Below are 569,378 nucleotides of genomic sequence, written 5' to 3'. Positions count from 1 at the left end.
TACAGCCCACAGAAGTAGGTTTTGTATTATTTAAATTTGTTTTTTAATTCAAACATTCAAGACTGAGTCTCTCCTCTGCTGAAATTCAATGTAACATTAAACAGTTCAAGCTCATTAAATGCCAGATATATAAAATACAATATTTCCCCACTCGAACCTCATACATACTATAATACTCATACAATATTATATGCCTATTTAATGGAGAACTAATGGAATAATAGGTCTTCGCCCTAAGGATGACCAATCTTGTTCGATATTTGGTTTCAGAACCAAAAAGAAACCGCGAGCAGACCGAGTCATCACTCGTGTGAGCAGCTGCCCCGTTTCTTGAAGGAACGCACAGAAATATTCTCCCTGACTCCACCAGAGGGCGCTCCACAATCGGTTTCCGAACAGCTTAGCTGTCGGGACTGCAAGAACAGAAGCCCATTGAACCATTTTTTTTAAAACCTCAGCGTCACTAGTCATGGTGGTTGAACATCAGTCATCTTCTAGCAATTAACACTGAGCCTGAAGCTGAAATTTAAGTTGCAACTTTTTGTGAAAAGCAGATATCTCCAAATCTCCAGCTTGCAATTTCGTACATCTGTTTGCCTGTGACATCACCTATATTGGAACTGTACACTTTCTTGCCGTTTACAAATGCAGTGGAAAATGCAATGGAGCCTGCCTCTTATCGACAGACCAGGTATACTCCTTGCATTCAATTGCAAATGAGTGTCTGCAGATTGAATCTGATGTCATATTCCATGTACAGTCTTACTCATGTACCTCAGTGTGACCTGCAGGTGATCTGCAGTTGCAGTTGGTCAGCTAACAGGGGTTGGGGAATGATCCTAGGGGATTCAGAGTAGCCAATTAAAACTAATCTGTAACCTTGGAGCAAACTGGAGCATCTGAAGACATAGCACACAGATAACATGCAAACTCCACCCAGTCTGGACGCAAACTCGAGACCCAAGAGCTGCAAGACAGCAGCACATGCAGCTACACTTGGATGCCACCGTTCATGTGAAAATCTAATGCCATCGTTTTACTATGGCTTTAAACTGGGGGAAAAAATAATTACATATAAATTACCATAACAATCTGCAATCAATTGATTATTGCTTACCTCTTTAATAGCATATTTCACCCCAAAGGTCCCCAGATGCCCTTTATCCACCACTGTGCAGCCCCACCTGGCTAACGTGTGGCAGCTATTCTGCACCAGCAAGGCCACTGCACAGATCGGAGAGAGGAGTGAGAAACCACTTCACCAGTTGAATTCAGGGGGTTTTAGGAAGGCCGGTTTCTGGAAGACCAGGGTGGCATTTAGCCAGGAGTACTCCAGGGAGGTTATCACCACTGCTCTAACATTCCTAGGATAGGAACATGGTTTTCCTGGGTTGTCTCCCATCACAGCACTGACCAGGCCCAATCATGACAAACTTCTGAGAGGAGGCAGGGTCACCACCAGGTATAAACTCAGGTTCTGAGATTTAAGGAGGTATAATTGTGTATGTTAATACCAGCATTTTCACACTGTTCAGGAGAGATTTTAAATACCAAATATTTCTAATGTGATATCGTTAAAGCAATTCTTTGTACTGTGTATAAGGAACTTGTAGCTTGAAAAGTAAAAAAAGAAAATTCACTCCTACAGTAACTCACTTTACTTAGTTCAGTGACTGAACTAAAGCATGTGAAGATCTTTTAAATTGGGGGGAAAAAAAGGAGAAAACAGGTTCATTTTTTATTTTATTATTCATTTTTAAGTACCATACAAAACTTAAAAGAGTACCAGTCTGAAACAAACACATCATTTGAGTGAGCTGTACACTGTAGAAATGCTGCATCTGATACAGAACAAAAAAAATACAAATCAGGTAAGTACATAAGGATTGTGCACATATCCAACAAGTATCATACTGGATTCCAACAGTGCTCCCTCTAGAGTTTAATTGCACTTTATTGAAGATCTGGTCTTCACTACATTATTCTAAGGACTTGCACCAAACCTACTGTTCGAGAGGAAGAGACAGACGCTGACTGTAGCTGAATGCACCTTGCTTAGATTCTATCCCGGTCACTTGCGGACTCCCAGCATGCACAGCGTCACTTCCTAGTCAGCTTATGTCATGCCAGCAGACAGGAAGCCTGCATCCTCCACCACATCAGAGTTCTGCCCGGTCTAGAATTGAGAGGGGGTGATGTCACTTCAGTAAATCGCTCAGTGCGCTGAGCCCTTACACATGCGCACAGGACTGCCCCTCTCTAGGGTGGGTGAGCAAATCGGGACAGCTCTGTGTGATATCCTCCAGCTTGCGAATTACATTTAAAACGGAACTGCACTTCCTTTAATGAAGAGAGAGGCTGGGGTGTGAAGATCTTGACGTTCCACAGCGATCGCGTTCATGTGCAGATCTGTAAAGCTGCTAGCACTTGAGGAAGTACTGTAGATACCAGGCATGCACGCAGCTTCATGTAGAGTATTTCAGCTAAATCGCTAGTGTCCCTTGGCAACCTTTTCTAAGTGAAAACACTTTAGAGAACTGCTATGTCTCAAGTAGGGCTGTGTAGAATTCTCATTTGCTTCAACGAGAAGATCGCATCAACCCTGGTTTACAAATTTGTTATTTGTAACTGCTGAATTACAAATATTTGCGGAAAGGAATGTGGGCTTCAAAATATTTTTAGCTATAATTATAATATATAATAAGAGGCAGAAATACATGTTTATGATGAACATAAACAGGTTGCTGCTACCCTTGAAGTTTTTTTTCCATCTGTATAAAAAAGAGGACCTGCACTAATTTGGTTAGGCTACTTTGCCTCCCCCAAGGGACGGCCCTGCTACCTAATGTTTTACTAATGTTGAACTAATGTTCAACGGGATTTTGCAGCAAAAGGAGAAGCCTCTATTCATCTCTAAAAATAAAAGGTGATACACTAAAACTTAAAAAATGTGTAAACAAAATTACAAATGAATATTAGAAGCAATAGCATTTGTTGCATTTTATGTAGCAATTTGTTTTAAAGGTTTTAGATGCATTTCCTTTGGATGCAAAGTCACATTTTCTAGTTGACTTTGATAATGGCCTTATTTAAATCTAAGTAAGAAGAAGCTCATAGCATACTTGGGTAGACACCGGTTTGATTTCAGCACTGCAAGCTTGGGATGAGAGCAAATGTGCACAAGACACAGTCAAGACTTTGAGGAACCAAAAACACTCTCTCAGGACTTTCCATTTAACTAGGAAAACCCAATTCAACTGTTTTTAAGAGAATCAAATTAAAGAAATATCTTTTAAGCCAGTACAGTCATAAACCTTGGTGTTCCTCAACAACACACCTCTTACACACAAGAAAGGGTTCATACTAAACATTAGTGCAAAATCCTCAATACACTAGAGCCCGTGTATCTTGGAATTTTTATTTACTAGATTCACTACAGTACTTCGTTTAATACAGCATTTCTGGCAGTCTGTGTGACGCAAAAAGAACATTATTAGAACATAGTGCATTTCATTTCTACTGTCCAAAAAGATATTTCTGTAGTTTCTAAAGCAGGGCTACTTAACCTGGTCCCACTCCAATCTGCTAAATCACACAATTTTGTTGCAACCAGCTCCTTAATTATTTCATACCCAACAGGATTCGATGCAGCGTTTAAGGAGCTGGTTGTGTCAAAGTATTTCACTGGAGCCGATAAGAAGAGATGCAAGTTAACTAGCCATGGCATAAAGCATACTGAAAAACTGATACAAAAGGTTTGGCTTTCAGAAGGTAATTCGGCATTACTAGGAAAATACATCTTGTTAATCGATAATCCCAGATCTCACATTTTTATAAAGATTGCACTTCAATTTAAAAAAAAAATCAAATCCTCTCGGGCTCGCTCTCGAGAACTTAGTTACTCAAATCAGCACCATATTTATAATTAATACTATAACAGCATTTAAATTGCAACTAAAACAGACACCATTACCCCACACCCTTTTGCAGGAGACTGTCCACAGAACATCATGTAACCATTGGCAAGGTAGGTCTGGAAAGTGTTTTTTATTCCAAAAGCAGTAGACTATATAACCTACTAGACTTCTGTAATCTTAAGGGAGCACTGTTTCACAAACATTAAACTAAAACCCAATGGTTTCAAACTTCAAGTTTAAAAAACAGAAGAAAAAAACAAAACTAGAGCCGAAGATTCTTCTCTACGTTATCTAATGACCGACAGATTCTTTTTTTTTCTCAAACACTTAAAATTCTATTTGGTTAATCAGAGATCGTAAACAAATGTATCTAAAGAATGGAAATGAAAAAGACAGTTCAAGCTAGCTTATTTTATAGAATCTGTCAGGTTATAAAGAACAAACATACAAACGAAAAAATTAAACAGCTTTTTTATAAAAGCCAATTTTATAAACAGACCCAGTCAGGCACCATTGAAACTTTGACGTGTCTTTTTTTCCAGATTCCACCCATATTTCACAGGCAAAAGCCTGTTTTCACCAGGTTTGCTTTCAAATGTCAGGAGTGCTTTCCTAATCTTGTCTTCCTTTCAAAATCGGTACCTTAACCATCTTCACAAAAGGTAAGGTGGATCACATAAAACAAGATAAAAGGCTCAAATTCTGAAGGGTTACAATCTCTTCCTCATTTTTTTTTTGCCAACAGAGCTTTTATCTAACTGATCTTAACTGGCATGACCAGTTTTTCCAGCTCATAAAGGGTAACTGGAGTGCACAAGATTCTTTTCAATAGAAATGTGTGGCCAAAAATAGATCTTTGCACAATATAAAACCTGCCTTTAGTGTCGATTAAATACGCACATCGTTTTTTTTAAATCTAAGTATCGCTCCAATTAAACTCAAATATAACACAATGCCCTTGTCATTAAACTCTCCAGTCATGATAGCGACAACGGATGAATTTTCAGATGATGCAGCCAATATTTCTTCAGCTATGATCGCCCTGGGTAGATTATCAGGCTCAGACATGCCAAATAACATTTTTTTGCTACCCCTACGCTGAAGGTTCTGAAACATGTAGGCATCACAATACCTCAGCGCCGCTTCTGGAATTTCAGGAATGACCTCACCTCAAGTTTCATGTGACCCAACGCAGCTGACAAAAGACTGAAAATGAAACGGTCACACGAGGAACATGAAGGAGACCTTTAGTTATTGTTCAGTTGATTTTGGGGTAGAGGTGCCTTTTAAAGAGCTGACCATTAAAAAAGAACCAATAGACCTTTTTGGATTACAGCCCTCCTGAAGTAACCACAAGTAACAGGCCTTTCCCAATAAAAAAAAAAGTCCAGCCCCCGCCACTCCCCCCACTCACTGAACACGTGTCTTTGTAGTGCATTCAGCAGATTTACACACCCCACCCCAAAGACAGGCCCATCCCTGCTCAAAGTCAGGGGTGAAAACAATCCCCCTCAAATGACTGAAAGCTAGGCTGTGTGCATTTCCAACAGAAACCCAGAAGCACAGCTTCATAACTCAAAAGATTTTCTCTGATTTAGCTCAACAAAACTACATCCCCGACTCTCATGCTCCACGTTCCCTACAGTAATTAGTTAAAAACGAAAATAAAAACCCCCACATACTCTTGTCAAGCTGTTCCACACACTTGTAGAACGCCTGTGTGCCCGGGACCAGTCCCACTCTCACAAGATCATTCACGAGATCTGGACAGGAAATACTGTGGCGAAACAGCAGAAAGCTTTCATCTCGCAGTGTTTTTGTATCCCACGTCGGAATATCACCACAGAATGCACGATGGTTGTGTCGTACAAGCTGCAATAAAAGACCAAACTGGGTTTTCTCGGGAGGTGCGAGTTCCTAGCGTCCTGGAAACCAGTGAATGCACAAGAGACACAGTGGACTTTATTCTAGAAACGTGCAAAGTAGTGTGATCAAACCAGATTCTAGCTGCACCAGGAATCCACCTTGTTCACGTCAAGCTGCAAGATCAGGAGCCTGCATCCCTCATCTCGAAGAGACGCAAGCCTCTTCCATTCTAGTTTTCACATTTCTTAACAGCAAAAACATTTTTTTTTGCACAGCAGTCAACAGTGGAACCGACACCTACATGGGCTGAGAAGATTTTTCCTAGTCAGGACATAACGCACATTTTCTGAGTGGTAGTTCTAAAGCAGACGCAAACCATTCTACATTGAAAATACATTTGGCCATCTTCCCCCTCTCTCTCTCAGCATATATATACATGTTTGTGCGTTGGGAGGGGAAAAAATAAATGCTAGACCTGGGAAATAATAACTCAACAAAAAAAAATAACAAAACTTGGCTGTCCTTAGCTGTTCCTTTTATATTTGACCCAGCTTTGTTTCTTAATTAAAACATTAAGAATTTCACAGTTTGTACCAATACTGGGGAAACAATGCCATTCTTGCATGTCAGAGTAGTTTTCAGCTCGTTGACCCTTTTCTGCTAGTGCTCCATTCTCAATTGCAGCCTGAAAGCAGGCCTATCTACAATGCTGCGCTCAACAGTCCCCAGGTTTTGCACATCGCTAGAAACAGAAAATTCTACTCATTACAAAACAAAACCCACAAACTATTACTTGCAAAGCATAACTGCTAATCTGAATTGTAGAACATTTCCAAGAGAAAACACCCCAAGATGATTTAACACTTCAGAACTCATCGGAGTGAGGAACCTCGCCAAGCTCACTGAAGACTACATGGAGAACAGGTGTGCCCAAAAAGCTATTACTGAAAGTAAATATCATTGTAAGGGAAAACTTTCATATCCAATTTGAATTACAGGTAAAGGGAAACACAGGTCTTTCTCTCTTTACAGTACACTAATGCCACTATAAATGTTTTGAATATATTTCCAACCCAAGACATCGTATCAAAACATATACTAAAAAACAGTTACACTACTAGGCCCTAGACTTTGCAATCAAGTCTAATGTAATCTGTGCAAAATCTGTAAAATCCTTAAGTCCAGAAATGTGTTTTAACAATGGTTTCTTTGGCAAAAACAGTTTGTTACTACTTTAGTGAGCATTTTTTTTACATTTTAACAATTACTACAATAACCATTGCTGAAAGCAATCAAGCAATTTTTGTTATTTACCCGCCCCAAAAAAGCCACAAAGAAGTTCTGAGCTCTCCAGGTTCCAAATTCAAAATACATGTTTTGAAATCGCAACTCTAGATTTGACAAGACCTAGAAGAATGCGTTGCTTCTGCTGGGTCGTCTCTGCTTCCAAGACAGGATTGTAATTCTTTCCTACAGCCCAGGGGTAAGGATGTGGAGAAAATCCACCTGAGCTGCTCCTTGTCTGATATTTCTACCAATCGATAGAGATCATTCTTGCAGAAACTGAATAGAATTCACTCAACTGATGTTTTTGTATTCTTTGCAGTGTCCAGTGGTGGTTTTCTCTTTTTTAATGATTTAAAATTGCCAATTACATGTTGCCCAGTTGGGAGAAGACAACTCTTGTATGTCTCAGCCTTGCAGTGACACAAGGAGGCCCAGTGCGAACTGCAGAAGAGGCACCTCCCTCGTGATGTTGCTTCGAGCCTGCAGGGGGCACTGTTCTGCAGGAAGCCGCAAGAGCCCTGGCAGACTAATCCCAACTCTACCCCAAGAGGCGTCCAGCCAAATGCGGACTGCCACTTGGGGAATCTGATTCATGACCCAAGCTTCAACTTTCTCCCTATTTCCTGCCTGGGCACGAAGTGAAACGGTCTCTCACGGAATTGAAAATCCTATTCATAGTGAAAAGTCTGCATTTTTATGCTTCTGAGCATTGTGGGGGGAAAAAAAACTGTGGCAAGACTCCTTTTCTTCTTGATGGAAAGTGCACTGTAGATACGCCTCAGTTACGGGTGGAGTAACGAGCAGTTTAAGTAGATGGATAAAAGCGATTTCTTCTGCTTCAGCCTCAACAAGGGTAGTATATAATTTAAGGACTGGCTCAAACAAAAGGGGATTTCCTCACTGTCCAGCTAAGCGAAGTGTCTTATTTTAAAAAAAAAGTTTTCCCTGTTCCTGGTTTTCCTGTACCTTTGCTGCGTTTAATGTTAAATTTAATTTAACCCCCCCCCAGTGTGATTCCATATAAACTAGTGCCAACCCGTGTGGAGTACAGGAACAAACACCCGAAACAATGAAACAAGTGCTAACATCGCTGGTTGAGGAAGAGGAAGATCTGAGAGGCTCGGCTGCTGGACTCACACGGGAGCAGCCGTGTGGTGGGGAAAGACGCTGGGCCCTGCTGTGGACAGCGAGTTCAGGGTGGAACAGCTCATCGCCAGAAAGAGCTCAAACAACAGTTACCGAAGAGTTAACGAGCCATAGTAGAAGGCACTTCCAACCCCCAGTCGCTTGGTATTCATAAGCCTAAGCTTCTCACACTCAACAAACACACTGTTGTGGTTAATTCTCCAGTAACTTTTTTTTTTTTCCTGAAGGATCCCTTGAAAAAGCACCTGAAAGCCCACGTGATCACAAACCTTCGAAATTCAAGGTTTTTATTAGGAGCACCAGATCCTTGCTTCAGATGGAAGAGGCCCTTTCTTCTCCCTGCCCCCCCGCATTGTGGCAGCATTTCAGCAAAAAGAAAAAATAAACCTGTCCAGACACCAGCTTCCTAAAACATCAACTGTCTTTGCAAAACGGCATCCAAATCTGCAATGACTGACAGGTGCCTGAGGATATCTGATTACAAAAAACCCTACTATTCTGCAAGGCCCCAAAACTACCCCACATTTAAAAACAGACTAGTTTCTAACTGCTCCTCCTTCTCCTCTCCTGCTGCATTTACACCTGTATTGCAAGACGAACGCTCCTGAAGTTCTATATTTCCTGTTACAGTGCCTGTAGTTCAGGGCCATGAGTTCATCTGAAAGGAGCTTGTTCCAACAGCCTGTACAAGAAGAAATTTGACCATGCAAACAAAGATACCTCCTCAAGCACTTCTATGGAGATGGGGGATCTAATGTTGTTTGTCTTGTAAATATATATCAATCTATATATATATCTCATCTTTTAACAGTACAGGTATTACCAAGTGCTAAGATATTGTCTTGGTAAAAAAAAAAAGTTTCCATGCATATTTTTTATGTTGTATTTTTGTTTTTTTTGCTAACACCAATGTGTTCAAGCTTATAATAAAGGATCAGTTCTTTTGCTACATGAAAGATGTCCTTCATTTGGTTAACGTGTCGTTATGCACCCTCCAGAGGATTCCTCAATGAAAAAAACAAAAATATTCGTGGGCTGATTCTATATACTGATCAGCCCTTAGATGCCAAATCACTTACATGTTGCATATTTCAGTAATCGCCTACAATATCTTTCTGATTTTTAGAATTGCATTGCTACAGCTCTGTATATCAGCTTGTGTCCAAAAAAAAAATAGCGTCATACGTATGAGTTTGCAAAACAAGTTTAGCAAATGGAAAGTGTCTCTGGTCAGCACCGCATGGGAAGTCACGCAGTTGAAACTGCCCAGTGCCACTGCTGCTGCAGGATATAACACCAGCGTCTGTTCCTTGTTCACCGTCACAGGCTCTGTAGTGTTAAAAAAATAAGATATCTGGACCGCTAAATAAAAGTCAAGCCCTACTTTTCCGGAGACTGAGCAACAAAAGAGCCCAGGCTGCAGTCTTCCTTTGCCATCAGTGTCAGTCGACAGAACTGGGAGCCCAACACTTGCACATTGTTAAGATCCCCTTCCCAAAAATGGGGTCGAGTAGGAAAAAAAAACGTTTTCCCCCCAAAAAGTGCCGCAGCAAGGCTCGTCCTGCCCACTGAAAAGACAGCATTTCTGGTTCCTTTCCTTTTCGAAGGAAAAAAAAAAGTTGAAAAAAGATTTGTGGAACCACTTTGAATCACAGAAATGAGAGATTATGCACAGCAGCCGATGGAAAAAGAAAATAAAAAACACTATTAAGCTGTATATTTCAAGGCTTCTGTTACCCCTACAGGCATCACTAAGGGCAGGCTGGGTGCACTCTACTACTCTAAGCAGCAGATTTGAAAATGAAAGGGTTTCACATACCCTTTTGCAATCCACAGAACATAAAACACAGCGCCTTCTTTACTGGTGTGCTCCGGTAGCAAGGCCTAATTCACATCTTTCGATTGAAAGGGTTTTGTTATCTGAAAGACAAGGATCGGAGCTGTTCTGCTTCCTTGGGTGTTACTGTTGATGTTGAGGACCAGGAGTGCAAAGAATTTAAATCCAACCCCCCCCCTCCCTGTTCGGACCCAGAATTCACCATTTACTCGGGGAGGGGGGGTGTTTTCTGCAATGGACGTGCACGGTGTCGCTGCGGTTTTGCGGTGTCCATCTTTCCAGGCCTTCTCAGACGTGGACGTGTGGCGCTGTTCACCTGGGCTGTGGGGAGAGAACGGGCCAGGCCAGAGTTACATTCAGGGAGTCGTTGTGCTGGACCAGAGAGGTGTGCTTGTAGTGAAGAACCAGCTCTTTCAGGGAACCGTAGAGGTTGTAGGGTTCAGCGAATCCATACCCCGTGACAGTCTTATAGATCACACAGTGCTTGATGTCCCCATCCACCCTAGAGATCAAAACAGGACACAAAGGAAAGACAGTAAGACATCCGCACAGAGCGTCTGCTCGGATCCAGAAAACACAATACTAGAGGTAAGAAACCGTGGCAGCAAGACCGGCGCTGTCTCCTGACCCGCCTGGGGACTACGGCTCTATCCTTCCTGGAGACCGGAAGCTCTTGCGAGACACAGTGTGGCAAATGCCATCATTAAAATGCTGCAGATACCGAGCGGGATATAGATGCGAGAAAAGAAAACAAAGGAAGCAGCAAATCCCAAATCTATAGGCTCGGTGGGTGAAGCACCTCATGTACAATATGCATTGAAGCCTCTCTGTTTTGGCCCATGACGCTCTCTGCCTCTCCACTGCGTGTCGATACTTCGCATTTACCACGCGGCTCTGAAATCATTCAGTCACCTGCCCAAGTTAGGCTAAAGGGGCCAAATCAGGGCGACTGGTAACAGGACCGGGACTTTTCCCAGCGGTCGTTCTTTACCTGGGGCGCACACCGCCCTTGGGAGTGCGAGACGTGCCAGATTTGGCAGAAAGGAAAATCTTGACAAGCGGTGCGATAACGTTATTTTGAGGCTGCAGTAAAGGTTAAGAACCACACTTCTAGGGGAATAAAATGTGCACAGGAGCGTTTCAATAAAAAGGAGCTCCATGATACATATTCTGGAGTTGGACAGAGGGAATCGTACTGAAGATTCAAAGTCTGAATTCAGAACAGAGAGGAAAGAAGAGGTATCCGTGGTCACTTTTGCAGGAAGAAAGGTTCCTGCAATTGGTTGATTCACCCGCATACAGGAGTGCTTTCATGTTTACAAACATATTAGTGGTTGCACATTTGTACGGGCCCTAATCAGACTTTTTACTTTTTACTGAAAACATTCAAGTCGTTTCGACAGCGGGAGAACTGGACCCGCCCCCCGACAAGCCGGCGCGCTCCCTGCGACACTTACACCACGGAGCAGGCGTAGGAGCCCTTCTGCGACTGGCTGTCGCGGATCAGGAAGGTCCCGTCGCGCTTGCCCCGCAGCAGGTCCTCGGCCTGCGCGCGCTTGACGTCGCCCACGTACCACATGCGCTCGTCGTGGTGGGGCAGGTCGTCCTCCTCGTCCATCAGGGAGTACAGGCTGGGAGCGGCGGGGAGACGGGCGTCAGACAGGGGTCAGGGGGGACAGCAGGCGCACGGGGCCCAAGAGCAGTGTCCACGCGGACAGGTGCCACCCCCCTGCAGTGCATTTAAAGAACTGACGATTTTCAGCCGCCAGTCAGACTTCAGAATCTGAAACTGCTATTGGTATCATTTAAAGGGGAAGGGCAATGCTATTTTTAGATTTTGGGGTTAGAAATAATCGGCACGGGTGAGTGCATTTCAAGCCACAATGAAAGTAAAATGTACACAGTAACGTGTAAAACCTCCAATGTACGCTGCAACATAGATGACATTTTCAGGTATGCGCAGCAACATATTCTGTGATTCAGAACAAGGCAACAAAACTTCCAGTGAGGTGAAGCTCTCCAATTACAATGTAAACAGGCAGGCTTGTGAATACATCTCTTTTAATCCCATAGAAATACTGCTCTGGACTTTGAAATGGTTTTGTCAACAAATACTACTTATTTGTTAACTCTGCATGGAGATCATTGTTGGAACGTTTCTGCAGTGAAATGTCTGCTGCACAACCTGTACTTATTCGCTCGTACAGCACATTACATTAGTCATCACAGTGACTAGTGAGCAGGAAGGGCTGCATCACGTCACAATTCTCGCCTACTGCAAGACCAGAGGTTTACAACAAAATGTCAACCACACATTACTTTCTCAAAAAGGATACTACCTTCGGAATTTGGAATTTGTAAAATTTTGTGTAACCGTCAATTAATTGATTTTATTACCAAGATTTAATAACCTGACTGAGAAATCGGGACTGCAGTTTCCCCTTTAATAATGAATAGAACACGAGGGATGAAAAAGAATGGGGAAAAGGCTTTGCAGAAAACTGACTGCCTATGGCATAAGCATATACTCCAGATGAAGCCAATCAAGGAGCTAACACAGGCCAGTACAAGTAACGAGCTGGCCACTCGACTTCAAAACCTTTTCATTCAAACTAGTGTACATTTCAGCGTATACAAGCCTTCTTCAGGACATTTGGCTGGATAGAGATCTTATATAATACAGCAACACGAGAGGACAGAGACTGTGTCCATCTCATCCTGTTACTTTTTACCGCATTGAGGTCACTCCTGAAAACTAACTATTGGGAAAACTCTACCCTTAATTTGGATTTTAAATCGCTTTATTTTCACAGGCCTGGTAACGATGTGCCTCCCTCTGAAATCCCAAGGCTCGACGTCGGATGCACATCACTTTTAAGGAACGCGAGACTTACTCCTCGGCCTCATTGGTGATCCCCAGCCACTCATTGATCCTCCTCTGTCTGGTGCCTTTCTGCGTCAGCCACCTGCAAAACAGGGAATGTCATCAGCCATGCTGCACTGCACTAACAATGCTGAAAAAGACACCATGCATGATCAAGCTAAACTCGGCAAAACTACACACACAATGGGTCAAAGCAAATGCATTTGCGTAGTTTGGCAAATCATTTGCGTACACATCCACAGAAAAGTGAATCCATGCTGGAGGCGAGTCCCTGACGATATGAGGGATGAACGCTTACACCAGGTACTGGTCGCGAATCTTCCTCAGCTGCATCAGGTCCGGCTTCAGGCTGTTCATCCGCTTGTCAATCTCCCGGTTGTCCGTGGCCTGCTTCTTCAGGTCCTGCTCCAGCTTCCTCTTGCTGTCGTGGATTTCGGTCACCCGGGACTTCAGCTTCTCTGAGTTGCTCTGGATCCTAAGAGGTATAACACAAAGGCAAGGTGAATAGGCCCGGCGGGGGGGACCAGAGATGTTTGGTCACCCCCACCTCCACCCAATGAAAAGGAAGGGACTTCACAAGAAAGCACCAGGTGCCAACCAGATCGCAAGCTCTCATTCTTCCCAGATGGGGGGAGATGGGGTCACGTCACTAGCACACAGGTCACCAACTGGGATTCTTCCAAGACCCAGTATCCAGGGTAGGGCTGGGATCAGTCAGTTCTCTGAGCAGCAGTGCCTCCTGTGGCCATGCCTGGCACCCGTGGGGTAGCAGCGATGTCACAGATATGACCATTAGCCTATCCACACTACCCCTCCTGCTCGGTGCCAGGGGAGTCTGTCCAACGATGAATGGGGCTGGCATGTCAGAAGTGGGTGCTTGCTAAAAACTGCAGATTATTCGCCGTTTCTTCCGAACTCGGGTGGGGGAAACCCGCCCGGCGTACGTACCTCTGGATCTCTTTGTCATTGCCCTCCCGGCGGAACTTCTCGATGTACTCCTTGCTGTAGCGCTCCTGCGTCTCGCACTGCTCCTCGAAGATCTTGATGGTCTCGTTGAAGGCCTCGATGGCCGTCCTCTTCATCTGCAGCTCCTGGACCAAAGGATTCAAGTTAGGACAGCTCCACGACAGCCGATATGACCTCGCCTCCTGTCCACAGCAATGAAGTCTCAAGACGGCTGCCCGAAACCTGTCTTTCAGTGTTAACACCAAACAAGGACATCTGAAATAACTTGGCTTGCAGCTGCCTGAGACCTCGATATCCTGTGAAGCTTGCTGCCACATCAGTCACACCTGAAGTAATGCTCAGGTTTTCTACCGTTTCGGATTATTTACTCTACATTAAAAGCAGTACAAAAGCTCATTAAAGTGGTCTACTCAATTCTCGCAACCGGGCAAGTGCTTTTGGTTATAGAAGCTGCAGCATAGCGGTTAAAATCTAAGGAATGAAAGGAATGAGGGCCTCTCCCATGTCTGGAGAGGTGGAGAGAGACTCGTGAGCTCTACGAGAACGCAGTACCTGGGACGTGCGGGTGTACTCCTCGTACAGGACATCGTACTCGCGGCTCTTCTCCTGGTACTGCTCATGGTAGACCCGCAGCTGCTCTCCTACCGCCTCGATGCTGTCCTCCTTCACCACCTGCTCCTGTGGAGGGACAAGGCACCGTTTGACACCACGCACACTGACCCCGGTGCCCGGCTATCGACGCCCCCCCCTCCCCTTCCGGGATTCGAGGAGGAACAGGATTCAGTTCTTCGGATCAATGAGACACGAGCAACCAAACCAACAGGAGAGCACGACCTCCCTTGGATTGCGACTCATCCTGTACTCTTGAATCGAACGGAAAGGCAAATGAACGGGAGACATCTCGGCACTGAATAACACACCAGGCTGGTTTCTCATCCCTTCTGAACATAAAAAATCCTAGGTAAAAACAAAAAAGATTTTACAGGATCGGCCAATAAATGCCAGTACAATCCTCGTAAGTGCTCTCCAGCTGTTCAATCTTCAGGTTTCTCAGCTTAAACAACAAATTCAAATCAAATTGTACCAAATCAATTGGAATCGTTACCAACAGAAGGTCTTTCTCAGAAGACTTTCTGTTTTGCTCTGGGACTGACGGCACCACAGTGCAATGATGTTGGTCATTAAGAAGCAGTGACCTCTGGTCCTCCTACCTGCTGGTATTTGGAGACGGGGTACAGCAGCCGGGTATCCAGCTTGGCGTTGTACTGCGCCAGGGACTCGTGGCGGTAATGACTGATGAGCTCCACCACGGAGAGGAACGTCAGGGGCTCCGAAAAGCCATACATCCCACCACGATGGAAGATCTTGATCAGCTTGTTGTTCCCTCCTTTCCTGCACACATGGGACAGGGTCATGAAAGAGAGTTAGCCCACGCTGTCGGAACTGCCGATAATGCCGCATCGGACTCCATTCCCCGATTTCCCAAAAGCACGAGTCAAAGCCTGGCTGCGGAGATCGAGAACAGAACCAGATGCCTGCAGAGAACCGGAGAGATTTTCATTTTCCCCTTCCGCTCCTAAAGCTACGGAATTCGTCTCCGTGTGGTCCGATTCGGATATAGAGGAACAGGTACGCGCTTTGCATCGGGGAGGGGGAAAAAACAGGATGATGGCCATTTCTGATTACGGAGCGAAGCGTTTCCCGAATTAACGGTTGCAGCCGCGGAAATCGGACGAACCTGAGGGTGAGTGTGTACTCTCCTTGAACTTTGCTGGAGGCGTCTCGGACCAGGAACGTGCCGTCAGGGGTATCTCTCATCTTTTCATTCACCTCCTCTCTGGAACACAAGACGCCGGCTGTTACGTAAAACACGTAATATCGACAAAATATCCAGTTTTTCCTGGGGTCATGCAGTTATGCGGGCAGCGCGGTGGCTCTGTGGCTCAGGATCTGTGCCTGTGGCTGGAAGGTTGCCGGTTCGAAACCCGCAGCCGGCTGAGGAATCCTACTCCGTAGGGCCTCTGAGCAACCTGAGCCCTTAACCCCAACTGCTCCAGGGGCACTATATAAATGGCTGACCCTGCACTCTGACCCCAAGCATCTCTCCCCGTCTGTGTGTCTCATGGAGAGCAAGCTGGGGTCTGCGAAATGACAAATTCAGAATGCAAGAAATTGTACATGGCCAATAAAGTGATCTAATCTTAAAACTTTTTTTTTTTGCTTTAAGATCAAAGACACACATGAGAAGATGAAAGGTCCTGATTTTCATCCAACCCACTCCACACAGCGCAAATCTGACTCAGATTATTTTTACTACCCAATAATATTGAATTTAGGTTATTGAATTTTATGCTCTTTTGCCTCTTCCTTCAGTATTCTCTAGCAGTGCACCTCATTGACAAGCTGGGAAAGAATGTCAGTTTGCAGACTTTATACTCATTCACATTTATGGTACCTGATGTTTTGCGATGACTGGCAACTTGAGTTTTAAGAATTCTTGTGTTTTGTTAGTTTTCTTTTTTTGCCATACAAGAAAGAGAAAATCTGACTGTGCCGAGCATGAGGCCTTGTACTGAAAGGTTGTGAATATGGATCCTGACCGCATGGCAATCGAGAGATTTCATACAGGCTTCCTACCTGGAAATATCCCCCCAGTACCATTCTGCATCGGCCAGTAGGCTGCTGTTCCCATTGGCCACCAAGCTGGTCAAGGCCTTGGTCTTCGGAGGCTTCGGAGGCAGAGCTGTTACAAACACAATCAACGGGTCAACCAACCACCTGATCACTGAAGTGTGCATCCACACTACAACTGCAAGCACTCGTCTTCCCAAGAGACAGTCTCTGAGGCTCACAGAGCAGCACCTTCCTAAAAAAAATCCATCTAAAAAATTGGGACAATACAGCTTTAAGCTCTAGTAGATGAATGTAAAAGAATGAAAACGATGCAGCGACTTCAGTTTACAGTGGCTGTAAAAAAACAATGTTAATTCACAAGTTTTCCTTGGGATTAAAACAAGCTAAAAAAATGACAACCATTTTAACATGGTTTTAAAAATAACATTTGTTACATAAATAAGCAATGTATCTAAAAAAATATGAACATAGCAATGCAGGCCTGCTATCCAGCTGACTGTAATATCTAGAATGGATGCATACAGGACGATGTCTTCAATTCATCCCAATTCCATCAAAGTGTTCGCTGGAGCCACTGGGAAGAAGATCAAAGCACTAAGATGGAGCTGTGAAACCCCAAGTAATGCATATAAAAATACACTGAACAGACACGCACTGTGGCTCCGCCTGAGCATAATTGGATTAGTAAATCAAACTATTTTTAAAACTTCCCAAATAACGTCCGCTTGCTTAAGTCTGTTGGTTTTCTTGCACTACTCTCTTTATATTTCTCTCAACCTGGGATTTATATTTTTTTGTTCTTCAATACGCTGCAGAAAGATGCGGCGACGCAGGTGCCAGCAGCGAACCGGGCCAGAGGGAGCAGGGAGGGGACTTGTGCCGACTGCCCCTGCAGAGCCCCAGATCCCTCCCTCCCCTGCTGGCCCACGAGTATCAGTGTGTGTGTGTGTGGGGGGGGGGGGTCTCTACCTGGTGGAGGCCTCTCCTGCTCCCAGCTGCGCTCCAGAAGCAGCCTCTCCAGCACCAGCACAGGGAAGTCCGAACTGCCTTCGAAACTGGGGAGCGAGCGAAGACGGGAAAGGGACAGTGTTAGTGCAAGACGTGAGCCCCAGGCACTTGAGTGGAGTGCAACCTTAGATTGACTTCAACACCAGACTGGACAACTCGGTTATCAGTCTGAACACGGAAGATCAGACACTAGAGCAGAGCGTGCCAGGCTTCTCAACGCATAAGGTTCCTTTCAGAGGTCTGGCTCATGTTTCAAGGTTATATACTACAAATCCGAAGAATGCACTCTCAATTACACGAACAAGCAAATTGACTCGCGGCTTGAAAATTAGCTGGGCAATTCAGAGTGTTCTATTTTAAGATTTTGTAGGAGTCCTGATCTGCATCTTTGTTTTTCTCGTGAGGTTTTAATAAGTATGTGCTCTGCGTGCACAGATTAAACCCTTTGCGTTCCGGAAATCTTAAAAGAAAACTTAAATTTGAACTAGCGCACAAACAGCAGGGTTGAGAGGGTTGCAACAGAAGATGCAAAGGGGCAGACAACAGACCAATAAAATAAAAGCCTTTCTAAAGAAGAATCTGAAAAGGCTCAGGGAAGGTGACTCTCTGATATCCTTGTGGAGTCAAACAAACGAAGGCTGCAAGACGGGGAGTAGGAAGACAATAAGTCAGACAGGTACCGATGTTCCAAGCCATATAGAGCAGGATGCCAGTGCAAAGACGCCAGGACAGGAGTAATGTGATCACCTGCACGTGACCAGGAGTCTGCCTGCCGAATTCTGGACATACTGCAGTTTAAGAGTGGAATTTAGATACCCCACGTTGCAAGTAGGGTGCTGCAGTAATTAATTCTAGGGAAGGCAAATGTGTTGACCAGCTTTTGAGCTACAGTTGGAGACAACAACATAGGACTTCTAGTCTAGCGATATTTCAGAGATGGTAGAATGATATTTGCCATATGGTTCAAACGTCAAGCCTGGATCATATATCACCCCCAAGGTCTTTAATTTAGATTGAAATTTAAGTACAGAGCCATCTACAGATAGGGTTACAGCACTGACTCTTGCGCAGTTCAGCTGGTACGCACCCCATGCTGGGAACCCGAAGAACCAATGGCCCAAAGATCTGGCTGAGCAGGTGGATGTCCAGGCCGTTCCTCTCCGAATTCTGGCACACGTTGCACAGGTGTCTCAGCAGGTACTGCAAGGTGAGGAGGTTCTGCAGAGGAACAGCAGGCTGCTCCAGAACCAGCATCAGCTGCTTGCAGCTTCCGGCTGTGGCGGCTTCTGGGAAAGAGACACGAACGTGCGTCTCTGAACGTGCTTCTGATCCAGAGGCGTGACTCCACTAGAACTGAACCCACACTTGAAACTTTCATTCACAAAGATTTTGAAGAACTCGCCCCGAGGTCCTTCAAGAAAAGGCTCGGAGGATTGATCCAACAACCGGTTCGATAAATGGATCAATAACCTTCAGGAAAACAGATCAGAAGGAAATGCCTAGCCTTCTCCTCCTTGAAACATTTTTTTAAATTTCCCAGATTTTACAGATTAAGGCTATTATATCTCTGCCACGGTCTGATTTATCACAAGGACACTAATGCCTTTGTTCACATGCGTGATACTGACAGATCCTTTCAGAAAAAACATTTTCTGAGACACCCCTCTTACAATTTCTAGGCGAGTAGAAGTTACCATCCAAGATCACAGATCTACCACACAATGTGCAAGAATATTTTACCCTTGAATCAGGCAAGGGATAGCACCAAAAACTACACTGCCAAGGATCTCCAGAAAAATCACAATATTTCCAAGTCTGGTCCTGCAGAGGCCCAGTGCAGCTCGTGCTGCAGGTCATCCCAGATCCCCTTATTTTTTTAGATTAAGTAAATTACTGTAAGTAAGTTACTGATCAATTAAGCATCTAATTGCTCAACTTTGATTCTTCAGAGAGCCTTTATTTTTCCTGATTTAAATAACTAAGGTACTTTTGAAACACAAATCACTGTTTTAAACACAGATAATTTGCGTTGCGTCTTTAGAGATGATTTAAAGGTGATCTATAAATGCTGCTGGCTGGGAGCTCTGCAGGACCAAGGCTGCAGAGCCATGATGTTATAGAAAGGACCCGATTCATCTGTGTCAGTCTGTTCCACGATCACCGTTTTGCTGCCTACCGGTGCCCTGCTGCGTGGCCGCCTGGAGCTCAGAGCAAACTGCTGGGGGGATGACGGGAGTGGGCAGGTCCTGCAGGTATCTCTTCACAGCCTCGGTGAGCACCTGGAGGTCACACTGTCCCATCTCCCCTGCGGGCAGCTCTGCTTCGGGAAATGAATCACAGGTGAGCACTCCTGCCCCTGTCTGTCACCTGTCCTTCAGGTTCTCCTCAAGAGACACCGGGGGTTGTAAAACAGACTTTACGGGGAAATTAGGAACAATCCCCTTGCACAACAGTCTAATCCATTTTATAGTCAATGAGCATTTACATGTTATTACATGCATGACACAAAAAGTAAAATGACTATAACTCAGCATGTCGCTCGTTTTGCTCGAAATAATCTTAAAATACTCCATAGCTTATATAAAAAATATCTAAAAAAACATGAACAGTCTGCTTTACTGCCAGGTCAATTCACAAATAGATTAAAAGCTCACTGCAGCTTTAAACTTGTGATGTTTATGGCAACTTCATTAGTGTTCATTGTCGTTAATTTACATCTTTCAGAAACAGACGGCATGTGATCTGTGTGCTATAATTCAAGTACCATAATGTTCAACACAGCATCTCACAAAACAAAATAACCAAAAAAGACCTGAAGGAAAAGTACAGGTAGCTTCGACAAGTTCAATGTTCTAAGGAATGGGAGTGAAATACTATACAGTATAAAGAATGAGGTCAAATGACACAGGAGAAACACCCCTGGTATCTTTCAAAGCAAACAGAGGATTTATGCCTTCTTATGTAAATGCACTGGTGAATTGTTATGCTGAAAGCCAACAGGAGCCAGATGAGATTGCCAGCCTCTGTTTAATACTGTACTCCAGCTTTGAAACTGCTGAAATGAAATATACTTTACAAAAGTGTGTCTGGACATGTTCAAGGCCGCAGCAGAAGCAGTCACCTGATATCAGTGGTTCCTGCAAGCTGCAACCTGCTCCCACTTTCTGCATGCCCTCACCAGCCCTGGCTGGGCACTCCGGCTTCTGGATATCGGTGTGTGCTGATAAGGACCCAACTCAAATGCCCTCCTGCCTACACACTGAAGGCTTTCCGATTACTGCCTCGGTTTTCAGCTGCAGACGGGCACTTGCAAACACAAAACACTTTGCCCCTTTTTGAATATGCGGGAGTAGGCCCACTGGGGAAATTTCATTCTGCACGTATACAGTACATGCACGTCAGACCCTGAAGAGCATCATATGGCAGTGTGTACATGTGTTACCCTACTGCTTGTTCTGTCGGGTGCACTGAAGCAAACTTAAGAGTGGTTTTTGCAAAACACCTCAATATGACGTGATGAAGGCGGCATGGTGGCACATGGGACCCTGGGTTCCCTTCTGGACCTGGGGTACTATCTGTGTGGAGTTTGTATGTTCTCTCTACATTTATGTGGGCTTTATCCAGATGCTCCAGTTTTCTTTCCACAGTCCAAAGACATGCTGGTAGGCTCACTGGCTTCTGGCAGAATAGGCCCAGGTGCGAGTGTGTGTGCGCATCCGTGTGCCCTGCGATGCCCTGCCTTGTGCCCACTGCTTGCCAGGGGAGGCTGCGGCTCCTCCAAACCCTGAATTGGAAGAATCCATTGGGAAATGGATGGATGGTGTAGCTGGGCAGTGGTAACCGGAGTTGCCGCGGAAGGGTTAATTTGGGAAAACGCAGCCCTAGAGAAGCCTGGAACTTTCCAGCACTGCTGTGCAGCGATCGGGAGGACCGGGCTCTTACCGAAATTCAGTGTCTGTCTCTGATCAACGGCAGCGGAGAAGCCAGGTGTCCTGTACAGTGTCTCGCAGTCTAGACCTGAAGGGAGTCAAGATGTTAGCTCATCGTCTAAAACAGTCTCTCCCTGGTCTTCTATCAGAAGGTCGGTCACAGATATAAACACTGAGAGCACAGCGGAGGATATAAATACATGTGGAGGCGCGACTCCCGAGACCCGAGGAGCTCTGGAAAGGAACCCGGCTGGACAGTGTCACCGGATCCCCAGGGTCCCTTCGGAAACATTACGTCTAGAGGCCGCAGGCCAGACGGGTTTATATTTTGAATGTCTGGCATTTAATATAAGAACTGTGAGAAGCTGTTACGCCCCATTTTAAACCGGGTTTCTGAAGCGGGGAGTTGAGGGGAAAACATGGAAGGAAAAAAAAAATTAAGACGGCTGAATGCAAGCTTTCAGCTCTTCCAGTCCTGTTGAATTAATTTGACGGCCTACAGAACTGCAGAACAGGTAGAGCCTGATCAGTATTCAGGTAACCTTTGCCACATCCTGCTTTAACAGATGAGCTACTCAGATATGACATTTGTGTAACAGAATTGTTTAAAAATGGAACTTTTTCTTGGGCTGAACAGTACTGAGTCTGCTTCTGGAACAGAGGGTCACTGGTTCAAGTCCTGGCTGGGGAGGGGCCAATAACCATCGGAATTAATTCTTTACACTGCCTTGGAAATGGAGCTCTAACTTGCCCCCCGAGGAGCTACTTTTAAAATAATTGAGCTCCTGCCCTCATTAGCTTTTTTTGGATGTCTGACACAACCAAGGGGCATCATTATGCTAATAGGAGAGACTGCTATTGAAAGACAAAGCTGGTTCCCAAGGTTCCAGCAGAGACATTCTATCAAGCTTTTGGGGCAGAAGAAAAATTAAATTTTCCACCCAGAACGTATGCTCCCATAATCCACACTAACAGTTAACACTCAGCTGAAGCTGACCTACAGAAAGGCTTTATAACGGACTGCAATCGCCAACGTCAAACGGAAAGGACTTGACCTCTCCCTTAGTGACTTCTGGCGACAAATGCAATAAAACCCACCCGAAATAAAAACATATATAAAAGCCACAATTCAGCTAAAAAGCACAAGGTTCAATCGAGTGAAAATAAATGAAAGGGTTTGAACTGGTCACGCTGGCCCAGATACAGCCCGTGTTAGTGTTTTGCTGAGTCACAAGGTTCTTGAAAGCTGGATGTCGAGTTAAAAGCCACCGAGACGCACGCAGAGGCGTCCGGTCTAATCTCTCCGCGAGAGCTAATTTCATACCAGGGGTTTGCGGACACAGGGCTGCACTCCTGCCTGTGTTATTACTTTCCGAAATCCCAGAGATGGGACTCCATGGGAAACCATGCTGCAATGAGAAACTCCGCAAAAGATGTCATTAGCCTCCCATTGGGCATCATCCAGAGCCGTTCTGACACCGTTCATTTGCTTTGATCGCGAAGGATCTGGACTGACGTGCTCGGAGCGCTCTCTCGGTCGCGGAGGCGACGAGGTGCAAGTGTGCCAGCGGAGCAGCACAGCTGCAGGCGTTCCGAAAGTTCGGACACTGCCGATGATTAATAAGACTGCGGGGCAGCACATGCATTATAAGAAGCTAATGGCTCGGCAATATTCCAATTTAGAACGGAGGTTCCTAGGGACCAAAAGGAAATGGGAAGACGACAATTCCATATTCTCTGCAGGATATGTGCTTATACAGTATGTGTGAATAACGTGTATTTGGAGGAAATAAAGTTAGGTTTAAGTGCCTCTTTGTTCCCATTGTTTTGCTGTAAAATAAAAAATGAATGATATGAACTATAATAATTTTTAATGCTGCACTAATGAATAACATGGGAGAATAAGGTAATCCAGGGCAATTCTCACTTCCCAGATTTCTCCAGCTCTACAGTATGTGCTCCATCATGACTTTCCTCTTTAAGGCTGTTTCTTCCCATATCAATATAGCCAGCGGGCGTGAACCTCCGTATCTTTAGCCGAGAAAAGCAGGCTTCCTTGCCGAGTCACAAGACTGATGTTTCTTTACCAAAGACTAATCCATTTTCCAGCAGCTCATAGTGCCTCCTACTTACACAACACTGAACGTATTCTTTGGCAGGCACCTGCGTTCAATTGATTGTCGCAGTCCAAACACCACTTTTATTGGAATAACAACTGTTTGTGAAACAAAAATAAACACAGAGGAAGATAACCGATTCCATTGAAAGGAACATAAAAAGAAAGAAGTGATAACGATCAGAAAATGCTCTAAGGAAGCTGGCAGAATCAAAATGTGCATTTCACCATGTGATAAGAACAGCACTGTGAACCTCTCACCTTCCTAACCCCCAACACCTGTTCTCCCTGCTTTTAGATTGGCTTTGCTGGATTTTGGTTTGGTGCTCTCAAGACACTGACACAAGGATGGTGCCAACGGACAAAAAAAACACACATGCACATGCGCACACGCAATCTACAGTCCAGAGGCCCTAGACCTGTCTGTGATCCACCACGAGAGACAAACCCGAAATGCACCTGGCCCACTCTGATCTTCGTTCTCTGCCTCATTCCCGTTGGATAACTAGGAGAGCTTTTACCCTCACACCGGGGATAAAAAGACAAGACAACTGAATCTGACAGCTACAAATGGGCACGTGCCCCTTTCTTTCCCCTGCCTTGGTTGCTCTGTTGACCCAGGACGCGCCCATGCTGCCCCTGCCTCAAAAGCACACTAAGGCTTCCATCTTCCCAACCAAAGCTTCACAAAACCTTCCTGTACTGCTGTCAAGACGGAGTGGCATAGTATCAGGGCGATAGACTCCTCCAGGCTGGTGGGGAGACACCTGGTGTATCTTTGAACACAGTGTTTAAGCCAGGCTGCTCCTGCAAAACCTGGTTAGATAACCTGGTACCAAGGCCTGTGTGTTAAAAGCAACTGAGAGCCTCGATGCCTCGTTAAGATGCCCGATAGAGTACGAATAAAGTTGAGAAATGTCATCTTGATATCCTGCGATAGTGCTGTGGGACATTTTTACCTTTCTTCTCTATGGCTTCTACCAACTTGACCAGGACAGGGGGGGCACTTTCAGGGGGTGAGAACTGCTCAGTCAAGTCCAGGACAGAGAGAGCTGAAAAAGAAAAAGAAAACAAATGTGAACTCCTGACATCTCACCGAGAGTTCAGAAGGGTGTAGGCCGACATTTTTCCCAGCAAATGAGATGTTACAAAGCCTTTTCCTATTTTCATTCTTCCTTAAAGCATATTTGCTATTCAACATCTGCAAGTACACAAACAAATGCTCTACGTCATACAAACAACTTTCACCCGCATGTTTTAAGATAACACAAATGAGCTGACAAGCTACACATCTATTTCTATAATGTAATGGAACAAAAATCACAAATACAAAATCGTCACTGTAATGCTCATCTTCAAAACTGATTTAATTGGTTTCAATGGTCTAGAAAACTCAGCTGTGTAACAGGAGAACATTATGGTTCCGAACGAAAAGAAGCCATTCAGCATCTGGGCTGAATAAACTTGAATGAAAAACTGCTTCATTCTGGATTAGCCTGGGACTAATACAGTGCCTCAGTTAAACACAGCTATTTAAAGAACTAAGAAAGCAGGGAGGTGGGGTGATAATTTAACAGTACTATTGCACAGCACTTTGAGTCATCCCAGCTGTTATTCTTTAATTACCAACTTAATTAGATGTGCCTTTTTTGCACACAACCACTTATAATTAAGGCCAAAGGAATAAAAAAAAAGCGCTCAGTCTACTTTGCTACCCAAAAAAGCCAAAACAACCAAATGTATACAAGACGTAAAAGATGGACTTTGTTATTATCCGTTTCGGATTTCGAAAGACTTTCTTTTTTCTAATCGACTTCAGAAGACACTAGTGTCCTTGAAAGTAGGTCTTTCTAGTATTTTATTTCCCGGGTTGTTTTTTTTTTTAAAAAAAAACTGTAAAGTGGGAACACATGCATGGACACATCACAACGGTGAGCTCTGAAGAGGGGAAAGCCTTCTCCTTTAAGAAGCCAGCTGCAATTCAAGTGGCCTTTAAATAATTACACTCTGACTGAAACAGGCCTGCTTCCTACTATTTTTGGGCCTGTTCACTGAGGCCTTTGCGTGAGGAGGCTGAGAAAGCTTCGACAGGGCACAATAAAGGATTTCAATAAAACTCCAAACAGGCAAAACCCCAGTGGCTCTGAGCCAGAGCCTCTTTTTCAGTCAAAACCACAAAGCACAGAGCTTGGCAGCGCAAGGCTCCTGGCAGAGCAAAGCTAAACCACGTCTGATTATTAATTTTGGAGTTCAGACAAAGTGCCATGTCAGCACATTCCTGCGCTCCGCTGCACGTTAAACATGGAAACTTCTCTCCTCTCCGCTCACCGGGGGCTCGCTGCTAATGCCCCGAGTGCCGATTCCTCCGCAGAAAAAAAAAGGATTTCTTTCCTTTCTTCTTGCATTCTAACCTTCTACCACTTCCCCAAGTCAAGATTATTCCTCACAACAAAATTAACAGGGTCAACAGATAGGGCTGATATTAGCACAATAGAAGACAACGGAAAATAACACCCTCTTGCCCCAGCCCTGCATTCTACACCCCTCAAAGAGTGGAGGGGCAAAAGTGACAAGAAGCCAAAGACAGCCACCACCTTCAGAGACAACACAACTCTTCACTGGCAGCTGCTGAGGAACTGTCATGGCCGACCACTTCTGTAACCATGGCTACCCCTGCCCCTTTGTCAGCTGGGCCTGTAGAGCAGAGACTGGGACAGAAACCCTGTTTGCTGCCCTGAGAAGAGTTATGAAAACTTTTTTCTTTTTTAAAGATGACTGCATGCAGACAAGGTTGCTGATAACCTGCTACTGCAAGAAAAAGTAGCAGGTCTTTAACAAAAAAGGGTTGTGGGTGACTGGAACAAACTACACAGCCTCGTCAAAAAAAATTACATCCTGGCTTCTTTAAGGAAATGAGATTCTTAGCTGAATTAGCTATTAGCAGTCAAACACAATAGATGGGTGTGTTCTTAGCTGTACAAATTAAGAAAGTTTAAGGAAATAATTGCTGATTAACTGTTCTTTGGTGCTAAAAATCCCTTGTCAGTCTTCCAGCTTTGTATTAAATTGAACACCTGGATCCATTTACTATGGACAGTAAACGTCAGGTTTTAGTTAATATGTGCAGTACTTAACATCACGAAAGATGGAAGGTTAATTTTCAGGATGATCCAAAAGAGGACAAAGAGCCCAACTGAATCAAGGTCATATTGCAAAAGCACTTTCAAATGTAATAAATAAATGTGTCTGCAAAGGAGTTAGGGCTTTGAATTAAATGACCATCTTTGGATCTTACAAGGTGCTTCTGCAGTTTTGGAATGTGTAGCGTGTGCCAGGTAAGCATTTATAAAACAATGAATGAATACCGCACCACTTTTTGTGCTCTGCCTGGAGAGCAAAAGGAGAAAGTTCTAAGAAAGGTATTCCCCAGAAGGAGTCACTTTGAAGCTACAGCTCCAAAAACAAACAAAAAAACTTCTTTACGACATAAAATATCGGCAGCAGGAGAACAGCAATATTAGCGGTCGGAAGAATCAAAGGTATGCCAAACCCTTCTTCTCAGGGTATGGACAATACTTGTAACGGGTCACTACGTACGTACAGTGTAAGGAGAGCAATGCATTTCCAGCTCAACTGAAACAGATCCTCTATGCACGCAATCTCGCCAGTGATCAATCTAATGACTGCTCCACCATGCAGGCATGCAGGTCAGAAAGGGGCTCTGCTTCATTGAAAGAACACAAGCTATCAGAATCTAAGAAAACTCTGACATAGCAGATCAAAACGTGTAAAATGTGAGCAAAACGCACTCCTGGATTCCAGGTTACTTAAAACCAGAGACACCTCTCGGGGTTTTGAACGTAATGTTCATGACATCTTATCATTGCCAACCACTGTAAGCTCTGGAAAATTGTCAAGAGAGGGTGTAGTCGATTTTATTTACGGATTTAAGCCCCGCAACTGCATCCTTCTGGAATTCTGATTGTGGTCACTGTGATTAAAAGGGTGTAAAAATGAGTGGGCAAAGGGATTTTTAGTTCAACTGGGAAAAGGTGAGAAACTAGGCTTTAAAATTTAAAACTGAGGCGAGATCAGAGAGATGACCAAAATGACTTCTGGGAACTTTTTAATCTTGATTTAGACTTCACACAAGATGAGCTATGAAAGCAACAAATTCCACTCACGTTCTGCAGTGAAATTATTTTTTTCTGGTCAAAGCTCAATAAACAGCTCTGGAGGTGTTCTAATAAATTTGCACACTACAACACGTTAAAAGCTGGCCGAGGAAGAGCTAGAACTCCAGTCTCAATTAAATGTACTTCAAACTAGGTAAATTGACTTGACAACTCCCAACAGGTAACTAATTAATGACCTGCGGACTTAGGTGAGACTGTTTCCTGGCAGTGTGACAAGTTCTTGGCACAATGTCCTGTTGTCTGTGCTTGATTTATAGTCAGTCTTGCACAGCCAGCAGCTCGGCTGCTGAAATCTTCCAGATGTGTGAGTGACAAGACTCAAAATGTTACACGGAAAGTAGGGAAAGAAATGCAACCATGCTCCAGGCAGGAGTGAGTGTTACTCAAGACTCTGAAGCCTACTGGTGTAGCACTGATGTACTTCCCCTGATCCCTTACTTTTCCGGTTTGTCTAAGAAGGGCAGATAACCTGAGCACCAAGGGAAAGTTCACCACATTTGCAGCATCATTTTGTTTTCCAAATAATAAGAGGAGCTGCATTTCCAAAAGACTTCAATGTAGTCACTCCCACCCCCCATTTAAAAAAAGTAAACTTGATGGAATGCATTTCATGCCACATGTCTGAAAAGCTTTTTTTCCTGCAACACCATTTGAGCAAAGATCATTACTGCTAGTACCGCCTATTGTGTTGGTTTCCGGTAAAGGTCATGCTTGTATGTTGGTAAACAGATCTGCACACTCGGCTACCTGATAAAACTGTTAAAAAGCGTTATTCTTATAAATGCCAAATATGCACAAAAACCCAACATTCATCCAGTACTTTGCACTCGGATGCCTGACAATCAAAGGACAGGTTCTTACACTTATTTCATACCACACTCACATTCTGAAAGTACCCACAACTCGTATATCTTTAACCATGGGCAAAGGACCAAAAGGATCCTAGATGCCAGGTGTTGGAGAAACAAGGGCCAACAAATAAATCTACAACAACACCATCCAACTGTATTACCAAACTGGCATGATTAAAGGACAGGAGATGACCGTAATGGGATGGGGGAGAGAGTGCCGTCATTTACAGACTGGCTGCAGAAATCCCATCGCAACACAACGATCAGGCAGGAGAGATACCTGCTACCCCTTTAACTTCCCACCATGAACTTCGCTCACTCTTCGGGCAACGCAGCTCCTACAGCCAGATTCCGTGCAAAAGTATAAGGATCTTTGGAAATGCAGCTGTAGCCCTGAAGTCATCCTTGGTTTCTGGAGAGCAAACCAACTAATCATTACCCAATTATAGTTGCCTAAGCAGTCTGCGTCTTGGCGTGACTAAGAGTCGCGACTGAACATGCCTCGGGAAAGAGCAAACGAAAGCATAAAAAAAACAAGTTTTGTAGCCATGGAAACCCGTATTTACGCCTGCTACTTTTTCTGGTCTCTTTCACATGCCATCACCAACTCATGTATCATGTGCTTCTTATAGTAGCCTTGGTTGGTCTCTTAAAATCTTCTTTTTCTTCCAGTCCCTCAGAGCATCTGATCTTTTTCGCCAACATGCCTAGGCTGCAAAGGACCAGGTGAAATTCTTCTCTTTTTAGCAGGCAAAGATTCTGGTCAATTACCGGACTTCACCCGGTTCACTTCAGCCATCTTGGAAGCTACGTCTCGAGAGTGTGGTCCACCCACCTCCTTCACAGACCACGGATTGGCACAGCACCACATAGGAACAAATATGCTAGTGAATTAGATGAAAACTCTGAAATGTAAGAATATGATGAATATTTCAAGTGAGCAGAGATGGAGCTCGCTTGGCTACTAGTATCTAAGAGATATGAGGATCTCATCCAGGCATTCCCTGAAAATTCAGATAGAAACACCTTCAACATGGTGGACAAACCTCTGTCCCCCCCCCCCAAGAGCTGGGAACAAAAAGTCCATTAGCTACGGTATTTTGGACTGGCTTAAAAACGTGTGACTGTCCAACGTATCTCCAACATACTTTTATCTCCTCTTAACCAGCAATCAAACGCAATCACACGGCTCTGAGAGCTGCACATTTCCAACTCGTGGCATCCTGAGATTTTACCCCATTTAAGTTGATGATGCTTCCGCATGCACTTAGCACAAGGACAAGAGCACAATAGTCACTGTTGGATTGTTCACGTTGACTTTTCCTGGGAATGGCTTTGCCTGGGGTTGACACTAAAATACACCCTCGCATCCCGTACAGCAGTGCCTTGCTTAGCGCTGCTTCACTGCCTTCGTTTCAATGACTCCAAACACGCCTGCAGACCAGCAGACTACTCGTCCCAAGCTCCCCAGATAAGCCAATCAGGCCCTTCGGGGTAAATGTAGCTTCTCCCATCAGTTCCCCACTGCTATCGAGAGGAGGATTGAAGACAGATATTGGATCATTTACACAAGCCCTGACTGAATGAGCTGGGGCAGAGGTACTTCTCCTGTAACTATAGCTCAGCAATGAACTCTTGTCTGCATAATGATTTTTTAAATTATATTCTGTAGTGAAATATCAGCAGTGCTAATACTGATACCCCTCATACATCACTCATACATAAGAAGTAAAACACCTAGAAAAACACCCCATCAAACCAAACAACTACAACTGTCTCTCTGAGCACTGATTCTCACAGTGCTCCTTTTCCATTAAGCCAGGCCCTGCTGTATTGATTAATCAGCCGCCCAATTAAAAATGACTGATTCACCTCATGAGAGAGGAAAGGAATTCACATAATCCTTCACAGACTGGCTCGCTCCTCGCACTGTTTCTGAAAATCATCCTTGACTGAAAGTTTAGAATACCTTTACACTGAAAGCACATCAAATGTTTTGCTTCTCTGTCAAGGGCCAGCTAACCATTTTTGAATTTCTCCACATAAACAAACATGAAAGAGGGTTTCACATGGGTGTACCAATAACCAGCATCCACAACAATATGCCTCTTTGGGAGCAAAAATCTAAGCTCGCTGGTTTTGACCTTTTACTGCATGTGTAACACAAGACATCTGTTTTTGTCCTGTGTAAAAGAGGATCACAATTTATGCAGGCCGTACCGACGGCAATCTTCCTACCCTCCTGCTAGCTTTGCACATTAAATTTTTGAACATTCTTTTCACAACATAAATGCATGAACTGAAACAAGCCCAACTCCGGGGCCATGTGTTTCATGCATGCAGAAAGCTCTGAAGGATTGCTCAACACCAGCTCAGTGCGTGCCTTCACGGCTGAGTTGTTCGTTTACATTAGCGTGGACTATTTTCAAGCCAGCTATTTTTGTTGCTTATTCTGATTATTTTAATAATACACACATGTATAATTAGTCAACAAGAATGCATTGTGTATTAGGTTCTTGTGGCCTACTGTCTCCCAAGGGCAGATACAAGGAAGGGATCTGAGCGAGTGGACCGATCAACAAGCCAAAGGAGTTAAATTCTTTGATCCCTTTGCCTGTTTTTTTTTGCTGGGGTGGCGTCTGCTTGGCCCGCGCATTTAGAATGTTTACACCACCCCTACTCGCTGAGTGGAACAGCTGCTGGACTGGTCTACAGACCACTGTTGTCTAGTATCTGGTATTTTAATTGATAAGCCTTGCTGCAAGCAGACAGACCGCCTAATTTCACTGCCCGATCAGCCTGGGATGCGGCCATGCTTGCCTAGGTTATGCAACTGCTGGAAGAGTTTGCATGTTCAAAGTCGGGCATGGGGACTTGAGAGACACACACACAAAAAAAAATCAAAGTTGAGACACATTCAAAAGCCATGCTCTATCCTCACGTGAGCTCTGCGTCTCCGTCCGAGACGTGCTGCTCTGTGCTGCTGGACGACGAGGTTGTAACTTTGCGTCTCTTGATTGCTCTGGTTTGATCTTACCTCCCTTCTGTGGGGGGTGAAAGTACTAGGCCGTGAGGAAGTACTGGAGCAAGGATCGTCCGAGATGATCACTTCACCTGTGATGCCATTCCTTACTGATCAGGCTATTGCACGTAACACTACCCTTCCAGACAAACACGAGTATATAGGACTTAAGATGATAAGAAGCATCTGTGCTGGACTATCCAGTAAGGATCAGACAGTTCTCTGAACTGATGCCTTTGCAAAGTGCACATACTCCCTCATTAGCAATCCAAGTTATCAGCCTAGAATGATACGAATCCACAAGGCAGGACAGCTGGATCATTTACTTCTAAATGGGCAAAATCAGAATGTAAGAAAGGTTACAGACATTACAGGCTTGATAGGTTACCTAGTAGGTGACTGAGTCAAGGATTTTCTTGTACAGTCTTATTATACGTCTTGAAAGGATCAGCTTTAACAACATGGTAGGATAGCGTGTCCATTCACACCTGGCGCAGTTACAAAGGTTGGGGATATAAAGCAGAGCAAGCATGTAAAAGCTTAATTCCTCCCAAGCATTTTTTTTTTTTGGAAAGCCGACACAGACCAGTAGCTGCCAAAAGACTAGGAGCGATTTCTTTTTAAGGAATTCTGGGAGTGGGTAGTTAAGGGATATCAGCAACAGAATCAGATGGGTAAGTTAAAAAAGGTTGGGGGTATGGGAGGGTGGGGGAGAGATTCTTGCAGCAGTAGACAGTGAGAGGGAGTCTAGCAACAACAAAAAAAGACTAGTTCACCCTGAACAGGAAAGGGTACTGTGAGGCTTCAGCTACTGGAAAGACAGACAACAAAAAAGAACTTAAGTTAAAGAACTCACTTGAGGGGATTACCAGGCAGCGGATTCCTCCCTGCTTGGCAAGTTGGATTTCATGTCACATTTGCTCACACTGTCCTAACCGGACACTTTTTGCTTACAGCCTGATTATAACCAGGCCCTTGAACCCGGCTTGTAAGTAGTCAGACATAGTGTGTAGCAGCAGCTGAAAGGGAGCGTTCACACTCGGCAGAAAAACTCCCCGTGCCCCCGAGGCGTGAGGAACACCTTCCAGATGGCCCGGTTTGTGAGCACGGGCAACAGTCTCCGTCTGCAGATACGCCCAACAAAGTTTCAAAGAAACATCTTAACGGGGGACGGCGCAGTGCTGGAACCCTGGGTTGAGTTCTGGACTCATGGGGTGCTGTCTGTGTGGAGTTTGCATGTTCTCTCTGTATTTTGCATGCGTTTCCTCTGGGTGCTCCGGTTTCCTCCCGCAGTCTAGAGACACGCTGGGAACGGCGGCCCCGGTGTGAGTGTGTGCCTATCTGTCTCTGCATGTGCCCTGCAGTGGACTGGCGTCCAATCCAGGGCGTACCCTGCCTTGCGCCCGTTCCTTGCAAAGATAGGCTCCGACTCCCCCATGACCCTGTATTGGATAAAGCCAGTGGAAAAATGGATGGACTCCTCCCCAGCTTTTTCAGATTAGAACATCATCCTACGACACTGGGATCAGATCCCGCAGCTCTCCTCTCATTATCAGAACACAAACCAGAAAGGACAAAAACAAGGTCTTCCATCCCATCAGAAAGCTAAATATCTGCATGAATAACTGACTTAGGCGGGCATGCTGGCTGATGCTTTTATCCAAAGCAACTTACATTTGCATCCAATTATACAGGTGAATATTTTTACAAGACCAGTTTACTTGAAGTATCTTGCTCAAGGGTATAACAGCACTATCTCACACACATATCCAGCTGAACACGCCGGAGCTCCACACTTCTCTTTCTATTGAACCGCTTTTGTTCCTAGCCTCTGCAAAATGTAGTTAAATATTGATTTACATTTTCATTGTGGCACTTGTAAAACCATTTAGAGTGCTCAGTACAGTTCAGCATTCAGCAACAGAAAAAAGGAAACCAATTCTGTACTAAACTGTCTGGCAATGCGTCTCCCTCGGCTGTTACTGTTACAAATTTCATATTCCTCCGCATCTCAGACAGACACTAAAACATTGAATGCCATTGAACACCACAAGAACCTTGACTCCTGGGGACAAAAACAAGAGAAAAACACAACCCTTCTGAAGTGAACACTGTTCCTTGTTTTTAGCCTTCTTATTTTTAGTGGTACCATTTTAACAACAAGAGGATGAAAGCTAAATTGGTTGGTGCTCATAAACATGACTGCCCTCCCCAAATAAGGCACTTGAGGGTTAATTCTTTATGTAAAATTAAGATTACAGCCCCCCAAAAGCCTTGAAACACCTTTATTCCATCTGCAGAGACTGAGCCCGTGAGGTCAGTAAATGTGCAGCACTGATTCGTTAACATAAAGAGCTCAGTCCCCAGAGTTAAATTTCACCTTTAAGACAGAACATTAGCATTGTGTCTTTCTCAAGTTTGATTAACCCGCTGAAGCCTCAGCAAAAAAAAAAAGTCAGCATTGATTAGCAATCCGATAATGTAGGCTTCAAACTCGGTTGACATTTTCCGTGCGTGGAAGATCTGAACCCTACGGAGAAAGAGCTCCAAAGACACCCACCGTGTGGGACTGATTGCTAGAGAGAGAATACGATAACAGGGGAAAAAGAGGTAACAGGCCAAGCAAGGGAGCCACACAGAGCAGGAGAGCAAACCACAGAGAGGTGGAAGTATAAAAGGAGGCCCTTACAGCTATAAATTTCTTGGGCAGCTGTAGGTGCAATTTTCATTTCTCCCTGAGCTTGTGGTCTGGAAAGGCACTGAGCTGACCTGCCCCCTGAAGAGAATGAATAGAAGGCAAATATTGAAGTGGTGTCACGTGACTGCTGGGGAATGTGCCTGCTCAGCAAAAGCCCCCTACCTGATATACAAGTTCTTTCTCCAGATAGGGCTGGCGCACTGCCCGAGCTCCCAGCAAATTACAATTTACTGCTTCCTTCAGGGCACAGAGAGGGGAGGGGGGAGGAGAGCAACAGAGAGAGAGAGAGAGCAGGAGAAGGATAGAGAGAGGAGAGGGGAGAAATAGAGGGGGAAGGAGAGGAGGAAAGGGAAAGAGGGAGTGTGAATGAGAGAGAAAGGGAAAAAAATGAACAGAATGAACTTTGACGAGATGCACAGTTAGTAGGTACGTTGAACAGGGCACCCAGTTTCTTCCACTGCAGATACCTTTTCACCATTACACGACACCAACAGTTGTTATTCTTTGCTCGAAGTTCGTTTCCTGTAGGGATTCTCCATGAAAAGTCATCGCCAGGCGCACGCGTTCGTCACCTTCTCTCCTGCACGAAGGATCGTCGTTCGTAATGGGCGACTGGAAGGAGGGGGGTTACTGGAGGCAGCTGAAGTTCTCACTTCACCCGAGCAGTGAAGAAACAGGGCAGACACACGTGAACCCATCGAGGGTAACCTGAGGCACAAAGATTCAGCTCCGCTGTGGGAGTCGGCTTCCTAAACCACTAAAAATCATTTTCGGATGCCACTGGAGGCATAAATGATCAAGTGTTTTTGTGTTGATTGAAACGTGCAGCCTTTGCAGAAGCAGAAGCTGTCTCTGGCTTCAAGTTTTTACGAGAAAGCTTTCATCTCCAAATCCCCCTTTCTTCCAGTGCTACAGCGAGGTTTGTGTCAATAAGAACCCAACAGACATTTACTCTTCAACTAGTAAATGACAATAATGCAACACGGAGAAGAAACCAGAAGAAAATATAAAGACCAGAGATTTACAGCACAATCTGTTGTTTTTATGAATTATGATGGCCATTATAGTAATGGTCTGCCAAATACCAGCAAGAAAAGCAGGGGATTATGAAGAAGTAAACAGGAATCACCACTCATTAATGCCAAACCACTGGAAGGACTGTCAGCACAACACAACCGTATTTGTATGAAGGTGTGGTCATTAACCAGGCACTACATTACTCCATCACTGTGTAGCAGTCAGAGAAACGTACTACTGCTCTGAAGTAGCAATGGAGCATCTCTCCTATTCTCCTTCCAGCTCCGAACAGTGATCAGACCTTGTTTTATACAATATTACCCAGTTTCCTTCTTTCTTTAAACAGAGAGTGAAGCACGTCTTAAGCATGTCAAAGGTCTCCCCGCTTTTAAACACCCCGTCACTTTTTGAGAAAGCGCACACACGGCCTCGCAGGAGCGCCGGCTGGAAACACAAACGGACAGGCTGTTCCGACTACGCCCCGCCCCCGCTTTCCATTTTGGCTGAATTCGCCAGATTTGAAATGGAAAGTCTGCGCCGAAGCGAAGTCGGAAATAGCATTTGCGACTGCTGGACTTTGTTTAATCCGCGCAGACGGCCGTCTCCCGTAATCGCCCTTGACGGATCCCAGCAAGCTTGCGCTGCGAGCGACGCTCTGCAAGAGCCCCGACAGGTGCCCGCTGGACGGGACAAGCAGTTCGGGTTCGCCTTTGGCACGCCACGCAAGCCTCACAACGGGGAGAGAGCTGCTTCTCCGGGTGGTGTGTTCACGGTCTTGACACGTCTTGGTCCGTCCCCCCACCAAGTCAGCAGTTTCACCAGTACGACCGTATTTCTGAATTGAGAATGCAAGTAACGTTCAAATAAAAAAAACAACAACACACTATTTAATTCATTCATGCACTTAGCTGTTGTTGTATTAATTTATTTCTCGGTCACGCACAAATGCCCAATTATATCTCCTACAGAAGAGATTTCAAGAGAATAAAAACTTCCTCAAGGTGCTATGGCTTCAGCAAAGCTCTGCAAGAGGTGTTCTGGGAGAAGAATATTCAGATAGTCCAACATTAAATTATTATTGACTGAGTCTGATTAATCTGTTCATTTACATTTTTCAGCAATTAATGTAGGGAATAAAGGCAGACCCACTATGTACTAAATATTCTACAACACTCACTTTTTTGCCAGTTTTGTTGCCTTATCTGGTCTCATTCTATGGCTTTTACTTCCTTGTAATTTCAACAGAATTCATTTTATTTGCTACAAAATGATGAACAATTGATTGTCTCTTACAATGTGTTTTCTCTGAACAGTGCTGAAGTGTAGTTCTGTTTCTGTATACATAAAACTGTAAAAACACTTGAAAAATGTGTTTAGTTAATGCACAAGCATAAGTCACAATCACATAAACAATGTAACATAGATATAACTGCTAAATCACACATTAAAAGGTTGTTTGTCAGTATCAGTGAAGTGTTTATAGTAATACGTCTATACGTTTATGTACACAAAAATATGTAGCTTAAGTATTCACTTTTTCTTTTATTGTTTATTAAACAAAAAAACCATCCAACATCTTAAACATTTAAAAAAAAACTGCTCCTAAAAGGAAGTTCATTTCTTTTACAGTAGGCTAACAAATAAATGCTTTGAAACAGGTTTTTAAAGTAATAACGAAGGAAAAGGACACACCACATACCCTACTAACAAGTAAAGTAACAGCCTGTCCACCCCTTGTCTAACTGCTTCATCCAATACAGGGTCATGGGGGAGCTGGGGTCTATCCCAGCAAGCAAAGGGCAGAAGGCAAGATACCCCCTGGATGGGACCCCAGTCCATCGCAGGTCACAGACACAAGCACGCACACACTCTAACAAGCGGCGTGTTTTTCCAGAAGCCAATTAACCCCCTCCTCGTCTGTCTTTGGACCGTGGGAGGAAACCAGAGCACCTGGAGGAAACTCACGCAAACACGGGGAGAACATGCAAACTCCACGCAGACAGCACCCCATGTCTGGAATGCAATGCTAACCAACTGCGCCACCCTGTCCACCTTGAGTGCCTGATTTTTGTACAATTTCACACGGTTTAAAAAAACTTGTCACTTGTTTCCCAATGGAATTCAGCTGTGGTCCAGGCCTGTTCTGGAGACAAAAATGCACAAACTAATGCTGTCTGGACAGTTCTCTGGAAAGCATGTCTATAGCTACACAGCAGACAGTAAGAAAAGGCATACAAGCTATGATCTTTATAAATCCTCCTGCAAAAACTGTGGCTAAATCGGAAAAAGAAGAAAGGGGATACATAATCATGTTAATTTAATAAAAACCAAAGCGTTTTGAATAAAGTAAGCTCCTAAAATTCTTGGATAATTTTGCTATATTGTTTCAATTTCTCTTGATTGATTTTTTTCTCCAATGCATATCATCTAAAATGCACCCTAAGGGGGTGCACATTGGCCGTTTTTCAAAGAGCATGACATCATCACACAGCACGGAATCAGGACACAGGCTTTAATATTGCAGCAGACAGCAGAGACCCCTGTAAGTGCCGGGTTATTCTGATAAAGACCTTCACGACGTCTCCGGGGGTGTGAGTGAAAACCTTCTCTCGGAGATGGGGAAGTGGGCAAAGTCTAGATCCCAAAGTGACAACACGTGCAGGTAACTCTGGTGTCTCTAAAACCTCCACTTCAAGATTTGCAGTCCTAGTGTAGTGGCAGCTACCAAGGATCTATGTCAAAGATTGAAAGGGTGGATAGACACTGCGTAGCACATCCAACCTGATCACAGAGGCACGATGGTGACGGAACCCTTCTTTTTCGATTTGGCTTAATGTAACTGGCATTCACACACACACCGCCCAGACCTCCCACTGCTTCCCAAACTACCCGGCTGTTTGCTGGACAGCCTTGAGCCTCCTACTGAGGACTCCTCCGAACCAGCCTGCTACAGTGCATCACAGCTCACACAGGCCAGCCTCTGTTCAAGTACACTGGGCATTTGCCCTTTGCTAGGACTCATCCACTCTTGGAAGGCTACCTGGAGCACCTTGACAAGCCACTCTCCTTCACAGCACTCCAGGAAACCTCACGCAACGAGCTGCAAACATCTCCGACTGCTCCCTTTATCAAATTACTACTTGGAATAGGCATTTTACTTTTCCATTGTAACCCGTTATTTAAGGATTTACTATAGCCTCTCAAGTACAAACCTCTGATACAGCCCCCACGCAGGCCATAAACAAACATGACAATCACTCAAGCTTGGTTTTAAAACCAAAGATATCAGAAGGGGCCACCTATTTGTTTGAAGTCTGCAAAGAAATTTGGATTCTCCAAAGAATCTCTCGGGTAGAAGCCACCTCAATCAAAGCCCATCAAGACCATACTTATCAAACGCGTCGCGTCATGGTTTAAAGACATCAGCTGCAGCACTGTCCCACCAAATAAGCAGTTAAGAAGTCGTTTGTAAAACTCGGGCCAGGCCACTGGGCTCGAGCTGGTCCTTACAATGTCGCCTCTTTGCAGAGCTCAGCCAGGTCAGACTGTCGTCAAGACCAGCCTTGCCCAGACCAACATGAAGAAGCAGGCAGATCAGGAGTCGAACAAAAGGACTAATTCAGTGCAAAACATAGAACCTGACCTGACACAGACGACCAAAACTTCGGCCTACGTAACTTTTAACTTTCTGTTGCTACTGTTAGTGTTACTCATTGGCATTTCAAACTTCACAGCTTTGCTCCAGATCTTCCAGCAGTTCACCGGCTGTTCCTGCCCTACGTGATGTGATTTAGCTCAGGGTGGCCACGCCCTGCCTGGTGCCACACTAGAAGTCGCCCGAATGACCCCCCCTCCCCCCCGCGACGAGGCCGCGGCGTGTTTCTATCCCGGGGGGTGAGCGATGGCGGTGGGGCTGGGGCCTACCTTGCCTCACAGGAGGGGGCTCGGGCCTGGGGGCAGCGGGCAGGGGTCTCTGGAATCGCGGCTGGTTGAGAGGCAGCGACATCTTGACAGGCCCCACGTACTGCACGTAGGTCCCGGGAAAGTCGCCTCTCTGCTTCGTGCGTTCGTTGACCCCCACCATCCAGCCCAGCTCCCCGGGTCTCTCCTCATCTCCCTCCTTGAAGCCCAGGGCCAGCAGCGAGGCCTTGTTGACGGTCAGCAGGTCACCGGGCTGGAGGTCAACGTCCTCGTCCCAGTCCTTGTTGTAAACGTAGAGCGCACGATACTGGAAGCCCTCCGCAGACATTGGCGAGCGCTGGGCCGGGGGGATTCGTCCTACAGGCCGGAGGCGGGCGGGGGCACGGAGAGAGTCTCTCGACAGTCGACGGCGCTATGAGCCGAAACTAAGGAGCATGCTAGAGTGGGCCGAGGCAGGGAGGCGAGAGATCAGTGCTGTCCTGTGTTGGACAGGAGAGCTTTCCTCAGTTTGAACCCCCGGTTTAACCACACGATGGAGCAGAGGGACAGCGTAGGCAACATGCTCCTCACAGGGGCCGGTGGCGAGGGTCTGCGGGGCGGAGCTGGAGCGGGGCAGGCGCGGGCGACTCCCGCTTCGTAGGCATGCCAAGGGCAGGCGGGCGGGCCCGTGCGTCTCTCAGGCCCCCTCGAAGGCCGCGGCCTCAGCTAGCGCCTCAAAGTCCCACGCCAACACCTAAAAAGGAGAGGAGGGAAAGGAGGAGGAAAGGTGAGTTTCGGAGCGGGAACATTCTGCAGCAAACATTTTTTTAAAAATGGAGGCTTCAACTGCTGGGAGCAGAAAGTCAGCCCCAGAGCATCTGTTTCATCCTTGAAAACATTCACATTCCCAGGGCTTGCAGCTCAGAAGCCGTCTGAGGTCCCTCTGAACTTGCAGCCATTCTGCCTTTCACTCAGTCCTTGTGACAGCACACATCGCATTAGGACTGCTGCACGCTCACAAAAAGCCTGTTGAGGCTGCTGGAAGTAAATATAAATAAGGGACTTCAGCACAGCTGTCGTAACTCTCTTCTCATCCCCACTTCAAAGACTGTACATTCAGCTTCGCTAGTTAGCACACAAAAAAGTTTTGTTTTTTTTTTAGACTAAGGACATAGCACCGGAGGCTTGTGTACTTAAAGGACCTCTTTTTCCCCGAGTGAGTTTGATTTATTTATAGAGGCAAAGTGAGCTACAAATCTAGTCTAGTTTAGTCTAGTTTAGAGCAGTAGGATTTCTAAAGTAGAAAATTTTCTTCCAACAGTAAAACTTTACTTTTACTTTATTTTTGTACAGTAGATACAAATAAGAGCTCTGTATTCCGCCCTCCACCTCATGTTGCCCACGTTCCAACTTCTCCTTTGAATTTTAATTTCAAAGCCCTGTTCCAAATCTTTGATCTTTTATTTTTGTACCACCTTGCAGCTCCTAGTTCACTTCTCATCAAACTGGAGCATTTAAAGCAGACCGAAGGTCAAGAAGTCTAGAGCTTTGGGTGCAATTCCCAAAAAAAACATTAAATTCTGCAGACACTAACATCTTCTCCTGAATCTCTCGAAAGCCTCTCTTTGTGTCCAAGGCACTGCTGGTACTCTGCACTTTTCTGCAACACCCAGACGCATGTGAACGATTCGTTGACCCATCTTGGACACTTTGGAGTTTCTGCACCACAACCTCCAACTCATTCAAGCGCAAGCGTGTTTTGCACAAAATTGGAACTTCAAATAGCCTCTACCAGTCCAAGACCCCCCCCCCCCAACTCCCCCCTGTAGACAGACGTGTAATAAAGAGCACTCGGACTACTGTGCCTCTACCGATCCATTCCGTGAACTCCTATTCCAGTCCAGGATTTAATTCCCTGCATTCGGCATTACATACAGAGGCCAGAATGGACATAGAAGTGTCCCACTATGAAAACGAGTGCAAATCCACAGGAATTCTATAGATTCCCTTTCTAAAATTAATGCAGAGAGTTAAGAAAGCAATATGTCAAAGTCTAGTCTGTGCTGTGGATGCTGTTTATTATTACATCACTTAAGTGGGGGTTCATGGCATTTGTATGAAACAAAATGCTGACACCAAATGTATGGGAAACGGTTTGAATAGACACCCAGATATCTTACTTTAAAAATACATCATGGCTGGCAACCCAAAATAGAGCCCTTGTTGATATATCCTCTCATGATACTCCATGTTAGAGCCCCTGTTGATATATCCTCCCATGATATTCTCATGAAGGCTGTGTGCACTGTAACTGTGAAGACACTTCTCTTGTCTTTGTCTTGACGCCTCCAGACCCATGGAATCACAGACTTAACCTGAATCGTCCACTTATTCTGGATATTAAAACAGAAACTGATCCACTCTTCTTCTTTAACCTTCCAACTAGAGATGTTTTATCAGAAGGGCGGAGAAGGACAAAGGCAGGCTTTGGTCACATCATAAATGAAGGTGTGCAACAGGAGAATTAGCACCATTATTACAAGCAGAACCATTTCCTTTTGCTTTACGTCTGATGAAACATCTACTACAGCAACATTTTGAGCAGTAGTCATTAGTGAATGTAAAGCCAATCAACAGTGGCCATTTTTCTTCTTGATAATCGTATCTATATAACAAGATCCTGCTAGCAATCCCATATAAAAGTGAAAAGATTTTATACTCTAAATAAAATCTTGTAGATGTAATTCAGATTACAGGTTGCCATCCTGGTATAATTCTAGAAAAGCAGCACACAATGTGCAACTTTAACCGAATCATGCTTTAGAGAAGCCTGCACGCACCTGAGCCTCATACTCAACAGTTACAGAACATGTGCCTCTCCAGATTGATGACAAAAACAGAAAATCCCAGCCAGATGGAGCTTTTTGAGCACGCTCTGCTGCAAAAAAAGAGATCTCCACGTACACTCAGTGTGCGGCCTACCCGCTTTGCTTAGTTTCAGCCAGTGCCCTAGCTCAGACAATGCAAAGACTTGGGAAAGTTAATTCTGAATAGAGGCCCGGCTGCACCTAAAAGTAACCGTTAAGACAGTAATGGCAAGACCGCTGGGCACACAAAAACATAAAAATAACTACGGACACGTACAGTAAAGAGATCAAGGAACGCAAAGAAGTGAAGGACAAAAAAAAACCTATCAGACTTGAATACCTTCTCTTTTATAAGAAGAAACTCTGTTCAATCTGATTTTGGCTTGCACCCAAGAGCTATAATGGAATGCAGATCCTTTACTTACATTCGCTACACGCCAACTGCCAGACAGTCAAGGCAATAAAATCTCACTGGCACAAAGCCACACGCCCAGCCCCCCCATATACACACACCACTGCTTTGCACACAAGCCCTGTTTCCTGTCAAGCCCAGACTCACCCCTCTCAAACTAGCATGCCTAAACCCGTACACACAGTTCTGAACAACCTTCTTTTTTAGAAATTGTGATCTGGCAATTATCTCCCTCCCTTTGTGCTCCCAATGTGGAAACGCTAACAGCTATTCAACTTCCAGAGGAGGATTCCATTAGGGATCTAAAAACTGACCACCGGCATCCTTAAGACGCTCGCCTGTCCCAGTTTTCCAGCAGTGAATCCAGCTATCTAGCTCGCCTGAATGTTGTGGCCGGAAAACAGCAATGAAGAATCGCTCCAAAATTATCCCCCCCCCGCCCCAACAGCTGCCCATATAAGCAACACTTTTGGATGGTTTATATTTCCCCGGGTCTAACTAACTTCTGAAAAATGTAAGGATGCAGAGCGAGTACATATTTCTTCTCACTTGTCACTTTTACTCCAATACAGAAGAGTCCATTAAAAGTTACAAAGTCATTGGCTTGGTTTTCTGCCAAGTAGACATCATATGAAATGGTCTTTGTTTTTAAAGAAAAATCAACCCATGATGGTTATTTCCATTTTTTATTTTATGATGGCAGATTCGTATAATTTTTACGCTCTCTAAGACACTGACAGCAAATGATGAAAGTACCCAATTCAACTTTATAAGGTTTTGTACAAATACCACACATATTAGTTGGCATTTGACTCTTGGCTTATAGCTGCTCACGATCCTTGAAAAGGTAGGTACAGCAGACCTCGATTTACACATTTCTGAGCCCAGATAGACCTACAAGTGTCTTCTTAAGCACACAAATGTCAAACATAACAGCTTTGTACAAAGCCATTTAGATAGAGATAAAAAAGTTGGCTGACAAGAGCATGGGGTTCACAATATGGCCACTTACCAGATTCACACGTCACATGTCAAAAATGCATGTAATACCAAGCCCTAAAACCAAGGAACTAGTCCTCTTCCTTACCTTATGAGTTCCTACCATAAGGAGGGGGACACGCTAAGAGTAAATTTCTACTTGTGGAGTAATGAGTGCTATCTTCCCCAACAGAGAAGCATCAGGACAAAAAAAGGGGTTAAAACCATCCGTAATAACTTCACATCCATGCCCCAAATATCCCATTTGCATTGCAATCAAATATCTTCAGAGTATACAGCAATTAGCCGCAAGCGCAGCCAAAATTCTAGTGGGATTAGTAATTTTGCATGAAGTTTGGCACCGAGCGTTTAACTGCAAAGTATCAGCTTACATCATTCCAGCGTCCTTAATTACATAACATTTAAATGTTTACAGTCGCACTGCACTGCACGCTCTGCCAGCACAGATTCTGGATCCGGCACAGCGAGCCCGTCACGTACGGGCCTACAGTACAGCCCGTGAAGGAAAGAAGAACAGAAAGATCTGGCGTAAACAAAGACACTTTAGAAATCCTTAAAGTACAGAGAACAACCTGCAGGCAGGAACAGAGCTATTAAGTGAAGGAATAGTTCTGAAGGTAGAAGAGAACGACAGGGGACTTTCATGATTTGTTCTGACTGCCTGAATTCACACTGTTAAGGGATATGGAATGAGACAAGATGGCGTTTTGCAGTGAAACGTTCGATCCCCGTCTTGAACCAACGTTTCCGCCTTGTAACCTGATGAGGTCAGATTCCAGCAGCTGAGCAATGCCGGGCCTGGTCAGCACAGGGATGCAAAACCGCTAAGCAAAGCCACATTACGAACAGTGGTTCTGATGGACCAGTAGGTGGCCATGCTTCCTTCTGAACCAGAACCACCAACCCAGGCTCCCCTTGTGACTGGGGACACATTCAGAGTGGGCGCCATTCTTCACGAGGCACTAATTAAACCAAGATCCTGACTACCTGCTACTCGATCATTAAAGGCATCACAGCAATGATCATCACAGGTGGGCTGCTGCCCCAGTGCCCTGGCTAAATCCCACTCTAGTCCTGTACAGTCTGGCCTCCCTGAACCTCCCCTTCAATTCATCGCTAGAGGAACGGCTCACTTCTCTAGCTCATCTGCTAGATGATGAGCTATCATCTGCTGTGGGGCTGCTGGAGTCAAATTCATTATTTGCACTTTTGACTGTGCACAACATGTGCCGATACTATGCATAGAGCAAGCACTGGACTCCATCTGGTGAGCCAGAGGTGGGATACACTTCCTCTAATGAAGACATGAAGACAGACAGAGAAGGCTTGTGGGTGTTGAAGCATAAGCCTGGATTTGGTTAGGGTCCAGCTTATGCCTACTCAGATAAAAAATGATTTTTAGACTGTTAGATGGGTAGAGAACAATGACAGACCTAACAATATTCCTTCTCTGTGAGGACAGTAGGAAGTTTTAGGAAATCCTACAAGGAAGACTGGAAAAACGATGTCAATTCCTGGATCTGTTCCTGGTGTACAACAGAAAAATGCCATTAAACACGGGAAGCAAACGGATCCAGTTGGCCGACTGCTTTGAAAGTGTCGGCAAGAATGCCATCAGCAATCCGACTCCGCACAGCTATTAGGAAAGACGGATTTTTTTTTTGAAACCACTCCTTTCGAAACGGTCCCAAAAAACGTCATTCGGGAAGGTTTCTGAAGCTCCTCGTACCCAGACTGCCATGTTAAGGGTTTCCTCAACCCGCTTCTGGCTGGGTTGTGAGTAGCTGTGTGTTACGGTACAGACAGGGATCACTAAAGAAGCAGCACTGCCTGCACATGCAATGGGACAACAAGCCAGAAAGCCTCTGGTTAACCCTGACATTTACTGTACAGCGGTTGGCTAATTTGAGTTAAATGCCTAAGAGTACAGTATTTCTAAAAAACCCCAAACTCTTGGCTGGGCCTCAGCTAATTTCTTTCCTCACAAGCAAGGGAACTTTGGCAGGATTCAAAACTGGAATCAGTGGCTTCGCTTTTCAATGTTTGATCCAAAACTTTTTGCAGTAACAAAAGCTCCAAGGCTCCGTTATTGAACTGCCATTCCCACCGGAGAGCTACACAGCGATGGTAGGTTTAGGGGGGCAGTGGTAGGAGACAGAGAGCTCTCACGGCTCTCCAATTCGGCGCAAGGAGGTCAAAGTCAGTTTAAAACGGCAGGAAAAAAAACTGCCCTCCTCATTCAAAAATAAATTACAGGGGGGACATAAGAAGATGTTTGAGTTAAACCACAGCTGCTGACGCACGGCCAAGTGCCAGCGAGTTCATTCCGACTGCTGCTCGCCGATCACACGCACAACGTCACCGCGCGGCCCCAGCGCACGCCGCCCAGCATCGGCGGCCAATCAGAGGAGCCCGCTTCAAGTCTCGCACCGCAAGACGACCAATCAGAATGCATTCCCAGAAGGCACTTGGCGAGATCAACTAAATCGCTAATTTTTCTGCAGTCAATCACAATCAAGGTCTTTTTAAATATTTCTCAATACTAGGCAGGGAAATATAAAGTGCAAGACTTAATCAAAAATAATAAAGGGAAGGATATTTCTACTAATGCACTAACCTGTCATAAACGTTTTTCTCACCTCAGCTTGTCCATTTCTGATTTTTTCGGCCTTAAGTGGGACCTACTTGGAGTTTAATGTGCCACCATATTCTTGGGGTTCTTTTTCACTGGGAGTTCTCAAGTCTTCTTACCAAAATCTTGTGTCAACGTCAAGGAGTGAAGGAAAAACTAAATTTACACTAGAAAAATGCTAATAAGATCAACTGCCATTTGGTGAAACAAAATAACTTCAAAACACCTCATTTCCTCCCAAACACCTGGTTTGTAACAAACAAGATGACCATGTCGACCTGATTTTCAGTTATAATACTAGAGTAGACTTTACAGTTCTTAACTAACAGCATGTTGGCGAAGCTTCCTCTCTCCTGTGAAGCAGCTTGATGCTTTCAGAGCCCGTTTGCGCCTCTTCACATGCAGCAATACTTCAACAGATAAAACACCGCTAGGGGGCTCCTGAGTGTCCCAGTCTGGAACGATGCCCTGCGAAGCGCAGGTGAAACATTTCGATCACCAGTTCGAGCCCGGGCCGTGCCGCCAGCCACCTATCACCTATCACCGCAGTTCCACAAGCGGCCAGGCGCCACCGAGGACAGGTCCAGGGGCTCGTCTCGCCTTTCAGAAACACAGCGCCTCCTGCGGGCAGGGCGGCTGGTGATGGCGAAGTGCGCTGTCTGGACGGAGGAAGGCCTACTCTTCCTCTCCACCCCCACCCCCCGGCCCGGCCCCTCCAAATCAGGTGTGCACTCTGAAAGCACCCCCCGGTTTTGAATGTCTTTTAAAAAAAGAAGAGTATTTTTTTTATTTTTCTGAACCTTTTCTGATTTTCTCTCAAGTAAGCACACTCTGGTCACAGACAGTTAAGTCTAATTCTTTGTTTCCTTCACGAGAAACATGACTTAAAATGCCCTCCAGCTGTGCTACTGCAGTCCCCTTGGAGCTGAGGAGTTCAAGACCACAAGCTCATATGAGTACTAGGAAGATCATGCAGAAGAACAGAAGGACTCAGACCGCAATGCAGCCCAAACAGATTTCTGTGAAGCCCAACAAAAAACTGTCAAAATATACATTTTCAGGTCTCAGCAACAAATTCAACTTCCTATTTATATTCTTCTTCCAAAAACCCAAGTACACTGTCAAACGACAGTATTGCATGCAACGTGTCATTTTCTAATGAACACTGTCACATTAAAGTTGAAGTTTTAAATCTAAAAGCACCCAGTTTCAGTCGAGGTATAAGGCATCAGAACTGCCAAATACGCCAACACGCAAAAGCAACGACTTTGCTTCGACAAAAGCTTAACCATGTGGATTTTTCCTGGCAGAATATCCGTGACAGCTTAAATGTCACACAACTTACACACCATCTTTTAATCTGTCTACGTTAATTTAACACCCCGGTCAAAACTGCGGACTTGAAATCGCCCAAAATGAAAGTATAACAATACAGGCTGACCACAAAGCCTTTCAGCTTATTAATTCCCAGTCCTAAGCATGTCAGAAATGTGGACGTGCTCTTCCTCATCAGGAAAAGCCACCGCTCCATGTGTCCTAGTTAATCATCGACTCCCAGTCAGATGAAATAACTCCAGACCCATGTCAGGCCTTCCCTGCCCGACTCCCAGATCAATGAATTCACAGCGCAGCAACGTCACCCAGGAATATTTTATCAGCCTCCACTGAGCCACAGGCAGCCGAAACCATTTACACTGCCAGCCCTGCAAAGCGGATCAGCAGCCCGGCGTAAGAAAATGGAACCGCGTGACCAAATCTCTCCCCCTCCCCCCCCGTCTCAAATCCGAAGTCCAGTGCAAGGTGGAGCAAGGGGATTGCTTTGTGGGAGAGGTTCTGTGCGTCAAGGGGCAGGAGACTAACTCTGAAACACTGGACAGACGGGGGGGGGGTATTTTTATTTTTTGCGGGTGCAGCGGACTCTCCGCAAAGAAAAAAGGAAAGGGCGAGACGAGCCGCCCGGAGGAAGTGGTGTTAGTGGGCTCGCCGAGCGAAAGGGTCGGATCACGCCCGTGCGCCGGCAGGGTCGCTGTAAAACAAGACGGCGGGCTTGTTTACCGGCACGCATGGTGATGCTCGAGGACTTCTCGAGAGGGGGGGGCAGGGTGGTCTGGAGACGGGCTGTGTTCAGGTAAACCTTCAGACGTCACAATTCACCACCGTCTTCCAGGGGAAAGGGAAACCCACCTGCCCTGCTTCCCGCTTTCCGCCTCTCTCTTCAGCTGGGCGCTCCCAGGGCAGGGCAAAAGGGGATGAAATTAAGGCTCCACTTGAGAGCCGTTTCCTTCCCCGGTGCCCTCCCCTCCTCACCCCTCTCCTTACCTTCGGGAAGAGTCATCCGACCTGAACTGCAAACTCCGACGCGCACACCCCTGACCACCTGCAAAGCCCCGCTCCGTGCAATATGAGCGCTCGCGCTAATGACACAATTACTCTTGTACACCGGCACGCACTCCATCTCCGGACAGCACTCACCCCAGCTCTAGCAGAATGGCCACTCGGCTGGCACAGCAGGCACGCAATTTGACAACCCCTGTGTGCAAAGTTGCCAGCGCGGGCACGTGGCACCGGCAGACCCAACCACAGCGCAGATCCCTCACGCCATCCATCCCCAAAATCCTTTGCTCCCGGTTTTTTTTCTCCCAAATTTGCAACATTGCTGCAGACGCTGGCGTTTCTGTGCTCCTGTACCGATCTATTTCCATTTGAAAAGCACCCCCTTGTCCCCCACTCTTCCCCCTACACCCCCCCCCTCCACACACACACACTCTCACACTAAACTTAAGCAATTAAAATAATCATAATCATAATTACAGCCCGGGAAAGTAAGTGCAGCAGACTTTCTGAGCAGGAGCTGCAGACCTCCGGTTTTTGCAATTCTTTCATTTTTTTTTATGCAGTTCAGAGGCGCAAACAGGCAAAAAAAAATAAATAAAAGAGAGAAACTCGCTGTTGCCAGAGAGAGAGAATGCTAAATTGTATCCTAGCCTCCTATTGGGTGGCCTGCCAACATGTGCTACTAAATCACCAGAGAAGCTCTAACAAATCAAGGAAATGTTCTAATATTAGAAAATGTATCTAGGCAGCGATCGAGTGTCTGACCCCACAACTCCACCTTCTTCACACTTCAGTTACTTAGAACTCAGAGAGAGCACATATTCCTGAATTACTGCAGGAGTAATTACAATAACACTGTAGCTTGCAATAATGCACGTCCAGGATTGAGCATACAAATCCCAGCCTGCTTAATGACACAGCACATTAGCTCAGTGCACGTTTTGTTAACAAAAAGGACGAAACCAAATATTTTTCAACAAGCTGGCACTGGGGGCTGGGGATCGTGCTCGTCTCTGCCTTTGAAGTGCTGCGTGAAGCCCCCCAAAAAATGCACAACTTTTTCTTAACCCCTCAGATAACCTCATCCAGCGGCTTGAAGGTAAAGCTGGGCCCGCTTAGTGTTGCTGTCACAGGGCTCAGTGGTTACAGAACATGTGGAACATGAGGAACTGCATCTGCTATGAAGGACAGTTACTGTAACACAGAGGGCCCGCGTGTATATGTTCCTGTCAGAACTGTAAAAGGACCATACAAATACCTACTTTTCTTTACATATACACCTGCACACTACTAAGTAATGGATTCCAAACAATTGACCCATTACATTGCTCTGCAGAACATGTCAATGCATTTTTTTCCTGGGACTGTTCATGGGAAAAAAAAGTCATGCAGAAACAGGACTGCACTGCAACAACTGCACCTGAAGTCTGCAAAAAGGCTTTTTCAACGCACAGTAAAACACACTGACACTTGACACACTGAGAAAAAGACACATTTAAAGATGTCTGTACATCATAACGTCCAAGTCGTTTGCAAATGTGAGCAGCAAAAATCAGACCTGATGCTCTGAGAAGGAATGCTATGCATAGCTGGTCGGCTACTCGAAGCTCACTGACCTCCGTGACAGACAATCCTGAACATTTTCGGAATTTAGACAATGGGAAAACACGCCTCTTCGATGAGGAAGAGATCTATAACTCGTACTTTAACACCGAAAGACCTGGTGTCGGTATTCGCTCAAATTCTTCACATTTCTTCGAGGCTGGACCCTTTGCAGCTTCATTTTCACAAACGACTCTGAACTCGCACCTGTGCCCTGGCCACAAGGAGGCGCCACTGTGTCCCACTGAGCTGCGATTTCCATGAACTCTTCTTCACGCCCCACGAGCCTGCCTTGGTGCCCCTAGGATTCTTCTGCCCAGTGAAGGCAATGCTGTCCTGCCCTGTCTGCCCTGCCGGTGGTCTTTAACTCCGCCTTCTCTTTGAAAGCTGAACGCTGCCCGTGATCAAGGCCTCGTTGACTGTGAAATACCAAATGCCAAGCTGTGGCTCGGGGGACAAACAAGACTTCGGCCCCATGAGACTGGGTGCTTTCCCCAAAAGCAAAGGGCACCGTCCCGGTCTATAAAAAACGGTTGCAAGACGTTTCTTGAAAAAGCCAGACCTCGCGATTTGGGTCTGCCAGGTGTGTGCCCCCTAGAAACAGGAGATCCGGCCACCGACACCAGCGGTCCAGACAGCTCACCGGATCACGCGCCAGCGAGACCAGCAGGGAAGACCCGGTTGGCCCCGGCGGGCCTGGACACGCACAGCGGAGGATGACCCACCCCCCCCAGCATCAACCGGGTGGCGGCTCTGCTCGGAGAAGAGCTCGGGATCGTGACCCCGGGCTCCCCGTTGCCACGGCGACGCCCCCCACTGGAGATTCACCGCCGCCAACATGAGGCAAAGGTGATGAAGGGGTTAATGCCCTGCACGGAGAATCTGACACCCGTCTTACAAACACGTTTGTTTTTATACAGTCGATAGGCACAACATGCCTCCTTTCGGATCCAATATCCCGCACCAGACAAAACAAGCCCAGTTGACATCCGTGGTTTATTTTTTTTTAAAAACGTATATAAATGAGCTTCCTCTCGCCTGACTTGGCTGCTATCATGTGCAGTTCAATAGTCTGCCTCCTTTCACGAAGTGAAATATCTGAGCACCCTTGAAGTCAGAAGATGGTTTAACACGTTCAGCAGGTATTTAACAATTTGCAGGTTCCTCCTTCAGATAAATACTAAACCAAACTGACCAAAACTTTAACCACCGATAAGCCTTGCTGATGCAGTAAGTTATATTTAGGAATGATGATCACGATGATAATCACCATGATAAATAGGTTAAACATTCATGTCTATTAAAAAAGCTGTTTGCTTTTAGTGGATCAGTCAGTAGCTGATTATTAACGGTCTATTCACACCTGTATGATAAGGCTCCAAATGGGTTCTCATGGGCTAAACACAGAAATCTAATAAGGAATAGAAACTTGTATAAATAAATCCGAGGCTGTCCTATTGCAGTAACTGCACACACTTTTTTAATTTCTCATTTCAAGAGAATACCACAGACTTTACACGCAAAAGAACCCGACAAATACCTACCACCCTTTAATTTATATATATTTCGATTAATGTTGCATTATTCCGACAGCTTTCCCGACAAATATTTTTTGCGTTTAAAAAAACGGTACAATCGGTCGGTCGGCTTAAAAAGAGAGAACAATGAAAGTTCTCCAAGTTGGGACACGAATATGCACGAACTATAATAAAGATTAATATCGTTACACTGCATGGATACATTAAAAACTGTTCCAACAGTACAGGATCAGCAGCTCTATGCGAGATACGGGAGGCTGCAAGAGCGTTCGAGCTGGGTCTGAGCACCGGGCATGCAGCCAAATTGCTTTTGGGACGAGATACAAAACAAAAATGCAGCAAAGTTCGTCCAAAAGGGCCAACAAGTAACGGGTTTGATATGATTCGAGTGAAAAAAGTTTCAAAACTGAAAGTCGCATTTAAAACGTTCAGACAATAATCGCAAAAAGACATCCACCTACCCCCCCCAACCCATATCTTTTCAAAGATAGTTTAACAAAACTCAAGTAACTATGAAACAACGAGGTATCTTAACTAGGGAGGTTCCCTCAGACCCCCGAGATCATCCACCTCAAAGAGTTCAGCTAAAACTTCGGCGATCGCAAACGGCGAAATATTGCGTTTCTTTCTCGCGTGTGTGTGTGTGGTACATTTCAAGAGCTTGAAGTACCTGCATTTCTCCATTTGCAGAACAGCTCGGCGGCTGGGGGGGCTGACACGCTCAGTGTGCCGACCGGCGCAAACTAACAATATCAGCGGCGCAAACGCGGGTTTGACACAGTCGCGGATGTCGTTTTCCAGACTTCTCCGCAGGCACCTCAGCCCCAGCCACTTCTCTGCGCATAGGTCCTGCACACTTGTAGCTCGGCAGCACTTCCTTCCACCATTTTTCAGTTTCGCTACACTACAATTTTTTGGGGGGGTAGAGAAGAACTTTAGAGAAACTCACCCACGACCACTTTTCTCCCCCCCCCGTCGGGCCGCCGGGCGCAGCGGAGCTCTTCGCGGTCTCGCCGGGTTCTCAGCCACGCCGTGCAGCCTTGCGCCCTCGCCCAGACATGGAAGCGTCTTGCTTAAAGCTCCCTTTTCGCTGCCTCGCTCGCTCGCTCGCTCGCTCACCCCTCTCTCTCCAGCCGAGCAGCTCCCCGCACGGCCATGTTCCAGCACGGCGCCGACACGAGCCCGTCGGAAAGACACGAACGCGATCGGGAAGCGCCGGAAAAGTCCGGGACGGGGCGGAGTGACGAAAGCGAGCTCTGTGGTTTCAGTGGGACTGCTGGAGCCAAGCTGGGCTCAGCTGCGTGCTTTTGATTTTTTGGCGGATTTTGAGTGTTTAGGATGGTTTCTACAACCTTTTGGATCAGCAGAATGCCCGCGCACATAGACACCCTTCATCATTTCACCATTTGGACAGAGAAATTAGAAGCAGTGAGATTTTTCAGCTTTCAAACTTGGTTTTCTTTACTGTGTACAGAGCCCATCTTTACAGAGCTTCATTATTTATTGGGCCTTTACATTGTAGTTGGCTTACTATAAATTAATCTGAAATGTATGATTTCATTTGAATGGCTAAGAATTAGGTATGTTGTCTGCAAGCTTTAAGGATAATGATGGGATAAAATCGCATTGTATGCAATGCCACATCTATCAAATACATTTGCATAATAAACTATTTGTGCTTGGTTGTTTTTTATTTTAAAAAAGTATATGGAGTTTGGTTATGAATGGGTTTTTGGGTGTCATTTTAGTTAGATGGACACCATGGTGGTCAGCATTACTGCCTCACAGAGCTGGAGCTCTGGGTTTGATTCCTGGGGTGCTGTCTGTGTGGAGTCTGTATGGTCTCACCACGGTTGTATGGGTTTCCTCCAGGTGCTCTGGTTTCCTCTCACAGTCCAGAGACATGCTGGTAGGTTAATTGGCTTCTGGAGAATTAGCCCTGGTGTGAGTTTGTGTCCGTGTGTCTGCCCTGCAGTGGACTGGCATCTTGTCCGGGTTGTACCTGAGCCCATTACTTTCCAGGTTAGGCCCTGACTTCCCCTAGCTTCTGCATTGGATAAAGTGGTTTGTAGAAAGGATGGGATATTAATATGGACATCTGAGAGTGATGTTGACCATTGCACAAGTGCTTAATCACTTTAATCAGTGAGAGAGTTGATTGAGGTGGAAATCAATTAAGAAAAACTTAAGAAAGGAACCCACAGACAGCATTTGCAAAACTGTGCCAAGCCTGCATTTGTAGATATACAGCTTGTTCTTTTTTCAACAGTGTACACACACTGCTAGCCTGTAGATCTCCTGTTGGTTAACCCTGATGACAAATGTTAATCAGCTTAATGAACTTTGCTCAGTGCTGGAGGCCTGCAGTGTCTGTCTCCTTCCACTTCTGCTTTTAATGATATAATTCATTCATAGTTCATTAGCGTCACTGGACTAGTTTAACACTTTTCAGACTAGCTGGTGATGATTCACGTGATTCATTTGGCTGTTGGTGATTTAAAAAGACCCAGAAACATGGTGGATTATGTATTTTCAGGCTAGAGTTTCATGTTTAAGCTTTCATTGAACACATTTCTTTGACCTATGCAATTTACTGGACTGGGGCTCTCTAGGATTGGGCTGGGAGTTTCCAAAAGCATACACCCTCTAAATCCAATCCCATGGCACGGAGGTTTCTAAACGTAAAATTCTCAGAACGGACAAAATTGGCCATGAAGGAAATAAAAAGATGGCCTATTTGCTTCATGCAGTAGTTACTCCGTGTTTTCTCTTGAAATCGAACCCAAAAAGAAAAAACACAGTCAAAGCTGGGGGCAGATCCAGCATGAGACATCACCTGCCTGTACCACAAGGGGCAGCGTGAGCTCCGAGCAATACAAAACTGTCGGTGAAGACATAGACCTTGATTCACAGCTAGGACACGAAAGAGAAAGATTTTAGAGGGAACAAAATATTAGTCCCTGGTGCCACTTAACGGGTGTTCTAATAGGAAAGTTTTACATCATATCCTCTTTCAGACAGAGTGTTAACAGGTCTTTGCCTGTATCCTCTAAAGTGCCGCTTTGTTTAGTTTATTCTGAAAATATCACTGGAATTATTCATATTTTCTTAAAAGGGGCCGTACCTGGAATTTTTAGGGAGTCAGCCCTATTAACATCTCCGCTATGGTGGAAGATGTTTGTTTTCCTGTAAAAAAAAAAGTCCCCATTCCAAAGGGAGCCAAAACCAAAAGCAATAAAGGACTTGGATGGGAAGCAGCTGGGCAGGGCGAGAATGGTTCGACTGTAAATGTTTTTTAAGTGCTGGTTGAAAGTGCTGACCCGTAGGAACTGAAGCTAAAGCCTTCAGTCTTCTCGCAGAGCAGGTGCAGAACAGGAAATTTGGCAAAATTCAGAAACGCACGCAATTCTTTCTGTAGGACCTCCCCCCTTTATCCCTGGGGGACGAGGGGGATGAGGGGGGAGTACAGGAGGCTGGAAATGTCTCATGTTTAAGCCAGTTCCTGTAATGGGCCTGTAATTTGGGAAATCAAACCTAATGCTGTTGAATGAAGACACACCCCATTTCTCAGATTACTGGATAGACCCACAAAACCCTTTCCACTGAAACAAAGTTTCACTAGCATTCAAAGGTGGAGAATTAAAAAAACGAGAGAGAGATCTACTGTTCTACATTGGGCTACATTGAATCAGGGGTTCTCCCACTTTTCAGGTGGTAGAGACACTTTAAGAAAGCTGTTGCTTCCATCAAAATTTAAATGGGATATAAACCCATGTAAAAACAGGCCAATTACAATTGTTTGATAAGATGTGGTGCCAACTGGTCAACAATCTACAACAAGCAACCTTTGCTTTCTCATGAGAGCTCCCAAGCAAGTACTGGCCAGACTCACACCTGCTGAGCTTCAGTAGGCTGCAGGGTGATGTAGCTGCTGGCCACTATGATCATGGAGCCTTCCGCATGCAAAGATGACACCCTTGTCGTTTCCCTTTGGGGATTCTGAATACCTGGCTCAGAAAAATCTCCTCTGTTCTGAACTAAAGTCTGAGTTTTTACAAATAAAGCGGGGATCCTCCTGGGGTGAATTCAACACCAGCCCCCATTCTGGACACGAGCACAGGGCGAATAACTGCAGAACATCTATGAAAAGAAGGAGCTTCCACATGGATAGAAATGAAAAAAAAACTGGATCTCTGCAATAAAGGAAACTGGGAATTTGAGTAAGACCAGTCAACCTCAGCAAAGTTTATTCCTTTGGTCAGTAAAGACCCTAATTCAAGTGCTTGTAACCTAGTTTGAGTTTTGAAAAGTGTGTTGGAGCATCTGATCTAGCGCCAAGATGTCAAGGGTAGGAGAAAGTATAATTTGTGGGGTTTGCTGAAAATAATGCTCATTTATCAACTGCTAAAGTCGAGTTTCTTCTTGAATGGTACATAAACAATGTCTACTGACACTACCTTTTCTCTGGTCCTCTTGGGCCTAGGATGTCTATAATGACGGTCATTAACAAATTAATTCTTGTAAAGATTTGGGAAAAACAATTCAGAAACGGAAGGCTAAAAAACAACTTCCCAACACCAGGAATTCAGCCTGCAAAATCTCATGTGCCCTCCCATGGTGAAAATGTGTATTGCGCTCATTTTCTGTGAGGACAAGTCTCCTTGTCCTGAACGACTAAACCTTTTTAGTCATGAATAGTGAAGCTTAGAAGGAGGGGATGATACAAGCATTCCGAATCTCTCCAAGGCTCTACCCAGCACAACACAGCGAATTAGTGAATGTTGAAGCCGATACCCCAGCTGCTTTTATGAAACTAATGGATGAGATTCTGGGTGGATGAGTGGTTTTTAACCTCTCTGATCTTCTCCTAACATAAAAAGTAAACAAAAACATTGGTTTCCATGAGGCAGCAGCGTGGAGAAGTGATCATGGCTTTGGGCTCACAGCTCAAAGGTTGGCAAGTCAGTTCCTACAGTTCCTGGAGAACTGCTGCAGTTGTGCCCCTGAGCAAAGCACTTCCGCCTGATCACTCCAGGAAAATACCCAGCTGTGGTATGCAAGTCACTTAGAATAAAAGCATCAGCCGAAGAACTTAATGGCAAATTGTTGAATACAGATACTTCAGGTGACTGTATAAAAAATAAAACACAGGACGCCATGTGCATTTCATACCAAACTGCATCTGTACATAATTTATTAAAACATGACACCAATGTAAGAACGCAAAAAGAAAAATCAAGAAGTCTCACTACCAAGTGGTGTTGAAATTACAACAGGGATACTAGATGCCTGTTGCACGCGTAAGCAGATAAATTATGGAAACTGGCCAAATAAAAAAATCCTTTAATCTAGTCATGAGCACTCAAGCATAAACAGTGGTTCTATATTTGACTGTTAAATGCAGATCCACAGTCAGCCTTGCAGAATCCATCTGCAGTATTTCTCTACTCACGATAAAATCAAGCCCAATCTTACCGCATTCATATTTTTTAATTGCGTTTTTGGAAGGCATGGAAGGCATTTCTTACATTTGTGGCATGGCACAAATGTAAGAAATGGAAAGTTAAGCATTTGTTTAGTTTATACCCCCTGGATTGTATGTTGTTCACAACACGACTCGAAGCCAAGCACCCTGTGACTGCACACTGCCCCCTGCTGGAGGTTAGCTAACTGCAGAAGCAGCACCTCCCCTACCGACAACACCTCCCGCCTCCAAGCTCCCCCTGGCGGCTACTATTGCCAAGAGCCAAGAGACCCCCACACTACCCGGCAAGCAGTCGTAGTCAACTAGTGACATGACCCAGACTCAACCTGGCCAAGCAACTTCCTGAAGCACTAGGGAAGCCCCAACACACAGCTCTTAATGAAAAAGACCGCTCATCATCAAGAACTGAAGGAAGAGGAAGCTTATGCGCGATAACATTGACATCAGTGTGTCACGAGGCAAACGCAATCGGCAGAGCATAGTGGATAAAGGAAATTGATGCGACCAGGGCCCCGTTCACATGAGGGCATGAGCCGGCACTCTCTGCAGCTGGGCTCATGTGGAGCTCAGTGTGAACAGCAAGGTTTAACCTGGAATCAAACCACACTCGCTCCACTTCCGTGAGGAATGGCTGGCTGGCCCGGGGCGGTGTGCTTTAGCTCAATAAAGCAAGCAATGTGGCTTGTGTGTGCAGACAGGAAATAAACTGTCCAAGCACTAGAAGAGAATGAAATGGACAGGGGACTCTTCCAGTCCCCCCCCCCCCCCCCAGCAGGCTGACCATCTCCGATGATCTGTAGCGAGATTTACAGGGAGAGACACGCGGCTCCTCTCAGCAGCTGCTGTCCATCAGGCATCGTGGAGCTTGTGACAGGTCCACTGACTGTGGGGCTGTGCGGGTGGGCACGTCAGGTCAGTGGGTCTCATCCTCTCCCGCGTGGGAATGGGAGTCGTTGCCACAAAACCAAGTGGGCAATGATTTGTTTTTTTTAAAAAAAATTGCGATTCCTAATTAAACAAGTCTAATTCCACAAATGCTTAAATGATGCAAGGCTGATTCATTTTTGGTGCAAGATTTAAAGATGGGGAATGCAAAAGTTGTTTCAGGGTTTCTATACAGTTCAGGTTTGCGATAAGAACAGGAGTCACCCTTACACATTTGGCCAGTGCATAACCTTTCTGACCCATGCCACAAATTACAGGCTTCCTAGAGACCCACAATGCCCTGTAAGCAAGAATAATGTGCCTGTATGACTTGCCATGCAGCATGCATCAGACAAGGAAAAAGAACAGTATACAAATTACCCTCATCATATCTTAATAGTGTTCAGATGCAGATGTAATACAGGAGCCACATAGTACAGTACACCACAGGGAGTGGTTTTATCAAATAAAAATAGATTACAAAACGCAGTTTTCTTTTCTTAAAAAAGCACATGCTCCTTTTCTAAATATTTTTTTTTACCATTGTTCCAAATATTGTAAACACTTTCTGACACTCCAGTTTCAGGGTTTGGGGATACGGGCCTCCAGGATTTTGGACAAAGAAATGGATCTGCATCTTCACTGCAATGTGACACAGACTCTGCACATACAAAGAATTTACCTTGAAAGAAGTGAAATACTTAGTCCAAAATCCAAAATCTTTTCTTTCAAGGTCTAAACTGGCAGCTTCACCAGATAAGTTAAATTAATTGGCACTACTGTGCCACTATAACCCCTACCCAGGCTGTAGTGCCCAGTGAAATGGCAGGGTCAACCTCTGGGCACTAAGTTATCTCTGGAGGCCCATTTCTCTCTGCCTTGCACATCTAACACTCCCACCCCTCTCAATTGCAATCCTAAAACCGACTGCAACACGACTCTATGCCTCGGGAACATTGACCCAGGTAAATCAAGAAGCCTATGGAGAAAAAGTCCATCACATAGCAATATAACAGACTCCATATCAAAATATACATCCAGAAATACATGTACAGTACAAAAAGATCGCGGATCGGAACTCCCAGCTCCTTCGGCTTTGGAAGAAAAAAAGTATTTTAAAAATGTTTGAAAACACTTTTTTTCCCCCCCCGTGAGCATAGCCCGCGTGCTGCGTGAGCGTGTTCCGACTGTAAACATCAATCCGTATCGAACAGTACGGAAAGGGGAAGGCTTGGGCGACGTCCAGGGCGGCGCAGAGGACAGGTACAACAGACAGCCAGGTCTGGGGGGGAGAGCAGGTGTTACAGGCCGGTCAGCCTTCGCCATTTCAGACGGCTGCCCGCACGTAGGGTTGCAGACTGATTTTGCGCAAAAGGCTGTCATTGCCCTCTTGCTTCAGTTCAGCAGCTTCCAGCTGTGACCCTCCTCGGCACTCTGCTACGGCGATGCTCGACTGCACAGCAGGTGTGATATGTATGCCACCTGGATTCCTGGGGAAAAAAAGCTCTTGTGTAGGGGGGGGGGTTCATTTTCAACAAACCGCACAAAACACTCCACCATCCATTTAAAGACAAAACTCTTGCTTTTTTTTTTTGCACAAAACTGTTATACATGCCCTGACCTTGCAGCCTGATGCAGAGAACCTGCCTCAGATTCTTCAGCAATAGCAGCAGCCTTTAAAAGGCGGTTCACAGGAAGTTACACTTGTGTGATATTACAACTTTGTTCTAAACCACCTTTAGAACAGGACAAGTGTATTTTGTACATGTAGGGCCAATCATGGCATTGAGATTTCAGACACTGTTGCTAGGAGAGAAGGTGTTAACCCACTCATTTACCATGACTGTTGCAATTAAAAAAAAAAATCCAAACTAATGAAAGACTTGGACAGAATTAATATTGCACAGGACTGGAGGCATCTGCGGAACTCCCAACTATTCTACATTACATGGAAGTATAGGGGGAGAATTATACAGGGAACTAAGATCTAAAAAAAAAAGCTTTCGTGCTAAACATCTAGCTTTAAACTACTAAAAGTAAAGGTCACAAGCAAAACAGGAGCCCTTTGAGGTGCAAACTAATGCAGTTTGCTTCAAACCCTGTCACGGAACAGTTTAAAACGTGCAAAGATAGAAAAGATACAACATCCTACTGCTCTTCATTTCTTTAATTCAGGATGCCAGGCATCTAACATTGGTCCAATGGTACAGTGAGCTGCTATTAAGGAGACGCACATAGTGAGTGTTGTGACATACTCTGGTTAAGCACAAACATCTGAAGATATTAAAATTCTAATCTAGCTGGGCAACATCAAAGAGCAGGACTGGTACATCTCTCATTGCCATTTACTTCTGTGCAATTTGGACTAAATTTCACTGTTTGCTCTGGATCAGGAGGGAGGACTTATGCAGGAATTCGCATCAATAGCATGTCGCCTTCTATCACACTATTAAGTTAAGGTTGTTCTTCAAATCCATTACTGCAGTTGTTGACAAGTTCCTTTTTTTAAAAAAAAAAAACATTATCAGAAGGTAATATTCACCTATTTCCCCATTTCTATTTCTGGTCACTGGGTGACCATTCAGATAAATTCCAAAGCCTCAAGTCATTTCTGCTGGTACCCCCTGCTGAACAGATCGGAAAAGTCTCGCTTTCCACACACAGGCTGGGGAAAAAACCGCGCCAAGACAGGGAGACGAGTGCGAATACGTTTTCTGACAAATCTCAGAAGGCGCAAAATCCCATCTCCTCCTTCTGAAAATGAAGTGGACACCACCCCCCGCCTCACACGGCTCTGAAACGGTGCACTGTGTGAGCTCTGCCGGAAAGCGGGGGACTCCCCTCCTGACCGTCGAAACACTGCAAGGCTGTTGAGCTGCTCCTGGCTTGCTTAACCAACAGCACAAAACGAATGTTACCGCGGTAGCCAAATGGCACGCATCATAGCAATGACCGAAACCATTCTACTTCCTATGAAGTATGTCCTTTTAAAGTGCCACCTTTAAAAAAAGTAGATAGCATGGACTTCCAATGTTGATTTTGTACTCCTCCTCCAATGCAAAGATCTCCCCTGGCGAAAGGTTACTTTCAAGCATTCTGCTTAAAGAAAATCTGTCCTGTTTTGCTTTTTAGAGCAAAGTACAAACAGCAATGGCAGCTTTAGTATTTAGTACCATGACATGTTCTCTATGCATTTATTCCTGTTTATAAACACCCACATAGAAAAGCAAATCAGCAGAGGTAATGTTTCACTCCACATCCGATATAAAACACTTAAAAAAATTATGCGTAATAAAACACATTCCATTTAAAATACCATGTGAATCACCTTTTTTTGGCCCCATTAAAAATCCTTTTAGCTTACAAAAGTAATAAATATATTTGGAAAACTGTCCAGCTACACCACAATAGCTATTTTTTTGTAAATATTTATAAAGACTTAGAAGGAATCCAAAGGGGGGGGGGGGTGAAACTTTTTAAATAAAAACAAAAATGACATAAGGAACACTTTCTTTTCGGCAGAAAAGGCTCTCCGGTCAAAGGATCTCTCTCGCAGGCAGCTGGAGCTCCTCGCTTCAGAAATCGGGGATGGTATCCTTTGGGATGTGGCTGTTCTCTTTTTGCTTTACTCCTTCCGCTGGTCTTTTCGATGTCCTGTGCTTGGCAATCCCTCCCCTCTGCCTCCGGGGGTGATCCACTGAACGCCCCCGCTGCTCGATGCCGTTTCCACTGCGCGGCTGGAGCTCCCTGCCAGGAGTTTTCCCACCTCCTGCCGCCCGGCCGCCCCCTGCTCCTCCCCCTCTTCCTCCTCCTCCTCCCCCTCAGACGGGCCCCCCCACTCGTCCGAATGCTCGTCCAGCTCCTCACTCTCCGACCCCTGCACTGCGATCTGGGGCACGAGAGCCGCCCTCCTCCCCGCTGCCTCTTCGCCCTGCTCGGCTCCGGCCTCGACCCACGAGGCCCTGAACTGGGGCCGGCCGCCGGCGCCGGGGGCGGGGCCCCGGCCCGGCTTCTCCTGCGTCTCGGCCGGCCCGGGCTCGGGCTCGTCGAAGCTGACCTCCTGCACGGCCTCCTGCTTCTTGAAGGAGTCCCGGCGCTCCGAGAGGTTCAGCTTCCTCATCACCACCACGTCCTCGGGCCTGTCGCCCGCCCAGTCCCGCAGCCGCTGCCCGCCCAGGTACCCCAGCCGCCCGTGGTCGCTCAGGTACGGCCCGCTGGCCGCGCCCTCGCCCTCCGAGTCTCCGAGGGTCTCCCCGTCCCTGTTGGGCACCTCCAGCGTGTGCCTCCGAGGGGTGTAGCTCTTCTTGTCCCGCTGCAGAGCCCCGGACAGCTTCTCGGCCGACTGCACCCTCTTGAGCAGCGGGGAGCGGGGCGGCTCGGCGCTGCGGGGCCGGACGGCGTGCCGCGCCAGGGTGGGCGGGGACAGCGCCTTGCCGTGGAAGGGGTGCAGCGGCTTGGCCAGGCCGGGGAGCGGGGAGGGCGAGCGCTGGGGCGAGGGGGGCTGCGGCGAGGGGTTGCAGGCCAGCGGGGATGGCGGGATGCTGCTGGTGGACTTGCGGCGGCCCGCCTTGACGTAGCGCTGGCCGCCCAGCTTGGGACCCAGGCCGTGCAGCGAGCTGGGCCGGATGTGGGTGGCCGGCGAGCTGGGCGAGCTGGAACAGGGCGAGGTGCTCTGGGGAGAGTTCGCATCTGGGGACAGAGGCAACATCCAGAGAAAGTCAGACACCACCAGGCGCAGGCAACAGCACAGGCTGTGAGATACAGGCTGCAGCACAGCTCCGCGGTGACCATCTGTACCAGCACATGGAATACTGAGGAATCTGGAAACAAGACGTCCAAGTAGGGAGCTGCGTGAACATGCTTGGACTGCAAGGGTTTATTCCATGCCGAAAGGAAAAGAGACATTTTGGCTGTGGAGACTTCCTCAGGTCTTCACCTGAACCTTTTCCTTTCAGCACGGAATAAACCTTTACCTGTTCATTTAAAAAAAAAATTCTAGCTCCAGATCTTTTAATCTGTTTCCTTTCCTAAAGTATTTTTCTCCATGACGTCTGTTCCCGGTTTTAATCTCCTCCACAACATCACAAAGAGAATCAAAACTTGCTCAGCAGGTTTTCTGACAAACTAGGCCAGATTCTTCCTGGCAAAGGCTGGAAATACGGCTCGTCTGGAGACTCCCTACATGTGAGAACGAAAAGTGAGTGAACTGGAGGAACAGGCCCTCGAACATGAAGCACGTGGGGGGTGACAACTCCTTGCTATCCAACAATCCTACAGTTGCACAGCAACTTATATCATGCCCCGACGTGAACAGCTAAAAACACTGAACCATTTCAACTTGACCTCACCTACTTGACTACAGAGATGTCATATACAGAACTGCTTCAATGTGCTGTTGGGAAGCTTTATATTTTGTACCACACAGTAGTAAGATTTGCAACTTATGCTCCTTTCAAACATGCACAAACCCTGTTTGACGTTTCCCTCAAAACATGAAAACTTCACGATCCCAAAACTGGAATTCGCAGACCCCAGACAAGCTCAGCTCAGCCTCTCTTCATAGCTTTGAACGGAACCCTGTTTGTTTCCAGCGCCACCCTGCAGGCCCTGCGCTGCGGGGGGCGGGGACTCACCCGGGGCGGCCCCCTCGGGGGCAGGGCTGTGGGTGGGGGAGCCCGGCAGGCTCTCGCTGGAGGAGACCGAGTGGTGCAGGCCGGAGGAGAAGCTGCGGCTGGTGTGCATCACCGTGGCCTGCTTGGACAGCTTCTTCAGGATGGCCCGGCGGCGGCTGCAGGGCACAAGACACGGGCTTGGAGCCGGGGTCTTACAAGACTTTGTGCCTAACTTAACTCACATCATGGAAAAAGTCTGGACAGTTTCTTAGTCTCATAGAGGCACACAGGATGCCTACATTAAACCTCCAGTGGTTAACTGAAGGTTAGATTGCGGTAAAGTTAATACATTCTGACTCATACACGCACAACATCCATTAAATGAAACGACGAACTCTGCGACATTGCCCTTTCAACTTCAATTTCCACTCATCCGTTCTAAAAAAGGAACATTAAGACAGGCCTGAGTGTTTCACTTTCAAGTTCTGTAAAGAAAACAACAAAGTAGAAAAGCAGAGCATTAAAACGATTTTAACGCGCCTCCTAAGCAGTGGCACTGTTTCTTTTGGACATTGTGATCAGGGGAGCTTGTTTTTCCTTTCCGCGAAAAGGTGCAGTTAGCACAGCAGGAGAAGAACTTGAATTTGAATTTCTTCATCTGCACAGTTACAGGTAACGCAGATGGATGGATGTCTCAGGGCCTGGAATTATAGTTTTACTAGTTGATTGGTACCCTCATCACTGGAAAAGATTATAATGGAATGGAAAGGGAGACACATCTGAACAAAGGGAAATCGGCTTGCAAAACCCCAGCTCATCACTAGAGGGAGCCGGTGTGCCAGCCTGTCGGCGCTGTGGGCAGTGCCTGACCTGTCCTGGCCCTCTCTCTTCCTGCTCTTCTTGCTGCGGCGCGCCATCTTCCCCTTGCAGCTGGTCTTCCTGGCTGGCCCGATCTTGATCGAGGTGTCCTCCAGCGCTGTGGTCTGCAAGGCCACTTTGTTTCCACTCTGTGCCCACAGAAAGACATTCAATTCATATGCTTGACCTGCACTTACACCCTTTCATTTAATTAAGTGTGGTCCATGCTAATGGTCAAGGATTTTTACCCTCTACGCATCTTAAAAAGCACAGAATCGCTAAAATCAAAAAGTTGTTGGCACTTAAAACTGCTTAATGAAATCGGTGAAACAAAAGTGACTGCAGTACTTCACTGTCGGTTTTATCAAGTGTTAAGCTGAACAGTTGTCGGGGTCTGGTGGGTGGTATCACATGCGAATATGCTGGCCAAGAGGGGTTGTGGAATTGTGGAAAACAAGGCACAATTTTGAAGATCCCAGTATTTAAAGTTTGTTTTAAGAACGGGTGAACGAGGCAGGTTTAATGTCCTTAAATTTCACTTGTCAAACTAACCTGGGGCAGACATGCATGGGACTGGCTTTAGTCTCTTTTCATAGACATGATAGTTAAGATTCCACTGTAGATAAACTGTACGCCATGCCCTAGGCGCACGCAATCATTTTTACAGCCTGTTATGACTTCATTAATAACATGGTAATAGACTAATTTATAGATGGATAATAATAGATGCCTCATCTTAAGCGTTTAACACTTGTCCACTTCTTGCAAGCGAGCTGCAGAAAGGCTGACCTCCCCACCCTCAGCTCGTACCTTCAGCAGCAGCTCCACGACCTCCATGTGCACCAGCCCCTGCACAGACTCTCCGTTCACGTGGGTGATGAGGTCTCCAGCCCTCAGCCCTGCCTCGTGGGCCGGGCTGCTCTCCTCCACACTCTGCCGAGGCAAAGAGCACAGTGAGATTCCTTCAAGCCGGGCTCCAGCTTTAACGATCAGCCAATCGCTCTGCCTTATCTGTACACCGAACTCAGCAGTGACAAATGACATCGACTGCTTAATCCTGAACCTGTTCAACCTGCACTGTATTCCTCAGTTGCCTTATTTGACCTGGAGTTCTCCATTTCACACGCCTTCTGTCAAGAGGCACTCCGATACATTTCCTACAAAGCAGGAAATTGCATTGTATGAGGTTTAGACTCACACATGGAGAATTTACAAACTTAATGGCCTGATAAAAATACAGCAGTGCAAGGAATATGCCTCATTAGGATCTAGAGGTGACTTAACTGTTAATTACTGCGGAGGGGGAGTTATTTCGCTGGAAATTGCAAAGTGAAAAACACGGAGCACTGTGTGTGACCTTAGAGAGTACCGCAGGTCTGGGAAAGAGGAACTGTGCTGCCATCCTCTTTAAAAGGGCAAGACAGCCCAACTGGCTTGGAGAGGTGCTGAAAGTTTCCTTCAAAATATGCGAACAAAACCACTAGCTAACCACGTCTAATATTACTGTATGTCCCCTTTAAAACCTTATTTATCCTTTTGAAGAGAAAAATAATTTTTTAAACATCAGAAAAGATGGTTTAACTTTCTTTTATGAATTGATGTTTTGCAGGCAAGACCTTTCATCAAAAAATAAAAAGCAAAAATCTGGAATCAGCTCCTTTGTTATGCATATACCCCAATCTGAAACCGCCAACTGTTTCATGACTTGTAGCTGCTGTTCGTTTTATTTTTTATATTGCTAGCTCTGCACTGTGTGCTGCAAGAACTGATTGGAGGATCTGAGCTTTTCTCCCAGACATCACAGGTGTAACCCTGCAGGCCTAAATTGCCGGAGTCAAGGCCGAGCCAGGAGCCGAGAGACACAGGTTGACTGACCCGGCTCTTGAGACACCCAGTGCAATGGTGTCTCTGCTTGGGGAATCCTGGCCAGACCCGGACCAGGCGTGAACCAGTGGTATCTGGTCTGCAGAGCCCCACCTTCTCAGAAGATGGGAAAGGTTTCCACTTCAGTGGAAAATACATCCCAAAGGAATGGTCTTTAGATGTGAAACGTAATACAAATAAACTAGTGTTTACAATCAAAGCAGAATCTGCTGCATTCCGGGAAACACAGTAAGAAGGAAAGGAAGGACATCACATGCACACATTGCCCCAAGAGTCGACAGCTCTGATGGGCAGACCTTTCTCTCAGTCATATCCGCAAACGAGAGCGTGACACTACCGATCAGGAGCACGCGTCATGAAGCTGCAGCTTACAAAGACTGCACAGCCGAAACAGAAAAGACTCATTTATGATTTTTGCACACAAGCTGGCACCACAGGAAATGAAGCACTGCACGGCGGCAGGCGTGTCCGTTTCTCCTGCCGTGCTGTGAGAAACGACAGCGGAGGCTCGCGGGGGAGCAGGAAGTGGACACCGAGGCACACTCACCCAGACCATGTGGTGCACCGTGTAGACGTCGCTGTCCCCCATGTAGACGCGGATGGCCCGCAGCGCGAAGCCGTACTTCTTGCCCGAGCTGTGGATGATGATGGGGGGCCGCAGGCTGCTGATGCTGAGGGAGAGGTCGCGGCTGGGGGAGGAGTCGCGCGAGGAGGGGTTGGAGGAGAGGGAGTGGGGGGAGATGGGGCTCGCCAGGGGCCCACCACCGCCGCCTCCGTCGTCTGAGCAAAGAGGCAGAAACGAGGGACGGGGACATGGGTTAAAGGGCACGACAGGGCAATACTCCTCCGCTACCAAGTGGACGTTCAGATTCTGGAGGAAAGGAGGCAGACTCCTCTCCCTCTAGATCTCCGAGCAGAGGATTTCAGACGAGAGCCCATCCGCAACCCACTGAAAATCCCCAAGGAAAGTAAAATCTGCAAGACCCTTCACCCCAACTGCTCCAGAGGTGCCGTATAAATGGCTGACCCTGCGCTCTGACCCCCAGCTTCTCTCCCTGTCTGTGTGTCTCATGGAGGGAAAACTGGGGTATCCGATAAGACAAATTCCTCATACAAGAAATCGTATATGGCTTATAAAGTGATCTTATCTTAAAACTCTGAAGACAACAGAAAGGGCCTCCAAGCTCAGGGGCAGCAGTTCGTTAGAACGCGGGTGGCGGGTGCGAGCGTTACCAGCGGTGATGATGAGCGACAGGGCTGACACAGAGGCGGACTTGGGGACCTTGCCCCCCGAGGGCACCCGGGGCTTTTCGGGGGTTTCCAGCTGGTGCCCGAACCGACGGGGCACCCCGCCCTCCCTTGGAGACGAGTGCTTGGTGCCGGTGCTGTTACTGCGGAGCCGGATACGATGGAGGTTTGAAACCACCACCTCTGCTACAACAAGAGGGGGAACAGGACAGGTTTCAGGTCAGAAACACACAGGCGGCCTATATAATATGAGATGTTTCACCTGGAACTTCAGGCTTTTCTAAAACGGTGAAACATATGGGATAAATAGCAGAAACCTAAAAGTCCTTTAGGGGGATAACCAACTGTTTCTGAGCTAGACCCTCACAGGAGAAGAAACAGCTGCATCCAGGAGATCACAGCCTGTTCTGCCAACATCCAGTTCATCTTGCGGGGCAGTGCAGTCTGGATAATACTGAGCAGTTACGGACAGCCAGGACCTTACTAAGGAGAGCCTGAACTCCTAAGAACAGCGGCCGATCCTGCTCACCCTCGTCCTCGGTGGAGAAGGCGAAGCGAGGCATGGTCTCCAGGCTGTGGGTGCTGGTCATCACCAGGGGGCTGGCACTCCTCTCCGGCTGGGAGGAGCTCGAAGACGCCCTAGGCCTCAAGCTGGAACACAGCACACAACTCAGCGCACTGGGACCACAAGACCCGACTCCGAACGCCGATTCGAGCCATTTAAACCCAATACATTCCCTAGAATTGCAACTTGAACTCCACCACTAGACCTGCACAGTTACTTATTAGTGGCACAAAACAGGCCACATGATACAACTTTATTATGGCTTCAGAAAAAGTGATTTCTTTACTCCTATCCACATTGCTGGAACCCCACAGCTTGACACTGGCTTTGTGGTCTCCGCACATGGTCACACAAAAACATAAAAAAATTAACATTAGAGTTTCAGCTCGCACCTCAGAGTGCAGAGAGAAGGAAACTACCCCTCGCACACAAAGGAAAAGCCTGTCACAGTGATAACTACAGGAAATGAAACCCAAACACAGATGATGTAAAGGTTTTGGCAGATATAGTATCACTTTCCAAAAGCAGAAGACATGCCATGAACACCAGAGACTGACCTCCCCCTGTGTCCAGCTGGCTTCTGGTCAGCGCTGCCCGCCTGCGGCCGGCCCTCCCCACGCTCCTCCTTCTCCTCGCTGTGGCTGCGCTCCGAGGACGAGAAGCTCAGGTTGGAGGGCGTGGCCAGGTGCTCGGAGCTGCTGTACACCTGTAGCACAAGAGCGGGGGGGGGGGGGGTCAGTACATTTTGCAAGTATTCTATTCACACATCCATCATCTAACCACTACAACCAGTTCAGGGTTGTGGGGGAGCCAGGTACTATCCCAGAAAGCAACAGGCGCAAGGCGGGATAGCCCTTGGGCGGGACGCCAGTCCATTGCAGGGCACACACATTCACGCCAGGGCCAGCTTTCCCAGAAGCCGATTCATCTACCAGTACGTCTCCTGACTGGGAGGGAGGGAGCTGGAGCACCGGTAGGAAACCCACATGAACTCAGGGACAGTATACAAACTCAGATCGCACCCTAGGAACTGAACCCAGGGCCCCAACGCTGCCAGACAGCAGCGCAAAACCACTGAGCCACCGTCCCGTCCCAGAGGTGCACGAGCAGGGAGACAAACACCTGACGTGTTCATTTTTACTGAAAATGAATGTCGCATTTAAGCTGTGTAAGGCACACTGTTGGCTCATATTTAGAAATCTGAATGTAGCAATAAAGATTAATTCTAAACCTAACTTGGTATTGCAGCTTCTCCTAATCGACATTTTTGGTAACAGAGATGGTGTAAAGTATAAAGGCTGTGTTGATGTTTGGGTGCAGAGCATTTCAGGAAAAGGCACTTTTGTTTGTTCCCGTTTATTCTCCAGAAATGGTTTTAAACTTTAAAACTCATTTCAGGTCTTCACTGAAGAGTGCTGTGACTTCTGTTAACCCTACAGCTGCCTGGTATCGAAATGCTCCACACCAACCTTTTCTCATGCTCTCTGCACTCCAGAGACAACAGTTGGTGGTTTCAGATTGGGTATATGCATAACAAAGGAGCTGAGTCCAGATTTTTGCTTTTTATTTTTTGATGAAAGGTCTTGCCTATCATTTTTTCCCCACTGTTCGAGGGGGTTTCCTCTGGGTGCTCTGGTTTCCTCCCACAATCCAGAACCATACTGGTATGTTAACCGGCTTCTGGGAAAGTTTGCCCTCCGTGTGAGTGTGTGTCTGTATCAGTGTGTGCCCCGTGATGGACTGGTGTCCCATCCAGTGTGCGCCCTGCCTTGAGCCCGCTGCCTGCCGAGATAGACTCCAGCTCCCCCACAGTCCTGAACGGGAAAACGCAGATAGAAACTGGATGGATGTGTACACCCATCTCATTGGTTTATTATAATTTCTTGATTTGACGGAAAACGAAAAGAGTGATATGAAATTAATTCCAGCTGAAAATTGGAAGCATCAATGTGATAACAGGTGTGGTGTGCACTTATGTACACAACACGTTTTACAGGAACAGCACAGAAACACAGGCCTGCTCTTCCAGCTGAAAACAACGGATCTACAGCAGCTTTCCCCAAAGGATGCACCTTGCTGAAGCGATGGGACCAGGAGGAGAACTGTCGGATCTCCAGGGAAGAGTCGTCGTCGTTGGTCTCCTCGTCCTCGTCGGTGTCCAGGTGGCGGTACCGTTCGGAGCGAGCTGGATGAGACGGGAGGGGGGGGAGAGTGGGCGTCGGGCAAGTAAAGAGAGCAGACGCACTCGCAGGACTGTTTCCAGTTATCGTGATTTGTTCAAAATGTCTTTCGTGTGTGACTGGGGAAGAGCGGGGCCACCTACTGTCAAAATAGCTGGTGTCGTCTTCAGCCTCCAGCTGAGGGATGAACTCTGCCTTCTGGCGCAGGAGGCCATTCCAGTCCAGGCTGGCAAAGAAAGGGTGCTGCTTGACCTCGCCGGCCCCTCCTGAAAGAGAGCTCCCCCTGTCAGCACAGCCCCTGCATGCCCGGTGCACACGTGCGGCTACAAACCCAGGACTCAGGGCAAGCCGATGAGACTCATCCCTGGTTTCGTCCGAGACGTCACGTTTAAGACCATGCTTGTTAAGCGTTCATACTTCAGCCAACAGCTACCGTAGCACCCTGCAGCTCAGCCAACATCTATATATCCCTGCAGCTCACAGCTGGCAGCCCACTGAAGCTCAGCAGGTGTGAGCCTGGCCAGGACCAGGATGGGAGACCTCCTGGGAAATCTAAGGTTGCTGCTGGAAGAGGTGTTAGTGGGACCAGTAGGGAGTGCTCACACTTGGTCTGTTTGGGTCCTAAGCCCTGTACAGCAATAGTTACCCTCCCCAGTGTCCTGGTCCAATTTCCCCCCCGGCCTTTACCAGTCATGGCCTCTCAACAATCCCCCATCTCTGAACGTTTCATCACTCTGCTCTCCTCCCCACTGGGAGCTGGTGTGTGGGGAACGGACTGGAGCATCATCCAGGTGGGGTGTTCCCATTACCTCTAAAGCACTTCGATTGGAGTTTCCAGAAAAGCATTATATAAGTGTATAAGTGTATGGAATTACTATTAATTATTATTGATACAACTGGTTAAATACTTGACATTTTTCAAAGCCCAGGTAATGGAAAATGAGACATGCATAAAATTGAAAACACAAACACTGTTGGTACCTGTGCCCAGACGCTCCAGAGGGCTTTGCCTCAACAAACGCGTGATCAGATCCTGGGCGTCTGCAGGCAGGGCATCATCACCATCCGGCCACATGATCTCGTCTGACAAACGCAAGAGAAATCCACACTGTTCCGTTAAAATTTATACCCTAAATCTGAGGAGGTGATGAATTTCCTGCTCTTTTATGAGCCTGACTCCTTTTCACCCTCCTAATGAGTCACAACTTCTGTCAGAATAACATTCTGTAATTAAATCAAGAACATGTATGAGCAACATGTTATGTTCCCAGGCTGAAAACGAGGAAGTTCACATTCCAGAATTCAGTTTCGGAAGACAACAACAATTCCTAACGAACCGTCTCATTCCTGTCTATTGTGTGCGGGGGGCTCCAAAGCAGCCTCCAAGCCTAGAGATGATCTGAACCCCAGCTCACCACTGACGACCTGTCCGAAGAGCTCCTCGGGCGTGTCTCCGAAGAAGGGAACGCAGCCCACCAGGAACTCGTACAGGATGATTCCCATCGCCCACCAGTCCACCGGCTTGCCGTAGCCCTGCCGCAGAATCACTTCCGGGGCTATGTACTCGGGCGTGCCGCACACCTGTAACAGAGTGCGGGAACACGGCGGTGAAGCCTAAGGGCTAGGCCTCAGTGCAGTATCCATGGCAACAGGAAAAGTCACAGTTCACCCAGCACAAGAACACCCCCTTGCACACCACTTAGCAGTAAGGAGAACACATAACATAACATCACTTTATTAGCCCTATACAATTTCTTGCATTAGGAATTTGTCTTCTCGCATACCCCAGCTTGCTCTCCATGAGACAGACACACAGACAGGGAGAGAGAAGCTTGGGGTCAGAGCACAGGGTCAGCCATTGTACAGCACCCCTGGAGCAGTTGGGGTTAAGGGCCTTGCTCAGGGGCCCAATAGAGTAGGATTCCTTTGCTGGCTGCAGGATTTGAACCGGCAACCTTCCAGCCACAGGTGCAGATCCTGAGCCACAGAGCCACTGCTCCGCCCCAAGGGACACCTCCGTTAGGACCTTGTTGCAACACAACTGAGGCTTTTCTCGACGTAGCCCATCTTGCAGGTGGATGAAATTAAAGCGAAAGGATACGCCAACTAAACCGTGGAGAAGCCCGTGCTGGTGACCCACTAGGCGCTCACCTGCTTGTCGATGAACTCCCTGGTGTCCTTCTCGATGTGCCCTTCATAAAGGTTGGTGGTCATGTTCATCAGGCCGATCCTAGAGAGGCCGAAATCCGTCAGCTTGATGTGGCCCATGGATGTGATCAACAGACTGCCGAGATAAAAAAAAGAGTCTTGTTTAAAGGAAAACAACGATTTCACAATGAGATCTTATAGGATTGTAACTCAAGAGTATGAAGAACATGTATTTTGAGAAAATACATATTCTTCATACATTTTACATTGCTGGGCTCTTTCTTATGCTCTCTTTCTTGGATGATGTTTCCAGGTTCTCCTATTCCCGTTTCCCTGCATGATCCCCAATGTCCTGCCAGAACTCTGGAGCACTGGCTTGTGTGTGGAGGCTTACTTGTCTGGCTTGAGGTCCCTGTGCACAATGCCATAGTTGTGCAGGTACTCCAGTGCCAGGACAGTTTCAGCGAAGTACATCTGCGCCATATCTACTGATAGGGGTCCCATGTTCTTCAACAGGTTAGCGCAGTCCCCACCTGAGGGTCAGAACCGGTAAAAAGAGTGTGACAGCAGGAACACACCTCCCAGTGCTGGGCATCCCGCCCTGCAGAGGAACCCCATATTCCCTGCTAGACCAAAGTTTCCTTCAGAAACAAAGAAAACAAAAATCGCACATTCATTTTTCCACCCCCTCCCACCGATTTGGAAAATCCTTTCCCCAGGCTGGAGCCTGTAAGCTCTGGATAACAGCTGGCAATGTGATGACTGTACTGAAGGTGATGACTCGCCTTCCACGTACTCCATGACCATGCAGAGGTGGCGGCGCGTCTCGAAGGAGCAGAACATGCTGACCACGAAGGGGTTCTCGGCGAAGGTCAGGATGTCCCTCTCCACGAAGACCTGCTGGATCTGGTTCCGCAGGATCAGGTTCTGCCGGTTGATCTTCTTCATGGCGAAGCGCTGCCGGGTCTCCTTGTGTCTCACCAAATACACCGCCCTGGGGCAAAGGGGGACACCGCGAGCTCAGCGCCGTGCACAAGCTGCAGCAGCTGCTCAGTTTCAATTCTGTCTCCGAGCTACGCGACTTGAAGTTACTTCTCTAATGCTTTGCTTGGGCAGGGGCAGTCGTAGTGATTTTTCAGGCCCGGGCAAAAGTCCCAAAGGGTTGCCCAACCCCCCCCCCCCCGACTTTTAAACCCCACTTTAAACAAGAATAAAACACCCAATTTTCACAGGTATGACATTTTCCCCAGGATTCACCAACCATTAGCGACACAGCCCAGTGGACACACATGTAACCATGCAGTAAAGGTATTAGTGTAAAAAAGAAATACGTGAATAACATCTGGGTATGAACGCATTCTGTCAGCCTCTCGCTCTCTGCAGTGACCATTTTGCTCCCAGCTGTCACTTCATTCTGATCTGTACTCGGAAGAAAGCCGTGGATTTGGGAAATGCCGACTTTCCAGGAATTTCTTTTCCCACTCATTTGGTTTTGTGCCATTGCTACTGGCTAATTTAGTTCGGGTAGGCTACAACAAAGCCCCTGGCGAGAGCAAGGACATGTATGCTTGATTGGGAAAACAAGACGACCAACAAACAGTGCTAGAGCGATTAACCATGTGAGGGCCTAACCACCACTGTTACAAAGCCTGTCATAACACTTTCACAGCAGCACCGTCTCCAAAAGACCAACGATTGACTGACAGCAGTTTATATTTAAAACCCAGTTGGTCCTAGGAACAGTACTACTCATGCACTTGCACTTACAATGGCTTTCGCTTGTTCGCATTGTGCTTCGCGACAATTAGCTGCCATAAGTCTGTTTATACCAGGTGTACAAACACCGGGTCTGTTGCAAAGCCACATTAAATAGGATGGAAACACAAACACGAACAAATGAGCTGAATGAAGACCGTTAGTACTTGTCAATGAATCCTGCAGAGCACACATGTGAGATACAGTTCCTGTTTAGACACCTGCTGTGCAGATGGCTTTTGTATCAATGACCAGTAACATCTGATTCTAACCATCAGAAAAGCTCTGGGTTGCTGGGGGTTGTTGAGTCATCAAGCTACAACAATCCATCTCTTGAAACTTCATCCACATGACTATGTGGTTCCAGTCCCCCACCGCCCTCTGGATAAAGAAGTGTCTCCTGTTTTCTCTTTTATGCTCCCGAGTTTAATTTCTACTTGATAACTCCAGCCAGGCCTACCTCTCTCATTAGAGTGGCAGGACTTCGTTGGTGATCAAGGCAAACAACAGCCTCTTCCGTTACTGCACTGGTCTGGGGATTCAGCGAGGCACTCAGCTCAACAATGATGCCTAAAGTTTAATGGGTCTCACCCAGCCTGGACACTGCTCTTTCTGGAGCTTACTCGAGCCACAAATACTGGCAAGACGACTCTCAAGCTTGGCAATAGACAACTGTTTAAATAAAGGTTTTGTTTTACTAGTTATCAGCTAAAATACACACTTCAAGATCCGAAAAATTATTTTAAACCACGTTTCTTGCAAAATAAAGAACCAAATAACACTGTGCAAAATATTAAACACTAAAAGGAGAAAAGGGATTACATCTTTCACCCAGCAGAATTTGCTCGTTCCTTACAGTGCGAAAAGGGCAAAACAAAATAGTCCTAAGACTTACTTCCCTGGGTATGGATAAGAACAATACGGAATTAGCTGACAGCATCGCAAAGTGCTCTAGTGAGTTGACAAACAAGTACTCAATATTTAAGAATCGTACACTAGACACCTCAAATGATCTAAGAGGGCTAGCAGTTGATTTGACACTATGACCTCTGTCTACAGCAGGTCTTCCGTTACCAGCCTACGGTTTCTCTGTGTAGATTGCCAGGAGTCAATAGCACAGGAGGAACTGATCTGAAATTCAGTAATGTAGCTGGTCTCAGTCCTAGATCCTGGTACACGTCCTGCTGGGAGGTAGTTAAATCTTACTGTCTGTGCAATGCGTCTGACTTTTCCCAGCAGAATCCACTTGAATCCAAAATAGGAAAACCAGGGGGTATTCAACTGTATTGAACTCAACTGAATTCTTGGTTTGTAGTAGCAGGTGTCTTGATAAAGCACCTATAAATAAACACATATTAAACACAGAACACTGGCCTTTGCCAAACTGAACTACAGCAGTTTCCGTTGTGCTTTTGGGTGTGCGCCACAATCTTACACCTCCTTCGATAAGAACGTCAAGGCATGCCAGCACTATCTGCAGGGCTGCAATCTTACAACAGGCACCCCCCACAAAACTTGTGTAGCATTGACAGCTACAAAACTTCAAACGGACTTCAGACAGGTCCTTCAATCACAGAAAGGAAAATCACAAACTGTCTTCTGTGCTCTGCCAGCTGACCTGAATCATCCTGTGGTTATTCTTATGAAAACACTAAGCTCATCCTGCTCTTCGGACATTCAACTAAACAGCCCTTATAGTGATAAAGCTAATCCAACAGACTACATTAACATCAACAAATGAATATCATGAGACCCACATAAAAGTTGAATTTACAACCCAGAAGAGGACACACTTTATACACAGAATATTGTGAGCATCTGGGACAAGCTGACTCTGAAGCCTATTCCATAGGATCTTTCTAGAAGTGACTGGATAAGACACTTAGCTCCTGGTAACCAAGAAAAGCATGGGTTTGTAACCTCTCTCATCTATAAAGATCTCCAGCAGCAATCTGATATAATTCTTTAGCTCCATCTCACCTCCCAACGGCTTAACAAACGTCATCACTTAAAGTAATAATAATGCTTGTCTACTCGTTTTTTTACTGTAGTTATTAGCAATTGGGAACCACTCTTGATTTCAAATGATTTGCAAAACATTGGCATGTTCTTGCAATCTGCAACTTGTCTGAAGAAGCTGAATCTACAAGTATGGTCTAGGACCTTTCTCTGTGTAGTTAAGGGCTCAGACAAGGTAAGAAGTGCCCTTCTGCACTGCACACTGGGCACAGGGTAATTCAGGAGGTCTGCACACACTCACTTACCCGTAGGCCCCATTGCTGATGAGCTTAATGGTCTCGAAGTCACTCTCGTGGGGTTTCTTTCGAGAAGGGGTGGAAGTGGCCCGATTCTGGAGGTGGTGGGGAGACAGACGGAACACTTCCAGGTTATTCGCAGGATATATAGGTAGAGCCTTCAAACCATGGAGCAGTAACATCTGGCGCCCATGTGAACCAGCCAATGAGAGCCCCTGGGGACTTACCTCCACAAACTCGTCCACCTCCGGGGTGATCGTGTGTCCAGAATCGTAGTGTTCAAACTGCTCCATTTCTGCAGGAGGAGACAAATGCTTTACTGACCAGCTGCAACAGTACATCCGATCACAGCCTGACTCCGCTTCTTAAACATCACACTGTTGGTCACACTGCCACAGCTCCCAGTGTGGTTGAAAACAGAAGACCTACAGGTGATTCGGGCGCAGAAAGAAGCAGCAGCACCAGAAAGCAGAAAGACACTGAGCTTTGGAGAGTGAGAGGTGTAGATGACCACTCTCATCCATAACCCACACGACATGCTATTGATCTTCAGCATGATGTCTTTTACTGGGGTGCGGCTGAAAATATCCCAAGGATGGTTAAAGATTAATAATAATAATAATAATAATAATAATAATAGCGCTTTTCTGGACACTCCACTCAAAGCGCTTTACAGGTAATGGGGACTCCCCTCCACCACCACCAGTGTGTAGCCCCACCTGGATGATGCGACGGCAGCCATAGTGCGCCAGAACGCTCCCCACACACCAGCTCTCAGTGGGGAGGAGAGCAGAGTGATGAAGATTAAGACTCCACAAGATCAGACCTGGTCCGATTCATGTGCAGAAATCATTCCCATGGAAATATTATATGACTTTAATACATTACATTTATATTATTAATATATTTTGATGGCTGCAACAACAGTACTTCTGGCTCTCATCTTCATAACTCATTTAAATGTCCTTATTTTTAAGTTCGTGAACTCGTTTCTGTTTGTGGTGGTTTTTTTCCCCAGAGCTGTCGAGGCCTTTTTTTTTTGGACGTTCTCAAAAAAAGTTAGTTTTTAAAAAAAAAATTAAATATCGCTGCCCGAAGCACAAACCAAAAGAGCGCCCAAGCCGACACTCCTCAACCTCAAGGACATGTCCCAGTGCCCTTCCAGAGATCTTCCAAGGACAACACTCCGCTGTGAGGTCTCCGCTTGCAGTTACCACTCACCTCATTTTCCGATTTCTTCATCACCTATAATTCAATGAGCTGGTATTCAATGCCAAACCCTGGCAGCCTGTGCACAATCGCTGCTCAGATTCTATTTCTGTTAAGCTGTTTGGAGGGGGGGGGGTTCTTTTACAGGACACCTCCCCGCCCCTCTCCCCAATACTTTCCGTGCCTGAGAACAAGCTGGAAATGTTTGAGGTTTCCCAAGATGGGGGAGCAGCCCCTGCCTCCCCCTGATGTTCTCATTCGTGGAGAGCAGGCTGGAAACGTTCACTGTGTTCCAGGATGTACAGGAAACCGTGCCCTGCCACTGTCCGCTCAGCGTGGAAGATTACCACAGCGCAGCGGCAGGGTAATTCTGCCTCCTCACTGGAGGATTCCCCTAAACTTTCTCCCCTTCCAAACGTTAGCGGCCATGGGAAATTACAATAATTACCGGCAGCCAAAGTGCTCCAGTCCGTTCCCCACACACCAGCTCTCAGCAGGGAGAACAGAGTGATGAAGCCACTCCAGAGAGGGGGATTATTAGGTGCCCATGACTGGTAAAGGCCAGGGGGAAATTTGGACAGGACACTGGGGTGACACAACAACTATTTTTGAGAAATTCCCAGAGATTTTTAATGCCCATGGAGAGTCAGGACCTCGGTCTTGCCCCTCACCCAAAGAACGGTGCCTTTTTTACAGTACAGTGTCCCGTGGACTGGGGCATTAGGACCCACACAGACCCACTACGGGTCCCACTAACAGGTCTTCTAGCAGCACCGGTGGCAATGTCCACAGAGGTCGCCTGGTGGTCTTACCCTCCAGGGGGTCGCGCGTGAGGCCCAGCTGGTTGATGATGTAGCGGGGGATGTCTATCTTGACTCCCTGGCCCACCTTGGCGTGACCTTCCGCCGCCTCCAGGAGGTGGTAGAACTCCTCTGGGTCAAACTCCTGCACAGGGCACACGCACACACAGACGCAATCAGAGCCCTGCTCCCTGCCTCCCTCCTCAGCCAGGCTGAAGGCACCGAAGGCTGGAGACAGACACTGCTTCTTTGTCGGGCAAATACTCCCTCCCCCCCACCTCGACATGCACACCTGTCCACAGGGCTTCCAACACAGGAGCCTGGTGCAAACTGGGCTTCAAACCCAGCCTCTGACTTGCAGTTTGTTGGGCTGATTTGGGGGTCTAGGAGTGGAACTCTTTTTTTAAGAGGGGGCCAGGTGTCTTTAAAGCCTGCACATGTGCTTACACATCACAGTTTTGTGTTACAGTCAAAAGACCCTACACAACAAAGCATCCTACAGACCAAATGCAGTGATGGTCACCTGCAGTGCGCACAGAGGCCATTGACTTGGGGGCTGGGGCAGTGTTTGTCATAGGAAGCAGTGCTACTGCAGACACCATTTCCCAGTTAGCTTGCAAGCAGGCACCATACCAACATTTGTCACAAGACCACTTAAAAGAAACATCCCACCTAATGTCACCAGCAAATTACACACCCTCCGCCCCTTAATAATAACTAATAATTCCTTGCAATTATATAGTGCTTTTCTGGACACTCCAGGGTTCTTCAGGTAATAGGGACTTCCCTTCACCACCAATGTGTAGCCCCAGCTGGATATGTGACAGCAGCCAGAGTGCACCAGTACACTCCCCACACACCAGCTCTCAGTGGGGAGGAGAGCCAGTTCAGAGATGGGGATTATGACTGGTAAAGGCCAGGGGGGACATTTGGCCAGGACACAGGGGCTAACACCCCTACCCTCTTTGAGAAATGCCCTGGGATTTTTAACGGAGTCAGGAGCTCAGTTTTAAATCTCATTCAAAGGACAGCACCTTTTTTTAACACCTAGTGGGCCCACTAACATCTCTTCCAGCAGCAACCTTAGCTTTCCCAGGAGGTCTCCCATCCAGGTACTGACCAGGCTCACACTGCAGAGCTCCAGAGGGCTGCCAGTGATGAGCTGCGGGGAATATAGCTGCTGGCTAATAAACCCAATGAAAGACCAATGGCTTCCTCAACAGGAATAACTGGTGCTTCAGCCTCCTTTCTCCTTACCAGACACTCCAGCAGTCTGGCAGGCCGGGCGATGACTATGAGGATCTTCTTCACCAGCTGCGTGATAACGGGCACCTCCTCGCTCTCCGAGCGCTCGTACGCCTGGCACAGGGGAAACGGACAGGCTGAGCTCCAGTGATATTGCCTCGACCACCTCCTACCCACCTTTATTGTCCCAGAAGGGAAATGCGCTTTGCAGGCAGGTAAAAGACACAACACAATACACAATACATTTAACATAACATGAACCAATCACCAAACAAGAGACATATGCTAAAAACAATATAAGTAAACTAAATATACCACCGATTGATCAAATTAAGCAGGTTAATAGCTGTGAGAGTAAAAGAGAACTCAGTATCTATTGCATTTGATTCTTGGCAGTTAAAATCAGCACCCTGATGACGGAGCTCAGATTCACTGTGCAAGGGGCAGTCATGACAGGCGGTGATTATATCAACTATTTCTTTGACGTGGATGTCTGGAAGCTGTAGCTGCTGTTCACCAATAATTTTGCTAACTACCTGCACTATCCTGTTCAGTCCGATTTTATTGTGGGCATTAAGGTTAGCAAACCAGGCTACCACATTCAAGGAAAGTTCTATAGAACAAAGCCATTGCTGTAAGACGGGCATTAAAAGAGCTGAGGTTTCTTAGGAAGAACAATTTTCTTTTTCTTACACAGGGCACCCATGTTTTCCCCAAAGGTTAGTTTGTAATCAACAATGGTTCCAGCTGTTGACATTTTAAATTTCTTGCTCCTCCTCGACTGTTGGTTTTGCAGCCGATGGTTGCTCTCTATAATCAGTGAAAATCTGGAAAACCAGGAGTTTAAAAAAACACACCTAGAAGAACTTACACAACTATTTCTGCTACTATTTTATTAGGCGCTGCCCTGCTCCAATAATGACATCTCCTATTTTAATCCTAGCAGCAAAGCTCTAAGATATTTGCAAGCCTTTCTCATTCCCACCAGGAGAAGCTATTGGATATGTCAGAATCACCTCCAGCACGACTGTGACACCAACAGCTACAGCTAACCTCCAGCTTTCAGTGGTTATCACATCGGGCAGGGCTGTATTCCAGCACCCCACCATGAGTAATGGAATAATTGTTTCATGCAGATATGACCACTATCCACTTCTGGTACATCTCAAAGTGACCAAGCTGGCTCAGACAAAAGAACAAAGCTGTCATCTAGAGGGAAAAGGTTTTGAAAGGGAATTTCATGACTTATGAAAGGCTTCTGCAGACTATGAACATGAATTTATGTATTTTAACAAAACAGTGCAGTGCAAGAACTGTACAACGCGTGCAGGATCACAGGACGTGCTCTGAAACGCTGGTAGATTCAGCAGTCATGTGATTTTCTCAACGCTGATCACAAAAAGGCCACAAAGAGGACACAGACGGCTCTTGGTAACTGTGACTGGCTTTACCATGACAACATCTCTCTTACCCCAACAACCCCCCGGCTCACATCGGCAGCTCTGACAGCTCAGCCTTCTAAAACACATTAACAGGAAGCCAGCTTCGTCTGATGTTGAGAAAAGCAAAGCAGTGGGCACTTCTGGTGTTTGGTGCTTTGTAAGACTTGCAAGTGAAGGGTGGGGGTGTGATATGAGAGAGAGCAGGGTGAGCGGCAGAGCCCCAACACGCCATGATGGCGCCGCCCCCTCGCTCGGGCCTGGTGACCCAAATAAAAAGAGCCAGTGGCCAACCATCCTTCACATGAGGGCAAAACGCCCTTAAGGAAATCAGAAACCGATTCGTTCACAGCAACGGCCAGCAAGACGTGCGGGCTGCGGATCGGCCGGCGTCCACTTCAAGTCCTGCGCAGTGCTCGTGTCGTGTAGTCAGTACTCACTACCCTGAAGCACCGTCACAGGCCCCTCACCAGCTCCCCAAGGCACACAGCCCCAGGGCCCGCTGAACACGACACACCAAGAGAGTGGACGTGGGGGATCAAAAAAAAAACATTGTAACCCGATGGAGCAAAGGCGGCATCAACAGGATTCCTGCAGGCTATGGGCCCTGTTCTTACAGCCACTGTCCTGCATCCAAGAGCACAAGTCCGCCACTGTCAACAAGGAAAGACCCCTCAACACAGGAAGACCAGCACCACCCAGCCACAGACAGCAGCACGTGCTGAGAGAGGTGACGGCAGGTTCTATGCTAGAGGACTGGCCACTTCAGGCAACAGCAAGTGCAAGAGGACCAAGTCTTCCACATGGCTCCTGAACTCCCACTGACTCCCATGGCCGGACCGATCTTAAACAAAAGCAACCTAACTTTTGAAATGAACTGGCTTGTACTGATGCTGGGTTGTCCTAGTCGAACTTAAGCGCCGTGAACTGATTTTTTTTTAACGAAAACAATAAGTCTTGTGTTTCACAACTCCGTCCACACAGTATCAAAGCAGCCCACTGACCTGGCAAGCAAATTAAAAACACAGCAGCGAGAGCAGAACAGTAAAGTTACAAACACTCCTGATCCTGTTTTACTGGAAGCAGCAGAATGTGGAAAGAGATGCATCATAATGGGAGAAAGGTAACACAAAGCAAGGGCCAGAGCAGCACGGTGTCAGCGTCGGCGATTCCTGGCTGATCTCTGCTAGCTCTCTCCACCTCGCCTGGTGATAATTATCCCCCAGCGTTGTGGGGAACAAAAGGGCCTCTAAGTCACACAAGCAAACGCAGCGAAGCCTCTCGCTGTTGCTATGGAGACTAACATTCCCCTGCTGCAGACGAGACCGCAGTGCCAAGCAAGGGGACTGCTGCCATCGCGCAGCCCGGTGCCACACACTCGGGTCGGACCGAGTCAGCGGGCGCAGGTTTCATCGCGAGATATCATGGACCACAGGAAGCACTTTCATTTGTATTTTTAAACTGAGTTGAAATAAATAAAGCCCCTTTTGTCCTTCAGCCTCCCTAAGATTTTCTGCAGTAAACTCAGCCAGGACTAACGATTCAATTAAAACGTAAGCTTGCACGGAAGCAAACTGTCCGAACAGAGACTGTGGAATTCAGAAGAGATATAAAAGAGTGGTGCTTTATTCAACAGACTGGAAATGTAGTGGGCTGTGCTGCAAAACTGTCATATGGGCTGAAGAGCACTGCATACCACTAATTCGCTTTCCAGTACCACAAAGTCTCTCAAAAGCTATCGAGGCTGCCCAGAAGAGGAGTGATAGCAAGAGCACAGAAAAGCTAGAAAAATGACTTGAAAGCTGAATTGCTCCATCAATAAGTTGAGACACTTACTCACACTCAGTGAGACACACCCAGCTCGGAGCCTCACCTCATGCAGAAGCTTCTCCAGTTTCTCCTGCAGCTCCATGAAGTAGCGGGAGGTCACCAGGCCATTCTGGGACTTGTCCAGGCAGTCTCTGGCCAGCTCCACCAGCTGGTGATGGATGAAGCCCAGGACTCCGTCAGCCAGAGGCAAGGTGCTGTCCGGGGAGCAGTGGGTGATGATCTCTTGGAGATGTTCCTCCATCTGGGCCGTAGCCTGGAGAGGGCAAAGGGTGACCCTTATCCTTCCAGATAGCCGAACCTGAACCCAAAGTCCCCACCCCACTCCCCTCCACCCTCCAGAGCCACACTAAAGCCTGCCAGGCCACCACCACCCAATGGCTTCCTTCACCTTTAAACTGACAAGTCATTTTTTACACATCTCCTCAATTTAGAGCCGCCACACAAAATTACATTTTAACCCAGCCCAAAGACATATATGAAAATGAACAATGTTTACATTTCAGGTTCCCAGCAAACAAAGTCATGGAGTTCATTCACAATATCTCAGAGGTATTCTGTCTATATTTGCATTTTTTCTAGCATCTCTGACCTCAATCACTAGTTTTGTTTTGTCATTTTACACTGCAGTTAATTCTATAGTTCCTACCAGAGATCCAGACAAATTCCAGACCACTGTACAGTGTTGGGTTTACTCTAATTCAGACAAGACACTGGCCAAACTATAGAATTCCACACAACCTGCTGCCATTCTGGAAAAGGAATATGTCCCGTGCTCCTTGTGACAGAGCCCAGCACTGGATTTACCCTCGCAAGTGACCATGGCAAAATCACACACACAGGAATATTCTAGATCTTCAGGACGGGCAGGGCTCCTTCACGAAGGCCACTCTCTTGGCAAACACGGCTACAACATCTCTTGAAGGAAATGATGTGCAGATGTTTCTCACTTGAAAACACGCCACTATGACGGAAACGTTTTTAACGGCCTATTTGTTCCCCTGTCGTGGCTATGCCAGCTGATGAGCCCTAAAGAGACAACTGGGTACCTGCGCGCCGCCGCCGTATCTCAGGAGACCGGCCGACGCACAAACACACGACCCCCCCGGGGAAGGTTTACAAACGGCTGGAGGAGACCTACCTTGGGAAAGCGCTCCTTGTAAACATGATTCATCATAATGATCTCGTTATCAAAGGAGCCACTTGTCCGGCCAGGACTACAGCAGAGAGAGAGAGAAAAAAAAAATCAGCAGGTTTTTTTTGTGCTTTAAATCAAAAAGCGCGTCTTCACTGCTCCCCCGCCTTACCCCTCTACAATGTGCTCTGTGTGCCTGCAGAGAACGTCAGGCTTCGCACGTTGAGGATCTCTGCCTACATGAGTAAACCTACGGATGGCAGAGCCGTGGCTGTGCCAGGAAATGAGATCAGTGATCATCTATTTGGCAAAGCTGTGGGAAAATCAAGTTCTGAGAATATTTACACAGAAATTAATCCGGAATAAAGAAGCACTCTCAGGTCAGGGACGGATGGGCTTCAGGTTTTTCCTGGGATTCTGACTGTAAGAAAACTCTGGATTCATTATTCTTTCTACCCCATTAACATTTCATAAATTAACATCAGACAAAATAAGATTTACTTTGATACTAGGTGAACGACTTGTGATGGACTTTGAATAACGTCGGAATTAGAAATTTGATTTTCTTCTATTTACTTGAGGAGTATTTAATTTAACCTTGCCATATTCGTGCGACGAATACATAACTGAACCCGTGATAAACCTTTTACTGTAGAACTGGATTCAAGACATCCTGGCATATTACTTGTGACGACAACAGGTCACTAACTAGAAGCAAATCCGTCCGGACAGCCGGAAATCCTGATTTTGCAATCCATATGAAAATGGGGAAAAGGGGATTAGCTGAAAGGCTTCCTGCTACGGCTGAACTTTTAGGTATGCTTTCTTCCACTTAAATATTCTATTTAATCATGACAGCAGGCTCAAGGCACCACACACTATACTAAAAACATGTCAATCTTGCATCATACTTCATATTTAGCACAGAATAGTTAGAAATACTGATTTCTAATGCCTTCCGAACATGTTGCTAACGGGTTCTCCCTAGAACATTAATTAAATGTTGAAAATTTAACAGAACATGGATACTGTCCAAAAGGAAGAAATCAGGGAAGGCATGGATCGCTGCTGAATTGGCGATCTGAGGTCTGGTGAGGATGCAGCTCCGTGTTTCCGAACATAAAGGAGCTTCTGTTACAGCAGCCTTCAGAATTCACCAGCAAGCCTGCAGCCTGGCTGCCCTGCGAGTGCCTGCACCCACGCTCTGCTGGCAGAGAGAAAACACCACCGGCGTCCAGCCCGAGAGGAGAACGAGCAGGCAGACCTCCCAGCCTTCAGATTCTCCGGAGCACCGGTTCAATGGTGCAGCCCCTGCATTTCCAAAGCAACTGCAGGGTGGAACCAAGGCCTGGTGGGTTATCCTTGTGTGGGAAATGGTGTCTTTCACTGCGCCTGGCTAATCTGTTAACTGCGAAACGAACAGGGTCGCCTGCATTCTGCCTAAGAACTCCAGTCCCTGGCAATAATCCCTCAGCTACACACCTCCCTGAGCTCTCCACTAATTATTACTTTTTAAGTGATCCGTGTCTTCTACTGAAATACTCCCTGCCCCCTATATAATGTAGGTCTTTTCCTATTGCCTAACAAATCAATAATCAAACCCCTGCCGTCTTATTGCTTCTGCAGTTGGTGGGGAAAAACAGCAAAAGCACAAAGATGAAATAATACATCCACAGCAGGCTGAATGAGACCAGCAAGAGAATGAAATCATGTCAGGCAGGTTAGGGGGTCACCGGGCCAAGAAGAGGACCCAGTCACGTCACGTGATCAGAAAAGAAGCCAGTTCCAGTGCTTGCAAGCTGAGTTACATGCTCTAATTCCAGTTTCCCGTGGTCAGCAAGAGGACGTGGATACTAAGGCAAACTAGTCGGCAGCAGGCCGGAGGGGAGGGCTACCTCAGGCTTCGGGACCGGGGGCGCGCCAGGGGCGAGGGCCGCCCCTCCTCGTCCGCCACGCTCTCCGTGCTGCGGAAGTGCTTGGACAGGAAGTGCAGCTCGTCGGGCGTGGGCTGGAAGGGGAGCTGGTGCAAGCGTTCCTGAGAAGAGGATGAAGACTGTAAAAAACAAAAAGAACAGATTACAGATTGTCCCCCCCCAGCCACACAGAAACCACAGGCCACTGCAGAGCCGCCAGCCCGCCCACCCGCCTGCACGCCTCTGTGCGAGGGGACGAGCTGCAGCGCACATGCCGACACGATTACGCAACGTTAAAAAAAACACGGTGCTTCTTCGGGGGGAAAAAAAAAACACAAAGAGCAGTCGTTCTGCCAGAGCCGAGACGAGACGGAAGTTCAAAATAAAGAAGGTTCCCCCTCTGCTCATGTGGTCCACCAAAAAGACAATCTTGGGCCCAAATCGGACGAAGCACTTTGCATCTTTGAATGCGACAGGATACATAAAGCAAGCACGCATGGATCCATTCTTCAATCTGAAGTTTGCAACTGAAGTTTCCAAAAGAATACGCATTCTGTCATGTTATACTTGAGATCTATACCTGGAGATCTTGATTCAGATTTTACATTTATATGGTCCTAAACCTCTGTGCTCTGATTTAAGTTAGGGAATAAATGATCAAAGAGCCTGTACATCCACCCCATATTAGGCTTCGTAGGTTGCCTGGAACTTATAACTTGTGGAGAAATATATAAACAAAATATGCTCCCTTGAATTACTCTATCGTACCTTTTTTCAGCTTAACCTAAGGGACCCCTAAAAAAATTTAGGATTTCAATAGCTCTACTGGAGCGTGTTTTGTTTCAGAATATTTTTCAACCCAGCAAACATGAGACGGCCATGGTGTTTATTCAATTCAGTCCGCTACAGTCGTATTACCTAAATGACCTAATACAGTAACAAAAGGAAATATCAATCAGAGGGAGTGTGGATACTTCGTGGAGCCCAAGACATTCACATGACCACGTCTTCAAGAAAGGCTTCTTCCTGCTTTGTGTGAATGCTAGATACCATTTACAGTTTTTAGGTTGTGTTTGTCCTAAGTAATGTTAGACTGAAACCAACAACACTGGGAGGAGATCCTGCCGAAGATCTGATGCCAAAATGACTTGAGTGCCGTGACTCCTGGAGGGGTGAGGGAGGTGTTCTGAAAAATCAGCGTGATTGGTCACGGGCGGACATGGCTCCCCGGTCACACTAATCCGATTACAGCTCTGCTGACGCGAAAGAAATCAGGGGCAGATGTAGCCAGCGGGCACTTTCACTCGCTTTTGTTGATGTGTAAGATCGCAGCCTGCAGGCCTTGAGCAACGGGACTCAATTCTCTGGCTCGATTTCATCAGCGAAAAAAAGCAAAAGGATGGGAAAGTCTGCACGACTCAAGGAGGAAATCTGAGAAGCCTGCCATGTTTCCTGCTACAGAAGGAAGGTACAGATACTGTCTGAACATCTGAATGGAGTATTGTTGGGCGATGGCAAGGAATGACAGTTGCTGAATGCACTGTGTGTAACAAAAAAAAAAGAACTAGATCTTGGCATTGCACTCACTAGATGGAATGACAATGCTTCGTCACAACACACTGTATCAGACACAACAACACAATGACCGCATCAAGACAAACCACATGACTGACCACAAGGTACTCTGTTCACCAAGTGGACGACAGCCATTTCAGTTTTATACATCTGTTTCGGTCTTGACTGTGTTAAAACAAATGTGCGACACTCCTAATGCTATTTAAAAACACATGGTCTTGCATGACTTGTGTGATTTTTTTTTTCTATGATATCACTGCAAGCCATATGGTCTTTAACAGGAAGTGCGGCTTTATACCAAGAGATGTGGGAGTATGGAACAAAGTAGCCAGCCATAATGCAGCCAAAGCCAATACCTTGGCTTCTTTCCTTGAATAGGTTAACTACTAGAAGGGCAATGTGGGCTGAACGGCTTCCTCTCCGTTTGCAATCGTTCTCATGTTGTTCGAAATGATTTAGAGTGAAACGGTCATCTGATCTGAGGTTGTTTAACTCGTTCAACACGCGGTTTCTACTGCTTGCATTAGGCACCCCAATCCCACACCCTCACAATGTCCACAATTCCATTTGCTTGACTCCAGCCCAGTTCCATTTCACATGTCACTTACAGACACCGTGGAGCTCGGGGTGTTGGTTCCATAGCCAGAAGACGGGAGGGAAGCCAGAGACCATCTACGACCATCCGCTCTTAAAACGAAAGAAAAAAAGGCACCATTTAAGTTCGCCAAAAAGCCCTACGTAAAAGGAACAAAAATGTTAGTCTGAAGGGAAAAGATTGATTAATCCCAGGCCAAGAGAAAGAGAGAAGGTTATGGTTACCGAGGGTTCATATGTGGCTCAAACCATACTGGCATTTCAGTGCAAGTATGCTTGAGCTCTATGATACTGACACCACAAGTCTGAGCCTAGTGTAGTTAGACTCCAGGGGAAATAGCTGGCAGGGATTCTCTGGCCTCCCCTAACAAACGGTCACTCAGGAACCCTCCCATCACCCAGGAGCCCACAGACTCACGATGACATCACTAAGGGACATACTTCTCCTCCAATCAGCGCTGACCCTCCTGTAGGTCACACTGAAGCTGCTATCATGGCGGTTCAAAAGAGCACATTAGCAGTCCCTTATTTTCTCTGGCTGGATGTAAACCAAGATGTAAAAACAACAGAGGATTCCAAATTGGACAAGTATTGAAAAAAGAATTGACAAGCAGCATGAATTAGACTATCAGGGTTTTTTTTTTGTTCTTTTTTGTCCATTTGATGTTTTCTGAACGACTTACTGAGCCTTTAAACTGCAAAATTAAAGCTGCGAAAGTTCCTACAGGGACTGCAGCAAACACGAGGCAAACGTGCAGAGAAATAAAAGGTTTGTAAAAAAATGAATAAACCGACCGTTCTTTTTTCTTTTCAATAAAATGGAAGAAAAATATGAAAGAAAAATAATGGGCACGCTACCTGTCAGTTCGGGGCACATGGCTAAGACGTCGGAACAGCAGGAAGAGAAGTGTGGAAGAAAAAAACAAACGAAAACGAGAGAGATCTGATGAGTGATAAGATTTGTACAGTAGCATCTTCAGGAAACAGGCTGCTGTTTACAGTGCCGCAGCACTCTGTGCATCAGGAGCTCTGCCCACGCACAGCCCACGCCGGAGAGGAACGCTTGTCACCCAGAGCGCCTTCTCAAAGGCCACGCTCCGGCTCCCTCGGGCCCCTGCGGCTCCGGCCTGAGCTCCCCTGATTCACACGGTTTAAAAAAACGCATCAGCTTTAGAAACTACCGACGCATCGGTTAACCTCCCGTTCCAGACTGGCTTGACCTGTGCACACTGCCGCCTTTTGTATCTCAGCTGCTTGAAGACACAAGGACAAACAAACAGAGCCCCGGCTGTAGATGAAGCCAATGTACAGAACAAGGCTATTTGCAGGGACCTGAGACACGGGAATCAGAACCAATTAATAAGGGTACAAAACAGTCAGGATCCGGAATGTCTTCGGACTGTGGGAGAAAACCAGAGCACCTGGAGTAAACCCATGCGAACAGGGCAGGAACATACAGAGTCCACACGGACAGTACACCAGGTCCGGTAGCGAACCCAGGGCTCCAGCCAGCGTCGTGAGGCAGCGATGGTAACCACTGTGCCACCATGCCCAGCAGAACGCAATGGCTCAAAAACATCTTCAGGAGCTCCTAAAACAGAACCCAGCCCTTTGTAAAAGGCTGGACTACGACTCCCAGAATCCCCTGTGGAAGATGTGGTGGGTCAACAGGACTGGCTTTCCTCTGCATTTCCTTCTCCTGGCTCCCCAGGGTTTGCGGCGTGGAAAAACAGAGGGGTGTAGCTGCAAGCCATGACTCACTAGACTGGAAGACGTACTGTACTGCACCACGAATCGGGGTTAGCTGACTCAACCACCGCACTGACTGGAAGAAGCCCTAAAATAAAAATCAGGGGGGTGGGGGATGATTCAGAAGAGCCTCTCGCTACAAACCCTTCTGAACAGCCCTGATTTTCTTTTTTTTTTCTTTTTTCCTGCGGACGCTGGTAACGTCTTCAGCATTTACAAAAAGTCTCTAGAACTTGACACCACTAGCGGAAACTGATGCTTGTCTCCCCACAGACCAACCATAACGTGACATGAAACTCCCCCACCAGGGTATCTGACCTCACAGGTATCTTTGCATCACTCGTTTCTTCCCACAGGCCTCCAGCACTGGGAGCCTGCAAAGAGCTCGGCCTCAGCTTTGTTCACTGTATGTTATTTAGACTGCACACTGCAGGGCTCCAGTCAACAGGCAGTGCTACCAGCCTACAGTATGACAGCATCTCATAGTGTGTAAACGCCACCTACAGGGAGGGGACCAGTCCCAACACTGCTGTGTAGTTGCATGCAAGTTCATCTTTAAAACAAACGCTCCGAGACAAAAGGGGGTGCCATTTCACACGACTTGCACCATCGTTCTGAAACGGCGCTAGAAGACTTTTCACGTCCTGTGAGAGACAGCCCTCATGTGATGCTCCCGTGTTCCTTGCTCAGAAACATCAGCCCTGCTGACTGGCAATGCTGTCAAGGCCACCAGATGGGGAGAAGGTCTACATACTGTACCATTACATTCATTAGCAAACAATGACAAACGGAAACAACTCCTAGATGTATAAGCAGGAGGTGAGACTCAAACAAGGGTAAAGGTCAATACCTAAAGTGTTTTGGAGCGTCACCACACTGCTTTTCCTCAAACGATTTTCTTGTTTTTCTACACAAGCAGGGAAAAAAAACCACTTTGAACAATATTCACTTTATTTGGCTGTATGTGAATGTGTTTTACAGCCTATTAGTGCAGCAATGTATAAAGTCAACTTGAAGTCGATATGGTTATGCCCACAGCCAACAATCATATAGAGATTTCCAGGAAAGACACTAAATCTACTTCCAGGAAAGATACTTCTCATAACTGCCATTATGAGAAGATACTGAGCTGGAGGCGATTAACTTGCATAGAATGAACAATGCTCTCATGGATATGTATTCACAATGTACCGGAGAAAGAAATCCTCACACTCTGAAGACAGTCACCATTAAGAGCCTTCTTGTTGAGCGAGACTCCCGAGACACACACAGACACCTCTCACTCCACAAAGATCACAGCCAGCCAACAGGGTGGAGGAAACACGAGCTTACCTGCGAGCGAAGGGGAAGTTGAGAGACGTACTGGTGGACACATTTCTTGGACTGTCCAGGGGACTGCTGCCAGCTGGAAAACAGGAAGCACACGGCGTTCAGAGAGAAGGAAGGGAACAGCGTTGCGAAACACTGAGAGGAAAGAGTACAGCGGGGCACTGCAACCAGCAACATTACACACATCCTTAGCAATCTGTCCCCAACAGCCTGCCCCAATTACCGGTCCGAATTAATGGCCTAAATTAATGTCAACAGTTCCTTACAAAGAAAAGGCACAGGTACTCACTATGGGCTGCAAAGGAACAAGTAATAGGTTTATTCCATGCTGAAAAAAAGAAGAAAGAGAACACAACGTTTCGGCCGTGGAGCCTTCTTCAGGTGGTCACTACCCACCTGAACTACTACTCGCTATGGGCTGGTCAGGTGGGAAAGCACAAAATGTCTACCTTGATGCAGGCATGAAGCACTAGTGCATTCATTTGACTCATAATGTCTGGTACACAGTACCTGCACATAACTGAAAATTATAGTGACTTTTGTTTAACAGCACTGCTTTCCAGCTCTGGTTCACATTTGCCAGTTTCCGCTCGGTTTACAATTTGAATCAAGTCCGATTCAAAGGTGGAGTTCTGGAAGTCCAGCCTGCAGCCTGTCCAGGCGATATCACGTGAGCACCAGGCTATTTGGCTGATTTGTACAATCAGACAATCCCGATATTTTTACATGAAAGGCGAATGTTGAGAGAAAATTACTAGTAAATACGGTTATGACTTGTGCTGTTTAATCACGTATGTTAAGACACTGAACAGAAATTACTGTTAAGCTTGTTTGGCGTCAAATTAGTTTGACGTTCCCAAGACGTCTTGAGTTTCAGCCCCTGTGTTTTTCCACCAAATCAAAATGACAGATCTGCAAATTTCCCTTTTTATAATCCATCCCTAAAGACGGAGCGCTTCGCATCTGTATTATTTTTAATCTCACGCTAAACCCATAAACAGACCTGTTTCCAGCAAACATTTTACCCACATTAAGTTTTTTTAGACTGCGGGAGATTTGGGATTTTTTCCACTTGAAGCACAGATGCAACCAAAAGGCTCTGGCAGACGAGCCAAGAGGACTCTGGCGCACCAAGGTACCAGCGCACGAAGCCCGAGGCAGAGGGCAGGGGAAAGGCACAGGATTCCGGGTGTACCGACAGCGGGTACGTGCCAGCTCATCGGAGTTACAGGCGCTTCTGTAAATCTCACTGGCGACGCAATGGGACCTGGGCCTCCCACAACTGCACTTGTGAGAATTACTCAAGACAACGCAACGCTCTCGACACAACAGAAGGAAGAAGTTCAGACACGGGAAGACAGCTTGCTTGTGTCACAGAAAAATGAGCAAAACAAGAAAGTGGAGAAAAGGATTAAACTAATACAACCCCTACATTAGAGCTGGGCAGACAACAAAAGGCCTTAATGTGAATACAAACTGACTGATGAGGATATGCAGTGGTAATAAATTACAATTATTTTTTTCCCCTTAACAGGTCCTTGTTTGAAAAGAGCAGAACATAGCCAAAGTAATTTGAACGTTCAACAGCTGCCTTTGTGGCTCAAATTAATTAATTCAGCCTAATGACTCACTTGCAGGTGAGACTACAAGTGGGTGTACAGGTCAGCAGATTGAAAGCCAATTGCGTGCTCCACGGCCTCTTCAGGGCTCAGACAAGGGAGGACAGAAATGCCAGCAGTCACTCTTGAGGGCTCATGCCGCAATGCCAGCAAGCTGGCACTGTGAGGAAAGCAAAGCCACTGATTCCACACAGGCAGGCAACCCCTAACTATTCATGAAGAAAGTTCACCAGTGTGGTACTATGTAATCGGGCATTTTTTTGGCCCAAGAATGCTCTTCAAAAGTCCTAGGTCACCTGAAGGGCTTGTTCCAGACACCCACAGCTCTTTGTGTAAAGACATTCCTTGGAGACAAGCTGGGTTACACAGATACCTTGCTGCTCTTAGAGACCAGAAGCGGACATGATCGGTTATAAACTAATTTCAGGACCTAAACAAAAGAGGGAGATGAAACTGGTCCAACATGGAAAACACAGCCCTGCAGATACCCCTAGAGGAAAGGAACTGAAACTGTTTTGGCAAACGTTTAGCGTTTTCTTGCTTTTCAGAAGCCTGCAAAAGCCCACTTCCTGCGGTCTGAGCGACAGGCTCAAACAGCACCTGAATTGATCCTCACATTTCTGGGACTGCGAGTGGGCTGGCACAGCCAAGAGCTCTTAATCCAGCTAATGTCAAAAGAGCAGTTCATTAAACATTATGCAACGGCACAGCCAAGTGAGCCTTATTTGAAACTATAATTAGGTCGGTTGCCAGCAGTGCTTTGTCTTAGTAAGGGGTGACTACCAGCTCCTGATAAATGACCAAGTGCTTTCAACAGTGAAGGCTTGGCAAGGACACTCACAGGGCTCACCTGCAAGGCTGGCTGTAATGCATGCTAAAGCATGTGCTCCTTACTGTGGATGTGGTTAAGCATTACAAAAGCATGAATTATCTACCTGCCACTGAAGTCTGGCACAAGATCACTTAACACAAAACAACCATCGTTTTAGCAGATAAGATGATGCCCTGATCGCCAGTCTGAATCTGTTCTATTTAATACTCAGCAGCAAAAAAACAGCTAAACATTAACACCCCTCATTACTTCGCAGTGGTTGGAAGGAACCCCTAGGCAGCATAATCTGAAAAACTGACATGTATGAAGAAAACAACGCCACCCAGGATTACTCTAAATTGTCAATTAATTCCATCTACAATAATACAAGTAGCAAAGGTTTGGCTACTTTTTATTTTAGAACAGATGCAGTTTAGATTTTTTTTTTTAATCTCAAATACATTAAAGGTTTACTGTATTTCTATGCTACACTACTGTCACAAGAATCAGACTGTCTCGGAATTCATAATGGGAAACTCTCTGGCAGATCACACTCGTCTTTACAAAATGACACAATTCAGAAGGAGCGGTAAATGTGTAGTGTATCATAATTTTCCCATATTCAGGGAAAAGGCCACCCTCACGGCAAACTTCGATCTTTTCCATGGAGGAACAATGAAAACAAACCGAAATAAGAAGGGAAAAAAGAACATTGTTCTTCATCACTGACAAAGGACATCCAGTGTGCTCATAAAAGGTTCACTACAGGAATGTGAAATATTCCCATATTTTAGCCACACTGGAACATTTCCTTACAGGCATCTTTGTGTAGCGGCGTGACTGCAATGCCATGAGTCAGGCTCTACATATTAAACAGCCTCCAAAAATGAAAAGCCCACAGCTCAAGACAGCCAGGCCAGCCTCTTCACGTCTTCATCGAAATGCCAACAACGAAATTCTCATTCGGACCTCTCCTACAAAGAGGAGAATATAAGGTCCCTAGAAATATGTACTTCCTAAACAATCTAGAATAATCAAGACTAAACCAGGGGATGAATATTAGATTTCACCACTAACTACAAGTCACTACTTCACAGACGCTAATGCAACACGAGTGACCCCCCACTGCCAAGCCATGTGACATCTCAATTAAAAAAAAAGATGATCAGACGGGGGGTTTAAATGCAGCCGACAATAATTCACCCAGAGCTCCGTTCACTAGGAAAGTCAGGAAGCAGGACGTGAAGAGAGAATCTGAAGGGAAGGGAAGGCAACGACCCGCAGACGGCACTGCAGCGTCGAGAGGGCCTGGCGTCACCAGGGACAGAGGGTGGCAGACGCTGGGTCTCTCAGCCCTTACCTGTGGGGATGGAGAGGGGAGACAGAGGCCGGGAGAGCGTGGGCGAGGGCGTTCCTACAGCCAGGTTCTTCCGGGTGCTGCTACGGCAACTGCAACAGAAAAAAAAAGCCACTTGGTAACCACGGAGACGCACCAGCGTGGCAACAAGGCGACGGTCACGGTCCTCATCTGGTAGCTCTGCAGCTGAAATCCCCCCTGTCTCCAGATGCCGGCGGCACGATTAATCAAAACTACACATTCCTTTCCAGCTCACTGAAAACAACTTTAGGGATAATTACTACCAAAAAATTATAGTTCTTCAACTACAAGAACAATTCTAATTATGTGGTCTTAATCCATCCATTCACTCATTTTCTAGCCACTTCTTCCAATTCAGGGTCACAGGGAAGCCAGAGTCTATCCCAGCAAGCAACGGGTGCAAGGTGGGGTACACCCGTCCATCACAGGACACTCACAGACAAACAAACACACACACCAGGGCCAGTTCTCCACGAAGCATGTCTTTGGACTGTGGGAGGTAACTGGACCGCCCGGAGAAAACTCACATGAAGACGGGGAGAACATACAAACTCCAAAGAGACAGCACATCAGATCTGGAATTGAACCCAGGGCCTCAGCACTGAGAGGCAGCAATGCTGACAACTCTCAGACCACCATTCTACCCCTATGCAGCCTTAATTTACATTGAAATGGATGCCAGAATCATGCTTACAAGCATATTTGTAGTTTTCCAGTGCATTCGATCAGATATGTTTAACAGAAACCTTGTGTGTTAATAACCCCAAAACTAAGAAACTGTTCAGCTGTAGAGATCTGGTGTCAGTTTGATAGTCCTCTATGGTGTGATAGTAAACACAAGATAAGCTCAAAGCTCACGTTCAGTCTAAAACATAAAAGCACATATGATCATTAGATAGAATCAGGATCAAGAACTTATCTACTGTATCAGTTAATTACTTTAAATCAGGGTCTGTCACTATTATCTGTATTTGTAAGTGAAAGCGTCTGAAACCTTAATTTGTTAAACTTTTGCAGCTGTTTCAGGATATTTTCTGCCTAATCATACCCAGGTATGAAGGGCAGTGTAGTGTTATGGTCTGAGCTCTAGAACCGTCATAACTTGAAATTATAGGCTCAAGTCTAATATACGAGGCTTTGCTGCTGTTCCCTTGAGCAGGTGCTTCAGCCCAGTTGCTCAAGTCACCCAGCTGTATAAGTGGGGACTGGCTTCACTGGGGAAAACCCTGCAAGACACTAGCAAGCCACAAAGGAGGGGTGTTTTGTTCTCTCAGTCCCTTTAACACTACAGGAACTGAGATGAGCTCCATCCAGACTCAAGTAAGGTCTTTCTTCTTACCACTTCACCATGCATATATAATAGATGTCCAACTCCAAAAGCAGGAAAGTGGTAAGATTCTTAGATTGCCCTGTTTTTTTAATCCAAGTACAGTTTTGCACTTGACATACACCAGGGTTTGTAAAAAAAAAAAGGTGCGAAAGTTTCCAAAACTGCTTCTACTTCAATCAGCGCACTCTGCAGTGGCTTAAAGACTCGCGCTGGCAGGGTGAGTCAGACAGTGACGCGTTCTTCCTGCAGACTCCCGAGCGCGCGAGAGAGGGGCGAGCACAGCGCTGCCCGGCGACGTCAGGCCCTGCCCTCGCCGAGGCACGTCCGCCAGATTGTGCACCGGCAGCCCGCGCGGCGCGGAGGAAGATCTGGATCTCTCGACACCACCACGCCCCGCCGGGGCTTGCACACAGGTGCCACACCTCACTGCCCTCCTGACGTGCAGGGTTCTCGGCCCCGAGCTCCTGGCCAAGTCACTGCATCGTGGCAGAAACAAAAGGGAGTGCTCAGACAGCCAACCACCCGCTGGTTTAGAAGGACAGTTGAAACGCTGAGCTCTGAGCGGAGAGCTGTGGCAACATGTGGGCTACGACCTAATTAATGTAATTGAATTAATTTCTTTTTGTTGGTTAAAACGTGGGACGGGCAGAAGCAACGTAACCTCATCGACAATAAAGTAGTACAACACGTACCTTTCACTTATCTGGAGAAAATGAACAAATGTTCAAGGTACAGAAATTACTCTGGCGTACCTGCAAGAGACTTCATACCTCTTTTGTCAACTATGCTTCCATTCTGCGGCACCCAAAACTTTTATTTTATTCTCTTAAAAGTACAATAATTTCCCTCACCTCATAAAGAATAACATCTGGCATTACTGGGATATAAAACAAGTAGCCTGTCGTCGATGTGAAGTCCAACACATGCACATCTGGCTTGCTCCACTCTGAGGAAACCTTCACCGACAGAGCTCCAACGAAGACACCTCCAGGCCAGAGGGCCCCAGGCCTGGTCACAGGGCATCACACACCAGCTGCTTTCACTCCAGCCCACCTTTAATATCTCATTCAAGCCTCGACTGAACAAACGAATGGCCTGATTGGAATATTTGCAATTGGGATTGCACTTTACTTACAAAACGCAATCACTAAAAGCTAATGTCAATCAAATTTAAGAGCTGAGAAGAGTCAAAGAGTTCCTATTAATTCTATTGTTGTGTAACTGAGAGCTTGGCTGGATCAAAACCCAGCAGGTGTGTGGGGCACCAGGACCGGGAACCACTGCTCTAAATGAGCACAGGCCATCAGAAATTGACACACTATCTCTAAGGTCACAGACCTGGGCACGCACCCCACTCTAGATCACAACTAGAGCTCACAGTGCAGTTTGGGAGGATTCCAGTCAACTAGTGACTCAAGCTAGGACTCTTAATTAAACCTACAGCCCTCCTGGCCATTCACAACCCCTGCTTTTCATACAGAATGCTCCTTTATCTCATAAAGCTCGCTGTTTTAATCCTACAACCGTCTCGTTGTGAGAGTGGGAAGATCTGGGTCCAGTTAAATAGCTCCCATCTAGAACTCATCTCCTGACTCAGGCCATTGTCTGACTGACCTACACTCAACCTGTACAAGACAGAACCTGTAGGATCTTGTTTATTCTTTCTTTAACTTTTCATTGTACTTCTTTTTTAGGTGCTTTATAAATAAATATTATGATGATGCACGCAGGAGATCGGTGGTTTCAGAATCCAATAGGATTAGCCCACCACACTCGGTGTGTGCTATCAGCCTAGACCAGAAGCCTTGGGGCAGGAGAGCTGCACAAAGCCAGCGACGTCAGGCGAGCGTTCCTGAAACAAGCCAGCATACATTATGCTCTTATTTTTTCTGTACATCTAGACAGAATGAAGTCATCCCAGTCACTTTTCCTTACATGCTGACAGAAGAAATCACTTCAAATACAGAAACCGAGATACTGTGGTGCCCACAGGCATTTCGCAACAGAGGGTACTATCAGTAGGAGGAACACTTCACTTCCACATGACAGATTTACAGAAAGTCACAGCAAGTACGTCCCTAAATCCTGCCTGAAAACAAACATCAGTATTCTGCCACTCGAGGAGAACATTCTAATGTTCTCATTGGGTAGATGGAGGTCTTGGGCGCTTGATATCACAACAATTTTGCAATCCCACTCATGATGTTAGCCATTTAAATGAGCTGGCCTTAATTCCCTGCTGTCACAGCCGAGAATCAAGTGTGAACAGAAAATATAAGACCAGGTTCTCATTTAGGAGCCTGGTGTCGTAAACAAACTGCTAAGATGTGTTGCGACTGTGGATTTACAAAATCCATTCCAGGAATACTTAATGATGTTCATGGACCACTCAAACACTGACTCTTAGGTATGTATATGTAATATCATCCCTAACTTTGCTATATTTCCAAGCCATGGCCTATAGCTCAGAAAGGAATGAGGAATTGTGTTTATAGATTGGGGTACCCAGCTCTGGTGTGGCCACTATCTCTCCAGACTTACAATGCAGCTCAACTCTTAACTACCTAGTTTACTAGTTATAGTCTTAAATGGATTGAACAACTTTTTCAAGTCCTTAACATGTTGACATGTTTAGTTAAAAGCGTAAAATGTAAACCAAGTTACAATTGTGTGTTGAAATTGCACAATACAGTCATAACACCGCCTTCAGAAAAAAATTGGTCAGATTGGGTCACCTCACTGCAGAAAGTGACTGCTGCTTTTTAATCAGGCCAGAAAACAGGAATCGGATCATTTACACTGCGTAAAAGGAGAAGTTTCAACAGTGGAATATATCTGGAATAGAGAAGACTACCAGGGAGGGCTGATCTGGGTTGTCAAGGCACTGAAAGTCAACCCAAGGGACTCCTTCCGAGTCAACAGAGAAACACAGTGCAGAGGACATAAGTGAAAACCGTGCGTGAGCTCCAGCCATGTTGCTAAAGCAGACACCTGGCTTTCTTCAAGAAACAGCCCGATGACATCCACGGCTCGATTAACTTACTAAATACCAGAAGCTAGACGGGCCGAGTGGCCCTGTCTTTTGTCTCCTCCACTTACATGCAGGAGACCGAGGCCATTAAAATTGCTGCTGCTCATTAGGCAGGGCTGTCCAGTCCTGGTCTGGGAGGGCTGGACGGTGCACAGGGTTTCAAGCTCTCTTTAAAGCAGCAGCAGCAGCAGCAGCACCTGGAGGACTGGGAGAAGCTGCTCAGTTGGCCCAGTCGAACCAGTGGCCAACTGGTTCAGCGGACTAAAAAGGGAGTTAAAATGAAAACCCCCCAGACACACTGTCCCCTCCTGGACCAGGACTGGAGATCCCAAAACAGGCTTATTATTTAAACAGAACACTTTTCTAAAGTTAACCTGAAAATGAAGAGATGTTTCACATATCGTTTCCTCTTTCCTAAAATTGACATGCTCCACAGCTTCTAATGCCACTTGAACCCGGTTAATCTGCTTGAAAACTACAAAAGTCTCAAGACAGATCTCTGACTCTACAGTTGTAACCCAGAGCCTTGTGAGTAGAATACCGCCAGTGACATGCCTCAGAAAACAGCGGAAAACTGGTTCATGTTCAGCACATACGTTGATTTTAGTAAGAACCCGAGCCTAGTCGGCCACAATGAATTGTCTGGCTGTTGTCATCAAGTTACAAAGTGACAAAGCAGGTCTTGTGGCTATTGAGGTGAAACGACAAGAAAACAGTCTCCAGCATGACAACAATTGTATTCGGCGCAGCGCTTGGTTGTTATTGCTCTTGCAGACTCGTACCGAGAGCAACAAGCACTGAAACCTACCCTATCAACAGCTACGCAATGGCAAAGCCCACTAAACAAATCAACGCAAAAAGCGAAAACTCCCGGGAGTCCACGTGAAGCGTCTCCGAGGCCCAAGACGAGCTCTAAGAAACCCTGAACGACACCTGTATCGTTAGAGAGGCCCGGCGGGGAATTCGAGAGCAAGAAGGAATCAAATCTGCGACACGCAGACGATGTCGAAGTCAGAAGCAAGTCTCCCCGTGACATCCTCCCGAGGGCGAAAACAAAGAGGCGAGAGGCGCTCCTCGACCTTGATTCCCCTTAAGCCAGTTGGCACTGGGTGGGCATCGCCATTAGGTTTTACGAGGCTCTCGAGTGCCCGGTGCGGGACGGCAGTAATAAAGACAGCTGCTGGGCGCTGGCGGACTCTTCCGCTGCCAGAAACGAGCCTCGGCGATGTACACAGAGAGCACGTGCTCTGCCGGCCAGGTTGGTCCCCTCTCTCGCGGCCGGCGATGCGCGTCAAGGACAGCTGGACCCAGGGCCACGCAGAGACCCGCAGGGTCTCAACGCATAGCCTGCTTTCAAGATTTTCTTTCGGCCTCGGCGCTTAAGGTCTTCCAGGCATCGCAAAGGCGGTGTTAGGACTGAGCTTTTTTTTTTTTTTTTTAGCCGCTGCAGTACTGTTGAAACTGGAGAGTAAATCTAAACAAAGGAGAACCATACAAATGTTACACTGCCACGAGTTTTGTTTTGTTTTTTTTTTTGTTGTTCTTAGAACTGAAACCGACGTGGTCTGAGGCTTAATTGTGAGAAAGGCGTGACGTACAGCGCAGTTTTTCTCCACCGGCTGTGTTCCTCCGTCCGTCCGCGGGGCCAAGGAAGACGGGTGACGACAAATGATTTTTTTTTGGTCGCCTGAATGCATGTTTACACCGTAATAACGACAGTAAAAGAAAGAAATCCACTTCCCTTTACCGCACCGGGGTTATAAAAAAAATCAAGATCAACACTTTTACCTTTTCGAGCGCTTCAGCATCGCACCCGTCACAAAATGCGACTTGTAACTTGGCGGTGCCGTCCAGTAACTCGGGTCAGACATGGTCGTGACGGCTGGATGCACAGCACCAGAATCTCCCGTGGAAAACCCCCTTGTTTATCACCAGATAAAGGAACCGTGCAGGGAAAGCCGGACCCCACATCTGTGTACAGAGGAAGTCCCGGGCACTAGCTCCATCGCCTCTGTAGGCTCCTATTGTGTAGCTAATTGTCCCGGCGTTTTGGGGCTTAAAGCACAAAATGCATCCTTGATTTATAGCAACGAGCATCCGGCTGGGTCTCCCTTACTCCGAAGTCGCTCGGAAAGCCGTGGAACAGGAACATCTGAACAGCCAGAGATCCGTGCCCGAACTAACACGGCAACATTTTTGCAACAACTACCAAACGATGCGATTACCAACGCAGGGAAACTTGCTTACCGGTGACGTCATCACATCATCGGAAGATACCATTCCTCCCAAGGAGGGGGTTGAGGGGGAGTGAAGCAGTAGGAGCTCAACTAGACAGAAATCAACATTTTTTTCCCCCGATCCTGTATTTCAAATAGTAGTAGATTTACACGGTACGCTTTATCCTTAGGATTGCGTGTTTTCCAACAATATCAACAAATTAGCTTGTTTGATGCAACCCAAGCAATCCGTCGGCTTTATTTGGGTACAGTTGGGTTTTTTTTTGTACTCACATTAAAGGATAACACTTGCGTTACAAGATTTGGCGTAGATGAGGTTTTTTGTAGCTTTTTTTTTATTCGTCACTGAAAACAACAACTCGGAAAGACAGGACGGTGCTGTCAACGTGCAATGTAAGCTGAATGGACACAGTGCTCCGATAAACGTGACACAATTGCTCTCAACTGCAGAAGGTTCGCGAGAGACACTCAGGATTATTGACTGCGGGGGTCGACATGTGCGAAACTTGTTCCTCCTCGGCGCAGCAGGACGGGGGGAGCAGGCAGCAATCTAAATTTGACTGCGCAATAACACAGTGATGGGTAACTGGGGGGGGTGGATCTTTGTTTTTTTTCTTTGTCGTTATCCTCCTTAAGTGCTCCCATTATCTTGAAAATAAAAAGTGACCTGTCCTGCGGTGGCACGCCAACGGCACCACAACAAAAGCAAAGACAGGCTGTGGCCCTTCGGCGATGCAAACGGACCTGTGCGGACTTGCCTTTGAAAGCCCACCCCACGCCCCCGAAAGGGCAAGAGACCTCACAACACACACAGCTCTCGCTCTCAGTGAAGTCGATTGACGGCTGTGCTACCTGGCCTCATAACCCACACGCGAATGGCTTATTAAAGGTGATCTCAATTAAAAAAAGAGAACTACACCGTTACTACATTGCTATCGCCACCGAATTAAAGCCTAGGTCATGGGAATACTATAGTCTTTAATGCATGCGAAAAATAAAAAGGTACCTAGAGCCATGTGTATTTTCAGTTCTGTGTTGCAGTTATCTGTTTGCAAAGGGACTCGTCTTGGTTAAAGCATAATCCTAATTTGCATAGACCACCAATCTAAAGTGTCCATCTGACAAAAGACAGATGCACAACGGAGTAATCAGCAAAATGTGCACATCAGTAGTGTGAAAACAATTTATATTAGGATTGCTGCAAATGATAGGATGAGTCAAATGAAAATGAAAAAAAACACACATATTCAGAGTGCTTTAAATTTGTAAAACTTCAAATCAGTCAAAAATACTTCAAATATAGTCAGGTCCACAGGGTAAATTAGCAGTGTCATCAAACTGTGACACGACTTGATTGAAGTTCGGGGCAACTCTAAAATTCTGTTCTGTCTCACACTATTCAGGGATAAGGAGCTATCAGGTATTAGGCACTTTGCTTAGATTAAGATAGTATACTCTGACAGGTATCAGCTTGACACTATGCTGTGGTTTCATTAGTGTGAGACATGCACTAAATATAGAATTAATTGAATGAACCTTTATTACCTTAAAGGAATTTGACTTGCACATCAAGAGTTTATACAACATACAACATATACAACAATAATACAATTCAACTATAGTACAATACCATAATACAAGCTAACATTTAACAACATTGCTCAAACAGAACTCTTTTAGTATCAGAAAATAAAAAAACAGAGAATTAGCCTGTAAAGTGTCTAAAAAAACAACATTAATAATAAGATCCGTACCTGCAAACATTGTTTTAATTGTGCAACAGATGAAAGCTTTCAGGTATAAAGGACGCAGATGCTCTCTTAGTCTTTATACAGTGGATCTGGTAGAGGACAGAGGATATACCCTCTATCCCAGAGAGTAGGAGAGAATATCCTAAAAAGACTGGGATGCAGCAGTTATCTTTCCACCAGTCTTGATCACTTTGTTCAACTCGTTTGTGTTCTGCAAAGATGTGGCACCTCCTTGACTCTGAATATGAAATGTTAAAAAGCTCTGAATAAAACTCTTATAAAAAAACGCTGACATTGTGCTTTCTACATTAAAACTCGTAGGTAGCCTCCAGAGCTTTCCTCTCCTTCTCCGCCTGATGAATTTTAACTTTAGTGTAAGCTAAAAACATCCCTCCCAATTTTCGCAACAGAAAAGTAATACCAAGCTAATGAAATCTCGCCGCCAAACTAACGTGGCGTGTCAGGATAGGTACAAGGTGTTTCTCAATATAGCACACGTAACTGGCTGTTTCCACATTTACGCCTCTTACTGGCTCAAAAACCTAGAATAACAAACAACAACAATACCATTGGGCGGGTCTGCTGGCGAAGATGTTCTGTTAAACTTGGCAAACGTTTTTTTTTTAAAGTTAAGGTGACCAGCCCTAGCCTGCAGGGTGTCCATAATTCCGGTCTTCCTCGCTCCTTCCTGGCATCAGCACAAAGGGCAGATCCACACAATGTTTGACTCTCTCAAACCTTTTCTGTCCTTTTTTTCTGTCCCTCTTTCAATATCTTCTTCTCTTTATACACCACTATCTATCCATCTATGTCCTAAACTGCTTTCTCCAGTCCAAGGTTGCAGGGGAACCCGGAGCCTAACCCGACGAGCAACAGGTAAAAGGTGGGGTACACCCTGGACGCTACGGCAGACACACAGACACGCACACACTCACGCCAGGGCCAATTTTAGAGAAGCCAATTAACCTGCCCGTGTGTTTTTGGACAGTGGGTGGAAACCAGAGCGCCCGAAGGAAACCCACGCAAACGTGGGGAGAACATGCAAACTCCACACAGACAGCACCCCAGGTCAGTAATTGAACCCAGGGCTCCAGTGCTGCAAGGCAGCAATGCAGACCACGATGCCCCCATGCTGCCCTATAACCAATGTAGTCATTTTTTAATATAGTAACTGCAATGTGCTTTTTAACACTACAGCTCAAACTGGACACAGTTCATATACCTGTCACTATTGTACTGAGGTTTAACAGCTACACTGTATACACAAAACGTAGCTGAGTAAAAACGATGAATGTGATAGAACATGCTATGATCTAATTCGTTTTCGATTAATCTTATCATTGCACCAAAACCACTTTATACTTATCAGCACAAAGGCAGTACATAGTAGCACATTTTAAGTCAACCGTGTTTATTTTAAAAAAGTGTCCTTAAAATGCCTGTTTTTAAAAACCGGAGAAACTTTAATTCCTATAGTGGCAAAATTCAAATCTAAAAAAAAAAATTCTGAATGCACAAAACCATCAAAGCAAACAAACGCTGTGCGTGGAGTTGTGAAGAAGGAAGGAGTTTTCCGGACTGGGATTGTAAGCAGTTGTTTCAGGATACAGGGGGAGAGCAGCCTACTGTATGTCGGCTTGAGTTAATATTCTAACATTCCCAGAAAGAGATGGGTCAGGGAGGATGGCTCCAGACTCTCACTTCCAGTCCAGTGGCCTTTTCACTCACTTCCTTTTCCTTCTGAAACGTTCACTCCTCCAGCTCGAGATTCCAGCCCACACCCTGATATCATCTACCGTTTCCTGTTATTTCACTCTGTGGTTGCAGGGCTTACTGGATGTGTTCGGCATGACACTCTGTGACTACTTCTCTGTGCAAAGTTAATTCTACCCCAAAAACTGCGTTACCCATGCCCTGCAGGGGCTGGAGCTCATTTCAAACCCTAAATGGATCAGGACTGGGACGCAATGGCAATTAGGCCAATGAAGACACTCATCGAGTTCACGAATCTATCCAGAGCTGAGTTAGAATGAAAATCAGACCGGATTATTCTGCAGAACCGGAAGTGTGGAGTGCTGTAACAGCATACTGTAGGAAAGGAGGTCTCCCAGCTGGTTGACAGGAAGTGCACAGGAGAAACCAAATGGTGTCGCACAAAATAAGAATTTCCAGAAAGGCTGCACACACCCGCTACAAGGTTCTAGATCCAATCCTGCTCCTCTTGAGTCCCTATCTAGCTGATTTTAGAGACAGCAATTAAATCAGCACGTTCTACAGATCTGGAATGAACTGTGATCATTTGAAAGGACAATGCCTTAATTGAAGTACTTCAGAGATTCAAACAAAAATATTTCAGAGTTACCAAAGGATATCAAAAATAAAAAAGGTTTTCATCAAATATATTAAGGCCAGAGGTAACTTCCATAATACGTTTACAAATTTCATTTCAGTCAGTGATTTTTAGTCACAAATATTGATGAACTCTAACAGCTTTTCAGTATGTGTTTCATCACTCAACAGCCTAAGGGAGACTGAATCTAGAATCGCATACAAAGATGTGCTATAAGTACACTCATAGGCAATGTCCTTTCAGACATAGAGAATGGTGGAAAGAGCGTACTGTAGGATCCAGCGGTACCGGTTTAGCCTCAGCGAAGTTTAAGACATTGCAATGTCGCCCCCTAGTGGGTCTCCGGTCTCCACAGCAAATGACACTTTGAAGGCATATCCTGCCTGAGAAAGAACCATTCAGTACCATAAAGTAGGTACAGTACGGTATAAATAGGGATGACTTAGGACTGTTTAAGAAAAAATGTAAACAACACTTGGTGAGGCACAAAGTGCTATGAAAGTGCAATTTATTCAGACCATTACTGGAGACTACGTTTCACTGCATTTAAATGCACTGACCTCCTACCATTTGTGAGATCAATGCCTCCGGGGAACGTTCTCTGTGTTAATGCAAAGTGCCATCTACTTCAACCAGCACATTAATTAGCACCCTTCCCCTGTGAGGTGGATGAGGCTCCATGTTGTGAAAAATCAATTAAATTGAATGCCAATTTAAAAATAAAAGTAACCTGTTTATTACAGCATCCCAAGGGACTGTGTTCAATGATCGGGGCAGTGGTGTACTCACAGAGGATGTTATGTGAAAGCTACTGTGTCTGTACACTGGAATTAACCCTATGAACACCATGATAACATTCCTAATCCAGGCTTCACTCCTGTGATGTGTTACTAAGATACAGAAGAAGCGTTACTGCTGGAACTTGTCAGATCTCAGAAGATAAGTATGTCTGGGTCTTGTCAGTACTGTAGGGTCTCGACATTCGTTATGGTTCAGAGAACTGTAGCCAAATTCGCACACCGCCAAGCCCACCCCTATACCTGTGTGCCTGAATATAACTCTGTTGAGATTTTTTCTTGTGTTCTAAACACAACAGACCTGTCACTCAGAGAGATGGCTTGGCTCGATCAACACTGGAGCCTGTCCTGTGGTGGTTCATCAATAGATCAGGCTTCCCTCTGCGCTGCTGTATCTTCTAATTGAGCACAAATAGTGCCAAATGCTTCCTGGCTACTATTGACCTTGTTTTATTGAAGTTCTTTTTTTCCACAGTATCATTAGAGGTTGCTAGGCAACCCATGTAATCATTGGCGAGAGTCTGCAAAGTGAAGGAACGTGCTGGGCTTGACGTTTCTCGAATTACAAACACAGGAAAATGTTCTCGACATGCTGCTTCTTTCACACAAATCTTTTTTTTCTCTCATATGAGGTGTCATTTCTCAGGAGACTGATATTTATGATTAGAGAAGTGATTCAGGGCACACAAAATGTGTTTAGCAAAATGCTGTCTCCCTCCTCTATGGCGAGTTGTGGGTTCGAATCCCTGCTGTTGTACCCTGAGTAGCTCTAGTCCACCCAGCTGTATAACTAGGGGGTGATCAGTGTCCCATCCAGGGAGGGTGTCACATGCTCTCTGTTCTTATTAACACTATGGAAACCAGACTAAGCTCTGGCCCAGTCAGCTGCTGTGTCTAGTTTATGGAAACTTCCTCTACTGTCTCTCTATCTTTGACTGCGCATTCAGTAAGCATCTGTCCAGAAAAGTATTGGATCTGCTGATCTTACAATGTATCCACATTATTATGATGTCACAAATGAATAATTCCTATACTCCATTCAGGCTGAACCTTTGAAGGCCCAGGCTAGAGCATTTTAGGTGTTGCTCCACCTTAACCCCCTATGGAAACTCCAGATGGCTCACTCAGGTTCTCCTGGCTGTGACCAGCCTGGCATCCTGGGGTTCATACAGGACAAGGAAGTAACCTCACAGTAGATTGTTTTAGGGCTCAAAAAAGCTGTCTGTCTTTTCTTAAGACATGGACCTTCAAGGCTCGGCCCCCCTCCCCACTACCCCCAGAGTGCATGATGGAAACTCAGTGTTTCTCAATCGCTCGGGAAAGACCGGGGCTGCCCGCCCCAGTGCCAGCGTGTGCGATGGGGGGATGCGTCTTACCTCCAGGGGTGCAGGGTTAGTAACGGGCTGCAGGGGCTGCAGGGGCTGCAGGGGCTCAGCAGAGTAGGGCTCTGGCACGTAGGAGACAAACTGCAAAGCAAGATATGTCAGATCTGTCAGTCCACTGACTCACACCTCTCCCAGCACACATAGTGTACAGCCACCCACCACCACCACAAAGTAGGCTCTCTGGTCTCTAGTGCAGCAATACTTTTGGCCAATATCAACATTATAGTTACTTGCTCCAGCAACCTCACGACCACATCGGAATTAAACTACAACAGCACACCCACTTGCAAAACCCCTGAAAGATAGAATAGATTTCTCGATTGCCATTAAGACACAGGAGTCCAAAATTCTTACACATTCCTGCGCAACTTCTCTGGGATTCCCAGAGGAAACACACTGGAAAACGTGGCTTCCTGTGGGTCGGATACAGGAATCCTCAAAGATAATCAAAGTTCAACAGGGCAAAAGATGGAATGCTATTACTTTCCAGGAATTCACATTTATTTTGGTGCCGATATACTAAGCGTCGTAAACACCTGCCCTTTTATATAAAGTGTTTGGACAACAGATGCAGTAGTTCTTTTTAGAAATCTTTTGTTGCCAGTCGAGTGGCAGTTCTGAGTAAGATGCAGCGATGTTCTCTACAGGAAGTTGTAAACAGACTCAGTGGCAATTATAGCCTTCATTGCCTGCTCTAAAAGATTGTTTCCGGTTTTGGTTCATCTTTTATCTGTACAAAACCACAAGCCAGTGCATGTTTGTGTCCTTTGGGTATAGGATTTCCACCTCACGTCATTCAGCTCAGGAGTCATCTCTTTTTATTCTTCGCTTAGCTCTTGCAGGGAGAAACAGCAGTGTATTTCTTTTCAAGATGCCTTCCTTGCAATGATGCAAAATGATAGAAGAACGATAGAAGAAGAACACGTTCTTCACTAATATGGTTTTCAGTGGCAACGTGTCTTTGTTCTCATGTATTTAATGTCAGCAAACTTTTAAATAACAAACATTCTGCATTTTCAGTTTTGTACTTTTAATTTTGTTTACAAAAACAGGAGGCACTAAGGTCTGAACACTGGTATCGGCTATCGGTTAGAATGGTCTGGTTTATTGTCATTGATGAGAATCTCGTCCTAGTCTTATCCCTATTTATAGCAATACCAGGCTGGCACAACCTCCGATGTCCATAAACAGCACCCTACGCAATGAGTACTGTTACGTCTGAAGTTAAACTCCTCAGTAAAGGGTGCTGGTGGTGATCTGTCTCTGTACGCAAGCAGGAGCACTTTCTTTTCCAGTAAGTAAGCCCGGACCAGAAGGGTGCCAGAGAACGCACCGCATGATCTGGATCTGGCAAGCTTAGCAAAAGGGCGGATGTAAGGATGACTCCATCTGGGCTAACAACGTCTGGGGGAGCAGGTGTGAATGAGGGGCTGTTCTCCCCCCACAAGGGACAGCAACGTCTAAAGAATGGCAACCAAACGGGTGTGGACAACCACAGTCCCAGAGGGCCGAGCAGTTCCTGGTCTTCTGGCCACCTTGGTCCTTAATTACTTAATCGAGCCCTTAATTGTTTAACGGGACATGTGAAAGCCTTTCCTTGTTCATAAGAAGCTGGAGAGATCTTTAAAACCTGTTGGCCAGAAGTCCTTGAGGACTAGAGCAGGGGCTGTCCTGCACTGAAGAAGTCCAGTCCAGTACAGCAACTGAATTGAACCAATTAATTAAATTGAACCCAAAGCACTCGCACCCGGGCCATGATATCGGGCGATAGGTGTTGGCATGTAGAGTGAGCTACCCAGCTTTTGAGGCTGATGCTTTTGAAGCTGAAATCCTGGCTTCCTTTAAGAATTGGCTGGATGAGAGCCTCAGATCAGGAGAGCGGGCACCTATTTACACAAAGAGTTGTGGGAGTGTGGAACAAGCTGCCCACCTATGTGGTTGACACCAATATCCCGTTTTCTTTCAGGACTTGCCTGGATGAGATTTAATTAACTTGGCAAGTTGAACCGAATGGCCTGGTTCTGGGTAAAAAATAGAACTAAAGAACTCAAGGCTGCAAAAAGTCGGACAAAGCACAAGGTAAAATGAATTTTGCTTTGCTGCAAAACCAACCCTGTATCTCCTTAAAGAAGCAGCTGATGGATGAGAAAGGAAAGATCAATTAAAGCTGTAGTTCCCATGGGACAGTGTTTCATAATTCATTCTGCTACAGATGACACTGTAGCCCAGATTGGTATTATCTTTTTTTAAATTGAATATGGCTTCTGTGCCAGACTTCATTACAGGCCCAAGGCCACTGGCGCATTAAAGTGGACACTGTTTCCTGGCATGCAGAAGAGAGGGTGTTACTCTGCCTGTGCATTGAGCTGAAAAAACTTCCACTGGGGCTTCCAGGGAACACAAATATCAAGAAATCAGAAACATTTGGCCATGGCACTATCTCTGCAAGGCTAAGGCCGAAATTGCTCACAGGCTAGCAGTTGCATCTACCTTGAGTTCCACGTTCACAGCTAATCGGAGGAGTAGGTTATTTTGGTCTATATTGATTTACCCACTTAGAGAAAAACATGTTACACATGTATGCAAAAGCTGTACTTTCTTCCTCTTTCAAGCAAATCCTACTGATTCATTGGTGTGGAATTTCTATAACTTTCTGCCCCAGACTGACGTACAAAAAATCATACTGTTTTAGTTCCGTTTTATGTCGGTTCAGTTTGCAGAGCCTTTATACTGTGTAAGAACACGAGGAAGTTTGTAAGTGATACGACACATTATGTTTGTAGTATCATCCAACCGTTTTTTCAAAGGGGAAAGGGTGTTATATTCTAAAACATTGCTGGGCAGTCTGTTCCAGATTCCCACAACCTTATTCAACTTTTGCAATTAATGAATACTATTTGTGTGGAAAGTTTGGTCATGACAAATCTGGAGGAGTTCTCACAGATCTCTTTCTAATTCCTTGCAACGTTCATCCGAGTACCCCTGGACTCTGAGTCGGGGTTTAATAAAAATGAGCAAGAGGATTTAGAAGCCAGGTCTCTAGAAAAGGATTTTAAAAGATTGCTTACATGAGAAAATCTGTGCTTTTTAAATCTTTTCCGTGAACTCATCTTACGGTTACAGGCCGGCTGTGCTAGGTTAACAATTCGGAAAAAGCTGAAGCATTCCTTTGCAGATCGCCCCGCTACAGATATTCCCAGGGATCCGGGATCAGGGATCAGGGAAAGCGGTTTCGTCGTGTCAGACTGTCAAAGAGCTGCCGAAAAGGTAGTCTCTTCTGTGCCTCTTATCTGCTGCAGTCCTGCACAATGCTAGTTTCCCTGGATTCCAGGGGCTGTGGCACAAAGCAAGCCACTGTGCACTGATAGCACAGCCATGGCTGCAGCAGACAGATGGAGGGGTTGTCATAGTAATGGAAAAAGAAGGAAAACAATATTCCACACAAAGAGTACAGAACAGCAGCAGCTCCCATCATCGGGATCGTGTGGTCTGGGCTTCAGGCAAGAGATTTTGTTCAAATTAAAAGGGAAAAGAGATTTTTTTTTGTTTTAATAATTTTTTATTTAAATTTCTATCAATTTAATTTTTTTAAAATTTAATCAGTTTCTTTAAAAAAAGTATTGTTTTTCTGAAAGCTAGAGTTTTAACTGAAGCCGGTGAATGCACACTCACAGACCCTAAATCAGGGCAGACTCCTCATTACAATGACCCATTATAACTGGGATATGATTAAATATGATGAATTAACTCCCTAGGTACAGACAGAAACATAGTTTAGGACATTAGACCAGCCATGAGATCAAGATGGAATTACATGTGGAACAAATTGCTCTCCCTCCACACTGGCACACTAAAGCTAGGCTGAGTCCACCTGGGTTGAGCCCCTCCATCTTGGGGACTGTCAGCTAGACAGTATCTGATGGTGAACCACATGAATCCACAAAGGCCAGGCAAGATCAGAACGGCTGTCACAGAGAGGGAGGAATTCAAACGGGACAATTCGGAAATGGGAGAATGTAAAACGACACTGCCTGGCCCTTTTTAAAAACAACAGGATGAAAAATCCATCTGTGGGTATTGATCCGTAATTAAAATATCATGCACAAAGGACGGGCGGGTACAGACATTATCTAAGTGTCGTTCTTTTCCTATTGATCTGAAAATAGGAATTCAATAAGAAGCCTTGCTTGAGCCAGTAATCAAGTAAGAGGATTTGGTGATGTCTGTTTGCCTTATTAGCAGACACACGCCGTCCTGGTGGCCATGATAAGGGTGAGTCAGCCTGCAGCTGCTGGTGGAGAGCCCAGCTGTGCGGGTCCCCGATTATGCTGTGAAATCGACATACCGAAGACTGAGGGAAGCTTCTGCGACTGCGGCTCTAACCCTATACCTGCTCTTGTCGACCGCTTGGGGAACCTTTCAGCGTGCGCTCAGACCTCTGCTCTCTCGTTGCTTAGCAAGTTAATGCTAAGCGAAACACAACATCCTAAGATATCAATACTTTAGAATCATACATGACCATGTCCATGATTAATATGCACTATTTATAAATATTTTGAGTAAATATCTAGGGTTAGGTATACACTAACATTTTTAACTACAGGCAAGCAAGCTACCCAACTATTGTAGTATTTTGAGAGAACACTGTTTTATTGTAAAACGTATGGAACATTTTAATCTCTTACATTCTGTATATATCCGTATAGTGCCCGTAGAAAATGATTTTTAAAAGTTTCATTTCGCTTAAAATTCAGTTTAGCCTAAGAGGAGCAGAGTTTATCGACGTACCTTTGCGAAAACGAGCTCTTCCCCGTTTTCACGCCTCTGTTTTTGGTACTAAAACACTTTTCATACGATCTCCCAGTTTTTAGCTCCCGAAGAAGAAATGCGCTGTTTTTACCCAGTCAGAGAGCAGCCTGGAAACGCAAGACCAGTTTATCATACAGGGGCTCGTGATTGCTGTCTTTCGCAGCTCGCGGCTCCCAGCGCTCCTATTTTATCGCACGCAGTCACTCATTATTAATAGGAAATGTAATATTAATCAGCGGCATACTTACTCGAGTGTGAGGGATGGGATTTTAAGTTTGTCTCTCCTGGACTTCATCATTGCGGCGAAGAGGACGGCTCCCCTGCTCAGCCTGTGTCAGCCCTGCTCTGCAAGCGCTCTCGGCGCAGCTGAGGTAATTGCACTGAGCTTGTGTCAGTCATCACATGCAGCATCCAAAACTAGAGGCAGCGGCTCTCTGAGCGATCAGGTTGATAAATACCCCCCCAGGCGTCGCCCCTGACTGAAGCTCGCAAGCCCACGCCGAGCCACGCAGGGCGGATTTCAAAGCTTATCCAGCACGCGTTTTCTAAAAGCAGAATCGACTCCATGCATTGCAAACCGTACGTTGCGCTCCCACAGGGGAAACGGCACAACAAACGCGTCCATGAGCACTGAGAGACCGCTCACTCGTCTCCCTGTGTGACTGGCTGGTACGGGGGCGGTTTGGGCGGGGTGTGGACGGGGAATCGATTCTCCTGCTCCTGGCTGGGGTCAGGTGTCAGGGTGAAAACCAAGAGAGAACAGAACTAGCGAGTCAGGACATGAATCTTGGGGGATCCCTGCTCAAGTCGCTCAGTCCTCCCATTGTGCTTACGAGTTGCTTAAAATCTTAGAACATACACGTGCGGTTTGGATAGACAAGTTTCCAGCATTTGTTTTGGGTGACCCTCGTTACATAACTGTTCAAAGGACATCTTTCACTCGACGCCCCAGATAACAGTTAGCTGCAAAGTACTGAGCAGTTTAGACACAACCTGACCAGTGTTGGAATACAGAAGGTCGAGCTCTTACCAGCTGTGCCACTAAGATTTCTGTACTGTACAGTACAGATTTAGAACACGTGTCTACACAGGTACACAATAAATGTAAAAAATCCAGTCCAAATGATGCATAGATTTCAAAGCCCAGAGGACAACACTGGCAGCTTTCCTGTTCTGAAGACTAACATGATTTTGTGGGTATTGAAATCATTCAGAATCACCCCCTTCGGCAAGTTGATCATCAGCTGAAGCACACATCGGCACAGACAGATAGAGAAGCTGTAGCTGTTTGGTAATGTGCGTAAGAGCCAGTATTCTCAAGAGCAATTAGCTGGTTTTTAAACACCCCCCCCAGCAGAATGGGCCTTTAGAAACAACAGGAAACCAGGCAGCTCAGAATGTTTATTATGAGATTTCCTCATAATGCGCTTCATTTCCTGAGGCAGCATGGTGGCGCAGTGCTTAATATTGGTGCACTGTACCTCTGGGGCCCTGGGTTCAATTCCGGCTGGGTGGAGTCTGGAAGTTCTCCCCATGTTCATGTGGGGCTCCTCCAGGTACTCCAGTTTCCTCCCACAGTCCAAAAACATACTGGTGGGTAAACCGGCCGCTGGAAAACCTGGCCCTGGTGTGAGTGTGTGTCTGTGCGCCCTGCGATGGACTGGCGTCCTGGCCAGGGAGTATCCCGTTGCACCTGTCGCTTGCTGGGATAGGCTCCGGCTCCCATGTGATCCTGTACTGGATAAAGCACTTCGAAAATGGATGAAATGTCCCAGGTGAAAAAGACTAGAATGATGATAATCAGGCTCCAATGAGCCGCAATAAGACAACGTAAGCAATGCAATCTATAAGACAATATATTGCCAATTACATTTTCTTTCCATCAAATTCCATAAAATATTCACTAGTACAGTACTGCAGAACCATGACTTGTTGCAGGAAGGAGGAACACACTAAGTATCACCAGGGTGAGCAAGCTGCAGGAAGCTAGGGATGGAATGGATACACACAAACCTTTGTAAAGGTTACAAACAGGAGGGATCTGGTGCACTTCTGATCTGGATATGTGTTTAGATGCAGTAACAAGCAAGGCAACGAGAGGTCACAATAAAAAAAGCAAACACAAAATGAACTGAATATAAATTCAGGATGTTAATCTTAAACTTTACGACGATTTTCATTTATTTAGAATTTTGTCTTCTGGTTATCTGCCACCACATCAAAAAATAATATTAAAGCCTTAGAGAGAGCTCAGATAAAGAGCAACAGGAATGATTCATGGTATTCTGAGGTATTTGTCATATACAGACAGGATGAAAGAGATACATCTCTTCAGTATCTCTTGTAGTAATTTCAGCAAATTGAATTGAGAGGGGATCTGGTTGAAGGAGAGGATCCCAAGGCGTGTAGACCTGGTGAAACAAGCTCAAGGAGTCACAGGAGGAGCCTAAAGTAAATTCATTCAGGACTGAGAACAGGAAAATCTTCTTTCCACCAAGGGATGTGAGAGTCAGGAACAGACATCCCAGATAGGTGGCTGAGGCCACCTTTAAGGTTTCCTCCAGAGTTTCTTTAGAAGTGTCTGGCTGAAATTTAAGATTCACTTATCTGCCAAACTACCAAACGACTATACTGAATGGCCTATAGTTGTTTTCAGTCTTTCCTCTGTTCTTATCAAACAGACAGGACTGGAATATGAACAGTTTACTCAGGGATATTAATTTGGTGTTATTACGATATTGTTTTACCTTGAAGCATAAAGAACATCACACAGCATTCACTCTCTGCAGACCATACACTCGACGCACCAATAGACGACTTGTCATTTTGATATCGACAAAAATATGTTCAACACGGCTTACATCATGTAAGCTGCCTACTAATCTTAGAAATTTACCACCTTTCTAATGCAGAATTACATTCTCCACTACATGTTGTGCTACAAGTACAGTATAGTCTCCGTGGAGAACTCTACATCCAGCGGTTGCTAAGGGAGCAGGGAAACTCATGGTTGCTAGGAGCCACAGTGGAGTCTGACCTGACCCCCTGCGCGAGCAGTCAGGGGAGCCAGTCTGCCTGGGACATCACACGGCGGGGAGTGTTATTCAGGCAGACGCGTTCCCAGTTTTCCGAGAACGCGGCTCTGATCAGATAACGCCCACCTCCAGCTGTACTGCAATCTCCCAGAGACTACCTCGTGTGGCAGCCCGACTGGAGCAACGGTCTCTGGACCTGCCGCCCGGACTACTGTCTTCCCCCTGGATGCTTTGGGATGACTGAATCTTCCCAAGCTTCAGAGGATTCAGTGGTGGAACTAAACCCTGAATTTATTGTCCTTTATTATTGGCACTGACTGAAATAAACATGTAAATAAGCAAGCAGGTCTCCCGAGTTATCTGGTAGCCCTGCAGGGTTTTAAATGCTCAGCTGGAATGAGAACCAGCAGAAACAATGTTCCCCCAGCGCAAGGGCTGGGAACCACTGGTATAAATATTCATATACGAATATATGAATATATTAATATAATGAAGGGCTGCAAAATTAGCCTATACACATTTCTTTTAATTCAGCTACCGTGAAGAGCGTTACACTAGAGATGAATAGATCATCTAAAAAGAGCAGACTGTTTTTTCCTTTCTTTGATTGTCTTTTTCCTAAAGCTGTGTTTTTGTATTTATGATGGTCAGCCGATTTTGTTCAGGATATTGAGTTCTGGTTACATTGGCCTACTGAAGGGAAGCCAGACACTGGGCGAGTAAAAAAAAGTTGTGGGTTGTCTGTGTGGATGAGCTGCCTTTTTTTCTGCACTCCACAACAGAAAAACAAAAGAAAAGGCTTCCCTACAGAGTCTAACATTCGGTGTCTAGCTTTGTTTGGAAAAAGCCTTCTGCACCAGCACAGCAGCATCAACAACTGAGGTCCCCCAGTAACCATGGCGATGAAGGCTTACCTGCTCTACTGCTTGAGGTGCAGGCTTTTCTAATCAGTCATTTCAAATTGGCATTTTCTTGGGGGCACCAGCAGCCAAGAAAACGCATGACTCAATGGTGCGGCTTGCTGCTGTACAGTGCGTACTCTTTATTTCTGTTTTCAGCAGACTATACAGCAGCATGCAGCCTGACAGTGGGTACTGACGGGAAATCTCGGTACTCGCTCAAGATATCCAAGTGTTTCGCGCAGGTGGTATGGGACAGCGCTGAGCTGCCATGGCTCAAACTCACCTGCTCTCTCCGTGTCCATAAGCCCTGATTGCAAAACATATCCCCCCTGTTCTTCTACACAAATTGCCCAGAATCGTTAATATTGCTAATAAAATAATTGGCTGACCACATAAACAGCTAAAAGAGCTGTATTATATTCCAGTTTGGAGGAAAGCTGATCTTGTCGTTGATGACCCCGCCCACTGTCTTCATTCCCATTTTCAACTGCTACTGTACCTTTAGGGAGATGTTTCAGAATACCAAGAAAAATGCAGACAAGAAATCTGTGGTTCCCTGTGCAATCGGTATATTGAATCCAGCTAAGTGACTGTTCCCTGTGTGGAGCTATCGGGTCAGTGTAATGATAATGTATTATTGTCAGAGTGAGATGTCTGTTTATGTATTTAAAAACATGTATAAAACATGTATTTATTTTGAGTGGTTTTTTTTAGGCCAAAGACATATTTCCACCCCTTTTGGATGGACATAAAAATTGTATTTATATGAACGAATGCACTTTCTTACACAATGTAACCATGAAAAGTTGTACTTCTCTCACATGTAATATTGCAGACATGCCCGTGCTTGGAGGAGCTGGGGTTTGTGTGGCAGGGGTAGAAATGTGTTTCATATCCATGGAAACACAGCACAGACGGGCACAGTTCCCTTTAGACCCTGCAGGGACCCATCACATCTCTTTGCTGTCTTATTAGCGCATGGGAAGCTGCTCTGTTTTTCCTCTATTAAACCCTACTGGAAAATGTTCGGCTTCTTGGAAATTAATGTTCTTCCATTCCAGGACTGCCTGAAATTCAGCCTGTGTCTTACTTTCACTTCAGGTTCAATCTGAACTAATGTTTGTTTAGAGCCTGGAGGACAGCCCAAGTCCTGAGTGTATTCCCACTGTACGCCTTTTGAGTCATGACATATGGCAAAATTAGTGATCACACTGAAAAGTTGATTTATAAAAACAAATAAATCAAATCACCCATTGTCTAATAGCAGTTTCTGAATATGACTGTTCCTCTTTAGTCTCTTCTCCTTATACTGTTCAGTGGTGGGAGAAATCAGTTATATTGATGGCAATAGTGTTACTTGTTTACAGATATATTTGTCATTTCCTCTAGTCATAATTTTATTATATTTTTTTTACAAAACACAGTGGCAGAGCCAGGCAACTGTCCCACATTTACTGATGCATCCAGTTCATAGCATCAGTGCACAGTCTAAATTGGAAGTACTTTTGCCTCTGTATTTAATCACTCAATAATATATTTATCTGCTTCTACGCAAAAGCCTGAGTCACCATGTCGGAAGCAATCTGTTCAGCCATTCTGACTCGCAGCGCACTGCTGCATCAGATCAGAGGAGAAAGTTAAAAGATAATTCAGTCAACTCCTTCATGTGGGGAGCTGGTGTTACTGATGCTAGACGTGTGCTCAGAATCACATCTTTACAGACGCCACTATAAAATAAAAGGCTTGATTTCAGCCTCTTTCATAGAACATTCACAAAATGCACCAAAAGAAAAGCAAATCTGACATTTGGAAGTAGAAAATCAGCATGTAAAACGCACAGCACTGCACAATCCCATCGGAAATGTTGGCCTCCGAATGCAAACACATTATCTGATAATGCACATGTCAACAAAGGATTTAGGGTATCAAAAGTATGAATTTTGAAGGGAGAGATTCTTCCATTCAGCTGGTTATCGAATGATGAATGCAAATGCATCCACTAATTTGTAATACCTGATCAGGGATATCTGATGGAAACTTGGCCAATGTCTCTTTGTAACTTTTTGTGTTAAATCAATAAACACGTAAATGAACAGATAAAGAAATGTCACTTTCTATCTGCTGACAAAAATGAAATTTGGCGAGTTGATGTGTGGGAGGCCAGAGCCTTTTAGGGTCTGGGAAGATCCAAGATAATTAAAAACTCTGCAATTATCTGCTAAATAGGTCAGTTAGAAAAAAAATGAGCTGCTTTCAGGACATTACCTTCATGTGAACCTGCCCTGTTCCTGTTAATTGGCATTCTTTAAAAATGAGCACGAATAATGGATGTGTCACCAGTTGCTATGGGACTGATCTTCACAGGCAGAGCAGCAGATACTGCTAAGAGAGAGGTTTGCGCAGAAGAAAAAGATTCACTTTGACTGGAAAGTTTAGCTCAATAGAAGCACCAAGTCACGAGTATTTGAAGGATTACTGTGGTTGCTTTAAGTGTTTCACACATCCTATAATGCCACTCTTTAAAGGTCTAAAGTGCAAACCTATGAACAAAAAAACAAAACTCTTCTCATCTTCCCTTCCTGGGGGGGATGATAATACTTGAATTCAATAGGTACAAATATAGCAGACTATCCTTCTCAGTCTTCTCAGTCATTGCCCAAGCATATTGCCTCATCCCTTGTGCTTCTGCAGTGACCTGGCTCGTCTCACACCTGCCTTGCCATCGTGGCCAGGCTGCCATCCCACAGGCCGAGCAGACTGAGGCCACAGCATGTCCTCAATCGCTCATTTAGTGAACACTGGGAGGCCTGGCGCGCTGAGCATGATCTGTATCTTTAACAACCAAATTGGAGCATGTTGGGTGTCTGACTTGAAATTCAGAATGAATCTACTGCTGTATTAGAAGATACAGTAAACATTAGTATTTACTGCTCTTTTGTGGTCACTTGTATGCACTGTAACTGCATGGAGAGAATACATCACACACAGAACTGGATCTTCTATTGAAAAATGAAATCTTTAAGAACAATCCTCAAATCGGGACTAAGTGTTTCTTTTTTCCCTCATGGCACATGTTACAGGCTTAATGAGGAAAAGCCATTCCAGCTAGCAGCAGCTTCCTCAGCTCCTCTGTGCTCGCTGCTGCTGCGGGTTGGCTTTCACGCCTGGTTTTCCCACGCCAGCCACATGCATTCAATTCACGCTCAACTTCCCAGATGCCCCTGGAGGAAACTCCCCAACTCCAGCCCCTCCTGTTTGCCGTGACAGGAGAAGAAGCATGGGAATTTCCAGTCCTGGATCCAGAGACTCCAGGTCCTGCAGATTTCACAGGGAGGACCATGCTATCATGCTAATTAAGCAAATAATTAATCAGGTTCACCCAGGGCTCAAGTGCTCATAAATCACTAGCAGCTTGATGCTGCAAAGACTTTATTGAGACTGTAATGGGAGCCTTCATACAGCAGCAACCAACATCGGGACTCTGCACTAGATGGCAGTCTGGTCACAAGCAGAAATCTGCACAAAACAATCACAAATCCTGGCTCCGAGAGCTTAGATGTAGTCTCAGGATGAGCTCCACTGCTGCTCGATTGAGGCAGACAAACTACTTTCCCCTCACGAAACGGTCTGGCTCCATTTCAGGTTTTATGAGTTGCAGTCTCTTGTAGAAATTGTACAAGCTAATGATGCAGAAAGCCGTACCAGTGGCATTATTATAAAGCTACATGTGGCTGTGCAGACTGGCTCAAGATTGCAATACTGAAATATGCAGAACATAGCATCTTACTTAAATTCTAACAATGAAAAGATCTGACCTGGATCAAAGTGCTCTGTAGTGGAACTCTTACCTCCCTTTCCTGTACTGTGTGTGAATATATTAAAGAGCATGGATCACGGGGTCAGTCACACACAGAGGGAGGTATCCCATGGCAACCTGAGAACAGTCCCTCAGCAGACAGTGCCCAATGGTAATGTTTAACGATGACATCTCAGCTACAGCCTCATTTCCTTGAACTGGGCAGAACAGTATGCTGGTAAATGTTTGCCTACTGAACAGTTTGCCCTCTCAGATTGCTTCTAGTCCAGATGTCCAGAAAGTGCTTGACTGTCTTGACTGCCTTGTGGAGCTAATCAACAATTCACAGAACACCTTTGGCCGAGAAGATGGGCATTATCAACTGGCGTGTCAAACTGTCATGAAATACACATATATTGAAATAGCCAATGAAATAGCCAATCAGTGCCTATTGCACAGCTCAAAATGACACATCAGACATATTGCGCAATGCAAAACCATAAATAGCTTCCAGCTACAAATCATATAACTATTTTGAAAGTTATCTAAAAAACAGAAAGCCAACCAGGCTGTCCTGACATCATGCCTCCGAACTAAATTGACACATCAGACATATTGCGCAATGCAAAACCATAAACAGCTTGCATCTCCAGGAGCAGCATGACTCTTCAGCTGCCACAGTGCAAGACCAACTCAAACCATAAATCACAACAAGGCACCAGCACTGTACTGTAGTCAGATCGCCAGCAGCCGCACAGGGTTCCAAAGCCAGGAACCCCTCCCAGCATAGTCAAGTGATGAACCTGCTCTACTTACACACTGCCTCTTCTGGGAAGGCTCAGCTCCTTCTGCAATTGGAAAAGAGACAAGAAACATCATTGTAATGATAATACATTGCCACAAGAATAACTTGCATCCTGCAGAGGCTTGTAAGATTGCATTATTTAAAGCCTACGCACTGTGAAAGGCACAGCACATTGGCAGAGGAGATGCACAGAGAGCACCCCCTGCACAGCATAAAGAGCACAGAACAACAGGGAGGGATGAAGAATGAGTCCTTTTAGATGCCACAGAATATCCTTCTATCATCAGCAAGACGTTTACCCTGGTAAGTGTTCTCAGAAACCACAGCTTATTTAGGCAGGACTACAGTCCATCACAGGGCACACACCACACACAAGGACAATAGTCTCACCTGATCTTGTTCTGATCCGGATCTTTAGAATTTGGGAGGAAATGCCACAGACCATTGCACTTAATAAATATGTAATACTCATCCCCAATCACAAGGCTTGCACTATACATCCATCCAACAACAGCTTTAAGCAATTCAGGGTAGCCAAAGTCTCCACTCGTAAACAATGGGAGCCCGTCAGGACACCTGTCCACCGCAGGACACACACAGACACACACAATCACACCAGGGCCAGGTTTCCAGAAGCCAATTAACCTGCCAGGACTGGGGGAGGAAACCGGAGCACCTGGAGGAAACCCATGTGAACAAAGGGAAAACATACAGGCTCCACACAGAACATACTGCACACACACACAGATAGCACCCCTGGTCTTCAATTGACTCCAGGGTCCCAGCGCTGCCTGCAAGGCTTCATTGTTAACCTCTGTGGTGCCCTTAAATGATTATTCCAGCATCCTGCTATGCATCAAAGTGACCACACGGTGGCAGTGGGGTGGTATTTATCTCGCAAATTGAAAAAATACAAAAAATAAAGGAATCCTAATTAATACAGAACGGATCAATAGTCTAAGGTGCTATGATATAGTGGCTTTTTTGATGATAATCAAGTTCATGTTTCATAAGTGTTATTTATGGCATTTTGGACAGGAACAAATTCATTTTAGAATTTCTAAACAGGAAAAAAAAAGTAATATAATCATGAGATGACAATTTAATCCAGCAAAATGAAAACAGTATGGAGTTTTTTTTTCATTCATTTAATGTGTGTTTATCAGGTAAACAATTATTCCATCTGGAATTCGTTCCCTCCTTTCCTGTTTCTTCCAAGACCCTGCGCCTAACCACGAAAGCATTCCTCCCTCACTCACACACTCAGAATCCAACTTTCCATCTGGATCCTGAGAAGAAGCCAAATCACAGCAACAGTGGCAAGATCTATTTCTGCTAAACCCTTAAACTCGAACGCTTTTTGACAGCCGTGGAACTCCTCTTAGCTGTGCTCGCCCCTTCATCAGGACAAGCCTGTGATTCACAGTTTGCTGTGTGCGTCACCGGTAAAGGGTTTCACTGCCTGGAGATTTTAACAGGCGCATCTCCACGCTGTGTCCCTTGATGTTACGTGGAGCTGAGTTTCATTCACAGGCAGCGCGTGATACACTATCAATGGTCCCCTGACACAGTGTTCTAAATGCGGCAGATCATCTCAGGCTTAGGGACTGCCAGGTGTCCTTCAAAGCCTCTTGAAGGCTTTGTATCAATTGCTGCTGATTCTGAATTGAAGAATGGAGACAACGCTGACAGAGAATATCACATTAATTAGGAGCTGCAAATAAACATAACAACAATGTCTGGGCATGACAGGACAGGGCAACTAAGCCCGCCTCAGTTCTGGAAAGCTTCATTGTTATTTCAGCATTGCAGGCAGCAATTAGCTGTTTTTTCAAAACTGGGGATGCACACTGTGCAGACTGCAGATGCATGTCACTGCACAGAGACCTGCACTTTATAAATACAGTTACTGAGAAGAAGCACACTGCTTTTATCAGAGTAGATTAGATTCCTTGCACACCTGAAATACACATACTGTAGACCTTCCTGCAGGTGTTCCAGCCTATGTGAGACCAGCAGTTTGATTGTGCCCATTACTTGAGTGCTAAATCAATTTAAATTATCATTATTAAAGACCCTTATTAAAGAAGCTCATTGAATGAAATCAGCCTAAGCTTTTATTTACTAAGTTCACTAAGTTAATTAACTCTTCCATAATGAACACCAACTGAGGAGACTTGCCAGCGCACAACGGGCTGTAATATGGGGAATTATTTCAGTGTTGCACTCAAATCCACAGCCAGTGGGTATTAAGATATGTTGCAACATTAATTTATGTTCCCTTCACACTTCCCGACTGGAGTTTCTCCAGAACGTGTGTGAAGTATTTATCTTTTCAAGTCATAATCTAATCAGAAGGATTGAATAGATTAGAACTAAACTATAGATTATCTGTATCGGGTAAGCGATATATCACAAGTAGTTCTAGTCCTACAGACAAGAACAAAGACTTTTACTTTCCCAAATGAGCTCTCACATGCTTAATTAAACTACTTGTCTCATGTGCTCAGGATTAACCTTATCTTGAGCCTCTCTCCCTCTGGAGAATATTAAAACAAAAAAAACAAAATGATTCATGAAACTAACTCACCTGCAAAGTTTAGATAACAGCACAGTAATGGTGCCTGTTATTATATTAATAAAAGTTATTTTATGTAATCTGTAATGGTCAATCCTTGAGAAAATGCGGGATTACACTTCAGAATGTTGGGAAAGCTTTGGAGAAATTTCTGCTCACATTCTGAACTTGGAGACAAGGAATCATGTGAGAAGACAATATCAAAGAAGGATGTCTCACTGTTTTATTACAACTAAAATATAATGGCTCAAAAATTTTCATTTATAAAGTTAGTGACATTATTAGATTTATTTATAAAAGAGGAAGCTTTTGTTTGAACCCAATGCTTATGTGCATATTAGGACGTGTTACATTACAAAGAGTTCTCATTTCTACGGCGGGTGTCAAAACCACATGTCCATTTGTATAGCCAGGAGGGTGTGGAAGTCTGTAGACACCAGTTACAGGAACTGGGGGCATGAGGGAAACAGCAAAAAGCAGACCTAAAAGCAATGGTGTTACTTGCACTGCGCATTTCATCTTTACAAGAATGACATACAGCAGCACAACAATTTACTTCTTTTTAGCATGGTAAATGTTGTTACATTTTGCCTTTTCATGATATCACCAATTTAGAAGCTCTAGCATTTCTACACAGATAGCTTACATGTAATGCGTTATCTTTTATGCTCTTTAATTTCTTTGATATTACTTGATAGGCTCTGAGCTCACAAGTGGAAGGTTGCAGGCTCAAATCTTGCGTGGCACTGCCCTTGAGCAAGGATCTTCACTCAGATTGCTCTAGTCAAAAAGTCTTCCCATATAAAGGGGTGAAAATGTGAGTTGTTTGTGGACAACTGAATAAATTTCAGCCAAATAAATCAATACATTAAATATAAACTTGAGCATAAATCAGAGTTTGATCATAATTTGCATTTATATTTAGGAGATAAAATACGATCTTTGTGATGAATCTTTAAGCTTTACCATAGATGTAAAATAAATTGCTTGAGATTTGAAATACACTTGTTACTGTGTTTCTCTTGGTCTGGAATCACTTTGAGTGTCAAAACAGAAAGCAGGAGTGGAAGTTATGTCTGTTCACCCTTGGCATCTCTGAGTCATGTTATTGGCATGAAATTTCTATTAATACTTGTATTATCCATCTGCCCACAAAAGCCAGTGCTACTGATATATTTACACCCACACTCCACTACACGTACAGTTACCTTTTAGATACATTATTTAGGATCCATCTCCTCAGGAATCCATCATTGATGTAACTTGCTAGTCTCTTTTAATAATGTTTTTTTTTTCTGGTGGTTAATAATTCAATCACATCGGGCACAGCAATCACAGTCTGTTTGGGTTATTACTGAATTCACCGAGTTTGAGATTAATGGCCCAGCTTTCCCCTCTTTTGTATTTCAAAAGGTTTTGAATGAGGACTTACAAAAATAAGGTTAGCAGCACCCAATGGAGCAGATTAGCTAAAATAGTTTAGAAAACCTGGATCAGTACCAGCATAAAACACAAGGGTGTTTGTCCCTTAAAGCTTAACATCTCATTGATGACAAAAATGGATCAGGATTTTTTTAGACTATTATCATAATCTTGCTGAGCAAATAAGGAGCCTTTGACTTCAGTCCGGCACATTCTCCTCAAAGCTGATGACATCGGAGGTCTATCTGCACTGCGATCAGGATATGCTGAATAATAAGTGACTTTCGATGAATGATAAGCTCAGCGGATGTTGGTGAACCTGTGTGTGTGTGTGTGTGTGTGTGTGTGTGTGTGTGTGTGTGTGTGTGTGGAGGGGGGTTATTCCCTTATTATCCAGCTAATTCATGTAGAACAATATTCAAAAAAGGTAATACACCAGTAATCAAGCATGCTTCTCAGAAATTGTGGTAAGATTAGCTCTGATGATTTACAGTTTGGCTTGTAAAACAACTAAATCTGCACATTCCAGCCACATCTCTCTCCAGAGAGAGGACCAGGCTGCTTGAAATCATACACTGTACTGACACAGATGTGCAAATAGACAGAGAAACCCATGTACAGTATGCTGCAACTAAATACCCTAACCACGCCCACCCAACCAAGGTTGTACAATGTACTATCTGGTCTGTCACTCCTTTTCTAAAACTGTTCTGACTTTATTTTTGCAGACTGTTTTAAACCCTAAGACGTCATCTTTAGAATTAAAAATTCGAGGGGGGGGGGGGCTGGAATAGAAAAATACAAATAAAATGCCGTGGTAATTCTTTCTGAAGAGCACTGGTGAAAAGAAGCTGAGCTGCAAAGACAAAAGGACACAATCCTACAGCCTTCTGATTTAAAACAAGTCTTCTGCACTCCATGTCTTAATTTGATGTATGTTCCAGCAATCTATTTGAATGTTAAAGAAATTCATTTTCTTTCCTATAGTTTAGTTTATGTTTTACCCAATAACTGGCTCATAGGAGCCTCTGATCTTTTCAGTCCTCAGTCTAGCTCAGTGCCCAGGAATGATGCACTAGCCTTCAGAATCTACAATATAATGTGGTTTGTCTCTTAACAAGTCCTGTTTGTTGAATCTGCCCACTGCATGTGGTGAATTTCAAAGGCGTATTGCTTCTCTCCCTTAAAACAATAAAACCTTTACCTGCAATCTTCTTCTCTTTAGGTATTTCATGCTGACCACTACCAGTCTTTTGAGCCGTCTTTGAGTGTCCTGCTGAGTTAAGGGTATATCTCTTTATCCTGACTCCATGTTATTTTGTGTGTGTGGGCTGATCTCCGGGCTCTTTTAATCATTGACACACTGGCATTTCTTATTTTAACTCTCATGGCTTGTGTTCTGACTGCTCTTCTATGCGCAGGTCCTTTTTAAAAGCTTTCCCTTCCTCTCCCACACTTCACAGTCCTATTGAAGAAAGTGCTCCAACTAAAGGGGAAAGATTTGAGGTGCAGTGCATTTTCTAACCCTTCTTCCAACACAGGGTCGCAGAGGAGCTGGAGCCCATCCCAGCAGGCAACGGGCACAAGGCAGGGTACACCCTGGACAGGACACCAGTCCATCACCGGGCGCATAGAGACAAACACAGACGCACACACAATCACACCTAAGGCCACTTTTTGCTAAAGGAAAACATAACCTACTGCGCCATACTGGACTGTGGGAAGAAACCAGAGCACCTGGATGAAACCCACACAAACTTGGGGAGAACATGCAAACTCCACACAGACTGTTTCAATCAAATGAGCAGAAAGGTGGGCTTCCTTCCAGCTTGCTGCACCTGTATGTGTGGAGCTCGTATATTCTCCCTGTTTTCTAGTTCAAGTTTCAAGTTAGGTTTGATTGAACAGTCCAACCTATCCAAACGGTTTGATGTTTTAAGAGTATTTAATTTTTGAGCATTTTATTTCCAGTGCAGTCAGCTTGGCTTTGAGACTATAATAGAACCAAATGAGCTAAATTAATTGAATGTTTCCTCTCATTAATGACTGATTTCTGATATTGTGTCACATTTAATGTGTTCACCTTTCTGCCGCCCAACATGGGGTGTTTTGCTGCGGCACTTACTGTGCGTGTTTTACAAACTGAATTGTGTTTCTAGACATGACGTCTTCAAAATTCAACTGAGTAAATAAAGTTTTTGTTTTTAAAAAAAAAACTTTGAGGTGCTGGGTTTTGAGTTAGATCCTGCATGTTCGTGCTTTCTTTTTATCTGTTCACCGGTGTGGTGCAATATTCTGCCTGTGCCCTCCTGTTGCGGCATGATCGCAATTCTAATGATCGTTAACGCGGAAGCATGCTAATTAATCCGAGGGGGCTCCCTCGCGGAGACAAAGCAGTGGGAAACACGAGCTTCTCTCAGCGAAGCCTCGCATCCGCCGGCATCAGCCTCCTGGAGCTGTTGCCCCGGCAACTAGCTGCCCCGCTGCAGGGACAACGGCGCTGAAGCTGGCCGACAGAGCCGCTACTGTCCCGACTCCCGCCCCATCAAAACACTCGCCACGTCCTCACATCCTGACATAATCTCACCCGGCCAGCGTCCAGCGCTGAAAAATAAAATCTCTTTTTTTTCTTTCTCTCTCTCTCTCCCCAGAGCTGACGCAGTACTGCCGGTGTCCTTACTGTACATTGACATTCCCACAACACGACCGCGACAGGGAGCGCCCAGCGTACGCGTTTCATTTTAATGATAATTAGCACGTCTTTAGCACTCATGGAGAACCGACGCCAAAAAAAAAAAAACAGGCTTTTCTCCCACTTAAGAGTCCACGCTTTCTAAAGACCTTCTTCTCTGGCGTGCACAGCTTCAAGGGATGAAACTAAAAAGCAACACCGATCAATGCATGAATGTATGATGAATGTATATCATCTTTTAATATGGTTAACTCAAGTATTCGAGCACTAAGAAAATCGTTTACATGAATTCGTTTGGACTGTGTTTTTAATATTTATTTCATTCTGGAACGTCTGAAAACCAAAGACTATAACGGACTGTAAATCATACCACGCTGTCAACAACGAGGGATGAATTGTTGTTTTTTTTTTGATCAGGCACTGCTTTGCGTAAAACGGACACATTGATTTGCGCACACACATTGAAAGACACGACGCCTCCAGTTTAAGTCATACAGTACCTCCAGACCTTGAAAACCCAATAAAACATCACATGCCTGCAAAGACAGTTTATACTTTAACACTAATAATTAAGGTTCTTTTACGGACACAGTCGGATTTCTCTCTAGTCTGTAAGACTGTGTTTTAAGGTGGCTTGGACTAGGAGAAATTTCACAGCCAACACACAGCAGCAGGAAACCGTCAGCATATTTGCTTGACTGTATCCCTGCAGGATAACTATTTAACGCGCTCTTAATTCAACAGGTGCATTTACACACCATTCCCATCCGCTCCAATCACTTCAACAGACGTGCTCTGGGGAGGCAGTTTAGGGGAGGCAGCGTTGAACATGTTGATATCTGCGAGCTCACAAGTTTTTAGTCTTTTAATAGAACGAGACCCTTACATAACATTACTATAGAGTTAGCCGTCTTTAGTATCTTCGCGTCCTTAGTCTGCTACTATAGTTCACAGAGCCTGTTTGCCAGCATCACATTTCAAGAGGTCGAACAGCGCATCATAAGTCTTTCCAGTTATGTTCCTGCCTGCAGTCTTCGGGCGCCCCTGCCTGCCTTGCTTACCTGCAGCCCACGGCGTCTCAAAATGTTTGGCTCATCCATGGCGAGTGGGGAAGAGCTGCTGCTTTCCTGCCCAGTTCAGCCCATACTGGGACCCGCTCTCCACGGGCGCTGGGGGCAGTCAGCCTGCGCTCGCCGCTCGCTCCGTGACGAAAGGCTGCCTCTCTCCTCTCCCCATTCACAGGCTTCCCGAGTCAGCTGACCTGGGAGAGCTTCTGAATGAACTCACTCTGGCCGCTGGGCTTCCACTCGGACAGGGCACGAAGGGTAGGGTTAAGCCCCGACTCCTGCAGATGGACGGCAGAGAGAGCATGGCAGAACACGAAGGGTCAATGATATTTCATTTGATCACCCAACGCATCTTTGTATGACGAAAAGTCCCGTTAATTAACCCTCTTAGTTAACCGACAGATCCGTGAGGATTATTTTTAATCTCTCCTCACGGCAGTGTTTTGAGATATGGAGTTTAATTAATAAGCGTTCATTTTGAGGCTCATCAAGGTATGTGCACATTGATATATGAAAGAGTGCATCCTGGAGGGATTAGCTTTGAAGCTCCCGGTGCACGGGTGAAAAATGAAAGCTGGAAACCCAATCAAGCAATGCTCTTATATAACGTTGCTGCCACCACGGATAAAATCAGTAAGTTAAAAAGGGTCACCGGCTTAAGAGCAGACAGGCTTGCTGTGAATAATTTGATTTTATTTTTGAAGGGAAACGAAATTAGAAACTATAAGTCATTGCATTTACAGGAAGTGTGCCTGTGCTCTGCTTCCCAGTGCCTTACTCAAGGGATCAGGGAGCAGAACAAGGCCTCTTGGTCACTTCGATTCACGCTAACCCCCTTTAAAGCCCACAGCTCCTCTCCGTCAGGGAGCTGTGATGCTCGGTTCCTTCCAATCTCCGGGCGCAGAAGCCCTCTGGCCATCATGTGGACGAGATCTCAGTTACCGCCAGACTCGAAGTGGCACCAGAATTTTTCCCACAATGCCCGACTCTCATGGTGCACAACACGGTCATTGATCCGGCTGCCCCAGCCGCGCAGCTTTGTTCTATCGCTCCGTTGGTAAACAGCGCTGCTCCAAGTCCCTGCTCACAATGTCCCAGTGTTTTCGAAAGCCAGAAGAAAAAAACAACACATTTTTCTCCCCTTTTGGATCTGAAAGCCAAGCTGTACGCATCAAACAAATTTTGTTTAAAGATACCAGACTTGCGCAATTCCTTACATTCTGTTGTAATAGCAAATATACCGTCCGTACCAATAATACGTGCATCTCAGGCTGTCTCAGTGTAGCAGTGCTACACAATCTAAATCTGTTTTGTGTCGCTTCTCTCCTTTTTTAGCCTTTTTGAAATCGTTGTGTACTTGTACTGGCACACTTTGGCTGCACACTGGTGGAGGTGGAGGGGAGTCCCCATTACCTGTAAAGCGCTTTGAGTGGAGTGTCCAGAAAAGTGCTCTATGAGTGTAATTAATTATTATAATTATTACTCTCTGCTTATCCCCTGTGATCACCTGAACAGTCCTCGTAGAAGTCCCAGAGATCACACTTTCCCTCTCTTAGCCCGTGCCTTGCTGTAGGCCGCCAGGGCATGGGAGAGTAAGGGAGGTGTGATGGAGCAGGAGGCCCAGGGACAGCCAAGACAGAGACGAGGAAGACGCGAGTGAGGCAGCCGATGGACTGCGCTGATAGTTTTTGTGGAGTGCAGGGGGTAACAGCACGGGAGACAATCCAGACCTGGGCTTTGTGCGTGTTTGTGACTTGAGAGGGCTTGTAGGATATGTGTTGTTGTCTGTGGCACTGACAGAGCGAAATGGGACCGTGCAGTGCACAAAGAACGCTCCCTGGGATCATCAAATTATCTTTTCTCGTCTTGCAGGGGACTTTAATGTTCATTGGGTTTTTTTGTTCGGAGCGCATGGATACTTTTAATCCTATAGAATTACTGTGCGGGTCTTGGGGTGTGCTGGTCATTCCGGGGGATCTGACAGCCTGTCCAATGGACGAGAAGAGGGCCATCACAGAGGGCCATCACAGAGGACAGTCACCACCCCGGGCATGAGCTCTTCACCCCACTCTCCTCAGGCAAGAGATATAAGAGCATACGGACACTTACCACTAGATTCTTCAATAGCTTCTATCCACAAGCAGTGAGACTGGCGAACACATTTAGCCATCCCCCTCGGACCACACCTACACCATCACCATCTACCTCATTGTAATTTATTTATTGTACGTCTCCAGTCATTGTTTACACGTCTGTATTGTTTACATTCAAACTGTCTGCATGTTTACTTGCACATTGTCTATTGTTTGTTTGTACATTGTCTTGATGCACTGTTTGCACTTTGTTTTGTTTTTTACACTTGTTTTACAATCGAGAGACTTTCTGTAAGTAAGAATTCCATTGTACCAGTACCGGTTACATATGGCAATAAAGTTCAAGTTCAAGTTCAGAAGGCTTCAAGCACCTTTACAGTAGCTGTCTGGTGTAGTCGACTACCGGACCTGGAAGTGGTCACTACTATGACACATACGAATCCAACAATGACTCCTCTTCAGGGTTTCTTTGACATTTGCAGGTTAATCCTGTTAAAGGTCATCAACAATGCACATCGTCGGCAGTTCACGGTTGTTGTCTTTTGTTTGTCGTTCTGTCAGAAGCTCTTACTGCAAAGTACTGCTCTGACAGCAATGATTAAGATCAGTTCTGTTTCAGAAGCCACTGCAGCAGAAAAGCCTCTCTGGGAGAATATTTATCTGCGAGGCATGTAGGACAGGATCCAGTCATGCAAAATTAGGAAGAGCTGGAAAAGTATTCAGCGGTGAATTATCACGTCAAAGCATGCTGGCTTCCAAAGTAAAACAAAATATTTCCTTTTCAAAGACCCATTAAACAAAATCAGGCAGATGCTAATGGTCTACCTTATTACTACAGTCTCTACAGGGACTGCTGGGGTGCGTTATAGTCTGAGATACTTGGCATGAAGCAATGGTAGGGCAATGAACAAAGGATCCCTAATTACTAATTTATTTTTCCAAAACAACTTATATGGGCATCATCTTACACTGTTGGGTATTTTATTAGAGCAATTAAGGTGAAGCATCTTGCTTCGGGTTGCAACAGGAATGTCACACCTGTGATTTGAATCCACATCCTTTCAGCTTCAAGGAAGAACCTGAACCACTAATCCACATATCTGGCCAGAAAAAATCAACTCTGCTAGACCCAAAGAAAGAGTAGAGAATTCGACAGTTAGTCAGCATCCAGGAGAGCTCATTGCATATGCTCTGCAGTTGAGCAAACATTTCCCACAAGCTACTTTTAACAGCACAAACTGACACAAATGCAACACCAATAAATCAGGCCGGTTCCATTCTCCTGCCCCATTGTAAGGGGGGGAGTGAACGGCGTCGTGTCCCTGAAAAAATAAGGCGCTATATCTCGGAAACAAAAGCTAATTTCAACGGCACAAATCAGCACAGACGCAGCACTAATGAAGGCACTGGGTTCAATCCTTTGTGCTGTCTGAAGAGGGGCCAACATCACAGAGCTGTCTTCTGCCTGAGGAATAGGGGGGGGAGACATGATTGGTAAGGTCTTGTAAACCAGACTGAATTCTAGGCTGAGGGGTGGGGATATTGAGCAATTTCATTTCCCACATTTGTGTTTCTCCTGTATTCTCTTATGTAGAAAGAAGCTGTTTTCAGATAAAACGTTCTGCGCTGGAATTTTTAATTGCTTTATTATTCTATACACTGTATGAGAATAAAGGAATCCACATGGGACATTGAGTACGCCACAGGTCTCTAGCCCTGGTCCTGGTCCTAATCAATCATAAATTTGGCCTGCAACAGTTTAACCATCATCAACTCTAGAAGTGGTGTGTTCAGTTAGAAAATTAGAGATCATTAGAAAAAAAATTAGAATGGCCCACAAGGAGCAGTGTTTTCTTCATTGAAACATTACTTGCTTAACTGATTAATTGCTTAAACAAGTCTTGCTGATCTTTAAATAGGTGGTTTAAAATAACCTATAAGAGTTACAGAACTCGGGCTCTCTAGGACCACAGTTTGTGTATACAATATGTGCCATTAGATACTGAGTATACAGTACTCAACACTGACCTGTGAGTAAGCAGTACTCAACACTGACCTATGAGTATACAGTACTCAACACTGACCTGTGAGTAAGCAGTACTCAACACTGACCTGTGAGTATACAGTACTCAACACTGACCTGTGAGTAAGCAGTACTCAACACTGACCTGTGAGTATCATGTACCTACATTCAGTGTGTATTTATTTTTTTGAATGGGTGAGGAGATTGCAGTGGTTTTGGTGTACAAATCAGATAGAAATGAAAATTGACTGCAGAGAGCCTATGAAGAGGAAGCACGTTCAGCTGCATTTCATGGTCCTGGCTCAGGGCCCTTCACAAAGCTTCAGGTCTGACGGGCTGTCTAAATATGTTTGAGCACGGATGTTACTGCAAACCACGAAAAGGTAGCTGGTGTGAAAGCAAAAGGAAACAGACGAGACCTACAGAAGCTTTGAAAGCTGCGAGTTCATGCTTGAAATGTTTTCTACTGTGTCTGCTGTTGGCGAAGTCTGAAGTGTATTCAAGCTCGAATTACAGTCCCCTGACCTCCTTCTCAAAGGAAAGTTTTGAAAGAGCTGAGCATCACCCTCATCAGATGCAAACAAAGCAGGGCACAGTTCATCTTATGTATCGAAACTAATATTAGACGCCTTCGTTAAAAACAGCAGACTTTTTGCACTGCAACTATATACACTGGTATGGCGCTGTAGGGACCAGAAGTCACAGTGCAGTTTAGTGTAGTTTTGAAATAAATGTCCCCTGGAGAGCAAAGCAGACATACCTTTGCCTCCTCTGCTCTGAAAAAAAGGACATTTTATAAACCAGGCAGAGCCCAGCTCCTCCTCTTGTGTAACCCTAAATGTCATATTTAGGACAAGGACACAACATATAAATGCACACTGTAAAAGGGCACACGTGGTATGGGAATGTTATTAAACACTAACACAGAAAGTATATTCTGATGTCCAGTTGACTGAAAGTGTTGCACACTCTTTCTAGCGAGGTGAAGAGGTAACAATCGTCACTACCAGCTATGAACAGCAGGTGTGCTGCCTGCTTTCATAATAAAAGGGATCTGTAACTGGATTCTCATCAGTCCTGACTCCTCAGCTTGCAGTCAGGAATGGCTGTTCAATCTTGTGTGTTTTATAGTTTATTCATAACATTAATAGTAGCAGTGATAGTGAAAGAAACCAATACCGCGTGTTACAGTTACTTGTACATACTCTTATTAACTCTAACCACTTTGTTAACCACTGTCAAAAATGGGAGGTGGGGGGTTCTGTATTTTACGCTTAGGATGCACAGAGCATGTCTCTTCTTCAGGTCTTTCAGGTCTCCGCCAATATGGGCATTTTCCTGTTTCTGCAGGAGTAGGTGAGTAGAGGCTGATAAAGTTGAAAGAGGTTCCTGAACAAGAGCAGTGTGAAAGATCACATTCTGCACCGAGGACCAGCCTTGAAACAGATCCAAGTTCTGGTACATCTGGTGTATGTACAACACATGTGTCTGAATCCTTCCTGCCTCAAATCATTTTTTTGATAAAGGTCGCTGAACTGTGCGACTGAAGCTAACCGCCTGTCTTGGTCTCACTGCTGCAGTTCCAGAGAATTCAGGTGTGGAGCCTAGCTCATCAAGCTGCCACAGCAGTTGTGTTCTATTTCTCATTCATGAGTGTTTGCAGAGGCTTTCTGTGTTTCAGTGCTCTGATGTCCTATGAATCAGGTCACAAGAAAAATCAACATGTTTCATGCATACCTCACCTAATTTCACCACAGTCTACAGTACCTACCGGACAAACGGGTTGGCAGTAAATGTATCCATGCATTTGGGGTAAAACTTTCTACGTCCCCTTATACTGTTCAATGCTAATAAATTCACTTCAGCGCAACAGGACAAGAGGCATCAACCTGATCACAATGAATGTCTCTCTGTAGCTTTTCTCTGTTTCTCTGTAGTTGGTGGTTGTTGTTTCCCCTAGTTTTGGTGACTCAAACACCATTCATCCCTACCACAGCACCTCAAAAAATAAAAAGCCAGCTGTATAATTAAGAAACAATACACCGCAAACAAATTAAAAGCTACAAAAACCTACTAGAATCAGGTGCAGAGTTGGAATATGGTCAGAATTAAGATGCTGTTACTAAAATGCTATTCGTTTTCAGCAGAAAAAAAAATCGGAATTCTTTTTCAGAATTGCTGATTGTAAGATACAGTTACAATTGCCACAAACGAAAAAGCTGAAAGGTACAGATGAACAATAAAACTTGGTGTTTGTTTTCGGAAACGGGCAAGTCGGAATTTAGGGATGTAAGACTGAGGTAGGGAGATTTTGCAGTGCTTTGTAATGTCACACTGAAGCTGTAAATCTATTTACTAGAAGTGAAACTTAAGTAAGCCGCCAGATTTACTGATTTTATTTTGACTTTCCTACTTGCCTTCTGCTTTAAGACTGAAACTCTTTCACATGACGGAAGCACAGTAATTGACTTTAGTTTCTAGCATGCTTAAAACATTAAAGGTTTTTTACCGGCTCCAGAAAACAGGGGTGGTTCTAACACTCACATTCAGGATAAAGTGAAGACACCCCCCTACCCTCCACCCCTCTCTGCAGAGACTTCTCCCCCTGGAAACCACCCAAGCTCACCTCACTCCCCCTCCCCCCCAGCTGGCAGAAGGCTGAGGTGCATCTGATCAGGGCACCAGGGCAGACGTGACAGTGACAATCTGTCCTTGGGCCAGCATGTTGCCAACGTCCGGGTGTGTAAAAGCGATGCAATCACAGGCTGGCAGATCTTTTGGAAGCGGGCTTCAACAATGGACCATTAAAAAAATGCACTTTGCAATAAAGGATACCCCAAAACCAGGACACTTGGACAGCAGTTACATGTTAAAGGTGGCAAAAAGAATAGAAGGTGATTCTCTGCTTTGCTGAATCACCACCTGGGTGTCATCCTGTGCATTCATTGTGTTTCTAGTTACATTCATTGTGTCTCTAATTACATTCATTGTGTCTCTAATTACCCACAGATGAATTGGTGAAATGCTGGATATGACACACAAGCTTTCCTAAATTTCCCTCTCCCTCATATACCACCCACCTCTTTTTTCAGTGTTTTCTGTGGTTTTAAACAGTGTGTGGTGAGCCTGTGTGAAACGGCTACAGTGCATCTGCTTCAAAGAGGTAACTACGCTGCTCTCTGTACACAGGCAAATGCAGATCCATGGCTGGGGCTCCATTCTGAAGAGTTCTGACATCAGGCTGTGTGAGAGAAACTCCGCATCAGCGTGAGGTGTTCTCTCAGTGCCAAACGAACAATTCACCGCACAGACAGGATGCATACCTGATCCATGAAGAAGATAATAGTAATCACGTTAGGGAAAAGAACAAAGCTTCAAACCTTGTATACTCTTTCAGAGCCTTACATTCTAGTACTGGATACATCCTATATATATCCAGGATTGTTTCATCCTGCAGGACTTTGGTTGTCCAGTAGGAGTCCATGTGCACAATGTTTCACCCATGAGAAATTTCCATTCTGTAAATGAGGCACAGTTGCAGAAATCTCTCAAACTTGTTCCCCAGAGCAGTTCAGTCACATGCTAGCTGACCACAAGCATGTTTAATAATGACATTACCACATATTCACAAGGTACCTTCTTCCTTTGTGTGCTGTTTTTAGCTCTTTTGGTTTGCGCGACCATTGACAGAACGTCACAGCGCCCAGGCTGCAGCCCCTGTGTAAGAAACGGAGTTGACTTGCAGAGCAGGAAAGTGGGCCACGCTTGATAGCAACAGAGGGATTTAAAAGCTAGCTCCGGCACCTTTTGTCCCTCAACCAATGACTTTAACAGAAATTTTCAAGAACAGAAAGCAAGTCAGTTAGGAAATAGTATGTGTGCTGGGATCTCATAAATACATCCAGTCCTGCTGATTGGATAGCTTATCTGCTTGTCACAGCCCTGTCTCCTCCTCCAGCCCCCATCCACAGAAGTGTGGTCTGTGGTTTAACAAGACTCGCAACACTCTACCTGTGCAGTCTTCTTCTGGTAAGAATGAGAACGCAGTGACATTATTCATCATTGCAAAGGTCCCTTTTACCAGAAAGGCAAGTGAAACACGCCTGAAGGTAGTTTTGCTTTCACTCACAGGCAGCTGAGTTCTCTGGCATGGCAGGGACCAAGCGCCTTTCTCTCTTCCCCTTGGCCATCTTCAGGGCATCTGCCGGCCATCCCGAAGCTGAGAGGGCGATGAAGGCAGCGATCGTGTTCACGTTGCTGGCTGTGGTCGTGGTGGAAGGTAAGATAAGGCTGTTCGCTCCCAGCGTGTGGCCATACATCTCAGTCACCTCACTCTATCGGTTGTGACAGGTAGAGATGCTGTTATCTTGCGATCGGTGGCGGCGCCTGCTGTGATAACCAAAAAGTCAGATAAAGCCTGTGTGAAGAACAAGAAAAAGTGTTCTGGGGGGACTTTGGTAGTAAATGTTTGTACAAAAACACAACGGGGAAAAGCTGCCGCTACACATTTCCAGCCTGACCATCAATAATGACAGAAGACAGAGCCGTGAAGACAAGATCACAGTCAGCCCTGGCGATCAGGAGGATGTGGCAGAGGTGGTCCCTAGTGTCAAGCATAGTGTCCTGGTGTTGCCATTGTCAAAGAATCTCAACATCTTCCATCAAATGACTTTCCAAGAAGCTGACTCACGTTCCACCCACAGAAGAGATGCAAGAGTAGGAAGCTGGAGATTTAGCAGTTGGTTGATTTCTACTACATTATTTTTAGCAATAGACTTTCCCAACGATACGTTGAACTGACCTTTCACACTGTGTGGGTAAGGGAATAAGTATGGTACTGCGGAGAGGTAATTAACGAGCAGCAAGTCGGCCATCTTTACCTGCGGACTCAGTGTGTCAGTGATTCAAGACCCCCCGTGAAAACGCTTCTTGATGGATTCTGCAATAATAATGGGATTCTAATTAAAAATATGCGGGAGATTAAAGCCTATGTTTGCACAAAGAGAAAAACGGTCGTGCTGTGCTGTGCTTTCGTTAGCTGGTGTCTTATATGTAGTGGAAATGTACTGGAAGACATGGATATACGACGGCTGCGTATTTTGTCAATCAATACTTGAAATGATATGACCTAAACCAACTCTTTTTGAAAAAGCAGGAGGGCTGCTTCAAACTGCAACATTAATACATTTTTAAAATCCATCATTTCCAACACAGTGTCCCTGAGTGGGAAAGTCTCGCCTGTGCTGCAGGCAGGATCGAAAGCCTTTTTTAAAAACTAAATTACTGTATAAGACAAAAATCCATACATACAGAAAGAACTGTGCTTTCGTCAGTCTCAGTGAAATGCACTTTGGTTGTCAAACCCAGCAAATTTCCCAAAGGAAACTTTATCTACCCAGATTATAAATTATTTTATATCACTTAATGGCACAAACCCAGCTTTTCCCAATATTGAATGTTATTCCCAACCTCTTCCCACAGGAAAGAAGAGTTCTGAACCTCATAAGTGCAAGGCAGTCATAAGGAGCCCTACAGAAAATGCAACAGGTACTTTCCTTTTAAAACCTCAGCATCACGGCATCGCTCACTCAAAACAGTTCTACATTTTCAGGCACATGAAAAGCTGGTATCATACTTCATATATCATATACGTATACATCATATAATACTGCAAATCTTAGTAAGGTAATGATAAAAAAACACAGAAGTCACCAAGGAGTTCAATGAGTAGAATGAGTAATAAATGGATTAATAATGCAAATGGTTCGTAAATCTGCCCTTGGTTATACATAACAGATAAGAGCTGACTTCCTTTGAGGTGTTAAATCTAGAGTATTGTTAAAATGTGGGTACAAATTACTGATAGTATAGTCACTGGAACTTGCTCAGCTGGTCAGGTAGCCTCTTTTCTTGGGAGTAGGTGGTGGGGGCAGCTAGCTACCTCCCTCATGGGGATCAGACAGGGATCCTTAGCTGTTCAAACCACCTGAGGCACCTCAGCTCCTGAAGTATCATATGACTGCTTTCATTGTGCACACATATGAGCTCTATTTTAGTGTGCAGGACCCAAGTATGAAGCTTTAGACAGCGATGCCTGCTGTGTGCTTCCTGCTGCATCTGTCATTTAGTAACATATCTTGGATCCCAGTTGGGAGAATCTCAGTCACTGTCATTGACGTTCTTTAAACACCCCCACCCTGGTGTCTCTGTCTTCCAAGGAGACTCACTCGAGGCTCCATCTGACCTGCACTGCTACAAGAAGACCACTGATCCCAATGCGGACTTCACCTGCAAGTGGACACCTGGGATGTCCGCTGTGAATGCCACATACATCCTGCATTACTGGTGGGTTAACAGCACCTCTTCCTCCAGGAAGTGCTGTTGATGGACTTTGACATCGGAAAAGAATAACAGACATCCCAGCTGTCACTCCTCAGTGTTTGAGGATGTGGTGGATGTATTTAGGCAATTCATCCATTTTCTTACCACTTCATCCATTTCAGGGTCACGCAGACACGCACACTCACACCACGGCCAGTTTTCCCAGAAGCCAATTAGCCAACCAGAATGTCTTTGGACTGTGGGAGGAAACCAAAGAGAACATGGGGAGACCGTGCAAACTTCACGCAGACAGCATCCTGGGACTGGAACTGAACCCAGGGCCCCAGGGCTTTTTTAGCCCTGCCACTCATTAGTTTATGTTTGACAAAATATTTTAGCAAGGTTATCATGACATTACCGAAAGAGTGTGGTTTAGTTATGTCAAACACATTATTTTAGGTGCTAACAAGCGAGCATCGCAACAGCATTTTGCTAATGTTGTATTTGGAATGGGACACCACTGCGCAAAATGTCTGGACAATGTCCCACTAAATTACCGTGTTTCGGCTCTTTTGTAAATGTTACCGATGTGCACAGTGTTGGTTAGCAGGCATTCTCCTCTTCACTGTAGCTAATGCACTCTTGCAAGTGAGCTCCAGCCATTTTGACTAAAAATGACTCTTTTCTCTTTTATCCTCACTTGTCTACATGAAACATCATCTATCAGGTGTTAGGCCAGTCTTGAATTTGATCTCAATCATTTTGAATGTCATTTTCTGCTTCAAGTGTTTGCCAATCCTCCTAACTTTGTATCATCTGCAAATCTGGTCTAGTCTATTAACTATCCCACAATCTAGATAATTTACGTACAGTAAACTAGGAAGAGCACAGTACAGACCTAGTCCAGATCCACGTGGTACACCACTGATTATATCAGCCCAATTTGAGCACTCACTCATTCACTATGTAGTTTGTACTCTCTTTTGTCAATTCAGCCACAAGCTTTTCCCTGAACGCCTTCTCCCTGCAATCTGAGAATTAATATTTAATGAAGAACTTTATCAAAAGACTTCTGGAAAAAAAATCTGTCTAACATCACAATATTCTTCTAACATAACAATACTGTAAGTTGACATCCTTTCTAATTTGATGATCTTAACCTAGTAGAATGCCATTGCTTTCTTATGGATAGCTTGTGATATACATTTTGCTCACCAAATCTTACAAAACTGTTGGGTCTGTTCCAGTGTCCTGAACAAAATGGAGGACTGCCACAGCTTTGATGCTGGCCTCTCCCATTCCTGCTTCCTGAATAGGGATGGCCTACACACTAGAATGGGAATTGGGATGTGGGTGGAAGCCCACCAAGGATACAGAACCTACAAGTCTCCTGTGTTTTCCGTGGTTCTGATCCATTCAAGTGAGTTGCCCTGCCTCTGGTTTTGATTTCCTGCCCTCATATTTCAGTGATAAGGATCTGGGCTCTTTGCTCTAAAAAGTTGATCACGCTCTGGGTTACAGGTCGGTGTGGAGTTATTTAATTAGAGTTTAATTGTTATTTATTTAATTGAATTAAAGGAAGGATCAGTCATACGTAATTTGAATGTGGCCCTTATGTGACAACTTTATGTACCTTCACAGATCGTTAGGACACTATAGCAACATTAATACTGATTTATTACTATTATTCCAATACGTCAGTTATCACAATAATACTCAACAGCTGGCACACTAGAGGGGACAGCATGTTTTAGGGTTAGTACTGGGGTTAGGGTTAAGAGTAAGGGTGAGACTGGGTTTTGGGTTAAGCACATAGCCAGTTGAATACGTACATGCTCTGGAAGACAGGGTTCAAAGAATCAAATGAATGGCTTTCTCGCACCATGTGCAGCCCCTGTGAAGGTCTTACGCTGACTACATAAAACCCCAAACATGGAATATGCCATTTAAATTGGCTGGAAGGTAAACTTTAACGGAAGGACCATTAAAAAATTATCCTATATGAACACAATAAGGAATGAAATATAGAACTGAATTAGAGATTTTAATAGAAACTCTTCCATGTGTCTAGAAATGAATTCCCTTGTGACTTTCTGTCCCGCTCATGACAGCCAAGTACGATCCCCCGCAGATTGAGAAGATGTTGAGGTCTTCGGGGGGCCTCGTCTTGAAATGGAGGAAACAAGTGGGAGAAGACAAAGGCTCAATGAATGAGATCCAGTTCAGACAACTGGGAGAACTGGAATGGAGCAGTGTAAGTCCGCCCCGCCACTGGCCTGGATAAGCCATCAATGGCAACACAATGTCATGATATTAACATGGACAAAGTGCACAAATACTTTTTCTTGGTGTAAAGGGACACAGTAATGCTCTTACCCACAGCATTACAAACATGGTGAATTTACCACGTATGAAACATGAGCTGAAAGAATGAGAAATTTAATTTTTCTCCTTTATAGTAACACAGGATCCTCTTAATCAATTTAATTGAAAAGGCGAAAACATTTGTGCAGCAACACAAAGAGAAACATACAATAGCTTTGTTCTTTTACTCATGACCTTGAAGTATATTTATCAGGCCTGGGTCATTCATGCATATATATCTTTTTATTACTTTTTAGATTATGTGCAATACTTCAGATGGCAAACATACTGAAGGTAAGACTCTGGATTCCTCTCTTGTTATTTAAAATATTCACCTTAGCACAGATGAAAGTTAGTTATTATTTAGAAAATTACATAAAAAGGACATATGGCTGAATCCAATCCAAAATGCTAAAAGGAAGGAAAATTAGTCCATAATAGACACATACAACTGTGAGTGAAAGCTTACAACATTTTTAAATAATGTGCCAACATTTTTAAATCAGCGAAGGACCTGTAATAGAGTTAGCATTAGCCACCACAAACATGTATCTACTGTACATTAACTAGTCTGTTTTAAGCCAGCAAAGGTCATAAAAGCTCATACAGACAGTCTAACAAAGTGTTTATAACGCATCAATGCGTGCAAGTTGTGTAACCTACTGCATGTTGTGGTTTGAGCTTCGCAAACTCAGCAAGATCTCTGTTCACCTCAGAAGTCGAAATGTGCTCCTGCCTAGAATCCTCATCTTCGGAACTGCTTATCTCTGTGGCTTTGGGTTTCGAAGAAAAAAAAAGTCTGAACATTGTGAAGAAAATTAAATAAAAATTGACACACACAGCTGTTTACCATAATTGCTATTGAAAAGAATTTCGGAACTGTTGAACTGTTCCTGTTATGCAAAACAACTGCGTCTTGATCAATTATCGTGTTAAAGTTTACTTGTAATATTTCCCCATGGTGGAAATTCATAAAATAAAAGAGAACTTGATAAAAAGAGAACACACAGTCTTTCCTCCTGACTTAATTCTTTACAAGTCAACAGAATGTGAAAATATAATAAGATTTCATGATATAGCTTTGACTAAGAAAGACAAACCCACATGTCCTGTTGTTGCCCTGACCTACATTAATTAGAGTCACTGCCTTTCCTTCCTGCATTTCTAACACTATGTCCCTCAGATACATTCACTCACCACAGCAGCCCTTTGCTTGCTCCAGTGACCGGAGGGATCCGTCTCTTTATGTCAGTATGTTGAAGGAAAACGACACAGTGGCACAGTATTTAGTATTGCTGCCTCACAATCCTAGGGCCCTGTTCAATTCCTGGGGTGCTGTCTGGGTACAGATTGTATGTTTCCCTCAGACTGTTTCTCCAACTTTTATCTGGTTGCTCTGGTTTCTCCCCAGTGTCCGAAGACATGCTGGTAGGTTAATTAGGTTAACTGGCTCCTGGGAAAACTGACCATGGTGTGACTGGTGTGAATGGGTACACATTCCACTTGTTTCTGTTGTTTTTCCTTTTTTGTGCTCTTATAATAAAATATAGTTGTTGATCTCAAAAAAGGCAAAACCCTTTCTTTGCAGAGAAATGCACTCTGACACTGCACAATCTGACTGTGTATGAAGTCCGTGTGAGACGCACTAGCAAAGTGATCAACTGGAGCGAGTGGAGCCGAACCGAGATTGTCCCAGCAGGTAAGCCCCCGGGGTGTTTGTGTTTGTGGTGATACTGCAGGAAAACATATTATTGTGACTGCAGCACTACCGCCTCCTAGTCTAACTTGTCAGGTCTCAGAAGCTGAGCAAGGCTGGGCCTGCCCGGCACTGTGAACTGAGACTTCCAAGCGTAACTGCTGCTGTAAGCGGTGTTGTGGGACCAGCAGGTGGCGCTCTTATCCAAAAACAGAATGTCCAAATCATTGCTCCAGCAAAGGGGCCGGCAGGGTGGTGTATTAGCATTGCTGCCTCGCAGTGCTGGCACCCTGAATTCAAATCCAGACCTGGGGTGCTGTCTGTGTGGAGTTTGTATGTTCTCCCTGTGTTCCTGTAGGCTTCCTCTGGGTGCTCGGGTCTCCTCCAAAGACATACTTATAGGTTAACTGACTTCTGGGAAAACTGGCCCTGGTGTAAATGTGTGCGTGTCTGTGTGGCCCTGTGGTGGACTGGTGTCCAGTCCAGGGTGTACCCTGCCTTGTGCCTGTTGCTTGCCAGGATAGACTCCAGCTCCCCCGTGACCCTAAATTGGATGAAGCAGTTAGAAAATGGATGGATGGATGGATTAATTAGTGTCATTGGAACTCCTATAGTTAATTGTTATTATTTAATTCAACATGAATGTCCACTCTTCCCTACATGCTGCGTTACTCATGACACTGTGGATTTGAACTCCAGCCGCCTCACAATCTTTACTGTTCTCCTCCTTCCTGCTCGCAGAAATTCACAAGGAGCCTCAGGTGAACATGACTGTGGGCAAACTGCTCAAAGGCGTCCGCAAACTGAGGTTGTCCTTGGAGGTAAGCGAGTGCTCCGAGACAGCCAGAGACACTTCTTATGCGTTCAGGTTTTTGTCAGCCTCTTCAGTTTTACATCTGGACAAATGTAGACTTTACAATGGAAGCCTATTTCCACAAATCTGCTATGGAGGTCAATGTCAATTTTCTGTCTAAGGCTGATGAATTTTGAGATAAAACCAAAAGCAAACTGTAGGTCCTTCAGGATGCCAAACATATCCTTAAGGGCTGAGTGGGAAATCCATCTGTACCTTAGAGGTTTTAGATCGAATTTTCTATTCCAAATCCTATCCCGAATCCAAAGGAGTTTCTGATTTTCACCTCACCTTCCCTCTTAGTTTCTTAATTGAACTAGTGATGATTGATTAACACATCAATTGTTCATACTGAACTCATGTCAAATCAGAATATACCCAGGACATCTTCCTTGTTATTCACTTTGCTCAGCACCCAACTATGCTCTAATCTAATTTTATACTCATATTACATACCCAAATAGTGTGTTCAGCTTTGCATTTTCTCATGCAACAAACTTAGTGCCAAAGCAGCATTTAATTTAGTTTATTTTTTCCTTTAGGTTCCGATTGCTCGTGCTCTACTGGGAAATGTACAGTACAATCTAACGTTTCACAGCCCACCATGTCAGGAGGATATTCCCACAACGACTCTTAACGCAACAAAGATAAAAAAACCCATCTCTGGCTCAGAAGTGAAGGTGTCCATTGTAGCATTCAACAAAGTAGGGTCATCCCCGCCTAAACTGCTTAAAATTCCTGCTGTGGACCTTAAAGGTAAAAACAAAATCAAAATACCCAGGATGTCACTTGCACTGTTAGAATGAAAATGCACAAGTCTCAGTATAAGAAGTTCGAGCAGGGAGCTGTGTCAGCATGTGTAGGCCGCAAAGGAACAGGTAGAAGTGAATACCATGGTGAAAGGAAAAGAGAAGACAGTTAAAGTTTACACTGTGAAAAACACTGTTCTTTAACATATACAGTAGTAATTAAAGTAGTTTGTGTCAAAGTTTAAACATTTTCAAATGATTCAGGGTTAATAAGACTGAATTGAACATAACAGATTCACAGGGCCCACTCTTCCTGGGTCTTCTAAGGAATACTCTAAGAAATACTTTTGGCTTTGGTGATGTTATTAATATTAAGTATTAAAGTTGAGAATCAGAAATTCCCTGAAAAACTCGCAGGACTGTGTCTGATTTAACATGCCATTTAAACTTTTTAGACAGTTTTTGGATAAAACACAGCTTTACATTTTCTCTTTACGCTTTAATTGATGCTAGACATCATTTTTCAAATTACAGCCTAATTTAATCTGGAATACGTAATTAATTCATTCTCATTTATGAAACAGATACAGTATGAAACACCTTTAAATATGACAGACTAGACCATATTACAAGACATTCTTGAAAGTCTTTGCCGAAGAGAGCAGAGAGAAATAACTGTTAGCCACAGATATAGGTTACAGCTGTCATTCCTGTTCAGAATGCAAAACAATTTTATATTCCTTAGTATAGGTCTTATGCTCTGTGTTGCAGTAAAGCTGTTTTTCCTCTTGCAATTTACTGCCTGCTCCTTTTTTTCCCTATTTTAAAAAAGAAAGAATATGGAATCTGTGATTTTTCAAGCAATGCTGATACCTGTCCTCCTTCTTATCAGTCATAGATTTGTGTAGATAGACCTTGGTGTGGTATTATATTATAGTGTCCTGAAAGTTCAGGACGAACTAAAACCCTTCGTCTTTTCTTGTCCTGGACAGATCTCCGTCCCTTTAGCTTCAAGAACCTCACCAAAAACATGAAATGGTGTGTGGAGTGGTACAAGGCGACAACACCCCGAGAGAAGAGTCGGCATTTTATAACACGCACTCCAGTCGATTTTAAAGACATGATTAATAGCACAGGAGGTAACTACTTTAATGGACCTACTATTTTATCTTAACTTCATGTCTTCTGTGTAGTACACAGGAGTATGTGTTTCAATACCAGAGGAAAATTACGTGGGCAATAAACATTTTTACTATTCCCTGCAGCAGTTGGCTGTGAGTTAGTTAAAGGCAGCTTTAAAACCAGAAAAAATACATTCAGAGAACGAATTCTCTCTGCAACTGTCCTAATATCTTAACTCAAATATGGTGCAGCTGCCCCCTGGTATAACTTGTCCCTTGGCCAGGAGGCTGACCCTCAGCCTAACAGGTTGAGCCAAATATCGCTATACTGAAATAATCATTAATCATCCTTAAATCTAGCTGAGATGAGAAACACCTCATAACTAACTGACCCTCCTGTGTTTTATAAAGTATTCTCTTTTCTGCCGTCTACTGTAGGAGAAGCTGAAGACTTCAAGCTCTACTATTTCATTATTCACCAGCTGACCCACAGAGGCACGATGAAGACAAGAGGATGGTCTGAAGGATACCAGAAGGAAGGCAGTAAGTTATGGCTTGGCTTCCACCAGACACACATCTGTAGGACGTCCCATGCAAAATGCAGCAGGCAGAGTGTCCTCACGTGTGCACGCTGTTAAGAAACAGCTGACCTCCAAAAAAAGTGTTTTTTCCCAACTCTGGCTCATCAGTAAGTTTAAGATGTGCATGTATTCATATTTTTAAATATAATTAGACAGGGCCCTGGGTTCAAGTCCTAGTTTGCTACCTGCATGTAAATGTTATGTTTCCCCATGTTTCCCTGGGTTTCCTCCCACAGTTCAGAGACATGCTGCTAGGTTTACTGGCTTCTGGGAAAATTGGTTTGTGTCTGTGCCCCAGCGCTGTGAGTCAGCAAAACTAACCACTGCGCCACTGTGCCGCCCACTCAAGAACAAAAAAAATTCCTGGCACTTTTGTGAGGTGTCTGTTATTGTAAATACTGTAAGTTACTCTGTATTGGGTATGTATCTGTCTTACTTGTTGTGGATCCACAGTCCAGTCTTGTACTTTTCCGTTTATCCCACCATCCTGTGTCAAAGTTACAGAGCCTGTCTCACCCCTTGATTAAACTGAGGCTTCCTGGCCATCAACAAGAGCCCGGGGTGGAGTTTAGGGTATTGAACCTGGCACTCATGGTGCAGCAAGTCAGTCTTGTCTGAGTGTAGTAACCTTGAACGTGTGACTGTAACACAGCCTGCTGTGTGTCAATACAGTAGTAACTTTAGTAATAGAAATAGATGTTTATATAGTTTGCAGCACAAGAGCACTTCATTAAACAGACATTTTCTTCGCATCGCCTTTTCATGAGTTCCTGTGTTCACTCACAACACAGGCAAGCTTTCTGTGATTTCTCCACTGCATGCACCATCTTCAGTTTGACATTGTTTTAAAACATTTTGGTTGTGGTTTATCACAGCACCTAGGAGTAGCCCCAAGAAAGTCACATTGCTCAATGTAACAGTGAACTCCGCCGTGGTGAAATGGGCCCCCATACCTGTTCCAGACCAGCAGGGCTTTCTACAGCACTATGTCATCTACATCACAGCCGGCAACCGCACCAGGGAAGGTAATAAAGAAGCACATGTTGCCCAGTTCTGGCTGTGTAACATGATGATGCGTATGACCTCTTCTGACTGAGCCAGCCCTGTGCAAACTCTATTAAACTGGACAATCAAAACTGCAGATGAGCAGTATCATTGATCAAATCTGGCAATGCCATGCACAGAGAAGCTGAGAGAGCACTCATTTTAACTTCTCTTTTTCCTACTGTGTGAAATGTGTCTCTTCCTTTCTAACACAATACATATAAATATATACTGTATCAATGCTAATGTCGTCTAAATGTGTTTTCAGTCTATTATGGAACGTGGAGCTTTGGAACCTCCTCAGGGCACCTTTGCTCTCTTCACTTATTTCTCCTTTCTTGCAGTTCAGGTTGATGCCTCAGAGACTCATTACAAAATTCAGGAACTCACAGCTGCCACCACCTATAGTGTCCAGATTGCTGGGAAAACAGCAGCAGGTCTTGGACCGAAAAGCGATGCAGAGCCCATCCTAACAAGCAATATACCTCCCACCAAAGGTAGGCTCTTGCTGTGGCAGTAAAGTATGTGGTGTAGGCCTTTCTTTGATAAACTGAGTTTTTCCTCAATTGAACACTGTCTAATGCAAGGATTTTCTCTTAGGTTGGAATGTGATCTGGATCACCATAGCCATTGCTATATTTACACTGATTTTCACAGGCTTGGGCAGCTTCGCAGCCAAGAGGTAACTGAACATTTGCTTGGTATTACTTCTGTAAACTCACATTTCTGTGCTTCAAAGATGAGTTGGTACATTAGTTGGTCTAAGAGGCAGAACTGAAGCACTGGCTACGAATTCATGATGAATTCATGAACAGCACCTCACTATCGACTTCATTATATGTTTGAACCTTTAGCCAGTGTTTAAGAAGTTTGCATTTGTAGTACAGAGAAAGGGGGAATTCAAATAATACAACATCACAAACCACATAAAACATTCTGGTGTTATTCTCGTGCCAATTCATCAGAATTTGATGTGCAATCACGAGTGTTACCTTGATATCTCACTGTGGAAACTGTCCTCTTTGTTTCTCCCTATCTTTTTAAAATATCTTTGGAAACCCACTTCCGAACAGTGTGTATAGAGCTGAAAAGGTTATGGCAGGTGAAGCAGGTGTTTAGATTTTCAGAAAACGTCATGAATTATGTACAGGAGAGTAAAGACAGTCCTATTGATTTTTCAACATTTCAGGCTCAAAAGAAAGTTCTTTCCTGCTGTACCTAGTCCAATGAGCACTGAGGCGCTGACCTTAACCAATCTGAAAATAAAAGAGGTGAGAAAAAAATATTTCATACATGGAATTCATTTACAGAGTACTCCTGGGTATTTCACTTTCCAGAGGAAATTATTTTAGAACATATGAGCTTTGAACTGAGGTGAACTGACACCCATGCTGTCCTTTCAAAGTACAAGAAAAAGCTCATGATCACAATTGGTCCATTCAGCTAACAGCAGCTGGCTCAATCTGCATGAGAAGTGTGTAGCATCTTCAATGGTTTTTTACAGCCTGAATTGCACTTCCTGTTTGCTGTTTTGTTTTTGCGTTCAGCAGAGCTCAAATCAGCCTTCTATCTTGCGGCGCAGAGCCCTGAGGAGAGCCTGGTCTGCTGCTACTTCACAGTCCTCAAACCCCATGTGGCCTATCAAGTGCTGAACTATTCCCACTGTAGAGAATAGCCTCTTCGGCCTTCCAGGGTGTATTCTCATCTTGACAGTGGAGTGTGTGCTTGCCAGTGTAGTGTATTACGATGTACTGTAGCAGGGAATGTGCTCATCCATTTTAAGTTGCAAAACAAGAGAAACAAAAGCAAGCATTTTTTACTTAAGCGGTTATTTAAATGCTCCAAAATTATTTTCATGCCTCGCACAGTTATAATGGTAATGGAACACTTTTTGCTGACATCACGATTTAATATCCAATGTCACAATTATGTGAAGAATTTAAAGGTGTGTGTGACAGCTATTTCTTCAAGTACTTCACAAACCCAAAAGCACTGTGTATTACAGAACCAAGAGGGATTGTCTGTGTTGATCTAGTCTAGTCTTTTTAAACACTTGAGATTTTGTAAATTGGAATTACCCCTAACAGGGGCATCTGCTGACCCTGAAAAGATAACAATAGTAGTAAAAGTAGTAACAATAGTAAAAGGACAACTATTATTTTTTTACTAATGGACACTTCTTTTTAACATATATCAATGCTATAGATTCTTTTATAGCTAACGAACTTGTCACAACTGCAGATAATACAAAAATAGAATGATCCGTAAATGCTGTAGGAAAGTAAATTTAATAAAAATCTAGAATTCAAGTTTGGGTGAGCATGCAATTCCCAGAAATACGCATTCAAGATATGCATAGGAAATTAAGTAGCTTTCTATGAAAAAGACTGTTCTGACACATAAATGAAAAATAAGACAATATGACACATTTTCATCTTAATCCAGACAACATGGGCATGCAATAAGAAATGAACAACAGTGTTAGGATACATAGTTGAAAGTGTAGAACTTATATCAAATGATTTGGAAATTGTATGCATTCATACATTCATGAGATCTCTTTAAGAATGTTATTTCAGAATATTCCTGCTTTGAAATTAGTATAGAGGAGAGCAACCAGGTACTGTACATTCCGGGGGTCAAAAGAATGTCCTACACTGAAAGTCTACAATACAATAATGTCTTTAGTCTAGAACAGAGAAGATTGTGAAGGGCACTGATTTAAATGTACAAATGCCTTGCCTTGTCAAAGACATACTGTAGACCAAACTAAGCCACTGGCTGACTTGGTCACACACGAAGGACACTGAGAGGGGGGGCTGATGGACACCTCACTGCTCTCCACAGGAAATTCTTCCACAGGATGAAGAGGTTCTCATGGGAGACTTGCAGGTGGTGCTCCAGAAAAGCACTGGTCTGCCCTCGGAGGACGTGGTTTCGATGGAGCTTGGAGAGACCGAAACATGCGAAGGAGACACCGAGACTCTCTCGGAGTCGTGCCGCACTCCAGATGCGGAGTTCTTCTTAAGCTCTGATTACCGGAGGCAGATGCTCAACCTCCCTGCGTGTGAACCAGGCCAGGAGGCGCTGGAGCTCTCAGAGAACATTTGCAGCTACGGAGAAACTGCTTGCGAGGTGACGACACCCACCTACAAGAACGGCCTGGTCTTCGAAATGAAAGGGGAAGGTAACACCAGTGAGGAGAGTATTCCCATGAGGCTGTAGGAGTTTACAGTGAAAACACAGCTGTGAGAAATGCATATACTGGTAGGATACTCAGTGATCTTAAAGACAAAAGGGCACCAACTATAAGCATGCATGGTACAGCATTATCATGCCATGGTACCTTTAACTGTGTGGGTGAGAGGAAATAAACATCTACAGAAACCAGCCAGGCAGACGTGCGGAAGAAAAGATGGAAAGGCAAGGTACAGCTCTGCATCTGCAAAGGAAAAGAACCTGGGCTTCTCTAACCTCCGAGACTGGAGGGTTCTGCAGGGATGGATGAGAATTACTGAAGGCGCACTCACCTACTGAATGTTGCTGCCTCTAAACAGTGTGTGGCTCATGAGTCAGCAAGTCTAGGAAAGCTCCACTTGACGTCTAGTGGCACGGAATTAACTATCTCAACATGTAACAGGAGCCAACTCTGTTAGGTGCTTTACAACCACGCAAGACCATGTTATCGTACATGAGTTTTGATAGGTAAAACGTGTAGTGGTACAGAGAATGCAGTAATGTGCAGCCTATTATTACTACTGGCTAGTCAGACACCTTTATCCAGGGCAATGTGTATTGTATGCAATGTTACCTTTTAAAATTTTTACTGGATGAGCTTTTCTCTAGGAGAAGAGAAATTGAAGAGAATATTGCAATAGCCTGTTGTATAAGCAGAGAGAACCCAGGCTACAGCCCACACTGTCTGTGTTTAGCAGATAAACAGGATTTTAGAAATGATCTGTTTCATATATCTTTTAAGAGGAAAACTTTATCAGTTACAAACTGAGATTTTTTAAATAAAAACTGTGTAACTTTGGGTTTAAGGGACTTTCAACATGTCCTATAGTCGTGTTGCAAAATACAGATCGGGTGTTTTTTTTTTCATTATCTGAAAGGTACAGGCTGACCCAAAAAATAAGAAAGTCACAACCCAAGCAAAACCGCCTTCCACTTCAAAGAATTAAAAAGCAGTCATCTGGTTGAACATTACAGCGTATTTTGAAAAGGGTTTTACTCAAATTTGTAAATGGACAAAATTTCACTTATAGTCCCGCTCTTAATTAATATCATTCCTTCAAGATAAATTAGTATTATTTTTGTGCTTCCAGACCTCAATGGTCATGATATGTAAGTTCCACCCATTCTAAATCAATAAAAGTTTCTGAATCTGAGCTGCCTGCTCTCAAAGAGTGACAAATCTTACTCTGTGCTTGAAGGACCAAACGTGTACAAAAGTTTGACTACGGTTTCGCTCTTTACTAGTGTGTATGTACAATATTCATCTGTGAGGCTAATAATTCAATCACATTTGATCTTTCAGAATCATACTGACGCAAAGGAAAGGTGTTGAGTTTTTACACCAGTCTCATAGCGAGAGGAAACTTTGTGTGGGGTCAGGAAGTGACAGTGTGTTAAAAAAGTTAAGGAAAGTATCAGAAGCATGTTTTTGTGCCGGTGACAAGATTTTGTTCTCATTTCTGGTACCTTCTTTTGTGGTTTTGGTATCAGTAGTGTGTGGTTTGACCTATTTAAAAAAAACCTACCATAATGTAATTTCTTTCTTTTTTTAAAAAAATCTGGAAATTACATCTTGGTTTTACCTGAAAACCAGAGAACGACACTTAAGATTTCTTTTTGATGTCTAAAAAAACAAGTCTGGGGTTTGTGCAATTCATAATGGATGAAATTCTAAACGTACAAAAATCTCAATGAGCAAACCATCTTTCCTTATCTGGACAAGTGGCCAGATTAATATCGTTGCACTCTCGTTTTATCAGTGCCTCATGCTCTGTGGTATAGTTTGTAGATAAGCAGGTTTGTCTTGTTGTGACATGCGAAATGATTTCATTGAATTTTTTTAAGAACATAACAGAAAACTAAGTTCAAAGTGCTACTTGGTCATCTCCTTTGGTCATCAGGAACGATGTGCACTGAATGCAGTCGTAACTATTTAAATTATATTAGTACCTTACTGATGCACGGCAGAACGGTACATCAGGGTCGTTTTAATTTTATTAAAAAGGGGGAGAAGGGGGTTCATTGAAACAAACTGGATATTTTTTTATCAGTCAGACACTATTTCAATACGTCATCCAAAATAGTGAAGACAATACTACACAAATGAATGTCTCATTGAGCTCGCACAGATCACAAGCATCACATATATTGTGCTTCTCTGGAATAAGTCCAAAGATACGTGACCAGGCTACATGGTCAGCCAGTACCTGGCTCTAAACAAGATCTTGCACTGACAGACTGAAAGAAATGATCCAGTAAAAGTTAAGTCCGTGCTGAAAGGTAGAAATAGAACACTACGAGGAGACCTGATTCAAGACGTTAAAATCCTCAAAAGCACTGACAAATCCAATCCAGTGAGACACAAACTAGAGGGCACCAGTGAAGACTCAAGTGAATTTAGAAGTGAGATGAGGAGGCACTCTCCTTATGGGAGAGAGGAACGAGCTGACCAGCCGATACCCTTGGCCTCTTCTAAGAAACAGCTGGATAAGATTCACAGATAAAACAACAAAAACGCTCTACACCTTGTTTGTAATTTTTCTCATAACCTTATTTATGAGTGCAACACCGCAGTCTTTATTTGGTCATTTGTGACATCAATAAAGAGGAGTTGATGGCAAAAACAAAAGATTGAAAAGCTGAAGAGATGGGGACGTGCATTTAGGAAACATCTCTATGATTTGGCCACAATATTGATAACACAACCAATAAACATCAGTATGTGTGTCACCAGCTACTACTGTTACTGTTATACAACTGCATATTATATCAAGTTTTCCGTGAATTAATGTTTTTCTAACTCTGAAAGCTTGCACCTAATATAATATACTATTTAATCAAAATTAAAAACATTACAGCAAACAAAATCTATAGTTTTAGCAAAGCTGCAGAAATAAGTCATGAAACAATAGCTTATACTCAAACATTAGTTTATACGGAAAGCAAGGTTTTATTGTGAGGTGCAGAAATGTTTCTGTCAGTATTACTTGAGAAGGCCACAAGGTGGCACCAGTTCACGCAGATGGTGGTAGCAGGAGCATTTTGGATAAAAGCAAAGCTACAAGCTGAGAGATCACTCCCGTCACTTGATCATCGGCGTTTTTCTTCTTTTTTGTCACTAAGACACAATATCCATTTTCCTTAGGAAACAGACCTTAGTCATAAAACCGGGAAGTGATCAATGTTTTTGAGGGACTCACAGATTAGCTGTGCATTACCTCTGTGGTTCACACTTGAACTAGTGTTTGTAATGCTTGTGTTGGGGTTTGTTCCTGTCTGGTGTTTAAATACACCAACTATTCCTGTCCAGGGTGCACTCCACCTATTGCTTGCGAGGATAGACCATTGGCAAGGATGAAGTCATTAGAAATCTTAATGAATGGATGTATTCCTTTAGATCTCGCAGAATGACACTGACTGGATGTGCTTGTAATAACTGCTTCATTTCAGCTTCATGTGCTGAGTAATTGTTCAGAGGAAAAACTAAAGAATAGCTACAAGGCTCATTCCAAGGACTTAAGGTGTTTCAGTTCTAAAGCCTCAGAGCGTATCCCAGCAAGCAATGGGCGCAAAACAGGGCACACCCAGGATGGGACACTAATCCCTCCCAGATCACACACAGGCACACACTCACGCCAGAGCCGATTTTCCCAGAAGCCAAGTAAGCCACTTGTATGTCTGTGAACTGTGGGAGGAAATCAGAGCATCTGGAGGAAACCCACACAAACACACAAACTCCACACAGACAGCACTCCAGGTCTGGATTCGAACCCAGAGCCCCAATGCTGCGAGGCAGCAATGCCAACCACTGTATCACTGTGCCGCCCACATTAAACTATATATCCATGAAATTCAAAGTTTCATGGTCTGTGATCCTGTTTGCCTATGGCCTTGAGCTCCCATCTCCCTAAGATCTCCAAAAAATCCCATATCCTCAAGAAGAGCATACATAACAAACAGCATGTGAAGGGTTAAAAAAATTAAGCGATGGGAAGACTGTTTGCACCTGAACTGCAACTCTTCACTGGCACAGAGTCAGCTGGACTGCAAGAGACGAGGTCTGGAAGTAGTACTACTGGCTCTCAGAACTGTTAGGCTTCAAGGGGCCCTGTCAACATAACATCCTCAATTTTATGGGTTTTGCAGAGAAAACCCTACAGTTGAGCACAGGCTCTGCGTCAGTTTATTTCACAAACATGCCTAGGCTTGCTCCGATCCTCTAGGAGGGAGGAAGCTGACCTTATTCAATTGCCAAATGTATAAACAAACACACCTCCTCTGCCTAATGAAATATAGTCGAAATCAGTTTTATGGGTCTGTCTGTGGGTACAGGGAAAGTTAAGAATGTGACTCAACTTTGTTAAGGGAGGTGAAATAGTTTATGTTCCGTGCAAAGGCATTTTATACATTCTACATATTTATGCATTTTAGACTTTGAAAGGAACCTGTCAAGTCACGACGTGTTAAAGTATTGTGAAATTATCTCAAACAGATTTGCAATATTCTGATCTATGACCTCACCTCTGAAATCACAATGTCTTGACAGTTGTTATAAACCTTGTTATAAACCACATGCTCTGGGAGAGGATACAAAAAAAGAGTATACTGAATACTGTATGAACACTTTCATTGCCCTTGCTTGACTGCAGTAGCCAATTTAGAATTTGGCTTCTGATTTAATTATTCCTCTTTTTGTACAAAATGTGGATTTAGCAATTACTTAACTCCCCAGCAGTGACTCCAGCTCATGTGGAGGAGCTGCTCTGACATGCTGCTCACCCATCTGTTGGTATGCTGCAGACTCCACAGCCCCCAACAGGAGAGTGAGTGTTGATTGGAGGACAGGCCTGTCTCTCAGTTATGTCACTGTACGTCTGCAAGCACCCGGCAGATCCCAGAAGGCTCTCCTTAGTTGCTCATGGCAAGTATTCCCAACTCTATCCTCTTAGTCAGCTAGTAAAATGGTATGGGTATGGTAACATACTTCGTCTCAGGAAGTGTCAGTCCTCAGGACAACCGTGAACTCAGATAATCCCAGGCTTTTCTTTGACTTCTTGTTTAAAACAAAGGCATTTCAGACAGAGCGGACAAGAGTTCAAATCTCAAAGCTGGGCGCACAGTGTTCAATGAATGACATCTTGAAGAGACTTCAACCTTTCACTGTATGACACACTTTTACCAGATTCCTAGACACGCTGAAGGGGTCTCAAGGGTAACGCTCTGTATTGTCCAGTAATGTATAAGCCCGGGTAACATGCTTGAGTATCCCAGGGTTCATTGCTCTACACGCAGAGAGCAGCTTGGTAGCTCTTTCCAGTCAGCAGAGGGTTGGGGTTACATGAGTCTCAACCTTCGGAAAAGCTTTAGTTCTCATTAGAGTCAATGACAAACTCCAACCAGATCCTCACCGTATCGTGCAACATTTTAGAGTCTTTCAGAAACCATTCCATATCATAGTGATGTATTATCACCTGGAAAATGGAAAACAAACAAACCAGGATTGTGATGTGTGATTATTTCAGTATTCTTACCATTCTGTTTGTCTTTAATAATGTAATGAGTAAGATACCAAACAGAGTTGTGTTTAATGGTTAAGGTGTGACTCTTTTCAAAACCCTACTGACTCATTCATTAAATTCATTAAACCAACATTAATTCACATTTTCTCTGTTTCTACAGAGTTAAACAGAGATAAGTACACGTGTCTGTGTATTCTCGACAGGTGGTCTGAATCATGTCCTTAATGCAGGTGCTCGAGGTCTGGCTCCAGCAATAATTGGTTTGAAAAGTTTCCCAGTGTTTCAGTTTCATAAAAATTTAGCCATCCATTCTCTAACTGCTTCATCCAGCTAAGGGGAAAGCAGACTATCCCAGCCAACAATGGGATACAGAAAGGACGCAAGCCAACGTAAACTCACGTGAACATTTATTAGATGTTATTTTTATTAAAATATAATAACAAAACCTAGTGTGTGTCTTCAGGCCGCGGACCACGAACCCCTGTTCTACCAGCACTAACTCTTCTGCAGGCACCGAAAGGTTAACAGTCTGAAAAATGGTGGATGGCTCTCCAGTTTACATTTCAAAGAGAAACACACAGACATCATCTGACTGCCTTGCTGCTGCTGGAGCTGTAGTGGAGTACTGAGCTGATGCACAACAGGAGATTCCAACAAAACATTAGAGGAGGACATTCAAAGAGAGTAATGGGCAATTCCAGATTCTTTCCAAATCAAAACTATACTGAGAAACTGCAATAACTGGAGCTCTGAAACTCTGAAATATCTCTATGGGATTACCAGCAAACAATTAGTCATTTCTAGATAATACATAGGACCCCAGAATGATGAGTTAGAGACTGTGCTTGGAATGTAACCATGGAAATAATACAAGAGAAATTCAGGGAAACATTTGTAACAGTGCAGCAGAACACCCCAGCACAAAGCGTAGATACTGTATAAATCAGACTGAGCTCCGTCATTCTTTAATCTTCCAAGCAAATTTCAGGAAACCCTTACATCACCCGCTTTGCCTGTTACAGTGCAGTGTGATCACTGTGGCTGTGTTTCCTCATGGAAAGCAGTGACAGCCTTTTGGATTCACTATGTAAGCAGACCTAAAACTCATTCCACAGATCCTCATCAGATTTAACCTCTTAAAATAAATTAAAATTATGTGCATGAAATTCCAGTCAAACGATGTTGGTGTTGTATACAGTACTTCATCATGAATTTTACCAAGAATGTGTGTAGGTCTAGAGCCATAAGAAATGTACAGAATAAAGTATCCCTATAGACATCAATTCTCGTTAAAAACATATACTTTCTATATAATATTTCTATATAATATTCTATATTAACCTTGTCAATTTTAATCCATGGGGTTATTCAGCCACCACCATGCCATAGTAATAATCTAAATTATTATTAATCTAATCTCCACAGGCATCTAAATTATTTTGTAACTCTTTCGTTTCTATTCATTCACTAAAACAGGTTAACTTCCATTTGTTAAGAACGGCCGAGGGTGATCTCAATTTATAAGCAGATGTACATTTAAAGAAAAGATCTAAAAAGCACAGTGTATCTATCACACTTAATAAACTCACGAAGCTCCAGTTTCTACCGACTGATGTATTCAGAATGTACTAAGCTGTACGGGTATGAAACACAATGGAAATGGAAAGGCAATGGAACATAACCTCCACACAATGCGAAGAGGGCTGGAATGCAACATGCACAGAATAACAAGACAAGGCAGGAGAAGAACACACAAACAAGAGACATAGCTTAAACATGCACAGGGTGACACTGCCAATAATTCTATGAAGGTATGGCGGTGCTAGAGTTCTGTTGTCCATCCATCTGTACATACAACCATTTTCTAACTGCTCTACCCAATACAGCGTCACAGGAAAGCGGGAGTCTAGCCCAGCAAGCAGCTGCACAAGGCAGGAGACACCATGGACGGTACACCAGTCCATCGCAGGGCACACAGACTCGCACCAGGGCCAATTGTCCCAGAAGCCAATTAACCTAACAGCATGTCTTTGGCTTGTGGGATGAGACCAGAGCACCCAGAAAAAACCCATGGGAGGACATGCAAACTCCACACAGACAGCACCCAGGCAAGTGAACCCAGGGCCAGAGTGCTGCAAGACAGCAACACAAACCACTGTGCACCCATGCCGCCCTCTTCTATTATGTATTGGAAAAAAAAAACAGTCCCCTATTAACAGTTCTGCAAATAGCTGCTGCCATGTATAGCCCTAACAATATTAGCATTGCCCCGTTTATCCAACCTGTCCTTTGGAGCATGCCTGGAATGGCAGCCCCCGAGCTTTCTCAAGATGACTCATACCTGCACGTTGGAATGATTTACATCTGAGAAAGGAAGTGGACTTGGTTCAACACCAAGAATGGTTTGACTTGTAGGACATGCAGATAAGTGGCCCTTCAGCTCTTATCTCTTTTCAGATCTTACATCACTGAACAAATAAAAGGCAAAGTGCTCAATGGAGGACTTTAAAGTGAGAAACTGTACAAGGCTTTAAAAAGAGCCGAGTTTGCTAAACAAACTTTTGCCCTTTGTTTTAGTACAAATGTTTAACTGCAGCCTGCCGTCGCTTCGTTATCTCTGGTTTCTCTGGGAAAACAGAGCCAGTGGATCCAGTCGTGTCTAAAACATCCACGCATGGAGATTGCGAAGAGGAGTATCGCTTAACTGGGCCATTTTATGTAAGGAGATTAAACAGCTACATTTTCTGATGGAGAAACAAATGCTGGGAAAGACAAGACAGTAATCTGTAGGACGTACATCATCCTACTGTGACAACTTTTCCTGGACAATGTTAAAATTATGATAATAATATATCATTGTTTAGATATATTCCTCTGATTGTTTGTAACAGTCACCCAAAATAAGAGCAGTGAGTCCTAATTTAAAGCATTTTTTGCTCCCTCATTAAGTTAATAATATTATTTCAATACTTAAAATAAGATTTAACTCAGGTTAATAACGTACACCTGATGCTTGAAACAATCCTCATGTTTATTTGCCTTGTTGGTGTGTTTGTCTAAATATTCTTTGCCGTGGTAAAACTAATTGCTCCTTAGGGATTATGAAAACACTCTCTCTTCTCAGTTTTTAAATGTCTGATAATGGTTACAGCCTGCACAGGCACTGAAGAGCTTGTGATGTGTATAATTGCAACTTTCTTGTCAAAAGACTCATTTCTGTGCTTTGCTGGCATCTGGATTGTAGAAAGAATTGAGCTGATTCCTAATGGAGAGTAGTGTAGAACTAAAAACAAATGTTAGATTTTACCATGAAACCGGCAAACAAATAAATATTGCTGGCAGTGACACGTTTACCACGGTAAAAACCTTCATAATCAAGTCATTTCATAGGAGCAAAAGCTGATGACCTTAATCTCACATGCTTCATAACTTTCTTATTATAGGCATTGTGGCTTGGTGAAAGGTACATAGCTAACATTTGCACGTTAAGAGAAATTGGCAACCTAATTCATCACGAGGACCTGTTGAGCTACCATTATACTTACTCATTAACGAAGCCTGCACATATTTGAAGAGGAGGCAAGATATTTGTTAAGTTAAGGGATGCCAAGATATTAGTAAGCGGGTGGAGAAAAACTAACTCACTACTTTCGCATTGCGTCCGCAGCTTAACAAGTTCAGATTTCTTGTGCAAGCTCCCACACGAGCATACAGTATATCTACAGCACACAATAGTAACACATTTCGTTTATAAACTGTAGCACATTGCATCGCAGTGAAATGGGCTCCACCTTAAAAATGCTAAAGGATTACTAAGAAAGAAAACGAACACTTTATAGTACTGGAAGTTGATAGGCTGGCAGAGAAGGGTTTTACAATATCTATATCTATATAGAAACACATATATATTGCATATATATCTAATTTCTGTCACTATATGAATAAATCCTTTACCACATTGCTTATGATACAACTGAAGGAGTCTGGTAGTATAATTATATACATAAAATAGTCTATGAACGCACACAAATGTAACAACATGGTTTATAAACCTTGCAAGCCGTTAGGTGCTTTAAGTATATTACTGCACCTAAACATTCATGACAGCACCTATGCAGCTCATTTATGAAGTTCACAGAGATATATGCTACTGGTAGCAGTATTTGGGCAGCAGGTATTCACTTAGCAAACTCCAGATACAAGCCCTCCCCCCCCTCCCCCCCCCCTTTTCAATGGAAAAGATGCATTTCGGAGAACAAACGAGGAAGTAGGAGGCGTGGCCAGGCCGCGCTGGACTTTAGCTCCATATAAACGAAGGCAGGCCTGTGGAATTTCATTCATAGGGTCTCCACCGAATTCTCGGCTGCCGCTGGAGACACTTGACATGCGCCCACCGCAGAGAGCAGGACGCCTGGGGTGCTTGGTCTCCTGTCTGGGGCTCTTGTTTCTGGGGAGGGGACAGTGCCGGCCATCGCCCCCCGAGGCGCAGGAGCTCCCGCAGCTGGAGGCGCTGAAGAGGGGGATCCTGGAGGCTCTGGGAATGAGCAGCCCCCCAGTGCCCAGGCAGAGGGCGAGTGAGAGGGAGCTGAGGCGGATGCGCGCCCTCTACGAGGAGCAGCGCGAGCAGCTCCGGAGAGACCCGCCGCCCGCCGTCCTGCTCCCAGAGCGAGGTGAGTGGGGAGCGGGTTCGCAGAAACGGCCGGGGCGTAAGCAGCGTCGGATCGCAACGTCAGTGGAGTGACATTCAAACGGGGTCATTGAAAAATCCAATTCCGGACATGGGGTGCTGTCTGTGGGGAGTCTGCATGTTCTCCCCATGCTTCCTCCAGATGCTCCAGTCCAAAGACATGCTGGTGGGCTAACTGGCTTGTGATAAAACTGGCCCTGGTGTGAGTGTGTGCTTGTGCCTGTCTGCCCTGTGATGGACGGGCGTCCCGCCCAGAGTGTATCCTGCCATATACTGTACACTGTATATAAGCCCATTGCGGGATAATTAGCTCAGAAAATGGATGGATGGATGAAGCTGATCTTTGTGTGCTATCAGATGTTTTTGTCATTTATTACAACTTTAAAATTCAGGTTCTTTTTTTTCAGGCCTCTGAACCGATTATAACCAATAATTCAAATAAGTCTACAGAATAATTGAGAAAGCACTACCATCCTGTTTACAGGCATTATGCACTCTGTAGCATTTTCATTTTATTGTGCTTTGATTGAGATCCTTAATGGGAACAAGAGTTCAAAGTAACCAGGCCTGAATCTGCGTGGTCTGTAAATTTTGGAGAGCCTTATCAAACTGTCAAAAGAATATATATGTATGTACTAAAATGTATGTAACATGATTTACGTCATGTTAAATTTTCAGAATAGGCTCGTACCATAATAAGCCACTCTACAAAACAGACAATGTTCAGTTATAAGGATAGTTCCCACATAAATAGAGAAAATCCAACAAACAAGTGAAGTTAATTTCATAGTTTTTTTTTAAATCGGCTCAAATGCAGCTGATGTTCCTTCACAAGCGAACTTCCAGGAAGAGTGAGGTTTAAATCGAGAAGCTCCCTGGAAAACCCACTGGCCCTTATTGCCGCTTGGGGAGACTGTGCACTGACACCCGTTAACGGACTTCCTTTCTCCTCTGTGGCTCAACCCAGTACAGCTCCTGCGCACGGCGGTGGACACCAGCAGCAACTCCTCAGGACCCGGCACTCAGAGATTCCGTGTGCTGTTCAACAGGACCGGCCTGATGACGGAGGAGCTGGGCCTCGTCCGGGCCGAGCTCAAGCTCTACCAGCACCTGCTGCGCAGCCCCGCCCCCCGTGAGCCAGGTCTGGCCGGCCCGATACAGGCGCGCGTCTACCAGCCTCCCCAGAACCACTCAGGGGACTGGGCCCTCATCGCCGCCGCGATCCTGGACTCGCGAGACGGCGGGGTTGACCTCAGAGCCCCCGTGGACCGGTGGAGGACCAGCTCCCAGGAGATGCTGGAGCTGGAGGTGGAAACCATCGCACGGGGGCCGCCGCCACCGCCGCCCGCCCCTCACATCGTCCTCGGGGCGGAAACTGGGCCGGGCGAGGGGGGCGGGAGGGGGCAGAGACACAGGCGCTCCAGCCCCGAGCAGGGCTGCGGGCAGGAGGAGAGCCGGTGCTGCAGAAAGTCGCTGACCGTCTCCTTCAAGGAGATCGGCTGGGCGGACTGGGTGCTGGCCCCCGAGACCTACACCATGTACTTCTGCGACGGCTCCTGCCCTCACAACTACAAACCCGCCAGCATGCACACGCAGATCAAATCCCGGATGCACAATGCTTCCAAAGGGGCTGTGCCGTCTCCCTGCTGTGTTCCCTCTGCTTATGACTCTATGATCCTGATGCACTACGACAGCGAAGGGAAACTGACTTTAAAGATCTTCAACGATATGGTCGTCACTAAGTGCCACTGTGCCTGAGCTGGACATTATGTATCTGGACGGTATGCTATATGGAAGACAAGGGCAGAGTGTACGTTTATCATTTCAATGCATTCTGTGTTTTTTCTCTTTATTTTTGGAAGAGGTGAGTGTGTTTTGAGGGATATAGAAAGAAGCAGACATTACCATTCCCTGTAAAAAACAGTGTTTTTTGTATCCACTTTGTTAAATCTGATTCCAAATTCCAGGACAGGTCAGAACAGAGGTTTCAGGAAAGTCAGTAGAACGACATAAGCACTGCTTGTTTTGTTACTGTAAAAATTCAGAGGTATTGTATTATTTACTGGTCAAGTGTAGTTCGACACATTTTTAAACCGTGCATAAATGAAGACAACATAAAAAAACACTGGAAAGGGCTATACAGAAGAAAACCTTATAGAAAGTGATATAAGACAGTATGTCTTTTGAAGAGTAAACCTGTACAGTCGCAGACAGTCTAAAATTGTCAGGCTGTATTGAAAATACTCCCCAAAGCGTCACTCGTATGCTTCAGTCCGACGCAAATCTTGGTTAGTGGTGAAATACTTTCTGGAATGGGATTTTAGACACATGTATTGAACGCTCTAGCATGCTGGCAGTTTTATTCCCAGTGATAAGGGCTTCATGCTAATGACATCAGGGCACATTTGAAAATGGAAAGCATCTGACTCCAAGTGTTAAATATATAAGACAGCCACCAGGTGTTTCTATCTTAAGGCAAAATATCTGCAAACAGGTTATCCTCCTATTTGTGGATATATTTATTTTAATAAACGGAATATGGATCCCCTGTGTATTTCTGAAAGCATGGATTTCAATAACAGATGGGTAGTTTGCTTGTATTTATGTGCAATAACTGTCAAGTGGCTAATTGGCTAACATGTTTGTAAAGTGGATAATTTATTGTAATTTATTATATATTTATAGCCTAAACTCTATTTATCATTTTTTTGATAAATGTTGTTATCTATGCCTGTTTTGTTAATTAAACATAGTCTGGATTTTCTAAAGGCGTGCCTTGTTTGGAAATACATGTTTTTTTTTAAAAAGAAAACATCCTGCTATTGTTTTTGAAATGTGGGGCAAAAAAGTACATACAGAACATAATGATCACTGCCAAACACTGTAGTATCAGACGTATATTGGGAGTGAAGACAGGCATGTGTTTTCTACTTTACATCAACATTGACATCGAACAAATATCTTTCACTTTTTGGTCTGCCTTTCCAAGCTTGTGACTTAATGTGAGAAACAGGCTTTCATTATTACTCATTCGTTATGACTAATTTGACTGAAACAGCCACTTACCGTACATTCGCTCTCATTTATACAGCTCCGCATTTTACTGGAGCAGTTCAGGGTGAAGCACCTTCTCAAGGGTACAACAGCAGTGTATCACATGGGATTTGAACTGGCAAACTTCCCACTGGACACACCCAGGATGGGATGCCAGTCCATCGCAGGGCACACATAGACACAGACACACCAGGGCCAATTTTCCAAGATTTCCAATACCTCTCGGGCCCTAAAGAGTGGCATCAGATCTATGATGCATCATTTAGAAAGACAAAAATCATTAATTACACTCTTACGTTCACTGCCATGCGTGTGCATTCAATGCTTGGAAATGGACAGGCTGTTCAGATCATGTGCATCAATTCACATACAAGGTTCTATCTGTTGGTACCTTTTGAGCTGCAGGTGGGAAAAGTGTAACAGATTCATAAACTTTGAAGGACAAATGTCACTCACACTGGGCTCCCCGGGCTGGACAAATCTCATTTCCAGTGGCTGACCTTTGACTCAGAAGACTGGACGCCGGTCTGGGCGGAGCGGATCAAAGCTGGCCGGCCAAAAAACAGTTGTAGGGTCTGGCAGGTACGCAACAACAGCTTCTTGACGCTATGGAAATGTTTAAGAAGAGCATGAATTGAACGCACCATCTTAATCTAACCGGCTACCTTTTACGCTGCGGTGCACTATTTACGACACTCTTGTGTGGTTTTCTCTTTTTTCTACTTCTGTAATTCGTCACTCGCAGTATTTCGGGAAAAGGTCGTGTGAAATCTCATCGTGCTACAGAACAAATATATATATATAAATCAGTTTATTTGGATTCCGTTTGCCCGGCTGCGAACACTCATTTTCTGACAGTGGCGAGCCGGAGAGAAGGCAGCTGAGGCTGTGTTTGTTTTACCGGAATCGTTGGGAGTATGAGTCACGCCGGAGAGGCACGTTCCGTACGCGTTGCTGTTGTGGCGAAAGAGGCGACGAGGCGGCGCTGGAATGCATGAGTGTCAGTGTAGCACTAAGACTGGCACAGGGTAGTGCGCAACGCTACAATATTTATACTGCTGTCGAGCTGAAATTAACGAGTGCGTCCCGTTTGCAGAGAAGAACCAATTGGTTTCCCTTGGTGTAAAGAAAAACACCGGCAACGCCGTAAAGATTTGTGAACATGTACACATATTCCCTGCTAATTCTTCATCTGACTCAGATTCTTCAGCTGTTCTTAACTTGACTCTGTCTTCATATATACTGGTCTTCAACTGGACATATTAAATATTAAAAACGTTAGTGTTATTGATTCTTGATTTCTTTTTGGTTTTATAACGTTTTAGTGTTTTTGTTTTTTAATGACTGTTAAAGAGGGGGTAGAATTCTGTGCGGTCTAGGATTGAAGGGCGTGATGTCTCTTCTGTAACATGCTTAGTGCTCTGAGCCCTGAAGACAGGGACAGTGTTAATGTCCCATATCAGCAGAGCTTGTCTGTAGATCAGTACACTAGTTGGTATAAATGGTATAAATTGGAATAAAACAACAACCAGGTCTGAGGGAAACACGACAAACACCCTGATACTGTATCATTAACTTTAATTCTTCTGTCTCCCAGGCGGACACTAAACATTCCTTCCCAGAATCTGAAAAAAAGCTCCTTCCCAAGGCTGCAAACATGTTGATCCAGATCTTCTGAGACCTGAATAGCTCCTATATATCAAGAGCACCTTCCCATCATGTTTTATATCATTAATATTAATTTTATCACCTCACAGAAAATGACCGTCCTCAGATGCCCATAAGCATGGCCTTTTTCATAATCAGTTCTTAACGGCAGACCTCCCCAAGCCCAGCCCTGCTCTCAAAGTCTTACAGCAAGATCCCTGATTTTGCCCGATTCTCCCTTGGATAAAGTGCGCTGAATATCAAGAGACATTTATCACGGGTTCTTCGAGACGAGACTGTGATGGATGTGCTGTTGATGCCCCACTCACCTGGCTTCAGGCCCACTGAACATTTGTGGGATGAGCTGGGCAGCGTGTGGTATCTAGACCGCAGAGACCAGTAACCAGTAGTGCTGTCTGTGTGCTTGCTTAAGGAACAGCAGGTGTAAGGCTTGCCATTGAGTTTCTAATAGCACAGCTTCACTTCTAAACTTCCCTGGTATCTTTAGAGAAATGTCTGGATGAGATCCTAGGATAAATTAATTACAGGCACAGTGGTCAGCACTGCTGCCCTGCAGCTCGGAGGCCCTGAGGTGCTATCTGTGTGGAGTTTGCATGTTCTGTACAAACCCCTGATTGCTTGGGTTTCCTCCATTTGTTCTGGTCTGCTCTGGCTCCCCCTGGATGCTGAACTGGATATAGTAGCTGGAAAATGAGTCCACCCAGAAACCAGGGTATTTGAAAATCTGTCCTGGGCCAGAAACTCGTCCATTACTTATGAGTGAAGAGAGCTGTTCTGAAGAAGCAGAGATTTTTCCTTTTTTCAAGACCTCTTTCCTTGCTACACACAGTCCTGCATTAGAATCTTCACAGAAACAACACACAAAATAAAAATAAGATTTGTTTCTAAGGATATGTTTAATTTAAAAGTTGAGTCAACACACAGGGAGATGAAAATAACAGGAATTGCATTTCCAAACCTTCTACATGTTTTTCTGCTTCAGTGTTGCTGTTTAAAAAAAACAATTATATATTCCTTTAAAGAATGTATCTGCGTCATTCCTTACTAATTTCATCTGTGTTGCTGGCTTTGCTCTTTTTCCATGAAATCTGTGATGTCTAAAAGAATAATCCTTGTTTGATGGCAGTATCTTTGTAATTAACTCCTGTACTTTGAACGATAAAGACATGAATTGCACTGTAATTTAGCTGTAAATCAATAGCATTCCTACAGAGAAATTCTTCATGTGTGCTGTGTGTGGAATGGTGAGCAAGGCACCTGTGAGAGAAACATTGTTTTTTTTAGAAAAACAAATAAACATTTGCAAACTGAAATCAACTATTTTAATTCCATGCTGTTTTAATAACACTCTGGCCTTCGGATGTGAGCATCTCTTTCAACAGAAGTAACCTGTCCTCGGTTTTAAATGCAAATCCATGTTAAGAAGAGAAGTGGAAGCTATGCTGAAGTGCATTTATAACTGAGAACAGGAGACACCTCTGTACTGTTAGGGTTTTGTTGGTGAGGAACAAGCTACCCAGCCATGCTGTTGAAGCCGTTAAACTGGCTTCAGTCAAGAAACAGCTGAAGCGATCCCTGGATCAATTAGCTACTAACAGCTAAATCGCCGAGTGTTCTCTTTTCGTTTGGTCTTCTGTACTTATGTCGGCATCACGTTAACGGTAAACTGTAAATCCACTGCAGAGAGCTTCAAGCATTCAGACTGCGCGGTTTGTTCATTGTTGTCACAATCCTGCCATCTTGTGGACATGTAGGGTAAGGCACGGAGACAAACAGGCGCCATCTCCTTCCATCGACGTTCAAATTACCTTTGTCACTGCGTCGAAGTGAATTGGGGAACTCCCGGAGATTTCTTTTATCTGATCTTCTGCGCGATTGCAAGTGTCTGAAACCAGACTGTGGCTTCCTGAAGACGGAGCCACCTGCTAGCACTGCCACAACATAAGAACAGTCATAAACGAGAGGAGGCTCGTCTAGGCCATTCGGTAGTTAGTAGCTAATTGATCCCAGGCTCACATCCAGCTGTTTCCAGAAAGGAGCCAGGGTATTGATTTCAAGAACATGACAAGATTGCTTGATCCATACTCCCACATCCCTTTGGCTAAATCAGACCATCCAGCATCCAGTTCGCGATTGAAATGCACTCGGAAAAAGTCCCGACTTGTGCCCTCTGCCGAGGAGACGGGGACTATCTGAAAGCAGGCGTGCTTTCAGACCTCTGTGGATGCTGAGGCCACCATTGAGCACCCCACCTGCTGCGCCAGATCTGTTGATATTGAGGGTGCTGCAGGAATCTTCTTAGGGGACCTTGTGCAGCAGGGCCACTCTTTTGCAGGTTCCTGGTCCTTTTCCTAATAGACAGAATGTGGGTACGACGAGCTTCCAGTGCAGAAAACATTTGGCACTTCGTGTTGCTCAGAAGGTGCGGACAGCGGGCTGGGCGGCCACACTTCCTGGAAGGCTGGGTGGCATGTGCGGATCAGAAGAAGGTGCAGAGCACTTCACTTTCACTTCCTCCTGTCCCTGCAGCTGCAGCAGTCATGTGACACAAGACCCACCTGTCCCTTCCTGCCGGTACAGGTGCTCTCCCCACGTCAGCCTGCGCTGGGGCACCTGCTAAGACACCTGTTTTGCTCTCCGAGAGGGGCAGGGCCATTCTGGGCCAATTCTTTGGCTCAATTACAACAAAATAAGCTGTTTTGTTTTGGCTGAGACCAGTATATATAATAAGATGGACCAGTCAAAGGAATTATGGTTAATCGTCCTCCGCTGGCAATGTAGAGTATTAAAACGTGTGATACTGAGATCAGACAACAGGTTGAAAATGAGTTGATTGCTAAAATGTTGAATATAATTTTATTTGCATTCGCCATGCAGATGTTTGATGGAGACAGCGTTTCAGGTATAGACATACAGTGCACCTTACTTGAAGCACCTCTTCCATGATTGACTGTCAACATGGAACATTTAGAAATACACACGTGTTGATCGTTAGCATTTATTTGAACGTTTAAGTACAACACAAGTGTCATTACACAATTGCATTTAAAAATAGCCGTAAACAAAAAGTTGCTACAACCGAGAATAAGGTGACATGAAAAAGAAGCCAGCCTACAGATTGTCAGGATGGTTGGATCTTGGCGTGTCTGTTACATTTTCTCTAAGAAAGTTAACTCTGAAGAGGAAAGCTTGAAATACCTAGCATGCACTTTGAAAGAAGAACGTTTGTTCAAACTAACACAAGCCCAACCAGATATTGCCAATGTAATATTCTAAACCTTTGGTCTTTTCTCTCTAATAAATGTGTTTTTTAAATAATTCCAATCTAAAGCTTTGTTTCAGTGTATATAGGCTTTTTATGGCTGAAAACTAATAGACCACAATAGTTAATTAAAATTATAATGAACAATTAAGCTTTTATGTTTTATGTAGCTAATTTAATTTAGCTGATTCCTGCATTTCGGTATATACATACAGAACGAATGTAGCAAGCCACTCAACTCAGGCCGATGTCACTACAGAGGGAAAAAAGAAACTCTACATTTGATCTAATTATTTTAAAAGTTTAGAGCATGTTTTTAAAATGTTAACAAAGAGTTCAAGAACCTTTTCAGTTTTCAAAGAAATAAAAATGAGATAAGCTTAAGAAGGTTCAGGGACCATAAGTGAATTTCAAATTGCTTTTTAAAAAATGCTACTTTCACATCTTGGTACTTGACATTTTTAAACTAAAACATGTATATTCCTTCTAACTAATATACACAATAAATAACAATTCTTCAAATATCAATTAAAACACATATACATCGATCATGGGAACAGAAGCGGGTATCTTTTTTACCATCAGCTGTACCATGTATAATTTAAACTTTGTTACACTCAAAGGTAAGTAAATGTGTGAGATCGTACTTATGTTACACCAATTTTATCGTACAAAATTAAACTACTATTGCTAAAAATCAAGGCAAGCTGCCAGAAAAAATATCTAAATGGTCCGAGTGATGAACAGATTTGAAACATCATACATGCACTTAATTTAAATAGAATATCAAAGGGAACTCAAAAAATATCAAATTCACGGAACTAGAAAACTCGGTGCTGGTGATCTTCACAGAGCAGTTGGAAAAAGAGAATTACAAAAGTTTAAAAATATATATTTGTGCGTGTGTAAGAAAAAAATATTGACAAACCCTAAACCAATAGGAGCGCTGTAAAATAGAAAAAACGATCAGAAAAATTGTTTAAATCTCAGTCTAACTCTAACTTGGGCATTATGTCTCGTAGAGCTGACGGGAAGCTGGATGAACCTGGTGAACGCGAGTAGAACTAGCGCAGTCCGCAAGAGTCCAGTTTAGAGACCAAAATCTGTCTCTGAACCCAACAGCTGTGAGGGCGCAGCGCTTAATTACTCGCCATCTCCATCTGATCATGTTTTTGGCTGTTTTGCATGCGGTTAAAGTGTGCTTTGCATAAATATTTGTCACCACAGGTCATTGCTTACAAATGTAAAATGAAACTTATTTCTCTGTGTCTCTGTCTTCCGTTTCTCGGCAGTAAAAAGAGAACTTGAAATAATGTTATCAGCAAGTTCACAGTATAACGCTCCATCTTACACAACCGAAAGAGAAGTATTTCAACACGTTGTGCGGTCCCCCAGACTTCCAGATTTTACTTTTCGCTGGCAAGGAATATAATTTTTGCTAAATGTTTTATACGAATCAAGTTGAAAATAAATGCTGGAATTGTACGTCAGCACAACAGCGCTGTTTATAATGTCATACTTTTGATTACAAAAATCCCAAATCATAGTATTTCAAGCATACCAGAAGCTACAGGAGGATATAAAGTTAATGTAAAAATGTGTAGTGTTGTTTAGATTTTTTTGTTGCAATTTTCGTTTTTCTTCTTTAGTAAAAAAAAAGAACGGAAAAATGACAGAGTTCCAAAACTCATTTGTATTATGCAGTTCTGTAGGGGCTTTTGAATGAATATAACAAGCTTCAACATAAGACATTCTTGTTAGGTATTTTTTTAAACAACGCCCTAGTACTAATTAACGCCTCTGTTTGTAGGTGCTAATTCCGATCCGGCAACCAGCTGAAACCCATAAACTAAGCTGTTTTGACAACTGTCTCGCAGTGTGCTACTAGACCAACAGCTCGGTTTGGGGACGATTCGCAAAGAAGTCTCGAGTCTCTGAAGAAGTACACAACCAAAATCACCACCACAGATAAAGCAGCTGAATTTCATCACCATCTCTGACGTTGGAGAACTGAGTCCTCGCTCTTTCTTTTGCGAATCGGTCTCTGTTCTCGGAATAGAAACCCTCTGGGAAATCATGAATGGTGAGTCTAGCCTGGACCTTCATGCATGACTTCCGATCTACTGCGAGCAGGTGTCCGGCACGATGTAGAGCTCATCGTCAGTGGCAGCCGTCTGGGAGGAGTAGTTGAAGTAGAGCGAGGGGTCATTGCTGTAGATGGCGTCGTCCTGTTGGTCACACTGCATGTAGAGGTCTTCGCTGTTTTGGGTCTGTAATCTGCAGAAAACCCAATAGACAGATGTCATTCAATCTGCAGATACATTTTTCTCTGCTTAAAAAAATGTGTACTTTACAGTATCATGGTGAAAGCAGAGAAAGTAAGGCAACCATCATACACAATGACCATTCAGCCTATCCAGGCTGTTGGTTAAGGGATCAGAGGATCTTATCCACTCTTTCTTGTGGGAAGCAAGAATGAAATGGCTGGGCAGCAAACTGCCCTTTAAATATACTTTCACTCAGTGGGAAAAAACATTTTCATTTTTTTATTCCCCTTTGTTTCTGCCCTTATTTTGGCCTTAGCCAAGTTTTGCATGCAAGGATATTTGGCTGAGAATTCAGGACCCTCTGAACCCTAAAATCATTGTGCATCATGACTTAAATCATGGGGTCTAAACCCACCTGCGACAGTATAAATTGAACTGACAAGTGAGCACGTTCATCAGTAAGTACAGAGCCTACAGCTGATTTTGATTTTGTACTGCTATCATTTTTAATACTTCATTTGTGTTTTATTAATTTAGATTTAAATATTACAGTTTATATAGTCCAAATGGAAGGAATATAAAACAGATAGAAGGACAAGGACGCGGAATGCAAATTCAGGGTTTGTGTGGTGCCTGTTAGTGCATTGTTAACACAGTAATGCCTTCGTAGTTTAGTAAATACATCTTGAAGGACTCAGTAGTTACACCTTCAGTTCTGTGCTTTTTTAATAACAAATTTGTGCACACTGATGTGCTGGTTTTTGTGTTCACTGACTGTTTTCTGTGTTCTTTGCTACTATCATCATGCTAGTTCCACATGGTAAAAGATGTTTTTGTATTTGAGTGTAACACCCTTCTCATCTTCTCCTCTGTTAATGTGGCAGTAATATGACAGTTACTGATTGCCTCCACAGCCTAGCAATTGAGATGCTGGTTAGCATGACCCTGACTCAGCAGGAGTACATGTACACCACTGTGAAACCCTCCCCAAGCCAGCTCCACATGGTGCTCATGACAGCTGTACACATGATGACCAGGACAGCCCAACCACAGCCAGGAATCCCCCTTTGCAAACTCTCGGTCTTGCATGTCCCATTGTGCAATTTTCACAATCTTAGTTTCTGAGCAAAGTGCTCAGATCAAGATCACTCTGAAGTAACTGTGAATTTCCCCTATTGCAATGTATTGACTTTTCAGTATTCCCTTGCAATTGAAAAGTCAGTTGTGTACTGACAGTCCTACACGTAACGGCTAGATAGCATTAAAATGTCATGTGTGAAGACTCAGATGCCTTTCCAATCACTTTCAATGAAAAGGAAACGTTCTTTTCAAACAAGAATGGTTTAAAATTTCTGCTTTGCATCTTTCGAGGCACTAATCGCCTGGATTCACTTTTCTTTTTCCCAGACCTGTCTCGGATCTTAAAGGGGAGCTGAACATTTTTAGACTCTATGACTCTGGCTGAACCCAGACAGACAGATGCTTTTTGTCAGACGACAACCTTTATACCAGTGTCTCCTTTCGCTTTGAGAAAGATGTTGTTAAGAAATGCATTTGGTGGCAGCAGTGCGCTTCCATAGAAAGTGTACCATAAAATAAGATGGATTCTATTCTTATTTCCTGTTTTTCTTACCTATTTGCTCCACTGCTTGCAGCTGCATGAAGAGATGCTTGCTGGCCTTTTTGCCCCCAGTTTGAATGGCTGATCTTCACATTCTCATAGACTGCCTGGTGCTGGGCTGGCGGAGGTCTTGCTGTGGAGGCTATGTATCGGGGACTGCCAGGCTCTGGGCCACTGCTCTTCGCATCTTTTGTGGCTTCTGCCTGCGCAATGTTTGCCGATCTCCTCCTCCACAGAAACAGCACGGCCGCAGTCACAGCCAGCAGCACCAGTGGCAGCAGACCGAGTGTGAGACCCAGGACCAGGGGCAGATCTGAAGAGATCCCTGTGCTATTTCCTGTGGCATTTCCTGAAGTGATGTTTGCAGCCATGATCTAATAGGAGAAAAAAAAAACTAAATATGTGTTTTTCCGTCATAACTTTCACAGTGTCACTTTAAAAGCATCGGCAAATGTGGAATAAACAGGACAAAAAGATCATCAACAGTCAAACTCAAATTTACATGCTGCTGTTATTCTACCTTGCAGACATACTGTACACTCTATATTGAATATATAGTATTATTCCACTATAACCACCATGTCTTGACCCAGAACTCGGACTGGCCAATCAGGCAGTTCAGTCAACAATGGCCAACAATTAGGAGGCAAATAACTGCTTTGATCACCGAAAGTTGAACATGGTTACATTTAAAACTATTGGACACGGAAGTCCAAAATTGAATCCAGAAGGTGAAAATGTTTTATGGTTAAATCTCCATATCCGATACTGTATTCTGTATTTACATACAATATGAACTTGATTTTGACCCAACTGTCGGTGCTGTGCCATTTGTTCCTTTCCAGATCATGGCAGATAGTTCTTCCTAAAAGCAGTCATGCATGACTTCTCAGTTTGAGGATCTCAGTTTTCAATATCTGTAATGTTAGTCTCCCAAATGGATTTCGGTTCTACCTGGTCTTTCCTTCATACCAAGAAAGTGTTAAACTAAGCCTTCTGAATTGATTTCTTCTTTGAAATTGCTATATACAGTACATGTCAGTTAATTAAGTTGTCTCTAATGCAAACCAGAAGGCAGAATGCCCAAACCTGTGATTCTTTCCTGTCTTGTTGTTGGGTGCCATGATAACCTGCAACAGTCTTGTACTATCTTTGGAAACAATCGTGAGGTTTACAGTCAGTGGCACTGATTTAGAGATCATAACAAACCTTTCGGGTAGAAATCTCTCCAGTCACCAGTTCTATCGTATAGATACAGGACCCCCGGACCACAATGTACATTCATCATGCTAATAACTCCACCAACTCCAAAACTGCCACCAATACAGCAGCCTCTTAGTTTAATGTGGGACAGGTCTCTGACCCCCCATTCCACATGGACAGTAAGTTGTCCCTCAGTCCCTCAGCAAGCTGGTTAAAGTCAAAACATCAAGAAACACTAATAATCAATGACATTTTGGGGTTAATCTTCATATATCATCGTATCTCCATAAATCAGCTTAAAGTAATGCAACATGCTCACTTTGGTAAGACCTGGAAACCTAGCAATGTGTCACGAAGCTCATACTTCAGAACAAACAAAAACTGAACACTAACCTCCATCCTTTTAATTTTTCTCGTTACATATGCAGGACTGCAATCAAGAGCAAACAGAGACAGAAAAAATACCGATATGTTTTATGAGAAATAAGCTGATTTATGCAGGGCAATCTATGTGAATAAGTCCCTTTACTGTGTTCTTATGTTCTGAAATAGATCATAGCAACATGTTTGTTCTCAGACACCCTAACTCTAGAGAAATATAGAACTGTAATTTAGTAAATGACTTACCAGACACACAAGCCCGAAGCACTGCAGAATTCACATCAACTGTCTCTCTCGGGTATGAGCAAAACTGCCTTCTCAATATCCTGATATTCTTGCCAAAAAAAGGAAATAAAGTCACCCTTGTCCATACGCCAGTGCTGGTTCCTCTTTTGGCTTATGTTTGTATGGGTGCACGATTTCTCAGAATGACATGCTGAAATCAAAAGGGAACTTCACACAACATGCACTGGAGTGGTATCGGTGTCTAACTCAGACAGATCTACACCAGACAGGAACAGATGGACTGCATGTTATCCCCTACCTCATCACCTCTCCAGCGGACCATTTCCTGTCATTACAAATTCATTTGCTTGAAAATTGAACGTGCATTTGGCTAATCGTGTGCTTTGAGTTGAAATGCATTTAATGGTCCCAGCACTTCCCCAAGTCAGATTCCTGCAGTCCTGGTATTTATGAGGACTGCAGCTTTGTAATTTGTTGTGTACAACCTTCTTAGTGTTACAAAACAACACGTTAGGTGTTGCAAGTTCATGGCATCATCCATCCATTTTCTAACTGCTTCTTCAATTCAGGGCTGCCGAGGAGCAGGAATCTCTCTCAGCAAACAACCACTTTAAGGAAGGATACACCCTGTACAGGACACCCGTCCGTCTTAAAGGCACACACTGACTCAAACACTCTCAGGGCCAATTTTCTGCTTTGAATTGTGGGGGGAAACTGGAACACCAGGTGAAAACCCACACCAACACCAGGGAGAACATGCAAACTCCACGCAGACAGCACTCCAGGTTCAGAATTGAATCCAGGGCCCCAACGTTGCGAGGCAGCAATACTGACTACTATGCCTCCATATTTGCTTGGGGGGGCAAGGACACAAGGCAGGGTACACCCTGGATGGGACACTAGTCCAACACAGGGCAGAGGCTCATTATGTTTATTATTATTTCAAAGACAGCTAAGGCAATTTACATGGATTATAGCAAGAAAAATGCAACACATTCTAAGCCAAATCACGTAAGTGGAATAATTAAAGGGTTCAGCAGTTTTGAAAATGCAGTGTGGGGGTTTACGTAAAACAGGCAGCAGTCCGATACATGGACAGAAACACAAACGCAACAGGGCAGCAGCTGTGGTAGAATGGAGCAGCAGAAAACCGAAACAAGGGGGATGCAAATGGCAGGAACAACAGAAGACTGTTAACGTGCTTTATTCTTCATTCTGATCTCTGACCAGCTGATGTTGTGGTTTCACTAAACAAATAATCGCTGGTGAAATTGTGAGATTGCTGAGAAGAGTCACTGGAGATCAGCATGTGTTGTATTCATTACGACAGGCTCCAAGGAAACTGAGTAAAGAAATAAAACAAGAATCATTCCTGGTCTCAGCCGCCCTAGGAATCCCTTGCTTTCATACAGTGCCTTTCATCCCAGAGAATACCAAAGCACTTTATATCCCACTTTATCCCCCACTAAACTGCTGTATGCAACTGGGGCAGCAGACGCAGCACCACTACACAACAGATCAGGTGGAGAACGAGCACTCCATTGTTAAAGTGAGAGAGAACTTCAAGATGGCCAGAGACTGCAAGCATAGACTTGAACTGAGCCAGGACACCATGGTGTGAACACCATGCTAACAAAGTCAGGATCTCAGTTTAACATTGCATCTGAAGGACATCACCTCCTACAGCACTGTGTCCCCTGTCAACACACCGGTGCAGAGGAAAGAGTGCCACCTGCTGGTATTGGTACTGGTTTTCTTGGGAGATTTCCCATTTCAGTACTGGCATGATGATAATACTACTGCCGCATTTTGAAGGGCACGGGGCAGGGTACACATATGGTGTCACACAAGTTAGTGGATTAATGCAGGTGAAAATCAGCTGAGTCTCCTAAGTAATGCTCATCAGCCATGGATACGAAACTTGGGGGGAAAAAGATGTCGATTCTTGTAAAGTTGCTGACTCCCACAAACTGCAAAAGACATCTGCGGAAAAGGGGAAGGAAGACACAAATCTAAGGTGCAAGCCTAGACAGAAAATCTTAGGCTTATACAGTATTGAAGAGCTCATCGTGCGAATCAGCCAATAAGTGGATGAGCTTACAGTAATTGTTTAAAGTTAATCAGTTCCTTGGAAGACCAGTACTCTGGCTAAATGCTGGATGTGTCAATAATTAGTAGGGAAAAAAAGAAAAAGTTTAACAAAGTACAATAGAGTCTGAAGCCATATGAATCTAAGGTCAGGCATTATTACTAACAATGCACTGGCTTCAGAACATTATCTTAAATGTTTCCTATTTGTTCATTTCTTACTCATTCTGCATTTGCTGCATTTTGTGCTCTTTTATTTTCCCATCTTCTCTGCCCAGTTTCCAATAAAGTTGTACTGATGTGTCAGCCAAACTGACCTTTTTCCAGCTGTGACAATCTGGACAGTATGACATCATTATGACATCATAATGAATACAAGACCACAGAGATGGAGGCAGCAAGAAGGAGAAAATAGGGACCCATCTGCTGGGCTCCCCCACCGTGAGTTGGGAATTTTCCCATGACTGATAACCGCTTCAGTTTGCTCGGTGTACTGAGGTGTGTTGCTTTGCAGGGCAGTGTTTTACCTGGTCTGGGCCGGATGAGCAAAGATAACTGGGTGAAACTGGGAACCCCGAAGGATGTCTGGATCAAACAGCTGGTGAGACACAGGTTTCTATATTGTACACTATATTGAGATACAGTACACTGGCACAAAAGGGGCACAGTTCAGTGCACAAATGTTAATTCAGCTGGTACTTTATGGTGAAAAGCTGTGCAGCTCCTGTTTGATATGAAAAGTGCCATTACAATAATCCTTTCTGTAACTAGAATAAATAACCTCTTTACAATGACAACTTGGGGAGTACTCATTTACACAGAATGCGAGCGGCCGGTGACGCAGGGGTCAGCATGGCTGCCTCGCAGCGCCGGGGCCCTGGGTTCAATCCTGGACCTGGGTGCTGTCTGTGTGGAGTTTGCATGTTCTCCCTGGGTTTGCCCGGGTTCTCTCCGGGTGCCCCAGCTTCCTCCCACCCTCCAAAGACATACTGGTTAGTAAATGGACTTCTGGGAAAACTGGCCCTGTCGTGAGTGTGTGTGTGTGTGTCCTGTGAGGGATTGGGGTCCTGGCCAGGGCGTATCCTCTGAAGCTTGTACCTCCAGGTCAGGCTCCGGCGCCCCGTGATGCTGTATTAGATAAAGCAGTTAGAAAACAGACAGGATTTCACAACTGCCCTAAGACTGAACTGCATCAACCCTGGAATCAAACATTTTACCTGCACTGAAATGCAAAAGCATTTTCCTGGATTGATTATCTGGCCTGGGGAAGACAAACCTCTGTACAAGCATGAGCTGGGAAATGAGAAAAGAGAACCGATTGTGCGCACTAGTTACACCTGAGCTGAAGAGGGCTGCTGAATTCGAGAGAAAGCTTAGACTTGGACCCCTATGCGGTAGATGTAACAGATGCCTGTGACATATGATACCCTTGATTTCTCTGGTAGATTCGGTTTTCCACAGTCGAGAGTCTATGTATAACCGTCGTGTAGCTGTGTAGCTAAAATCTATTTTTCACATATACAGTATTCCAATCTGGCATTCTGGCAAGAACAGGCGACGTTGCTCTTTTCAACCCAAATGAAGGCCCCTGCCCAGGTCCCTGTATACTATTGGTGTTGCTGGCTTTGGCACAGTGTGAAGTAAAACACTGTGTTCTTTGATTTTTTCTCCCCTGTTTGCCCAGCAGGGCCTGCAGAGATACAGTTTCATCGCTACCCGTCACAGGTCAAGGTGGGAAGTCAAAGGAGATCTGTGGTAAGAGAATGAAGAAGAGTCATTATAGGCCAAGTGACCAATACACTGTAGAAATAAACATACCGTTATTGGGAAGGCAAGCAAGATTTGTTTTCCCCCTCGTAAGAGATGATAACCTTTCTTCCTCTCTTAAACCTGGTTTGTACAGTTTAGTCAGTCTGGTGGGACATCAGGCTGAGGATTGAGTGGCACCAGCAAGACCAGAGCCTGGTTTTGTGAGATGTCAGAAACTCAGCAAGGCTGGGCCTGGTCAGTACTGGGATGGGAGACCTGAGGAAAACCAGGTTGCTGCTACAAGTACTGTGGGTGGACCAGTAGGGGGCACTGTTCCCTCCAAACCAATATCCCACTATCGTGACCATATGGACTGAGTGCTGTTAGATGAGCTGCCTATTCAATGGCACTGTTAGTAAGTGGGTTTCCTTCCTCCTTTGTCCTTACCAGCTTTGGTAAGGCATCTTACGAAATACAAGTTTGGAAAAAAAAAGACGAATTGCTATACACTCGACTTTTTGCACAGCACAGCACGGGGGGTTTGTTAACTTCCTTAACGTGATTCTAAAAAAAAAAAAGTATTTCAACGCTGCCCGTTTCCCCAAACCTTTATGCTCTTTCTAAAGCAATACATCTCTTAACACGTTTTACAACGTTTACGTATTTTCAAACGTGGTAACATAATATTCCCTTACAAAACGCGCATTGTGGTGCATTATAATCACGCATTACGGGGATGCACAGGTGTCCACACAGTGCCGTAAATTATTACGAATTACATTATTTACATTATTAATACTTATTTTAATGCGCGGAAGAAAGTCATAAAAGCAACTCTAACGCATAGTTGGATGCTTTTGGATATAGCCCCCTGCTCAATTCCCTTTTTTTTTTCCTGAACCGCATCTAGCAAGCAACTCCCCCCGGCGCTACCGCGACGTGTTCGCCTCACCCCGTTTTAATACCGGGCTGTCCGCGACGTGACGGCAGGAGGGTTCACGGTGGAGACGTGTAACTTAGCGTGTGGGTTAGCCAGGTGACTGCACCGAAAGCAGAGCGCCGGCCGCACTCGCGATGAGCGTCGGCGCTGTGGTGGCCGTGTCCGCCCGTGTGTGTGCGAGGGAAGATGGCGGAGTCGGGCGGTGGGGAGTTCGTCCCGGACAGCCCGCAGAGCAGGTGAGGATGAGCCGGGCTGGGGGGGAACAGACGGCGAACGAGTCCGCACCCCGGCTGTTTATCTGCGGGGCAAGAGCCGCCGACTCACAGTTATCAAAATATCTGTCCGCCAAAGAGAGAGAGAAAGAGAGAGAGAGGGGAGGGGGGAGGTTTGCAAAAACGAGCCAAAAAACTGAAAGTTTGGCACCCGCTTGCTTCAGGAGGGCATCGCGGTGAGTGTGGCAGGAAACACCGGGGACTGCTCCTCTAGCTAGGCCTTTGCGGGGAAGCGGAGTGCATGTTCTTCATTGATGTAAATGTTGTGGGTTTTTTTCAAATTAATTTCTCTGTTGGTGGTGGCATCCCCCCCCTCCTCCACGATTGGGAGGTGTCACAGGCCAGGACGCCCTGCAATTCCGATGCTTGTTTATAGCATCCGTGTGCCAATAAAGTACTTGCTAACGGTTGCTATGCATTAAGTAACGCTGCAACGAATTATTTCAGAAAAGCATTTTAATAAACCCAAAGTAAGATAATTTCCAAATAACGTAGTGTCGGATTTCTCCAGAATCAGAGGAAACGCGACAGTGCGATGTTTATATGACAAATAGATAAGGGTGCTGTGTAAACTGTGACTGGATTTTGTTAGTTTACTTTCACCAGAAAATCTAGTTAACACCTACCTTTTTATAACGTTTTAAAAGGGTATTGCGCTCGGACGTATATATTTCACATATTTCACGCTACGGAGCGTAGTTAGTCACGTTTTGAGCCACTTTAATTACTACTGAAAACAAGCATCCTGTAATACAAAATACTGTAGTCGTAATTATTTTTTTTTCTTTAAATGTTACAGCATGTCAGTTACGGCATGTTATGCAGGGTATAACAGTAGGTGATTGGGATTAAAGATGTCATCTTGCTACAGATAGTTTCTGTACGCCGTGCATGTGTTACAAGTCGCTCACTCAGAAGTGAAACCTCAGATGTCAAGCTGCTTTCGGACGCTGATACTCCTCCCCCTGCCGGATCGCTGTCCTTGGTTTACGTGAGAACGCTTTGAACTTCACTGTTTCCAATATCGAAACAAAACAGCCCACTGTTCCCGGAAAAACGCGTGGACGAGGCGGAAGCGGGTTTGAATGAAACCGCAGAAACTTCATTTTATTTCCCCTCCCCGCACACGGCACGGTGTCCTTGCACTAGGCCGGGTACCTACAGCGTACAGGAAACCCCCCGGTGCAACGGACTTCGGATGCAACGGACAAGATCTGCTCCAGGAAAAGCAAATCTGTAAAAGGCGGAAATACGACCTTTCCCCGCGATAACGATCAGCTGCACAAATAAAACAAATACAATACAAGGTTGAAATAAATCAACAGCATGGCGCCCTGTATAGTGGTCAGTTAGGATGGATGTTTCGTATGCTTCCTTTACGAGTTATACGGTATATTTACGACGCATGAAATGAAGGGTGTGTATATTTATGATAAAAAGCACAGGAGCAATTATCGTTGTGTTGATTGCAATTGTTAAAAAAGTCAAAAGACCTAGTATGCATATATAGTGTACGTATAGTTTTCTATATAATAGTGTTTTGGGGTTAAAAAACGTCATTCGTTCTTTAACATTTACATTTCTGCAGTAACAGACCCCTTCCTCCCTGTTGGTCCTCCCACTGGGTTTACTGTATTTTTATGATGAGAAAGTGTTTTTTTTTTTCCTGAAACACTTTCAGTGGGACATTTCTCCAAGGAAGCACGTATTTCCAACGCCACAGTGATGCTCCTTTGTCTCTACCTTTTCACTTTTAACAGTCTTTTGTTTCTGCTCATTGACGTTTTCCCACTGGAATTAGATAAAGGTTGTTAAACCTGTCAAGGATGAGAAAGTTTACACTGGACCTTTTGCTCACATTGCGCCGCATCAGTCTAGATGTATTCGGAATTTAACTGAAAGCTGGCCGGTGCTCTTGAACTTAGGATGCGACTTTTTCAGACCTTCGCTCGTGCCAGCTCAGTTTCTCAGGTAGTCCAGTGAGACACCGCGGAGCTCCCGAGCATTTTAAGTCAATTTTTCAAACGGGGAGATGTCAAACTGGCCTTGCCCTTCCTGGTATGCAGTTAAGCCACACTGGCTGATATTGCACGGTTTTAGAACACGTGCAGACTCTTCCTCCCTTGGTGGTTTTACCTTTTGAATCGTGTGGATTGCACGCCTTAAAGAACGGAAAGCGTGTGTGCGGAATACTAACAGGGCATCACCGCTGCCAGCGGAGACGATGAATTATTAAAAGGTACGGGGAAGGGGAGGATGTGCTGTGCCAGAAAGATGACGATAATGACGACGATGATGATGATGCAGGGATGTGTGTGTGGGGGGGGGGTTTGTCTCTTGCAGCATGGCTAACAAGAACAGCACTCTGCGGTGCACCTTCTCAGCCCCCAGCCACAGCGCCACCCTCCTGCAGGGGCTCTCTGCCCTGCGCGCCCAGGGCCAGCTGCTGGATGTGGTGCTGGCCATCAACGAGGAGCGCTTCCAGGTCCACAGGGCTGTCCTCGCCTCCTGCAGCGACTACTTCAGGTGCCTGTACCTTCGGGGTCCTTTGTTAGAATCTCGGGGGGCAGCCGTGAGATTGGGGAAAATCTGAATCAAATAAAACCTGGTTTGTAAAACTGAGTTGGCAGGTGGATTGCCAGAGAGAGTGCGTTCTTAGTCTGTCTCATTTTAAACTGCTGCAATAAAAGACCTTTCCATTGTTAATGATTTAACAGCTCAGTCATTTCGGATCGCTGAGCGTGGTGTACGTGCATTGTGTTCAGGTCTATTGTCCTGCACATTAAAGGGAGACTAAAGAAAGTGTCCATGCGGCAGAACAAAAAAAGTGCTCAGGAATTTACCTTTTTGTGTCCATAGGAGACTCTCAAGTGAGCTGTACTTTGCTGGAAAATCAGCCTTGTTTTTTGGGTTCATCGCATTCCTGCATAGATTCCCTTAATCAAAGAAATGTATTAAAGTACAATTCGAAGTTTTGTGAAGGATGGAGAAATCATATTTTAAGAAGTGTGACAATGTAGGGCAGAAAACCTGAAAGATGAATGGGGTCCCTAGGGGTCTGACCACGACTTCTCAAGAGCTCCACGATTCTTGCCTTTTGCAGCGTGAGTGCTGATTGCTCGTGTTCTCGATCCTGCCCTGCAGGGCCATGTTCACGGGTGGGATGCGGGAGGCCACCCAGGATACGATTGAGCTGAAGGGCGTCTCGGCGAGAGGGCTGAAGCACATCATCGACTTCGCCTACAGCGCTGAGGTCACGCTGGACCTCGACTGCATCCAGGACGTGCTGGGGGCGGCGGTCTTCCTTCAGATGGTGCCCGTGGTGGAGCTGTGCGAGGAATTCCTGAAATCTGCCATGAGCGTGGAGACGTGTCTGAACATCGGGCAGATGGCCACCACCTTCAGCCTGTCCTCTCTGAAGGAGTCGGTGGACGCCTTCACTTTCCGCCACTTCCTGCAGATCGCAGAGGAGGAGGACTTCCTGCACATCCCCCTGGAGCGCCTCGTCTTCTTCCTGCAGAGCAACAAGCTGAGGAACTGCAGCGAGATCAACCTCTTCCACGCCGCCATCCGCTGGCTGCAGCACGACGAGTCCCGGCGCGCCGGGGCCAGCCAGGTGCTGTGCCACATCCGGTTCCCCCTCATGAAGTCCTCGGAGCTGGTGGACAGTGTCCAGACGGTGGACATCATGGTGGAGGACGTGCTGTGCAGACAGTACCTGCTGGAGGCCTTCAATTACCAGATCCTACCATTCCGGCAGCACGAGATGCAGTCGCCCCGGACGATAATCAGGTCAGATGTGGTGTCGCTCATAACATTCGGGGGCACGCCCTACACGGACAACGACAGGACAGTGAGCAGCAAGGTCTACTACCTCCCAGATATTAGTGCCCGCCAGTTCAAAGAGCTGACAGAAATGGAGACAGGCTGCAGCCACGCCTGCGTTTCGGTCCTGGACAACTTTGTCTACGTGGTGGGAGGCCAGCACCTGCAGTACCGCAGTGGGGAGGGCGCAGTGGATGTATGCTTCCGCTACGACCCACACCTCAGCCAGTGGCTGCGGATTCAGCCCCTGCAGGAGAGCAGGATCCAGTTCCAGCTGAACGTGCTGCAGGGGCAGCTGTACGCCACAGGGGGGAGGAACCGATCGGGGAGCCTGTCCTCCGTGGAATGCTACTGCCCCAAAAAGAACGAGTGGACCTACGTGGACTCGCTGAAACGGAGGATATGGGGGCACGCCGGGTCGTCCTGCGCAGGCAAGCTGTACATATCTGGGGGGTACGGTGTTTCGGTCGAGGACAAAAAGACCCTTCACTGCTATGACCCAGCATCGGACCAGTGGGAGTTCAAGTCCCCAATGAATGAACCAAGAGTGCTGCACGCGATGGTCAGCGCCAACGGGCGCATGTACGCTCTCGGAGGCCGGATGGACCACGTCGATCGCTGTTTTGATGTTTTGGCTGTGGAATACTACGTTCCGGAGGCTGACCAGTGGACTACGGTGAGCCCCATGCGTGCAGGGCAGTCGGAAGCTGGGTGCTGCTTACTGGACAAGAAGATCTACATTGTAGGGGGCTACAACTGGCACTTAAATAACGTCACAAGCATTGTCCAAGTGTATAACACGGAGACGGACGAATGGGAACGGGATTTGCACTTCCCTGAATCTTTCGCGGGAATAGCCTGTGTACCAGTCATACTTCCACAAACAACAGCTCAGCGGTAACCGTTCCCTGGAGCGCATCTATCCCATGATGGTAGCGTGAACGTTCTGGGAACATTGCAATAAAGACCAAATCTTCTCCACTTCAAATAATCCTGCTGGTTTCTAAAAACAGAACCAGAACCTAAGCAATTTCGGTATTTTTTTCTTAACGTCTTTAAATATGTTTTTCAAGAAAACTGAACAACATGTCAGAGTGTTGAGTTTCTCCCTCCAGATTTAAGAGCATTTCACACTGTACAGCAGGGTGTCCTTTCAGGTTTATTGACTAATTATGTACTAATGTACTAATTCGTTAATTATTTTGTGTGATAATTAATTGAACGTGTCCATTTTGGTAAGAAAGTAAGCTTAATTACAAGACGTAAGCGGCCAAGTGTTTATGCTGGTCATAAAAATTTAACACCATGCAAGCTGTTTTTGCAGCTTAGCTTTCTGGAATCTGCAGCTTTGCTCTTTGAACAAAATGAAATTATATGTGAGATATGATTTGACGATAAATGATAGCCTCAACCTTTTTAAAATGTGCATGACTATCTTACCAGTTTGGTTCTGGTTGAATGAATTGTATCTTATCTGGTGAGATTCAAACATACCCTTGCCCTTAACAGTTCTGATCCGAAGATGAAATCAGAAAGATTTTTATTTTCCACTCCTGTATCTGTCTTTGTTCTTGCCTTTTCTTTTTCTGTCACCAGTTTTACTTTTCATTGCTGCAGATCTACTGCGTGGGCATCAGCTCCAGCATATTCTAAATGTGGCAGAAGGAGATCTTCAGACCACCCTTTAAGAAAGGAACATGAAATAGAATAAAGTATTCTTCTGCAGTGTAGTGCCTGGAGGTAATGGAGCCACCTAATTATTCTGCAGGAGACACTACAATGGATGAAGGCATGGGTTGATAAAACTGGAAAACCCAAATGATTATACCCACAGAGATAAAGCAGTTTCTATGCTCTTGCTCTGTTACAAAGTAAGGCACTTATTTGGAACTAAAGCCTCTCGTCTTTCACACAGGAACGGATATCTTGCGCGAAGGAGCAGGAGGCAGCTGGGGCTGGAGTCTCTTGAGTACTTGAGATGGGTGGAAATTTCCGAGTTTGTTAGCCTGTCACTTGCAGAACTGAAGTCTGCCGTGGTACATGAAAGAATCTCGGCTTCTGTATTAGAAGGATCATGCATTTTGAGTTATTGCCATCCCTATGGGATATAAAAAACAACTTTTTTTTCCTGTGAGGCGTCACGGTTTATTTGCCAAGCACAAACTTGTCCTTGAGATTGGTCTGTCTGGGATGATGGTGTAATGGTTAGCAAAGCTAACACACATGTCACCAATTATTCTGATGTCCTCCCATCTTCCAAAGACATACAGACTAGGATGCACTAAACAGATGTGTGACTGAAACAGAACCAAATGCACATTATTTTTTCCCCTTTCTTGCACCATATTCGCTAAGCACATAAACTAATGAAAATGGAAAGATGTATGTACAGTAGGTGATTGATGGCATGTGAAATTCTAGGAGGTTTGTATGTGTTTTTTCCACAATACCACAAGTTAGAGTGAAATTTAAGCAGTTGAATCCTGCTGTACCAAGCATCGATTAAATTGTTTTTATTCAGGCAAGATCAGCTGTCACCTAAGCCTACAGTTTGCTGGGGTTATGGTTTTAAAGTACTGATCCAGGAAGACCTGATTGTAAAGAAATTTTCAGCCTGTCAGTATGTGCAGTGTCTTAGTGGTTTGGACTGGTATCTCTGTGATTTCCAAACTGGGAGAGAGTATTGTATTTGCTGTATATTTTGCATGTTAAGACCTGGAATGTATGTTTTATCAGTTTAATCCTGCTTCTACTTGATATTCTTCCAAAGGGAGAAGAGGGATTGATTATCCCATTTTATCTGGGATGTTTTCTTTGGGTTATTTGCTATTGGGCCAGATTTATTATGTTGGGTTTTTTTAATTTGTAACTAAATAAATCAGTTCTAAATGTTTTCACCAAGGTGAACAGAAAATCTTAATTTAATTTTATGGGCAAAGCATTTCAAATTACTTGAAATTACAATCAACCAATTGTGATTTTTTTTTTTATTTGCACTGGCATTTTTTATTTCTGTACAAATTCCTTTTTAAATCTGGCCCTTGTCTTTCATTTGCATGATTTGCAACTACCTGAGGAATGTATTATGATAGTCTAATCATGTTATTTACACCAGATTGTGTGCTATTCTTTGCAGATTGATAAAGCTACAAACTAAGTTGTTTTTTTTAAGTGTTATAAGCTAACTGTTCTGAAACCTAGTCGTTGCCCTTGTATATACTAAACGTTTTTGTAAACGTTTTTTGTCACCACATGGCTACAATCTCCTGACGTCAAGGGAGTAGGACATGAAAGGCAGTCTGCATGTGGTGGTTTGATAATCTTCAGCTCTTTGACTGTGATGGGTAGATGGTGTTGGAAATGGGATGTTTCATATCTAAAGTTGGAAGTGGTTAGGGCTCTAGAATCGGAACTAGAAGGCTGTGAGTGTCCCTACAGCAGACGCTGCTGTAGCACTCCTGAGTACAGTCCTTCAGTCCTGCTGCTCAAGTCCGGTGTGAAGCCTGTAATGGAGTAGCAGGTGGTCTTGACGCCTTCAGTCCTCTGGGATCAGATCGAGGCTTTTAAGTCTCTGTGCTCGAGTACGGGCTTAAATGTGTACAGTACAGCTTCTCTAACAATTGTATGTTTTTTCAAGCGGATGTTCGACAATCATAAAGGATTGTTTCTCTTTTGGTAGAAAGTACTGTTAACCTGCTCTATGATTTTTCACCCTTAATAAGCTCATGTAGGATGGTGCTATTTCAATCACCTTTCCAAAACTACACCTGAACACCTCTCTAAAACACACTTTTGCATGCACTGAAAGGAGCACAGTCTTTAGTTTAGAGATAATCTGGGGTCCTCCTCAGTACAAAGGTGTGCATGCTTTCTGTCTTGTAACTTGTGACAAAAGCAGCATTCCTTTCCCTGGAGCAATAACCAGCTGCTGCTGTCATTTGTAATTACAATTATGCAACACATGATGAGACCCTTATCTGAAATACAGGATGCAGATCCGTGTTACAAATCCCAGAGGTGGAGCAATTTGGAATACACCTCTGTAATACAGATAAAATAGAAGTAATGCTGAATTACACTGATTGCCAAATGACTGGATGTGGAAATTTTGGTCTCTCCTTTTGAGTGACTTTTGCCATGTTGCAGTCTTTCCTGTGCAATTGCAAAACAAACTTTGGCATCATTTAAGGACTGCATATTAATTGGGTGTTAATTTTACAGTTGTGACATGTTGTCTGCCTTCATACTACCCTTTAATCTTCAGTTGTGTTAACCATCTTGAGAGACAGCAGTGGCTTAGAAGGGTGGAAGGCTGAAGGGGGAAGAGATTTAACATTGCAACCTCCTTGTGATGGGGGAAGTGATTTAGTGCTGCACCAGCCTCATGATTCTAGCATTCTGGTGGCATGGGGGTAGGTCAGGAAAAAATACACATTCAGCTCTTCAATGCTTTTCTGTAAGGCTTCAGCAGCTAAATTGAAACGTTAGGCGGAATGCCTCTTCATGCCAAGTCATTTTACTTCCCTCAGAAACCCAGTTTGACAAACTGAACAGCAGATGTTAAAACCATCTTTTAAAGTAGCTTTTTGACCTTTAAAAATACAAAGCTATTACATTTTTTGATGATTTATAGATTGCATATTTGTCCATCCTTCAACTAGTTCTGCTGAAGATATAGGATTGCTTCTGCAAAAGTGGTCCAGTAAACCCACAAATTTAATTCCCGGTTCAATGGCAAGACTTACATTAATTAATGTCATGTATAAGCCAAGCTCTCGTGTTCATGGGAACGCTGTGAACTCTCGAAGGTTGTTAATGAATGGACTTTGGATGTAAAACCACCATCTGTCTGCATTTATCTGTGGCCAAAGACTGAAACAGCCTTGGAACATTGGTCTGCTCTGCCTACTGTCATTGATCAGCTCGCAGTAGAAGTGGAGTGATTGGCATCCCTCTTCCAGCACTCTAGTGCTTGAGCTCTCAGCACTTTTCTCATCGGGTTAAAACAGTCAGAACTTTGTAAACTTTTTTATGAATAGAAAATACTGATCTTTTGTCATACAAAAACAACCAATTACTATTTGTCACAGTATTTAACATAGAATGTACTTCTTTCACAGCCAGCTTTTAGATTGAGTGGGCTTCTGTCCATCTTGTTCCATTGTGTATTGAATTGTTTTAATCCATGTTCTCAGTACGAAGCTCTTGTGTGTGCAGTTGTTTAATTTTTTTTCTCCCAAGATAAAACTGTATGGCTTGCTGGCAAGTATTGTACAATGTTATTGTCAGTTGCTTTGGGTTTGAAATTGCAAATCTATTCTGTTTCAGTTTTACAATTCAATTTTGAATTGAGAGATTTAAAACTGGAGGTTATAAATGAGATCAATTGGTCTGATCCTTCTGTGCAGTCCTGTGTCAGATTTTTATGAAGTCCTGTATTTGCAATCTGCTCTGTTTGCGTCAAAAGAAGCCTGGAATGTGACTAATGATATCAGTCACTTGACAATAACTTTTAAAGCCTTGAACAAGGTCAGGGTAAAAATAGCAGTTGTATAAATTTAAATCATGTTTGCAGTACGGGACCTAGCAAATCAATTTGCATATTACAGGAATTTTAAACTTAAAACTGGGCCACTGTCTTTTTTTTCTCTAAATGGAGAAATTAGGAGCATTATAATCATACGTCATCCCTGGAACAAATCCATGTGCTTCAGTGTATTTATCTGGATCAGACAGAAAGGACGATATATATGAAGGGAATGTTGGCTGTTGGTTCTATTAGTAGTACTCTGAAGGACGGGTAGATTTCAGAAAGATTTCTGAGGATAGCAAAATTATCTTAACAATACTTAGTATGTCTAAAACTAAATGTGTTTTTGTTAGCAGTTTTATGGAATATAAATATGTTCTGAGTTAGATGTAGTGATTGTTTTCAGTTGCAGGTAATTTCTGAAGCTTTGGACTACTTGTGCAGATGACCCCTTTTTCGGGATATATGAACAAATTTGTATCCCATGTTTTCCTGTCTCTACAAAACAGTTCCGGTGTTTGAAGTGTGGTGCCTGAGTTAGTTTCTGCCTTCACTAACTGCACAAAGCCCCCTCAAAAAACACATTGTCTTTTGGTTTTCTGTTCTTTGTATTTGATACACGTGCTTTGTGGATGTCGCAATTTGGGAATGCTTTTCTGTGTTTCTATTATAGTAGCTTTTGTCTTATTTATTAAATAAAGATCAGGTGGTTTAGATTTTTTTTCCTTCTGTAATAATCATCTTAATAAAATGGTACACTTTTTTTGTTTTTGTGATCAGTGGTCCAAGGTAGTTTTTTATTCTGAACCTTTTGTGTAAGTGCTACTGCAAGGTTTACACAAGGTTGTGCTTTCAAGCTCTAGTCCTCGGTGGCTTGAAGACTTTTCTTCTAAAGAGCCCAATTACGTTATTGAACTAATTATTTCATTAATTTTATCCCTTCCCCCCCACCCATTTTAATGCAGTTGATTTAGAAACACGCTACATGGCCCTCTGGGTTGAGACCTTTTGGAAACTAAGTGTAATTAAGCTACTATGAGTTCTAATTAAATCAGAAAAGCACAGTATAAGTGTAAGGATATAATTTTATTTTATTCTTATTATTATTGAATGCCACAAAGTCAACACAACACAAACGTATTTATAACTATATTATCGTTGTTATTCGTGATCCAGGGATCAGCTTGCACAAGGCTTATCCCATTTTGACTTCCTGAAGTAATTGTAAGTCCTCTGGTCGCGGACGACAGGTTTGGGTCCAGGAAGGCTTTCCCTGAGTGCACCAGCTGCCCTCACAGCTCCCTAGGAGCAGGCGGAGAAGACTGAAACTGGGTTCAGGTGGGCGCCCTTGCCGCACCGTCGGGGGCTCGAACCCGGGACTCCCGCGTCACTCAGCAGGGACCCAGCCCGGTGAGCTAAAGAGAGATCTCTCTACAGCCCAGTAGCTGTGGTCCTGCTATCACAGGGAAGGGCAGCGACGTCACCTGCTCTGTTAACCCAGCTCTTACACAGTACCTGTTGGCCGTAAGCGTTATAATATCTTCTAAATTCTGTTTAAACCACTTAAATTAAACGAGTAATAGATAATAAAATGCAGTGAATTACTTATGTTCATGACGATGATTATATTATCATCTTTTAGGAACGTTTAGCTCATAATGCATACCAATGTGAAGTGATTCAAGCCATTCTTTTGCTCACAGATGTGAACCATGAAAGTATCCCAAATTGCTATTTGATACCCCTCGTTGAGTTAGTTCAGCATACAAATGGCCGTTGTTCCAGATTCTTAGCTGCGAGAATCACATTGTGATAAGACCGGTTTTCCGATTCTTCCGTTCCTCTACCTGAAGTTTTGTTGAACCAGTGGAGCTCAGAAGAGTACTGGGGCTCCCTCTAGTGGCAAGCCTCAGTCACACCTTTTTCCCACTGTAATGACAGGTGATCGCTGCCAGTAGGTACTGTATCGACTCACCAAAGAAGTTCCCACCGCCTCTTGCTTTCTCACATTCCTGCTGCTCAGCTTCTGCCTGACAGCACTAGATAATTACCTTTCAGCTGGTCCCAGCAGCGATTGCACAAGGTCAGCCACTCATTATGCAGTTTAAAGATGGTATGATTAATATTCTCAAGAGGATAATACAGTGCCTTGCAGAAGTATCCAGACCCTTGCACAGTTGTCACATTTAGTTACTTTACAGCTTGCAGTCATGATATGTAGAATCCATATTTGTTACATGCACCATCTACTCCACAAAAAGCAAAAAAACAGACAAAAAGAGATTAAGAGGAAACAAAAATTTGGAAAATACAATTGCATACTTTACGTATTTTTGCTGTGGCACATCTACATTAATCTACAAAATTAGATTAGTGCAATAAGTTGTGTGGCCACTCTGTGCAATGATAGTGGTTGGCTTGATTTCAGAACAAATACACCTGTCTCTGAAAGGTCTTTCACTCGGGTAGAAACTTTCCCGCAAAGATTCAAACACGAAAACCATGGCTCTTTCAGAACAGCTGAGCGATAAAGTTATATAAAGATACAGTTCAGGAGAAAGGTAACATTTCAAAGAGCCTTGATATCTCGTTGAGCACGGTGAAGGTGGCCGTTAAGGAGTGGAAAGCACACAGACGCAGCCTGAAGGAAGAGGTGAGGGATACAGAGCTCAGTGGCTGAGATGGGAGAAAACGTCCGTGGGTCATCAGTGTTCTGATCACTCCAAAAAAGCGTGTGTATAGGTCTGAAAACAAATGTAAGATTTCAAACGTGGCAAAATGTTTGCCAAAATAAAATGGAAACTTTTTGATCTAATTGCAAAAGAATGTTCTTGACCGGCACAGTCAAAGGCCTGACTTGAACCCTACTGCTTTTACAAAGCAATGTTTCACTAGAGCTTCACGATGTGTGCAATGGGCTGTGAGCCAAGAATTCAGCTATAGCAAACTCTTTTGAGTGCGGCTGCAACATCCATGCAGCACCCTTGGCACTAAATAGCATTTCTCATTTAAAAAGGAATAAAATAAAATGCTTCACATTACTGGTGTTCCTTGGTCACTTGCGTTGTGAGACAGATGGCAACATGGTCACATGTGATGTCAAAAAGGAAAACTTATTTACATTATTCTCCTTTTATCCCAGTACTGGCCATTGCCAGAAAACGTGCATGCTGCAGTACATGAAATTTACTTTGGTGCTTTTTTTTTGCAAAGAAAAATACAGAAATGTAGTTATATTACTTATAAATCTTATGCAATATTCATTTAAATAGTCTCTTTTGACCATTTGTTTGAGAGTTTTTTAAAGTGATTAATATTTTATGTTTAATAGAGGTGATCTTGCATCTGTTAGGTATGAATCTTCCTGTTGTCACTAATTATTGATTAGCTTAAAGATAAATATTCTAGGAAAAAAGACACCTAACTAAGGGAACTAAGGGAGGAAATATATAACTAAAGCACTGAATGGAATCCTTTGTGACTTTCTAGAAAATAGTACATTATAAATCATTCTCTGTAGAATTCAAAATAATCTTCTTTGAAAAATCCTTTCCAGGGGACATCTTAAATAAACAGAGTGATAGCATTTGCTCATCTAACTATAAGCTCATATCAACAGGCAAACGTTTTTGATATATGCAGCACATTATAAAAGTAGGCAAGGCAGCTGATGGTATCACCAAAAATAAAAGATTCTACAGCTGATATTATTAAATAATACATGAGTGCAAAAAGCGTAACATTGGATCACAAAAAAAAGACATGTGGGGTGAAAACTGAAATGCATAAAGAGAGATTTAGTGCATTGGTCTTTTACTTGCAGGGTAATCTGCACATGAGTTAGTTATGACCTTGTTTTCAACTCTTGGGCTCGAGAGATCAGACCTGCTTTTCAATTATGCAAGAGAACAATCTGCGCTTTCCAAATTTTCATGTCATTCCATCTTAAACAAAATGGCATTTATAGGACAAAACGTCAGATTAGGAAACATGCGGTACATAATGTAAATAAAAATGGACAGACAAAGAAATTAAATCTAGTAATAAATATAAATTACATTCATAGCTTAGGAAGTTGAGAGTTTGCTTAAAAGTGTTCTTGGTGCAAGACAAATAGATTGCAATGAAAACAGAAACCTTTCTCCCCTAGTAGAACCCCAACCCTGTCACATGTGTTTTCAAAATGATCTTCCACAAACTGTGCAGGTGCCTTGATGTCCCAGTCCTGGGTGTACTAGGGATTTCCATGTTCTGCCTTGTTCATGTGTTTCCTTTGTTCCTACAGTATGTGCTTAATGATTTCATGCAGGTGTTATCCCTACATGAAGAGTGGAAGTGAGTCATCTTTGTTCATGATCCTAACCCCACAGGAGGTTAATGTGCAAGATGTCTGTCCATCATTCTAGAGTAGACCACTATTCCATTAAAGTACTGTAGCATCTGAAAAATCTTACACACAGCCAGTAATTGTGTGTGCACAAGCCAAGGGGAGAAAGAGTTTTGGTTTATCATTCCCAGAACTGCTTTATCCAATTCAACTCTTCGAACTCTTTGAACATGTTATTCATGCTGAAGGAGTTACAGTACGTAGCTTGGCAAGGAAGATCCTAAGATGAGTAAAACAATGGAGCCTTATACAGGAAGATATGTCAGCCAATAACAAGATGGTGTCACTCCTTTCTTTAGATTAAAGTCTGCTGTTGCTTTCAGGGGCTGATTCTTTCCTAGAGAATCCATTTTGCTTTTTTCAGGGAAAGTTGGCTTTTGCACATGTCACCCTGGAAGAGTGGCTTCCACCTCAACCACTCCTGTTCTTCCCTGTGAGAATGAAATCTTCTGTGTGCTGGTAAGGTCATCTGCAGCAGTTGAGTGTATTTATTAGAGCTGAAGAGGACATTAATAGAAGCCAGCATTCATGAGGCTTGCCAGACAGGGAGACGTGATTATTCTGCACTTTTTCCTTTTCAAGCGCTGGACAAAGACAGGACTTCAAGGTTTTTTTGCAGCCAAGAGCCTTCTGCACAGCTTCCCACATCCCTCTCTCAGCCCCCTCTCCCCACCCAGCGGTTTCCTTGGTTACTTTACAGTTGAGTTTATACCAGGGCCAACAGCAGGTTCAACAGCAGAGGTATTGTTGTCTCTGCCTTTATTGCCTGTAGCTCAAACTCCAAGGTTAAATATCTCATTTGTCCTTGTACGCTTCACAGAAGCTCTGGCTCTGAGTTTTTAGGTAACTGCGGGCGACTCAACACAAGATGTTAATAACTTCAGAGCTTCCAGCTAAAATAAGAGTGTCCAGCTTACACCGTTTCCTCCTCCCTGTTCATTTGTCTCTGCAGACCATCCATCCCTTTTCAAAGCAGGTCATCAAGGAGACAATCCCAGAAAGCAACAGGCACAAGGCAGGACACACCCTGGACGCCAGTCCATCACAGGGCACACAGTCACACTCACACCAGGGCCAGCTTCCCCAGAGGCCAATTAACCTACCAGCATGCCTTTGGCTGGGAGGAAACCGCAGCACCACGCAAACGAGGAGAAATTAGAACCCAGGACCTCAGTGCTGCGAGGCAGCAATGCTAACTACTGCCCAGCGTGCTGTCCTCTCTCTACATGCCAATAATGTTGGAGGCCGATGGAGCCTCTATCTGTGTAGATCTGAGAGCCAGATTTCTCTCTCGCACTCCATAACTAGATTAATCCTCAAGTCACAACATCCTTAAGCCCTGTCAAATTCATCCGAGAGTGGCAACAGATGTTGACAGTGGCCTGAAAGAACGAGATGGCTTTGGTTTCATGTTGCATTTTGTCAGTGGGATGTTTTTTATTCCAGATTAGAACAAGAAATATTTCTGTGTAGACCATTTTTTTATTTTTCTGTAATGGCCAAACTAACATAGATTTGACTAATTGAATTTATTTTTGGATTTAACCTGCCATGTTTGTTGACACAATGTAAATAGTTCTAAAAAGGTGCAATTGTAAACTCAAAGAAAAGACGAAAGAATAAACTATGCCTATTTTACTTTGCCGTTTCATCAGTAAATAAAAAGTTAAAATCATAGTTTTATTTTGATTTGATTAATTTTAATCATCACAAGTGTAATTGAATTCTGACCATTTCTAGTTCAGGATTATTTATCTGTGATATTTGTATTCGTTTCACATGGTGATCATGTGTGTTAGTTCATTGCAAATACAAGAAAAAGAACACAGTATAAATATGACATAACCAAAATTTATGAATCCTACTTTACAGGATGGGCAAACTCTTTAGTAGATGGTAATGTGTACCAGATGACTCAACAATCCTCTTAATGTAGCCATTAACAACACAGAACCAATGTCAAAGTCAGGCATGTCTTTTGATTCTGAAGGACTGGGAATGAATGAATAAAACAACGTTTCAGGTATTTATATTGCTGGCTTCTCGTTAATGTTCTAAGCTAAGCTCGGAGTAGAAAGGTTGCGACATTTATAAAAAAAACAAGGTTACAAAGGAGGTAATTCGGTCCATCTAGCACATATATTCCATGCATATAAAAATATATAAAAACTAGTTCAGGTTAAATTTACCCATCCCACACCACTGAGCCGAGAGCAGACGGGGGTGGCGATGTGCGGCACAGCGTCGTGTGCGTGATGACGACGCCTACGCGCGGGGACGTGGGCACGCTACGTCCCGTTGAGGGAAAGAGGAGGAGAAGAGCGAAAGATGGCGACCTCAAACAATCCGCGGAAATTCAGCGAGAAAATCGCTTTACATAACCAGAAGCAGGCCGAGGAGACTGCGGCTTTCGAGGAGGTGATGAAGGACCTGAGCATCACCAGAGCGGCGCGGGTAAGCGGGCCCCGGCGTCGTTTTGTTGTGGTCCCTGGGCTGCAGCGTGCAAGGCGAGCCCCGTTACCTTGGCCGTGGAAGTAAACAATAACAAACCCCCCTATCAATGCAATCGCTAATCGATAGGCGAGATTGATGGCGATTCGGCTGATGGACGGCATCCGCGCCGTGTACCGTGCACGACTCTCTCCCCCAAAACCCCGGGGTTTCTGGTTCGGTCTCACCGAGGAAAGTTGCATCAATCGCCAAGACGGCACTGCAAGTGATGACAGTTCGCTGTTCATGTGTAACTTGTGTTGTCGGTGCGTTGTGTTTGGACTCTCCGCGGCGGTCGACTAAACGCGCCGTCCCCCCCCCCCGGTCCCCAGGCTGCAGCGTGAAACGGTATCGGCTGAGGCTGAGGCTGAGGCTGAGGCTGGGGGGTGTGCATGGCGAGGACAGCCCGGACCCACGGGTCGCTAAGCAGGCGTGGGGAGAGGGAAAGTCTGAAGGTGGCCGGGCAGGCGGTGCACCCCGCCAAGGCAGATTCCGACTTCCCGTTTCTGTGAGTAAATCGCGCCCACAGCTGTCAGCGGGAGCGAGTTGGCAGCGGGGAGGGTGGGTGTTCGCGCTGAACTCAGTAAATCAGATAAAAATGTTTTCACCGAGGTGAGCGGAAAATTGGAAATTAATTTCAGGGCCGAAGCATTTCAAGTTACCGTACTATACTGACGCCGGGGCACGTGGGCAGTTTATGTGTAATTTGCACGGGCGTTTTTCATTTCTGCACAGATTGACTGCGAAGTCCGGCCCTGGACTTCGCCCGAGGTGCGGTAGGGCGCTCACGCCGGTACAGACGTGTAGCTTTGGGGAAAGAGAGCATCAGCTGTCCGGCGGAGCCGCCGAACCCCTTCTCGTGTTTTTGCTGCATTAAAGAAATTGCACGGTGTTCAAAAGGGGCAGGCTTTTTTTTGGGGTGGGGTTGTTGTTGTTGGGGTAACGGGGGGACGTGTTCGTGGGCAGGTGCCGGGTCGTGTGGGCAGCCTCACAGATGACTGTTTCGGTGCTGTCCGGGGGGAGATGAGGCATCACCTCACATGCAGCCAACTTGTTCCGATGCGTTGCTGTCAGAGCGGTCTTCTAATCTGATTGTCACGGAAGGCATTTGCCCCCGCTAGCAACCTTTCCAGATGTGATTTATTTATTTTGCCTAATACCGCAATTCTCGTGCATACAGCACACACACACGCACGCACGCACGCACACACACACTCCCTGACCTACTTCAGTTATGGCCTTCGCGTTCATCGATCACCAGAGTTCGGGATTTTTTTTTTCACCCGTGTTGGGAAACATCTGGCGCTGTTATTCGTACAGATAGGCGAACTGCGTCGCACGTTCAGCGCTGGAAACGCATGCCAGTGCCCGTGTTGCCGCTGTAGCCATCGCCAGCGCCTGTCCGCTCCGGGACTGAGGAGGAAGCGCCTCTCACACAGGCTGTGCGTAAAAGCACCTCGCATCTTTATCAACAGACTTGTTAGGGTGTCTATTTAAAACCCAAAATTCAAATATACTCTACAATAAGTGTCTGCTTTAGGGTAGGGTAATAGTATTTGTCAATGCAGCGCATGATGTTTACGCACAGTCTCCATAATAAACGTTTCAGCGGAAGAACTTGACTAGCAAGATATGACACTGATCTTGATCTTGCTGCCTGGTATCTGATGTTCATCAAAAGTGCTCTACATCCTCTGACCATACACTTGGGGACTGAGTGTGCTTGATCAAAAGGGCACGTTATCATTATTGTTCAGTTCTTACATGTATTTTTAGTAAAATTTAACTTCGGTAACTGTAAAAGTTCCTGAAATCCGTTTTAAACAGGCTTGATAGAAGCAGACTTTCCCTTGTTTTGTGTACGTCTCAGTTTGTGTTCAGCAGTCACTTGAGACATACCTTACTCATCATACTGTTTGCATGTTTGTTTTCTAACATTATAATATCACAGAATTATGCCAACTGATGCAGACACCAGACGTTTTGTCCAGATACCCAACTGGCAAAAGCTGACATAAAAGAAAAAGATGATTAAAAATGAACTGCTGTTAATTTGCCTCAAGTGGTTCTTGTAAACTGTCGAGTGTTATTGGGGAAAATGAGAAGATCAGCTTAACTTTTTAAAAAAACGTTCTGTCATAATAAATTGTTATAGGAGTACACTGTATATAAGCTTTTAAAAATATCCTGTTTTCACTTGCAGCGATTACACCGTTATATCAATTACTTAGTAGGCTGTGCTCCTGAGCTCTGTCTGTTGTCCCAGTTCTGATGGCGGATTATAAATTAAAATGAAGTAAAGCCTCTTTGTTGATTTCCTAAACGCCATGTTTTATTTAATTCCTTTGTCAGCCCAACGGAAGCTGGTACTTTACTGGGCGATCATAAATAATTTCAGGCACCCCGGTGTCCTCCGTCTATGGGCCATGATTCCTGTCCTTAGCTTTAAGCAGTTTCCCTGGCAGCCGTCCCCATCTTCCTTACCTCAAGAGGCACGAGCCCTGAAAATGACTTGGCCCACTAGATCTGTTTCGGAGATGCTGGAGTCAGTGTATTTATGCACCCAGCTTTTTTAGAGTTGCATCCGTTTGGTAAACGTTTGGTTTTTCCATAAATCTAAAGAACCAAAGCCATCTGAAGACTGTTGATTAATTCTTATACGCTGTTGTCAGGATCCACTGTATGTCGGTGAGCTGCTGGGTTTTTGTTTGTGTCTAGTGTTCGATGCTGTGCAGGTGAGTGCCAAGAGAAATCTTACGAACTGTTCCCCAGTACTTGGCAGAAGTCTCTAATATTTGTTGGCACTGATCAGAGCGAAGGTGTGCACATCGCGTGGAGCCGAACCTGCCCGTCATTGTTAAAACGTTTGAAGCACGTGGTTCAGGTTTGCGATGGGAGCACTCAGGGCCCAGATCCCGTGCGTGTTAAGTAAAACCGGAAGAGGTCAAGGTGGGTACTGTACCTCTTGTACAATGCCATGCGCGTGTTGGCAGTGCCGTTATTGCACTGCGGCGGAGAACGGCGGGGAGTGCCAAGCTGTTTAAGGAGGAGGGATTCCACGAGGGCGGAGGAGAAACTGAGCTTGGCAGAGCTGTGCAAAGATAATTATGTGAAGATTCAAATAGCGCCTCTTGGAAGGGAAGTAGAGCTAACTGAGCAAAATGTAAACACGAAAAACTGATGCAAGGTTTTGATCCGTCTGCTCTTCGTGGTGGTGGTGGTGGTGGTGGGGGGGAGTGTAAGAAATTGCTTCACCTGGCAAAGACGAATTCCTAACGCTTTTAACTTTTATCGAACGCAACGTTCCAATCAGGCTCCTCCCTAGGAAGCTCATTCCACATCGTGCTCTCAAACAGCTGTGGAGCAGGGCTGGGCTGAGCTCTATGCAGTTCTCCAGGCTTCAAAATGTATGAAAGACCTTCAAGGCAAATTTGCATGCTGAAACGGGTAACAAGCAATTTGATTGTTCCAATTTGGATGGTTAAAAAATCTGCAGCCAGCCAGCTGACCGATTTCCATAAACAGCGGTGTACAGTTAATCAGTTGCTGCTGGAGTTGGACAAGGGGTTATTCAGCAGCAGTGACCTCAGGATACCCAGTAGTCACCCATGAGTTTACAGGGTTTTCAGTGAGAGAGTTAGCTGCTCGCTCGATCTCAGCTAGTGCTCCTGGGAAAATATCAGCATGCTCAGCTGATCAGGCTCAAGTGGCGGTTATTTCCAAATTGAGAGAGTATAAAATAGAAAGATTACACGCTTTTTTTTAATTAGGAGTGTAATAAGGCGCGGGATGCTCTGGAATCTTTTCTTTTAAAATGTGAAGTGTATCTGGAATTTTTTTTCAATTAGAGAAAATTTCACGTAACACTGGTAAGTGTGCTTTTTCACTGGCCTGATTTTCTCAAGCGTGATTATGTGATGGTGGTGCTAACACCATTGTACCATCTCGATCACAGCTCAGTTCAACACAAGTGATGTTCTTTATTGCCATGTATGTGCTTTCGGTGTAGAAAGGGAGTAAAATCTGTTTTACTGCACAGTGGGTAGGTACCTGCAATATTATTTGAATGAGTAGGTGTGGCATTTGAGGTTTTGATCTTGAGGTAAGACCAGGCTGTATTAACATTCAGCTCAGATTTCCATCAAGAGCAGCTTGTACAGCCACGCATGTCACCAGTCTTTATGTAGATGTTTGCTATTTTATACCATTAGCAACTGTATTTAAAAGTGGTTCACATTACTGTAAATGGAATGGAATATTTGTCTGCATGTAGTTTTTAAATGTGCCTGCAGTAATTAATGTAGCCAAAGGGTGAAAAATAAGTTGTATAGGCTTTTGTTTAAAAATGCCTTTAATTTGAAATATCAAGATTTGTTTTGTAGAAAACATATTGATTGATAAACGTCGTTGTGATGTGCACAGTACAGGAGCAAAGATATATGTAAGACTGTAAGCTTTTATGTAAAATGTAGTATATAACATGTCCATGTAGTCAGTTTAATACCAAAAGTTATGAACTTTGTGGATCCTTTGGAAGTTATGCTTTAATTTATTGATCTGTCTTGATACAGATTTAAACTTTTCTATCACTCCAGTTACTCATCTGAGTATTCCCCATGGCTGGTTATAGCCTGCCCAAGTGGAAGGCTCCTCTGGTTGAGTTTGGGCTATGCTATTACCTTGCTGTGATCACATGCCCACTGTCAGTGCCATATAATTAGCTGAGGTCTTCCAGCTTGCTAGGCAGCTGTGAGCTTGCAGTAATGTCAATGGGAGCTACATTGCTCCTTATGTTAATGCTGACTGCCCCGTACAGTAGTTCCTGATAAGTGTGTCAGAGAAAAACTGGTATGCGTCTCATCCCCAAACAACTTGTGCTTTTCTTATAGAATCTTGGGTGCTATCTCGCTGAATCCATCTGTATTTTATTTGCATTTCACTTTTAACGATAACAGCGCCTATTTGAATGGCACTAGTTGGGTATGCGGGCGTTTTGTCAGGAAGAGAATTTTCATTAAGGCCACATACAGAGATTCACAGAGTAAGTCCTCTGAAAGAAATCGCTCCTTTGTCGATGTGTGACGGTGCTGCTTGCCTCGTGTGGAAGGCGATGAGGATTCAGCGCAGGTGGCAGGTGTAGGAGGTGTAGGCCTGTGAAGAGCAGGGCCTCTTTACTGCCCGATGTAGCGACTCAGTGTTCAGGTCTAAGCTACTGTGCAAGGGGCTTGTTAGAGGAAGCTAGTGTAGCACAGCTATTCCTCAAGGATACAGTTCAAGGTTGTGACAAGCACAGTGATCTCTAATGTCACATTTGAACGTTATTAAGAAAACGTTTTACCCTGTCCAATTGTGGTTCATGAGAATCAAGAAAACAATCATGTTTTGTGTTATCTCTCCTACAAACTCATACAAGTTGGGCACCCGGCACAGGAGGAAGAGTTTGGGTTCAGCAGTGTGAAGCGAGTTCCTAGTCTTTCAAGTTTAGCTCGTCTAGACAGAGCACAATGTCGATGTAATTTCTGCAAGCTTTAATGCAATACAACACAATGAGAATGCAGGAAAGGATGACTTTTTGGCAATCTAATATAGTTTGTCAGGCTTCAGCAGCTGTAGGTATGTGCAGATGAGGTGCCAGCGATGTCAGCTTGGGGTAATGCAGAATGAATGAGTGGCCTCTCATTGAAATTACCGCTCAGCCAGACAGTGCCTCTCAGCATCAGATTTTATAAGCTGGCTGCACAGGTCATGAAACCCCAAGCATGCTTGCATTTTATGTATTATTTATACGTCAGGTGGGATTAGCTGTTATTTCAAAGGCCATTCTGGCAGTCGTCCTGTTTCTTCAAATGCCTTTGATTTTATTAGTGTAGAGGTTCCCTGTAGTGAAGATATACTTCAGCATATTTAGCGGTAAGTGTTTCTGTCAGCAGGTTTGAGAGACAAGGCCTCTCTGATTCGATTGCTTGAAGAAATCAAAGAGCCACCTCTCACTGTAGGCTTTGGCGGGGGACTTTTGCCCGTGGGCGTTTGTTTTAATTTCATTCGAGGGGTGATAGGATCAAGACTTGGAGCTGCCGATTCCGAGTTCTCAGACAGATCAATTCCTACGTCTTTGTTCCATGTGGGTAAGGTTGAGATGAGCAGGTGCTTCTCTGCTGGTGTGGGGCACGATCACTCTGCCACATGTGGCTTCGGCTTGGTGATTATCTATCTGCAGGTGCGTGTTGACACCAGAAATCATTAAGGTGGATGAACTTGATTTATGTTTTCTAAAAGTACAGTTACAGTACATGCTATTACTCTCATTTTGTGGGCCACAACTCCTCACTGCATTGCGATGCTTAAGCTTCTTTAATACATTATCAGGCATTACTTACTGTATGAGTGTGGCTCGGCAGTCGCTTTCTGAATTCCAGTTTGCACTTGACAGCTCTGTCTACAGGCAGCTGTTGCACACTTGGCAAAGAAAAAAACACCTTTCCTATCTGTTATAGGTTAAAAACAGATACTATTAGAGCTAAGAAAAAGAAAATAAAAGATAAAAAAAATGTTTTATCCTTAGATAAATAAGGGGGCATGTTGAATAAAGTAGTGATTAGGGCTCTGGACACTGGAAGGTTGTAGGTTCAAGTCCACACTGAAGACACAGTAGTTATGCACTTAAGCAAGGTCCAGTTCACCCAGCTGTATATGTGGGTGCTATCGTTTCTGGGGGAATCGGTGCAATAGACTAGTGTCTCAGTCAGGGAGAATTAATGTCCCCTTAATGTTACAGAAACTGGGATGTGGTCCAACCCAGTGAGTCTCAAGATCTGCGGATGAGCTTTAATTTGACTTCAGTTTAGTTGATCCCTTTCTTGCTGTGTGTTGAAGTGTTATGCAGTAACAGTTTTTTTTTTTCCCTTGGAATTGCTTTTGATGATTATTTCATATCCTGCGGATTCCTTATCTCTGCGTCCTGCTCTGCGTTTGGCACAGCTGCAGCTACAGAAGACCCAGTATCTGCAGCTCGGACAGAACCGCGGGCAGTACTATGGAGGGTCTCTGCCCAACGTCAACCAGATTGGCAGCAGCACCATTGACCTTCCCTTTCAGGTGAGATCCTTGTTTTTCACCCCCCTTTTCATGATTTATCATTAAAAAAAAAAAAAAAGCTGCATTGGTGGTGGTGGAGGGGAATTATTAGGAGCCATGATTGGTAAAGGCCGGAGGGAAATTTGGTCAGGACACTGGGGAACACCCTTACTTTATCCAAGAAATGCTCTGGGTTTTTTAATGACCATGGAGAGTTAGGACCTTGGTTTTTATGTCTTATGCGAAGGACTGCGCCTTATAACACTATAGTGTCCCCGTCACTATACTCTGGTTTTCGGACCCACACAGACCGCAGGGTGAGCGGCCTCTACTGGTCCCTCTAACAACTCTCCCAGCACCAACCTTAGCTTTCCCAGGAGGTCTCCCATCCAGGTACTGCTGAGCTTCAGTGCATTGCCAGTTATGAGCTGCAGGTTGATATAGCTGCTATGATGAAGAGTTACTAATATGAAGTGAACAGTACTGGTGATAACGGCTTAAAAGGGAAAGAAAAAGAAAAACAGAACTACACAGCATCGATGGGCAAAGACTCGCGAGCCTGTGTCAGATAACTGAGTAGGCGCTGGATCCCTTGGCATGAAAGTTTCAAGTGATATCTCCTTATCTTGCTTCTTCTTCTGTGAAAATCTCCAGGGTTTGTTCGGTTAGCGTGAGAGCTTGCGGCACACTTCACAGAGAGGCCAGGCGCTCTTCCTTTGCGCGCTCAGATCCGCGAGGCCTTTGCTTGTCGGCTTCTCAGCGTGGGGTTCCAGCGAGCCTTTTCGTGTCGTCTTCGTTAACGTCGGCAAATCCGGCTTCCCGCGCCAGCGTGCCAGTCTGCCTGCTAGCAGCCTGGTGCTCTCTTTCAATCTCTGCGACACCACGAGCGCTCTTTGGCTACAAGTGCTTACCCACGGCATCCGTGGCTGCCCTTGTTACTGCATCCCACGATTCCTCTCCATCATCTGGGGCTCTCGCTGCGCTATTACGCCTCCAGCGTTCCCAGACTGAGGCTGTATCTTCTCGGTCTTTTTTTCCCGAGATGAGGCTCCCCACAGCATGGTGTGCGTAATAGGATTCACATTTTGAGGTAACTCCCAGATGCTTCGGCTGAGTTGACAGCGTGGTGCTGTGGCGGTATTATCAACAATCTTCACAGGGGTGTTGTTGATAATCAGTCAGCACCTAAGGCTCAGGGTTGTTTCTTGGCACAGTTTCTGGTGATGAAAGGGAAAAAGTTAAGTTTCTGCAGTCTTTCGGGTAATGTTAATAAGCACTTAGACCACATGTTGGAGAGCAAGTATTTTGAAATAAAACTCATAATGAGGGCAACAAAGGGGAATACATTTTTCCCATGCATTTAAACAAAAATGTGTTAGTAGAATGTGTGTAGTAGTGGGAGTTTGTGTATTGTATCCACAAAAGAGTAGCTACTCAATGCACAGCCTCTGTAAAGATTTTTGTGCGCTAATGAAAGGTTTTTTTGTTAGTGTAAGATTAGACTGCCCAGCCTTTAATAAACATTAGTTCGAGAACCGTGCTTTAAAAGCTCTGGAGTAGGGAGCTGACGGCACTGGAGGATGGTGTTCCTGTATCAGTAATGCTCTTACTGAACACGCCCCCATACTGTATGTCACTCATTTGTAAGAAATACAGCTCTTGGGAACTCATCCGCCTGGAACCCAGGCTAGTTTGTTTCTCTATTAGCAGTGATTCCCGCAGCACTCCTTTATCTGGATGCTCAGGGCTGAGCAAGGCATGGCTGTACAGTCAGTCCTTATGCGTTTGGACTCCATTGGGCACAGCGAAGAGGACACTAGCTCTTGCCAGCGTTCGTGACCTGGGGAGTTTAAGAAAGAATTCCGGAGAACAGAGGAGCCATCTGTCTCAGGCAAACGCCAGTCTGCGAAAAAGGAAACAGATTCCAATGGTTTTGTTTGAGCGTATTTACTTTGTTCAGGGTTAGGAACGCTAAATACTTCCATTTTTTCCATATCTGCTAGAGCTGGAAACTTTCTATTTTATTTAACTTTACAGAAGAGAACTTTTTTTTTCTAAACTACACTTTGCCTTGATAGACACCGTTTCAGACGACCGGGCTGGACACCAGTCGGACGACCCGGCACCATGGCCTGGTGGACCGGGTCTATCGCGACCGGAACCGCATCAGCTCGCCTCACCGTCGCCCTCTGTCGGTGGACAAGCACGGGCGCCAGATATCCTTTCATTTCAGCGCTGTGTCCCTGGGTCAAGCTTGACACCAGGGCTGGATCCCATCAGCACTACAGGTCCCCTCCATCTCAGGACTCCAGTTTGTCTCTTACTGTGCTTTTCGTAATGGCTTCTGAATGATTGAATTGAGCTTGCTGCTGAAGTTCGCTTCAATAATTAAGGTTTGGTTTATTGAACTTGGTTGTCTGCCCAGTGAAGGCGTTATTCAGCCCTGGCGCAGAAGTGGATTTAAGAAGTCATGAGGCCATTCAGTTTTTCAGCTAGTGTCGTCCTGCCCCTGCTCACCTGTGGAGCTGAATGAACAGCGTAAGGAAGCTTCAGCAAAGGAGGGCGCCCATGCATTATTCAGGCTCAGAGGTGTAATGGGATATTTGGGGCATAGCTAACAAAGTAGTCTTTAGTGTTTTGCTGCAGCTCTCTTTGTTACATTAGCCACTCCGCTCTCCTAAGAGGGTGTCAGCTTCCATATGAATAAAGAGCTGCTGCATTTTTTTAAGCTGGTGATTGTCTCGTTCTTCTGAGGCAGGTTGGATGTTTTCAGTAGTATACACATTTTTATGACTCAACTGAGTACTCTTCTTATACTCACGCTCGTACACACATATTCCATCGCTGTGGAACAGGTTAGATTTGTTGGCTTTTAGTTCAGATTTTCCCAGCTCGTACAGGTGGTGGCATTTTTGCCAAGAGATTTGTGTTTCCTCTGCAAAGCTTCAGGGAGGAGGTCATTATAGCTTGTGAGTGATGCATTACATTTAATTCTATACTTAATTTTTTAAATTCCCATTTGAACCTCATGAGTTACAAAAAAAATATCTTAAGCAGACGTGTGTTCTCACTGAGCTTGCAGAGCACATGCGGGCTTGTTATCTGAATCAGGGAGCTGTGTGATCACGGGAGAGTCCTGCCGTCTTGCATCCTTAACAGGAAGTTGTACATTGACAGCTGTCCCTATGGCTCGGTGTACTTGTCACCACCACCTGACACCAGCTGGAGAAGGTAAGACAGGAAATCGTCGGTGATCTGCTTCGCTTTCGAATGGGCCGAAGTGGAGGGCGAAAGGTGTGTGACAAGTGGGCATTTCTCTTGATGTCTTTCATTAGGATGGCTAATAAGAGTTAAATCATCTGTAAAATCCTAATGTTCTTGATAACAAGAGGCAGCAAAAGGGTGCTGTTCTGTCACACTTTCTTTCTTGATAGCTTAGTAGCTAGTGTCTTGAGAGAACTCAACCACTCGGCTGGAAAGCCTGTTCCAGAAGCTTGCACCCCTTTGTGGAAGGGTATCTTGTCCTCCATCATGAATGAGTTCTCTTTTAGTTTGCTGTTGTGACCCTGTGTCCTTGTTTCAGTCTGTAGTCGTTCACTCGCTCCATATATTTGATGTATATTTATTCAGTAGAGGCTTTTTTTCAAAGCTACTTACATTTCCACCCATTTGTACCGCTGAGTTTTTTACTAGAACAATTCGAGTGCAGTACTTTGCTCAAGGGTGCAACAGCAGTGTTTCAGCAGGGATTTGGTGAATAATCATTAATGAAATATAATGTCAGTAAACAAATTAATTTAGGCAAGGGACACTGTATTTCAGTGATGCAGTTTTACAAGCAAGCTGTGTGGAGTGGAGATTTGTGTCATTGAGTTGAACTTAAGAGCAATCTTATGACAGGCTAAAAGCTGCTGTACAGCGACTGTGAAAAGAACAAAAGGTTTCTTGAAACACCAAAGGCGTCTGTTCAGAACTGCATGTACTAATTGAGAGGGTTTGCTTTTTTCTGCTCAAGCCTGTAAGCTCCATAGCACTGGTTTCTGATGTGGCAGAGACCTGCCCCTAGAAGCTTTGTCAGGATCTTTGCAATGATGTTTAATTTTATGTAATATTCGCTAATGGACATGTTAAAGCCTACACCACAATGGGCCTCACAGGAGGGCCCTAGCTTTGCAGTGTTTACAGAAACCTGAAATATCAGTGTAGGTGTTCTGACTGGACATTCATGTTTTCTTCTGCAAGTGTTGAAATATGAAAGGATTATGCTTTTTGTGCATTGACCTGTGGGCGAGAGAGGGTTTGTCAAAACAGTCTTGATTTTTTTTTTACTAATATGTAATTAGCATTTAAGTTTGAGGTGTTCTTATTGTTCTTGGATGTGATGTGCCCTAAGGGACCCTGCTGTTATGTTGCAGGACTAATTCTGATTCCGCTTTGCATCAGAGTACTATGAACCCCACTCCACAGGACGGTTTTTCGGGGGGCTCACAAGACTTGCAGCCGAAGAGAGGTAAAGAAAAGACGCTTGTCCCTGTCATTCTGGGGGGGGGGGGTAGATGGGCAAAGGGAAATGTCTCCATGTCACCCAGGAGAAGGTTCCCCAACGTTCGTTGTGGGAGAGATCGCTTTGGGGGACCCTTATCCATTGTGAGTTTCCTGCTGCACTAAATAATTTCCTGGTGAGGAATTGGGGTGCCCACCATGCACTAAAATTATTGGCCCCACCAAACAGATGTACGTGAGGATATATACGATAACAGATGTACAGTATGGGCAGATACACGGGAGAGGGAGCATCAGCCATTTTTTCTTAACGGGGGGCACCTTTGTTCCCATTTTTAATCTGGAGCTTCTCTTGGAGCTTGGGGTGCAGTTACAGTCGTGCTTGCGAGATAGGAAACCCCCCATCTGACACCCCTGACTGAAACCAAAAGTCTCCTGAGAATTAAATGTAATTAGTTGTGCTAAGAAAGGAATCCTGGGATGTGTGCTTTAAAAAATGTATCACTGGGCTGACAGAATCTTCTTTTAAATATTAAATGCAGTTGATTATAAATGTGTAATGATCTCAGCTTTCTCCATCTTGGATTTGTCTTTTTTTTGTAAAAAAAATAACACTTTTTGGTTCCTTATTTCCCTAAAATTAGTTTCAGGACACAAAATACAAATGTATTGTTAAAGCTCATTGTGGCTGCTCAGACATGCAGTGTACAAACAAAAAGGCATATAGAAGAAATGAGACATGTAGAAAGTGTAAATTTAAATATTAGCATAAATCTGAACCTTTTCTTCACAATAAAACTACACCATTATCTCTTGTAATCTTTTGTCCACACTTTATGGGCAGGTAATAAGTATGGTGCTGTATTTGTCAAGATGCAATTAATTAAATTGCTGGGTTTCTTGCATTCCTTCCCACAAGCAGCTGCAACCTATAACTACATGTTGAAAACAATGTTTTTTGTAGACCTTTGGATTCATAGGAATGCTTCTGAATGATCAGAGCACCTCTGTTCTCTCTAGCTTTGAGTGAGTGATTTCTGTATAGAATCTCTCTATCGCTTTCAGCTTTTGTACCATGCCATAACAATACCGTATTGCACCGTACATCAGTGGAAAGTGTCCCGAGATGGGTGTTGGGTGCTTTTTAAATTTTTTTACAAACCTGTTACTACAGGTCCTACAGCTGACACTCTCTCCTTCCAGTTCTTCTTCTAACAGTGCCAGGCACAGACGAGCAGGAATCTGAGGCGGACAAAAACCTCCAGAATCAAATCTGGGATAATAAAAAGGTATGTCGGGGGGGGGGGGGGGGAAGGGCAGGAAGTTTATGTTTAGAAATTCAGAAATGCCTTCATGGTAACCAGATGGATTCAGAGGCGTTCTGTTCTTCTTTCAGAATGCGTCAGCAAGGCCGAAGTCTTGTGAAGTCCCAGGAATCAAGTGAGTTCCTACTGTCTATCCCCATGGCTGGCCTGTGCACTCAGATTTTCTGTTTCATTTTGTTTAAATTTGTTTTTGAAAGAGGTGCTCAGGGGTCAAGCGTTTGTCTTATGCAGTCAGCATATGCAGACTGGCTTTGGAATCAAAATGCAAAACTCTTGGCATCCACCCGAGCACTTAATACAGTGATACACTGTAACACCACTGCAATACAGTATTGCTGGCAAATCCCCTTGTCGAGCTCTGCTCACTCGTTTAATTGCACAAGAGTGTAAACATATGCATAAACGACATTTTCATCAAACGTTGACCCTCATTTTCACAAAGAAAAATTAACTCGCAGCACTGATTGAAACTGTTTTGTGCCAAGTGGTTGCTTTTTTTGCTTATTTTTAAATATAGTATAGCCATTCCAATTAGAGTGTACATTATCAGCGTGCTTTCAGCTTGTTATGACAAGCTTGATGATTTCTGGCTAATTGGTGATGCTGATTCAGTTTTTAGTGTAAGTGTAAAATCCTTAGATGCACATTAAAAGTAATGCTGTAGGTCTGTTTTTGCTCTCTAGCTGCAAATGTGTTTGGTAATTAATAATTGCAGGGGGGGGGTTAAATAACAATGAAATAGTTTATAGAAAAACGTTTTGAAAAATGTATGAAGGTAACGGATGGGTTTGATAAAGAGACTTCAGATTGTACATCTGAAATTCAAGATACAAAATGATATAAAAGTAGTTGGGTGTCAAATCATTCTAAATAAATTACAGATAAATCTAATTTCTAGGATCAGGTGATTCAACATAAAAGAAGTGTTGTAGGAACTTTCTAACCTGAATTAGGTCGAGGCTGAAACTTTGTCTGAGATGGGTGGTTGGCTGCAAATGATTCTCAAAGCTCCTTCAATGCAATAAAACAACTTTTCACCAGAATTGGAATTGGCACCGCACTGCAGGATTGGAGGGTCCATTTAGCACGCAATTCTGTGGAAATTTCATACTTTTCTGACAATAAACAATTGTATTATTCAGAGCCCGATAGTGTAATCTCCCTTCCACCTATAAGAATTACATGTTTTATCAAAATTGCACTTAGATTCTTTACTCTTCATCAATGCAGAATGAGTTAAAAAACAGATGATTGAAAAGCATATTCTAGGTAGCTGTTTTTAATTATTTAAAAACAGCTAATAATAATAATAATTGCTTACACTTATATAGTGCTTTTCTGGCCACTCCACTCAAAGCACTTTACAGGTAATGGGGATCCTCTCCACCACCAGTGTGCAGCCCCACCTGGATGGATAGATATCTACTTGCATGTGTGTCTTTTGGTGGAGACATTATATGATCAGTTTAGAAACTGCATGTCAGTGCTGGTCCCTCTTGAGCTTAGAAAGATGGAGTCCTGGAGGTTTATCTTTTAAGTTGTCCAGCATCAGTCCCAAGCTGGCTCTAGTGCTGGATGTAGCACAAATTTTGACCCTCTAAGAAAATAATTTGTTCATTTAACATTTTTAACTTGCAGACCCCTTTAGTTCTTGGGCACCAGTGTAAAAGAAGGGTGGTCAAGCTTAACCATTGACACACTTTCTAAAGAGCCCTGTGAGAATGAAAGGAGATGTTATACCCCATTTTTGCAGAGGTAATAAAGTGTTAATCAAAACAGCAGAAAGGAAAGGTGGCAGAAGGGAACTGAGCCGGTAATGACTCAGCAGGATGGGGTTTGATGTGAGGCATCTTATTGTCCCCGTTGGCTTGGCCACTTTCGTAGCGGGCGGAGGAGCAGCAGGGATGTTGTCATTTATCCAGGGAACGCGTCAGCTTCCCTGTGTTTGTTACAGAAGCACAGTGGGTGTGGAGAATCCTGACAATGTGTGACTCAGGATAGTCCTGTGTGTGTTTGGACACTGTGTGCCGTTCAGGACCAATGCCTAGGTGCAGTGGCAAGTCGAAAGAAATGGTAGTAATAGTAAAAAGTCAGGAAATCACAGCGCTTACTGAATTTTAAAAAATGACAGTCTTCAGGGAATGACCACCTTTACAGAGGAGATTAGATTAGTAACCCCTACAGAGCAGGATTTGGAAAGGTGGTCTGTGTTCTCTGTGGCACTCTGGCTGCTCAGTGGAATCAGAAAAGGTTGGATTGATTGGTTCATCTGCTGCGTTAATTAACTGGTGTGGGCGATGCCGTTTCCATCAAGCTGCGAGCACAGGGCCAGAAAGAAGAAGCTGAAGCATTTTAATCCGCGCTTTATGCTTAAGAAAGGAGATACACCCAGAGGCCTGACTGGATCGAGTAATGTCAATGTTATTTTTCTTTTTGGATTTAGTATATTTCCGTCACCTGACCAGGAAACTACCACGTCTTTGATTCCAGCTGCGCACAACACGGGGGGCTCCCTGCCCGACCTGACAAATATCCAGTTCCCCCCGCCCCTGCCTACTCCCCTGGACCCCGAGGACGCCTCCTTCCCCGCGCTGAGCGCCTCCAACAGCACCGGCAACCTGGCGGCCAACCTCACTCACCTGGGCATCAGCACCGCCAGCCAAGGTGAACCCCTCAACTAGAGCAGGCAGCCCCCGCGTGAGCGATTTGTAGCGCCTGCTGGTATTTCATTTCCTCCTTGATCTTCTGCTGAGCTGTTGTTTTTGCTCATATTGGTGATTTTTTTTTATGCTGTGTGATACCCGTGAGCTCTCTGGAGACCTCAAGGGCACAAGTCCCTGCTCCAGCCTTGGGCCTTGTAGTGCAGATGTTGCAGGTTCGAATCTGGGTGCAGCAGGCTATGTTGCCTCCAGGGTGGGGTGTATATAGGTCAGCCATCCTCAGGGGGCCACGCAAAAGTGGCGTTTATGGTGTGCCTGACTGCCTGTGAGCTCGTGTTCTGACTCAGAGGTGGTCACTCACTTCAGGCAGGTCAAGTGGTCACCTGTGGCCCTGACCTAGTGGCTTGGTTTATATGATGTGCCCGCAGACCTTTGGAGAATTCTGAGGACTAATTCAGGACTTCAGAAAAAGTTTTCCTTTATCCATGAACAACAAATAGTGCACTTCTGGGAGCTGTGACAGTAATGACAAGTGACTGATTTTGATCTCATGGCTATGGTTTGTTCTCGGAAGCGCTCAGTGTCATGTCTGCTGAATTATTTTGCTGCCTGAAATGCACTTATGTTGTCACTGCTGGGATCTTTTGATTTTCTGTTGGGTGTCAAATGCTAAATGCGAAGTAAAATGGAAGTTCAGTAATTATTATTTCTGTTGAGCTATAACAGTAGGAGGGCTGCATTATCCTGCACAGGAGTGAGGAGGTGTGGTGCCAGAAACAATGAAATTACAGTTCATCAGTCTGCCTCCCCTGGAGTGCACACAGTGTTGGAGAGGAATCTGGTGTTCTCTTCTTTCTTTTTCTCAATTCAGGGATTCAGATTTAAAATGTCATGAAGGCCAATGCAGCTGGAGATTAAGTACAGTGGATTTTGTAATTATCTGTTTTGAATGAGTGGGTTAATACAGCAGAGTAATATAATATTGTGTGCTTTTCGGATCTGGGACTAGTGAGCAATTTTGATTGTCAGTGTAGCCAAGTTTTTTTTGTTCTCCTGGCTTTTCAGAGCTGTATATCTTTCCTCAGCCTTGCTACAGCAGTCCTTGGCTGGGTGTCTTAGGCCTTGACCTGATGCTGAATGCCATTGTCCCAAGACATTATTGTCAATATCTGCCGTGTAGACAGGCAAGAGCCGTCTCTTTTAATGTTTTAGTCAAATTCCAGGTAGGAAATCTAATAAAATACCCTCCAACACTTGGGGAAAAAAACGAAAACTGAACCAGTCTTTTATGACCCCTCATACTAACAGCTGTGTAATTCAGATTGTACCTGCGCCTGTAGAAGACAGCAGGCTGTCGGTGGCTTTAGCACGATCCCCTGGCTGCAGGAGAGTGAGCGCTCTGTGGGCTCTCAGGCTTCATGTTTATTACAGGTCTGGTGTCTCGTGCGCAGCCTGCCCTCGCACGCCTTCCTCAAACATGCGTTTCTCAGAAAGGGCCCAGATGGCTGTCAGGAGGAGGAATGGCACTTGGCTTGGTTTGCCCCTGCGATTCAAATGCAAACACGTTACAGGAAAATCTGTTTCCACCACAGGCGTTGCCTGGTGAAGGAAACCAGTTAGGACATTTCTACAAATCTCTTTTGCGTTTCTTTTACACACCACCCCTGCCAGGACTAATTTTACTTGTAACGTCACGAAACATAATGTAATTTTGTGATTTTTTTAATTATCCAAAATCCATCATGCATAATTCCTGTGTTCCATACTGATTCCGAATACCACAACCACAACTAGAAACCACCCTCAAACTAAACTATTTCACCTTGAAATGTTTAAAAGCCTCCTCTCTTACCTGAATTTGAAAAGAGCTTATTAATAACAGATAACGCTTAGTTTAGTTCAATTCCATATTCCATTCAGCAGTATTACTTGGCAGCAATATGAAGAAACATCAGGATGAGATCCTCCTATCACTTGTCCTCAGACAGATGCTGCTGTTTTCTAGGTGCCCTCGTTAATGGCAGAGCTGATGCTGGCAGACTGTAAGTCCTCAGGCTGTGAATTATTTTATGTCTGTAGGTGTCCCTACATCACAAGCCAGCATGACCGGGGCAGCTCAGCGCAGGCAGCAGACGGTGGTCCCACTGACCCTCAACACAGACTCCCGACGGCAGCAGACACAGCAGCTGTCTCCCACCCTCTCTCCTCCTCTGACCCTTGCACAGGTAATGGATGTGCAGCTGACGGCCTGGGCCAGCTGTGTCACTGCAGGACTCCTAGCAATTTCATTTTCTAATTCCACTGAGCTGAGCTGTTCTTTCCTGGAACGATCGAGTCAGCAGGTGCTGTAATAAATCTGCATGCTGTTAATAAGGTAAACCCTTCTCCAAGGTGGACTTGAGAATACACAGAGAATACAGTGGGAACAGATATCTTCTGGACGTTTCACTACCTACAGTCATGCAGGGTCGGCCAAATGTATTTCCTACTTTTCTGCTCCAGAATCTTCTAGTAATGTCTCCGAGACTCCCGCACCCCCACCCACCATCCACTCAGCCTCATGTTCAAGACGCAGTTCCCAGAGAAGCTCAGTGAAGTCGTGATCGTCTTTTTTCACCATTTTGGTTCATAATCTTACAAATCAGTATGGCTGCCCAACTGCTCCTAGGAGGTGCAGGAGAGGTAACCTGTAAGATAGGTGTGAGAGACACCACCATTTAAACGGAAGAGTTTAATGGCTTTTGTAAGAGTCATAAATGATTATGCTTTTATTGTCCTACAGTATATAGATTTCTTATTGTATATTAACTTGCACAGTTCAGTATAGCGAGTGCCACTCATTTGTTTAAAATAATATGCGTACCTTGGTATTAATGTAACTTAACACCTTATGTAATAAATTGGGATATAGGAGGTTAGTTTCCCACTGAAGTTCAGAAATAGTTTGCTTGTGTCTTTTAGTATTAGAGTGTAGTTTTGATTTGCTACACAGCATATTCCTTAGTGCATAGTTTATGTACAAGGGGCAGAATCTGTTTGTAAATCAACAGGAATTTAACATCAAGAAAGTCAATTTGCTTTTCTGATTTCCGCATGCTTTTATTGTGAGCTTAATAAGATCATCTGAAGCTCGTGATTGAGCCTCCCACTTGTTTTTGTTATCCTGATTAACTCCTGAATTTGGTTTGCAGTTTATGTAAGGTTGCGTATTTCTAGTGCTGCACAGGTTTTTTTGTGAAAAGGGGGGCAGCAGTATTCCTCCTCTCTGTCAGTGGAATCTCCCCTGATTTGAAGGAGGTTTAATCAGCTACCTTCTGCACTGCAGAACCTCCAGCCAATTTCTCCCACACACAGCAGGGAGAGTCGTGCCGCAGTGCCTGTCTGGCTTTTCTTTGCCTCCTCGGAGTTCCCTCTTTTCCTGCTGCGTCTCCTGGGTTTCCGTCATCTTGCACACCCAGGAGGATTTACTCCTCGAACGTCAGCCTTGTGGCAGAACTTGTTCGATTAAGCAAACCCTTTGAGGACAGGCCAGATGTGAAATGCTCAAGCCACGCAGTTTACTTTAAATTGTGTGGTTTATTTAAAACATGGCTTATAGCATGTTTAAATTGTAATAAATTAGAAAGAGAGGTGTGCTGTAGTGTATTCAGTAGACTTGTGGCTTCTGTTTTGTATGGTTCAGGGGTGATTAACTTTAACTGTCTTTTCTGCTATAGGTCCAACCTAATCCAAGATTTCTCAAATATCCTTTAGCGACTGGGGCAATTATGTACCACTTCAGTAATTATTGTAATTACCTTGAAAGCCCTATAATAAGACTGGAATAGTCAAAGTTGCATGCCCCTGAACTGTACAGAACAAAGGCCACAAGACCATATCTCTACAGCAGACTGCTGTTTATCATTCATTGCAATTTAAGCAAGTTTTTTTTCATGTCGGATTTGCTTGCCGCTGGAACAGGTCACTGTCAAGTGATCTTCTGAGGGCTGTAGTTACTGTAGTCTTATGTGCTGAAAGGTGGGCTTTCCAATAAGGTTTCTTTTTCATTTGCAAAGGCAGTTCTGATTCAGCAGAGCCATTTTCACAACTCCACACAACGTAATCTGTGTGATCATGCGTGTAACTTTATTAACCCCCCAGCACCACCTCTGGTTTTGCAGTTTACAATTGTGTGCAAAGAAGGGAGGAAACTTGAACTTTATTGCCATATGTAATGGGTACATGTACTGGTACAATGGAATTCTTACTTAGAGAAAGTCTCTCGATTGTTAAAGTGAAAAAACAGTGCATCAAGACAATATACAAACAAACAGTAGACAATGTACAAGTCAACAAGTAAACAGTTTGAATGTAAATGATGCAGACATGTAAACAATGACTGCAGATGTGCAATAAATAAGAAATTACAATGAGGTAGATGGTGTAGGTGTGGTCCGAGGGGCATGACCAAATGTCTTCACCAATCGCATTGCTTGTGGGTAGAAGCTAGTCTAGTGGTAAGTGTCCGTATGCTCTTGTATCTCTTTCCTGAGGGCAGTGGGGTGAAGAGCTCATGCCCGGGGTGGTGACTGTCCTCTGTGATGGACCTGCAGCTCGGGGGTTTTTCTGCCTGACGGAGCGTGGTGTTTGCTTGCAGGCGGTGACGATGGAAGCGCTGACCCTGGAGCAGCAGCTCCCACCCTACTCCTTCTTCTCTCAGCCCACGTCGCCGACGCAGACGCAGGTGGTGAGCAGCTTGCAACAGCAACAGCAACAACAGCTGCAGCAACAGCAGCAGCAACAGCTGCAGCAACAACAACAGCAGCAGCAACAACAGCAGCACCAACAACAGCTGCAGCAGCACCAACAACAGCTGCAGCAGCACCAACAACAGCTGCAGCAGCAGCAGCACCAACAACAGCTACAGCAGCACCAACAACAACAGCTGCAGCAGCACCAACAACAACAACAACAACAACAACAACAACAGCAGCAGCAGCAGCAGCAGCAGCAGCAGCAGGGCTCTGGCCTGCCCAGGCTCGTGCAGCTGCCGCCCCTGTCCGTGTCCACTGCCTCCACCCTGCCCCAGTCCCCCCCAGGCAACCAGACGCAGACCTCTGTGGGCATCGATATCAATTCGGTGAGTGCTGACCGCGTCGCGCCCTGTGACAACGCAGCATGCCCTGCAGCTCCCCTCTGCTTTAGAGCAGGGCTTCTCAGACTCTGGACCGCCCACTCCGCTCCGCTGAAATCCTCTGACCAAAGGCGTCGACGCCGGCCAGTTTCTTTTTAAAGTGGGTGTTCGGAGTGCAAGTGAATCTTTCGTGCAGGTGGCAGAAGACTTGCCCTTCAATCCACCGGGGCGAGTGGCTTTTTATTTCATTTTAGCTTTGGTTCGTTTCTGAATAAGCTCATCTTTCAGTGGGTGTGCCGTCGTCCTGCTGTCCAATGGACCTGCACGCTTTCTCATAAACCCGCCCCCTCATGACAACCGCGGTCATGGTTATGGGTTGTTCTGCTTGATGCAGAACATTTCTGTAGCGCAAACTTCCACCCTCTGTGGTCAATATCAACACTCTGTCCACAAGGCGTAGTCCAGATAACACCTGAAGTAAGATTATAGATCTTGCTCTTGCTTTGGCCCTTGCTGTGTTGTATGCAAACAGCATGAAAACATGCACTTGCAGCTCATAAAGGACTGTTATAGAATGTAATATTTTTAGATGCAGTTTAATATCTGATACATCCCCCATCGGGGGACCACATATTAAACGGATTTTTGGAACAGGGAGCTGGATCAGGAGCTTGCTCCGTCCTCTCCATGCATGACGTGCTGAAGAATCTATCAAAAATATGCATATTTCACAGGTCTAGTCAAAGGCTCACATTCATGTAGGTCTCTGAAGTTCAAACCACAGTAGAAATTAGAGGTATACATATTGCATTAATTGTATATTTCACACAGTCCCCTTAAATTAAGCTTCAATAAGTATGTTTGATTTCTTTTTTCTCTCAGTAGTGGGAGTGTGAGTAATTACTAGAAAACACACCTTTGTCTTGTATCCATGTCCGTCTTGGACTGAAAGAGACCAGTGTCAAAGTGTTTGCTAGTTCAGACAACCCTCCTGCCTTTCCGCATTTCTGGGTGGTTATTCCTTGCAGGTAAAGCCGTGATCTGGCAATAAGCCCCAGGCGTCCGTGACTGGTTCCCATCCCGACAGCTTTCCCCTTTTCAGCGCCCCAGCCACGGTTCGGGACTTGGGCTGGGTAGCTCTGGTGTGCCTAAAAGGGCCGTTGGTGACTTGCAAGGGCCGCGGTGGCCCGGTGAGGCACCAGACCGCTGTTGCGTCTTTGAGATCCAGCGCTGTAGTGAAACAGAGCAGCAGAGAGCTCTCGCCGGGTTTCCATGGCAACCCGGAGTGCCTGCATTGCTGACCTCTCCAACACAAGACCCACGATTTCTTCTCTTCTGTCGGCTTTTTGAGTTCTTTCAGGAAAATAAAAGAACATTGTTGGCAAGGTTTTGATCAATTTTGAGCATTGCTCGGTGTGGGAGCCCGCTTTGGTCTGGTTATTTGTTTTGCAGACCACATACAGTACGTGTGTGGATGCACATAGTAGCGTAGTTGTGACTGAAGCTGAAGTGAAGCAGCCATTTGTTATGGATGTTTCTGAATGTGTTAGTCATGAGCACTTAGCCGCAGCACAGCTTTTAGTGCTGAAGACTGGAGGCAGCAGACCTCACATGCTGAGGTTTTCTGTTCATTATGTAAGAGTGTAACCATAGACGTGAAAGGATGCAGATTGTTTTTTTACTTTACAGTGAGTTAGTAAAGTACAAGCAACTATTATGTCAAGGCTGGCTAAATAACGTCTTGGTCCATTATGTTTCTATACAGTATATGAGAGAGTTGGAGCTCCTGGAAAAGTTTAGTCACGGTCATGTTTGTGTTTTTATGACGTGAAGTGTGAGAGCTGAAGTTGTTCTTCAGTTTTAAATAGGAGCTGATGAATCACTTTGAATTATTGCCTCTGGTCTTTACTTCAAAGCTATAACTGATTGACCAGCAGAAATGTAAGCAGCCATTCTCTAATATCAAGTGTGAATCATCTCGGTCGATATTGTTAGCCCCTCAGCCAGAAAACACTATTAAAGTAATTGAATAATAGGGTCATGCAGCTCTGATCTCTTGTAAACAGATACTCTAGTTCAGCTCTCAGGTTGTCTCCTGTCTTCCCATGTGTATATGAATTACCTTGTGCTGCTGTGCAGTAGGCAGTGTGTATCTCATTTCTTGCTTGTTGCAAGAAATTGCTTTGCTTACCCATGTGAATATCCCACCTAGGTTTTTTCAGTACATTGTTTTCCTACATAATTGAGAATTGAAAGTTAAAGTCTGCATTGATAAGCATACAGGCTGTGTAAACTGCTGATGTAAATTTAAAAGCCAGATTAGATCAGTAGACATGATGATGTCCTACAACCCCTTTTCTAACAGGCCATGTCCACAGGTGCTGTGGTGTGGGCTCCTTTATAATTTCAATGAATTAATTTAATTTTAATTAAAAACAAATAATTCTCCTGATTAGTTTTAATTATACAGAAAAGGATGCTTAAAATCGCTGCCTCCTTTGTAAGGCACACTGACGTACTCACGATCTCTGATGGGGTTGTCTTACAGTTTGGTATTCAAAATGCCATCCGATCATCGGAAAGGTCCCAAATGAGAGGTGACCATTTGGCCCACTAGGCTTTATTGGACCCTTCTCACTCTAGTTCCTTCAGCTATAACTGGAATCATGTGGTCAGTCGTGTCTGTGCACCTGATGTTAGCCTATACAACAACAGAGAACATGCAGACTCCTCACAACAGGTTGCCTATCCCAGAATCTTACCCAGGACCCTGCAGCTATGAGGCAGTGGTGCTAAACCACCATGCTACTATGACACATTTACCTTGTGCAGTGAACAAGCAAACAGGCAAAATTGTTTTGTGTTTTTTTTTGATTTCTCATGCAGTAAAACTAGACTAAATCTACATTAAATCCCACAAAGCCTTAGAAAATCTGCAAGGGATTTTGTTTAGAAACAATTTTTTATTTGAAAGAAATGTTTTTCAGTGCAATCAATGTTTCAATGCAGTCTTAATAAAAGTTTTTTACAGCAGTTATCAATTTAAAGGTAGAAAAAGAGAATAATCTTGATTACACTTTGTTTTTTTGTACAGAACAAGAAGAATTTGACAATTAAAACTTCATAGTGGGCTGTTTGTGTTATAAGCACACTGTGCACAAGGTAGAGGAGCTGAAAGAAGGATTTCGCATTGAGATAAAGGATTAATGTTTCCCATCTTGTACTGATCTGGAAACTCCTAATGTCAGCTTTCTGCAGACCTACAGATTAATCAGAGGCTGCCAATCATCCCATTTTATTTGAAAACTTTTAAAATCATTTGCTTTGTGTTGTTTTCACCCCTTTTTCCTTGTATCATTTACAAGTGACAAAACTTACAAAAATGATATCTTAATGGCATTTTGTTTTATAATCAAACCAGTCAACCATAATTTCTTCAGCCTCCAAAGACCTTGAATGCTACATTTTCTTCAGATTTTCATTCTATCTGAACTCTTCTGTTTCAATGAACTAATTATGCACTCTATTAGGAAAATGAAGCCCTTCATTTTCCTGGGTCTCAAGCCAGTAAGCACTGCAGTCTACTTTTTTTCTGCCTTCTGGTTCAGATAGATTGAATTATCTGCTTGTGAAAAAATGAAATTACGCCTCATAAAGCAAATAATTTGTTATAAATCAAATAATTAGAGTTCTGATAAGACATGCTGGGCTTTGACAGCTTGATCTGTTCAGTCTGGCTGTTCTACAGAGATAGTTGATCTGGAGCGTGAGTGGTCATTGTGGTACCTTCTCTGATCCAATTCAATCATTTACTATGGTGCCCTTCACAACAGTCAATAGCTATCCATGTTGTTTAAGAACAGTAGACCATGTGGGCATGGAGGAAAGGAAAACAAAAACTCCCAGTGGGGTTGAAGAAACCTTTGTGGGATCCAGGCCCGGTAGTTCCCTCCCCCCCCCCCCCCCAGGCAATGAGTAAGTGGTTCATCAAGGCCTGGGACCCTGCTGTCCTGAGTCTGTCCTTAGGGTTGGTTATCTTCATCTGAGTGAAGTAGCTGAGGTTTCCTGGGTCAAAAACCTCCCCTCTTTTGGTTTCCCATCTCCACTTTCAAGTGCATTTAGCGTCACTTGTGAGAGAATTAAAGATTCGCTGTGCTTCCAGAGGTTTAAATAATGGAACAGAATCGCCCTTTGTAGCAGGGAGAATAAAAGTATCTTGACATGACAGAGCAGGGAAACGTCGTGTTGGAATTGCGCTTCTAGAAATCTATAAAGAGTGAAGTGGTCGCTTTGAGACGGATAAGGAGTGAAATTCACTGAAATGTAAGTTTTAACAAGCCCTCTCTGTTAGCCCTTTTATGTGTCCAACATGCAAAAAACAAGAATATGGGTCGCTCTGTTCTTGTTCTTGAAGGCCCAGTGTCTTCAGTCCTTTATTCTAGTTAAACTTGAGCCAAATTAATTTAAATCTTTTTTTTCTGAACTAAGTTGCGAATGGGGCCTTTTGAACTGTTTTCAGCCAAAGGGAGACTTGGACTTTTGCGGTGATGTGAAAACATTCAGAGGCTGTTTGAAAGCTGCAGCCTTTTAAGAAACAACCATTTACATAATCATTTCTGCCTGCAAACTATTAATTCAAAGAAGTAGCAGGTCTTCGTTCTTTGACTAGGAGAAAAAAAATGAGAGGAAGCCAGGGCCCCCAGGGGCCAGAGTTTGGATTTTTTTTAAAGGCCAGCCGTCTTTCACAAATGCACTGCAGTGCTTCCTTCAGGATCACTAGGGCATAGTTCTGCTTTCTAGTTTCTCAGTGAATACGGTTCATCTGCATCACAGGGCCTGTTTTTCAGATTGGTCAATCAGCAGGCAACTTCAGCTTGTACTGCTGAGCAGAATCCTTTTCCAGTCACTGAGCTCAGATTTGCTCTTTGCTGTCAGAGGGAAAGCTAGTGGATGTTATCAGAGCTACTTCTCTTCCTTTGATATCTATCTATCACTCTATCTGTCTATCACAGCCTGCACCGGGGCTGTCAGACTCCGTCCTCGAGGGCCTAGTGTCTACTGCTTGCTATTCCAGCCTGAGCTGTCAGACAGCAAGCTGGGAGCTATCCAGTGCATCTCGCCCTGTTGATTGTGTTTGTGGTTGACCACAGTGAGGGAAAGGAGAAAATGCATTTTTGCTTTTAAATGATTTTGTCTCACTTTTGTCTCAAAATTTAAAATGATGAATCGGAATTTAAATCCTCGTTTACCACAGGCAGCTGCACCAGACTGGGTTTATAATCTAAACTGCCTGAATGAAAGCAAGAAGTAACGAATTTGTTGTAGTGTTGTAGTCTCCCGACACCACCAAGAAAAGACAAAGAACCTCTTTGAGCTGGGTCTTTCCACTGTGCAGTGGCTTATCGGAGGGCACGCTTCTCTTCTTCCTATTTCAGTCCGGCCTAGTGTTCAGTACAGCCTTTTAGTGTGAGCAGAACCTTGTGTACACGTGTGTGTGTGTGTCTGAAAGTACTTTAAGTTTCCTTCTGCAGCCCCAGGAGCTAAAACAAAGTAACTGTCCCGTCTCCTAGGTGTCAAACAGGCGAGCAGGATCTGTTGGTCTTTAACTGTAATATTATCCTGTAGGCCGCCCTCCAGCAGTACCGCAGTAGTGCTGGGTCCCCTGCCAACCAGTCTCCCACTTCTCCTGTCTCCAATCAAGGCTTCTCTCCTGGTGGCTCTCCTCAAGTAAGGGCCGATGTGCTTTGCTGGGCCTGGCTTATCCACCGTTCAGCTCCTCCATCTTTGAGCCATGGTGTCTCACTGTGCTTTTGTCTGCATCACATATCGCCACAGCAACGTCCTCAGCTTTGACTTCCAGTGTGCTGCTGTTTTTAAAAAAAACAAAACACAATGTCTTGATTTTCATGAGTATCTGTGACTTGAGTGTTTTTCCTGGTTGTTGCTGTTTTTGGACTTCCCCCCCCCCCCCTCTCCTTCAAACTCATTCAACGGTACCTATGCCTAAAATAGTTTAAAAACTAATATTTTCCAATATATGGTTAAGAAGAGTATGCTTTAAGTTTATTTGTTTAGTGAATACTGTTTCTGCCTCCTGAAGTCTTTTTTTTTCCCCTTCACTTTTGTTTTAAGTTGTGTTTCTGAGTACATGTGGTTGAATGTTACACTCTTGGGGCTCACGAGTGGCCTTATCTGGTCAAAATACTGCATGAATTCCAGGCTGTGTTTCAGCCACCTAGTCCTGCTATTTCCAGTGATGATATCACAGAGGATCCATTGGTTAGCAGTCATTGTTCTAAAGGCTGTGTAACAGGACGTTGGCGCTAAACAGCTAGTGGGCAGCTTGTCTCACCTTGACTGAGCCAGGGTAAAAGGCTTTGTCTTTCTCATTGACTGAAAACAGCAAAGGTTACAAGCAAGAGGGCCTGTCCGGTTGCTATTATTTGTTTAGTGACGGTGGTGGCTGAGTATAAAATCCAGCCACTCCCTGAAGGAGTCAAAGCATCTGGCTTCAGTAATATAGCTTGTTAGACTACACAGACTGCCACCATCTCTTGTGTAAAAAAAGGCTTAAATGCAGGTCACCTTTCTGTAAAAGACAGCAAGTCTCACCTTAACAGTTAATGCGTAACATTTTTTTTCCCCCCATTTTCAAGTATTTATTCAGAAACTCTAAACACCTGCATTGGAACATTTTCTCTTTGGAAAGTGTGAAGTATATTTTACCATGGACATATATACCGGAAGAATTATTTCAGTGTACTATCACTGCAAAAGTGATAAATTAGTTTATTCTTGTAATTTCAGCATACTGTAAGTGCTAAAAACCTGAAGCTTGCTGGTCTCAGGGGTTTGAACTTACAGGATGACTGAGAATAAGGGTTAGACACGTCAAAATTTGCAAGGGTGCAGCTTAATGCATTGAGAAAGATCTTTTTCAGTGCTCCTACATCTGTATTTTAGATTGCTGGAATCTGTTAACCCAACAAATTTACAGACTCCAAGGGGCAGTAACAGAACATTTTATAAAAATATTGACCTTATATTTATGATCTGAATGTTTTGGGAAATCTTGTTCATGTTATGCAACAAAAAAGGTTTTTATGCCATTTAAGTCCTTGTTTCTGTATTCTGTTTCAGCACAGAGCATTCCTTTCTGTAAGCACACTTAGTGAGTTGAAAGACGCCCCATATAGGACTGCTCTCCCTCAGCAGACAGAGTTACATATACAGTGATAACCTTGAATATAATGTTGCATGCGGTTTGATTTTGATTTTACGTGGTGTGACACAGGCTGTGATTGGAAACAGACATTTTACATGCCAGAACTACTTATCTCGGTAGTATCTGAGTGATGATGTAAGTTTTTATTCATGTATAGTAAATGAGATTAGGAAAGTTTGCATTACTTATTAGTTCAACAACAAAATCAGCTTTGAATTTAATTAGCAGTGTTCCTGATTGCTGATTTTATGGCATGTCATTTTTCTGGCTTGTGAAATGGTCTGATTCTACTTTTTGTTCTGTGTTTTGTTTTTTTTATCCTTAGTAAAGACTGCTGTGGTTACAGGTGCATTGCACAGTCCTTGGAACATATTTAATTGCCACCTTTCCCAGTACTTCTGGATGAATATTCTAAAACATTTTCTTTGAACATTGAAGCCTGAGTTTGTAATATTAATCTGCAAGCACATATTAAAGCACATGAAATGGAAGACTTTTTTTATTGAAGCATATTGTTTGTTTAAATTACTCAGAGAGCTTTGGAAAAACAAGGCGTGTGGACTGTGGTATTACAAATGAAACTTTGTTACCAGTTTTTTTAGGAGAGAACTGCTTTGACGTCTAGTAAATATATCCATGCTTTTATTCCTTTATGCTCAAGTCTTCATAATTACTTTGTGTGCTTTTGTTTTAGCACACATCAATCCTTGGCAGCGTTTTTGGGGATTCTTTCTATGACCAGCAGCTTGCATCCAGACAAACGAACGCACTGTCCCACCAGGTGAGAGAAGTCAGTGCTTTCTAAACCACTAAGGTCTGCAGTTTTCAAGCTCTGCTTTGGTTTTAACCACAAGTGGAATGATTGAGGGTTTGGGTGGGAAGACATCAAAATCAAATGCATTTGCATAGGTTGGAGTGGGAAGCTCTGATAGCATGTGAGGTGCAAAGGAGCAAATTGAGGTTATTACCTCAGTGGAAAGTAGAAAATGCAGCATTCGGTTGTTGTTCAGGTGTCTGTTTTGCAAAGCGTGCCAATGCATTTATGTGCAAAACAAAGCAAAACTGTGATGTGATTTTCCACAAATCATGCTGATCTCAAAGTACCAATTACAGAGCAATCAAAAAGATTACCCATTTGTTCTCGTGATTATGTGGTATAATTCTAAGTTGCTTTGTTTCAGTGTTTTTAAAAAGATATGTAAAATATAAGTCAAAATGAAGCTCTGACTTGACTGTACAGTATAGTGCAAGATTGCTTCTTCCTTTTAATAATTAATCCAGTTGTTTCAAGTAGGCTGTCATTAAGTATAAAATGGGCTTGTGCAGAAATCAAAGGGAAATCTGAAGTTTTCAACTCCTCCTGATCGTCTGGAGTTCAGCACTGCACAAAATAGGAGCAGGGGCATTTCTTGCATCTTGCTTCAGTTCAGTCCTAGCTTTCCAAAGTAAGACAAGCGAAGATGCAGTGTGCCGTTATGAAACACAGTACTCTGCTGGGGAATCCGAAACAGCTTGTCTGTTCTCCCTGATCCCTGATTTTGGGCATGGCATTACTGTGATTTGAAAGCAAAAACTAGCATGTGTTCAGGGAATATTGTCAGTAGAAAGGAAATCTCTTCGGTCTCTTCAGGACAGCAATGTAGAGCACTGCTACTAATTAATTGTGACATTAGGTACAACTAATGTTGTACCTTTGAGCAAGGAACTTCTCTCCAATTGATTAAATTTTCTTGATATTTTCTGTTTCATGTCTTGATTTTTTTAGCTTCATTTATAATTATTTCCAATATATGACTCCAGCTCTTTTGCAGGAATGTTCTGCCATATATCACTGCACACATGTCTTGTTTGATGGATTCCCTGTGTTAAGTCCCTCTCACAGTGACATCTATATACTGTGGGTTTTAGCACAGCGGCTTCCACCTTCCACACACCTTTGAGTTATACTTGCTGCATGATTTGGATCATCTTGCTGTTAAGAATTAGGATTATTAATACCGAAGAACCTCCTCTTTTGCACCGTCCTTTATATTTTAAATAATAATCTTCCAGTCTTCCTGTTTTGTCTTTCCTTTTCTTTCTCTCTGTCCGCCTCCTAGCTGGAACAGTTCAATATGATTGAAAACCCCATCAGCTCCAGTAACCTGTACAGCCAGTGCTCGACTCTGAACTACTCGCAGGCCGCGATGATGGGGCTCACCGGCAGCCACGGCAGCCTGCAGGACCCCCAGCAGCTTGGCTACGGCAACCACAGTAACATCCCCAACATCATCCTGACAGGTACCGCTCCCCGTTGCCAGGGCGGTCTAGGCAGGCTCCGTTCGCGGCAGCGGGCAGAGATGCAGCTCGTGTTGTACTACAGTTAACAAAGTAGAGAATGTTAAGGTTCTGTTCAGTTTTTCTTAACAGTGCAACAAGGTAATTGTCCTCAGTACACATCTTGGTTCAAGTGAAAACTTTCAGTCAGGTTCGGTAATGTGCACAGAGAAAGCACCAGTTCGAAGCGCTGGGCAAAAACATCTTTTAACTACGAAGTCCCTTACATGGTTAACCTTCCCTTCTCCCGCCTGAGGCTGCCTGTCTGCCTCTCTGGCTTCATGCGCGGGCCTGGGAGAAGTGCTATAACTGTCCTGTTCGTGGAACGAGTCGGGTTCGAGTGCCTCATCTGTCCCTTTGTCCTCTTGTCCTGCCAGTCACGGGGGAGTCTCCGCCCAGCCTGTCCAAGGAGCTGACCAACTCCTTAGCCGGGGTCGGCGACGTCAGCTTCGACGCCGACTCCCAGTTCCCCCTGGACGAACTGAAAATCGACCCCTTGACTCTGGACGGGCTGCACATGCTGAACGACCCGGACATGGTGCTGGCTGACCCCGCCACGGAGGACACGTTTCGGATGGACAGGCTGTGAGGAGGGCCGGCCGTTCGTGGAGGAATGGGGAGCCACGCAGCAACACACACGTCCCCACCCCCACCCCCTGCCCCAACTTACGCCAACTCCTGCCCCTACCCCTGAGGCCCTGGGACAAGCAGCCAAACCAATTGGTCAGTGACGTGCTGCTCCGTGCTGTGGGGGAAGAGGGGGAGAGGAGAACTGCAGCACTGACAGGTCCAATGATATTAAGCTTGTTGTTCTGAGCTTGTAATGCCAACTGCGCCCACTGTACGCTTATGCCATGCGCCCCTTGTCGCGGCTGACAGCTGAGGTTTCTTCGGCAGCCTCCTCCAGACTTTCCTTCAACACCTGCTGCAGGTTGTCAATTTTTTTTTATTTTCCTTGGTATTTTATAAAGCTCGTATCTGGTCATCTTAAACAAGGTAGTGTATTTAAAAAGAAAACAAGGGGGCTGAAGCACTACACCCATCTTAATCGCTGTTTAATATTAATGCCGTGTTGTCTGAGTCATGGCTGCAACGCGGTTTTCTTCTGTCATGTCTTACTTTCGCTACACTAGATTCCCTTTCCTTTAACTTACCATCTCGGTCATCTTTTTCCTCAAAAGCCAGAATGCGTGATTATCAGCAACCAGTGTTTCTAGTGTCCCTTTTCTCTCTCTGTTTGTCCTTTTGTTTGTTCTGGAATTGACCAGCATTCACTGCCTGTTTTTGTACCCTGCCAAATTGTACTTATAGTTTTAGTCGGCGCGTTTTTCTTTTTATATATGTATATAGTTCTTTTTTTTAATTTCAGTTTTGTATTTATTTAAAATCTACCAGCACTGGTCAAGTTTTCTGTTTTCGTTCTTTGAATTTTTTTTAAACACAAGGAGTAATAACCCTCCCCATTCTAAATGGTTTTGGGTTCCTGAGGTATTGTTCAGTTGCTAGTGTGTGACTATTGCTTTTATCTCCATAGAGTTGTCTTTGCTCATCTAGCTTTCTGTGCCACCTACAGTACAGTATGTTCTCTGTAGGGCTGCTGGGCTCGGCTGTCCGGGAAGACCCTAGGGGTAGAGCTACTCTTTCTCGGGATCGTGAGGAGCTGGCTGAGGTGGCTTGGGCATCTGGTGAGGGGACCTCCTGCTGGAGGTGTACTGGGCACAGCCCACTGGGGAGACAGACCCAGGACACGCTGGAGGGACTCTGGCCTGGGAGCCCCTGGGTGCCCCCCAGGAGGGTGTGGAGGCTGTTGCTGGGGAACAGGTCCTGCCCCACTCAGCCTGTTGCCACCACGACCCCCGCCAGGCCTGAGCGCTTACAAAATGAGATGAGAGCAGATTTATTTCAGTGTTTGATCTGACTCGGCGTAGTCGCCCCTTACTGGCAGGAACTGATGACGGCGAAATGCCGAGGTTTCAAACATTCTCCATGTATATCACGTCTTTGCACAGAGAAGTCCCTGTATGTACACACCAGACACGCAGCACAACACTTTGGTTACTCTACAGAGCTAATATATAAACAATATTTTATATACTGTTTTTTATTTTCTTCGTAAATGGCAGATATCCCGTTTCAGTCTGAAGGCGCATCACCGTGCCACGGCACACCACCTGAGAAACCCTGGCCTCAAAGAGAACCAGACTACTTTCCACCCGCTCAGATTGTTTTAGTTTTTCCAAACGAGGTCAAATGGAAAATCTACGTCTCTGTAGCATTTGTAACAGATTCTCAGACTTCTTCTTTTTTTTTAAAAAAAAGGATGTGGACATTATGGGATCACTTCATTCTTCTTTGAGGTGGAAAAACAAAATGTGAAAATGGGGGGAAAAAAAACACTACTGCAACCAGCAAGCCAACTCCAGCGCATCACTGTGAGATCACCCCAGATTGCCTTACATGAGTCAGGTTCTCTTTTCAATTGTCCATTAGCTCGTGAATATGAAGAAGTATCTCCTGAATGTTTTTGTGCTCTGTTTTTAGAAACCCCCAGGAAGAGTATCGTTTGTGCCCACGCTTTGTTGTGCAGCACAGACCTGCGCCCCCTGTTCTGACTTCCACCACTCCTTTCGCAATGTAATTCCTTGGGTATTGTAGCCAGAGCCTCCAAGCTAACAGGTGTAGTGGGAGGTTTACTACTCCTTGAGGGTGCGGGATGCCTTTTTCCGGGTGGCTTGTTTTCATTTTTATTTCTTTGTCTTTTGGCACCTCCCAAATTCGGGCCAATCTGGCAGAAAGAAGTTCTGGCGCTTGTCCAGTTGGGACACAGCTGAGCAGTGAGTCCTGTTCCATCGTTGATTCTTGTGGCTTTGTTTCCTGTTATGTCGCATACCTAGGGGGGCCAGGGTAATTATTAACCTTTTGCTCCAGTGCAGTGTGAAGTTCATATCAAGTGTATTTGGAATTATGTATATACTAGGCAAGCCAAGTTTTTTTCTAAGACTAACATGACCACAAAAAACCTTTTCCCTTCAGATTCAGTGAAATAGGTTTGGATCATAAGGGATGTTTTTCAAAATTTCTAGCATGATGCTATCACTTACATTTCCCCTACTGTTAGACCTGTATGTACAAAGTTGTGCAAAAGTCTTAGAGTAAATCAGGAGTTAGAACTGATGTATGTTGTGAGGATCAATAATTACTAGAAGCCTCTGCTAACGTTATGCACACTATTATAACAGCAGCATCTGTTATTAATATCATTTAATTTGGGTGAGAACAAACCAGGCTTTTAGGTTTTGCAGTCTTGAATTCACATTGCTCACCTTCAAAATAATTACAACAGTTTAAGGCAAAAATATAACCGATGCATTGTCAGGTGTTCCTTATTGTTAACGTCATTTGATCTTCTCTTCTCATTGATAAAACTAGTAGCATATTTTGTGCTGCAGAATACAGATCTGTTCAGATCCAATGTTAGTTTAAAAGGTTGAAAACATTTAGTAGATGATCACCAAGAAGGAAAAACGTGAAAATAGTAAAAGATGCATACTAAGACTTTTGTACAGCCATGTATGTATATATGTATAAATCAAGATGTGATTTTCATATTTTCCTTATACTGAATACTGCTGTCTTGAATAGAGATCCCTGGCAGAAATAAATACTGGTTGTAGATCTGTTGCATGATGTTTAAATATGATTAGACTCCTAATATGTAATAGTTTAAGTTTTAATCAGTTGATTAGTCATTTAGCTTCGGTGGCTTATTGACTAATCAGTGGCTTGAAAAGGCCTCCTCAGCTTGCAGACAGAAGTATTAAATGATATGAACCCACCTCTGACTTGGGAATGTTGTCAATAATGGATCATTGGTGAAGTGATCAGTTTGGGAAAACAAGACAATTATCACATATCTGGTGTGATGAGTGAACAGTTGTTAACCTGGGCCAAATTTCAATATGCACATTGCCATTTGGTCGAAAGCACTACCCGTTTTTGTGGAAGAACAGAAATAATGCAAACTTTGCTGGAGCAGAAGCGCCTTATATCTGTCCCTTGCTGCATGCCATTTCTGAGTGATCACAATCTCCTGTGTTTCTGTTCCGTCTCACCAGAAAAGTCAAATCGTGTTTTCCTTTTTTCCAGAGCATGTGTGATTATCTCACGACCAGCAGAAAGCTGTAAAAACCTGTAACAATATTGATTATCCAGTAGATAAGTCTATAGAAAGTCTTGCTGGAATGCCTTGGACAATGCATGGCAGGGGTGCAGGGCTCCTGTAAGCAGGATGATTAACTTCTGTTATTCATCACGCAGGATTGAAGAAAAAACTTTCCGTCTGTAATAAAAGATTGTCACTACCTGGCTTTTATAGCATTAGAAATACTGCTGCAACCAGAATGTATGTAAACTACAGCCTGATAAAATCCACTGTATACCACAGTGTCAAATAATGTACAGGAGTCCTAATGTTGGACCCAAATCTCCGACTCTCCTAAAAACTTTGCCTTTTGATAAGCAGCTTTGAAATTTAACAAGTTCGTTAACAGGCTGCTCCTTTGTAGTTATAGGATGCATTTTTAAGAATGCACAGATGTGTTGGGAACATGCAGTAGTCAGAGCTGTAGAAAGGGCTGTGGGTTTTGATTCTTTTTGTTGATCAAACATCTGGAGAAACCCTTTGTGTACAGTCAGGCTCTCTGCAGGGTTTGTGTGATTTGTTTGGCATTGCTAACAAGCTTTATCATATTTCAGTGGTTTTATGTGTTGGTGTGATTCATGAACGAATGGGGACTTCATGAAGCACTATGACGTTCATCATGTGTGACTGCTAACCTCATACTTTCTGAAGCTGTCCTCTAGCTGTGCAAAGCCACTCAAGTCTGCACAGCTGTTTCCACTATTGCACCAAACCAAAACTACTGACGCCTTTTCAGTATTAACTATCAAGTAGCTCGAAAGATTGCTTTTACACTTGTTATTGCTGCTTGTTTCTAAAGATGGCCATTGTGATGTGAGCAATTCATGAAGGTGCATTCATTTACAAGGTGTGTTATTATTATCACGTGCCTTGGTTGTGAGCTTGAAGTGAAAGGAAAACTTTGACTTTTTCAAAGACAGATTTTTACTTCATTTTAACTTTGTGAACCCTCAGCAGTTCAGTGGTGGACGTAGGACTTGTGTGTAAGGCTGAATTAAACGTGAAGTAATGGAATGCAGAGGTCAGATCCGATAACTGTTAAGTTTCAGTTTATAGGCTACAACGTGTTGGTGGATACATTATGTTATGAGATACATCACAATTCGGGGTGCATGTGTTTTGTTTGGGTTCAGTAGAAGCTTATTTTCTTCAGATATATCTTACACCATTGTCCAGGAGGGAGTTATTTGCAATTGAAGATTTTGAATTTGCTTTTAACTTCTGTTTACATTTCAAATTGTAAACACAATGTAAAATACTAGGCTTAAACTTAACCTCATTATTCAGAATTTATCTCTTCTTTCACTTTCCCAGATCAACCTGTGTTTTGGAAGCTTTGTTGATGTGGCATTTAATCCTTTTACTTTTTACTATCTGAATGCAGACTTCTGCTAGACATACACAGAACCCACTGGAAATATGTAACAAATTTCTTTTCATTGTAGCTTGGGGTGCCCAGTGTAAAAGGCATAGTTAAGTCAGTTTTTATTTACTGTAGTCACCCATTTAATACTAGCTGCTCATAAAGGCTGTGGAGATTGATTTTTTAATTAATTTGACTTTAGAAGCACAATATAATTATTTTTTTACTCTAAATCATTAAACTGGATGGTAACTTGAACGTAGCTCCAGTGTTGCAGTTACCAGTAATTTAGAGTGGGTGTTGAACAATAACTACCTGGTTGCAACTTTGTGATGAATCCTGACCAGACTCCTCTTGATGATTCTTCAATGCATCCTAATCACCTTTTTTTTGAAAATGCGTAGAATATGAAAAACTCAATTGGCACGTGATCCTGAAAGCATGTAATGCATCAAGCTTTTACAGAGAAAGCCGATATGTTTCAGGTACTTTCTGCTACAGCACGTTTGTTTTGACAGCTAAATGTTACATTTCAGTCTTCTGTGGGTGTCACATCCCTTACAGACCTGTAATCTTTTTATCAGTATAAATCCCCAAAACAGGGATTTTGTGGTGTTTTTAGAGCTTCAAACTGGAAATAAAACTGCCTTAAATCACCTGACAAAGGCAACTCTTCTCTGTACATAGTCTTGATTACAGCATTATATTCAGTTTGGTTCCTCCCTGTCTGCACTAGAATGGCCCAGTAAGCAGCTTTTGGAATTTGCATGAAGAATGAGCAACATATCGATCAGACGGTCCTGGTTCTTTTTTCATTTCTTACTAGAAATGCTTGTGCATGTTAGTGAATCAAGTACCAGTATTATATCACTGTGCAAAACGTTTCTTGGACACACAAAAAAACGTGCAGTAACAAGTTAAAAGAATTCTCACCATTTCGTTGCCACCGTAGCGTTTGTCTGCTTCACGCTTGACTATCTTTGAGTCTGCTTTCTTTTTTCCATCTTTGAGACGAACAAGTTTGCACTTTTTTCAGCCTGCTGAATAGGAGAAAAACTGGTGCATTAAACACCATCTTAGCATGCAGAAAGCCAGTCACTATTTACAGTCATGAAATGTACTACACCCTCTGAAAAAAACAACTTCCTGCTCACAGCTGTTATTGTGGGGGGGTGTAGTGGGGGAGTAGTCTGAACAATTTTGCTTTTGTTGGGTCTGGTGTTTCGGTGTTCCTTCTGTGTTCTTTAATTTTGGATCCAGTTTGAATTCTGTACTGTAGGCATGTTGCGCATGGTATTTTTTTAATGTCAGTCTTTATTTTGGTTATTTAAAGGCCAGCACGATGTGAAGATGAACTACTATTGATTTTTATTTCCTTTCTTAAATGGGTGGACTTAATACATTGCAAGTGGCGCACTACACTGTTTTTGTGGTCTTTCCCTTCTTCTACTGACACGTTTTCGTTGATGGTTCCAGCTGTGGTGTAAATTGCCTTATGTCTAAGCTTGGCAAACTTGGGTTTGTTGAAATGCAAACAAAGTCTGTGTCCTGTGCACATGCAGTGTGTGTGTTCAGTGTCTATAGCAGCTAAGACTTTGCTGCACATCTTATTTCTATATTAGTTTATTTTCAGATTGCCAAGAAAAATACTAAAATAACTAACATCCAGCGTCTTAAAAAATCACAATTCTATACCACAATAAAGGTTTACTTTTTTAGAAGCCAAAATGTTTATGCCAAATGTACTTTAATATTCACTGAGCAGGAGCTCAGTAAAGAAAATGGCGATTAGGCTATAGGCAAAATGGCAAAAAAGTAGGATTTTTAAAGAGAAGTTCTACCTCAGTACAGTTACTGAGGAGAAAAGATTTTTGCAAAAGTCTTTTGTTATACTTTTTTGCAAAATTCATGGTTTTAGACACTGTACATGTGCATACATGTGTACATAACTATGTGTATGTATTATGTTTATTATATGCACATGCATTTATATGTATAGGTAGTGTTATTCTATAATTGTTTACATGTCAATACAAAATGTGAGTGAAGAGCTGGAAATAAATATTGAAAGAATACACCACCCCATAAATAAGATGCAAAATACATAACTGTATTCAACCTAAATCTGCCAAGCTTAATTCTATACTGTTAAAATGCTTTTAACTAAAAGAGGATGGTTAAAATATTTATGCTCTTTTATTTTGTCAAAGGTGAAAAAAAATATTGTATTTTCTGAATGTGTACAAACGGATTGTTGCACACTGATTTGTTGTGAGGTTTCCATCCAGGAGAGCCACAGGATGCAGTGAAGAGCAAGCTTTTATTTATATAATAATTATTTTCAAGTTTACAACATTTTTAAAGCTAGAGTTGAATACTCCTTGAATGCACGTACAAGTTTAATTCATGGTGCCATGCTGCATCAGTAATCAAACTGTAGGATCACTTGTTGGCAAACTGATTTCTGTTCTTTGGTTTCCTGTAAATTTGCTGCCGATCATGTGAGGGAAGAAGCAAAGTTTATCATTATACCAGCATAAAAGAGCAAGGGATCTATTCACTAACTCTGTATAAGGCTTCTCTTTTTTGCAAGACTCCTGTGTTTGGACATTAACAAAGAAAGAAAGAATCTCTTATGCAACAATGAGAGTAGTACAGATGAAAGAGAATGGGGATGGGGAGAGAAAAACTATGTATTTACTTATTTATTACGTTGTCTTGTCTTTTATGTAAAACTACAAAAATATATATAAATGTAAGCTTTTTTATTTTATGCAGTAAAAAAATGTTGTGTATTCAGTCTGTAATTGTGAAAGCTCTCAAAACTACAGAAATTGACAGAAGCAAGAATGCTAAGCTGAAATCAGCTCTGCTACCAATTTGTCACCAGGCTGCAACTGCAGTACACTTTCTGTTTGTTGTGTCCTGTATCGTGTGCGTTGTGACTCTGAAGTACCAAGAAAGGTTGGGCAGTTTAGCTTTCCATCAGTTTGCATGTACGTTTGGTGCATTTCTGATTTTGTTTCTGCCTCTACCGGCAATCCTGCAAAGGCAGGCAACAGCAGTCAATTCTAAAATTTAAAGAAAAGCTTTTTGATAGAACTTGTTGGGTCCTGCCAGTAGAGGGGCTGTCTGTGTGCAACAGCTGGTCGGGCCGGTGGACTCTTTCTGCAAGACAGATATTGCTTCAGGTGGAAGCAGGTGCTTGCTTGCTTTCGGGCGTGTAATGTTTACTCCGGACTGAATGTGAGAATAAAAAAATGTAAGTGACGTTCTGTTTATTTCAGTATTTAAGATGGAAAAGGTGCAGAGCTAGGATGAAACAGAAAAGGGTGGGAGCTCTGAGTGTTATTTTCTGAGACCACTGCAGCCCAAAGCTCTCATATCCACATGTGCTGCTGTTTCTGTTACCCTTACTGTAGATCCTGACATGGTAATCCTTGTAATAAACAGAACAATTCACGTTTCCCACTCTTCTCATACCAGAACTCACACTAAAGTGCTTATTCCTGAAATTTGAGTAAGAGGAAAGGTGCAAGGGAGGATTATTGGTGTTGCTCAAAGTGCGCAAAGCTAATACTCCTCCCCCTTTGCTCTTCCTGCCTCTCTAGATGCAGTCAGTTGCAGATGTGCATCTAATGGAAAAAATCAGTAAGTTGTGTCAATATACGCCAGTGCACAGAGCAAGGAAAATGCAAAAGGTTTAAGGCCCTTCCCTGGATATGCTTTACAGGGAAATGTTTCATGTCCTGGGGTCTGATCTGTGGGTTTTTTCATCATCTCTCTGGTTTGCTTGAGACCACGAGAGGCAGAGCTATATCCAGGTTGTCCAGTGGTGTCTGTTTGACTTCTCAAGGCCACGGAGAATGTAATTAGTTTAGTGATGAGTGCCTCCAGATTATCCATCACCTTTGTCTGAATGTAAAGTCCCAACCGCAGTCAAGCCGGAGGTGGCAGCAAATCTCACATTCCCCGAATTCCGCATTGGGTGGGTTTTTTTCTGGGAAGTGTCTGGTTAGTGTTTAAATTTTGGGATTCCTCTTCTAAGCTTTCAGAACATTCAGTGAGCAACTGGAAACTTGGAAAAGTGCAGTGCAGTGCACTTGCTTTTTGCACGGAGAATTGTCGGTGTGTGGATTGGGTTACTTTCTCGAGACAAGAGGTGCAGGGTTCTAGGCTTGACGTCTTGATGAAAAGGTATCCTCATGGCATCTTCTTTTTTGCAGCCATTCAGTCTCATTTCCTTGTAGGGTGATAACTAAGCAGATTGACCTTGATTTGTAGCGAGAGTATGGGACTTAACTCCGGTTTCCCAGATTAGGAGACTCAGAACAGCCTGTGAATGCATTTGTATGGACACTGGTCAGATTCATAATGCTGAGTGTTTGTTAGCTATACTCAAACATCTGCAATGTGACTGTTACTAACATTTGTAGTGTGCGATTTGTTTGGAGGGGGGGTTCTGTACCAGGATTCCTGATACAGTTGTGACTGGACCTAAATCCAGGCCTTCAGCTCCCACACCAGGTCATGCCCTCACTATACAACTCAGCAGTCTTTCCCAGGAAGCTTAAAGTGTCTTTACTACCAGGAAGGGAAGCTCTCACTGGTGATGTGCCTACTAAAGTAGAAGAGAAATGACTGAACTGGATAGGATTCAAATTTGGCTTAAATACTTGGCTTCACAGTCCAAAATACAAGAAACACGAGAGTTTAGGTAATATAGCAACATAAGACATTGGTACTTAGCTCCTAAAAGAAAGGTACACACAGTTTTGTCCTTTTTCTGATGGTGTTCCTTAGTTGCTTAAAGTGTTACAACAGTTCGCTTGATTCCTGGTTTAAATCTGTCAACAGAACTTATATTCTATAAGACTTGTCTTTGCCATATTGCTTGCTGGTGCCCTGAAGAAAGCTGTATATGGTATTTGCAACTTATTTTATATTCAGTTTTTCATATAAGCTTATTTTCCTTTAATGCATTGGGCCATAAATCATCTATATGTTCCAGTCGGATGTAAAAAAACGGGGTTTGGTTTGAATGTTGCACTTTTCTGTTTCAAAATGTAATTTAAGCAACATTTCTTCCCCCCCAGCAATCTGGATATACTTTGAAGCATTGCACATTGTTCTGTACCTCGGAGTGCTTTGCAATGTTGTCAATAATGGATCCGTTTCTGTGTTGAGTTCTTTGTTTCTAAATGGGAGTGGGGGGAGGACACTGTTGCTTAAACTTTACGGCATTGAATTAGCCATTGAAAGCCAAAGTTGAAATATGTACACATGAATTTCGTCTGCATGCTTTTGTGCGTTGATAAATCTGCACTCACGTATCGGACGCAAAATGCTGTGTGCATCGTATGAGCAGTTCTGGCCATATTGTGACACTGATCAGACAACGAGGGGAAATGAAGAATGTTTACTCCAGGGAAATTTGGACAGATTATTTAGTCCTTTTTTCACCATTAAGTGTAAGGTTTTATATGTTGGGGGTTATAATGTGAACGACACTGAAATCACTGCGACTGAATTGTTTACGTGCAGAATAGGGACTATGAGAGTCGTGTGTCATCTGCGTTTCTCTGTTAATTCCACCCACGTCGCGTATCCTCTTACACTAGATTGACCACAGTTCCAAGCCACCACTGTTATGTCTGAAAAGACTGCTTAAGCACTACCGATTGAGGGATTTGGTGGCAGGGGGTTGCACACAGTTCAGGAAGCCATGGTTTTCCGTTAGGTTGCATAGCATTGTCCCACAGGGAAATGTTTCCCCCAGAAGGAACAGGGAGGCGTGACCTAAGTTGCATCAATCTTTTCAGATGGTGCTGCTTTTTCAAATTAGTCCCAGCAATCCACATATAATAGGATATGCAAATCAGAAATGCAAAAAAAAACAACAACAGAAAAACGCAGGTGAGATAAATAAATCGGAATGATCCACAGATGTAGAAAAAAACTCCTCTAACTTAAGCATTAAATGAGATCTGACTGTTCCATCAGTTGTTTCTCATACATGGCAGCTAAAAATGTAAAATAACCTAGTTTTCTGCGTCTGACAATGCATGTGTGTCCAACAGCGGTTCACAACACTATGACAGGATCTGTACAATCATTTCTCGCTAAATATGCAAAAACTTACATTCAGTCACACAGCTCCATGATCCCAAGTTAGTTTTGGAGAGCTGGCCCTTTAAAATGTCTGGTTTTATTTATTGTGCTTTTTATATTAAAAAAATAAAATGAAAAAAATACGGGGGAAAATCGAAGTGGGCTATAGATGTGTGCTAACTCAGAAACGATGTGAACGCTTGATCTGAAACAGTACATTTTTAAATATTTTTGTTGTGTGAAGGCTTCTGTCTTTGTATCTTTGCATTACTATTTGTAAATGAAATATAATAAAATGATGGGAAAAAATCATGGTTTTCTTAGGGTTTTTCTCCTGTTGCGTTTTTTTAGCTATTCGGTGAAAATAACATTTCTAAATGAAAAGCAACAGAAAGTTAATTCTTTCTGTTAATTTATGTCATATTTTGTGCTGCTAGGTGTGCTGATTCCCTTATAATTTTCACAATGTAAAAAGAAACTGTGGTGCTGGTGGACCGGTAGGTGGTGCCCTTCCCCTAATATCAGAAATTCAGCACCAGTGCTCCCAGTATGAACATGTTCCTGAGTAGTATGACACTTTAAAACCTTGTTCTCTCATAAGAAGCAGTTACGAGTTACTGTGGCGGTGGTGACTTTTACAGCGTGACCTGTCATGATGGTGTAAATTTAGGCTCTGGCTGGAGTAGCAGGATAATCAGGAAGGACACATGGCAGTTAAGCCGGCCTTCCCCGTTATTAGGGGCTATATTTCTCTGTTTCTGCCATCTGCTTTCCCACATAATCATGTTACAGGTTCAGGATTTATCATCGTTAGTTTAACAGAACTCAGCAGCTTGATGAAGGGGCGCAGGAGAGGCCACACTGGGGGTATCAGGCTTCACAGTTTGTACAGCCCTGTTTTCAGAGAATGTGATCCTGACCCCTGACCTTGGTGGTCTAGTGTCCAGTGCAATGCAGTGCATCCTGCAGTAGGATGTCCCTCAGCTGTGCAACAACATGGCCAAGAGCTCTGCACACCAGCAGCAGGGCTCGGGATTCTGCACTGGCAGGTCCTGGGTTCAGATGGGATCCTACTGTTGTGCCCCTGACCAGGATCCTTCAATCACATTACTCTGATGAATGCCCTGCTGCAGATATGGGCCATCACTGCACGTGAGAATTTGTTAAGCGACTTGCAACCTAAAGTTGCACAACATCTATGTATAAGACACAGTGTAACTGCCGTGATCAATAACTTATTTTTAAAAAGTGTTTTCTTTGCATCTGTTTTAACCTTTAAATTTCACTGTGGTCCCCTTAACAGTACAGGTATGTCTTCCAGTGGTTTGGCTGGAAGTCAAAAGTCATTTTTACTTTTCTCTTTTTTTACAGATATCATATTATTACAGTTTGGCATTATTTATTTGCTACAAGAGGAATTCTGTGGCGACCGGATACTTCTGCACAGACTACCAGGCTTGTACCTCCCCAAAGACAGCGTCAGGTGGTCCACACAAAACCAGGATTCACTGATGAAGAGGATTTAGCTAGCTCTACAGATGAGAATAGCATGAAGGGGTTATTACATTGATAAATGGGAAATATTGATTCTTTCTGTTTATTCTTGATTTACAGTCTTATAAATATCACAGCTTAAGATCACCAGCATCCAATCAATTTTAATGAGATGATTAATGGAACAGTAAAAGTCAGCCGTGTACCGTGATTAGTCATGATCGATCAATTAATCACTGGTCTAAAAAACATTATTCAGTATGCAACATCTATATATTTTATTTTCTGAAAACATACATGCTTAGTTTAGAGGGGTTTGTTTTGATGCTTAGAATATATATAAAATGGAAAGAACTAATTAAGTGAAGGAGATGTACAGTTTACGTCCAGCTTTTTATATTAGAAGTCCCACTTAATAAACATTTCTGCTATTTTTCCAAAGAAAAGATTTTTTAAGATTTAGCCCATGACTCTGTTCTCTGCTAAATTGTTACACAGTATAAAAATACTAAAAAGAATACTATTCATGATACTGTGGTTCAAACATAGTGACAGTTCAAATACAGGCAAATGTAGCAACATACAGTACAAGCAGTTTGAAATAAACACCCAAGCTAGGTAACATAACAAGAGGATTACTACAGTATGATACGTTTTCAAACCTGTTGCTACTTGGTCCAAGAAATAAGTCATCCAAAATCTTTCTCAGAGAAATGTTTTTTTGACACACACACACACCACCTATGAACAATGCTCCACTTCTTTCCTGCATTTTATTGCATACCAGTAATTTACATAAAAAGCTATGATGTATCGACGTGATGAGAGAAACGGATGACTGTCCCTGTGTGTTCAAATCCCTTCAGGAAACGGGGAGTGGAGACAAGCAACATTGCTCACTAAAGGATGAATGAAAATGTGTTGCCTTTATCTTTGCTTTTGGGTAGCGAGGTGGACCTGCAGCTAGATCGGGAACTGGCTCTGTTGTGTCCTGTATGGGTCGAAGTCCTCGGGGAGGGTATCTGGAGAGAAAAATCCAGCGTTTCTGAGGTCAGCAACTGGAAATGAGCCCCTGATACTTGGGGGTCCCGAACGTTATTGGTATTACACAATATCTTCTATGACAATTCTGTAAAGTCCTGTGGAAAAATCATCTTTTGCTTTCACCAAGCAATAGGAGCAATTTCTGGAGTGGTACCATCACGCTGCGGTACAAAGAGTAGTACGTAGTGGTACCCAGGGCAAGAGCTGTCCTGTTCTTGGCAGACTGTCCCTGTACTTTCCTGCTGAGTGCTGTATATTTGACAGAGGGGTTCAGGTTTGCTTTGCTTTGCTAGTAGCAGTATTTCACCAGGAGCTATGTGGTGAGAAGGGCTGTGCCGGGGGAAAGCAGCTGGAAATCGTACGTACCGTTGCAGCGGTAGCGCAGATTGGCCCAGATGATGTTCTCCTGGGAAAAGCAGAAGACGCCGAGCCGCCCGCCCCTCATGGTGGTGTCTATGATGATCCCTGTGTCCGCGACCATCTCCGGGCCTTCATAAAACCGCACCCTGAGAGCAGTCAGGAGATGGGAGAGTCACGTCAGCTCCTGGCGTCTAGATGCGGGCTGTCTGCTGTGCTCAGCCTCCCGACATCCAGCAGGAGGAGCATGTTTCCCCTTTGAAATCACGCTCAAAGGATAAAGCCTCACATGTCCAAGATGACATGTTGTCAGTATGTTGTCAATATGTCTGGACTGATACAAGTGCACTTATCCTGTAATGACCTTGTTCCACAAGTGTGGCATTCGTGAGTACGATGATATGCTTCATTTTTTTGTCCATTTTTTTCTTATTTAACATGCATTTGCAGCATTTAGTTTGGATTTTTTTGTCCATTTTGAAAAACTGGATCATTTTAAGATTTTTTTTTTGCGGCGTATAAGGACAGATCATAAGAAGCCAGAGCAGTCCCAGCAAACGCCCCCCCCCCCCCCCACCCACCTGATGTAGCCGTCCTGAGGCCTGTGCTGCAGGAACCAGCGGTACGAGGTCTTGTCCTTCCAGCCCACATTGCGGGCGTCTTTCCACAGCAGTTTCGCCTGGCCCTCGGTGTGTCCCGTGTGCCACAGCGCGTTCCGCAGGTTCTCGCCGGGGCCCGTGTTTGACTTCACCGCCTGAGAAAATGCAAGGAAACACAACGGGTCTGAAAAATCAGTCACAGACCGTCCCCGGCGGGCAGGGAAGACGGCCACCCGTACACCCAGAAGTGCACGATGTGGGGTCCACACGCTTCCTGGAGGGATGAGCAGGTGTTCTCTCCCGAGATACTGGCCCACAGTGAACATCTGGCATCTTCGTCTTCTAGTCTTGAGCTCCGTGCCAGATTTTCTTGCTCCATCTGGTGCAGTCAAGGGATGTCATTTCTGAGGAGTGAAACGCTCTTCTTCTGCTGGCCTCCTCTGATGGAATTCCACAGCTCAGCAAGGAGAAGAGTGCATTCTCCGTTCTCTGGGAGACCTCCGGGTAACACATCCCGCGCAACGGAGCTGAAGGGGGCTGATCTGAGCTTCAGTGCTTGGGAGAAGAGCATCTCTTCAGCCTGGCAGGGGTGTGTGGATCCTATATTGACCCTATCAGGTACCTCTGGCTTCAAGGAAAACAAACATCCTCCGAATGTGGGACAGTCAGTGAGTGAAGGCCTGAGTAATGACACAAGTGGTAGACCATGATCCACAGCAGAGCTCCTACAGCAATTAAAAACTTTAAGAATTTCATATTCTATTCTATTCTATTCTATTCTTTTGTACAGTGAGCCTTTGTGTTAAAAAAAAATAAATTCACAACAGTAAGCTTGTAATGAAGCCAGCAGAGAAACCTGACTCAGCTGTTCACCATTGATCTCTCTTTCGATGAGCCTATTTGTCCTAAATGAGTCATTAGTGAAGCTAGTCCAAAATACAATGAGGAATACAATACAAAATACAATTCGTGCTTTCCCTGAGCTTTCCTAAACCAGCCTGTTGTAACGTGATTTGTCATGGTAAATGTTCCTGGATGTGGCCTCCAAACTCGTTACAGTACCTGGTGTTTTCACAGTTTAGTAAAGTTCAGCGTATACATGGAAACATACAGTGAAGGCAAGAGCGCTTTTTGAAACCTGGGAGCCACAACGAGATGCTCTTTTCGGGCGGCCAGCACAGTTGAGGGACTTGCCTTAAGCTGAATTCCCGGCTCGGCCACAGCGCGGAAAGGGTTGGCCTGCCAGTAGATCTGCTCCACCTGCTTCCACATCACCACGTAGAAGCTGGAGCTGTCCTGGTACCCGAAGATGAATCCCGCGTAGTCGTCATCCGTCACCGTGTTCACATGGAAGGTTCCTTCGAAATCCACGCCATTGAAAGCAGTGTAGCCTGCAGGGGGGAGAGTGCAGTCACTAGTGCTCGTGTGCCTCTTTATTCACCACAGTGTAACTCCAATACCAGGCTTTGGTACACTTGAGCGATGCAGTCTGTGTGAGCCAGTGTCCAGTATATATGTGTGAATGGCATCAAATTAGCTTTGCTGAAGGGGATACAGGCATCTGACTGCAATGTGCCAGAAACTGCGAGCTATACAATTTCATCAACGGTTTTTTTTCTAGATCATCAAGTTAGGCCTCCACTCATTTGCAATCACTCTGATGGCAGACGGAAATCTTTTCATCTTACCAACAGCTAGCCCAGGGTCACTGTTCATGGTCTGAACGATTTCTCTCCCCTGCCAAAGCAGAAAAAAGACTTAGACCCCCTGAGAGAATACCGCCTGGCAGGTGTTTCATCTCTGAGTTGGATGTTTTTTTTTTTAAGAGGCAATGTGCCGATACCTCTTTTTCCTTGCACCTCGGTCCCAAAAGACATCAGGAAAAAGAAAGTAAGCCCATTTCCTGGGATTCACTCAAACATTATAACCGGCTCCTTTCAAGTGATGACGTTCACCCTTACCCAATCCATAGGCTCTCCCTGCCTGATAATACATGTCAAAATTTAAGGTATTTTAAGGAACACACTGCAGGTCCTTTCAAGGAAGGGCTTTCTGGGTCAGGCTTTTCCTTGTGGTTTGGGAGCAGTCAAATCAGAAGCTGGAATGCAACACGGCATGTATGTTTGAAAATGAGCCCAGACCTGATTGAGGACCACCCAGTTGGGGTCGATCTGGGCGTCACCCTCGGGGTCCAGCACCACGGTCTGGTAGGCCCGGAAATCGGTCAGCGTGACCTCGGCGTTCTCCGGGCACACGTCGATGATGTCGATCACCGTGTCGTTGTCAAAGTCGTGCTCGCAGGCATTCCCGATTCCGTCTCCTGCGTGAACAGAGGGGAACACGACCCTGCTCAAAACGTGCAGTGGGACAGCATGCTGCTCTCATGGCGGACTGGGGTGAATCGTAGCGCCGATTTATTCACGGTGGTGGAGGAAGAATGGCATGGTTGCGCAGTGGTTGGCATTACTGCCTTGCAGGGCTGGGGACCCGGGTTCAACAACCAGCCTGCTATCTGCGTGGAGTTTGCATGGTCTTCCATGTTCCTGTGGCTTTCCAGTGGGTGCTCCAGTTTCCTCCCACCGTCCAATGACATTACTGGCAGGTTAAATGGCTTTTGGGAAAACTTGCCCTGGTGTGTGTGTGTGTCTGTTTGTGCCCTGCAGTGGACTGGCGTCCCACCCAGGATGTACCCTGCCTTGCGCCCTTTGCTTGCTGGATTAGGCTCCGGCCCAAGCCCCACACTGTGACCCTGTATTTCATGTAGAGATTAGAAAATGGACATTGGAGGAAATAGGGAGGCAAAGGTTTTGTTTTAAAGCAAGGTAAGTTTGTGGCTATAGTAGAGACCATTTGTAATAAATGTACTGTAGCTCAGATTGGTAGTCTATTGATGCATTGAAAGAGGAAAAGGGATTGAATGCAGGCGTGCCTGTCCTTTGCCCTTTCCCTGGCCTACTGGGAGTCGGGGAAGCAGACTGGCTCACCATCAGAATCCTCCTGGAGCGGGTTGGGGATGAGCCGGCAGTTGTCCGGCCCTGGAGGGAGGAGGTCAGGAATGCTGTCGTTATCGTCGTCGTCGTCACACTCGTCTCCCACTCCGTCCCGGTCAGTGTCCAGCTGGGAACTGTTGATGACAGCCGGGCAATTGTCCCGCGAGTCCTGGTGTCCGTCTCCGTCGCTGCCCGGGGAAAGGAGCGAAGAAGACAGATCGGGGTGCTGGACCACCTTGCAAACAGCTCGGGGGTCACACTGCACGGATAAGAACGCTGGGGCAATTGTGGAATTACCCTTCTAGATAAGGGCACAAGAAACGAGGCAAAAGCTTTTCATTCTCACACTCCTTTGTTGAGCACAACAAAGTCTCCTCGAACACTGACTGGCCTTGGACTAGACAGAAAGCCATAGCCACAAGCTGAGCAACACTGGACTAAGCAGGTTATGTTTAAATCACTAGGAAAAACAAGAGTACGGATCATGTTCAGGATGTCTGCACTAGTGGGTTTCCCAATGGGGTTGGCCAGGAAAAGCACTTGTTTGGACTGCAGACAGCCCGGCTCTATCCAAAGACTGGGATGAATCAGCATGGGTGCTACTGGACTAGAAATGCCAGGATTAAGTGGTATTGTGTGGGCAGTGGCATCCCAGTCTCACTGAACCAGAGTGAAACTCGCAGTGTGCCTGTGTGCTGGAACTGTCAGGGGCAAGGCTGACAACTTCATTTGTCCTCTGCTGTTCACTCTGTGGACCTAAGAGTGAGAAAAACAACAGGCAGCTGTACCTTTTTAGAAGACACACGCAAACCTTATCCTGCTATACTAGTAGGGATAAGCCAAGCAGATCAGTTAGGCAAAAATCTCAATATTCTTCAGCATAAAAAAGCAAAACATCTGGCCGTTGCAAATTTAGGTTAAAAAACAACGACGTGCCCTATTTGCAGTTACCTGTCCTTGTTTGTATCACAAGGGTCTCCTATTAGGTCGTTATCAATGTCCATCTGAGGAAACAAAACAGAGAGTCTTTGGGGCAGCTGGAGACAAACTCGCTTTCTCTCATTAATTGACCCCCTAAAGTGTTCACATTAACACCAGTATAAATTAAGCAGTAGAAGAAAACATTAGAAGCCACTTTGACCATCAATGCATCACAAAACCATCATTAAGGATGAAGTAAACTATTGCATACATAAAACAGCTATTCAATGCAGGCAAATGTACTTCACAGTGTGAAATCCAGACACACCTGATCGGGGTTTCTGACATAGGGGCAGCTGTCACATGCGTCCCCTACATTGTCTCCGTCCCTGTCCCTCTGGTCAGTGTTGGGCACCCTGGGGCAGTTGTCCTGGGCATTGCGGATTCCTGTAAAACCAGCCCCGCAGGGTCACGTGCAGGTGATGGTCTTTATTTAAACAGTCTCCGGCTGAAACATACTGTACAGTTGTACGTTGTCGTACACCCTGGTTTCAATAACCATGCGTTACTTTATTAGTTTGGAATCATCAGCATCTTTTCTATCCATTCTCTCAAATTTGGAACTGCAGATTGCTGATCATCTGACTAGTAAGACTCTCGTGAAAGCTCAGTTTTTGCCATGAATGCTAAAAAAATACTGAAAACGCAGATAATACACGTCTCGTCTATCTAATATTTAAAAACACATTTTCAGTGCTGCTTTTTGCAGGGACTGGGGGTTAATCAAATGAGTGTCGGCAGTTTTGATTCATCAGTAAGCTCGGGCCCTCCAGTGTGGAATGAGGAAGACCGAGTCTCACCATCGCCATCCATGTCATCATCACAAGCATCTCCTTTCCCGTCCCCATCCGTGTCTTTCTGGTCGTTGTTGATGATGAGGCGGCAGTTGTCACAGGCGTCTCCGAAGTCGTCGTGGTCCGCATTCCTCTGGTTGACGTTGGGCACCAGCACACAGTTATCCTGTCAGTGGTAGAAGAGAAGAGGCTGTGTTAATCAGTGAAGGACGAGCAAAGCGGTACTGGAGGAACATTTTTATGGCTGCTCTGTTCGGAATTACATAGCGCAGCATGGCTGTATAATAAGAGGCATTCCTATGCATTTGCAGACTGTTGCTTTCCGGGCCTCACACACTGACCTCTGTATTTAAGATGCCATCACCATCTGCATCTTCATCACAGGCATCTCCCATCCCATCGCTGTCTGCGTCCTCTTGGCCAGAATTGGGAACTGTCAGGCAGTTATCCTGAAGGGCACAGTAATAGGAAACTCTCACCTCCGAGGCTGTATCAGAGCAGGTTACCAACAGATAAATGTCAGTAAACGGACCAGAGTGTATTCCTCCCAGTTCATCAATGTCTTTTCACCGTGTTTTAACTCATCTCTTCATCAAATTCAGGGTCGGGGGGGAGTCGCAGAATCTATCCCAGGAAGCCACAGGCACAGGGCAGGATACACCCTGGAAGGGACGCCAGTCCATCACAGGACACACACAGACACGTGCACACTCCCTCCTAGGGCCAATTAACCTACTGTACCAGCATGTCTTTAGACTGTGGATGGAAACCCATGTGAAAACAGGGAGAACATACAAACTCCACACAGATAGGACCCCAGGTGAGTCCAGTTCTGGGAGGCAGCCGTGCAGACCACTACGCCACCCACAACAATTTAAACTTGGCAGGACGTTTGTAGATTTATCCTGCAAATTTCTAAAACTTTCTAAAAGCCCCAAATCAACCTTCTCATCCCATATGTCAAAAAATATAAAGAGACTGAGGTTAAGACTGTTTTCATCTAGATCCCTGTCTGTTTTAATTAAATTAAATGTCAATAGTAGATAACGACTTAAAAAAAAAGCTTTCAAAACAAGACTTCAATGACTGAGCTCAGTGTGTTGTTTCTTGATGGGTTCGTGTTCAGTGTATATTGCCATTCTGATGCAGGAACTCTGGTTGTCCTCTGCTCCAGGGGGTATATTATATTCATATTATAGGTACTTGTAACAAATGTATTCTCTTCAGAGAGCCTTAATAATTGCATCATTGGTTTTAAGGAAAGGCAGCCCATTCTGTCCTCAACTGAAAGAGTATTATCTACAAAAAACTTACCTTTTGACAGTTTCGTTCTGAGCACTCCAGGGTTTCATCAGGAAAGCCATCAATATCGATGTCAGGCCCACAGATGTACCCATTGCCCGCCCATCCAACTCCACACTGGCATTAAAAAAATACTTCAATTACTTTGTGCAAATTTGCAGACAATTCCTGTATCGAGGAAAAAAGAGAAGCCAGATGTCCCAGCAGCTGGGAAAGGAGGATGAAGGTGGAGAATCTAAATCACGGTGATGACATTTATAATTATTATTAAAATCTGTGATTAGGATGTGACCTCATATTGAGAGTTTTTGCACCATTAACTGCAGCCTCATGGTCAAATCAAGTCCTAAATACTGGCCTCTAGCCACCTCCTGGCCCAACCCATGCAAGTAACTTAATTAATAATAATAATGGCTTACACTTATATAGCGCTTTTCTGGACGCTCCTCTCAAAGCGCTATACAGGTAAGGGGGATCCCCTCCATCCCCAATGTGTAGCCCCACCTGGATGATGCAACGGCAGCCAGAGTGCACCAGAACACTCCCCACACACCAGCTCTCAGTGGGGGAGGAGAGCAGAGTGATGAAGCCAGTTCAGAGATGGGGATTATATTAGGAGGCCATGATTGGTAAAGACCAGGGGGAAATTTGACCAGGACCCCGGGGTGACACCCCTACTCTTTTCGAGAAATGTCTTGGAATTATTCATGACCATGGAGAGTCAAGACCTCGGTTTTACGTCTCATCCGAAGGTCGGCGCCTTTTTACAGTATAGTGTCCCCATCACTATACTGGGGCATTAGGACCCACAGAAGCAGGGTGAGCGCCCCCTGCTGGTTCCACTACCACCTCTTCCAGCAGCAGCCTCAGCTTTCCCAGGAGTCTCTGCTGCTGACTTGGTTATGGTTTTGAAAGGTCACGTGCCCTCGGGATGTCTGGACTGGAGTTCTGCTCCACGCCCTTTATCAATCCATGACAGTTTGACGATCGGCGACACATCTTACAGCACATGTGGCAGTCCCATCCCGGTGGACGGCACACTCAGCATTTCTGTGACAAGGGCTTGGCTGACCGCTGCCACATGACCCGTCCGGCCGGCAGCCACGCCGCTGGTCACCCACGAATCCAGGCTTGCAGGACCCACACCGGAATGACCCCTGCCGGACAAAAGGCAGCTCATCTACAGCTGTAGTGTCAGATTCATGCATAGAATTTCCTTATGGGGCTTAAAGGCTCTCTTAAAGGCAGAGAGATGGAAATAATTGATCAGAGCGAGAGTAAATTAAGGGATTTAGTTTACGTATTTTGGCAATCTAACTGCTCACTTCTTACTGTATTTATGGATGAAACGAAGTGTCTGAACCCCAGGGTTTAAACTGCCGCCACAACACTAAACAAATGATAATATTCCAGTTTGAATGATCTGCAGAATCAGAACTGTTCTGATGCATGAACAAAAGTTAAGCAGCCAGGGCCATCTCAGGACCACAAAACAGAATACGTTTGGTGCTGGCTAAAGGATGTCATTTGTTTTGAGCCACCTGCAGGACTCCTGATTATGGCAGTTTTGACCACATGGTGAGGGTGTTCATGTAGTATTTGCAGCTGACTGTTCCCTGAGAGCACCGTGTGTGACAGGCCCGGGCAGTGGGAAAGCTATCCTCTGTGAGGCGTGAGAAGACACGGCACTGTACTTCACCGGCGTGTTGATGCAGATGGAGTTTGCCACACAGCCGCCGTTGGCAGGGCCTCCGCATTCATTGACATCTCTGCAGACCTGCGGAGGGACAGGGCAGAGGCCGCTGAGCGCGCGGGGCGGGACTCTCCCCGGCGTCAGCGCGAGGGGGAGGCCAAACGCTCGCTGCTGATCCGGAAGTACTGAGGTTCAGTCTGAAGCCAAGTCTAAATACTTTCGATCGTTCCCCATTTCATGTTTGCGCTTTTCTTCTAAGAAGGCCACAGCCGAAGCAGAAAATTCCAAAAAATCAAGCGCCCTGTTCTTCAATTTCGGATTCTTGAAACGTCTTTCGACATTGGTAAATTTCCATAGATGTATTATTCTCTTGAGACACACATTAAATACAGGGTGAGATTTAATTTGTTTCCCTTTTCTAACCTCTATTTGGACATTGTCCTTGTCTGCTCTCTGATCTCTTATCAACCTCGACCCCTTTCCTGAAAATCCTTGGTCAATCAACATTCACATCATTGCTTCATACCCTCAATATCTTCCCAGTACAGGTGTTGGAGACACCAGTTTCTGACGGCTTTTATTCCGACAGATTATTTAATTGAATGCCAGGTTTAACTATAACTGTACTAACTAGACATCTTTAACTGCTTCAGCTCTGCAAGGATTAGAAATATTTCTAAATCACTGCTGAATTTTCGTAAGTAATGCAACATTTTAGGAGCAGAAAACAATGGACAAGGTCTAATCGATGAAATGATTTGTTCATTGGGGGTTACATGAAGCAGTTGAGCGCCCAGCTCGAATAATAACCAGCAGCTGCTGGTGACAAGAGGGCCTGGTCTGGGAAGCTGTTGCCAGACTGAGCTTCCTGTTCTGGTGTGTGAAATTGCTCTGCTGACCTCACTGTTGGCACTGTTGTAATATTTGTTTGGGAATTTGTCAACCTAATTATTTAATGAAGAAAGTTGCTGTGTGGCTGGAGCACTGGTTTACTGAGACTGACTGACTGCCATGAGAGTGTGGGTACAGGCTTAGTTCTCATGTGCAGGGCCAGTCAGCAACTAAAATGTTAGTTTTCAATGGCACTTTTTTAGAATTTCTACATTGTGCCAAGACAGATGGGAAGGCTAAATACAGAAATACTATTACTGAGATGAAATCTAGCTCAGTCCTAAAAAACACCACATGGTCTGCGCACAGAATAGAAATATTACTTCCTTTTCCTTTAAAAGGCGCAAAGTGAGGGACATCAATTTAACTCAGGTTTGCCCGTATTTAAGAAAACCCTTTCGGATTTTTGTCAATCACATGAGTCATTCTCATCATCAATCCACTGTTCAGATGTGCAAGGCTCTTTAAAATGTTTGTTTTTTCTTGCGGTCGTTTTCTTACTAGCGCCAGTGAAAAATTCCTCCCCTAACTTTTGTTTATAGTTTTACGGAGACCCAGACACCCCTCCTATAGCGTCTCATCTACAGCTTGTGTTCGGGTCCCTCTCGATTTACAACTCAAATGCGATCCTGCAAGTTACCACACGACTGAAAAACGCGTGAATTAAAAATAATAATAATTTCCCCTAGAAATGGCGTTAATGGGGGGGGGGGGGGGTGCCTTCTGGTGTAAGACACTGAGGCACTGCTCCCAGACAAATACATGTCATCCATCCATTTTCTAAGCGCTTCTCAGGGGAGCCGGAACCCGTCCCGGCAAGCAACGGGCAGGATACACCTGTGACGCGACGCCAGTCCAGCACAGGGCACATAAACACCAGCCTCCATTCCTCATAGAAGCCAATTAACCTACCAGTATATGTTGCCAAATAATAAAATGTGTAATAGTTGCATGCACAATGTGAAAACGTTGTTCGCCTGTCAGTGAAAGAGTGGAAAATGTACGAGCCACGCACCCACAGCGACGTCCTGACTGCGCAGCTATCTTCGGTCCTTTCTACTCCAGGTAAGTGCGTTTTAAAAGCCATTTGTTTTAAAGTGTCGTAAGTACCACTGCACCTCTTTTAGTCATAATGTGAGGTTTTCTCTCATTATTAATTGTAGACTGGTTTGTTTAATTGTTTTATTTGTTGAACCTTGAGGTTGACGATTTTGTTTTTTCGACGTTTAAATAAGTCTCGCAATGGTTTGTTCACAAACGATTTACTTTGAACGTGCGTTGCATTGAAGCTTTTTTAAATGTTTTTCGCGCATTTTGCATACATTTCTATTGCCTTTTATCAGGGGCGGAGAGCGGCTCTGTGGTTATATCCTGTGTTCAGTGCCAGGGGCAGGAATTACGAGGAGTTCGTGTGTTCTCCCCATTTTCACATGGGTTTCTTCCCAAACATACCAGCACTGTAGCTTAATTTTCTGGAAAAATTGGCCCTGGTGTGAGTGTGTGTGTTCCCTGTGATGGACTGGCGTCCCATCCAGGGTGTATCCTGCCTCGTGCCCGTTGCTTGCTGGGAGAGGCTCCAGCTCCCCCACGACCCTGAATTGGATAGAGCCGTAAGAAAATGGATGGATGGATTTGATTAGCTACAGCCTAAAAGACGATGATGAGAAAAGAACAGGGGCTGGAAGAGTGCTGAGACCAGAGACGTCTCAAACACGCTATAAAGCCGCGTGCTGCTGGCTGCAAGAAAAGCACCTTTAAGCAAGAACTGATTCGTCATAAATCAATAAATAGCATAGATTCTTTAGGCACGCTAAACCAAATGTGCACAAATTAAAAGTGCCTAAATCCCAGATGTGTTCTTATTTGATTTAAAAAAAGGGGGCCAATGTCCTGCAGCTGCTGGTTCTCGCGTGCGATACAGCCCGTCACACTGTGAATCCTGATCTGACCGTGTCTGACCTGACATCTGAATCCTGAGAGCGGCCTGGAGCCCTTGACGAGTGGGACTGGAGCCCCAGGGAAGGTCCCTGCAGGCCCGTGGGAGCTGAAAGAGCAGAGCAGGCGTCCGGCTGGAATCTCCTACCTGTTTGTTGGCCCTGGCGTAGGACAGGCCGATGCCCTGCGGAGTCGGTCCGGAGTACCCGGCGGGGCAGGGGTCGCAGCGGAAGCCGGGGAAGGTGTTGATGCAGCGCACCTCGGGGTGGCAGGGCTCCTGAGCACACTGCGGGCACCAGAGCAGCACGGGAGGGCAGTCAGGGCATGCAGCATCTCTAACCCAGCGTGCTCCGGTTGCAACGCTTACAGACGGGATTCCATCGTCTTATTTAATCCGCCTGTGTCCTGCAGAAGCCTCCTGCAGCGCGAGCCGTTTGCTCTCGTGTTCAGTCCTGAGTGCCACGTGGCCCAGGTGTAAGCTGACTAGAGCCTGTAACCATCTGCTCGTTAGTGCTGTGACCCCCGGGCCGTGGAGTGATCTCCAGGGTGCAGTAGGGTGGGTGTGAACGCTGCGCTGCTGTGAAGGCCGTGCGATCCGGGGGGGGGGTCTTCGTGGAAGAGGACGTGCGACGCGATGAGGGTGACTCACCTCGTCGACGTCCGTGCAGTGCGTCCCGTTCCCCGTCATCCCTCCAGGACACGGCCCACACTTGACGCCCCGCGCGGTCTCCGTACACGTCACCCCAGGGTGGCAGGGACTGGGCAGGCAGGAGGGCTGGGGCTCTGGGGGATCCACTCTGTCGCTGCGCATGCCTGCAGGGAAACGAGCGTTGCAGTACGTGTCCAACCTCTGTCCTAGCTCGGCAGGAGCCGCTGCCTGTGAAGTCGCTCCCGACGAAATGGGATGAGGCACCATCTCGAGTCTTCCTGTTCTGAGTTGTGGGGTTCTGGGAAAGTATCCTACTGGTGTAATATAGGGGGAACTGGAGAACCAGAGCAAACACACATGAACACACGACAGCACCCCAGGACAGTGCCACAAATCAGCCAGGGTAACCGCTGCGGCACCCTGCTGCCTGCAGTGAACCACACTTCTGCCCATACAGATGTTATAGAGGCGCCTCAGTCTGATATAGATCACAACTGCAGCTCAATGCGATGAAGGGAGCTTTGCTGTGAATTGAGTGGACCGTGTTTTATCACGTGAAAAAGCACAAACTCTCACGGATATTGATGTAATGTAAAAGTCGTATACATTACACAGTTTCTAATAACTCTTTTCTGCTTAGGAAACATTACAATTAAAATCAGATCTTTTACCTTCGCAGTCATGGCAGAATGAATAGCAAGAGTCCAGAAAAGAACTGGAAAATGTTAGTAATCACTACTGTTTTACCGACAGAATACTTCAAAGGATATATAAAACCCATTTAACCAGTGAAAATTGGTGCTTAAGACGATCCAGATAAAACCTGTTATTGAAGTACTGTCAGGTTTAGATTGCCTCTGGATCTGCAGTGCTGACAGTGTAGGTGGGATCTTGTTATATTGTGGCTCAGCGACTTGGCTTGGAATTTCTGCAGCAGTAAGAATGTCAGCTTCTGATGTCCTCAGCACCTAGCCCAACAGGGGAGAAGAGCACCACCTACTGGTCTCCCTAATACCATGTCTAACTGGAGTGCTTCCCTGGGGATTTGCCTTTGACCTCTGTCACCCAGGACTGTGCCAGACCCAGCCCACTCTGACTGGGCTCCCAGGTGATGGGAGTGCTGTCGGCTTGCAGTCACTCGTGCGGCCAGGGGACCTCTATTGGGCTTGCACTCACCACACGCCTCGCACTCCATCACGGCATTCTTCAGGAACACGATTTCTTTCAGCTGAAAAATAAGATGCCAAGATGAGTCAGATTTGGGAAGGTCAAGAAAGGAGGTTTCTTTCTGTGAGCGATCCCCAGTTCCCAAATCGATCAGAGATCTGGTTCCTACAAGCTATTAAGTTGTCAGTCTTGGAAATATTCCCTAACCAGATCACTGGAGCCTCAGGGCAGGTCTACACCCTGGATGTATCTGGACGTTCAACTGCTTATGAGCGCTTTGTGTACTTTCCATGTACATAAGAGTGATGTTTCTCCTTGGGGAGAAAAACCTGATTCTTATTGAACTGATTTGTCCTATACTGCACGTGGCACTTGTGAAGTTAGGTGTCTTGCTGAGGAATGGTTGCATGAAAACTGCACTGTGGCGCTGGTACAGATGGGGCCAACAGGAACTCATTCTGTGATGATAAACTAGAGGCAGCTAAAGACATCGCTGTTACCCACCAGCTCGCCTGCAGTACGTTTCTAAGCAGCAGAACAGCTCACACGCTGTAGTATACTCTTGCTGTCCATGCCAATGTAATCCCAGGTGTCCCATTTGTATGTGTAGCTATTTGCGCCGGGCTATGCCAGTTCTGTTTCATTAACAGTGTCGGCTGCTGTTAACTTTGCTTTTGCCCGATACTGGCTCAAGTGCTCAGCATCTTTCTCCAGTGCGCTGCTCACCTGTTGCTTCAGCAGCTCTTTAATCTCTGCCAGAGCCTGATTGGTGCCTTTGATCTGATTGATGATATCACTTTCTAGAAAAAATTAAAAAACAGACTAGTGAACGATCACCAGCACCGTTAGTGCAGTGCAGCTTTGAGATGGCTTATCAGATTTCTAAAAAGATAACTACTGTTCTAGCTATCATCAATTTAAAAGTAATAATGGTACAAAGGTATTTGGGAATGCCGACTTATTATGTACCATTATTTCTATTATAAATGCAACAGATGATTTGCAGCAATTACTCTGTCGTGTTAAATAGCTTTACAATCCCACGCTCTTTACTGGATTCTGCCCCATGTTTAGGAGATATTTGAAGAGTTTTCTTTTGTAAATCCTTTACTGAAAGAAATTGTTCAAAAGACAATGAATGGGCTTAAAACATCCTAATAAATTAGATTTTATGGAACAGTGGTTTATTAAAATACAGTGTTAACTGTAATCTGTTGCTCCGCTTGAGTTCAGTTCCTGAAGCTGCACCTCTTGGTAAAAGATAGTAAATCAAAAAGTAACGTTCTCCTTCTTTCCCAAATCTTCAGGGCATCTAAAGTGTCCTTTTTAACTGCTGCTATAAACGAGCGTGTTTTCAGAACTCGATTCCTCGGGGAGTGAAGGAATAGTGTAGACTAAAAATCAAGAGTCTTAACAGACCTGCACTCAGCTATGTCAGGATCAACTTGGCACAACCTAACACTCTTAACAGCTCCCTCACGAAATCCATTGATGAGATCACAAATGTCATTATGTATATCACAATCCAGGCGGAAAAGTGTATTGCAGGTAACAAAGATTTCTTTTGTAGTTCAGAGGCAGGTGAAATACTGTATCTTCATGCAAGAGACCCCGAATCCGTTCATACGTATGAGGCCGTTTTCATTTCTGAATAAAACAATTCTGACAACGCAATTACTCCACAAGGCAGCCGAGCTCCGAGTGCAGTCTCTTGGGCACGTGGGAAACTGAAATATGGTTTTGACGTCCTTGGCAGCTCCGAGGTGGATCTGAGTCCAAGACTAACACGAATGGATGTACTCTGCAGATGTTCGGAGCAGGGATCTGCAGCGGCCTGCTCATTCGTCATTTTTACTGCTCCCCTTGCTCTCCTGCTGCTTCTCCCTTTTGATGATGGAAGGCGATGGCGCATATTTCTGAGAAAATAAGATCGTGTGGCGGTATTCTGACGCCACGTCTCGAGTGTGTGTGAACGCAGGACGATGATTCAGTATGCAGGCTACAACGGAGCATCCCCGGCTGGACTTGCGACTTGCACAAACGTTACAGATCTGTTCAGCGGGTACCGATGATGCGATAGATCGTATGGATCCTCAAACGGACTGTTTTAGACGTTACCGCTGATTGACTCACGTTTCTTATTTCCATGACATCAACCACAGTTCCTGTAATGTAATCGCTCTCTACAGTGAGCGCTGTCCTGGGAATGCTGTAGGTCAGTAAAAGAATGAGATTGTGCTGCGTGTCTCTAATTCGTTTTGATCATGTGGAGGGCGTCGTTTACTTAAATGACTTTTTATTTTACTTTTCAGTCAACCTGGAATGTGTTACAGTATCTTCAAAGTTGTGGTATTTATAGACTTGTCTATATTGCATGATGCGTGCAACATTCGGGTTATTGATTTTGACAAGCATGTAGACTCTTGCAAAGATACCTGTATGAGTGCACTCTCTCCATGGCTCTTGAAAAGAGACTGGAGTTGCCCTTAGAGTTCTATACTGCCTGTAAGCACATATTTCAAAAGCAATTCAATATCATACTGCAATTGTGTGATAAACATGTTGTTTCTTTAGACACTAAATACTGTCTCCCACACTTCTAGTCTTGAATAGAAAAGACCACAAAGGGACTTGATTGAAGTTTTTAAAAGTCCTCAGAGGCTACTGACCACCCAGTGGACATCTTCATTATTAACGAACCAGAGGACCCTAGAGGACTACACCAGATGGGAAGTGCATTAAAACCTGAGAACAAGAGGCGTTTCCTTACCCAAAGAGTTGTGGGAGAATGGAACAAGATACCTGGCCATGTTGTTGAAGCATGTGTCGTGACTGGATTTGTAACCAAATTAAGTAAAATGGCTGAATAGCTTCTAGTTTGCGACCTTTCTGCTGTGTATGTGTCTAATGATCGATACCCTGCTTACTTAAAAGCACCATGATTGATGCAGTTTGTGCAATGCAGCCACTGCAGGGACCAGAGATCGCAGACCTGGGAGTCTCGTGTGCCCCCAGCTGTGAAGGCGCAAGTGGTGTCTGTTCACGGACACTGGTCTCCTGACATGTTATTAATACCACTCCTGTGGGCTGTGAGAGAAGGAAGTGTGCTGTTTCCAACAAAAACATCACGTTATTTTCTTTTTAAATTCCACAGAAACGGCTCTTCCCACTCATCTCTCTGCATCCTGAATTTTCAAAGGTCATATTCCCGAAGACTTCACCTGTCCTTCAGGAGCAGAAAGAATTCATTTTTTCAGATGCCAAGCTTGCCCTTATGAATTTGACTGTCCCTGGGGTTTCATTGTGGACTAATAACATTTTTTTATTCTAAAACCTTCATTTGAGTTTTTTTTTTAAACTGTGGAGCAGGAGAGCTGCTTGGAAAACTTTGCGGAAAGGACTTTTTTAAATTTATCACATTTATCTGGATCTTTACAATAGTTTGACTTGAAGGTCCTTTTCAATAGTTCTGTTATTCAGACTTTTTCAGAATTATGCTCCTTGTGCATGTCATATGACAGTAACTTGTAGGTGTATTCAAGTTCAAAAGTAGTAGAAAAATAAAAAAAATAATTAAGTTTACTTAAAGCAAATGTACATTTTTCTCCAACATAACTACAACCTGGTGCTTTGCACTAAGTCTTGATAATCTGTCTTGACTTATACTGGCATGTTTCCTTAATATTTACAGAACTCAGCAACCACAGAAAGCTTTATTTCATAGTTCAGATGCAGATGAGCATGCTGCAGGTTTCTCTCCATATACAATGAGCTCTTTTTAAACATAAGAAGTTATATCATAAATGTTCATGCTTACATAAAAAAAGCATTTACATGAACTGTGCTACTAATGCTGTTGGTAATTAAAAAGAAGTATATTCAAACAATAATGCATTGAGCTAAAAATGGAGAAGGTTAATCTGAGTCATTTTAATACAGTAAATGGTTTGTTGTTCAGTCATCACATTCACAAGGTTTAAAGGGCTGTTCAGAAAGAACTCACATCACTTGTGGTGTTTATGATAAGATATATATTACATCTTTCTCACAACTGATCTACTGATTAAAAAGCACTGGCCTTATTAAATTTACCTAGAGTGAGTTTATTATAATAAATGTACCTACCATAAATATGTTCAGATTAGTAAATGTAATATGGTCATTTTTCTTTAACAAACCATAACTATTACTGCTTGTACGTTACTTTTAAAAGATCTTTGTTGATCATACGAAGTACTCTAATTTTTAATATCGCTAACCCTACTGATATATTCTTACTAGAAGAATAAAGGAATTTAATAAAGGAATGAATGAAGAAGCATACCTCTTCCTGACGCTAGCTGACCGCAACCATAGTGCCATCGAGAAATGAGAGCAGAAAGGAATAGCAGGATTTTCCACATACTGTAGCTGGTCCTCTGGGTGCTCCTTTTGTATTTGAGACAAGGAAAAATCACGAGAACAAGATCAAGTCCCAGCAGTGAGTGGACAGATTGTCCGCACAGCTCGGAGGGGCGAGAGTCCAAGCTGGACAGGAGTCCCAGGTGTTGCTGGTGGATTCCAAGTGAGAGGGCTCCCAGCTCCTCGCTGGTCTTTATACCTCAGTGCCTGACATCACCACTGCCTGCCTGTGACACTTGTTGAAACCGTTGTGAGACGCGTACCTCTGGAAAATACTCCGCAATTCAAGAATCTTCTCATCGTCCTTGAACATTTCAAGGGGAACGGTCACATAGTTTTTGGTGCAGAAATCTGAGCTAAAGTTCATTAGACCCCCATCTAGTAACTACTAACACACCTTCTGCTGGAGAGTAAGTCACAGAAGTTCTAAACAGACCTTTATTTGTTGAAATTTCAGGGCAGGAAGTTGCTATACTTTTACTTGTTCTCCCCAAACCTGATTTTTCCAAGGCTAATTCTTAGTTTTATGTTTCTGACAAATGTACTTTGACTATATCTGCAAAATTTGGACCTGATTGTGCATCATTTTGAGTTTTTAAAAGAGGATTTATACTTTAATAATACAGATTCTGGATCTGGGAGAAAAGCTTCAAACGTTTTGGGGGGAACAAAACAACTTTAAATGAAAACATTTACTGGAACTACAACTGCAGGAATTATCAAAGACCTACAGTACACAGAATATACAGGAATTCAATGTTCATGCACATTTTCAAGTAAAAAAAAATGATTTCACTTAGACAGCTCCTTCTCTGGAGAGAAAGTGGGCTGTAAATTATCCCTTTTCCAAAACAGTTTAATCCTTCAGGGATGGGTAAGACTGCTTCAAGACCACAACAGACTATCTTTCTGTTCACCGAGAATAGAAAGCTGAAACAATTTGCTTGATGTGGTTTGTGTGTGTATGTCTTGTTCACCGATAATGGGATGAGCAGATGTTGATTGATTTCCACATGAATGCAGTTCTAGGGATAACGGAGTCTATGCACCAACAACAGCTTGTAGCTACATTCCAGAATCTTCCCCCCTCGGCTCTTTCCTGGACATGGATGGGAAAACCTTGAATTCTTCTCCCTCTGCTCATTCAAATACTTTAGTAAAGATGCAGCAAGCAAAAACACAGCTCGCTCTCACAGTGCACATCCAGTTTCATCTGTCCCTTGTGGCATACTGCCTGACTGGCTGTTCTCAGAAGTGCAACTTATGTTGAGTTTGTATCTCACTATAAAAGGCTGAAGTCAGAAGTTGCTCTACTAATACACCCTCATTGTCTTTCCTTTCTTCTGACTTTAATAATTGCCTGCATCTTTTATGGTCACTTCAAATAATGAAGACCCATTTCAGCCACTTGGACAACAAAGTCCTTGCTTTCAGTATACCTGGGTTCACTTATTTACCCAGGTGTTTCCATTTTTATAACTACAAGCTTGTGTTGTAGATGTGAATCTAAACTTTCTTATGCATGACTGTCCTCTGCTGGTTGTCTGTAGTAATAGCTGTTGCTAGCACTGGTAGTGAGGTGCAGCGCGGGCTCAGTTCCACCGAGTCCATTAAATTCATTTAGTTTTACACTTTTTCCCCACAGCAATGAGGCACAGCTGTAGCTGGTGGAAGAATGCAGTTGTAGCTTTGGTATCTACCTAAAGACAGTCATTCAAAAGAGCTACATTCAGATACGCGTGTATATATGGAGTTGTTTGTTCAGAGCAAACACTACATTTGCAATCAAATAATTTTATATTTTGTATTTATGAGGCTGACTTTTAGCCGACTATAGAAAAATCCCTCATACGAAATAGTAAAAGAAAGCACTCATCATATGCCTACTGCTTTTTAAAATTGGATTTTTACAGTTTCATATACACAAACACCTGTAAAGAGCTTGGGGAGATGGGTAGGTGAATTTAAGAGTTTAATGCCTGGAACAGAGTTACATTAAACACTGCACTTATTTACAACTTATGCACAGAGTATATAACATACCAGGTCACATTTTGTGATAACTTTTAGACATTCTTTAAGCTGTACAAGTTGGCAGTTGTGATGTTAAAGCAAGAAACATAATGAAGGGTACACAGGCAATTGGACATTATTCTGGCTGTATTACAGTCAGATTCTCTATTTCAGCACATTTCAACTACTCCAATAAACACCATTGGTTCTTCTGGAGACAAAGAACAACCCATTTACTAGGAATAAAATCCAAAACAGACAAACCCCCCCCTGTTCTTTCTCAGAAATAAAATGGAACATAATATTTTGAATCCAAGGTTTTACCCATTTTTAAAACCAGGACTTGCCTAAAGTACAGCCACTCTGAACAGCCCAGGGACGTGGAATGGGTAGAACTCCAGGAATGCATCTGCAGAGATCCCCCTTATCACAAGTGACCAGATGTACTTTAAACCTTGAGAATAAGTCGTTTGTTGCATAGCCTTGCTGTGAGGGAGAGGGGCCCAGTTTACGGACAACTATAGTTAAAACTAGGCGTGTATAAACCCCTCAAAAGAACTGTGCCCTTTAATGGTCACATTCAAAACTGCCTGCTAATGCTCAGATTAAGGCCCTTTACAACAGGAGAAGGTACGTAAGGAGTCATGCACAACCTGTCCTCTGCTTTTCAGGAGGCCCTTCACAGCTCGCTTCCTGGAGCCCTGCCTACTGCACTTCCACCTTCGCTTGTGATCAAAATCCCCACTGAGGAAGGGCACAAACTGGCAAGAAATGAAACGGTTCGAATAGAATCCCGATCCTTTCACACCAACCTCCGCTGTCAAACACCGCAGGCTCGGGCTGTGCATCTCATGTCCTCATTTTCCACCTGGTACAAAGTGTCAAATTCTTACAAGCACAGTCAGAACTGCTCCCATCAGAAAGAGGGGAAAAGCACATAATAGACGAGCAAGAGTTACTTCTTTTTCACAGCACATTCTGAGTAACCGCCTTGCCTGCTCATTTCTGACATTTTAAAAACAAGTGCTTTTCACAGCGTCGGCATCCCCCAAAGAAAAGCAGCGGCACATAAAAGACATTAATGAAGGAAAAAAAAAGATGAAATTTAAAAAACCGATTAAAAATTAAATTCTAAATGTATCCCTTCTCAATCACGCACCTCTGACTTTAGGAACAGCCAGAAATATTTAAAGACCTGATTTTAATTGCTAGATTTCAAAGAATACAATTTTAGATTTTCTTTAAAAAAAAACAGTATAATTCTATGCAACTTCAATTTCTATGCCTGATTTTACCCCCTTAAATATGTCTTCCTTACGACTTAAAATTCTCATCTTGAAAATAAATTAGCCTTTTGGATTTTTAAACTAAAAAGATGCCCCCTTTTAAACTCATTTTTCTACAGCATTGGTTGATGCTTCATTAAGGCTGCTTAACACCAAATGTGACCACAGAACAAAAAAAAAACACAGAAAATTAGTTACTTAACTGTACACTGATAACAAAACTTAAAAACAAACATTCAGAAAGAAATTCCTTAAATCCTTATTTGGCAGTCTTGAAACAAAAGTCTTTTTGTAAACAAATGTAATGGTTAGGAAAAAGTTCTTTTTCAGTTTCTTCTTTGCTCCAGCAAAAGAAATTGATGGAATTACACAATGAGTCTCATGCAAGTTATGGTGTATGTGATGAAGAAAGTGTATTCCCATTGAAGTCTTTTGCTGTTTTCCTGTTTTATCGTATCCTGGTGAAGAGGTTTAAAACAGAAACTGATTCCTAAAAAGAGAGAAACACAAAAGTGAGATTAAAGTAATGATATACATTTAGACCTTCCTTATCAAATTGCTTATCCAGGGTAACCTAAATCATTTAAAGATTTACATGAAGTAATGACTATAGTGTACATCTTAATATAATAGTAGGCGAGGTTACATGCTAGTACAATAAAAATTACAATGCAAAAGTACAAATGCCCCACAAAACAAAATGAAACAGCAAGCAGTAAGACAATAAGCAAGCATATAAGGTAATGTGGATACAAATCAGTAAGGAGAAGCGTATTTCAGCTGGAGTCTCTTTATAGAAAGAGCAACAGAACATGTTTGTCACAGTTTGAAGAATGCTTTGTGAGGCAGCAATTTAGATCTGTGAACAAATGATTTGGAAGTACCTTTGTTGATCGTGTTTTGCTGAATACATTCCAGAATCTTAGCGTTTCATCCCCTGCTCCGGTCACTATTGCTTCCCCATCAGGAGACATTGCCTGCGGAGAGAGAATCCGTCAGGAGATGGAAGAGCTGAAGGCTTTCCTTTTGCACGATGCCACCTGGGTAACTTTAAGCAAGCTATGCATTGTACAGGCTGTGCACCAACAGAAATGATGCCTCAATTCATTTCATGCAGTAAATATTTTAGTTCAGGTGGGGAGCTGCGTCAGCATGTGTAGGCTGCAAAGGAACAAGTAATAGGTTTATTCCATGCTGAAAAGAGAAGATAGAAAACGCAATGTTTGGGCTGTGAAGCCTTCTTCAGGTGCGAGAAATATTTATTTTGTAGAAATTTCAACTTGTTAGTTTTTCAGATATGAATCCCCAGTTGCCTCCTTTGGAGACGCTCAAGGTACGACCGGATCTCATTTGGAAATGTCTTGCCACCAAAACAGGTCTAAGAACACCAAAACAGTTTGGTGTCCAAATGCTTGTCCAAGAAACCACACGAATTGAGTGAGCTGGGGCAAGTCCTCTTCCAAATATCATTCATTTCAATTTAATTACATGCTAAGGTAATTAAGTGATGTTTGAAAGGTATCCGTGGTTAGATGCCATTCATTTAACATTAGCACTGATGCTACTAATATTTCTTTTATAGGAAAAGCTCATTGTGGGATGCGCTGATGGGAAGTGAGCACCCCAGATAACCGTTTAAATGTGTGCAAACAGTGACTTCTGGTGCAATACAGTGAAATGTAACCATTATATGGAAAAAAATAAATTTAATATACTTTCATCAAGCAAACAAGAAATGAGAATGTTTATTAGCAAAAAAAAATAAAGCTGCTATTTTATTATAACAAAATAAGTTCTGCATCATTAATAATGTAAAACTGAAAAACAATGCAGAAGCCAACCCCCTCACCTGCACAAGACAATCCTGGGTAACAGTCTGTAGCTGGTGAATTCACCCCCAAAAAATTAAACCCAAAAAACACAGGACTCACCAGGTACAAAACTCGGTACGAGTGCCCCGTTAACTTGGCTACTTGTGTCAAGGACGGGTATTTCCACACTAAGATCTGGTTCTGAGAGTAGCCATGTGTGCTGACCTGCAGGAAAACACGTATGTAAGCAAAAGTACAGGAAAATCTTACACACTGAACTCAACACCATAAGCTTAAGCACACGTTTGTATTTCTTTTCTATAGGACAGTTCAAGAGAAAGCTTTAGTATCTCAAAATCAAGTATTACAGAGCTGATCTCTATAATGTACAGCCTAATGTAAACAAATCCGTGTGCGAATTCTCCCATTCAAGAAATCAAATATCAAACCGTGCCAAAAAGAAAAAGCCCAAAACGGGCTGTTTCTATACCCTTAGACATTTTAAGGCCCACACTAACAAAATGCATGGCACCACAATGTCTTAATAGGATTAGTTTTGCGTAAGATGTATAAATATAGAGCTAGGACAAAAGGAGAGCCACGCGTGTGAACTGCTCGACCTGCGCTTTGTGCCTTTACAGTACTGCCACAGGCTTGCAGTAAGCTAGGCAGATGCCGTGTCGGCCGTCTCCGGGCCCGTACGTACCAGCTCGTTTGCGTGCTTGGACCAGGCCAGGTTGCAGACCTGCGAGCCGGTGTCGATGCACTGCAGGGGCTGGCCGGTCAGCGTGTTCCAGAAGCGGATGCACCGGTCGGCAGTGCCTCCTCCCGAGGCCAGCAGCCCGTGCTGGTGGGGGGACCAGGCAATGGCCTTCACTGCTGCCAGGTGCTCGGTGTACTGCTGCACTGGGATCACGCTCGAGTGGTTCCAGACCAGCAGCTTCTCGGCACAGGCACACAAAAACAACACTGTTAATGCTCACCTTAAGACACTGCTGAACTGCATCACCACACAGAGGACATACTACTTAGAGTTCACCAACATAGTACTGTACTTGAAATTCTTTATAATCAACAATGCACAAGTACTCAAACACCACCTGAATTATTGGCTTTTTTTGCCATACTCTTCATGAATCATTACTCAGTGATCATAGTCAGCACATGCCAATTGTATCAGGATATAAAATAAAGGCTGTACTAAGTAACACAATTTGAAGTTTACTTCTGTTTTAATGACAGAATTCATCAAATAAAAATACTTATGGCATTTTTATATTCACCAAAAGACAGTAAGAGCTTGTAGGAAAACAACAGACTTTTTGTATGGACAATTGTATAACTCCCCCCATACAGGATAAAGCTGTACTTTACATATGCTTAAACACGAACAAACCTTTCCTGAATAAAGCCAAAAGTTCCACCCCATTATTCTCAATTACATCTACAAATTCACCTGATTTTGTCTGAATTGAAGTGTTCTGATTTTCAGGTGAACTCTGCCTGTAACCACACATCCAAAACCATTCCGCACAGCTGGGCTCTCCCTCTACCTTGTTATCGTTGCCTCCAGATGCCAGCAGCTGGTGGTCGGTGCTCCACTTCAGGCCACACACCTCCTGCCGATGGCCCTGTAGCCGGCGCTCCGACTGCAAGGGGGGTGTTCGGATGTCCCGCTGGAGAATCATCCTGTCCCGACTGCCGGAAGAGAGCTGGTCAGCATTCCAGGCCAAGGCCCCTGTGCACGGGGAGAGAGAGAGGGAGAGACCGGTGAAGGTGAGAGGGCATTGCTGCTGTACCCTGCAATTACTTTTTTTTTTACATTTAATCTGGACCATATTATCCCACAGAAAATCCCAAAGAGAAGAGAGCTAATTTTTTTAAATGAATGCATGAGGGCAGCTTGGTATTGCAGTGGTTAGCATTGCCAACTCGCAAGGCTAGAGCCCTAGGTTCAATTCTTGGGGTGCCGTCTGTGTGGAGTTTGCATGTTCTGCCTCCCTGTGGTCACATGGGTTCCCTCCGGGTGCTCTTGTTTCCTCCCACAGTCAAATTCATGCTGGAAGAGTAATTTGCCCGTGTAAAAATGAGTGGGTGCATGTTCAGGTCTGGTGTCCAATGATTCCTCAGACAGGCTCTGGACCACTGTGACCCTGAATTGCAGAAGTGGTTACTGAAAGAGATGCCATGACGTGATGAATGCATGTTCGCGACTGTGACACCCACCCACACGAGCTGTGTGTCCTTCCAGTGTCGACAGCTTCTTTCCAGCAGCAGCATCCCAGATCTGTACAAATCCCTTGTGAGTTCCCACTGCTACCAGGTTTCCCTGCAACAAACCAGCATAACCTCCTAAACCGAGCACAAATACTGTATCAAAGACTTAGATAAAACACTTACACTGACTGCATTTAGCAGATAGCCCCTATAAAAATGACAATTACTATAATGTTCATTTTTTGTAAGATCTGCATAGGAGAAAAAAAAATGCATATAATATTTCCAGTCATCTTCTCATAACTTTTTTTAAAGTACACATTATGCAGTTTTTTTTATTATACAATCAGCATTTATACAACTGCTTTATCCAGTACAGGATCATGAGGAAGCCAAAGCTTATCAAGACAAGCAACAGGCACAAGGCAAGATACACGCCGGATGGGACACCAGTCCATCGGAGGATACACACAGACACAAACACACTCACACCAGGGCCAACTTTCATAGTAGCCAACTAACCTACCAACATGTCTTTGGACCATGGGGAACTGAAGCACCCCAAGGAATACCATTCAAGCGTGGGAAGAACATACAAACTCCACACAGACAGCACCCCAAGTCCAGAATTGAACTGAGGGCCCCAGTGCTGCATGGCAGCAAAGCTGACCACTGCGTCACTATCCCACTCAGTCTGCATTCATGTGAAATTTCATTTGACCAGTTCAAACTTACTCTTTCTGACCAGCCAACTGATGTAACAGAATCACCTTCCACAGAGAGATCACACAGGCGGGTCACCTGTACATACAGAGCATAGAGGACATGGTTTTGACAATTTGTTTCCTGCTTTACATCGAAGGAGAGAGAATGAACTACCCTAACTACTTTCCTTCTCTAGGTCTTGGGTACTATACCAAGTGGTAACGCACACTTCATCAGCCACGATCGACTTCTTAATTTTACTTTGGAGTATGAAGATATACTATAATCCATATCCAGTTTACAAACCCAGCACTTTTTTATGCAATAAAAAAACATCAATTGTAACAAAAGGGTTATTTTTCTGCATAAAAGTACATAAGGTCAATTAAATGCACAAACCAGAGTAAAATACCAGATACAGTTGAAATTAAATCTGCACATGTTAAGAGAGTCTTTACTCGCTACACAAACCCATAGATCTAGCAGAGGGAGACGACTCTCACCTGACTGGTGCAGGCGCTCCAGAGATAGACGCAAGTGCCCAAGCCCACGCTGAGCACATTGAGAGAAGACCAGTCCACCAGGTTCAGGTAGAAATCGTCCTGCAGCTCCGGGGCGTCCAGCACTTTGAAAGGGATCTTCGAGATCTTCCGTGTGGGTTTTCGAGGGGAGCGTAACAGCTTCTGGCTGCGATATTGGAATTAATCAAAAGTCACAGATCAGGATTATCCCTCTGGGTTACTTCCTAACATCCATTTTCTAACCGCTTCTTCCAACTCAGGGCTGTGGCAAGCACCAGGCACGAGGCAGGATGCACCCTGGATGGGACGGCAGGGCGACACCCACACTCACTCCAGGGTCAGCTTTACCAGCAGCCAAGTAACCTACCGGTATGTTTTTGGACTGTGGGAATCAAAATTAATCTAAGTAAAAAGTAAAACTCGTTTGGTTTTACAGTGAACAGCCTTTTTGTCGACGCAGCATGTGTTTTCTGATGTCTTGAGCAACGTTTTTCCAATAAATGACACAACATAAAAAGAGAAACCTACATGCTGTAAAACAGGATTACATTGATGGCTTCAATGTACTCTTGTGATGTAACAAATGTGTATATTTTCACACCCCCCCCAAGTAATATTTTATGGTACACTGATTGTGAAAGTTTTAAATGAACACAAAACTACTGAAATTGTCTGTAGTAAGATGTTCTTGTACTACAACAGAGAACTTAACTGGCCAAGAGCAAATTAACTTGCTTGACAGTCTGCCTATGTGCTTTATGTAACCGCCTTTGACAAAACATCCAGGAGAGCTCTTAGATTTATTTCTCCATCATCACGGGGATTTATCTCAACACCATCCTCTGACAGGCAATTTTTTTTTTTTTTTTTTAAAAGGGGGGTGCAAGTTCAATTCTTTTTGAACACACATTACCAAAGGGAAAAAAATAAGTAGGTCTTTATAAAAATACATTTGGAACATAAATCTTTTATCCCTTCAGGTTTTTAGTTATTCTTTCCAGGGGACTTGAAAGGACTTTTTCCGAGATCCTTTTGTGCCACTGACAGGATATTTATAAAGACTTCACAAACAGGACTGAACAACAAATCACATTTGCAAACAACTGGGGATTAAAACTGACTTACCTTTTACTGCTGACTGGAGATAGGGAGTAGGGGGAAACACCATTTCCATCATCTGGTGTAGAGCGCTTGGCACTGAGAGAATACTAAACACAACAAAGATGAAATTACTTTAAAGCAGGACATACTGGGCCAGCAGCACTGCAGACCTGTCTCCACAACAGCCAGCGATGCTGTGTGCATTAGTGAGCATGTCCTTACATTGAAGAGGCTCCTTCTCTCTGGAGTGGAGGGCTGCAGTCTTCGATCCTCTGTCTGGGGGTCCTGCACTTTCTCAATGCCTGCCCCCAGCAGCTCGTTCTTCAGCAAGGCAGAATACGCCAGGCCATCCGCTGAGGAAGAGAATCGTCATGTTTGACTACCAGCTTGTAGGTGGCTAGTCCAAGACAAGTCCCCATTTTGTGAAAGCCTTTCATTATTGATGCGTGAACATCATACCAGGCTTTTTATTGACAGGGTACAGAGAAGAGATGTTACTGGATTAGACTGACTAGGGTCTTGGTGAATGTTACCTTTGCTAGTGTCTGATGTTGCATCCTTTGTTTTTCTGTTCTGACTGGGAGACTTCTCATTTTCCTGAACAGGAAGAAAATAAATTTTATTCACATTACATTAGCAACTTAATCAGTGCATTTTTACCCTAAACAAATACTATAAATGTGATAATTCATAACATATATTTGTTAAAAATAAATTATAGAAGAATTACACTACATGTGAAATTCTTGGCACATGAAAAAGTATAATATATTTACTGTATAAATGAAATATTTTTCTAAACTAAATTATCTGCACTTAACAATTACAATCAAAATTCTATACAAGCCAGCTTTGTAGTTTTCTCATTTCAAAGAATCCAGTAACATGGGTTACAAGAACCCATTTGTCAGCAACTCCTAAATATTTCAGTTTTGAGCCAATAGTCCCCACAGGCTATGACATATGGCACTGCATTATACCAGTGTCTCTGAATTTTGTTCAAACTGCAGTAAAAGCCAGCATTTTTATATAACTCTAGTCCTTTAAAACATGAAAATATCTCCATGCATATGCATATTGAATATTACAATTTCAGTTCAAAAGAGTTTAAGGGACAAAAAGGATTGTTGATCATTTGGGTTTTTCATTTTGTAGTGAATAAGAAATTGTGCAAGAAAGAATTTTACAGATTTTTCCTGATCTTTCATGACATGCTTTAGTAAGCTTCAATGTTGTCCAAATCGTCTTGTTTTAGACAACAGCAATGAAAACAAAAACTTTAGTATTAACACCACAACAATAAAAGCCATCACCACACACAATAACCAGCGATCACATCACTGCTCTGCCAGTCCTCAGAAAACCCACAAACTGGAGAAACACAGAAGATCTTTCGCTCAGCTTCCTGCGAACCTACATTGATTCTGTGGAAGTTGATGCTCCAGTTGGCCCCGGCTCTGGAGGGGATGAACCTGTCCCCGTGTTTGCTTGGGGAAGACATGGGCGAGTTGGTGGGCGTCAGAGTTCGCATGACTTCAGGGGCTTTCTGTAAAAGTGCCAAAAACACCCCAATAAAAGTTTTAGCTGGAGATGGAGAAATACAGACAAATGACAGAGGAAATGTTCGTCAAATGTTTAATTTTTGTCCAAATGATTTGACTAACAGAATGGAGTTTCACCATTCTCTCCTTCTTCTACAGTACTGCCATACAAGAGACAAAGCCCTCCTGTTACAAAGTTTACAGTTCTCTTGGATGCTCAGTGTTGGCGTCTGAAAACTGTTATTGCTGCAGTTCTGGGAAGTAGTTTCAAAGCTTTGCAAAGTCTGGCATCAGGAAAGGTTACTTTTTGCTACTGTGAACAAAATATCTTAATCCACATAGTTCACAGTTGCTGCTAAGGTGCAAGTTCTCTGAAGGATTCAGCTGATTTCCCATTTTTCAAGAGCTGGCTATCTACTGCACAGTAGACCTTGGAGTGTTAAAAACAACCAAATCATGAAGTAAACAGCTCACTTCCAATTTATATTCATTAGGATCTATTTTTTTAGAATTCTGCTGTATGATGAGGTACAATTACAGAAGATAAGAACAAAATTAATCTAGAAGACAATTAATCACCTATTCAAAAATGACACTTGGTACAATACAATTACAAAAAAATATTTTCCAGTCTGGAATCAGTCAAGAGAAGAGCTACTGGATACTTGGGCTCAATGGAATATCCTACTCTGATGGGCTAGAAGTACAGAACCACATTCAGTCTTCAACTGGAAAGACCTGAATATTTAAAATTCTCACAGCTACCGACAAGTAAACCCAACGGACCTCTTGAGAATCAACGACGGACTGCACAGGAGGACGCAGGTGGGATCTATGGGCAAGCGCTTTTAACGCCGAGAAGACGGTGGCACTTCTGTACACAAAGGAACGTAGAGGTGTGGAACAGCCACGTCGTTGAAGCCGATGCCACCACTCGTTTCAGGCAACGACGCGTCAAGATCGTTTTAATTGGCTCCAATAAGCTAGCCTCTTCTAATTGGTAATATTACATGATCTATGTGTAACGCGACAGATTTAAGAGATAAGGAAATCCTAGTCAAGAATGGGGCACCGACTACTTCCGACGGCACGCATTGCGCAGCCTGTCAGTCGGTCGGATTCCTTGTCCGACACATGCTCCAGGCGAGCAGCAGCCCGGGGGATCGGTCACTCACGATGGGGCTGGCGTTCTCGTTCTGGATGTTGATCTGCCGCAGCAGACGCCGCTCGTAGTCCTGGTCCATCCTCGGGAGAGACGATGAAGACAAGAGCCCGACCTCGAAACGTTTCCTGGGATGGGGCGGACGAAAGAAGAGTCAAAACCCTGGCCTTTTTCCCCCACACAACTGGAAACTGCCCCAGTTTTTTTCTCCCCCCTTTTTGCTTCTCAGCGTCTGGCCTGCATTCGTGTCCTGGCAGCTCCCCATTCTAACCCTCTGAGAAATGCCTTTCTCCATTTTTAATTTCAGAAGCAAAGCCCCAGATTTTAATAGGCTACCTTGAGAAAGGTGCATTTCTAAAAGACAACAAATGCACGGCGATACAATCACTGGATCACAATGTCAAAACTGCAAATGTGGCCATGTGCTAAGATTCGACCGCTGTACACATCCGTCATTGATTCCAGATTTAGCATTTAGGAACCTCCAGCGTGTCGGCATCATTCTGTCCCTTAACTCCTGGATCAGCCACTACTGCAGCTTCACCAGCTTTGTTTTGTTTTTTTAAAAGAAGCTTTGTTTTGTGGCCCAGCGGGCAAAGGGCTGAGTGCAGGCTGAGCTCAAAGATCCCAGGTTCAAGCCTAGGTCCTGTCGCTACCCGGCTGTGAGAGGGATTCCCTTGGCCAAGTGGCGCCGAGTTTAGGGTGGGATTATTTAGCTGGCTCTCAATAACACAGCGCCCACTCTGTGGCATCCCGGGACCTACAGACGTACAGAGCTCTCAGTGGGGAAAGGCCTCTCCTCTAAGTAGCACTGACCTTTCTGGTATGGGGCTGCGATACCCCTGAACGGATGAGTGGCTTGAAGGAGGGCAGATCAGAGGTATCTGCCTACAATCCCCCCCTTTTCCCTTGTGCACAGTCATGCGGATTGTACCCAAGAGCGATATTTAAGATGGAATGGGAAGAGCAAAAGAACAACTGACAATTCTATTTATGTTTTCAGTGTGCTTACAATTTGTATGATGGCCACGATGCAATAATGATTTCAATAGTATAACATAGAAAGTAAAACAGACATGTTAATAATTGCATTGCCTTGTTCTGCACAAAAATAAGATGTGTACACTACTGTGTACTACTACTTAATGCACCTTCACACTGTAAAGAAATATATTCAAGACAAGCTTCCATAACAAAGAAGAGAGCACCTGCCTTTATCAAGCAGCATGTAGTTTGCATACTTGTTTGAGAAAAAGAGTAACAAAAGACCATCTGAACCATTTTTGTCTCTGCCGGTAACGAAACTCTAGGTCAGTACCTAGAGGCACAGTGATCTCACTTTCCCTTACAACTTAAAAATTCACACAATGCAAGAACTGCCATTTAAACATGTCCTCACTAAACCCAGAAGGCAAAGTAGTACGTTTGATCGTTTGATCATATATTCAGGGTGAACCTAAAATCTGACTTGATTTTAAGGCGACTGCAGGCTGGATACAATTTTTTTTGCTGCCATTTAATAGACTCATGCGATTGATTTCAATATCGTTTTCGTATATGGAAAACCTTTACGAAAGAAGGGCACAAGCAGACCAATACATGTACAAATATCACATGAAGCTTAAAATCCTTGAACAGTCGACAGCAGGGCTCCATCGGTCAGCTGTGTCAGGGGCATGTTGTGGGCCAGGTGTTACAACAGCTGTGACTTCCAAATACCACCCACTCTGCTCTTTTCGTCAAAGCAAATATTCACCCCAGATCGGGGGGGAAAAAAAATCGACATATCTGCCTTATCCTAATCGACTCCCTTATTTCTTCGCCTCAGAAACCAGCCGCAAACAGCGAACAGGGACACAAGCGCATACGACGCCCCCGTCTCCGAATGGACGGACAAGATGGGCTGTCCAACACGTAAAATGGGACATCAAAACAAATACCAAAAATTGCTGTCCTCCAGACATCCCTGTATCGCCTACTGAACTTCTTACTCGACACGAAAAAGCAAACCGACCCCACCGTCAACTACCGCACACTGACAGTTGAGCGCAGTTAGCTCTCTCTTCTCTTAATAATTGAATTTCGTTTCTCACAAGCAACATCATCACCCCGATTTCAGTTGTTAAGCAAATATCTGAAGAACACGCATTTTCATTAACGCTGCAATCTGTCTAGAGGTTTGTCTCCACACAAAGTCCACAGACGGACTCCCATTCTGCTAGTAGGCTAGTAGCTGAGTCTGCAGCTGTACTGCGTTTCTTCGCTGAAGAGGGCATATCCCCTCTGAATTAATTAATGGAGATTCACTTTTCTTTGAAAAACAGCAAATCCTAATGAGATAAATACCCACCAAACAAAGCCTCGCCTTCTCCCAGAGTAGACCGTTTTGTGCTCTTTTCTTCGGAAACTTACCTCTGCCGAAGGGTGCCGGTTTAGAAACTGCCTACAGATCTCAGCGCTGGGGGGGGTTTAAAACGTATCGGCCGCTATACAGACTCAGCGAAAATCAGCACATCAAAAACCCCCGCTCGGCACCGCACAGACAGATATTTACGGTTTTGTTTTTGATTTTTGATTTCTTCCTCCTCGTTCTCTCCCAATATGGCGGACGAGCAAGACTACACTTATCTTTCGCCTCCCGGGGCACTCTGGGAGCCAGCGTGATGACGACACAATGTTTGAATCAATACAAGAAAAGGCCGGGGCGCGTTGCTGTGGCAACGAAGGCCACGTTTTCCAGACGCTAGGTGGCGGTAGTGCGCTCAAGTCATACACACATTATTGCTAAGTTAGTATTACAAAGTTAGTATTACTAGTTGCCATCCTTAACATTTGATTTATATAGCCGACACGCTTGTCCAAGACTCTGTATGTGCAGAAACTGTAAAATATTAATCTAATATACTACATCAGTTAAATTAATCAAGTCCAAAAAACAAACTAAATAGTGCAGGAACAAGGTAAAAGCATTGCGCTGCTGGAAAAAAATGACGGACTCTTAAGGGTGAAATGCTCAAGTATTCGAGATATTGTTTTTCTGAAGGTCTTCTCACCTGGCGTTCTGAGACATAATTTCGGCTTTTTTGCAACGTGCAAGGCACGACATAGCGATTTGTAGCTTTTAACTATTAACTATAAACGGCTGGAGGGGTCGCAAGGCCTCCTCTCGTTTGTAACCTTATGTTCTTATATACTAGCGTTACCGTACATCTGTGACCCACACCAGGGAAAGATTCAGTAGAAGAAGGCGCAAACGTTTAGATACATTCAGCCCTTTTATACCTAGAAAGGGTTAGTGGAAACAGGCATAAAAACCCGGCTCCAGTGGTCCAACACAACAGGCCGGTTACATATATTCTGTCGGTGTTTCGGGATTTGCATGTAAATGTGTTAAAACAAGAGATGCGCCTGTTGTCGTACTTACGGTAAAGGGGCGCAGTGTATTATTCACCCGTGACCAACAGGGGGCGCGCTACCGCCATGTCTATTTCCCTCTCCCTTCCCGACACAGGAAAAACGAGCGCGTCGCTCATTTTCGACTTCCTTTCAAAGCATTTTTTTCCTGCAGCTCTCTGTGGTTTGACCTGGCTCTTGGAGGAAATGGCTGGAGAAGAAGCCTTACAGCCCTTGATGTTCCTCCTGCTGTACATGCTTATGAAACGGAGAGCAGATATTAACAATGCCAGTGTCCAGAGACGAAATGAAATACAGAGGCGAGTCAGACACAGGCAATACTTTTTTCAGAGGCAGAGGAGGATGCTAATGGTAAATATTGTTGAACCAGTGAGCACTAGTTAACCAGAATTCGCCTTCTGCGAAAATAGTTTTCGAAGTAAACCTGGGTTCAGTGTTAAATCCGACGTGTCCTGGGTACTGGACATCTCTCCTAGCAGTGTACTGTGTGCAGTGTCACTAGGTCCTGTTTCTAAATGCACCTTCATTTTGTTGTATCCTTGCATGAATGCGCATCATCTCAGCCCACAGACAAGTACTGCAGCACAAGCATGATTCCCTCTGTCTTTGATGAACACGGTTCATCCTTGCTTGCATTGCCGGGATTGTGTGGTTGCACCTATCTTTAGTATTTCATTAATCCTAAAAATAGAAGTGTTTTACAACATTCACCGTGGGCACCAGCTCGAAGAGATACGAGACAGCGAGGAATTGCCAATGTTTCATACAATTCGTCTGGCAGTGAATAAACTTTGGTCAAAAAGAGAACCTTTCTTACCGGTTGATCGTTAAATACGCTGGCTGCAGCCTCTCAAAAACGGGGGGGAAAAAGTCCTTATCTGTAGCTTCAGTGTGCAGTCTTTCGTTCATGGCCGTTGTTTTTATTTCGTCCAGCCTGAGTGTTGTCCTAAAAGCCAGCATTCACCTTTTTAAACTGGATTCAGCCTCTCGAAATTCCTGACTCGGTTTAGGTTTGGAAAATGTTCTACTAGAAAAACGAAATCGCCGCCCCCAAGATAAAAAAAAATCCAGATTACAACTAATCCAAACTCTGAAAATCTGATTTAAACGTAAACGTCAAGGTTTAAAGAATAGAGTGGGAGCCGACGGGGAGATCAACGGGTCTCTTGCAGGAATGGATCAAGAATCATTTGTCGTTGATCCATTGCTGTTGATAACATTGTTCTGTTGTGTTAGTATTTCTTCACTTGACAGAGCTCCGCTGCTGGGTGGGCAGAGTGAAACACACAAACAACACTTCCTTCTTCTCCCGTTCCTATAGGTTAATGTGATGTTTAATAACTGGAGACACTAAGTCAATGACAAGTGGCTCTCGGACTGGCATAAACCCACAGTAATGTGGAACCCTTTTTTAAAAATACCTTTAAATTTACTGTCGTCTGCATTCGCGTGCCTTTGCTGAAATGTGTCCATTTTTGTGAGTCCACTTAGTTTTTTTTTTTCAATTTGAAAACTTTCCGCTCTGCTTTTTACATCTTCTGTTTAGGTCAAGTTTAAGTTAAAAAGCGTGTTAGCAGCTATTCTGATGACGTTTTTGGAATGTATTGTGTTGCTCTCCAAAGCTTTTTGGAGATTTTGGATTTTGGAAGCGCTTGTGAAAAGGTGTACAAAGGACTCGAAGCCTAGATGTCCAAGCGTCGTATGATCAGCTTCTTTCTTGTACAGTTTCTTGACTTTTTGTATTTTCTTTATTCACTTATCGAACCTATGTGCTGTCACATTTTGATTTCCAGTGCTGTCCAGAGTTGCGTCAATGAATCCGCCAGTCAGGGTGTTTCTGGGATGGCAGGCGACGACGTAAATTTTGTCCAGCCCGCGTACAGTCTATAGGTATCCCACGATACCTGCTCCTGCAGGGGTTGATGGGATTGAGCATGGCAGTCGCTCCCTTGTGCCCGAAAGCCACAAACCGCTAAGCGGATATTTCTTTGTATTGGGATTGAAAAACGATTTTGGATGAAAGTTGGTTTGCGAACCCCCCCCCCTGTTCCCCTCCCCCCTCTGAGTCCCTGTTCTTTTTCTTTTTGGCTCTGAAGATGCTGGTGGCGCGCAGCAGTCGCTGCACCTGCAGTTCTCGCACGCGGGCCTGGACCAACATCCAGAGCACGGACTGGTGGGAGCGGGTGGTGATGAACGAGTTCCAGCCGCGGGACTGGCTGGAGAAGTTCCGCATGTCCAAGGACACCTTCTTCTACATCTGCACCAAGCTGAAGCCCAAGCTGGCGCGCCAGGACACCCACTTCCGCCTGGCCTTGCCCCTGGAGAAGCGGGTGGCCGTGGCGCTGTGGCGGCTGGCCACCAACGTGGAGTACCGCACCATCAGCGCGCTGTTCGGCGTGGGCCGCTCCACCGTGTGCAAGTGTGTGCGGGACGTGTGCCACGCCATCGTGGCCCTGCTCAAGCCGCTGTACCTGCAGGCGCCCAGCGCCCACGAGCTCGACGACATGGCCCGCCTCTTCAACACCCGCTGGGGCTTCCCGCACTGCGTGGGCGCCGTCGACAGCCTGCACGTCGCCATCATCGCCCCCCCCAGCTACACCGCCGACTACTGGAACAGCAAGGGCTGGCACTCGGTGGTGCTGCAGGGGGTGGTGAACGGGCTGGGCCAGTTCTGGGACGCCTGCGCCGGCTTCCCTGGCAGCACGGAGGACGTCACCATCCTGCAGAGCTCCACCCTCTGGGGCGCCGCCAGCGAGGGGGGGCTCTTTCCCGAGCCGCCCAAGGAGTTCATGGGGCGGCCCCTCAAGTACTTCCTGCTGGGCGACGCCGCCTACCCGCTGCAGAGCTGGCTGCTGAAGTGCTACCCGGAGGGCCCGGAGCTCACGGCCCGCCAGCTGAAGTTCAACTACCGGCTGAGCCGCGCCCGCAGCGTGATCGAGAACGCCTTCCTGCGCCTGAAGGCCCGCTGGCAGTGCCTGCACAAGCGCAACGACTGCAGCCTGGACCTGGTGCCCACCATGATCCTGGCCTGCTGCATCCTGCACAACGTCTGCGAGGTGCACAGCGACTCCTTCAACCAGGAGTGGCTGGAGGCCGTCGGGGGGGCCGACTGCCCGCAGCCCTGCGACAGTGTGCCCCCCAGCATGGACGACCCGGCGGCCGAGGAGGTGCGGGCCCTGCTGTGCGATTACCTGCAGCGGGAGCAGGACTAGATCCCCTTGGCCAGCACACCCCGTCGGCGGGAATCGTTTCGCTCCGGAGCTGCGTGGGGCCTGGCAGTGGTCCTGACAAGGTGGCAGCCAGTCAGTATTACTGGCTTGTGGTTGGGGAGAGATGTCACTTCTCAAGTCGTGCATTGTGGGCCTCCTAGGGAGTGGCGCTCCAGGGGTCCGATAAGGTTAATTCCAACTGGAGTTCAGCTTACTAAAACTTAAACTAGGTATTGTTGACGCGTAGGTAAGGGGGGCTCATTTCTCAAAGCTGAAAACAGGACGTGGGCTGGCCTCAGTATTGCTGCCCCGGAGCGCTGGGGCGGCTGTCTGCGTGGAGTTTGCATGTTCTCCCCGAGATTGTGTGGGTTTCCTCCCACAGTCTAAATACACACTGGTAGGTTAATTGACTTCTAGGAAAAGTGGTCTTGGTGTGAGTGTGCGTGCGTGTCTCTGTGTGTCCCCTGCAATGGACTGGCGGCCCATCCAGGGTGTACCCCGCCTTACGCCCGTTGCTTGCTAGAAGAGGCACCGGCTCCCCCATAACTCTGAATTGGATGAAGTGGTTAGAAAATGGATGGGTGGAAAACAGACCTGTGTTTATGTTTCACTTCCTGGTTCCCTCTCAGAGCTTTGTTGCTTTCTGTGGTGTGTAAGTGTGTGCTGGTGTGGGCGGGTGGCAGGGGGGCTTCCTGTTGATTTCTGCAGAGGAGTAGAACAGCTGTATGCTCACCCTGTGTTTAGAGGTACTTCTCTCCCTGTCCCTGAGAGTGTTAAAAATACAAAACTGATCCACCACCTACTCAACAATGACTTTTGTGTTTTCTACATAATGCCAGCAGAGGGCGCAAGAGCACTTTTTTCATTAAACCAGTCAAACAGAAAACACAATTGACAGTTGTGCTACCTTTATAATAAATGCCAAAGTGATGTATAGCTGCAGATCTAACTCTATGATTAATGATAAGACTTACCAACAATCTTTGAATCCTTTCTGTCTTGCTGTCCCAGTACGATATTCCAGAGGGTTCCTGTACATCACTTTACAAATTAGCGCGTGGCAGAGGTATGGCTGTTAGCATTGCTGCCCCACAGCGTTTGTATCCTGCAGTCGATTCTGGAATCTATGTGGAGTTTGCATGTTCTTCCCAGGTTTATGGGGATTTTCGCTATGTGCTTCAGGTTCCTCCCATCTTCCAAAGACATGCAGGCCGCCACAGGATTACCCCCATGTGCATCCCCTGTGATGGACAGTGACCTGTCCAGGGTGTAGTCCTGTGATTCCAGGGTAGGAAAGCCATTCCTCTGGATGGCTGAAGCCCACGCCAGGAATAAGGTGACCTTCAGATTAGGTAACACAATTGTCAATTGGTTTTTTCACTACTAGACTTCTCTAGTAGCTATTCCTGGGTCATTGCATTGATGTAGTTAGCGTCAGCAAACAAATACCATCTTCTTCAGAGATAAGGTAACATTTAATCAGGGACTTTTCAACTGCCTCAGACAGGCCAGCTTGCAAGCTCCGTCTGTAGAATGTAGTTCACTGGATTATCTGTGTTGTCAGGTGCCGTGATAAAAGATACCTGTAGTTTTGCTGTCAGCATGGTGATTGGTTCTTTTATTAACAAATAGTAGTACCCTGTACTTACTGTATGTAGAGCTGTTCACATATAAAAGGGGACCCCATCCACACCTCATTGAAATACAGTCACCAGCTGGATGCCATGTGGTAACACATCAGGTTCTGCTGCACCGCTGCACTGCAATTTAGCTGAGAATGAGAAACTCCCCACCGCTAGAACTAATGGGAACTTTAGGAAGGTCATTTCATAGAGGTCAAGAGTGGACTTTAGCCAGGAGACCAGGGTTAACACCCCTACGTTTTCAGAGATCATATCATTTTCATATGATCTTTCATTGCAAAAGTGGTCTAAACAGTAGTTTTAATGTCTCATCTAAGGGACAGTACTCCCTATAGCACCACACTGGGACATGTGCAACCTCCTGGTCCACCAAGACCATGTACAGCAGCAACCTGGTTCTCCTTAGATCTGTGGTCCTGGTACTGACCGGACCCATTCCTGATTCTGAGTTTCTGAGCCCTGGCATGGACAGGAGGAGACTAAAATGTGCTTTTGATCACACTTTCAGAATGAATAACAATGTGGTACAGTGGTGTCAGTGGTTGAGTATCTCTCTGTAAATGTCCTGGCATTAGATGATTTTGAGAGGTCTGGAGTCTACTACACATTAATGTTCTTTCATGTTTTTTTTATTAACGGATTGTGCAGACATGTTGTTTATGCTCATTTCTAGGGATCCAAAACGTGGCTAGACAAGATCCCTGACTCTGTGAGCTACCAGCGTTCAACTGAGCAAGGAGAACTGAATGGCTTCCTGTCATTTGTACCTGCTCTTTTGTTATAAAGACTTTGAAAATGACTTTCATGTTAATTTGACACCATAAAATGAGTGTATGTATATTTACCCAGCAGGAGCATTGTTTTAATAAATGCAGCTTAATATTATTCATTTTCACTTATCCAGAGCATCTTACATTATTACCTGCTTCTGTAACTCAGCATTTAACCAAAGCAGTCTGAGCGACATGTCTTGCTCAGGGCTTCAACCGCTGTGTCTCACCTAAGATTTGACCTCGAAAGTCTCCAGCTCTAAGTTCAGAGCCCTCCCCTGTGTGAGAGGTGACAGGTTTGTTTGTTAGCTTGAGCTTGAGGTGACCCTGTGAGAATTATGCTGTGTGTCACCAGCTTTGAAGGAATTTCATTTAAGAGGATTTATGATTACTTGTTTGCTGAATGCGCAGACAAGCCCAGAACACCAAATAAGACCTAGCAATAAGTCTGGCACTGCAGAGTCAAATGTGTTTTTTTACCTATTTTCTCCTTTTCATGGCTTCTAAATTAGCATTTTGTTTAATGATTTTAAAATGTTTTACCTGTGAAATGAGAAAGTGAAAAATCTAAAACACATTTTATTTATCCTTCCATTTTCTCTTCACTCCATTCTGTCTGTGGTCGCAGGAGAGCCAGGGCCTATCCTGGCAAGCACTGGGCACAAGGTGGGATACACCCTGGACAGGACACCAGTCATTCACAGGGCCGACGCACACACCAGAGCCAATTAACCTATTAACCAATTAAGCCAATTAACCAGCACCTCTTCGGACTGGGGACAGAAACCAGAGCACCCCAAGGAAGCCCACACAAACACAGAGCGAACATACAAACCCCACAGTGATAGCACCCCAGGTCCGTAACTGAACCACTGCACCAGTGAGACACCCTCGTTTATTCAGGTAGGACTTCTATCAGTGAAGTAATGGCAAGTGTGGATGAGACAAAAAATAGAAGAGCTCGCTCCCTAGAAGTAAGGTTAGGATAGCTGTGCTCTTAAAAGGGAAAAGGCACAGAATGACCAAGGTGCGTTTTGTGATGTATCATTATGGAAATGGAAATAGCTAATATGTTAGTTGTTTTTATAGTGTAATTAACTTACACATTTTATTAATAGCTGAATGACAACCTTTTAAGAATTGGACCCCAAGCAGTGTTAAAATGCACCACTACCTTAAATGCATTTACCTGTCAACAAAACCCTGAATTACTGACAGAAATAGTACTATGCATAAAGTACTTCGACCTGCTAGAAGATTGTGAGGGGTGTTGAATGGACAGTGAAAGATAATCAGACAAGTGAAAACTCCGTGGAAGAGCGTTTAAAACTTGACACAGGGGGCTGTGGAGGTTATGGTAGAACCTTCCCGTCGATGTTGTTGAAGGCAGTACGCTGATTGCATTTAAGAAACGACTGGATGATATTCTCCGATCTATTTTCTGCTACCTACAGTATAGTTTGCAGCTGCAGCCATAACTACAGCAGCGCTTTAAATCGCTTCTGATTGAAGACAGCAGACGGAACCAACGGACTGCGTTGCGGGGGGAGATATGTATAGATTTATTAAAATAAAAGTTGAAGTAAAATTAAATATTGTCAGAAAATCTATACAAAATGTGTAAGCTTACGTGTAATTACATGTAATTAAATGTACATTAGCAAACTTCCGTTAATGTTGAATTTTAATAGCGAAATTCATTTGAAACACCCTCTTGAAATCCCCCCCGTTGCCACGGGAGTGTTTGTCTACGCCGGGCAAAGTGAGGCAAGATGGCTGCGCCCTGTGTGTCGTGTCTAAGTTGATGTTTTGCACGTATATTCTAGTATTTTATTATTTATCGTTTTATAATAATTGTTGAATTGTCGTTTAACACAAATAGACAACAGCGTCATTTGCAGAAATATTTCCGGTAGTCCTGATCCGCATAATTCACCGTTGCATACCATTTTATCCCTAGCGAGAATTGTTAAATGGTGGAAAAACATACTTCTGAACAGATCGTTTATTTATAAAGCGTTCGATGAGCAAATGTCCATTATCCTCTTTGAATTATAAGTAGGGTTTCGTTAAAAAAAACCAACAAGATATATCCCATATTTATCGGGAGTTTAAAATCATTTTAATATTATAGTTAACTGTTCTCGACAACAGAAGGCAACCTCGATTCTGACGGAAGATGGTGAACGACAAGGAAATCGAGGCGCTGGGAAGTATACTGGTGAACGTCGAGGAGCCCCTCAGGGCGCGTTTCCGGGCTCTGTTCACCCTGAGGAATCTGGGCGGGTCGGCCGCCATAGACTGGATCAGCAAGGCCTTCGCGGACGACTCGGCGCTCCTGAAGCATGAGCTGGCCTACTGCCTGGGCCAGATGCAGGACGAGCGCGCCATCCCCACGCTGGTGTCCGTGCTGGAGGACACGCGGCAGGAGCCCATGGTCCGACACGAGGCCGGTGAGGGTCCACAGTTCTCCTTCCGAGCCCCGAGAACCGCTGACTGACGGGAGAGGTGCAGATCATTTTCAGATCTCTCTAACAGGGGGCTCCCAACCCTTGTCCTGAATCTCTTCCCCCCCCCAGCTGAAGCCTTTACTTAAATGAGTACCTCTCTGAACAAGTCGCTAGGTCAGATGACGTGAAGTTAAGAAATACAGCCGTCAAAAGAGTTGAAATGACCCTATTATTGGCATAGTAGTTCCAGTAGGGAGCTGCGTCAGCATGGGTAGGCTGCAAATGAACAACTAAAGGTTTATTCCTGCTGAAAAGAAACACCAGAAGAAGGCTTGTTTCCTTTCTTCTCTTTTCGGCCCGGAATAAACCTCGACTTGTTCCTATGATTAGCATGATTGAGGGTTCGATTATTTGAGGGCTCTGCGTGGGTCAGTCTTGAGACACGGGGTGTCCTGTTATTGTCTAGACAGTTGAGCATCGCCTGTGCGCGTAGTGGGAAGCAGAGGGGGTACCCCTGTAGCTTCCCCCACCCTAGCACTTTCCTGTCATGGGCTGTTCATGCCGCTGTGTGATCAGAGTCAAGTTGAGTTCTCTGCATAAAAATGTTGGACGCGGCTTTAACCCTTGATGATTTTGCTTGTCTTTCCAGGAGAAGCTTTAGGAGCAATAGGAAATCCCAAGGTTCTGGATATCCTGAAGCGTTACTCTGAAGACCCTGTGATTGAGGTAAGGTCCAAATAAAGCTTAAGTGTATCTAAGCAGTTAACTAGTACAACTCTTATCTACTGCACTATAAGATCCTGAAGTGCTGGAATATGGGCATGGCGGCAGTGCAGTGCTGAGCCCCAGCCAGGCAGGTCGAAGTGGGTCCGTGCAGCTGAGTGTCGCCCCCGGCCCCCCTCAGGTTGCAGAGACCTGCCAGCTGGCGCTGAGGCGGATCGAGTGGCTGCTCAGCGGGCAGGAGCAGTGGAAGGACGACAGCCCCTACGTGTCCGTGGACCCGGCGCCCCCGGCCCCGGAGAGGAGCGTCCCAGAGCTCCGAACCCGCCTGCTGGACGAGTCCCTGCCCCTCTTCGACCGGTACAGAGCCATGTTCGCCCTCAGGAACCTGGGCACGGAGGAGGCGGTGCTGGCGCTGGCCGACGGTATGCGTGACGCAGCCGGGAGGAGTGGGCAAGCCGCGGGGGGTTTCAGTTTCATGAGACCCTCCTGACCTTCCTTTAAATCTGAGCAAGTTGATTTCTTCATGGCTGTGCTTTAAAGTATAGGGAAATTCTTCAGGAATAAAAACATTTAGGAGTGAAGCGCAGTTCTCCCAGTTCTCACAGTCTGCATGCAGGTTGCGCGTGTGTGTTATTGAGAATTAATGCGACGGCACGGTGGTGCTGGGGTCTGCATTGCTGCCTCGCAGCGCCGGGGCCCTGGGTTCCTGGACCTGCTGGTGCTGTCTGTGTGGAGTTTGCATGTTCTCCCCAGGTTCTCGTGAGTTTCTTCCCACAGTCCAAAGACATGCTGTTAGGCTAATTGGCTTCAGGGATAATTGGTCCTGTTGTGAGTGTGTGTGTGTGTGTGTGTGTCTCTCTCTCTGTGTGTGCGTGCGCGGGTCCTCCGCCGAGGCCCTGTACTGGCCGAAGTGGTCAGAAGCGGGGTGACGTGGTTTCTGGCGAGGCGAGTGTGCCCTGAGCCGGCCGTGTCTGCTTGTGTCTGCAGGGCTGCAGTGCGGCAGTGCCCTGTTCCGGCACGAGGTGGGCTACGTCCTGGGGCAGGTGCAGCACGAGGCCTGCGTGCCCCAGCTGGCCGCGGCGCTGGCCAGGGCGGACGAGAGCGCCATGGTGCGGCACGAGTGCGCGGAGGCCCTGGGCGCCATCGGCAAGGAGCCATGCCTGCGGGCGCTGCGGGAGCACCTGGGCGACCGCGAGCGCGTGGTGCACGAGAGCTGCGAGGTGGCGCTGGACATGTACGAGTACGAGAACAGCGGGCAGTTCCAGTACGCAGACGGGCTGCTCCGCCTGCAGGGGGCGCAGTGACCCCTCTCAGACACTCAGCCTGCTGGAGAAAGCAGAGCACAGCACACCACCTCCCTGCCTGGCTCTTCTGAATTTCCCTGGGGGGTCCGTGATCCATACCGAACACATTTATTATCTTTAATGCTAGGACGTTAGGGAAATTGACTTATTTTCATATCTACTTGTTTTCTGGACATTTGCACATTGTATGGTTTTATCACTGCTTATATTTAAAATATTAAAATATTTCAGTTTGATAACACATGAGCCTCTGGCATTGCTACATTTCAATAAACTGCAGTTCCTGGTTTAATCCTGCTGTTTGTTGTAATTTTAAATACAGTAAAATATGTTCCCCATACTTGCTAACTTTTGAAGTTCTGTATAGGAGCATGTACATGCCTTTCTCCCATACCTGCACTGTTTCAATGCCGATCCTGGACAGTTGTTGTTTTTAGTTGAGTGAGTGGCAATAATAACCAATCAAGAACAATATCTTTCATCATCTTAAGAGATGCTGCTGTTCAAAAATGCCAATTTCCACTTCCAGTTACTGAACACCTGTGTTTGTTCTCATGTTTGTTTTAGCTGTGGTTTTAAATTAAGCCATGCCACTTGAATGCAAATTTAAGCTGGGTCTGTCTGTTTTTATTTGCTTCTTCTACAGACATTACTTAAAAAGATTAAGTGTGTAATGACAGCAAATACTTTCTGTCATTTGGACAGCAGCTGCATATTATCAGTTAAGTTTCAGCCCTGATTTGGGGTGACTTCAGACAAACGTGTGATCTAGACTGGAGCCTGATTGAAAACACAATTCCTGCCGGAGTAAAGCCTAGAGGGGGCTGCGCAGCACATCTTTGCTGTTTGTTTGCTGAGACGTTTATTGATCCAGTGGGCCAGATTAAGCCTGTATTGTGTAGGAACCACATGATATCATTGTTTTCTTGCTGGTTCCGGCTCATTGTGTTAAATCTTGGCTTTGTTTCCAAGCAGTTGAACTCCATTGTTGTGATCTCTGCCCTTTGTCCCACCCATCTTTATACCCAGAGATCCCTGACTGAACTAATGAGGATGATGGACTTATTACGCCCATCCCCTCCAAATCACTTAGCCACAATCTGGCCTCCCAAGCCAATCGAAACCGGGTCCTGTCCCGAGGCACATGCGTAGAGGAAGAGGGTAATGAGGCTTCTTCTGTCTCCTCCTGTTTCTCTTGTTTTTTTATCCTGTGTTCTGTCTGTTAAAGGCTCTTTAACCCTTAATTTACCACAAAGTTCAATTAAAGAGAGTAAACAACCAGAAGCCCCCTTTTGATCTCCTGAATTTACCTGTCCTGCATCTGGGATAGCTACATCTCATTGGAGCCTCATTATTTTTAAATATAAGACCAACCAGAAAAAGATTTGTACTTATCCAGGAATGGATATCCCGAGATCTCTATCTTTCTGCCAGTGTTCTCGCCTCGCCTCCACTGCACTGCACAGGGCATTTAGTCTGATCTTTTATTTTTTGTATTTTAAGCTTTTGTGTATGTGCTCGTTATGAATACACTACTCCAGTTTGATTCTCAATTTGTGTGTCTCTAGATATATCAATTGAATACATACAAATTCCTTTTTGGGAATGTGATCAATTCTCCTGTGATTTTTATAGGATTCTCAGCCACAGTTTTGCTTTACTGTGGAAGCGTGGTTTTATTAGTTTTTAAATTAGTGGGTGGGGAAAAAAGGACCTATGAAAACAAAAATCTTGTCTGGAAAATTAAAAAATTGATTGTTGTTCACTGAAGCTTTTATTGTCTTTTAAAAACTGCAGTTTGTCTCATCACAGTCCAATCTGGATGCCATTCAAGGCAAATTGGCCTTCTTTTCGGAAGCCATCTGTTCTCCGTACATGTGACTGGGAGGCTCTGAGTTGAAATTCTCTTAATCCAGGGGATAGATAGAAATCACGCTGTTTAGCTTTTTTTCTCTGAGATTGGTGTGATTTGGAGCTGTGATTGAAAACCTCCCAGCTGGAGGAGCCAAAGGAAGAAGACAGGAGACAGGAGATGGATGGATATTTGGGTGTGCTTCTTGAGCACGCTACCCAAAAAATGATTTCGCACAGCCGCCTGAACCTCGTCATCTGAAACTCCAACGTCCCTCCCAGAGTAAGTATGGCGACTCTACTAAAAAATAGTTGTTGTGAACACCTGCTGCGTTGTGCTCTTCTGCAAAAGCCTTCAGACACAGCACATTGAGACAATCAACCTTATAAAAAAGAACACAAAGACTATTCATCTCATTAATGGAGCAGTGTTACGTGTTCAGAGAAGCAGCAATCCTCAGATGTATAAAAGGTGACTTGCTTTGTAATGGCAGGTGTTGCAATTCATAGTGGAATCCTTTATATTTAGAGAACCCTGTTAATTGAAATCTGAACTTTCATTTACTGTATATGGCACACAATTGGACAAATGAGTTGGGCAAATGCAGTGTCCTGTTGCTGTTTTTCCCTTTTATGTTCTTAATTTCCTTTTGGATCTTCTCTCCATCATCAAAAATAACTTTGGCTCTGATGACTAAACTCGCATGTTTATTAACAACTATTATAGATAGTATAACATCTGTTGATAGGGATGCATACTCTTATGTTTAAAGTGGGGGTTGCTGTTGAGTCACCAGTCCACAAAGACTGGAGAATCCAACATCTAAACTCCTTTAGATCACTAGCACAAGCATTTTCTGTGAAATTATGATCTTTGGAGTTAATGGCTGAGACATCAAAGGCAGTTTTTGTTCTTCTGAATCCTGAATCCTCTCTTGCAGATTGCTTTTTGCCTCATAGCGCCCATAAGAGAATTGAGACTACATTTAAATAAGTGTCTATGTGTGATATCTGTAATTTCTTGCCATTTCAAAGTCTGGATGCACAGCTGAAATTAGTCTAAAAGGAGGAGGATATTAAATGTTGAACATAATAGTGCAGATTCACATTTTTGAATGTGTACTGTATGTTGTGCAAGCGTAAAGATAAAATAAATGTTAACATCCATGACTTTTATACAATAAATGCAGGCATGGAATGTATTACCATTTCAGGGTTACTGTAAGTGCTAAGAATGGCTTTCAGATTCCGATGAATGTCAATGCATGTTTCTTTCCAGAAGACTTGTACATCTAAAGCAACCAATCTGAATGTTAGGAGAAAACCTCTCTGAAATGGAGCTCAAACAGTAACCCCAGAAGAACAGGTAAGGCAAATTCATTGAGACTGCATGTTGCAATACTGTTTGTCCGTTAAGTCTGTACACACATTTGATACACCACCGAAGGCACCCTTGGTGTTTGCTTCTGCTGCCTTTGAGGTTGCCAGCTCACAATGTCTGACAAAAAATAATATGAGTACCAGCATTTTATTTACCATTTGAACATGGCATTGAAAGCTTTAAGCATTTTTCCATAAGCCAGCATCCATATATATGATTTTTAAATGTAATCGTAAAAGTTCTTTTAATCCCCAGAAGACAATATATATATATAGACACTGAAACTGAGATGTATGAACTGGCTGGTGCTGTCAGCAGACTAGTGTTATAGTGTAGCTCCTCAGTGATGCAGATAAGATTACCATATTTATAAATGTTTCCAACTGCCTATTTGCCACAAATAACACCAGTTTTTTAATAATAATAATAATAATAATAATAATAATAGTGGGATATCTGATGTTTAAGTTGGGCCAATATTTTTGCTACCATCCAGGAAACAAACTTAAAAATCTCCTATGATTTATCTTGCACCTGTATTCACAAAGCCTCAATCCCCTGTGGCCCATTAGCGTTGTGAACGTGAAGCAGGAGGCCACAGACAGATTAGGAGCAGGGGGGGGGTAAGGCGTTATAATTGAGGGGAGAAAATTAATACCGTCAGAGAAAGAGACAGAGAGACACGGTTGAGAAGTGCAGAGAAGTGTGTCGACCGTCGCCCCGGAGAGCCAGACCCCAGCCAGCGTTTGAGACCCCTCCGGCAGAATGCTGCACCCAATCATGATTGGAATAATCATAGTCAACACTAGCATGACTGCGCTTTACTGGATTTTCATTCTCCATGAAGCCTTTAACAGAAAGGTGGAGGAAGAGCCCAAGCCCAAGGAGAATCCAGCTTAATCCGGACACCTTTTTTGAAAGTAGAAAAGGGCATGGGCATGACTGCCTGGCCTGTAGCATTTAGCACTTTCTCTTTGTCCTTCATACAGCTTCACATAGGGTCCCAAGGCTTTGCTGACAACAGCTGCTGCCGAGCGTACAGGTACCCGTACAATGATTTTTCTGCTGTCTTTGTAATCCCAGGGGTTTGTTAGAATTTGCTCTGTAATTGATGGGACGAAATTGTACAAACTTTCCAAACTTTTTAAAATCTGGTACTGAGTCAGCTGGAGTAGAAAGAGCAGTAAAATTAAGTTTTCGAACCAGCTGAAACTTTTTAACATGATTCGCCTCCTTGTTTTTAAATGATTTGGGAATTGTGGATTTTTTCGATTGACTGCAAAGAAAATTAATGAATTGAAATATTATCCTCAGTGCATAACAGATGGGCGTGTTTCTGGATTTAAGAGCTGGTGACTAGGACCGGTACAGTCTTGTAACGGTGCAACAGAAAAGGAAGTAGAAATGTTTCCAGAATAATATTTTGTTTCATCTTACTCATATTTACATAAAACAGAAATAAGTTAGAAACCAGATTTTCTGCTTTGGACTGCAAAGTCATTACAACCTTTGTGAATTTTGAACTGTCATTAATTAACTCTTTAATTTTTCCTGTTGTTTTTCCATCGTCTTGGGATAGTTAGTCATCCTGACACCTCCTGTGGGTCTTCAAATAAGCAGAAAGATGTTGAAGGTTTGTGTATCCTCTGTGTCTTGAATTATTGGCTGACAAAAAAGAAAAAAGAAAACCTGAGAAAGAGGATTGCATGGACTGAAGGGCCAGCTCTTAGTTTTCCCTGCACTGGACCTTCCACAGACAGAACCAGCTTGTCTGTGAAAAGGTAAGGCACCTTCTGATCCTTTTGTGTCTCAAAATGTTTCCGAAACCTTCTGATCAAAGGGCACGCATGTATAACCATCTTCGCTCTTTGGCAGTCTGCCCATTCTGACTGAACCTGTCGCTGGTGTCTCATCAACATCCTGTCATCCACTGGAGCTTTTTCACCTTGTCCAAGCACTCGTTTTGCCAAAGAAAGTTAGCAGTCACCAGTCATCATCTAGAACCTCCATGGCTCCTCCACATCGCTGTCTTCTCTCTGAAAGAAACATGACAGGACCAGTGGAAATGCATCAATTACATATCAATAACTGCTCTGCTCAGATTTTATTTTGTGTACAGAAGTGGCAGGTGTCAGAGATGGAAATCAGAGCCTCTCATTAATAGTGTTTCAAGCCATTTTTCACCTAATATGATTAAAATACAATTCCGTCAAAATCTCTGTAATTCAGGGCTTGTTAAATACAGAGCCTTAGGATCTATTACTGGGTTTTAGCATGACTGACAGCTTGGTAATAAACTGGTTAATTGATTAATTTAAATTATTACATCTGTCCGAGCTTTGCTTTCTTGGAGTGCTGCACTGAGACACTCCATGACAGTTTCTTAGAAGCTACTTAGCACTCTGGGACACTTTGAAATATCCTTTTTAATCACAAATTTAAAACAAGATAACACAAAAACATGTTAATAAAGGATTATGGCAAGTTTTCTTAAGCTATGGCACACATGACGTTTATGTTGTGTTTTTTTATATTATAAATTAAATTAATATTTTTAGCGTGTCCTGGTGCATTATCTCTCCATATCCCTTTCAGAATTAAGCATGCTGGATTGAAGGCACATTTATAAAAGGATTACCTACAACTTAATGGTTTGAGGAGTACTTAACTAAAGCTTCAGGGCCTGATTGTCTTCCATAAACAAGCACAGACCCCAGGAAGGTCAGCTGCCCCACACTCGGCCTGCGCACCTGTTGAGGGCTGTGTGGGGGGCACATCGTGGTGGACGACCTGTAGAAAAGGACACAAGATCGCCCCCCCCTTCCCTCCTCATGCCAGTGGCAGAGCTAGCCCGGGCAGCCCTTGCCAACTCCACAGAGTTCCCACTCTCTGCCAACCAGTCCACACTTGCCCATGCCACCCGACACCTTTTCCAGTACCCCTCCGAGGAAGACAATGGGGCGGACTCCGTAGATTACACCCCGCCAGCCCAAGCACGTCCTCTACCTTATCATGGGAGCCTTGGCCGTTCTCACAGTGGTGTACGTCATCGTCAGCCACCTCATCGATGACCTGATTCATGACCTGGCAGGTAGGAGCACCTCGTCCAGAGGGGGCGCTGACCTCTTCTGCCCCGGTGGGGCAGGGGCTCTGCGAAGCGTTTCCTTTAGCTTGAGGTCAGCTCGTGAGACTCATCACTCCGTCCTGCCCCCCTGACTGGGGTAGGGAAGGCGATGCTGGGAATGATGTACCTTAATTGATCTAGTTTCACTGTCCCTAGGTTGGCACTCGTGAGCATTTACACTCAGTGGCCAAAATACTAGGGTCTCCCAGTCGCGTGAATAGATTGTCTTGGGGACAGGAAATGCATGGTTGTTCGAGGAGTGCAAGACAGATTTCCAATCCCTTAATTCGACTGAAAACAAGCAGCATACGCATTTTACAATTACCCTCCTCACAACCTTATATTGATTTGATCCTGCTAAAATGGAATGACATTGGACTGCAAATGTTTCAAAACCCTGTTGACTGCAGAGCAGGGTGGGTTTAAGCTGTTCTTGGCACTAACTGAGGCCCAGCACGTCACTCTGTTGGGGATCCTAACATTTTGGCCACTGTATGTAAATGTGGGCTTGTTGGGGGCTGCAAGACCTACCTGGAATATCAGAAGGATGCCCTTCATTAAAACAGAAAGAAAAGAGCTATCTGTTTTATCATTAGCTTTATTCAGAGACAGAAAAGGTGAAGTAAGATTCACACTGGAGTTCTGCGAAACTCGTCAAAATAGTGGGTGACAGCAGATTGAAACCGGACCAAACAGATTAGAGCAGAAAATCCAGACATCATTGGAGTAAGTGACTAGCTGATGACAAAAAGGTCAAACCTGCCTGTGACCTTAGTTTGTCCCCTTTTAGGGCAGTAGATAGGTGTTCATTTTGTTAAGACTGACAAAGTCCCCCCTCCCCCCTCTGTGTATGAACACACACAAGCTCCTTTAATAGGATTTCAGAGACTCTTAGTGAATTACCTTGCAGTCTGCTTTTAATAAGACCACTGATATGGAGGTCAGATCAATGGAAAAAAAGAGGCAGACCTTCAGGAAGGATTTCAACATGAAGGTGGCATCATATCAGGCTGGAACTCTGGTATCTCACCAGCGCGAGATAAGATGGTTTTCCTTTCTTAAAGATCAACCTAGACACTTTCCTCATATGAATGTCATTATACCACAGCCTGCTAGCAATTTAAGTGTTACCCATTTAAGCTAATGACTGGCAAATCGTAAGTCGTCTCTGTAGTCCTGATTTTCATTTCTGTCTTCTCTAATTTGCTTTTCCGTTTTACTAAAAACACCACAAAGAACTGAATGTTACAGGCTTTTGTAAACATGCCCCTGTTGAACTGGTGTACAACGTCTCGGGAAATTCTTTTTCATGTTTAGTGGCTGAATATTTCTACACCGCCTTCCCAACAGACAAAAATAAAGTTTATACGACATCATTTTTTATAGCAGCCATTGTGAGGGGAGGTTTGGGGGTACAGTATATAACCAGTATATAAGTCTAATTTTCAGTGTCACACTGAACCCCTGATTCAGATTTATTGCTAAGAGACCTGCTGAAACCAGTGGGGTTGCAATCACTGACCTTACAAAAATATCTGAGAATAGGTATAAAGCCACACATGTCTTCTCTACCCCGCTTCAAAGATCATGATGTGAAAATACTCTTGAAAGGAACAAATATTAAAGTTATTCTTGGCTTGCAGTGTGTGTGTATGTCTTGTTCACAAGTCTCATGTGAGCCTGGACTGTGATTGCTAAGGATGACACAAAAAAAAGGTTACTTTTTGCGTGAGAAGTCGGATTGTGTGCTGGTCTCACCCTGGCTGACGTCTCCTCTTTGCTTTTTCGGTGACTCTGATATCTTACCTTCTCCGCCTGTGGTTGCAGACTGGTTGCTGGGGCCAAACACAGAGGACGAAAGGAAGCAGCGTGACGGCAAGGGACAGGGAGATGTGAGAAACGAAAACACCAAAGACGAAGAGCTTCTGAGGCTGATGGTGGAGAGGAGGGGGGTCCTGCCCATGTCTGGGGTCCTGTCGGAGAGAGCCCTCCAGTCCTAACACGGTCAGCCAGACACCCAGGGGAGGAGCACAAGGAACACAAGGTCTAGTCATTGCAACGTATCTACAACAACAAGCAGCAGGATTGTTCTGGCCTCTCTGGGTCCCATTATTGTCTCGTACGGTCCTTCTCTCCCAATCCCAAACAGCTCTGGTCCAAGAAATCCCCGAAGAGTTCCAGTCCGTCTTTTTGAAAGAACTGAGTGGAGTTTTAAGGGGTGGCTCCCAAAAACGTTCCCTGTGGCTATTTCTTGGGACATATCACCTTGTAGAATATTGCTTTGTGTTTTCCGCTGTGAATTTATTTTTCCCCATTCTAGCCAGGTACTATAGGATATCAAATTCCTTGAAAGTGTAAATGACTGCCCTTTGAAAACAGAACATCATAGCAAAATGAAATCAGTTGTGAGTTCTTAGATTTCTGCAATTTAATGTATATTTATGTTGGGTTCAGAAAATAAAATGTGTTCTACTTTAATCCTGCTTAATCTTGACTGATCCAACAGGGATGTCTGATTTTTTTTTTCAAATGAGGGTGCAAATTAAGTTAAATTAAGTTAATAGAGTGTTTTCTGGGTTATTAAACTCTTGGGAATGAGGGCTGGCAGTGGATAACAACAAGGGAGGGAGATTTGAGAGAGGTGGTGGATTTGCAGTTAACAACAAGTAGTTCACACAGCATTTAAATACAACTGCCTGCTTTCCTGGTATCAGGTTCAATTAGTGTTTCTGATTGTATCTGTCATTTCTGAAGCCATCCAAAAGCAGCCCCTGCTGAGTTGAAAGGCCTTGCCCTCTGTCTTTATGATGGCACAAGCATAAAATGGTAAGACACCTTAAACCATCTTAAAAGCTTAGCCAGGGACTTTGCAATTTGGCAACTAGACAGTCACCTTGGGACCGTGGCGTTGGATAATAGATGGCACATGAGCCCCAACCACAGATAAACGATGCACCTACAGCACTGCCAGCATGCATGTATAATAATGTATAATGTTTCTTTATTCGCCCTATACAATTTCTTGCATTAGGAATTCGTCTTTTCGCATACCCCAGCTTTTCTCCAAGGAGACACAGACACACAGACAGGGAGAGAAGCTTGGGGTCAGAGCGCAGGGTCTGCCATTGTACGGCGCCCTTGGAGCAGTTAGGGTTAAGGGCCTTGCTCAGGGGCCCAACGGAGTAGGATTCCTCTGCCGGCCACGGGATTTGAACCGGCAACCTTCCAGTCACAGACGCAGATCCTTAGCCACAGAGCCACCGCTCCGCCCATGCAGTGTATATACAATATTTGCACACATGCACAAAAACACACACGGATTATGCACAGGCAGCATGAACTGGCTGTGAACCTGCATAGAATTCTCCTCATACAGAGGTGTGACGTGCCTGTTAAAGGTAAGGACACGATTCAAGCTCAGGAATTGAAATTAAACCAATTGTAGTCAAAGAAACATGAATGTGCAAACATATTTTTACATCACATTGGTAAAACATAGCTGTATGTACAGTATATTAGTGCATATACAATACGCAGGGGGATATCTACAAAGGATTCTACAATGTACATTTGAAGTTTTGAATACAAAGGTTTCTTGCTATCGAATTGTCCACAGATATAAACCTGCATTCCTGTAAATACAAATTTCATTCAGCTGAAACATATGTCACTCTATCTTTTCATATCATTGCCTAATCTGCTATGGGAAATGTCATGGTTCCAGTTCTCATAAAACCATCTTTCGTGGACATTAATGATCTTCATGAGATGGACTGCATGGTCACTAGCTGGTAAACTGGACCAATTTAACAGCTTCTCCCAGCTTATAGGTGCTGCTGCTTTAAAGAGACCCAGACATCCTGCAGACACACCCACCTCTTGCAAGAGACCACAGTGCAGCAAAGTGCAGGTTAGTCATGAGCCACATCTGGTGTTAAAGAGGAAAGAGGTCGGTTTCCTCTAAAGCAGCAGTTCCTACTGGTTCTTGTTCCAGCTGAGCCCTAAGTTACACAATCAAACCCTTCGTCGACTTAATAAGAATAAAATTAATTTGAAATGTTAGTTCCCAGCTCTTAAACTTGATGGAGCTTTAACCGTTGTAATTTATAAGAGAAATAAAGTCCCAAACTAGTGACTAGAAACAAAATGCTGATTCAATTGAAGCAACTTCCTAGATCAGGTAAGGCTTCAATGATCCAATGTAGGTGGGGAGGAATGAAATCCAGCAGGTGTGTGGGTCACCAGGACTGGGGACTGCTGCTCAAAACCTTTATTCTGCGTAACTCTGAAAACCACACCAACGGTTTTCCTTTTATCCACTGCTGCAAGCAAGGAATAACCTACTGTATAAAGGACAGCATATGTTAGACAAAGGACATATTTGGAATATATATTGAAATGCTAGCAAGGAATGCAAACTTCACAAAACATGAAAAAAGATGTCCAACCTTTCTCTGGGACCTAGTGAGTTTAAATAAAGATCTTCTCCATTGAGTAACTAAAGGTGACCTGTCTGCTTTTAATTAAGTCTAAATAATCTCCAGACCCTTCATGTCCAGGACACTAATTGACATCACTGTCTTAGATACAAATGTGTTTGGTATCAATACAAATCGTGCTTAATGTATTTTGGTTTGTTGTGTTTGTGCTATGCCAGTCTCAAAGCAGATCCTATAACAAACCACAGCTGTCTATACCTGGTCTTGGTGTGTACAGCATGTAGCCATTCATACAGCAGGGTGTTTTAATAGTGCACTGAGTGAAGAGCTTGCTGAACGGTGCAACAGTAGTGATCTATGTAGAATCTGAACCCTCAAACCTTCATGTCCAGGTTTAAAGATTACTCCACACTGCTGCCTAGTTCTAGTCTCCTATTTAAGTTACAGTTTAACATAGTTAAAAATATTAAAATTCAATCACATGTTCTCCTTCTGTTACTGAAAGTACAATTGCTAAAAGATTAGTCTCTAAAAGTAAAATCCATTATCCGATAATGCTTCTGATTGAATTTCAATCAAGGCAGGCTAGCTTTCTGAGACTGATTACTTATTGATTTATGCTGACACATTATTTCCATCTTGTAGACAATGTGGGGAAGCAACAGGAAAATGTTATACACTTACAGTAAAAGTGCAGAACTTTAATCAAGAGATATTAGGTTAAAATGAATACACTAATAAGGTCTCATTTAACATATTGTGTACAGTTGTCATCACCACATTGCTGGAATCAGTCCAGAGAACAGCAACCAGATGCATTCTGGGGCTGGAGAGATTGTCCTACACTGACCGGCTGAAAGAACTGAACACCGAGAAGACTCCAGGTGAAGGTGCATGTAGTGAAACATGAGCAAAAGGACAAAGTGGAAACTACTACATTGAGTGCATTAAAAGCTGAGGATAGGAGGAACGTATTTATAGAAAGTCTGGAACAAACTACCTAGGCACGCTGCTGAACCCAATACCCTGGCTTCTTCCAAGACATCCTCAGATCAATTAGCTACTAACTACCAACCAGGCAAGATTAACCAGTATAACAAGATCATTCCACTAATTGAATTCTTTCTGCTGTGGGAGTCAAGATGCAGTTACAGAATGTCAGTTTTACACATAAAGCAAAACATTTGTGCTTTATGATATCATTTTTGTTCCATTTCCATCGCGTGGGACTCTTTTATGGTACCTATGTGCTACAGTAAGGAAAAAGCACATACAATAAAGCAGCTCATGGAAAATAATTAGGGAAGAGACAGGAGTTTCTGGGAAAATCAAGTCTTTCCCCTGAAACGATCCTCACCCACTCCAGCTCTGTGATATTCTGTCTGGAGCAGCAGCTGCAACTGCCCCAAAGGAGAGACAGCTCTCACCAATCCCAGCTCAGCATGGCAGCCTGGCCAGCTCTCCCCCCCATATCTGCCCACAGCTCTTCTTGAAACGTGTCGGATTAAGTTAATTATCTGGAGACGAGATCACCAGGGAATTAGAGACTGCACACTGACTATGGTGGCTCTGATAATGGGGTAGTAATAATGACAGTGGTATCTGTAGTAATAATTTACACTAATCACTCATATTGCAGATGTTTAACTTGCTTTACCAGAAACTGAAGACGGACAGGGACATTCTCTGCTTGTTCCCCATGTCTCTGGACAGTTACTGCGGTGAGTGTTTACCTTATCATGGTCAACAGCAAAGGGGTGTTATTGAGTCTGACAGCACGCCTCCAGTTTCACTAGTATGTTGACATTCATTCAGCACACGCATTGGTCTGTTTTGTGGTGGATGCACTAATGTCTGTCACTTTTAAGATTGTTAAAGCTAAAATTAAAGTGATCTGCATGACTGTCACATCTTTCCTTGTTGTAATAACTAGCAGTAGAAACCATGGCTTGTGAGCCTGTAAGACAGCTCTGTTTTAAAGTCTTCTTATATGGGTTCTGTGTGTGCTGTGTAAATCCTGTTTTGTGTCTGTTTGTAAGCTTGTAAGTCCAGTCACTTTGTTTCTGAGGTCATGTGTATTTAGAGCAGAGGTGTCAATTACAGCACATGCTAATGTCTTCTGATCTATATTCCACCCGAGCTCTCAGATACAGGCCTAATTATTTAACTTACATGATTGTAATATTTTTAACATGGCTCCAAAGTGTTTCAGTGTTTTACAGATATGTACAGTAACTGTACTTTTTATGAAGTGGGTGCTTTTAGTTGTCAACTGTAAAAGCCTTTAAGAAAAATCCCACACGTGTCTAAGAAAGTATAATAATTAAGCTTGTTGTTTAATTGATTACTGAGGTTGGAACCAAGACCCTGCAGTACCTGAGTTTGACTGGCTCAGTCTGGCTCAGAGGCTGTGACCTCATGTCTGGGATCCGGATTTCTGTTCTACAAGTGTGTTGTACAGTTAGTCGACTTTGAAAGAAGCACCTCCTCCCACAGCTCAGTTTAGTGTCTAATTAATGAAATTCAATAAAGAGATGGACAATTGATTTAAATTTGCTTCTGATAAATTTAGAAATGTCCAAAAGATTTATGCATCAACCCAATCCGTAATTGACAGCTGTGTTTGACGGTTTTCGGGTTGCTGCTTCTGTGCTATGGAACACTACGAGCGAGAATGAAAGGCATGCTGCTCTGAGCATCCACCTGCAGAACCATTTCTTATTTGACAGCCCTATTGTTTAGAATTAGAATTGTGTAAAATATCAAACTAAACACCGCAAATGAGTTCGCAGATTAATGAAACAAATTCATTTCTCTTGCAGACTAGCAGGACTAGCCCAAGTCTCACACACAGCCTAGGCTCAGAGGTGTGGTGGGAAGGGGACAGAGCGGAACTCTTGGAGCGCCAAGATGGATCCAGATCTGAGCTTTCACCCCGAGGAGCAGGAGGTGTTCTTTGAGGAATACAAGCCCCCGTCCCGGGATGCCATCTACCTGCCCAAATACATCCTGTACCTGCTGATGGCCTCTCTGATCGTGGTGGCTATGCTGTACGCCATCATCGGCCACCTCATCAAGGACCTCATCCACGACTTTGCAGGTACGAGCACCAGGGGGGAAATCCTGGCGTTTATGGGCTCAGGGGCCACTGCTGTGGGGTCCGGCATGTGTGAGAATGCTGGTTTCAATGATGTGGCTAGGAAGTCCAACAGATAAGGGAATCGTTCAGCTATCAAGTAGGGTTCATACCCCTGGGTAGCTGTCTGTTACTCTTAGCAAGTTCATGAGCTTCATTCTCGGGATGAAGCCTGTGAGGGACTTGGTAGCAGCAGATACAGACACACAAGTTCACCTCTAGTTTTTTTAAATTAATAATTCCTTAAACCCTAGGCCTAATTCTTCTCCATTTCCCCATCCGCACCAACCAAACCTCATACTCAGATTTGTGGTGGTGGTTCCCATGCCAACAGCAGGACCATATGCCTTAGCTGACCACAAGCTTCCTGGTCCGTCCAGGCCAGGGGAATCAGACTCAGGTCCCCGAAGGCCTGGACAGCCATAAGCGAACGATTTGTTAAATTAAAGGTTCATCTCTTCATTAAACCTAATTAGCTAAATGATTGAACCAATTATTGAGTTGAAGGAACATTCCTGCTCTTCATCGCCGGCCCGCCTCTGTTTTCCCCACAGACTGGCTGTTTGGGATGGAGCCGGAGGAAGTGAGGGTCAATCCCTGGCAGAGTAAGGACAAGTTTGAGGTGGACTGGTCCCCCGAGACCAGCCCCGAGCTGCAGGAGCTGGCCAAGGCCGAGCAGATCGAGGTGGTGGTAGAGGGAAGAAGGGGGGTGCCCGCCATCTGGGTGATCTCTGACACCCGAGAGAGCCGCCCCCCGCGATCCGGGCCAAAGGTGGCCTTTGGAAAGCTCAGCTGACCAGTCCAGGCTCAGGGAGCGGATCCTTCTCTTTCTTTGCATTTGATTGTCAACTGTACTGAACTTCATCTTGGTTTCGGCAGGCTATGCTTTCAAATCTGAGTAGCATGCTTGGATACTGCTGCACAAAGGATGCTACATCAATGTATATCTGCATTATACAGTAAATATGTCTTTTTTTTAAATACCAGCATAATAAGCCTCCTCATCTCCCCATTTGGGAAGTAGAAAAAAACAGCCTGCACCATAGTCTCCTTACTCAGTATTGTGAAATAATTTAATAAATATCCTCATCTCTCTTTACTCAAACTTTCTCTTTCAATTACTCAGAGCAGATGCTGTCTGTTAAATCTGTGCTTTATAATCAACAGAGAATTTTCCCATATCTGCAAAAAGACTTTCAAGTGATGTGAGGTCACGTTTGCTTGGGGTGATGGTAGGCGTTTGGACACTGTAGATCACGTCTGGGGGTTGATGAGCTTTTTGACGTGATTGGGTTTTCAATGCCAAATGAGCTAAATGGGAAAGCGAGGAGAGCACCTGGGTGGTAAACCAGGCGTTTTTCATTTGTATGTTTATCAGCTGGGGAACAAGAATACCTGTCAGAAGTATGTCCTAATTTCTTCACATTTTGTGCTGTCCCAACTGCTTTTCCAGAGGATCATTAATGCACCAGCCTGAAGTCACCAAACCACACCCTGACTCTGTATCTGAGTGTGGAGCTGTGAATGAAGAATGTTAGACCGAAAAAATTTAGAATCGACACTGGCTACATCACCACAATTATTGGTGATTCGGAGCCAACACTTGACCAAATTTGATAGGTAAAAGAGAAAAAGTTGTCCAATACTTTCAGAAGACTGAAATGCCAAGTCTGATTACCAGCAATGAAACTAAGTGTACTGTAGTTCCCACAGCTAACAGCTCATCGCCAAATGTAGCACTGACACAAGATCCTTTTGTGTTTCATCAAATTAATTTTTATTAAAATACAGCAAAATAAAATAATTTGTTCTTTTTCATTCCCTTGCAAATACCATCACAATAATGAAGACTGAACTGAATTATCATCTGATTACAGTTCTGTTTCCCAGAGAACTTACACCCTGCATCCTGTGATTGAAATCACTGGTGCAAAGAGTAAGAACAGTAATAAAACTACCTATCTCTTGGTAACTACTGATAAAAACTATCGCCCTGCACTTCGCCCTGTGCGAAAATCACATTTGAAGGGGATGTTCATGAAGCAGGCACAGGTGAGAACACGCTACTAAACACAGGAACAAAATGTCCCTTCAAAGAAGATCTCTAGCCTGTCTGCTGCTGGCTGTTTCAGCTTGTGAAGCAGAGCACGGTAAGTCAATTAGGAAAAGATTCTGTTTGTTTTATGTTCACAAGTTACACCAACAGTTTAGCTTTTGCCTAAAATGATCGTTCTATACTGTATGTACTGTTTGAGTCAGAAACATGTAGACACTGCACAAAGCAGAAATCTAGCCATTCGGCCTTCATGTATTGTTTTATATGATCCTACATTATCACAATGGAAGAAAACAGGAGTTAAGACATTGGCTACTAATTCGCATTTAAAAATGAGTGTGTGTGTCTGTGATGGATTGGCGTCCTGACCCGGGTGTACCCTGCCTTGTGTCTGTTGCTTGTCGGGATAGGCTCCAGCTCAGCACACTGAGTTGAAAAGCAGTTAGGAAAATGGATGGATGGATAATACATTTATAATACATTTTACAATAAAACATATTGCAAACCCCAGTCTTCTTTTTATCAAAATAATGTACTAAAAACAGAGATCCTCTTAAAAGAGCTTCCCAAATGGTCTCAGTCATGCTGTAATGGAAGAAGCAGTAACCTACTGTAGCAAAATACACAAGAAATGATGAGCCTTCCTTTGACAGATGCTTTTAAAATTTAAGTAACTCGTGTTTGATGTTTTCTTTGCACTGAGATGGCAGGGTTTTCAAACCACTGACAACATGCAGTTATATAATTGGTCTAAGCATTTAAATTAAATGCATAATACTTCTAACCAGGCTCTCAGGTGTTTTATGATTAACTGTATCTTTAAATAATAGGTCTTGTGTCTTTATGCGATTCAATCCGGCCGTGATGTTGAAGTCAACACCTCTGATCAATTACTTATTAACTATTAAACAGGCTGGATGGGCTGAATGGTCTCCTCTTGTTTGGAGCTCTTACTGTAGGTTTTTAATGAAGTGAATGTCTTACCTAATCAATTGGAAAAGACCTTTGAACCTTGCTGCTGTGTGAGTCAAGCTAAGAAAATGATCAGGTTAATTATTTAATGGACCCCTCAGGTGGGAACAAAAATGAGAACTGAGTTTCAGACTGAGAGGCCCCCCAGGAACTGAGTTTCACACCCCCAGTCTAAATCTATGCAGTTTTACTACAGCTCCTGTTCTCTGCTTTAGAGGACCTAATTGCTCAACCTGTGACCTTCCTCTGCACTGGGATTTATCATGCCTTGTATTTCATTTCCTTTTAATTCCACGCGTGCATGCTGTGCCGCAGCCATGATCTTCTTTATATAGAAAATCCTATTGACCGTAAAAGTGAGCACAATGAATTGTCAGGAGATTGGCTGGACTGAGCCAGCGGAGAGCACTGAGCTACTGTAGTTAGTGTTCCAGCTGCGAGGAGAAAATGTCCGGGGTATCTCCTGTCCGTCTACCTGTTGTCAGCTGTTTGTGATGGCTGGCACGCAGCCTGCCTCTGGAGTTCTCCAGGCGGGATTGCAAGATCAGCAGTAGCTGTGCTAATGAAGCTGCAGTAATAAAATTGTAATGCTGCCTTGTTACCACATTTGGAGGGCACCTGTGCAGATTAAAGTAATTTACTGGGCAGAATTCTAGCTAAGTGTTGTATATGACAAGAGTCCCCCTCCCCTCAAAAACAACTTATGGTTAAGGATGCAGACCAGGAATTTATTGATTTTGCCCTTTTCCGCTCCTAACCTCGGAAAATGCAGAAAGACGTGATCCTGCTATTTCGGTTGGGTTCGTTAATGGGTGCCTACGTGAGGATGATGGTGATATAAGGATTCAGAACAACTGTAAGGCAAAAGAGCGCCAGACAGGGCCCTCAGCACCAGGTGTCATGACTGAACTACCTGTCACCTTGCTGGCTCTCTCTTCCCATGACTAGGTGGGCTGCGGGCAAGCTCAAGCACTGCCACCCTGCAGCCGTGGCTGATCGGACTGGCAGCTGTGGTGGGCTTCCTGTTCCTTGTCTTCGTCCTGCTCATCATCAAGCGAGTGTTCTTCAAAACAGACGAGTAAGTGCTCTCCCGGGGGAACGGCACAAACAGGTGCTCTGCAGCCTGCACGCTGCGCTTTGCAAACCGCACTGCGTTTCAGTACCCTGCAGTGGCTCCCGGGAGACGCTGCGCAGCACACCTGCTTCTCCCATGCTGGCAGTTAGCCAAGCCAAGGAGCAAACAGGAAATGGCTGTCGTGGAACATGGCTCGGTTCGGAGCTTTTTTGCACATCCTGCCTTGATTCTGAGTTACCTCCTGACAGAACTGGCCCTGGTGAGAGTGTGTGTAACGGTCTGCCCTGCACCTGCTGCTTGCTGGGATAGACTCTGGCTCCCCCGTGACCCTGAACTGGAGGAAGAGGTTAGATAAAGGATGGATGGCTTTCCAACCAGTCTGCTAGAGACCCCAGCAGCTTGTATCACTCGTTCTACCTGGGCCCTTGATGGAACTAATAATATTCTAATAGTCTCTTCAAATACATAACTACTCTGAAACTGACAGCTTTATAAGCCCTAGAAAACCTTTCCTAAGAAGCAATAATCTTATTTATTGTTGTTTATTTAAGAGAATAATACATTATTAGTTTACTAAATGTTTCCATTAAGTAACTGAGTGTTACCCAATTGATAAACAATGTGTCAGGAAGATCAAGGCTGGTCTGTTCCACAGCTCAGTTACGATCCACACTCCTGGGCCTGGACAATCAGAGCTCTGAAGGTCCCACAGGGACTCAACGATTTGAAAGCAGCTAGAATTGAAATCAAAGTCTTCCAAAGTCATTAAATGCTCCGGGGGCAGCACCCTGCTTGCTCCCTGTTGCTTGCTGGGATAAACTCCAGCTCCCCTGCAGTCTTGGACTGGATAAAGCTGGTAAATGGAAGGATGGATAAAAGCTCAGCTCAAATGAAAACCAAAGATCTTGTGGCTCTGGGAGCACAAACTTCCTCTCTAACACATCCTGCCTGTGTCTGTCATGAGGAGAAGAGGTTGCCGTATAGCACTGTACTTATTTTCCTGAGTTATATATAGTATGTCACATTTCACGACCAAGCTGGGTTTCCAAAGTAGGGATAAACTGCACTGGATATTAAAATAGCAAATACCATTAATGATGGTCCCTCCAGCCTATTTATCCAGTACAGGGGGGAGCTGGAGCCTCACCTGGAAAGTAATGCATTCAGGGCAGTGTACACCCTGGACAGGACGCCAGTCCATCACAGACTGACAGTGATTAATTAGGTGTAAATTTCAGTAGGAAACTACTGTAGACCATGGGCGGAAATTTAAAAAGCACAAAAACAGTTCTTTTTCATAACAAAAACCTCTAAATACAGCAAGAAAATGTGATGTGGGGCTTTTATAGATGTAAATGTATTCACAGAGCATTAGAGGACAGAAAACCCGAAACGCGGGGATGATCAGACACAGGCACTGAAAAAAAGGGCTGGCCGCGTCCCCAAACATAAAAACACACCCTTCAAACTTTCTGCTCCAGCTCATAAATCACGCCGAATGACAGAAATAGCAGCTTATCTGCCCTTTCTGAATTCTTTCCTGGTTGAAATGCCAGACCGCTGAATTCCAGTTTCTTGATAAACAACTCTGGTGACTATAGAAAGTTTACACATCCTTTCCAAAGTCACACGTGACCAAATTAGAAATACAGCAACTCTGGTGCCTGGAAAGGTAGGCAGGTCCCTTTCCAGGCTGTAAAGGCCCAGGGGGAATGGGGGGCAAGGGCCACCACTTTTCTCAAACCTCCGACCCTGGAGGTGGGGGGATGTGGTCAGCATCATGCTCCAGCCGGCCTGTTACCCCCCGGTACTCACTTGGACAGCAGGCTGAGTGAACCTGGGAATTAGAGAAGCTCCATCGCCTGCCCCTGCCTGGGATTGAATCCAGGACCTTCCGGTCAGGAGCGAGACGCCCTTGCCGTCTGAGCTACCACGGCTTTTGAGTCTTGTAAGGAACACTTAAATCGATCACCTCCATTTAAAGACACTCCCGGGGCCGTATAATAAAGGACCCCTCCATAAATTCTTCTTTTTTTTTAAAGGTAAAGATGATCGTTTTTCACTCAGTGGAAGCGTGGACGCGCAGGTGGAGAGCTCTGTTCTGAGAAGGCTTTCTTGAAAGTGTATCGCACTAGACAGGGAAGATGACAGATCTCAGATGCTGAACGCCGGCAGTCAATTACCCAGAGGCGCAGCCGGTCAGGGCATGCTGCAAACCCTCCGAACTGTACGTGCATAGACTTCCTCAGGGCTAGGAGCAATTAAATCAACTTCTTGCGCCAAGGGGATGCCAAGTCTATAAAGCTTGTTGTCCCTCTAGAACTGTGCAATTATTACTATCGCTCTATAGAAGAAAGGGCAAATCACACTTGGGCATCGAACTGGTCTGTCACATTTATTTTTCAAACAAAAACTCGCATCGCAATAAAGGGGATAATTACTGGACAGAACAGTAGTATCGTGCCCTCTGCACCGTGCGCTAACACGTCCGTCACAGTTTACGGTATTTGCAAGGCAGGGTTGTTGTGTTGAAAAGCCGCCTCTCGTTGTGACGTGCTAATGTGCTGAAGAAGTTAATCGATCAAGGGTTCTTCGTCTTCCTACAGGCCGGAGGGAGCGGGGGAGCGCAGGAAAAGCGGCCAAGACAACCCAGCCCTGGAGGTTGAAGTCTCCGAAGCTAAAGACAGCTCCCAGACCAGTTTTTAATGCCAGCGACTGCGTCGAAAATGTTTTTTTTTTGTATTAATCGGCTGGGGAGCCCTTACCTCTCTTGTGATTGTGGTGGTGTTTTCAGGGACAAAGAGATCAGTTGCATTCGCTAGCATCCCCCGAAGTGCAGCACCGGCCGCAGACAAATTCCCGAGCGGTCGCCCGCCTATCAGACTTAGGCTACAAAGGCCAGCTGTTAAAATATCGATTAGGAATGTGGATTATTGAAATTAACACTGGGATCTCAAACACATTTCATTGGTGTTTTACGTTTTTTGTTTGAAGTTATGCAGCCAATTAAACAATTAAATTATTTTCTTAGACACACAGTATGTAGTTTTTTCTTAATGTCCTTTACAGTTGTGAACTCGAAACACTGATTTAATTTCAGGTACAGTTATCTATTAAACACTACGGAGCGTGGTTAGAAATACTGAAATATTTCTGCACAATTACGCAGTTAATTAAACCAACAAATAAATCAACTAAAGTACGTGCAAACCAACTACGGAACCTACTGTTGCAAAAAACAACAACAGTTCTAAACTTTGAAATAATGAAAAAAACAACATACAAATGGTCCTATTTCTTTGTTCCCCAAAGCATGGATATACATATAGCGGATGTAACAAAAACGCATAACAATGCAATGCACACTTGCACAATTCAATTAATCGCTTTCCTTTCTGTTGAGGTACAAAATGTTTCCAAACTATCAGCACTTGTTTCATTTAAAAGGCGGATATTTATATAGTGTTGTTAAAAGAGTTCAGCGTGTCGGAAATGATTTTTATGTTTTTTTTAAGCGATATTCTAGAATTAAAACAAAAACATCCTCCGGCCGATCTTGGAGTGAGAAATGAACAATCGTTTTACTGTAACAAAGCTGTCATATCGAAAGTCTGCGATGTTGGAGGGAAACTCTCTAAATCATCCACAGCACAAGACTTCAGGAAGAGAGCGTAGAGGAGTTTATTGTCATATATACTGCACACGGACACTGGAAGTACATTACAAAACGGTACCTAGTATGGACAGTCATTAAGCAGCCAGAACAATAAATACAGTACACGGTAGAGAGCAATAAGGCTTAAATAAGTTCACCCGCACACGCCTTACCTACAAGAATTTAATACTATTGCCTCGGTCTGGTGCTGTGGATGATTTAGCAATGCCTGCATAAACAGCCCGGCCCGGAGATGAACGCAATTAGCGTAACGCTATCTAAAAATTATAAATAAAGTAGTCAAGTCAGACAGTCCACCGTCATCTGGCCCATTTTAAGGTAAGTGTGTGTTTTTTTTACGGACCACTAGGTGGCAACAGAGTCGTTCTGACTGAAAGCAAAGCCTGTTAATGTATTTAAAGTCAGCCGCTACCCCTGCGTGAGGCTAGCGGTCTGAAGATGGAAAGATTGATGCCGAAGATCACTCAAAAATAAATTAAGAAAAGTCCTTCGTTTAAGGTCATACAAGGTAGTATTTGAAGCCTCTTATCCCTCTAGGAAATCTCTTACAATCACTAACCAAAACTTACACTACTCTTTTCAATAAAAGAAAAACGTTATTTTTACCAGATACGTATCTTATCCAATTAGAAAAGCAGTAGTTAGTAAAAAAAAAATACAACTAGCAAACTATTTAAACTAGCTTTGCCACCCAAAGAAAACAGTGTTTTCAGATGTCTTGGGAAGGACAAAAGCCAGCTCCTCATATTTCAATAAGATTGCTCTTTCATGTAGGTTTCATGTGAGAGTGTAGTATTCCGAGTTGTGCCCAGAACCTATTTAATATTTAACATAAACATTTATAAACCGAACGAATGATTTGCTGTTCAGAAAATAGTCGTACCTACACCACTTTCCAAGAAAAACATCTCTGTGAAGATGCTGACTGCAGTTTCTGGATGGGCAGAAAGAGAATCGTGTTAAATTCAGTTAAAATCCAAGCCCTACGTATTTCTATACCATTAGAATCATCACAAAACAACTGTTTTCTCTTATTTTCATTTGAAATATATATATATTTTTAAGTAAAGTATCTTAGCCTAAAAACGAACATTTTGGAAACAAATGACGTATTTCTAAAGTTTAACACGAGTCATGCAGAAATTCTTCGTGTCTCCATTAGCAGATATAAAGGAACACAGGAAATAATTCCTAAATTGATGTGCATTTGTCCAAGTCACATTGAATTTGATTTTAAAATTACTCCACAAAGAATGTTAAGCCAAAGCAGTTGTACGGCAGAATAAAATTACCTCGGGGTACTGTATCTACTTTGATTCAAAACTAACTTTGACACAGGAGTGCTGCTGTCGAGTCCAAGCAAAATTCAAACCTGGACAGAGACGTCCCACAAAGAAATAAACCCATTACAATGTTACGTGAGTGTTCCTTTGTTTTTACTAATGTATTATCAGTCTTCCCTCTATTTTTTAAGCTATTTCCCTAGTGGAAATGTCAAATGCTTTCAGTAGAGCTTGTTTCCAGTTCCCTAATCTGGTATTTATTGCTATGAACTGCCGTAGAATGTGCAGCAGTTATCTGCGACTGGTAATTTAATGATTGATGGCAGAAAGTACAGCAAACTCGGATTTTCCTATCCTGGTCCCAGAGGGCCGGTGATTCTGCAGGTTCCAGCAGAGCCCGGTTTGCCTCCTGGACCAGATCTAACAGCGTCTCCCAGCTCTTCAATTCCTGCTGCTTTGAACAGACACAAACCTGCAGATACACCTGTCCTCCGGGACCAGGACCGGACACCACTGACGCAGTCTGTCTCTTTAAAAGTGATGCTGTCATAAACTGGTTGGGCACTAGTAGGTGTTGAAACGTCCAGAACTAGTCTAACCTGTAGATAGCAGATAAACAATTTCTACCGCGATTTTGCTCACGGGAGACTTTGATTTGAAAGGTCACGGTGACAGTTTAAATGAACCCTTCTGGGGTTGAAATTGCTTGATTCCCTTACAGCTGGCGGATTGCGCGTTAAACGCAATTTTGCGGCGCAGGTCTGACCGACCCGCAGTGTCCTGACAATGAACGTTGTTAATTTGTTTCCTTCTGAAAATGACTTCACCGACCCAATTTAGCTGAACGGGTCGTGTGGGTGCCGGAACAAGGTTAGAGGTGTCGTGTGCGCAAGACTTTAAAGGACCGGCAGCCCAGGTGATATTCCCCCCTTGACCCGACGAAAACAAAATCACACGTTGAAAATCAAATCAATGAACTGACATTCAGAATAATGCAATGTAAATGTGCGTCATGTAAAGGGGTTAAACAGCTAACTCTTTTATTTATTACTGCTGGACAAGCAGGTCAAAGCCTCTCTCAAGGTACGGCGGCACGAGCTACATTATATGTACCAGAGTATTAAAAATTGATCAAATTGATCATGCACGTTTGCGATTTTCCTCATCGATACCCCACGTTCCCGACGTCAACTTCACGCACCAGTAACACCGACACTTGATGTTGTTACACGTGGTTGTTCATTCTAGTTCCCTCCTTTGGAAATCGAAAGGAACAGCATAACAACAGCACTAGGCCGCCTCATAATTATTATTTCTTTTTCTCTGATAGTGGTAAATTAAAGTACTAAAGAGGGCTTTTTTTCTTTATGTACAGGCCTGCACAAATATTCATCTCCTGTCAGTAAGATCACATCTTGACGAATTATAAACGATGTACACAATTTTATTTTTTTGAATGAACTATTTGTATTCAACACAGTAACGATAAATTGAGCGCTGCGAAGGAGGATGAAACAGCCAAGCCTGCAAAGAAGGTATAATAAGTGAAATTTGCTGGTTGCATAAGAATTCAGCCCCTCCTGAGGCAGTTCTTAGTGGACACGAATGTCTCTGGCAGCTATTGCTGTGGTCAAGATTTCTGGAAAGATCCCTACAAGCTTTGCACAGTGAGATGGTGCGAGTTTGTCGATTCTTCCAGGCAAACTTGAGGAAGACTGACAACATCCTCCTCCTTATCGTTGCCTCTCTACCACTTCATCCTTAAGGTGGTTTTCTGTGGCCTGGCTGAGAGTCGCCATCCACCTGAAGGAGCTTACAGAGAGGTGCATATACTCTGAAGTCACTTTGAATATATTGTGTACACAGAAAGACGTTACGTTACTTTTGTGACCTTTCAGCCTTTACGTTATATTAATTTTGCCCCCTTGGGTTGCCGTAGCAAACGGGTTGTTTTATGCGATTGCAGATCTTCTAATTAATTCCCTTTACAAATCTAATTGACATACTTTCAGCATTTTTTTTTGCCTTTATCAATTTGGGGGTAGGTTGTGAGGATTCTAACTATTAAGTATTATTTTTAAGGGTTTTGACTGCAAGCTTATCTGGAAACAAAAAGTGGAAACGTCACGTGTGAGGGGGTGAATAAGTTTGCAAATTATTATTTTTAAAATAATTCTGTGTATGAGCTCAGTATGCAATTCCGCTAAACCCCAAATCTGATATTTTTTTCTGATTTTTTAAATCTCTGTTGATATACGCTTAATACAGTTATATACGGTTGAACGTCCATTTATTACGTAGTCAATTAACGTGATGCTAAGCAACTGTTTTTACGCGTAAAACTGCGACGCGACAATTACGGAGAAAACAGAACAGAAAACGTATTTAAACTTAAGGTAAAGTGATGCTTTTACTTCAGTACTAGGAAATAATTGTTTTAGTTCGCTATAGCTGAATGTTTTTTGTGGAGAAAATTTGAAAACAAACACTGGGAGCTATCGGTTTCTGACTCAGCATGTGGAAAAACGGGTTGAACGCTCCCCAATTTTCTAATTAAAATTACATCCATGAAAAAAGATATTACTTTAAGTTTCTCTCAAAAATAACCATACCTTTACTTTGTAATTGCACTGCTAATTATTTCTAGCTCTACGTGCTTAAACAAGTTTGCAGCTGTGGCTTGATACGCACCATGACTTTCAAAAACAAAACCAACTAGGCCGCTAATCTGAACATTTTAATTAAAGCCTTTAACGGCCTTGTCTTCAGAAATTAAAAAAAAAAATCTACCTGATTTTACTTGCTAAGCTTGTGAACTTTTTTTCCACAGTGGAGACTCTCGCTGGCCTTTTTGTGAAGCCTCCCTGCTTTTTTCTAATTATACAGTACATATATGTCTGTAATTTATTAATAGGTTCAGGTTGTGTTGTGTGTCTTTTACCTGCCTGCAAAGCAAATTTCCCATCTGGGACAATAAAAGTTAGTAGGCACTCTGCTTGCTAGAACAGCCCTCACTAGGGAGTAGTGGGTTAAAGCTGGTCTGGTGCTTTAAAATCTGGCTGTGAAGTTTTGCACCTTTCTCTGTTAGTAAAACGCTGTAAAGAGAGGAGCACAGAGCCTATCAAGCTGCAGATCCAGACATAATGGGATATCCCTGTTGGGTTTTTCGTGCATGATATGGCTTTGCTCTGCTGAGTTAATTGTTGTAGCTTGGCACTCACTGGATTCTCTCAAATTAGGATCCTGTTTCCCTTTGATTCAGGAAGGGAAACAGCCCTGCAATCAAAAATCTATAGTAGTAGTAGTAGCAGCAGCAGTAATAATAATTAATGATAATAATTTAAAAAGCATCTTTGCCAAACCATTGCTGCTTCATTCCTTGCCATCGGAAATCCAGCAAGAGGGTATTTTAAAAATGTCTTTCGTTTCTAGGAGCATTTAATAAGCTGAAGAGTTTGTTTCAGTGTAATATCGGGCTGTTTCAGTGTACTCCCTGCCCATTCCTGCAGTGTTTCTCCAGAGGTTAAATTTAATCTTCCCGAGCTTGGAAGTTTGGAACCATGTAGTGGTTTATGAGATTGAAAGAAGACTGGGTCATGCATTTAATGACAATCATCTATAATTTACGCTCCCTTGTTCAAAAGTGGGTTGCAAGTAGTGAGTGGAGCAGGGGAGGGGAAAACAGAGACTTCGTGATTGCACAGGCAGGGTTTTGCTAATACTTCACAGATCCGTCCCATTAAATGCACAAGCCAAACGACATTTTAAAGGCATTCTCTCAGGATATCTTATGACAAGGAGACCCAGAATGAAGGATTTGGCAATGTTTGTTTTTCACTCTGGCAAGACTGTCTACAGGATATAGGACGTCTGCATGGCTGGTCATTACCTCGGTTACAGAAGCAGACGAGCTCCACTGTCTCTTTGCCATGGTTGACCAGTGCTCTCTCTGGACTCCTGTCTTTGAAAACAAAACTGCACATTATAAGCAATAAATCTTCATGGAGCATTTTTAATACGGTTATATCTTTAATGGGATGGACTTAATAAGCTTCCTTACACTGTTTTATGAGAAAAGTTAAATGTGATTGTTATATAGCATAAGGGGAAATATGTGGTGCTGGCACTAAATAATTAGCTGATCCCGTCATTCTATAAAATGGAAAAAAAAGAAGCTGTACCAGAATTCTTCGTGAAACAGGCATTTTTGATTTTGTATTGTAGCTTGGCCACATCTCATTTTGAGAGAGTTGTCACATGCCGTTTTTAATGTTGAGTGTTTTAAGTTCTGTTTCTTATTTAGCTGGTTTTGAGTTTCTCTCTGTGGGTGGTAGTGTAGACAATGTGGGTAGTACACATGGCCTGTGTGAGTATTCTTTTGAATATCCGTGCAGCACATTTTAAATGGAGTCAAGTAATTGTCTTTTACGATATTTAAGAACAGCTGTGGGATTTACACTGCAGTGCTCTAAAAAAGCAGTTAGCTTTTCACTAAATAGACAAACGTTTGACCTTGTATCTTCTGTCGAAATAATTCTTGATTCTAAGACTGGTCACTCACTAGCTTCTGACAAGTCACTGCAACATTTCTGAGTCAAAGCACAATGGAACATGGAGGAATGGTAGCATGGTACTGGGAAAACATGGCAAAAAACGTCAAGTGAACCTTCAAACACTTTTTATTGGGTCATTTAAGGAACAGTAAGCCCTTCTTTGACATTGAGTATTTCTTATTTTAAGTTCGAGACCAAGATTTCCCCTGCAACAAGCGCAAAGGACCAGGCAAGCACCTGGAGCTCCCTACAGCCTAGATATATGTTGCTGTCAAAAGAATTTTGGAAGAAGACAGTAGACATTTGTAAGCCCCTGGTCAGAGTGACCCGTTCCTCTGCAGCTGTGAAAACACATCCGAGCACCAGGCCTTAGCAACCAGCCCATCGCCACGGCCTTCTGCAGCTGGGATAACTCCATCCTGAAGGAAGCTTTGAGAGAACTTAATCCTTTGAAAGAGAGACTTATTTCTGAATTGAAAAACAAACAGACGAATAGGATTTAGTAATTAAAAGACTTTAAGACTTTTAAAATGTATGTTGAGAGTAAGACAACTGAAGGTGTGTTGCAAGTCGTACCATTTGTCAATGTTAGGTTACAAAGGTCAAATAAAGTCCAACTATGTTATACAGAACTATTATAAAAAAACTTTAAAAAAAAGTTTTTTCATGTTGTAGCCTTGTTGTATTTAACAATTCATTTTCCAAAGTAATTGACATTGCCTCAGTATTTTTGTACTCTTATTTCAGTTGATAGTTCAAATTGGCAGCTATCACGGCAGTAATATTTTCATATCCAATAACAAGCCAGTGCACGTTTTCAGAATTAACAGCGAACCAAAAATGAGAAGATACAAGGGGAAACGCATTTAAGACAGAAGCGGTTCTGTACAGAAAGGGATGTTGGAGTCTTGAACAAGCGACCCATCCACACGTTGAAGCTGGCTGCTGAGATCCTTGATTCACCTCACTACTGGTATCCCAGAAGAGCTCCGAAAGTCTGAGAATGATCAGGGCAGCAGCAACTGAATGAGTTTATAGCATAGTTGGGACATTCTTCGGTGTCAAGTCTTTTTCCACTGACCTAATTTCCTGAAATAAGGCCCCTTCCTCAAACTGTTGATTAAATGTTATTTTTAAAACTGAAATCTATAATATATCTTTTCAATGGGGAGAAAAAAGAATCTGCTATCCTTCTTAACGTGGTATTCAGATCTGATTGAGCCGAAGGGAAACAGAAAAGTAAGCAGTAAAGACTTGTTTTAGTTTCATTTAATTTCAGTTGTTTGAAACTTAAATACCCACCAGTGGAAAGAGAGGGTGTTGCCGAGACTGATACCCTGGCTTCTTTCAAGAAAAGGCTGGACGAGATCCTAGAATAAATTATCTACTAGCAAACATATGAGCTAGGCAGCTTCCTCTTATATGTAATCTTTCTCACATTCTTTCTTTCAAATAGCACACAGCTAAGCAGTGTAGCGTAGTTCAGAAAATGGAAACAATTTCACAGTCTGCACTTATTTCCCTTTCTTACCTGTGACTGCATAACAAACATTGAGGACGAGAGAGGATGTGACTCCCCCCTGGATGGTACACTGATCAGGGATTACTTCCCAGTAATGCTGATCCCCATGTACACAGCTGGGCAGACTGGAGCAAATGGGGTAGAGTACTTCACTCAGGGTACACAGCAGGAACTTGAACCCACTCCCACCAGTCGTGAGGACAAAGGCTTACCCACTCCACTGTGCCATATCCTTGGATATTTAGTTCTGAGTTTTATATTGCCTACACAGGGTCAGTTCTATACCTGCAAATCTTACTGCTTCCATTCATTCATTTCCTGTTTGTGTGGGTGGCATTTTTACTTCTTACTATCATTCTTAGTCAACATTTTAATGCTTCAGTCAAACTGGCCACAAGCTCTGTGCGTAAGCGCCTAACAATGAAAAAAACACAAATATTATTCATACACCTACATGCAAGCAAAATCTAATCGCAAATGCAACTAGTGACGCATAAACAATACGCAGGATCTTGGCTGAGTAGGCCAATTGACAAACCACTGAGTTAGGTTTAACCCTGAAAAGGAGCCCAGTGTTATTCCATGTTATGTAGGTAGTAAGAGATGACCAGACATGTCACTGGATGCAGGGAAAATGTCTGTCAGCTCAACCAAAATCTAGCTACAGTGTTTCAGAATATAATGTACATTGGTGTGTTAGTGAGTGTTAAGTTATGCTCTACCCTATATAACTGGGAAACTGGGGGGGGGGGGTTTAGTGCAAGCATGAAAAGTGAGTTTATTAAACATCTTATGTGAGTCTGATTGTAGAATAGTGTTTGGAGATTAAGGTGTGCTAGTGCAGTAAATTAGGCAATCAGAAAAATAGCATCCCTACCACAAAATCTGTCCATTCTCTAATATTCAACATGGCTAAATTGCTATATATACAGTATACAGCTAAATTGCAGTGGTGCCATGTCGTAATCGATCAGTTGAGTGCCTGCTTACTCACCAAAGCTCTGGGTCTGTTTTGAAATACAATCCTCTCCTCATGCAGACTCAAATGAAATACTTAATGAGCAAGCTGTATCACTGGCACCAGCAACCCACAGAGGTACCCTGTGTTATACAAAGACGCCATGGGAGCTCCTTTCCTTCTGTCAGAACGCTGTGTGTATACAGTATGTCTGTGTTTAGCTTTCAGTTTAAAAATAGTCTGAGACATGAAAGGCAGGGCTCTGGATTGGGTTTGAGCATCTGGATTAACAAAGAGGAGTTGCACATTGTGCTTCTTACAGCCAGTAACATCAACAGGTTGCTTATGACTTTCTTAGATGAATAGCATGATGCAATTAATGAACATTGACATTAACAATGTTTTTTTCTGGGCTTTTGTTGTAGATGAGGAGCCGTGGCTGAGATGCAGCGAGTCCCGTGCAGAAGCGTGGGGCAGTGGCGTCCAGATTGGACTGCCTCAGAAGGTAAGCAGGGGGAACCCAGGCACAGTTCAAAAACCATTCCAGTAAAATATAATAAGAAATGTTAAAGTCAGCATGTTTGGGATGAGAAATTGGACACTTTGCTCCAAGCTAGCAAGCACTGCAGCCAATTTTCTTCCTTCCTTTTCCAACCTCTTGCTATAAATCACCCGCGAGTGCCCTCTTATGAAAATACTGGTGTGGAATGAGCTGCGACCCTGGCTGCTGCCTCCCCGAGTCGCTGGACTCCACAGCGGTGTGCTGCCCCACCGAGCCAGGGCCCTGCAGAGACAGCCCCAAGTAGACTAAAACAAACGAGCCGTCTGGGATACCCCCGCAAGCCCCCGCCCCACAACCACTAAATGCAAAAACACACAACCGTCATCAGCAGTGAAGTGGCTGCCGGCCTGTTTGGATAGGCTAGCTGGCATGTGTCCCCTCAGCCCCCTCTAGAGGCAGGGTTCAAAAGGTGAAGGTGAAAGCAACCGATGCACCGCTGAGGCTGGCTGAAGGCCCGAGACTGACCTGCAGCAAAAACTCCTAACTACCCCCAACAGAAACATCAGTGCTTTCTGGGTGAAACGCTTAGTTATGAAACTGCTTGTGGTTTGGATTGTCTTGTAGTGATTGTAATTAGTGTTTGGTGCCGTTCCCTTGCTGGTGTCTCTGTTGCTATTATAGTTTTCTCTGGGCTTTGAGTGTATCATCAAGTGGCTGCAGTGTTCAGTTTATCTGAAAGTAGACAATTTGACATCGTGAGACATTTTCTTTTGCGTCTGTTTTTCTACATTCTTTGACAGCCTTTCTAATCGTCTGTATCCTTATTTTTAAACTAAATTGCATGTCAGATGTCCTTTATGATCCTGCCTATTAGAGGTACTTTAAAAAGCAGTTTAGATTTATTGAACATTCCTCAGTTGTGCCAAAGCCCATCAGTCACCTCCTGATGAATGGCCATGGAAACACAGCCACTTGGTGAAACAAAGCCGCCTCAATGCCTTGGCCAAAAGACAGCTTGTCTTGCTTTAGATATCACAGGCTACAGCGTGTTTCATCACTAGCCCTGTATGAAGCTTTGGGAAAATTGAGAACAGACTGCACATTTTTTTTTTTTTTTTCATTGAATTGCTAATTTTTGCTGGGGTGTATCTGGAGCTGAATTAAACTTCATCAGTTCTGTAGTTTTCCTGCTGCATCTCCATCTCGCCCCTGATATACAACCACACAAGGACACCTGCGCCCCATGTTACGAAACCAGATGGAGCCCAGTCCTGTCGTAACCAGTTCTTTCTGTCACTTGTTCCCTACACAATGCTGTATTCATGTTCTATTCAGTGTTCGTATTCACATCCTCGTGCAGTATTCATGATCGAGTTTCTTTTTGGGTTTTCTCTGAAAAAGGATTTAATTGCTGTTTTGGTTTAGAAACAGAAATCACATTGACAACGTGCTGTTGCTGCATTTTTGCCGCTCTTAATATTTCGTGGAATATGACCGTTTTAAAGGAGCAGCACAGGGGTGCAGTGGTTAACATGGCTGCCTCGCAGCACTGGGGCCCTGGGTTCGATTCTGGACCTGGGGTGCCGTCTGTGTGGAGTTTGTATGTTCCTCATGCATTCACATGGGTTTTCTCCAGGGCACCAGTGCTGGGAGCATTTTGTCCTGCAGTCTAAAGACAAACTGGTACGTTAGTTGGCTTCTGGGAATACTGGCCCTGGTGTGAGTGCGAGTGGTGTGATGGACAGGCATCTCCTACTGTGCTCCTGTTACTTGTCGGGATAGGTTCCAGCTCCTCCACGACCCTGGATTGAATGTGGAGGTTTGAAAATGGTTGGATGGATGAACCTTTTAAAGCCGAAGAAGGGTACGATCTGTAAGCGATTAAAATGATGGAATGTACTCTTGGTACCTTGCATAGAATTCTCCGCTCGTCTGATTGCTGGGCACGACCCAGAGTTCAGCCCCACAGATGTGCCGCCAGATTTGCAGAGTCATTGGAACGTCTGCTGGCAGTTTGGCAGCCCCTGGTTGCTGTGAGTTTGCCCAGGTCTCCTCAGCCTTGCACAAAATGTCAAGAGATGACAGAATGTTGTTTTTGTTTGTTATTTTGTTTGAACGGCGTAGTACGCTTTCTGCCAGTGCTCCATGTCTAAATGTGCAGAGTGATATCATTTCAATGTGCCAACCCATCGCTTTTTTTTTTACATCTGTTGAAAAGCATGAAGTACATTTCTTTGGCTAACAGTACAGAGCATGCAGTATATTTACAAGATAAAGTAGCTGCCAGTATGTTTTTAAAGGATAACGTTTTAAGACAGTTTTAAGAAAAATATCATTTTTTTCTTACTTCCCTTTCCTGCTGTGTATGAATTGAGTTTGCAGAGAACCTGAAATGACTAGTGTTTAGTTATAAATCTTTCTCAACCATCATTTCTCATCAGTTCCTGTAGTCACTGCCACGGTGTTAGATTGCATTGGTTCTCTCCCTGCTTGACCTGTCTTAATGTAGATGTCCTGTGCCATGTGAGAGGGCTTTGTGTGGGTTGGGTCATGGAAAGGAGTCGAGAAGAATGTTCGACTGTCTTGAGGGGTCTGTGTTTAAAGGGAAGATGCTCATGGACACACTACTTTGAAACAAGCAATAACTGCTGTTGTATGATGTTGTGTAGCTCCATATCCCTGTGTTCAGTGCGTTGAGGATTGGAGTGAGGGATTCACCTGTGTCCAACTAAAGATTAATTCCACCCTGAAAAGTATAAAGAAGAAACGTAATGTTTCAGCCGTTTGTGCCTCTTTCTTCAGGCGACACCTCTGAATCATCAAAGATCAAAGTGAACTGCACTGCCAAACCAACCCTTTGGGTTGTTGGGAATTTTGTGTGGTGTGCTCGAAATAACAGAGATGCAAAAAGAGAAAGAAAAAAATATAGATAATTTACTGTACACATATCTACACAAACTGCAGTACAATGCTACATAATAGTGAGTTAAAAGACCAAACAGCCTCAGGAAATGTGTTCTAGATACATGTTGATACATCTTAGACTTCTTCATAAGGGAAGAAACTTAAAACAAGGGAAAAACTGGGTGGGAATAGTCACTGATAATCTTTTGAGTTTGACCAATTTAAATGTGTTGCAGATTTGAAAGCAACAGATGGCGAGTCGCCGTCAGTTATTTTAGAAGTTGTTCCCAAACCAGAATGGTTGTTTCTGCTTTCTACTTTTCACTCTGATGCAGCTCTCCATTGGAACTTCGTCCAATAAAAGAGGCTTGTTTTGCACTAACCTCTATGAAATCACATTAGAGGGCCGGAGTGCTTCGGTTTTTTGCGCACCAACATATGTTGTGCTTCCTTTAATTGTTTCGCAAAGTACTCATTGCAGCTTCTGCAAAATTATTGTCTTTTGGGTATCCTGGTCAGAACCTGAGAGCAGCTTGCTATAAACAGCAGTCGAACTGCGCTGTAAAGCACTCTGCACAACATATTTTATTGATACTGTGGTTTTCTGTTTACATCTCGATTGTTGTTGTTTTGGAAAAACAGATAAAACATTTTTGTTACGTTTCTTTTTTTAAAGGTTTTTGCGCAGAGCTTTTTTACCGCCAGGGTCCTCTTAACGACTGTGGGTCACTTTTTAATGTATCAATATGCAATTTCTTCAGCAGCCTCTATATAATTTTGTGACCTAATTGCTATCATATTGCAGAAAAGCAGAGTCTATGGGGAATAAGGGCTTTGTTTTGACATCTGGAACCCATTGACGCAGCGTTTTTACAAGTCATTCACATAACATACTGTAAATTGTGTTATTAAATTCATAAGCGCAGGCCTGGGAGAAACAGGGAAATCTTTTTACACAGAAGTGCCTGTCAACTAAAATAAGACTTAAGTGTGATTAAACTGCCTGTGAGTTAGGAGGTTGCAGCATTTAGCATATATAGTCCCTGTTCTCTGAGCTCAGTAATGAGAGATATTCTTTATCGCATATTGTTGGAATAATTATTTAAAGCTATTAAAGTTATTAAACAATTATACCCACCTGAACTAATTATTTAAAGGCCTGTTGTCATGATTGACCAAATACCCTGTATATTTTAAAGTATATATTTAAAATACAAAACTGATATAACATATTTGGATACATCTCCACCCTCATCTGCAAATACGGCTGTGAGTCTGTTGGGATGGGCCCCTACCAACGTTTGAACAACTTTTGAACAAATATGTCCACTTTTGAACAAAACTGTTCATGCTCTGTCAAGTTCCTGGTGCAGAGCTGATGGACCGCAATCTTCAAGTCATGCCACAAATTCTCAGTTGGATTTTGGTGGGGCTCTGAATAGGCCACTTAATTACATTTACCTGGTGGACTTTCTTGCAGAAGGCAGGTGTTCCTCAGGAATGTTTCTGTACTGCGTTCCATTGACTTTTCCCCAGTCCCTGCCAATGAGAAACATCCTGACAATGTTATGCTTCACCAGCATGCTTCATCAGCTGGGATAATGTTCCTTAGGTATTGTGCTATGTTAGGCTTATGCCAAATGTAATTTCTTACATTTTAGCTTCATCAGACCACAAAATGTTTTGCCCCTTGTTTGCAATTTCACTTAATGTCAGTCCCTTCCCCCAAATGGAAGTCAAGGTCAGTGTCCTCTTGGAATGGATGTACCCTTTAATAATCTTGAATTATATTGGAAAGTATACACTGTACAGGCCTAGGTACTGTGTTAGGGTCATGAATTAAACAGAACCACTTGGAAATCCTGTCTGAATATTTTTTTATATGTTTGTCTCAGTACACACATCAGAAAAAAATATCCAGAACACAGAGGGGAAAATTTTTTAAATGAAGACACAACCTGGATTTGTTTTTTATTAGCCAACTTGTTAGCCATCTTGTAAAATAGAATTGGAATCACATGGGTTAGGTGGCATTTTGATGCATTTCTGTAGGTTTCAAGCTAATATCAGGATTCAAACATTGCCACAATATACTTCTCATGACTTCAGAGGTCTCTTAAAAGGCATTGTGAATAGGTTGTGTGAAGGAGAAGCATCACTTTATGCAAAGGTGTATTACCTTAATTAACATTCTTGCAGTATTTTAATTTAAACCTTCACAAAATAACAGTATCGCTCTTGCTCTGTGGTTAACCTGGGGTTGTCTTCTTGCGCTGGAAACAAAATTGATGAAACTAAATTAATCTGGCTTGAACCAGAGAAGACTATCTGTCTAAACAGATGCTCAGAGTCCAGGCAGATATCTTCTATCTCGAATGAACCTCAAATGAACCTGCCTTCAGCATATTAAAATTAGAAGGATTGAAGTGCCCCTAGCAAATTGATTGTCAAGACCCAAAGACCCAAATAAACGAAGGTTTATTCTTTTTAATTTTAATACGATTAATCTTGATGATAACTGTTTAACTGTATTCTCTCATTTAGATGCAGAGAGCCTTTTGGCCCATGTAATTAGTTTATTTGCTAGTAGCCAGAATCCGATTGTGCTGTTTCTTGACAGAAGCCAGGGTATCAACTCCAACAACATAACTGGAAAGCTTGTTCCAGACTTCCACAGCCCTTTGTGTAAAGAAGTGCCTTCTGATCTCAAATCTCAGAACTCGAAATGCACTTCCACACTGTTTTCACATTTCTCTTCTGGCTTGTATTTGGCTGTTGATCCTGAGGAAGTCTGTTGGGTTTACTTTATCTATACCTTTGAGGATTTTGAATTAAGAAAATGCTAGGGTCCCCTCAGTCTTCTTGGTGTTTTCAAGACTAGAAAGATTCAGTTCTTTCAGCCTGCTGGAATAGCACATTCTTTTATGACTGGGTATATATCTGTGTGGTGTTCTCTGGAACACTTCCAGCGCAGCAATATCTTTTTTGGTTTGACCAAAATTGTAAACAGTATTCAACATGGACTTGTACAGTCTTAATGGAACATATCTTCATTTAATTGATCTTATCTATCCCAACATTGATCTTTTTCCCCTATTGTCTAGATTATGTAAGTGGTGAGTCAACATTATATACCAGATTAATGTGGCGTTTCTGTTCTTACATGTAGGCTATGGTTTGTTCCAGCTAACTGTTTGTTTAAGATGGGAGAGAGCTTATCAGTGGTACAGTATGTTCATGATATGTTCAGTTTCCCAGTGATTCTCTCGCCTGTCCTGAGGTAAGAGCTCTGACAAGGTGAGTAAGGAGCCCAGCAGTCATGTCTACCATTCCAGTGTCACTTGTTGACATCTGTGTCCGTTTGTCCCCGTAAATGCAGGAAAATTGTCCCATCATAATCACTTCTTCTTTTGTTTGTATCATATTTCATACTGTAAGATGCCATTAAGATGGGTAACTACATTTGGTGGTTTGTAGTGTACTTCTACCACCATGCTGTTTTTCTTTTTTTATTTGGTAATTTAAGCACATTAGAAAGGTTGCAGACATCATTCTGCCCATCTAGTTTGTTTGGACTTCAGTAGCTAATAGTGAGTTTTTGTTTCAACAAGATGAAATTCTAGAAAATGCCTCTTGATGGATAGAACTTCTTCTACACCTCTTCCATCTTTCAGACTGTCACTCCAGAATGCTGTCCTCATTAATGTTGGATTCTTCTCCATCACTCTCACGTTTTCTGAAAATCAGTCTTGGTTTGGCATGGTTTTTCTGATTATAGTGTCTGTTCAGATAAACGGTAATATTCTATATACAAAATGGCATTTCTCTGTGGAACACAGGATGTGGTGTCTGTAGGATTCAAGATGATATTTCCACCATCTGCAAAGGCTGCTATCATCACCTTGTTAAGCACTGCTGAGTGGCTGTCGAGGGGCTCGAGTGGATAGCAGTTTTCAGTGTTTGCTGAGCTGGAGAAATTAAGCTTATTTGTTCTGTGCGTTTTTAACCGCTTGCTTGTGCTGTTGAAGTGAATGCATTTATCTGTAATTGATTTGACTGCTTTTTTGGGTGTGTTTTTTGGAAAAATCGCCCAGAACGTGCGTGTCAAATAGGGGGTTACTTTTCTGAAAAGAGAGCTGTTTTTATAATGTGTGGAAATTTAGCTGTATGCTACATCTCAAGTTAAATCGCTTAACTGCGGCATCGACTTTAAATTTCCTGGCTCCACTGTTCCACTTTTTTTTTTTGCAGTTTGTTTCATCTTGGTCCAGATGGTCTGTAATACACTGCACACTTTCCCCACTTTCATATTAATCTAGCCAGCGTTATGTTTTTCTTTTCACCAAGGCTTACTTGAGTGGGCCTTTGTAAACGGGCAAAAGGCTTTAACTCAAATAATGGAGTGATGACTCCAAAAAACAAAGGAGGTGAGACCAAAATTAAAACCTCTGCTGACAGATGAATTTGGAATATTCTGGGGTCTGTGGCATTTTTGTTCTCCACATCGGTCCTTCGTCCATTGTCCTAACAAAGACAATTACAGCAGGATCTTGTTTAGCAATGCCAAAACTAACTCACGTAAGAAATATAGTTGTCAGATGGCTTGGCATTCTATTGGACTCTGAGAAATGCATTGTGTGTCTGTCATGCCAGTGTCTTCAGATCAGAACTCGATTCTGGTATATATCTGCAGGCATTTCTTGCTTCTGTGTTTTTCCATTGCTGTGCCTGTGTGTCTGATGTTGGGAAGCTTTCAAGTTTAAGTGTACTTCTTAAAAGGCTTGCTGATATTGCGTTGAATTTACGTGCATATCAAAATTCTGTTAAAGGTATTCCATTATGGATCTCCGCATTCTCTGGAGGTACATTTTAGTTTCAAGTTAAGCCTGCATAACACATTTACCTGGATACCCTTGAACATGGGACTTTTGTTTTTTCTGGATACAATACAGTTGGATAATAGAAAATGTAGTGTTTATAAGACAAAATGAATATAGACATAGTGCACATGGGGGTAAATTCAGTGAGGCCACTGCACAAAGTGTTCAAGCTAGACTTCAGAAGTAAAGAGAAAGGTGTGCATTATTGACAGTGACAATGTAGATGTCAGTTCTTAGTGTCTTGGTAAGTAAACCCATTGTATTCCTGGGTCAAATATTTAACCTTTTTAAAGTTTGTATCACTGGTCCTAAAATCTGCCTGCATTCTGAGAAATCTGCTTTTATTATCTATTAATGGTAACATTACCAAGATTGAAAACATTTTAAACAACATTTAGGCCATCATCTGCTATTTCCCAAGTTATGATCATGATCATCAAGCATCATTAACAATGTGAAAGGCAGAGACTGTAAAGATCTTAAAGAGTCAAGCGAAGAACTGTTTTATATTGCCTAGCTAGAGGCTTCATTTTTATCACTATAGTTAAGTTCTTTAGTGCCTGTTTTTGTAAAATAGAGGTGTAAATCTTTAACCCAAAGGGCTGTATGATCCAGCGGTTTCCATCCCAGTTTAAACTGTAAATTAATTGATCCAGTTAGTCAATTGCTTCATCTGGATGAACAGTTCTTTCAGGATCTTTTATAGTTAGGCGTGGTCCTTTTTGATGAACCTAGTCTAGCAGTCTTTTAATGTAAAGGAGCCTTGTTCCTTTCGCTTATTTTAATCTGTTTAGCAATCGAAAAAGTTGTGAGTGCTTTGCAATTTAAAAAAAGTTCTTAATTTTTAAAAGAGGTGACACATCTGCAGTGCATGGAGACGCGTACAATAAGCCATGTTTCAGGAATCGCTAGTGCTTGATAAGTAATCTCCAAGGTTCCCATTCTCTCAGACCCTGAAGTGGAACTTTCCAAGTCATAAGTCAGTCTTGTCTTTCTCAATACTTTTGATGTAGTTATATTTTAAGATAAAAAAAATGAAATCAGCAGTTTCACTGTTTTTTTCTAGATGGATTCAGCATTTCTTCATAATAGCTGTATGAACTTGGCAGGATTTGCCCTCATCAGAAAAAATGGCATTTTGGAATAAAAGGGTTTTTGAATTCTTGCCATACTCATAGATTTACTCATAGCATGTGCTGGCATTGAAACAAACCACAAGTCAAAAAGAACAAAACAGAGCATCATTGACTCACACATGGAACTGCAAGACATAGCAAATTTGGGGTCCAGGAAACTAATTTTTAAGGAATCATTGAGTAGACCACAAAATAATGTTTCTGAGGTTCACCAAGGGATTTTCTTTGTATTGTACAATAACAAATTGAAAAGAAAATCCTCTCATTCAATGTTATTCTAAGGCAGGCAAATTGCAGTAATAACGGGGACCAGGCCAAGCAAAATTGCTGGAACAGTATATTACACTGTTATAAGTAATTGTGGTATTTTTTTGCCGTACTGTCTTCTCCAGGTCAAATGCTGTTCAGTCAGTAATTAAAATGTTCCTTTGGAAGTTTATATAGCTTTAAATCTGCGTGGATTCCCGCAGCTCTCATCCATACCATTCAGTGCCTTACTCAAACAACCGACTTGGTCTCTGAGGCATTTTATTTTCTTTGGAATGCTGGGCTGTATAATTTTGTTTCAAATAATTACCATTCAGAGCTCAAGCCTTTGGGGAGATGGCACATTATTCATTCATCCAATGCCTTTGTTTCTCAATAACCATTCTTTGTTCCCACATTAAGAAGGCTCTTGAGCAGTTTCTCTTTTCTAAGTTATGAGAAGAAAACATGGGCTGCAGGCCATACTTATCGTTACCTTGCCTAAAAGGCCGAAGCCTGTAAAAACCTGACTCCCTTTCCAAACTAAGATCTTATTTTTCCAAATGTGGTTCCAGAAAACTTATATCATAGGTAATGGCTAACAATGATTACAAGCAGGTGCTGTGACCTTGCAGCCAAGCTTAAAAGAAACCATTGCGTTGCCAGTATTGATTCTTTAAGTCATTTGAAGAACATCGTTCTGTTTGGTTTTGAACTTCACAGACCTGAAAGTTGAAAGGTATCTATTTCTTTTGTCAGCAATGCCTCTTTAATTGAGAATGACTTCCACTGGACTGTCCGGGGTTGCACATATGACAAAGTAGCTCCTTCTGAGTGCGGAGTGGGATGCAGTTTCGGAGAGTGGAGGGTGCTTTTGTGATGAATATTAGTGGCCCTGTGTCTTTAATCTCACAAAGTGAACAGACTGAAATGTGGCTTTCTTCTTTGAAATGTTTCCAGTCTACAGAAGTCATTGCAGCATTATTTAACTGCTGTGGTAATGTTTTCACCATATAATGAAGCCTGTTTTTCTCTTACACAGGGTCAGGAGGCGCGTTGCACAGTAAGAGGTGTGAAAACAGGACTCCAAGGTCTCTTATTTGCACAAATAATTTCATGCCTGATAGTACAAATGAGGGTTACAAATGTCCAGGAAAGACTATTTGCTGGGTTTTCTCTTACCCCTGCTGTTTAGTTTCTGGCTGCAGTGCTCAGAGGCCCCTGCTTCAAGGTGCCAAGTGCCTGGAGAGCATGTGTCAGATAGATCAGAAGGTCGGGAAAGGGCCAGCGTCGCTAAACTTAGCTAATCTGCTGCGTGGTTTCTGAGCTGCTGCCATGTTGGGACTGGCCAACCTGCCAGTGTGATGGCTCGTGGCTCGGTATCACAGACAAATCTGTAAGCTCCCACTTCCATTAGCTTTTGCCTGAACAGATTTACAGCCCCCGAGTGAGTGTGCAGGTCAGGTATGCTGAGGATTTTCAGTCTACTGCAGATTTCTTTTTGCTGTAGAATAAATCTCTGATGCCTTGACTGTCTCAGTTAGAAGAGAGCAACTAGTTTCGGCTGAATGGGACTGATTTTTTTTTTTTATTATTCATTATAAATCGTTTGACAGTTCCAGACAATCCCATAAATTGTGTTTAAGTCAAGTCCAGTGGTTTCACTTGTGTCTCAAAAGAGCCTTTTATTTGCTGAACGTCACTGCAGGCTAATTAAATGTTATTCAAGACCACTTGTCATTCCTACAGGTGCCAGTGGTCCATTTATTTTGTAACAGGTGTTGTAGCATTGGTACAGTAGTCATCTGGTTTCATTTCTTAGCTCAGCTGTGTGTAACCATAGATTATTGATTGGTATATTTATACTGAATATACAGATAATATATCTGCAATTACCACATAAATAGGTCAGATGAAGGCAATGCCTCAAAGAGGAATGACTTGTGGTATGAGAAAGGACAGTTCTGTATAACTCAATAGCACATCTCTTCTGTGGAAACTATCGGCTAGGGCACCGGTGTAGACTGTGTGGTCCATTTTAGCTCTGATCCTGTCCTTTGAAGACCTTAGTAATAGGAATGTGGATAGATTGACAGAAGAGCCTCAGATATCGGTAATTTTGCATCCCATTAATACTTACAGATCGAAGTGCTAGGGTCCAAACCCGCAAGCTGCTGGAATCGAGTGGCACAGCTTGGATTTGATCCTGTGATCTCCATCCCTGTGGTACCACTTGCAGGGCCATTCAGAAACTCTTAAGGCCATAAAAGTATTAATAAAGCAAGTACTTGAAATCAGGGATCAGTAAATACAAATGTAGTCATGGTATATTTTTATTTTTGTATTAAATTACGGTGAATTATAAGGGCATCTGTGACACATCTGCAGCAGACCAGAGCTTACTTGTAGACGAAGGTCAGTCATACTGCTGGGGGGTCCAGTCAAGACTCTCACAGGTTGAGCCTGCTGACTTGCTGGTCAAGATGTTGCTGGTTCAGGCCTTGCTCACATCGCGGGAGTGTAAAGTTGGCAAAGCACTCTCTTGTCTGGTGAGACAGTAACACCTGCAGGCTTGTGGGGATGTTGGAGAGACACACCCCTCCTTCAGTGTGTGCTGGCTCTGCTGTACCTCACTGCCGGTCAGAGAGGGTGTGACATGCTAGTGTGTTGGAGGAGCGTGTGTGTCGGTCCTCATTTTCCCCATGCATGTAAAAAATGGTGTTGACTCCAACAAGACTGTGTTACATGCATGCAATTAGTCCATCACAATGGCACTAATGCTTGTGTAACACAAACGTTCTTTATAATTTTTTTACTGTGGTATACTGTAGTAAATATACAAAATAAATGCATAAATACAGTAAATGTGCTAAAACCAGCTTGAAACCAAATTGGAAGAGCACCGCATTGACGCACTGAGATAGCACTAATTTGAACAGACTCAATGCATTTGTCTTCTCAGCACTTGCAGTAATTAAAATTAAAAATGTTAAAAGAAAAAGTAATTAGTCAGGTCATATTATTAAAGTTGTTACAGGTATTAAAGCAAAACAAGTAACAAAATGATAGAAGACCTGCCACAACACTGCTTTCAAAAGTTTAAATTTGTCTCACTTTATGGATGCTCATTTTCCTTTGGACATTTTTACACAATACCAGGTACTAGTAGATACAGTGAGAATCAAAGCACTTTGCATTGGATAGGAAATAATTTTAATCATGCAATCGTACCCTGGCAGTGTAATTTGCAAAAAAGCAGTGATGTTAGTTGCATTTGCCTTTAATTAACTTCTGGAGAAACATAAAAACCATTTTCATCCTGCCTAATTAATTTGTGCATGATCACACTTTCTTCTCTGAAATCAAAGTAGATGGTATGCTGTATGCTAGTTAACACTGCCGTTAATGTAACTGAAAAATACTACACTTAATTTACCTAAAGCACCTTCACCATCAACACATCATTAAAATTTATATGCCAGCTTGTTTAACTGTCACAGTTCATGCCTCTGTAGTAGTTTTCTCCTGCTGCCTTGGGTTTCCGTTTATCAGTTAACTTGGGTCATCATTATAATGAAAACAAAGAATTTAGCCTTTTAAATATTCATTTATTGCTTTCAAGTTATTGCCCTAAGGAGACCCATTTAAGCTCCAAGCATGCATGTTGTGTGCAGGAAGCTAATCTCTGCGGAGGAAGAGGAAGCTGTTTGGAGAGCATGTTTTGGAATCTGGCTGTGCAGTCTGCACTTCTGTGAGTTGCGTGTTCCAGAATTAATTCGAGGATGTTTCTGCATTTTCCAGTGAGAGCCAGTACTGACCCTGAACCAGCTGCAGAAGGCAGCTGTTTGTCCAGTTGGAGATTTTTACAGGTTCTGTTTGGAAAGAGCAATGGTGTGGTAGGCCTTGGGCTGTCCTGACATACCCTTATATGTATGAATCACTTTACCACCACACTTACATTATGGGACACAAAACAGTCTACAGAATTAAAGCCTGTACTGTACATGTGTGATATTTTAGAGATAGAGATAGCTGAGACCTAAAAGAAAATAAAAAGTGGATAAGGGTATGAACAAACCCCAAAAACTACATACTGTAAATACTATTAAAAATTGACAGAATCAGAAAGTAGAAAACTTTTCTTTTAAATACACAAATTTATAATAATAGCTAATAATTTAAAATACATAAACTTATAGTTCCATGCACAAGTAGGAATAAAAAAAGATGTCATTAGTGCAGGGTGCAAATTGGACATAACATCTAGTATACACAGAGCCGGAAGAGAAGGAGGGACATGACTGAGAATTATAGTACACAGATTGTCTAGAACAATTCTGTTCATGCACAATAACACAGTGCACAAACTAAATCTATTTTATCTATAAAATAATTCGCATGTCTGGGTTTCTGATAAAACCATTAAAATAATCTTGTTTTGATAGGTGCCTTTTATGCAGAATCTTATCCTGAATAAAGTAAACCTTTGTATTCCTGGAAGCTAGGAAGGGCCAACAGCTTATCTTACTCCCTCTCCCATTTACTCACTGGAGCTATGATGTCTCCACCATTAAAAGGAAGCAATCAATATAAAAAAACAAATTAATTCTGGCTTTTGTATGTCTAAAATACTCGGAGCCAGAGAAGACTGGTGTTAAATTTCTAGTTCTTTGCACGGCTTAGAACTGTGCATGTCCCGAGAAAACGGCAAGAATATGAATCCCAATGTACATGTACATATGGCAAATAAAACAGTGAGAGAGAGGAGTTTATTTGAAGATATTGAAACAAGGATTTGGGAGGTTGAATCAAGTGGTTAAATACAAATGATAATAAAACTAAGTACTTGACCTTCCTGGGCCAAACCTGCATCCCATTATTGACCTGCAAGTTCATCTTCAACGTCTTGCCTCGGAAATCCCCAGTGCGTTTGCAGCGTAGTTTCCAGTTCAATAGCGGTTTCTGATAGTCGATCCATCCGAAAGGCAAACGAAGTGACCAGCCCCACGGCGGCACACAGGGGAGAGTGAGCAGGCGAAGGCAGACTGCTCCCCGCCTGCTCCGTTTTAAAGCCGTCTTGTAGCATGTCACCGGCAGCATAGGCTCGTGCAGGAAATGCACTGCGTTGATTAGAGGGGACGTGCGTCTCGTGGACCGTGCCACAAAGACTCAGTGGTTGCTGTGTCACCGAGAACCATTCAAGCCCTCATGAACTAATCCACCCTCGTTGGAATTGGCCGGTGATGATGAGACTCGCATGCTTGAGTGTCCTATCAAAGGATCCACCGAGCTATGGCAGAAGGCTTTGTTCTAGGCTTCTTTTCGTACAGGTGGTCTGAAATGGTATTCTCTCCCGAAGTACTGTTTTTGGACACAGGGCCATTGACCACTGGTGAATGTCCATCTGTAGGTTGCAGCTGCTTTACAGCCAGTGGTCTCGCTCCCAGGTCGTGCCCTTAGGACTCTAGCACCTCTGTCAAAGCCTGTTGTGTGGGAGGGTCCATCACTTGTTTAAGGCAAAGTCAGAACCACAGATTTTGTTTTGAACGTGCCTTATAGTGTATGGCTACAATTTAAAACCGAGGCATAATTATAGTTATTAAAGATAGGATTTGCTTCTGGTATTATTAACTTAAATCACCCTTAACCAGAACATGTATCAGATGAATTATATAGGGAATAATCAGCCATGGGTTCAAAGGAATAATTGAATACGTGATCAATTACGGCTATGTTTGCATTTAATTTCCTGTTCTTTTCAGGTGTGAATTTGTGCCCTGTGGTGATCACAGTAGTGAAATAATATAGAAAATCCTGCAGAAAGTGAGCTGTCGTTAGATTGAACTGACAGAATCTCCTTACAGTCTGTAGTGTATTAATGGCCCTATCTGAGGTCAGAGAAGTTGGCTACAGGGAGAAAGACACGCTGGTCTTGGGCGGACGACACTGAAATGTCAAAAGTTCATGTGATCTGATGGGCTTTCAAAGAGCTCATGTCTGCAGGCTCTCTGTGCACTCTTGAACTCTCTTCAGAGGGGCTGTGTGATTTATACTTTCTGTCAAAAACGTTAGCATGATATCTTTCTTCTCAAGTGGCAGCTGGGCTTGTCCAGTATCTGAGTGAACCACATGCATCTGTTTTAGTCGCCAAAACTGCCAGAATTAGTTTTGTAAAAGATTATTAGAAGTTTTAGTTGGACTAAAATGTTTGTGGGAATGAAATGTATTCCCCTTTTAAATTCTTGATTTTTTTTTCTCGTATTAGACTATTATATATTTTTATAATGATATATTTTTTCTAATATCGGACTCTGGCTTAGTTTGTGTGCAATGTGGATCTGTTTGCTGGAGAGCGAAAGCCAAACAGCTGACTGCCACTTCAGTGGTTTTTTGATGTTCCTTTCTGAGACTTGTCTCTATTTGAGTTAGGCCTATGGAAAGAAATCAAGCATTGCACTACATTTAGCATGACAAACAATGTCATTTTTTGTTCCATTTACTGCAGTACTCTCATATTTGTTGGTATCAGTTGCTGTAGTGTGTAGGGGACGGAGAACTCTTCTGTTTAGCACAGTTACCCAGTCCTTATCCTGGAGCTCCCCCCTTTGTCTGCTAGTTTTTGTTCCACTAGGTCCTTAATCACCCGTGTTAAGTGCTGCCAGTAATTGATCTGCTTGCTTGTTTGGGCTTTTTCAGCACCGTGGCCTGGGTTTCAAAACGACCCAGTGCAGTGCTTCTCCGTTCTCGTCCTGGGTCACCCTGATGTCTTCTGGCTTTTTGCTTCCAACAAGTTTTTCATCACAGGCTCATTTCCTGTTTGCGTCTTCTCTTTAAAACATTTTCTTTCATTTCTTATAAAAGCTGAATACGATTTGTAATGAGTATAAACCCAGAGTGCCTTTCCTTTCTGCTCAAGTCCAGTGTGAGCAGAAGAAAAAAACATTACATACAGTGTCCGATACAGTGTCTGTTGATCATCAATTAATCACCTATTATAAGAACTGTTTAGTCAGAAATAATGGAGCACATTCTTAATTTAGCAAGTTAATCATGAAATTCTGTGTGCTGAAGCTATTGGTAACGATGTAGTTTAACTGGGGAAGTTTTGAAACTAAGGACTGAGTGTAGACAAAAGTCGAAACCAGCAAGCAGGAGTAGATAAGGTCACAAATTAGTACAGGTGTACCCCCAGAACCATGACTGAAAACTGAACACTGGATTATTGTATTCTTAAGGAAAGCTTGAAAATAAATAAAATGGTATTGAGTAAAAATATCTTAAGATTTTTGAAGACTCACTGTTGTGACTGTACAAAAAGGTCTAGAACTGCCTGCTCTGCACAAGTTGACATTTGTGGTGCTGTGAAAATTGGAGGGTTCATAGATTGTAATATTGTAAGGAAAACACTCCACGGTATTGGTAGAACATTGCATTGTCAAGGCTAGTTTTAACAGAGAAAGGAGAAATTTACTGGATGCACAACATGGGTTATGTTATTAATATATTATTATTTGGGGACACGGGTTTGCAGCTAGTATATCCATTTCAAAGACTATGGTGTAATGAGACTAATGATTCTGTTTTGGATTTTTATTACATGGTCTCCCTAATGTTTAAAAATATAGTGTTGACAAAACATTGTGCATGTCTTTGCCTACAGTTATAGAAATGGTTCGTACTGTAGGTTAAACTTTTAACCATCTAGCCTTGAATCAGAGCTGTGACTGTTTGTGTTGGTGCTTGTGATTGTATTTCTGATTCTTCAGTGCACACTGACAAAGTCTCAGGAGTGAATGAACCGTATTAAAGTGCAAGATTTGTATATTTATCAGAAAATGTATTTCATGCATGTTTAAATAGGAAAAAAAACCAACTCTGTTTTGGCCAGAGCTGGTGCTAAGTCTTATATATAGGGGAATTTAACTACTATTTTAAATTGCTTCTTGACTACGGGCACAATTAATATTGAAATAAAAAAACAGTTTACAGTAAATGTTCTTGGTAAATATTCTTGGTAGAAAGACCACAAGCACACTTGAGATTCTGAGTTGTAGCATAGCTTGTTTATTTTTTTATACATTTTTTTGCATAGGGAAACATACTCACTTCCAGTAATTGTATGTAGTTATGAGCATATGCTAACAGTAATGGCTGAATACAATGATATAATCAAATATTGTCAAAGCGGTTTTTTTTTTGCCACACCAGTTGAAAACACGTGGTAATTTAGTTCTGAGGAAAGGCATTTTGTTGCCCGACAAGAAAAAGGCTGCAATTAAAAGGTGCAGCTGCAGTTTTCTTTAGACTGATTACTAAAACACTTTTTCAGTTGCTGACATCTTTGTTTTTCCTGCAACTCAAAAAAGGAAAAAAACAGAAAAATCCTTGCAAAATGTTGTCATGAACCATGTACATTATAGCCAGCTATGGGTTTCCGGTTTGTGTTTTGCTGAACTGGGACAACTAAACCGCCACATGCTCTTTCCTGGTGTGTAGTGTGTCTGTGCAGCAAGCAAGCAATAAATGATAAACTACTATGGTAATATTTGTGAAGTATAATGAGAAAAACCCTTAAAAATTAACACTGCAGCAGTGTGTCCTCAGAGAAACACCTCAAAACTTTCCATCTTTTTTCCAAACTTTATAAACATTCTCCAAAGCAAAGAGAAATTAAAACAGCATGCTTTTCGTTCCTTTCTTAAAAAAATATTAAAACACAAGCATTGTCATGATAGGTTAATGTACACGTGACCTGGTTTAAATAGGTTTTAACAGATCAGTTTTAATAGTCTTTTGTTAAATAAGTGTACTCCCAAGCCCCCTGTAGGAAGTAAAGACTTTTCTTTTTGTGAATTAGTAGAGAAGAAAATCCCTCCTGAAAAGAAAAGTTGGAATTCATCGTCCCTTCGCAACACAGGGACCCTGCTTCATCTCGGGAGCTTGCAGGCTTGCAGCGCTGTTGGGGAAGGGCACGCCAGCTGCCACTAGGGGCTGTGCTACAAGTGACGTGTTCAAAGACGAGCGTCTGCCTTAAGTTCCTAGTTCTCCCCCCTGTGTGGTCACAGGGTTTGTAGCAGCAAGCTAAAACATACAACTGACTATTCCAAATCAGGTGGATGTAATAATTTGTTTTAGGAAATGAAAGATACCTCTAAAAGCATATTCCTTTCCCTGTTGCAAGTTGGACTACATACTGTATATATATAGTTTTTTTCCAAATTAAAATTGTCAAGCAGTAAAAGACTGCAGCCTTCACAGAAACAGAAGACTTGCCTTGTGTTTGTTAACCATATCATGACAATACAGGTTCACAGGGCAGAGTGATCAGTGTGAAAAGGTATCAGGAGGGTAGAAAACCCTGAACAGCCCACAGGCCAGCAAACTAAACATGACTCCGGTATTATCAGACTGAATATATATATATAGTATAATATATATAGAAAGAGCAATACATAGAAAAGGAACCAGCGGTAAAATGACAGGCACTGCTTATTGAAATAATTTTTGGTATTTCTTTAAATATTTTATTTTTCCTGCTGGCTTATTGAAAAAAAAAACGTCTTCTGCATACAACAGCATTCCATGAAGCTATCAGCACAAACTCTACCAGATGCCGGCTTTAAACCCAACCTTAGCTGTGAGGTGTGGGCTGCTCTCAGTGCAGCAAACCTGTGCTTAATGGGGGTTGCTATGACAACAGGGTCAATTGTGAACAGGGGCCCCTAATCCAGTTAAAAATGAGATATAGGGGGAAATGGTCTTAAATTTTTTTTTTCATTTTCAGTTGGGATTTTCAAGTGTTTCATTAGAAATATCAACCCTGTTGTGGAGTTAAATGTTAGAACTTTGATATCTGTTCCTTTTTTTGCAGAACTGCTTTTAGAAGGAGATCCACATTAGTACACAACACAGCAGTCAGATCCTTTCACCATCTTATTTTACAAGGGACTTTCTTACCTTATTTTTCCTTTAACTATCCAAATATTATCCCTGCTTTCAAAGTAGTTGTGAGGCAGCTCAGACTCAAACTACACCTGAAAGTAAGAGAAATTTTAACCAGTAGGTCCTGTATATAATAACACTACTTTCAGAATGTGGAATTTAAAATTCAAAAGAATGGGCTTTTGTAAAGTTTAGATAGTTGCCCCTGTGACAATTACCCTGTAAAAAGATCTCCCCAGTAGCACCAAGAGCACCAGAACAACAAAGAAAAAAATGTGCAAAGTTCTGATATCAGCTTGTACAGGATGCAAGGCCTTTGGCATCAGGCCTTACTTGAGTAAAATGCATCGTTCATAACTCAAGCTCTCAGGACTTTGCATCCACAACTTGTCTGTGACCTGGGCTTCCCTCTATAAAACTGTTTTTTCCTTCGCTGTTTAATAAGCAACATCCCAGCACAAAGCTTTTCCTGCACAGCTTTGTCTGGTTTGCTCCACAGTTTTCAAGCATGTTCCAGCCCCTGCCCTCAATCCATCCACACAACCTTCTCTGTGCATCTGCCTATGGAGTTTGCTTAAAAATGTCACCTGCAGCTGGTTTTAAAGCTGAAGGAAGGCCTCCATGAGGGAGACACATGGAGACTGTCTGGGCAGCCTGTTTAGCCCTTGCTTAAGGTAACACCATGACCCTGAATCTGTGTCTTAAAAGAAACTCGTGTTCTGAAAGAACTATTTAAATACAACTTAATCTGGTTTGAAAAGTCAAGGAAAACAGTCTGGGTATTAACTGAAAAAAAAAATGGAAAACATGACTTGGCTCTGGGTTTGTCCTATGATGTCTGATGTTCATCATCCTCCTTTTTGCGAACAGCATAAAGTAAGTCGGTCAAACATCAGGTTAGACATCCACAGCTTCTTTTTAGGTGACTCAACATGCATTGACAAAATAAGAGGACTGATGTACTGTATAATATGTCTGTAGGCAAAACCCAAAAGCTCCCCTGCTGGATTTGCCCCCTTTTAGTTCCTAAAATACAGAAACCTCTGGTCATACACATGCACGAAAACTGAAGCTGTGAGTCTAATTTAGTAGCTCTTCAGATGTGAACCAGATCAGTATGCCCAGAAGCCTACGGACCCACCACAGACAGGTTTTCCTTAGGAATGCAGAAATGCACACTGAAAAATAACATTTGCATTGCTTTGTCAACCAGCTGCAAACAGAGCAGAGTGGTATTTTAAAACTTTTTGAAACTGAAAAAGTGTTTTCTTTTTCCTACAAGGACAGACATTTGGAATTGCCGGAACCACCATCATAGTCCACCGTCTGCAAGACAGAGCACACAGCAGCAGCCCCTGTCATGCACACAAGGCAAAGCAAAGATGGCCGTGATTGTCCAGGATTGATAGAGAATCTCCATCAGCCCAGTCTGATAATGAGTAAAAAAAATCAGAATATCTACAATTAAATTCATCTAGCCTTATTCTCAGGCTGTAAAAAGAGACTGGCTACCCATGTAGAGTAGATACATGCTACTTAACACTACGAAAGAAAATTAAAAATTAAAATACATTTAAAACAGCTGTTTTGTTTCTCTCTTCGCCTTGCTCTCCTGCAGTAAAATTTTGAAGCTATTTCCAGAGATGCACATCTCAGGTGAAGTTTTGTTACATGAAACATCAATACCAGTCTATCTAGTGCAATCTGCCAAAAAAAAACTGTGGAGATGTACATGACCTCAGTATCTCGTGTTGTGATGTGGGAAAAAAAGTTCATGGATCGCAAAACAGAAAAGAAAGAACTCTGAAATGGATCATAAAAATCTGGTGATGGAATTTGCATATTCCCGTCAGGCTAACTGAAGCAACTGGCACATCTTAAAATGGCAAGTAGTGATCCTGAAGTTACTTAGTCCTTGCTGTTAAGTTCAATTAAAGATGTCTCCTTTCAAGGCACATTGTGTGTACAATGAAGTACCAATGACTAGTACACCCTACCAATCAGTAGGCTGCATTCCCAGGAAGCGTAGCTGACCCACCTCCTTTTAAGGAACTGAAGTTCCTCATTAGCTTATGCAAAGCAATATGGTTTAGACAAATCGGAAAATAAGAAAATTATTTTGTAGCACTAAAAACTGTTTAAATCCTCTTTATTTTTCCATAAAAATAGATCTATACTCTCATAGAGGCATTCACCTAACTTTCATGCGCAGAATACTGGTTCATCCCAAAAAGATTTGTGCATGAACTCAATCGGAGAAGGATTGGACAAGCATAAATTCACCTCCCCAGGAGTAACTTCAGTAATCCCCAAAAGCCACTTTAGAAGAGGTTTATTGTAAACCCTGCTTTTGTGTCTGTTGACTTATCCGAGTACAAAAGAGAAATGGCTCCTGCTCTGTAGACCTAATAATGGTGTTGGCTTCACTAATGCTGTGGCACCTGGCGCCGACACTGCTCCCCAAAGAGGCCCCCTGGCTGAAGTTACAACAGACTGAACAGAGACGATGGAAATATGGAACAGTGCAAATTTTCACAGGACATGAGCTGAGGAAGTGGGTTTACTCATGAGCAGTCACAGGTACATAAAGCCAATTGAGCTTCTTTATCACCTTAGCCATATACTCACATGAACTGCTCCTGTTTAGTAAAAAAAAAAACAACAACAAATCCCTTCCATCTATATATCACAATAATGTCATAAGTCCTGACACTTAAATAGCGCTTTTTTGCACACTCCACTGAAACTGCTTGATGGGTAATGGGAACTCCCCTCCACCCCCACCAGTGGGCAGCCCCACCTGGATGACACGACAGCAGCCAGAGTGCACCAGTACGTTCACCACCCATCGGCTATCAGTGGGAAAATGGAAATGAAAGCTACTTTTTCCTCTTCAGAGCTATGACATTTCCTCAGATGTTTTAATTTTTAGTGTTTCTAGTATTGTTATCTGTTGGTCCAACATTCCAAGTGCCCGGGAAGACAGAAGCAAAGCCAAACTAGTACTAATGATTGACCTGATGGGACTATAAAAGCATGGCAAGGAACAGAGACACTTCCACTAACTGCTCCCAGGTTAGTGGCAACACAATGACAGAATCTATCTGTAACAACAAACAGAATTCTGTACAGCGCCAAAATTTTGTAGTGGGAAGATATGTAGAGGAAAGCATTTCAAGAGGAATGAGAATTAATTTTTTACACAAAATCCTGGAGCAGGATTTTAGACAGCAGCTCCTACAGCTGTGGTTTAGCAAGGCGGGTTATATACTTCTATGCAAAACCCAGATAAATTTGTAAACAATACGGGGGCAACACCATGTTAAAAGAAAATGGAAGATTTGGACATAATTCATAATCTTGGGACTCTTTTTTTAACTGAAATAATGAGAAAACTACCAATATATGAAAAAATCACAGAAGCAATACACTTCAAAACACTTCAACTGCCCACTAGCAAAACCTACCCCACCACATGTCCTGTATAACAAATATAAAAGTTGCTTGCTGAGATATGGCAGCATTTTCTTTTGGGAATGGAGCTGATGGACTAAGAGAATGCCTTCCTTGGCACTCTGCTTTCAGTAGGGGCCACTATGGAGCACGCAAACTGTCAGTGCCAGGCCTTAAGACAGGCATGTAAACAATACCTCTTATTCTGCCTTGTTATTAGTACACACTTATATATATAGCCTAGCTACCAGCATTGCATTGTCCATTGCAGAAACAATACTGTACATTGCATAACAAACGTTCACACGGTCTTTTCTGACCCTATGAAAAGTACACAAAACCCTTTTTATACTCCCATCATGCTAAGCGGTCACAAATGAACAGCCTATCTTCTAATTTAAAAAAACGCGGCTTTCAGATAAAATGCCTTAAAATTTCTGCAAGTCTTTTTTCTTTCCTTAGGATGAACGTAATGGTTTCTTCATACAATAAAGTTTTTTTTTTTTTGCCTCCATGTACATTTACTCTGGCACCAGTAGCCTATACCTGCCGAGTATAGGAATATGCAAAACCATAAAAGTATGTCTTTTATTTTAGTTTGAGCATAGGAATGTGGAAAGAGAGCAAGTTTTAAGCAGAAATTGCCTTCTTTCCACAAAGAAAATAATCTAAAAAATGGTACATAATGCTGAACATTCTTTATAAGCCAGTGTAATGGAACTTTTTTTTAAAACTTTTTATATTTTTTTCACCTTACAAACAGGGTAGGTTAGGTACTTAACAAAACTATACATCTTACAAATTACAGAACCCTCCCCTCCCCCACCCTTTCCCCTCCCCTGCAAGGCAGCTTTACTGCACATGGTAGGAATGAGATGGGAGCTGCACCAGAGTTGCGCCACGCTGTTTACCTTCCCCCTCACACAACATCTTCCAAGTAGTGCTCAAGTGTTCACTACTCTTGGGCCCAACAGAACTCATTTTCTCTCTAGTCAAACCCCCACACTCAAGCCAAATGTCTTGACATTTTTCTCCTGTTATTAGCGTTGAAGACTGCTGCCCTGCTGTTTGCATGCCCATAAACTATTGCTTTTTTATTCTCTTTTTTTTTGTTTTCTCTATGTACAATCTGAAGGAGCTATGAAAGCAAAGGAACGAAGACTTCCCCGCGAGCAGCCCAGGTCAGCGATAAAGACTGACAGCGAGCTGTGAAGCACTTTGGCTGGCTGTAATAGTGCACTTAAAACAGAAGAGGTTGCGTTCTTGTGAAAGAATTTGTCTCATGACCCCGCATCAGAGTTTTGTGCCAGTTATCATTCACCAGGTAAATCTTGATAAACTGAAAAAAGGGGCTTAAGAAGTATGTCATTTTGATGTTTTCCTCAGTTCTGAAAAGAGGGACTTGACAATTTAGCATGTGCCCTTTCCACATGGGTACCATTTAAAACTTCCAGTACACTTCACCCAGCAGAACCCTCAGAACCAGTCAGCCTTCCTCTAAGCCTGTGATGTTTAAAAACAATGGAGTGCCAACACAAGTGCCACTGGTACAGCTTATCTGAACTGTCTTCCAGTTGAAACCAGTAAATACCTTGGGGCTGTTTTTAATCAGGGCAGAGGGTTGAACTCTATATTTGGCCATTGACAAAATGCTTCCTTTGGAAAGCTCAAGGGTAGAGAGATGTCGTTTGGCACCCGAGCACAAGCTGTGAAGTTCTTTGCCAAATAGATCTCGACAGCCTTTAACCGAAATAATGAAGAATCAGAAAAAAATGCAAGATGGAAAATGGACAGAAAAAAAGAAAGCCTTCAATGTTTTTTTTGTCCAGCACAGTGCTTCACAGCCTTTCCATAAAAAGTCCGCCCTCCCCACCCCAAGTCTCCACTATTGACCCTTTTTCTACTTTCATCTTTATCTAGCCTCGAACTTGAAAACAAAAGGCAAACAGAACAAAAAACGTCAAGCCTTTTCTTCCTTGTTGTCTTAGTTTCTCATAAATGAGACGGACCTCTCGTTGTGTAGCGAGCAGAACTAACTTTGGTCAATACCAACTAACAATATTTCTTTTTATTAATTCTGCAGTAACTGTCCATGTAAAGGAAAAAAATAGTTAAAAAATGATTCATCTTAACTAAACACCTATCTTTGAAGACAAAACTGGTATTGCATATTTTCATATATTATTACAATAATATAAGCTGGAAGACACATATGGGGAGGAAATTAAAAAAACAGGAAATAATTTTGTGACATCACAATGCGGCAATGATTCCAAAATGGCAAGACAACTACTTAAAAACAAAACAGAAATAACATCCCAATACTGTTAAGTGCCACTACAAAATTCTATGAATTTAAAAACCCCTTTTTTCTGATCTTTTTTTAAATGTTTTTTTCTGTTTTATACAAATGGCAACCTCTGTTCAGTTAATGACAAGCAATCACACATGCAGCATTTTTTTTTGTCTTTTTTGTGCAGTGACACTGATTACACGGAAAAAGGAATTATTTTACCAAAGGCAAGGCACATAATGTGGTATATAAAATATCGTGCAAAGTAGAAGAAAGTTTAACGATAGGGAACTGAAAATAAAACCCAGAAAAAAACAACCCATCTGCACAAACTGTGTTCTGTTAAATGGGTTTTCAGGAGAAGAGCAGGGGGCTGCATTTGAAGGTCTAACTAAAGAATCTGCCATGCAGTTGTATCAGCAGTATGCTGACAAGTAGAGCTAAATCACATGATTTCTTCTTAAAAGCACCATGCATTAATATATATATTTATTTTGGATCAGCACCTTTAAAATGAGTCACTGTTTGTATTCTATTAATAAATACAGGTTTAATCTGCAGCTGTTGTCACTGATTTTTTTAAATTTGCAAAGCAGTACCCAAGGTTATAAAAAATAACCAGCGTGCATGGACTGTACTCATTTGAAGCCATATATATATATATTGCTTTGATATGTCAGTTTGATTATGTAAGCGCTGATAGCAGAAGTACAGGGCTCAATTGTATTTATTTCCTTTTTTTTTGCTTATCTTTACAGTTAAAATTGTCTTCTTGAAAGACTTCCGTGTAAAGAAAGTATATAAAAGTTGTATGGGCTAGGGGCTAGTGTACTCCAGACCTTTTTCCGATTCTTATCGCTGTGCCTTACACCTGTTTTCTGTCACCTGTCACCAACCTGAATCTAAGTGAAACGTATTAAAAAAGAGAAAAGTTAAAAGAAGAAAAAAACTCTTGCAATGTCTTAGGCACTTTTCATGGCTTATGGTTGGGTTTGGTAAATAAGTCTTAAGCCCTGATGTTTTTAACACTAATCCCACAGCTGGAGTTTCCTAAATAGTGTTGCAATGCCAACTGACTCAGCCACCAGCTGGTACCCCTGATCCACACCAACCAAACCACACACATGACATCTGAGGCCACTGCCAGTCCCACTCCTCCTGTCCTGACTGTGTGCCAATACATCATCACACTCAAACACACACAATCGCCTACCGAAACGGTAACCCAATGACCAAGAGTTAACCCAGGATTGGACGCCAGCGTCGATTACAGGCTTTGACATCTCTATCCTGGGTTTAATTTTTTTTCCTATCTGTTTTTCCCAACATGCAGTCTTGTTATGAACACACAAAGGTAACAACTAACAAGAAAGGAACACTGACACTCAAATCAAGAACACTGAGGAAAATAAAAAAAAAACAAGATCACAATATTGACTAAGGCATCTGTGTTCTTCTCTGCACAAGAAAAAAGGGGCACGCTTCAACAAACTTTTTAAAAGTAAATCGCTTTGCGAAAACAAGGAAAAATAAACTTATTTGACCCCTGCGTTTACAGTCCAGGGGGTCAGAGGACTATCTTATTGTAACTCCTGATTGCACTTGCCTCAGTGGCTGTCATTCTGTTTCCTAGATGTCATTGAGCAGGGTGTCAGAATTTCTTGACTACATTGACAGTGTAGATACATGGCATCTTCAGGGATGTAATTTCAAATCTGGTGCTTTTCTCTAGTACTCCAAAATACACAAAGAAACATATCTATAACGTAAGAAACAAAACGGGGTATGAACAACAGTTCTGATCATATCTATAGCTTAAGAAAGCCAACACTCAGAAGTCATGTACCCTGCTACCAAATGAAAACAAAAACACTAGTCACTAAAATAAACCCCTAATACTAGTTCTGACTTGCAGCATTTTGTATGATTACGCAAAAAAGAGAATTTTAGCTGCTAAAGAAGAAAATTAACTATATAGTAGTGCAATGCCTTTCATTTCCAATGAAATTTAAACTAGATACACAAAAAAAGAAAAGTTTTCTCTTCTACACCCAATACTGCAGCAACATTTGCCATTTACCACGGTTACAGAACTGTATAAGTATAAACTCTCTTGCTATGTCATCATGCGAAATAAACCCTAATTCTAGCCTACTAATTACTCTACAAAGATCTAGGGGTTTAATTGTGGGGAAAGAAATAGTAAATGACATTGGGTGAGGATAATATTATACTTAAAATATCAATGCTTGGAATTTTTCTCAAAAAATGTTTGATTCATTATTTAAAGATCAGTCTTTTGAATTGGGTATTATACTCAAGCAAATGTCAGGGATAGCTTTCTCTACAAACTACTGTATAAAAACCAATTTCAGTGTTGAACATCTTTTATAATACACAGTGTGGTGCTGCACTCTTCTAAAGTCATTTCTCTTCATTTAGTCCTTTTGATGAGAAGATGTGATTTTAGCTTTGAGGAATATATAAAAAAATCTCCACGGTCAAATTCCCCATCTAAGCAAAACTGGGGTTTTGAATTAAAATCAATTTACAACTTAATTCCAATAATCGCAATCAGAAAATGGCACTTAAAAGTCTCTGTTGGTTTCGATATGCCACCAGGGATGGGTGACAGTCTGTCCTCTTTGCGTCGATATGCACCAGTTTTCCAATCACAGTTGCATATCTTTAGGAGCTCCTGGCCGTTCTCAGGGGAAGAGGGGAGGACAGAGATGACACTGATGGGGAAAAGGTTCTGGGAGCCAGTCAAACTCGGGTTCCTGTTCCACAGATAGGAGGCAAGGATCTGGGCCAAAGTGCAAGCAATGCAGAGAGATGGAAGGCAGAATGTAGAACCACCCTCTCACCACACTGTGTATTACTCAGAAGGACACACAGGCACAGTAATGGCCAGATCCTACTGAAGGGCTTGATACGAAACGCAAACGTGGAACTCTGTATTTAATTGCCACTTTTTACTATTTGCCACTTTTAAGTAACTTTTTAAAAGCATTCTTTTGTAGTAAACTACGTCAATGAAAGTTATTATTTGGCCTTAAATGATAAATTTATCTAATTGGAAACAGACACTCTCACAGTCGGACTCAAAGAAGCGGGTTTGCATGTATTCACAGTGGATCCATCTGGGGGACCTGAATACGTGGAAGATCTAAAGGTGCTTAACTCACTCACTATGGTCTCTCGCCTTTGAACCTGTGCATTACAAAGAGTTAAAGTCATCTTGAGGAAGTACTGTATGTTGTTATATCTGGGGAGGCAAAGGACTTCATGTGGAAGAGGGGAGACCACAGTAGTGTGAAACCTCCTGATATCAGAGGTACATCTCACCATACACTGTTTATTCAGTGCTTTCTTCATTCTGTTGTCGCTAAGTGCTTGTAAATTTTCTAAAGATGTCAGAAATGTAATAGCCTAATAATGGCTCATTAGCACCACCTTTCAGGCAGTGCAGACCTCAAACACAAACCCACTTCTTGGCCTTTCGTCAAACATGCCCTGTCCTCACTTGAGTATGGTTTAGTGTCTTGGTTCGGCAGAGGAAAAGTAAAAAGGCTGCACCTTAGCGTTCACCAGAAACCACATGAGGCAAAGCTGGACTGCAAGAGAGCTGGCCATTTTATGATGTGTGAAATACACAAACATAAAAAGAGTCAACCATCCATTTCGTGTATTGTAACTTCATTGATGAATTCCAGTTATAGCTGTCATCTGTACTCACAGACCCCATCATTCATAAACCCGTTCCTCCTAAGTGGTCCATAGAGGGTTGTCTGTATTTTACATGACCAATAGAAACAATAGACATCAGCTATTCTACAGAAGGCAGGTAATTAGAGGTTCAAACCTAGGCCAATCAGAACAGCTTCCTTTAAATCCAGTTTATCATGTGGCTTTTTGGTGGGTCTGCTTTTGTGCATAATTCCTCTGTGATAAAGAAACAGTGATATGACAAATCTAGTGGCAATGATTGTTCAATTCCATAAATATCTCCCCTTTAAAAAAAGGTATATATGATTGTCTGAGAAACCTAATGAAAAAATATTTTTTTCCACTATTTGGGCTAGACCATGTCATTTTTTTCTTCGAAAAACAGGGACAAAATCCGAAACATCTAAAAGCTGGAAAGACTGTTAGAATGTTTTAGTTTACGAAAATAAAGGATTACTATTTTGCATATATGACAAATGCTGCACCTTCGATGTTACCGAGAAAAGGTGACAGAAGTGCTTTCTCTGCAGATGTTGCTGGGGTGATAGTGTTTCTGCACCACTTCTCCTCACTCTGCCCCATCGTCTTCTCTCCCACCTCCTCTTCTTCCTTCAGAAGGCGAGTTGAAGCATCTTTATATATGTATTGATTTCCCTCTTGCATCGTTCACAATTTTCCACACGAAAATCACTAATCTGTGTCCATTCCCTAAGGATTATCCTTAGCATTCAGTTGCCCAGATACCAGGACTGAAAAAGAGAAGAAAGAAAAAGTTCATTACAGACATTTTTGACGTTTTTGTTACTGAAACCTGTTACTCTTGAGAAAGGGATTATATTCTCCATCCTATACTCGCCCCTCAGACTGGCTTGAGTATAAAGAATAGTTTAACTCTTTAGACCCAGGCTTGTTTCAAAAAGCAACACTACCTTTGGAAAGTTGACACAAACTGTTAATTGTACAGTGCTTAACTAGCTACAGTATGTGACTTAAGACATGTATAAGAGTTCTGGTCTCCACAGTCTCAATATTATAAGCCCTGTACGCCACAGAGGGAGACCTTGCAACTCCCTTAAGATGGCAAAAGTACCAGATGTTTTCTACTACAGTAAGACTGTGGAGAATTTCCACTAGTACAGATACAGTATGGGATCAGGGCATCTTAGTGAGGAGTATTTCAAAGGTGCACATCCTTGACTTAATTTGGACTGGCAGAGAGAGTGTGTGTTCCTTATTCATTTTTTTCTGTATGTTGCCAATAAAAAAGTATTCTGAAGTGATTAAACATCAACAATAACAAAAGAGGACATGTGAGATGAAACTGCCAATGAAATTGATTTTTACACCAGTGTTCAAGAATCAAAAGTGTTTCCAGTGCTGTAACACACCACTGCTTTCCTCTCAGGCTTCAAGACAGCTTTGTTAATGGCTCTGCTGTGCAGGCTCTGCTGTGGAGTTCACTGATCTGAGACAAAATCACACAGAGCTTTCAATGCGTTTTGCACATTGATAAAAGCGAACAGGAAACACAACCTTTAAGCTTGAATGTGTTGGAAGTTCAACATGTGTCACGACCCTGGAAGGTCATTAGGGCATTTCATGGTGTTTCATTGTCTCTGTCGGGGAATAAAGCAATCATGTATGAGTTACATGTACTTTAGAAATGAAGTGTGCATCAGCTGCTGATTTACACAGAACATGTGAAGGAAGGTTTTTTTTACATACTAAATAAGAACTTTGTGTACATGAGGTGTGCAATGCAATATAATACGTCACTTATTTCTTATTAATGTTGAACTTCATATCTGTTCACCAAGGAACACATCTGGTTACCTCTCCTGATGTGTCTACATGTTGAGAGGCACTAGAAAATGCAACAAATGCTGCATTGTTGTGCAAGTTGGGTGAGAGGCAGCCTATGAAAAATAAAACAGAAAACCAGACAACCAAATCGGTCCATACGCTCCTGGCTGGAGCGTCGCAATGGATCAGTGGCTCAGGGGGATGTTTCCCTGTTAGAGATCGAGCACCTGTGAGCTCCCCCTCCCCCCCACCATCCCGGAATTCCCTCAGTTTGCATCTGGACAGCCCCGGAGAAATCCCGGCCCCGTGCCTCCACTGGGCATCTCGCAGCTCGGGGAATGGAATCGCGGAGTGCGGCTCCACAGATGGCACTGCCATCTGCACGCCAGCCCCCCTCCGCATCCCTGTTCCACTGCTGGGAGCTGGCAGATGTTCCCTGACCTAGATGCCAGTTCCCAGGGATCCACTTTCTTTAACAGCACCAGCTTCCCGAGGAAAGAAAAAAAAAGCTGGCACGTCCAATACCATCTGCATACCAATTATAAATAATGCAACAAATTCAGCTTTTATATTAAACGTCTCTGCCTCTTCCAGAAGGCTGCCTCACATCCATCTGGGTTTTCTATAGATGTGTGTTCCAAGGGCTGCGTAATCAGGCAGTGTCTTCTCTTAATGGGCTCCAAACACTTAGCTCTTGTCAGAAAAGAGCTATTAAAAATAATATGGAGTAAAACTGCTGTTAAACGAGAGAAAGATCCCAGCAGGACTCTGACCGGACCTTTTTAAAAATATGTCCTAATAAGATTTTGGCTTTCACTGCAGACCACTGAAGTCTTTTAAACTCAGAGAGCTGATTTAAAGCGCCCCTCAACATTTTTTCCATCAAGGTTTTAGTCATTTAGCAGCACTCTGCTGCCATCTCTAACAAGACCCATTTATATTGATTCAATAAAAAATTACCTCCCCCCAACCAATTCCTTGTTAAACAGAGGAGTGAAAAACCATGTGTGGTTAATGTTCAGCTTCAGACCTTCTGTCTGCTCTGCCAGGTTCATCATTATAAGTCTAGTCTATGACAAAAACAGTAGAAACCATTAATGTTCTTTTAAAATTGCCAGAATGTTACAACTTGCTTCTCTTTAACACATTAATGCTGTACAGATTTAAGTACTGGGTAGATAGGAATGAATGGGGAATCCCAAGTTTTCTTTTTCAGAAAAAAACTATTTTGAATCTAACTTCAGTTATATAATTAATGGCAGTAAATGTAATAATGTCTAAAATTCTCACAAAGCGAGTTAAGTGGAGTAATAGCAATTAAGCCCCGTCATTATTAGATGATCACATTTTTATTCTTTTTTTTCACAACACTGTACTCTTTGTGACTACAATATAATGGTAGTTCAATATGGGCAGGGGTACTGTGGCAATGGACAAATTTTACATGCAGTGAATTGCAATAAGCACTACACTTTACTTCATACATTTACTATATCAGCAGCAAGTGGTGCACCTACATCACAACCCCATATCTCTGTGCCCAGTTACATAAAAACATTCGGCACAGTCTCTGATATGGACACGGGAGACAATAGGCACTTGTTGGTCCATTTCCTTGTGCAGTAGCACATTCCTAATAGTTTGCACTGAACCAGAATTTTGCAGTAGCTCAGTGAAAACGGTGCAAACTGGCCATCCGGCATATAAAAAGAAAGGATGTTGTGCTCACATGCATTCTTATAAACTACAGTAAGTCAGATTAAAGTGCACAGGAGCAGACATGTATACTCAATACGTCTAAATAAATAAAAGGATTGCAGGATGGGTGGGCGTAGCTAGGAAACTCTTTGAAATGCAGATTCTCCGCTGACCACAAAGTTCGGTCCCAGAAAAACAAGGTATGTAATTTAAAAGGTTGCACTTTAATCATAGGGAATTCTCATCCCTTTTTAACTCCCGCTGTGGGCTTGCCAACCATGCAGAGAAGGTTGGGAATGAATTCTTGAGGTTTCTTGTTTGTTATGCAGTGCGGTAGACAAGTCTTTTGGTGTGGCAGCCAGGCTGTTATCATTTTGCACTTAAACATTTAGATGTCAAGCCCTGGAAATATCTCTTTTCTATGCACATTAGGGTCCCCTGTAGAATTAGAGGAGTTCTGGAGGTGTTGGGAAAGGTCCCCTGAAGATGCCCGTTGTGCCCGAAAAGGCAGTGTTGTGAGATCCAAAGGAGACAGTGAAGACCTCATCCTAAAGGGAATCCTTGTTTGAGTCTGTACAGCACCTTCATGCTATTCTAATAGCTGTTGGCAGTTCAACACTGTGAGCAGTGGTATGGTCACTGTTGAAGATAACTGCTGCCAGGATATGTGACACATCCAAGGCTGTCAGGTGATTCCCCAGAATGCCTGTTTTTAACAGATGGCATTCACATTCAATAGATGGGGTAACGGGTACTTTGAAACCAAAAGGAGTCACCTTGCTCTTCACACACACAGCATAAGCCATGTCAATCGGCATTTAGTTACTGGTGCCAAGTGAACTAAACGTTTAAGAGCTTGCTAAGACGCAAAGACCCTTTGTATCATTTTACTCCTCTGTGGGCTGGAAATATCCCTCCATTCACGAGTCTTCTGCTACATGTCTGCACTTTCCACTTTACTTCAGCATCTTCATCGGGAAGGAAACTAAACTTTTTCCACGTTAGAAAAACCCCTCCAGAACGGTCACACCTCTGGGTTTGTATGAAAGTTCAGAAAAGATCCTTTACTTCCGCAAGAAACGTGATGCAGCCAGCTAAAGCGTACTCCGCTTCCTGACGGGAAATGTCCGGCCCTGTTGAGGGTGGCCCTGAGGAGGAGCTTTGCTATGCCCTGTCTTTTGTCTCCTTTGCACGTGCAGAATCCTATGTGTGCGTGTGCACAATTTCAAACCAACGACAATCCTACTGTGGATGCTGAGCCATCTCTTCAAATTGTCAAGCTGTCCTATTACACAAGAAGGGGGTATGGGTAGAGCAGGCTGCAGCGTTCAAAACGATTTAATGTAATCCTGATTTAAAACAGGTCAGGTGATTTTCTGATCTTCATGTCGGTGCCCTGTTGTCTTTTTTCTGTGGTGCAGGATGTGTGCTTTTACTTTTAATGATCTTTTAATGCCAGTAATATTAAAGGAGTATTACAACTTGTTTCTGCGACTGTTTTATAAAACACTTTACATTACAACGCATGCACGACCCATGGTTTAAATACTTTTATCTGATGTCACAGAATTGTGATCACATTCGTACAGGTATGTCTATTCACCCTTAGTTTATATCATAATGGGTGATATATCCTGTACCCATTCACATCCACTTTCATAGGACTCCACAATTTTTAGGACAAACATCTTGACATCAGAAAGAATCCTAGTGTCTTCTTTAACATCTAAAAACTATTGCCTATTGCAAGAATAAAAAAAAGCACTGTGCTGCACACATAATTGTATACCTGCTCTCCGCTCACTCATCTGTGTGGGGTGAAAGAGCATACCTTCGTCTACGCTGTGGTAAAGCATGGGAACTAATTACACATTTCTAAAAACTTCAATAACAGTTGTGCTGAAGGCCATTTACGATAATTAAACTACCATAGCTATTCAGTTAAATGTTTTGGGGAAGAGAGCTTTCAGTTTGCTAATCTGCACTGCCAGATGAAGAGAGGGATGGCAACTGATGAATGCAAACATTTTCAGTAATCTGTTCAATGCACACATGTCCAAGAGCCCTGATGGCATAATCATTCAGCGACAGCTGTTTTAAATTGTTCTTTTGTCTCATATAATTAAAGTTACAAAATGTAGGAATTAATTTGTTGTTCGAATGTTTAATTTTGAGAAAAAAAATGGTTTTACTTTATGACTGTGTTTAAATTGCCACACTTGGATACGTGATATACTGTACTACCACATTGTGACTGTATTGATTCAGGAAGACATTACCAGTTGCAAGTCTGCAGACTTAAGAATAAGATGTGGAATAATAGAAATGGTCTGCGCTTAAAACAAATCAGAAGGTGGATAACTTTTATCTGAATCATTCAAAAATGTGTAGTTTCCCAATTAAAAATGCCCTTTGTACCCAGGTTAAAACTGAATGCTACTGGGCAGTTCGGTCAGAGAAGCACTATCGAATTCAGCCTCTGGGGGGCAGCATTTCTCATCGTTCACAAGAGACCAGCTTCTCCCAACACTTTGAAAGCTATGCCACACTTATTGATCTGTGTACCTCTAGAAAACACAAGTCAGCATGTTGAAGCACTCTTTCCACTTGTCCTGTTCTTAGCTTTAGTATTTTAGTATGTACTTACAGGACCAACTCATTTTCCAGGTTTTGTTGGCATCTTTCTGTTTTTTTACAGTAGCCTCTCTCTTTCCTTTATTTTCCTGTATTTCATAGATTTGAAAACCAGAACCTTTTTTTCTACAAAGTGGGGAACCATAGAGCATACATAATAATTTAATAACCCCATACTTTACTTTGAGAACCATTTAAAAAGAAATTTAAAAAAATCATACAATAAACTAGACATATTTTTAACCAGTAATGAGGTTTTCTGCATTACTACTGTGTCTGTATTTCCACAGGGTGGGAACTATACAGACAGTAATGTGGAATACTATCAGAGGCAAGTACAGAGTGTGCCGTGAGATGCTTAGGTGCAGGAGATGAGGCAGGAGCCCACAGATTCATGCCTCCCTAAGTCTACATGATGGCCCCGTGTTGGTCCAGAGTTAAACTGGAAGTAATCAGTCTCTAACTAAGCACTGGTGCTGAAGTCTGTATGGTTGTTGCTAGGCAGTGGCAGGAATATTTTTAAACAGAATTAGGATCCCATCTTCACACTTTAAATTTTATGAGATTTTGTGAAAGTGACCATGCTTGTGCTTTCATTTTTTTGGGTCCAATTATGAAAAAAAAAAGGAAAACCTTATACAGTAAATTATTATGGTACTATGTCTGACGAATGGCTTAATGTTTAACATTAAAGGCAGACACATTGTGGTCTCGCACTCGGATTGTCCTTTTAACTGTTAAAGAAAATAATTTGGTTTTCGGATAACTGAATGATTCTCAAAGTATGAGCCGCACTCAGATCCTGTAAAGACTATGTCAATAATTAATTGACATTAATGTTCTCTTAGGTCTTCCGTGAACCAGTCTGGTAAAAAACCACACAAGAAGCACTCCATGAAGGGCATGCCCGATGTGTTCGCCCACAAGCGAGAGAGTCCATACTCTCTATGTACATCCCAAAATGCAACTAGCCTGATAATATTAATCAAAATTCAGCAAGAAACATGCGTGATCTGTCTAAATAATTGTTGCTTAATGCAGAATAACTCTAATCAGGTGTGAATAGAGCAATACAAAGTACCGGTCTGCTAACGGTCCTGTTGAGCCCATATATCGCTCATCATCTCATGTGCATTTCTTGCTTACAGCTGCATAAAACTATGATAAATATGATAAAACGGAGGCAATAAATAAGCTGCAGATAACCTCACAGTCGTATCTTACCAGAGTTATGCCTAAATGCACAGAATACTAATGAAATAGTTGCAGAACTTCAGTGAGTGAAGTCAGCAGATCTCTCCTGCACTTTTCGGAGCACTGTTATGTCACTTAAGGGAATTTGTAGACAGTACAAGCACCTCAGATTTGTCTGCATTTTTATGCAGATATGCAGGAATAGCACAGAGAGCAAACACTTCAGATTGCCAAAGTCATTAAACAAAAGGCACAACGCAAAAATGATTTGACTACTAGGGCCTTTAGGAAATTCATATTCTTGTAACATTATTTCTTCCACTGTAACTGGAGTTACAATACAATATCCAAGCTGAGTGCCCAGCTGCTGTTTGGTACTGTTCTGTTATTATTATTTATTTTGCTTGAGATCAAAGAACCTGGTCAGGAACTGCATTCTACTCCTTCCTTTTCCTGTTTTCATATTTACAGCACACTGACACAGCTCAGTGCCGCACTGCGAAGGAAGCAAAGTGTCGACGTCGCTGAGTTTAAACACGCGCGGCGGTGCGTCACTTTCACTGAGACAGCCTCTCAGTCATCGCGTAGTGTTCTTTGCACTGCGTATGTGAAAATAACAGAGCTAAAAACAAGCTTCCTTTAAAGTTTGACTGGTACTGTCGCTGAGCCTCACCTCGTGATGCACTGCAAGCATGTGTAATGGAGCTACAGTAAAGCAAAGCAAATGGAAAGCTGCACTAATGATGTGACTCAAAACTATTATTCTTTTATATAAAAAAAACACCCACAGGTACACTGCTCCCCTACTGAAAGGTTTCAAACCCAGAATATTGATTTAAATACTGAGAGCCCAACCCACATTTTTACTTCCAGGCTGGAGGAAAATGCAAGCGGCCTTATTGATCGAGTCTTCGGAGGAAGAGATGGGGGCTGTCGACTCGGAGGAATGGTTTGGTGTAGCTCTAGGAACAGCCAACGCGGCCAGCTCTTAAACTAAAAACAGAGTAGAAATCACCTCCTCTGCAAGCAGAAGCTTTAAAATCATTTACAACATAATTAAATGTCAACCCTTGATCTATAAGCATTTTTGAGGAAACCCACAGCTATGCCTTTATCTCCAGTCTAGTCTGGAAGTGTATTGATTTTCAGCAGTATATGTGTCAGGATCATACCATTACAGCAAAATAAATTGATTAAAGATGGACTGGAAGTAGTCTTTTAGAGTATAGTTGCTAATTTAACACAGTAGCAGTGGAGGCAGAAGCAGATTCCACACAGATCCATTAGACCTCATCCTGCTAACAGTTATTGCAGATGAAATGCCTTTATTTTTTTAAGAATTTGGCTATTGCCACCTGTGTTGAAACTTTCTAGTTCTGGGCCTTCTAGGTTCTGGGATGCTGGGATGGGAGATGTTCGAAGAAAACCAGGTCGCTACTGCAAGTGGCGCTGGTAGACCAGTAGGCGGCGCACAGACATTAACAGAAGAAATACCTGAGTGTGCTGACCGGGACAGTGTCACGGTCTGAACTACTCGGCTAGAAAACGTCCCAATGTGGCCGTGCACAATCTAGCCTTCCTAAAGTCCCCCTTGAATTCTTTGTATTACTCTGAATCAGTCCACTGCTCTCCACAGTGGGGCTGCTCGCACATGGGGGGTGGGAAGTGGGTCCCCTATACCCTCCATGAAAGGGGGCTCATTCATCCCCCCTTCCTTTTTTCACACTTTAGAATCTCACAGCCTGTTCTCTTATTTTTTTTAAATGGGAATTTTTATTTGAGAGTCACATATTCGTCTTCAGAGACCCCCTAAAAAAAAAAAGAGAATTCTAAACCATAATTTAATTAAAAATAAAAAACTGAAATACCATCATTTAATAAGTATTCATCCCCCTTGGTCAACACATAGTAACACATAATTTCTTACGCATGTGGAGTCAGTCCACAAATTGTGCGTCTCTTGAGGTCATGTACTGCACCTGTGCAAATCTGACCTGGCAATTACAAGGAGGATGGATACTTTTTAAATGTAGTCATTTTAAGTAAATTGTGGGAAGGTTTTGGAACATTTATTTTGTTTTGACATGGTACTCAATACTTTGTGGATCAGTGCCAAAAAATCCTACTTCAATCTATTTGAAATTCAGAATCTGTGGCAACAAAACATGTGTTGGAATACTTTTTCAATGGACAGTATGTACAGTAAAGTGATTTCTAATACATCAGGATGAAAAGCACAAAATAAATGTAAAACATCATTGTTATGAAGAGTGTAGCACAGTGTGTCACACCTTTACTGTACAGTTTACGGCAAACAAAAAATACGTTTTAAAAAGCTGCGAAGAACGAAACAAAATGTTTTGCACTTAAAAACACATTTTACTCATGCGTTGAAAAAAAAATAAACCGGCAGTTTTTAAAATTTTAGTGTCAAATCACAGATTTACAGTATACAAGACGCACCAAACTGTTGTGTCTATCTCTTCACTACCAGTGCTAGCTCACTCCGGCTGACAGTTCATGTATATTTGTCTTTTGATTGAGTGCAATTCAACATACTGTACAAATCTTTCCTGTTCCTATGAGTGAAAGTAAAAAGCACTGCAAATACGCCTTGTCACTCTTCTTTGTGGAAAAACTAAGTATTTCAATCAACTTTCAAAATCTGCACACATTTGATTGCAGATTAGAAGGCTGGGCAACATCAAGAGTTAACATCTTGCAACAGTGTGGGAGGAGAACGCGGATACTCGTTTATTTTCTCACCCTGCTTTGGCACAGTGTTTTATTTTTTAATGTCAGGGCGATTCGCGTTTGCCCGCCCCCTTGATGAGTTTCAATTATTTGCATATTATTTAGCCATTGGCTTTCTTGCCTGAATCAACAACTTTAAACCGAAATCCTGGTTTTGATGGGAGAGTGAAGCATTCCATTTTCTTGTTTTTCTGCTATCTCCCCCCTTTTCATTTTCAAAAAGGAGCTGAGCCCAGTCAAGTCTTGCTCCCAATAAAAATATTTTTGTTCCCAGTGTGGAGGCTAGCCTTGATGTCAGGAAGTAAAGCTGTAAAAATACTTGTTTGAAACAGGTGTGTTTAAAATCTAATTGTACCAAAGAACTCTGAAGAACCAGCCTTCGCATACAGAACATCCAGCCTAAGAGAAAGTCTCTGCTTTCGTTTAGCTGCTGGTATGTTCAACAGCCATGTTGAAAGCCATGTGTGTCAGGGGGAAAAATGCTCTGCACCTTCCAACTCTAAATAAACAGCCACTAATGGGTCCAAAGGCATTTCTACGTGAAAAATCGGAAAGCAACTTTTTTTTATAATGGTTCTTTTCTTACTTAAAGTCCCATAGTTGATTTTTTCATTTGGAAGTTTTAAATTTCACTACTTTAAAAATATTAGGTGCGGCTTCCGTATTGAAGCAAAATTAGATTGCAGTTGCAAAGTAGGGACTGAGCCTAAGCAGTACTAGGAAGGGAGTCCTCCAAGGAAAACCAGGATTTGTGGACCCCTATGGGTCTTTCCTCTTGACCAGAATGTCCTAACCAGTGCCCCATTGTGGTGACAGGAGACACTGTGCTTTAGAAGATGCAGTCCTTAATATGTGATATTAAACTGAGGTCCTGACTGCTTAGTCATTAATGACCCATGATGCTGTTTGAAAGGGTAGCTGTGTTAACCCTGGTCCACTCTGGGCTTGTACAGCCTGGCCTCCGTAAAGTTGCCCTTATTTCAGCTAATGAAACGATCTCTCACTTCTCCACCTGACATGCTGTGTAGTGGGATCTCCGGCGGAGAATCACTGTCGTGTGTCACCCAGTGCAGTGTAGGTGGGGCTGCTTCAGGAGTGGACGTAGTGGGGTCCCTCCAGTGTGCACAAGTTTCTGGAAGGAAGTGCTATACAAGTGATTTTGTGTTTATTATTATTCAAAACTATCACTTTTGAAGCTCTCAATGTCTCAACGTGTACCTTATATTTCTGTGTAAATATGAGTGTGCTATATATTTTTAATGGCAAATATTCATTTAAAAGAATTTCACTAGGTGTTTATGAAAAGCAAGGACCAATGAACACTAGCCGTGTAGGAAAGATCTTCATAGATTCCCAGCCTTAAGATAGGTATTCCCTACATACGACCATGGAGCTACACAAAATGAGGATAAATTCCTTGAAATAAAAGTTAAAAATAATTCTGAATAGATTACAGCCCACAACTCTTAGAACAAAGGCTCTAGCTCTGTACAAACTCAGCAGTGAGCAACACGCAGGTGTCTCTGTGTTCAAGTTCTGTTCTGTCTCTTTAAGGCTGAGGTGAACCTCGTGACTACAGTGAACTACTGGAAGGCAAAACTGCAATCCCTGACATCAGAATTAAAAAAAGCACTGTTATGTCTTGTGGAGACAGTTTGCCACACACAGAATAACCACTTGGAGATCAAAACAACTTTCGAACCTGCTGTACTTCTGAATTCAAAAGTAACACAGCAACACTGATTTCCAGTAGCTCAAAAATCTACAGGAACATTTCATATCACAGCACCAGCTTGTTTCAAACCAGGCCCTTAAAATCGATCCTTGCAGCTGGGAAGTTATCTGCAGCCACAGAGGCAGGAAAGCAAGCCGTTATCTTGAGGAGTGACAGGAGGCATTGATTAGTTTGGTCTGTTGTTCCATTTTTCTCGTCCCTGAAGTTCAAGTTCATCCTGCAATTACATCATGTCTGGTTTCTCCTAGCAACCAGACAGCCCCAGACGTGACCATCCCTCAGCAAGCGCACAAGAGCTCTTCTGATCCCCCCCTCCCTGCCTGCCAGCCAGGCTGCTCTCCGGCTGAGGGCCTGGAGGAGGAGGCCCAGGAGAGACTCGCAGCACTGCTCTGACTTCTCCTGCCTGCAGTACGCCACCACACCAGGCCCTGCCGGCGCCTCTGCGCCCCTGACAAGTCAGCCACCACCAAGACCTGTCTGCACTGCCTCCTAGCAGTGTGGTATTGAAAAGCTCACTTTATTAAATAGCCGCTGCAGCTTTAAAAATGAGGAGTTGAAAAATGAATCAGCTTAACTTCTGGCAACTTTTATATTTAGTTTTGGATACACTGGTAGCAACCTGCTGCGGCCAAAGTCGCACTTCAGACATCAAGGTGTTCGGTATGGTCTAAAATAGTTAGCAGAAGTTTTAGCATGCATGCATTTAACATTTTGCAACTATAGTTCACTAAAAACATCTGCAGTAGCAGGTGGGTGATAGAGGGGTTTAACACCGGTCCGATGATAATATTCACTCACTGTTTCAGAAACCTTGCAGCGGGTGCTAGATTTTTTTGTTTGCCCAATTTACTAAATAAACAGACCAAAATCAAAGTTTAACAACAGAGGTTACTTATAAACTCTGCCATTCACATATGACCTGAGGAGCTCATAAAAGTATATTGTTGATTTTCTGAAAGGCTGCATGTCAAATATGTCAGCTTTAATTGGCATCAACTGGATTTGTATCATTGCAAGTGAGTTTTATATATAAACAAAATGATGCAGAGGACAAAACACTAATATAGCGCTTCTTCTTCAGTAATAACATACCGTAGGCTCTATTACAGTACAATCAGATACAGAGACATTGGATAGTTGCCTTAATGTACAGCGGTGCAATTACAGTACGTGCAAAATGCATTTCCACTCACATCTGTTGTCCGATTACTACCCCCCCACACCCAAACTGCCCTATTCCAGTCTGCACTGAACTGCTGCTGAGCACTTCCATCAATATCTCATGATTGTTCTAACAAATACATTGCTAAATTTAGTCTATGTAAATGGAATGGGCTCAAGTACTTCAAAAATAATATATATCCCTTCATCTGTTTGCATTCTATGCAATAATATTCATATTATTTGTATTTTATTGTTAGGCAGAAAGTCTAAATGGCATACTCTTTTGACAGCAGTTTATAAATGGTAAAAAGTGTTCTGAATTCCTTAAATAACAATGTTCAGCAAAGGGTCAGAGAAAGGCTGATTTATTCCATAAGCTAGTCTTGTGCACGTTTTCTCAGACATACACCCCTGCTTACAAATGACTGTCTTATTTCAGATTGCATTCTTATTTCCTTTCAGGTAAGTGTTCCTTTAAGGAAGGCTTTTCTGTTCTATTCTCAGTGCTTGTGCTTTATTCCTTATCCTTGGTGAAAAATAAAAGTTTTAATGCCACCGTGTTTCACTGTCAAATAATATTTTGGAACACAGGTGGCTTTTATCTTGAGGGTTAGAGATGGTACTGGAGCAAGGTGATGATTTAACAAAGCTGTTTCACGTTAGGTGTTCTTACTGTGGATGAGTGAGTGGGCCTGGTGAGTTGTGGGACCAGTGTGTGTACAATGGAGTGCTAAAACAACAAGGACAGGCTTGCTTTAGTAAAAGAGCTGCTCCAGAGCCCTGGAATTGAGTGGGCATGGGGCGAGCTTGATGGTAACATACCAAACGCCCAAGCATGGGAGAGCAGAGGCCCTGAGTTCTTGTTTCGTCCTCTTGTCTTGCACAGGAGGGATCTGGGCAGAATCAGGCATAAGAACTGGCAGGTGCCAGCAGCTACTAACATTTCCCAAGAAAAAAAGTTCTATTGGCTGGCCGCCATCACGCTAGAGAGCCAGCCAATAAAAAGTCCGCAGGCCCTTGCCAAGGGGGAGTTCCCTTCGGCCCTGTGACTCCGGAGCAGCCCCTTCCTGCCCTCGCCTCCCCCCTGCCTCGTCACGAGCTCCTCTGCTCATGCTGGCATTCCTTCGCCTCTGTGCACAGACTGGCAGCGCTGCCTGGGCACAGGGGAAGCTCCATGGCAGTGTTCACCCCTCTGGCTGCCATGTGGCTCCACACTGCTGGAAAGGCTGACTGTATGTGCTGCGAGGAGCGATCAGAAGCGGCGAACTTTGGAGGGTTCCCAGGCTTTATCTACCTCGCGCTAATAAATAAAACACATGCGGACGTTTGATTTAAGGGATAGTAAACGTTTTTTTTTAAACAAAACACGTTTTGCACACCTGCAAATAAATAAAAAAAAGAAAAGCTGCATTTGACGCGTTAACAGCTACATACATGCCCTTGGTTTGTCCTGCTAGCGTTCAGGCACGGCCCTGATTGGCCCATAGATAGGCCCCAGATTTGACTGTTCTGCTTTTATCTCTGTGCCCTGGTCCAGCATTGCGCTGCGGTGCATTTTAACTTTCAGGGGAAGGAGAAGCACTGCAATGCAGCACAGGCACTGAGGTGAGAAACCACACTGCTCTTCGCTGGGGTGGAGGCATGGAAGGAGGCCAGCAGGGAAGACAGGGGGCTCTGTGTGGCACTGATAGCAGAATCTCAAGCGCACTATCCCACCCCATCTGGACTCCCTGATCCTGAACCGTTCGGCACATCAGGTACTGCACCACTGATATCCTTCATTTAGTATTTTGCTTTAAAAGTATGGGCTATAAAGGAGAATTCTCCTTTAGCCTCTTTGATCTTAATAAAAAGTCTCTGACCCATTAAGTATGAAATGTCTTTTGTGTCCTAGAGTTTCACACTTTAAGAATATATCCAATAATAAATCAGTGTTCGCAACTTGTCAGAAAACAAGTTTTAGTTTGAAATTCTAATTATTCTAAATAGCCAACAGAGAACCCCTAATCATCCCAACCTTTTGAGGTCGTGCTTTGAATTTCTGGGTGAAACTGTTTTATTATTTTATTAAATAGTTTGTAAATTGGCCCTCAGATAGGAAAGGCCCCTGAACTTCAGATGTTGTCAAGAGCAAATGGCAGGCAGTTACAGCCCCCAGAAAAGACTGAGCCTTGCGTGTCTTCACCTGATGGCCAAGGCCAGACAACTCCATGGTTTTCAGTGTGCAGCGGAATACTAAAATAGCAAATTCAGATTAAAATATAAATCACATTTATATAACGCGGTATACAAACAAACAGGCTGTGTCAGGGATTACAGAAATGGCCTAGATATAAAACCTGCTTCTGTAATATCTGTTAAGACAAGAAACAAAAAAATTCCCAATTGAAGAATGCCAAAATTCCCCCCCGGTTGTGTAGAGAAATGTATACTGATATATAATACATTTTAAAAGTTTTCTTTTTAATATCATAAAGACCATGAGATTTCAGAAACAAATTATTTAGAGTCTGTACTAACATGCACTCTGTATGCGTACTCTTGATGGTCTGCAGGACACACCCTGGTCCTACACTCTGAACAGTGTCAGCTCTTTCAAAGGAAGGTCTGTTTAACTACCAGGTTTCATTGCGGAGTTACTGGTAAAGGATGGAAACTTTGTATAAAAATACACAGAATCAACTCTGAAATTATAAAAGACAAGATGTCAGCAGGAATGAAGTCTCTCTACATGATGCAGACTTCACAGTTAAGTGCACAAGTCCTGCCATTAAAAGCTAAATGATCCTTCATAAACCCATTCCTCCTACTGCATTTCTGCATGGCAAACATTATTTCTTTGTATAATAGCTCATATTGGTGTATTCTGACTTAAGTTACAATAGATGAAGGCAAGTGTTACTGTATCATAAAAGGAGTTCTCTATCTACAGTATTTTGATGTTGAATGCCATGAATTCACGATCTGGTCTCAGTGCATTTGCAAGGGAATAAAGATTTTTTTCCCCCCAACACACAAACTTTATAACAAACTGGTGGTGACTGGATGTCTAATATTTCCCGGATAAGCGTTTACATCACAGTCTTCAGAGCACTGTAGCATGTAGTAACCTTGACTAAAACTGCACCCAAGCATTAGGTATCTGTCCAGCGGGGAAGACAAGAGACAGGTTATCATTTCATTTCAGAAACATAATAAAAACTGAAACACTGACATTTTTTTCTCCTGAACGTTTCGTGACAACCTTAGATCTGCTTTGTTCACTTTTTAGGAACCTGATCTCATGGACATCAGGATATAACAAGGTACGATTTTTTACTTGTGACTGTATAAAAACATCGAGCTCAGAATGTGTATGTTCTAATGCAAAACACAAAACACATGGAGCTACAGTACAACTACAAAAAAAAAAGTAGAACCAAACTTGCTTATAGAAACACATAACTTCTTACTTACGAAGTTAAATGGAGGACAATGCACAGACAGCCCATTTAATTGCACTTCAACTTAGGGAAATTACCCAAGCATTCATAGGCAAATGCTATTAACGCAGTGTACTTCCAAGCTACACTTAATTTAACCGCCTATCAGGTGCAACCTCAAGAGGCAAACTCTATCTATAATAAGAAGTAGATTTTACCAGCTGGAATCACTAATGCTTTTTCACAATCTATAATTGATCAGCATTTAGAGATGTCTCCTTGAGTAATAAATAATAAACACATGTAACGTGTAGAAGCTCATAGAGGAAATGCAGCAGTTTGGTTGGGGATCTTGAACCACAAGCTGAGAGGAATCTAAAGCTGGCAAGTTAGCAGCACTGCTCATACATCACGTCCAAGTGCCTCCCATACTCACTTGACCAAACCTCCAGGTCACGTCTGAGCACACCTTAATGGCCATATTTTACCACAGGAAAAAATGGGAAAAAGAGAACTGAAACCGCATCCATAAATAAAAGTGCATTAACATAGTTTTCTGTCTGGAAAAAGGATACCATTAGAAGGAGGGGCTGCATATTTGTTTCTATCGAAAAGATCCCACTCGCAGAGAACATTTTGTCTGGGACTTAAATGAGACTCTCAAAGAACAAAGAAAGTCAATGAAACACATTTAACATCCACGGCCTTACATTAGTGCAAAAGGAACTAGAGGTATGATCGACGTTTATCTTCTCATACCGTACAATTTAGACCATCTCATTGCTAACCTGCTCGGCTCGCTGTGCAGCAGAGGGGATGACAGAGTGTGCGCGCGTCCTCCGAAACGTGCCGTGTCCATCACGCAAACCTTCACTCACAATCCGAGCTCAGACATCGCATAGGGGACTGATGCAGCATTTTCTGATGATCCTGCCAGTGCTCCAAAAAACTGTGCATTGCCACTTTTTAAAAAAATCCTGGCTCGCAAAAATGTAATTTAAAGACGTTGACCGGGATCAGGCCAGCAGGCTCTGCAATACAGAGGCTGACCTGTTATTGTATCGTGTGGAATAGAGGCCGACTTATGCTCCGCATGGAGATTTTTTGAGTCAACTCAGGAGCCCCAGAAGGGTGTTTGGCTTTCACCCCCTGCTTCAAGTGCGGTTTGATTCTTCTACGCCCACCTCCCCTTGACACAGCTGTGCGACCTGGCACTGTAAGGAAGTGAGCTCTCTCACACAGGAAGTGAGAGAAAAGGAGGACCTACCTGTGCCTGATAGAGGCTCCCAGGGTCCCGAGGTCCTATTCCCACAAAGGAACGGTTGGCAGGGGGCGTCCCCGGGGCGGAGTACGCTGAGAAAGGGGAGAGAAAAACTCTCAGACAAAACGCTCATCTAAACCAATGCAAAGTAATTCAGGGCCGTGGCAGTAACACAGTTCTCATCTTCTCCCCAAACGCACACAGAATGTTTTATGAGACATAAAGAGAATTTAGCTTTGGACTTGAGCCTCGGCACGATAACAAATCATCGGTTATGGCCTAAACGGCTTCAGGCTCGTCCTTGAATTGTAAAAATGAGGAGCACTGATCTTGGAACTACAGATTCATGGACAAGCTTGTGAAGATGTGATGTGGAACATGCAGTTTTTATTTGCTTGTTTTTCTGTGGAACTGGGTGCTCGCACAGTCAGGCTCAGAAGATTCAACCAGAGTTACAAACAGGGCCTTGAAAAGAAATGTTACTGAAATCCACACAGCATTACAGGTAAGTAAATGTCATTTCAATGATTAACGGCACAGGGATATCAGTGGGTGAATGTAACTGTAGGGGAAAGAGGTTGGTCTTCATGTGTAGTGACATTCAAGTGCCACAGGATTGCTACCCTGAAGCGCATGTCATGGTAGCTGAGGTATTCTCCCCCAAATGTCTTCAAAGATACAAGTGTTGCTCTCAGTTTTCTTCTGCAGTTATTTTTTAACACCCGTGTTGCACAAAATACAGTCAACAGCTACGAGGAGACCCGAATTCAGTATTCAAAATCCTCAAAGGCATGAACGCGATCAAAGCAGTGAACACCTTCTGATGCAGCAAAACAGTGAAACATGAACTACAGCTCACAGTTGGAATACGAAGAGAAGCGGATTCAGAACTGAAATCAAGAGGCAGTTTTTTCACAGGGGGTTGTGGGAGTCTGGAACGAGCTACTCAGACATGTTGTGGATGCTGTCGCACTGGTTTCCTTCAGGAAGGGGCCGGATGAGATTTTTGGATCACTTAGCTACGACCAACTAAATGATGTGGTTGGAGGAATGAGCTCTCCTCATTTGTAACCTTTGTGTTCCCCATCAGTTACACCACCAGCAAAACAATTACTGGTAAAAGGCTGCAAAGGACAAAGAGCTAATTTCAGATAGACAATTACTTTATTTAAGTGATATTCGTATTTGGCACCAATACTCTCACTATTGCAGCAGATAAAATCAGGGCTTGATTTTTCTGAAGACCGTTTCTGTTATTAGTTTTGGCTGCTGCCTTTATTTGAGGGAATTTACATCCGTACTCATTTATACAGCTGAGTCTTACTAGAACAATGTGAGCTAAGTACCACACTCCAAGGTATAACAGCAATAGAGTACCTCACCCAGAATTTGAAGTCGCAACATTTCAGTTACAAATCCAGAGCCTTCACCACCACTCCACACTGTTTTGCTACAAAAAGTAATGCTCAATGTTAAATGCAGCCCCACAAGTGATGCACAAGAAATGGGCAGGTTTCCTAGGACTCCTATAGTGTTTGCTGCAGTATTTTGTACTTGGCACCGATCTAAGCAGGTCGTTTGTTTTCCACTGTATCTCTCTTCAAAACAATGTCCGCCTGTGAAAAGCTAATTCACGGAATGTCTGGTATCTGCTATTTTCTTTTTCCCTTTCTCTGAGCTGACAGATATCTCTGATTAAGGTGAACTTCAGTCCAACAGAACACCGCGACTGTAAGAGCCCGGCCACGCTGTTTATTTATAGAACGAAAACAGGCCAGCCTTCACATGCCAGCCTGCTGCTCTGGATTTACCCACTGGCCCCACATAATGGATTCATAAAGCATTTCTTCTCGTGCCAAAACAAATAAAAGAAATAACAGTGTGATTATAAGGACAGGAGATCATGTTGAAAACCTAACTAAAGCACGCTTTTTGAAAAAACACAATAGAATGCATAGGGATATCAAAACACAACCATTGTAATGTGCAGCCAGTGAAATACAATACAGCCCTTAAAGAACTGATGCACTGTATATTCCATACCTATAGTTTGATGTGCTGATGAACAGGTCATCAGAGCTAGCAGGATTGAATTGGCCCTGTGCTTTACTTACAGTACATACGAGTGTAAACCTGATGTGGCAGAGGGCAGAAGAGTTTGAAAACAAGATGAGCACATCTGGTTTTATTTTGATAAAGACAGAGATGCATACATGTGATCTGCTTTTGCTTCCTTGCTTCAGCTGAATTGAATTGCGTTTTCCTTCTGATGTTATTAACTTTTGGGAACACCTATAATGTGTGACTGGCTTTAAAAGAAAGCATTTGGCTTGAGGAACCACACAAAGATCAGAATTTCTGACGTATCGATGCCTAAACACACTCCATAATAGGAAAATACTACAGAAGATATTACTGGATTTTATCCCAAAAATTGCTGAAAGAAAAGCATGCTTATCTTGAGGAATAAGCTACAGAGAAAAGTAACCATGAAACCTGATACCACCTACACAGCTTCTGTGCCAGTGCTTGTAAAAGTATTACAAGATCAGAGTATAACTTGGAACAGCAGTTGGTTAGTTTTCTGCTTTCTAACTTCTCTAAATGTGTATTCAGCTACGAAACATATTCTAATCTTGTGAATTTAGCATCTTCAGGAATACTGGATTTTGCAAGGGGCTGATACACAAGACAGTGCTAAGTGATTGTGGATTACCAGCCATCTGCTTAAACACTTCAGTAAGATCTGTTGTCATAGTAAATTACATGAATAGCAAACAGGGATTTTGTCTTAACGCAAGCAGAGGGGCAGACTGCTGAAATAATAGCTTGTTATGTAAATCAAGCCTCATTAATAAAATACATGTCTAATCCCTTGTAAATTGAATTAGCTGCTGTGCCAGATAATTAACAAGGCTATTGCACACTAATACATCTTCCCAGGGATTTACATCTTCATTTTAAACCACATTTTGTATACTAACGATCGTGTAGTACAAGGGTGCAGATAGGTATAGCACCTTTCCCCCATTATAAAATCCCCATCCAAAAAGAGAAAACGGTGATGAGAATAGTCACAAGATCTTGGATATTTTCACAAAGTAGCAATAGCCTTTGTCAGTAACTCACTGGGAACACGTAAAATTTGTAGACAGCACAGTGTTGGCCCTTGGCTTAACAAAAGACTGAGTACAGTATTTTATTTTGTTAAAAGTGGTAAAGGTCTCCCTGTTACCATCAGCTGGATGGAGGTCAGCCTGGCTGCTAGAGAAATCACTTGGAGAATACTATGTTCTACCTCGACACTCGGCAGACGCGTCCAGAGAGACCAGGAATATGGCTCTTTGAGGACAGGCCATGTCCTAAAAAGCAGAGGGTCAGCATACCAGGCCAGAATCACCTCTGATTCACCTGCATAATGATTTTCAGACTGCAGAAGCAAGTATGAGGTAAGAACAGGGTGTTCCTGTGGAGGAAACACACTGGGTATCACCCAAATGCCTGTAGTCTGCATGAAAATTATCTACATATTTAGACAAGACAAGTCTGTTTGGAGCAACACCTTGACAGCTGAGAGATGGAATCGCAGTCTTCTATGGGTCAGAGAACATTTGATGCTGAGGCACAGAGAGCACTGGAGTTTCTTTCACCAATGAACACCCTACTGCCCTTGACAGACCTGATGGAGGACCTGTAGCAATCATGTGTCAAGCATCATGTTGTCACACTGTTCAAGCTCACCAGTGGAATGGGTGATGTAGAGTAGGAGATGGAAGTGTAATAGTGTGGGGTGAAACCTTCTTTAACACAAAGACATCTGGGGAAGACCGAGGGCAACCCTATTGTTCAGTGATAAAACTGACCAAGTTCTTCAGCCAGTAGCTTTTCAATCCCCACAAGCCAGTCCACTAGTATTGATTTCCCAGCTGGACAGTGGTAGACCACACAGTGCTAAAATTGCAATGGCATGACTCTGACGAAAACACTTTTTACTGTTATTCCAGAGCTGAGACCAGCAAAACATCTGTAGTCATCTACAGTATATCATCAACGGCAGACAATCACAACCATATCACCTTCAACTGAGGCTCAGCTGTCTATGCAGAGGCTGGTCAGGTCTAATAAGTTGCTGCTAGTGTCAGGACAGTGCTAATGTTGAAAAAGGTCTTGCTTGATTATATATTTGAAATGTTTTAGTTTTGACAAATGTTTCACATTTCAAATTGAACGCTTATCATGATGCTTTAATCGATATTATTGTTAACATTTCCTAACAATGTTTAATGATATTATTAAAATTTTAATAATTCTTGATTGTGTTTCTTTTGTGTTTTAGTATATTACTGACAACAGGAATTCAGAGTAATGTACTTTCTGAAACAAGATTCCTTCTTGCACCCTGTTTATAATTTTCTCTTGAGGTTCTCAAGGTTTCACTTTTTAATTCGATACAACAAAGTAAAACAAATAAAAGGTAAACAAGTTATTCTAGAAATGCCACTGTTTAAAACAGCGAGCAGCAAAGACCTTATTAGCACATCAGCAATCCTTCTGCATGTTCTGTGAGAGCAAGGTGCAGACCTATTCAAGTACAGAAACGAAAACAACAGAACCTGTCGAGCTTGTAATGGCTTTCTCCTCATTCTCATTTTCAAACAAAAACATCTCAAAATGCATTTAAAGTAAAGCAGGTCTTGGAATAAGAGCTGTAGGTGAAGAAAATGGCCAATACTACTAAAGGTAAAACACAAGCTCATCTGGGCTCTTCACAGGGACTCTATCTGGACACAGTGAATCATTATGGACCCCCTGATAAGTCCCTGCTGTGGCCAGCTCTCTTCCTCAAGGGATGACCTAATGCACAAGGTCACAGCCCGTATCTTAATAATCTCTTGCCATTGTTTCAGTGAGATATTGTTCGTCTGGGGAGGTGTGAAGTGTGAAAAGACAAACGCCACAACTCCAAAGTATATGTCCGAAAGCAACAAAAGAGTAAGCTTCCAAAACAGCAGCCTCAGAGTGACTGCACAACAAACATGGGGGCATCCTGAACAGCTCATGCCATCAACGTGCCCACAGCCCTGTGATACTGTATGAAGCCACACTGAAGGAAAGACCTGCACACTGATATTGCTGTATCTGGGCTGAACTAAGTTACTGATTGGGTAGAAGCAATTACAGTACGGTCACAGCCCAAGGAGCAAATACAGAATATACCGGAGGGTTTTCAGAGGGTTTTGTTCTGCTCAAACACGACAACTTATTCTTGCAACGCCTGGTGGAGCAGTTCTCTTCTGGCCGCTCAGGAGGGGGTGGGACACCTCTGCCAAGTGGTGTGCCACTGTTTTGAATGGGGGTTGTCAGCCAGTGGGACAGACAGCTGTTCTGCATCTGTGATGTCTGCTCCCATGACAGTGGACACACCGACAGCTATTCTGAAACACGTGGCAAGAAATGGCCACGGCAGTACCCTGCGAGACCACAAAAGGCTCCGGGTTCTTACTTACTGACCGCGGGGTACGACACAGTGAGGCAGCTGGATGACCTGGATATCCCCCGGCGCTCATTTTCACTGAGATCACTGTGAGTGAGTCTCGTGGTTTTGCTTCGCGGTCCAGTGATTTTTGTTTTGTGTGCGCGGCCTTCCCAATTTAAAAAATCCAACCTGCACTCTGCACGGACTCAAACCCTCAAAAATAGCCAGCGTTTTACGATTATTCCGATTAATATGAGTCCCTTTCTTCTTCTGGTCAACATCCACCATGGAGAAGGTCCTGCCCTCTACTGATCGCTGTGTATGAGGCTCCTCTTGGTAAGGAGCTGCTTCCTCCACTCGAACTGTGGAGAGGTAGGGCCGGCTGTGCACAGTCCCTACGGCCGTGGTGAAAACGAGCAGCTCTGATGGGACTAGAGCGGACACCACTTAGCTACATGCACGACGGATCACTGTAATAACCAGTACTGTACTGGGAACCTGATACAACAAAACAGTCAATGACTGAAAGCAAAACACATTTTTGTAATTTAAAACTTAAAAGACTTACGGAATGGCTCCAGCGTGTTCTTGACAGGTTATATCTATTTATTACAAAAAACAGCTGTTTTGAGCCAACCTCGATTACCTCATGCACATCAAACTGTAAATGATAATGTGTGGCAGCTGATGCAATGGCACACAAGTCACTGGAACCAGCGTTGCCAAAGATCAGTCCATTCTTAATACAATGTGTGTGGCAAAGCACTGACATTGCCTGACACTGACTTCATCATTATGCTTGATAAATGTAATCAAACAGTAAATGTAGTTATATTCCACAAAAGGGTTGGAAAGAAGATAAAAAACATGTGAGAATGCAATATATCAAACATTTGTTTTAACAGAGCTGCATTTCTAAAACCAATATAATGCAAGATCTGATTTAGTCATTGGTTTTAACTATATAAACAATGACAGTATAACCAATTGTGGCAAACAGCCACAAAAATAATTGCCTAATTAACTAAAGGTAACAGACTAGGAAGAGCTTATTTCTAAGCCACCAACGTTCTCGGAACAGCAAGCTTATTACTTACTCAATGGGAAAGACTACAGAGTATGGCATAAGGGTCAGAAGCAAAGTATAAAGCAAACATTTGTTGTTACTGGAAGTACAACTTATTGTTTGTGAAATGAACGCAAACAGGTATAACCTGAAATCTGTCAAGACCTGGGATGGGGTGGCAAGATATCTCAGAAAGTCTGTTAAAAACCGTGACTGAAGTCCAATGGCTACTGAGCGAATTGACAGAAAGTCGAAAACCAGTATCAAGGTGAACAGTACAATGGCACACAAACCAGCATATAATCCACAAACGCAGTCCAAAGCACACGCTTTCTTCCTGAGGCAGTGCAAATACTGAAGGGCCCAGAATATGCCAACAACACAGAAGAGCCTGGTAAGTCCACTGGCAAGACCATGTGGGTGAATAAGTCTGGACCAAAGTTCATAAGGTAATGAAAATCAGGGAACAAAATCGACAAAGTCACTGGACCCCCCTGCCAAACAGTTCAGTTATGGTGTGGCTCTGCATCAGTAAAGTTTGGGGATTTGACTGAATGCAAATACACTGAGTGTCAAGTTCATCACAGGTGGCATCCCATTTCAGCCCAGAAATGACTTGAAGCACACAGCCAAGCCAAGCACAGTTTCTAAAAATGAAATACGATGAATCGCCAATGAGAAATCAACTATCTTGAATCCTGAAACGCCGACTGAGTTGATCAGCAGGAAGAGCTGCTTGCACTGGGACAAGTTACAAAAACCCTCACCAACACGAAAACCACCACATGCCGTACCTAAAGACCAACGGAGAACAGAATGTACACAGTGTGAATCCTTTTGTCTGCTTTGGGATATCAGTGAATTCATTGCGGGCTTGTTAAAAATAAGCACTTTGCTCTAGCATATGATGATGCTTCTTTAGCTGAAGACATGCTTTTTACCGCTTATTACGCTGTATAAACTGTAAACGCATGTATACAGATGCATACATGCAGAAACACGAGGCACATGGTCGGTAAAAAGGAGGAATGGGAGCATAAGGGGTAGAGCAGGCCTGGATGTCCTCAGCATGGTGTGCTGGTGCTGGGGGCTGTTATTTTGGCAGTGATGGGGGTCATGGTTAGTCTCTGGAGCCTGAGCACACAGGCTCACCTGGAGGGACACTTACTGGGTGACGTAGGAGAATTGGCTCCTCCTTCCGTGGTAGTCGTAGCGGATTTGGAGTCGGGTGGCAACGTCAGTCGGGACATGCCAGGGGGAGGCGGTGGTGCCAGCATCTGCGAGGAAATGTAGTGGCTGGGCACCTTCACTTGACCACTGCCGTTCAGCTGCAAACGAAGAGAGAGCACAGTCAGCATGAGGGGGCTGGCGCACAGTCCCGCTGGCTGGCCTCGTCGCTCCGGGTCCGAGGCGGAGACCTCTCGCCTCGCTGCAGCGGCTCACGCACACGCGCGCGCGAGCAGGATGTGAGGCCGCCGAGAGCCTCCTGCTCGTGTCTGCTCGGATCCGCGGTCCGTCCCTACATCAGTCCCGTCTTCCACTCTGTCCTATCATATCCGCAGGCACCCAGCGACTCCCTGGGGTCGTGGCTGCCCACCAGGCCTGAGCGGGCGGCACACAGCTAGGTGCGTGCTACGGTTCGGCACCACCGGTGCCTACTGGCGGCCGAAGAAAACAATGTGGTTTTGGAAGACTTCCCCCTGTGTCCGCGACTATGTGAGGGTAGAGCTGGAACTCCGGGGCTGTTTGAGTTAGCTAACTCACAAAAGCACCACGAAGCTTGAAGTCTTTGAACACTGTCCGAGATAACGGATTTGGTATACACATTTCAGAGGCAAACAAAAATCTCCCTTCCCACGTAAGAGATAAAGGTTTTACTGCCATCTCCGTAAGCCGTCTGTTGTCAGTGTACTGTACCACACATCTGTGCAAGCAGACGTGTGTCACATCAGTCCATCCACACTGGCAGTATGAGAGATCTGTGTAGTTTCTCAGCAACAGTCACGTTAAAAACAAGAGAACCTCCGTGGCTTCACAAAAAAACCCAGACTGATTTTTCAAAATTACACAGTGGGTCATCAGGGACTCAGCTTAATCCTGCAGTTGTGAAGCTGTATTAACTGATTCGCCTTCCAAGACAGAGCCCCCTTCACAGATATGTGCCCTTCAAGACTGTTCTCAAATGATCCGGTGTCTTTCAAGTTCTAGAGACTTAAAATGAACTACGTTCTTATCAGGAACATAAACACTGCTGATATAATGAAATCTGAAATACAGAAATGACAAATTACCTTTACATTTTCAACCAAAAACTATAAACATACTGTACATGTAATTCAAATTCTGAAACTGGAAAAAATGTCCATGACACGGTGATCTGCGATCAGTTTAAAACTGTCCTTCTAAGAATCATATGAAGCATTTACTCACTACTGAAGCTGAATAACAACAACAAGCACTGAGAAACAAAATTAAAGGCGTGAAACCTCTGAAACATGGGTATATTTACACAGTAAGAACTGTGTCAGTAGAAGTAAGAATGAAGAATGTGTTCAGCTGTAGCTGTGTTGACTGGAGTGTGCAAACCATTCCTGCAGGTCCAGAGAGCACTGGAGAGTGTAATCACTGTTGTCAGGTCTAACAGGAAGTGGTCTAATGTGACTCATCATGAAGAGATAGACAATGCCTTGCTTCCCAGCAGCCTCAGCAGTATTGTTGTGAGAGTTGTGGCTCACAGAAGGGCCAAAGGGTTTCTGAAGACAGAAACTGAGATCCCCTGCTCTGCTTCTGTTCACATGACCAGCCACTGCTGTCCCTTCAATACCTACAGTACACATCCATGTTTAAGGGGAGTTTTTCTACTAACATGTTCAAAGTGGGAACCACAACCACCTCAAATGAAAGATTTGTCGCAGAAACATGGCTCATGTTTTTTTCATACTTTTGAAATTGGCTCAGTCCAATTTTTCTCCACTTTGGCCTCTAGAAGGAGAATGTAAATCAGGACCAGTTCAAATACAGTTACTGAACAATGAAGGTGGTGTTCAGAGCTTTGAAAGAAGTCCAGAGCCACTAAGTTCACTTCTCCTGAAAACATGAAGCAAATCAGTGCTCTAGCACAGTGACAAAACCACAGCCTATAGCCAGCAATGCTCCTCGTCTCTTATGAGATCCTGAATTGCACACGTCTGATGCTGACTTTCCAGAGTTCTTTAGATGTCTGGAAGCACTGGTGTAAAGATATGATCTCCCAGGTCCACAAGGGCACGAGCAACAACAAACAAATTAGCACAGCTCACTGATATCCTAGTAGCAAAGCACTTCACAAAAGGCCTTTACAGTTATCGAGCCAAAGCCATTACTGAAAAGCTTTGCAAGGTAATAATTTAATTTTAAGTGCTATACTGTATACAAGGTACTGCAGCACTTAAAGCACCAGTGCATGGCATAGTGCCAGGCTTCTCCAGAAGGCATGTTTATAGCTTTTGCTAGCTGCAGTTTCACCCAAACAGTCCTGTTCCTGACCAAAGTACCCACCTACACAGAGTGCTGATGTGAATCAGGCATTTTTGAAAGTATTAATCTATTTGTACGTTTAGAGATTCTGGTAAGAGAGAATATGCATGTGCATCACATGATACAGAGTGAAGTGCACTGAATGTTGCCCGAATCAAATCAAAATGAATCAAACATTGATCATTGACATGCACTAGGTGTAGTGATTTCAAACACCACTATTGCAACTGCATAAAGTTATGTTACCCGCTACAATGAGTCAATGCGGTCTCACTGTTACACTGCACTCCTTTATCAGTAATTTTCCAGCTCTGGGGAGAACAAACCCTGCAGGCACCTCTTGTCCAATAAGGAGTCTTGCAGTACAGCCAGCTCAGTGCTCCAATGTCACCACAAATGTTGCATTTCTGCCAGAAATTAGGTCCTGGAATGCAGCAAACTGGTTCTTTCTCTGATGAAGATGATCAACCTTTGAGGTCACAAGTACCAATTTTTTCAACATTCATTTCAATATGCTTTTCAAGACTTATTCTTCTTCCTTTGCAAACCCATTTTGAATTATTTGATGTAGCAATCCCTGTTTGTTGCCTGCCTTTTGCAATGCAGGGCAGTTTGGCTCTGTTATGGAGCACAAACAGAGTACAGGGTAACGCACTGCAATCCAATGACCTCCCAGCAATCTCTACCCAGCCCTGTGCAGGAGGATGAGCCTGCATTCTGACTTGAGCTTTCCAGGCAGGGGGACAAATCTGATACAGTGCAAACTCTGTTACTGGTGGTTACTTGGGAACCAGTTTGTTTGAACAACATCCTAGTGTAGCTGTTGCACATTTGCTTCCCCATCTGTGCAGTCTTGCTCTGGAGTGAGGAGAAGTGCCCATTTCTGTAAATCATGACCCTACCAGACATTAAGATCATTGCCTTAAAGGATGCAGTGGAAAAATGCAGCTTAAGGGAAAGTTCACCTCGACACACTGCAACTCTAGTCATCCAAACAAACCCACTTAATTTCTTGCAAATAACAGTCAAACAAGCTGATCCTAGGCTAGCTTTGCAAATGTGTTCTCTTCCTCAGCCAAGTTTCACACAGTATTCCTTGACTGCCCAGGAACAATTATAGGTGTACACAACTAAATCTGACCAGATAACCTCAGGACTATAAGAAAACATTAATAGTTAATGCTTGTCGCAGTCTACTGTGGTACGTTTTGTTAGTTTTACTGTAAACAGGCAAGGTATTCTAGAGTTTCAACGAAAAGTGGTAAAATAGCTTCCAAGCTAAAAGTGCGTTTATCTTTTCTTAAAAATGTATAAATGTGTAACATCTATAAAAGCTGTTGAGTCATTTACAAACTTATTCAGCTGGTAAATGTATGCATTTACTTGGTATTTACTGAAGTCACTGGTGCTTACTTCTGTTATTAATTCGTATGTCAGGGAACCCTGGATTCCATTAGATTGTGTAACCTAATTTGCCAAAGGTACAAAACATCGATAATGCACACTCCACAGTGTCTTCTAAAGCGCTTTTGTCGACAAGCTGTATAGGAAATTTGAAGCGAACACTTTATAATTGAGCTTCCTGCATCGCTCTTGTCTGGCGGACATTTCTCAAGTTCCAACAAAGGTCTGCTGTGGGTGAAAACGCCGGCTTGTCCAGGAGTCACTCCCGTTGGGAAAGGATAATAACAATTGCTCTGTGTCACTCGCACAGCCTGTTCAGCTCTCCGTGCCTCACAGGGATTTTGACAATAACAAAGAGAAAAAGAAATAAAGAAAAATTACCAGCATTTATAAAAGGCTATTATTAATTACTGCCCCGGAGAACAAATGATAGGCGAATATATTCGCAACATGAGCGTCTTTGCTGCGTAATTTGAGTTTATCAGTGATCAGAAGGCATTTAATTAAGTTGAAGGATTTTCAAGCTGGTACTTGTGTGAGAGGACTGGCACTGCTGCTGAGCTGTTTAATTAAGTTCACATAAATCCACGAAACACAAGGCAATTCGAATGGCACACAGCTGAACAGAATATTGTTACCATGAGGGCATCGATCTACAGTGATAATGCTGACAATGTAAACTGCCTGAAAGCAGAGAAAAGTTTTATGAAGCCTGTGGCTATGCCACACACTTACAACATTACATGTTACAACACCTTAAGGCCCAATACCAACATAACACCAATCTCCTTCCCGCTAAATTCCTAGTAATATTTTTCTCTCCTGCATTCTGTCACACTGACCCATTATCCTATTTACAAAACAGCCTTTAAAGATCAGGATCCTGAAACCTTGAGCTAAATGATCCAAAGAGACTGGGCTGCAGTTAAACGCAATGCATAGGTTAAATAATTGAAATGGCTGAACCCTTGAAAAACTGGGATCTGCTAAAAAACATCTAATTGGATATCTAATATACACTTGTTGTGCTCTGCTGGATATCTCCTGTAAGTGTAAAAGAAGCCTTCAAAACAAATCAATAGATCTGACCCAAGAGCTAAAGGAGCATCTGAATAAAATGAAAAGACTGAAATAAAAGACCAAATAAAAGTTAAATAGCTTCTAAACTGAAAAAACTAAATTCCAGAAGGGGATTTAAAGAGGACGTGGTGCTGTGTGTGGCAAAGAATTAAAAAAACGAAACAAATGAAAAGCAAAGAAAGAACTGTTTGCAACCATGTTAATCGGTGCAGAGGAGTGGAGAATCCAATCACTGTCGATTCTATGCAGGCATTTTTCCAAATGGATTTCTTTTCCATTTTTTCCCCAACAGAGCTACAAAAGAGAGATCAAAATGCAACAATATACTGTATGTAAAACACAGGAAAAAAAGGAAAGGGAAAAGGAGGTTTCTCTGTAGGCTTGGAAAAAAGGCTGCTCACTCTCGAAAGCTCTGAGCAACGCTCTTGTTCAGGTGAGAGGAATCACTGGCTAAAGGGGCAGAAGCACAACTAAGCGAAATTAACCACCAAGGCATGGGGCACAGAAACCCAGGACCGACAGGCTCGTAGATATTCATGCTGCATGTACAGTAGTTTAGTAGCAGAGCACAGTATATGACTTGATCTGGGATTGAAATGATAACCAGCCTGCTAACTGACACAACAGTGGAATCAACTTTCATCGACAGCTTCATTTGTGCAGCAACACCACAAGCGAATTCGCCTTGGGAACAGGAGCACTCAAGCAGATTGCGGAAGGGCTAGTCCAGGCTATTTACAAGTGGTCTATTAAGATGTGGGCCTCACTGAGGCAAAAACAGTGTTAATGCCTGGTGTGGGGTACGCATGGTCCTTCCTGTCTGTCCACTGGGAACGCCAGGGAGGCACAGCAGCAGTCACATCTTCCAGATACAAGACCCGATTCAGGAGGCAGCCCCTGCCTGCTCCTTGGTCTGCAGCGCGCCAGGTGTCCGCAACAACAACCCGCAAAGGGGCCTAGGAAACAGGAGCAACCTTCTTACCGGGCCGGGCTGCTGATTGGAGGGGTCACAGGCGAGAGAGACGAGATCCTTGAGGGGGTCCTGCGCGCCGAGGTGGGGGGGGTAGCGGATGGCCGTGTGGGGAAAGTAGGTGGATGCTGTCTGAGGAAGGATGGAGGTGGTGGGGAAGTGTAGAGATGACGAGGGGTGTGGACTTCTGGAGATACCTGCAGACAACAAGCACACCACAGAAAATCGCATTAGCATGGTCATGGAAGAGCAGAAGAAAGGCTGCTAAGGGGAGACCTTTCATCCCATCTTGTTCATCTGGTTGCCAGTCGCTTATTGATCTTGGGATCTCATCCAGCTGGTTACTGAAGGATTCAAAAGAGATCAAGTTTGCTGGGTAGTTTGTGCCCAAATACAAGGCTTGATCCACCTTGAACCGGTTCCTTTTTTAAAGCGCATGCCGAACAACACCTAGGGGCATCAAAATAATGTGCTTATTGTATGATTACACGGTGCAATTCACAAAGGCTCCTGTATCATACCACTAACCATAAAGTAAATATTTCCTTCTTGACTACCCTCCCAGCTTCCACTCTGTACATCACAGAGACAGACAGGCACATCATGGATGTCCTTAACAGCACATGGTGAAGAACTCAAATCCCCTAGAAGGGATACATTTCAAGAAGCCACATCCACACTGGACACTTAAAATAAAAATAACTGATGTTGACCAACCCACAGCTTGTACCATTTATTCAAACAACAACCTGTCCACAGTTTAAAAGCATAATTGTATACTTTTAATAATTACTGTGTGTTGCGCTGCCCTGTTACTCACTTTCCAATGACAAAGAGAGAATGGCCCTCACTATTTACTAAAGAAAGAAAAACGCCAGTCAAAACAATAAAAATAATCAGCTGAAAAACAGGGTGTGTTTAACACTGGCCCATAAAATAACCAGCATGGTTTTACTTTTATTTTTTAGACCTTCATGCCTATTATAATGGTGGAGTTTCTTCTTCCTTTTCCTGCTTCACTGCTGGGAAAAATCTTGTGGTTCCCTTTAGTGGGTCTTTAGTGTTGCTAATTGAATAGCTAACTAACAGGCCAGCCTGCAGGTGATGATTTCCAGAGAAAAATTCCCCCTCCCCTCTACTGCTCTGATCATAGCCACTAGAATAAGCCCAGCCAGCAGCCTTCTTCAAGCTCAATCTGTGACTTCCACACAGAATACTTGCAGCGCTATACTGCAATACTTGTAGTTCACATCAAACTAAACTAATAAGACAAGGACGTGGCAGTGATTAATGCTGCTGCAGCTCTGAAACAGTTAGTCCAGTCTGTTACTGCCACAATGACTTCAGTGACACATTCAGGATGTAATATTGGATGGAACTTGTAAACATTTTGACATATCATCAGAGCCTAATACAAATGTGAGCATAATTGCTGTTCTATAGTTTGTTTTTAGAGTTGGTTTATTTACCACCTGTAGAACTGTATTGCTAAAATGTCAAGAAAATTACTTTCCAGGTTAAGCACAGGAAATTTGTATGTAAACTTCATTTGCAAAAAAATATGGAATTCCTATCGAGTAACATAATCTTCGCAAAGAGCCTCAACACAATAATTCTCACAATACTTGGATTTCCCATAATACTTTCGTGTTTGTGGTATAAATATCTTCCTTTTACATGGACATTTTGGGCTCGGTGTTGCTTCACATTTTATTTCCATGCAAAGCTTGCTCATTTTCATAACAGGGCTCTGTGTTCAAAATAATGTAATATATTTTAATATGTGACTTCAAATGCTGCATTTCTTCTTGATCCAGAAAATGTTCATCTTCTCTGTTCTGTTTAATTTGTTTTCAAGTCTTAAGAGTTTTTTATCTACCCAAACCTTTCATGTACAAAATGTGGCATTTATATGATGCTAATTTATTTAATCCATTATGTTAATTTTCTATTATCAGAGTAATGTGTTAATCCAGCTCACATATGGTTCTGTAAACCATTTCATTTTATGGCTTTTTAATTGTTCATGCACCAGTTTGTTCATTTACCTTTGCGGATTGCTGCCTGTGTACAGCTTACATTTTATTGTCTTCACAACACTAGCTGTATTGCAATCCTGCGTGTTGTGAAGCTCAATTAAAAAAAGCTCCACCAAGAGGAGTTCCTTTACTGGAAGAGTTCCACGTGCTTCGTAAGAATGTGACGGAGAACAAGTCTACCTTCCATTCGCCAAAGTCCGACACTCAAATACGGGACAGGGGTGCTCAGTTTTTTTTGATGACATCTGAAATGGGGTGTCTCAAGACAAGCTAGATGCGTCTCCACACCTGAGATCATGGTAAACTTGGCCGCCCGCCGCTTGCATTCGGTGTGCAATTACTGCTGGATCAGCAGCAGCTTTCGCAGGCAGAGCTTTGGAATCCTTGGTTGGAATGAAAAACACGTCAAACAACCCCTTTCATCTCGATCCCAAACTACAACGAGGTAGAGCCACAGGACAAAGAGCAGCGAAAGACGAGACCCTCTATGGAGTGACATTAGAGATAAAGGGTTCAAATTAACTGGGAGCATTCTTGGGGTCTCTGGGCAACTTGGACTTGATGAAAGGCTGAAGGGGTGACTTAACGGTCAGTAAGACACACTATCGACATTCAATCCTCAGGCTTGCTAAACCAAGAGAACTGGGATCCTCACACTGTGTAGAGGAAGTAATGCTGACCATTTGGGACGCAAGCTGTTTTCACTGCCATGTGGCATGATGTGTGCCTGAGTTGAAGCCCTACTGGGGCATGTCCACCTAGCAAGAACCACAGCAAGGGAAATGGCAGGATCGGTCCTGTCCACAGGACGCAAACACCACATCGGCTCGGACTGTGGCTGCCGGGGGTCTCCTCACCGCTGTGCACTGCGATCACGGGCCGGTGGTGCTGAGTGAAGCTGCTGAGCCGAGGGGAGCTGTCCTGGGGGGAGGGGCTGCTGAAGGGAGACTTGTCCATCTCGGTCTTCTTCACCGTGGGAGAGATCCCTGCGCAGGGATAGAGGGACACAACACACAGTTTACACTTCATAGCACACGCTTCAGCTCAAAGGCAGGCTGTAGAAAAGAGCAACACGAGACAACAGCCTCCTTCAGATGAGATGAGAGATGCACACAAATTAAGCAGCCAAATGTCTTCTGTACTCTGATAGAGTACAAAACTCTAACAGTACCTCCAAATTCAAAAGCTGCAGGGCAACAGATGAGGCAGCTTGAAACAAAGTATTGGGTCAACATTGTGGTTTGGTCAATTCAAAGACAAAACAGTAGAAACACCATCAAGTTAAAGAATACAGTCAGTATCATTATTCACAATGGTAAATTGCAGTATTATTATGCTAGATTTAGTATGAGGATTGTACAGGCAGATCAAATTTATTTTTGTCTCCTATTATCTCTTGTCACCACTAGGGGCCAGTAGCAACAGCAAGCTGAAACTGTACTGTACATCTTGCTGCAGTGGTAAAGGTGATTCTTTTCCAATAGAACTACAAAATAGTGATGACATAGTGAAACATAGAGTTTAATAAGGTCTGAACAATTACAACCAGATATTTTCGAACTGAAAACATGATTCATAAATTAAAAGCTTTTCCAAACTAATTAAAATCAAAAGGGGAGTTCACCTTCCAAAGGGCATTTCAACAGTGGGTTTTGGGGGAAAGGATGCTGTCAAAAAGCCATGTTGCAGGTCAGTCATCTAATTAAAAAATCACGTTTTGGCATTTAAAAAATATACTGTGTGCAGACAATTTTTTAAATGATTCCCTCATGAAATGAACATCATTCGCAAAGATGATGAGGGCATGCAGTTCTACAGACTTGGACGTTTCACTTTGGGATCTTAATTTTTCTCCGGCAATTATCCAGGATCCAAGTGAAAGCTGCAGAGCACCAGATAATGCGACCCACTCCCCACGGATTCAGACTGAGCTCGCAGTGCCAGGGTTGTGGATGAGCACGAGAAGGGAATTGTTTTTCATACAGAACAGCAAGTCCTACCACAGTCTGTGCAGCAGCAGAGACATGCGTCGCTTCACTGAGACTGCGAGCCTGCAAAAAACAAACCCCACACCAAGCTGATAAAGAGCACTGGCTCTGCAGGACTGAGTCGCTCCTTAAACACTTACTCAGGAGTCCCGTAAAACAACAACAACAAAAAAAAAACTTTAAAGACAAAGCTTCAATGCTTCCAGGCCACATCTTGCACCTCGTAATTGTCCAAAATGCTTCTCATATGCCAGCCGTTACAAGTCAAGTGGTGTGTGGTTTTGAGTAAACCTGAGCACATAACGAGTCAACAGCATGACTCTCTAAAAGAACCTTCAGGGGGAAAGACAAACACCTTCCAACAAAACCTCCCTGCAGGTCCTTCGAAACAGACTCTGAAGTACATTACAGAAACCTCGGCTTTGCCTGGTTAAAGTCTTTTGAGTTAAAAAAAAATAATAATCACAAGAATGAACATCTGAGAGGTCCACAAAAAAAGAGTGGAACTGCATGACACACACACACACACTATTGAAGCCTTTGTGTCATGGAAGGTAAAAGTTATTGAACCCTGGGAGATGCTGCGCTGACATCTTGAGTATTCAAATATTTCTGTGAAAATTTGCATCTTCACTAATATGCCTCATGTCTCATATATTGAGCTCACATGAAATATCTTTGCAAAACTGATGTTACATTTCTTTAAAAGGTTACAGAACATGCCCTCAGGGTTTCATTTATCTTTGTGAAAGCACTTGTTAAGGTCCAAGGAACACAATGCTACATTACACTGTAATCAAAATATAATCTAGTATGATTGTATAGTTATGTTACGACTACATACTGTACTACTTCATTATTTTAGGCAATTAGTTTTAATGAAAAAGTTTAAGGATAAAGTTGATATATTTCAGGGCTTTTGGTACATACATATTCCATGAAGCAGTGTTTCTCATTAAAATACTGCTTTGACTTTCTGATGGTGCAGGAAAGCATTAAAATGCAATCAACAGACTGCACAATTATGCGTGTATATTCTTTTACATTGGAGAAGTCAAAATTTTTTTAAAAAGAGGAAATACCGAGCCTAGACACTCCAATTGGAGTTGCCAGTTTGTAGGATTATCGCACTAACGTTGCCTTTCCTTTCACGAAATCACATGCGAACTCCACTGGGGTTCACAGATCCTGGCCATGTCCCGTTCACATCTGAAACTCAATAGGCAGCTTTTAAAGGTCTGCCGCTTCTTGCAGTAGAGTCAGGGAAGAAACCGGCCAGCAGTGGTGTGCTGTCTGTACGCCCCGTCACATTTCACACTTGGGTTTCGACGGGCCTCCCCTGTCAAACCCGGCGCGAGCTCGAACACCATCCTTTCCGCCCCCAGACCCCCGGACCCCCAGACCACACCGACCTCAGCCGCTGCTGTTCCACCCTGCGCTTCCACAGCAATCAGCTGAAACACTCATTAAACTAGGCCTCATTAAGGCCGTCTAGACAGGAAGAGCGAAGTGTGTTTGGGAAGGCAACCCGAGCCTCCTGCAGGGCTGGGGGGCACGGCAGGGTCACTCCGCTGACCCTCACTGCAGCAGGGTCAGCAGCAGGGTGACCGCAGGGCAGAGCCGCTCCTGGGGGAGACAGTCCACCCACGCCGGCTGCACAGCCACTGAGAGACAGCTTTAACCCTTCTCAGTCCCACTCGCACTCACCCAGGGCGGTAAAACTTCCTTTAAAATAAATAAAGCAGACAGGAAGGCGGGGGAAAAAAATATCCTTCGCAAACCTTTTCATAACGTCTCCGCAAATGCAGGGTTTCTATGTCGGGGTGAGGACCTACACAGTTGTTTCCCATGACATCCTGATAAATTGATGCTCGACTCGAGAAGAAAGGGCTACTGTCACTGTAAAAGAAGCTCTGAATGACTCCTCCCTATCAAAACTGTGTGCTACTCACTGTGAGGTACCTTTAACAGCTAGCTAGAACTTGAACCAGAAACCCCCAGGTAACATAGCTCATCCAACACTCTTGAGTGCATGTTTGTACAGTATTAGTCAGGTCAATGAGGAGCCACCTCTCCCCATGAGCTCTTGTAAGGTATTAGTTACAGTATATCCAATATACCTTCTCACATAGCCCCCAGACTTCATCCCCAAGTTAAATGTGATGGGACAGTCTGCAGCCCAGCATGGGGGACGGGAGAATCTGCAATCTCACCATCCCTTTGAGAGGGGAGGCCAAGGTCTCCAACCCAGACAGGCAGCTTTCTACAGCCAAGACCTGACTTGCTCACAAAAGCCTGCCTTATACACCCTCCACAGGGATGGATGATAGCCCTGCACTGCCGTTAGTTTTGCATTAGGCAAGACATCCTCCAGATGACACTGTACTGGGTAGTAGAAAAACCAATATAAAGTCTCATCTAAACATGTTAATCATATAGTCAGATTATGGTTAGGTGGTTAGATTATATGGTTAGGTCTTGGTTAGATTAACGGATGCCATTGCCTCTCTGAGAATCTTTATCAGGAGGGAAATATGGGTAGGGGGCTCTGTTACAAATCAGTAACCTCTATGCTGTCCCAGAATTGAAATGGGCTTTCCGTCCCAGGTTCAAGCTGTCACACTCAGCCGCCCTAAAAATCCAATTTTAAAATGGTATATCGATGGGTAAAGTAATGTCCTACACAAAATACTACCCTCAGGCTTTGTTATCCATCCAAATATGATAGTATTACAGGTCTAAAAAGCTGTAAAAAACTAGAATGTTACTGCAAGCAGAGCGCTCCACAACATCTTGCTACAGGTTTTCCATATACTGTATCTGCTCAGTAGCACATCTTCAATTTAGGGGCATGGTCACGGAACACATTTACAACAATATGGTTTTAATCCCCATATGACACAGCTTTATTCTGAAATGACTTGTTCAATTCAGCACAGGGAGAGATTCAAAGAAGAGACTGGTCTGTAGCTCTCAGAGCCCTTAGAGGAGCTGACACATTTATGGGCAGGGGCTACACATGCTTCTTCAAACAATGCTGAGAGCTGGTAGAAGCAGCAATGCAACATACTAGGCCAGAAATGGTAACACACTGAGACGAGGATTGAAAAACTCCCTGCAGATCAGCAAAACACAATGTGAGACCGCAGCCTTTTCACAGCTTCAAGATAAACGAAACTGTCTGAACAGGCACCCCAACTCCCTGAATGGTCGTCAACAAGAATTCCAAATAAGGAAAAAATAATAATATACTGCCCAATGACCTTCTAAACAAATTTCAAATTACCGTTTATTCTCTTACATAGTGACTGCAGTCGGCATGTCTGAGAATTTTAGAATATTGACATACTCTTGCAAAGCGCATAACAATGGGATCCTACAATGCAAACCTTTTGCTTAGACAGGAATAGAGAAATGGCATCTGTAGGAAGCTCAACAATAGACTACGCTGAAAAAAAGTATACATTTTTGGTATATCCCAAAAGAAACAAAGAAGTCACTATTGTTTTAACAAGACAGGCTTTGGTGAAAACTCTTTTTGCTGCTCACACGTGGCACAGATACATTACAAAGCCACACAAAACACAGCCCTTAATCAGCACATACTGTATATTTAGAATACTTCATTTCATTGTTTCCCACATTGAGCTGAGGGTAAGGAAGACATGCAGAGAACTAAAGGGAAAAAAAAGCAGTTACTTTCTTTGGCCGATTCGGCAAGTTCTGCACCGCAAGGCAAAAAACGTTTTTTCTATTGCCCTGTAAGCAACAAGACAACAAACAGGGCATCTAGGACCTAATGTCTTTGCACATTGATTGGTCTGAAAAAAGAAAAAGTCAAACATTTCCTGTCACTTTGGAAGGAAAAGAGAAAAAAGCTTCGACACCAGCATCTGGAAACAAAGCCTTGTAATTTCAGGCAGACAGTCCAAGAACAGCTCAAAAGAATTTAAACAAATCAATCCCCACATGTACTGTAGGTCTCACTTCATGTCTATGTGTGTGATTCAATGTGAGCCATATTTTAGAGAAAAACAGAAACAAAACAATAAAACTTCATATAAATCCAGTAAACGAGAAGTTCGGTTTCTTTAAAACAGGCCAAACAGGAAGCCTAAACCAAAGGCTCCTGGTGTATTTTCCTATTAGTTAGAAGTATGAAAATATTCATTAAAGTGTGAAAATAAATCTGTGGAGCAGCAGTCCTGATAAAAAAGAACCCACAGAGCGAGTAAACACATCTTAAAAAAAAAGACCTGTTTAGGAACAAATGAAAAATTCTAAATATTCTGCCAGTCAAATAAAAAAAAAAGAATATTAAGAAAAGATTTTGGCTGGTGTCAAGCCACTCGAAGCCAAACTTTAACAAACAATGGTGTTTGCTGTAAAGATAAACCCTTTTTGAAAGTGGACGACACAAATGACTGACAAGAAATGGGGCAGAAGGCAGTACGCGCTCCTCGAGTCCGGGTGAGCGCTTGTACAAAAGGAGAATTGTTAAAACAGCCCCTGCAGTGAAGATCCTTCTTCCTGCCCCTCTCACAATTACATAATATGAGATGACAGAGAAACCGCTAATATCCTTTTCTGCTTCTAAAACCACCATGAAGAAGCCTTCTCGCTTGCTTTTCTAATAACTATGATAATAAAAGAGGCAAGGTTTCGTATTAGTTGCATTAGGCAAGGTGCATTTCAGAGCAGCAATTGTTACGCTGAAGAGAGCCTGACTGAGCTCCAGGTTGAATAGGAGGCTCACTCCCTGGCCCAGAGGCCAGGAATGTAGCTGAACCAGCCCCAAATGACCCTTTGATGCGCTTGTTGAACTGCAATGGATAGCTTTTTTTTGAAGGTTTGTTTATTAAGAAGTGTGCAATCTTACATTATGACCTTGGGCTCTGAAAAGGAAAACTGATGCCACAGGATGTAGGAAGAAAAGACTTTCTTATGAAGTCTGACAAAAAAAATAAACAAAATGTTTAAAATTACAAAAAGGTTTCAGACTTTAAAAAACTAACTACAGGGCAGGAGACAAGAAGTACGTCTCTCTATCTCTACTTATCAACAAATAAACATTTCTTAATACTTGTTACTCAAGTCTATGGTGACAGTAAGGAACGTGAATAATAGTTGAAGTATTTGGATTATCTCGCTGACCAAAGATTGCCTGTGATGGAATAACCTAACAGCTACTGTATATATCGCATGAGGACCAGATCAAAATTATTCTAAGAGGCAAAAATAAAATGCAGGTCAGTGTTAAGCTAGGACAGATAATAGAACCATCTTAAAAAGACTAAAAACTGCTGAGCGAATTTCTCTTAAAGTGAACAAAAAAAGTTTAATGCAGCTGTAATTGAAATAATATGTGTGCGGAAACGGAAAATATTTTGCAAAAATGAAATTACGGATGGCACATGCTCCTCCCGCGTGACAAAGGGAATGAGAGAGCACAGAATGTTGTAAATATACTCTATTAAAATGCGTCAAACCGCAGAAAATCATAAATCACAGGGAGGCGTCACTGAGATCTGAAACAGAGCCGTCTGTTTTCTGTGATTGTCTTCTCCGCATCAGAGATGTGCACTCCCGAACAATGTGTACAGTGGTGTGATGCACTTCAATTGCACAGGATGAAAGGAGGGATCAGAATGACACTGCTGTACAAAATCCTTACACACAATCAGGAGCTGAAGTGAAAATCTGTTACAAGCATCAACAATTTACTTAGAACCTGCCACCTGGATTCTCTACTAACGTTTTTTCTGTTATCTGTACAGCTCAGTCTGGTTTAGAAGAAACCACGCTCGTCATTAAGCAATCTTTAATTCACCTTTTGATTAAATTTAACATGAACCTTCAAAAACATGATTAACTACTAAATTTTCAATAGTCTATTAGAATTAACAGTTTGCTTAAAACAAAATGGCTAAAATTTCAGTAGACCGGAAATTTGTGGTGCTGCTCAAGGAAGAGTACATTAGTGCACTAGTACACTAGTAGTGTTTTTTTATTGGTAATACTCACTTAGAAGGTTTCAAAATAATAAAAGAAGGACTATTAAGTTCCTTTATGCTTTATTTATATCAATGTCTGTTTCTTTTCTGAAATATATAGCCTAACAATTTTAGTGGTTTCATAATTACAGACTCCAAACTTGAAAGCAGCACATTTGAAAGGGTCAATGTATTTATAAGTTACAATCTGAAATTCATCCTTCATTTGACCATTTCAGATGTCTGTTTAACGAAGAACGCTGTCTGCATTACTGTGCGTCTCCTGTTTCCGCAGCCTCATCCTGCGTTTTCACAGACCTGCCCATCAGCTGCTGTCCTTGCACGGGGGTCTGGCTTGTGTTGAACTCAGTACGACTATCATCGTGCAAGCAAGCAAGGAGAACAAACGGGAGGCTTGCCACTATTTCTTTTCTTCAAAAAGAAATGATTTCTCTGCCTGCGCCTATGAGGCGGGCTGGGAGTGAGTTATTCTTGACGGTGGCACGTTGCAACGGCTAGCCCTGTCCACACAAGGGAACTCCTCCAATGGGAGCCTGGAGTCTAGCCAGCTCCGGAGGCAGGCTGCCCAGTGCCGTACGGTGGTCAGCGTGAATGCTGAAGCCCTGCGGAAAGAGCACCACTGTCTCACTCACCCCCTTCCATCTCCTCCTGCCAGTTTCGGCTGCTGCTGGCGGGGGAGCTGGGCGATGTGTAGAATTCTCCGCTGGGGCTAGTGTCAATGTCGTCCTCCATGGAGCCGGACTTGTGCCTTTTACTCCTGCGGGTCACGGGGAGAGGTCCGTTGGCATTGCGGAAAAGAGCAGATTCCGTGAGCGTCAGGCTCAAGGCCGTTCAAATCAAACCGGTTCTGGATAGTCCAGATCACTGGCATCGCACTGGCTGCTGGGTGCTATCCCAGTCAAACCCCCATCAAAACCATTTAAAATTCTCAGGACATGCAGAAGGTCATGGCTTTATTTGGAGAAGGCCTCAATTCCATTTCCCTTCATATTTCTCTCCATTAAACCTTATGAACAATTTTTTATTCCAATGAAATCAATTAAATCAGAGTCAATGAGATGATTCTGACAGATGGCATTATGGTCCAGAATAGTTCTTCTGATTTTTGTTTATTTAAAACCTTTCCCGTCTTTTCATTGTTTATTGATTTACAGGAAGACAATAAAAAATATTCTGTTTTTCATGAAATATACAGTATAAAAAACAAAGCACCTGTGTATTGGAATTATTTAACCTCTACAGTATACATGAAAAAAGGTGTTGCCTCTAGTTCAGGACCGATCTAATTTATGGCGTTGGCATAAACTGCAAGCACAACTGCACCGCAAGGTTTTATTAAACCAATAACTGCATTTTTGCAAGACTTCTAAATGCCTTTTTAGTTTTAAAGCTGAAATATTCCTGAACGCTCTTTGGTCAGGGCTTTGTCTTGATGCCTCCCCTGAGATCCATCCCCCACTCCAGAGCTGTCCCTGGGTTCGGAGCTCGGACCGGCGCCACTCACCCGCTGGAAGAAGTGCTGGGCAGCGTCCTCCTCATGCCCGTGCCAGTGGGGTTCAGGTCGTAGGCCAGGTGACCCTGCAGCTCTCCCAGTGAGAAGTTGGGGCCGGTGCCCGTCACCACAGGAGCTGCATAGACACAACGGGACAAGTCAGCAAGGGCCCCGCACACCCCCTCCTCCCGCCAGCCGGACCGGGCTACTGCCGTAAACCCTACGAGAGTACAACAAGGATACCATGGGAAGTGAAATGCCATGCATTTGGCCACAGAAGGGGGGGGGGGGAGGGACAGCTAAAAACATAACACAGTGAGACTGCAGGGAAAATTCCACCACACACTCTTCATGCAGTTGTGCTTCAGTTGATTGAGCAAGGCTGCCAGTAGCTTCAGGTGTATCCATCACTTCGCAAAACGTTCCCCAGGGCAGGTGTTTGCTAAGCCCAAGTGTGGATCTCCGTGGATCGTTTATAGTTACAGAGTCCAGATCTTTTGCTTGGCAATGTTTATGCCTGGGCTGGCAGTGTAATTAACAAGTAATCAGGGTCAGACCAGGTGTGCTAATTGGCATTGTCTGAGTACATCTCTGTTCCCTATGGCTTCCTCAGAAAACTCAAATGCCCCCTGTTCTGTATTCACAATAATTCAGACTGTCGTGGTAGACGTCTTTTGCAGCAGTGACTGCTTGAACCCATTTGTTTTGCCATTTGCCATAAGCTTAATGCAGTCTTTCCCCATTCCTTGTCTGAGGTCAGTGAAGTGTTTAATCTCTGGCCAATCTGCTCCTTAGATGGGTGTTTTAAGGCAACATTACAGTAAGCAGCTTTTCCTGGAATGACATCCTGACCCAAGTTTTCTAAGTTGGGGATTTTCAATCTCACCGTCAAAAGGCTGCCCTCACACAGACACAGGAGTGGTGAAAACCACATGGTTGTACTTCTAAAAGTAGAGGCTTTCATCGAAGCAGACATTGTCCCAAAGGTTTTGATGCAATCTGAACTGCCAAAAGTATCTGGATAAAAAGTACCACACTTGGTGGCACGGTGTTAGCTACAGCCTATGTGGATAAACCTAAAGCAACTTTGTGCCAATCGCATACAACTTCGATCTATGATGCCCAATGATGATCAATATGAATATTGGCCATGATGGTATGAAGAGCACATCTGAGTGCACTGTCGGCTGTAGCCATATGCAGCTCTTATGAAATTTCACTTCTCATGTTACCTTTAACGTGTCCCTCTTTTCTCGGTCATTTGATCATTGTTAGCTGCTGCGCCGAGCTAAAATGGACAACTTGCTCCACAATTACCCTACAGATAGGAAAGAAAGCATGAGGTAGCTAAAAACTAAATCTCATTTTTCTAACAGGTTTCATAATCAACTATGAAAAGCTGTCAGTACAGAGCTTAACATGTCAGTCTTTCAGTTAAGATGCTGAGAGAACAGAACTGAAGTGTAGTTTTCAAACTAGGTCTTGAGAACTCCATATAATAGCCATACGATAATGAAAGAAAAGCCAACTGATAAATGCATCACACCCTCTGGTTTTGTTTTGCAAACCTTCAAGGAAGGAATGATTACAAAGGCTATTTCTATTCTTGGATGTAAGGATAGCCTTCACTTTTGACACGTCATCAAAGCTGGGAATATCTGATAGAAAGGGATTTATAAACTACACAATGCAGCTGGATGATTGAAAAAGAGACCATGCAGAGGATGCAAAGACAAAATGTCAGAGACAGTGATGGTCTGCAGTGCTCTGACTGTTCATGCTTTTTTTTTACTGTGAAAGGACTGGATGCCTTTATTTACCTCAAAACCTTTACAAATGTCAAAGCTTAAACTTCCAGAGCACCACAAACTCATTCCACAGCATGGCACAAAAAGACAAAAAATTCTGTCCTTTCACTAGCCTCTGCAAGAGATCGTCTGGCATGCACTGAGGATTGCCAAGACAATGAGCAGAAAGGCAAAACTCCAAGCCCGAAATCCACAAATATGATACCCCAGTTTGTGAAATCATCCCCCCAGGAAAGAAGTGCATGAAATCACAAAACAGCACATGATCAGTATATCAGAAAGGCCACAAATATATTTCTAAACCTATAGCCAAATCCTCCATGCACAAAATCACCTGGACACCCTTCCTTGGAAAGAGACATGTTAAACTAATCAATCAAGCCTTCATGTCTTTGGGAGGTCACCCATGCAAACACTATAACAACATGTAGACTCCACACAGACAGGCACACCAAGCTGGACTCGAACCCAGGACCCTGGAGGTAAGAGGCAGCAGCGCTAACTGCCACGGCAGTGTGTTGTCTCTGCAAATGCACCTACAGCAAATTTGTATACAGCGATACACAGTATAGCAAAATCTAGTCCTGACTGTGGCTGTGAATAAAAAGCCATGCACAGCGGCCACTGTCCAGCTGTGGCTAACAAGAATCCTTTAAATACAGTATAAGCACACTGCATAGATAATATACTGTAGCACTATATACAATATGTATGTATTACCATTAAGGCTAATCTAACTGTGGTTTTGACATGTTTTAACATGAACCCAGCCATGCAAAGCAATGCAAATATTTTTTTTCCATCAAATCATCCCATTATGGTGGCCCACTAACCCCCCACAAATAATAGGCCGTGGCCTCTAGTTTCCCCGTGCGGTCATTCAAACCCGTGTGGCTGAAGGGCTTGACCAGCTGGTCAGACCAGGGGCCGAGTAAACAATGAGGTGACAAACATGGTCTCAGACCCTGTTGGTTTTCAGTCAGGAGTAATTTCAAAGACGAATGAAACCTACTGTTGCAAGGGACAAGGACAAAGAGGTCTACACCAGATCTTCTTTGCCCTCAGTGCATAGCGTGAATGTTTAAGTAAATAAACTATGTAACAGTAACATCCATCCACACATTTGCTTCCAATCCAGGGTTGGAGTGGAAGGCGTGGAGTGGCATGAGAATAAGAGAGTGAATGTCCGAAAGCGAAAGTGAAAGTTTTGCATTTGAAGTCTTGACTTGAGTCCTACTTGGAATTTGTGGAAAGACTTGAAAACTGCCGTCTATAAGTAAACTCCGGGCAATATGAAGGCTAGAACTAATTTGTCAACAAGAATGGGCAACAACTGCACCAAGCCAGTGTGCAAGGCTGGTCCTGAACCAGTCCTAGCGGCTGTAACTGCTGCCAAAGGGGTTTCCACCAAATTTCATGGCTCTCAATACTTAAACAATCAACATATTTCAGTTTTTTTTCCATTACTTATTTCTGACATTTACTGTAACCTATCTTATTCCTAGAGGTATTCAGTTTGAGCATTCAGGTTTTGAATAAAACATACATTTTTAAGAAATGTGTATGCATCATTTTGTAATTTCGCGCAGTAGGACACTATAGTAAGGATATGAAGGCACAATATATGGGCTCTGCAAGACAGGTATTTTGATGAGTCTTGCCATAGTCATAAAGGCATGATTTACTGTGATATCTGCAAACCAGCTGAATATGTTCAGTGCATATTGTACATAAAATGCATGAATATTTGACTTGATGGCACTAGCTTAGTTGCGCTTAAATTTTCCACTCCTAATAGCACTGGACTCTTTATACAACTTTCAGTCTGACAACCAGTAGAAGATAAAAACACCCTTTAAAACCTCTTTATGACATTCAGCTGAACAACCATCTTGCACTTTCAACTTCAGATGGAATAACAAAACCACACTGATATATATAAAGAAACTTAATATCCCCCGCTCACTGCCATAATCACTAGAGAATGACAAGTACATGGAACATTACAAACGTTAATAACACATGACACAAATTCTACCCATTATGCTTCGACTTTCCTTTCCATTTTTTTCCACTGCAAAGCAAATTAAGTTGCTATGAAAATTTATGTCCAGATTATAAATCTGTCAACATTACTGTTATGTACTGTGTCTTAAATCTACGGCAGGCAAGAGATTTTGATTAAGGAGGTGGTGATCTGATCACAAGCTACTTCAGCAGGGCAGTTATATTCAAGGTTTGTATCAGGCTGTGTCCCTCAATACTGTGGCCTCGGCTAATTAAGAGGATACCTCCTCCCTGGGTTACCTATGACTCGACACACATAAATCTGACTTTGCATTTCCTGCACTGAAATCTCAGAGTTTAGGAATGCATAGAATATTTAGAAATAAAGTCAGTGTGGGTGAACGGCGAGGAGCGTCATCCTGTCTCCATCAGCGTCCAGCAGGGCTCTGTTTTACACTCTGTCTCCCTCTGTTCTCGTACACATGCCGCCCCCCAGTTGGCCACCCAGCCTCTTTGCCGAAAATTGTGAGCAAACCGTTCAGCAATTGTCGGGGACGGTGTATTTTATTTTATCACTGAACAGTACACTACCATACACGTGCATGGTAATCAAATGTGCAGTACATTTGTGTATATTTTCATTAAAAGGCAACTCTCTATCTTTCTCTCCAGTGTTACATTTATTGTGTCTTGTACATGTACTGTGAGTGTTTGCTATGTTTTGTGATTATTGTATTTCATTCTAGGGGTTTAATTTTTTTCCCCACGAAGCCGCATGTTTTATTTGTAAACCTCATGCTGTACTGTACGTTCTCGCAGAGGCAAAGACTTTCGGAAAGACCTGCGGAAGAGAGCCCATCCAGCGGTCAGGGAATGGGTCTGCAGGACCAGGGGCAGCCCTGTCCCCGGCGAGAGAAACAGCCGTCCGGGCCCGGAGATACACGTGTCGGGGTGAAATGAACGATCTGGGCAGCTGCCCGTTGCGGGCGTGGAAAATAACACGCGAATAAGCCGGAGGCTCTCCGGGTGTTTCACCTGGAAGACGGTGAAAACTGCCGGACGGAGACCCCGTCCAGAGGCAAACCCTCAGCCCAGGCCCCCTGTCCAGGGCAGATCTGCTGTTTCCTCCACTGTCGCTTGGAATGATGTCAGCCCCTGTGCTGGCTGCTGACCCCAAGGCCACCATGCTGGACACAGCAGACCTAACTGATACAGAATAAGGAGCGCCCAGACAGGACTTTCATTGTCCCTTTTGACTGTGAAACAAATACAAGGAACCCCGTACTGTAAGCATACTGCTGAATCGATTGCGTACTTATGCAGTTAAAAGGAAATTAGATTTGAATAGGCAAGGCGATGATAATTACGCGAATGGAACTGCAAGTCTTGTAATAAACGTAGTGATATTCTAAAAGAGTGAATGTAGAAGAAGTCTGAAAAAGAGAATTGAAGATCTGTCCTCAAAATGCACTTCTCTCTGTATAGTCATGCAATTCTGAACATTTGCAAAGGAAATATAAACTGGATTCACTCTACACATCTTTACAAGTTTGATAGAATTTCACTATGTATTTTGAAAACGACTTTTTTTATTTTATGTTGAGCCAATCTGAAATCGCCAGATGGATTTTTCCCTTCCCTGCTAACACCACTGACCCTTGCTCTGTTTTCCACAGGGAGAATGAAGGAGAGCAGACAAGTTGCTCCAACACACCTACAATCCAGTCACTCATCTCTCTCCACACAGCAAGATCCATAATGTCCGACTGGAAGACTGGTGCTCTTCTCCAAGAAGCTAACAAATGCCATCTTGATCACCACCGAACCCAATACCCACTGTGGAAACCACTGCACTACAAAACGTCTAGTGCATGAGACCTTGTCCCACACAAAACAGGATTACTGGTGTGCCAAGGCTGGGTAAGTTTCAAAGTAGTAAAAACATTTGCTTGCTTTCAGAAACGGTCAAAATTAGAGAGATGCCATACCACTGATTTAGGTTTAAACTAACAAGCTGCAGTTTTTCTGTAAATCTTGTGATTAAAAAAAAAAATTAAAAACATTAAATATGTACTGTATATGTCTATTTACAGTACCTACTGCAAATAAAACTTCTACTGTATTTATTGCTACGACTTAACTCATCCCGGTTCCATTTAAACTAATGCCACGAATAAATCTAAAAAATCTAATTAAAGATTTTATCCACGGGTTAACTATCAAAAACCTATCCCCAACTGCAATTGCACTTTCCATGTTAATTCTGCAGTGTACTGGCATCTCTGTGAAAGTGTGCCAACATAATATTGCATCGGATTCGGCTTCCCATAGGCTCCACTTGTACAGGCCTCAAAGTCTGAGCACATCTTGGGCACTGTAGTCCACAGATTACTGGCTCAAAACTGTCATGTTGCTTGCTTATTTGAGACTAAAATGAAGCAATTCTGAGCCAATAGACACAGGTCTGGGCTAGAAAGACTTAAGGTCAGCCAAAATCCTGCAACAGTGACCCCAGGGCCTGCGGTATTATCAGTTGGAACGACTTCAGATTCCCCGTCTGGTAGCTTGGCTTTCCTATTTGCAGTGTGGACGTGCAGTGTGGAAAGAACAGCTGGCCTGAACCTGTGCTTTTCAGAGCCTGTGTGCATGTTCCTGGCCTCTCCCCTCAGGTGGCCCAGGGCTCCTTGCGGTAAAACACAGAGGGACTCAACTGGCGATTGCAAAATGGGGAAGGCTTACAAAAGTCATTTCCATCTCCCAAATGGAAAACAGTGGTGTACTTCATCAAATCAGTAAATCCACAAAATGCTTGTCTTGAGATCCTGCTCATCTTTGCCATAATATTCTGTATTCCCAGATTCATCTGAGACTTTAAAACTCTTCTTTAAAGGTTATTATCAAGGAGTTAAAAAGATTCTGAACAGCACTATACAATAGATTTAAAAAAAATCACAGTACCAGGCTTTTTCAGAGCTTGCTATCCAGTATTTGGATTTGACTTTCTGGTGTTAATACCTGTCAATGTCATTGTACAGGAACCTGCTCCTCTCATAGAATTGTTTTAATTTGCTATTTGTATGTGACATTCATTTTGCAGAATGAAATACGGAAGAGTTACAGTAAGAGGACAGCTACAGAAAAAGGTATAAAAACCTAGCACATCATTTCAATTAGAATAAGGTGGCCACTACATCAATGGCACATGAGACACACAGAATCTGAGATTTACTGTTTAGCTTTTAATTCTTTAAGTGGTTTACCCACTATCTACATAATCCTAAAAGGCATATCCTATGACATTTTGATCATCTATTTCTTGGATTTTATGCACTCTTTAGTGATCCGGTATGATCCACAATTTCCCACTTTATGTGTGAAGTATCTCCAGATACTAATGCTCAGAGCATTCCGCATGGATTTCCTGAAGAGGGTTTAGGCCCAGGAAGAACTCTTCATACTAAACCTGTGATGTCTGTGGATGGCAGTTAGTTTCATTCCAGCTTTAACTGTTAATTACTAAAGTTTAGATGACCTAGTCTTTATAAACACAACAACTGCCATCATCCAGAAACAATGCTTTTGTATAAAACAAATTCCATTCCCATAACATAAACAACTGACTACTTCCAGAGTTATAATTACAGAAACACTGGGATATTTTGCTCCACAGACAAAACTTTCCACTAGCATGGAATATCCTCTGTATGTGTTAAGACTTTAAACCTAATGAAAATTAATATCTACATGGAGACATACAGATACTGTTTCAAAAACTGAAATAATTATTGTGTTCTATGCTTTGTCGTTTCACCCCAGATATAGCAGTAAAACTTTCTTTCAAGACACAATAAACATTCACTCAAAATCTATTTATCATGGGTCAGGCAAAATACCCATAAATCACATAAAAAATAAATACTGATAAAAAAATGGTCTTACTTCTGGAGACTTGCACCAATTCTGTTACATTAAAAACTCCTGAAGTCACAAAGCTTTCCTGAAATTCGGGGGCATCTGCAAGAGACAGAGAGGAGGTCACAACAGCGTCCCGCAGGAGGTCTCATGCTCACCAAAGACACCTGGCCTAGATGACACACCCACCCTCTTCATAATAATAATATAGTTGCTTGTTGATTACTTGATTTGTAATTTGAACAACAATAAGAATAATATCAGCTCAATTAAATGATGAGTTGGATTCACATATCAGCACTTAAAATGGCAGAGGAAGACCTTAAGTATTGAATTTCCTTCATATAATATTTCAGGTTATTACAATTATATAATACATATACATATATTGAATTCTATGAACAGTTCTGTTTGAATTTAAATCAGTTTTGCAGTCAATCAGAATTGATATTCAAGACCTTAGCACGTTTTAAGCACATATTTTATCCCTCTCTCTTACCATGTGAATCAGTTTTGTTACACACAAAGCACTGATTACCCAACAAAAATAAGAAACATTACTGAGTTTTAATAGCCTATCACCTTGGTCAATGTCACACTCAACACGTCTCATAAAACACAACCATGATCTTTCGATGAGATTTCTTTCTGGTTCACATCATCCCGATCTTAGACTGATGTTTTAGGCTCCTTCAGGCTTCTGTTACCACCCAAGCCCTCATGATCGAGACCAAGGAACATGTGTCCTCTTACAGACTGTATGTTAAGCTGGTGCTCCTTTTCACAGCTCTGGAGGTATCTTCACTGGATAAATTGATAAGGAAATAGAAGCTGGGAATACACCTTTACTGGTGTTTATTGGCATCACAAAAATGCCACGTTGACAGAGACATTCAACACAGTTCCTACACTCTGCTGGGGTGAATAAATTGAATAGAACACAAGATGAAAATGAGACTAGAAATAAAATTCAGCTTTTCCATTGCAGAATCTCAGGAGTACATTTCTTCACACTATGCAACTTATAATTAAAACCATCTTCCCAGTCAGAAATAACTAAATCTCTGTATGTTCTTTAGTTATTTAAAAGCAGCTGTGGGTTGACTTAGTATTCTCTCTCTACAACCAATCAGACAAATGAGGGTTCCATTAAAATAGCAATAATAATGAGTGTAAACACTTAATTACATCTTTGTGGAACTAGGGCTTCAGCCATATTAGAAGACACATATAGGAAGTAGGAAAACAATTCAAATATTAAAGTACATTAAAAAAGGAAGTCAGATGTTCACTGAATCTCAGATCATCCATACAAATATAATATCTGAATGCTAAATTAAACATCTAGTAGTTTTTTTTAAAGAATTTAACATGTAATCTTCAACAGTTCAACCTTTTCTTCTGTCAAACTGTGTGGCAGTGCAGTGAAATACTCGAACCAAATAAAAAAAAACAGCTCATGTGATAACCGAGGGAACTGAAACACTGAAATGGGTGTTTCCTAAACACTACTGTAGGTATTGACATCTCTCACTTTAGCCTATAGATGCATACAGTAACTACTGCTCTCGAGAGCCAGAATAGGATGTTCTCTTTGTCTCTTTAAATCATTAAAAGCTGTACACCAATGATCAGCTCCATTACAGCAGCTCATTAAGAGAAGAGGTGGGACAAAAGTTTACCAGCTTTGTGGCCTTCCAGGACTGGAGTTGTGCATCACTGCTTTAGCCCAAATCAAGTTTATTAATAAGTGCAGTTATAACCTAAATCATAAAATGGCTAAACTCCTTGGTAGTTTCCAAGTGTGCTATGAAGGATGAGGTGAGAAAGTTAATGGAAAGCACAACCTCTGTGACATTAAATAAAGGAGAAGAGTTTAATCCTCACTTGCCTCTAAGCATCACCACATTCGAAATCCATTATTTACAGTTTCAGATTCCAAAGCTGTGTTGCTCTATGCAGCATAATCAAATCAGTTCCCCTTCCAGAGGAGTCCAACAGGCTCAGCATGGCAGTTTCATTTCTGATCAATATCTGCATGATGCAATTAAAATGCCCGATGAAAACTTTGATGAATTACAAACTATGTGCCTGCAAAATATTTAGATTTCTACGGGTTCGGCAGTGTTGGTGAAGGTGTTGGACTTCATCCACAAGCCAATCTGCTAAATCGAAACAGTTTTGAAAAGAGGAAAAAAACGCATAGGACTTTCGATATAGCCATGAAGCTACTTTAAAGAAAGATATCTAGTGTAGGCAGGTCTTTGTAGATAAAGCCTGTAAAATGCTAAGTGTTTCCTGGACCAATCTATTGCTCTAGACTCCTGACAAACTTAGCTATAACATGTCCACATCTACCCTTTTTATTGTAAGAAGGAACATCTATACAAGTTTATATCATGATTATACATACCATCAGAAATATGCATTTAAGAGCTTAATGAGTCTATGTTTCCCTCCAGTGGGGGGAGCTACAGTAATTGTGCAGAGCAGGCAGTATGAGAGGATATGTTCATTTACATTAGGGTAGGAGGCAATTATGAAGCAAGTGCAAAATACAATGTACAACTGCAAAATTTTGAGAAATGCTAAACTTTGATCAATTTGTAAAAAGAAAAACAAATTGCAATATTAATGCAGAGTTTATTTTACGTTTTCAAAATCACAATGGGTTTATACTGTATCGATCACAAAGCAAATAAAAAGTTTTATGACAAAAAGCATTTCCAGCTTCTCATAATATTAACAGAATGCAAACAACAATTTTAAGGATTATAACAGAATAACTTATTGATTTGATTTAAAATCATGTGCTGGTGGTAACAGCAGGCTGAAATGTGTGCCTTTATCTGTTGATCACCTCAGCAAGCTAAAATTTTTCCAAAGTGTTTTCTAAAACTTAATTTTCACTCTTATAAAATGGTCTCTGATTTTAAACTTGAGAATTATAGCAAACTCTCATTTCAGCAATGCAATGGCTTTTAGAGGAGTTCCCTATTCTATGCAAGGAGAAGTGGATTGCACTGCATTGCTCAAAGACATGAGCTGAATGCACAAACCCACTGGGGGAATTCTGTCATCTGCATCACTGATCGGAGAGTGCAGTTTACAGTAGATGTCTGCTCTTACTGTAAATGGCTTAGAGAAGCTACACAAATCTGCTGGCAGCACACCTCAGTAGTCAGAATTCCACCCTGCCTATGATGTAACTGTGGTTTTGTGGTAACTGCAAGGTAAAGAGGTTATAAGGGCTGATAACCCACTGTATCTCCCACTGAGCAGGTTTCACCCCAACACATCCGCCCACCAGTAAAACACAGAGCCTGCTTCCTGTGGCCACCTAACAGCCCTCCCAGTAACTTCCTCTCTGCATGACCTCTGCCCTCCCACTGCTTCCTGAGCTCAATGGATTGTGTATCTGTTCTGTGAACTCAGGGACTCACTAAATAACTAGTTCCCAAGACAGACCCTATATAAAGCTGTTTACATAGTTCTTTGTTTAACAGGGAAAGACACTTTGTTTTAACATTATGATTTTCTTTCTTTTAAATGGGCCTTCAGTTTTTTACATACTCTTAGCATCACTGTAATGCTGAGCACAATGAAAGGTGACTCCTGGGTGCCTCAAATAATCAAAGGCCTCTCTGGTGTAAGAGCAGTTTGCAGATTATAGTCTAGAATTCACTGCTTTGAATCTGGCCTAGAGCATGTCATCACGGCATTATGTGTCTAGAATTCCGCCAAGACACGTCACAACCACTGGGGTTGGGTGGCTTGAGAAATTAACTAGGATTAATTAAACTACAACATGCAAAGCCAAACCCCATGGATTGCGAGGGGCCTGTGAGCCTGTGGTTCTGTCATAGCAATCCATGTCTTTTTTATATCAGCCACTGATCTCTGCTGTTCAAATAGTGGGAAAAAAGAGGCACACAGGAAGCAGTGCACATTTCAGGAGATGCATGGCCATGATGTCTACCTCTGTGGTGAAAGGGATTATAGTAGGGAGTCATGCTAATCATCAACTGGAAAATCAAAAACTGGTGGCTATAAAAAAAGGCAATTTGTAAATGTTTATAAACCTTATCCCACTCGGAGGTCTAGAAAACCAGCCCTGCTTTCCAAAAGCAAGTGCACTACAAAGGGGATATTTTAAGGCTCAAAGTCCATCATACTGTACATGTTTCAGCTTTATCTCAAGTAAAGGAAACAGAGCAGTTCATGTAACAGGACAGAGCTGACTCTGCACAATGCTTCAAGGTGCTTCAGATTGAGGACACAATCACAGTGATACACATCCAGAGGGAATTGGTATTTCTCGTCAATTGTGAATAGCAGGGAAGTTAAACTGCCAGAATGAAAAGAACTTTGCAAGTGGAAGCTGCAGCAATGAAAGTCCTGAGCAAAGGTATGCAAAACCTAAAACACATGAAAAAGCTCTGCATGTTTTTAAAAGTAAAAGGTTATTACTACTCATGTGCATTCAGACATTCTAGATTATTATTATTAAGATTATTATTGACACTTTGCATGGACAAGAGGGCCTTAACACTCTGGATATACTGTACAGGAGTCTTCTTCCTCTTCCTGCCCTATATGATGTTTATCGGATAACCTTTCTGGGATTATGTCTATAGTGTTACAAACAACATACTGTATATTATTTACAGTATACTGTATAGTGAGCAGAGTTGCTGGATTTGCTCTAGTCACTTTCATTAGCCTGCCAAGCACTTTCATACAGCAGTTTATCACAATTTGTCTTTAAGGGGATGTGTGACTGAGAGCTGATTAACAAATGGAAGATTGAGAGAACAGGTTTGTGGTGAATGCTCAAAACTGAGGGTGATGTAATTAATGAAGTACCTCAGGGATCTGTACTAGGGCAACTGCTCTTTGGTTATTGATACTATACTTAAAACTATACTCTAGTTTTTAATAAAATGTATTAGCCAGATTCACAACTGATGCTAAAATAGGATGATGAGCAATCACTACAGAAGCTGCAAAGGTAATTCAAAAAGACTTGTAAAATAATTTACGCACATCCAGAGACAATATGTTAAAATTCAGTGCAAACAGTGCAATAGTGAGACCACATTTCTTACACTGTGTAGTTTTCGTCACAATACAAAACTGATAATGCTACTTTGGAATAAGTCCAGAGAAAAGCAAAAATGTAACATCCCCAGAATTAAAGGAATGCACTTAACTGACAGTCTAAAATAACTGAAGCTCTTCAGTCTTGAACAGAGAAGATTCATTCCTGTACTTTTAGACTTCTACAGGCTCACCTTCTTCACCTAAAGAGGGCTCAACAGCCCAAACATAGTGGAGTTTTTTCTTCTCAGCTTGGAATTAACCTTCACGTGTTCTTCTGCAGCCAATGCATGCTGACGCAATTCACTACTCGAACTTCCATATCACATCACTCAATTCTGCAAGGAATTAACCTTTACTTGCTCCACATTTTGTCATTCATTTACGGGTTTTGGTGACACAGAAGCCTCTACACCTTTATTTTATTTTGCAATGGTATTTTCTTGCCATATCATAATATTTCTTGAGGTTCTTTCTGTACACACCTCAGAATGAAGTGTGCTGTTCCTGACTGTGGGTAGATGTTGATGGAAGGCAGTGGCGCTGTGCTGGTGTGTTGAAGGTGCAGATGTCTGGGGCTACAGAAAGCACTCTTACCCATAGTGGCTGTTTTACTGTCCTCCTGGTCAGAACCAATCCCTGTTCTTGGACTGCTACTCTGTTCAGACTCTGAAAGAAGTAAAAAACAACAACAAAAAACACTTCAATATCAAAGGCACTGGAGTATTTACAATCAAATGTTAACAGGTTCTCGTAAACGTGTTGAGATTTCACCAACATCTTCACATAGTGAATAATCCCCAAATCAAACGGCGTAGTCCATTTATTTCCAAATGAAGAGCTCTATTCAGGTCACCGCCAAGTCACCTCAGAAGTGAAAGGCATCCGAGTTTTCACATGCCCTTTGGTGCTTGAAGATCTGCTGTCCATTAAGACTGCCGTTAAGTGAGAACAAAATCACAGCCCCCGATTGCTTGCATTACAGTTGTGTTCAAGATGTCCTTAGAAACCACCAGCCACATGCGTGGTCATGTCCCGGAGGGTGATTTAATGATCGAAATAATCAAAGACAACAGTTTTTTTCCATTGTAAAGAACAACTTTGTCTTGTCGGTAGTTATTTCCCAATATGAAAGGTGTGAAAATTTAGTAAAATGTAGTTTAGTAAAACATAGAAAGACAATTCCTGCAACTGTATTTACAGACAACCCTGTATGTTTTCCTTAAACCTATCATTTCGGGTCTGGACAGTACTTGTACACTGCCAGCTTGACTTAGGAAAGTGGCTACACAGAGAACCCACACACACCAAATGTATGCATGGCGCAGGAAAGGGTTAACCCGAGTCTGCACAGGGACGGAGACTGCTGGTTCTCTGAGGTTGTGCACGAGTGACCGGCCTAGTGCTCTGCAGAGCACAAGCAACTGATCCTTCCCAGAGGATAAAAATAGAAGGCAGTGAGAGTGTCAGCAGAAAGCCAAGGCCACAAACTGGTATGAAAGGAAAGGCCAGAAGAGTGCAAAAACAGCTGCCGAGGAGAGGTTTTTTTTTTTTAACCGGGTTGTTGCTGTTGTTGTTGTTGTTAGTCTCACGCCTTGGCTGAGAAGGGGGGACGTCTGCCAGCGCGTCAGTCAGTCTTCGGCTGGCAGGGGATGGAAGATCGAGTAAAGCAGGCAGCCTCCCACGGACAGCTGAGAGAGCGCCAGTTATCCTACAGGCAGGACGCCCTCTGCAGTGGCAAAGAATAAGGGGGCCGAGTCTGGACAGCTTTGTTATTAAACACAGTCCCTTCAGCGGCACACTGTAGCATAGCCTCTGAGGTTCTGGGACACCTATTACAGTGGTTTAAACAATATACAGTATAATTAAGGCAGAGCTTCAATTCTAAATATATATTTTCTGTATCTCTTATCTCCAGCCAACCTGTACTTCCATATCTTGTTCCAGTCAGGGTGTCAAGGTCAAGACTTAACCTTTCTTTACTAAAACGGATCTTAAAATACAGCTTGGTACACTACAGTTTTTTATAAGAGCAAATGCTTTACCATTAAGGTACACCCCAACACACCGATACACTCCCAGAGGCCGTGGAGATGCATATAGAGTCTAATCTGCCAATTAAATTCTTGTTGAAACAGGCATCACACAGTCGCTTTCAAATTCTGACCTCAGTAAAAAAAAGTATTGCACTGGGCCCCGTTCACCATCTAATTTCTGTAAAGACAAAATTCTACTGATGATAAAAAGAGCCATATATTTGCTCAAGATGAAGATGTGAAAAGACCAGAATTGCAAGTCAGGACTTGGGGCTCTGCTAGTGCAGAACTCAGACTTGTCTTTTGTTTTAAGCTGAGAATCAAGGGTTGCTTCCTCCCAAAAGAGCGCGAGATGCAAGGCGGGGACAGCCTGGGTTTGATGGCGCCAGAATAGTTTCACCACTAAAATGAGCCTGGGCAGACAGCAAGACCAGAGGAAGCACAAGTGACTGAAGGTCAGCTCACAGCTCAAGGCTTGGATTGTGCGTCTTCTCCAGGGCTGTCAAAGAGACTGACCAGGAAAGCATGCCTCCTGTTCTTCACAATGTACAGTATTGTGTGTGTGTCTGTCCGCCTGCTTATCCGCAGACTGGAATCTGTTAAAAGACACTGGTTGCCTGCCAATCCACAAACACCCACAACACACACATATTGGTCAGTCCCGTGACAGATTTTGTTTGAACTGGCACCTACAGTATTATGACACCTCAGGAGCAGCACACAGATCATTAGCAAACCTTACTTTCCTTAGCAAATAAGCAAGCTAGATGGGCCTAATGGCCTCCTCTTGTTTTTAACTCTGCGATGCAACAAAGACAATCATTTTCCTCAAAATCATTGGAAGCAACATGGCATCTCAACCGGATAAATCGTATTTCCGTGATACAAACCATTAAAATTCCTGAGAAGTGGAATAGCAAAGGACCAGGAGAGGTGACATTAAGTATTATTTCTTTCAGGGATTTCAAAGACTGTAGATTGCAAAAGGCACTTTTAAGTTGCAGTTCTACACAACCAATCATTGTAATTCAAATCAATTTAATCAAAAGATTATTTAAATTTGGCAGTTCTATGTCATCTCTCCTCTCTACTGCAAGCCCTTCCCCCTTAGTGCAATCTAAAGCATCTCTGAAAACATTAGGCAAGACAGAGAACGCGTGTTCTCTAAATCACATTACTGGTATGATAGTGTGCAGGATGGATTTGGAAAATCTGCTGATGCCCTTTAATGCAAAAACCCAGAGCTACATTTAGTGTGATGCAAGGCATTGAAGGGCAACAGGTCTAGCTGCTGTCTCCAGATACGAGAAGTTTGATTTTTTATTTATTTTCAGGAGAAGTGCCAATCATAGTTCTGATGGGTTTGTAGCCAGCTGGGGCACTGCCAGCCAAGAAGAAGGAACAATTCCAATTTTTTTCCTGCAAAGTAAAATCCCATCTCCCCGAGCGGCGCTGGCTGGGCAAGCAGCCCTCGGAGGGGATCCAGGCGGCGAGAGGAGAGAGCGAGAGAGAGACTGGGAGCAAGGGCACAGGCACACGGAGCACAGCCCTGCACTCCGTCAACAGCCCCGCGCCTCACTTCGTTACCGCGCGCGGGGAAAAATCCGCCACAACCAAGAACAAGCCAAAACGCAAAACAAGAAAAAAAACGTTGGGTTGGAAAAGTGCTCAAACTGCTCGACGGACACCGAGACACGCGGCGTGCTTCATTTCTCGATCGTTTCCGGGCTTCTTCCGAGTAGCCCCCCGACTATAAGTAAGACAAAAACAAATCTGGAGGAACCCGCACCACTGGATGATGTCAAAGCAGGAGCTGTATCCGACAGCCATTTTCTATCAGGAGTGGGGGGGATGGGGCAGCCATTTTGTGTAGTGGTTGATCTTAACAGACTTCTAGGGGAGGATATTCCTTCTGCTTTCGGCGTGTGACTCCACAGCCCTTTGCTGAGTCTCTGCACAAACGCTGCTCGCTGGCCAGTTAAAGCACGGGAGGCAACGAGGCCGCTGGTTTCACCAGCACGTTGCTCCACGGCGTGATATTCCTGCGTCTTCTGAGAACTGTTCCTTCGTGTGCTTAGAGAAACACTGTGCAGGAGATGTGGCAACTGGTATTGTCATTTCTTTGAAATAAATGGTCCCCAACACCCTCCCCTGCCTCTCGCTTATTCCACGTACTGTAAATAAACTTTTTTTGTTTGCTGTTTCTATTTTATTTTCACGCGAGTGTTCTTTGGCTCAGGTCTGCTGAGCGCCAGAGTTTTTTTGGCAGACATTTCATGTGCGGAGGAGAGTGCAGCTGGCAGCCATTTTCTATTGCTCTCTCTCTGTCTACCCCCCCCCCCCCTCCTTCAGAGCAGGAGAATATAAAGTACTGCCGGCCCTGTAGAGGAGTGCCAACATGTCCATGTGCCAAATCACCCCCTTCAGAAGAAAAAAAGAAAGGCAGAAGAACGCCAGCTAAGAGTTGGCAGAGAACATTGCTGTGAAATGACCTAACGTGAAAGACATTCCAGTGGAGTAACTCAGGAATTAAGCTAGTAACAGCTAAATAGCAACACAGGAAATGTTTAAAGGCACAGTTACAGAGGTTCCCTCTTATCTTTAAAGCTGTATATCTGGATGGCACAACCCACCTTAAAACTTAAAAAAACCCAGCCCACACACACACACGCACAACTGGGTTCGCTCGTTATCTGCAGGCTTCACAAGATTTTACAGACTTCTTGTTAAACTCTGGGAGCGGTTGTATTTAGAGTCTCAATAAGTACACACACACACAGAAATTTGGGGAGAGGAGGAGAAAACCACCTCGCTGTATGTCAGATCGTTAAACTCATATAAAAAATTATTTGGGTTTTGCATTTCAGCCTCCAAGTAGCTGCACAGTCCCCTTCTTCTATCTGTATGAAACGAATGAAAGTTTTATCCAACCTTGCATCTTAAGGCAGTTCTACACCGCAATCCAGCTCCAACACAGTATTTGCCAGCAATCCAGATTACTTAATGCGTGCTTTCATCTGTACTGGGGTTAAATAAATGTGCTGAACATCAAGCTCTGCTGGAGAGCTAATAAACTGGCATATATGAATGGCAGCAGAATCTCATCCTTCAGGCCAGCATTTCCTTTGCTCTCGGATCTGGAACCCAGGTGCTTTCCTCACGGACAGACGTCTGTGTCTCTCGCACTCCCCACAGCATCCAGGAGCGCCGACTGTGCTGCCAAAAGGAGCGTGGAGGTGTCGGCTGCAGCCCTGCCAAGTCCTCTCTGAACAAGGCGCACCGCAGTACAGTGGCATCACCCTCACAGCAGCGCTGCTGCCCTGGCTTGGAAAGCCTCACAATGAGCCAGCGGCCTCTACACAAACTGCGCCCCCCTCTCGTGGCACTGGGGCGGCAAGCGAAAAACATGCAAAGCCTTAAAGTGAAAAATGAATGCAAATACTGTATGTTGAATAAACGCAGTGCAATCAATCCAACTGTGTCAATACAAAAACGGCATTAGCAGAAGGAAACAGCACTGCGGATAAACACTTTTTCTGGGGCTCTAGGCTGTAGTCATGCTCAGTGTCCCCAAGTGTGACAAGTTGGTCATTCTCAGTTCAGCCACAAAACAAAGTCACTTTTATATCCCAAGCCCTGCACAGTCTGCCAGTGTCCTGAAGGGGGCAGAGTTAAAGTCAGCACAGCTCTGTAGGTGCAGAGCTCCTTAAAAAAATAAATAACTCCAGAGATCCTGCTAGTCTTTGTTTGAAAAACACTATCTGCAATTTGTTTGTTACATTAATGAGGCTCTTGTACTTCCATTGCTGCAATATTCTTTAAGACACAGCTCTGTCAGAGAATGGCACATAAAACCTGAAACATTAGTTATCAAATCTTACTTTAACACTGAATTCATGTCACTGTGTAACCTAAGTCTCGATTCCCAATAGGTTTACAGAACAAATTTTACCATTTCAAATCTTTATGTTATTGTTTCACATTTTGAAGCAACTGTGAGACCGAAGAAAAAGAACAGACATAATACATATGGGTATTCATAAATGTGAAACTGAGACGACCAGGCATTATTCAAAAGTATCAGAACTGTCTTTAAGTGTTTTATAAAACAGAAATCATCTGGTACTAAGGTGACATGAATAACAGTAAAAAATATTTTTGGTTCAGTATATTTATGTTTCTTGCATGTGAACAATGGAAACCAAATTCTTATGAAGGACCTTGGTAAGCCTAAGTTTTTTTTCAGATGATGCACGATTCTCCATTGAGAATCGCTGCCCTCACCTTGTCTCTGCCATCCACACAGAACCCCAGAGGAGTTCAGGCAGATGAAATTTCACTCAATCACACTGCTGAGCCAGATCTTCTTTTCTCCTAGACAATTTAATCAGGTTTTAGAGCAGAGTGGCGCTTGGTGCTATCAGGCTTCCTCTACCAATCCTCAAATAAAATCTGTGACCGGGGGGAAATCTCTTCTCACATCCGAAGAGTTTTTCTTACAGACGTAAACGAAGAGCTCTGTTGTTTATTCATGCATGTTGTTTTGTTCTTCCTGTGACAGATACTTTCAGTACCGCACCTCTATGATCTTAACTGCATTCCTTGAATGGTTTGCACCCTGTGCCTGCCCTCCTACCTTTTGTGCTACACCTGTGCATCACCCCTGCAGTAACATATAAAAGCTACAGTATGCGGTCACTCCCTTGTGTTTAAACCATATCACATAACAGTGTGGTAAAAATCACACATGAAATACGTACCATATTAAAACCCAGGCCTAACACGGTTTTAATCTGTCTGTTACTATGACTAACAAGTGGCGAATTATATGGGAAATCTAAATTTAATTTTAAGTCTCCCTCAGCCCGCAAAGCTCACTACATTTAAAAAAAAACTAATCTTCTTCTTTACATGAGCTGTGCATAAAGACTGGGTGAAGCCAACAGGTGAACTGATATAGCTTCTTCTCCGCCACTGCTGACGCGCTGAAGTCTGGCCCCCGGGAGCCCCTCGCCTGCGGGGAGGAGCCTGAGAGGAGGTGGCTCTGGGGCTGGCGGGTGAGCGGCGCACAAGCGGATCAATACCCCTCCAACTGCACAGCGCGCCGAGTCGCAGAGCTCAGGCTGGCAGCATCAGCGCTATCGACCCGGCCATCGACCCGCGCGCTCCCACCGCTGATTAACATTTAGAAAGAGCTGGAGAGAGACATACAGTAGGGAGAGGAGGAAAATGACAGAGGGAGAGAAAACGACTGGAGGGGTGGGGTCAGGGCAGGGGGATCCTCCGGTTTCTCTCCCGAGAGAAAGCAGAGCCCAGAGAGACAATGTTGCTGTTCGTTCTAAATGGGAAACGGTTGCTTTCACCACATTCCCTCTAAAAAAAAACCAAAACCAAAACAAAATGCTGAGGTAGCAGCGGGTGACTTGCTTAATTCCTTCATGTGAGTTGATTTTTTTCCTTTTCATTATTAGAAAGGTGTCATCAACAACGACTCCCTTTTAATCATGTGAAACAGGCACAACGAAATAGATAATGATTTTTGCTTTTTGAATTTTCCAAATAAATTTTTTTTAAAAAATAGATCCACCCACGGTGCGGCTGTTTTGCATTGAATTAAAAAAAAGTAAAGACCAATTGTTCCGTGTGTCACACTGAGTTTACTGGATGGGGAAATGGCTCGTGTTATGTATACAATTCAGAGTTTACTATAAACATTCATATCATACTCTGCTGAACTAAATAAAGATGGAGTTAAGGAAGAACTGTTTAATGTCCATCCATCCATTTTCTAACTGCTTCTTCCAATTCAGGGTCGTGGGGGAGCTGGAGCCTATCCTAGCCAGGCAGGGCACACCCTGGATGGAACATAAGCTCATCTTAAAGCACACACTCAAACCAGGAATGATTCTCCCCGAAGCCAATTAACCTACCAGTACGGACTCTTTGGAGTCTGGGAGTTAACCCCCGAAGGACAGCCATGCCAACACAGGGAGAACCTTCAAACTCCATGCAGACAGCACCTCAGGTCTAGAACTGAACCCGGGCCCCAGCACTGCAAACCACTGCGCCACTGTGCTGCCCCTGATTAATGTTTCCCTTGGATATCCAAGGTCCTGAAAACGGGGTTAGTCTAGAGGCAGACATACAGCAGGATGTTTCTAAAAATGTCACTCAAGTGAGATAAACCAACAGGCATCATTCCGAAGACAACCAGTACAAAGTCAGCTCTAAGGTATCTTTCTTTAATTAGGTTGAGGGTGCTGAACTCTGGGGATTGAGAGGATCTGCAGCAGTACCATATGTGAAACATTTGCAGCTCCTTTTTTCACCAGAACATCTGAGGATCCCAAAGCTCACAACTGCACAAAAGGCATGTACTGTAGCATCCTCTGACTCTCTATTTCAAGAGCTGTCTATTATCATGATAGTCACATGGACAAACTGCAAGCATCATAGCTATGAATTCCCCTGAAAGACCATCTCAGAGGACAGCAGATCTCTTGCCACTCTCAGGAGACTGCTGCAGCCTGTCTTGAGGTCTGCACTGCTTCAGAATTGACACATCTTCCTCCCTTGAACCGTGTAGCTTAGTAAGTGAAAATTACCCCACAGCCTGGCCACCTGCCAACTGAGTTACAGTAATAATTAGCTTCCAATTACTGGCAAGGCCATAGCATTTAGAGACCAGTTATTGGTGCAGGAAATCCTAAAGGTTCTCTAAAAGATTCAACTGTGGAGGAGCTGTTCAAATTCTGCTGTCATATCAAATCTGGCTGGGAGCTGAGGGGAAGACCTTTGAGCGATAGCTGCAAAAGACGATGCTGTTTCTGAAGATCCCACTGGCCAGGACATTTCCAACCAGCCAAAATCATTAGCACTCCTCTAACAATTGCTTACAATGGATGGGATTCCACCCATCAAGTTCCTAACCACTTCTTTCTGGGTCGCTGGGGACCCGGAGTCTGGGTGCACCCTGGACTTTCAATGTTCATGCCTGTCCATCACAGGGCAGACACACGCAGACACGCACACACTCATGTCTCAGGCCAATTTCCCCACGAACCAGTTGACCACAAACTGGTTTTTGACTGTGGGAGGAAACCGGAGCATTGAACCCAGGGCCCAAGAGCTGCGAGGAGCAATGCAGACCATTTCTCCAGCTGGAGCCCTTTGGTGTGTTTCCTCAGAGCCAAAGACTCAAGGGCATTTAGCACTCAATTCCAGTATCGTGAAGACTGGACTGGATGAGTTCCTTCAATCAATAATTTACACACAATCAAAACATGGGCAGAAATATACAACATTACTTGTATTAAAATGTAACTTTGTGTAGTGGGCTGGACAAGGATTGCTGGGGAATTCTTGGTTTGATGTTAGGACATCCACTCTGACATTTTTTTTCTTGATCCACAATGTGCAGAATCAAATTGTCAGTAGCAATTTGCAGTTGAGTACAACAGGGTAACTGTTGTTATTTATCTCACAAAAAAATGGCTACATATCATTTATCCTGTGAAATGATGCACTTTTTCAGAGAGACAAAGGAGTTATGACAGTGTGAATGAACAAACCTGTGAAGCTGCCCCATTCACAAGGAACAAAGGGTAAGAAATGACTACAGTCTCCAAGAAAGGAAAACTGGATAGTTAGGATGGGTGTCATGCCTTTGGGTGTCTGTGAATATTGCTTTCAATATGCCTGTCAAAACCCCTCTCCCTTTCCGAATACCAAAAAATGACAGGCTTCTTGGCAGTGTACTAACAGCACTTAAAGAAAGTGTAACACATATACATATACACAGGTGTGCATAATATATAGTGCAAATAACGTCCAGCTCAAATGACCCAGATGACTTCAGTCATGCACTCCCAGACTCTTGCTCTTTGATTTTGGAGGAGCTTGCTTGTGTGAAAGTGCACTAAATGCTGGGTTGATAATTGCTCTGGTTGACCTTTTCCTCCAAATTGCAGCTTCCTGCAGCAATCAGAGCTGGGGGCCAATTACAAGGTGGCAGTAATAACACAGTGGGCATCTGAGGCATGTGCGTTAAAGGGCACAGCTGCCAGCTGCAGAAGGGGTGCTGAAACCTTTGTGTGCACACTCCATAGAAGCTTGCTCTTACCACTGCGTTTCGTCTTTAAAACTCCTTTAATAGTTTGCACTATGCCGCACAGCAGCTGTCTTGATGACAGGAAGCAATTCCATACTTCGCACCATGCAGCACTGTCCCAGGGGGCAGCCCAGGCGAAATAACGGAGCTCATTTGTTCCTTTTTTCCATTACAACCCAGGTCAGTCAAACTGCAAAGGCTCGAAACATTAAACACACTTCAAAACACTTCAACGGTCTCTCGAAAACACACCGATCCTTGCTTTCCCCATGGTGCAGCTTCTGCAGGTTGACGACTGGGGTGTGCACAGGAAATAGAAAATAGAACATGTTTGCATAATAATTGTTTTGAAGGTTGGAGATAAGTGACTGAAAACCCCTTCCATTGTATGTGGGAACCAAACACTCTTAACAACCACGTCTGAGCCAAGCTAGTGATCACATGCTGTATGGTGGCCAGTACACAAACAGGCCAGTGCCAAGGCAACAAGAACGCTGACCACCAGAGGAGCAGGAAGGAGGAAATGAAGAGGGGAAAGTGCCATTAGAGATTATCACATACTATTATAGCCTGTGCCAGAAACTCTTATACTATACATGCAGTCCTCCCTTCTCACACCTCCACATTCTGGGCAAACTGGGCAGCCTGAAACTGGCAGGGATGGGGGTCCGACTGTCCAAAACTGGATAACATGTTGTGCTAGTTCCAAACCAGGCCACAAATTGGCAATATGTCGAGAAAGTTCTATGTTAAGACAGAGAGGCTGTGTAAAAAATAATGGCCATATTATATGTTTCATGAAGAAAAACCTTGATGCGTTAGGAAATAAAATGCATAATAAACTACTTTTGACCCTAAATGTGTCCTATGAAAGACAGATAAAAGAAGGAGATCAATCAGCAACCATAATCAGCAATAAATCATAAGGGGCATTTTTTATTTGCAAGAGCAAAAAAAATAATAAGCCATGTTTTTCTTTTCCAAAAATTAATTTCACAAAAAAAACAGAAAAGAAAAGCGAGGTATACCACATGTGCTCAAGACGTCTGAAATGGCTGCACAGGAGGAACCACATGTGGGAAGACTTTACCCCACCAGTACAGTCAGTTATTCCTCCTTGTCACTTGCAAGCAGAACATTTGCAGTATGCCCAGATGTCAGTGATTACAAAAGCATACTTCTCTGTGGTTAAGTAAAATTAAAGTACCAGTTCTCAAGGTAACACAAAAATAGACAAGCAAAAAAAGTACTTTTGGCAGCAACAGAAATAATGACTTTTTATTACTAGTTTCATACTGGCATGTATTAAATACTGGCATGTGTTCTTCTTAATTCATCAGTCTTCTTTCAGGAAAAGAGCCATTCAATGTAATGTCTGAATTCATTGAATTCATTCATTGAATGGCTTCAATTGTGTTTTGTACTTGTATCTATTTTTCTAAGGAGGATATAAACCAAATTGCTAAAATGATCCCTTTAGGCAAACCATTTCATGATTACAGCTAAAGCTGCAGTGCCCTTATTTGGCAAACTGCATTGAGATGAAGACAATTAATACCCTCTTTTATGTGGAGCAGTACTCGCCGTCCCTGCACTGCAGGAGTAGAAGTCTAGTTTGGCATTTATAATGCAAGCAAATTACACTATGTCCAGCAGTTATTGTATTATTATACTGTATATCTGCCCAAACCTAGAACAAGTGATAAAGATAAACATTTGGTGGACCACACCCTCACTTGCAAAAAAATAGAAATTCCAAAAGCAAAAGAGATAGGTGTTTTGGACTGCCAAAGAGAATATCTCTGAATCTCTTGACACTAGTTAGCATTGTTAGCCCTGCAGGTTTCCAGCAGAGATTTTTATTCCAATACAGAGTGCTATTAAATAACAATACCGACTAGTGTGCAATTTGATAGTTCCAGAGAAGGCCACTTGTATTGTGTGTAAGGAATTATAAAATTCCGTTTTTCCTTCTTTTGAAAGCCACAATATAAAAACCAGACGCGAACGGCGTGTTCTTTTTAAGTTATTTTTGGATGCGTTTCATAGACGTTATTAAAATATATATTTATATAAAACAGCCTAACCACCCACCATCTTTGGATTGGCAATAAAATTTCCTCAGCAATGTTTTCCGTTTAAGCACAACATGTCATTTGCAAGGCCCGTGAGACGGCATACGCACACTAACAGACACTAAAGCACCAGTTTCTCGTACACACGATTGCTGGGACACACACACTCATTCATGTATGAAGAAAATCTTTCTGCCACTTCAAGGTTCATTTCTTGTGATAAATGAGAAAACTCTTGGTGATGGACTTTGTCCTGCACGGAACTCTGCTCACTTTGCATGAAAACGGTGATTTCTGCCCAAGTGCAAATATTTCAGCATCACCACATGCTTATCAGCTGGACATGCACCATGCTTTCCAGACTGAGACAGCACTGAACGTGCAGGGTTAGCGTGTCTGTAGCTGTGACCCGTGCACCTGAAAACTTGGCTGCAGTGTTCACAACCAAGAAATGCCAAGACCAATCCATTTCTACAAGAACTTAGAGCAATGAAGTGCAGTAGAAGTGGTTAAAACTTATAACTACCCTTTGTTAAGAGTTCATCAGGAAAGAGCTGCTACTGAAAGCAAGTACAATTACAGAACAATACCAGACAGAAAACAGTATTACTCCTTAAACCAACTGATGAGGACATTTTTACAAATCAGCAATTTTAAACCAATTACAGTAAATAACAGTAATGCTTTAGTGTATACTGCCTTTGCAACAAACAGATGATTAGCTATCAAAGCTAGATTTTTAACATATAACCTGGACTAAAAAAGACCTTTATACGTTCATGCTAACAAGGTATTTCATGATCATTTCACTACACAAATGTACTGATTTGAAGAACTACAAAACTATCAGTAATTAAATTAAAGGCTAAGAAAGGAAACAAGGAACTTTATGCAAAGCATTTAATCTGTTACATAAATATCTTAGCTAAGTTCTTGAGGTTTCTAAAAAACACTTTCTTGTACACTGTCTGTAAAAAGTTTTAACATGGATAATCAGGGATGTGGCAATGTTAATGTATCTATCAGGTCTCTATCACCTGTAGCGTTCAGCTCATAAACACCTCCTGAGGGCCTCTAATGCTAGTGGCTGGGGATACAGCTGGCCTGATGTCTGTCCTGCCCACAGCGAGTGGGTGGCGCTGTTTTCCTTGGGCATCTCTACCTGCCTGGTCAGGCTCTGTTTGCATTTGAAAGAGGAGAGGCTGTAGGCTCCGTGCCCAGCATGGAGACCCTCAACAGACAGGAACCGCGCTCGCATTGCGGTCCGGCCTCAAGAACTCTCCTCTCCAAAGAAAAGCTCTCTGTGTGGTCTCCCTCTGATGAACACCTCAAGAACAGGGCTGTGTTCTGATTTAGGTTTATAGCATTTTTTCCTCCATTTTTTACACCACAGTGACTTATTACAAGGAGAGAAAGCCGGAGGTTATATTTCTGTCAAACTTCAGCGAACTCCAGTTGCAAGGTATTTCATTTCAGCAGCTCTGTGGAGGAATACGGACCTTCCATCATTCAAATCCATTCACACAATTTTAGCATCCCAAATTACTGCAAATTTTGAACACAACAAATTCTCTAGACAACTTCATCTTGGGTCAGTCCATTTTCACTGAACAATTTAACTTTAAATTACTGTAGGTTCGGACTGTAAGGAATTCTAGAAGTCAGGAGAAACTGATGGGACTGTATCTCCAGACATGTTACACTGGTTGGCAATCATGGACAGGCATGTCCCAACACACACTAGAGTGCCTGTTGACCACAACGGCTGTCGTTTAGTGTCCACCAAGTTGACGCTAAACAAGGGACTCAAGTTTCCCACTGCCCCAGCCTGACAGACGGCTCTGGACCACGCAGAACCAGTGTAGGCCGACTGAAGCCACCGCACTGTGGCTCTGGGGGTTCTTGGGCATGTCTGCATTGACGCCCTGGGCTCTGTGTGCAGTGTCTACAATGCAGCAGCGCTGTCCATAAACTGCACTGTGAAGTCAGCTAATTGAGAACAGATTGGAAATCTTGCATGTTTATACCACATGCGTGTGAGGGTGGGGGGACTTTAAAACATGTTGGACAACCAGTGCGGTTTCTCTGTGTACTTCTGAGGTCCCTTATGACGAGCACCAACGCTGCTGGCTGTGAAATTCCAGGCCAGATCCATCCATAGCTGCTTCCCGCTCTCACCAACGAGTTCCAGTTACCACACTCAAATGCTTCTTTGAAAGTTAGATATATTAACAGGCAAGCAATTTCTACACATTCCGTACTTGTACTGGGTTTGGATTGCACTGTACTTACAAGTACAGTGTAAGACGCAGGGGTGGATTAAAGCTGCACACCCTTTCTCCATAACAGGGTGTATGTCCTTATCAAAAAATGCAATGGCTTCATGAGGCTTAAGATTAGACTATATAAATGTTATTTTAATCTTTTAGACTAACCGATTTCTTCTTTCACTAAAGATATACAGTGTGTCACGGTTGTATTATTTTCTGGATGCACACTTGTACCTGTACCTTTACTTATTCACACCAGGTACTCAAAGGAATCTTTTCAAGTTTAACTGCTTGAAAATTTTCCACGTGTTATAATAATACTACTGTTTATATGTGCTCATTTTTTAAAACAAAGCAACCGAGTAAATTGCTTGCAATTGGACAATCAAGGATTCCCCCAAAAATTAAAAAAATATTCTCTATTTGTAGAGAGAGAGTCTGCTACTGCAGCCCCCATCCAATCTAAATGACTAATATCTAAAACAAAACTTAGGCTCTTGTGCAGTGACTAAACAAGGCCGGATTCCAGAAAGGCAGTGCTGAATAAAACGGCAAAGATCTGCTTTAGATTATGTCACGCTTTCAGGGCAGTTTAGAGATTTTAGGGTTCAATATGATTCACTGTCAGTGCTGTTAAAAAAACAGCTGGACTGTTGTCAAGACGTTGCTGTCACCTTCACAGCTTCAGGCTCTTTTTAATTTCTGTGCTGTTGCTTTAATGCTCTGTCTGAACTTACAGTGACCTCTAATAGGAAAACATTAGCAACTGGAAGAAATAGACTTGGGCTGAAAAATATAATCAACAACAAACTGTTCAGTGCAGACAGAGCTGAGCTGAGAGAGAGGGACGGAGAGCGAGGGAGAGGGAGAGGAGAGAGAGAGAGAGAGAGCAGCCTTGACACAGCTCGTCCTGAAATGCCCCTTTCTCTGTACGTGCCTAATCCTGCTCTCTCCCTTTCCTCTCGCGCGCTCTCTCTTTCTCATTCACTTTCCTTTCTCTCTTTAAGGCAGCGTTTCTGCTAGGATTCAGCAATGTGGCAAACATTAACATCCACCCCAAGCCATCTGGACTCCTCATTAGAAAACAAGTTCCTTCACCCCCCCCCCCCTCTTTCCCGCAGCCATATTGACCTAAATTATCAGTTTCCTGGGTCCTTTCCAGGCAACAACTCAACACAACAGACGGAAAAAAATATATAAATATATTGCCCAGGACAGCCTGAGATACCAAATCTCTTACACAAGGTTTCCACTTCAGGGAGCACACAGAATGCGTGTCAGCCTGACCAGCATGAAACACCATTACCCTCTGCTGTCACGTCCACAGGGCCCACAGAGCTCTGCTTTCTCTCTCTCTCCCTCGCCACCACGTGTGCCTCCCGCGTTTAGTTCGCGGGAAACATAAACACCTGGCACTTATGACAAACCAGCACGCCGTCCACAGCCACAATTGCCACTATCCAGGAGCCTGTGTGGGGCACACTGGGGCACTGAGAGAGACAGCAGTGCCACAAGAGGGAGGACCTGATACACACTGGAATGGCACCACAAGGAGGATATATAGTCTATGTCACAGGGGACGAAATGGGGCACGGTGTCCACGCTGGCTTGGCTGAGTCCTCCGGTGGACACAAGAGATGTCACTGCCCACTGTGCATCCTGTCATTGTCCATAGGAACGTATGGAAAAACGCACTCAGACTTTAAAAGCCTTGAACATAAACTTTATATTCAGAAGCACTGTACAATTTGATTGCACTGTATAGGGATTCATTTGAAGGAATCTTTTAACAGCTATTGGATTCTTATATTATTGTATTTATTTATGAGTTATGAGAAAAGCATTGGAAACAAGCAGGACCAGTTACAAATACTTTTAAATATAAACACTGAACTAGAAAACTAAAAACATTTCAGTAAAACTTAAAACATTTATTTAATACATTATCACTCTCAAGACGAAACAAAGGGAATTCAGAAAACTTTGGGACATGCCTGAAAAACAGTCCGTGGCATTTTTTCAAAACACCCAAAAATATTTTTGAGGTATTAAAATATAAGAGTACCTCAAAAACACTTAAAACCAAACACATAACTTAAAAATTGTACTGAAAAACCGAAACCTTACTTAAAATCCATGCCGAAGAGATATAAGCAGCCAAGTCACAACACCTGCGGCTGTTTTCTTCCATCCTTTTGCTCTGACTCCTACTGGACATGCCTCCAGTGAAAAAGTTCAGTGCTTGCAATGAATCAGTGACGCAGTAGGGAAGCACGTTTTCACTGATTCCATGTACGAAATACTGCGTATTTAAGACACATCAAGATACAGATCACTCTACACATGCCAAGCGAATTAGGAGGTAAAATTCAGCAAACTTCCTCCTCGTTGTTCCGTTCTGCGCTGTGAAGGCAGCGAGCGCTTGTTAATTAGCACCACAGACACTAATTTACCGTTGGGCTTTAATAATAGCCTGATGAAAGAGCAGGTCTCTGCGCTAGAAAAACAACCTAATTGCTTTGTCATTTTCATGACAGCACTCCTCTGGCTGTTTTCAGGAGGGCGCTTTTATGTGGCTGTTGGCTCTGTTGCATGGTCTAAGCCAGTCACTTGCAGATGTGTTTGTATTTTTCTAAAGAAACCCATTAATTTAAATGAGCAAGACATTTAAGAGTTTGTAGCTATTGTTTATCATCTTACACAGTGAGGCCTGAAATAAGGGATGAAGAAAAATGAATGCTACACTCATGCGCCGTATTCACTTACAGATTCAACTGAAAGTGGTAAAGGTACAGTAGCAACAACTTTTACCTCAAATCTGAAATTGACGCTGAGGTCTTCATGAACTATGTTATTTACTTGATCAAGATACTCCTTGCAGACCCTCCAATCTTACCGAGGATATGAAAGACATCAACAACATTACATTTCTGTGCTGTTTAGAAACCCCTTAAAAATAAGGCAATTATTATTTTTTGGTTAAGATTTTAATTCAGGTATGCCGTTAGCAGAATGGCACGTCTTTGCTTGGAATTCTGAGAGTCAGTGTTGAAACTAGGACGTCAGAGGCTTTTAGAGCAAGAGATACTTGCATTGAGTGGGCTTACGTTACATTTAGTGTATTTCCTATCTGATGTGATTGCATTATTGAATTACTGCACGCGGATTGTTAGCTTGGTTTCCTAATAGAACTGGCTTTAAGTGCTTAACCCTTTTAGTGTGGTGACTGGTTGCTTTCTAAGATAGAGGAATCCTGCTGGTTTGAACTTGAACACATGAAAGGATGGAGCAGAGGTCCCTCCCAGACATCTGGGGACTACGGTGAGAAATTCCAGCAGTGTTGATCAGGATATAGGCAGGAAAAGGATACATGTAGCACAGGAAGCCATATTTTGACTGAATGGGAAGGCTGGAATTCATCCACCCAGGCAAAGCACTATTAATAGCCTGGAAACCCTGCGGCTCAGCCGATCGATAGATGAGAGACAGACAGGGAGGGGGAGAGAGTCAAGAAACCTTCGCTGTCTGAGACCCAGGACCTGCAGGTACTGCCTGTTCTCAGCCGGGTGTTCTCCTGAGCATACGGGTTTATATGCTGACACAACTTTAGTTGGAGCAGATGTTTCTTTATTTCTAATGAGCTTAACTCTTTAGAAAAACAACAAAAAAAAAATCCTCCACAGATTCCAGACCGCAGCCAAGAAGCCCCTCGGCAACCTCAAACGTCTCTCTTCTAGATTCTGTTGGACAGGCCTTTAGCAAAGGTGTGGATTAGAGAAGCCCTGCACAGCTGCCACAAAAGAATACACTGATCCTGCATATGGAAATCACTGAGCTTGACAGAATACAGTTTTGAGGTCTCTCCAACCTACTGAAGAATCGAGCCCTCATGTACTGTACGCACTCCAAACAATGCTAAGTGAACTACTCTCTTGCCCCAAGGTAATTAACACTTCCTACTATTTCAAAATGGCTTCTAAACCTCATCTGAGACACAAACATGATTAACACGAACAGAAATATGTAGCTAGTTATGCAAACTGGCGTTATTCAGGTTAGAGTACAATGTGATGAGTGCAGGCAAGAAATAAATAAATACTTGTAACTACAAATAAAATAACAATCAGAGCTTTTTTGGATCAGAAAACTGGTTTTTCATTATACTGACATGCATAAAGCTTAAAAATGACTCTTTAGTATTAATTAGGTCTAACTATTTACATCCTTCAGAGATTTGCATGACAACAAATGAAACCCCCCCTACAGGCCAGTGCAATACTGATCATTAACAAATATTTACTGCACCGACTCTTTGCCGAACTGGGGCAACAGCACTGCAGTGCATCACAGGTTCTCAGATCTGCTGCTGCCAGGCAATTCCTTGAGTAATTTATGGGACAGAAATCCCTTTAAAGGCTCAGGTCATGGGTGAGTGCAACTGTGTAACCTAACCCTAGAGAAGGCAGGCTGTGCCTGGGCTTTCTGACTAATCTGACATGCTATTTATTCTAAATAAACACATATATAAAATATTCCATATTTTGGGTGGGCTTAAGTATACAGTATACATTTCCTGTACTCAATCACTGTAATAAGGGGTGGGACAGACTACAGAGGAAAAAGTGCATTATGGAAGATATTAAATTTACTGTACTTGCAGCCTGAAAAAAAAAGGAATTCAGCTTTTTTTGAGCAAGACATCGAGCAGGCAAATCCCCTCTGATGCTTTATATCAAGATCTTGCTCAAACTTCATTAGAAAATCCTGATGTTTCTGATCCTTCACAGAGTCTTCAAATATATAGCAGGAATGGTAACTGTAGTTAAGGGAAGAATTGCATATCATATTCTTTAAAAAACACAATCTACCGTTTTTATAGTTCCAATATGATGTTTCTTCCTGGTACAGACGCACATACTGTATTCTGCTCTGCAGGAAAAATCTACAAGCATTCAGGATAAAAGTACTTATTAGTACAACTATCCCATTGTAGGTGACAGTCATTCAGTCTTTCAACATGCCTCTGTTCAAAACAGCTATTTTGGTTAAGTGTAGCAAATTAGCTGTGATCAGAGCAAAACTGGAAAGAACCATAAGAACATTAAGGCCCATCTAGCTCATTTGATTAGTAAGTAGCTAATTGAACCAACGATCTGAAGGATATCAGCTTCAACAGGGCTAGGTAGCTTGTTCCAGAAATCCACTACTCTAAAACAGTCTTTCATTTTGTAAAACGGGTGGCTAGTCTACCATTATTTGAGAGCTTAAAAACAAGAATAAAGAATGCCTAGATTTCAAGTTTTTTTATAAATGAAAATGAATACAGTACATCCCTTTTTTTAAGAGCACTGTAATGCAGCAGTGCTGCCGGAGACCATGGGAATAAAATTGGATATTGCAGTGAACACAATGGAGTGAATGATCGATCAGGACACCTTGTACTTGAGAACACGCACGCCCATTTTTTTTTTGTGCTGCTGAAACACTGCAAAGTAGCCTCCACCTCCCTCTGAAATGTAATCACTCCTCCGTGGAAATTTAAAAAAAAAACCCTCCCTGCAGTCCCAGGCTCAATCAGGCGCAATCGTTCGATTCACTCCTGATGGCTTTGTGCTTGGGAAAGAAACCACAGGACACAGCACAGACAGGAAAAACCTTCAAATTCTGTTTAAACATGGAAAGTTAAAAAAATATAATGACGACTTCTGTGTGGTCTTCACGTTCAAGTTGCACTTTTTTAAGTACACTTGCAATTACTTAATTTTCAGTGATAACGCCAAATTGCTGTGAGTAAGGCTGCAACATTGGCAAGGCCCATGGTTTGGGCCCAACTACTGAAAACGCTTTGGCAAGGAGCTCCCGCAAAACTGGAATAAAACCCAACACCTTTCTGTTTTCGTTTTAAATTCCGTCTTTTTTCTCCATCCGCTCCAGACTGAAAGGGCTCCTCTTGCTTGCAAAGATGGTACAGCTGTGCTTCCAATGTTGAGGGGCGAGGCCAGCCTCCATCCTCAGCTCGGATACAATCAATATCTGGAGGACAACCACACTGCGGAGTGCACACTTCATTCTACTGTAACACTTGGGAGTCTTACAGGCAACTACAGAACTATCTAAAATACTGCAAGTCAGCACAACTGAGTTTCAACACCGAAGGCCACAAGAACATCCCGATTAAAGCTCAGGAGTTAGTGTGGTACCCCAGGAACTCACTGGTGTATAAAAAAACAAGGACCTGACTTTAAACCACACAACAGTCTTTCTGTTTCACATATCATTATTGGTCACCCTCCTGAAGAAAAGGACTCATTCATTTTTGTTACAGACCTGTCACTGTATCTGGTGACTCATGATTTAATGCCCTCAGGAGCATTTTTCCATCATCATTATTATTGTTATCATTGCTGTGATTAATTTAGAAAAAAAGTGTGAAACAACTAATTCATTTTCCAACAGGGTATTTCTGACCTAACTGAGTTTGATCCACCATCACTTCACAAAGTTTATATCCGCAGGCTCCCAGACTAGTGATCCGCGGAGAGAAGTGATCAGATCTTGTGAATTGGACATCCCACTTACCCTAGTGCCTCTGAACTCTGATGCCGGCCTCCTCGCACCTGTACAGCCCTTCTACCATCACTCCGGACAGACCTCACCACTTCAGGCACTATTTAGACTATTTAAAAAGACTCACAACTTTTACTCTACCTTTACACCACCTGTAAAACATTAACTCGGTCTTAATCTGAAAAGAAGGAAATAAACGAACTAAAATGAAAAGGTTGACTTTTCAAATAGTGCTTGACTCTTAGGGTCACATAATTAGTCAGGCTGAGTAGCAGCACTAATTTTAAATATTTATGATTAAACAGAGAAAGCCATGCAGAACTTTCATTTTGTGTGTTGGAGATTGTGGCAATTTGTTGAGATCTAGGTAACTGTCAACGTTTCTGAAAAAACTCTTGACTCAACACTATCAGCAGAAAGCTTAACTGCTAAGCTGATTAAACCGTCTGCCAATGCAGCACTGGACGAAATAAAGTGTTCATTAAACAAGAATCTAAAAAAAACCAACTCTAAATACAATTTAATAAAAAGAATACGGCCTCTACATCTAATCTATGAATTCCTGGCTGCCAAGGCTACTATCAGTGTGGAATTTACTGTGCTCAATGAGAGAATGAAAAGGAACACTGTTGGGCTCTGCTTTCACCCTGCAAGACTTCCCTGCCTCTGTGGCAGCACTGTGTCCCAGGGTCCCTTCACTTGACCGCAGGGGATGGACCCCAGCACCAGCCTGGCAGCGGGGACTGGCAGTCGGGCCCTGACCACAACACAGCCCAGCACTGTTCCCCTACTAATATATTAATGCGATACTTCAAAGGCATGTTATTTACTCAGAGTGTCGGGTGAGCCGCAATCGATCCCACATAAGGGTGATCTGAGGACTGGTTTCTGTTTATCAGACTGCAAAAACAAGGCTCAGCCACGTGAAAGCCTGGATTCTGGTACTGCAGTGCAAGCTATGTGCTTGATAAAACAAAAGGGACCTCCTAGCAAAACTTAAGAAGATCTCCTCAGTTCTTTGGTCTTTGGTCTTTGACCTGTGACACTTTCTCATGTCTTATCGTGAAGCCCCAGCTAAGAACTATTTAGGACTATTTATATTTCACTTCAGACCCTGTAGTGATGCATACGTATGGAAAAAGAATTGCATCAGTGAGAAACAGCACTCTTGACATCAAGACAGAAAAAAACATTTTGCACTAAACCAAGGCCTCTGCTTATCTTTCAAGCAAAAAAAAAACTCTGCAACACAACAAATCCTGCAATTCTGATTGGAATGATCAACTTACTGTACTATAACCAAAACATTTATCTTTGACAGGCAAGAATACACAACAGTATCTTATGAGGTGCGGTAAACCCACCAAAGAAAGTGTAGATTTTATCGACATGAGAATAATCAAAAAACAGTATATAAGCATGCCAAATTCTGGGCCTGAGTGAGACTGATGCCATGAATTCTCCAACAACTGGAAGTCCCCTCCCTTCCTCAGAGAGATGGTGAGAGGAGGGACAGTCACGTGCACAGGTACAGTATAGCTCTTCAATGGGGGCAATTTACACTGATTGTGGCATTGACAAATCTCTGCGCTTATGCTTCTCAAACTATATCTGAACAGCAGGCCTAACAAAAAAAAAAAAACGTACATACACAACAGCTGACCACAATGCATTTCAGCATATGAACGGGTGACATGGAGATACGATATTCACAATTGGCTCCGGTCATGCCCTGTGCTTCCCCACTGAAAGAATCCTTAGTGAATCAACAATGATGCCTCTGTGACACCACAAGAACCTCAAAGGAGGTGAGGCACTCAAGAGTACCAGAGGAAACGCAGACCCCCGCAGCTCCCCCTGACAAGATCAAAGCCGCCTTCCCGACGGCATTGTGTGTGTGTCTGTGTGTGTCTGTGTGTGTCTGTCTGTGTGTGTCTGTCTGTGTCTGTCTGTGTCTGTCTGTGTGTGTCTGTGTGTGTCTGTGTCTGTCTGTCTGTGTCTGTCTGTGTCTGTCTGTCTGTGTCTGTCTGTGTCTGTCTGTGTGTGTCTGTGTGTCTGTGTGTGTCTGTGTGTGTCTGTCTGTGTCTGTGTGTGTCTGTGTGTGTCTGTGTGTGTCTGTGTGTGTCTGTGTGTCTGTGTGTGTCTGTCTGTGTCTGTGTGTGTCTGTCTGTGTCTGTCTGTGTCTGTCTGTGTCTGTGTGTGTCTGTGTGTGTCTGTGTGTGTCTGTGTGTGTCTGTGTGTGTCTGTCTGTGTCTGTGTGTGTCTGTGTCTGTGTGTGTCTGTGTCTGTGTGTGTCTGTGTGTGTCTGTGTGTGTCTGTGTGTGTCTGTGTGTGTCTGTGTGTGTCTGTGTGTGTCTGTCTGTGTCTGTCTGTGTCTGTCTGTGTCTGTCTGTGTCTGTCTGTGTCTGTCTGTGTCTGTGTGTGTCTGTGTGTGTTGGGGGGTCACAGGAGCGCGTAGAGGGGACAGTCCTGCCAGGAAAGGCAGATCTCTCTTGGCAGAGCTAAGCCCTCCTGTTCCCAATCTGGGCCCTTCTCGCACTCCGACAGAAGCTCCCCCCGTCTGCTGCCACTGCTGCTGCCACCACACTGCCAAGATCCCAGCGCTTCGTTTACGGTCCACACGTATCATCTGTCACGCACGACTCACGCACATCCAGCCTTATCCCGGAGCCAGCTTTAGGAACCAGGATGCGGCAGGGGGAGATGAACCTCAGCACTTTGGTCTGGGGTCTGGTACATATTAAAAGGAATCCGACTCCGAATTCTTCAGCACTAACTTTTTTTTAAATGCTTTGGTTGGTTCGAATATCAATTCAAAGATATTGGATTTTGCCTTTTGCCTTAACTGACTTCCAGAACACTGCGCGTTGTTTTCGGTTTCTTAAAATCTCAGGGAGTTGAACACATCATGGCAGTGCATGCTTGGAAATACAGAGTAAGTGACCATTAACACGAACCCAACAATGAAACAAAGCCAATTTAAGACAAGGATTCAAAATGTGTTTTGTACATTATATTCCCTAGCATTGGACATCCTAATTTCAATAGTGTTTTGTCATGCAAAGTGGGAATGTTAGAGACCATCTTTTGAGAAGAAGCAGTCCTACTGTCCTAATTTTGAATTCTGTTTTCTATTAGTTCATGTTAAATGTGTACAGACAGCAAATATCAGATTGCCTGCCTGCAGTAGAATGCGTTTTCCCCTTTATAAACACCACATATTAAGAAGAATCAGTGGGAGATTCCCTCTGAACTCTGCTGGAAGTTGATGGAATCACAGGCCTAGGCAACTGTGCCCTTTCCCAGCTCTTCCTCGGGACCAGAGGGTAACTAACCTTCTCTGCTACTGCTGTGCCACCGGTACTGAACTGAGACCGAATGCTCTCCTTCATGGCACCTGGACATTTCAGCCAAATCTGAAAAGCAAGGGAGATTCTACAACCCAAGGCTACAGTATGTGCAGAAACAGCAGGAGATTTGGTTTTACCCAGCCTTCCTTACGGCCTGTTTAACTTTCTGCAGGCATGTCAAGTAAACCGAAAGGGACTGGAAGCAGCTGGTGTTTTAAAAGCGTGCCGGGCGAGTTCGCCGCGGAGGGGAGTAGCGCGCTTCCTGTCAGCGAGAGAGCAGCTCCAGAGAGGAGGAAATCCAGCCCTTGCTCTGTCTGGCCACTGCAAACAGACCGGCAGCCTCACTTTATCAGGGCTCAACCTCCAGCCGGCTCTGATCTGCCTTCACGTGTTTCCACATTTCGCATTGGCAGACACAGAGCATTTACAGTAACACCCACTGCTGAAAAAATAAAAAGCTAAATATTTATGTACATAATTATACACATTAGAATGGAAGGAGAAAGTAGGATCCAGCATGGATCCTCATGATAAAAGCAAATAAAGTATTGCTATAAACATATTCCTTTATTTCTTGGGATTAAAACAAATGTCTTGCCAAATCCTGTTTCAGTACACTAGGACGATACCCCGGCTGGTGTTGAGTTATGACATGCAAACATCTTTTCTCTGAGTCCAGAGCTGCGCCTGAACACTGCTTTCTTCAGATAAAGGCCCAAAGGCTTAACATCCAATCCTACTCAACATGTGCACACCTCGCTGGACTGCTTTTCAATTGTTCCTTTTCCGAAATGAACCAGTCCCAAACGGTCTTCAGTTAACACAGCACCTATTCCTGCTGAGCTGATCCAGCTCAGTGCCGAACATTTACTGTATGCTTTTGTTTGCATCATTCAGGACTGTTTGTTTACAAAAGTGTTTACAAAACAGAATCGATTGGAATCTGGCGCCTCTGACATCTGAACAAAATCAAACTTGGAAAAAATGTAACTCTGAGAAGTAAAAGGATACTCTCAACTTTGAATTTACCCCGCTTGGACTGTGGATTCAGGTGACCAACAGGATATTTGCTGCTGAGAATTGCTTCTGTTCTCAGCACTACATCCAAAAAGGGATACAAATGATCATAACATTTAAAAATTGCTGGAAGCCAATAAGCCTCAGACAGAGTGAATTCAGCAATTACTGTATACTACTAGCGTAGCCTTTAAAAGCATCTCTCCGGATGTTTCATCTTATAAACATGTAAACAGGTGATTTTCACATATTTAAACTACGATAAAGCATTTTTTCTTGGGCTTTTGGGAAACCTGACTCTGGTGTGACTGTGTGTGTTTCTGTGTGCTGTACGACGGATGGACTGGTGTCCTGCCTCATTGCTTGCAGGCATGGGCTCCCCACAGCCCTGCTATAAAAGTAGACGAATCGATGAACGTCCTGTATGGATGAATGGAAGGGATGGATTTGTCGTCGATACTGTTTAGAACCACTGTGACTGAAGCACTGGAGCACCGAGAAACTGAGCGATACATCGGCAGCACCGCTTTGAACCTCTCCACGAGCTCATCGGCCCCGGGGGGAGTGGACTGCCACTGCGTCCGCTGGTCCGGCGACCGCGCAACGGCCGCCGCCTCTCGCTCTCCGCGCTCGCGGCCCCCCCGGCTGGAAACACGCTCCGCAATATCGGCCGCCGAGCGGGGGGCAGAAGGGGAAATGGGGCGAAAATAAAAGGCCCCGGCAAGGTGACGGAAGCAAAACAAGCTGAAACACAAGAGGAATATTGTGCGTACGCGCTGAAACATAAAACAAACCGCGTAACATACGGGACACAACTGGGAGAATCTCTTAACTTGTAATTATTTCGAGCATTTGTCTCTCATTAGGCAGCTGTCTCTTACGGCCAGATGCAGAGTACAGGGTTTTAATCAGATTTAATGAATTAGGAAAGTCTGAAGGCCTAAACAACCATGTAATTACCTATTCTCTCTCCCTACCGCCCTTTTTTCTTCTTCTTCTCCTTCTACATTTGATTGGGCCAAATGCCAAGCATGCCATCAGTGCCAATGTCATCTGCTCAATGCCACCAGTGCTACCAGCTGCCGCTGCTGGCAAGAGTCCGGGGAGCGAACAGACAGCTGGCTGTCTCAAAGAGGGCGGTTCGTGTGACCCCAGCACGGCGCAGTGGAAAGCAGAGGGGGTATGGGGGCAGCAGAGCTGTGCCACGCAGTCAACGCCCAGACAAAGGGGCTACACATTCTCCCATGGGGGGTGGCAGAGGGGTACTGGCTGGCACAGCCCGCCCCAGGGCGAAGACCCAGGTGCGCCTTCGGTGGAGAGAACAGACGTTTCCATTAACCCATTTTTATCCCGCGCAGATGGAGGGCTTCAAGGCGGGGTGGGAAAAAAAAATCAGCCAATATCCCCCCGTCAAGAGGGGGAAAAAAAAACATCTAAAACCAGCACAGCTGCGAAGCGGACCTCTTGGGTTTTTTTCTGACTGATTGATGCAACTCAAGCAAATGAAATAACTGCCAAAATAGAGTTTTAAGCACGGTGAAAAGGAAAAAGAAAAGTTTTTTTTTCCAGCAAAGGCAATGCAGACACTGCCAAAGGAGTCTCTCTGAGGCAGGCTTTTTTCTCTGTTGTTTCCCTTATTTCCTAATCCTGTGTGTCACCAAGAGCACCGTTCAGCCTTCTGTACTCCGCAATCCACTACTGATCTGTTAACACCCAGGCTAACCCTTGAAATCAGTGTAACTCAATGCACGTCTAATCTTTCAAAACCCAGAGAAAAATATCAGATGGCTGAGATTTTATTCTCACACAGCTATTCGATCAGCCCCTTTTCTGACACTGCTTCCCAGGCAAACAGCTTGTTTCTTGACTTAACAACGGCACCTACTCTAGTTGTGCTACCCTGTGTCCAAGTTTTCTTTCGTTATCAAAAACTAAAACCACACGAACAACACCCAGCTGGCTTTATTTAATATTTTATGTTAATCGGTGCTTTACACTTGCAGGGAAATTACTTCTCGCTTGATTAAATACCTGCCAGAAATCTCACAACTGAGCCTCGACGATGAAGGGACAGAGTCAGATCGGATGAAAACTCTGCATAAGCTTGCACGGGCTAGCCACGAAAACAAGGACTGATTTTATTTCCGCAGCTGCTGTACTGTCTACGGAGCGGCGCGGGGAGCAGAGGAATAAAGCGCATCACCATGCGCGTCTCCTCTTCTTCCCCGCACAATTGCTCGATGACGTCTACAGCAGCGTTAATTGAGAGATTACTGTGATTCAAAGAACACCCCCCCATCCTTCCTGAGCCCACCCCCGCGCCCTTAGGCCCCCGGAGCCCTTTATCGGGTGGTGACGGATGCCCACGTGACAGGTGCAGGGCAGCGGGTGCACCCAGCCTCGGGGCATCTCTGCCTGTTCACCCCCCACCCCAAGCCCACCCTCCCCACTTGACTGAAATATTTAATTAGAGCAGGCGGGGTGCCAGCCTGGCAGCAGCACAGTCCATTAGACAACAAGTCTTTTGCCAAATTGTGCGGGAATGAACATATCTCATTGAGGGAGTAGAGGAGCGCAGACAGGTGCAGCGCAGACAAATTCCCTCTCATCTTTTATTCATGAGGGCCCCCGGAGCAAGTGAGAGATGCCTCCTCCCGCCCCTCGCCTCCTCTCCCCCTCTCTCTCGTGCTGGATCGCCGGCTCCTTCTGTCGCACTCCTGCACCCTTTCCCCTTCCCCTCTCCCACACTCCCGGGGCAAGGGGATGCCGGGGATGGGAACGTCCTTCCTTCCTCAGGGGAAGTGGGGAGTGGGTCTTCGTTTAAAAGAAAATGACCGAGACGAAAGACGGGGTACGTGTGAGGTGGCATTTGGAATTTATTTTCTTCCTGTAGGCTACAAAAGGATCACCTGCCAGTCTCATGAGCTGGTCGGTAACGCGCCCCATGTGCCAGTGATAAGGGCACAAAGGCCCTTCTGGAGCCTCAGGAAGCAGTCTGACCACTGACCTTGTCCAGGATATAGAAGTCATACCCTCTTGCCTGCTTCTTATCCACTGCACATTTAAGGACCAGTTAGGATGATACAATGTTTATTAACTGAAGGGTTTGATTCAACTATTGTCAGACTTGTTTAGTTAGCACTTGACAAGGATGCATCAATGGAGGAGCTTTCTGAGAGGCTTGTCATTATTTGAGGAAGCGTGTAGCTTGATAGCCACACGCGACGAGGAAGAAAAACAAATGTGTTATGAAGCTCCCGTTAGAACTGCAGAACAGAATTAATAAAGGTGCACAGCCTGAACCTGGTTGTATATTGAATTTCTTGTACATCTAGCAGCTGGCAGCATTCTGCCTCTCTCACTGACACACTTCATTAATAATTAAGGGCAGTCTGGTTGGGAGTCAGGGCTGTGTGTAAACACTTGCGCCCCGGAGAAGAGTGGAGCAGCCTCCCTCAAGCCCAGCACACAGGGGGCTCAGGCCCTCCTGCTGCTCCGCAGACCCAGACACAGCCGTCCGGAAGACGAAGAGCCACCCTGCTAACACTTCAGATCTCTCACACAAGACGAGGCCACCAATCCCAATACAGAATGAAGTAGCTCAGAAGTATCGGCACGAAATTTAATACATGGTTATCTCAATGAAATGTAAACACCTTATTTGCAAGCTCTGGATCATTTGCAAATGAATTTGTAAAAGCAAAGAACAGAAGGAAGGCTTGCTATTCACGTCTTCTGGTTTGTACGACTCTATGTTTTGGAGTGCATGCTTTTCCACCCTATTTCTGTCCTAATACTATCTGTAGAGCACGTTTTCAGGTTTCTGACTGCAGCACAGAAGCACATGACACGTTGATAATCATCTGTCACACATCCCAAGACATCACATTCCACAAAACTGCATCGGTAACTTCAACACTATCAAAACAATAAAATACAACAGATACAGAAGTCCTGAAGTATTGGCTAGCCAGCGTTTATTTTGCTGTGGTTATATATTTGTGAAAGTTTTGCTGCAGACAGAACAAAATGCACTCTCAAGTCTCTCACCATTGAGAGAGAGACTTGCTCAGATGTTTTTAATTTAATTGGTATACTGTTTAATTCTTGCCTTCTCCGTAGTTTCTGTTTAAAGGTGGAGGCGATCACTTTAAAAAAAAAAAAGACTTTTTTTCTGGACAGGCTATGACAGATGAAGCCATTGATGAGAAATACGCAATACGTTTACTTTTAAATGGGTATAAATTTGGAAATCGCCCATTGTTTTTGTTTTGCTCACCCGATACCTGAACAGCCAGAAAGAAGGGTTTGGCAGCTCAGATTCCTGCGGCCGCACGAAGGGAAGAATAAGGACGTGCAGGAAGACTCCTCCGACATGCCACCTTCGAGACACTCGATTTGAACACGCCACAGGCGGCGCCGAGCCCCAGACCTGGGGGACCCACCCCACCCGCCAGCGCCTGGGGAGCCCTGCACCTCTCGAACTAGCGACGCGGCCCAGGCTCGAACCCGAGAGCACAGGGCTCAAGCGGTGCTCAGCAGTGGAGGCACGCTGGAGGCCCCTGCGGCAGAAGGTTAAGGATGAGAATATTGTGCCGACTGACCTTTTTCAGAGCCGTCTGTACTCCTCTCCACATTACATTTATATAGGCAATGAAAACCTCCCCAGTAAATCCAGTCTACGACTGGATGAAAATATAGGGCCATTCTGCTTTCCAAAACCAGCCAAATCTCCGAATAGTGTAGTTATAAAGGTCATGTTCGCAGGGAAGTTCAGTGATAACTCAATAACAGTTTTATTTCAACTGATTTTGAAATGCCATAGGATTTTAACTTTATTATACAAACTAAAAGACATATTTGATTCCAAAACTCTTTTAACTAACTGTGGACAGGAGAGAAGACCTTGTATTTCTTTAGTTCAGCAATTATAACAAAGACTTGATCGTCAAAGGTTATGCCAAGAATATCTCTATGAAGTACGGATGAACCTATTGTGGGGTAAAGGGAGGGAGTTAATCCCAGACTATAAATTATCATTATGGGATCCTTTCAGTAAAAAGAACCATGCAGATACAGTACATTATTAATGTAATATGTCCTATTACCAATACTTGTGAAAATATTTAAATATGCATTAAAACATCAATTTTTATAGTGGCACTGTCTGCTTGTAAGGAATAACAATAATACAACATTACATTGCCAATTTATCTTGGGAAAGACCTTTTGTATTTGTGAGTGAGCATGTGATTGTTAAACACATGGTTAATGTGCAAGTGTGCACGTGTGAGACTGTGTGTGTGTGTGAACGTGTGGGAGGGTGTTTTCATGCATCAGTGCCAATGTTTTCCCCTTATTTTTCATAAGACTTTTTTTTTTTTACTTGGTCTTATAGTTTATAGACTACTTAGTATATAAAATATGCCCTGAACAATGGCCACCGCAAACACAACTGGCAAAACACTGTGTCCGCACTCTGACTGGAGAGGGGAAGAAGAGAAAGACAAAGTTTTCAGCGTCCCCTGGGACACAACACCCACAGCTCCTTGAGCCTGTAGCTACTGCTGCTCTAAATGAACACTTTTCTCCCCTGGGCTCCAATATCTGCTCAATCATCTGGTTCAGGGGCTGCCGGAAATTCATTACACCTACAGTACAAACTGCAAAGTGAGTGAAACGTCTTATTAGCCCCTTGGAGACACATCCATAAATCCAGAGAGTCACACATAAGATAAGCTGAATAGATGAAACCACAAAAGGAGAAAGTATGCATGCACAAGAAAATTCACATCTAGACACTCCTATTAAACTATCCATAATGTGCTCTCTCTTTTTCTCAGACCTTGTTTAAAGCTTCGAAACTAGACAGGTTTCCTGCAAGCTTTGCCACTTAAGAATGGTTCCTAGCAGTCATTACAGCAACACAGATCTGTTTTCCACTGACTCTTTCATACTTAAAAGGAAGCAGATAAAATAGTCCCCAGAACAGCTGACATTCTCCGAAATGTCTCTTAATAAAAACAGTGCTTTACTAATTTATTTCCAGGCATTGGCATTTCAATTGTGCCACAGTCCATAGATGGTTAATTAAGACCAGAGTCCTCAGGCCAAAAAAAGAAACATAAAATGACAACGTTCAACTGGGTTATCACAGAGGGTTTCACAGAACTCTGTGCAGTGAGGATGTACTTTGATTAGCATAACAGCAATTCTATTTGCTGTGAATCAGAGCTAGTTGCTCTAGACTTCCCAGGGACTGTCCAAATCGAGCTCGCTCACGAGGACATGACAGGCTCTGGTGGTGTGGCAGAAAGCAGCTCTGCTGCCACACAAACTCTTTCCTCATTAATATTTCTTGGACACCTAACCGCAAAAGCCCTGCCAAGAGACATAATGTGTCCCATGTCACATGGGCTCTCATGCTAGGGTGTAGGTATGACCTAATGGATACCAGAAGAGCTTGTGGACATCTGATTGCTGGTTAGGTTTCCTTGTCCTGCTTTCTTTTTAGCTCTTGGAAACTGATCCCATAATGTTCCAGAAATTGTGTGAGTGACCTTCACGGAAGCACAGATGCCTCAAGACCACGATGAGGAAGAACATGCTCAGTGTTGTTCTACCAGTGGGCCTTGGTCATAAAAAAGGCACATTTGTTTTGTATTTTTCATTGCAACGCTGCACGATTTTGAATGGCCAGCTGATGTAGTGGCTCACATCAACAGCTCCTGTGCTGCACAGGGAGAAAATGACCTGCCAAACCATCGAGTCATTCAAATTTCAACATGCCACTTGTTCCACAGTGATGTGCTGACTGGAGAAGGGGTGATGAGGAACAGCCCTTGCTGACATCAGTGCAAATCACCTGGGAAGTCACAGGAGTCACTGCCACCAATAGCCGAAAGTGCCTTGGCTGACCCTACCCCTGTTGGGGCTCTGCTGCTTGGGCAATCCGGGTCATGGTCAGTGGGTGACATGGCCCACTCCTGAACGAGTGAGAACAAGGCCTGGAGTATAAACCTGGGCTTGGAGTTTTTCTTTCTAACCAAACAGTCTGCTGTCCTCTACTGCATATGGGAGGGCAGTGGCCACACTTCTTCAAAGGTCCCAGCAGCAGCAAAGATCAAAGATTGATACATGTGAAGTTTTCAATTTGACAAGCTTTGGAGAACACATCTGATATATAATGCAAGGCTCCAGATGAAGTATTTTAAAGTCTTTGAAGAAAGACCTGCAAAACACCGTCCTCCACTGGAACAACAAATAAGCCTGTCAGAGTTATAGAGCCCCTGAATGCTTCTGAGGTGCTTCTGTAGATCTGATAAAATTACTAACAATAATTTTAACTCTGCCAATACCACTACAACTCAGCAGCACTTCTGAAATAATTTGGACTGAGGCAAACATCATATCTTAGTCCGTGGCATGAGTTTTTATCTGCTCCCTCCAGGGTTTAGGCCTGCCACATACAAATGTGTGTCTTCCTTTTATGACCGGGGTTTTCGATGAGGTCAGCACCTTGCCTCCACCATGCTCAGCAGTGGCTGGCCAAGAGCAGGTCAAAGGCTAAGAACTGAGTAAGGCGGAGTGTATTTGTGAGCATGTGCAGACAGCAGTGAGGTTAAAAGTCGAGAAAAAGAAAAGCCTATATTTTAACAGAAAAAAACGTTTCCGCCTCTCGGCCTCAGCTCAGCAGTGATTTGAAATCACTGTCATTTTTTTTTTCACTTTCCCAGGTGGCCTCGGCCACTGATTTGCAATGCAAAGCTCTCGTGCACAGCTGATCTCCCCGGATGGACTGAACATGAACAGTGTATACTCGGCAGCTAAACTTATGCCAGTCTTATGCCAGTCTTTCCCTATTGCTTCAGTTTCTGGACTGTAAACTGCTGTGACGTACACAGGAACAATAAGTCACCTGTGCATGCGCATATGCTTATTGTTTCTGGAACTGTATTTAACAGGTCGCTTTCTAAAAATAAGGGTCAAGGGCTAACAACCTCCTTGTGGTCAACAGACTACTGGTACTCAGAGTTTAGATCTGAAGCCCCCTGGAAGTCTCTAAAACTTGGTCAAAATTGTTTGAAAACTGTTCGCCACAGAAACCTGACCTTGCCTATAAGCCACTCTCCATTTTCAAAAACCCTTTTCATGCTGAACTTTATACACACAGCACATATTTTTGAGCATGCCTCCAATAAACACCACTCTTTGTCCTTTCTGTAGTGAGGCATAACCAATGAGTCACAGTACAACTGAACCTACGCGATCAAAAGATCTCTGTTAAATTCTTGCCACTCTGCTTTTTGGTTTACTGACAGATGGGAGTCCAGATGAAAAGTGTCTGGGTGGAGAAGCGGCTTCTTGACTGACACACCCCCTATTCTCTGTCTCTCCACTTCTTTACTGTATCTGCGCAGATGAGGCCTATAAGATCTTAGTTGGAAAATCAAAATGGGCACCATGGGAATTGGATTTCACAGAGCATTTGATTAAAGACACTATTTTGAATATCTGCATGCTTGGTTAATCAGAGTCAACTGCATGCCCACAGACTGTACATCTATATGCAGTACTGTCCCCGAAGTGAGAAGGATAATAATCATTAGGTAGAAAAGGTTTTTCCTTTAAAAGTACACCCCATGAAATATCAGAGCTGACTTTTGTCCTGCACCTTTTTTACAAACTCTTCGAAACAATTTTCTATTTATAAAGACTCAATTTTGAATTTAGACCAAATTCTTAAGTGGAAGTTCTTACAGTACTCTAAGCAAAATGCTATAAGAAACACTATGGTATAAAAACCTTATTTCCATCAAATAGTGTGAGCTATGCCATAAAGATAAATAAAGTTAACTCACTGCAGTCTAAGTCTGGTTTTCATAATGAGATCAATTATAAAGAAAACAGCATCTTAGCCCAGAATGATTGAATTAAGCTGACAGTATCCCAGCCACAGATCTAACTGCACTACTATAGGGATTTTCTTCCATTCTTTGGCCTACTCAATATAAACATACAGTACGGAAGATCATTATCCCTACAGATAATGTACACAAGCACAAGTATAAAAATAACAAAAAAAGAGATCGTTGTCAGAATTTCCTTATTCTGATCCCAATGATTTTGATTAGACTGGGCAAGCCACGCCACACTTTTAAAGACAGAAATGGGTCCCTGGCCTCTAAAAATAGCAGACGGGTTTGGCACAATCCCACTGCTACCACCACAGAGGCCTTCCCTTCCCCGAGTCGTTGCCGATGAGGTCACTGGAGAGAGATTGCTCCCAGCTGCATGGCCCTGCCAAACCCAATGCTCAAAGGCAGGAACCAGCAAGGATTTGTCATTGCCTATTTAGAGACGATTACAGAGCTTATACTGGGGTCACTGGGCTGTTTCCAGTGAATGCTGGTTTCCCTTCTAAGCACAGATTAGCACTATTAGATTTCACATTTTGACTGGTGATTTATAGGAATGGACATACTCCTAATGCAAAAAGGAAATTCTTTACTGGACCACTGTATTCCCGCAAAGTAATCCCTCCGCGGATCCTGGACACTACGCAGGTTTCAACTACAGAGGCCAGAGGAAAGCAAGAGAATCTGGGAGGTGCAGTTACTCCCGAATTTCAAGCACCAGCTAAACATGTTTTACTTGCTGCTATGCTCAGAAATTAGGAGAAACACTGCAATACAGGTTGGCTGATATTAATTCAGTATCCGTTCTAATTGTATTTGCAATTGACATTTTTACCCTTTATAAAAGCAGCTGTTTCACAAATACACTTTCTTCTACATTAGAGCCGAGACATCCAAAATTACTGCCTTTAAAACAGAAACCACATACTTTGCTAACAAAGGGAACAGAATTGGGAAAATACAGATCAAAATACTAAATCAGTCCAAACCAGTTCTGGTCCTGGGGGGCACAAGGTGTTCTGGTTTCTGTTCCATCTGATCCCTCCACTTACTTAATTGAATCAATTATTTGCTTAAGTGGTCACAATTACCAGTTATTGCTACTGAGAACTTCAAAGACACATTTTATTCAAGCAAGACTGTTGAATCTGGGAACCTGAATTTGCCACCTACAAGACACTGGGACACAATGGGGATGATTGATATAGAAGATAAGAGAGGTATTAACTATAATGTATACAGACATGCACACACTTACCTGAAGGAATGAAAGCACTGCAGTGGCTTATAATGTAAGCAATTATACAACGTACATCAAAGAACTCATTAAAAACAAAGGCACAGAGACCTACTGCTCAAATAAATTAAGAGATTTTATGGCCATCCATTATCTCTTCACTTATCCTTTCAGTGCAGGAGCTCCACAACAACTGCTCTTTTTACATGCATCTCTTTGAAAAGCCCCGCCCCAGAGTGCTTTAATGTGGTGTGGAAATAGAGAAAATTCCACAATTAGAGACAGGTTCTGCACAGTAACGTTTTACTGCAGAGGGGGAAATCACAAGCAAACAGCCGGCCAGTAGGGGCAGGCACCGCTAGCGCTGAGCTGCACAGGCATGTTTATGTTTTCAATCGCTGTCAAGGAAGCCTGACTCATTTGCAGAAAGCCACTCAAACAAACCGCCCAGCACAGCAGCTGCTGCCAGTCGAGGGGAGCTCTGCAGGCAGACAACACACTGTGCCGAATGAGATGGGCAGGAAGGCCCTTCAAACAGCCAAGCCTGGCCTGGCCAAGAGCAGGGGCTCAGACTCTGCTGTGTGTGTGTGGAGCACTGCCTAGAGCATCCCAGGCACCACCTTCCATGACACAGCACTAACAGGTCCGTTTGTCATTTTCCATGTAATACATTACATCTGCCTTCGCTAAAAGCTTTCAATATCAACAACGCTGGAGTTTCCCTGCGTTCTGCGCTCTCTGAAACTCCGCGCATCCCTTTTTGTCCTTCCTACAAACATCCGGATTGAAAAGCTTATGATCAGCCATGTTAAAGAAACACAGTTACTGTTCCTTGTACGTCCGTATTGCCAAACGTTGCCCTCTCAATCCCACCCCCACACCTTGCAACTTCAAAACAGAGCAGGCAGTACCTCAGTACCCCATGCAGCTTAATTGTATGTGAAGAGGTAGGGGGACCTGTGAAGACTTAATTTCTGGACAGGCTTACCCTTGTCCAGCTTAGCCAGAACATGTTTCCAAACCTCTGAATTAAGCTGAACTCCATGCAACAGGACACCAGTACTGGATGCATCACAGCCACAGTGTGCCATTCCCACAAGAAGTAGTGCAAGTAGGTAGCTGTGTCAGCATGCGTAGGCTGCAAAAGAGCAAGTAAAGGTTTATTCCATGCTTAAAAGAGAAGAAAGGAAACACAACATTTAGTCTGTGGAGCCTTCTTCGAGTGTGTGTCCCACAAGAAGACCCACACAGCTTCCAGTGAGCAATCAGCCAAGACCAGGGGCTAAGCACAGACAGAACCTGAACCAGAATTCCCAGACGCATCAATACACCTGAGGCAACAGGGGCGGTTCAGTGAGATGTGGTATTGATACACCTAATTTGCTAGTTCTCTCTCAAAGGTTCTCCAGAGTTCAAAATACTTTCTAAAGCTTTCAAACATGTCTTAAATACTATATATATACATCAGTGTCTACTGGTTAAATAAAAGGAAAAGGAGTTTAGACAAAGTAATACAAAAGAATCTTCTCTGTCACATATGCCATGTTCCTACAGCCACTTCACACAAGGTGCTGTCTGTCAAATGTGCAGTGAAGGATAAATACAAACAAGTGCCATAGGGAAGCTATCCTTGAACGTTCTGATACCTTTTATGCTTCCAGATGGTGACATTAGCCAATGCATGAGGCTTCTGCACATTAGACAGAATCTAGAGCTCAGTGTATACATAAGCTCCACTCTGGGCTGAAATGAGGCCAGAATCTGGGTCTTTGAAAGTGAGTGCTTGACAGCTCCCCGTGAGTGGCTCGGCGCACACATGCTGCACAGCTCCACTGCATCCGAACTGCTCTGCTGCTTCGTCCCAAGCCTTTGATCAGCTCTCCCCTCTATACCTGCCAGGGGCTCCTGCACAGGGACCAGCTGTCCTGCTTAGCAGCACCAAGAGTCCTGCCTTCAACGTTTGATTTGAAGGCAGATCTGGAGCACAGACACCCCTTTCATCATTTTAAATAAGATAAAACGGTCTTCGGCGTAGTGTGCCAAATTAAACATTTGTCCCACATTCCTGATGCTGTTGCATTTACCCTCCTAATATAGTGCATGTCTCGAACACATCTACAGATCAGTATTCGTTCTCCATACTAGCATATAAAAGCTAATAAACCTTCTACAGACATTTCAGACTAGAACATTTCTCCAAAATGAACAGGTGGTAGGTACTCAGACAAAGGCATATGACTGAGATGTCTACAAAACAAGTGAGCAAACTCCACAGTAGGACAAAGAAAAAGCAGTGACTTAAAGAACTTATTAAAACTTGCATTCAAAGACGGAATGCCAAAACATTGTCCATAACATTAAAAAACAACCCCCTGCATGCTACATCTGCTCCACAAACTGACCACATCTAGGCCTCTTCCTTGAGGTCAGATATGGCTCACTTACAATTACTCTAAAAGGTCTACTGTAGGAAACATCTTCACAAAAGAATACTAAAAGAAAGCTTTTATTTTCCCATTTCTGCCCTGAGCCATTTTCCCCTTCCCTTAGTGTCAAATGCATGTTTAATTACTCCACACTATAGTCAGGATGCAATTTGCCAGTGACCACACTGACCACGCAGAGCGAAACCCTGTGGCTAAAAGTTCGGCTGGCTTCTGAAATTACCAGAGCTAACTGCAGAACATTCCACAGGTATTTCCCCTTAGACTTCCAGTCACGATAATATCGTCAATGCAAACTAAAAAAAACGCTTGCTAAAATCAAAAGCAGACTCTTGGTTTACAAATATTACAAGTCTCTTTTTATTCACCTATCCTTGATCTGCTGCAGTACATCACTCCTTTAACGTCTTTTAAGGTGCTTAATCAAACACTCTTTCACGTGCACTTCTACAAACTGTGACCATAAACACGATGGAGTGCACAGTCTGGTAACAAACATCCTCCCTGTTAGAACATATAATCAGAAAGAAAAAACATTGCTGGGACAGAGGATCATTGCATCTGATGATGACTCCCACCTTCAACAGTGCTCAGAATTTTAAAAAGTACAGCAAAACCACAATTTGCCTTTGGAAATGAATGCAAAACTAGTCATTTTACTGTACAAAAACTAATACAAAATAGAAAAGCAAAACTGAAAGAGTTGCACTCGAGATCACACATCTGCCCAAGGACGGTACTGCTGTCATACAGTCTAAAACGGCAAACTACATTTGGAAGAAAAATATCCCCCTGCTCACATGAAAAATCAAGATTTCATGAATCTCAAACACATCACCCAACCTGCTGACTAAAGGGTGCTTCACTGTGATCTGTGACAGCAGGTGCAAAAGCTGCACAAAATCTAAAAGACCACAAGGTTTCATGAATCTGGTGATCTGTACCCTGGCAGGAATGGTTCACTTGAGGGGCTCCTGTGGTGCCCATTGAGTGCTGACTCTGGAGCACCACCATGGTCTACTGAGTAGCAGCACTACACATGGAGTGAGGATTGCTGAAGACAAACAGTAAGCACCCAAGGCACAGCTTCTCAATCCTCATCCTGGTGGTTCTACTGTCTGCAGGTTTCTGATGCAGCTCAGCTCCTCATTATTTAAAGAAATCCTTTTAGTGAGCTGATAATTTCATGAATTGGAACCATCTTGTTTTCTGCCCTGAAAGTGCTAGAGATTTCAAATCAACTATTACATTTACGATTACAAGTAGCTTAAAACCCGCAGCTTTGTAATATAATTAAGAGTTTAATTAGGTAAAGGAGAACTCAGTTGGAACGAAAATCAGCAGACACTGGGGTCACGAGGAGTGGGATTGGAGAGCCCTGCTCTAGGAGGGCTTGCAAAAAAGAAAACCTGGTGCTTTATTCAAAATCCACTCATTGGTTTTTGAAAATACAGCTGACTGTCTAATTCTAAAGCATTAAGACCCATGTGGCTCTGACAATGGACATGACTCAGCACTTGCACACTGAAATATAAATGAGAGGTTAGAAAAGTTCTTTGGGAGAGGAGGGACGTCCCCTGATACTCATAAATCAGACTGTCGGAGACGGACTGGACCCTTGGAGCCCACCTCTTTGAGGCTGTCCATCACCATGACAATGCTACAAAAGTAAACAGAAATGTTCTGCTATTGTCTTACACACCTACTCTGTCGTGGTCAGTTTCAAAGGTCTAAGACCCACAATTGTACTGAGTAGGTAAAATAGAGCAGCTACCTACTGAGCACGTTGCTGCTGCAATCAAAGTCTCTATGGTATGGTCCCTCTGGTATGGACCAAGGCCAGATCTAGAAGCTCACATGTTTTAAAGCCTTCAACATACCTTAACCATTATGTGGAAATGCCCTCAGAACTGAGAACAAGAGGCAGTTCCTTACCCAAATGGCCGCAGGAGGAAGGAACAAGCTGTTCAGCCATGTTGTTGAAGTCGATACCTGGGGTCAGTAGAGATGAGCTCAACTTGTTTGCAACTTTTCTTTAGTTCTCATGACGACTCACAGAGACAGTTATATGAAGTCCATGCCACATTACACTACAATATGTAATCCGCATGTCCAGGACGTTTCTAGGATCGTCCGAGCAGAGCATGACTTTGCCTATAACTTCTTGGTGGTGAGAACTTTACTGTGATGTTGAGTGCCAAAGTTTGTACATCTTACACAGAGCAGAGCAGGCCCAAATGAGCCCTGATAGCTTAATAATGTAGTCACGCAGCTGGCTCCAGTTATCCCTTTAAATTAATGGATTGAACTAGGGGGGCATTCACTTTTTGATACAGGGACACTGGATATTGACTGACCTAGCTCACGAAAGAAATGAAAGAAGCAACAAACTTTGGTGTATCATTTATATATCACTAGGACTCACATGAAACTTAACTTTTAGTGGTGAAAATATGCTAAAAGTCAGAAAATCTGAATGCTTTTTCGCTAAACTGTACAGTATACAGTAATGCAGTATTATAATAAACACTTATTCAAATAAGTCAATTAAGAACACATTCTCATTTACAATAACAATAATACAGAGTTCCCATTTATATAGCAGGGCATTTTACTGAAGCAATCAAAGTAAAAGTCCTTGCTCAAGGGTACAAATGCAGTGCCCAACTCGGAACTGGAACCAAAACCTTCTGGTGTCAAACCCAAAGCCTTAACACCACTCCCCACTGCTCCCCCTAAACTGGCTATCCAAAGCTGATGTCCTGGTTACTGGGAAACACCAACGACCGGCTACAGGTGCCACTACAATCTCTGGCCAGCTTGCTTCAAAAAGCATTGGGTGTTATTACAACACAGTAACAGCTTTCCACAGACAGGAAAATGCTGCCAGCGGAAAACGGTATATGCAAAGTGAGAGTGAAAGCACCTGTCTTCTCCCAGTACAGCTCCCGAAAGGAAGCTGAGGTGCTAACGAAGTGATTAATCGGAAAGTGGCGGAGAGCTCACCCTTGTATTCGATTGAAAGTTCAAGTTCAGCAAGACATTATCTCCCTGGGGCAGAAGGGGCTTTTGATGTCATCAACCATGTGCTGAACCACCCCCCCCCCCACCCTCACCCGACCTCCCCCAGACACCAGTTCAACCCCTGTGGGTTCATCCTGCGGACACCGTGTTTTCACTTCAACTTTTCCCGATCTGCAAAAGCACGCGGACTTTGCAGCTATGCAAATAACGCCCAGCGCAAACAGTATTCCAGCCCCCCCTCCCCCCTCCCCTCCTCTCGCTCCGTCTCCCTCGGACCAGCTGAGCCTCCGTTCTCCCCAGTGTCTCGTCCGAGGGGAACAGCCACAGCAGTAACCCGAGAGCCCGGCTGGACAGCAAGCAGCAAGCACCACTTCCACTGGAACACAAATAAAATCAGTCAGCTTTTTAATTAGCCCTTAAAAGGACTGCCTGCTGATTGGGATATGAAAGCTGTTTGCACTGTCTCCCCCATTAGGAACTGATAAAGAGCACAGCTGCTCCACGCTGAAAGCATGTAGAGGTATTACAAATACAAATCACTTCAGGAAACTGCAGCCTCGTCCCATATGGATATTGTTGCGAAGCTGCCAGAGTCTCCGACTGCATAAAAGATAGTTGGTGATTGTTCTGCTGCTTCTGATTTCAGACCAAATAATGGTGCTGGTATACACAAAGCTATCACACACAGAACAGACTGTTTCAAGTACTCTGTCACATCTGGTCCTGGGATGCTTACCGGGGCTCTGACAGATTTGTTTTCAGAGGTTATCTGTGACTATAAGCAGCGTTCATCTCATCTCTTTCTGCACAAACTGGAGGTTCATTTTACAATAACTGTGTAATGGTTACGGTAAAATATTACATTTCTTTAAAATCAGTACCAAAAAAGGCACAGTTTTAGTTTACCACTCACTTAGATTTGATCAAATGCTTTGTGTTGTGTGGAAAAAAAAAAAGTTTTCTTTTGCAAGTCGCAGATAAAAAAAAGGATGTTTTTCTCAGAAATTATGATTCAAATCTTCTGCAATGGGCTTAAAAAAGATATATGTTTACAAAACGGAGATAATACAGTTTTAAAATGCATGTTTGTGCATACATACAAGTGTGCAAAATTACAATTTGTCAACTCCGAACTGCAGAGGCTTCAACGTAAAAGTCTGCTATTAATTCAGGTTTCCATTTAGAAGGCACCAAACGCATTTGTACTTGAAAACTGATCCATCTTCTTGGTTTAGAAAAACCAAATGGGAAAACTTAAAAGCCATGTATCCTTGGTACTGCAATAACATTGCACTAATCCAGCTCCTGGGCTACAAATATGCTCAGTGTGGGGCCAGTCTGAAAGAGCTTGTTTTAAAAAAATCACAAAAGCAAGGAGTTTCCTAGTGTGTTTTTCTAGGTGGAAGATTTCTCTTCTGAGCTCATTCGGCTGTTTTGAATATGCACCGTGTCTGTGTGAAACTAGGGACATTTCCCTCGCTTAACAAAAAGCCACAATTAGGTCCTTTCTCGTAAAAAAAAAAGCTCATAGATGAGTAATCTAAATATTTAATAATTCTCTGTGGTGTATCATGAGATACTCGAGGTGCTATTGAAATGCTTCACTTTGTACAATAAATAATAGCTGGAAAACAGATGGTTTGTTAATCTTAAAAAATTCTTGGGTCTGAACGTTTTTAGGCAATTTAATTCTCCCCCCCACCCCCCACCCCATCCCAGTTCTTCCCTGTAGCAGACATGGCTGCCCATTGTCACCAGTCTGCCACCTCCAGTGCCCCAGTAATCTCCGTGTGCTCAGACTCTTTGACAGCCCCTGGCACTCGCAGAAAAGTGTTTGTTTCTGCGACTGAAGTGAAACAATAATCCTGGCTGTTTATCCCACAGGGGCTGCCACAGAAATAACAGACTCCAGACGGGCCGAGCCGGCGGGCTGGGAGCTGCGCTCTGGCCCGCGCTCCCTCCGCACAATCGGCCTCCTGTTGCCGCGCCGTGATGGATGGCTGGGGGAGAGGTCAGGGGGCTGGCTGGGAACAGGCCCGCGTGCCGCTGGGGGGGGGGGGGAGAGGCGCAGGCGTCCCCCGGGGCTCCCAGCTCATGGGCTTGCGGCCGCCTCCCCCTTTCAAGCCTGAAAAAAACACCCTGAAGTTCTGCACAGACTGTATCCCAGCTCCTCCTACAGTATGTCACCTCTCACATGCATACAGTAAATGCATATATCCGCTAGACCCCACGCTTTCATTTTCCTAAGAACTGAACAGCAAGCTGACCTTGAACTAAAAGAACTAAAGTTTTGAGCAGTTCAAAATCAAGCACAAAAGGCACCACTTCAACCCATTTATAGCACAGCTAATGCAGTCTTGGTGAATCCCAGACCGGTCGCTACAATGTAACTTCACAGAAACACTCTTGTCACATCAGCTGAGGTGCTTCTTTGCTTATCAATTAGATACCACTGGAGCTGCTCACCACGAATACTATCAGTGTCTGAGAGGTGCCGCAGACAAAAAGTGAGGGCATATCTGTTACCCAGCAAGACCTAGCGCTGAGAGTCATTGCGGTACTAATAATAAACCTATTTAAAAACAATCCAGGTCTCAAAACACAGACGGCGACAACCAAAATGTTCAGTGCGCATGGAGTGCACGAGTCTTCCAGACTATTTCAGTATTTCTTTTTATTGTACATGAATAAAACAACAAAATGTGGTCCAGGCATGTTTTATCACTCAACATACTACCCTAAACACCACATTTCCTAGATGCATCTCACAATAGTTACAACATTTTTATGCACCCAGACAGTTCACTGCTGCTCTTTAATCATGGTTCCACAATTCAAGCCACTCTTTACAGACTTGTAGAAGGCTACTTGGGCTAGCCCGAATCTATGAATCCTGAACGCTGCTTCCTTTACTGATCAGCGATCATCTCACGACACAGAAACCCTGAAAGGAAATTGTTTTTGTGTGGAGGACATGACACTGTAAGTTACATAATATGAATGAGCTTATTATTTTAGAAGGTTTGGATTGGAAAATCGCTTTCAGACGCGCAGCTTGAAAGTTTTTGTGTCTTTCACCAAATGCTTGCTGTGTAGGGTACGTAAAGAACACTACATTCCCTGACACAGAGCCAAGTGCAATGAGGCATGAGGTGACTTCTGATATTCGGCGAGCACATTTATTTTCATGTCGGCTACTTTTCTGGTAAAAAATAAACCTTTTTTCCTCCTGTTTCACTGCTTTAAAACTAAAGAAACCTGTTTTTTTTTCCTTAAAGCAAAATCTCTGACCATTATGAACTTATTTCCCCTTTAACTAAATACAACGTGCAGGTAAATGCACCCAGTGAAGGTTACTTAATAAAAATGAATAAAGCTTAATAAATATGACAATATTTCGATTAACAAAATTGGACCAATTTAATGCACTTTGCTGCAAAACTCCTTGCTTCCAATAGCCTCAATGCATGACTTGAGTTGCAAACATTTGGACAGAAAGTTATTTCCTGGGGTTTTTGGATACAGACCCCTCATCGTTTTCCAGTCCAATCCATTTTTAATGTGTATCATATGGATTGGATGCAGGGAGTGGAGTTTATGCAGTGTGACCCAGCCTTGGCTAGTTCTGGATAATCCCGCTGTTTTTACAGAAAGGAAATATTTCTGCTTTTGTAAAAAAAAATCCTGCTTCCTTACACATTCCTTTTTGAAAAGGTCTGCTTCGGCCAAGGGCTCAGCTACACTTCTAAACCATGCAAGTTAATTCCGTGTCATTGAAAATGCTGCAGGAACTCGAAATTTTATCTTCCGATTGCTTATATAAACCTGCTCTTTTGTTTTATCATACGAATCGCTGAAGGTTTGCACCTGCTTGGGGTGCAAAATATATCACTGCTGCAGGAAATTGCACAAGACTCTCCTTTTAGAATGTATGTAAAAAATTAACCATTTATCTAACCCTTACTCCTTCACTGTAGTTTTGTTTTTTTGGTTGTTTTTGTGATCCTACAATGCACTGTACTACAGCAGTAAATCACCTATCCAATCACTGACAACTGACCATCACGTAGCAGACTGAGGAACACTAGTATCGCTGTGCAACGCATTTTAGTCCAGAATGTATTTTTATTTCTAGAAAATGTCTCCTGCTTTTGCACTTTAGAATTTCTCTATGGCACTTAACACACTGTGTTGGTCTAATGCCATGTTCAACTTCGAAACAGCACATTATATTACTACACCTGCCTTAAAACAAGCACCCAAACATCCTGAAAATTCTATTAGCAGTGCATTGATGCAAGTTTGGAAAGAGGCCCAGAAGCACTAGGATAAAATCCTTGCTATAGAGTATGAGGCACACAAAGAAAGCACAGCCTTAAAATAGTAAAACTCGGCTTAATCTTTTTTTTTTGGGGGGGGGGGGGCTGCCTGAGAGCAAGCTTGTTTAAAAGGAGATATGAGGTTTTTTTGTGATGATGCTAATCCGGTGTCAAATATCACAGTACAGCACTAAACCTCGAACACTAACAGCTGACTGGGGTGCTCAAAACATCTCTTGAGGCTATGCATGAGAAGTATTTTTTTATTATATATAATTTTTAATTCCAAATCTCTCAGATTATACCTGTTGCCATGCATTATCCCTCGAATCACAAGCATTCGTCCATCATCAGAAATCCAAGGCCTGACTATAGCCTGGATGGGATGCCAGTCCCTTGTAGGGCACACGCAGGCCAGTACAGAGAACACTGTAGAGATACTAACCTAGCTTATCTTTGGCAGGTGGGAGATAACCCATGGAAACATGCAAACTCCAGACAGAAGGCACTACAGTCCAGAATGGCATGCAGGACCCAAGAGCCATCATTACTGTGAGTTTGCATATGTGCACACATACTGGCACACCTGGCATTCCGAGACTGAGATCAAATGAATTCTAGCACTTACTGATCTTGATACCTTCTGAGATTCAGTACTGACACACCTGAGTGAAAATTAAAGTTTTATGACAGCATTTATTCAGCTATGGGTACAAGTACAAGATGATCAGTGGTTCAAGAGCCTCTGGCCTGCATTTATCTGTTTATTCCTATTCTAAAATTGCCTTCATCGGAAATACAAGACTACTATAAGAGCATGATGCGACACTTATAGTAAAGCACCTAAAAGACACACTGTAATTAAAATACTGTGCTACTGGGTGAAATCACAAGTCAATACCTCACTGGAGACCTAGGCCAGCATTTATTCCCAGGGTCAAAACATAATGATTTGTTTCTGTCCTGACTGTCTGTAGGTAATCATTGCTACTAGACTAAAATCCTGCACTAAAGCCAAAATTGGCTTCTAAAACTGCCTTTATTTTCAAATGGCGAGGACTTTTCAGACACAAGCAAAAAAATGACTCAAACTGGCTTCTACTGGATAATGGTTTCAAAGGCAGCTTGCACAATTTGTCTCCTTTCTGCAAAGGTACATTTTAACATTTGACATTAGAACTGCATCACATAAAACTGTATTTCTGTTTACTTACACAACACAATGAAATTAATTAAGGCAACCCATGTGGATTTTGTTTGCTGGAATTCCATCAAAACAATGCTTTTACAAAGATCATACACAGATCATCCAACTATTATGCTTCCTTTAATAAAGATGTTGCCCTCCAAGGTGTAACGGGTTCAAAGTAACGTTCCAGCACCAGTAAAGATTTTAAGGCTCCAAGTGTAGTGTTGTCAGGAGAAGAAAAACAACAGACTTTATGAAAATCATGGGAATTGATATATAAATTAAGAGACAGACAGAGAGATCTGTTTTCATTCTCCCTCTCTTCCCTACCCAGTCTGATTTCCCTCTGTCTTTTCCTCCCACCCACAGCGCACACCCTCGTGAAACTTCTCGAGGACAGACCATTTAGTCAGCACTATCCCTCCTTTCTGCCTGACGAGTCATATCGCATCGATCTGGGAGATCGATTACCGTAAAGCTGCAACGGCTTTGACTTTCACTCGTGACCCCTCTCGTTCAGTCTCTCTCTGCAAAGCCTCCCCTACGGTTCTCCTGTTTGTGGTGGGGGGGTTGGGTGCAGTTGCGTGGGTCTCAGGGTAACACAACGATCTCCTTTTGCCATGTAAACCTTAACGGGCAGAACACTATTTGTTCTATGGCACTTAACACACTGTGTTGGTCTAATGCCAACATTATTTGGTTATTTGGGAGACACAGGTCAAACTTTTTGTGTCTCTTTTTTGGGGTGAGGTGGCAGGGTTTATTTGTCAGCCTCTGTCCAGCAAATATATTGACTGTAGCAATGTGGTCAATATTTTGGTCTATATAATTGACTATTTAATTTCATAAAGTGTCTCATTTCAGAAGTGACTTCTGAAAATTATCTATACCACTAAACATTACACACAAAAATATTAAACTACAAATGAGAGATCAATTTATATACTGTACATCATAACGTCATGTTGTGTTTTAAGCCTCAACATCAATTGCCTTCTTAGTTTTTGTTCTTACTGAAACATTGCAACACCATTGAACACTTCCAGTGAAACACTTCATTTGAGGATTTGACATCTGAAAAGAGCCTGCATGTGAGCTAACGTAATATTATTGAAACTGCTTCAAGAGCATTTATTCTGAACTTTTTAAAAAGTCCCTAAGTCTGCACAGCCATAAGCTCCTCCCTGCTCTAATATGTCTCAACCAGGAAATGCCCATCTTAAATGATCTGAATCTTTTATCAGGGTACCCTTATCGAAATCAAAGTGCTATATAAAAGGCTAAGCGTACAAAAAAATCCTCAAAGGAAAACACAAGGTCCTTAGTTCCCCACAATTTAACACAAAAAGAATAACCACAACTTCAACTACTACAATGAAATTCTTGTTTATTTTATGCTTGGAAAATAAGTTAGGGTGAAAGCTGTACAGGATCCAAAATGACTGGGAGGATCTGGGGAGAAGTTAGACGTCTTCACAAAAATGGAAACGCTCCTGGCTCAGACTCTGCAGTCCTCAATAGTCCAAGCCTCCGTCATCCTGTTACCAACGCTAAAACCAGGGAAGACTAGAGAACAACGCTGAGAAGGAAAGCTGGGGGGGAAGGGTGGCACGCTCCCTGTTTAATTGAACACTTTAGCAGGCGATGGAAATGAAGATCGACTGTATTTATTAAGAGAGAGCACAAATCGATTACTTAGCAAGGTGGTGCAGGGATTGGTCTCAGCTACTGAGCAAGGCTGAACAGCTCAGGCCTGCCTGGACCTACAGACCAATGAGATGTGGGAAATCTCATTGGTCTGTGAGAAACCTCCGATGGTTTAGTAGTGCAAACAACGACCCTCTCCCTGCACTGAATACTGAAAACAATGTAGGCGGCCAGTCCACAGAGCACCTTTCTGAGCCTCACAAGCAGATATGTGGTTCACCAAAAGAAAAAGAGCCTTTCTAAGCGACTGCGCAGAAACCCAGAGGTACCAGTTTAACTCCACACTGTAACTAAAAGAGGAAATGCAACGTTTCAGGTTACACCTGAAGTAGGCTTTACAGCAGAAACACAGTTTCTTCGTTCTACATTTTTTTTGGCATGGAATTAGCCTTTACTTCTCCCTTTCTCCTCTATCAAATATATTGAACTATCTGTGACTTACTAAGAAAGAGCCCTTGTGCTTTGTCCACAGGGTCTTTACCAAGTTGCTATTCCCAGAGGAACCGGTGCACATCCCAGGCCCTGCTCGAACTGGACTTGTGTGTCCTCTCTGCTGCTGAGCCACTGAGACAAACACTAACACCCGCCCACTCATCCACAATGTGTATATAAGAATGCCTAGGGCCTCTGAAATGCATTTGTCTTACACCTCAGACAAAAGTTCAGGGGAAGGTCAGACACAGACAATGAGGAGGGAAAAAAAGCTGGCACGCACCATTCTAACACCATTTATTAAGACAAAAGTAGAGCAGCAAACTTTGGATCGTCTACAGAAGTGCATTAGAACCTTGTCACATGAGGCGGAAACAGTCTACAGCTGTTTGAGCAGCCTCCACGCTGGCTGACGTGACAGGTTTAGAAATGCTGTGCCTCATTCACAGATATTTCCTCTCGAACGAAATCTTGGGCACATCCAGATTACAGAAGGACTGGATTTCTGAAATGTAAGTGTGTAAGATATAAATTTGTTTTATGGTGCCTGCTTTCCCAGTACACATTCAGTCGCAGGTGGTGTTTTTGATTGTGTCTGCCACACAAGGCAAAGCATTTATAAGAAGCAGCAGGAATGTGTAGGTTGCTCAGAGCTTGAAGTCTGGCCTTGCCCACCTGCCCCAGGCTATGCTAATGACTGCTGCTTTCAGGCAGATAAGTATATCCTGCTCTACCTATTAAGCTGATAAAGCCAGTCAGCAAAGGGCTACACAGTATTTTGAACCAAAAAAAAAACACACAACATTTTTCATGAAGCAAATATTAAAACTAGCGTTGTCTAAACTTGCAATTATATTTTAAAGAAAAGGCTGTGGAATGCATGAGACCAGTAAAATTATCTTACTGATACATTGTGTAAAATAGTAATTATTTAATTAGTAAAATAATTACTAATTAATTACTTAAAATAATTGTCAACTTCGGTGACACTAGAGCCTGAACTTCACAAACTTGCAGATGTAATTTGCAAGTTTAACAATAAAAAAAAATCACTTTTTTTTTTAACCGAAATACCGTCGAGGCCAAATATTTATAATTGCAAGTAAATCCCTAAAATGACTTGCAGCTACAGTGTATAAGTTAAATGTGAACCTTACTGAACTTAAACAACACAAAATCACCAGTTTTCAGGGAAGCAAGGTTGGAGAGTCTTGTGCTGAATCTGTCCTCTTTGCCGGGTGCTTAAAGAAACTGTCATTGTATACCTTGGATCATTCACTGAAACAAAGACCTTTTGTCATGGACGCTGCTTCATTTGCAAGAGCTTCAAGAAAGCAGGAAAAAAAAAACAAAAGACTGGTCAGAAACACGGTTGAGTCTGTCTCGTGCCAACAGAGCTCAGCATTCTCCCCTTATGTAAATCTGGGGGGTGCAACAGGACAGGAACAGCTGATCTTTGTGAAAGAGAGCGTGCTGTGCCTTTAAGATCAACTGCTGGGCTGCTCACTCGCTCCTCTCTCTCCCCCCCTCCCTTCCCCAGCAGTGAAAGTGAAAAGCCCACTGCTCCTTATCAGAGCAGCAGAGTATTTACAGCCAAGGGTTTGTAGGCTATTAGGGAGGTCAGGTGACTGGGAGGCCGCCTGGGTGACCCAGACGTCTAGGGGTCAAGGTCGCGGGGGGGAGGGGGGTTATGGGGGAGGAACGTCAGTGGCAGAGAGGAGTCGCCCGGAGAGATCGCTGCTGCTGACGACACACACAGGAAGGAACCAGCCCGGCTGCCCACTGCTCTTGCTTCTCCCTCCCTCTCTCCCGCCTCATCCCCGAGACCGTTCTCCCTGCTGCTCCTACGCGAGCACTGCAAGCCTTATCACAACTCCACACCTCACTGCCCCATTAGCTGCGCTGTAACCAACAACAACATTAAACAGCGTGCTGCCCGATCTTCTTTCTCCACAAGTAAAAATATACAAACCATTTTTAAAAAAAAAGTTTTTTCTTTTCATTTATAAGATCTGGAATGATCACACTGTTCTACAGTGCACAAGGAAATGATGTCATTTACACAATATCCTAGCTAACTGGAAACAATAAGCTTTGGTTCTGTCTTTTTAATGGACAGAGCCTTCTAACTCAAGGCTAACCTGATCTAATGCTGTAAAATAAACATTTTACTAATTATTACAATTCTGTAGATATGCTTATTTTTGCAGCTAAACTTACTGTATATTACAAAGTTTTAATTCTGAAGTTATACACTATTCTCATGCCAAATGGGACGCTGATTGAGAATTTTTAGTATTAATCTGACGCAAAATCCTTCAAGTTGTGATTTTGTCAATACATTTTAAGGGAAAAAAACTTTTGGGGGAAAAACCACCAGCACCCATATAAGAAAGGTTACGGCCACACAGTGGCAAACGCAAGACTTTCAAAGTCACTTACCATGTGAGAAAGGTACATCGCACACAAACCACAGCACTAAACACATGTGGCACTGTGGCCTCTGGATATATGCATCAAAACAAACTGGTCACTTGTAACTGCAACAAATTCACAAACTCCTTATCAAGAAAATGACATGTTTTTATAGCAGGTGCAGTGATTTTATGGAACAGATCTCAATGCTGATTAACAGTTGTTGTCAACAGTAGTGACCGTGAGTAGATCTATTGTGAAAGTTACAGATTAGCTGTGTGTGTCCACAGTACAAGGAAGCAGTACAAGCTGTGCATCTATGATCCCTGCTTTGCACCATATTACGGATACTGTCTTATCGGATCCTTTTGCAGAGCCTGGATATAAAAGTGCCTGTCTTTGGAAAGGAAATCATACCGAGGTAAAGACATGCGTCTCTATTATCTATTGTACCAACTGAAGCCATTTAGGCAGATCCTGCTGAGTCACTGTTCATGGTCGACAATGAGACACTGCAGAGCCCTCAGCCCTGCTTTGTGCCAAGCAGGCTGCAAGAGTGAAAAACAGACATGGGGTTACGTTTGCAAACACAGAGCTCCACAACACGTGCGGAGGAGCCAATGTCTCCAGGTATGCCCCTGGAGCAAGGCCGCCTGGGCCTCAGGCACAGACTCCAGGACAGACCCTGGTTTCTCTTCCACACAAGGTTGTTAGAATGCGCTCTGTGACATGTTGCAAAACCACCGGGGTGTTATGGAAGAATCATAAAAAAACAGGTTTCAAAGCCGTGTCAGAGACGTCTGAGAGCTTTACTCCGTAAACCAGAAGCTACTGTTCACAAGCCATGCGGTAAGCAAATGCGACTGGTACTAATATTACAGCAGGCCACAGTTTCGGATGATTTCCTGAAAGACAAGGGGACTGATCTCACCAATTACAAAATAAAAATTGTTCCTTTGAGAAATGCTTTACTTATTTTCTCTAGTCTACCCACTCAAATCACCTTCCCTGCGAATTTCAGTGAATTAGGATCTACAGAGTGCCGCAAAGACACAAAACGAATAAAAGGCGCTCTTCGCTAGCTGCTGATGGACTGGTTATGAAGTTAAATCTGCAGAGGCTGAATACAGTGAACTACCTCCCCTCAAGTCAGACTACAAGTCTCCTAAGAAGCTGAAAAAAAAGCCTCTGCTGGCGTTTGCCTGACTACTAGGCTACACCCCTTTATATATAAGACACTGTAAATGTTAACACATCTCTAAAGCTGGCATTCAAGCTGGAGTGAATCTCATTTAAAATGATTTATTGCAGTAAACTTGGCTCAAGAGAATTCTTTCCTATTCTGCCAAGGCTTTGCACTGTGGTTTTCCAGCCCTTATATTTTAAATACAGCCTTATTTAAAGATTACACTCTGTTTGAACACAGAGACCTTCACTTAAATACCCTCAGTAGGTATCACTGACACTGTCAGCTGGTTAGCTGGATGACTTCAGGTCTAAGTGCTTCACACATTCCTCCAGATCCACAGTGAACCCTCTGAGGATGTTATTCACACCTTTTAGCATCATTTTGTGTAGAAAAACAATAATAACTTTTCAAAGTACAGTAAATCCTTCTGACCCTGCATCGGCCTATCTCCTTAAAAACAAGTTGTCTTCTAAACCTATTTCTCTTGACACTAAACATAGGGGAAGAAAATATCATGGGGTGACTGGAAGATCAAACTAATAATCTTACTAATAAACAAGTAAGAGGTTTATTCCATGCTGAAAAAAAGAAGAAAGAAAACACAACATTTCAGCCGTGGAGCCTTGAACACACCTGAAGAACGTTGTGTTTTCTTTCTTCTTTTTTTCAGCATGGAATAAACCTATTACTTGTTCCTTTGCAGCCTACGCAAACTGACGCAGCTACCCACCTGAAATACTACTAATAATAACTAATAAAGAATTTATTGCACACTTATGGAACTTTATTCTTCTGTAAAAGAGGGACAGTGTTGCACTTTTCAGAGAAAAGCTTGTGGTTGCCTAGATCAGGAACACACATTACGTTAAGTTCCAGAAAAACATCACAAAAGACGCAACTGTAGTTAACCTTCGGAATTACCCAATACAATGATATTTCCAACGCGTGGTATCGAAGTATTACAAGCCAGCCTGCAACAGCCTTTCACTTGAGCTTCCCCTCCTACAAAGCACATTGTGCTGCAAACACTCTGGACTCTTGCCTTGCAGTTTTACAGTCAGGTACTTGTCCATGCACACGGAACCAGGAATGTCCAGAGTCACATCAGTGCAAAGGCTGGCATTGCTTACTATGAGTGGGCTGCGGCAAGCGCACAGTCTCTTAATTCCAACGCGTCACCCTTTGCAGAAATACAGAAAGCTGTGAAAACGACAGCAGGTGTAAGTTTAAAGCCTCTAGCTCTAAAACATGCTGCTCCCTCCCGATGTGCCCCCTCCCCAGCGATTTCAATATCGTGGCCAGCTTTCACATCCAGCTAGGAACGCCTGCCCCACAGGACCCTTACCTCTCTCCTGCACGAAGTAGGCCAGGTACAGGTCCAGCTCCTTGACAGACACGCTGATGTGGTGGGGCTGCACGCAGAGGATGGGGTTGGTGCACTGGCCTGCCTTCACCAGCCGCTCGCCGTCCGTGCTCTCCAGCGGGATGCCCTTGAACAGGATGACCATCACCAGGTCCAGGCGCCACACCTTGTCGGCCTGCCGCAGGCAGTCGATGCGGCGCATCTTGCCCTTCTGGTCGGGGTTGGACAGCACGCAGCAGGAGGGCTTCTTGCCGGTGATGGAGAGCACGAAGTCCTCGCGGCACTCCGGCCGGATGTCCTTGCGCAGCTTGGCCAGGAGCCGCGAGGCCCACTTCTGCTTCACCTCCGGCTTCTCGTTGAGCAGCTCGTCCTTCACCGCCCGCTCCTCGTCCTTCGTCATCCTCTTCTCGTGCTTCTTGAAGTACTTGCGCTTGCGCGCCTGCAGGTTGAACCAGGTGTAGGCGAAGGCCCGCACATGAGGGAGCAGGGCCTCGATGAACGGATGAAACTCATCCTGGGGGGGGAACCGGAGGGAGACAGGCTTTCAGATAACAATCACACTGGATCTGCTGACAGAGAGCTACTTTCTGCCATTTGTTTTTGTGGATTGTACTTCTAAAACTGGCTTTAAAGGTTCATCACGCAACTTCCCTGTGGAAAGACAGGGCAGTCAGCAAAGATCTGATCTTTACTACTGCCCAGTCTTTCTTACACCCGAAGAAGGCTCCACAGCCGAAACACTGTGTTTCCTTTCTTCTCTTTTCAGCATGAAATAAACCTTTACTTGCTCCTTCCCTGTAGAAGTTTATTTTTGTTATTTTTACAGATTCACATGGCTGAAATGCTAAGACGAGGATTTGCTTTGGTTTGTGATAAAAGCAGTCCACGTACAGTATAAACACTGAAACCTACAATAATTAAATCATCCTTTACATTAGTACGAATAACAGATAAAAGCCCAAATGTTCTTGACACGAAAACAAGGTGGTTTTTTGTTTATAAATTCTGGCATACAGATAAAGACAACTCTAAAGTGGCTGATAACATCACTGACTTTGCTCCAAATGTTAAGTAAATACTTATGTGAAATAGAAGCAAGGTTCCAAGTCTTCTTAAGCATTTACCCTATGTCCTACACTATATACTGCAGAAAAAACGGGTATATAAGAGGCTTTCTGATAGTGAAAAACACAAAACACCCAGTCATACTTCTTTAGTTTTATGGTATGAAGTTTTAAAAACTAAAGATACATCTGTATGCCTTTAAGAGAACTCCCCAGTTGTAATTATTTGACCGTTTAAAGACCTATAGCTCAGTAACTTTCATTTGGTGTCACTAATTACTTCCACATTTCCACATGCTTTCCTCCATTGTCCATTAAGCAGTAATTTGTAAACGAAAATGCTACTGCAAAGTGACCTAATATATTTTGCAGATCTTGAGCTACAGAGAAATATGATTTGAAAATGATTTTAATATTCCTCCTTGTGGATGGGTGATCTGTTCTTGTGCAGAATAAAGTTAAAGAGACACTGGCTACAGATGTTTCTCATTTTTAGTATACTCACTGAACTATCTTCAAATTTTTAACCATGAAACCTTTCTTATATAGCCTCTCTATACTCTTATTCAGTGGTACTATAAAAGTTACATTCTGTTTTGAAGAGATACGTAAAACGTTTTGCTTGCAGCCAATTTGCTAAGAGTTCAAGTGAATTTATTAAACTCTTTAACAGTTTCAAAATTAAAATCTGGATAACTGGCACATGCTTCTTGGCCAAAATATTAGTAAATCCCCATAAAGTGACTAGAATCTCCCTGTAATAGGCCCGTCCTTCAGTACTTTCCCCCTTCCAAACAAACCCCAGATCTCAGTTCTCTTGAAAACAGAAGCTCAGGCAGCTCAAGCCTACATGCTCTCTTCACAACCCCATGCCAAAAGCTTGCCAGCAGAATGTGAAAGCGCTGGGCAGCAAACACTGTACAACTCTGTGGAATACTGGCCACATTCACTGAGGACCAACACTGGGTGAGGGTTCCTAATATTCTATCCAATGAGAGTGTGTATAAGCACATTAGATAAATATACACACACGTGCATCTTACATTTTTAAAGCATGTCATGGACACAAACAATCACAAGGATCTGCCCAGCATTGTAGGAAAACGTAGCCAGCAGTCCCTTATGACTTACTCTTGAGAGTAAAATTGAACATGACTGTGGCACACTGCAGCTTTCATACAATAAACACTCTGTGCTGCACTCAACAGCACAACAACTTAAATGCTTCCAGCTGTCTCAGGCCGTTACTGCGTCGTGCACATTGCGAGTGCTGAACATCAGTTTTAAATAAATCTTAAAAAGCAGATGTCCTGTCCTTGTCACAGGAGATCTCATGATCCCCATACTTTTTGATAATGAATCCCACTCTCCGGAAAACATGAAAGTTGAGTCAATTAGACAGCAATGCTGTGTGGCTGAGGTGTTCATGGAGGAAACAAGCTTGGATGTGCAAGATTAATTCCTCATTCCACTGCACCAATGTTTAATGAAGTTAATAATAATATTATAATAAATTCTAATAAATATTGGCCCCATTTTTGATACTCACAAGGAAGCCACTTAAGCACACCACAGATGAGTCCTAAGCAACACAAATGCTAACATTTTGTATTTTTATTTATAAGGGAAATATCCAAATAAAGTACTGATATTTTCAGTGTGTGATAATTGTGGTCCTACTAAATCACTGTCCCAGTTAAAATTAATATCTTACTGAAAAAATAATTAACTTCTTAGCTGCCCTACTATCAATCAAATAATCACTGTTAAAATGACAGAATCTATTGCATACTATGATCAAAAAAGGCTGAGAACACACCAAGTCTGTTGCAGCTGGAATAGCCCTGCTTTATGGACACTGTGAAAGCCCAATTAATAAAACAATTACAATAATTCAATATTATGGATATCCTTTCCCACTGCATTGTGGAATGTCAAACTTTCCAGATTTTTCAACATCAAACCACTCCCATTGTCAAATTCATCCTCTTTTAAGTGGGTCTGAACTGAAGCACTGCAGTAATCTGACTACACACTTCTTTTGCTGCCAACAGGCCCAACGATTCTCCCAAAAACGATAAATTCTAAACTGCGTTCTGCACATTTCAGGCATTCTGTTTAGTGGAAACCTTGAAACAACATTTACGTGGCACGCTTAAAATTCAATCAATCTGGACTACAGACGAGCTGGAAAGTTTTGTCCCTCAAATTGTTCCAGGGAAAATGATTGCATTAAAAAAATCATCAAAGACAGAATGCTTTGAAAAGGTTAACAATGAAAGTCTGTTCTGTGGTGATTTAAAAGATTACTCGAGTTTGTATTCTCTGAAGAAACAACTCAAACAGATCTGCCACAACCCAGTTCATAAAAACAGAAGACTGCCTGGTGAACTTGGGAGAGAAATGCTAGGTGGTTTTAGTCTTTTTTTTTCTAAATTAACAAAATAAACTGCTGTATCAAAATGACTCAGAAACCACCGCAATGTCAGACAGGAGCCATTTCATTACTTCTCTGACCCTCAAGTTTCTTGGGCTGAAATTAATACTTTTTGATTCAAATTTTGCTCTTGACAGGAAATCCGATTCTTGAATCTATTTTTGTAGTGAAAGAGAGCGTAATGTTTTTCTGTTGTCTTAAATAAATCTGCTAAAATAAGGTTCTTTTTTGGTTAATACAGACAGGGGCAGAAGCAGGATCACAAACTATAGAGTTACTGTGCAAATTACCAAAGCTACCCAGAGAGCACAGAGCAATTCTAGTAAGAGAAACCAGAGATGTAGCCTGGCTGGAGACAATCTGATGAGGGCTTCAGAATTCTTAAATACGGAACACAACTACTTCCAATTGCCAAGGAATAATATAAACTGCAACGTATATAAAAGAATATGGAATAAGCTGGTGGTCTAGTGCTCATGTCAAGCAGGAGAGTTTTCATTTTAGCTTAAGTAAATATAAACCTTTTCCTTGTTAATGTAGGCTAGGATGTATATTTTAGCAAACTGATAATACCACAGGATCCTGGAAGAAAGTCAAAGCACAACCCGACAAGACCCCCTTTATTTTCTCTTCAAGGCAGGGAGAAATTTAATATTTAATGTGTGCTACAAGACCTCCCTCGTAGCTCCTCCTGAACGGTTTACGTTCACAATAGGCATTGCATCAGAAAAAAAAAAACTCTGCCCAGAGACATGTTCCTCCCCAGCGGTTGGAATTTCTTTTATTATTCCATTCTGAACTGGCACAGCTACTAACCACTCCTAAGGCAAAAGTAAACATTAATTAAGTCCTCCGTTTCAGACTCTAACCTTGATTTGAAGACATTTCCATAGTTGTGAAAGGGAACTCAAATCCATTGCACTGTAGTTAGAGGGCAATTTCATTTTTGCTTCATTATAGAGGTTTTTTTTTTTCCAGAGCTACCCCCTGAAACTTCACATGCAGGTCTGCTTCGATTCAAGCCTGAGTTCCCTGGGAAATGCACTGAAGCAGAGAGCTAAAGGTTTGATGTGGTTCGTCTCTAGAATACCAACCTGGGGCCCTCTCCCCTCACCCAATATCCAAGTCTTCCAACACCAGCAGCTAAAATGACTGGATTTCAGGGAAATATCATCTATTTATAGAGATGATGAACCCACAGACCACACCTTGAAACAAGGACACGTATGATCACTTACTGTTGTATACAGTATGTATGATAAAATTACTGCCAAAGTCCCCCCCTATGGCTTTCTATTACTTTTAACTACAAAATGATGCAAACACTGAAGGTCAAATGTCAAAGTGATGATGTCTAATGGCAAGATAAGTTACAATAAATATAATCAAAAACTAAAGAGGAAAAAAAACAGAACAATATTGGTTTCACTGTTAAACTCTTATATTTGATAGCAATACCTTTGGCAGCAATTAAAGCCACCACAGAAATTCTGGGTATATCTCTATCAGCTTTCACAATTATTGCCCGTTCATACTAGCAATGTTGCTCAAGCTCTCTCAAGTTGCCTGAGAATCTGATGGACAGCAGTTTTCAAGTCTTTCCACTGATTTTCACCTTACAGAGGCAGGTATGGATTCTGAAATATGTGAATTACTTTTATTTCACACTGACAGAGGCTTCTCAACTAACTGTGTGGCTCATTAAGGTAATACTGTGCCCCTAAATTAATTTACTTTTGCAAAGAGCTCCAATACTTATACAATCAAGACTCTTCTATTTTCTTTCATATTATCTATTTACTTGTTTTGAATGTGTGGAGGAGGTTGTACATATAACAAATATTAATTGCTACTTTAAGGCATCGTGGTGGCGAGCTTTAATGCAACAATATGTGAAAATTGTGCAAGGGTTTGAGTATTGTTGCAAGGTACTGTATTAATGTGTGTATTATCAGTATAAACAGTTTATGTGAAGCCTCCCCTAGGGTAATCTACTATTATAACAACTTTGACTGTTGTTAATATAACTTAATTCAGATGAGGAAAAACAAGCTATCTTTCATTTACACTAATCAAAGTCTTCAAACAATTAATCACATCACATATGGTAAGTGATGCATGAAGAGATAATATAAAATGTAATCTGTCATATTTACTAAACATATATACTAAAGTCATTGTCAGGTGTTCCTCATCATTTACTGTACATCGTTCTCCCTTCAATCCTTTGAACTAAAATTAACTGTTAATCTAAAACATTCAGAACAAAATAAAATCATTTCACTCACAGTTAAGGTGAGCACTGATGAATTTTGCACTCTGTAAAACTAGCTGTTCACAGGTCCTTTCTCTTTAATTTGGCATGATCAGAATAATTAAGGTATATGATATACAAGCAAAGCTGTTTTAAGAGAGGGTAATGATAAACAATGGTAAAGCAATGCTAAACAGTCACATCTAATAGACACCAGAAACAGCAATATCACATTTGGGCTGACTTGCTTAGATCACAACAGGATGTGATCTGCAATAACCAGGCCAAGATATGATATTTATTTCATCTGACTACTTGTTACATAGACTACACTCTAATGATACCTTCTGCAGGAATTCAGTAAGAGGACACTACAGAAAAAACAGCGAGACCGTTAATATAGGTCTCAGATCCCACTTATTCATTATTCAGGAATAGTGCACTGCCTGTCTACTACCTGTGTTCCTGTATGACAGCTCAGACATGCTTGTATAACCACTGACGGCAAAGAATTACTGAGGCAGAAACAACAACAAATAATAATCACTCATAATGGGCTAAAAACCAAGCATGCACTTCAACATCGGGAAAGGGCAATGCCGAAGCACTCTGATGACCTTCCGGGGTGAGTGCAGTCACACGTGACGTCTGAACGGCTTTGTTAACTGAGAACCATGTTACAGCCGAAGGGCTACGTCCAGTGAGGAGGGAGCAAGGTGTACAATCACAGTACAAAATGCTGCTTTAGAAAAAAACAACAAAGGTTTTATACAGCGAAAAATAATAAAAATACTTCCAGCCTGAAATGAAAAAAAAAAAGACTTAGGGAATTCAAAAGACAATTCAAAATTCTCAAAAGGCATCTACAAAACTCATCCTGGCAATTAATGCAAATTCCAAAACAGGCACAAGGACTACAAGGCGCATGGAAAATAATTTCAAGTAGATTTAGAATGAGAAATTTGCAATACGGCACTGAAGTGTTTCTGATCCTAGAGACATCTGAAACAAACCATCAACAAAAGCTTTTGAGCACCGGATGATTAAAGGACAACTCCTCTGCAGAGCTGAACTTCATCTTAGAAGTGCCCAATCACCAGAACTCTTAGTGTTAAATTAATAGCCTCCTATCTGCTCTTGCAGGTCCCGTTTTTCATTCACAGAACTGAAAGCAGAAAAAAAAAGACCAGCAATCACATGATCCAGCGCAGATGATATTTGACTTGGACTCATTGATCACGAACAGTGCAAATAATGAGGGATCCTTTGTCTGTTTTTCCCTTTGGTTCAGTAAACAGAGGTTTGTCTTTGACTCTGCATATCACATGGCCTATCAATAACAGTTAAATACATGCTTTTGAGTAGAGGAATACATTTCACTTGCTTTACTGATGTGCTTTAAACCCAGTATATGTTTCTATTGACCTTAGCAAAAGACAAGCGTACTTAAGTGAAATATCATATGTTCACTGCAAACTCCGCTCCAGTTTTGATTTGTGAAACAGGCACATATCGCTCATTCATTTGGAAGGATCAATCAATGTGCTTGTGAAACCAGTTGACCATTTTTTGCTGCTGGCGATGCTTCCTGGTTTGTTCTGAACTTGACGTCAGTCATTCATGGTCTCTTTGACAGCAGTGGTAACCAACAGTTGCACTCAATATCTAGCACGTAGCAAAAAGTGCCGTCCTGGCCTCCACAGCTGTAACTGCTTACAAATTGACTAACTTTGTTACTTTGTTACCGGTGGCTCTCAAAATCTTTCTGAAAATCTTCCAGGGGTGAGGAGAGGGTTGGAGCGAAGGTCCTGTGTCAGTTTGAAATGTCTGCTGTGGGACTCATTTAGCATCAGATGCTCTTTGAATCTGTAGGCAATTTAAACCAGCTGAGCAAAGTGCCCTGGTTTGGCTGTCTGTACCGGGATGGAGGCAGAGCTAAAATGGAACATCACAATGACAAACGAATGTGAGTTAATTAATTTGCCCTAAACCCAAGATGAACTGTGCCCAAAAGAGCTCTTCTACTGTAAGGTAGCAGAACAGCAAGGGAGATAAAAACTGAAAGCAAAATTACCTTAAAACGCCTTTTTCTGTTGTTGCTGGTTTTATTTAGTTTTATATAAAACTCACACAGCATGACTTTTGGCGAGAGTGAGGGAAAGAGAATGCTTTTGTTTTCATGCATTTTATAGTTGTTGAAAGCAGTAAAATCTAATAATAGCAAATCATCATTTACACAGTCACAATTACAAGGTCTCAAGTTTCCCCACAGCTAAAAACATCAGAATTAAACATTAACTCTGATATCAGAAGAGCACAAGCAATGGTCAACAAATCCAATGTCCCACAACTAACCATTTTATAACTTCATATTCCAAAAATAACCAATATGCCAATCTGGACCGCTTGGAGCCAGAATTCCTAAATAAACATGACTGACAAACCTGCAGCTAGTCCCTTTCAAAGTAAAAAAAGGTCTTGGCTGAAACTTTTCGTTGTGCTTTTCCATGCCATCAGACTGCACGAAGCAGCAGATCACAGGCAGAGACAATTATAATAATAATTAATAATTAATTCCATTTATATAGTGCTTTTCATCCCAAAGGATCCCGAAGAGCTTTACATGTAGGACAAAGTACATCCCAGGAGAGTAAGAAGCGCTGCCATGGCAGAAGGATGTGATTCTTGTGATGGTCACTTGGACATCAGTGCCCAGACCGCTGACCACAGGGTCAGTGCCTCACATCCCAGGAAAACAGTACTCTTGCGCCCTAGAAGAAGATACTTTATACAGACTGCACCAGGAAGCCCAGCTATATAAATGGGTACGGAGAATGTTAATAGGGGAAAAAAAAAGTTAATTTTCTATCCATCTGTTTTCTAACAGCTTGGTCCAATTCAGGATCGCAGGGGAGCCAGAGCCTGTCCGCGCCAGCAACGTGTGCAAGATGGGACAGGCGCTGGTCCATCACAGGGCAGACACACAGACACACGCACACCAGGGCCAACTTGCCCAGAAGCCAATTCACCCACCACCATGTCTTTGGACTGTGGGAGGAAATCGTAGCACCCGGAGGAAAGCCGCCCAAACACAGGGAGAACATGCAGACTCCACACAGACAGCACCCCAGGTCTGCAATTGAACCCGAGGCCAGAGTGCTGCGAGGCAGCAATGCTAACTACTGCACCACCCAAAAATGTTATTATAACCGCTGTAAATTTTATTTCGTTGGATATAAATGTCAGCCAAATAGGTGAATTCCAATAAACAGCACGACAGGTTCAAACATGTAACTTCCACCCACTGAAATAAATTGCAGTTTGCTAAACAGAGGTCAGGTCTGTGAGAATACAATTTTGAAAGGGGGCCCAGAACTCTTCACTCTCAGCGGCACAAGAAATGTAATAACTTGTAAGAACAGCTGTCTTTGACCTCAATACAAATGCTGTCTAACTATGCACAAAAGCAGCTTTTTAGCAGCAAAGTGCATACAGGTCGAAGACGGACCTGGCAGGGAAAGGAGGGGTTTTTCATGGTTTTCTTCATAATCAAAGTATTTTCCGTCACTAAGCAGCTGTGGTTCTGAGTGTCACTCACTTTGGTGTGTATGCTGCTCATTGATGTTACTTTCAGGCTCAGGCAAAAACTGGTGCGCCGAAGACATGAAGCAAAGATTTTAAGTGTCTCACCTCCAAGACGATTAGAGCCAAATGAAACTCCCACAGCGCAGTGTCTATTTACGTTGTCTTCCAAGGAAAGCTTTGAGGAGCACCGAGGATGTGCAGTCTGCATCAAGGCACAGGTGCTGCCCTGCAAGATGCCCCTGCTCTCAGGCTTCACATACCTAAGAATTCACAGCCTCTCACCATTTTCTGCTTAATTTGCATTTTCATTTTCTTAATGGCTTATTCAAAAAATGTCAAAGGAACACTTCACCTCATCTACACTTCCCCGCTATTTAATTCACTACCATTTTCCCCAATTCAAGCACTTTGTGCATGTTCTGCTTTATAGTCAATCAATAGGGCTGTACTGTTTTGCTTACCAAGTTGATCCTCAAGCATACCAACTGCCCTAGCAAACAAACAAACAAACAAACAAACAATCTTTTGAAAGTGTTTCTCAGATCGTAGTGACAGGAAAAGACAAATGTGTTAGTAATGCAAATTCCTAAATCCTTAAAGAACACTTTTGATCATTGCACTTTGTTTCTGAAAATTTCTCTAGGTACAAATTAGCCTGTGTGCAGTCTCTTCCACTGGGCCTGAATTCACTGCTTGGCAGCACTTGTGGGTATTGCTGGACTATTAGTAGTAACACCCAAGAGTACTACCTGCAGCTTGCCAGGCTGGATAGGTTGGAGAAAAGATGCAAAAGCACAGAACTCCATCTAAGAGACTCCACTTCCACTGCCTGTGAACTCCTGAGCAACCAGTATTCGAAAAGCTTTCAAGACACTGCAAACATGAGTTATCATGGCAAGCAATGTAAGAAAGAGACATGTAAAGTAACAGCAACTGCAATAAAGACTTTGGATTAAGGGGAAAATGACAAACCGCTATTTCAATATCCACATTCCTGATGAAACTGGAACTGTTTATGCTAATGCACTATTTGTTGTATTGAGTTAACTTATAACACATTCAGGAGCAACCTGCATAATCTGCAGTGTTTTGAACACACACATTACAAACTACATTGCAAACACATCTTACGCTATATTTACTGAACTCTAAATGTTGGCATCAGAGGAGATTCCTGTGAAAATAAAACCTTGCCAGACAGCAAGGTGATGCTAGTGGATAATGGTAAAATAGTTCACTTTATTTCTTAGCATCACTTTGTACTTGCTGAACTTTTTATACCATCCAGAACATCACTTTGCCCTCCAAGATATTTCTGATGCACTGCATTCACTGAGGGAGCTGGACAGTGCTAAGAAACAAAGACATTCCACATCTCTGAATTCCTGTAGCTTTTCTATCAAACTAAAGTGGCACTTCAGTCTGTAGTCACAGTGATGTCCCCCACCCCCAACCTTGATACACTGCGCCTTGCCAAAGACTCTTGATAAAGGTCAACAGCATTCTCTCTCTGTGTCTAACAAACAGCTAAAGTCCATTGTAACAGCAAAACCACCAGGATCTGACTAATACATTGCACTACCCATAGCACGGTAGCTCTTTGCAGTAAGGTCAGCCACCAGAACAATCAAAGCAATGATATAAGAGTGAAAGGAACAAGAAAAGCAAGATACTGTACACTATCAATTAAGGAAGCCTATTTGCCAGAAAGCATGGCAAATTGGTGTGCATTAGGTACTTCAACTAAACACGTGAAAGCAAACAGGCAATAAGCTGCAAAATATTACAAACTGTTTAATGGCTTTGCAGTATTGATCAATGTCAGCCTGACCCTAAACCCAAAGCCCACAAAACTCATTTTCCTTATGCTCATAAAAAGCTGATCTGACCTCTGGACTGGTCCCTTGCAAAAGAACCCCTGCTACTAGATGAGCCATTTGGACGAACACGCCTCTTCCTTGGCAAGACTGGCAGGAGGGATCAAAACCAATACCAGACTAAGGATGAGCGTTAAACCAGCAACATATTAAATTTTCTGCCCAGCTAAACGTTCTAACATACCCCTTTAACAGCCTAGAAAGCCCTGGGCTTTCTGCAGGCTCTGAAGGTAGTGCAAGTGGGTCAAAGGGAATGCTGCCTGTGCTTCCAGCTGTGAGTCATCACGCCTTTCGCTTCCACGCTTGCTGATTCAGCCCTCAGTCATGCAGAGCCACAATAGGAAGGGAGGCTCTTCTCCCCTGTGAGGAGGCAGTGACCCTGGGAAGCCTGGGGGAGCTCCTTGCAGCCGAGCACAGAGGCCTCTCTCAGTGAGGCAGGCAGGCCACTTTCGCCAAAGCTCCCCTGCTACACCGCCGCCGGTCTTGCCTTCAAACCTTCCTGCAGCCCCGTGTGGGCAAAACAAAACCTTCCAAAAAAAAATATCCGAGCTCGAACACCCACTTATCACTTTACAGAATGAGACAGCAGCGCAAATGTGGTTCAGTTTCAGGGAGGACTAGCAGCAGGTGTTCACACGCCAGATATTTTCATATTTCAACACTGACGCAATATCAAGAGTTGTGTAATCATTATATGTTGTGCTCAGTGTTAAGTCCATGCCAGAATCCGCTATGTTATATATAAATTGAACCTTTTATTTTGTTGCCATCACATGTGGCTTTGGAAGAATGATTCGTTCTGTCTCCCTGCCAGTGTCCCAGAACCCTGCCTCACCAGGGCCTCCAGTACGAGGGACCTACAGTCAAATGAAGAGACTCAAAAGTCTCAGTGGCAGCACATGGCAGGTAGCACAAGGCACACTTCCAACACCTTTCCCTGGTCAGAGCAATGCCCAGATTTGAACAATATTACAAACTGGGGGAATCTGTGATACAAGCAGCTCAATGCCTCACAACACTAACCCAAACACAACATCAGGTCAGTCCTGCAACAGGCATAGGACAGAGTGACATGGGTTGACACTGCACTGCAAATAGGTCAAACCTGTGTTGAATAAGAGGCCATATACTGTATATTGTCAGCTACAGGAGAAATGTAACAGCTATGATGTTTCTGCACATCCAGGAAAGCAGGAAAATACAAAGACTTCATTGATAATTTTCAGCATGTTAAGAACAAGATAAAAATAAGTTTTACTCTTATTTTAATTCCAGGCATTGCAGTTGTCAGCCAGGGCACCCTCTCCCCCGACAAAAGACTTCCGTCCCCCTGCTCTGGGGGGTGTATATATGTAATGCTGAAAGGTCCAAGCAAGCAGATTCAGGAAATGTATAAGGAGCTTGACAGGAATTCTGCATTCTACTTCACTACACTCCAAAAGATTATTAGTATTCAGAACATAACCTTACCGTCTGTCATGGTAGCCAGTTCTCACCTATTTTGACAGCCAGAGACATGCGAAAGGGCTAGCAGAGGCTGTAAACCAGAGTAAGACACACTGGAGGGCCAAGTGACTACAATAGGTGGTCAAAATTGAGTTATCTTCAAAAGCCTCTGCTGTGTTGGACTCAACATTTTGATGACAAGTAATGCACCTGCTTCTGGATGTGAGGCAGAAAGCAGAAACAAATTAGATGAAATACAAAAAGATGCACAAGATAAGTCAAGGTTTTTATAAGATGAATAGCATTTTGCTTCTGTTGTGCTGGCCAGAAATTTGCCTCACTTCTGTCAGCAGAGAACATTTTCAGTTATTTAGAAGTTGAAGGAAAGAGCATGACTACAAACATACAGAAAACAAAGACCCATACTTTAAGCGAGAGCAAAGCACAGGAATGCTAAGGCAAGATTCAGATTTACCCAAAGACAAATGAATGGTCTGAATGGTTCTTTGTTCTCCAGCTACAGACAGCAGCATGTCAAAAACACGCTGTCTGAGTGTCGTCTGGTTTGGGGAACAGGGTGTCTTAATACCCTGAAATTCTTACTTCATACCAGCAGTCGGTACGTGGGAAAGAGGACCTGAAGGAGGCTCCCCAGTCTCGGAAATGTCTGCGGATCAGTGAGAGCTAGAGCACGCACTGCATGTCTCCACTGAGGACGGCCCTGTCTTTCACGTCCAGTAAGCAAATTTTATGCTTTGTTAATTACAGGCCTGGCAACCTTTTTCTTTATTTGATGTTCTCAGAGCTAGCAGCAGACGTGCTGAAAAGAAAAACTACAAAGACCGACTTGTCCAGCGTGGTCTACCAATCAGCATTCAAAACAAAAGTGTGGCTTTGTAGGGCGTCCCAGAGGAGGGGGCCAGTTAAGACGCTCGTCAGTGTTTAGTTTCAGACTGTTTTCATGCCCTCTCCCTAGATCCTTCAACAAGTTGATCGGCATTTTTTAAAAACATCGTTATATCAGAAAGAGATTAGGAATTTAACATCGGAGCTCTGGATTTACTAAGGCTAATCTATCTTTGAATTTAGACAGACATTCAGCATTCTTTAGCAAAGAAGAATTTACTGACAGAGACTTGTGATCATGAATATTTCATAGGATTTTGTTATCAACAAAATAACATTTTAAAGAGTAAATATGAAAAACAAAACATGTTCACAAAGCATGTCATTTAAATCAGATTAGCTGAAACTTTTTTACAGGAATGTCAATCTAAATCTACAAAGATCAACCAGGTAAACTGTACTTTAGTTTCACCTTGCCAAAAGATCACAGAGCGGTACAGTTTTTTATGATTCTTTTTTGCTTAGAATATTTTTCTGACCAAGAAAAAAATCCACCTTGAAAAACAAATTGATGAAAGATTCTAATTGTTGCTGTTGCAATGTTTTTTCTCAATATTTTGTGTTTTCTGTAGGAAATTCTATTGTATTATTTTTTATTTCTGTTTTGTTTGGACATTAGATTTATACTTTACTCTCCCACCAATTAGTTCCGCGTATAAAGAAAAAAAATGTGTTCACAGATTACAAAAGTATAAACTGAAATATAAGCACACATAACTTTTGAATTTTACGGTCTCCGCTATTTCTTCAATCATCCTCAATGTCAGGTCTCAGTGTTTGCCAAGTGACTCCAGCACATGGGCAATACAACTGACCTTCAACAGCTGCATAAAATAGAAATCTGGCCCGTCAGAGTGGCTTTCCCCACTGCCAACACAAAACCCCCCGCGCCAGGAGCAGAAGAATAAAGCCACTGACAAAAAGAAACGCAGGTCTCTTCAAAGAAGCGAGCCCATACGACATGAGACTGCCCTGTGTCCTGCTGCAACTGGCAGCCAGTTCAAAGTCAAAAGGAATCAAGGCCAAAACGGAAACTCTCCCAATAGACCGACTGAGTGGTACCCTACTGTACTGGTTTTATAGTATGAGGATGGCAAGGAAAGGGGCTGATCAGCACTTTTGTATATGATGCACAAATATTAATAGTCAAATAGTCCTGTTTACAAGAATAAGCTAATGAAATGCAGTCGCCTTTCTAATCTAGAGCCACTGTATCCATCCCATCAGGTTTCACTTCAACGAGCTGCTTTGTGCCGAGAGCTGATATTAGACCCAGCATCCCACTCCAACTTCCATTATGACTACAAAGGCTGAATCTCAGCCACCAGCACCACACTGTGCAATGTCCTGAGGTGTGAATCGCAATTCTAGATTTGAGTCTCCGCGAAACCTCTTATGTTCGTCTCCTCTTCCATTAGTCAGCACTGACGATAAACCCTTCCAATACACGGTGCTGATGCAAGCTGAAAGTTAAAAGGCTTTCAGTAACTTTCCTGGAAGTGCAATATGATTTTTTTGCAAGAGCTTTCCTGACTTCAAAGAATAACGAGTTTCTCTGTGTTCCTGTACCAGAAAACAGGAGCCAGTAAAGCAATACCCAGATTTATTGGTGACTAGGCTAACACTCAAATAAACGTCATTAAAACGTCTTATGGTTCTTCCTTGCTGGGCAGCAGTCGCCCACCTTGGTAAAACTGAGACCTGCAATAAATTCTATGACGACTGAGGAAATAACAGGCCCTTAAAAAAGAACCCTGAGAACTGTGGACAGATCATTTCCTGGGTGGACAGATTCACTGAACTGCAATTTGTGCTCTTCTTATTCAAGATCTTAAGAGATCGAATCAGTATTTTTTCATTAAATGGTCGAATGGGGCTTAAAAAATAAGAACTGCCTTCCACAATTAGATGCTCCTATTACTAACAGTGAAAGATGCCAATTTTATTGCTCCATAATCAATTTCTGGGTCAGGTTCCCAAGAGGCTCATGAGAAAAGCACATCAGCAGCACCTTGTTGACCATCTCAGGCTTTTTTCAAGTCGGCATCCCTCAAGCAAGAATATAAACCAGAAGAAGAGATCAGCATGGTGGGCCCAGAATGAAGAATAAAGGCCTCCGTGTGGAGTATCTGATTCAGGTATGATTGTGCATTACAAAAAAGGCCAAACAGAAGAACATACTAATGTGTGGGGAGATCATAAAGTTATAAAAGGTAGAGAAAACAGTTTTATTTACTATACAAACACTTGCAAGATCTTTAACCTATTGGCATTCTTCACCTTCATCAACTCTGTCCTTTAAGTTAAAGGTCATTTTAAAATCCCTTTCAAGGCAAATGCCATTCTTTTAAAACAAATATTTTTTTCCCGGAGTTTAATCTTTTAAGACTCTGTTGTTCTATATTTTAATCATCAACTTTTACAATGATCACAATATTATTGAAAAAGCTAAATGGAAACTGCTACTGCGACTGGATATGGAACAAGCATAGAGTGCTGATAAGATAGCTGACAGGGGAGTTTGCAGAACAGAGCTGCACTACAGGACTGCACACTGAAGAACAGTAGAGTTCTGTAGAGGAAAGGGTTGCCCACTTGGGTAAGTCACAAAGAAGGTCAATGAATTAACACTCTAAAGAGAGATTAGAAAGCCTAGATTCTATCAAAAAAGATAAATAGTATTTGTCTTACACTGTATCCCACGTCAAACAAAATACATTTTTGTTTCACTTTGAAAAATCGTACTTCTAAAGTAAGAAAGAGGACAGAAATTATCTTTATCCACTCTTTTAATAAAGGTGAAATCATAACTGATCTTTGACCCTTCAAAGTCCTCTCACTGCAGGATCATAATTATAATAAAGTTAATTAAGCTTCCAAATGTACTTGCAGTTATGGAACTGGAACTTTCGTAACTGTGAGTCAATTTTCACATTCTGTCACTGCCCTTCATAACGAGAGATCTATTGAATGATTAAGATGCTATCTGTCTTCAGCCACAATACAAAACTAAAATTTCACTTCATGCTATTTTCTGAGGTGCATGGTCACAATTAATCTTAATGTATGTGAGCGGCATGTCTCACTCAACATTCAGCAATAAATTAGTCATTACAACAGATTAATCAATTGTACTGTTTCCAGCAAGCATCTATTAAGGATATTCAAAATTAATATTCCAGCTTTATCTACTCAGAATCCACTTTAGTCCGAATACTTAGTCCATGTAAGCACACTTGTAATTAGAAATAAGGCACAATTTATACATGCTACCTGTTCTGATTTTTAGTAATGATTAAGGCTTGTGTTTGCCAAAATCCTGAAGTGTTATAAATAATTTTGGAATAGATCTGTTTTTCAGCAATAGCAGCACATGCTTCAGATAGTGTTCTGTTCACATAGGCCTTCAATGCTGAGTAAAGGGTTTTTTTTTTAACTTTCTGACAATCACTGGTATTAAACCAGCATGCCAATATACATCTTTACATTACAGCCACCCATTTTCTTAGTTGACTTGCATGTCTGACTAAGCGGCTTTTTTCCTTTCCGACAAAGAGGACAAATAGCCCATTTAAAAGAAGAGTCTGGACACTCCAGACAGGCTTCAAATCCAATACTGTTCGAGCACAAACAGGAAGCATGGTCACCCTTCGGTCCACGCCTCATCCCATGTGGTACTACTGTATGTACTGTACTGAAAAGTCACATGCTGCTGCTCACTGAAGACTGAGAACCTTAATCATCTTAATTTCAGAGACAACAAAATGGCTTTCAGGCACAAAGAATACATTCAGAAACCTATCCTTCTAGTCACCGCAAACATTTTGCTAAAATAATCTATTTTCCAATGGAATTCAATGGGGATCTCTTTAGTTTAACAGCACAAAACGGCCACTGTAAGGACGCCTTTATATGCTGCTACCACATAATCAGTTGTAAAGCAGATAAGCCAACAGCAAAAAGAAAAGTCTGAAAGAGCATCAGGGGATTTTCCTATGACTGGACTCAATGCAACACTGTCCTGAGAGAAAGCCTTCGGAAGAGCGGTACAAAACTTCCAGGAGTGGAAATGCACTGCACGGTTCATCAATATCTGGCAGGGGCACGTCAGGCAGCACACACTGATGGCATGCAAATCGCCCATGTCTTTCCATCTGATACCGCAGAGAGGGGGTGCAAGGAGGTTACCTCAGGTTACCCCTGTTAAGGGTGAGCACATAACATCCCAGCTGCACAAACCCTGTCAGCTGAAAGCAATACTTATCTGCTGCTTGGAGGCAAGAGCTCCACAGCTATATCAAATCCAAAAATGCTGGTCTTTTTCTTATTAATTTTACCCCTAACCCTCTCTGAGCTTGGTTTTAGGACTCCAATAAAGCAGGTTTCTCGCTAAAACCGGTTGTTCTTTCTGAATAGCTTTGTTGTTGGCTGCTACATCAAAACGATAGGCAGAGGCTTATATAAAAATAGCAAAAAAATCTCTCACTTTTGCTTTCATTTTCAGTTGTTCACAAATTAATCCAAGATGTTCAGTCCTTTTTTTATTCTGCTTTGTTTTTAACAAACTGATCCAAGATGTTCAATTAAATGTATAACTTATATAATGGACTCTATACACAGATTAGATATTGGAATGTTTTTCTAAGCCTATCGCTGATGTGGTCGCAAAACGAGACTATGGTACAGGCAGGATGCCTGTCCGTCATGTAGCATGCACACACAGGGACAATTTAGAGTCACCAGCTGAGAGCAAAACCCTGAAAAACCATGCAAACTAGAAGAGAACATGCAGACTCCACACAAAGGTGCCCCAGTCCAGAATCAAACCCTGGACCCAGGAGGTAAGCTCAGTTCACCACATTGCCGTATATACTCTAGATTTTGGCATAACCTAGATAAAATAAAACCTGCTATAATGTTATTATAAAGAGCATATAACTGCGATTTCAAAGGTTTTCACTTACAGTACTTTGCACTTAAGCTTTGGCATATTGACAAAAAAAAAAACTTTAGTCAATTGCACAGTCTCCTACAAATATGAAGTGCAGAGTTTCTCTGATACAACAGTCCCCAATTACTGCACACCTTCTACAAAACAAATTTCTTAAAATGTCAAAGCTTGAAACATACTCTTAGCATCTTACTGAATTTCTGTGACACATGGAGCCAATCTTTGTAAGATTCTTCACAGGCCTGCGTACATAGTGAACACAAACATTTGGCCTACATACAGTACTGTAGCAAGCCTCTGGGTAAAAGCCAATGTTTTAAACCACAAGGCTACTACTGATCACTTGGCAGGGTTCTCAATAAATAATCCTAATGGTACATTTCAAGCAGGTCCTAGTAAACATTTTGTTCATTCTGCATTTTTTAAATGGAGCTTGTGAGCATTCCAGGATTTCTGTGCTGTTGAGGCAGATGATCAGCTAAATTGCTTACTTTATTTACCACTGAGTGCGCACACTCCTGTACACTGGAGTCTGTTTCAAAAATTACAATTCACTTAAATACTGAATACACCTGCAATACATTTGCAGAACAAAATCTTATGTTATTTTACGTGCAATTCTGCAAATGATTCTCATTAAGGCCACCACCTCAGTAAAGTTTGAGTGAATCAAAGTGCTGCCAGATTAGCAGTCGAGAATCTGTAACTGTGAGTAGTAGAGCTGACATCACACAATATTCCCTGCAGAATTCAGAAGCTAATAAATAATGCATTGATATCAAAAGGAAACAAGACAAAACCATTTAGGAAAATAGAAAACAAATTTAAAACGTGAATATCTAATTAAGCATACATACTTTAGATAAAACATGTATCTTTAGTCTTTAGTGAAGACAAAAACCAATCTTTGGTTTTAAACAGACACTTACAGTGCCTTGCGAAAGTATTCGGCCCCCTTGAACTTTTCAACCTTTTGCCACATTTCAGGCTTCAAACATAAAGATATAAATTTTTTATTTTATGTGAAGAATCACCAACAAGTGGGACACAATTGTGAAGTGGAACGAAATCTATTGGATTTTTGAAACTTTTTTAACTAATAAAAAAATGAAAAGTGGGGCGTGCAAAATTATTCGGCCCCTTTACTTTCAGTGCAGCAAACTCACTCCAGAAGTTCAGCGAGGATCTCTGAATGATCCAATGTTGTCCTAAATGACTGATGGTGATAAATAGAATCCACCTGTGTGTAATCAAGTCTCTGTATAAATGCACCTGCTCTGTGATAGTCTCAAGGTTCTGTTGAAAGCGCAGAGAGCATCATGAAGACCAAGGAACACACCAGGCAGGTCCGTAATACTGTTGTGGAGAAGTTTAAAGCCGGATTTGGATACAAAAAGATTTCCCAAGCTTCAAACATCCCAAGGAGCACTGTGCAAGCGATCATCTTGAAATGGAAGGAGTATCAGACCACTGCAAATCTACCAAGACCTGGCCGTCCCTCTAAACTTTCAGCTCAGACAAGGAGAAGACTGATCAGAGATGCAGCCAAGAGGCCCATGATCACTCTGGATGAACTGCAGAGAACTACAGCTGAGGTGGGAGAGTCTGTCCATAGGACAACAATCAGTCTTACACTGCACAAATCTGGCCTTTATGGAAGAGTGGCAAGAAGAAAGCCATTTCTCAAAGATATCCATAAAAAGTCTCGTCTAAAGTTTGCCACAAGCCACCTGGGAGACACCCCAAACATGTGGAAGAAGGTGCTCTGGTCAGATGAAACCAAAATCGAACTTTTTGGCCACAATGCAAAACGATATGTTTGGCGTAAAAGCAACACAGCTCATCACCCTCAACACACCATCCCCACTGTCAAACATGGTGGTGGCAGCATCATGGTTTGGGCCTGCTTTTCTTCAGCAGGGACAGGGAAGATGGTTAAAATTGAGGGAAGATGGATGCAGCCAAATACAGGACCATTCTGGATGAAAACCTGTTGGAGTCTGCAAAAGACCTGAAACTGGGACGGAGATTTATCTTCCAACAAGACAATGATCCCAAACATACAGCAAAATCTACAAAGGAATGGTTCACAAATAAACGTATCCAGGTGTTTGAATGGCCAAGTCAAAGTCCAGACCTGAATCCAATCGAGAATCTGTGGAAAGAGCTGAAAACTGCTGTTCACAAACGCTCTCCATCCAACCTCACTGAGCTCGAGCTGTTTTGCAAGGAAGAATGGGCAAGAATTTCAGTCTCTCGATGTGCAAAACTGATAGAGACATACCCCAAGCGACTTGCAGCTGTAATCGCAGCAAAAGGTGGCTCTACAAAGTATTAACGCAAGGGGGCCGAATAATTTTGCACGCCCCACTTTTCATTTTTTTATTAGTTAAAAAAGTTTCAAAAATCCAATAGATTTCGTTCCACTTCACAATTGTGTCCCACTTGTTGGTGATTCTTCACATAAAATAAAAAATTTATATCTTTATGTTTGAAGCCTGAAATGTGGCAAAAGGTTGAAAAGTTCAAGGGGGCCGAATACTTTCGCAAGGCACTGTATCTCCAGAAAACACGACAGGTAAGCATTAAGGGCAAAAACATGTGCGATGATAAAAATATCATCATCCCAATATTAGTGTAGAACATGGTATATATTACAGTACATCATTATATGATGTAACACAAAATAAATTCACACACGTAAAACAGAAACGGCAGCCATATATTTTTATGGCTTAAAATGTTCTTACTTCTGCAGTTTCTAGTTTGAGACAGATACGTTCAATGAATTTTAACGACCACATTTATATCACTTTTTGACTTGTCAAGTTAAAATTAGAGAAATAATATTTATATAGAAAGTCCCTTTTTCATTTCAAGTCATGTCCTCTCCTTAATCAAATGATCTTTAAGATTTTGAATCAGAGGATTTAGAATACTCAGAGTGGAATCCAGCAAAATCGTAGGGAAATTATTTAGGTCTCTGACTCTACTATGGGAAGGATCTGACAGCCCAAATTAAATTATGTCTGCTTTCAAACTGGATGAATAATTTATTATTCAAAAGATGAGGATATAGAGGCTTTCAATTATTTACAGTAAAAAAAGGAGCAAGCAGCAGTTGGCCTAATCAGTAAGAACTAGGAGAAAATGTCCTTGTTTGAAAGTTTTAACTTTGATAACTGAACATTTCCATTCTGGACAAAACTCATACCAGAACATGGTTTTCTTTTGGTTTTGATACTTTAAAGCAAATGATCCTGATCCATTTAGTTTGAATCTGTCGGCATTAGCATTATTCGTCATTCCTTTCTGCGTTCCTGGGCCATACCGTAACTTGTGACATTGAACCTGCTTCACGAGATCATAACACGTGTGCGTAAGACCCAAGCTACTGTAGAAAACTGTTTTTAAAACAAAATCTACACCATTGTCATGTCTGAAAACAATTGATCTACTGAATTTTAAATATGAAAGTATACAAAACATTTAACCTTAGAGAAAATAGAAAACAAATGTGACTTTTACCATGCTCATTCACTCCTTGTGACACAATCATCCTATCAACTGCTCATTCAATACACTACACTCACTACAGTTGGCCACCATGCTACACTGGCTTGGTTTGTGCCATTCCCCCTCCTAGTGACTGTGATGGATGCCCCTGAAGTGCCTTTAAATGTAGAAATACTTGCATGGCTTCACAACAAGAACAGAATGATAGAAATGCACTGGAGCATCTAGCACACGCTGAAGGAAAGTGACAATAAGAGAGGTTTCAGCTTCAATTATCTGCACGTCTTGACCAGGACGTGCAAGTCAGTGAAGTGACAGAGGGCGTGTCGTCCTGGCTGTTTCCTGTTGGTTTACACAACACACCCAGGAGAAAGGGGTCGTGCTGATCACTGCCACCCCATAGGCTTGACAATACTGACATATTAGCTGACTGAGTGCACTGAGCTGGCATGACAGTTAGGCCAGAGACCACAAGGTCTGGCCAATTCGAACCAAAGAGCCGGCAGCAGGCAAATGAATGATGAAGTCTGTTTCCAGATGAAATACTACAGAATGAAAAACACTTTTAATTTACAAAACGTACCAGGAAGAAGTGAATCTGTAAAACTTTTCCATTTAAGAAGTTTCCTTCCATCGATTTTCTCATTTTTATCCAGTTCAGGGTCACAGTGGAGCTGGAGCCTATCCCAGCCAGCAAAGGGCGCAAGGTGGGGTACAGCCTGGATGGGACACAGTAGTGCAGACAGACACACAAACATGCAAAACTCACACCAGAGCCAATTTTCCAGAAGCTAATAAACCTACCGGTATGTCTAACAAGTTTCCTCTCTGGTACGAGGAAACCGGAGGACCTGCAGGAAGCGAACCAGGGGAGACCATACAAACTCCACACAGACAGCACTCCAGGTCTGGAATTGAACCCAGGGCCCCAGTGCTGCGAGGTTGCAATGCAGACCACTGTGCCAGCATGCTGCCCCCATTTAAGATGTAAACAACATCTAAACAACAAATAAGAATAAAAAAAGAGGCAGAAGTCAACACAAGCATTATGTCCCTGATCAGCTTTAATTACACACTTCTACCGCTTTAGCAAACCGGTTGGAGGGAAGATGCATCACAATGGTATTTATCCTCCACCCATGTGTGCCTCCTGGGCTCCTCCGAGAGCATTGGTTCTCAGCACTCTTCATGTGCAAACTTTGTATGAAAAGATTCTAATCATATCAGAAAAAGAAAATTGGTTAAGGGCTTAACACAGACAGCAACATTGCAGCAAAGCTCCCTGCACAAGCCTATCAGCTACAGCTTTTCCATATTTATTATGCTGTACTGCAGTTGCTGTGGCACACAAAAGGGAACGTAGTAAAAAAAGAATCCAGGTGGCTCTCGGGCAAAAAAATCACTCATAATCATCTGCAATCAAACTGCCCAGAATGTGAGGATCCATATTGCCTGTGTGTGGGGTAGAAGGTACTGTGCATTACTTCAGATTTTCTTGGGTGTCAGAGAACTTTTTCGCAGTTAAAATGATAACCTCAAATCACCCTCGTTTTCTTCATCTGGAAATGGTTGTTTAAACTGAGTCAATCGCAGAAGTGGCTCGATGGGTAAGAATTTACTGCTTTCCACTGGATTTTAATAAAAATAATTAACTACATATCGTAAGTGTAAACAGGAAGCTAAAGTGGAGAAACAGAGGGATTTTCCTTTCTGAATTCAGGTCTGCCACCTCATCATGTAAATAGTGCGCAAGCAGAGAAAGGCATTTGTGAAACTATGATCTGGATTGGGTGCTACAGTGGGCAGATCACTCCTATTTATTTTAGTCACAAGACTAGCCTGTTTGATTAGAATAATACAACACACAGAATACATTTTCAAGTAACACTATAGCTTTATATTTGAAAATGTATTTTTATCAACTCTCATTTTTAACACAAATGTGTATTTTTGAAGGAGGGGAGTTCTCATTGTCATTAAAGTTTAGTATGATTTCCTCTGAAAATCTCAGAGTTCTGTGGACTTACATGCAGCACTCTACTAAAAAAAGTATTGTGTACTTAAATAGATTAAATAATCATTGAGCACAGAGAGGGAAAAAGATAAACATGTTCAGTTCAATTAATTACGACAATAGTTAAGAATCTCCCAGTACTAATAAACAGTGGATTGAAAGAGGGATATTTTGTAAAGAAGCACCTTGTTTAAATGTTAAATGTACACAGATATACACTGCTTAGTGGTACTGTACTACAGATGAAAATATCAGAATCTCTCATGCTCAGGACTGTCTCTGCCATACTGAAAGTAAGACTGAATGTAAAAGGGCAAAGGCATCCTGTTTGAATATAAGAAAATATTTAACCAGCAAAATAAACACACCTGTTACGATTCCTAGCTGAAATTAATACTCCAGGGTGCTCTCATGTTCACTGACACAGAATATTGGAAGGCCTTTAATCTTTTACTATTTGTAACAGATCGGGAATGTTCTAAGGAAATCAAGCAAAGTACAGTACAAGGTACTGAACAAACTGATAGGGTGTTGGACTAAGAAACACTGACTTTGCAGTAGGGATCTGGGTGGAGATTTAATATCCTCCTAAACTGAGCAGGTAATTTGCACCTGCCTGACATTCTTCAAACCAATAGCTCAGGGCACTATTTTTTACTGTCAACTGCTACCTCCTAATTTTGAATTAAATCAGTTTAACATGATAGTTTGTTCCTTCACTCGTGGCTATGTTTATTTAACACATGCATATATATTAGCCTAAAATGTAATATTTACATGTCAAATTGTCACTACTTGTGTAAAATCTGATTTATTTCCACAGGCAAAGCACAGAAATAAAGGTCTTCTATTAGAAAGCAATCCATGTCCCCATGCAGTAATTGTTTACGTGCTCTAATGAAATAAATGCTTTACAGAGACCATTAACAAGCAAGCTGCAGAAAACGATTTGTTTTCTGTGTGTTAAGCAATTCGAGAAAATCTGAACAGTAAGAGTGTCATACCTGCCTTCTTTTACTGATGCAACAAAGACATTACAGTAGTCTTTCAAAGACCAGACTAATACCAACTTCCAAACCCTTTCCTGGTTAGTAATGAATACACTGTGCCATACAGAGGAATTAAAACTGAAGGACTAATCTGTGTTTTATTGGAACAGTCTTATAATGCTGTAATGAAATGAGGATTTTGTTCTCAGGAGTCTAGTGGACAAGTTAGTTCGCTGTGTTCCCATCCTTCAGGAGGCTGTGAAAACCCTGCCTTTTCCAGAGCTAATAACAGAGTAATGCTCAGGCCATTGTGAGGGCAACCGCAGGCTCTTCAACAGTGCACAAATTAATTTGGTTCTTTTCCCAGCAGTTACATTCAATTATGTAATGTTGTGCTGCACTAATCCTAATAATCCTCAGCCTGCCACAACAGAAAATGTTTACACATTTGAGCCCTGTATACGCTCCACGTTCATTCCCTGAAGTATGTGTTAAAAACCTGTTCAGAGCTATATTTAGAGCAGACAATCCAGCATGGCCACTCACAGCTTGCTGGTATAATCTCTTGTTAGGAAAATGCATAAACCTCCACAGAGACTCACAACCAGGAAGAATTCTGATCCTCCCAGTAAAACACCGCTGGGATTCTGTCTGTAAGGTGGAGACACAGCACAGTGTAAAGTGATCTGGACTTGTTACATTTCCGGATATAATTTCAAACACACGTCCACTTACAGTATATCTGTATTATTATACTGAGTGTCTGTGCCATTCCTTTGCAATTATATATTTATTTCAAGTGAATCATGGACTCTAAACTCTAATACTCTATCTTTATATCTGTAGCATAAATACAATTAAAATTATTTTTATAATAGAAAAGCATGATTTTTCTTTGGATTCTTACATTTTGGATTAAGGTGTGCGAGAGTTTGGGAAAAGACATCCATCCATTTTCTAAACACTCTGTCCAATCCAGGGTCACACTGGGAGCTGGAGCAATCCCGGCACTCAGAAGCACACGCACACTCACACCAGGGCGGGATTTTCCCAGAAGCCACTAACCTGCCAATTAGGAGCGTGGGAGGAAACCGGAGCCCCAAGTGGAACTGCTTTCGAACAGGGGAAGAACATACAGACTCCGTACAGACGGCACTCCGGGAACTGAACCCAGGTCTCCAGAACTGCATGGCCGCGAGGCTAACCACTGTGCTGCCTCTCAGTTGACTTCTCCGGTTTCAAAAAAAAGATTAAAGACAAGCCTGCCTTAAAGATAGGTGTTTAGGAGCACATACATGCTCACTGTGAGCACCCCCCACTGCCTGAGCCAGGGTGCACGCCACAGAGGGAGGCACTCTGCCAGAAATGACTAAGAACGCAATGAAAAGGCACGTGGCAACACCGAAAACAAATCAGTCAAAACGACACAGCCAGGAAACTACCTCACTTCAGGAATCAACTACCGATCAATGAGCTACTAACTACCGATCAGGCCAGAGAGGCCCAATGGCCGCCTCTCATTTGCAACCTTTCTTATGTTCTTATGAGAGACAGACTCTCAAAAGCGAAATAAGAGAGCTCAGATCATTCACACTATTTTTAAAAAAAAAGACCCGAAAAGCAAGTCTTGCAATTTCTTCCCTGTCTTGCCTGCTCCTGACACTTCCAGAGCAAAGGTCACAGCACTGGCTTATCCTTTTCTGAAGGCCTAAGGATGAGTATGACAGCACAGTGCATCTTCTCTGCACTCGGCCTTTACCATGACCCCCCACACACCAGTATGTCTGCAGCTTCAGCTGTATTGTGCAAATAGGGCTACAATACTTACTAAAGTCAGCAGCTATATCAGCCTGCAACTCACAGCTGGCAGCCCACTGAAGCTAAGCAGGTGTGTGCCTGGCCAGTACCTGGATGGAGGACCTCCTCCGTAGCTCCTGGGAAAGCTAAGGTTGTTGCTGGAAGAGGTGTAAGTGGGACCAGTAGAGGGGGCATAACCTGCAGTCTGTGGGGACATAATGCCCCAGTATAGTGATGAGGACAATGTACTGTACTCTCTCTCCTCCCCACTGTTTGCAGATGTGTGGTGATTGTACCGGACCTGGTGGCGGTAGAGGGGAGTCCCTATTACCTGTAAAGCACTGAAAGTGGAGTGTCCAGAAAAGCACCATATATATTTTTGTGCATCTCTGCACTATGATAGCTGCTGTTTGACCCCATTCTTCGTTTCCCGACTTAATTTCTATTAGAGTTTGGTTTATCTCTAGGGATTAAACCTAGCACAGTATTTGGGTGTTGCTGACACTGAAAGCCCGTTTTGGCCACTGCACAACTGTGCAGTGTGTGCCGGGGCTCTGTGCGCAGAGAGCTGCTGGAAAGTGTTAAAACCCTTGTACGTACAGTATATTAGATAAATAGGCTCTTTGCTCTCAGAGGTTTTCATTCCAGGCAAAATGGTGTAATTGAACCGAGCGAAAAGCCTTCAAGGTCACATTTAGAGCCAGCTAAAACTTGTTCTATTTTATTCTCAGTGAATGATGCAATCGACTACTATTCACCCACAGAAAGATCTCCTTGAGCTTCTCTACAGGTGGCAATCGTGGGGAAAAACACCCACCAGCCCCCCCAGTGACGAAGTCTAGCCCGGCTGGCTTTCACAATGGCTCACTTTCATTGCTATTGGCCTTTCATGTGCATTGAAAGAGCTGAATTAGCATGAGGTGGTTTAATCACTGTGGAGCTCCTGCATTGGAAGGGTTACTGGAAGTGTACGAGACTGCAGTACTTCAAAGAAAACCTTTGCAGTTTACATCCAAGGTCCTATATTTTTTTATTATTTGTTTTGAAACTTGTTATCAATCTTTCAGCCTTTTTGTACCTTGTTACAGAAAAGCAGTGCCTGGATGAAAAGGAACAAACAACGTGAACGAACAATGAATTTCCCCTGCCAGTGGATGCTTGTCTTCCTGGCCAATCAAAGAAAAGTGTTGAAAGTTTAAATATGATCGTGGAAAAAAAACTTTTTCTGTATTCATTTGGATAAGACAAAAATGTTTGACCATGGTTTTTGCTTTATAGGATTAAACCGAATAAATGCTGACAGTAATCTGTTAACACTATTCCACCACATGCTCACCGATCCTGCAGATATTTGTGTAGCAACAACTTTCAGCACAGCTTGTCTCCACTGCATGTTGCTCTGCACTAGAAAGTATATTCTGCTTGCATCTCCAGACTCACTGCCGCTGCCGAAAGACTGCAACCTACACACACACTGCCACTTGCTTCTTGTCTCAGTACAACAAGACAAAACCGCCTACCTGCCCCATTCCTAACCCTTTTCACCACCAGTGTCTGAAACCTAGCGCCCGGCCTTGCTTTCGCAGTGGAAGGCAGGTAAGAGATTTCCATTTGGAAATGAATAAGAGGAGCATCTCAGCTAAAATGAGGTCAGCACCGCTTCCCTGTAATTAAGAAGAAAAGGCAATTAGCGTACCGGGAGGGGAAACCGACTCGCATCCAAAATGTGAGCTACCCCGGGTGAATTATTTCTTACCCGGGCGCCACGGCGACGCAGACGGAGGCGACGGTAACTAAACGAGAAGTGCCCTGATGGCACCTGGGGAACGCTGGCATGAAGGACCAGAGCCAGCGAGCGGGCATCTCTTCTCCGGAACGAGCAAAGACCCCCGCCCACACAGACAGACAGACAGGACGCACTGCCGCCCCTACACGCCCCGGTTCAATCAACAGCAGAAGCTTCGTCGCTGTGAATGGAACCCTGGAACATTTTAGCAAGCGTCAGAAACTAAAAAAACAAAAAAAAACAAGCACAGGCTTGTGTTAAACATCCTTTGAGCGTTATTTATATTTATTAATAGTGACTTATCAGTGACTTTAAAAAAAAACACACACAAGAGTGATTGCACAACAGATTTACTTCCCATCTGCTCAAATCCAGAACTCATGAGGCCCTGGAGATTTCTGAATTAGCGGAGGTCCCACCAGCTGACTCTGGGGGGTGATGTGGCACCGAGCACTGGAGCTTGGCCGCTGGCTGGCCTAGGCAACACAGAAGCCTGTGCTCGCAGTGCTCTGGCCCTCTGCTCTCGTGGTGAGGTGCACACACTTTCACTGCTTTCTGGGGTTCTGGACAGGGACTGTGACTAACACACACACCATCTGCCTTCACGGGACTTAACAGGAAGATGACATCACATGGCAAAGGCCAACTTGTTGCATGATACATCTGATGTCTGACCGGCTCGGTTTGTCTCCACTGCATGTTGCTCTGCACTAGAAAGTATATTCCGTTTGCATCTCTGGACTCACTGCCGCTGCCGAAAGACTGCAACCTACACACACACTGCCACTTGCTTCTTGTCTCAGTACAGCAGGACAACCTTACAAAACCGCCTACCTGCCCCATTCCTAACCCAGATCACCACCAGTGTCTGAAACCTAGCGCCCGGCCTTGCTTTCGCAGTGGAAACGATTCTAAAATTTGTCTTCCAGTACAGATGAGCTATTTGTTTTCCATCTCAATAATTAAGGACCCTTAGTATTTAATACCAACTATAGTAAATAGGCAATTTTCAGCGATTCTTTTGGGAGCCACAGCTATCTTCATTAAGACATTTATTTGCGGAGAAGAAGGATATATTCTTGCTTAAAGTGAAGATGAGGGAAACAGAGGCTAAAACAGAAATAAGTTACTGTGTTCCTCCAGTGCAGGATTCCTGCAGCTTACAGAGGCACTTTTCAATTAGCACCTAATTAAGACCTGGGAAGCACAGCTGACTTTTCTTCTTACCTACTTAATTGGTTCATTTAAATCATTAAGGTCAAAGGCAGAATGAGAACCAGAAACAAACACAGAACGCAGAACATAAAAACCAGGGCTGTCTACCTCTGAGCTTGAGGGGTGTTTGAACTTGTACAGCTATGTGATCTTTTCACAGAAATAGGAGCTTGACATGAATTGTTAATTTCAAATATGGCTGATTAATAATCCACATAAGTGGCTACTAACTGAAACATACACATGCAACTGTCAAAATAGAATGGTATGACACTTGGGAGAGGTATGAGGGCAGGGGGTGCTGGTTTTTCCTTTCTTGAAAGTGTGTTAATGTTGGCATTTATGTGCATGTGTGTTTATTTACGCATTTGTTTCTGCATGCGTGTGTTTGTGCAAGTGTGAAGGGGAGATCTGTTTTCACTTGAGTGACAAACTTGGGGGCGGTGTTTCGAACAGGGTGAAATATAGAATTAACACCTTTCTGTACAAAACAACAACAGCTCACTGGGCATTATTCCTAAGGCATTTCTCAAGAACTCGCTACTGTCAGCTCATTAATTCACATATTTGTAAGAAAAAGCCATTGCTCATGAATTTGACAACTTTTGATTAAATTAACAGCCTTTAGAAAAATCAGTGCTAACACTTGATTTGTAGACAATTGTTAGTTTTTTTTATTTATTAAATAAACCTTACAATAAACCTTATGTTTTACTATGAAATCAGAGGAGGAAACTCTAAATGTTAAGTACTATTTATACCTGAAGAAACATCTAGGAATACGAACTGCTTTAATGAAAATGCGTATCAGAAAACGTCATCTTATCTCCATGAGAAAAACATTGGTCTTGTTACTGTAAAGCCATATAACAAAAAATACAGTAGATCATTGCACCCACCTACAAATCTTTAATTTCACTGTGGTTATTTTACATCAATTTCAACATCCACAGAATCAGAAACTTAACTGGAATATTCTATTCATTTGTGACATTTAAGGGAAACTGATTCATTTTATCCATGAATCCCTAACATTATCTTAAAGTCCTTCACTTTTTTCCGACACACACAAAAAGGGCTTTGACAGCAGTGTCTGCAACGATTGTGAAGGAGTCTGGTTGTGTCATAAACACAGGACCACATTAGAAAAATGCAACATCATAACTATTATGAAGAGAAAACCTTTTTCCTTTGCTGTGCACGTAACAGCTCAACCATGCATCTTTGATAAGTAACCTAATTAGATGTCAAAGTACAAACATTCTACTGTTGCTTACAGTTAAAATACTCCAAAGAGTGCCAGTATATGCAGCATACATTTAGCGTTTCAAAACTAGAAGTACGGATGGAGCATAACAAAGTATCCTCTTGTATTTCAAGCATTATAAATTGTAAATTGCATATGATGACATTTTCTTAGCAATACCAACAACTACAAAGGAAGGTTAATCAAAATGATTCTGAAAAAACAAACCAGAGTTGCTCAGTTTGTCTGCAGACTGTAGCACCCCTGTTGAAAGGCAGGCTTCCCACGACACAGAAGCCTACTGATGTGCAAGCTCCTTAAAGCAATGCTACAACTATCTGAAGAGGAAAATCAAACAGAACAAATACCTCTTACTTCTTAAAGAATACATCCAACCAAGACAGCGGCACATAAAAAGAAAGTCTAAAGCCGGGTTCAATCACAGAGGAAAAATACCACCACAGGGAAATCGGTGCACTCCTGACATCTCCTGCTGGTCTCTACAGAATAAATTCTGTCTTGCAAGAAAACCCTGAAATTCTCTTTTAAGGAATGAACTGTTAATAAGCGAGTTAGTTCCTCACTAATACTTGGATTAAATGTTATAGTCATCTATTCTAAAAGAGGACGAGTTCGTAATAAAATCCACTCCAGGATTTTGGCGACAAGATTGCCTATTTGCAAAATCCCAATAGCAAAATGACAGAAAAGCGACTCATCTCGGCACTCAAGTTTCAATGTTCAGAAACAGGCTCAGACGACAGAAGAGATCTGAAGGCCGAAATCCACAGTGTGCCACACAGCAGCTTGGACGTGGAGCATCAGCACTGTAACTCAGAAGACAGGGGGGTGATGAACTGCTATTTCAAACTGGAGAAAGCAGATGAAATTTTATTCTTTTTTAGCACTGTAGGAAATTGTTCTAGTTTACCAAGTAAGCTCAGTTCCATTTTAGTGGCCAATCAGTCACACTGAAAGTAAAATGTATATGATAAGGAGATAGCCGGTTCTTTTAACCTTTCAGCCACTGTTCCACTCACAAAATTCCAGTTTCAATTGCATTATGGCGGGCTGATAATTCAACTAGTTATAAACGAATCTATATACAGTATGCTTTCTTACAAGAAGCATGCAACATATTAAGGTCATTTCTATTACAATATAAAGAGCAGCTTTGAGAAGAGATGAAAAACATTTTTGCTAAATTATCTTAAAATTCAAAAATTCATATTTTTATTTATGGGTGTTCAGTGTGCAGAACCTGAGATCTTGATTATAGATCTGCAAGTCTATAGTAGAAGGCTCTAACACAGAAAGTTAAGATTATTGAATAAGCATGGCTTGTGCATTTATAACATCCTGCTGAACTAGACCACAATAAAACAAACTGTACCACCAGAAGAATATGAAAGGGCCACAGGAATACTGAGTGCCAGTCCACAGTATTTGAGGTTAGAAGATTACGCTGTCAAGACCACAATAGAGTCCTTGGCCCAGACAACTGTGTGGAACATTACATGTATATCTTACCACTACATCTTATCTTTCATAGTTTTTGGGATTTCCATATGTTTTAGCTGGGATTGTGAAGTCATTTCCCTACATCAACATCCACTCATTTTAGAGACAATGCCCACACTATTCTGATTTGAACGGAGATAGAACTATAATCCCACAAGAACTACACCTGCTATATGGCCAGTCTTGTCATCTGACACATCACCACCTGACCACCTTAAGCACATCGTCCAACATCTTCAGGAACAGCTGGCGCATTAGGAAAGCAGGGCGGTTTTATTTCTAGCTCAACTAACAGGGGTCTCATTATATGTCTTGCGCCCACACAATTAACTGCAACAGTCTATAGTATAGGAACAACAGACCAGGCTGCTGGCTGCTTCATCCTAAAATGAGATCAGCAAATTTGAGTTGTTTTTAGTTGCTTAATCAAAGTGGCGGAACTACAGACTTTTGGATTGGATGTCAGCAGAATATCTCCATGGATGGCGATTTGCATTGTACAGCAAACAGAGACTCAGACATTTCTAGCCTGGTCTTGTCAGATCTCAGAAGCCAAGCGAGGCAAAGGAGCAAACACTCTCTATAAGTCTACCAGCCTACCACAGTCCTGTCACTGCTTCAGCTAATATAGGTCCTTCAGCATTACCCCTCAGCTGGCAGCTATTTTCCATTCGAACAACAGGGGTCACTGCTGCAAGGAAAATATTTTTTTTTTATCTACAGCATCCACCCATTCGTTTTCTAACCACTTTATCCAACTGCCTGTCCTGGCGTGCAACAGGTGCAAGGTAGGGGACACACCGGATAGGTTGATGGTCCGTCACAGGTGACACACCGGATAGGTTGATGGTCCGTCACAGGGCACACACCGGACACACAGACACGGACACACTCACACCAAGGACAATTTTTCCAGAAGCCAATTAACCTACAAGCATGTTTTTGGGACGGGGGGGGCTGGAGCCCCCAGAGGAAACCCTTGCGAACACGGGAAGAATATACACAGATAGCAGCCCAGGGCCCGAGCCCAGGGCCCCAGCGCTGAGAGGCAGCAACGCTGACCACTACACTGCCCTAACTACAGCAGATGTTTCAAAAACATGTTGCTCATGGTAAACGTCCTAAAGTTTTACAACAGTCTTTCCTTTCCAGGAAAAAACATACATTTGAGAAACCAAAGATCAGTGCAGCTTAAATAAATCTTAGCTATTTTTTTTTCCTGAGGAAAAAAAGCAAAGGGGAGGGCAACCCTGGTCCTGGAGGGACAGTGTCTCTGACGTTTTTCATTCCAGCTTGGCTCTCAACAAGCTCAATTAGCTCGTTACTGGCTTAATGGGACTAATTTAACAACTTCTCCCAGCATACCTAGGAACTCTGCCGCAGCAGTGACCCTCCAGGACCCAGACTGGCTGCCCCTGGATTAAGGATCACCTGCACAGTGACGTTACTTCATCTTCCTTATATAACACAAGGATCACAGGAAACTGTACTTCCTGACAGTCACGACTGACTGACCAATGTTGTTTCAAAGCATTAGTCACAGCAGAAACATCCAAAGTTCAAGTCCACTAAATAAAAAACAAAGCAACTGCTGAACTACAGCATTCCTCTTCTACCTAAAGACTTCTTCCCCTTAAAGTGACATTTCTCTCAGGGTGGGTGGGAAAAGAAACAATTTACATTTTTTACGCCACTTTCTCACATGCCACAAAAAAACAATTCATACCCTACACGTCCTTTGTGGTGCATATGATTAGCACAATCCTTTACTACCGCCTACTGAGGAAAACATTTTCACAGACCAGCGACAGCAGAAAGACAATGCTTTTGCTGAACTGTCTCTGTGAGTGACTCACAGCTCCTAAGGATCCTGCATGACTTAAAGTATTAAAAGAAAGCTGTTTGTTCTTCCATTTCATGCTTATTGAAGAGCAATGAGAACATAATGCATCAGCACAGGGATATAACTGAACTTCATTAGAGTCCTCAGATAAATGTCATCCGAAGGAAATGTCTTTCTCTTGCTTCCAAGCACAGTTATTTTATTATAGTGTTAACCCAGGGTTTACTAAACAAACCTCACACTTCCAGGCATCGTCATCAAGAAAGTTGAATCAAACCTATAGATTGACTAAAGGCATAATCTTTGCAAATTCTGGTGGTTTTTGTTTCTTTTACGATACACAGGCATCCTCCTACTTGGGCTGAGCCATCCGTAAATTAATCACCACACACAGGTGCGTGCAAAAGCTGAGATGGGATGACAGAACGGGAAATCAGGCTACACTGCATGTGCAGCTTTGGTGCAAAAGTCCGCAGTGAGACTTCATTCATTTGGATGTTCTCTTGGTTCTTTTTTTAAAACAAATTTGGGCTCAAATTAATGTTAAGCCGTTGACAAGAATGTGTCATGCATTGACAGCAGTATCGCCCTGTAGCCTGATCTCGTTAGATCTCAGAAGCTAAGGCAGATCAGAACAGATATAGGAGACCTCGAAGGAAGATCAGGCTGTTGCGTAGGAGTCACAACGCTTTGCATGAGGCATGAAACTAGGGTCCTGGCTACTTGGTCATTAAAGATCCCTTGGCAAACTAGGGTCCTGACTACTTGGTCATTAAAGATCCCTTGGCACTTTTAGCAAGAGTAGGGGTGTTACCCCAGGTTTCCAGGTGGAAGCTTCACATCAGCAGTGGATGAAGTGAGTTCCCTCCTAAGAAGTAAGTGCTTTGGGATCCTTAAGGATAAAAAAAAACACATGCAAATTCAAGGAACTATCCCCTTTCACTTTTTAAGGATCCTTTGCTCTGCATCCCTTCCAAGAACACATTAATACAGTCAGAATGACATGAATTAAGCAGTTTAATGCAAGGATATAATCTTGCATCATAAGTAACAATGCAGACTTTCCTTTTGTACTACATCAACAGTAAAATCAACAATATAATATCAAAACCTCTCAGACAGCAGACTGGACAGAATGACACATGTGCAATCCTCTTCCATTGACAAAGAGTTCGAAGTACAGATTCATTGTGGCTACATATAAGAAAAAAACAAGTGCTTTCTGAGCAGGTGTGTGAATGGTAGCACATTTTGTTAATGTGGCACTACTAACTTCCCATTAGGAAACTGGGACAAAGCGGTCATTACAGAGCCCGACAAAGTGTGAGGAATGGCTTTTGTTCTAACAGAAAAGTTCCATTATCTTTTGCTATGACGTGATTTTCACTGCGCGAAGCAAGAATTTTAAAATGCTGTACAACAGTACATGCTTGATTTGTCCAAATTAAAAAGGCACTGAGGCATGTTTTATGTCTCATGGAAAGTAAAGCTCTGTTTTAATAAACCCACCATGAGTATCCTGAGCAATGTATTCAGAAAATTATCTTTCAGTTGTTTAATCCGGCTCAGAAAAAAAATGTGCCCTTAAAGTATGTTATCAGCAGCCTTTGCAACTCCCAGGTATACAATACTAATCAAACAGAGCCGGGGATGTTCTTTAAAACAACAGAATCTCCTCTGGACTGATGCTCTTTTTATATGCACCCTTTTACTAGGGGGGAAAAGTCAGCATCTCAGCTTCCAGATGAAACTGGTACTGAAAAAACAAATTATCTTTAAAAAAATAGTGTCAAAAAGTGAAATGACACTGACTTAACCGCACAACAGAAGTCGAAGTATCAATGTAAGAGGAAGAATACTGACCTTTATTATCAGGAGGGCATCCTTGAATTTAACATGCACTCCAAAATAAATGGGGCTTCCTAAATGCTCTGCATACATAACGAGCATCTTGCCGTTAACAAAATGATTTTTATTTTTTTGTGTGTGTGATCGACAGCAGGCAGATATTGGACCATATTGGATGTTTTTTTGGTGTCGCTAGACAGTCGCGCCAGGGTAAATCTGTAGAGCGAAACACGGCAGGTGCACAAACATCCAGCCCAAATAGCTAGAGAAAATTATCATATCATCTCTGTGGCTGTTATTGGATGTTGTGGGCACTGCTGTCGGATACATACCATTGCAAACACTTCAATGTGTGCGGCACTTAGAGAATACTCGGTAAGTCAAGTGATCGACAATCTCACAACAGCGCAGAGCACCGGTTTATTAAATCTTAATTTGCTCTCCTACTTCTTACACGACAAGAGGAGCAGAGGCTGGAGCCGTGTCAGAAGCTCACTACTGAAATGATCTGGTATTCATTCCCGCTTCAGGTACAGTACGAGTGGGAGCTGGTGCCTTTGCTCTCGTTAGAGGGAGACATCAGCACGGCTCCGGCTTCACTTCGCCCTGTGGCCTACTTTGATTTTCCCCAGAGGGGAAATACATGCATATTAAAGAGAAACAAGTCGCCGGTGTTTTAAAGGAATAAATAAGTCGCGGTGCCAGTGCTCGTCCCTCCTCCCGGGAATCCGAGACGGGTGTCGCTGCGCTCGGAGCGGAGCCCCAGCAAGCGCCGCCGCCGCCGACCCGGCCAGCTTCTCCGCAGGGCCGGGCAGGGAGAGGGAGGGGAGGGAGTCACATTTCATCTTTAATTAACCCGCTTTTCCAAAAGCCTCTGGTTACGAACACCGCTTTAAAAAAAAAAAACTGCACGAACGCGAGTCGCGCTTTAATGAAATTATCCACATGGAAATGAGGTTTGGGCTGCCAAGTTACGAGGGAGTGCGAGGGGTAAGTTTCTCGACGAAGGGGTCGCATCTTGCTGATGTTAAGACAGGTGGATAAGTAAATAAATGACCACTTATGTAGCATGAGCTTCTAACCTACGGCTCAATGAAGCGGTTCCTCCCGTCGCGCTACCGAGCGCAAACGAGACAGCGCAGGAAGAGCATGCCAGCGCACAGGCGACACTGCGTGTCTCTGCGGAAACACGGCCACAACGGAGGTGATGGCGGGGACACTGGGGGGCTGCGCCGATACTGTCACCCGTACATCCCTCAGTCTGAACACATCCAGCCTGCCGGTCCACGGCAAACCCGCTGCCCTGGGGCAGACAGCAAGCTGCGGTTTTAACGGAGTGGACGTTAGGAGCAGGACGCGGCACTTTGAAGGACAACATGAACTGACATACAGACACCACGATAAGATACTTCGCAGGTCCTGGAACAAGAAACCAAGACACGGGCAGATCTCACACAGTACAAGATCGGCGCTGGTCAGCTTTGTGCAAAGCGCAAACTTGACCAGAGACCAAAAGATCACACTGTCACTGCTGTTAGAGATCGTTAAGTGACTGTATTGTTTCAGCAGTGTCCGACACAAAACATATCTTCCAGTGCAAGACCCATATTACATTACGCCATTTATTACAATTCAGTGACTTTATCCATTTGTATCTGTAACAGGCAGAACCCATTCAGTCAGACATTTAGAATTTGATATGTTATTTTGGAAGTTTTGTCAGTCAAATAATTTCTAAGAAGTGCAAAGCAGTATACAAGTGGTGCATTGTTGGTTATTGGTCTTGTCTGGGGATAAACACTTTAACATCCTGTTATTGAGAATGATGATGAAAAGATATTTAGTTCTGACAGACCACATGTACATACTGTACTATATTCGGCAAAAACACACAAATGCATGTATACACCGACTGAGCGCTCCGGCCTAAATTTTATTTTTAAAATGAAAAAGGTGAAAACAAATTAAAATTCAGCGGGCGTGGAGCAAGTCATGAGTCTGCAGTTCTCTGCGCAACAGAGCTTACATCCACTCATAAGAGGGACCAGTCATTTCAACAATCGTTACTGTTTCTAATTATGAAACTCTATGCACCATTTTTATATTAAAAGCCTGGAAAGAAAAAATTACATAACCTGTATCTATTCCACTGGCCTCTAATCACAGCTCACTGCACGTTGTTACAGATTACACATACAGTACGCTTTCTTGATTGAATCACTCAGAAAGTTCTCAATACCACACCTGATTAAAGAACACTCCTCGTCCGCACAAAGCCTCCTCACTAGGGGCTTCATCTGATCTGACTGCTACCCCTGTACTCCCCACCCTTGTGGAAACACTGCACCAGTCTCCCTTAAAAACAGCAGAGACTGGACTCCAAGAAAAAACAAAAAGACAAACTAAACATAGTGTCTGCTTAACAACGCAGTTCTGCAGCACGAGCAAACTCCTTCCTGCTGCTCACTCAGTCCTGTTACACATTAGTTAAACTATTAAATAATTACACGTGTGGCCAGCAGTTTGTTACTCGGTGCATGCAATAATAAAATAAATGTAAGGTTCTCTGCACAATCTCCCCAAAAACAAAACAAACAGAATGAATAAAATCTCTTCAGGCCCTGCAGACTGCAAACCCGAGCACACTCGATGACTTTGATTCGGTATTCAGACAATGCAACCCTGAAAATATGAAAATCCTCCAGGGAGAAAAATACTTAGAAAAAAAAAAGCAACTTGATAAACTGTACCAACCGGCTTTGGAGATGAGGAGTACACACATTTTACTTTTAGAAAAACAGGATAATTTCCTTTTACTATTTTTAAACAGTTGAATACGAGGTGCACCAAGCCATGCAAAATTCTTTTAAGAATAAATCCCAACCTTCTTAAACCATTGTTAAGTAACTAGTTCTATTTACAAAGATGGCAGGCATTTTTGTTTTGTTTCAGCATATAGTTTGGCTATAACATAAACTTGATTTTAGAAAACTATTTTTATTTAAAAAGTGGAGTGTGAATCTAGGGGTCTTTTAAATTTTTTGGAACACTGAGCGACTGGCTCGATTAACAACAAAAGACATTATTGAATCTGCTTCTGCGTCAATAAGAAGAAGTAAATTAACATGGCTAAAATTTCAAAATGGCTTTTGTAAATTTTAACATCTGTTTGAAGGTCAAGGATTATTCGAAATCTCAAACTGACACCCAGACCATATTTGGCTCTCGGTTTTGGCACATTAGGTGCCTCACACACTGTAATGAAAGTTAAACCCAGCACATGTCAGTGAAATTGTAATGATTTATGAGCAGGGCAATATATACTAGCTTAGGGTACCAGTATCTGCATGCAACGCATTGATATTTCTTTTAAAAAATGAGAGAACAGGCACAAAAACAATACTGTCTTAGCTTTCAGCGTGCACACTTGGACTTTATTTAAGATGAACCTCTGTTTGTGTGTGATTAGCACATTCTTTAATAATCACCTATTTTTAAACTGCTGTATAAGAATTTGGTGCTGCTTTTATAATCACAAGCCCTGTATTTCACAAAAAAATATAACTTTCAGACATGTTTCAGATTACATAACCTATTGACTACTGGGACTCAGCGATAAAATTGATATACTGACCTTTTTACACAAAAATAACCAAATTGCACAACAGCAATAAGCCCATAATACAAAGTCAAAGCCTACGTTTTTAAAAGTCGTCTTTTAAAACAATTGAGCAATTTTGTTCTCACATACTAAAACAAGGCACTGGTAAACTGATAAGACAAAACAAAATAAAAAGTAATCTCTGATTACTTTGTGATTAAACAAATAGTAATGCTTCCATTACCTCTTTCAGGGTAATGATGACTTTTTAAACTTTAACAGCAAGGTGTGTAGGCAAATAAATAAACACTGTTTCAATAACATATTCTTGGATATTTTAAAAAATATTATGACCACAAATTTTTCAGTGTATGCACTGTAAATAGATCATGAACTTCAAATTTTCACAAAACCTCTACAGTATATGATATACATTATATACACTACGATCATTTCTTCTTTATGAAATTTGAAAAACAGAAAACACTGGTATCCTTTTTTAATTCAAACGGCACATAACTCACAATAAAAATTATGTTTTTAAATTGATTTTTGCTGGTTACTAATACAGACCTTTAGCCTTGTAAAAGTGTGCAAAAAACTAAGCAGGGATATTGATTTAATCCTAAAACATTTCCTACTTTACTGCCGTATGTGTATGGACACAGCAACTTACTGTAAAACAGAAATGACATTTAGATTTTTTTTTTTAAAAGAGGGGAGTTTCACTTCCTGTAAAACCATCTGAATATTACTGGATTGCCTTCAATTCACCGATCAGTGCACGTTGTAGAAATTACTCCACACTTCAGTAAAAGGGCGACAGGTAAAATCAACAACTGAAGGAAAAGAGCACGATCACTTGTGCCTGACTTTGAAAGCCGAGCCAAGTATCACCCTATGGACAGTTAGCAGTCTCTGGCTGAGCCAGCACACTCTGCACACACACATTGGTGTTCATCTTATCATCTCCCATTGGCATGGACTGAAACCATGTGCTGAACCAACTATAGCTTTGTGTCAATATCTGGAACCCACTTCTCGTCTGTTAGCCAGCCAGAACGCCCTGGTCTCTACCTGCTTTGACTGACAGAAGAGTTTGCATATTAGGAAATTCTAGTCTTGATCACAATTCTACTATTAACAAAATAACACAGATTCTTTTGTTGCTATATAATGCAGTATTGTTAGTAAAACCAGTTACAATCCTAAAATCCCGAAAATCGAGGGCAAAGAACAACCTCAGTCCAATTCGACAGAATCCAATATCCTACGTGTAGGTCTGTTTTCTCACCATGTAAATTTCGGGAGTCACAGTACGATGTTAAGATACTATGCCAAACACAAAGGTCATCTGACAGGAAAAATTCATCTTTTTCCCCCCAAATTATTAAGCTTTTACAATTCTCTTACACTTGAGAGGAAGCTTTTAAAATTGTAAGAAAATATAGTAAAATAGTAACAACAGATTTTCCCAAAAGCTAGTAACAGCAAAACAAGATTCAAATTACTAAAAAAAAGTAAGTATACTTTTGTTTTTACAGTATATATACTATGTTCATCAGAGATCTTGAATTAGATGTGTTACTCCAAAATGCTGCTTTGTAATGAATGAGCATGTGGTTTTTATTTTAATGAGAATTTCAAAAAATTGAGAGAAAGCCGGAGGTTCCATCGACCAGCCTGATCGGTCAGCTTTGACTAAACTGGACCAACCCGCCGTCGGACAGGACATCACACACCAGCCCAGTTCAAGTCCAGTTCAAAGCCCCTAAAAGATCAGGTTGCTCGTGATGACCAGCGGCAGGAGCACAGGAGCGAAGTAACGGTTTCAGACCTCAGCCAATCACAAACTAATAAACCAATGAGGAAAAAAAAACAAACTTTTCCCGGTATGTTTTCATAAACTCGGTATTGTTCAAAGCTCTTTCATTTTTCTTATTTATAACAGGAACCAGCAACGGCGCGCAGCGATTGTAGAAAGGTTAGCCATCTGTAAAGCTATCTCAGAGCTGGAGGAAAAACACTTTCTCCAGAGCTGCCTGTGGCCGTCACAACCACGCCACATGTCCACATGCATATTCTTTAAAATGCGAGTACAAGCACACGTACAGTAGAAGCTGAAATGAACATGTATCGCACGAATGCGTTCGCACTTGCTGGCACCCCGCAGCACCGTGCTGTATATTCAACACTGACACGGACGCGAACGCCTCTACAGTGCTATCAGCTGAAGTACTACAACTGTTCATCACGACTGTCAGCTCAAAGGTGGAATTAAGTCTGCACTTTCCAAAAAAGCCGCACTTAAAAAACCCGAAAAACGTCTTCGCGAAGCTGCCATATAGCGGCGCAGCTCTGAGTCTCCTTAAGGACTGTGCCAGAATTCATCCCGCCCTTTTTTCAACTACGCCAATTTGCATTTTAAACAAGAAGTGCCTGGATCTTACAACCGACAACATGCACTAATGACACTAAAAGAAAAAGAAAATCGTTTTACCTGAGTAAGACAGAGAGGCGAATACATCATGGTTCAATGAAACTGATTAGGAATTGGCAAATGTTAAGAAAGAAAAGTTACTGAGTCATTTTGCAAAATTTCATCATCGCCTTTTACTGCTAGGTCCAGCGATATTTTTTTTTGACAAAAAAGAGCAAGACTAAAAAAAAAATTAAAAATCAGAGAAAGCACGGAGAGGTGGAGGTTTGAAAAATCTGTTCCATTTAGGAAATGGGGGAGAGAAAGAATTAAAGAATGAGAAAATGAACAAGAGGGAGGAATGAAATGACGTTATGAAAATAGCCCATCCCAAAAAAGGGACTACATCTGACTTAAAGATGCAGTATCCCTGTTTTTCCCAAAGCGAGAGGGAGAAACATTTAGCACACGCTGTGGTGTCTTCGTGATCACGTCTCGGCCTCGACCGAGAGCGGATCTGCTCGGAAGATGGGAGACCTGTCAAGCGTGACCGGTATCCGGTTCTGACTGTGAAAACGGCGAATGACTTGTCTGTTGCCCAGCCAGAGGGGGGTATTTAAGTGCGCTCGTCCCGTGATAGGAAGAATACCAACTCAAGAGTGTCTTGTAGCGCACATACTTTCCATTAATATGAGCGTTTCAATTTGGGGAGCCCGACCCAAACGCGAACCGCCGAGAGCGCGAACGAACAGATTTAGTCAGAAATCACACGTCTCGTAACGCTGCCCAACGAGGCGCTTGTGAGACTCCAATGTCGGAGCCGGCCACTAGCTTCACACCGGAGGGGCAGCCGAGTCTGCCTTATCGGTAACACAAACAACGATGACGAGGATGGAGAATACTTTGATTTCGATGCCGTCCGCGCACAACGTTTCATTATTAACATCATTCGTCTAAATCGCTTTTTTTAAGTTATTTTGAATGCGTGAAATGTTAGATAACCTACGCCTCTAAAAAGACCATCCCCTGCAGTCTGCAACTTACGTACAAAGCAACGTTTTATTGTTGATCGCTCATTGGACTGTTTGCTGAAATGCATTTGCAAAATAATTAATGTTCTCATGCAGATCAATTAAGACTGCTTTTCATAGTTCGGTAATGAGCGCGGTCCACCCCGGTTTGAAACAAAATGTCCCAGTACGACCTAATGTTACTTTTTCGCACAGTTAACGTTGGGTGGTCAGACTTGAAAATAAAGCATGCCTCTAGTTCTAACCTCTAGAAATACATAGTATTGCATTTTGCACTGTCTTCTAGAAACTAATAACGAAAAGTGACCTATTTATCATCACCGGCATTTACAGTGAAATGTTGGAATTCCCATAGAGCCACATGAAATCGCAGATTTAAAACTGTAATCTCGGAACTTGTTTGCAGTGTCGGAAAAAAAACGTACAGTAAATATCTTGACAACCACATGAGGTTTCACTTCAGATCTGAATAGAGAATAACTGAAAGGAAATTAAAAAAAAACAGAACTAGCCTACTGCATTATCTGAGACGAACTGGGCAAAAAAATGCATAATATTGTCCTCAATAATGCTGGAAAAATAACTTTTTGCCATGAAGGCTCTATCCTTCTGTGTCAATGTTAGAGAATAATGAAAAGTAAAATGTCACATCTTAATCCTGTTTTCGCATATTACAGGGGCCGACATCTCTACAGAAAACTCTTTGCATCTGGCAAAGAGAGAGAGGAGGGTGGTTCGTTTCAACCTGTTTCGTCTCAGTAAATGCACCAGTTTACTTCACTCCGTGCCCACAGCAACTAACACAACCATTTTGGAGAACTGCTTTGCGCTGTACATTGCTATGAAGGCTTCCAAAATGTTTCAGAGTGCAGAGCTGTAATAAGAAAATGAATGTCAAGATGGTTTCGGCTGAGGAATTCTCCCAGCCCCAGCAGAATGCCAACGAAGCCAGCTAGGTTCACAATTTAATGACCCCTTTCTCCTCTTATGACTTTATATAATTATTTCGGCTGCCAGGGATGCACGATTCTCTAACAAGGCTGCAGAAAACGGATATGCCAAAGTTAAAGGCCTATCAAAACTTGCTTGGACGTTTTATGTTTTATTTTCAACCTGAAGCCAGGAAGGCTTTGGGGAATATATAAAACAGGACAATATATTCTTACCAGTACTACAAAATTCCAAAGTTTAAAGGAAATTACTTTCAGTGGGAAATGTGTGTGTGTTGGAGGGGGGTTAAATTGTGCTTAAAGTACAATTATTACAAAAAGTAGCACTGGCTACTGCGGGCATTAACTCTATTCAGGAAAGGAGAAAAGGTAAAAGTACAAAATTCAGCAAATAAAACAATGTTTCATGTAAGTACCTATAAACCGTACAGAGGGATAAAAGGGATAGTTTATTAAATTCTTATCCTATCTTTTTGGAAGGTAGAAGTTTAAGTAATGCAAAGTTGGTAAAATAAAAGTTTTAAGTTAGCTGTTTTAAGTTACAAGGCCAGGTATTACTTCAATAACTTTATTCAGGCCTGAAATAAAGGCATATTGGAAGACAGATAGTATTGTCTTAAACCCTGCAGTTAATAATAACAATAACGCAATTCGCAAAAGCCTCACGGGGGAAACACAATAAAATAATGCATATCATCCTATATACTAACAAATGTTATGAAAGGTACAGTAGGTGTCTTTAATTACTGAAAACATGGTTCATATCAAACTCAGTTTACTTAACTGCATCATCGCTGCATGGGAATGATCGTTTTTAAAATGTATCTTTTCTGTATCTGTTGTATACGTCTGCATCTACTGTACATTCACGAATCGAGGCGTGCACGTGTAGTTACAGTATGTATCTATCCCCCAGCTCCGCAGAAACACAGCTGCGCTTGGCTGTTCTGACAAGAGGGTGCGCGTAGCTTTAATACGGCACTTGCCGACAGAACGCCCCAGCTAGAGTGCGCCTCTGTCGGTATGAGGTTCAAGTCTACTCCGGGGCGCCTCCGGCTCTCGCTGCGGCCATTTTCCGCTACAGTGTAGCCAAGGACGGCGTCTCGCAGCTTTTCAAGTTCAGCTCGGCCTCCGGCGTCCCAATGGTAGGCACGCATCGGCGCTATCCTGCGCTAGCGAGCTAGCTGGCAAAAAAACTAACAACTTTCCGTGGGAGAAACGCCAGGCAGCTCGCTATTTTGTTCATTACGCCCCTATACATAAATACATGTCTACATTTTCTAACCTTTCCCACAAACCTCCGCTTGGCTAAGGACCAACAGAGTAACAGACGGCAAGAAAAGAAATAAAGACTTCTGTATTACCTCCATACGTCTTAAGAACAAACTCGTGATCATTTCGGCGTGCATCTTTTTTTTTTTTTGGAATAACGACAAATAATGATGAAATTGATTTGTAACGTACCATTGCCAAGTGAAACTGACAAAACCAGAAAAAAAAAGTTGTAGCTAAAAGGCTTTTTGCAGCACCGCAGTTCAGCGCCTGGTCATCTTGTCGATCCTGTTGGGCAATAATTATTCATCCATGTCTCTTCGCAAAGAAATAATCCCTGCTCTTCGAGGGGAAATGAACACGGAGAGATAAAACGCGTCCGATACGAGGACTGAGGCTTCGGTTCGGTGCAAAACCCCGGTTTCAAGGTACAAGAGGATAAAATACAGATCTTATAATACGCCGGTTTCACAGTTTGTTGCTGTAGTGTCTTGCCTGACGCTGCCTCGCTGTACTGTGATGTTGTAGCCTGTAGCATAAAATTACAGTGCAGATTCTCCGGTCTCATAGATTTGAAATAACGTGGTCTCTGCTTTAAGGGCTAGCTTCTTTTTTTTTGGAGATCCATACAAAAATGGCCTGATTTGTATCTTCCAAGGAGATCTTACGGTCGCCTTCAAGACGGAATAGATGAAAAAAGACGGCGGAGGTTAATGGAGAAGGGGGGTGGGGGACTGTGGTAGTGTGTTAGTGTTGCACTTGATGGCGTAGTTCATAAAAAAAAGAAACGCTATAGCCCGGTCTACAGCACCGGGGGCTTTTAAAATTCGCAAAGAGAAAAAGAAAAGGCTGTCATTTACGTCCTATTTATTTCCGGGTTTCATTATGCAAATCCGCTATTAGCGCGATTTAATACAGTGTCCTCGCCGCTTTCTGGGGCGCTGTGCTGCCCGTGTTCGCCGAAGACAGGCGGGCGGGCTGGTGTCTGTGAAAGTTATTTAAGGGGAAACCTGCAGCATCCCCTTTTCCTTAGCAGAAAACCCCTTGCGCCGCGTTTTGTGGCGTGTGCTCTCTCCGCACAGCAGGTAGAACAGTCCTCGGGCAGGGTTTTGTGCAGGTAATGCAAGAGAGACCGCGGTGCAGGTAATAAACGAGTCCCCGGTGTGGTGACAGTGTCCCCTTTTAACCGCCAAGTTAAACCATGCCCGCCTGTTCATTTTAAGTCCTCAGGCACAGCCATGACGATGCACTGCTTGCTAACTACCTTGGTCTGTAGTTTGGGAACGCTACGCCAGAAGAGACGCTCTCCTGAACAGTGCACCGCCGAGTTAAGGGTGAACCAAATGAATCCTGTAACAGCGTAAACACAAAACAGACACACCGGGAGCTCGCGAATACGGGACACGTGTTAAAAACGTAGGGAGTAAAACTTTGTACGAAAAAAAAACTACCTTTCAAATTAAAAACAAATACACTTCGTTCTAGTCCACTGCAGATGAAAAAATATTTTTGAACCCGAAACGGCTTATGTAACATATAGACCACAAATGTCACGAAAAATAGTGAATCTACGTACAATATACCATCTAATACGTCGCCACGACTAATAAAATGTTTAGTAGCTCCGCGTTTTTTCAGGCAATACTGAAAAATCAGCATTAATATTTGTAGTCTCTTGCCGTCTCCGTTTAATCCAAATGTGATTTGGCTAGCATACTACTGAAGATCATTCAGAGTAGAATTATGTTGGCCTAGTTCACGAAGGAAAGTTTTATATTCATGTACAGTATTTAAGAAACTTATTTTGAAAGAATAAACTGTTCTGAGGGTATTTTACAATAATTGCACTCTTTATTATTGTATCAACCCCTGTTTGAAGAATCTCATTAGTGTGCCTCTAGGCCAACAATTGACAGTACCGAAATGTTTTAAACCGAATGACAACTGCATGTCGTTTACAGTGCCGTAAGGTACTTTCAGCCTGTAAATAATGAGGCTCACGTTTGGGATTCATATAGCACATGAAAATATATCAGGTAAGAAACGTGAGATACCTCGTTAACGCGCTCAAGGTAACTTGTCCACGTACAGTGTGTAAGTGCTCAGAGTATCTAACACACTGCTCGTACCGTAGCCCTCTGCGTGTCTAAACCAACAGGTGACCAAGACTTATCGGCAATTTGGGAGAAGCGTTATTTTTCTCCAGAGAGCAGGAATGAGTTAAACAACAGGCTTGCTACCCTGCTTTCAAATAACATTATTTACTTTCTTAAATGAACCATGTAATAGTGCACATGCTGGATCTGTCTGTACTGAGAATAAGGCTTCACCAGTGTGGTACACGTGTTGTAACAGTGGTGCGAGTTTTTCACTCGCTGTTTCAGCTCATAACCCTTTAAATAATAATTCAGACGCACGCGGTGCTTTTCAAAGGTTGCTTTCCCACGTGCTAACACGCAAGCCCAAAACACTGTAACGAACCTTGTAGTTTTACAGATCACTGATTTTAAAAAATATATATATGATAAACTGTGCTATGTTTAAAGTTCCCCTGTTATCGGTTTGTGCTGTGTTAAAACTTCAGAGTGGTCAAAATATCCCCCTATTCGTAAAAAAATAACTTTGTGAACACTACTTTTTTTTTCTTTTTGCACGGTAAGACGCTTTATAGAATACCTTTCTACACATTTTCAAGGACGTCGTTTAGGAAAACACTCCAATAAAGTTTTTATTCTGATTTTTTTTTAAATGTTGCATTGTGTTTACTTCTATGCAACATTTCTTAATGAAATTACAAACCAGCTGTTAATTTTACATAAATGGGCTACCCAGCTGTTTTATACGAATTTAATAACCGTTTATTTAATTTATCTGGCATAATTTTGGAGTGCAACATTTGAATGAAGGATATTTGAATGAAATATCCTTACCAAAAGATATTTTCAGCTAACCGCAGTAGTGACATGAAATGTTGCAGTCGGATTGATTTACAATAAATTTACATATTTTATGTATTAAGAAAAATATAATACAAGCTAGAAATATTTTTTTGTAATACGTTTTAGGTTTTTCAATTTCAACCTGTTAGAGATGACAGAGCCGGATACGCACTGGAAACGTGTGCTCCAGCTAGGATTACTGTGAGTTTCCTTGTAACAACAAATGTCCCGCCACTTCAATAGGGTGCATGCAGAATTCGTAAAGTATACTACTTGTCCCAAAAGATTCAGCTCTGTCTTCGATTACTTATCAGAACAAGCGAAGACTTCTATTCCTGCGGTCCTCGGAGTTATTAGACCGGATATATCCAAGCAATTTGTGATTTCGGAAGCTTACAAGTTCACTTGCAAAAAGGTTGCTCCTCTGAGTTCAGCATGGGGGGGAATATTAAACTGAAAAACTGAAACTTCCCGAAATAATATTCCGTTACGTGACATAAAACATTATCAAATGACTCTGATTTTAAAATAAAAAATACAGTCAGCTTTCACGGACAGGTATTTTACAAAATACCTATCACAAACCGAATAACAACCGACCCACAATCAACTACTATATGAACAGGCTACAGCAAGTACAAATACTATATTTAAAGTAGGAGAGACAAACTACGTAATCATTAGTTCACATTACATTTCTATTTTCATAAAGCATATATAAATGGGTAAATAAATGGTATTTAAATGGGTAATGTTTCTTACAGGGATTCGAAGTCATGTTAATCTGATTAAAGCATTAGGTTATAGAACCTGTCTTCAATCAAAACCTTAAAAGTCCAAAGATCTCGCTTAGTTTCTCATCTTATGCAGAGTCAATGCTAAACACTGGAATTGTAAACTATCATCACAACGTGACTTTATTTTGTTCTGCCAGCCAAACGAACAACACGGATAACCATTAGAAACTATTAGAAGACAGGACTTCCCCCCCAAAAAAAAGAAAAACGCCTCGAAAAATACATTCATGATTCCGTGCCTGCATGCCGGGGCAGCGGACAGGCCAGCCCTATTTTAAAACTAGTAACCTCCCCAACACATTCTTCGCCGAGGCCACGGCTCTCTCGATTAATGAGTTTCCTGTCTAATAATGATGATGATGATTAACTCTTTATCCACTCGGACTACAATCGTATTGCTCAGCATAAATCCAAATGCTGACCAGGTTGTGGTTCCAGTCCCAGGAGGCCGAACAACAGAATAAGCTCCAACTTTGGAAAAGGGTACAAATTTAAGTAGTTTTTTTCCGCCATAATAATAATAATAATAATAATAATAATAATAATAATAATAATAATAATAATAATGCAAACTATTAGACCAGTAAAGACAAACGTCTCCACAGTTCACATATGTAAGGGATGAGAAAGAAAATCTCCATCAGTTTTTAAAAATCGAATCATGAAGGGTCGAGACTAACAGAAAGACCAATATCGCATTAGTAAAATTAATATAGGTTCTCGTTATTAAAAGTCAATTCACTAGAATCGCACTGCCCTGATTCAGTTTGTCTTCAGTAATTAACCCGACGTGAATTGGCCAGCTGTCTTAATCTGTTATTGAAATGAACACACAACTTTCTGATACAATCAATAACATTTCGAATGACTGAAATCTTCATTGCAGCGTGATTAACCCTTTTGTGTCAAATAAGCTAATTTAAAATAACGTATCAGTCTTAAATCACAGATTTTAGTTAAAACAATATCACGATTTGCTTTTAAGGGATGAAATTAAATTCGTGAAAGGTACTGCTCAAAACAAATTCCAGTGACTAAAATCTTACATTTTTAACCGTTTAAAACTAAATTTATGGCGACTTGTAATAGCCTGTAACGGTTTAAAAAGCGGAATGTTATGTAAAAATTCTTTTAAAAAAATTCAAACAGTTCTGTACAATTCAAAAAGTACAGAAGCTAACTTTACAACTTGTCTAACAATCTATACATTAAGAAAGGCATTACAACACAAAAAATAGCATTACGGCCAATATCACTTGTTGCGTTTTTAATGCCTCGCGTTATTTAAGCCCTTAACATGATGAAAGCGTTTTATGTTACGATTTAGACGACAAAATTTGGAATAAATCAACATCAGTTTTTTAACTGTTTCTTGACGGACTTCTTTAACGAAATCACACTTTTGTTTGGTTAATTGTCGCACACATTTGTGACTGAATCTATTGTATACAGTAACTCGCGGAAATGTGGCTGCGGGGAAACCCATATTCTAAGTTTAGAATTCGCACTCGCCAATATAGGTATTTAATTTTAAAAATCGCTGTAATTAACGTCGATTGCGACAATTCTAACAGGCAATACCGACACAACGTTTGTCCGATAGCTTTCCTTAAAATGTAACAATCTCATGTTCCATAAACAGTCCAGTAGCTGACAGTAAAACCTGCGTGTCTAACAGCAAGTTCTCTCGCTGAGAAAGCAGAATATCGCACTCCCCCGCTGTTCGCGTTTACAAGGTGGGAAGCCTCAGCAGTCCCTTCAAAAACACAGGAGAACCACAATCCGGTTCTTCTCGCAGTTTTTCTACAGAACACAGGCTCATTCGCTGGCTCTACATTTTCCCTGCTAAGTGTGCAGTATACATTCGTTTTATCTGACAATGATAATACAACTACACTGCCATGCGTGGGTCAGCACGCCGCCTTTTTAAACAGGGGTTAGATAAATCGCATTTTAATAACAACTGATAGATGTATGCGCGCGTGTGTAAAGGTGGGGGAAGGGGGCCGTTCTTAACTGTATTTTTGTCTCTTTTGCAAATCCTCGAGTTTTAGCAACAAAACAAACCTCAGCAGCAACTTACAGTAGCTACAACAGACTGAGCTTCGCTGATTTGCGCTTAAGTGCGTAACAGATAATAGCGTACAAAACAGATTGCTTGTCCTGAAACAAGAGGCAGTGGAGAGGAGTGCGACTAAAGAGGTGTTCACTCGATTTATCGATCTCTCCCTTACCTGCAGCACGGACGGATGGGCTTAAATCCACTATTACAATTAAGACAGCCCGGAACGCGTTCTCAAACATCATTAAAATAGATTTGCGTGGGTGAGAAACAATCTAGGACAAAATATAATAATAAAATATGCAGTACTGAATCCAAAATACCTTTTAATGAATTTTAAGTACATTATCTGTGGATCTCATTTTCTTTACACGGAGCCAATGTTTAAACTTTCAAACTAAATTACCGTCGCTTAAAAAAACTCTCTTGGCAAATTCGAAGTACTGGGCTGAGATTCAGTACAGGTTTAAATTAAAATGAGTAGCTTCCTGCAAATAACTTTTCTCCACTTACTGAAGCCTGAACATCATAATTACTGCACAGTTCAAAGTAATCCTAAATTTGTATATGACCTCAGTCTCTACCTGGACTGGTCTATATGAGCACAGACACCCTTTATCGACAGTACAATTTGTTCACAGGTATTACTTGTCACAATTTGTAAATATTCATAAAAAAAACTTTTTCTCACAGTGATTTCAATTGTAACAGTTAAACACTTATTGCTTTCAAAGTTAATTCAGGTGCTTTAGTATTAAACAGATACTGTGCAACATGGTATAATCACAATATACTTCTATGACATTTGAAAGTATACTTTTACCCTCTCACACATGTGAAATGTCTAAAATGTTTTATAATCTGTCAAATACTATTTGATTCCTTAACTTTTCATTTTCCATGCGGTTAATTTTTCCAGTTGATATTTTTTTAACCTTAAGTTTCTAGGAACACGAAAATGTTGGATTCTTGCTTTTATTTAATCCAGAAATCCCCTGAAATTAAATCAACTGGCAAAAAACAGTCTCTCCCTCTCTGGAAAGGTCAACATCAAGTTCCATATTTCAGTTTTAAACTGAAACATATTTCTGAATTTCTGCAACTCTCTCCTTGTCTCAACCAGTGATGGTTCACCGGTGCTAACTGTATTTTCATCCACAGTATCTTTGAGTGTTACTCGCTCATTCATGAAAAAGGAAATAATTGTTTTAATACAAATTATTGGTACTAAAAAGTCCTTAAATTCATTCCCAGGGGAAAAAAAACACAAGAAATGGGGTGCTACAGAGGAGGAGGACATTAAAGACGAGGAAATTTAGATATATTTTTCTAGATATGGTCTACATTTGTATACTGTAGTAGCAACCATTCTGAGTAATAAATTCTCCCACAGGCAGGCATGAACATAGGAGAATCCCTGTACATACATTTTCAAACACATTTTCCACAGTGACCTGCACGTTTTGAATTTTTTTGCTGTTGAAATGCTCTCGAACATGGTGCTCATGAGAATCTCCACCAAGTCGGGGACTGGGGGAACTGCTTACAGTACATCTCGGGAATTTCCGGAGAAAAACACACTGTGACAAGTGAGTGTTAGTTTTAAGAAGGAGATGAATGCGCTTCACAGGGTGTGAAGCCAAAATGAGATCAATGGCGATGAAAGCTGGATTTAAAATGAGCTCTTTAGAAATGAGACGTTTAAACATCAAAAATTAACCTAACATGCCACCTGGCTGATTCACCTTTCAGTAAGAGTTTCTTTTTCTGTCGGCGTTTTGACTTCTTGAAATTCGACATTCTTCTCTTCAAGTAATACCATTACAATTTAGACACTGGTAATGATTAACACACTGATTTTATTCAACTATTAATCCCGTTCATGTTCCAAGCAAAACTGGGGACAGGAGGCAAATACAAAACTTTTCATTTTCACTTTGAGTTTTTTTTTAATAGAAATGCATAATATACACCATAATCGCTGTGGAAACCCAGTAACTGAAATACTGGGCAAAGACAATAAATACTATTTAATATACTACAGATGATCAACTCGAAAACCGTTCAGTGCTCGGCCAGAGAAAGGGAACATATCCTTTTAACCATTTCTGGACCATTTGGGCTCAAATCAGTTTCTTGTTCAGAAATGTCTCTCTCTCTGTCTCTCTCTTTCTAATGTAAATTAGAAAAGAATTGGTAAATGGCAATTAAAACCTACTGAGTAATGGCAAGGAAGTGAGCTGGAGCTAATGCATTACTCAGCAAGTCTGAATATTGTCTAGATGTGGGAATTGCTCCACTTTGCATTAATATGAACTTCACTTAGTCAGCCCAGCAACACCGAGCCCCGAGAACCTCCATGAAATTTCACACCGTTTGCTCCGTGCTGGTGGAACCTCCTCTTCTTACAGGCTGACACTCCATTTGATGCAGGGCTGTCACTTGTACAAGGCACTTCCAGCGATCATGATATAAACCCAAGCCACAGTCGATGCGTTCTGATCACAACCCATCCCCGTTTTGTCTCCTTGCCTCAGTTCAGAGCTGGTGGAGAGTGATTGGCAGACAGGCCAATCGTAAGCTGTCCTCACGAATCCCTGCAATCCTATACATTGACCTGCTGGAAATGGGACAGCACTGTCTCCCTGGGGACATGCTCTCAGCTCCCCCACCCCCACCGAGATCTCTAGGAGCCAACCCAGGAACAGGAGCTGCTGTCTCCCTGAACACAAACTGTATTGGTATTTCTACTCTCCCATGCCTGCCCTACCAACAGGTGGCATTAACTGTGTTCTGCCCTGACTTCACAACACATCATTTCTCATAAGAACGAGAACAATTCCCACCTACTACACAGCAGGTCACTGTACCCTACACCAAGGGTTTTTAAACATGAGAGTCCCCCACACACTGAAAACCCAACTTCATGTGTGGGCTTATTTTTGTTAGGAGAACATTTCCAAGAGCTTTGTCCCCTAATCTGTTTGCCTGGTACTTCATTCTCCTCCTGTTTTTAGTTTTAGGGTCCTTGGGGACGTTATCAGCACTTGATCAGTTCATGAACTTAAGTGCGAGTGACATAAACAAATTTCTGAAAACAGTCAAATCAAGAAAAGCACATCCTCCCCAGATGCAAAGATGTTTTGATTTTTGGAACAAATTTTGCTGCTTAGTCATGAAATAATAGATGTGATGTGAACACTTTTTTGTAAGGGTTTATGTTCCTTAACCCCCTTATGACCCTTTTTTGCAGATGGTTTTAAGATTGTAGAAAGAATTATCTGCTGTCCATCTGAATTATTATTTTTTAATTAATATGCTGGGAAAATCAATGATGTGCTATTTAATATAAAATAAAAAATGCATTGATTATTTAATTACAGATATTCAATTACTCTTCCGTATATCACAGGGGTCTCTGTAAGATGCATGTAAGAAAGTGAACAACAAAACTTCCTAGATTTATAATTGAAGATCAGGATATTTTACAGTTTGTATAATCTTTACATCAAGAGGATTTTGAAAGTAAGTCATTAAAGCAAATTATGCTTTCAAACTTCTTCTTATTATTAGCTGTCAATGTATTATTTACATGTCTTAGAAATCAGTTATGTTTGTCTGCTAAGTTAAGACACTTTAAATTGCACGCCAGGCTACAAACCAGGTGAGACGCCGCTGCTTTTTCAACATATAATAGTTCTTACAGTATATGATTTACAAATATAAAGTCTCTGGTCCACACAACCTGCAAAAAATGTTATGAATAGGTACAATGTATTACTAATGCCGTGTGAGTTAACTCATTTGATAAACTTAAAATTGCTTTAAAAAGCAACATAAATAGCTGTTGAGGGATAGACTATATTAAAGTTTTTCGAATCCCAGGTGATCACATTACTCCTGAGCTGAGGACACTGCTCTGCTTTATAGTAAAGGAAGCATTACAAGTATCAGGAGAGCTCTGAACTTTAGCTCACAAGCATCACAAAACTGCCCTTCTTCTACGATGAAAAGGCCCGTTTTGACAGCTATATTTGACTTGCAGGGAGTGGCCTCCTAATGGGTCCTGCAGTCTAATATCTAGAAGTTTGTTTGATCATTCGGTTAACTTTTAAATAACTTGATACCCAGACAAATTCCTATTTATCAGTGGTGCCCAAAAGATCAATGTTTTTTTTTAGTCTTCTCTTCTTGTCCATGCTGGAAAACTCTCTTTGTATTGCCTCTCTGATATGGAGCTTGAAGCTGAAGAATGAAGACGGACGTGTGAAGGACACTAAGGTTATTTCAAGGGCATGTTTGTCTTGACGTTAAACGATCTCCAAACACCACAGTCCATTATATCATCACTTTATCGGCCCTATACAATTTCTTGCAATAGGAATTCGTCTGTTTGCATGCCCCAGCTCACTCTCCATGAGACACAGACAGGGAGAGAAGCCTGGGGTCAGAGCGCAGGGTCAGCCATTGTACAGCGCCCCTGGAGCAGCTGGGGTGAAGGGCCTTGCTCAGGGGCCCAACGGAGTGGCCCGCCCCAAACTCATGGCGATAGCTGGATTTTAACACCCGACCTTAGCCTTATAAGTCAGTCACTTAAGCCATCACACTACAGATGCAGTGATACCTATATACTTATACTTAAGTATATACCAAGGAAACCCCAGCTTCCAAGTAATGCAATTTAAAGATCTTTTAAAGGAATGAAAAGCAAGCATCACCTATCTCGGGTTTGTTTCTGCTTCCCTGAAAGTTTCCTGAAGTAAACAGTAAGCTTAGTTTAGGATTTAGCTTCACAAAGGTTAAATTAAAAGTTGCTGAACATTGTTCCTCTGTTGATTTCACCTGTTCTCTCAAACCCAGGCTCTTCCAGGTTAATTCTCAAGCTAAAGGTTTTTAATTCTGAGGCAAATGCACTCCCAACTCTGAGGCCACAGCTGCAGAAAGCAGTACATTAAAACACATGTATCTTATAAGGCTCTGTTTCACAGCTTCTTAATAAGATTTAGCATACTGGTACTGACAATTAGGAGTCTTGGTTTGAGAGAAGATATGACAGTTTTCTTTCTTGTTCAAATTATTCTTTTTAATTTCAGTTATAAATTATAAGTTATTGAGATGACTTCAAAAAGGAAAAAAAGTGACTATTCAATTATATACACATGAATATACATGCAACATGTACACAAAGATGAAAAAAATCTATATGTGAATAAATAAGTGAAATATATAAATACATATACAGTGATATATACATAATATAAATAATATACTGTATATATAATTATAGGAAATGAGTTAAAAAAACATCTGAAAAAAATCAGGCAATGTACGCAGAAAATTATAGGATTGAAGTAAATATGTGAATATGATCCTGGGACTTTCACGCAGTTTGAAAACACGTGCTCTACAGAGGCCCGGGCCAGCCCGTGGCAGGGCAGAGGCTGGGATAATTCTGGGGCAGGAATGTTATTGGAAAGAATTACTGCCTTATATGTGCCCAATCTCAGGAGGGGCTGCATGAACAAGGAAATAACCCTGCCAAGGGTTTGACAGGAGAATTTAAGGTTATTCAAACTGCACACACATATTTACCATGGGCATAAACACCCTGTGCACAGAATACCACCTTAACGATACAAAAAAATGCAGGAGTAAATCTGAAGGCTTTATGATACAAAATAGACAGCTCAGAGCTTGCACTGCCTCTGCAGGTTGTTTGGAAAGCATGGATGCAGGAAACTATTTACAACATGCAGCATTGCATGTTTGCTCAAGTCAGATCTTAACACAGACTGGTTCTGGTAAATCCTTAGTTCAGCAACGTTGATTATGATCCTAAAGATATACAGTTTACCCAACCTGTAAAAGGTTTATATAAATATTCCAACTATGTCTCCAATGTGTAATAAAAAGTTAAAACAAATCAGGTACAGATCAGGTCAACATTGTAAATGTGTTCTCTATTGAATACTAAAAATAAATGTTTAAATAACAAAACAAAGTTACAAAGAGAATCCTACTTTAATATTGCCAGTTTTAAAAGAGATACCTAAAGAAACTTAATTATGGAGGATCCCTTTAGCCTGCTGTTAGATGAAGATGAACAGAATAATTTAACAACTTACAAAAGATGGAGGCTTGAAGTGTCAGACAATTACATTTTCTGATAAAAAGGTTTTATAAAGGAATGTATTTTTTTAACTGCTGGAGCTGAAGAGAAAATAATTTAATTCAATAGTGTTCTCCCAGGCTTGTGTCAGGTATTCAGGTTTCCTTTCAAGGAAATTCACAATGGAGTAGAGTGGTGAGTTTCTAATCGCCCCCCTGCCAGGGTCTCCACCCCCAGGGTCTCCATGAGGAAGAAGGTTGGGCACTCCAGCTTATTAGTGTTCCCAGTTCAGAGTGGCTGTGGTGCATCTGTACCCCTTTTTTTCACTTGGATTACGCGTGAAATGAAAGACACAGGAGGTTAGTTATCTGCACACATCCAAAACACCAATGTCCCCAGGCTGGAGATCCTCACAACATCTCAAGCCGGGCAAATCGAATCCGGTCCATGGCTGGACTTTGAGGTAACCAGCTCCTTGATGGCTGTATTAATTCCTCTCACTGCAAGTTCCTGACATTCCAGTAAGAGCACAGCACCCCTCACCTGAGCTCCATTACTGCCAGAAAGCTTTCCAACAGCTCAGTCTTGCACGTGCGGACAACGATTGCTTTTCTTTAACTGCCAACCCAGGTTAGATCAACTGCTAGTCATACCTCTAAATACCGTATGACAATGTTTTAAACGATTTTCGGCAACCTTATAGAGGAACTGAACGATGAAGGCTGCTCCTCTCATTCAGCAGCTCCACAACAACTCCGCACACCAGTTGCTGGAATGCTTGATTCAGCTGTTATGAAGATGAGTGGCAGCACTGAATGGAAAACCACAAGATTCAAAACAGAAGCAACAATAAAATGAAAGCAAACTGTTACTTTGTGACTGCTAAATGAGGAGTGTACAACACTACTCCATCATCATTTGTAAGTATTTGTTCATCAGGTGTAAAAACATTCTTAAGAGCTGCTATTTAGCAACTGCCGGCTCTTTACACTTACCCTAGCAGGGAAAGGTTAATCTTAGCTTCAGACTTACAAGCTGTCCTGGCAAGTAATCTGAATTTAACAATGGAGTGAACAGAAGAAAGACCAGAACTAAAAGTTCAGGGTGGATTATAGGATTCTTTTTTTAAATCTTTCTCAACAAATTGAAAGCCACAGTCCATATTTAAAAACAGTTCAACTTCGTTTTCAAAGCACCCCCTCCCGACCACACGGCTTGCTTGATGTGGTGGAGAACATGAAGGACTTAGTCCATGTCAAAGCATTGGCTAAGACCAAGCAAAAACGAATCAGATGAGTCAAACGAGTTTTACTTTTCCAGCGCTGCCAATTGGAAGGACAATGCCACATGTACCAATAAACTCTTTGCCACAGTGTTTCACTTCTGCCAAGGGGAATACCCAAGACTTAATGGCAGATCGGTGTGGAGTTACAAGTCAGAGAGCAGACTCACTCTGGGGTGTGGTACACTGTAGGCTTTATTATGTCTTCCCTGCCCTTTCGAGAGGTGCTTTTCACAGGTGTTAATAAGGCCAGACATTACTCAGGAATACTGTAGGATACTATAAACTATGCTGAAAAGAGAAGAAAGAAAGCACAATGTTTCGGCTGTAGAGCCCGAAGAAGGCTCCACAGCCGAAACGCTGTGTTTTCTTTCTTCTATTTTCAGCATGGAATAAACCTCTTACTTTTTCCTTTGCCGCTTACGCATGCTGACGCACCTACCCACCTGAACTACTATAAACTATGCCGTAAATAAAATTCAACAGATTGAATGGGCTGCTCAGCTAAATCTGTGATCTACCTGCTTATTTCACACTTGAGTGGCTGGGATGATAGAGCTTGTGTTAAAGGATTAGAAACATGCCACATGTTTCTCTGCGGTTCTTATTAGTTCACTACCCTGAAAAAAAAAATAACGAGACTGAAGTATTGCTTATGTATGTTACATTAATCTTTTGGCAATATTTATTGTTGTGCACTATTCAGCATGACAGGGAGCTCTGGAGAGTATTTTTATGACTTCAGTTCTTTCAGCTGAGACTTAAGATACACCTGATCTGTGAATCATACCACAGAGAACCAACTGACTCAAGAACTGACTGTTCGCAATGGATCTCTGCAAGTCTCATATGGGAATATTGCTCTGCCAAAAAATTTTGGACTGAAGCATTTCAGCCTTTCTGTCAATGCATTTGGCTTCGGCTAACCTAGAAACAGGATTTTTGTTTCTGCATTGTCCTCAAAACAGAAAAACAACATCCAAATGTTAATTGTTTTTGTGCATTCATATTCCCTGCCTTGTTGATTAATGAATTTGAAATTCTCTGTTTTTAAATAAAACCTTACTAAACTAAAGGGAGTAAATGTAATTGCCCTGTTTTTTAAAGCATATTTTATATTTAAATTGTACCATACTTAATTATAGGACATTATTAGCAGTTGTCTTAGGTTTCCCACAGAATTTAAATCAACATGCAAAAAAAAACATTAACGTTTTGTTATTCGGCAGGTGTTGGCTTTGAACTTGAAGTGGAAATACAGCCAAAGGGAAATTTTTACACATTTACCTGGTAATAGATTGAGCACAATTTAGTGTATAATGACGCATAATTGTATTTAGACAGAACTGTGCAATGAGTGTTTATAGCAGTAGTTCAGCTTGCGTGTACTTCTTGCCGATTTAAATTATTGTGTGCTTTACACAGTACTAAAACACTGGGTTATCTGTTAAGGATGCAAGACAGAGAATCATTTCTATTTAGGTAAACAATGCAAGCTGTATAAAGTTCTATACTTGAGACTGATTACACAGTTTTACATTTTGCTTGAGTTTAAGAGGAGACCACGTTTCCATTCAATACATTACACCACAATTTAATTATTTTAAGTGCATATTCTGTAATGCCAGGGAAGAGTAAATATTTTAAACCTAGATACTGTAAGCAGTACCTATGATGAAAAAAACATTTCTGAAGATATAGACAAAGCCACTGAATGCAGCTAATACAATGAAAACTAACAGGTCCATACTCGTCGTACAGTCACTTTATAAAGATGTGCTTAAAAAAGAAATTTGACTCCTCTATTGATCTGTAGACCTCTGTTCAATTTTGCTTAAGAATGTCATTAAAAAACTTTCACTGTAGTTTCACTGTGCTGTGAGCTAGAAACTGGCTGTGCATGATACTTCTAAGCTTCCTGTGTAGTGGTAGTAGATTTTTCCAGTTGCTGGCAAAATGTAGCTCTGCTTCCTTTGAAGTATACTGTACACAATACAATAACAAGGGCTGCCAGAGTCTCAGAGCAGCGCACTGCATCTGAGACACACAGTAGTAGATAGCCTTTACTGGGCTAAAACCCACTTTCTTTAACCTAAACTAACCCTTTCAGAACCTTATCTAAACACCTTTTTTAAATGCAATTGTGTTTAAAAGGCTGAGCATTATATATTTTTATGAGTAACATAATTCAGTGTATAAAGGCCCTTTATAAAATGATTTTTTTAATTATTATATTCAATCTAAATATCTTAAAAAAACTAAAACTTTTGATATTATCTCATTTCTGCATGGAATGGAATTTCTGCGTTCTCCCTGTGCTCACATGTTTCTCCTCCAAGTGCTCCAGTTTCCTCCCGCAGTCTAAAGGCATGATGGAGGGTTAATTGGCTTCTGGGAAAACTGGCACTAGTGTGAGTCTGGGTACCCTGCCTTGCACCTGTTCCTTGCTGGGACAGACTCCGGCTCCACCTTGACCCTAAATTGTCAGAAGTGGTTAGAAAATGGATTGGATGTGTCTCATCTGATGTGATGTTCTGGGTCACAATTTAACCTCTGAGAGGACCATTATTTTTATGTGCTTATTTACTTACAAAGAACAGCTTCAGGTTCACAGGGATTCTGGGGCAGTCGAAAACCTTGCACTTGAACAGTTGTCACGTCAGAAGGTTTACAGAACATGATAGTGTCGAAAGAATGTCTCAAGCTTTCCATCTGCACACGACTGAGACAGCCCCGTTCATATTACTTCTCATATGAGCAGATGGTAACACCTCAAACAAGAGGAAGCTAATCAATTCATCTAGCTCATCTGTTTGCTTGTGGCTAATTGATCCAAACATCTAATCGAACTGTTTCTGTAAGAATGCCAGGGTATTGGCCTCAACAATGTTGAAAGTTTTGCTGGACTCAAAACCAGTTCTCTAAAGACATGCCACCCGATAATAGTCTTTGCTACACTTCCTTTTAATTGTTGTTTTGTGTACTGTACATGCACATACAGTACACACAGCACAAACACATCATGTGCAACTTCTTTCCTTTAAATCTTTGTTAAATTCACAGTAAAAATCTCTCAAAATGCCCTGCTTGTGGGGTTTCTTCCTCAAGAAAAAATCTTTGAGGGCTTAACGTGGTCTCTAAATATCTAAATATCAGGCAGACTGAACAGAATGAGACAGAAAGTGCTGTGTAATGAAAATACAGAGAAACAGTAGTTTCTCTGAATGTCTAATACTTTCTCCTTCTTCTGCTGAATGTATGTTCTCTACAGCAGACAAAGTTAAGTCAGATGATACCTTTCAGTACAATAAATATGCAAACAAAAACTAAGTATTGTAAAGTCAACAGACTCAATCTCTGCAAAGAAAATATAACAGGCCCATAAAGCAGATAAAATATCAAACTTCCAATGAGAGGTCTTATCTAGCGAAGTTATCAAACTCACAGAGAGATTTTACAGTTTTCAAGTTGAACTGATATATATATAGGCCACAACTGTGAGAGCGTTGTGAAGAAAAGTACACAATAAGAACCTTAAATTACACCAGACAAGTCTATAATTGAGTGAAGACATTTTAAATGTTTGGACAAGTGCCGTCATTTCTTTCAAACCCATTCAACTTTTATACTCAAAAGAGTATACTGACACTTCCTTCCTATCTGTTCTATGTTTGTTATACAGTATGTACTGTTATAGGTATGTTATTTATTTTAAACAATCGATATCATACTGGTATTTAAGTCATTTCTTTGTTTCAACCCACCTACATGTGCAAACACCTGAGCATTTTATTGAAGCCGCCTGAGTGAAGTATATCGCTGATGTTTACAAAGCACTGCCCTTCCTGGGATATGAACCCACAACCTATCAGATACAAGTCCAAAACCCTAAGTACCACTTTACCCTTGAAACACAAACTACAGAGCTCCTAAGAGTAAGGACTACCTTCTTCTTGAGGAAGGTATTATTGGTATTAATAATAAGACTGGTACTATTTACTGTTATTCAGACCATGTCAAGCAGAATCCATTTATCGAAAACAGAATCCAGGCACTGCAAAGGCCAGAATAAAGCCGTACAGAGAATTAAATTTGTTTTTGCTCCCTGCTCTGCTTTGGAAAAGGGGCCAAGGCATCGCAGAGGGGCAATCATGCTCACCACCTGGGCTGTACGTTCACACACAGCACACCAGCCGTCTGCCATTGTTTCAGACTGCTGAAACATTCCTGACTGGCGCCCAAGCGCCGCCTCCTCTCCTGAGCTGCTTCACAGAAAATGCCAAGGCAACCCTGGCAATGGCCACTGCATAACTCGTTTCAGATGGCATGGATCCCCATCTCATTACTTCACTGCCCAGCTGGGATCACTGCACTTCTGGGTTAAGGGAAAAGAAAGGCTGTTTCTATTATGCTGTGGACTGGGGCTCTTTGTGCCAAGCGGGACAAGCTGGAACTAGACTAAGGGAAGAGCTACAAACTAGCCAAAGACCAATTTCTGTAAAATAAAAGTGTAGTTTTTTAAGCTATTCAGCGGCACTTCCAGTTTTTCTCTTTCTGTAGTTTTTTGATGGTTGAGCTGTCATCCAAATGGAATTATCCAATTGTTATTATAGGAACTAAACCAGAACCTTCTCATGTAGCCCCGGCAGCATCCAGTTACTCCCACTGCTGGTCAAACAAGCAATGCCTGTACCCTGTAATCTTTATTTTAAAACTCACTGTTTCTGTACATCAGTTATAGCTGTGCTTGCTCGAGGCCCAAAACAACTCTCAGACACGTGCTCAAGAATGGTTTTCCAAGTTCTCATAGTGGAAAAGTGAAATCAAGGTATCAACCATTCTGGTGATGACTTAAGGACCAAAAGCCTGCTTCTTTTATTTGCCGTTCATCCTTAAGCAGTGCAAAGAGAAGTGTGAGGAAGAAAGACATAAGAATACAGCCATTAGGTTACTCCTCTTATTCCTACATTACTATCCTTAGTCATTCCTATCACTCTGCTGTGGCACAACTGGCTCATGGAGCCCATGTTATCGTTCATACAGGGACGTCATACTTGTTTAGCTGAGATAGCCCGTGAAAAAAAAAAAATTCAAGGCCTCTGCAGCTAAAGGTGTTTCATTTCCAGAAAGCAAAGGCTTTGCACTAAATGCCTTCCTTCAGCTCACACTCCCCTGTGACTAAGTGTACCACGGCAGGATGGATCCTAGATCAAGCAAAAGGCAAGCCTCTCCGCGCAGGCCAATGCAACATCACATCAGGGTTGTTTCCAGTAGCAGCTACGCAGCCCCTAAAACCGATCTGCCGCGTCGCAGACGGCCAAGAACAGGATTTCACTGCCTCTCACAGTCGCCTGCACCACACTGTTAGTGTCAGGGCTGTAGTTCGGAAAACCTGAAGGTGTTTAACATTTCAACACTCTGTTAGGCTGCGTCTGGTTCGCATACTGTCCTTTGATGAGGACGGCGGTAATTAGGCACAGAAAAAATGAAGAGCAGATCACGCAGACCCCAGCTGCATTCCTCCACTGCGGCTTCACGCAAGTGCACTGCTAAGCATTTTTTGTTGGGACGGAAAGAAAAACTTACAAGCAGTATGTCGAAATAAGAAAAAAGGAGGAATGACATCTTAAGATTAGCTCCAGATCCCCAGTCTTATGCCAACAATTTTCATAAAGTTACCAGACTCCTATAACAACCGTTGTTTACACACGCAAGAACCAGAGCGAGTTTATCCGAACGTCATGGAGCAAAGGTTGGAGCAACAGTAAGTTCCCAATAAACTCCATGATAATGATTTATGATGATTTCTTTAATAGACTTGTTTTACACACTAGGAAAAGATGAGAAAAAATAAATTGTGATGGATAATGACATCACAAAGCCTGCACAGAACAGAGAACAAGTCTCTAATAACTATACTGTATTTTCCACCAATTTTAAGGAAAGGAAAGCCATCCTTACAAATGGGAAAATATACATTTTAGAGCACAGAACTTAAGAGAAGAAAACTAACAAGTGTTTTCTCAAAAGTGTTTCTCAATCTTACTAATCAATCTTCTGGCACAATACTTTTTAGACAATTAACAAACTCATGTATAACCTGTAATACCCAATAGCAATATTATGATGTATTCAAAGACACATAAATGTAGCTGATTTGTGAATGTTCTGACCTACAAAGCCCATTGAAGGTGAGATCCCATTATAAAAAACATTCTATACAGAGAAACATTAACAAAACTTTATTATGTGTATCATTTGTTGTGTTTTCATGCCTCTCAGTATATTATTATGGTATGTGAGATTTCTGAATAATAAAGTTGTGATGAAAAAACACTAACCACTAAAAAGAGCAGACACAAACACCTCATTGTCAGGGACACTTGTGTACGATGCAGGGTCTAATGCAGATAGTCACACCAAAGGGTGAAATTCTTTCCCCCTCTGCTGAAGTACCATGAAAAACTGGACAGTCCCTCTGTCTGGGGGAGGGGGAGTCATTTTGAGATCACCAGAAATTCGATATCCCATTGTGATACCAATACACCCTCAACAATGTGGACTGGTGACAAGATGATCATCTGGGATACAGGCAAAGTGTTAGGATTTATGGAACAGAATGAGGACAGCAGCTGTTCTCTGCTTCTCACCCAATCCCGGACAAGCGCGCGCCATCTGTACCTCAACATGGAACAAGAAATGTCCAGGAACACACTGTCTGGGGATGACTCAAGATGCCTCCAGTCCACCCTCACACAATTTCACAGACTGAAACAGACACAGCTGCAAGCCTGATACATGTATTTTATCACTTAAAGAATATTGGAAAATATATTGAAGAATATATTCCATTACTAAATAAAAACTATTGATATACTGTACACCCTTTTTTCATCTTTTATGATATTGACTGTTTTGTACATATTTGGTTTATATTTTATTGCAAAACATTCAAAAAACAAATGTTGGACCAAAGTACGTAGTTACATTATTGCATGAGACAGTGTTTTTAAGCATACTACTATCACAAATATACATAAGTAAATATAATTATAGTGTGTAACTATATTTATGCACAATAGTGCATTTCCTATTTCCAGACCATGGAGACCAATTGTGAAGCTTATTATGCTAAATCAGGAATTACCAGCAAACATCTTTTTTAACAAGTGGTATAAATCCAAAAGACAAATATAAAACAACAAATGCTCTGAATGTTAAATAAGATAACTGAACAGCCTTAGACTATCCTAGCTCGGGCAGGAAACATTTTCACCTCTCGAACTCAATCCCGGAAACAAGATCAATCACAAAGAAGCAATAAAGCAAATGTCCAAAAATGTACAGCAAAACACCAGTGCATAAACAATTACAAATTCACTGCAAGGATGGTTTTATGGAATAGTTAAATTTGAGGTATCAGAACTGAAATACATGAATTCCGGTAAACAACTTTCTGAAACATTTTCACAGACGCACAATTATGGTTGAAGTTGATATCTAAGAAAAAAGAAACATAATAAAATGATTTATTTTTCAAGTTTTTAGTTAAATAATACTTTTAAATGTGTGTGCACTATTTTGTAATTTGACAAAATGGAAATCTATAGAAATGGCTGGAATACTTTTGCAAGGTGTGCACTCTATAAACATTAGCTCTACTGGTCAAGTGGTCACACTGCTGAACCCTGTTAAGGACAATGATGCCATCTGTGTTAGGAAGCAGCATGAAGTAATTAATATTCCCATAACTCGGCATAATATTTATTCGCCTGAAAAGCTCTACAGTAGAAAAATGATTTTTTTTAAACCAGTCCACTGGGTTTGTGCCACGTTCAGCATCTGCATTGGCAAGGCAGACCACATTTTCAGACATCATGCAAAATCCCACACCTGTACAGTTTTTTCACAAGCAACAAAAACTTGTCAAAGCAAATGAGAAGCAGTAATAATGTTCTGGTTTTAGGTTATCACAAGCCTAATGTGACAGAGAAATCATATGCATCACAATACCGTGCAGTGTTAATGATCCCAAACTGGTTCTGTTGCTTTTTAAATACATTTTAATTTTCCAGCATAAATGTTTCAGGCAACTACATACAATAATTCCTTTTTGGTCTGTATTCTAGAAATCTGCAATCTGTAATCTGCAAAACAGTGATGCAGAGGCAGGGGAAACTTTATTTTTTACCAAATAATTTAATGTACCAAATAAATAAATACCAAGTAAATAAATAATAACTTCCCATGTGTTTTAGTGCAGCACATATCTATGCGATAGATTTTTACTATAATCCATAGAGACTGGGTTAAAGTCTATCGGCTGGCCCACAATGCTGAATGGAAGCTGTGTTTGAAAAAATAATGCAGTCCATAATTAAGTGTGCCCTCTGTGAGCAACGAATGCAGGACAAAAGAGAATGTCCAGCATCCAAGCCCATCACTTTTAGGGCTAGACTAGCTTTCCCCTCTCCTCCCAGAACATAAACAGCCCAGCAGCCAGAAGCGATGGAGATCCACACACTGGGATAAGCTGAACTTTCCAAAACAACAGTGACAAGAAAACCTTCTGGAAACTTTTTTCCAGACAGACCCTGCCAAGAGATCAGTGCCAAGATCTCTTTCCTCTCTTTAGAGAAAGCTACTTTTTACTACATTTGCCATGTGAATGCTTACTAAGTGCAAATTGTGCGTAATTTTCTCATTTTGGACTATTTGTGGTGCATTACAGTCACCTTTAGGCTAAGCCAAGCTATTCCATTACACACAACTGGTTTAAATCAAGACCTTTTTTTCTCTCTCCTTTTAATTGTACAACTTCACTGCCGCAGTGAAATAAAACAAAGGGACAGGGCGAGACAAGTTGACAATATTTTATTTTTGTTTCGTTTTTTTTGCGGAAAATTCTATGCCGAATTAACACTTTTATGACCTATAACGAAGATGAAATAAAAAAAACATTTCAATTTAGCCAGAAAAGAGAGCTCTTTGGGGACAACTGGAAAGGAAGCCATACATGACATACAGTATAGTACATTTTGCAATGTTTTGATTACCTCTGAATTCACTTTTGGTATAAATAAAAAATAAAAACCATTTGGCATCATCACCAGGATTACGGGCAATGATAAATTAGATGTTTAATTTTAATTACCCTTCCCTTTTTTGACAGAATGGTCAAATCCCAGGATGAACCATTGATAGTACTTGTATACTATCAATAGGCATCCGTATTAGAGATTCTACATCCTGTAGCTGCCCGGGCCTTTTTCACTGCCACTCATATAAACAAGACCGTTTCTGTCTATTCTTCGTGGGCTTGGCAAAACTCTGGAATTGTCTCTGTAAAAGTCTGTAATTAGCTCAAGCTGTGTCTTCGCAGTGGTGTATTTAACAATAATGAACTTTCACCCACCCCACCTCAAATGTACTGTACAGTATACTCGGGACTCTATCTGGACAAAAATACTGCTTCAGAACATTACATCTAATTTAGACTTGGACAGAATAAAGTGATGAAGCAGCTGCAGTGAATCACGGCCACCCTTGTGAAATTGTGTCCCCAATTTCCTTGTTCTTGGACCTTTAAGGTTTGTCATATTTGTTTTATAAATAGCATTCTGCATTTCCAAAATCTAACAGAGCTACAAGATGTGTCATGCCATCTCTTTGGTTTTCGTTGAGAAGCTGTTGGACCGTGCCCCTGCAGAGCATTATAGATTATCTGTGACATTTTTATGTGCTTTTGCACTAGGGCGCAAAACTAATTCTGCCAAGAAAAATAAAATATATAGCTATGACATACAATTCAAATGACTCAAATATTTCTGTAAAATAGGCCGCAGCACAGCTTAGCAAAATATCAACTGAATTATAGTTAAACCACACAAATATAAACGTAAAAAATTAAAGTAGCCACTACCTGTAAAAACAGAACATTTACCAACCTTTGTCATTTCACAGCAGGACTTTTGGGCTCACGGACAAGTCACTGCATATTAAATTATACGTCATTTACGAGTAACAGCAAATGAATATGCAGTGTTGATATCTCTTTGAAAGCCATCTCACGTGTTAAAGAGAAAGATCTCATAGTCAACAATGTCCATGTCCATTATAAACAACACTTCCAGTCACAGCATTAAACAACAGGTGACACAATGCATCTAAACAGAGAGCATTGCACCTTTTCTTGATGCAGCCTGTCAGACTGAAATTAAAGACTTTAAAGGAAAGTTTACACTGAGAGTGATGCAAGTACCGTAGCTCTGCTCTTCCCTGTGGGGATTCAATCACAGTCACCCATGGGCTCAGAGCACACACAGTGTCGCTCACTGAACAGCGACAAACTGCTGTGTGAAAAGACAAGCTCTTCTGCTGGGGCAGAATTCCACAATGTCCATTTTCAAGGGGGTGATGTCCCTTCTGTAAAATGCTAAGAGCACTGAGCCCTGTTACTTAAGCAAAGTTGAACAGCACTTAAGTGCTCTAGAGTCTGTACTCTTGAGTCAGATACTTGCTCCACCAAACCTCAGATGCATCAATGGTTACCAAAATCTGCATGTTAAAATGTGTAGTTATAACTATTATTTGCCCTGGATGCAAGAGACCACAAAATTCGTATTGGAAAAAAAAAACACTGTAATTAAATAAAATATGAAGGAATTGATTTAGCTACAAAACATACAACTTTCTAGAGGATAATGGCGATGGTTTGAGAAGAAGATACAAAAATAACCAATTACGACAGTGGAGACAGGCTTTTAAAGTTGTCTTAAATTTTTCCTCTGGCCTCTTAAAGCATTTAAATCCCATAATGAGAATTTTCCCTAATTAGAAGGTTAGTTACAGAAAAGGGAAAATGTACAGTTATTCAAAAAGTCTTGGTTAGTATCACACAGTGTTAATTAGGAGAACATGGGTCATTCTAAATTTATCATAAATCAGAAAACAAACTAAGGGAAAGATGTAATTGCTACTAGAAATAAATACTAAAGATCAATCTGGTGCAATTAATGTATCTAATGGACTAACGATTTGCTTTTTTACATTAAGGGTACTGAATTTATTTTTAGTTGATTATTCAAATGAAATGTTAATTTAAAAAAAAGTGTTTTCTCTGTAATGTATGTGTTTAGTAGTGATTTCAGTCATACATATTTAACATATATGATTTTAAATCAAAAAGTGTACAGTGTAGTGTATTTGAACATGAAAGACAAAGCAATAGCTTTAGAAGTTAAGCCAATCTGTCCCTCTAACACTGACTGGTCCTTTCACTTTCATGATTACTGTCCAATCACACACACAGTGTATCTATATATTCTTATGGAGTCAAAAGAAACACATGTGCTTGTTATCAATTGAGCACAACTCTATAGATGGCTGGTCTGTCTTCTACAGTGCTGGTTAATGCACTTTTTAAATGGAAATCTTACTTGGGAAGCCGGTCATTTTAACATATTGACATTCAACAGCTGATCTTCAGTCTTTCTTCTAATATTTTCAACAACTCCAACTCCTCCAAGTACTCTGCACCGAATAGTGTATAAAATTGTCATTTTAATGTCTCTTAATGTACAGTAGGATGAAAAATTACACAAATGTTTACTAGATGAAGTAGTCAATAATTGTCCAAACACAAGGGCACCAGGAGATACCTTTTGTATCTCTGGTTATATTACAGACATTGAATACAGGCATTCAGATCATGTCACACAGTAGCATTGATTATGTTTGTCTTCACCCTTGTGAATGTTACATCAAATTGCCTGAAAAATCTTCATATGAAAATGTACTACAAGGGGACAAGCTAAATTTGAAAAATGTTTTTTTGTTGTTGTTGTTTTTTACAGTTGAAGCACAAGTTCTGACAGGTCTGTAAAAGGTACACCACGAACTCACACAAGACAGGTCTTGTTTATATCATTTACCACCAAGATTCCAGGCCCTTGTCAAATATTAACACAATTTCCAATTCCTTTTGAACATTTTTAAAGTGTCAGCACTCTAGAGATATAAATATACCCGCAACGTTCTTTCAGATTATTATGGATTGTAGGTGGTTAACAGAGACAAGACAGTCATTTTATGAAGATATCAAACTTTGTCTTTGTTTGGCTGCTCTGTGTTCCTGTGGGTAGTCTTTTCCATTGTTTTTTTCAACATTCATAATTCGATAGTGCAGAAATCCTTAAAATGCAGACAAATCCTGATAATTCTTGTTCTGAAACTGAGGTCCACCTGTCCAGGGGTGTTTCAACAGCAACATAAAGGCAATGACACTGATGCAGACCAGTTAAAGAGGGATGTAATTACAGCTGACCTAACACTAGAGGGCGCTATATAGCCTCTACATTGTAAATAGACACGCTAGAGGAGGATTTGGCAATTAGATAGATACTTTATTGATCCCGTGAGGGAAATTGCAGTGCAACAGCAGCTTAACACACACAACACAGCACAACACAATTAATAGGTAATAATAATAATAATAATAATAATAATTGCTTACACTTATATAGCGCTTTTCTGGACACTCCACTCAAAGCGCTTTACAGGTAATGGGGATCCCCTCCACCACCACCAATGTGCAGCATCCACCTGGATGATGTGACGGCAGCCATAGTGCGCCAGAACGCTCACCACACATCAGCTATTAGTGGGGAGGAGAGCAGAGTAATGTAGCCAATTCATAGAGGGGGATTATTAGGAGGCCATGATTAGTAAGGGCCAATTGGAAATTTGGCCAGGACACCGGGGTTACACCCCTACTCTTTTCGAGAAGCGCCCTGGGATTTTTAATGACCACAGAGAGTCAGGACCTCGGTTTTACGTCTCATCCGAAGGACGGCGCCTGTTTACAGTATAGTGTCCCCGTCACTATACTGGGGCATTAGGACCCACATGGACCGCAGGGTGAGCGCCCCCCACTGGCCCCACTAACACCTCTTCCAGCAGCAACCTTAGTTTTTCCCAGGAGGTCTCCCATCCAGGTACTGACCAGGCTCACACCTGCTGAGCTCCAGTGGGGTTGCCAGTTGTGAGTTGCAGGGTGATATGGCTGCAATCATATTGTAGGTAAGTATAAATGCTTTATTAATGCTCACTTTCAAGCTTTGGTGTTGAGTGTGTTTTTGAAAGCCAACTTTGTGTCTATTATATTGGCCTAAAAAGTCCTAAAATAAAGGCATAACACTTCCGTTTCCCATTGTAAGTTTCTGTGTTGCAGCAGATCCTGGCGACCACCACAACAGGGTAGGGTTTGTCACAGACATCAGTTTATCAACAGCACTGAAGAGGCTCCGAATACATTTGTTAGTACGTGGTCTTGACGTCTTTAAGAGACTGAACTGCAAGCCAGCATTAGTGTTCTTTACTCCGGTTTGCTTATCGCAGTGTTGATGTGCGTGGTACTCAGGCCTCCAAGAACAGCAAACAATGAGCTGCAACTCAGCATCTGTCTTTATTTACTCGCCAGAGACGCAGCGGGAGACACTGCCATTCATGTGTTCCCCACAGTAAGTTGCACTACTACAATCAGGCAGCCCTTTTTAAAATGTTTAAAAGAGGATAGCAAGCTAAGACACAGTTCACATCCTTTATCTCCCCGGAGGTCTGTGCTCCAGACGTGCTCTGGTGTAATGAGAAAATGAGCTGAAAAACGCAGTAGTACAAACATCTGTAACCTGAAACACTAGTGTGACATTAGTCTATATAGACCTAATCCCAGCACAAACAAAACTGGTCCCTATGGCTTTCACCTGCTGTGTTACAAGATGACATCCCTTGAGTTAATTTTATCCCCTCAAGGTGTTTGGTGAACCACATATCCTGTACACCTAAAGAGTGTGAAAAAAAAAAAGCTAAACTGCAATTCTCTGACAAGGTATTGTTAGCACAAAACAGTAGATTAAGCAAAAAATTGAAAACTAGAACTCTTAATGAGTTTTTGCAGAGGACAGCTGCAATGTTTTGGCAAATACTAAGAACTATTTTCATATGCTTTGCATTTCTCATTTAAAATTCCTGGAAGCTAAAGTGCTCTATAGCAAAACAGGAAAAACATGCCACATGTTTTGGAACTATTAGTAAAAGTGAGGTCAGATCTCACTTTGCAGTGCAAGAAATAACTCAAATTAAAAGTTAATTGTTCATTCTTCTTTAAATTCCCAAACCTTCACTTTCTGTTATTTAGGTACAGAATATAGTCTCAGGGGAATAACTTCACCTAACTCCTGTGTAATCACTCTAAATAAACCAACACAAGCTTTCAGGATTACAGCATAACTTAGAATGAATACTACAAAATATACACTATCACTGAACCTTAGCTGCCTTGCATAAGAGAAACATTGGTTTTAACGATGTTTGTGAATTCAGGTCTGCTAATGTAGGTCAGTTTTAATTTCCAAAACAGCCGGAGGGAGTTTGCAAGTGAAAGGTGTTGTAATTTATCAAATAAAATAAGGACAGGTTCAGCAATGATAAAATCAAAAAACAAAAACAATAGGTCCTCATATGACAGAAAAACCATGCTTCGTTTTTTCTGCACGACTGATCCTCTTTCGCTGACTAACCAACATAGGGGTACCCTTATCTTTAGACAGTGAGGAGTGTGGCTTTCCTTAAATTCCCAATGTAAACTACAGTATTAAAATGCAAACATTCTACTGAAAAGCATGAAATTTATTTTCGTTCACTCATTTATCATCCAGTTGTTTCCATGTGATATGCATTACTCCACTCTATCAACCCTCAGGTTAAAATACATTTAAGACATCTTACATTTTTTATTTTTTTAAATCTTACAAGCAAATTAAACATATGCACATACAATACACATACTGGTAAACAAATTACCAGTTTCTTATCAGATTATCTGCCTAGGGACTACTAGCATTAATGATCTTTTAGCTACAGTATATGAGAAATATAATACTTGTCATGTCACAGTTGATGAGAAAAGAAATAAAAGTTTTCATTGTCAAAGCACTGAGATCTGCTGTAAGGATGAAATAAGCACATTATTTTATCAATTGCCTTCACTGTCCACACACTGTAATATTTCATTCAAATCCTTTTTCATAAATAGGATATTTGTAATCAATGGCAAACCCTTGATAACAAAATAACAAACTAACTCTTCTTAGCAAAATCTTTCCTTTCAGCACTGTACAGATTATGTCTCTTTGAAATCTACCTTACCAATGTACCTAGCAAATACTCTCAGGCATCACTTTGTACATTTCTTAACGATTTAGTACTATTTATTAATTTATTAATTTAATTAATATTCTCTGTTGATGCAGTGCTTAGTATTACTGCCTCGCAGCGCTGGGGCCCTGGGCTCGTTCCCAGACCTGGGGTGCTGTCTGTGTGGAGTTAGTATGTTCTCACCATGTTCGCAAGGGAATCCTCCAGGCGGACCTGGTTTCCTCCCACAGTCCAAAGAGAATTAGCCCCGGTGTAAGAGGTTGTAAGAGTGTGTCCCCCCGATGGACTGGCATCTCGTCCAGGGTGAACCCTGCCTCCAGCCCATTGCTTGCCAGCACAGGCTCCAGCTCCCCTGGTTTGGATGAAGTGGTTAGGAAAGGGATAAATGGAGTAATATTCTGATTCACTAATAATGTTCTCATTCGGTATCTTTTTCTACTTCTCAAGGAGAGGCATACTGTAGATGTGGCTACTGTTATTTTAATGAGGTAGAGCATAACTCTTTGACATCTTAATAGTTCAGTACCCAACAGATAAAATCTCAGGCCATTTTTATCAATTGTCCTTCATTGTTAACTCTTATCTTTAGGTATTTAGAATAGGTTGCAAAACATACAGTATCAGCATATATGCTGTATCACTTGCTTATTACAAATAATGTGTAATTTCTTTTAAATTAATGTACTTTAAAATTAACAGATTTGGCCTATGATTGATATACATACAATAGTTTTATCATCTAAATCTTTAGAACATAAATCAATATTTACAGGTTTATTTTTGTAACTAAAATGTCATGTAAACCTTTTGTCATTAGTTATGTGATCTTTCCTTGTCTTTCATTAGACCTGTTAATGTACAGTAACCGTCACTTATAATTAATTGGGAAGCGACTTCATTGTAGTATCTTTCTCAAACAGCATGATTTGATTAAGTATTGTTAGGTGATATAAGTCTGAATGTCCAGAATGGTTTTTCAATGTGAAAACACCAACATAGTTAAGTGTGTGCACCCTGCTTTTTAAAGTGTTTTTACAATTCATAATTGGTATCTTGCAAGAAACACCGCACCTACGTAAAACAAAAAATTCAGGGACTGTTCGTGAATTAAGAACAGGCATTATTTTAGAAATGACACACTTCTACCCTCTAGTGGATATATGAAATTATAGTGCTTAGTGGGTCAGAAACTACTGTTTACCTCTTTACCAATGTGCTCTGTGCATTGAAACGCTAAGCAAACTAAAATGGATGCTAAACAAGAAATCCTTTTACATTATTGCATTTTGTTGTTTTTAACAGATGATAATTGTGACCAAATCTGACAAGCTTTTAGACTTTTCTAAAGATTTCATTTTCTATAGCAGTAGAGATTAAACCTTCATTTCAAATGTACTGAAACGAATATCAAATTTAGTAACACCGTCTGGTTAAGCATAAAAGCATAAAAGCGGTGAAGACAAAACTCTTTTTTCACCCCACAAAATTCACGCAAAATACTGAACACGCCATGCAACTTGCCACCAAATTCCTGTTCTTTCTGCAAACAATTTAAAGAAAATGAGCATTCTTTAAAAAAATAAATAAACAGGGGGCAACATTGCTTTCAATGTTTCTAAACGTTACTGTTACATAATGGGTCACTGTCATGAAGTTATAACTTACATCTCACACGTGCGCTGGCTCTGGGCTACTTCTCTTATCGGCATTTGTCTTGTGAACTTCTTTTTTCCAGCATCTTTTCATTCTACAGACATTAGTCAGTTTCTTGGCCACAACAGCTTCCCTCATATTTATCCATGACATTCTGACAAGATGCAGCTCAAGCGACAGCATCAGCCCACAGAGCTATCACATCCCTTCTGAGCACACTGGATTTCTGAATTCAAACACGTGCAGCAGAAGGACAGCAGAACTTCTGGCAACTCTAAAATCTAAAATCTAAAATCACTAGGAGGTTTCACAGGGCTACCCTCATTTGTCTTTGATCAAGTTTTCCAATCTCAGAAAAGGGAGTACAGCTACACGCCACAACTGTCACAGATACCATTTTCAGCCACAGGTACAGTATGTTGGCCTTTCTGTTATAAATCTCTCCTCCACCTGCATTTTGGTCCCCACATTTGAATTTGCAGCTGCTGACCAATGCATCCATATTAGTTAACTCATCTGACTCACCCATGAACTATACATCATACTGGCAGCATACTGGACATGTTTGGATTCTTCAATGTTTTCACAGCATGAAGTTTGCACCAGGACATAGAGGCACCGATGCTCCACTTGTGTTCAGATGTGCTTGTGCCCTTGCACACAGGTCTCGCAGAATCGATTAGCGGATGGTCCAGGGCCTTCCATTCTGTTACCCCACGCCCCCGAGGACTCGACATTCCACCTCACATTCCCGCACGGTTCCCAGTTAGCCTTTTACCCCAGCCTATTTAATGCTGCTTCACACTCTCCCCTGTGCTCAGTATTAGAGCTTTTCCTGGCTAGAGCTACTTCGATTTTCGCTATATCTTACTACTTGGTTTCTGGCTTCCTGACCCTGGTTTGTTCTCCGACTGCGTCTCCTGGTTTTGGTACTTTAGTTCTCATTCTGGTTTCGACTCTCGGCTTCCTCACGGCTTCCGGATCTGCTTCTGGTTTTTGTACTTTTGCTTGTTTATCTTCGGCTTTCGGACCTCGGATTGTCATATCGACTACACCTCTGGAGATCGCCCTGGTTTTCTGCATAGGGACCTCACTATTATTTCCCAACACATTCAGTCCCTGACATATGGGTTGGGTCCTGTTCACATCTCAACAACAACAAAAAACCACAGCAAACAACAAAGTTGTGCTAAACTTGACCTGCCATCTCTCACCACCACTCAGCAAATGATCACTTTGTTGTTAAATTATTCTGCTTCTGCTTGCATTGGCCAGCATCAGACTTGGGTCTTCATCACAATAAAGCAGTTTACATGTACATGTTTGCCCCCAGAAGGATCCGTTCATCATTTGTCTTTGAAGGTCCCCCTTTGCTAATTATGATGATGATAATTCACATTCATCTTCTTTTTGAGATTATTTTTAATTTTACAAAACAAAATCAAAAGGGAAAACAGAATTCCTCTCTCCCCACCGGTGGTACCCACCTCCACAGCCCCTGAACCCTTCCCAAGGACCTCAGGAGTGAAATCATAGAAAAGTGCAGTTTAATAAAGACCCGACCGCATCAGCAACTCCACATTAAACCAAGTGATGTTCCGTTAAAATTGTACAATGCACTAGTGACCCCAATTTGGAATATTGTGTACAACTGCAGTCACCACATTACAAAACAAAACATTGCTGCTCTGGAATTAGTCCAGAGAAAAGCAACCACATACATTCCTGGGCTTAAAGGAATGTCTTACGCTGACAGGCTAAATATTTTTAATCTTGAACAGAAAAGACTACAATGGGGCCCATTTCAAGCATAAAAAACCTCAGACACACTGATGGAAATTGTGCAAAAGCGCATTAAAAAACAAAACAAGAGCAGGAGGCACTTCCTTACCCAAAGGGTGGTGGGAGTGTGGAACAAGCTACCAAGGCATGTTCTTGCAGCGGATACCCTGGCTTCTTTCAGGCAATGGCGGAATGAGATCCTCATATCAACTAGACACTTGATCAGCCACCAGCTATGGCACCTTGCCACTCGCAACTGGAAACCCAGTGAAGCTCAGCAGGTGTGATCTGGCCATTACCTTGCTAGCTAAGGTGGCTACTGGAAGAGGTATCAGTAGGGGATGTGGTCTGTGTGGGTCCTAATGACCTGGTATAGTGATGAGGACACTATACTGTAAAAAACATCCTTTGGATGAGACGTAAAACCAAGGTCCTGACACTCCTTGCCATTAAACAGTCCAGGGCACTTCTTGAAAAGAGTAAGGGTGTTACTCTGGTGTCCTGGCCAAATTCCCCCCTGGCCTTTACCAGTCATGGCCTCCTAATGATCCCCATCAATCAACTGGCTTCATCACTCTGTTCTCCGCCCCACTGGTAGCTGGTGTGTGGGGAGCGTACTGGCGCAATGTGGCTGCCGACGCATCATCCAGGTGGGGCTGCACACTGGCAGTGTTGGAGGGGGGGGTCCCCATTGCCTTTAAAGCACTTCGAGTGAAGTGCTCCAGAACATCAATATACAGTACAAGTGTAATTCTTTTTCATATTGTAAGTATCAAATGAGGTATTTGGATTTCAGGCATCTTATGTGTTATCCTTCTGTCCTCATGTAGAGACAGCACTTCATGTGCACCAGGGACAGGTTTTGTCCGATAAGACGGCTCATGTAAGCCAAAAAAAAAAAATCGGCGATTCTTTCAATGATTAGGGTTTTTGGAAACCACATTTATATTGTCCCAGTCATTGCCCATATTCCTCTTTCATCTTCAAAGGCATTCCAGCTGGTTAACAATACAGGTCCAAAAATTACTGAGTTCACACTTCAAAACACAACTTTATTATTTATTGAGCAGTGCCCAGTACTCGGAGTACAGCACACAGTGGAGAGTGGTTTCATCTGCAAAGCTGGGAGTAAACCAACATCTAAGCACAGCTGTTAACCAGCCACAGATTCAATCCTACTGGATAATAAAAAGACAGCACAGCGCTGAGGACACCTAGTGGTAGAGTCTGAGATCAGCAAAGAAATTGCTGTGGCAGCATAGTGTTTCACAACCACCTGTCGAATTTTTGGGGGGCTGGATATCACAGTTTTTGTAATGAAACTTGCAATGGCTTTAACTGAGCTTTAACTAACACCCTTTTTTACTGAAAACTCCAGAGACGGCAGGAAGGAAATGGAGAGAAAGCTGGTTTGTTGTGTCTTTCCACTGCTTGTTTACAAGGGTGACAGGACTTTTTGCCGATATGCCACAGGGCTCTGGGTCACCGGTCCAGAAGAAATCAGGGACCCTGCCTGAAAAATCAACAAAGGCTTTTTTTGTTCATCTTTATTTCCTCTGTTAGCTTTGTTTTCTATGCCGCAGTTTTTTCATGAAAGATGTGATTTTTATGTTTCTAAAGGCACTGTAAGCCCCGACTAGCTCAGTTGGTAGAGCATAACTATAACAGAACTGAAATTTTTAGTGCTGTATGTGATCATATTACAGAATTCATCAAGTTCCCTACAGCAGCTGAAAGGCAATTCTTTCATTTTAATGTTTTCCACAAGTACAGGGAACAGTCAATGGCTGCCAAATACTCATCCAAGTACCTGCCTCCACGTTCCTATGTAAAGACAAGTCTATGTAAAGACAAACGCTTATATGTCTGCAGGAAGGAGTTTTGATTTTTCTACCCACTCACACTTATGCAAAGCAGTTTTCTGACAGGGAGCAGGGAAAGCATCAGAGAGCACACAGAGAACTTCTTCCTGCAATGCTTCCAGTATATTTCTGCTCACTCTAACCAAGAAGGTTGCAAACACATCCCAGTTGCCGACTGCTGATGAAACAAGCCCCAGTCTGATAGATGTCCTAGTTCTTCACGGACACGAGCACATCTAGTGTTCTCTTTAACCAAAAATGTTTATCACAATCAAGCTTCCCCAGTTCTCAAAGCTTACAAACATAGCAGATAACAAACACTTCTACCTGAAAAAGGGGAATCCCAAACAATTTGGATAGAGTACTGATTGAAGCGGAGACGTGGCAAATTAAATTTTGTATCACTAGATGCAAAATGTTACTTGCAGGTGTATTGTAATTTACAGGGGTAGTTACAATAAAAAATAATCTCTTTGGAGTGATTCTGATGGAGTAAAAATTATATTAAAAGTGTCAGTAACGCTGGGATTTTCTGTACACATGGCCAGTAGATCTTCTGTAGAATTCATGCAAAATATGAACTAGTATTAGTCCGTTCGTATTAGTATTTCCACGTAGCAAGGTGCTTTACATGATCTTTAAATGCATGTGCCTTCTAACATGACCAATCCACAGAATCTAAATCTTGCAGTCTGAATTTTCCTGGATTTTTCTTGGTTGGTCAGAAAATGACCCAACACTGTTACTTCACTTGTCTTATTTTTCTTTTCAGACTTGTTTCCTTTCTCTTTTCTGCCTTTAAAATTAAGTTTAGGACTTCAAATCCCAGGACTAATCCGAAAACATAATCAGAGCATGCAAGACATCAGAAAAGAAAATTAAGGCCAGATTCAATTTAATTTTCTCTGGGAGGAACGGAGAAATTAAAACTTTGATAAGAAGAGCAGATGTGGAGCAACATTTAACTGGACTTAAATAAGGAGAGTATGCATGGCCAGACCCATTTAAGCCAACCAAGACAGTCCCTTTCAAACACCTCATCCCCGTTTCAGGAATAATCTACCCCGGGCTTCCTTCAGGAAAGAGCTGGATGAGATCCTGGGATCAGTTAGTTGCTATCTGCTTTGACCAAGTTTGCTCTGATAAGCTAAGACTTGTCTCTAAAGGTTCACTTAAAGGTGCTCTTTTTGGCTAGGGGAGCACCTCCTGTATATTCAAGGTCGGCTGACTCTTTGACAGTGAAGGCTGTCTGTTCTTGCAATCACGCCAGACATCAAAATCCCATCACACCTTGCATTCTATATAATTTTTTTTTTTAAATGAAAGCCAATTTGCTTTTCACGGCACTGCCTCTTAGCAATGACCTCGTTTACAAGCCTGTTACCAGGCCCCGGCCACTCCATACCACCAGGTCTGAGTGCACACTGACTCTGTCTCCTGTCTGACAGCTACCATTTTGCAGCGGTGTGGTATTCCCCACGTGTGGATCCCTGGGAACAGTTTTATTGTAACTTTTAAAGGAGGCCTTGAGGATGTCTGGTGGCCTCAGGCAGAATTACAGCTCAGAATGTCTCATTTTCAGCTGTACTTCTGTTTGCACCCAAATGCTCTTATGGCTAACCACTGTTCCACCTGGCTGCCTTACATTCTTTATGCAAGTAAAACTTTGCCAATACATTACTCCCATTTGCAACCTTTTGCCATTTTCTGCAGAACCAAATAGCTGGAAACTTAATTTCACATTCACAAACCGTCCATAATCGAGTCTGGTGCACCTTCGGGCTTCAGCTTATTCAAGATGCTGCAGTACACAGCCCCCTCACCATCACAGGGTTATACTCTGCAATTCAACACTGTGAATTGGAGTTAATTCTTCCTCTTGATCCACAGGCCAGTTTGTGGATGCCAAATGTGTTGCCTCAATGTGCATCTTCAAGAACCCTTAACAGATGGTGAGAGGATTAAATGCCGTGATTTGCTGGAAAAGGGGATATTTTCTTGCTTATCAAGGAGTGATAATCTGTTGTTTGGAAACTGCCTTTTCTGTAGCACTGAAGAGCTGTGATAATTATGTGGGGTCAACCCAAAAGTAGGGCTTTTCTTGTGCATGCTGAGCCGTGTTAGCCCAGTGACTACAGCAAATCTGCAGATTAATTTTGCTTGCCTTTCCCCTGTAAATTAATTTCCTGTGATTCCAAGTTTTATCACAACTTCAGCTTTTCTCTGATTTTTACCCCTGTGCTTACTGTGATCTAAAGCATCTCTGACTGTATAATTTCATTCCATTAGAAGACCAAACAAGCGTTTATTTTCATAGGAAGAGGTAAAGGGTTTATTCCATGCTGAAAAGAAAAGAAAGAAAACACGTTTCAGCTGTGGAGCCTTCACACCTGAAGAAGGCTCCACAGCCCAAACTTTGTGTTTCTTTTCCTTTCTTTTCAGCATGGAATAAACCTGTTACCTGTTCCTTTGCAGCCTACACATGCTGACACAGCTACCTACTTGATCTACTTCAGTTTATTTCCTAATATATTTCACTGAAATTAATAAAATTGGAGAGAAAGTGAAAGAGATAGTATTAAATAGCTATGTATATATGTTTGTTTTATGCTATAGAGTTATAAAAAGTCATTGATACCCTGCATAATTTCATAGAACACTGCTGTACAGCACAAATAAAAAATAAATAAGAAATTCTTGCAGGTCAATTAGACTACTGCACACCTTATTTAACTTTTAAGCTCCATTTGTTCTTCTCTATAATTCCATAAAGCTAAAAAGCTACTTTCAGTACTACAAAACACAGATCAACAAGGACTAACTGTTCATTTAAAGCAAAATCACTTGTGATTCAGGAAAAGATCACTAGAGAAATGTGTGTCTTCAGAGAGAAGAAGAAAAGCTGAGTGATAAGAGAACAACACAAAATGTCTTCTGCAGAGTATCGTATGTACACAGACATGCGTATAAAGAAACAAGCAGCACTAATAAAATCATGCCTCAGTGTCTCTGCAGCCACGCACACACAAAAGTATTCATCCTGTCAACGAAGTTGAAAAGGCCAGAGTGTCTGAGGCCACCTCAGCAGGGAGACATTCCCAAACAGCACACTGTGAGAGGAGGAGGATGAAAAGGAACCACAGGCCCCTTGGAAAGGACTGAAAATACAGACATCCCAACTGGTTCCAACCTGGGACAGATCCAGTCAAACTAAACAGGAAAAGCTGGTGTCTGCACGTATCTGTCACAGTTCTGAGTCCAGACAGGGGAAAAAAATATGCTGATTTGCTTCTAAAATGACAGAACTTTTCTGGAATGAGAAGACTACTTAGCCGAGACCAAACCCCGTCGGTCTACTTTCACTCATCGTAAACACAGTTTCGGAGAAGAATCTGACAGAGCGTGTGTGGGGATTTCAAACCTCTGGTTTTGGAGGTGACCATATTATTTCCTAATTTTAGTCATGCAATGGTGTTCTGCATGAGAGTGAGTCACTTCAGCTTCCAGACGTCTGCACAGAGGACTCGAACCACAAGCCCAAAGTGACCGGTGCTCCCCAATTACCCTGAAAACTGCTGAGGAAGGACTTCTGCTAAACAAGCCAGAGAACACCAATACAACAGTGTTACTGCTATCTGTGGTGAGGCAGTGCCCTCTTTTGAACAACACAATGGCTCACCTGCCATTGTGTCTTCGTAAGGGAAACATAAAGCAATTTTATTGAAATGAACAGCACCACAAGAGAAGGATCACACAAAAAGGACAACTGAGCAACGAAAGGAAACAACAATTCACTATGCTCTTTCCGACAGTAAATATGCCTTCCTAATAAAAATGAATGTTCATGAAAGTTCAGCATATCTGAATTTAGTGGCCCATATTTTGAGGGACTTATTCTTTGATTCTGCAGGAACATACACAACCACAAACCCACCTAGTCTTCCAGTCATAATAACACTGTGAAACCCAATGGCAATGAGTGGAAATAACACAAACATAATGTGATCTGTCTATAAAGCAAGATGGAAAATGGAAGGATTTTGCTTTAAAAAAAACTACTTTTACAACACAGACTTTCCTCGATTCTGTTTAATAAGCAAAACTTCAGCTGGCTGAACATCACCGCCCCCAAGTATGAAATTCTTGTAAAAGGTGTATTTTTAGGGAATTCAATAAAAGTTCACATGCATCTGCAGAAAAGCAGTTATATAACTGAATTAAACTTACAGCATACAGTCACAGTCACATGCTTCACGTTGGGCACACCCCATGTGTACCTCCAAGGCAGACACACAAAGGCAAACACACAAATGTAAGAACAGTTACATTTCAGAAGAGTTAATTTGGCCCATTTTTCCCATTTGTAAGTTAGTTACTAATTGATCAAAGGATCTCTCAAGCCACATGGCTGGGTAGATTGTTCCAAATTCCCACAGTGCTGTGGCCAAAGATCTGATCTTAATAGTACCTTTTTATAAGCACAACGATAAACAATGTGCTGATGTGACGATGTGCTTTAATTAATACTGATTACCTGCCTAGTTTATAACGAGACATTTCACAAGTTTTCACACTTGCAAGGACGATCCCCTGTTCAGCACATGTTCTCTCCCTAGCGTAGACCATATAAAGAATTCAAAGTACTGGCTTGACTGCAGGGAGAATGTGGAGTAACTGGCCCAATTCAACAGAAGTGCATAGATCAGTGTGGAACACTTTTTCAGGGCTGTTCTTGCCAGAATAGAAGCAGAGGTTCTGACACATCTGTATGATCTCATGTCTTCTTGGAAGGAACCAATGAGCTCACTTAACCTCTTAAAACAACAACAGTTTTACTTCCACATGCAAGGACAATCGCCAGACTTAACTTGCATTTCCAGAATTAGCACGGAGACTCAAAACTTGCTCCAGGCCCAGGGCTCTGGCTTGTTTTATAATTGACTTGGACAAACAAAATCCTGATCCATGCCCAATTCAACTTTGGCCACCTTTCTGCTTAGCTTAGGCATTTAAACATCTGCCCACTGTCAGGCAAGCCTCTGCAAAGGCCAATTTTTTTGGGACTTGAAACAGGCAGGGCTTTGGCAACTATCCATCTATTCAACTATCTTAATGGCAACAAAGAACTACAAGGTAAGCTGCATACTTCACCTGCACACTGTTTTAAACCCCTATAAGAAAACGAAATAACCCCTCATATACTGTACAATGTCCATCAGCCCCACTTACATTTGAGATATTTTTATACATTGCAAAATCACTTTCTAAAACAGCAAAATGAAATCAGAAAGAAAAAAAGTTTTCAGGTATGTTTGAACATATTGCCTACTGTTATCTTGCATGTGTTATGACCCCCTGACACTGGGGACATTAATTTTCTCGATGAACAAAAGACTTTGCCGAACTCCTACTGCACTAAATACTCTGTGGTCAAACCACTGCCAACCAGAAAAGATAAACAAGACACGTTCTGAACCTTTTTACTCTTGAACAGAGAGAACGCTCAGGGGGATGTGGTGCGAGTCTTCAAAACCCTCAAAGGCATAAACAATCCAGTCCAACGGACATCTTCAGATTGAACAAGGAAACACGGACCTGTGGACACAAATGGAAACTGAGAGAGGAAAGGTCTCTTCCTGACAGATATACTGCACACAGGCACTCTGAGCCTGGATGAATTTAGTCACTTACTGTACTGCCTGTACACTAAGCAATGCTGTTAATCCTCTTCATTTGGTTCCTGATTATGGCAGTCCTCTTTTTAGAGTGCTGTTTCTTTGATTAAGTTTTAATTTGATTTCCTTAACTGTGTCAATGGAAGATTTAACAAGTAAATGGTCTGCCTTCTGCGTATGCCTTTTTAAGTGAGAATAAGCAGTTTGCCATCCAGCCAAACAATCTCATATGGTTTGATGGACTACTGCATCAATAGTTCAGGTGGGGAGCTGCGTCAGCATGCGTAGTCTGCAAAGGAACAAGTAATAGGTTTATTCCCTGCTGAAAAGAGAAGAGAGAAAACACAACGTTTTGGCTGTGAAGCCTTCTTCAGGTGTATCAGTAGTAGTGTCTAAAACAGTTCCAATTTTAAAGATTTTTTTTTAATTTATAAAAATGAACTCTTTCTGTGAGATCTTTTCCCGTGCATTTCCCAAGCAGGAAAAGCAATCTAACCTGGAGTCTGCGGGTTCAAATCCAGACTTTTCCACTAGATGAATGCAGTCAGGGGCTGTAGTGCAGGAGTCATGCATGATTGACCAAGTTCCACATGGGTTGGGTGGGGTGAAGTGGGCTAGGAACGCTTGGCTTTGCAGCATTCCAGTGTGTGTGGGCTGTGTCTGCTCTCCCGGGGACACAAACGTTCCTGGTTTGCAGTTCAGAAAAAATAAAGTGGATGGTTTGGCAACGCATGTCACAGAGGACGCGTCTGTTGTGTTCATCTCTCCATAGTGGTGATTCAGGAGGAACAGTAATTCATTCTTTCAGACCTGTGTTACAGAGGACACACAACTGACCATTCAAAAAAACACACTAGACAAACTCAATAAGAAACCAAAATCAATAAGTTGTTTTGTTAGGTCCTTCTGGTCACTGGAGTGGAGTATTGAGATCTTCTACATTTAGTTTTTCTTGCAGAAGGTATTCCTGGCACTTTGTGGTCAGGAGTGCGTGAGGGAGTGACTGTTTCCCAAATGAGCCTTTCAAATGGGAATCAGGGAGTGAGAAAACCTGGGAAAGAAAGCCAGCGGTTCAAATCGCAAGATGTTCTGTGTCCACAACCTTGGAAAACCTGGCTCAGTACACCATCCGGTACCACATTGGGCCCACTGACGCGAGCCAAGGGGAGGGAGAAGGACAGAAATCTGGCTCTCTAACCAAAATTAGCACCACCATCTCAGGGCCAGGACTTCCAGTGTTCTTAACACTTCACTCATCTCCAGCTCTACACCATCAGCACAAATTTATAGTTTAAGGAAAATTTCAGCATACTTGATTTATTACCCAGATGTTAAAATGTGATGGAGGCCATGAGAACTTACTTTACTATAAAATAGGATTGCCCACAAAATTGTAGCAACTAACATGCAATACATCTACTGCCATGTGTTAAACTGGGTGGTATGTTTTGGCCTAATTTCTACATTTAGAATTCTTTTTTTTTAATGTTATTACAAGTACAGTACATTGCCATAAATGATGCAACAGAAACTGCCTTGATGTTGAGGGTGGGTTTTTCTTTCCAACTGAATATCTTCGGGATTTTAAAAATAAGAGGTAGACAGTAATTTGCATGAATGGGATACTCAATCTGGATTTGGTGGCTTTCCCAAAAACAGAATACCAACGGGAAAATATCCTTTAAGAGAAACAATACACCACTTAATTTGAGCAACACATATCCTTGTCTCCACCCGTCTTCTTACGGCTTTATCTATTATAGGGCTGTGGAGGAGCCAAAGCCTGTCCTGGAAAGCAATGGGCACAAAGCAAGAAACGTCCTGGACAGGAAGCCAGTCGAGTGCAGGTCAGACAGAAACACAGATGTTCACACCAGGACCAACCTTCCTAGAAGATTCAGCCATCCTGTTTGTCTTTAGACCGTGGGGAGAAAGTGGAGCACCCAGAGGAAACCCACGTGAACACGGGAGAATATAGGAGCTCCAGCCAGAAAGCACCCTATGACCCTATGGGTCCTAGCTGGACCCAGGATCCAAGCACGGCAAAGCAGCAAGGCCAACCACTGCGCCACCGTGCATCCCCGAATCCGCATTTCAAAAACAAAAGGATGTTGAGTTGCTAGATAGATGAATGAAAGCATCTTGATGTCTTGAACAGGTTTTTTTCATCTCCTGTAGCTGGAGATGGCAAAACATCTCATAATCAGTTACGCAGGGATTAGGGTGAATATGGATAAGCAGTAATACCAGTAAAAGTAATAGTAATAGTATTTAACTGCTACAGTATTTGATGTCAGAGTTGCTGAAGTTGGTAAGAACGACTTTGCAACCATAACAAAAACAACAGAACCAGAGAGCTTTGTCCAATCCCTCCCTTGAAACAAAAATAATATTCAGTCTCACTTTAACAAAGCATATACAGTACTTCATGAAATTTAGCGAACACAGCTTTCTCCGCTTCAGCAGCTCCGAATGAAGGGGGAATTTCTTTATTTTCTCTTTCCTTTGTTTGTCTGGGACTTTGCTTCATTCGAGGCAGAAGAACTGAGCTCATTCCACAGGCAGAGCCCTACACAGCGTTACAGACCGGAAGATCCGACAAGCCTGACAGCAGGAAGGGACATTTTTTTTTAAATATCCTAAATGTTAAAATGCAACCACAACATAGTCAAACACATGTCTCGCATCTCTGTCCCTAACTTTTAACCAGAGTTTTTACCAAGAATTAATGTACTGTCTTACAATAGACCATAGACCTTCCCCTCCCCTGCAGCTACAATCCCCCCCCGCCCACACACACACACACACACACACACACACACACACACACACACACACACACACACACACACCACCACTAGAAACTGTACACGCTCAGCTCCGCTGCTTGTGTTAGTGTTGGAGAGCCTGCAGCAGGCTTGGAGGTGGCGGGGCAAACCCCAGCCCCATGTATCTTGGCTGGTTGTGAAGCTGGATCTTGGCTGCAGTGTCTGAGTACATTCCTGGAGGATCCCATTGGAAAGCCCTGGATGCCATTAACGGAAAGCATACCAACCAAAAAAATAAACACACACACACATCTTTGGACTTAACAGCAAACACAATAGAGCCTGCCTGGGCTGTGAACCTGCGTAGCTCACGCCATACAGCAAGGCAGCTGGGAGGACGACACAGGCAGGGTAACCCAGCGGCCCTTGTGTTTTCTGCAGTTCAGTATAATAGTGCCGTCAATGTGCCCGCAGAGCAGGCCTCCTTCAGAAGAGCCCCTGCGTGACGTGTGCGTGGGAAAAGCACGTGGCTGCATATCTGAACGCATGGAAAGGTTTCAACAGCAGGTAAATGATTAAATGAGAACTCTGACATATAAGAAGTACTACAGATTCTCTGTGAGATCCAGGAGCACAGCTGTGTTTTCCCGAACTTACTGAAGGCAGGGAAGAGAGGAGACTAAAAGGGAGAGATACAGTATCATGGCTTCTTTCATAAACAGCTGGATGAGATCCTTAGATTAATTGAAACATAACTACCAAGATGCTAGATCGGTCACATGACTTCCTCTCATTTGTAACCTTTCTCGTGTTCTTAAAGGGAGAAAAAGGGTGTAAAAATACAAGGTGCACTTGCTGGGCAGTTTAAAACAACAGTATCTGTTGAAGCTGTGTTATTGTGTGATATGTCACCTATCAGGTTTACATATAGTCTGATTTACTCCAAAACAAGCATGTTTAAAACATTTGTTTTGACATGATTTTGGTATTAAAATAAAAATGTAAAAAAAAATACAAAGAGATTCTCTTCTATTCGATATTTCAGCAAAAGTAATATTCGTGGTTTGCCTTGAAAAAGAATCTAACCCTGCTCTCCCACTGTGTAAAGGTATAAATCTTCACGTAAATCTTGTGAGATTTCTATAAACGCTTAATTTGAATCAGATGACATGACCAAAGGAACAGCACATCATCAGTAGAGATGGCTTCGATTCAGTGAGAAGCCAGGCTGACTAAACGCTTTTGCCTTTTTATTTTTGTATCACAGTGAGGAATCGATTCCATGAACCACAGACTTCACTCAGATTCAAAGGTTTGGTCTGCTAGGTTTTGGAAGTACAGCCCAAGTTAAGAGGAAGCCTACTGGTTTGAGTTTAAGCCTTTGCAAAGGTGAGCCAGACAAGTCTCTTAGAACCGTGAAGACTTTAAAGTCTCAGTCAGTTAGCTGATGTTGCGTGAAGTAATCGTGAGCGGCCGATACGCTGCCACTGCCTAGACAGCAGTGGATGACACTTCAACAAAAGCCCAGGTCTTCCACACGGAGAATTCTACACTGTGGAGGTGTCAAGAGTCGTGACATCACTGTGTGCAACGGGCTCAGTGCCTCAGCACCTTGCGGAGTCTACACCAGAGGAACTGGAGGTAGATGGCATTGCTTGTAGTTTTTAAAGGGCCAACACTTTTGTATAGCATGACAGGCTGCCCAGATTTATCTAGTCAATGCTTATGTGATATATAGTATATATATATACCAAATCAGTGCAGAACAGTCACAATATTCCACCCATCCATTTTCTAAACAATCATCCCATCGTACAGGATCACGTAGGAGCCAAAGCCTATCCTGGCAAGGAAAGGAGCAAAGCAGGATACACCCTGTACGGGATGCCAGTCCATCGAAGGGCAGAGACACACACACGCATGCACGCACGCACGCATACAGGTGTGCTTGTGTTTTCATGCATATGTGTACCGTATAATGGAATGGCATCCTAGTGACATCCAGGTTTCAATCCCAACCTATGCTGCTTGAATCTTCCATGGAAAAAGTAGTTAATGGATGGATGAAGAAATGATCGGTCTTCTGATAGAATAAGGCCGATTTTAAAAGCTTCCCTTGCCTTTTCTCCAAGAAGTTGCCAAAAGTGCTAATCGAGTTAAAATGATCAAAAAGCCAAACTGCGAAACCTAGAGGCTCCACAGGAACATGTGCTAAACACCAGATGGAGGAGGACTCATTTTTCAAACGTGGTTCCACAATCAATCAAGAATATTGTTTTGATTAGTTATTAGCCCGGGATCTTAAAAAACCCTTAATTACCGAGGGCTTTAAACAATGCATGGGTGGCTAATGTGGAGCGCTGGAGAAGAGGTGGGGAGGTGAGCGGGGAAATTGTAATCCGCCACGTTATTGAACGTGGAAAGTCCATCTGATTACAGATGAATAAATAAGCAAAGGGGATTGCACAACTGAGCATTGCATTCCAGAAGAAACTGGCTGCTGGAAAAATCAAGGCTCCAAGCAGGAGGGGCAGAGAGAAAGGAGGGAAGGCAGCAGTCACTAATACAGGGTATTGTGATCCTAGCTTCCACAGCAACCTTTCAAGAGCATGTCGTTCTCAGCATTAGCACAGCCTGATTCCTCTTTTAATCACTAATGTCAATCACCAGGAATAATCTACAGGAATAAGCAGAAAAGAGATTCGGGTAACCCCATGTCGTTTTTTAAACATTCTATGGTAGGATCCCACATCAAGTTCCTACTATATCAGCTTTAAATTAAAATGCATACCTAAAAACAGTTACTATAAAATATTTATAAAACTGCAGTAAAATCAAAACGCACCAGTCTTCAGGTAAGAGAGATTTACCATTACAACAAAATCAAATTCTGAAGCACACGTTTCTCCTGTGGGGAGGTTAACAATGCCCCAGCCTGTGGTTAGGGTGCACCGCATCTGCTGTAAATATATTGTAAATATACCAAGAAAGTGAAGTAAAGTTCAGTGTCTCCTCAGAACAGATACAACACAGGAAGCAGGAACACGCCTTGCGGAAGAGCCTGTTATCCATCTTAGAAACTAAAAGACGCAATTCAGCATTCCAAGCTAAACATTAAAGACTGCAGGGCCTGATGGTGCTGCGCACTGTGAAACACAGGCAATACTGAAAAAAAATTAATCAGGGACCAGTAGCTGACATTACCAAGGCCACTTTCAACTTGATCGAGACCTCAATGTTGACTGAGATTTTCAGGAATGCAACACAACTCCTTATCTCGTCCTTCTGTTCTGCTTGTTTCCAGTTCCGTTTATGTTATGTTTTCAATCCCCGAACTGATTTCAAATGTAAAACACTTTGGGAATTTGGGAACTAGGCCCCTTTTTTCTTCAGAAACAATCGAATTGTGATGTTAATGCCACTGTAATCTGCAGGAGCTCTGCCCACTACATGGTAAATCTCAAACTCAGCTGGGCAGGAACAAGACCCAAGAGCGAAGCAGCAATATCTGGGTCCTAAAACTCAAACCGAGCTCAGAGATCACGCCAACCAGCTGGAATCCGCTAGTTTAAATCTGGACAATGCCTCCAGATGACAGAGAAGTCTGACCTTTTTTACAGTGGAGAATAAAAATCCAGATAACACTTGTCCTATCCTTTCATTCTCTAATTACTTTATCCAATTCAGGGTCACAGGGTAGCTGGAGTCTATCCTGGCAGGGAACGAGCACAGGGCAGGGTACACCAAGGAAGGGACACCAGTCCATTGCAGGGCACACACAGACACGGGCAGGCACACACCCACAACAGGGTCGGTTTTTCTAAAAACCAATTAACCTACCTGTCTGTTTTTGGACTGTGGGAGGAAATCTGAGCACTCTGCGGAAACCCACATGAATGCATAGAGAACATACGAACTCCACACAGACAGCACCCCGAGCACGTCAAGTCCGGAATAGACTCCCATCTCCCCCCAACAATAAGAAAATCAGAAATTAGAAATTCAGGGGAGATGCAGCGAGTCAGAGGTAAGAACAACTTGCAGAAGGACTTTAAAAAGATACTAGCCGTGAAAGGCTGTGTGACATGTGTGAGTAATGAAGCTTACGACAGGATTTCACCCCCACCCCACCCCCTACAAAGACAGTCAAGAAAAAGACCACTATAAATAATGTGCATTTCATGGAATTAGGGGCTGCCGAGAATTAAAAGCAAGCTAAGCATAAACGAGGAGAAGTGGCCCATATGGTCCTGCTGGTCACTAGCGGAAGCGAGGGAAGGACACCAGGTAACCATATTAAAAGGTCAAGCTGCCCAGAGCTAAACCATTTCCTCTCCATCCCCAGCCGAGGGTGTAATTACAAGGAATGAGACTCTTACACTGCTTCATTTCTGGCCTAAACTAGCCTGCGGGAGATGAGGAGGACACTGGTCATCTTGGCTGGGCTGTATTTAACACAACAGACGAAGGCCAACGCATCCTCTCAATAAAGCGAAAGACGATGTTTTCTTTCTTTGTTGTTGTTGTTTTTCCGTTTTTAAACTGCTCTGGCGCTGCATATATAATGTAGCCAGCACATACACGCAGAGACGTCTTCCCCAAAAGGAGAGCTGACAACCTGCTAACAATTCAGACCATCTATAATCGCCTTCACCATTAAAGTGCTTAAATGGGATGTTTTGTGATCACAATCCCCAAACATCTTCGATAAAAATGTAATTTACCGTTTGATGCTTCAAGTACAACCATGCCCGTTCTTACACCCGTGTTGATATTGCGGATCTCACTAAAATCAATGTAATTTAAATGAGGTTACATGTGTTATTAAACTACACCCAGCTGTACTGCTTTTCAAAAATTTCAAGCACATCAAGTTCCCATAAGGTTCTGCGTTTGCTTGGAAAGTATTGTAATTTGTTTTATTAGACTATTGAGAGTTATTACAATATGCGGCATATTACAACATGCAGTATATATTACAATACCATAGTCCTTCAACTACCATCAATGCTGTGATCAAACACAAAGCGACCTTCTCCACTTACCTAGTCAAACACTTTCTCCCAAATAGCCTTAGTTTCAAAAAACAAAACACTGATCTTACTCAGCAATTCGTCTTACCCAGGGTAAATGAAGACTGATTCTATAAATGTCATCTGGTCTCACTGTCTGGCCACATCCTTCGCAGCACTCAGCTCAGTGAAAGAACACATTTTGGCATTCCAATTAGGGAAGAGGTTAGTAAAAGCTGCACCCATGTGACGGCCAAAAGGATTTAACTTGGAAAGCTATTAAAAAACGGGGGTGGCACATTGGCACAGGGTCAGTATTGCTGCCTCGCAGCCCTGGGGTCCTGGGATCAAATCCAGACCTGGGGTGCTGTCTGTGAGGAGTCTGAATGCTCTCCCCATGTTTGCATGGGTTTCCCCTGGGTGCTCCGGCTTCTTCCCACAGCCCGAAGATATACTGGTAGGTTTAGTGGCTTCCGGGAAAAGTGTCGGAGTTTGCCCTGCAACGGACTGGCGTCCCGTTCAGGACGCACTCTGCCCTGTGCCTTTTCCGTTGCCTGCTGGCAAAGGCTCCGGCTCCCCTGCAACCCTAATTTGGAAGAAGCAGTTAGAAAATGGATAAATAAAGGAAGCATGAAAAATCCGGCTACGAGAACAGGCACATTCTCTACTTGCAGCTTCCATCTTCCAGACACGTGGTGCAAGCTGGCAAATAGGTCAGTGCCTATGTGTGACAAGGTGATCCACCCAGAACCACAACAAACTGGCAGAGATGGCAATGAGGCATCCATTTCTTATAGACGTGTGGGGAAGCAATTAACAGGCAAATAGAATTTAATCATGGTAAAAGTTTAGAATTTAAACCAAGGGAATCCAAAATTGTATAATGCACAAGTAAGAACTCATTAGCAATGTTTTGGACAATTCAGGTCATTGCATTACAAACAATATATTGATGCTCTGAATTCATTCGGAGAAGAACAACCAGAAACATACCCAAGCTTAAAGCAATGCCATACACCGACAGGGTGAAGGAACTGCGCCTTATTAAGATCCTAAGGGGATGGATTCAAGTGTTCACAATCCTCACGGGAAGTGGCATAGTCATCCCACCAGACATCTTGGTAATTACCAGTGAAACATACAGGACCCAAGTGGAAACTTGTGGGAACATATGTGTGAGTGTGCTTAAAACACAGAACAGGAAGCTCTTTGGAATGCATTTCTGTTAAAAAGAGGTCAGGGGTGTGAATTCACTTAAAATCAAGCACGGACTGGATCAAGGTCCTGTAGCAGAATACAATGAAGGTTCCAAAGGTGTCTGTTTCTGCACTGCATCATTACTGATTAACTATAAATGAGAACAATTAGCAATTCAAGCACGACAGCTTATGACCCAGCGAATGCTGAAATATCCTATTTGTACTTGCAAGGACATTCTAACGTGCACATTGTGACACAATATTTTAATCCTTGGTAATTAGCAGTAAGGAGGTTCATCTTTTTTTGAAAGACAAGTTCCTATCAGCAAAAGAGGGCTTCTGCAAGTGATGCACATTAACTTTCAGAGCTACTCAATATGAACTTTAATTTCAATTTGGTACATGGGTTTTGTATAGAGTACTACAATACGTACTGTATGATGACAGCTCTGCACAACTGTTGTTCAGCCCATGTACTGAAAACCTCCCACTCAACCCAATTTAACATTTCTTTAACTGCTCAGCGGAAAATCTAACTGAAGTCTTTTCCGTGACACCAACCACTGACACACCCCACTCGGTCCCGAAGCGAGGGAGAGGAGTGAAAACGACAGCCGAGAAGATGCACAGCAGAGGGACCAGGCTCTCGCCCGGCGTCTCTGCGGAGCCCTTAAGAAATGGGCTCAGCCTCCAGCAGCCGTGAATGAGCAACACAACGTGGGCCGTCGAGTTTCACTCCACTGGTGCTGTAAACAGACGGCCTCTGTAGCAGCCTCCAGTGGCTTACCATGTTTACTCTGAGTGCAAAAGAGCACCACATTACTCATCACTGCCAAGGGCACCACTCAGCAGTGAATGGAAACCATTAAATATTCCATTGATGCCACACAGACACAAATCAGCAGGCAGACAGCATAAGATGGTGCCCACTAATTTCTTCAGTAGCACCAAGCAGCTGTTTTTTTTTTTATATACGGCTCTGTCTGGAGCTTCCAGCTCCAGTGACAGTGGAGAACGTCCTTACAGAATACCTCTTCCTAGTCTGCGTGCCAGATTTCAGCTTTTTTTTGCACTCATTCATGGAGCGATTCACAAATCTTCATGATCCAGACCCAAACTCTGTTTCCTGTTTTTACGAAGTTAACAGCAAAAGCTTTTAAAGGGTCAATTTAGCAAGAGTCAGCACTGGCGTGGAAATACATGTGCTATTTTTTCACTCAGAAATTATTTTGGCAAATTAGTTGGGAGTGCTTGTGTCATTAAAAAGCAGCAGGTTTTGCACTACAGCAAAATGCTTCTGAAAGTCATCTTGTTATTTCCTGCGAGTGGCTAGAGAGGTCGAGCTCCAGATCTTATTACAATGTCTTGATAGTCTGCAAGAGAGAAAAGAAGCAGACAACGAACCTTCGCAATTCAGCTTTTCCTTTGAAAAAAGTATAATTTTCCTTTTTTAAGAGATGCCATACTCTGATTTATTTTATCCCATTTGATTTGGAATTGTTAATAATATTACTAACTATATGCTAAAGGGACATAGAAATAGGCACCTTCAATTCACCAATTGAAATTACTGTATCTGCAAATAGAACTTAGAGCAAATAGAGCAAATAAAAATCATTATCCCAAATGAAAGAAGTAGACAGAGGTACTTTACAAACTCTACTTTTATGACGGAATTAAAAATGGGAAATATTTTTCCATATGTCAAATTTACTTCCATTTTGCTCGACAAATTTGCCATAATATCTTCACATGTGGTTAAGCCAAATGAGCACACAACACAGTAAAAGCTGTGTTGAGCTTTTGTTCCATCTGTAATTTCCATAGAGAGAAAAGCTCTCAAAGCAAGTAGCAGATCCAGGAATGAAAACCAGAACATGACAAATAAGTCATAATGATCAAAGTGACACTGGACAAGGCAGTGCAATTATCACTTCTCAAGCTGCATCAAGTGTTTCACAACTGAAGCAGTTTGCCAACTGCTAAGACTGCAAAGAAAAGTGGAAGGATGACTTGTACTAATGGAGAAATTTGAAAGTTTTGTTTCACAGTTCACACACTGTAGGCGGCGGACCCTGCAATTACAAACATTCACAGTCGTTTTACATACTTTGAAAATGGTTGAAAGAAAACAGGCAGGATCTTCCTGTAACTCTAAGAATGATCTGATTCTCTAAAAGACAAGTACAATTTTAAGCAGTTGTGGAAGAGGATTTTCAGTTTAATTTCCTGAGAACCTTAATGTACTTTCTCCTGATATACAGTATATGCTTTTTACTATTGCACTGCAGAGCGATTTTACACAATTGCCATGGTGTCCAAAGATGAAAAGATATTTCCGACCATTGTCAGAAAAAGCTTGTGAACTCAGGTACCTACATTCCTCTCTGTCATCCAAAAAGTTCCCCCCTTATTCAAGCTGTGAAGCAGTTCCACCTGATCGGCTGAGCATTGGTGGAGCATTAAGGCTGATGTACTGTATATCACCCCAGTGAACGCTAGTGTACATCACCCAGACGAGGGCAGGTATATAACACCCAGGTGAGGGCTGGTGCACGTCACCCAGGTGAGGGCAGGTACTGTATATAACACCCAGGTGAGGGCTGGTGCACGTCACCCATGTGAGGGCAGGTACTGTATATAACACCCAGGTGAGGGCTGGTGCACGTCACACAGGTGAGGGCAGGTACTGTATATAACACCCAGGTGAAGGCTGGTGTACCTCACCCAGGTGAGGGCTACATGTCAGGGGTGGATTAAAGTGGTTTTCCTCCGATATGTAAAGCTCTTCATTAAGCTCTTAAGGGTTTTTTTTATGAAAGGTACTGTATAAATACAAGGAATGATTTAATGATTTCAACCTAAGCAATCACAAACTCTTGCTTCCCATCGGCTTAGTGGAAACGCCAGGACAGCCACAGTGGATCATCAGGTGCTGGCTGTGTGCTAATAATGTTAATTCTAAATATAGTGACAGCAGTCTCAGACTGGCACTCTGGCAGTCTTCCTTTCAAACAGGACAATAGCTAAAGATTTGTCTTTCACAACTCACCACTATGAGTCTTGGTGGGCTGTGACTCTCTCTCTCGAGTTAAAACAGATCTTTCTTAATAAACATACATACCGCTATATACTGTACTGGTTATCCGCCTTGATGGAAAAGTGATGGAAATGACTGTACTAAGTAATGACTACAGTGGTTTGTATGAAACATCATAACAAAACTACCTTCAGAATTTCTTACACACAATTTTAATCGATGCAGAGAAAAATATAATCCAGATTTTAAATTATTTCACTATGAAACTTCATTCAACATTTTGTCCAAAATGACAAAGTAACAGAGATATAACTTTATTCTGGAAGAAAATTTATATTTCAGTACAGGGTTCATTTGCTTCGAAGAGTTGCAAAATCCATCACAATAAAAACAATCCACCTAAAAAAGTACTTTTCAATTAAAAGTATATTCTCTAACTCCTACAGCAGTGTAGAAATCAAGTGACAGACGTTGCAAAATTCAATGTATGGTTTAAAGATTAAGAGAAACAATGTAAGCAAAAACAGTTTTGCTTCTTACTATTTTCCTGCTAATCAGATGCCAGAGGCCAATCTCTTTTGCACGTTAAAAAAACGATACATCCATGGATCCATTTCACAGCACATTAACTACTGAAAACAAATGAAAAGTAGTTGAGACTGTAAATTCTTACAATGTTTACACTTGGAAGTTTCTCTTAAAGTTAAAGCAAAAAATATTTTCAGCAATAAAAAAAACGATTTTGTGACTGAAAAATACTTAAAGATGCAGTGCCCTACAAAGACAATGATCAAAATGAAATTTCAAATTTTGAAGAGGAACCTGTATTTTTCACATGTTCCCAGGCACTCTGCTCATTCCAGCAGCATATCTTGGTTATTTTTACAGATCAATGCAAAAATAGGGTAAAAAAATTGTGCATCCAAAATTCTGATTTAGTTGAGAGAAAACAGAAGTCCAAGTACATATCGTTTTTGAAAAAGCTGTAGATGTCAGAGTACTGCACTTTTATTAATGGTATACAGTGTATGAGCTGCTTTGTATATATGTCAGACAAAGAAAAAAATAATTTAATCAGTATTAGTGCACTTAAAATTAAGAACAGGAGTCACATCTTTACCCAAAAGGTTGTGGGAGTATGGAACAAGTCAGGCAGCCGTGGCGTGCTTCAAGAAACAGCTCAATGAGATCCTCAGATCAATTATCTACTAACAACCATACAAGCTACACGGGCCAAATGGCCTGTTCTTGTTTGTGGCCTTTTTTTGTATTCTGGTGTGTATCAGGGGAAAAACAGGACGATTCCGAAACCGCTCCGATCACTTCGAACTGCAGGTAAATTTACGCACACCGGGAGAGCAACACACTGTTCTAGGCCACCCTCACATGCTCAGTCTGGGTCTGGCTCGAGACGGGCCCAGAGAGGGCACAGCCGGTAAGCCCTGCTGTTCTCTTTTCCACACACTGTAGCCTTTCCGGGGCAGGGCAGTGGGGCTGCGTCTCAGGACAGGTCTCATCCTCCATACACACAACAGCATGTCTCACGGTGAACCACGCAGCGCCGAAATAAACCATGTTGCAATATGTGTGTTGCAGTTATTTGAATGACTCCATATTTAGCATTTATCATGTTTGGAATGAACAATAATTATCCAATTATTCCACAAATCGTTCTCATTTTGTAACTATGCTTTGCATGACACTATAAGAAGCCCATGACAGGGTTACGACATAAGGGGTCATTAAGACCCCTTTTTTGTAAAGACACCTTTGGTATTTATACCTCATATGATGTGATAATGCGCTTTCTCAGAATCTCAGATGGCTTTTCATTTACACTTTTCTTGGAATAAACTATTTAAAAAGCCCCGTGCTCTTTACCATTAATGAGTTTTCTTTCTCTTTGCTGTTCAAATTGTTCAAAATGTGTGACATACAGAAGCTATAAATTAAATTAGACTAAGAATATTTTGGTAAATTTCCCAGGATTTTACATTTAAGAATTTCGATTTTCTATGTGCAATAAATGTTAACTACAAAAGAAAGGGTGTATTCAGAAATTCACTGTAAAGTATCTTTAATACTAACCATATCTGTGAAATCTATTAAAATATAACTAAGGCATAAAACCTTTTTTAATATTATAATTGTATTCCAGCTTGAAAATAAGGCATTTGTTCATAAATCATGTCTGCATAATTTATTCTTAAACTTACATGTTAATAATTGTGATTTTCAAGAAGAGGTACTTATGTGGTGAAGTTAGTCACTAGTAGGCCTAATATTTATATTGGAACAAGTAATAGGTTTATTCCATGCTGAAAAAAAGAAGAAAGAGAACACAACGTTTCGGCCGTGGAGCCTTCTTCAAGTGTCATGGAATGACATGACAGCCTTCTTCAGGTGTCATGGAATTCAGCATGGAATAAACCTATTACTTGTTCCTTTGCAGCCTACGCATGCTGACACAGCTACCCACCTGAACTAATATTAATATTGAACATCCTATAAGTTTAAAATTGGAATCAATTCAACTCAAGTAACAACTAGTACGACTATTTTCATTAAAAATAAATTAGATGTATTGAGGATCCATAATATGCTAGAGAGGAAAGACATTTCTGGAAAACAACGTTTGTTAGAATGCACGTCACAGTTTCAAAGATCTAACTCAATCAACTTGTAACGTGTCAAGGTCTCACCCTTCATGAGTGCATGTTTAGTTCAGCAGGAGTTTGCAATATCATGGTAAACACAGCACTGAAACGTTAAGCTAGTATTAAGTAATAAATCATGTGAATTTTCTGTCTATAATTTCATACATTACATATGACAGCCACTTAGAAACACTGGTATTTCTGCACCAGAAACCAGAATCCTGAAGGCCTTTATTCTTCTCCCTTCACATCGAGCGGTTTATTTGTACAGTTAATTGTTCCAATAGAAAAACGTAACCGGTGGGAATATGTACTTCGCCGCAGCTGCAGAGAAATACCGGAAAATTCTGAAGGGGTACGACAACCAATCTAATGTGCATGAAGCTGGTAACTCACTCACTTCGATATTTCCACGATTTATTTGATTTTCCAGCAAACCACACTGGAAGTAGAACCACCTGCTGCACACATGGAAAACAGTGCCCACCAGGCCAAAAAGACAGAAAAGGTACCAAAAACATCAGAGCAGCCTGCATGCCTGAAATTCATTTTTTTCAGCTTAAAACCCTTTGTGTTACCAGAATAGCTAAGCATAACAAAAACTACAGACCTCAAGTACAGAAACAATTAAAACTGCAACAAAATAAACTTTTGCCATTTTGTTAAAATTTTGTTGCCAAACAGTTTACAACCTGCAATGCAATAAAATATTAATTTTGTTTAGTTTCTTTTATATACCACTACCTGGAACTAGTTGTGTAGTAAAACATGCTTTTTTAATATTACTCCAGCTTTAAGGATTTCTTCCATTTAGTATGCTCTATACAACTGAAACATTATAAAGTAATTCATATTTTTTTCACAACTTGATTATTATAATAAATGCATACACCATATAAACAGTAGGTTCAAACTCAAAACCTGTATTCTGCAAAATCGTCTCATCTGTAGAAAAATGTTTGCAAAACAAATAATATTAATACTGACAGTCACATCATAGCGCACAGCAATTAAAATCCTTCAAAATCCATGGTGAAAATTTTAAAAAGCTTTTGACGACATACAAATATTACAAATAATATATGTCATATATAAACCTGAGACTTTCACTGTAAAATGTGCCACCATCGATGTCAATGAAAAAATGAACAAAGCATTTGCCGAAACCAGAAACACCAAGAGGCTGAATTATTTTGCACACCAGGTTTCAGACCCTAAATGCTGAAGACACCACCAGCTCCCAACCTCCGTCTTACTGTGGCCCGTCGCTCTGACTGGCGCCCATTTGGACCATCGGCGGTCCTCTGCCGAGCACAAGGCGTGAAAAATTCGAAGGAGGCGAGAATCCTGCGTGCCAGCCAGCACTGCGTGCATCTTACTCAAAGGGTTCGAGGACAACAAGCAAGTGACTCGCTTTGCTTATTGAGACAATGGAAAGAAGAAGAAGAAGAAAAAAACCTCACATTCGCCACCATTATGGGCCAACTTACCATCCACCAGGTCTTGGCTGTCATGTCGTAGCAGAGCTGCCATTTGACAGCGCTGTCTGCTGCCTTCCCTGCCATCTGTGCACCAGCAACTTCCATGGGAGCTCACAGCCAGAGAAGGACAGTTGCCTACTTAAGCGCAGGGATGGCAGTGCCGCGGTTCACAGGCAAGGAGACCCAGCAGCCCTCGGCATCTTGCATCACCATCATCCTCAGAGGGTCTAAGGAAAGGAGATAGGGCAAGCGAGGATTAGAAGCAGCCCCACGTCGGCGCACAGAAGCACCCCCAGAGCCAGCCCAACGCAGCTGTGCTAACACGCTCTTATTAGTTTATCTAGGAGCAGAGATTAGTTCCGACATGGAGTAGAGACACACACACACACACACACACACACTAGAGAGAGAAAAAAAAAAGTTTTGCTTTCTGGTCTCGCCGAGTGACCAAAGCAAGTGGGTGGCTGCTGCTCTGGCTCCAGTGAAAAAAGAAAAAAAAAACGACACACACAACAGACAGGCAGGCAGGCTTCACGGTTTCATTTGCATATTGGAGCGTTAAAAGAAAGAGCAAAGGGGGGGAAAAAAAGAGAGAAAACAAATCGCAAGCGAGTTTCTTTTTTCCCTTCCTCCTCTTGTGCAGTGCTGTCCCTTCACTACCCCCTGGGGAGAGCACATCAAAGCTGCCTATGCTTTTATGAATGGGCTCTTGGTTTCAGTGGCTTGAGCCAGCTTGTGACTGAGGGGCACCAAGTGGCTTTCCTCCCCTGGCTACGCATCCCACATGGACTGAGAACACACAGGTAGACAAGGCAGCCCGGAATCCATCATGGTCTGAAGCTTCTCACCCATAACCACACAGCTGGAGTCAGTTAAAGGTTCCAGGTTTTTTTTTTCTTAACCGTGTTTAAGTGGAAGAAAGGGACTCATTATACACTCATATTGGGTTCAAGGCACTGCACGGCTTTTTATTTTTCTTTTGAGTGTGTGGAAATTAAACGTTCCCCTTACAGCATCCGGGCTGTGCCCACATTCATGCTGAATGTGCGTGGAGGAGATGTAGGCTGTCATTTTTTTGTTTTTCTCTCTTCTTTTCTTCATGCCTTCCTGGTAAAATACATCTATGTGCCAACGTTTTTCCCTTTTTTATTTTACTATTAAAATAAGAGTAGTAAAACTTAGTAGTAGAACCCAGCCCAACCCAATGAAGAAAGAGTACCTAAAGATTACTTTTTCACTCCTATTATTAGAGACTTGTTTCAAGGTACTGCCGAGGGGTTGCATTTGAATCTAATCCCACAACAACAATAACTGAAGCAGAAAGGCTGATTTTGATTACTTACCAACATATGAGACTAACATGTGTCCATAGTTCCATACTGCAATTAAAATAAATCTGCATTTTCATTTTGTATAAACAGCGCTATCTTATCCAGCAAAATACCACTTATAAAAAAATAAAACAGCAAGTACTCTAAACCTTACAAACGGAAGTCAGAAAGTTAAGAATCCCGAATCTTTGTAATATGAGTTTTAAAAAAACACATATTTATAGTACTAGACCTTAATAAGCAATATATTGCCAAGTGTTAGTGATCCTAATTTGACTCATTTATCTATCTAAACATTGAAATGAACTCACTATAACCAAGTTTCATTCAGCTATGTTGAACTGAAGAAGGTGTGTGTTTTAAAAGCAGGAAGAAAACTAATCGGACATTTAAATTTGTCATGTGTTCTGTGTTTGGCTGTGACAGTGCAGTTAACATGCCGGTCTGTCCTTACAAACAAAACATGCAAAAAATACAAAGCACCCAAAACACATTTACTGCGAGCATTAATCCCCAGGTGATAAAATCCAACACCTCTGACACGGATGTTGCTTTAGCAGGCTTTAAGTCTAAGTTACAGACTGGTCTAGTTTATAGGTATTGTAGGTGTTAGGTTTCAGATCAGAGAAGACAAGTTATATAGCCCTGCAGTGCTGATGTTATTTAAAGGAATTTAAACCCCTACCAAACCACTGTCTGTAATGCAAATTACTCATAGCAAACCCTACACTCCCACAACTTCGCAAAAAAAAAGAACAGAGAAAGATTTAAAAGAGAAATAACGCCCCACATTATAAACAATGTTACTCACAATGTGCAACAGTGATGCAATGCAATTTAAAAAAAACGAACCAGTTTCACTACTGATGTGTGACTAAGATTCAAGTTTTGATAATTGAAATGTTACACAACAGAAGTGACAGAACATAACAAAACAGAGGGCATTTTCTTCATTTTACTGCAAGGCTAGAGAGGGATTCCATGTATTTAACAGTGTTTTTTGTATCAGTCTTAATCCTGTCTTGAACCAGGACTTTGACTACATTTAGAAATGTAACAACGAGATTGCAATGCATTTCATTCATCACAGCACAGTCATTTTGACTACTGATATCATAGTTAGAATAAATATCCATGACAGAAGAGTGTCCTGCAGAGATTAATCATATTTTTAAAGATCTTGCAGTTGTTCTTCAGCGTATACAAATGCGCACCAGAAAAATCACAGAAAAGGTAACACAACCATCCACAGTAGTTGGCAACCAATCAACCAATATTTCACTTACTGTACACCTAAAATAATTATAATACAATTATTATTATTAGGCTTATTTATTTTCTTCCAATGACTTCCTTTTTACTACTTTTCAATTTGTGAAGTCTTAATCAGAAGGGGTGGGGGAGAGGTCAGAGGTTTAAATCAGAAGTTGTTTTTTGTTCTTCAACCTCTTGTGAAGTGCAATTAGGATACACTGTGTACTTTATGTACAGCAAGAAGTCATTTGCTTTGTCTCGTGCTCAGTGGCTTTTTGCTTTTCTGCCACATGGCCGTTTTGTGTCTCACATGGTCATTAAGGATGGGTTTCTTTTCTGGGCTAGTCAGGCTGTGCCAGGAGGACTGTCAAAACATCAGACTCCCCCCAGAGTGTCTCTCATGTCAAGTGGTGGCTTGTGTGGAAGAAAGAGCCTAGATGTTGGCCGGTAAGCTGTCTCTCACAGATTTGTGCTTTGTGTTTGCGGTTTTACTTCAGTACTTAAGGAATGGCGGGTTAAACCAGTGAAGAAGGCATTACTGTATTAGCAAATGCAGATGAACAACTGAAAACACTGGGAAATCAGATCAACGCATCAATCACAATTTCTAATTTTACCAGGCGAAAAGTTTTTTTTTTTCCCACGACAGATTTGGCACATAAAAGCTTTGAATTTCTAAGTTAGGACACATTTTGTCCGTTATTTAGCTACCGTTGATTTTAATACACCCTATCTACAAGTAAATCTGTTAAGATATGGTTCATACCCATATTCAGCTCCTGAGTAGATGCATGCTAAGGACAGGCAGAGGTCACCTGAGCTGAGCTCTAATCCCCTCTAGATGCAACGTGTGGTTTTGGTAATGGTGTGAAAGTGAAAACGAGATGAGAACATAGATGAGAAAAAAACATTGGAACGTCCAAACCTGTATGAGCCAGGGGGCACAGCTGGAGACTTTGAGGAAGTATTTTTAAAATCTGACACAGGAGGTACTTCTTTACCCAGAGAGCTGTGGGAGAAATGGAGCCAGCCATCCAGCCATGCTGTTGAAGCCAGTAGCCTTGTATCCTTCAAGAAACGGAGACCCTTGTATCAATTAGCTACGAACTACCACATGGGCTACATGGGTCAGATGGCCTCCTCTTGTTCGGAACCTTTCCTCTATTGTCATTTTATGCATTCAGAAAAAGAAAAAAAGAAAAAAAAGAAAAAGAAAATCCAAAACATTCTAACAGGGATACATACGGTGCTCTAAAATCTATTCATATCCCTTGGGAAACAGGAACATCAACTTAAAATAAATATGCCCAGATTGGAATTTGCTTGATTAAAAAATGACATTTAACAATGTACTGTAATAAACATACCTTATATATAACCTACCTATAAATCTCTTTTAACCATCTATAGTAATGTATCAATATGTTATTAGTACTACTGTATATAGCATTTATATATGAAACCAATATTTGTAGCAAATTAATCGGACATTAACAGATTTATGCCACTATTAATACTTTATAAATATAATTTATAAATGTCATCTGCAACCCTACTAAGCTCATACTTACAAATCCACACACATGCTTTAAATGATGTTATTATCTATTACTTCTATTATAAACAGATGGTTCCTCACTAACACTACTGAGCATGTTTTTGCCAGATGTCATGCTTTTTAATTCTTTAGTATTAATATTAGCCATATTACCACTATTGCATGTCCTTTTATGTATCTCAAACTGTTGTGAAACAGATGGCATAAACAAATTCCCCTAAACATATGGTATATTTGGCTTACACTACCCAGACTGATGTTTTTCCTTGATACCTGTCCCCTTATGACTTGGAGTTTATTCAGACTGTGCATTGAAAGAATTAAAAGATGCATAATGTCAGCACACCACCTCTAGACTTTACAATCACTTTGCAAGAGTGATGATATCCTGCGGTTTTATAAAGAGGCAGAATACTACAACTGCAAACTCTGTTTCACAGTCTCAGCCCTGAACATCTCACCCTTTCCCAGTCAACAATGAATCATGACCTCCTTATTCAGTCAATAATAATATGGTTCTAGACAGTAATTTTTATTTTTTTTTTGCTGTTGTTCGGGTGTGTGTGGTCAATCTTTGGAAACATTCTGACAAACCATCAACAAGCCACGTTCTCTGTACGAAAACTATACTTTATACATTTTGAGAAAAAAGCAAAATGTACTTCCCACACAAGAAATTCGGGATAAATGGCTTTACAACATTCCATGACTCCTGGTTTTCAGACAACTATATAATCTTACTATAACCACAAAGGTCACTTACAGCAAAAGGACGGGACACTCCTTCCCAACCCCAGGACATGCAGACCCCAGGGAAAGTCGGGTTCTGACAACTTCCGTCTTCCCTAAAGGGCGTCTATGAGCCGAAAAACACAACACAAAAAGTGGAATCTGCCCGATCAAACCTTTGCTTATAGTCTACCCAACGACATGCAATGATCAGCCCGACACTACGCTGGGGGCTGATCACCGTGTCAATTTCCAGGTGTAGCAACACATGAGGAACCAAACATTCCTCCATCCATCCAACCAACCAGTACGGGCTGTGGGGGAGCTGGAGCCGATTCCAAGCCGGCGACAGAAGGGAGGGGGAGCCAGTACACTGTAGAGCAAAAAGACACAAACCCACACACACACACTCACCCAGGGCCAATCTTCCAAGAAGCCAACTCACCTACCAGTATGTCTTTAGACTGCAGGAGGAAACCAGAGCACCCACGTGGACACCAACATGAGCACGGGGAGAACATGCAAACTCCTCCCACAGAGCAACCCAGCAAACTGAACCCAGGGACCCCGCGTCGCAAGGTTGCTCAACACCGTGCTACCATGCCACCCCCCGGAAAGAAATGGCGAAAGGGAAAGCAAAAGGGTGAAAATGAGGGAGAAAAAAAATCATTTCTTCAGCCGATCTTAATTTAATTTCTTAACCTAATTTCACAAATTAAATATTAATTTCTGGTTTGCTTTCATATGCTGGTTCTCTACATCACAGATACCACAACCAATAAGAACCTTTAAGCTTTTGACAGCTCCTTAAAGTAAACAGTACAAGGACTGTGGGAAAAATACAAGTTTCCAACATTTTCTTTTTGATTTTTGCACAATTCACAATGGTAGTGGAACTGTCCACTGATCCTGTTTCTCTTAACCTGATCATCATCCCTCATCCATTCTGTTTCAGCTGCTGGTGGCTGGAGGGTGACAGTGAAACTTGATCAGTCCTCTAGTGATGAGAGAGACACGCGTCTCCTCTCCACTCCCTGAAACCCCAGCCAACATCAACAGCTCGGCCTGGCCACGATGCTGCCCGCTAAGCAATTGCCTATTTACAGTACTTTAAAATTCACACATCATTCTTGGCTTGAAAATAAACTCTGTGATCTTCTTCTTCCTTGAATCACTTGTGGCACTATGTCAACAATTACTTGCCCAACCAATGTTTGTGTCACGATAGGGATCCCTCCTCTTCAGGGCACTCCAACCCTTTCGTATTTTAGTTGATTATGTGCACTGCCTCCTGTTTTGTGTCTCATTATTTAAGCCGGGCTCTGTCGCTATTCCTGGCTCAGCACTGGGAGATGGACGCCTGGAAGCCCACCTACTAGATAAGTCTACCGTCCTATCCTGTCCTGCTGTACCCCGGATGTCCTTCTCCACTTACTTCCGGATTATACCGTCTGCATACGGTCCTGAACTATGTTTTTCGGGTTTGCCTGTCTTTTGCCCATGTGTGGTGTCCCTGTTTGCTCTGTTGCACCGCTGCCATGTCATGAATTGCTTGCTTTGCCAATGTCGAAGCTGAATTTGGATTTTGGATTTCTTGCGCTACAGAGGGAATGTTTCACCTAATGGACTACAAGTCATTTTTCAAACCAATCTGGATGGAATCTCTCCTTTTGCACATTAACAGCCACTGCTCAACGTCTTGAAGATGATCGATACACAAACCTGAGGACGCAAGTAGAAACTTTTTTACCCGAAGTGCTGTGGGCGTATGGAACAAGCTACTCAGCTACAGTATGTTGTTGAAGCCACTACCCGATTTGAAATTCTTGAATCAGTTAACTACTGACTGTGATATGGGCTCAAAGGTCTTCCTACCGTTTGCAAGCTTTCTTATGATTTTCAGTTTGTCACAGGAGTGTCTAATTGGAAATAACTGTTAACTGGTCGCTTTCTAACCAGGTCCCAAAAAACGGGACGGATTAAGAATTGGGAAATAAATTCCAAAGGAGTGCTCCCTATGATAGCTGTTCTATTCTAGGAAAACTACAGTTTTCTTATTCAAGGGATGACATGCATTATTTATTACATTGGTACCAGTCACAAGGAACAAGATAATTCACTGACTCACTTAGTCAGATTAATACAGTCTGATAATATTGTAGTGAGCCGCATCCCCCGGAACTGGACTGTCTCCATGACCTCTGCCCTTTCACCCCAGGTTCACCCTTTCCCTCCATTTGCCTCTATAAAACTGCATTGCGACCCCCTCTCTCTGTCTTTCCCCTCCTCCGAGTCCAGAGGGCATTTGCTCTCTCTCTCTGCTTTCCCTGCATTGCCACCTCCATGTCTAGCATGCCTCTCTGTAATGAAAAGGGCAATAAAACTGTTTTTCGCAATATATACTAGTTTCTGAAGGACAGCAGAAAATTCATACTTCACCTGACCATTGATCCATCTTAGTGGTGTGGCAGTGAAGGAAAATGTAAGAGTTCAGACATAAACATGAATCTGCAAGCTCACATGGTTTTATAGTCATACCTCAGAAGGGAAGAATAAACATTCTTTCTAACAGCATCATTCTGGCTGAAAAAACCTCTTTAGTGAAACAAACAACTGCCACAAGTTCACAAGGCTCATGGAGTCTTACCACTTATAGTCCAGAAGTGTTAACACATTTTTAAGCACAACAGATAGCGTCACGAAAACAGCGCACACTTACACGTCAGTCTTCAAGTCTCCTTTGGTTGTGGTAGAGTCCATAACGTCTGGGGAAAAAACAGAAATAGGCATGTGGTGCATTAAGCTTTGCTTCAAAGAGGAAAGGCAGACATGGACTTGTGGCAGGAGGAGGAGGACGTGGGCTGTGTAACTCTCTCCTTTTAACTCACACCTTTTCTGTGGACATCAGTGCTTAAGGCAGACACTGCTGACTGATGCTCACAAGTGAGGGTGTCATATAAAGAGCTGCTGTTTGAACACATACCAGGTCCAGATAGAATAAAGATACCACTGCACCAGCAGGATTGGCTGGTTCATTTATTCTGACCTTCACGACACGACCCTGGTGTACTGAAGACTCAGGCATCTCAGACACAGTAATGAGATGCAAGTAATGCATGTGACGAGTAACTATGAGCACTGATGTTTACAAAGCATTTTTAATCAGTAAATAATGTACTGTATAAATCATTAGTTTTGGTGGACCAAAACTGGATTATTTTATTCTCCATAAAAGAGTGCCTATAAGGCTTATATACAGGCTCTACACATTAATATAGGTCAGTAATGGAAGTATGCACAGCTTTGTTTATAAGCTGATAATACTATTCTAAGCTCTTGGCCGCCTATGTGAGTTGTTACTAAATTCATATTAAAACCCTCCAATATTATGCAGTAGTCATTGTATTAATTAAAGCTTTATTAAACTCAGATAAGTCTAAATTAATGTTCATCAAGTCTATGTTTTAAGAAATTTGAAATTAATAATTAAATCACCACTGGGTAAATCTGAATGGAATTTGTTAAGGCATAGAAATACTGTATTTGGGTTTTTGATTAAAGAAGACTCTTTTTTTAAAAATTGCAGAATAAAAGAAAAGGCTGGAACATGACATAGTTTCATTTCAATAATTGATTATGATGATATTTTGGCCATGCAATCACAACACCCTTGAGGACATATTGGACACTATCATGCAGCACTGAGATTTATAATTAATTCACAAACTCCATCACATCACTGTTGAATGTTAAAGCAAACAGGGTGGGCATCTCTTTCATCCTCAGGGCTGAATACTGATATATATATAAAGTGGCTTTGGGCAGATTTGCAGTTTATTTCAGAAGTTAACTTATTAGTATAAGTTCTTATGAATTTAGGTCTCAGTCAATATCATTTTACATTTCCAAAGATAATTAGGCTACTAAATCTCAAAAGGCTTTTCAGTTATTTTGCTCTCTGGTCCTGGAATAAAGATATGCCTGACCTTAAATCGTACACCTTATTCCAGGTAAGAAGCAAAGGCAATACATCTTTCATTCTTATTCAATCGATCGATCACCTGATCAACAACGCAAGGTTTACTATACGTAAGCAGTCAATAGCAGTTAAATTAATCCCATTTACCAATAAAGTGTCGGGTATTTGTCATCGTTATTCTATCTGCAAGTCCATTAAACTAAGACGATTGCTTGCACTACAAAACGCAGAACAGGAGAAGCTGTAACCCCGAAACAAGAAAGCTGAAAGCTCAGAAGACGGTCGCCACAGACCTGTTTGTTAATTATGGTAGGAAAAATGTAAAGGAACAGTTTGGAAAGTGTACGACTTTTGTCTCTGATGTGTTAAGTCTCTGTGGGGGGGTCTGTTTTCCGTGTTCTCCTTCTAAAATCACTGCCATTTTCATAAAACCCATAGCACTGAATGTCTTCGTTTATTTAATGCCTAAACCCCTTACAACCCTAAAAAAAATATGGAAGTGGTTGACTTTTATACAGCGTATAAAGTTTTAAGGTTTAAGAGATCTTACATTCTTTGAATTCTTACAGCTGTGTCTGTAACAATAAATAATTTACTTGGGAACTAAAGCATTTTTAAAGAAGTACAGAATATGAAAAGATTCCCAACACCTGTACATTTTTCACCACACCTTCTCCATAAAACTTCAAGCGAGAAATACACCGTAGACCTCAAACGCGCCATAGTAGAAAAAGAGTTTTTGAAAGTGTCACTGAACTTTTTTCTTTTAAATTTTTTTTTAAAAACGTCTATTCCAAATGTAACAACATTAGTCCCTTGTGGTCTAAAGAGACGACAGACCGTTGATAAGTCTGCTTTCTTCCAACGCAAACCGGTACACAACTTACAAAAACGCTCAAATTCTAACAAAACACGTTTTTATTTATTGCGACTAAACCAATAAAATAAAATTAAAGATTAAATACTCCTGCTGGGGTTTCATGAAGATGTATAAATAGGCTTCACTCTGTAACTAAATAAATGAATACCCAGTAGGAAAAAAAATTAAAATGCGTATTTTCGTTCCGTCTTAAAGTACCCTCTAGACTCTTTTAAAAGTAGGATTTTATACCTTGAAAGAGAATTTTTAAACCCTTGCTGCTGCGAGCCAAGTTGTACATCGCACGACGTTTCTAAAAATTGTGTCTATGTAACTAAAACTTTGTGTTTTGTCAGAGTTTAAAAAGACGGTTAAGTCAAATCTGTTACAATTTAGAAGGGAGTTCCGGTTGTAATAAATTATAAACGGTTATAATAAAACTCTATTTTTCACACACACAAACACCCACCTTCTCCACAGAGCGCGCCTAAAGAGTTACATCACCACGCATGCGCGACAGTCTGCACCTGGAGCTCTCGTCTGGACGTTTTGGGTAATTAAAAAAAATATCAAAAACATTGGATACCTGTATTGTATCGTCTTAAAAAAGTTGCTGAAGAAATTTATTTGATTGTTTTTCTCTAGGTACTGGAACAGTCTTTTCTCACACAAAAGTGACTAGAAACAAAACGCAAATATTCCAATCAAGCAACTTTCTAGATCAATTAAGGCTTTAATTATCTAATCAAGGTGGGATGGAATGATATCCAGCACATGGGTGTGTGGGTCACCACGACCAGGCCTGGGCACAACTGATGTAACACCTGCAGTAAATCCAATACATTTCAGTGCTGGTTCATTTCTTAGGTTATAACAACTATCTCCACCATGCACTCTGCATGATTAATGGAATCGTTCAAGCTTTGACCTGAGAAAACAATCCTTGCAAAACTAATTATAAAAGAGCTCTCTAAGGCACAGGCGTGGGGAGATGCTTAGCATCACATCAGTGAGAAACTTTTATTCCTCCTACACCTGTGCCACACCAATATGCTCTCCCTCCAAAGTGTCCTTTCATAGAGTCACATGAAAACTACTTCCCTGGAGGGCTGTATTTTTAACCCAAACAGTTACTTAGCCAGCCAATAAAAAACTATGCAGAAATAACAACGGATGATTACCCAGAGAAAACCCACCAATTTGAAGATGAAATGCCAAGGCAATGCAGATGACACAAACAATTAAACAGCTCCTTCAGTTAAAATCTTACTCGTTAGGAAACACACAGGAAAGAAGGAGCTTCTATTTAGTGGCTCTCCAGCCTGGCTCCTTGGGATTCAGTTGTGCCGAATGTGTTTTATTTCGCTCATCGCCATCACCTCGGCCCGATTTTTCACCCTCCCGTGAGCGAATATAGTGGACGCGCAGGTTTTTGCCTTTCTGTAGTGTTTTATGTAGTCGTCTGCGATGTGGGCACTGGTTTGCTGTGTCTAGACCCATAAACACTTGTTTTTTTATCATAATAGACGCATGGCGGTCTTTAAAAGCCCCAAAGACCATATAATTAGGAAAAAAACACAGTTTCAGAACTGTACGACTTCAAGTCTTCATAGCACATTTTCTTAGCTGTGCGCCTCCTGAACCTTTGCCCATTGCAGGGACAGCTCTGGTGGTTCTCTGCTACAGCCCATAGTCTGTTTCGCATTAATGTTGAAGCGAGGAGACTAACGGTCTCTGATTTAATCTGTAAAGACACATTCGTTTGCCTCTCAGATTCAAAGCCAGTCTTGCGCATCCTTGGCAGGGAACTGAATATGAGACAATGTCCATTTTTAATTGCAGCCAACCCAATGTTAGTTATAATGTTACTTATAATTAAGAAACGTGTGGTACCAAGATGGATCGCATCATGTGGGATTACTCTGTCTTGTAGTGCAATATGTTCTTTTAACCCACAAAAAGACCAACAAACATTTTTAATGGTATTTTAAAACATTGGCATCAGGGTCAGAAATGCCAGGTTTAACCACTTTTGTTAGGAACTACATTGTGATGATTTTGCCAATATAATCCCTCCCCGTGAGTCCACAGAGGTCCGAAGAAAGATGTGCAGATCCAGAACTCACCCTCCATCCTGGCCTTCCTTCCTGCTTTGATTTCTAAAACTCTTACTTACATTTAAGAATAATCCCCAGCAAAAGTCCTGCTTGTTCCATAGTCACAGTTTGTACCAGAGGAGTGGCAGAGAATCCTTTCATCTTTCTCTTCCTTCCAGTGTCCTCATCTCTTCCTGGCTAGCGCTGGAAAAGAACTCCTAATTCTTCTCAAGTGGTTCTCTTCCCCAGCCGTTCTGCAAGACAACACTAGCGGTGCTTGGAGCAACCACTCCTGCTCCAGAGAGGAAATATTCCCGAACCGAGCCGCAGGACAAGGAGCAAACACAGTACCCACTCAGCCCTAGCCGGCGTGTCTGTGGTGGGAGGACAACTGGACGTGAACTGGTGAAAACCCACGCGAACACAGGGAGAGCAGACAAGCTCAAGACAAGATTCGAACCCAGGACCCTGGAGCAGCAAGGCAGGAGTGCTAACCATCATGCCTTCGAACTCATCGACTAGACAGATACTGGGTGAGGTGGAGGCCAAGCAGACAGCTGGCAGAGTGGATTGAGGTGAGTTAGCAAAACCTGTTTGTTGTGTTCCTACTTTGTTGTTCAGCCCAGTACCAAGTGAGGCAGTTTTTCTATCCCGTGGGCTACTGGCAACACCTCTCAACACTCTCATGTGTATCTTCACTCTTCAAGGTCTTACTTATAGTGTGTATATATATATCTTTATCTTCACTTAGAAAGGTATATTCTATGCAGAGGCAGTTCACATCTGTGATGCTGTTTAGGTTTTAGATTAGATCACTTTATTGGCTGTATACAATTTCTTGTATTAGATTAGTACTGTTTGTAAAGCCCTTGCAATTATGGGGATCTGGATCAGACAGCAGGTGGTCCTGTGTGTTGATATCATGCTGGTGTCGTGACAGTTCAGTGTCCCCCTGCAGGAGGGCAGCTCTCAGGGAGAGGGTGTCACATCTGGATCCCATTTTCCATCGCATGGGCTTAAGATTCCATCAAATCTGAAGGCGGCTTCTTTTCGAATTTGCATTTCACTTTTTTTCTTGACTAATTGAACATAAAAGAAAAAATTCTGCTCAGTCATGGGGTTAACCAAATGGAAAAAGTTACAGTATGAAAAGCAACGAAGGTGGCTGGAATATATCCCTCTGCAGCCAGCTCTCACCAGGTGGGACAGTTTGCATGAGCTTGTGTGCATTTTAGCTGTAGTATAATCCTGCGTTTTGTTGGTGATGCAGGTTAAGAAAATAGTCCAATTTAATTGCATCAGGGGATTATATGCAGAAAATGGGTATTCAAGTTCAAAGGACCAGTGTATAATAATATGCATTTTCACATGAAAAAGTGTATATTATACTCCAAATCATGCATTTTAAAGAAATTCTATTCATATATTTCTAAAATCTGTTCAGACGTTGGAGCCTAGCTATCTGATTGAGATGCAGACATGCTCACCAAACCACTGGCAATGTTTCAGTGCCACAACAGTCACGGCATCATATTTTGCCAGTCAGACTTACCAGTGAGGCACCCTTTCATTATGGATCAAAAACTCTTTATAGCAGCTTGGAGGAGACTACACAATTGAATAGGAGAAAACAAAAGCCTGTGTAGAAAAAGAAATAGACAGGAACTGAAACTGAAGTAACTACCTTGCACTAATAGGATAAGAACAGGATAAGATCTAAAGCTTAGAAATCCCCTTTCAACCTCTGAACAATACAGAGCAAAGCTTTTACCTTCTACCTTTCTTACTGCTTATTCATATTCAGGGTCACAGGGGAGCTGGAGTCTATCCAGGCAAGCAACGAGCACAAGGCAGGGTACACCCTGGGCGGGACGTCAGCCCATCACAGGCCACACAGAGACACCGACACGCACGCGCCGGCTCCAGGGCTCGTTTACCCAGAAGCCAATTAACCTGCCAGCATGTCTGTGGACTGTGGGGGGACACCACAGCACCTGAAAGAAACCCACACAAACGTGGTGAGAACATACAAACTCCACACGGATAACACTCCATGTCTCCATGTGCCAAACTGAGCCCAGGGCCCTGGTGCTGCGAGGCAGGGCGTGGGTTTCCTCCAGGTGCTCCGGTTTCCCCCCACAATCTGCCTGCCCTGTGACGGGCTGGTGTCCCATGCAGGGCGTTTCCGCTGCTTCCTGTGACCCTGAACTGGATGAAGTTATCAGAAACTGGGTGGATGGGTGAGCAAGCCTGAGGGTGGGTAACGTGAGAAGAGCACCACTCTGATCTTCACAGGAAGCTTTAATGTGGTGCCCTGTGGCAGACGAATAGTTAGGACCAGCTAGTCCAATAGAAACAATGTCCTCAGACCTTTGTATAAAGACCTGGATGTGCACATAAGTAGCGAAGCCGTTCATACTGTACACCCACGGGAGGAGCAGCTGGCGTGGCTGAAGCTACTATAGCATGGCACAAAACCGATGTAAACAATGTCCGTCTGTAGCATTTTTGGGAACAAAAATGTTGGTTAAAATAAACAACAAAAAAAACTGTGTGGCACACAGCTGGATGGTATCCAGTGGGAAGAGTCCCGTTTGTAGCGGAATCATCGTTGTTAACTTCTAGACATTTTGAAGAATGGCGAAGCAATTAAAAACAAAAAGCCAAACGAGACATCGGGGTATGTAATTAGGAGTGCTGAATACAAGGCCGGAGAGGACTTGGGGAGAGTGAACAGTGTCTCCACTACATCTAGAAGCCACTTTTGCTTCTGGGCTCCGCATCAGAAAAGAGCTGAAGAGGCTTAAAGAAGACCCAGGGTGCGAAGCCGTGAGTTACTGGGACAGGCCAAGCTAAGCCACTGCAGCCCTCACTGGTGGCAGCACAGGGAGCCCTCGGTCAGCTCTCCACCGACTGGAAAGGGGAGTTAAGAATCCAATCCCACTGTGCCTGATGTGGCCCTTGCAGCAGAAAGCAAGGGCTGAGAGAAAACCGCAAAATATCAGCAATATGACAGAATTCACTTTCCGGTGGACACACACCATTCCCACCGAGTCAGAAGAGGGCAGAGCCAGGCCCATGGGAAGACCCTCTGTGTGCCTGAAAGGCAGTAGGAGAAGAAAGACAGCAGATGGGCGCTGCAGCATCCTGAGTGCTTCTGAGTTTGCATACTATATCATTATATAAATAGTACAGTGAAGGAAACCAGGTCAGCCCAGTGGAAAAACAGGACATCCTACAGCAGCTATAGTGTTGTAATCGGAGCCCCCCAGCAGTAGGAGTGAGCGTTCGGCCCAACAACGCCATAAAATCTCCAGGAGAGGTCTGGCTGAGGTAAATAAAGCCCAGACCTTCAATTACTGCCTAATTGGGATAATAGGCGATAATGAGTTGTAATCACTCTATAATAAGGGCTGTGTTTCTTCAGATCAACTACTGGGACACCCAAGTGCTGTGAAGGAAAAACAGGAGTTGGCAATCATCGAAATCCACAAGACTGACACGTTTTCCATATCCTGCTTAGAGCGGGAAGCATCTCATGTGTCTTCGCCCAGGACACCAAACCCAGGACACAGCGGGATTCAAGAAGAGGTCACGCTGTGTCCGTCGGGACATGCCCATGTCTGTGTCTCCTCACACACCTCTTTCT

The 569,378-nt window shown here is 42.9% G+C and overlaps 14 protein-coding genes, 3 long non-coding RNA genes and 1 pseudogene across 55 annotated transcripts; 12 read left to right on the top strand and 6 right to left on the bottom strand.

Moving 5' to 3' along the window:
• Nucleotides 1–1,730: 1,730 nt before the first annotated feature.
• Nucleotides 1,731–52,851, bottom strand: pik3r2 (phosphoinositide-3-kinase, regulatory subunit 2 (beta)). 5 transcript variants are annotated; one of them, XM_088622453.1, is made up of 16 exons: nt 52,608–52,851; nt 39,299–40,028; nt 24,550–24,642; nt 21,488–21,562; nt 19,722–19,865; nt 18,633–18,831; nt 17,507–17,592; nt 16,541–16,646; nt 15,642–15,740; nt 15,115–15,295; nt 14,456–14,581; nt 13,886–14,028; nt 13,236–13,412; nt 12,948–13,019; nt 11,511–11,684; nt 1,731–10,555 (listed from the first exon to the last, which is right to left on the bottom strand). In XM_088622453.1, the coding sequence occupies exons 2-16, from the start codon at nt 39,621–39,623 to the stop codon at nt 10,366–10,368; spliced, it is 2,190 nt and encodes a 729-aa protein (XP_088478579.1). In that variant the 5' UTR covers nt 39,624–40,028; nt 52,608–52,851; the 3' UTR covers nt 1,731–10,365. The 5 variants fall into 5 exon arrangements, with proteins under 5 accessions (XP_088478579.1, XP_088478583.1, XP_088478582.1 ...); XM_088622457.1 differs by having other exon boundaries at nt 18,633–18,828; XM_088622456.1 differs by having other exon boundaries at nt 19,722–19,862.
• Nucleotides 52,852–56,818: 3,967 nt separating this feature from the next.
• Nucleotides 56,819–129,324, bottom strand: LOC148638987 (microtubule-associated serine/threonine-protein kinase 3-like). 10 transcript variants are annotated; one of them, XM_088622472.1, is made up of 29 exons: nt 129,177–129,324; nt 121,435–121,466; nt 108,068–108,157; nt 95,178–95,266; nt 91,391–91,463; nt 89,168–89,188; nt 88,324–88,402; nt 86,123–86,262; nt 84,234–84,309; nt 83,139–83,348; nt 79,839–79,940; nt 78,594–78,726; nt 76,800–76,867; nt 76,582–76,667; nt 73,348–73,556; nt 72,957–73,095; nt 72,566–72,698; nt 71,830–71,995; nt 71,396–71,497; nt 70,558–70,680; nt 70,307–70,419; nt 68,792–68,940; nt 68,199–68,320; nt 67,655–67,855; nt 66,969–67,201; nt 65,348–65,470; nt 64,550–64,686; nt 63,701–63,855; nt 56,819–62,756 (listed from the first exon to the last, which is right to left on the bottom strand). In XM_088622472.1, the coding sequence occupies exons 1-29, from the start codon at nt 129,213–129,215 to the stop codon at nt 61,693–61,695; spliced, it is 4,407 nt and encodes a 1,468-aa protein (XP_088478598.1). In that variant the 5' UTR covers nt 129,216–129,324; the 3' UTR covers nt 56,819–61,692. The 10 variants fall into 10 exon arrangements, with proteins under 10 accessions (XP_088478598.1, XP_088478596.1, XP_088478597.1 ...); XM_088622470.1 differs by having other exon boundaries at nt 86,123–86,280; nt 129,177–129,323; XM_088622471.1 differs by having other exon boundaries at nt 67,655–67,852; nt 86,123–86,280; nt 129,177–129,323.
• A 7,929-nt stretch (nt 129,325–137,253) lies between these two features.
• On the top strand, nt 137,254–152,418 carry il12rb1 (interleukin 12 receptor subunit beta 1). The gene is made up of 16 exons (XM_088622048.1): nt 137,254–137,577; nt 138,780–138,845; nt 139,517–139,643; nt 140,867–141,039; nt 141,731–141,873; nt 142,241–142,277; nt 143,572–143,682; nt 144,421–144,500; nt 145,075–145,288; nt 146,274–146,420; nt 146,841–146,945; nt 147,859–148,008; nt 148,372–148,524; nt 148,628–148,709; nt 149,217–149,298; nt 150,875–152,418. The coding sequence occupies exons 1-16, from the start codon at nt 137,448–137,450 to the stop codon at nt 151,250–151,252; spliced, it is 2,178 nt and encodes a 725-aa protein (XP_088478174.1). The 5' UTR covers nt 137,254–137,447; the 3' UTR covers nt 151,253–152,418.
• Nucleotides 152,419–161,050: 8,632 nt separating this feature from the next.
• gdf15 (Growth differentiation factor-15) lies at nt 161,051–164,282 on the top strand. The gene is made up of 2 exons (XM_088622047.1): nt 161,051–161,453; nt 162,438–164,282. The coding sequence occupies exons 1-2, from the start codon at nt 161,168–161,170 to the stop codon at nt 163,226–163,228; spliced, it is 1,077 nt and encodes a 358-aa protein (XP_088478173.1). The 5' UTR covers nt 161,051–161,167; the 3' UTR covers nt 163,229–164,282.
• A 4,747-nt stretch (nt 164,283–169,029) lies between these two features.
• LOC148638984 (uncharacterized) lies at nt 169,030–175,610 on the bottom strand. Its single transcript, XM_088621735.1, has 3 exons — nt 175,173–175,610; nt 173,355–173,716; nt 169,030–171,731 (listed from the first exon to the last, which is right to left on the bottom strand). The coding sequence occupies exons 2-3, from the start codon at nt 173,711–173,713 to the stop codon at nt 171,575–171,577; spliced, it is 516 nt and encodes a 171-aa protein (XP_088477861.1). The 5' UTR covers nt 173,714–173,716; nt 175,173–175,610; the 3' UTR covers nt 169,030–171,574.
• A 2,062-nt stretch (nt 175,611–177,672) lies between these two features.
• Nucleotides 177,673–190,352, top strand: klhl26 (kelch-like family member 26). 4 transcript variants are annotated; one of them, XM_088621731.1, is made up of 4 exons: nt 177,673–177,861; nt 178,948–179,015; nt 182,565–182,747; nt 183,366–190,352. In XM_088621731.1, exons 1-4 carry the CDS (start codon nt 177,721–177,723, stop codon nt 184,945–184,947), a joined length of 1,974 nt encoding a protein of 657 aa, XP_088477857.1. In that variant the 5' UTR covers nt 177,673–177,720; the 3' UTR covers nt 184,948–190,352. The 4 variants fall into 4 exon arrangements, with proteins under 4 accessions (XP_088477857.1, XP_088477856.1, XP_088477858.1 ...); XM_088621730.1 differs by having other exon boundaries at nt 178,945–179,015; XM_088621732.1 differs by lacking the exons at nt 177,673–177,861; nt 178,948–179,015 and adding an exon at nt 179,817–180,185.
• Nucleotides 190,353–196,238: 5,886 nt separating this feature from the next.
• Nucleotides 196,239–239,931, top strand: crtc1a (CREB regulated transcription coactivator 1a). Of its 8 annotated transcripts, none has more exons than XR_015930818.1 (15): nt 196,444–196,961; nt 203,432–203,548; nt 205,606–205,745; nt 206,699–206,758; nt 207,943–208,037; nt 209,234–209,319; nt 209,427–209,470; nt 211,799–212,019; nt 214,095–214,240; nt 216,652–217,134; nt 222,754–222,855; nt 225,048–225,134; nt 226,453–226,633; nt 227,047–227,456; nt 239,716–239,931. XR_015930818.1 is itself a non-coding variant. In XM_088622020.1 (14 exons), the coding sequence occupies exons 1-14, from the start codon at nt 196,292–196,294 to the stop codon at nt 227,256–227,258; spliced, it is 2,100 nt and encodes a 699-aa protein (XP_088478146.1). In that variant the 5' UTR covers nt 196,239–196,291; the 3' UTR covers nt 227,259–238,144. The 8 variants fall into 8 exon arrangements, 6 of the variants coding, with proteins under 6 accessions (XP_088478146.1, XP_088478149.1, XP_088478147.1 ...); XR_015930817.1 differs by having other exon boundaries at nt 227,047–227,600; XM_088622020.1 differs by lacking the exons at nt 196,444–196,961; nt 239,716–239,931 and adding an exon at nt 196,239–196,417 and having other exon boundaries at nt 227,047–238,144.
• Nucleotides 217,680–217,858, top strand: LOC148638982 (U2 spliceosomal RNA; annotated as a pseudogene).
• Nucleotides 239,932–239,982: 51 nt separating the features above from the next.
• Nucleotides 239,983–260,493, bottom strand: comp (cartilage oligomeric matrix protein). Of its 2 annotated transcripts, XM_088622015.1 has the most exons (19): nt 258,565–260,355; nt 254,967–255,040; nt 254,250–254,301; nt 253,074–253,237; nt 252,573–252,710; nt 249,605–249,682; nt 248,910–249,062; nt 247,918–248,022; nt 246,945–247,052; nt 246,610–246,769; nt 246,078–246,196; nt 245,780–245,832; nt 244,823–245,016; nt 243,980–244,158; nt 243,527–243,575; nt 243,033–243,229; nt 241,821–241,993; nt 241,249–241,388; nt 239,983–240,860 (listed from the first exon to the last, which is right to left on the bottom strand). In XM_088622015.1, the coding sequence occupies exons 1-19, from the start codon at nt 258,641–258,643 to the stop codon at nt 240,802–240,804; spliced, it is 2,274 nt and encodes a 757-aa protein (XP_088478141.1). In that variant the 5' UTR covers nt 258,644–260,355; the 3' UTR covers nt 239,983–240,801. The 2 variants fall into 2 exon arrangements, with proteins under 2 accessions (XP_088478141.1, XP_088478142.1); XM_088622016.1 differs by lacking the exons at nt 239,983–240,860; nt 241,249–241,388; nt 241,821–241,993 and adding an exon at nt 242,168–242,518 and having other exon boundaries at nt 258,565–260,493.
• A 107-nt stretch (nt 260,494–260,600) lies between these two features.
• On the bottom strand, nt 260,601–275,542 carry fzr1a (fizzy/cell division cycle 20 related 1a). Of its 3 annotated transcripts, none has more exons than XM_088622024.1 (14): nt 275,230–275,542; nt 271,012–271,126; nt 269,713–269,841; nt 268,829–268,892; nt 268,518–268,648; nt 268,320–268,402; nt 267,177–267,360; nt 266,704–266,769; nt 265,978–266,080; nt 265,305–265,489; nt 264,458–264,691; nt 263,872–263,976; nt 262,825–262,917; nt 260,601–262,430 (listed from the first exon to the last, which is right to left on the bottom strand). In XM_088622024.1, exons 1-14 carry the CDS (start codon nt 275,370–275,372, stop codon nt 262,389–262,391), a joined length of 1,677 nt encoding a protein of 558 aa, XP_088478150.1. In that variant the 5' UTR covers nt 275,373–275,542; the 3' UTR covers nt 260,601–262,388. The 3 variants fall into 3 exon arrangements, with proteins under 3 accessions (XP_088478150.1, XP_088478151.1, XP_088478152.1); XM_088622025.1 differs by lacking the exon at nt 275,230–275,542 and adding an exon at nt 274,052–274,163; XM_088622026.1 differs by lacking the exon at nt 275,230–275,542 and adding an exon at nt 273,411–273,653.
• LOC148638978 (uncharacterized) lies at nt 265,398–280,149 on the top strand. 2 transcript variants are annotated; one of them, XM_088622028.1, is made up of 3 exons: nt 265,398–265,527; nt 267,455–267,563; nt 276,509–280,149. In XM_088622028.1, the coding sequence occupies exon 3, from the start codon at nt 276,509–276,511 to the stop codon at nt 277,622–277,624; it is 1,116 nt and encodes a 371-aa protein (XP_088478154.1). In that variant the 5' UTR covers nt 265,398–265,527; nt 267,455–267,563; the 3' UTR covers nt 277,625–280,149. The 2 variants fall into 2 exon arrangements, with proteins under 2 accessions (XP_088478154.1, XP_088478153.1); XM_088622027.1 differs by lacking the exons at nt 265,398–265,527; nt 267,455–267,563 and adding an exon at nt 274,487–274,763.
• A 1,621-nt stretch (nt 280,150–281,770) lies between these two features.
• On the top strand, nt 281,771–293,345 carry dohh (deoxyhypusine hydroxylase/monooxygenase). Of its 6 annotated transcripts, none has more exons than XM_088622030.1 (8): nt 281,771–281,849; nt 282,189–282,487; nt 283,134–283,210; nt 283,389–283,629; nt 284,195–286,645; nt 287,642–288,785; nt 289,323–289,524; nt 292,695–293,345. In XM_088622030.1, the coding sequence occupies exons 2-5, from the start codon at nt 282,214–282,216 to the stop codon at nt 284,509–284,511; spliced, it is 909 nt and encodes a 302-aa protein (XP_088478156.1). In that variant the 5' UTR covers nt 281,771–281,849; nt 282,189–282,213; the 3' UTR covers nt 284,512–286,645; nt 287,642–288,785; nt 289,323–289,524; nt 292,695–293,345. The 6 variants fall into 6 exon arrangements, with proteins under 6 accessions (XP_088478156.1, XP_088478157.1, XP_088478160.1 ...); XM_088622031.1 differs by adding an exon at nt 290,339–290,834 and having other exon boundaries at nt 281,775–282,487; XM_088622034.1 differs by lacking the exon at nt 289,323–289,524 and adding an exon at nt 290,339–290,834 and having other exon boundaries at nt 281,775–282,487.
• Nucleotides 293,346–296,809: 3,464 nt separating this feature from the next.
• LOC148638976 (uncharacterized) lies at nt 296,810–299,541 on the top strand. The gene is made up of 3 exons (XM_088622112.1): nt 296,810–297,027; nt 298,129–298,406; nt 298,997–299,541. The coding sequence occupies exons 2-3, from the start codon at nt 298,217–298,219 to the stop codon at nt 299,236–299,238; spliced, it is 432 nt and encodes a 143-aa protein (XP_088478238.1). The 5' UTR covers nt 296,810–297,027; nt 298,129–298,216; the 3' UTR covers nt 299,239–299,541.
• Nucleotides 299,542–300,434: 893 nt separating this feature from the next.
• On the top strand, nt 300,435–305,583 carry smim24 (small integral membrane protein 24). Its single transcript, XM_088622113.1, has 3 exons — nt 300,435–300,592; nt 302,419–302,548; nt 305,152–305,583. Exons 1-3 carry the CDS (start codon nt 300,526–300,528, stop codon nt 305,249–305,251), a joined length of 297 nt encoding a protein of 98 aa, XP_088478239.1. The 5' UTR covers nt 300,435–300,525; the 3' UTR covers nt 305,252–305,583.
• A 3,876-nt stretch (nt 305,584–309,459) lies between these two features.
• LOC148638974 (uncharacterized) lies at nt 309,460–356,347 on the top strand. The gene is made up of 3 exons (XR_015930824.1): nt 309,460–309,900; nt 314,963–315,042; nt 355,689–356,347. It is a non-coding gene; the product is annotated as an uncharacterized LOC148638974 (long non-coding RNA).
• nfic (nuclear factor I/C) lies at nt 332,247–554,135 on the bottom strand. Of its 7 annotated transcripts, none has more exons than XM_088622067.1 (11): nt 553,933–554,135; nt 452,804–453,335; nt 399,757–399,828; nt 394,087–394,161; nt 386,345–386,468; nt 385,473–385,597; nt 377,696–377,824; nt 374,812–374,996; nt 368,998–369,157; nt 361,294–361,379; nt 332,247–344,371 (listed from the first exon to the last, which is right to left on the bottom strand). In XM_088622067.1, exons 1-11 carry the CDS (start codon nt 554,026–554,028, stop codon nt 344,351–344,353), a joined length of 1,605 nt encoding a protein of 534 aa, XP_088478193.1. In that variant the 5' UTR covers nt 554,029–554,135; the 3' UTR covers nt 332,247–344,350. The 7 variants fall into 7 exon arrangements, with proteins under 7 accessions (XP_088478193.1, XP_088478198.1, XP_088478196.1 ...); XM_088622072.1 differs by lacking the exon at nt 553,933–554,135 and adding an exon at nt 498,582–498,719; XM_088622070.1 differs by lacking the exon at nt 553,933–554,135 and adding an exon at nt 498,482–498,612.
• LOC148638973 (uncharacterized) lies at nt 357,936–365,963 on the top strand. Its single transcript, XR_015930825.1, has 3 exons — nt 357,936–358,361; nt 359,876–359,909; nt 364,502–365,963. It is a non-coding gene; the product is annotated as an uncharacterized LOC148638973 (long non-coding RNA).
• On the top strand, nt 498,679–507,743 carry LOC148638972 (uncharacterized). The gene is made up of 2 exons (XR_015930823.1): nt 498,679–498,817; nt 506,725–507,743. It is a non-coding gene; the product is annotated as an uncharacterized LOC148638972 (long non-coding RNA).
• Nucleotides 554,136–569,378: the final 15,243 nt, after the last annotated feature.

This window comes from Lepisosteus platostomus, chromosome 27 (genome assembly GCF_059453375.1).
Source record: "Lepisosteus platostomus isolate fLepPlt1 chromosome 27, fLepPlt1.hap1, whole genome shotgun sequence".
In the NCBI taxonomy this organism is placed as follows: Eukaryota; Metazoa; Chordata; class Actinopteri; order Semionotiformes; family Lepisosteidae; genus Lepisosteus; species Lepisosteus platostomus.
The sequence above is the reverse complement of the archived record's forward strand: the minus strand, read 5'-3'. Positions and strand labels throughout refer to the sequence as shown.

What these genes read in the sequence shown, in the direction of transcription:
- pik3r2 (XM_088622453.1), bottom strand. Translation starts at nt 39,623, where the DNA reads ATGTCTGCGGAGGGCTTCCAGTATCGTGCGCTCTACGTTTACAACAAG. An exon ending in GAGTACACACTCACCCTCAG is followed by an intron (nt 15,296 to 15,641) that starts GTTCGTCCGATT and finishes CCATGTGTGCAG; the next exon opens with GAAAGGAGGGAACAACAAGC. An exon ending in TCCTACGCCTGCTCCGTGGT is followed by an intron (nt 10,556 to 11,510) that starts GTAAGTGTCGCA and finishes TTTGATCTCTAG; the next exon opens with GGTGGATGGGGACATCAAGC.
- LOC148638987 (XM_088622470.1), bottom strand. Translation starts at nt 129,215, where the DNA reads ATGGATGAGCCAAACATTTTGAGACGCCGTGGGCTGCAG. An exon ending in TGAGACGCCGTGGGCTGCAG is followed by an intron (nt 121,467 to 129,176) that starts GTAAGCAAGGCA and finishes TTCCAATTGCAG; the next exon opens with AAGGAGCTGAGCCTTCCCAG. An exon ending in CTTCGGACAGGTCGTCAGTG is followed by an intron (nt 71,498 to 71,829) that starts GTGAGCTGGGGT and finishes TGCGTTTGTCAG; the next exon opens with ACGAGATCATGTGGCCGGAT.
- il12rb1 (XM_088622048.1), top strand. Translation starts at nt 137,448, where the DNA reads ATGGCAGGGACCAAGCGCCTTTCTCTCTTCCCCTTGGCCATCTTCAGG. An exon ending in ACATACATCCTGCATTACTG is followed by an intron (nt 139,644 to 140,866) that starts GTGGGTTAACAG and finishes GGTCTGTTCCAG; the next exon opens with TGTCCTGAACAAAATGGAGG. An exon ending in GAGAACTGGAATGGAGCAGT is followed by an intron (nt 141,874 to 142,240) that starts GTAAGTCCGCCC and finishes ATTACTTTTTAG; the next exon opens with ATTATGTGCAATACTTCAGA.
- gdf15 (XM_088622047.1), top strand. Translation starts at nt 161,168, where the DNA reads ATGCGCCCACCGCAGAGAGCAGGACGCCTGGGGTGCTTGGTCTCCTGT. An exon ending in CGTCCTGCTCCCAGAGCGAG is followed by an intron (nt 161,454 to 162,437) that starts GTGAGTGGGGAG and finishes GGCTCAACCCAG; the next exon opens with TACAGCTCCTGCGCACGGCG.
- LOC148638984 (XM_088621735.1), bottom strand. Translation starts at nt 173,713, where the DNA reads ATGGCTGCAAACATCACTTCAGGAAATGCCACAGGAAATAGCACAGGG. An exon ending in GCAAGCAGTGGAGCAAATAG is followed by an intron (nt 171,732 to 173,354) that starts GTAAGAAAAACA and finishes GGTTTTCTGCAG; the next exon opens with ATTACAGACCCAAAACAGCG.
- klhl26 (XM_088621730.1), top strand. Translation starts at nt 177,721, where the DNA reads ATGACTGATAACCGCTTCAGTTTGCTCGGTGTACTGAGGTGTGTTGCT. An exon ending in ATGTCTGGATCAAACAGCTG is followed by an intron (nt 177,862 to 178,944) that starts GTGAGACACAGG and finishes CTGTTTGCCCAG; the next exon opens with CAGGGCCTGCAGAGATACAG. An exon ending in TCCTGCAGCGACTACTTCAG is followed by an intron (nt 182,748 to 183,365) that starts GTGCCTGTACCT and finishes CCTGCCCTGCAG; the next exon opens with GGCCATGTTCACGGGTGGGA.
- crtc1a (XM_088622017.1), top strand. Translation starts at nt 196,683, where the DNA reads ATGACAGTTCGCTGTTCATGTGTAACTTGTGTTGTCGGTGCGTTGTGT. An exon ending in CCTGACACCAGCTGGAGAAG is followed by an intron (nt 206,759 to 207,942) that starts GTAAGACAGGAA and finishes GTTATGTTGCAG; the next exon opens with GACTAATTCTGATTCCGCTT. An exon ending in TGTGAAGTCCCAGGAATCAA is followed by an intron (nt 209,471 to 211,798) that starts GTGAGTTCCTAC and finishes TTTTGGATTTAG; the next exon opens with TATATTTCCGTCACCTGACC.
- comp (XM_088622015.1), bottom strand. Translation starts at nt 258,643, where the DNA reads ATGTGGAAAATCCTGCTATTCCTTTCTGCTCTCATTTCTCGATGGCAC. An exon ending in TCAGCTAGCGTCAGGAAGAG is followed by an intron (nt 255,041 to 258,564) that starts GTATGCTTCTTC and finishes AATTTTTTCTAG; the next exon opens with AAAGTGATATCATCAATCAG. An exon ending in ATGGCATCTTAAATACAGAG is followed by an intron (nt 246,770 to 246,944) that starts GTCAGTGTGTGA and finishes TACCACTGACAG; the next exon opens with GATAACTGTGTGCTGGTGCC.
- LOC148638978 (XM_088622027.1), top strand. Translation starts at nt 274,599, where the DNA reads ATGGCTGGAGAAGAAGCCTTACAGCCCTTGATGTTCCTCCTGCTGTAC. An exon ending in GGCAGAGGAGGATGCTAATG is followed by an intron (nt 274,764 to 276,508) that starts GTAAATATTGTT and finishes TTGGCTCTGAAG; the next exon opens with ATGCTGGTGGCGCGCAGCAG.
- fzr1a (XM_088622024.1), bottom strand. Translation starts at nt 275,372, where the DNA reads ATGCTGGCTTTTAGGACAACACTCAGGCTGGACGAAATAAAAACAACG. An exon ending in AACATCAGACACTAGCAAAG is followed by an intron (nt 268,649 to 268,828) that starts GTAACATTCACC and finishes TCTCTTCCTCAG; the next exon opens with CGGATGGCCTGGCGTATTCT. An exon ending in GGAGCGCCTGCACCAGTCAG is followed by an intron (nt 266,770 to 267,176) that starts GTGAGAGTCGTC and finishes CTGTATGTACAG; the next exon opens with GTGACCCGCCTGTGTGATCT.
- dohh (XM_088622030.1), top strand. Translation starts at nt 282,214, where the DNA reads ATGGTGAACGACAAGGAAATCGAGGCGCTGGGAAGTATACTGGTGAAC. An exon ending in CATGGTCCGACACGAGGCCG is followed by an intron (nt 282,488 to 283,133) that starts GTGAGGGTCCAC and finishes TTGTCTTTCCAG; the next exon opens with GAGAAGCTTTAGGAGCAATA. An exon ending in GGTGCTGGCGCTGGCCGACG is followed by an intron (nt 283,630 to 284,194) that starts GTATGCGTGACG and finishes TTGTGTCTGCAG; the next exon opens with GGCTGCAGTGCGGCAGTGCC.
- LOC148638976 (XM_088622112.1), top strand. Translation starts at nt 298,217, where the DNA reads ATGGATCCAGATCTGAGCTTTCACCCCGAGGAGCAGGAGGTGTTCTTT. An exon ending in CCTCATCCACGACTTTGCAG is followed by an intron (nt 298,407 to 298,996) that starts GTACGAGCACCA and finishes TTTTCCCCACAG; the next exon opens with ACTGGCTGTTTGGGATGGAG.
- smim24 (XM_088622113.1), top strand. Translation starts at nt 300,526, where the DNA reads ATGTCCCTTCAAAGAAGATCTCTAGCCTGTCTGCTGCTGGCTGTTTCA. An exon ending in AGCTTGTGAAGCAGAGCACG is followed by an intron (nt 300,593 to 302,418) that starts GTAAGTCAATTA and finishes TCCCATGACTAG; the next exon opens with GTGGGCTGCGGGCAAGCTCA. An exon ending in GTGTTCTTCAAAACAGACGA is followed by an intron (nt 302,549 to 305,151) that starts GTAAGTGCTCTC and finishes GTCTTCCTACAG; the next exon opens with GCCGGAGGGAGCGGGGGAGC.
- nfic (XM_088622067.1), bottom strand. Translation starts at nt 554,028, where the DNA reads ATGGAAGTTGCTGGTGCACAGATGGCAGGGAAGGCAGCAGACAGCGCT. An exon ending in CAGTAAAACAGCCACTATGG is followed by an intron (nt 394,162 to 399,756) that starts GTAAGAGTGCTT and finishes TGTCTCTTGCAG; the next exon opens with ATGCCCCCGAATTTCAGGAA. An exon ending in CGTGATCGCAGTGCACAGCG is followed by an intron (nt 374,997 to 377,695) that starts GTGAGGAGACCC and finishes TGTTGTCTGCAG; the next exon opens with GTATCTCCAGAAGTCCACAC.